General features: G+C 42.6%; 5 protein-coding genes, 1 long non-coding RNA gene, 2 other non-coding genes and 4 pseudogenes across 12 annotated transcripts; 5 read left to right on the top strand and 7 right to left on the bottom strand.

Annotated features, from left to right (window-relative positions):
* The first annotated feature begins 35,584 nt into the window (after window positions 1–35,584).
* LOC110557268 (cysteine and histidine-rich domain-containing protein 1-like) lies at window positions 35,585–43,150 on the top strand (annotated as a pseudogene).
* Window positions 43,151–79,019: 35,869 nt separating this feature from the next.
* On the bottom strand, window positions 79,020–79,128 carry LOC132652698 (U6 spliceosomal RNA). The gene has a single exon (XR_009590275.1). It is a non-coding gene; the product is annotated as a U6 spliceosomal RNA (small nuclear RNA).
* Window positions 79,129–94,170: 15,042 nt separating this feature from the next.
* Window positions 94,171–333,620, top strand: Greb1l (GREB1 like retinoic acid receptor coactivator). The gene is made up of 34 exons (XM_060377680.1): window positions 94,171–94,374; window positions 214,830–214,936; window positions 226,922–227,081; window positions 227,261–227,458; window positions 238,150–238,326; window positions 244,994–245,170; window positions 247,034–247,156; window positions 264,522–264,650; window positions 267,621–267,737; window positions 268,555–268,674; window positions 269,915–270,052; window positions 271,974–272,159; window positions 275,918–276,244; window positions 277,700–277,828; window positions 278,406–278,540; window positions 282,186–282,383; window positions 294,213–294,393; window positions 295,351–295,543; window positions 296,585–296,715; window positions 299,781–300,120; window positions 305,664–305,779; window positions 306,617–306,882; window positions 309,492–310,063; window positions 310,257–310,359; window positions 313,078–313,233; window positions 313,517–313,656; window positions 314,286–314,447; window positions 314,554–314,758; window positions 320,276–320,441; window positions 321,443–321,670; window positions 322,503–322,644; window positions 324,198–324,398; window positions 326,251–326,389; window positions 328,564–333,620. Exons 3-34 carry the CDS (start codon window positions 226,925–226,927, stop codon window positions 328,725–328,727), a joined length of 5,916 nt encoding a protein of 1,971 aa, XP_060233663.1. The 5' UTR covers window positions 94,171–94,374; window positions 214,830–214,936; window positions 226,922–226,924; the 3' UTR covers window positions 328,728–333,620.
* LOC132652385 (uncharacterized) lies at window positions 223,371–244,046 on the bottom strand. Of its 2 annotated transcripts, none has more exons than XR_009589895.1 (3): window positions 243,966–244,046; window positions 233,969–234,133; window positions 223,371–223,573 (listed from the first exon to the last, which is right to left on the bottom strand). It is a non-coding gene; the product is annotated as an uncharacterized LOC132652385 (long non-coding RNA). The 2 variants fall into 2 exon arrangements; XR_009589894.1 differs by lacking the exon at window positions 223,371–223,573 and adding an exon at window positions 232,614–232,949.
* On the bottom strand, window positions 317,893–318,019 carry LOC132652592 (small nucleolar RNA SNORA33). The gene has a single exon (XR_009590190.1). It is a non-coding gene; the product is annotated as a small nucleolar RNA SNORA33 (small nucleolar RNA).
* Window positions 333,621–333,799: 179 nt separating the features above from the next.
* Window positions 333,800–369,370, bottom strand: Esco1 (establishment of sister chromatid cohesion N-acetyltransferase 1). Of its 2 annotated transcripts, XM_021664836.2 has the most exons (9): window positions 367,455–369,370; window positions 362,467–362,578; window positions 360,353–360,416; window positions 358,318–358,432; window positions 356,574–356,705; window positions 344,736–344,825; window positions 342,305–342,448; window positions 339,404–339,591; window positions 333,800–334,823 (listed from the first exon to the last, which is right to left on the bottom strand). In XM_021664836.2, the coding sequence occupies exons 1-9, from the start codon at window positions 368,982–368,984 to the stop codon at window positions 334,676–334,678; spliced, it is 2,523 nt and encodes an 840-aa protein (XP_021520511.1). In that variant the 5' UTR covers window positions 368,985–369,370; the 3' UTR covers window positions 333,800–334,675. The 2 variants fall into 2 exon arrangements, 1 of the variants encoding a protein (XP_021520511.1); XR_009589893.1 differs by lacking the exons at window positions 333,800–334,823; window positions 339,404–339,591 and adding an exon at window positions 345,383–345,504 and having other exon boundaries at window positions 342,401–342,448; window positions 367,455–369,168.
* Window positions 369,371–385,128: 15,758 nt separating this feature from the next.
* Snrpd1 (small nuclear ribonucleoprotein D1 polypeptide) lies at window positions 385,129–402,126 on the top strand. 2 transcript variants are annotated; one of them, XM_060377679.1, is made up of 4 exons: window positions 385,129–385,259; window positions 391,853–391,929; window positions 394,142–394,308; window positions 398,812–402,126. In XM_060377679.1, the coding sequence occupies exons 1-4, from the start codon at window positions 385,246–385,248 to the stop codon at window positions 398,968–398,970; spliced, it is 417 nt and encodes a 138-aa protein (XP_060233662.1). In that variant the 5' UTR covers window positions 385,129–385,245; the 3' UTR covers window positions 398,971–402,126. The 2 variants fall into 2 exon arrangements, with proteins under 2 accessions (XP_060233662.1, XP_021497894.1); XM_021642219.2 differs by having other exon boundaries at window positions 394,142–394,333; window positions 398,812–398,988.
* Window positions 402,127–407,004: 4,878 nt separating this feature from the next.
* LOC110551555 (glutathione S-transferase P-like) lies at window positions 407,005–408,856 on the bottom strand (annotated as a pseudogene).
* Window positions 408,857–413,501: 4,645 nt separating this feature from the next.
* Abhd3 (abhydrolase domain containing 3, phospholipase) lies at window positions 413,502–456,532 on the bottom strand. The gene is made up of 9 exons (XM_021642218.2): window positions 456,311–456,532; window positions 455,792–455,955; window positions 454,408–454,590; window positions 436,586–436,631; window positions 426,504–426,616; window positions 421,931–422,104; window positions 418,047–418,095; window positions 417,803–417,968; window positions 413,502–414,317 (listed from the first exon to the last, which is right to left on the bottom strand). The coding sequence occupies exons 1-9, from the start codon at window positions 456,470–456,472 to the stop codon at window positions 414,139–414,141; spliced, it is 1,236 nt and encodes a 411-aa protein (XP_021497893.1). The 5' UTR covers window positions 456,473–456,532; the 3' UTR covers window positions 413,502–414,138.
* On the bottom strand, window positions 418,591–421,920 carry LOC110551553 (small ribosomal subunit protein uS19-like; annotated as a pseudogene).
* Window positions 456,533–471,427: 14,895 nt separating the features above from the next.
* Window positions 471,428–576,481, top strand: Mib1 (MIB E3 ubiquitin protein ligase 1). 2 transcript variants are annotated; one of them, XM_021642222.2, is made up of 21 exons: window positions 471,428–471,719; window positions 490,996–491,167; window positions 493,038–493,167; window positions 499,689–499,793; window positions 502,521–502,587; window positions 505,876–506,080; window positions 509,743–509,926; window positions 516,552–516,696; window positions 518,492–518,625; window positions 524,264–524,371; window positions 528,928–529,125; window positions 530,462–530,613; window positions 548,011–548,143; window positions 549,702–549,788; window positions 551,097–551,258; window positions 553,938–554,119; window positions 555,949–556,141; window positions 557,877–557,955; window positions 561,602–561,715; window positions 564,293–564,393; window positions 569,679–576,481. In XM_021642222.2, exons 1-21 carry the CDS (start codon window positions 471,491–471,493, stop codon window positions 569,817–569,819), a joined length of 3,021 nt encoding a protein of 1,006 aa, XP_021497897.1. In that variant the 5' UTR covers window positions 471,428–471,490; the 3' UTR covers window positions 569,820–576,481. The 2 variants fall into 2 exon arrangements, with proteins under 2 accessions (XP_021497897.1, XP_021497898.1); XM_021642223.2 differs by having other exon boundaries at window positions 471,469–471,719; window positions 493,049–493,167.
* LOC132652581 (small nucleolar RNA SNORA70) lies at window positions 512,831–512,926 on the top strand (annotated as a pseudogene).
* Window positions 576,482–576,716: the final 235 nt, after the last annotated feature.

The following is a 576,716-nucleotide window of genomic DNA, read 5'->3' as shown; positions in this document are numbered from 1 at the left end:
TTCAGAAGACCTAGGTTCAATTCCCAGCACCCACATGGTGGCTCACAACCATCTGTAACTCCAGTCCCAAGGATCCAACACCCTCTTCTGGCTTCCATAGGCATAGTGCACTAATATACGTGCATATAAAACATTCATACTTCTAAAACACATATAATGATCTTTCTACCTTTCCCCCTTTTCTCCTGTGGCCTTTCTTTAAGGGGAAAACTGAACTGCAGAATTTCTTAGCAGCAATCAGGCAGGGTGTTAAAACTCTTAGAAGAAACTATCTCTGCGCAGAACTGGGGAAAAGAAACCTCTATAAAAAAGAGTATGAAAGGAATCCTGAAAAAACAAAACAAAACAAAACATGAACTGGGGAAGGGAGAATGACCCCAGAAGTGTGTAAGAGGTCCCAAAGTCCCAAGTCACCCATGAGACACACGTACATGAGACAGGCTTGAGGCAAAGCAATCATAACTTTGAGAACTGAATAAAGGCCTTCAACCTCAACACCCCTGCTATTCTGAACCAGATAATTCGTTGTTCAGTCCTGTGCAATGTAAGATGTTTAGCAATGCTTCTGAAGTCTACCGCTGCATGCCAGTCACCAGTTAAGGTCAACCAGCTCCCAAGAGACCACACAGGTTGCAAGTGTATGTGGAGGTGATAAGTGTTGCACAGATGGAAACTGACAAAGATCTGGAAAGGTTAGAAATTTTTAAAACTTGCATTCTAAAGCTAATGTAACTGGTTGCTTGCAAAAATAACAATAATTATTTAAGATAACACTTTCTAAGGTTTTTACTAAATTCATGCCGAAACAATGAATACTCAAAAAAGTCCTAAACACAATAAAATACCTCTAAAAATGAAGAACCAGGAGCAAGTGACTAATTCTCAAGGGGAAAAAAATAGATCCTAACATCAAGATACATGTATGTTAAAGTGGTCAGACAACAGCTTTGAAGCAGGCATTGAACAATAAGCTACACAAGGTAAAAATAGACCCATGAAACAGAAGGAGAAGAAAAATAGTTTTTCTTGGCAAAGGAATGAAATGATATAAAGAGAACAAACAGACAATGGGGTCTCAATGGCTTATTCACAGAGCTTTAAAAAATAAAAAAGCAATCCTAAAATGTGTATGGAACCACAAAAGGCCAGCAACAGCCAAAGCATCTCGAGCACAAAGAACAAAACAGAAGGCTAACTTCAAAATACACTACAGTTGTGGTAATCAGGACAAAAGAGATACAAAAATAACAATATGTCACAAATAGATGCATGGATTGTGAAGGTTAATATGGTCAATTTGACGGCATCTGGAATTGCAGGGAGGGGGCCAGCGAGCCTCTGTGTACTCCTGTGAAGGATTACCTGGACTAGGCAGGCCTCTGACCATGCCTTTCCAGATAAATACAAGGGTTTTCCATCCTCTTCACTTTCTGACTGCCTTCCTGTGTAGCCACTAAGTGCTCGCCACTAAGAATGTGCACAGGTCCTGAAACACACTCCAGCTTAAAGGCTACACACAATAGAGAGCATCGTAATTTTCCAAAGGAAAGCCCGTGATGACATGTTTTCAGTTGCCGGCATTAATCAGATTGCTTTCGTGACATCGCTTCCTGCTTCTACAATATGCAATTCATCACCTGCTTCAGCCTTTAGCTGACCATTCTTACCAGGTAACTGATGCTCATTTTCAGTATTCATCTTTTAAAAAAAAATCATTTTTGCACTTTAGTTTTCAAACAAAGAGGTAGTTTTTAGAGCCCAGGTGGCCCATGTCCAGGCCCACTGAATCTTCTAGAGTGGTGACATGCACGTAGGAAGGAGAACAGGTAAATGAATATATAAATAACCATTGCTCCAGGAAACACCACACAGCATGGTGTCAGCCCAGATCTACTTAGTTGTGATTTGTAACCTCTGTATTCTGCCTGTTTCGTTGTGCTGAGCTGGCTCGGCAGTGCAGTGCTTAGAAGCGATGAGAATAGGCCTCTGACAGCCTCCCTTTGCTCTTGATGTCTGGAGGGAAGCATTTAGACTGGCCCAATTATATTAGCTACATCTATTAAAACAGGGGTGTTTCCTTCTATTTTTTGATTGGTTTTTTCAAAAGAAGGGGTTGTTTTGCTTGTTTTTGACACAAAGATCTCTTATACAGCTCTGGTTGGCCTAGAACTCACAGTGTAGACTGTGTTGGCCTCAAAACTGAAGCCATCCTATGCCTCTGCCTCCTAAGTACTAGGATTGGATTATGAATATAAACCACCATACCTAATATGGTTTGATAAATGTTTAAAAGGCTTAATTTTTACATATGTGTGTATATATGTGTGTATGTGTGTATATCTATCTGTAAGTGTATGCGTCACACATGTGCAAATGACTATGGACGCTAGAAGAGAGTATTGGGTCCCCTGCAGTTAGAATGAAAGACAGTTCTGAGCTGACCTCTGTAGGTGCCAGGAATCAAAAGCAAATCTCTAGAAGAGCAGCAAGCACTCTTAACCACCAAAGCATGTTGTCAGTTGCCTGATAAAACTTTTTAGAAATTCTGATATGAATTTTTTTTGTCTGTTTCTGTTTTGTTGAGATGGTAACTTTTCTTTTTTGTGTTGATATGATAAAAATAATATTCATTTAAAAAAGTTAATCGAGCCAGGCATGGTGGCACAGGCCTGTAATCCCAGCACTCAGGGAGGCAGAGACAGGTGGATCTCTGTGAGTTCAAGGCCAGCTTCGTCTACACAGTGAGTCCAGAACAGCCAAGGCTACACATAGAAACCCTGTCTCAGAAAACCAAAAAGAAGAAAAAAGTTAATCCAACATTCCAGTCCTTGACTAAGCCGTCAATATGTCATGAAGCATTATCATTTTTATAAATTGCTACAGTCAGTATACAGTATACTGATTTTTAAAGATTGTTTTTATCTGTTGCCTCCCCCACTCATTTTTCAGTAATGTTTGCCTCAATAGCTATTGTTATCTGGTGGATTTTGTGTAGAACAGTTTTAATATCTGGAAATATTTGTTATAATTCACTTATGGTATCTAGAATTATATTTCTTAGAAATTTTAGGTCATGGGCTGGAGAGATGGCTGTCCTGAGTTCAATTCCCAGCAACCACATGGTGGCCCACAACCTTCTATAATAAGATCTGGTGTCCTCTTCTGGTGTGCAGGTAAACATGCAGACATAACAGTGTATTCATAGTAAATCTAAAAAATGAAAGAAAATGTTCTTATAAAACTTTTAGGTCAAATCAAAATGACCCTAAGATTTCACCTCACACCCATCAGAATGGCTAAGATGAATAACTCAAGTGACAACACATGCTGGAGAGGGTGTGGGAGAAAGGGGAACCCTCCTCCATTGCTGGTGGGAATGTAAACTTGTACAATCACTTTGGAAATCAATCTGGCGCTTTCTCAGACAATTAGGAACAGCACTTCCTCAAGATCCAGCTATACCACTGCTAGGCATATATCCAAAAGATGTTCAAGGAACATCAAAGAACAAAAGAAGTATACAAGGACATCTGCCCAACCATGTTTGTAGCAGCTTTATTTGTAATAGCCAGAAGCTGGAAACAGCCCAGATGCCCCTCAGTTGAGGAATGGATACAGAAATTGTGGTATATCTACACAATGGAATACTACTCAGCAATAAAAAACAAGGAAATCATGAAATCTGCAGGTAAATGGTGGGAACTGGAAAAGATCATCCTGAGTGAGGTATTCCAGAAGCAGAAAGACACACAGGGTATATTCTCACTCATAAGTGGATATTAGACATATAATATAGGGAAAACATACTAAAATATGTGCACCTAAGGAAGCTAATCAGGAAGGAGGATTCTGGCTATGATGCTCAATCCCCATTCAGAAAGGCAAAGAGGATGGACATCGGAGGAGGGAGAAAACAGGGAACAGGACAGGAGCCTACCACAGAGGGCCTCTGAAAGGCTCTACCCTGCAGGTTATCAAGGCAGATGTTGAGACTCATAGCCAAACTTTGGGCAGAATACAGGGAATGGGAGATAGTAAGACCTGGAGAGGACAGGAGCTCCAGAAGGACAGCAAAAGATCCTAAAAGTCTGGGCACAGGGATCTTTTCTGAGACTGATACTCCAGCCAAGGACCATTCATGGAGATAACCTAGAACCCCAGCACAGATGTAGTCCATGGAAGTTCAGTGTCCAAGTGGGTTCCCTAGTAATGGGAAGAGGGACTGTCTCTATCATGAACTGACTGGCCTGCTCTCTGATCACCTTCCCCTGGGGGGGGGGGGAGAGCAGCCTTACCAGGCCACAGAAGAAGACAATGCAGAAACTCTTGATGAGACCTGATAGACTAGGTTCAGAGGGAAGGGGAGGAAGACCTCACTTTTCAGTGGAGGGAGAGGCATACAGGTGGGGAAGAGGGAGGGGAAGATTGGGAGGGGAGGGGGAAGGGAGGTACAGGGGGGATACAAAGTGTAATTAATAAAAACAATAAAATAAAATGAAAATTTGAGGCCACAAATCCATTTTCTTGGGTTATTTCTCCGAAAGGGTGGGGGGATTGTTAGTGCTCTTAATGCAGCAGCTCTCAACCTGTGGCTTTGGCAAACCTTTATCTCCAAAAATATTTATATTATGATTCATAACAGTAGCAAAATTGCAGTTAGGAAGTAACAACAAAGTAATTTTATGGTTGCAGGCCACCACACTGTGAGAAAGTGTATTAAACAGTCACAGCATAGAGGTTTTACAGGAACTGGTTGTTCTGTTTCATGAAGTTGCTGTATAGTTTTAGAAGTAAATTTTCATCCTATTATCCTACTGTTCTTGTAACCTTTGTGGTGTCTCTGGTGAAGGCTCCACTTTTATTCTTAATATTGAAAACTTGTTTCTCCTCCTTTTCCTTTGTTCGTTTGGCTAGCCACTTATAAAGCCCATGACATTTTCACTGAATCAGTGTACAAGCATCAACACTATTTTTTTTTTACCATTTTAAACAAAAACTCAGTGTCCATTAAAGAAAACAATATAGATTATCCACTCTCGTGACTTCTAATCTGCTTTCCCCCTCATGCCGTCTAATCTATTTTCTGTAGCTACTTTATGCCTTTTCTGGCATGTTATTAAATCTCTACACTCAATTTGTCTTTTGGTTCATGCTATTCTATTTTGGTATGTTCTGCTGATCCTAAATGGAACAATCTCCAAATGTTAGTATTGTCAAGTTGGTCAGAAGTCTTCACTTACTTTTTATTGTATATCTCTGGGTATATCTGCTTGTATGTGGGTGCAGTACACACGTGCCTGGGGAGCACAGAGATCAGAAGACAGCATCATATCCCTGGGTCTGCACTAGGGGTAGTTGTGAGCCACTGTGTAGTTGCTGGGAACCAAACCTAGATCCTCTGAAAGAGCAACAAGTCCTCTTAACTGCTGGACCTATCTCTCTAGCCCCCAACAATGTTATTCGTTTACACTCTACTCTTTTTGGGGAGGGGCACTGGGAACTAAATCTAGACCCTCCACGTGCTAGAAAAGCTAGGCAAGTTCCATTCCACTGAGCTCTATCGCAGCCCTTCTTTTGCTTTTGTTGAGATAGTGACTATCTCGCCAAGTTGCTAAGGGTGGCCTCCAGCTCACCCTGCAGCAGAGGGAGGATTTATTACCCTTCGGAATTGGTCTCCCGAGGAAATAAGACCCAGGCTTAGACCAGCAGCCCCAGCTACTCCACTAGTTTAACACTTAAATGTTCTACAGATTCTGGTAGGTGCCTGTGCCCCGTGTAGGCAGTGGGTGCCTCGTGTTTCCTCTATCTCCATTTGGTTTGGTTTCATATACTTTGAAACCCCATTGTTAGAAACATGCACATTCAGAATTATTACTTCTTTTGTAGGCTACCCATTTGTAATTGTGTTAGCTCTCTTTTCCTCAATAATAATGCCTCTTTTCCTAAATCTCCTTCAATGTAAGCTGTCCAAATTCATGACCTGGAAGTATTCCATCTCACATTCCCGAGTCAGATATCTTAATCTAATTTAGTCAGAAAATCCAGTAGTTTACATGTTTCTAAAAACAGAACTATTGAACTTAGAACAAACTGAGAATTGTGTGACTAAAGCACACAACCCCCACAAACAAGGCCATCTCACAATACCAAAAAAGAAAAGGTTGAGAAAGTATTCTGCAAACTAGCATACTAAATGTAAATTGAAAGGGTACATGGAACCCTACATTTTAGGACTTCTAGCCTGTTTTTTCTTTTCTTCTTCTTCTTGGTGTTGTTTTTTGTTGTTGTTGTTGTTGTGTTTTTGTTTTTTTTTTTTTTTTTTTTGAGAAAGAGAATTTCTCTTTGTATCCTTGCCTGTCCTGGATTCACTTTGTAGACCAGGCTGGCCTCAAACTCACAGAAATCTGCCTGCCTCTGCCTCCCCAAGTACTGGGATTACAGGAGTGTGCCACTGCAGCTGGTTTAGCCTATTTCTTATTTATACGTCTTCAAAACTAACCTTTTCCCAGCAAACTTCAGAAGAAACAAGCATCATAGTGACACCCCTCCCGTTTTCCATGGCAGAATTAGAGCACAAGCAAACTCTCTCTCTCTCTCTCTCTCTCTCTCTCTCTCTCTCTCTCTCTCTCTCTCCATGCCAACCCAAATTCCTGAGGGAGCCAAGATCTGCGCGATACCTATTTCTGGATCTGTGGGTAGTGGAGAATTTTGCCGGGTTGTTTTTAGTCCTACCAAGGCAGCATAGACCGACATAGTGGCTGTGTTCCTACTTACCTCATGGCTGTTTTCTTGAATAGCCCTTTCCAAAACAACAACAAATTGACAAACCAGAAAACAGCCTTTCCACAGAGAGAGAGCACTACCTCTGATGAGATTTGGCAAAGAGGTTAAATGATGCAAATGGGAGTGTCCTTGCTGAAGTTCAGATCTCTCTCCTGGGACATGAGGATTATAACACCCGCCTCAGGGTTGTTGTAAGAATGAGCTAAGATTAATGATATGGTTTAGTAGGTTAGGGTGTTTCCTGCCAAGCCTGGATGACCTGACTTCTAACCCCAGGATGCACAGGTAGAAAGGGAGAAATGGCTCCTTCAAGTTGCCCTCTGAGCTTCACATGCATCGTAATACATAAATGAATATACACTAAGAATAAAATAATTAATTAGAGTTTAGGGTGCTATGAAACATTTGATGCTCACTACTAACACTCATTTCTCTATATAGTGACAAGATTTATCACCTTATTACCTTAATCCTCTGGAATTTAGGTTGGCACTTAGGGGATTTAGGTTGTGTGTGTGTGTGTGTGTGTGTGTGTGTGTGTATGAGCGCGCAATTGAAAAGTTGATAGTTTTCATTTATGTTTCCTTCAGATTCTTTTACGTTGGAAAGAGAGGCAGTTGGCATTTCAGGATTCTCTCCCCCTCCCCCCGGGTGCTGGGGACAGGATCCAAGGCCTTGCAGTGCAGGCGAGACCACTGAACTAAATCCCAAACTCTCAGCAAATTATTTTAAAGTCCTTTTATTCTTTTTATTCTCTGCTCTGCTTTCCATCTTCAACAAGATGGTTAAACCCACCCACATTATTGTCAAAGAACTCATATTAATTTTAAGGTATTTCAAGCATACAGAGTGTTTTTATGAACTTCTACGTGGTATTGTATCTTCTAGACTAAAATTGAAAGCTAAAAATCTTTCTAAAACGCATTACCCCTAAATACCAGTTCTTAGATAAATTCCAAATCTCAAGTTCTCTGATTTCACATCCAGTCATCTTGAAGTTTGCAATAACGTCTGTATTTTAAGTATATGACAGTAATATAAATAACTAAAATATAGTTATGTTTTGAATTGGCCCAGATCACACTGAGTTTAACCGGTCCTAGTATGTGTTAGCAATGCACCTTTCAGCATCAAGCTCATGCCCCTATCTGAACATGACCACTGGTAGATGCTTTATGAAGCACTATTGAAACATGCCCGGGGCCAGCAGATAAAGGTGCCAACCGTGCAAGCCTGACAACCTCAGGCTGGCAATCCCTCCGCCTCAGTCGAAGGTGAGAACTGACTTTTAAATGTCACCCTGTAATATCCACATGTGTGGCATGGTACATACACACTGTGCAATTCACTTCTCCCACCCATCACAATAATAAACCAATAACATACTCTGGAAAGTTTTCTTTGGTTTTTCAAGGAAAAAACATTCAAATTATTTTAAGTTTTGTTTTATTTGCAACTTAGAAATTTTTCTCAATTCTTTGCACCTTAAATAAACAGAAGTTTTGTGAATTTCAGATTGGGAGAGAAAGATAAAAATACATTCATAGTGACTACACTTTCATTCCAGCGGTGGTGGTGCACACCTTTAATCCCAGCCCTTGGGAGGCAGAGGCAGGCACAGCTCTGTGAGTTCAAGGCCAGCCTGGTCTACAGAATGAGTTCTAGGACAGGCAGGACTACACAGAGAAATCCTGCCTCAAAAACATAACAAAACAAACAAACAAAAAAGAATTTTCATATGTAAAAGATAAGAACACTTTTATTTATTCATTATTCTTATTTGGAAATATGAATACTCATATTTTGGTTTCTGAATGAAATTAGTATTTTTTTTTCACTGTTAAATCTTCATGATAGGAAGCTAGAGAGATGGCTTGGTGGTTAGGAGCACTTGCTGTTCTTGCAAAGGTCCCCGATTCAGTCTGCAGCACCCTCGTGGTGGCTCACAATTTGTAACTCCAGTTCTGGGGGATTTAGTACCCTCCTTGTGGTCCCCACAGGCTCTTCATGTGGTGCCCCCCCCCCCCACTATATGAAGTAAAATAAGTAAGTCTCAAAAAACCCAAACCAAACATTTTATGGTAGGGTTGGGTGTGGAAATCAGTTGGTAGAGCACTTAACTAGCACACATGGAGTCGTCCAGCTCTGGATAAGTCAGATGTAGCACGCTTCCAATCCCAGACCTCGGGAGGTCGGAAGCAGAAGGATCAGAAGCTCAGGATCACCTACAGCCACATAGGGAGTTTGAGCCCAGCCTGGGCTAGAGACTGTGTCTCTAAATAATGACATTAAGTAAGGAAGTAAGCAGAGTCTCATGAAAACATTTTTAAATTGACTCAAAATGTAAGTTTTAAATAAAAGTACTTTTTTCATTTTTACATTTATTTTAAATTTATCCTTTAGAATAGACTCTAGTTTAAAGCTAGGGTGGTGCATTTTAGTGGTTCAGCACTTGGCTGGAAGATGTGAGGCCTTGAGAGTACAATCAATCAATCAAATTCTATTTTAAAAACAATTCTGTGACATTTTTGGAAGCATCAACTCACTGTCTTCCAGCACCTAGATTACTGCCGAGAAGTCCAGTGCAATTCTGATTACTTACCCTTTTGCTCGGCGTCCCTAGAAGTCTCCGGGATATGCTCTCTACTGTTCCAAAGTGTAATGGTACTGTCCTTACTGTACAATAGCTTTATCAGCCTTCCTGAATTTTGTTTTGTTTTGTTCTGTTGTTTTAGGAGACTTTCTTTTTAAGTCAGCGTCTGGTTCCCGGCAAAACTGAGCAGAGTTTTGCAGCATTTCCGTACATCCCTGCCTCCTCAGACATTCCAGCCTCCTCTGTCGGCATCCCACATTAGAGCAGTACTTTTGTTACAATTGATAAACACATACTGTTATCACCTATAGTTTTCGTGAAGACTCACTTTTGATGAAGTACATTTTATGAGACGTGGCAAAATATATAATAGCATGTCACTACCATTATAGTGTCAAACAGAAGCCTTTTATTGTCCTAAAAATCCTCTATGCTTTGTCTATCGCTCTTGGCAACCACTGGTCATTTCTCTCTCTTTCACCCTCTCTCTTTCTCTCTCTGTGTGTGTGTGTGTGTGTGTGTGTGTATGTGTCTGTTTTTCATTTGGCCTTTTTATTAGAATGCCATGTAGTTCAAGTCACACAATCACCTTTTCAGATTGGCCTTCTTCGCTTAGCATGCATTCAAGGTTTCTTTGTGTGTCTTTCCTGTCTGATTTCTTTTTCTCACTAATATTCTATTGTTTGGATATGTCACAGTGTCCACTCCCCTACAGGAATGTCTCATTTCCAGTATTAACAAAGTGGCAATAATTATCTACATTCAAGTTTGTGTAGATGTTTTCAATTCATACGACTAAACACTAAAGAGTAATGTTACTGATTGTGACAGGGGTAGTTTAGTCTTACAAGAAACTTTCTTAACTTGTATCCCAACCTATAGTAAATGAGAGTTCCCACAGCCCTGCACCACACTAGCCTTTAATAGTACTGTTTTGGATTTTGGTTACTTTGATAGGCATGGAATGGTACTCATAGCTGCCAACATCCAATTCCTTATAACATGATACTGTGCATCATTTCATGCTTATTTTCCATTTACATAACTTCTTTTGTGGAATGTTTGATTGTCTGTGCAGGTCTTCTCAGCCTTTAATTAAGTAGTTTTTGTTTGTTTTTATGCTTAAGGACTATCTGTAGGGCAGGGCATAGTGGCACAATCCCAGCACAATAGTGGCACAATCCCTCTGGAGGCAGAGGCAGGCCAATCTCTGTGAGTTCATGGCCAGCCTGGTCTAAAAGTGAGTCCAGGACAGACAGAACTCTGTTACAAAGAGAAACTCCATACCAAAAATAAAAAAAATTATTTGTGTATGTTGAATACACAATTTACAGCCTTTTATCAGATATGTTTTGATATTGATGAGGTACAAGGGTTTTCTCCCAATTTATGGCTTTGCTTATCATTCTCTTAATAGGATCTTTAAAAAAAGATTCACTTTTATTCATGTGTATGTTCACATGTCTATACATAAGTATATATGTGGGTGTGCCAGTGGCCCTGGCAGTCAGAAGAGGAATCTCATCCCCTGGAGCTGGAATTTCAGACAGTTGTGAGTCATCTGAGGTGGGTTCTGGGAGCTGGAATGCTGATCCCCTATAAGCAGCAAGTGCTCTCACCTTCTAGCCATCTCACTAGCCCTTCAACAGTACGTTTGCAAAGCAGATGTTTAGGCTTGAACTCAAGCTCGTATATGGTTACTCTACCAGGAGCCATAGCCCCAGTCCTTGGTTTGTTTCTTGGTTTTGATTTTTGGGGGGTTTGTTTGTTTGTTTTAAAGACAGTCCTGCAGCCATGGAGACACATGCCTTTAATCCCAGCACTTGGGGAGGCAGAGGCAGGTGTACCTCTGTGAGTTCGAGGTCAGCCTGGTCTACAAAGTCAGTCCAGGACAGCCAAGGATACCCCGAGGAACCATGTCTCAAAAAAAAAAAAAAAAACCACAAAATAAATAAACAAAAATAAAAATAAAGACAGGCTTGTTACACAGCTCTGTCTGGCTTTGAACTTGCCTTGGCTTCTTTGTAAAACCGGAATTACTGACAGCGCCACTATGCCCCTCTTAGCACAAAACTTTTGTTTGTTTTAATAAAGTCCATTTTATCAGTTTTTCCTTTTGCTCACTGTATTTTCAGTGTTCCTTTTCTTCTATGTTTTCACAGTTACATTTTACACTTAGGTCTTTGATTCCTAAGTCTAGTCTAGATCTCTGCCTAGACTCTTCCACAGTTCTCCTCATGTGGGTATTCAGTTATTTCAGCACCGTTTGTTGGAAAAACTATTCCCTCTTTATTCATTTGCTTCTGCCTTTGTCATCGAGGATCAGCTGGTTGCACACGGGCCAGGGCCTTTTATTCTATTTTATTCTGATTACTATTGTTTTGAAGAGTTGATGGGCTGTTTGTTTTTCAGATGAGGCCTCACTGTGTTCCCAGACTGCCCTCTGTCTCAGCCTACCAAGTGCCTAGAATCACAGGCATGTGCCGTCACACTGGCTCCTCTAGAGCCTTGGTTGCTATTGTAGTTTATTTCTATGTAACATAAATTACTATTAGTTTAGCTCTTACATTTGCCATTTCAGTTTGGTGTTGTTTCTTCTGTTTGCTTTCCCTCTCTCTCTCCTCCCTCACCCCATCCACCCTTGACAGGATCTCAGAAGGTATCCCAGTGGCTCGCCTGGAATTAACTATGTAGAGCAGCCTGACCTCAAATTCACAGAGATCCTCTTGCCTCTGCTTCGTAAGTGCCGGGATTATTGTGTGCCATCTGTTATACCCAGATCAAGAAGACTCCAAAGACCACCAGGAGACCAACCATATATGCAAGAACAAAGAGCATACTTTCATACCTAAACTTGGACTCTTGACCATCTCCAATGCAGTGGATAAGGGAGGGGACCCCGAGCAGATGCAAAGCTGGGTTTTTATTATGGTTTGAGCAAGGAACTGGACTTTGAACTTGGCTGTTACATGGTTGGTTCACATTTAGCAGAAAGAAGCATAAACTGATTGGTTGGTGCTGATTTAGAGGATGGGGGGTACTTCGTGGAGTGTCCAAGGAACAAGGCATGCCCAGGTAACAAAGAGTGCTTAGGGACTTTTCAAGGAGGTCACTAAATTATTGTTTCTGATTTTCAGGGAGGTTATTGAGTTATTGTATCTCTTTTCCATGGACCACAGATTCATGGTCTGAGAAACAGGATCTAAGCAGCTGTGGGAACATTACCAGGAAATAGAAACTCAGGCCTACAGTATTTTATGAAGCCTGTCATGGCAGCACAACTGCTTGGGCCCTTCACACCAGGCCTGGAAGTTTCTCTTTCTTTATCCTGCTTTCCCGTGGGTTGCTTGAATATTTTTATCACAGTTCCCATTGTATTTCATTATAACTGGCTTTAGATAAGTAAGTGATCAGCTTTTTAGGGATTATACTAGGAATTTACTTTCATATTTACAACTTACAAAACTGCACTGTTGCAGGATATTTAATCCCATTGGTCACCCCAACATGGTGAACTATAAAACCCTTGTTTGGTGTGGTTAAGCCCTATCACAAACCTTAAATCCAAGGACCTTTTATTTTAAATAGGTGATTATAGTGTGGTTCAGCCAACCCTAGCACACACCTTTAGTCCAAGGGCTTTCTATACACAGAATTTAATAAAGTTAACCCTACATCAAGACACCAGCTGACATGGATTGAAGCGTAGGAGGGACTTTGAGTTGTGGGGTATTTCAGACAGCATGGAGAAGAAGAAAGCTTTCAGCTTAAGTTCTGGCTTTAGCTTCGGCCTCAGCTCCTCATCTCCCTGGCTTTTTGGGATTTGAGCTAGAAAGCCTTTGCACTTGGATTTTTTGGCCTTTTGCTCATGGGCTATCAGTTGAGCTAGTGAGACTTTTGGGTCTTTTCCATCCAGATCTGAGTTGAGAAGGAGGGTCAGCTGACTGCCTTCTCTGCTCCTCGAACTCACAGAGATCCACCTGCCCCTGCCTCCTAAGTGCTGGGTTTATAGGCGTGAACCACTGCCACCCTGTTTGTTGTAACCCCAGAATTTAGAAAGCAACTAACGTGGGTTCTGCCTGTCACTGCTAGGGTTAAAGGCGTGGGATCACACCACCCTGCTCAAATGTTTTTATCTTAGTTCCAAACTGCTACTCAAAACATTATACATCTCCTAACAGTGTTTTTAATACCAAACAACAGAAATATCCTTTTCAATCTTCATACATTAGTTTGAACTGAATTACCAAGCTGTCTGATGAACTGCCACCTCTCTTTATTCAGGAGATCTCTCTTGTTTGAATGTAATCTTTATCAATTTAGATGGTATTCATAGCCTCTCTTCTCCTGTGAAAAAAAAGGCAAAACCTCTTCTCCAATGTAACACATATCCCGTTTCCATTCTGAGGTCAGCAAATCTTTAAAATATACAGGCTAATTTAATTTAGCAGTTCTTTTTTTCTATTATCCAATGTCTCTCTGCAGCTGATGTTCCTTTTTCATTAGCATTTAAAAATTTTAAAGTTAATAAAGAACTGTGTAATTTATATCTGGGTTCACAACTCATTAGTGCAAATTAAATACTGGAATGATGTGTTCTACATTCCTGTAGCCTCCCCTGATTTAATATAACTGCCTTAAGTACAACTCTATAGACAGGTTTATAATCACATCAGGCAGTGAGATGTCATCCTGGGTGGGCCTGACAAAATCAGAGGAGGCTTTAAAGGAAGATGAAGCATCAGAAAAATGCATGAGTTTGTTGCCTTGGGGCCTCTAGGAACCGAAAGGAATCGCTTATTAACAGTCAGCAAGAAAACAAGGATCTTCATCTGTAATTTCCAGAAAGCAAATAAATTCAATTGTCTCGATAGAGGATAGACTCAACCTCTGTGAGACACACAGCCGGTCCATACTCCAATTTTAACGTGGTGAGGCTTTAGCCTAAGAATCAACTAGCTGTGCTCGGACTCCTGACCCACAGGAACTCTGGAATAACTTTTGCGAGTTTTTGTTTAGCTTCCTCAGTGCTGGGAGTCCAACCCAAAGCCCCCTGACAGTTAAACATGTGATGGACTATACTCATAGGTTGCTAGTTTCTGACAGTGTGTTCTACAATGTGGCGATTAATATTATCAACGTGGTTGGATTGCGATGTTTAAGAAATTAGTAAAGCTCTCTGACAGAGGTGTCTGTGAGTGATTCCTTAGTTCCCGGAGAAGGCAACTAAGTTGTCAAAGACCTGCCCTGAACTTGAGTAACACTCTAAACAAGGCTGAGAGCCCAGACGGAGCAAAAGCATAAGGAGGAAGCCAGCAGGAAGAGGTGTGTCTCTCTCATTGGCTGCTTCCGGCTGCCATACCCTGCTCTGCTCTGCTCCATAGTGTACTACAGTATTCTGCGTCATCACAGACTCAGAAATGATGACGCCATCTTACTAAAGACTGACATCTGTGAAAATGGCTAGACTAGGGGAGTGGTAAGTCCACCCCTGAGGAAACTGTTTCTATCAAATCCTTTCTACACTGTAAAGCCTCTCACTGTGGCTATGAAAAAGAACTTACAGGCCTCTCCCTGTGGCTATGAAAAAGAACTGTTTCCACAAACTGAACACTTTGATGATGCCCTTTCACCTTTGGCTAGTCTCTCCCCAGCCACAGGTGTGTATACTTTTTAAATCGCACTTGTGTTGATGGCACTCAGTGGCAGGCTCTTCTCAGGTCTCAGAGGTCTTTCTCTTTGTGGCTTCGGGCTTCTCTTTGAATATTCTAGATACCCTGCTCCCACGCTAAGAATCCCAAATCACAGAGCTTCCTTGGAGAGATCGGTCAACTCAGACTCTGCCTGAGTTTTTCCCCTCCGTGCTACGGAACTTCAGGTGAGCTGAGAGAATTCTGAAGACCATCTTACCAGGGTTTTTGTGTAGCACTGGCTCTCCTCGAACTCTAGACCAGGCTGGCCTCAAACTCAGAGATCCACCTGCTTCTGCCTCCCAAGTGCTGGGATTAAAGGTGTGTGCCAACTACCACCCTTTACCTGGGAGGATAAATTTAGGTTTCTGTTACTTCATTTTGACTGAAAATAGAATTCTAGTGCTATACTGTAGTCTTAGTTTTTCACATTTTTGAATTTAGCATTATCTGTGTGTTGTATGGATACTCCCTAGAATATGCACATGTAGAGGACGCATGTCAACAGAAGTTGTTTTTCTCTATTGCTTGCCACCTTATTTAATTATTTACTTAAGAGAGAGACTCTCGCTGAACCTGCAGCTCGCCATTTTGTCATTTGCTAGGCTGACTGCCAGGCAGCTCCTGGGGTTTGCCAGACAACTTGAGGGTTCCGACGTGTGCTTCGACGCTTACCTTTGCCATGGGAGCTGGGATGCACGTTCAGGCCCTCGTGCAGGCACGGCAAGCACCTGGCCTGCCTAGCCAGCTGCCCACGCCCCTCCCTGCTGGGTCATCCATGGGGTGAGGGCTGTCTTCAACATAGCTTAATCCTAACCTCCAGAAGGAAGCAATTCTCTTCTTTATGTTCCCACGAGATTCATTGTATCATAATATTATTTTATTTTTATAGAAGACCAAATGGATTGTCCCCATAACTTGATTAGATGGTTAACTTCCCTGTTAGAATTTTTTTGTATGTAAAAGATTTTTTTTGATGCCATTAATATTAGATAAATTTCACCAAATCAAAGCCATGTGGGGATTGGGACTAGCATGATGAAAAAACTCTTTCCCTACCATGTCACAGTTCTCTAGAGAAGCACAGGCTCTACGAGTATAAATACGTATCTATCTGTACGTGTGTATGTGTGTTTAATACACAGTATCGGTTCACCTTAGTACAGACTGAAAGTCTCATGATCTACAGCCTACCAGCTGGAGAAGCAGGCAGTCAGGCAGAGAGAAATCAGTCCTCCCCTTGCCCTTTTATCCTACTGAAGTTCTCAATAAAATGGATGGTGCCCACCCACAGAGGGGAGGGTCAGCTGCTTTATTCAGCCATCTATTCAAATGCTAACCTCATCCAGAAAAAATCAATAACAAAAAACCTCTCTTGAAGTAAGCTTTTCAACAGTATTATGAACTACTCAACACAGGCTACTTATGAAGAATTAAAGGTGTATTTAGCAGACAGTTTTGGAAGTTTAAAGTTTATCATGCTTGGGTTCATGGTAAAGGCTACCGCTTGGCCTCATCACCTCACGACATGGATATCTACAGCAGATGTGTGGCAGAAGCAAGTGATTGTCTCTTTCTTACTTTGCAGCAATCCTCTCCTGAGGGGAGGGCAGAACTACTTCATCTGTGGTAAAGGTTCCACAGCAAGATCATTATCCTTGAAGGGGTCTCCAAAATGGCGGGGACCAGTGTGCACCGTATCCGAGGGGCAGAGATCCGAGAAGCAATCCAGTGGACCTGCTGAGAGTTGGGGAAGATAGGATACAGGCCCCATGGCCATCTCCGGGATCTGGGAATTTCAAACTGTGAATCCCTGGCATTTTCTGCACTCCTCAGCGAGTGTGGAACCCCAGGTCCAGGGACCCTCCGCTCTAGCAGCCACGGATCCCTGCCGCCTCCTGAGAGCTGCATCGGGATTTCTGGGGCAGCATTCCCAGCATCCAGGCCACAGTTCTGCTGGTCTCTTGTGGAAACCAGGTAAACAGTGGAAGCACACAGATCGTGGATCCAGGATAACGCAGCCCAGATGAGTCTGAGTGGCAGAGACCCAGAGTGTCTTGTGGGCCGTGGCCCATCCCTTCTGAGGCACCCTGAGATTGCCACCCATACTGAGCCCATCTGGCCACTTGCACATGTGCACCACACCCACACCCCACCTTGCACTGAACCCAAAACCCAACTTGCACCTGAAGCTTGCCCTACACACGCGCACCCCCTGATCTTTTGCATGTGCAGGGACCTGTGCCCTGCCCTTCAAGACACTGCCCTCAGCACCTGAGCCACGCCCCTCAAGACAACTGTACCAATGCCCTCCCTTCCTTTGGTGCATCTGAATCACTAGCACCCACTCTTGAGCCCCTGAACATCTCTCATCTTCCTGTAGACTACTCCAGATTCCAGAGACAGGTGGACCCCGTGTGCAGTACAAGGCTCCAGGAACAGCCAAGGCTACGGACAACCAGATGACTAGAGGCTGGTGTAAGAATACAATCAACAAAAACCAGAGCATCATGGCTTCGCCAGAATCCCCAAACATCAATGTATATTCTAATGCAGCTGAATCACAGAAAAAATGATCTTAAATCTATGATTATGCAGTTATTAGAGGCACATAAAGGGGAAATGAACGAACAAACAGAGGGCATCATGAACAGACAAGGAATCTACAATCAAACAGGTGAAGGAAATGAAGAAGATCATTCAAGACAGAAAAACAGATTTAGAATCAATAAAGAAAACACAAACCGAGAAAATCCTGGAGATGGAGAACTCAGAGAATAGGAATCACAGAGGGAAGCATCACCAACAGAATACAAGAGATAGAGGAGAGAATCTCAGGCGCTGAAGACACAATTGTAGAAAGTGATACATGTCCCATAGAAAATGGAAACGTTCCTTACAAAAACATCCAAGAAATCAAAGATGCCATGAAAAGATGAAACCTAAGAATAATAGGAATAGACAAAAAAGAAGATTCCAGACTCCAAGGTCCAGAAAATATTTTCAAGAAAATTTCCCCAACCTTAAGAAAGAGATGCCCATAAGCATACAAGAGGCCAACAGAACACTAAATAGACTAGACCAGAAAAGAAACTTCTCCCACCACATAATAATCAAAACACTAAATGTATAGAACAAAGAAAAAAATATTAAAAGCAGCAAGGGAAAGAGGTCAAGTTACATATAAAAGCAGACCATCAGAATCACACCAGACTTCTCAATAGACACTATGAAAGCCAGAGGGCCAAGGTAGATATCATGCAGATACTAAGAGACCACAGACGCCAAACCAGACTATTATACCCAGCAAAACTTTCAATCAAAATAGATTGAGAAAACAAAATATTCCATGACATAACTAAATTTAAACAATATATATGCAGCAATCCAGCCTTACAGAAGATATTAGAAGGAAAACAACATCCCAATGAGATCTACACATAAGAAAATGCAGGATAAAGATACCTTCACAACAAGAAAAAACAAAAGAAAACAAACACACAAACACAATCACCACCAACTCCATAACAAAAGAAACTAACAATCATTGGTCACTAAATATCTATCAACATCAATTGACTCAACTCTCCAATAAAAAGACACAGACTAACAGAATGGTTGTGGAAATAGGAGTCAGCATTCTGCTGCATTCAAGAAACACACCTCTGCCACAAAGATACACGCTACCTCAGAGTAAAGGGCTGGGAAAAGGTTTCCAAGCAAATGGGTCCAAGAAGCAAGCTGGAGAAGCCATCCTAATATCTAATAAAATAGACTTTTAACCAAAATTAATCAAAAGAGATGGTGAGGGATACTCATTCTTATCAAAGAAAAAATCCACAAGGATGACACCACAATCTTGAACATCTATGCCCCAAACACAAGGGGTTGTAAAAGAATCATTATTAAAGCTTAAATCACACATCGATTCCAACACCTTAATAGTAGGAGGCTTCAACACCCCACTCTTGCCAATGGATAGATCATTGAGACAGAAGCTAAACAGAGAAATAATGACATTTACAGAGACACTTACAGAGATCTTTAATTAAATGGACCTAATAGATGACTACAGAACTTTTCACCCAAACACAAAAGAGTATACCTTCTTCTCAGCACCTTGGGGAACCTTCTCCAAAATTGACCGTATCGTTGGGCACAAAAAGACTGAAGTAATCCCTTGTACCATATCAGACCACCATGGTCTAAAACTAGACCTCAATGATAGCAGAAATAGCAAAAAGCCTACCCACACACGGAAGCTGAACAACTCTCAAGGACAGCTGGGTCAGAGAAGAAATAAAAGAAAGAAATTAAAACTTCCTAGAATTCAATGAAAATGAAGGCATAACATACCCAAACTTACGGGACACAATGAAAGCAGTGCTGAGAGGGAAGTTCATAACATTGAGAGCCTGCATAAAGAAATCCGAGACATCTCACACAAGCAACTCACCTAAAAGCCCTAGGGAGAAAAGAAGCAGACACACCCAAGAGGAGTAGATGGCTGGAAACAATCCAACTTAGAGCTGAAATCAATAAGTTAGAAACAAAGAAAACAATTGAAAGAATCAACGAAACCAAGAGCTGATTCTTTGAGAAAATCAACAAGGTAGACAAACCCTTAGCCAAACTAAGTAAATGACAGAGAGACACTATCCAAATCAACAAAATCAGAAATGAAAAGGAGACATAACACTAGACACTGAGGAAATCCAAACAATCATTAGGTCCTACTTCAAAAGCCTATATACCATAAAATTTGAAAATCTAAATGAAATGAACAATTTTCTTGACAGATTCCATTTACCAAAGCTAAATCAAGATCGGGTAAATAATTAAATAGCCCTTTATCCCCTAAGGATATAGAAGCTGCCATCCAAAAACAAACAAACAAACAAACAAATAAACAAACCCAGGGCCAAATGGTTTTAATACAAGAAGAGCTAACTCAAATACTCTTCAAACTATTTCACAAAATTGAAAAAGAAGAAACATTACCAAACTCATTCTATGAGGACACAGTCACCTTTATACTTAAACCTCACAAAGACCCAACAAAGAAAGAATTTCAGACCAAACTCACTTATGAAAATTGATGCAAAAATACTCACAAACCAAATCCAAGGACACATTAATGATATCATTCACCATGAACAAGTAGGCTTTATCTCAGGCATACAAGGGGGTGGTTCAATATACAGAAGTCCATCTATGTAATCCACCATTTAAACAAACTGAAAGAAAAAAAAAAACAAAAAACACATGATCATTTCCTTAGATGCTGAAAAGCAGTTGACAAAATCCAACACCTGTTTATGGTTAAAGTCTTGGAGAGATCAGGGATACAAGGCTCATACCTAAACATAGTAAAGGCAATATACAGCAAGCCTATAGCCAACATCAAACTAAACGGAGAGAAACTTAAATCAATCTCACTGAAATCACAGGCAAGACAAGGCTGCCCACTCTCTTCATATCTCTTCAACATAGTACCTGAAGCCCTTGCTAGAGTAATAAGACAACTAAAGGAGATCAAGAGGAAACAAGCTGGAAATGAAGAAGTCAAAGTATCACTATTCACAGAAGATATGATAGTATACATGAGTGAGCCCAGAAATTCAACCAGAGAACTCCTTCAGCTGATAAATATCTTCAGCAAAGTGGCTAGATACAAAATTAACTCAAAAAAATCAGTAGCCCTCCTGTATACAAAAGACAAATAGGCTAAGAAAGTAATTAGGGAAACAACACCCTTCACAATAGCCACTAATAACATAAAGTACCTTGGTGTAACCCTAACCAAGCAAATGAAAGACTTGTATGAAGAAAACTTCACGTCTGTGAAGAAATTGAAGGGGGTATCAGAAGAATGAAAGATATCCCATGCTCATGGATCAGTAGGATTAACATAGTGAAAATGGCCATCCTGCCAAAAGCAATATACAGATTTAATTCAATTCCACCAAATTACCAACACAATTTTGTACAGACCTTGAAAGAAAATTTCTCAACTTCATATAAAAAAACAAAAAAATTCAGACTAGCTAAAATAATCTTGTACAATAAAAGATCTTCTAGAGGTATCTCTATCCCTAATCTCAAGCTGTACTATAGAACAACAGTAATAAAAACAGCATGGTACTGGCATAGAAACAGACTGATGGATCAATGGAATTGAATCAAAGACCCAGAAATAAACCCATACACCTACGGACACCTGATTTTTGACAAAGAAGAAAAAAAATGGGAAAAAAAGATAGCATCTTCAACAAATGGTGCTGGTCTAACTGGATGTCTACATGTAGAAAAATTCAAATATATCCATACTTATCACTAGCAGGGCATTGAAGCATATGCAGAGACTCACAGCCAAACTTTAGACAGAGCGTACGTAGGGAGTCTTATGGAAGAAGAGAGCTATAGAAATACAGAAGAACCGGAAGGGGATAGGAGCCCCACAGAAAACCAAGAAAGCCAAACAAACAAACAAACAAACAAACAAACAAACAAATAAAATTCTGGTCTCATAAGGGACTGCAGAGACTGATGCATCAACCAAAGACCATCCATAGAGAGGACCTAGAGTCCTGCTCAGATGTGTAGCCCATAGACAGTTCTCTCTCCATGTGGATTTTCTAGTAAGGGGAGAAGAGACAGTCTCTGACATAAACTCAGTTGCCTACTCCTTGATCACTTCTCCCTGGTGGGTGACCTAGCCAGCCCACAGAGAAAGAGGATCAGGCAGGCCTGATGAGACCTGATAGGTTAAGGTCAAATAGAAGGGGAGGAGGACTTCCCCTATCAATAGACTAGGGAAGAGGCATAGAGGAGGAAGAGGGATGGAGGGTAGGACTAGGAGGAGATGAAGGAGGGGACTACAACCGAGACAGAAAGTGAATAAATTGTAAATAATAATAATAATAATAATAATAATACCACTATTATCTTTGGGACCAGGCCTTGAATCATGAACATCTGAGAGAACACAGACCATATCTGAACCATACCACACAGATACACAAGTGAGTAATAATGTTTAGCCAGTATTTGGGCATCCCATGGCCCAGTCAAGTATAATCACCACATATAACCACCACACTTACTTTTAAGAAATTTGTACCTGTGGAGTAGGCATCTTTAGGCCAATAAGCAACCATAATACAATTTCAGAGAAGTCTGAGCAAGATGTGCAGTGTGGACAGAAAAAAAGTCAACAAAGCAGAAGAGTCTGCTGAAAGGTTATTACCATCCCAACCTCAATTAGAGGTCTAAATAGGCTTGTAATGCTGCTATCTGTAGGTAAGAGACAAGTCAAAAAATCTGACTCAAACCAGAGGGAAGGGAAGCTTATGAAAGAAGGGGAGATAGAAAGACCTGTAGGGGACAGGAGCTCCACAAGGAGACCAACAGAGTCAAAAAACCTGAGCCCAGGGGGTCTGCAGAGACCGATACTCCAACCAAGGACCATGCATGCAGATGACCTAGAACCCCTAAACAGATGTAGCCCATGGCAGCTCAGTCTCCAAGTGGGTTCCCAAGCAAGGGGAGCAGAGGCTTCTCTGACATGAACTCAGTGGCTGGCTCTTTGATCACCTTCCCCTAAGGGGGGAGCAGCCTTACCAGGCCACAGAGGAAGACAATGAAGCCAGTCCTGATGAGACCTGATAGGCTAGGGTCAGACTTGGTGTACTTGGGGAGGGGCATGGGAGAAGAAGAGGGAGGGTGGGGTTGGGAGGAGACAAGGGAGTGGGCTACCGCTGGGATACAAAGTGAATAAACTGTAATAAATAAATAAAATTAAATTTAAAAATCTGACTTGAGTAAAATATGATTGGGAATTAGGTAAATATGGAAAACATGATGTGCTTTTTTGGCAAGGTCAAATAGTTTTTGCATGATTACTTCAGTGGTTTTCTTTATTCGTTTGTTTATAAATGCTCAGACAAAAGGACACAAAGCCACTTTACCCCTCAATATTTGTTGAGTGTTTTTATTCTGTCCTGAGTTGGGCTAGATTCCTGCATCTAGCCCATAAGGCATCTAGTGCATCATAAATAAAAAGTAGTCCTTGCCCCTTCCCTTGCTAGCTAGTGGCCAACATAATTAATGAAGACTAATGTAGACTCTACACATAGAATAAATAGCATTTAATCATTTTATTAAGATAAGCCAAGTGAGAATTTATGATGCAGACAGATGAGGCAGAAATAAGAGGTGGATTTTTTTTTTCAGGGCAATTTTAGCTTTGTTCTTATCATGGATGGCCTAAGCACCTGCTCTGTGCCTGGGGGATGCAAAATAGTGTTAATATTAGCTTCATCAACACATAGGAAGGGCAGAAGGAAGGAAGGAAAAGAGGAAGGAAGGCAAACTGCTGCCCCCAAGGCAATGAAAACGCTGTTTACCTCCTGCTTTCGTATCTCGTATGCTGCTTTTTTTATTGTCCATTATATTTAGTTCAGTTCAATATCGAGGGATACTGAATAGGCTTTGTTTACATGACAGGGTTTCTTGTCCATCTGTAGAGAGCTGTGCTCACAGAAATGAAGCTTCTGAAGGAAGAACATGCAGCTGAAACAACCAGCTAAGCATGTTTGTGGCGGCTAAGTGTGGGGGGGAATCTGTTAGACCCTATTACTAAAAAGCATTGCGTGTGTTTCAGAGGAGAACTCAGGAAGTTTGCATAGATTGCTTCAAAGAAGAGTGGACGGTCTGATACTTTCTGTCCTCATCTCTATATGCTTTTTCCTCTCTTTCTTTGCTCCAATGTATTCTTCCTCAAAAGGGCAGAGTCCCAGTCTGCTGCAGTGTGAGAGAAGGGACTAGTGTGTTTTAGAAACTGTTAGATTTTAAAAAACAGCCATTTTATTTGACTAGCATAAAGCTCACAGCCGTAGACATGACATGCTTGCAAAACTGCTTCCTGTGCAGTTAAATGACAGCAGAGAAGCAGAAGTGAAATGGAAACAGTGAGATGAGAGCTCCAGGAAATCCTCAGCAGGACTTCATACTTTTTTTTTTATTAAACTTTGAAAAAAAAAAAACCATGCAGAGAAGCACTTGGGGGGCAGAGGCAGGTGGCTCTCTGTGCATTCAAGACTAGCCTGGCCTACATAGTTGGTTCTAGGACAGCCAGGCTAAATAGTGAAATCCTGTCTCGAAAAAAACCAAAAAATTTATGTCAAGAAATTTTCTGGGCTGGAGAGATGGCTCAGAGGTTAAGAGCACTAACTGCTCTTCCAGAGGTCCTGAGTTCAATTCCCAGCAACCACATGGTGGCTCATGACCATCCATAATGAGGTCTGCTGCTCTCTGCTGGTATGCAGGTGTATATGCAGGCAGAATACCGTATATGTAATAAATAAAAAATAAACCTTAAAAAAAAAAGAAATTTTCTTCAGAAAATTAAATGCTTTTCAATAACATACCACAAATCAAAATTCACAAATTTTACCCATAAAATAATGTCTATTTGGTATTAAATTATTTTCTAGAAATTAGACTTAAGAATTAACTATTGAAGGAAAACTTTTCTTTAAGGTGTGTGGTATATCATGACTGAGAGATTTGCAATCTGCCTAAATATGTTACTAAATAGAAGTTGATATAATTACAATGCTTGTTCTTTACACTTAACCCAAGGCATTGCTTAAAATACTAGATATCTAGGTATTTAGACTGTCAACAATATTCACATATTTAATTTTATTATACACACACACACACACACACACACACACACACATGTGTGTGAGTTTCATGTAGGCCAGGCTGGCTTCAAATATTCTATCTAACAGGTTGGCCTTGAACTCCTGATCCTTCTGCTCTGACTGCCTGAGTGTTGGGACTGCAGGTGTGCACCTCCCCTCCTGGTCTTCTCTTTGTGTGTGAGTATGAGACATGGTCTCACTATGTACAGTCTTGGTTGGCCTGGAACTTTCTGTATGGACCAGGCTGCACAGCCTCACAGAGAGATCCACCTGCCTGCGTCTGTGCCCTGAATGTTGGGATTAAAAGCATGTGCCTCTATGCCCAGTTTATATTCATTTTTAAAAATTAATTTTTAATAAAATCTTTCTTTTACTGTCTTCTTCATACTCTCCGCCCCTGTACCAAATGGCCTTATCTGTAGGCACTTTGCTAGTTTATATTTCTGCTCTACCGAAACATACACCGTTCATTCACTCAGCATCATTATCTTCTTGGTCAATCAGGCTTAAAAAGAATATTCTGGGACTAGAGAGATGACTCAGAGGTTAACAGCGCTGGCTGCTCTGAGTTCAATTCCCAGCCACCACAGGGTGGCTCACAACCATCTGTAATGAGATCTGGTGCCCTCTTCTGGTGTGTAAGTGTACATGCAGACAAAACATTATATACATAATAAATAAATCTTTTAAAAAAGACTATTTCTGTTTGTATGTTATTTTTACTAATCAAGAATAATCCATTCAAATATAATACAATTTTATTATTGTTTTAGGCACTAAATTCTTAGCTGAACAAGTTGATTATTATACTGAGATTTCCTTTAGTATAATATTTATCCTAAAAGCTTGAGTTGTAATAATGATAATAATAGTTAATCAATATGACCTTTGTTATAGACAATTGTATCCTGTATTATCAAAATATTTAGGCAAAATGATTTAAAATTACTTTTGTAACTTATTTTAATGCTTTTTGTTAGTTTTCAAATATTTTACTATCAAACAGCTAAAAATTATTTTTGTGTCAAAACAAAATCCTGAATCTCCCGTAGAAACTAAAGATCTGAAATTTATTATTAAAGCAACTGAGGAACTCTTTAATTATTTCTTTATAGAAATTCTTTTGAATATTTTGTATTATGTAACTTAGAAAGTTATGACATCAAGTCATTAATGGGTCAAATCACTGTAAAGACTAAAAGCTGGATTGAATGGGCTGGAGAGGTGGCAAGAGCTCTTGCTCCTCTTGCAGAGGACTCGGCTTTAGTTCCGGCATTAGGCAGCTCATAACTGCCTGTAACTCCTTTTAAGGGACCGTCGCCTTCTTCTGCTCTCTACAGGCACCACATGAATCTGGTCAAGCACACATATGTCAAGCACACATACGTACAATTTCTTTTTACAAAACTACAACTTCAACATTTTGACTTTAGTAGGTTTTGTTTGTTGTGTGTTTGTTTGGTTGGTTTTGGGTTTTGGTTTGGTTTTTGGTTTTTTGAGACAGGGTTTCTCCGTGTAGCCTTGGCTGTCCTGGACTCAATTTGTAGACCAGGTTGTCCTCAAATTCACAGAAATCCACCTGCCTCTGCCTTCTGAGTGCTGGGATTAAAGGCACGCACCACCGCACCTGTTAAGTTTAAAATTTCTTATTATTTAACCCTTAAGACTTAAATTTATAGTGTGTGGGGGGTACATATACAAATCAGAACAAGAGGAAAAACATTTATTTACAATATACCGTATTTATTACATGTTAAGTATAGATTGTCTTTTAGAATAAATTTTAACAAAAAGTTATTTTGATTTTCACCCTCCCTAAGTGGCGACACTAAAATCCCCAATTCACCAGCTTTCTGAGGACATAACTAATTTCACTGTAAACTTCCCACCTTTGGATGGAGATTCAGCATTTAGCATTGTAAGAACCTGTTATTTTATGCATCTCTAGAATTGTAGAGAGGATGATAACTGGCTATGTTTAGCATAATTACTAGTGTCTATTAAATAAATGTGGGAAAACAGAGAAAGGCAGACTTACACAGAGGAAGGGGCTTTTGAGAACAAATTGGGTATGGGCCCTGTCAAGCTGACATCTTTAGCAGGTTCCGTGCCATCATGAGCGTTTTCTTGCCTCTCCAACTGGGTTCCAGTAATCTGAGGCTCCCTGTGGGCCTCCTCAGATTTACAAACGTCTTAGTGCATATTAAGTGTGCAAAATAAGGTGTTTCATCATGACATCTCCAAATATGATTGATTTTGAAGACTTTTCAGATCAAAAGTCTCCCAGCGAGGACACAGCTGAGGGGTAAGAGCACTTGCTACCTTGTGCAATCTCTAGTACTGGCCGCTCCCCCACCTCTTCTCCATTATAAAAGGTAGGGATTACAGTGAAAAGCAACGAGCATGAAAGGAAAGCACGGCCTTCAAATCACCACCAGAATATGTCCGGCCCTCTTCCCCACAGTCTCTGTGGCTTGAAACCCAAGACAGAGATCTCGTGAAGTTTTGGAAAAGTACTGAGCGTCCAATCCCGGGAAGGCAGGCAGAGGCTGAGCCCCAGGTCATGATTCAGGCCCTGCCACTGAATTTTTATCCTTCCTTTAGGAGAGCCAACAAATACAGAAAGAGACCTATTTCTAGCAAATCTAGATAAGGAGTAGATGGAAATAAATTTAACTCTGGCATTGCTGTCTTTCGGCCCTCAAACCCCTACTGCTTGGCAGGATTATTTACTTTCTCCTCTATCTAGATTTACTCGTATGGGTGTACCTTTATTTTGGAGCGGAAAGGCTGCCACTCAAGTTCTGTGGATAAGCCCTTTACCTGTGTTTACAGAACTCCGCAGGGCAGCCCCAGCAAATGAATATGCTTGTTGCTAGGACACCAGGCCGTTTCCATAGCACCAGGCCTCTGCCGTTTGCCACTCCGTTGGCTAATAGCACATACACCTGTTCCTTAAGAATACGCTCTTTTTCATTATGATAAAGCAAACACTCAACAGGCAATAGCATACTTGCATGGCTATGGCTTCTGTAGCTTTTCCGAAAGAAAATTCCGAATACAACTCTGGTGACACTTGAGTCGTCCATATGTAAGAAAATATTTTCCATGATGACTTGGTGTTATGTTCTTAGCTCACCATGTAGCACAGAGAAATCGAATCAGTGCGGTTTATTTCTGAGGCTACATTTGTAGCACCTCCATGGCGCTCAAGAGGTGAGCATGTTCTTATGACTTTTTCAGGCATTACACTTGATGTCTTCTTCGGAAAGTCACATAGTTTTTTGTTTTGTTTAATCCTACTAGTATCTAGTTGTGAACAAAATTACCCCCAGTACTGCCTATGGCTATGACCCAAGGCTATTGTGTATATAGAAAAAAAAAAAAAAAAAAAGGAAGTCCTCAGTTTTAATGCAAGTATTTTACTTGTTTTATCCACACATATGTAGCAAACACCTGGCTCTAAGAACGCCTGGTCTCCTGATAGGCAAGGGTCGATGGAAGGGGAAGGACCTCCCCTGTCAGTGGACTGATGAGGGGGGCGGCGTGGGAGGAGAAGAGGGAGGGACGGTGGGATTGGAAGGGCATGAGGGAGGGGGCTACAGCTGGGACACAAAGTGAGTAAATTGTAATTAATAAATAATAAATTAATTAAACAAACAGTTACTCTGAATGTTACACAAAAACAATGATAGGTAAATAAATCGGTTTTCATAAAAAAAAAGAATGCCTGGTCTCAGGGGCTGGAGAGATGGCTCAACAGTCAAAAGCATTGACAGCTCTTCCACAGGACGTGGATTCAATTCCCAGTACCCACATGGCAGCTCACAACTGTCTGTAACTCCTGTTCCAGGGGATCCAACACGCTCACACAGACACACATGCAGACAAAAGACCAATGTAAATAAAATATTTTTTAAAAGAATGCCATGGTCTGTGCCCAGAGAAAGTCTCCTGTCGTTGGGAAAAGCATGAGTTTCTACCTCTTAACCTCTCAACTCAGTTTTAACTATTTAATCACCACCCCACCACCCTAAGACCCAAGCATAACTGTGCAAAGGGGGCTGCAGAATTTAGGGCCTGCCAATCCCCCCTAACACTGATTTTTGATATCACACACAACTATTCTTTTCATTTTCTCTTTTCCTTTCTTTGCTGAAACAGTTTCACTGGCCTCACCTCCATTTCCCAGCAACCCTCCTGCCTTTGCCTTCCAGGGGCTGAGGTTCATAACTGCTACCCCACCAAACTTCAGATATCTGTGGTTCAGACTTTTTCCTCCTTGAAACATACTCACATACTGACCTCAGGCTCTAAAGAAAACAAGGCACAGATTAGTGACAAGACCTCAATAGCACATGAATCCTACTTTCTGAAAAGACGTTTCACTGTCTAGTTAAGGAAGCACTAAAGGCTGCTGATTATTATTATTGGACAACTGAGAATTTGACTTAGACGGAAAGATTAAGTTGCCAAACAGACTGGAACACACATAAAAAAATGATGGCTCAAAGTAGCTACAAAACTGGCTCCAGAAGGAAATTATTTCTCTTTTCAGAGAGTCTCTGCAATTTGCTTGAAAGCAGCCCAAAGGGCCCATCACATGTCAAGGTGGCACTGAGGAACAGTGGTGATGTTCCAGCCATGTTTGCCTTGACCAGAGTCAATTTCAGGATAGCTGATTTCCTGAATATGATTGTCCAGGCATATGACATTCTAGTTTAGACACTATGTCTCACTACTGTGTGACAGGCTTTTCCTCAGGAGGCAGCACGCAACACAAACATGCACATGTCTGTTCACCCAAATGAAAATCCTCTAACACACCAAAGTAAAGGCTATCACAAGGAGCTGACTTGGTGAACCAGTGAGTTTGTCAGGGTTGCTTACAGGCACGGAAATGACTCAAAGAAGCCCACCCCTGCATGGGTGAAAGTTCACAAAAGCTGGAAACCTGAAGCACAATGCACAGCCTTTGAACAGCCCAAAAATTGAAGAGTTTTTTTTTTTTTTTTTTTTTTTTTCCAGGTGGCTTGGTTGTTCTCTCCACTTCTAAGGCAGGTTGGTTGGTCTTTTGTTTCTTCTTAGCAGTTCTGATTTTTCCACTTAGGAGCGACTTTCAGCAGTCTTTACTGTAGTAATTACCTAGTAATGGGAAGAGGGACTGCCTCCGACATAATCTGATTGGCCTGCTCTTTGATCACCTCCCCCTCAGGGGGGAGCAGCCTTACCAGGCCTCAAAAGATGACAGTGCAGCCACTTCTAATGAGAACTGATAGACTAAGATCAGAAAGAAGGAGAGGAGGACCTCCCCTATCAGTGGACTTGGGGAGTGGCATGCATGCAGAAAGGGGAGGGAGGGTGGGATCGGGAGGGGAGGAGGGAGGGGCTTATGGGGGGGATACAAAGTGAATAAAGTGTAATTAATAAAAGTTAAAAAATAAAAAATATATAAAAAGAAAGGAATGGTATAAATATTCTGTTAAAGATACACTGTCTAACTGAGTTTTCTTAGCACTTAGACAAAGGTGTATAGTATAGATGAGTGGGGTTTAGTTTAGTTTAGTTTAGTTTAGGTTTGGTTTGGTTTGATTTGGCTTTTTGATACAGAGATCCACCTGCCTCTGCCTCCCTGAGTGCTGGGATTACAGGCCTGCACCACCACTCCTGGCTTTTTTGTTGTTGTTGACTTTTTGTTTCGATGAAAAATTTAGTTAATTTATGTATTCACTTTACATCTCAATCATAGCACCTTCCCTCCTCTCCTCCTGGTTCCAGCCTCCCTCCTTCTTCCTCCTATACCCCTCCCTTACCCCTCAGGAAAGGTGTGCTCCCCCTAACCCACCCTAGCACTTCAAGTCTCATCAGGACTGAGCACACCCTCTTCCACAGCGGCCTGGCAAGGCAGCCCTGCCAGAGGGAAGTGATCAAAACGAACTCGATAGAATCCTTGTCAGAGACAGCCCAGCTCCCCTTACGAGGGTACCCACATGAAGACCAAGATGCCCATCCGGTATATATGTGTGGGGTCTAGGTCTAGTCCATGCATGGTCCTTGCTCTTCAATATCTGCAAGCCCACCAGGGCCCAGATTAGTTGGGGCTGCTGGTCTTGGGGAGCTCTTGTCCCCTCCAGATCCTTCTATCTTTCCCCCTACTCTTCCACAGAGCTCCCTGTGCTTTAACCAGTGTTTGGCTGCGAGTCTCGGCATCTGTTTCCATCAGCTCCTGAGTGGAGCCTCTCAGAGGACAGCTATGTTAGGCTCCTGTCTGCAAGCATAGCAGAATGTCCTTAAAAGTGTCAGGGGCTGGCTCTCTCTCATAGTGTGCCCAGGGATTGGCTGGACCTTCCCTTAATCTCTACGTTCTCTTTATCCCTGCACATTTTGTAGGCAGGGTAAATTTCGGGTCAACATTTTTGTGGGTGGGTTGGTGTTTCCCCTCCCTCCACTAAAAGCTGTCTCATTAGAGGGTGGCCTCTGCAGTCTCCATGTCACCCATTGCTAGGGGTCTCAGCTAGAGTCACCCCCATATCTTCCCAGGAGCCTACCCTGTCATAGGTCTCCAGCTTGTCTCAGTGACACCCCTCTTGGTTTTTCTTCTCTCTGTAAACTCTCTGCCCCAACTCCGACCTGGTCTCCACCCTCATCTTCCTCAGCATTCTCTCTCCTATCCTATTCCCTCTCTTCAAGTGCTTCCTGTTTATTCTATCTCCCTTTCTCAGTGAGATTCAAGCATCCTCCTTTGGGCACTCCTTGTTACTTCGATTCTTTGGGTCTATGGATCTTAGCATGGTCATCCTGTGCTATATGGCTAATATCCACTTTTTTTTCTGGTATAAAGGAGGTTTATTTGGGAAATAGGGTAGGGGGAGAAGAGGGCACCCATGACACAGACAGAAAGAGAGACAGAGAGACTGAGAGAAACTGAGAGAGTGTGTTAAGAGAAAGAAAGAGAAAGAGTCTAATATCCACTTATGAGTGAGAACATACCACGTGTCTTTCTGGGTCTGAGTTACCTCATTCAGGATGGTCTTTTCTAGTTCTACCCATTTGCCTGCAAATTGCATGTTTCCCTTGTTTTTAATATCTGAGTAGTATTCCATTGTGTAAATGTACCACATTTAAAAAAAATCCATTCTTTGGTTGAGGGACATCTGGGTTGTTTCCAGTTTCTGGCTATTATGAATAAAGCTGCTATGAACAGAGCTGAGCAAATGTCCTTGTTGTATGGCGGAGTATCTTTTGGGTGTATGCCCAGGGGTGTTATAGCTGGATCTTGAGGTAGAGCTATTCCCAGTTTTTTGAGAAAGTTACAGATTGATTTCCAGAGATTATTGATTTCCAAAGTACAAGTCTGCACTCCCACCAGCAATGGAGGAGTGTTCCCCCTTCTCCACATCTTCATCAACATGTCCTGTAACTTGAGTTTTTTTATCTTAGCTATTCTGATAGGTGAGGAAAAAAAAGCCCAGGGCCAGATGGTTTCATGGCAGAATTCTACCAGACTTCCAAAGAATAATACTAATACTAATACTAATACTCCTCAAACTATTCCACAAAATAGAAACATTGCCAAACTCACTCCTTGAGGACACAGTCACCATGATACCCAAACCACACAAAGACCTAGTGAAGAAAGAGAATTTCAGACCAATTTCCATTACAAACATTGATGCAAAAATACTCAATAAAATACTCACAAACCAAATTCAAGAACACATCAAAAACATCATCTACCATGATCAAGTACGCTTCATCCCAGGGATGCAGGGGTGGTTCAACATATGAAAATCCACCATATAGACAAACTGAAAGAAAAAAAAAAACCCACATAATCATCTCATTAGATGCTGAAAAGAACATTTGACCAAATTGTACCCTTTTTGATGTACATAAGGAAGGCAGTTTTAAACAAATCAGACAAGGAGATTAACCCATTTCTCTTGATAGTTTATAAGAGCCTCTTACCAGAGAAAAGAAAATTTGGGCTAGAAACAACTGTGCAGGGAGAGTGTGTCTAAGCAGCAAAGGACCAAACACATCCCTCGTAAGGAAATACTCGTGTTAGGGGCGGGTGAGGTGGGTGTTCAAGTGCATCTGATAGAGGCTGTGAGCATGAAAATGCTATAAACTGCCTGGATCTGCGAGGAAGCTAAAGCCAAAATGTATGGCCGCCACCCTGTTCCTTACTGATGCTATCTGCTTCCCCTAGTTCTACAGCTCTGACCTTCAATTATTGAGTTTCTGACTGCATGCCAGGAAGTGGCTTTCCACCATCCCTTGCCAAGCTACATGCCACCACATCCCTGAGTTTGATCCCACTTGACGCTCGAACCCTTGTGACTGTGCCCATCCCAGACCTTTTGAGTTTCTTCACTTAGAACAGCGGTTCTTAACCATGCTGTGACCCTTTATCACAGCTCCTCATATCGCCTCGGCCCCCAACCATACAATCACTTCATAATTGTAACTTTGCCTCTGTTATAAATCATAATTTAAATATCTGATATTTACACATTTACAGGATATCTGATATGTAACCCCAAGGGGGTCTCGACCCACACGTATTGCGTATGTCTGACTTAGAATGATGGTGCAGAAATAAGGTGCTTCAGCTCCTCTCGTCCGACCACCACCTTCTAAACAGTGGTGCTGGCGATATTGTTTTAAACACGATAAGGTCATTGTCTGTTGAGAAGCAGTGACTATCTTCTGGCTGGCTAGCTGCACTCTCTCAAGACGATGCCTCTCGCTTGTAAATTTCACCTGGGTGGATGGGGCCTTCTCCCAGAATTTCCCACGGTCTCAGTTTGAGGACCACCAGATGCAACCATGCTGCCACCTATTGGTGACGTAACCTACGTGGCGATAAGTACGCCTCAAAAGGGAAGTCTTGGTTCTCAGGTGTCAGGCTCTTGTAATCACCTGCCCCCAAGTTGGCTGTCTTTGATAGTGATCCTGATTGTTTTATCCTGATTGCTTAACGCACTTCCTTGGAAAAGTCTTCCTTGGAAAAATTCAAAACACAATTTTGTAAAAATAAGACGGTTGCAAAATTCAGGGAAGTAGGAGTCTCAAGTTAGCATTCCACATAGTAAACTGTGCTTATCTAGAGAGACTGATTCAGCTGAAGAGAGCGGAGACTGAGCCAGGCTAGCCTGAAGGGTTAGGAAACAGCTCTCTCAAGAACCTGATTGTTTGCTTGAAGTGGAATGTTTGGGGACCATGACTTGTGGGCCCAGGCACAATTCCACAGCTACATGATGCAGCTGAAAACGTGGACAAGCAACCGAACTCTCCGCACAGTTAGACGTGGATGATGAGCTCAGGACATTGGGGGCTGCGTGAGGGAAGGAAGAACATGAGGGCCAGAAGGAAGGTGAAGGACCTTTAGGGACAACATGAAATCGACGTCTAGTGGGCGGGACACAGTGCCGAGCTTCCTCTGAGCAGAGATGCCAAGTCAAGTGCGATGCTGCTCCTGAGGTAACGATGTAAGCAAGGACAGGGTGATGTGTGAGGGCTTCCTTCCCAAGACACGTAGGCCAGAAGATGGATTACTGACACTGCCTGTGACACCGACTCCCCATCGCAGTTTTCCCCAACCGTCCTGGCAATTCCTGAGATGGGACAAACGTCAGGGATCCTTCCAATTAGCAGGCCTTGAAAGCTCTCATCTTAACGAGACGGCCATCACAAGCACAATCACTGACATTAGCACCAAAGCCAGCCCATGGTGTATGCGGGAAATCCCTTCATGCTGTTGACAGCACCTGGGCTAGGGCCCGCCACCTCACCCGTGTTACATCATGACACCCCACGAGACACACCACCTCATCCTGGGTTACACGATGACACCTGTCTCGAACACACACATAATAAAATGTGCGAAAAGGTCAGGAGAGCAGAGGCCCACAGTATGGAGTCTGTTCGTTTGGGTGTTGGATGGACAGCAGACAGCAGGCAGGCCGTGATAGGGCAGAACGGATTGCTTGGCAGAAGGAGCGTCTACAAAGAGCAAGGGTGGACAGGAGCTACCCTGAACGAGGCACGTGTGGAGGCGGTGGGAAGGGGAATTAGAAGGCAGGTGAGTGGTCCATTCTTATAAAGTTTGGCTAGGCCAAAAGGGCCTCACTGGAGGAGCATCCAGCAGCCAAGGGCCTTTCACTACACTGAAGGATCAGCCTGGAGGAGTGTGCTGTTCGTACAGCACGGCCCCTATCAACCATCTTCCCTGCACTACGTCAGCCAAACAGTGCATTTTCATCCCCTTGTAGACAGTCCCTGCAAGTATCAGGGTCTGGGGGACCCGCCCCAGGCCAAACAGAGCTTTCTGACAGCTGGCAGCCTCCAGCTTCTAGGGCAGAGGAGCCACAGAGCAGGCTGCTGGAAGCTGTGAACACGACAGCAACAGGCCTAAACGCTGTGGCAAGTGGGAACCATCTTTCCCTACCTCTGCAGGAAAAAGACCTGCACACCTGTCTGTGAACTCTTCCCCTTCACCTCCCAGTTTTGACTGTAGACATCTGAGGGGTGTGGTTTGTCTGGTTGTGCCCTAATTTACATGCTCATATTCAGCAAACTTGGGCCCAGCTGGTCCCCTATAAATTCAGGCCTTAGAAGGAGGTAGCATTGCTATAGAACCTAGGGAGGAGGAAAGTGAAGAAGGACTTCCAAGTCTGGCTCCTGAATGGCTGGGAGACTGGCCCCAGACATTCCTGTTCTCTTCAGGGGAAGAAGCCTGAAGCCTTCATGGTCTGGCTCCCAGCCAGAAGAAGGAAGACTGCCTTCAAGACTTTCCGGGAATGGACGTTTTGGAGGCTTCCCAAACGCAGACTTTTGCCCCTAGAAGTAAGCTTGCCCAAGCCAGCCTCCAGGACTTAACCAGGGGCTGCAAGCAGGAAGGACTCATTCCAGCCTTGGCCTCAGGCGACCAGAGTTGATTCGCGTAGCTTCTCACAACCTCTACGACCTGATACTTGTATCAGTGATTTACATACGTGCTCGCTCGGCAAGGGTGGGTCTTGGTTGGCACACTGAAGCCCTTCAAGGGCGTCTGGACTGAACTACTTCTCAGAACCATGATGACCCTCGTCCAGCAGCCTGCTGCTGAGAGCCTGTCCTAAATCCCGTGGGGCCATCTTTGGGTGTTTCATTCTGTTCAAGGTTGTTAATTCTGAATTGACATCAAAGTGCCTCCCGCTTGTACTTCTGGTCTGCTCATTCTACTCTTGGAGGAGAGTGGGACAAGGACCCTGTTGGAGACAGGAGAAGGTCTGTCCCCCGGCTGATTTAGCACTTCTTCGGAATGGTGAGAACAACTGCTTTCCCCTGCATCCATTTTTTTTTTGGGGGGGGGGCTCTGTCATCAACAATCCTCTCACTTGAAAACACTGGGTTTTTCAGCCAATTAAAGCAACCGCTAGTGACTAGTGTGGCTGCCAGTCGGAAGTCTCAGAGGTCAGGCTTCCTACAATTGACTAGATCAACCCTTCACAAGTCCTTGGCATTAGGATGTTGATCCTATTTGTTTTTTGTTTTTTGTTTTTTTTCTTTCCACAGAAATCTACCCATTTGAGGGTCTGAGGGGAAGTCCTGAAGAAGTTTCCAGCTTGGTGACACCCCTACATTACCAAGCGGGTTCATGACTAAATCTGGTTCCCTGACTTCCTCTTAGGGTGTGGGTGGAGATTTGCACTCTGTACAGGAGTACAAAGGGAGATACTCTGATGTCAATTCAGAAAGAGTTACTTGCTGGATGTGACCTTCACAATGCAATAATCTGGCTAGGTTGCTTTGTTGGGGAATCAGCACTGTTGTGTTTAAACATGTTTTATTAGGCTGGTCAAAGCTCTCAAAGTTTCTGATCTTTCTTAAAGACAGGGCCCAGGGGGCTACTCTATGGTTAGGTGTATCAGAATCCAGTTGCATGTTTCCTTAGGCTCTGTTTTTGGTGTTGTATACCTCACTTTTGTTCATGCCATTTATCCTCCACCCATTTGGATAATGCAAAGACAACCTTTATACACTGTACAAAAAGATCACCCCAACATCTCCTGCTCTTTTTAAAATATCAATAAACTATATGCAATAACAATTTTGAAAACTATCAGGCAAGAATTATGTTCACATCATCCAGTCCATTTGGATTTGACAACCTTGGAGAAAGTACTATCTATCCTATTTTGATGATTCCAAAGTTCTGTACCTAAATCATTTTCTATCATAACTTGCATTACCAACCTAAAAATATCTTTTAGACCTTAAATTATTTTCTTAAATCCTAAATAACTTAAGCTTGTATGTGAGATTACAACTATCTAGTCTTCAACCCCATCAGAGACCTGAGGAGGATATTGCCAGAGTAAACAGGAAGTTCAGAACAACCAGCTTCCAAAACTACAGAAAAGACAGAGACTGCTGGCCACCTGGTCAGTCACCCAAGATTCCTCTGCACTTTGGTACATCCATCTTCAGCCTACAGGCCCAGAATACCTGACAGACTGCTTTTTGTAAAGCAGGAATTATGAAGGACTGGCCTACCTTGTATTGGCAAAGTCTGGCAGCTGACTTCCTTCATGTCCTGCTTGTCCACAGCTTGGAGAGAATACTGTCAGCAGTTGAGGCAAGGGCAGTTTTTTGCTCAGTGGCTAGCTTTGCTACATTTGAAGCAAAATCCATCTGAAGGTTCTTCAATGCCCATCATCTTCTTTGAAGTAGTATGGGGGTCATGCCAGGAACAGACATGTCTCACTGTAAAAAAAAAAAAACAACAACAAAAACCCTTTATTATTAAAACATCTTTAAATGCCATATTCTGTAGTGTCTGAAGATCATATATCTATTTATAGTATCTTTAATCAGGTAAACATTACTTGTTTCTAGCTATTTATTATTTGATTAACTTTGAAAATAAGAAAAAAGCTTATTTCTGTGATTAACTAAGCTAGTACCTAACAAGACCACAAGTTTGACTGCCAACTAACTTGCATTTCTTAATTATCCTACACAGTTTATAATAGTAGCTTTCAAAAGACTAGAACTTCACATTGCATTTTTAAATGGGTTACACAGTATAACACCTAAAACAGGAGTTGAGACATATATATAGTATGTTGTAACAAAATATAACCTTAAACTTGTATTAATATACAAAACACATACCAATGTAAAATATTTGAGACGAGTAGTTGCTTTTTAATTTAAGAGTAGATTCAATAATTTACCCTTTTATTCTATCATTCCTATATCCCTCTTTTTTTATTTCATCCCCTCTCCTCACTTTTCCCATAACATTAGATAGGAGAGAAAGAAGGATAAAGGAGAGAAAGAGATTCCTAACTAACCTCCTTTACTTTGTTTCCTCCCTGACCAAGACCGATAACAACTGTGACCCCTTAAATGGTGACAAACCTCATCACCCACCGGATGACCAAAAATTATCCATCCCAACTCTTGGGAATGAGGACACTGTTCCCTTAAAACTGCTTCCTGCTGTCTGGGAGGTAAAGTCACATTTTGGGGACCCTAAGAAAATCGGGATATTGGCCAAGTTTTGGGAGAGCTAGTTGTAACACTTGTTGTCCAGTGTCTGTGGAATGGGGACGTTCAGGGCTTAACGAAGTCCTGGTTTTGAAGAAATCTTGATGCAGATTCCTGAGGCAGTCTGTGGGGCTGGATCATCTGTCTTGTCATCATTGGTGTTCTGCCCTTTTGCTCTGAAGGCACGTGAACGTTTAGAGGTAAGATGCATTTCTGCATTAACACGTTATGAAATGTGAGGTGTGCACAAATCAGTTAAAGATAAATCTTTGCTCCATGTTTGAGCAGGTGAAAGGCATCAAATTTTATAAGACCATTTGACTGTCGAGGGACTAGGCAGTCAACAAAATTTATTTGCTTCTGCAGAGACATTAATGTCTCAGCTAGTCTTTTGATCCCCAAGTAAGGGGATCAGCATTTGGGTCACTTGTTTTGTTGTTCTGGGTCTCTTCTTCCATGTCTGGAGCTAAGATTTTCAGGCAGTCTTCCCTGGTCAAAACTACTCTTTATTAGTTTTGAAGGAATCCACAGCTTTTTGCTTCCTGTTGAAACAAGAGCAAATCCTCTCCCTTAATGCAACACATTTCCTGATTTCTATTCTGAAATTAACAAACCCTTCTAATATATGTGTTGTTATTTTTATTGGTTGGCCTGCCTTCTGGTAGTTGGATGAAAGGGTATCCAGGAAACCCATAGCCCTGAGGCCGTGAATCTGGGTCAAAACACCAAATGTTTATTTTTTGTTGGTTGGCTTGCCTTCCTGATTGGGCGTGAAGGTGTCCAGACCACTCACACCTTTGAGGGCCACAAATATATGAAGACTGGGAAGGTATCCCATCTCTGAGATGGGACAGAATCCCAAGGGTATACTGAGGCACGGAGCTCAGGAACCTCACAGCTCTGAGAGGCCTCCTCACCAGAGACATCGCAGCTCCCAGGGAGGGTTGCCTCAAACCCTGATGAGCTGAGCAGCAGAGAAGCCTGACCTCCTCTCCTTCTTTGCTTCTTCTTTCTTTTCTTCTTATTCTTCCTCCTGTGAGTGAGTCACAGCAGGCAGTAAATCTCTTAAAAGATATTTATTGAAGGGACGACTCCACGAGAAGAGGACAAGGAAAAACTCAGGAGCCGCTCCCTAAGGCAGCAGGAAACGAGGACAAACACAGCCTTTATATAGAAATCTTAGGGGGTGGAGCTTTCTGCGGCAGGGATTTCCAGAGTGTGGATTGGTGGGATTTCAAGTCCTGAGCTGTGGGAAGCTCAGGGATTGGTGGGTTCACCTCAAATTTGCATAATCTGGGATGAGTCCTACTGAGGGGCTGGGGATGACAGAGGTCTGGGAGAGGGTTGGGCTGCTGGAGCATCCTCAGGCAGATGTCTGGCTACTTTGCTGCCTTGAGGGATTGTAAAGTATACAAAGTGTCCAAAATTTACAGAGTTCAGTGTGAAGGCCGCAGACTGGAGCAGGAAAGGTTGTCGTTATCTGGGACAGCTCCTGTGGCAGCAATAGGCGTTCTGAGGCAGGAAGGGGAAGTGGCAGGGAGCCACTTGCTACTATGTATTTAATCAGCCTCTGGGCATAGCTGTTGGAGGGTCCAGTGGGACGTTCGGATTCCTGGCTGCGGCAAGAGAGAGGGGCGACCGTGGGTCACCGCTGCTTGTGGGGCATCAGACTGGCGAGGCTTGGAATTGCCTCAGCTGGGGCATCTGCTGCAATGGGCTTGGGGTGGCAAATTTTCTCAGCTCCAGCCTTAAAATATGGATTGATTTAATTCAGTAGTCCTTTTTATAATCCAGTATTTTTCAGAAGCTGTAATACCTGCCTTATTGACATTTAAATCTTTTAAATCCATAGAGCATTATTTAATTTATCTCCGGGAGATATCATAGCCCCCTCTGTTTTATGAGCATATTCTTTAAAGTGAGATTAGGTTGTTCCACAACTGCTTCATCTGTAGCATTGTAAAGTGTATTAGTGACATGTTTTATGTTACAACAGTTGAAGAATTGTTTCATTCTACTGGATACATATACGGGAGTATTATCAGCTTCAATCTGCTGGCCTGGAGCTCACAGAGATCTGCCTGCCTCTGCCTCTCAAGTGTTGGTTTAAAGGCGTGTGCCGCCACCACCTAGCCCACCTTATATTTTCAAGCTAAATATTTCTTTTTTCCTTCAGCACCTAAGCACATTTGAAAATGTTTCTGTTTGTTCAGACTTAATGTGTTACTAGTTCCAGGAAGGAGCTCTTTCTGCGTGGCTAAGCTGCTCTGCTTCTTTCCCAGGCTGGGCCTGGATTCTGCTTCCTGCAGCAGTTCTGTGCCCCGTGGGCCAGGCCTTGAAGGGGCCGTGTTGCCTACCGAAATGGACTGAAGGTGCTGGGCCTGCATGGGAGCAAGCATTCTGCAGGCTGGCTTGAGCTCCACAGGCCACAGGGAGAGTGTTCCTTTCTGGCCTGCCAGCAACACTTGTTCCAAACTTTCACCCACTCTGGGCTGCAGTGGCCTGCTGGCTCGCTGAGCGGTGCAGTCCAGAAGGGGTGATCACTCTCCCCCTCACCACCAGTGCTTGTAGCAGTCCTGGAGATCGCATCATGACTCCAGCACCCCCCCCACTGCATTGGCTGCTCACTCAAGTGCTCGGGACTTTTGGCCTAATGCCTAAGCTCAGACTGTGCGCCCTCGTGTTGGACGCCAAACATAACTGTACTTTCTTTGACCTCCAGCTCCCAAATAATGACACGGAGACTATTTATATGAAAGCTTGGTCTTAGCTTAGGCTTTTCCCCAACTAGCTCCTCTAACCTGAATTAACCTGTTAATACTAGTCTTCGTTCTGCTGTGTGACTCATCATCTCTCCTCAGTCCCAGCACCTAGTCCTCCCCGCCCCCACCCCGCCTCTGGCTGGCAAAGCCCCTGCCGGATAGTCTTTCCCAGAGTTCTCGACTCTTCAGAAGTCCAGCCTGTGCCCTCCTGCCTTTGCTATAGGTTGTTCAGCAATTTATCAAACCAAACAGAAGGGGTTGGAGGGAGCATTTACAAAATAGGATATATTTATAAGAGTAACAGTACCGAAGTCCAGCCTGTAGTCTGATCTGATCTCCACCAGCACAGCATCAACATTGGAATAACACAAAGACAACCCGTGAGCAGTGCACAAGAAGATCACCTCGACAAAGATCAAGCTACACAACCAGAACATAGGTGTGGAGGTTCTAAGTCAGCGCCATGCTGACTTGGAATTTTGGTGGGTATTGCATTGGCTCTATAGATTACAGTTGGTAAGGTGGCCACTTACCCTTGGTTAATCTTACCAATCCATGAGTATGCAAGATCTTTCCATTTCCTGATTTCTTCTTCAATTTCTTTCCTCAGAGACTTGAAGTTTTTTATTATACAGATCTTTCACTTGCTTGGTTAGAGTTACCTCAAGATATTTTATATTATTTGTGGCTATTGTGAAAAGTGTTGTTTCCCTGATTTCTTTCTCAGCCCATTTATTGTTTGTATATAGGAGGGCTATTGATTATTTTGAGTTAATTTTATATCCAGCCACTTTGCTGAAGGTGTTTACCAGCTGTAGGAGTTCTCTTGTAGAATTTTTGGGGTCACTTATGTATACTATCATATCATCTGCACATAGTGATGCTTCAACTTTCTTCTTTCCAATTTGTATCCCCTTGATCTTCTTTAGTTGTCTTATTGCTCTAGCTAGGACTTCCAGTACTATGTTGAAGAGGTACCGATAGAGTGGGAAGCCTTGCCTTCTCCCTGATTTCAGTGGGACTGATTTAAGTTTCTCTCCATTTGGCTGTGATTGGCATGGTGATTCAATTGTAGTCCCAGTGGTGTGGTTTCACCTGGAACACAGAACGGCACTGTGTTACAACCATGGCTGTGGCCAGCATTTCCACCCTGAGGCCAATGTGGAGGCTGGGTGCACATAGCACCCAGGTGTTCCTGTCTTTCATGAGGCCCTAAAGGGTTGGTCTTGCTTTAAGAGAAGAACCACTGATTTTTCTGACTTCTGAGGTGTTGCAGGCTGTACAAAAGGCAAGCATAATGATGAGAAGCCACCGGAACCAGTCAAGCCTGGAGTCAAGACTCCTGAGAAGAAGGAACTCTCTGAATTAGAACCTAAATTTCAGGAGCACCTCATTCACCCTAACCCAGTAGAAGCAAAACAAAGGCCAAGCCCAGAGGAGCCAATGACAAACTTGGAATTAAAAATACCTGCTTCCCCAAAACAAGCACTTGGTAAACTTAAACTGTCATCAGGGAATGAAGAGGATAAAAAAGAAGAAGACAGGGATGAACTTAAGATTGGGACTTCTTGTAAAAATGGAGGATGTTCAAAGGCATGGCAGGGTCTACAGAGTCTAGATGAAGTCTGTGTATCACTCTGGACTACCCATTTTCCCTGAGGGGATTGTTGAAGAAAAACCTCAGATTTTAATACAGTCTTCACCCAGAGGGCTGACATGTGTGGACTAAGAAAGATTCAGGGGGAAAAAGTTGATCCATGCAGACATAACTGCCGTCAGACTGGCGGTGAAGTTACCATCTCAGCATATGCTAAAAATTCACTGCCAGAACTCAGTCAAGTAGAAGCAAATACTGCATTGTTAAATGTTCACATTGTATTTGAAGGAGAGAAGAAATTCCACCAAAATGTGAAATTCTGGGGTGTGATTGAGGAGAGATAAAGTTATGTAACTGACTGCAACAAAGATTGAGATCACAATGAGAAAGGTGAACCCATGTAGTGGGCCAGTCCTGAACTGCCTACAACCAAAAAGCAGGAGAAACAAAAAGCAGATATTGCAGAGTGATTGGAAGAGAAACAGAAAGCTTTCTCTGTTTTAAAGTTCTTAATGTGTGTGGTGAAGTAGTTGCTTGCTGCTGTAATCTGGTGCTTTCTCAGAAAATTGGGAATAGTGCTACCTCGAGATCCAGCTATAACATTTCTGGGCATGTATCCAAAAGATGCTCCACCATACAACAAGGACACTTGTCCAACTATGTTCATAGATGCTTTATTCATAATAGCCAGAATCTGGAAACAATCCAGATGTCCCTCAACCGAAGAATGCATAAAGAAATTGTGGTACATTTGCACAATAGAATACTACTCAGCTATTAAAAACAAGGAAATCATGCAATTTGCAGGCAGATGGATGGAACTAGAAATGATCATCCTGAGTGAGGTAACCCAGAAGCAGAAAGACACACATGGTATATACTCACTTATAAGTGGAGTATATACAGGCTAGCCATACTACAATCCACAGACCTAAAGATACTAAATAGCAAGGAGGACCTTAGGGAGGATGTTTAATTCTCATTCAGAAGGGGAAATAGAATAGACATTGGAAGTGGTTGAAGAGAGGGAACAGGACAGGAGTCTACCAGAGACGTCCTCTGAAAGACTCTACCCTCCAGGGAATCAAAGCAGATACTAAGACTCGCAGCGTGCAAGGAGTCTTACGGAAGAAGGGGAGGATAGAAGGGACAGGAGCTCCACAAGGAGAGCAACAAAGCCAACAAATCTGGCCCATGGTAGGGAGGGGGGAGGTGGAGAGCACCTGCAAGGACTGATGAACCAACCAAGGACCATGAATGGGGAAGACCTAGAACCTCTGCTCAGATGTAGCCTATAGGCAGCTCAGTCTCCATGTGGGTTCCCTAATAAGGGGGCAGGGGCTGTCTCTGACATGTACTCTGTTGACCACTCTTTGATCACTTCCCCCTGGTGAGGCAGCCTTGCCAGGCCACACAGAGGAAGAGGATGCAGGCAGTCCTGATGAGACTTGATAGGCTGGGGTCAGATGGTTATAGAAGGAGGGCTCCCCCTTTCTGAGGACTGGGGGAGAAGGGAGGAAGGGAGGGTGAGAGATGGAGAGTAGGACCGGGAGGAGATGAGGGAGGGGGCTACAATTGGGATGTAAAGTGAATAAATTATGAAAAATAAATTTAAATAATAAAAATGTATTTATTCACTTTACATCCTGATCACAGCCCCCTCTCCTCTCTCCCCAGTCCCCTCCTCACATATCCCTCTCCGTATTCTCTCCTCTGCTCCTCAGAGAAGGGGGAGGTTCCCTATGAGTACCAACTCACCTTGGCACATTAAGTTGCTGCAGGACTAGGCGTATCCTCTCCCACTGAGGCCAGACGTGGCAGCCCAGTTAGGAGAACAGGATCCAAAGCGAGGCATCAGAGGCAGAGAGGGCCCTCACTCCAGTTGTTGTGGGATACACATGTGCTTTTGTTGTGCATCTGCTGTGTCTGTGCAGGGGGCCTTAGGACCAGCCATGCCTGCTCTTTGGTTGGTGGTTCAGTCTCTGTGAGCCCCCTGGGCCCAGGTTAGCTGACTCTGTCGGTCTTCTTGTGGTGTCCCTGACCCCTCTGGCTCCCTCAGTACATTCCCTAAACACTTCCAGAGGACTCCCCGAGCTCTGTCTAATGTTCAGTTGTGGGTTTCTGCAGCCGTGTCCACTGGCAGCTGGGGTGAAGCAGAGGCTTGTAGCTAGGATCTTATCTACAGGCACAGCAGATAACATTAATAGTGTCAGACTGGTTCTCTCCCATGGAATGGGTCTCAAGTAGGGCCAGTCTTTACTTCGCCATTCCCTCCATCTTTGCTCCGTCTGGTTGGGAGACTTTTAATGACTGCTTCTATTTTCTTAGAAGTTATAGATCTATTTATATTGTTTATCTGATCTGGGTTTAACTTTGGTAAGTGGTATCTATCGAGAAAATTGTCCATTTCTTTTAGATTGTCCAATTTTGTGGAATACAGTTTTTTGAAGTAAAACCTAATGATTCTTTGGATTTCCTCAGTGTCTGTTGTTATGTTCCCCTTTTCATTTCTGATTTTGTTAATCTGAATATTCTCTCTCTGCCTTTTATATAGGTTGGCTAAAAGCTTGTTGATCTTGTTGATTTTCTCAACTTTGTATTGTTCTCTTTGTTTCTATTTTATTGATTTCAGCCCTAAGTTTGATTATTTTCTGCTGTCTGCTCCTCTTGGGTGTGTTTGCTTATTTTTGTTCCAGAGCTTTCGTGTGTGCTTTTAAATTGCTAGTATGAAATCTCTAATTTCTTTATGAGGGCACATAGTGCTATGAGCTTTCCTTTTAGAACTGCTCTTGTTCTGTCCCATAAATTTGGGTATGTTGTGCCATTAGTCTCATTGAGTTCTATGAAGTCTTTAATTTCTTTCTCTATTTCTTCCTTGACCCAGTGATGGTCTGATAAGATACAAGAGGTTATTTCAGTTTTCTTATATCTGTTGAGATTTGCTTTGTGACCAGTACATGGCTGATTTTGGAGAAGGTTCTGAGAAGTTATATTCTTTTGTGTTTGGGTGAAATGTTCTGTAAAATTTGTTAGGTCCATTTGATTCATAATGTCTGTAAGCGCCATTATCTCTGTTTAATTTCTTCCTGGATTACCTGTCTATTGGTGAGAGCAGGGTATTGAAGTCAGTATTAATGTGTGGGTTTCAAAATGTGATTTAAGCTTTAGGAATGCTTCTTTAGCAAATGCGGATGCTCTTTGCATTTGGGGTATAGACCTTCAGAATTGAGATGTCATCTTGGTAGATTTTTCCTTTTATAAGTATGGAGTGTCCTTTTCTTCTCTTTTAATTAATTTTGGTTGAAAGTCTGTTTTGTTAGATATTAGTATGGCTGTGACAGATTGCTTCTTGGGTCCATTTGCTTGGAAAATCTCTTTCTAGTCCTTTACTCTGAGGGAATGTCTATCTTTGATGTTGAAGTATGTCTCTTGTATGAAGCAGAATGATGGATCCTGTTTTCACATTTATTCTGTTAGCCTGTGTCTTTTCATTGGGAACCAAGTCAATTAGTGTTGAGAGATACTAATGAGGAATGATAGTTAATTTCTGTTATTTTGATGTGCTGGTAGTGTGTGTGTGTGTGTGTGTGTGTGTGCTTCCCTTCTTTTTGTTTTGCTGGTGTGGAATTATTTATTTCCTGTGTTTCCTTGGGTGAGTTAACGTCCTTGGGTTGGAGTTTTCCTTCTGGTATCTTCTTTAGGGCTGTGTTTGTGGGTAGATATTGTTTAAATTTGGTTTTTGCTATGGAATATATAGTTTTCTCTATCTATAATGACTGAAAGTTTTAATGGGTAGAGTAGGCTGGGGTGGTTTCTGCAGTTTCTCAGAGTCTGCAAGATGTCTGCCCAGGCCCTTCTGGTTTTCAGAGTCTCTGTTGAGAAGTCGAGTATAAGTCTAATAGGTCTGATATATATACATATATATGTGTATATACATATATATATAAACATATATGTACATATATACATATATAAACATATGTGAATATATACATATATATAAATATATATATATAAACACATATATAACTTGGCCTTTTCCCTTTCAGCTTTCAATATTACTTCTTTGTTCTATACATTTAGTGTTTTTCTTAAAATTTTTTAGGCTTATTATTTGTAAAGTGTGCTAACTGCATATGTGCCTGCAGGCACGCCAGAAGAGGGCACCAGAGCTCATTATAGATGGTTGTGAGCCACCATGTGGCTGCTGGGAATTGAACTCAGGACGTTTGGAAGAACAGTCAGCACTCTTAACCTCTGAGCCATCTCTCCAGCCCCACATTTAGTGTTTTGATTATTATGTGGTGGGGAGACTTTCTTTTCTGGTCCAATATATTTGGTGTTCTGTAAGCTTCTTGTCTGTTTATAGACATCTCTTTCTTTAGATTAGGGAAATTTCCTTTTATGATTTTTGTTGAAAATAATTTCTGGGCCTTTGAGTTGAGAGTCTTCTCCTTTTCCTATTCCTAGTATTCTTTGGTTTGCTCTTTTTATAGTGTCCCAGATTTCCTAGATGGTTTGTGTCAGGAACTATTTAAATTTACCAATTTCTCTGACTACTGAGTCTGTGTCTTCCATGCCTGACATCCTCTCTTCTGTCTTTTGTATTCTGTTGGTGATGCTTGCATCTGTGGTTCCTCTTTGCTTACCTAGATTTTCCATTTCTGGAATTTCCTCAATTCTTGTTTTCTTTATTGCTTATATTTCAATTTTCAGGCCTTGAACACTTTCATTCACCTACTTGTTTGCATGGCCTTCTCCTTCTCCTTCTCTTTCTCCTTCTTCTTCTCCTTCTCTTTCTCCTTCTCCTTCTCCTTCTCCTTCCTCTTCCCCTTCCCCTTCCTCCTCCTCCTCCTCCTCCTCTTCTTCTTCTTCTTTTTGCCACAAAATACAAAGCTAAATTTAATAGAGGAAATTTCTTGGCATTCTTTCAGGGATTTATTGATTTATTCTAAGTTTTTGTTTGTCTTTTTGATTTCTTTAAGGGATTTTTTTTTCATTTCTTTTTTTAAGGACCTCTGGTCATCTTCATAAAGTTGGTTTTATGGTCATCCTCTTATGCTTCCGCTGGGCTGGACTATGCAGGTCTTGTTATCAGGATAGCTGTGCTCTGGTGGTGTCATATTACCCTGGCTGTTGTGGATTGTGCTCTTACACTGGCATTTAGCCGTTTGAGTTTGGGATGATTATAGGCTAGGTACTGATTTCTGAGTTTCTGTTTATTGGAAGTGTTTGTTTCTTCTTTGGTCTTCTGGGCTTTGTGGCCCGGACTTCTGGAGGCCTGTGACCTTTGAACCAGTAGGAAGTCTCTGGCTCGGTGCAGGGCTTGACTTCCCTCAACTTTACTTGACCTTTGTTGCAGTCCGGGGTCTCTGTTCTTCTGACTGGGGTAACCTGCACCTGAAGAGCTGCTCTTTTGACTCGTGTGGCCTGCACCCGAGCAGCTGCAGGATGCTGGAATCAGGAGAGGAGTGGTGAGGTGGAGAGGGGCAGGCGCTGGAGAGTGGATCTTGGGAGTGGGGTGTTCCGCTGGGATAGTTCCGTTTGCTGTTTCTTAGGAAGAATTATCCACCATTCATGTCACTGTGTAAGAGAGCCCCAAGCCGTAGCACAATGATGAAGATGCTGCTTGGCACATCAACAGCACCATCTGCCAAAACTAGAACAGAGGCTTAACCCACCAAAGTCCATAGTCCTGGGAAAGTTTCTAAATACTCTACCCTTGCTTTTTGGCTTCTGTAGTTCTGTTCTTGTTAACTGAAGTATGTTAACCCAGAACAATTTGTGTGTGTGTGTGTGTGTGTGTGTGTGTGTGTGTCTGTGCTTAAAAGCTCACCCCAAGAAAGGCTTAGTGCTACACTGGGGTCCAGAACATTTATTTGGTGCCGTCACGGGAAAGCTAATAGAGACTTTCAGTTGGCTTAGACCCATGTCTGAGCACTCTTCTCTGGTAATTACACAATTGTTTCTCTGTGTGGTTGATTTTCTCTGGCCACTTTCAGTATAATTTCTATTTTTGGTAATTGAATTACATGCCTAACTGTGACTCCTCTTCCTTTTTTCTTTTCTTATATGTGTATGTATGGACATGTGTGCAAGCGAAGATCAGCTTTTACTGTCATCTTCAGTTAATACTTTACTTTTTTTTTTCTCTGAGACAAATTATCCTGTAGACCAAGCTGGCCTTGAAATCATCACATAGCTAAGGATGCTACTGAATTCCTGCCTCCTCTATAAGGCAAACATTTTTGCTGACTGGGCTATCTTCCAAGCCCTGATTTTCTTGTATTTATCTTGGAACTTATTTGAATTATTTGGATATGGGAGTGGATTATTTCCACCAGACTTGGGGAAATGTCAACTATGTTTGTCTTCAGCTCTGTCTGCTTCCATTCTGCTTCTCTGTCCTAGGACTCAGATTGGAAGCTAAAGCCCTGAGCATTCTTTGCTTCTCTTTTAATATCGAAAGGTATATGTTTAAAAATTAGCCAGCTAGACTTAGCTTAGATTTTTCTTTTTTCTTCTCATTACCCCCTCCTCCCCACACCCTCCCCACACTGCTTGCTTTCTTCCAGACAGGGTGTCACTAGACAGCCCAGGCTAACCTTGGACTTGACGTCTTTCTACCTTAACCTGACAAGTGCTGAGATTGTTGGTTCATGTCCGCATCCAGCAAATGGTCCCAGTTGACTCTCTTCTAGTGAGTCACACGCATGCCTTTGTCTCTTCGTCAGGCTTGATCAGGATCTCGGCTGCTTTTGTGTTTCAGCTCCTCCATGGCCTTTGCATCAGGCACTTGATGACCTTCGCAGTCTCGTTTTACACAAGAATGTCTTCTATCTTCTTGCCAGGGTCAGTGGTCTGGGAACTTTATGATGGTGTCATGGTTAGGCACATTAGTTCTGGAGGACTTTTCTGAGGATTTCTGGGCTGCCTTGGGAGCTGCAGAGTCTGGACTGCTTAAGAAGGGTGACAGGCACAACTTTCTCTCTAGCTGCTTTGCCTTGGTTCTTGCTTTAGGAGAGGAAAGAAACTCTTTGCTTCCAGCACCATCCTGGGAAAGAAAGCTGTTCGTTATTCTTAGTCTTCATCCCCTTGGTCTTTCAGAATTTTAATTTCTAGAGGCTCCTTACCCAGTTTATGGAAAACAATGTCCTGCATTTGGCTAGCTACAAGGCTGTATAACTGAGTCTGAATTACCCCCTGAAATTTACTGTGCAAATGCCACACCTCACGGATTGCTCCCCAGTCCAGGGAACCTGAAGGAGGTTCTAAGAACTCCCCTCAAGCTGACATTTTACTAAAGGACTTCCCGGTGATTCTTCAAGATACTCCAGGAAACTTCCAGTCACTTTCCTTCACTCTAACATTTTAGACCAAATTAGGAGGATAACCCAGTTTCTTTTCTTTTCTTTTCTTTTCTTTTCTTTTCTTTTCTTTTCTTTTCTTTTCTTTTCTTTTCTTTCTTTCTTTCTTTCTTTTCTTCCCTTTCTTCCTTCCTTTCTCTCTCTCTCTTTCTTTCTTTCTTTCTTTCTTTCTTTTCTTCCCTTTCTTCCTTCCTTCCTTTCTCTCTCTCTCTCTCTCTCTCTCTCTCTCTTTCTTTCTTTCTTTCTTTCTTTCTTGGTATTTTGATTGAGACAAGGTTTCTCTGTATAGTCTTGGAAGTCCTGGAACTAACTATGTAAACCAGGCTGGCCTCGAACTTGGAGATCTGCCTGCCTCTGCCTGCCAAGTCCTGGGATTAAAGGTGTGTGCCACCTCTGTCCAGCATACTCGCCCAATTTCTATAATAACAGTTTTCCTGAATGATGTTATGCCTGACCCATTTCTAGCATCTGCTTTGAGGAGGCGCCTGAATAACTAACACAAGTGAAACAGGCAATAAGATAATATCTAGGACTTCCTTTGCCATGACCTCGAAGGCAGTCTGGATGTTATTCTGTTGACAGACGGATCAGAAAGTCTGTGGGAAGTGGCACTTCCTTTACTTAGTGTTTCATTTGTGTTGAAATGAGGAAATAACTCATTAGAGGGCAACATTTTGAAAGGTAAAGTAACAGAACTAGAAAACCTGGGGCCACGTGGTCCACAAAGACAGTGGAGAGGGCTGATGACTGCTAAATTGTTAATGTTCGGCGGAGGAACAATGAAAGATGGAAGGGGGCACGAGCCAGGCCCTTCGGCCGTGGCTTAAGGAGTCCTGCGGTGGAAAGGTAAGCATGTTCGTCAGAGCATCTCCAGACACGTGGCTGCACACCAGAGGAAGCTGAGCTCAGGTGAGGAAATGAAGGGTGTGGAAGTGAGGGATGGTCAACACGGGGGCTGTGAGTTCTCACTTCCCTGTCTGGAGCTCTCCCGTAGGAAGGAGGCCAGTGAAGAAGCTGCTGCCCACACCTGGGAGGAAGAGTGAGCTCTGGAGAAGAGGTGGACTACAGCCCCCAGGAGGAAACACCTGCCAGTCCTCCAGCTTCGGCCAAGCTCACTGGTCTACTGTCCTCCAAAGTCTGCTGCTGTGTTTGTGTTAGGGTTGTGCATGCCGTGAATGGGCAGTGTCCCCGACAGACCTTCCTGAGACGGCACGGGTCATCCATCCATGAAATGTACTTTCCTCTTCTCCTTCACTTGGCTCAGACTTTCATGACTATTTGATGTCTCACTCCCTCTGCATTTTCTCTCATTTCCACTAATAAGATCCTTTCCCATTTGATCCCTTCTTGGCATCTACTTCTCAGAAGACATCCTTTTTCCTGCTATCCCTAATTGCTGTTAACCCCTTCAGTGAATGTACTTGTCAGCCATTGAATGCAGATATGCCCGGCTCTCCCTTTTTTCTGTCCATTTTTCCGTCACTCTCTACCTGTTATCCAATCATTTTTCAAGTGTTTTTCATCAGTTCTTTAATAGAATGGCAAAGCCTAATTCCTTGTCTAGACAAGAGTGCTTTATCTAAAATAAAATTGCACAGGGGCAAATATGTCAAATGTCTTTCACTTTGAGAACTTCAAGACTTAATCCATTTAATTCTAAGAAAATAGTTTTTAAATAAATGCTTTATTAAAAAATAGGGTCTTCCCAAAGGCTTTTTTTTTCTTTTTTTTTTTTTTTTTTGTGGGCAGTTACTCAGTTTAGAAACAGTGAAAAAATACAATAAAAGAAATGAGATTCCGAAATTATGATTTGTAAAACGCAATACTGATGCTGAATTCCTTTTATCTCGTCACATTCCAGTAACTCACACTTGTTAAACAATGGCTGGCACCACAGAAAGATTCTTATCTGAATTCTTTCCTTCTATATGCCATTCTTCCTGGAAGATATGAAAGTGCAAATGGATTGGAATTGCAAAGTTCAACATCTGATTTCCTTTTTTAAAGCATGTCTACTGCATCTCAAACTGGAAAAAAATCTAAGCATTTTCTTATAGTGTTAATTTTTTTCACAGATTTGATTTTTACATTTTTTTCAAATAGTCAAAAATTTTGCTCTTTGTATTTACAAGCAAGATCAGAGCACTTTAAAAGACAAAGCATTCGACTATTACAGTGTGGTATTTGGGACTATGCCTTCATGTTGTGGCCTCTGCGTGGAGGAGGTCATTAGCAGCAATACCTGGGCACCCTGATTTTTGAGAGTGTAGCCAGGTCTTCACTGACAGAGGTTATGAGTCACATTCAAAGCCGTGGCCCAGTCACTTGAGTTCCATCTTCTGAGGCAACCTACTTCCTGCTTAGGTGCACAAGGTTCTGCCCATCCTGATGAGGAAGAGAGGGGAAGAAACTGTGGACCGCTTCTTAATTTAACATTGCTTAATAATCAGAGAACTGCCACAGCCAACAGCGGTCACTAATTAACGAATAAAAAAGACAACATAGGCGATAAAAATAATGGAATTCATGACATCAAGAGACTAGAACTATAACTAGGAACAGCAATTCTGTGTGAGTTTAGCCTTCTGTCATTACATTTTAAGCTCTATCATTTTCTTTTTCTTTACTTGGGTTGGTGAGTTAGTGCCTGGCATTTTTCAGTCATTGCCTGTGTTATTTCATGCAGGCACCCATATCCGATAGGTCAGTGGTCCTTGACCTGTGGGTCACAATCCCTTTGGCAAACCTCGATCTCCAAAAAGTATTTACATTACAATTCATAACAGTAGCAAAATTATAGTTAGGAAGTAGCAACAAAAACAATTTTATGGTTGGGAAGTCACCACAGTGTGAGAAACTGTATTAAAGGGCACAGCATTAAAAAGGTTGAGAACAGGTGTTTTCTCTTGACCCCAAAGAGATCCTTTCAGTGATATCATAGTCACGGGGATAAACACAAGCTGCCTGCCCACCATAACTACTTGTCAAGTGCAGTCAGTTGTCATTTTCCATATAAATCCATCTGTAAGGAACAAAATGGCGTTGCCAATGAACTTAGATGAGGCAAAGCTACAAAGCCCTTAAAAAGCAGATCAACTTCATAAGACCATATAAGGAAAAGATTGCCTCTAAATTAAATTATCACCCAATACAGGAAACATTAAAAATAACAATCACATTTCATTTAACTGACAAGGAAAATGATCATGCCCCAAGATTTTAGAAAGAATAACATTCCCTTTCTGGAATAAAAAGTTTCTAGGATAATAAATAATCTTCTATAGTGATTGTTAAATAAGAAGTCAAGGACCAGTAAGATGGCTCAGTAGGTAAAGTTGACTATTGCCTGAGAACCTGAGTCAGATCTTCAGGGACCAACGTGGTGGAAGGAGAGAAATGACTCCCAAAAGTTGTTCTCTAGAGCCTCTACCACATACACACACACACACACACACACACACACACACACACCACATACATGCACACATACATGCATACACACATCATAAATAAAATTTTTAAAAATTTGAAAACTTGGAAAACAGAGGAAGCTGGGCGAAGAATCTACAGGAAGTCTGTGAAGTACTTTTATGATGTTAATTCCTGTCTGTGCTGTGAAGAAGTTAGCTCAAGGCATTTAGCAATACCTTTAAGAAGAAAAAATCTGGATCAAAGATGGTGGGGCCTGGAGGAAACTGTGTCTGAGGAGCAGGACAGCAGTGACTGCACAGCAACCAAGCTACCGAACTCTGGGCCCTAAAACACCAGCGATTGTGTTTCCCAGGTGAGAGGAAACCCCACGGTGTGGGGTAAGTCGGGTTCACTTTACCCAGATAAAACCTGGAAGAGTTCTTAGGTCCCGGCAGGCACTCCATCGCCAGCCCAGAGCCACATGCCTGCGTGTCCTGATCACCTTCCCAGATTGAATTGTGGGCACCAAATCACCAGAGACTGGGATTTCCAACCGAGAGAAAAATCCACAATAAAGAAAGCAAACGGGACTGACCTCAGCTCACCCAATTGATCCCTGGAATAGGTCCTGGGATCCAGCGGGTGCCCAGCCTCCAGCCCAGAGCGGAGACCTTAGCCGCCAGCCCAGAGACCTGCTATGCACCCGACTCACCATCCTAGACAGAACTGTAGGCCCCAGGGCACTGGGTTTCTCTGTCAGGAGGAAACCCCACAGTAAGGAAAATAGCAGGTCCAAATTTAGAGCACTCAGCTGACCCCTCTTCTCCCCACACATGGAAAAGTTCTCAGGAAAAGCTCCTGGGTTCCTGATGGCGCCCAGTTGCCAGCTTGGAGCTACCACTCGCCTGTGCCTGTGTGCTTTGCTCGCCACCCCAGACAGAACTGTGGGCCCCAAAACACCACAGACTGCGCCTCCATGTTGGGAGGAAACCCCACAGTGGGGGGAAACATCAGGTCCAACCCCAGGACACCCAGCTCCAGAAAAGTTTCTGGGTCCTCCCAGGCTCCAGGCTCTAGCCTCCTGCAGTGAAGAGTTTAAGTTAGCCTGGGTGACTCCATTTTGAAATAAAGAGCCATCTTGACCAGGAGCTGAACTCAGGTACCAGGAAATATCACAGAATGTGCACCTGGCAGAAAACAAAGTTAGCTCTCCAAGCAACGGCCTCCAGGAAATATCACAGAATAAATGTTTAGTAAAAAATAGAGACAATCACTCTGGCAATTGTGATTGCCCAGTTCTGTAATGTCAAGGCATGAACCCCCTGCTTATAGTCTTTCCCTTTAAAAACCCGGCTCACTCAGGGCTCAGGGTCCCACTTCTCTACTGCTGTGTCAGTGAGACTTGGGTCCCGAGTTCGATCGCTCTTGTAATAAAGCCCTTTTGCTCTTGCATCAAGTCATCTCCTGGTGGTCTCTGAGGGTCCCGTGATCCTGGCATTACAGCAGCAGGCATGAGAGCTGTGCTCACCTGCCACTGATTACCGCTTGTGTACTGGGGCACAGAGCTCCAACCTCAGACCTAGAGAAGCCTGGGCTCTCTAGATCAGCCACCAGATACTGCTCCAAGGGGCAACCAGCTATCCCTAACTAAACTGACCAAAACCGCAGGGCTCCCAGGTTTTTCAAGAGGGCTGTGCCTAGAAAACAGTGTGAGAACAACAGCAGCAGATCACTAAATTAAGAGCAAGAAACCCAACAGCAGGGCAGCTGTCTCCAGGACATCTCTGGGTGAGGGGAGAGCCTCCTTGACTCACAAAGATCACAATTACCACTCAAGTCTATACACCTGAGGTGAGCTGTGGCAATTCCTGAGCAACACTGGCTATTCAGTGACCATACCCAAAAAGCAGAGGAGGCCTCCTTCAGAAACAACCATCTTCCTGCCAAGAGGATTCTCCCTACCCCAGGATTCCAGCAAGCACCAGAAACTAATAGCCAACACCTGAGACAGGCCAGATGAGTAGAGGCCAGGGTAAAAGCACAACCAACAAAAGCCAAAGCAATATGGCATCTCCAAAACCCAGTTATCCAGGGAAAAGTAGCCCTGGACACCCTATCATAAGTGAAATTCAAGATTTCCTTACATCTATGCTTATGAAGAGGATAATGGAGGAAACAAATAAAATGTATTAAAAAAGATAAAGTCAAACAGATTATGGCCATCCACAAAGAAACAGAGGAAGATGCAGCCAAACAGTTTGTGGCTTTCAGAGAGGAAATAATTAAATTACTGAAAGAAAAAAAAGAGAGAAATGTTCAAACAGGTGAAGGAATTGAAGGAAAATACAGTCAGGTGAAGGAAATCAACAAAATGGTTCAAGATCTGAAGATAGAATTGGAAAAAAATTAAAGAAAACACAAACAGAGGAAATCATGGAGAGGAAGAACTTAGGGAAGAAAACAGGAACTATAGAGGTAAGCATAACCAACAGACTACAAGAGATGGAAGAAAGAATCTCAGGTGTGGAAGATACAATGGAAGAAATCAATGTATCCATCAAAGAAAATGTTAAATCTAAAAAATTCCTGACGCAGACAGTCCAAGAAATCCAAGACAACATGAAAAGACAAAACCTAAGAATAATAGAAATAGAGGGAAAAAAGATTACTGTCTCCAAGGCCCAGAAAATATTTTCAGCAAAATCATAGAAAAAAAACTCCCCAATTTAAAGGAGAGGGTCATAAGTATACAAGAAGCCTACAGAACAGCTAATAAATTAGACCAGAAAAGAAAATATCTGCCACCACATAATAATCAAAACACTAACTATACAGAACAAAGAAAAAAATACTAGAAACTCCAAGGGAAAAGGCCAAGTAACATATAATGGCAAACCCATCAGAATCACACCTTACTTCTCAGCAGACACTATGAAAGCTAGAAGGGTCTGGACGGATATCATGCAGACCCTAAAAGAACACAGATGCCCATCTGTGTTACTATACCATCTGGGTTACTATACCCAGCAAAACTCTCAGTCATCATAAATGGAGAAAATAAGATATTCAATGACAGAAACAAATTTAAACAATACCTACCCACAAATCCAGCATTAAGAGAAGATACTAGAAGAAAAAATACAACCCAGGAAAGTTAACTACATTCAGGAAAACACAGGCAATAAATAACCTCACTACAGCAAAACTAAAAGTAGCCAAGCACACAAATACACTACCACAACCAATAGCAAAATCAAAGCATCTACCAGCAACTGGTCATTAATCTCCCTCAACATCAATGGACTCAACTCTCCAATAAAAAGACACAGACTAACAGAATGGATATGTAAACAAGACCCAACAATCTGGTGCATACAAGAAACACACCTAAGTCACAAAGATAGACATTACTTGAGTGAGAGTAAGGGGCTGGAAGATGATTTTCCAAGCAAATGGACCCAAGAAGCAAGCAGAAGTAGCCATTCTAATATCTTATAAATAGATTTTCAACCAAAATTAATCAAAAGAGATGGGGAAGGTTATTTCATACTCAAAAAAGGAAAATTCCACAAAGAAGACATCATAGTTCTGAACATCTATGTCCCAAATACAAAAGAACCCACATTTGTGAAAGAAACATTAATAAAACTGAAACCACACATAAACCCCCACACATTAATAATGGGAGACTTCAAAACCTTACTCTCAACAAAGGACAGGTCAACAAAACAGAAATTAAACAAAGAAACAATGACTCTGACAGAGGTCATGAATCAAATGGACCTAACAGACATCTACTGAACTTTTCACCCAAACACAAAAGAATTTACCTTCTTCTCAGCATCTCATGGAACCTTCTCCAAAATACACCATATGGTTGGTCACAAAGCAAGCCTCAACAGATACAAGAAGATTGAAATAATCCCTTGTATCCTATCTGACCTATCCTATCCTATCTATGGACTAAAGCTGGACCTCAACAACAACAGAAATAGCAAAAAGCCTACCCACATGTGGAAACTAAACAACTTGCTACTAAATGACAGCTGGGCCAGGGAAGAAATAAAGAAAGAAATCAAAGATTTCCTAGATAGAATTCAATGAAAATGAAGGCACAACATACCCAAACTTATGGGACACACTGAAAGCAGTGCTAAGAGGAAAGTTCATAGCACTAAGTGCCTTCAAGAAGAAATTTGAAATATCTCATATAAGCAACTTAAAGGCTCACCTGAAAGCCCTTGAAAAAAAAAAAAAAGAAGCAGACATACCCAAAAGGAGTAGACGGCTGGAAATAATCAAACTCAGGGCTGAAATCAATACATTAGAAACAAATAAAACAATCAATGAAACCAAGAGCTGGTTCTTTGAGAAAATCAACAAGATAGACAAACCCTTAGCCAAACTAACTAAAAGGCAGAGAGACACTATCTAAATCAACAAAATCAGAAATGAAAAGGGGGATATAACTACAGACACTGAGGAAATCCAAACAATCATTAGGTCTTACTTCAAAAGCCTATACACCACAAAATTGAAAATCTAAATGAAATGGACAAATTTTTGGATCGATTCCACTTACCAAAGCTGAATCAAGACCAGGGAAATAAATTAAATAGTCCTATATCCCCTAAGGAAATAGAAGCTGTCATCAAAAGTCTCCCATCCAAAAAAAGCCCATGGCCAGATGGTTTCAGAACAGGATTCTACTGGGGCTTCAAAGAAGGGCTAACACCAATACTCTTCAAACTATTCCACACAATAGAAACAGAATGAACACTACAAAACTCATTCTAAGAAGCCAGTCACCTTGTTAGTCTTCTTGTGAAGCTCCTCTCCTCTCTGGGTCCTTCTATCCTTCCCCCTACTCTTCTAGACTCCACCCACAGTTTGGCGAGGTGGAGCCTCTCAGAGGACAGCCATGCTAGGCTCCCCTCTGCAAGCATGGTAGAGCGTCATCAATAGTACCAGGGGTTGGCTTCTTCCATGAAATGGGCCTCAGGTTGGGCCAGGCATTGGCTGCACACTCCCTCAGTCTCTGTTCTGTCTTTACACCTGCACAGAATTTACCCAGGGTAAATTGGGGTAAATTCTGGGTGGAAGTTTTTGTGGGTGGGTTGGTGTTTCCCTCCCTCCATGGGGGGTCCTTTCTGGTTAGAAGTTGGCCTCCACAGTCTCCATGACACCTGCCACCAGGGGTCTCAGCTAGAGTCACCCCCATATTCTCCCACCCTGTTGCAGGCCTCCAGCTTGTCTGAGAGATGCCCTGCCCATGGCTTCTCCTCTCTCTGCACGCCCTCTGTCCTCCCTTCCCGCTCTCCCCATATTTGATCCCCACCCTCATTTTCCTCAGTGTTCCCTCTCTTCAACTACTTCCTCTGACTATTTTACTTCACTTTCTGGGTGAGATTCAAGCATCCTCCCTTGGGTCCTCCTTGTTACTTAGCTTCTTTGGGTCTGTGCATTGTAGCATGGTTATCCTGTACTATGTGGCTAATGTCCACTTATAAGTGAGTATATACCACGTGTGTCTTTCTGGGTCTGGGTTACCTCACTCAGGATGATCTTTTCTAGTTCCATCCATTTGCCTGTAAATTGCATGATTTCCTTGTTTTAAATAATTGAGTAGTATTCTATTGTGTAAATGTATCACGATTTCTGTATCTATTCTTCAGTTGAGGGTTTGATTCCAGTTTCTGGCTATTATGAATAAAGCTGCTATGAACATAGTTGAGCAAATGTCCTTGTTGAATGGTGGAGCATCTTTCGCATATATGCCCAGGAGTGGTATTGCTGGATCTTGAGGTAGAGCTATTCCCAATTTTCTGAGAAAGTGGTTGTACAAGTTTACATTCCCACCAGTAATGGAGGAGGGTTCCCCTCTCTCCACAACCTCTCCAGCATGTGCTGTCTGTCACTCATGGATTGGTAGGATTAACATTGTGAAAATGGCCATCTTACCAAAAGCAATCTACAGATTCAATGCAATTACCATCAAAATACCAACACAATTCTTTGCAGACCTCGAAAGAACAATTCTGAACTTCATATGGAAAAACAAACAAACAAATAAACAAAAACCTAGAATAGCTAAAACAATTCTATACAATTAAAGAACTTCTGGAGGTATCTTCACTGCTGACTTCAAGCTATGCTACAGAGCAATAGTAATAAAAACTGCATGGTACTGGCATAGAAACAGACTGATTGATCAATGGAATAGAATCAAAGACTCAAGAATAAACCCACACACCTACGGATGCTTAATTTTTGACAATGAAGCCAAAACCATACAATGGAAAAAAGATAGCATCTTCAAATGGTGCTGGTCTAACTGGATGTCTGCATGTAGAAAAATGCAAATAGATCCATATTTGTCACCCTACACAAAGCTAAAGTCCAAGTGGATCAAAGACCTCAACATAAAACCAAACACACTAAATCTGTTGGAAGAGCAAGTGGGGAAGAGCCTTGACCTCACTGGCACAGGAGACAACTTCCTGAATAAATAAATGTGTTTTTTTTTTAAAGGTGGAAAAGTGGTTGGAAGAAGGCATTCAACAAGGACCTCTGGCCTCCATACTCACATGTGCACACATGAAAACATACGTAAGAGTCTTATGTGAACTCTGAAAAAAAGATATCCAGCCAGCAAGAGTAACTATTGGTTTTTGGTTTGACTTACAATTTCCATCTGCTATTTCCTTTGTGCATCCCGAGGTTAGTTTCCAACATTTTCCCTCAAACCGTATTTTCTCAGCCTGCTTCCAGGGCTCTGTCTGCCTCTCGGAGCTCTCTCCTGAGCAGTGTCTCATTCTGTAGAAAGCACTAACTCTCCCTGAGGTTGGCCTGGCCCTCCTCACCAGCGTCTCTTCTGGACACACAGTATTCTCTGCTTCAGCCGCCAACAGCCAGACTGTCCCAAATGCCCCGCTATGCCTTGATGTCCAGCTTTGAGACGAGATGTGGTTTCCTTTGATAGCAGCGCCCCTAGCACTCTTGTCACCTGAGTTTTCCTTCCCTGTCAACTCAGAAGGTATACTTCAGGATGCCACACCTTAATTTCTGATATCAAAGGGCCCTTCTCTGAACTTTTGAAAGTTATAATCCTGCTTTCCCCGCCACCCCTCAGGCTACCATCATGGTTTCTTGCATTTGTCTTGTTTTTTTTTTTTTTCTTTTTTTTCTTTTTCTTTTTGGTTTTGTGCTACACTTAAAATCTGTAAAGCGTGGGTGAACAGCAGTCAGTCACATATACTCCAGATGACCACTAGGGGTCAGTGGCATCTTTCAGGTGAGCAAATGACCCGCTTGAGGCTCAGCTGTTGGTGTTTTGTTTGTGCTTCTTTGCTTTGTCTCTGTTTTGTTTGGTTTTGGTTTTTGTTTTGAGACGTAGTTCACTATGTAACCCAGGCTGGCCTAGAACTTATGAAGGCCAGGCTAGTGTTAAATTCACAGAAATCACCTTCCTATGCCTCCAAGTGCTGGGGCTTTAAGTATGTGCCACCATGTCCTGCCTTAAACTTAGCTTTTAAAATGTCTTTCCCGCTCTGCCTAAATCTTCGAGTTTTTAATGTTTCATGTATTCATGAACTAAAGTTTTGATTTTTAAAAGATACTGACTTTGTATACCTACCCAGGTTCAACAAGGAACGATTAAACACCCAATTAAGAGCCACTCTGTTAGCTGGCAAGTATCTGCAGGCTACAAAAGGTCAATGGAATTTGAATCTGTCTTTTAAATTATGCTTCAGTCTTCACAAAGGGTATGCTCTAGCCTTAACTACAAGAGTAAATGTCTTACAGTCCATCACAATTCACGACCAAACCATTAAGGCATTGAAAGAGTCCTCACAAACACACAAAAGAACATTCTTATACCAAGGACAAACATTTAGAAGATGTTTTGAAAACAAATTCTTTATAATACTTTCATTTTTCTTAGAGTTTTATTTTATATATGTGGGTGTTTTTGTGCATGCTTACCAATGCACTGGGCCCCCACAGTGCCTGCAGAGGTCAGAAGATTTGTGGGATCCCTTGGGCTGAAATTACAGATGGTTGTGATTGCCATGCTGGGAAGTGGACCTATGCCCCGCGGAAGAGCCGCCAGTCAGGGCTTTTTAACTGCTGAGCCATCATCTCTCCAGCCCCTTACAGCTCTTATACACAGAAAGACTCTCAAAATTTGTTTTACAGCCAGGCAGGGTGGTACACACCTCTAATCCTGGCACATGTGAGGCAAAGGTAGGCGAATCTCTGCGAATCTGAGGTCAGCTTGGTCTATGTATGGAGTTCCAGGGCTCTGTCTCAAAAACTTTTCATATGTATTTATTGTATGCGTGTGTGCGTGCATGTGTGCGTGGGCGTGTGTGCACTCATGCACATGTGTGTTCTATAGCAACTGTGTAGAGGTCAGAGGACAACTCCTTGGCGCTGCTTCTCTGTCTTCAATGTGTGAACCCAGGGACTGAACTCTGGCTATTAGACTTGGTGGCAAGCGTCTTTACCCACTCAGCCATTTCACTAGGCTCTAGAAAGACTCTTATTAACTATTATTTTTCTTCTCAAACCCAGTAAACCTCCTGACTTATCAGCATTGTAAGTGGTCCCATTCCCATAATTATTTAAAACTCAAGTATGATCATTTTTATTTTTCCTTTCCTTCCATAGTCAATATCCAGGTTATTGGCAAAATTCATTGATTTTATTTTTTTTGCCCCTAAAATATCTGCCTAATCTTCCACTCCCCATCTCTGTCAGCCCCCTAGTGGTAAGCACCTGCCACAAGAGCCCTCCATCTCCCTTTTCCCAAGCTGTTGTGAACCTCGATAACAGAGCAACTCTCTTTTAACTCTGTGCTGTAGCACACCCTCAAAGAACGCCCTTGTGTATAAGGTCACCTGAAATTGGAAATGATCCAAGGCAGTACACATTCTGAAAGGAGCTAGGAGACGTTTGAGGCCACCAACCCTGGGCGTGTCACAAAGCCATCGGTTCTGGTGCTCCGCGAAAAGAGAATTGCTGTCCCTTATTACAGCAGATGTGACTGGCAATGTTCTTTTCTTTGTTGGATGCTAAATGATCAGAACTTCCAAAATGGGGCTACTTACATTAGCGAAAGAACACTGAGTCTTGAAAGCTTTTCTTCTGTGGCAATCATGTTTTTTGTCATCCAGTGCTGCAGCTTTTGAAGATAATTGACAATGTCAGCTTCTTGTTCTAATCAGCTGAACATCTTTGCAATTCATCTCGGATATTATTTATTTGATAACCCCTTCTTCCAGAGAATTTACAGTAATTGAGTTAGAAACAAAGCAAATTTTTTCTTCCTCTTCAAAGAGGGTATGACTTCTCCTATATAATTTCCTGGCTATAATATGGAACGGTATATTAAATCTTTCAGGAAATATATTCCTAACTCATTCAGCAGATCACCTGTAACCTGAAGCTAGAATGTATTTGTACTTTGTTGCTTCATTTCACAGAGAAATAAATTGTGACATTTTTAAGGATGGGAATAAAATGTTCCTGTCATCTTCAATTTTCCTGGTCTCTGGGGTTTTCTAATTCTAGTTGTTTTTCACTGTGTTCTTTGATTCAATCTGTTCTTTCCTCTTCCATCTGGGATGGTGAGGGAACATTAGGCACATATAACTGTTGCAAATCACACCTAGCCTACCACTTTTAATGCAACGAAGGTTGTGATGCCGTGCTGGGGACAGAGCCCAGGGCTTCATGCATGCTCAAAGAGCACTCCCTCAACGAGCTACGCCCAGTCCCATTTTCCCACTCTATCTAATACGCATGTAAAAGTGTATTTACCTTCCCTTTTCTATTTGTGTGCTTCTGGGGGTGGATATGTATGTGTATATGTTTGCACGTGTGTTGAGCGGTACACAAACATTTGTCTATCTGCATGCATGGAGAGGCGGGACGTCAATATTCATCCTCCGTCACTCTTCTGCTTTACTCACTGAGGCCACGTCTCTCAAACCCAGAGCTCCCTAGCAGTGCTAGCCTTGCGACCCAGCTTGCTCTGGGGGTCTGAGTGACTGCACACTCCCACATGGCATTTACATCGGCTCTGGGAATCTGCACTCTGGTTCCCACACGTGAGTGGTCAGCATTTTAACCACAGAGCCATCCCTGGGTCAAATTAAAGTAGTTTAGAAGTTTCTATTCTAACAAGAAATACATTTTCTAAGATTGAAGATGGAGGGAGGGAGCAACCACAGATAAGAGCAGCAGCCTGCTGCACAAACAGGAACCATTTGTATCATTCCTCCTCAGTTTAGGGTGCAGTCAGTGTTGTTGGCCATTACTTTTGAACGCTTTCTGTGTCGGTATCGGAATCAGGCACTCTGAAAGTTTTCTCGTTTAAACTAGTTTTCACATCAGCTCTTCCAGGTTTGGTTTACCGCTAAAGGAACTGAAACTGTTAACGTTAAATAATTCCCCAAAGACACACGCAGCGTGGAACAGTGCAGGGATGCCAACACAGCTCTTTTGGGGCCCAGAAGTGTATTTGCTCATTTGCCTCCAGCCACTCACCTTTCTTTTCCACCTCTCATTCTCAGTAGATCCTCACAGGATTAATTTTAAAATGTTAAGTGCTTTTGGAGATTTGGAAGTCTTATGTTTCCAGTAAGCTAACCTAAGATGCATTTAAACGTGGACGGCTTGCTGAGGCTAGTGTAAAATTTTCTAAAATACTTGCTAGCTTGTCTTTGAAATTACATCATCAGACATAGGAAACAGAATCTTAAAATTAGTGTGAGAACTTAGATACCTTTAAAAATACTCATGTGCATGTGTGTGTTCACACGTGAGTGTGTGTGTGCTGTATTGTGCATGCACGTCAGAGGACAATTTTTGGGAATTGGTTCTGTACTGCTACAGGGATTGTGGGAGTGAAACTCAGGTCATCAGGCGTGGCAGCAAGGATCTTTACTGGCTAAGTCATGTCACAGGCCCTGGCACTCCTTTAAATAACTGGAAAATCTAAACAAATACTTGCATTCTACATATAGATTTTATCTAGTATTCTGTGCCTAGGATGGCTGATAATAAAGCTTGTGGGTCCTTCTTTGTGCATACAGGGAAAATTCTACAGCTAAAAATCCTAAAAATCCTCAAATGCTTTAAGTCCTTTGATCAGAGTATCAGAGAAGCACTGAAAGTTTAGATTGGCCAGGCATGGTGGCACACACCTTTAATCCCAGCACTTGGGAAGGCAGAGGCAGGTGGATCTCTGTGAGTTTGAGGCCAGCCTGGTCTACAAAGTAAGTCCAGGACAGCCAAGGCTACAGAGAGAAACCTTGTCTTGAAAAAAAAGAAAAAAAATGGGGGGGGGGAGTTTAGATTGCTGCACAGACTTTAGGAACATTGCTCAGCACTAACGGGACTACAAACCGAAGAACAGATGATAAGAGGCGACGCAAGGGAAGGTGCTTTAGGAATTTACAGTCAGGACAACTTAAGACTGTAGCTACTGTTTTAGAGGAGAAAAGGAGCAGAAATGGAACTTGAAATAGTTAGTTCATTACTCTTCTATTTACAGAACATTCCTCTTTTTGTTAGTATTTTTAACCTACGTTATCTTATGCAGATAAGCGTTTTGCTGGCATGTATGTTTGTGTGCTGGGTGTGTACCTGATGCCCAAGGAGGCCAGAAGAGGGTGCTGGATCCCCTGTCACTGGAGGTAAAGATGGTAGTGAGCCTCCAGCAGGTGCTGCAGCCCACACCTAGGTCCTCTACAGCACCAACTTCTCTCAGCCTCTGAGAGGTCTCTCCAACCTCCACTCTTCTGTTAGCTTTTCAGAGTTTTCCTTTTTTTTTTAATTTTAAATTTCTTCACAATTTATTCATTATATCTCCTGATTGAAGACCCCTCCCTCAACTCCCCCAGGTCATACCCTCCCTCACTCTTTCCCCCATCTTCTTCCCCTAGTCCACTGAAAGGGGGAGTTCTCCACTATTGCCATCTGCCCATAGCTTGTCAAGTCTCATCAGGACTGCCTGGATCCTCTTCCTCTGTGGCCTGGCAAGGCTGCATTGCCAGGGGCAAGTGATCAAAGAGCAGGCAACCGAGTTCATGGCAGAGGCAGCCCTGCTCCCCTCCCTCAGAGATCCACATGGAGACTGAGCTGCCTATCAGCCACATCTGATCAGCGGGTCTGAGGCCTCTCCATACATGGTCCTTGGTTGGTGCATCAATCTCTGCAGGGCCCCCTGGGCTCAGATTTTTTAGTTTTGTTGGTCTCCTTGAGGGGCTCCTGTCCCCTCCATGTCCTTCCATCCCCAAACCCTGTCTTCTTCCACAAGACTCCTTGCACTCTGCCCAAAGTTTGGCTGTCCAAAAGATGTCCCACCATTCAATAAGGACATTTGCTCAACTATGTTCATAGGAGCTTTATTCATAATAGCCAGAATCTGGGAACAACCCAGATGCTCCTCAACTGAAGAACAGATACAGAAATTATGGTACATTTACACAGCGGAATACCACTCAGCTATTAACAAGGAAATCATGAAATTTGCAGGCAAATGGATGGAACTAGAAAAGATCATCCTGCATGAGGTAACCCAGAAACAGAAAGACAGTCATGGTAAACACTCATTTATAAGCGGATATTAGCCGTATAATATAGGACAGTCATCTACAGACCTAAAGAAGCTAGACACTAAGGAGAACCTTAGGGAGGATGCTTAATTCTCATTCAGAATGGCAAACAGGATAGACACCAGAAGTGGTGGAAGAGAGAAAACAGGATGGGAGTCTACTATAGAGGGTCCTCTGAAAGGCTCCACCCAACAGGGGATCAAAGCAGATGCTGAGAATTTTCCTTTATTAAGGAATGTTGGGCATGTTCTGAAAATGGTAGCATACAAGCGCACACCTAATTTAATTGTAGCAGAAGCAGCAGATTTCTGAATTGAAGCTCGCTTAGTCTACACAGTGAGTTCCAGGCCAGCTAGAGCTACACAGAGAGACCCTGTCTGGGGAAAAAAAATTAGACATGAGATGAAAATTTCACTGAACACTAAAACTATTGTTCATTTAAACTATAGCCAGAGTTATAGAAACACATAAATTATTTCTCATCTTTATTTTGGTCCAGAGAAAAATGTTAAAAAACAACTTTGTTTTTTTGTTTATTTGTTTTTCTGAGACAGGGTTTCTTCGTGTAGCCTTGGATGTCTTGGACTTGCTTTGTAGACCAGGCTGGCCTCAAACTCATAGAGATCCTCCTGCCTCTGCCTCCTCAAGTGCTGGGATTACAGGTGTGCACCACTGCCCCGGCTCCAACTTGGTTTTAATCACCAAATATGTGTTTTCTTCCTCTTACTACATCTTGGTCATGAGATAAGCTGTGATATTTGCTCATAACAGGAAAAAGCTACTTACGAGTTAGGTGCTATGCAAATTAAAGGAAATTATTTTGTTCTGATATAAGAGGATTTATATTTAGAATTTTAAATTATTCATTCCCGGGTAAAAGCCTAAGAAATTCTAGTAAGTATTTAACACTTTCAATTTGAGCAAGTTAAAAATAATTTAAAGCCATCTACTTTAAAGCTTTTAAGGAAGCAGAGAGTTTTAGAGCGTAAATACATGAGTGAGGGTTTGGGTTTCCCTTCCTTCTTGATGGAGCACAGCAGTGTTACTGGGGGAAGTAACACCCATTTAAAGAGGTTAAGAAAGTAAGATTTTGTTTTGTTTCACACCCCGACCTAACATTGTAGCATGAGGTTGGCCCGATGACACCTTCTGTAATTACAGTGGCAGATGCTGGGCTGTGCAGAGTCCAAAGAGAATTCCAGGCTGTGGCCTTAAGATCCGGGTTTCTCTTTGATATGGAAGCTGATGATTCCTTCCCTGCATCCTAACACCCCATCATTATTCCTTTTTAAAAACTTCAGCTCTAGCAAAATACCACAAAAGTGGGTTTTTTTTGTTTGTTTGTTCGCTTTTCCTCAAACCCTTCTTTCATGAACCCTGGGCCTTCCAACGCCATCTTTCTTTTTTTATAATTTATTATCCTTTGCCCATTTTCTCTTTTCACTGTCTGTTTCCCAGTGACTCAGCTAATAGTTAATGGTTTGGTAGTTATATGCTACAATTGTTTAAAGGAAAAGTGGCCTTTCTCATGAATCTTTTAAAAATTGTGCAGGGTTTTCCTTGTGTGGCTGCAATTTTGTTTTCTTGGGGTCAACCAAGCATGAGTCAGAAACGCTGAAAAAGACTGAGAGTGCACTGAACATGTGCAAACTTTCCCCTTGCCTTTCTCTAAACATTCAGCGAAGCACCGTTTGCATGGCACTTACACTGCATTAGGTACCTAATGGAACCTTGAGCTGTCTTACGGTACATAGAAGGGCTTACGTGGATACAAGTGTTGTGCATGCGTGTTGCAGTGCTGGAAGAATCAAGCCCAGAGCCTTATGCCTGCCAAGCAGTGGGTTGCTTAGCTGCATCCCCGACCCACACGCTACTTTAATAAGGGTCTGAAAAGCTGCAGATGTCCGTATCCATGGTGATGCCTAGAGCCATTTCCTTGTTGATATTGAAGGATGCCTGGAACCGTTAGGCCATCACAATCATACCCTGTTGAATTTTGTATATAGCCCAGTCTCAATCAGCGAGTTCTTTTGAGCCTTACTTGGAAAGCATTAGATAGTTGTTAAAAGCTACTTTACTTTTTCTCCACCTTGTTTTTGACCACTGCTTGCTTTAAATGTTTTGAAAGATGTTTGTCAGCAAGTATGTCTGCACCCTGTGCACGCCCGGTACCCATGAAGGCCAGAAGAGACTGTCAGATCCTTGGGAACTGGAGTTACAGACAGCTGTGAGCCACCATGAAGATACTGTGAACTCTAGACTTCGTGAACTCTTCTTTGTGGACTTTGTGTTCTGGTTGGCTCACTGCAAGAGCAGCCAGTGTTCTAAACTGCTGAGCCTTCTCTCTACCTTCTTGATTTCTTAAAAATTATATTTTTATTTCTGTGCATGTTCTCTCTCCAACGAGTGGGTCTTGGGGATCAAACTTAGGTCTGGGAGCAAATGCCTTTATAAATTGAACCATCTCATTACTCCCTACAATGTTCTTTATAAATATGGAAGTTTATTGATTGTTGATTAAAGTCTTTTTTTGTTTACTGTTTTATTTGAAAATATGCATTTAGGTAATTTTCCAAAATAGCAGTCAGCCTCTAACCATATAAAGCAGGTTTACCAGACAGACACTTTAAGGGGGGGGGGGGGGGGGAAAGGAAAACAAGTCTAAACACAAAGATTACCCAAAAAGGACTGACTTGCCCGCACTTTAGAACACATGAAGCTGACTGGACTCTGAAATACGTCCTACTTCGAACCCGACCATGGCCTCTCAGTTTATGTACCCAGTCTCATGTCTGCCCAGGGCTAAGGGCTCTGGAAACAGCAGCAATATAAAAACCAATGTTAGGATCTTGATGTGTGACTTCTTGGGTTCCATACGTTGCTGGAGCATCTTATTTAGGCACAGTGATGGGTAGATACATATTGTTCGTATGCGATCTCGTTTTTCTCAAAATTACAGGTTATAAAATCATACATTTACAGATTTTTATCTACCATTTCTTGACTTCTAGTTGGACTTAAGTCACAATCATTCTTGCATTTATTTCACAAATAAATGCTGGAGTGTGGTGCACATGAAATACTCAGGTGTGAAGAAAACACTACAGCCAACCCTCTCCTGCTTTGCATCCATGGGGGACCCTCTTACACTCCTGTTAAATGGTTTCACTTTGGGGTAAGGATTAGGCTTGGTGGTGGAGCTTCTATACAACATACACAGGGCCAGGCTTTCAATCCTGATAGCAGCACTATCGAACCAAACCAAGCAATCCAGCCAGGCCCATCTTGATTTTCACCATGAGGCTTTTAACCCCTAGTCAGCCGATTTCTTTTCTCATCTTCCTTGAACATATAAAAGATATTTGGATAGTTCATTCTTTTCTTCAAAGAATTCACTTTGAGAAGCAAAGGTCATAATTGTTGTAATAATTACCAGTAATCTGTCACCATTGGGCTGGGGACATATTTTGGTGGAAGTGTATCTTTTCCCTTGCCTACCCCTCCAGCAACTTCCCTGCTTTAATTTAATTAAAATACATGCTTTTCCCCATCATGTAGATCACTGACAAAACCACTTATTTTGTGATTTAAAAGTATATTTCTGCGGTCCTAATGAGACTTGAGAGGCTGAGGTCAGATGGCAGGGGAGGAGGGCTCCCCCTTTCTGAGGACTAGGAGAGGAGGGAGGGATGGTGGGACCAGGAGGAGACAAGGGAGGGTGCTATAATCGGGATATAAAGTGAATAAATTATGAAAAGTAAATTTCAATTTAAAAAAGTTAAAAAAAATACTCTTAGCTGTGTACTATGCCAAATTGACACAAACGTGTGAACTGGTCCTAAGAACACCTTTGCTTGTTTATCCACTCAACAAATTGTGTGAGTTTCTGTGGTACAGCCTTTTGGTCACCACCCAGTAAATCAGCTTATTTTCTATCTTTTTATGAGATGTAATTTGAAGTTTCTTGTCTTGCGCTTTTCTCTTGACCTTGGAAGTCCATCCTGAGCTTTTGACTGTGGAACTTCCTAACAAGGCAGCTCTTGGGATTTGCTCGTTGGCACATGCCAGACAAGCAATGCTGAGCCACATCCTTGCCCCCCAGGGGCGTTCTCCACACATAGACATTTGTCTAATAGACACTGGTGTCTATTACCCGACAGTTAAGCTGCCGATCTCCCATACCATTGAGCTCTCCTTTTTCTCAGGTGACAGCCATCAAAACTACCGCACAGGTTGCATTTCTTCTTGTGGGAGGAGATGAGTACAGAGATGCTGACATCTAAGGACGGAGATAAAATCCTGCCTGTGGCCTTGGTGGTAGACACAAATAAAAGTTAAACTGTCGTTAGTTGTCTTATTTAAATCTATGGCCTTTCTGCCTTATCACCAAATTTATTTTCCAGTTTTGAATCCTTCTCAGTGTGAATGTCTTTTTTGAAGCCATTGTTATCTCGTGGCAGAGGAAGGGAGAACAAAATGCTTGATTTAATTAAGATGCTTCTTACCACTTAATTAGTCCTTTCCAGATCTGCCTTACTCAAAGGCTTAATTTAGCAATGCTTGTAAGTTACATAAAGAGAATAGTAACTCCACTTTCTTAGAGCCCATATTTGTCCCGTATAAGTTTTTACACAGTGCTTCAAAAATAAATATGCTGTGAGAGGTGAAGAAAGTGTTTTTTAGGCGTTTGAAAGAGCTCAGTGTCCTGACTGGGAGGGGGAGCGTGGGGAGTAGGCCCAGCTCTGTTTTCCCGCACAGAATAGTTTTTTTCATTTTTGGGTAACAACTGTCCCTGCGAAATGGTGAGGCAAACCTCGTGCCCCTAGGTCAAGGCTTGATCATGTGACTTGGAACTAGTTTTAAAGTATTCCGTTTTACTTATGTATACGTGTGGGGCTGGAGTTCCGGGCAGCTGTGACTTGTGCTGGGGACTGAACTTTGCAAGAACTGTATGCGCTCTGACAGCTGGGTTTTGTCCACTCCCGACCCAGGGCTACTAATTCGCAGTGCTGTGGTGAACGCAAGTGATCCCGTCAACACCAAGAAGGAGTCTGGTCCGAGCTTTTCTCTATAACTATAAAGCAGCACCTGCGCTTGTTCTGTTGATTTACCAAATGGATCCAAGTTCTGGACTGTTACACATTTTGCTAATATTTGGGAAGATTTCCTGATACTTTCAGAGGAAAGCAGAGAAGAGGAAAAGACCCTTTTGTGATGATGTTTAAGCATCTAGGTTCAAATATGCTCCTAAATCTTGCTCTACTATCACATTATTTGCTTATGTTAGGTAAACTCCTTCCTTTTCTTAACCTAATTTGAATTAGGGTTTTGTTACTTGCCACCAAAATAGTCCTGACAAACACAAAGAATAAAGGAAGGTCGAGGGGAGCGGGGAAGTACAGGGTAGAGTCAAGCTGTTTGGACTTAGTCTGCTTGGTGAAAGCCAGCACCTATAAGGACAAAGCAGTTGATGAAGTGCACTCACTCATAGACTGGAATAGGAAATCAGAGAGAAGGAAGAGTCAGAGACAAAACAATGAGCAAGAAAAAAAAGTTTAAATAAAGATGAATAAAGTCAAAGGGCGGGAATTTCAGGAAGGGAAACACTGATAGAAAAACCCTGAGGTGTGAGGGTGCAAGTGTGGGTAGAGGACATACAAGTGTGGGCTGAACTGGAGTGCGAGTGCCATGCTGCTGAAGATAGAGTTTCACAGGCGAATGGGAACAGATCTGGACTGCCGGGAAATTAAACAGAGATTTGTAGTTTGGGGCCAGCAAACTACAGCGGAGTATCTGGTGTTACACTGAGGTTTTTGATTCAGTTGGAATTTAGTTTTGTGCAGGGAGATAAATATGGATCTATTTGTATTTTTCTATGTGGAGACATCCAGTTAGACCAGCACTGTCTTTTTTTTTTTTCCCATTGTATGGTTTTGGCTCCTCTATCAAAAGTCAAGTGTCTGTAGGTATGTGAGTTTATTTCTGGGTCTTCTATTCAATTCCATTGATCAAGGAAGAGCCTTGAACTCATTGGCACAGGAGACGACTTCCTGAACAGAACAACAACAGCTCAAGCTCTATGATAACAATTAATAAGTAGGACCTCATAAAAATTGAAAAGCTTCTGTAAGGCAAAGGACACTGTCAATAGAATGAAACAACGGTTTACAGATTGGGAAAAGAGCTCTCCAGTCCTACATCCAACAAAGGGTTAATAGCCAAAATATATAACAAACTCAAGAAATCAAACACCAATACACAAAATAACCCAATTAAAAAATGGGGCAAAGAGGGCTGGAGAGATGGCTCAGCGGTTAGGAGTACTGTCTGCTCTTCCAGAGTCCTGAGTTCAATTCCCAGCAACCACATGGTGGCTCACAACCATCTATAATAGTATCTGATTCTCTCTTCTGTAATTCAGGCATACATGCAAATAAAGTGCTCATATGTATAAATAAATAAATCTTTTAAAAAATGGGGCACAGAACTAAACAGAAATTTTTTAACAGAGGAATCTCAAATGAAAGAAATGTTCAAATTCCTTGGTAATCAGGGAAATGCAAATCAAAAGGTCTCTGAGATTCCATGTCCTTATTCACACCAGTCAGACTGGCTAAGATCAACATCTCAAGTAACAGCACATGCTGGCAAGAGTGTGGAGAAAGGGGAACCCTCCTCCATTGCTGGTGGGAATGTAAACTTGTACAACCACTTTGGAAATCAATCTGGTGCTTTCTCAGAAAATTGGGAATAACTATACCTCAGGACCCAGCTATACCACTCTTAAAAGACACTCCACCATACAAAGACATTTGCTCAACTATGTTCATAGCAGCTTTATTCACAATAGCCAGAACCTGGAAACAACCCAGATGTCCCTCAACTGAAGAACGGATAAAGAAACTGTGGCACATTTACACAACAGAATACAATTCAGCTATTAAAAACAAAGAAATCATGACATTTTCAGGCAAATGGTGGGAACTAGAAAAGATCATCCTGGGTGAGGTAACCCAGACCCAGAAAGACACATGGTATACATTCATTTATAAGGGAATTTTAGCCATACAGTACAGGATAAGCACACTACAAGGCACAGACCCAAAGAAGCTAAATGACAAGGAGGATCCAAGGGAGGGTGCATAACCTTACTTGGAAGGGGAGGTAGAATAGACAGAGGTAGTAACTGAAGAGAGGGAACGAGGTAAGGGAGGGCACTGGGAGTGAAGAAGGTGGAGAGCAGACCAGGGGAGAGCAAGGTGAGAGGACAGAGGCCTGCAGAGAAAAGAGGAACGGAGGGCAGGGGCATCTCTGTGGCAAGCAGATGAGGGGAGTTCAAGCAGTGTCCTGGTAGCAGAAGCCATAGAGACTGAAGAGGACAGTTTCTAACTAGACCAGCCTCCCAGCAGAGAGAGGGGAACTCCAACCCACCCACAAAAACTTCAACCCCAAATTTATCCTGTCTACAAGATGTGCAGGATAAAGATGGAACAGAGATTGAGGGAATGCCCAACCAATGCTTGGCCCAACCAAAAACCTATCCCAGGGGAGAGTGCCAACCCCTGACACTATGAACAATACTCTGCTAAGCCTACAGACAGGAACCTGACAGAGTTGTTCTCTGAGAGACTCCAGAAGCACCTCAACACAGATGCTGAGACTCACAGTCAAACATTGGGTGACACTTAGAGAGTCTTGTGGAAAAGTGGGAGGAAAAAGAAAAGAACCTGGAGGTGACAGGAACTCCACAAGAAGACCAACAGGACCACCTAACCAGGGCCCAGAGGAGCTTGCTGAGATTGAAGCATTAACCAAGGACCATGCATGAACTGGACCTGGGCCCCTACAAAGATGTAGCAGATGGACAGCTTAGGCTTCAAGTGGGTCCTCTAGCAAGGGAAGTGGGGACTGTATTGTACAAGGACTCACCAGCTTTTTGATCACAGTCCCTGGTGGGACTGCCTTGCCAGACCACAGGGGAAGAGGACATGCTCAGTCCTGACCTAACTTGATGAGCTGGGTTGGAAGCTGAGGAAGAGGGGAGAGGGGAGAGGGGAGGGAGAAATGGAGGGATGAGAGGGGAGGAGGGATGGAGCTACAACCAGGACATAAAGTGAATAAATAAATTTATTTCTCAATGGTACTTGCCACCAAACCTGGCCTCCTGAGTTTGATACCAGAACCTTCATTGTAGAAGGAAAAGAACCTATGACTTCCATATACCCTTCCACGTGCTCATGCCATGCCCAATAAGGGTAAAAATTAAAATATGTTGATATTTCTACAAGCCGTAGCCTTGTAGAAATACCCTATCTTAAAAAAATGTTATCAAGTGTGATTACACTGAACTTTTACACCCGGATCAGAATGTTCTCAGGTTTGTTAATTAGGCAATGTTTAAAAATAAACTGTGACTCAACACAGTTTGTCTCCTGGCCTCCCCCCTTTTTTTTTAAACAGTCAGTTAGAGCCACAGGCTCCAGCAAGAATTTGCAACAGAATCTGAAAGGCAGAAGCAAATGCGGTTCTGAGATTCCTTGCACCTGACTATCTCACTGTCCTGCCTTCTAAAGGGGCAGGTAACTCACATCCTATTTTGTCATCTTAGAAGTAGCCAGTTTAGGAACTGGAGAGATGGATCAGTGGTTAAGAGCACTGGCTGCTCTTCCAGAGGACCTGGGTTCATATTCCCAGCACCCACATGACAGCTCACAACTCCAGTTCCAGAGGATCTGACACTCTCACACAGTGTCAATTCATGGAAGATAAAAACAAACAAGTCATTAAAAATATTTTTTAAAAAGATGTAGCCAGTTTAGCTTTGCAGAAAACTGTGTTTGTATCTTGTAGGCATCTACTATATGAACAACAACAGAATGAAACAGCAAACCATTTTTATTCTAAGTTTGTCTTCTCAAGTTGCTTTCCTCATAAGAAAAATTAATTCCCTTTTACCTCATAATGAAAGGATAAAATTTAAATATTTTTATTGCTAAGTATCATTGCCGTGTGTTTGAGAGAGGGTCTTATGTTGTTCAGGCTGGCCTCAAACCCTTGGGCCAGGGAATTTCCCGATGTCACTTTTTTGAACAAAGTTACGGGGACTATAAGGCACACCTCGCTGTGACTGGCTCAGCTCATTATGATTTGTAACATACTGGAAATGTAGATAAATAAGCATAACCCAGTTCAATATTAACATCTTTCCCCTCCAGAGACATTGGCTGCCTTTCTGCTCTTGGAACACTCTTTCTGGTTCCCCTTCCTCTATCTACAACTGCACCTGGCTGTGGCTTCCTCAAGAAATTTGTTACTGTCCCTCCACACAAAGTAGCCTTCCCTGTTACACGATTTTCCTAAAGCTGTCTGGTTTTTGTTGATGAAACACAGTAAGATAATAGTTATTTTTTTTTGTTATGTCTTCATTATCACATTTAAAGTCGAAAGGGAAAGGAAATTGATCATTTATCCCCAGCACCCAACACAGGACCCAACATACAATAAACATTTTGGATTTTTTTTTATTAATAAATCATATCAATGTCATTAACAACCCTAAAAAATTTAGAGAAATTATTACCCTTAATGCATATGTGATAATATATTTGATATATATGTATAGTAGATAATGAAAAAACTGACCAAATTTATAAACCACTAAGCTAGCTATATAATAAAGGTAATTAAAAAAAAAAAAAAACAGAAGCTGAGTGATTGGGAGTATGGTTTTTGTGTGTTGTTCTGAGATAGAGTCTCAGTATGTAGCTTAGGCTGACTTCAAACTCACAATCCTCTGGTCTCAGCTTTCTAAGTCGTAAGGTTACAGGAATGTTCGAGTAAACACGGCTGAGAATGTATTTGTTTAAATATATCCTGTCTTGTGGTGCTTAAGAACTGGAGGATTAAGAATTAACAGCATAAGCTGGAGGCAAGCAGACCAAGGGTTCAAGGTCACTCTCAGCAGTATAGCAAGTCCGAGTCCAAGGTGGACAAATCTTGCCCTGTCTTCAGTGTTCAATTCCTGTCACATTTTCTTCTTTAAATCTTGTCTCATTGCAGGGGCCGCTGCTGGCCTCTCCTCCCTTGCTGAGGTTCTGCTGCAGCTATCGAGTCCCTGGCTCCCACGTCAGCACTGGACCACACACATCACCTTGTGTGTTTGCAGTTGTTTTCAAGGTTACTCTTGTCTCATCGTAAGAGACTGTAGGTCTCTGGAGGGAGTGAACACTGACTTGCCTTGTTTTATCCGAGGGTGCCAAAGCAATGCTGAGAACACGGTGACTGAATAACTAACACTCACAGAATTGTTGCCAGAAGAATTAATTATCTGACTCTACTGGCTCCTGTCTATCACAGTTACACAGAGAACAACAATGGTGAGTCCTGGAAGCCATGGAAACCACTTCGTGGGTCCTGAGTTTGTTTAAACTTTTGAGTAGAGTTTGTCCCCTGACCAAAGTCAGCCTGAATCACCGGAAACAAAGAGGGATAAGGAGTTTCTTTTCTTCTTTTTAACTTCTCTATGGTCTTGTGTTTAAAGAAGCTTAAATGAGCCTTAACACTGGTGTTCTACCATACGATCACTTTCTCTGTGAGAGAGCGTGTGTGCTTTGGGGAAATGTACCTAAAGATTCAGGCCAAACATGCAGAAATAACACTACATTTCTGGTTTATTGTTAAGGCCCATTTGATCTCCAGACAGACTGGGGCCATCACAGCTACCAGCTCTGCTGATTTGTTCAGCAGGTCACTGATACACTGGAATGTTGACAGGGCCATGCAATGTCCCTCAAGCAAGAGCAGCAACCTAGCTTGCTGCAGGAAACTGCCAAGAGGGATTGCTAGCCTTCCTGGGGACCGGAGGGAGGGAGAGTTCTGCAGGGAGACGAAATGAAAGCCAGCCAGGCTCCTTTCCCAGTCCTTCCGCAGACCGCTTCTCCCTTTCCGTTCAATCCGTCATCTGTGAGCCATCCAAAAGTATTTCTTGAGATTCTAGTCATGCCTCAGGTGACTCTTACAAGCCCCACAGAAAGGCGAGATGTATACATAGGCAAAAATATAACAACAGAGGATAGAATTTGATTGCATATTGATTAGAGAACACCCAAAATCGTAGTGACTGGGAGCGGCAAAGGAGGCTTCACAGGGGAGTGGGCACTCTACCGAACATCAAAAGGGCTATTGTGGTGACACTTCCATGAGCCTCTCACTGAAAGGTCATACATAGGTTGAGCAGCACCCCCAAACAGTTTAGTTTGCATCAGAACTGAGTGACTTGCCTTCCACAATCCTAATTAAGGGCCAACCAAGACTATAGTGTATAGTATTTTTTCACACACACACAAATGAGCTACAAGGAACAAGGCAGCTCTAGATGGCTTTGCACGTACTCTCTTCCCCTTCGAAGCCAAGTTTCAGAAAGGAAGAAATAATTTTAGCTGATTTAAAACAAAAACACTGTGTAGCTCCCCTGCTTGTGAGTTTCTCCAAGTAGACACAGGACTGTTTTCTTAAGCAAATCAGTCTTATTTTTGGTCCACTCTTTCTGTTAAAAAACAACAACAACAACAACAACAACAACAACAAAATGAGGGCATTTTTCAAAGTCAGGTATTCTCAGGCAGGCTCTACAGATGTTAGCAGATGTTAGCCACAGCCATGGTGATTCAAAATCTTCGGATTAAACCAATTTACATTTAGTTCTAAGGTAGCTTTGTGGATATTTTAAGATGGTTACTTGAACTGTGAGTTTTCTGGATGGCAGCAAAACACATACAGTCTGCCAAACACATGGCTGTAAAGGCTTTTTTAAATATGGCACAGGATTGTTCTGGAAACTCATTTAGGGAAATAGAACAGCCTTCTCTATGTCTGTCTGTGATCTAGATTTTGCTGATAAGTTTTCTTTTAAACTAGTTTCACCCAGAACGTATAAGTAGGATTTTCACCCATTCCACATTTAGAAAAAGGTATTCATCTCCTCTCAAATTGTGGTTATTTCCTCAGAAACAATTTTCGACACTTGCCCGTTAAAGGGACTGTTCAGTATTTCAGCTAGAAAAGTGGCTCTTTCGTTAAAGAAGGCTTGGAGCATCATTTTTGATTCTACCACCCAATAACAGCTGAAGCAGGGGGCAAAGAACACTGTGTTCTCCCTCCTGAGAAAATGCAAAGTCACATTTGTTTATTTCCTTGAGAGACTGCAAAACCCTCGCTTTTACATTAGAAAGAAGTTACCTTTGTTCTGAACTGTTGGCTTCTGGGATTCTCTAGACCCCTGCTGTTGGCCCTAGCCTTGACCTATGGAGGCCTAATCCACTCTGGCAAGCTGGGGTGGAGAAGTTATTTATTTTAGCAGTAGGCAGACAGAGTTCCAGGAATATGCTTTTTTTTTTAAAAGCCTCAATATATTTCCCAGAACATCAATCCCGCATGACTGGATAGTTGCTGTGGAAGAATCCGAGGGCATAGGTTAGCCCTGAGCAGTAAGACCTGAGGGGTAAAACAGGAGTTCTACTGGAAATAGGCCTTTAGGGAGGAAGGAAGAGAGGGAGGGAAGGAGGAAAGGAGAGGTGAGGAGAGGAAGCTAGCTGTATAGTTCAGGCTGGCCTTGGACTTGAAATACTTTGTCTCAGGCTACCAAACACTAGGATCACAAGTTCATGCTATCATACCCTTTCAGGTAGGCATCCTGTCTTAGCTCCAATAGAGGAGGCAGATCTCTAAGTACCCCAGGTTATATTTACCAAAAGAGAGGGCAGTCTTGGCATCGATTCTCTATTTTCTCCATGTGCCGTGTTCCCTGGTTCCCAGTCTCTCTCGTGTATCCTGCTATTTTTCCATAAAATTGTAAAGTGAAATTTACCATGCAACTTTATTATTTATTTATTTATTATGTATACTGTGTTCTGCCTGCATGTACACCTGCACGCCAGACGAGGGTGTCAGATCTCATGAATTTGCATGTCACCCTTGCGCAGGGGCCATGCTAATCTTCTCTGTATCGTTCCAATTTTTTAGTATATGTGCTGCCGAAGCGAGCACGCGTCAGATCTCATTATAGATGGTTGTGAGCCACCATGTGGTTGCTGGGAATTGAACTTGGGACCTTTGGAAGAACAGCCAGTGTTCTTAAACTCTGAGCCATCTCTCCAGCCCCTTGAAGTTTTTTTTTTTTTCTGATTTATCAGCATTGTAAGTGGTTCCATTCCCATAATTATTTAAAACTCAAGTATGATCATTTTTATTTTTCCTTTCTTCCATAGTCAATATCCAGGTTATTGGCAAAATTCATTGATTTTTTTTTTTTGCCCCTAAAATATATGTCTAATCTTCCACTCCCCATCTCTGTCAGCCCCCTAGTGGTAAGCCACCTGCCACCAGAAGTAGATATCTCAAAATATCTACTCTCAGCACATTAGTAAATTTCCTGTAGCATTCCTTGGAGGGGCAGACAGAATAGTTTTTACACATTTATAATAATTAGTTATAAAATTGTTCATGTTTTTAGAATATTTCATTTTACTATGTGAAGTTTTCTGTAGTTTCATTCTAAAAATTTCTTTTTGGTGTTTATGTTTTTTGAGACAGGATTTCTCTGTAGCCCTTGCTGTCTTGAAACTCACTCTGTAGACCAGGCTGACCTCCAACTCAGAGATCCACCTGCCTCTGCCTCCTGAGTGCTGGGATTAAAAGTATGAACCACCACCATTGGGAAAAAAGGCTTAAAAAATAAAATTACATAGTAAATTTCTACTGCTCAGCTTCATAAAATTTTCTAAGCCTATAGAGGAGCTGAAAACATTTTACTGTAAACATCCATATTTTCATCACACACACAGGACTGCCAGCGTTCTATTCATAGGTACACATTTCCCTGTCTATCAATTATCTTAAGGTGTTTCAAAGTAGGCATATAGTTATTTTCGGGTGCTTTAAAATATTTCCTGAAGTGAACTATGATTCACTCTTTCTCCTCCTCTCTTGTTTTCTTTTCTCTTTATCTGTTGCTTGTTTTTTGTTGTTGTTGTTGTTTTTGTTTATTTGTTTTGTTTTTCTTTTCTGCTTCAAATTGAACCTGGGGCTTTGCATCCCCTGGGAAAGCACACTACCACTGAGATGAACCCAAACCCTTTAATTTTATTTTAGGATTTATCCTCCCCCGACTGCTCTCTCTAACACAGTGTGTGTGTGTGTGTGTGTGTGTGTGTGTGTGTGTGTGTGTCTGTACAAGTAGGTGCTCACAGAGGCTGGAGGAGGGCATTGACTACCCTGAAGCCAAAGTTACAGGCAGTTTTGAACCACCCACTGTAGGTGTTGGGAACCAAGCTTGGGCGATTCTGGAAGAGCAAGCAGCACACAGGCTCTTAACCACAAGCTATTGCTCACGGTTGACTGACTGGCTGCATTTCTTCAAAGGAAGACTCTATTAGGATTTAGAAGTAATTTTTGCCTATAATAGAGGTATAGTATTTAGAAGACATGTGGATAGAAATGGCCTGTCATCTCCATAGTGTGTAAGGTTTTTAATGCAGGGGAATTACAGTGATAGATACCATAAATAGCTGCATTATTGGATCCAAAGATTTGGATATTAAATATACAACTTTTGTGGGGAAAGTACTGAATTTCTCTGAGGTTCTAACTGATGTGGGAATATTACTACCTTAGAATACCTGTGCGTATTGAACAACATATAATCTACTCAACATTTAGTAAATAGAAAAATTTACCTTTCTGTCTTGCTAACACAGTAATTTCATGTGAAAAAAATCCCTTGAAAGATTTATAGTGGGGAGGAAATACAATATACCTTTGTTTATGCGACTTGATTGTGCAGAATTATGAATGATGTATAAAAGTAAAGTCCAAAAAATGATGGGAAGGTAGACTTAATTCTGTTTAACAAATAGCAATTGGTTCTGTATGCAATGTGATCAAGTTACACAGATTTGTAACTCAAAAGGTAAAACTAGGATGTAAAACCAAGATCTATAAAATGAAGCAGAGACTGGGGATGAATCTCAGTGTTAGAGTACTTGCCTGGCATGGGTAAGGTCCTAGAATCCATTCAACTACCCACCCATCTACCCATCCATCCATCCATCCATCCATCCATCCATCCATCATCTATCCATCAATCCACTGATCCATCCACCCATCTACCCACCCACTTATCCATCCATCCATCATCTATCCATCCACCCATCTACCCATCTACCTACCCACCTATCCATCCATTCATCCATCCATCCATCCATCCATCCATCCATTCATCATCTATCCATCAATCCATCAATCCACTCACCCATCCATCCATCTATCCAGCATTTCGTGAATATGTATTTTGTCCCTATCTTATTGCAGGTACAGTTAGGTGCTGAGTGTAACACAGACAAAAGAGTGAAAAATTCTTACCCCATGTGGCTTATATTCTAGTGGAGGAGACTGACAATATATAAATAAAACTCTAATAAGCAAATAGGTAGTAAGAATATCCTGAAGTAAAATAAAATAATACAAAGGAGTAAAGTACTGTGAGCTATTTTATATCACGTAATCAATCAGGGAATAAGAATGACCTACCTCTTCAGGAAAGTGCTGTGTAGGTTGGAAGGCTGAAGTGGGAAGTAAAATATGCCATATTTTGAGTGAACAGATTTCTAGGTAGAATCAATTGAAAGGACGAGTCTTTGAGGCAGGAGTGGGTTTGAAGGAAACTAGGGAGGGCCATATGGTAGAACAGAGGGAGTTTGCAGTCCTCAACTAAGAATCTAAGAGTCTAAAGAGGACGAGTGAGGAGGTGACACAGGTCTTACTCCCATCATGTAAGAAGTGGAGGGATTACAAGTTTGTGGCCAGCCTGGGCTACATAGTGAGTTCTAGGCCAGCATGGATCACATAGCGAGATCCTGTTTCAAAAAAAAAAAAAAAAAAATAGAATGAATTCAGTTGGCATAGGAACGTAAATGTGGGGGCTGGAGAGATGGCTCAGAAGTTAAGAGCACTGGCTGTTTTTCCAAAGGTCCTGAGTTCAATTCCCAGCAATCACATGGCAGCTCATAACCATCTATAATGTGCCCTCTTCTGGCCTGCAGGCACACATGCAGGCAGACTACTGTATAAATAGTAAATAAATCTTAAAAAAAAAAAAGAAAGAACTTAAATATGTTAGCCAGGCATGGTGGTTCATAACTTTAATCCTAGCACTAGGGAGGCAGAGGCAGGAGGATCTCTGAGTTTGAGGCCAGCCTGGTCTAAAGATTGAGTTCTAGGACAGCAAGGGCTACACAGAGAAACCTTTTTTAGAACGAGGAAGATGAGGAGGAGGAGGAAGGAAGGAAGAGAGGTAGGAAGGATGGAGGGAAGGAAGTTTGATGTGGAAACTTGTTTTGTTTTGAGACACGCCTTCTCCACTTAGTTCTGGCTGTGTGTCACTCTGCCTGGCTGCAATGAAAACTTTTTAAGCTTTCTTGAAAGCTGAGTGAAGAGCTTGGAGAGATTGCTCAGTGGTTAAGCACATCTCCTGCTCTACTAGATGTCCTTGGGTGGCTCATAGCTGTCTGTGATTCCAGCCCTACGGGATTTGACTTTGGAATAAAGAAAGGGTTAAAGAATAAACCCTGATAGGAAAAATCTTGAGAAATACAGGTTCAAATTAAGAACCTCTGCTTATCAAAGATACCGATAAACTAAGTGCAGACATGATATAGAATGGAAAAATGTCATTTTCCGTTGAAACGTTTATTTGTTTATGCTTTATGTGTACACCTGTGTGCCTGAGTGTATTGTGCGTACCCTGGACACACAGGTGCTCTCAGAAACCAAAAGAGGGCTCTGCATTCTCTGGAACTGGAGATATAGGAAGTGGTAAGTACCAGCTGTGGGTGCTGGGAGCAAAACCCAAGTCTTCTGCAGCTCTCAGAATGTACTTTACACACACACACACACACACACACACACACACACACACACACACTATGAGTGAGATGAGTGAAACATTTATTTTAAAGAACTGGCTATGTCCTTGTGAAGACTAGCATGTCAGAAACCTAAGGGATAGACCAGCAAGCTGGAAACTCAAGCCAGAGCTGGCGTTGTTGTCTTAGATAAGGCCTTTTAACTGAGGGGCTATGTGTGAATCATCACGTTTTTAAGGATAATTTCTTCTACTTAACATAAACTAATTGTAGATCATAATTACACTTAGAAAAAAAAACAACAACAACAACAAAAAAAAAAAAAAACACCACCCTGACAGAAATGCCCAGTACTTACGTAAATAATTGGGTAATCTAGCTTAGCCAAGTTGATACACAACTAGCCAGCATATTCACTATCTATAAATTATGAAACGTGCTCAAACGCTGTTAAAGCTGGAGGTCAGTGAAGGCAGATGTTGCGAAGTTTCTCCGCGTGGTTGGGAGTGTGGTAAAATGTTTGCCTGGCATGCACAGACCCCTGGTTTTGATCCCTAGCCCTTCATAAAGTCAAATGTGATGACTCACACTTGTAATTCTAGCATCTAGGAAGGAGAGGTAAAAGGATTAGTTCAAGGTCATCCTTCGTTTCATAGTGAATTTAAGGTCAGTCCACTTCAAACCAATAAAATAAAGTTCACTCAGAAGCCTGGCAGGGTGGTGCATGCGTTTAATCTTATCACTCAGGCTGCAGAGGAGGGTTGAATGTTCCAAACCAGCTTGGGCTACGGAGTGAGCTCCAGGCCGACCTGAGACGCATAACAAGGTCCTGTCCCCAAACCAAAGAAACAACCCAAGAGCTAAGGTATTCTTCAGTGGTAGAATCTCCACCTCACTGCCACCCACATACCCCTCAGCAAGGACCTCCTCACACCTTAGCTAACTGTGTCAGAGACTTGAAAATGTATTCAGGCTCATTTATAGCTTGCAGATATAAGTAAATGCAAGGAATGCTCCTACAGAGACTGCGTTGTGTATGAAAGAACATACAAGGGAAGTAGGCGGCAGATCCATAGTCTGCTAATATTTCCTCTCATTTCAGCTGTCTTTGTTAATGTTGCGGTGATACAAAATACTCAGATAAAAGCAACTTATAAAGGGTTTCTTTTGGCTCACAGTCTGAGGTTTTAGCACACCGCAGAGGGGAAGCCACAGCTTTGGGCAGTTGGTTGCACGGCATCCATAGCCTAGAAGCACAGAGCAGTGAGTGCCGTGCTCAGCCCACGCTTCTTTTATACAGCCCAGCGAGTAGCGCCACCTGCAGGGTCTTCTTTCTGTCCAATAAAGATAGTCTTCCACAGGCATGCCCAGAAGCCATCTCCTGGTGACTGTGGATCCTATCAAGTTGACAACTGATACCAACCATCATAGGCACCTTTCTTGTGCCCTTTAACACACTGAAGGCTTTAGCTTCAGCGCAGTTCATTTAATCTGTTTTCTGCTGTGTTTTTCTAGCTCAGAAATCATTGTCAAATCTAGTGTCCTGCACCTCAGATTTTTAATGGTTGTGTTTCCTCTTTATCATTTCTAGACAATTGGTAATTATAATTAGATGTAGTTTTAGTCAGAAAGAAATTTCAGTCATCAAGATAGTTTATCATTTTGAAATGAATTAGTAGCTTTTTGTTTCACTACGGCTTTGGGCTAGCTCAGTTAGCACAGTGCCTGCCTAGCATAAGGGAAACCTGAGTTTGATTACTAACACTGCAGGAAAACCAGGCCTGATGGTTTCCAGTAGAGGCAGAAGGATTAGGAGTTTAAGATAATCCTTGGCTAAGTACATAGTTCAAGCCTGCCTGGATAGATGAAGCCTCATCTTAACAAACAAACAAACAAACCAACCCCACAACCAACCGGAAGCTGGTAGCACTTGCCTTTGGTTCCAGTACTTGGGAGGCAAAAGCAGGCTGCTCTCTGTGAGTTTGAGGCCAGCCTGGCCAGAGCAAGTTCCAGGATAGCCAGGGCTACACAGAGAAACCCTGCCTCAAAAACCAAGCCAAACCAAACCAAACAAAATAACAGCTGTGTCTTAGGCCTCAGTTTTCTAAGCCAGCATTTAAAAAGATTTTTTTAACTGTAGAAAAGAATGCACAAGCCGCTCTTTTAGGAGTCCACACTTTCTATAAGGAGTATACATGTAGTTTTGTATAGAATGGCCCTGAAGACACGGGTTAAAAGTTTGATTTCTAGCTTGGCATTACTAGGAAACTTCAAGAAGTTTCTAATTCGTTTTTCAAACTAATTAGAAGTTGCGTCATTGAAGTAGAGGCAGGGACCCTAGCTCCTCTTGTCCCTTTGTTTCACAACCACCATGAGGTGACTGGCTTGTGCAGCCATGTCCTCCAGGTCAAGATGTGCAGCTTGGCCTCAGGCTGGAAGTCAAGGGTCTGACTGATGGAGGGATGCGAGCTCTGGAATGGTGGAGACCTTTCTTCTTTGTAAATTAGCTCAGGTACTTTGTCACAGTAATGGGAGACGAAGGCCGTCGTGTTACCCCAATTCTCTGGTCTACGCAATCTGTAAAACTCTGAAAGTCATGAATTAAAACTTTACAACTAAACTCTCCTTTAAATATTTTGGTGTTTTGCACTTGCTCTTTGGGAAAAACAGACCAGGGTCTAAGTTTTCTCCTATCGTTGCTGTGGCTCTGAGAACACTATCTAATCTCTATCTAAAGTCTAATCTTCACATCTGCAAAATGATAGTGTCAACCACAGTCATCCCAATAGTGTCATAATGACTACTTGAGGACATTAACGTCAGCACTGAGTGCCTGGAGTGCAGTGAGAACTCAAGGGTTACCCAGGATTCCTACTGTATCATCCATCCCAGTAAATTAGTCTGCTTCTACTTAATGCATACAGTGCTAGGGATTGAACTGGGGCTTTGGAAATGGTAGAGAAGCACTCTCCCACTGAGCCATACCTCCCCCACCCCAACCCTAATGCTTATCATTAAATTATGTTGATTTTAAAAGGAACTAAAAGATGGGTTCTCCCTGTATTACCCAGGAAGGTGTCTAGCTTCTGGGACAGTGTTTTCCTGCCTCAGCTTCCTGAGCCACTGACTGGGCCAACCAGCAAACACTGGGCTTGAAATCTTCTGACTTCTGGGCTTCTTCTTGTCTGTACTTCCTCTTAACTTTATTAGCTATGTATTTGTTTTCAATCTTTAAATTTTAACATTTATTTATTCACGTATTTATTTGTGTGTGTGCGCACACACGGTCGCACCGTGACACTCATGCCACGAAGCATGTGCAGGGATAAGTCCAAGGACAGTTTTCGTGGGCCAGTTCTGTCGTCTTCTCGCGTGAGCTCCGAGGAGTGAACTCAGTCAGGCTTGGAGGCAGGCAAACACTGAGCCAGCTCACAGGCCCTGTTTCCAGTCTGTGTCCTTTTATTTTCGTTTGGTTGGCTTTTTGAGACAGGGTTGTTCTGTGTGTGGCCTGGGATGTCCTGGAACTTGCTCTCTAGACCAGTCTGGCTTCTAATTCCGAAATCCACCTGCCTCTACCTGCCAAGTGCTGGGATTAAAGGCTCGTGCCACCGCTGCCCAGCCTCTGCCCTTTTATTTTTTAAAGGACAAAGTTAAATCTTTTGTTTGACTTACAGATCTTTTTAATATGTAGTGAAATTCAGCTTACACAGTTTGTTACTGATTTTAAGAATGTATCCATACATTTAAATACAAATACATCTTAAATTAATGTTACTTCTTTTCTTTTGAGAGAGTAGCTGAGGATAATCTTTTATTTTATTGCCTGTGTGTGTGTGTGTGTGTGTGTGTGTGTGTGTGTGTGTTGCTTGTATGTATGTAACACATGCTTACTTGGTACCCACTTAGGCTGGAAGAGGGCAGTGGATCCCCTGGAACTGGAGTTACAGACAGTTGTGAGCTGTCATGTGGGTGCTGGGCATTGAACCTGGATCTTCTGAAAGAGCAGCAGACACTCTTAACCACGAAGACACCTCTTCAGCTCCTGAAGATGATCTTGAACTTCTGACCCTCCTGCCTCCACCTGTTGAGATTCAGACCTACAGGTGTGAGCTACCACCTGTTTCATGTAGTGCTGGGGCTAAAGCACAGGCCTTCCCAGACACAAGGCCAGCACTCTAACAACTGCACGGAATCCTTCTCTTGGATTTTGTTTGTTTGTTTTTTGAGACAAGGTTTCTTTGTATACCCTGGCGTGCTCTGTAGACCAGGCTGGCCTCAAACTTACAGAGCTCTGCCTGCCTCTGCCTTCTGAGAGTGGGGAATTAAGGCAGGCACCACCATCACCCAGCAAGATTTTTTTTTCCAGTGCTAACTCCTATACCAGAGTCTTGGGCATGTCAGGTAAGCATTCTATCATCAACCAAATCCCCACTCAGTTATCTTCTGAGATGGGGGTCTCAGTATGTTATCTTTGCTGGCTTGGAATGCCATCTATCCCTGGCTAGCTTTGAACTTGTGGTCCTCCTTCCCAGTTTCTCAAGTGCTAGGATTATGGATATGTACCAGCAAGTCAAGCTAATATCACCTGTTTTGTTTGTTTGTTTTTTTTAATTTCAAGGGACATTCTGGTATTCACATTACTCCATGTTCATGACAACCTGCCCTTGTTACTCTTAAATTTCACCAAAATGCAGAAAGCTTTAAAAAAGGCTGTCTCCTTGTTACTACAGTAATTGCTTTTCTGTGGATATAGCTATTCCAACTTCTTTCTGATGGGTTTGCTTTTTAATTAGTGATTTTTTTGTCTGCTTATATTTGTGAGCTCTGTGCTTTATAATTCTTGAATTTTTCTCTCAAATCATTTTGAAGTTCTACAAACAATTGTAGCTACTATCTTTGAAACTTAAAAGGAACAAATAAATGCTTTAAATATAATGAAAACATGAATTGTATTCCTTATGTTTTGTCTCTATCCTAAATGCTGTTTTAGTTCCCCCTTCTGGGGACTGACACTAGCAGCATTTTTTCTTTCAAATACATTTTTTCTTTCAAAAAATGTAATTTTTACTGTAATATTTTTATATATTCCAACACTTTCAACACTTATGTTAAATGCTATCAGCCTGGCAGTGGTGGTGCACGTTTTCATTCCCAGTGCTTGGGCGGCTGGAGGAGAAGCAGGCAGATTTCTGAGTTTGGGGCCAGCCTGGTCTATGGAGCAAGTTCCAGGACAGTCAAGGTTACACAGAGAAACCCTGCCTCCCCTCCCCCCCCGCAAAAAAGCTATTAAAAACTGTAAATGGTAATGTAGAGTGCAGCGTGTTTCTGTGTATATGTCCTCCTTTATCAAGACCTTGGCTTTGTCCAAGGCAGGCTGGAATCAAACTCTTGATCTTTCTGCCTTGGTCTCCCCAGTGTTAGGATTACAGGGACGTGCCATGATGCCTGACTTGTTTTTGATCTTTTCTTTTTTTTCTTTCTTTTTTTTTAGTATGGTGTCTTGCTCTGTAAGCCAGGCTGATCAAAACTTGGGATCTTTCTGCTCCGGCCTCCTGTGAACAGACTTCTACTGGCGCGCTCCCCCTTTTAGTGGCATTAATCCCTGCCCATGAGCCTGGAACTCTCATAATCACAGACCTTGGAAGAGCTTCCTCCTCTCTACCCTGTGGCATTGGTGATTGTCTCCAATTAATTTTGGAGGTGACACTTTCAAGCCCTAGAAATCTGATCCCATCTCTAGGACAAAGGTAAGGAAATTACAGTGTTCCTCCTCGCTGGAAGAATGCTGCCTGCTGGGCACAGCATCTAGTGTGCTGCTTGGGAGGCAGCCATGTTTCAGGGTTAGAATTTGGGTTAACGCACCTTTTCCTTCCAACACAGTCCTAAAATATTCCTCCGCGTGATGTTACAGCTAACGTGCTGAGGACCTGACTATATGGTCTTTACACAGAAGTTTCTGCTGGGGATTGGGCAGAGTGAAAGCTCTCAGGATTTTTATTCTTTTTCTCCAAAATCAGAAAATTCACGAGGATTTGTTTAAGTGCAATTCACTTGTACGTCATCTTCATCATACAGAATATGTAAATTTATATTTATCTCAGAAAATATTTCTTCTATTATCTGTGACAATATTGTTTCTCCTTAATTCCACACAATACAATCCCCCCTTTAAAACATCCACTCCAGTGGTTTCTATTGTATTTACAGAAAGACACACTGTCACTAAGTCTATTTTAGAGCATTTTTCACTATCCCAAAAAGAAGCCTGTGCTCATCTGCAATTATTCCTCATTTATTCTGGAACCTTCTCGCCTCAGGCATCAACAATTTACTGTTTATCTCTAGGAGTTGTCTACTCCAGACATTTCATATAAGTAGAATCACAGGACCTTTTATTTAACTTAGATAACATTTTTTTTATATTTACTCCTATTGGTGCATGTATTTGTACTTTGCTTTTTTTTTTTGCCGAATATTATGTGGATATGTCTCATTGTATCCATTCATTCATCATGTTGGTGAGCTTTGCTGCTTGAACATTTGTGGTCATGCTTTTTGTGTCATATTAAGACTCTGTAGAAAGATTTTTATAGTTTCACCCTTGACATTTAAGCCTATTTTGTGTTAGTTTTTGTACCTACTATAAGGAAGAGGCCCAACTTCATTCTTTTGCACATGAGAGTCCAGTTGTTCTAACACTATCTGCTGAGAAGACTATTGTTTCTCTGTCACATTATTTTGACACCATTGTTGGGGTGACCATAAATGCATGGGTTTATTTCTAGACTATTAATTATACTCTATTGATCTATATCTCTCCTTATGCCACTACAATGGTCTTTATTTCCTGTTTCTTTGTAACAAGGTTTAAAACCACTGTAGTCCTCCTTGTTCTTTGTTCAAAGTTGTTTCGACTCTTCTGAGTCCCTTGTGTTCTTTATGAAGTGTAGGGCCAACTTGTCAGTTTCTACAAAGGCAGCTGAGGTTTTGATAGGGACAACATTGACTGTAGATTAATGGGGGAACTATTGTCATTGTAGCAGTGGTAACACAGGAACATAGTGTGTCTTTCCATTTATTTTTCTTTCTTTTAATGATTTTTTATAGTTTATAGTATATAATACTTCACTTTCCTTTTTCGTTTACATCTGACTGTAATGATTGGCCCCTCTCTCACTTTTTGTACAGCTAGGTGTTTATACCCATGGCCTTGTACATGCTGGGCAAGCACTCCAGCACTGGTCTACATTTCTCTCCATTTCTTTCTAAAGGCATATTTGTTTTATGTGTTTGTCTGCATGTATGTCTGTGCCACATGTGTATGTCTGGTGCCCATAAAGGTCAGGAGAGGGCAGACACTCTAGAACCGGAATTACAGGGGATTGTGAACCACCATGTGGACGCTGGCAGGGATTAAATCCGTGTCCTCTGAAAGAGCAACAAGTTTTCTTAACCACTCAGCCAGTTCTTCAGCTCCCCACTCCCACACTGCCCTATCTTCCCTTCTCTTGAGAAGGGTATCTTACTATGTTGGCCAGACTGTCCTGGAATGCTACATAGCTCTTTTTAGTCTCAAACTTGTGAGCCTCCTGCCTCAGCCCCTGAAATGTTAAGATTACAGGCATGCATCAGCATTCCGGGCTACTATTTATCTGTTTTTCAGTTTCCAAGGACAGCCTGGTATTCAGATTGCTCCATTTTCATGATAACCTGCCCTTCTTAGTTTTAAATTTCACTATGAACACAGAAATCTTTAAAAAAAAAAAAAGGTGTCTCTTGTTTCTTGCATTAACTAACTTTTCATTTGCTCTAACTTGTTCTTTCAAATGATAGATTTTCTCTCTCATTGGTGTTTTGTGGTTTTTTTTTTTTTTTTTTGTCTACTCCTATTTGTGACTAGGGATGGACCACCAGGCATTGTTAATTGGCAACACATCTGAATTAACAGACCACCATTAGGTCTCCACAGTAGTCTTAACTTCTCAAGTCATTGGTCTTAGCCTAGAAGTTGGATTTTTCCTTACCACTGGGTAGAGATTTGATAACCTTTTTCCTCAGAGGAGATAAACTATTATTATAGTCTACAGGGATGGGAGTTACTAAGCCTTGGTCTGGGTGAGAAAGGAGAAGGACAAAGCAAATAAATAAAGTATAGCAGTTGAAACTTTACCTAACTGGGTCTGACTGGCTAATAATAACACATGGCTCTCAATGGAAGAAAATAATACAGTTTGCTAAGTGTCTCAGAACTATACAATGATGTCAGCCACAAACCAGCTTTCAAAGAAGTCAGCAAAACCAAAAGAAACCTGAAGACTCCACACTCTAGCTCCATAAATGGGCTGTGAAAATTGTGAAGTCTCCTAAGTCAGCTTACTTTCTAGTGCCTATTTCTGATGTGACGACAGAGGGTAATGAGTGAGGAAGATTAGTCCAGAGTGTGGTGCCAAGGACCAAAAAAACAAAAACAAAAACAAAACCCAAAAAACAAAAAACAACAACAACACCAAAACAACAACAACAACAAAAACTTTGGAAAAGGGGGTTCTTTTTGACAGCAGGACCAGGCTGTAGCCACAGAACTTGCCATGGCCAAGCAAAGGGTTTTTAGAGTAATCATTTGTAGGATTCTGTCATTTCTGTGCACTCTCCTGAACTTAAGCAGTGTAAAAAGCATTTGGAAACCATCAGTAAGTAGGTGGGACAGCGGAAGAATTCACAGACAGTGATAGAGAAGGCATTTAATAGAGCTTCAGGGGCTAATGCCCTCAATCAGCCACTCTCCGAAGCATGGACAAACAGGGATACGGAGATGGACTCAGGTAAGTTGACCTGCTACTATCACTTTTATTACTAACTTTCAGCCTTATTAAACACTCATTTTGTTTAATAATGAAGCTTGATACTATCAGTGCATTAAGCTAGCTGGCTTTCAGTAGGGGTTTATAAATATTTGTTGGGCTACTGCAGAATGAATACCAGAATCCTGTATTAGACAAGGTCCTTGTGCCATACTTGTGACATCCGCATCGTCCAGTGTGCTTGGCTCTAGCAAACAGTCCTTGAACCAAACTGCCAGGAATCTGCACTATGGCTGCACTTCAAGATTGCTGATTGGCAGTGTTCTTCCCCAGGTCCACAGGCCTCGGAAAGGCTCAAAGGGACTGAGTTTCCCCAAAGTTTCTCATCCGCTTTAGCTATTTCTATTGTCTTGTTTCTTTTTGTTGTTGAGACAGGTGACTAGCTGTGTATACAGGCTAGTCTCAGCCTCACTACACAGCCCAGGCTGGCCTGAAACTCCCACTCTTGCCCCAGCCCCTGAGTGCTGGGTCATAGATAGGTGCCACTGAATGTGACTTTTCTGTTTAACTTGGTGTGAACTTAGTTTATATGAGGTGAGCTTGGACTCTTAGGTTCCTGCTTAATTGCCTTTTCCACACTTGTGGTCGGTTCTCATGTGGTTAAAAATTGAGGGCTTTTTTTTTTTTAAGGTGATAAATTAAACTGCTAACCATCTGCATCTTCTACGTTGTAATTATTTTTAGAACACCAATTTTATTCAAGTCTGTAACAAAGCCCAGAACTGCCAGAGGACACAGCGACTGACCAAGCTTGCCCTGCTGACAGTTAAAACTGTCCTAATATGTTCTTAACGTGCAGGTTGTGGGGATCATTCAACTGTAAAATAACTATGAAAACATTTTACCTCTTTACTCCAGAAGGAACAAATGATAAAAAAAAAAAAAAGTCAGCTAAGCCTGTCTCGCTAAGGCAGGAGGAAAAGAAGACAATCGGAGCAGAAATCCCATGCCGTTCATACTCACTCCTCATACACCTCACCCATAGGCTGAGCGGCCTCTGGTTCTCTGGAAATTCCTTTCAAATAAACTAAGAAGCAGAAATAGAAACACACACACACACACACACACACACACACAACTATTTTGTCTTGAGAGGGAAGTTTAAAGAGCAAGACAAATGTATTCAAAAATTATGCTGTTTTCGTCGAGTGTCGGCAGTAATTCCACCTCTGTGACCAGGTGGTCAGCTCTGGGGTCACATACACACAGGCAACACGAACAGACGGAGAAAGTTGCGCTCAAGTGTTTAGGAATACGTGTGTGTGTGTGTGTGTGTGTGTGTGTGTGTGTGTGTGACAACTGAAAAAGAAGAGGCCATGAATTTGACACAGACCAAAGGTGTGCACGGAAAGAAAAGGGAAGGGGTGGGAGATTTAATTTAAAAAAATATTAAAAAGCAAGAGGAAAGTAGTGACTTGGAGAGCATGTGCTGATGTGGTTTGATTGACACTGTCTTTCCACTGCGACCGAGAATGATGGCCATAATGCTTGACAATGCCGCCAGCCTCCCTGTCGATGGCTCCTCGAGGCTGAAGTGTCCCGAAGGCACTAAACAGGGCCCAACCTCTCTGTGCCCCATCCAGCACGCAGCTGCTTCTCCTGGAAGGTATGGTCATGGTGTCTCCGGCAAAGTTCAAGAAAACTGGGGCTGCAGTTTTGAATACCGGCGGCCACCAACTGTGAAAGCCGGAGCGACATCTGTCACTATCTGGCGGCAGCACCCTCCGGACCAGGGCGGGCTGGAAGCGACTGCCCCCGGGGAAGCTTCCCTGTGGTCTGCCAGAGGTTCTGCAGGCGCCATGGGGAGCCTGGGTGCCAGGAGCTACCACCCAAGAGTAGGGGCCACGTCTCGGGGCTCCAGGGTGGGGTTAGTTTTGTCTGCAGCCTGCTGCCCGACCTCAAGCAGAAGGCTAAGGGCTCTTGACCCACCACGGCCCAGGAAATGGGACTTTGTCACTGGATATATTGACAAAGAAGTCACACAGTGACCCGACAGCGCCCTGGACGAACTGGGACCCTGAGAGGAAATAATCGTGCTCCCCGGCCACCCTCTTCCAGCAGCGCCAGCGGGCGATCCTTCTTCCCACGAGGTGCGCCGGGGGACGCACCGCCGCCTCCCTGCCCAAGACGATGGCCTCGCGCATCCTCCGCGCCCCGGAGCGCGCAGACCCAGGCGTGAGGGCTGCAGGGAGCGCTCCGCTGCACGTGGGGGTGCGTCTGGCCCAGTGCGCTCCCTAGGGGCCGAAGGCGACAGAGCTGGGAGAGGCCACTCGGGCGCTCGGGCCGGGAGGGGGACGGGGCGGGGGGCGAGCAGGAGGGGCAGCACCTGAGGAATCCGCCCCCGGCCGCGGTGGCGCCTCGCTCCGCCCCCGGGGACCGAGCGCGCGGCCCGCGCCCTGCTGCAGAGACGCCAGCCGGCGGCGGCGCTAGCACCTCGGAGCCGAGCTCAGCGCTGCGGAGCCGCCCGGGGCGGCGGAGACCACCCCGACCCTCGCTCCCGCCGGGGCCAGGTGAGCCGCCGCGGGGACGCGCGGGTGCGGGGAGGCGAGGGGCCGGCAGGGCCTGCCCTCCGGTGGCCGGGCACCCTGCCCGCGCGGGGCAGCGCCGCCCGAACCCTGCTGGAGGCGCTGGCTGCGAGGCAGCAGCGGGGAGAGCGGAGGGAGTCGTGCGGCCGGACGGGCGCCGTCGCCAGCGGGAACCCCCATCCCGGCCCCGGTCCCGGCTGCCTCGCTTCGCCGCCCTTGCCGCAGGCCTGTCACCCCGGCCCTGCTGCTGCCTTTGTGGCGGGAGGGAGGTGGCCGGCCGGTGTGGGGCGGAGGAGGCTGCGGTGAGGGGGCGCGTCCCGGCCGCTCCCCGAGCACGAGGGGACGGCTAGCGGTCCCCGAGCACCAGATGGGTGGCGAGTAGCGAGTGTCCGCGCAGAGCGTGGCGAGGGCCGGGCTTGGGGGAGTTGAGAGCTGCCAGACGTGGTCAGGAGTTCGCCGGGGTCCATGCCAAATGTCACTCGGTCACACGCGCACCTTCCGGTCATTTCCATTTCTCCGAGAGCGGTTCTGAGCTGCCCTCATTCTGAATGAGACACAAAGGATTGCGTTGACAGCTGACCGTGAAAACAGACAGCAAGGCGAGGTGTGCCCTGGCCAGGCAGGGTGAAGGCGGGTGGGATGCTAAAGTCCACGGGTTCCTGCAGTCCTTCTGAGTTTCGTTAAAAGGAGCTTCTCCGTGTAGGTTCACGGCACAGAGTTTCTCACTGAAACCAAGCCTCAGAAACGTGCATGACAGGGCTCTGTGCCGGAAAGCTGCTGCTTCAAGTTAGATGGAGAACTGAGTCGAGGTGGGACTCCTCCATCATGGTCTGTTTTCTTCTGTAAACTCCACCCGGACCCGTGTCCCTGGCTGGAGAACAAACAAATTTTGATTTCTGCTTTTGAAACTGTGAGATTCTCCGCCCAAAAGGCCTCCTTAAGCCCCATTTAAAAATATTCTTTTAAATACAGGCAGTTCAGAAGGGTTTTAACCGAATGTTCCTCTTAAAAACATCTCGCTCCTCTGTCGTATCCTGGTGAAGTCTGAAATTCTGCTTGGTTACTTTTTTTTCTTTCTGAAAACTTTGGTAAAATTGCAATGTGGAAAACTCATTTAAAAAAGAAAACTTTAAAATGGTTGTTTTGTTGATATAGTAATAAAACTACAAGCATATGTTTTAAAAATGGAAATATAAACTTTAATACATACTGAGTAGTTGTAGGTATTAATAACAATTTCAAGGAACATTGAAGAGTATGTGATGCAGATTAAATCCCCTCTTCCACTCATAACTTCTCCTCCATGAGGCAGCCACAGCTGCAAAGCTGTATGTACAAATTCCTGGTAAAATGAAAATATGTTATGGCAGTAGAACAGGAAAGGAGTAGAATATAAGTAAAGATTGCTCATATCTAGATGGATCTGTATATTAATGATAGTAATTGCCAATCTGATGTCCTCTTGTGATGATGTAGACTTTTATTTGGTCTGTGGTGGATACCTACTACCTTGATGATCAGTTAGAAAGTTAAAAATGGTAGGACAAGTTTCCCGTGCAAAGCAGAACGCCTTTCCTTTACACTAGGTTTCGTAACCTTTATTTCCCTTCATCTTGGAACTCTTGGAGGAGAGCAAACGCTAGTTACTTTCTCTACTACAATGTTTTTCTGAAAACACCAAGAAGATATTTGTATTCCCACATTGACATAGCATATGTGTATATATATATATATATATATATATATATATAATAACATTTTAAAGGGGTGGTGACATAGCTCAGTGGTAGGGTGCTTGGCCTGAGACCCTGTGTTCAGTCTCCAGCAACACACACATACACACACACACATACACTCACACACACACACACACACACACACACTCACACACTATAGACAGCAAGAGGCATGGAGGCCAAGGTTAAGAAGATCTCTTTATCTCAGGCCTAGAGTTGCTATGAACTAACCTCACAAAGTACTTTCCTTGGGAATGTCCCTTCTGCTCCTCTCTCCTTAGTTAAACAAAGGGATTGCTATGTGTTTTTTCAAGGGTCCTTCTGACCCCCGAGTTCTATTGTTAACATTGAGGTGTTTGGACACAGAGGAGCTAAGAGTAGACAGTTGGACTTCGGATATTAGACAGTGAGATGACAGGAGGTGGATGCATGGAGGAGAGGCAGAGATGTTTGAAGTACATCTCTGTTCTTGGGATTTGATATCTTTGTAGAACAGCGACTTGACTTTCTCACACAACGTCTGTTTCTGCTGTTGGTGGAGGCCAACTCTGGGGCTGAGTGGACCTCTGCATGTCATCTTGGAGAGAAAATTCTCTCCACAGTTAATGGTACTATTTTAAGGAAAACCACTCTTCTCAAATTGTTACTTTTTTGTGGTAAAGTGGAAATGAAGTCCATTCACCTGCCTCAAAGAGTCTTGAGAAAGTAATTAGTAACTCTCAGGAGTGTTTAGATTATACATGTCCCTTACAGCTATGCTCTTTTGATTACTATGTAAGTATACATTCACACTCTTAGCAGGAAGCTTCTCTAACCTTCAGATCCCACACAGCGTCTGTCCTGCAGTTTCTGGGTGGGGAGTGACTACAAAGTTGTGCAAGTATAAAAAGTTAACTTGGGTCTCTATGAAGGATCTTAGTGGATAGATTAAAAAGCATGCTGTAGGAAGCGATTGCCAGAATCCTTGCTATTAAGATGGCAGTCTGCTCTACAAATGAGTTACAGCCCAAGTCTTAAAGTGTGTGGTGTCTGTACATCTGTAAAGACAAGTAAATAATTTAGATTTACTGACAAAACTCCCTGATAGATTAAGTAACAAGTAACTTTCTAGTTTGGGATTTTACAGTAATTAAAAATATGACCGTTCTTATGAACATAAACGTTCTTCTGCTCCTTCTCACTCAGCTTTTCCTGCCTTTCTTTCTTCTGCTTTAGGGTTGTTTTTCAGGGGGGCAATACAGTGTGGTTGTAAATGAGTGGCTTAGAAGTTAGAAGTTCTGGTTCAAACCTAGCTATGACATATAAACCTAGCTATGACATGTGAATATTGGTCAAGAAACTTATTTTCTAAGAATTTAGCTTTCTAATCTGTAAAGTGGGTTCTTTAAAAGGTTATGGCAGTTCTCTAAAAGGTTAAGATAAAAAAGAAATAACACATGAAAACACACATGAATGTTCTTTCTTTTATTGGAAACATTTTAGATTTCTGGTGATTTGAAACAATTAAATTATTAGTATTTGGTCAGGGTAAAATTGCATACATTTTTTGATTTGTATCTCTTTGTCCTTGTGCATGGGAGCAAAGAGGGTGGTAACATCACTGCTTCCATGACTTTGCGCTTGACTATATGATGGCCGTATGGATGAGGTCAGTTACAACCTTTGTGAAGACCACATTAAGTCACTCAATAGCCTTTCTAGGTCAATTGCAGATTTTTTTTTCTTTGTTTTTATCCTACACTTACTAGCTATTATAGGTTTAGACTTCTGAATGTTGTTGTTAAAATCAATGTCTAGTATCATATATAAATTTTATTAACGTGCAAACAGTACTCTTTTTTCCTTGAAGGGTTGTTTTATAAGTAGTAGAACTGTGATGACAATTTATGGTCTGTTTTTTTCCCTTTAAATTAGTAATACTTTTAAAAAATCAGGGAGAGGCAATTTATGAGATCCAATTTGGTTATCTTAGGCTACAAATGTATCATGAAGTTCTGTCCCCTGACTAGAGTTCTTATACAGTCAAGGTAGCTTAGTCTACACAAAAGCATGCCCTTGTAAGCTCTGGAGTGCCAGCAGCCCTGATATTTTTGGCAAACACACCCAGTGTGGATAAAGCTGCTCTTTGTGCCTCGAGCTGCAGGAGGGCTCTGCTGTGTACTCTTTCTTTCCTCCCATTCTTGACTGCTGGCCACTCCTCCAAGTCCAGATGTGAAGTTGCATAATGACCTCTCCTCAGCTCTGTGTTTAACCCTGCCACACACCGGTCAGTGTGGTTCTGTCCTGTCTATATGCAACACAGATAGAGAACTCACTGTCTTTTCCTATACTTTCTGACTCTCTTCGGTAGTCCCTAACAGTAGGGACTGCAGTGATTGGCCATCAACCCTTGAGAAAGGTTTGCTGCAGGGGACCATGTCTTGAGCTGCCTTCCCTATTCCTGGGCACGGTTCTGTTTCTAATGGTGCTAGTCTAGAAGCAGACTTCAGTCGTGGCCTGTGCTGCTGGGTTCACTTGTGTCTACAAGGACAGGACAGTTTCTTGTCTTGGCTCTTCTAACTTTTTGAATGCACTAAGGAAGTGTTTTTGGGTTTTGTTCTGGAAAGCGGGGTTAGCAATTACTGCTTTAGCTACCAGCTTTTTGCATAGGATTGCAGTGTGGATTTGTTTTTAGAAGAAACAAAAGGCCCACACATCTGTCCTGTGTTGTCAACATTACATACAGTTACAGTCCTTTCAGGGGTGTTTTAACACTTCTTGTAGGTTTTGAGCAAACTTCAACACAATGTGATGGAGCTTGAGTTGGGCGCAGACTCTAAGTGTGGACCCTGAGCTACCGAGTTAGAAACCCTGGGAAGCAAGGCTACGGATCTGCATGTTAACAATCTGTATAAAGCTGGGTGGCTTTTCTAGGGAGAAAGAAACTTAATAAAAAAACATTCCAGCAGTTAAATATCGGTTGTAAACTGATCTGGAGCATCATAAAATTACATGCTAAACAAAGGATGAAAGTTAGCTGTTATTACTGTTGGCTACTGTTTGTCATTTAATCTCTTAAAACTAAATTCAGGCAGGAGTTACAAACTCAGGCACTAACGTGTGTGGTGAAGCAGAACCCCTGTAAAATAGTGACTCTTGTTCTTGCTGAAGTGATAAAGTTAGTGGTTAAGAAAGTCTGAAGGTGGCAGAACCTCAAAGGCTCCTCTGACTGCTGCTTTTTAGGAATGTGGGCACCATTTGACAGCCTAGATAAAGCGCAAAGGTCACATTTTTATGTGAACTTAAATGTTGGCCGTGCATTTTAGTGACAAAAAAAATTGACTCAGTGAACAAATCTGGAAGATAGATCATTTCCATCTTCTAAATTAAGTAATTTGGGTAAAAATATTTGTAACTAACTATTCATGATGGCAGAAGAAATGGTGCTGTTCATCACATAATAATAAAAAAGCATATTGATTAATAGGCATTTTTCAGTGTTCAGATCATAAAACTTCAACAGATGAAAGACTGGTTTTGCCAATTAGGTAAAAAATTGGCTGTTATCTTCTAAAAGTGAAAGCAAAACATTCAGGTTTTTCTGGAAAGCAGTTTGGTATCATGTACGAAGACTTTATCAAACTGCCTACTGTAAGACAGTAACCCCAGGCTGGGGTAGTTAGTCATTTAAACGTGAATTAATTAACACTTTTAAGCAAAGACTCTGTTTCCCAACTCTTTTGTGAGCCACATTTCAAGCGTTCAAGAGCCACATGTGTTTGCTGAGTACCGTGCGGGGTTGTATGGATACGAACAGTCCCTGCACAGGACTGAGTTCAGTTGGAGGGCACCTAATTCCTTCGAAATCTCCCTCCCAGGAATTTGTTGGGAAGAAAGAACTAGGCCTGATGTGGGGGCCGTGCAGCTGGACTCTAAATGCTCAGGAGCCTGAGGCAGGAGGATCTGGGACTGGAGGCCTGAGCTACAGAGCAGAACTCTGTTCCAAAGAAAAGGAAGTTCTTAGCCAAACATAACAGAAGCGGATAGAAAAATTATGACATGAATATTATTTCTAAGAGTAAAAGCGTAGGTCTGGAGAAATGGACCTGTTTGTAAAGATGCTTGCCACCATTCCTGACGACCTGAGTTCTAGCACCAGGACCCGAGTGGAGGAGAAAGTGAACCATCTCTGACAAATTGCCTCCTGACCTCCACACATATACTGTGGCACCCACATGTGTGTGTGTGTGTGTGTGTGTACACACAAAATAAATAAGTAAATGTAAAAAAGGAGTATAGAGTTTAGAAAGAATCTAAATACCAGGTTAAGAGGAAAAAAAATCAGTTAACAGTAAAATTTGTAAAAATAGTATGAAATCTATTGAGTTAAAACATTCTATGATAGAATTATTTTGCTCATTTAGGTAGGCAGCTTAGATTTGGGAACCAATCCTCCTGAAAAAATACACAACCTTTCTCTGTAGGTTCTCGTTAGAAACCCCTCTCCTCCTGTCTGCAGCCTCTTGGCTGCGACTCTCTAGCAGGGAACAGGAATCTGTGAATTAACAGACTCTGCCTCCATCCACACGGTGGATCCCTCAAGTTGCATCTGTTTTACTACAACCGAGCTACAATTCGTGGATTCCGTCTAGGCCCTGTTCCAACGTGGGGCTGCCGCCGTGAAGATAAGTTTCTCTATCTAAACAAAGGAAAATGAGCAAAACACCTGCCTTCTAGACTGAATCCTTTAGATTGTGAAATGCTAGAAAGGAAATTAAAATAAAACGTGAGCCGGAGCCGTCCTGCAGAACCGAAGCCGCGGGGCCTCCATGACACAGGGCAACAGCAGAATCCCCAAGAGGAATCCCAGGGAGGATCCAGCGTGATGGTGCAGAGGCCAGAGGCCTCCAACCACACCAATGACTCACCGCAACGAGCATTTGCAAGTAGAGCTGTTTGGGCAAAAGGGTATATACCGAGTGACACACTGTGACATACCACAGCTTCCACAGTGAGATTGTTTGTTTTGTTTTGTTTTCTTTGAGGAGGAAAGTTGCAAAGGCAGAAGGCTGATATGGAGGGATGAGGAGTTAGTGGAATTGGGGTGCATTTTGTGAAATTCACAAAGAATCAATAAAAAAGGAAGAAAGAAAGAAAACCAAAGAAGAGAAAGTGAGCCTGAGGTTTCATCATTGAGACCCGACCCATGGGTAAAGACCTGAGTAGGTAAGGGGCCCAGCCCTCAGGAGTTTGCTGATAAGGTCAGAGGGGAGTCTTCAGTCCTTTGTCTTCTCCACTGTGCTGGACTCTGTGGTGAATTCTTTGTAATGAAATTAAACATCCTCCAATTCACGAAAGTGTTGGAACTGTCCCTCAGCGTATCACCCTCCAGACGTAGTGTTCTGACACAGATGGTGGGAAGCTGCCATGGCTGCAGGTTTCCAGTGTGGAGGGGAGAGATAACTGCTGCGTTCTTTCTTTTCTCTACCGTCATTAAACGAGATGTAAGATGCTCTTTTCGCTGAGCTTATTCATACATCTTCATGGTGTGTTTAGGAAAACTGTCACATAGTATCCACTTCAGGGAGCCAAGGAAATGTCTCTTTTGAGAGTTCTGCTTATTTGACATTTTTATTTGGCTCGTTATTCACGTGTGTGTGGGTGAAGGCGGGCCTGTGTGCCACAGCATGTGCTACTTTGGCAGGGTCCTTCTGCCTTCCATGAGTCTCAGGTGGCCCTCGGGCCATCAGGCTCATCCAGCACGCAGCTTCCTCATGAGCCATCGCAGCAATCCCGTCTCCTCTCCACCCACACCCACCTTTTAAGAATTAATTCAAATCTATTACGCTGTCCCCCTGCTTCTTTCTCTCCTTTGTCTTTAAATTTGGTCCAAAAGTATTAAATCTTAGAATCAACACTATCGTGTCTTTGTGGCTACTCTTTTTAGACCTCTCTGAATCTTTTTATACATGTATATATTTACCAACAGAGGTAATTTTCTATCAGTGGGATCATATCATCGTTTTTAAGCTAGTAGTCATTTCTTTTTATGAAAATGACTTTATTTTTCATTTTTTATTGTATGTCTCTCTGTATGTATATGGCATATGTGAGCTGTGGTATCCATGTGGAAGTCAGAAAACAGCTTTGGGAGTTGGTTCCCTCTGTCTTCCTTCATGTGGATTTTAGGATTCAAACTTAGTTGTCAGCCTTGCCTCACTGGGCAGCAAGAGCTCCTAACCACTGAGTTGCCTCACTGGCATAAAGGCAGATTTCTGAGCTCTCTCTTTCTGTCTCTCTCTGTTGCTCTGTCTGTTTCTGTCTCTTTCTCTCTCTCCTTTCATCCTTCCCTCTCTTCCTTCCAAGAGAGGCCACTGGATCCCTTGGGGTTCTAGCCACAGGCAGTTGTGAACTGCCCGATGTGAATGCTGGGAACTGAATTCAGGTCCTCTGCCAGAGCAGTATGTATTCTTAACCTCTGAGCCATCTCCCCAGCCTTTAAAATGTTTGTAATACTTTAAAATATTTTGCAGATAGTATGGTTAACTGCTTATAGAATCACCATTTGAAATAGTCAGTAAATATGAAAAATGCCCAGCCCTATTTGTTAGGAAATCCAGTGACAAATCATGATAAGCTATACCATTTGATAATATTAATACAGAACTTTAATATACATTAAAATATAAAGAATCAGTTTGTTTCCTCACTGAAAAACTCATGTAGATATTTTATTTTAAAATTTATGATAAAGTTTATTTTAAAATTTGTTAAAACAAAATTTACCTCAGAGTTTTCTATTTGCTAGGAGAACTTAAGAGAAAATAAAACTATCAGGTGAGAACAAAGCTTAGAAGATGATTATTTTTTATGTTACCTCTTTTAATCAGTGCTAAGCTTTGAGGAAATAGCCTCACTCAGGCTACCACTGAGTTATACTCTCAGGAAATCATATTTTTTACATTTTTATTAGTTTCTGAGAATTTCATACACTGTATTTTGATCTTATTTACCCTCCCCCCCCAAAGATTAAAGTGGGATGTAATTTGCACAGCACTCTGTGTTCAAGAAGGTTCCCTTCCATTTCTGAATGCAGTGTGATTGAGGTTACAGCAGAGAACAATTTACTCCAAGAAACAATACCACATTTTTTGTGTGTGACTTTCCCACGGTCACCTGACTTGTTCTGCTTGCTTTCTGCTTTATCATGTATGGTTCCCAGTGTCTGCTGAAAGCTAAAATTACAGCTAATGTCAAACAGTGTAAAACAGCCACACTATAATATTTTTTTTCCATTTTCAAAAAAAATTGAATACTTAACATTTGGAGAAATCCTACTTTCTTATGTTTAGATTTTAAATAGAATTCTTTTAAAAAAACATTTAAAAGTTGTTTATCTATGAGTGTGAGTGTTTTCCCTCAATGTGTGTATGTGTATCATATATGTGCCTAGTTCCTGAAAGGGCCAGCAGAGGGCGACAGATCTCCCGACTGGAGTTAAAGGTGATTGTAAGCCACCATGTGGGTTCTGGGAATCCAAGCCAGCTCCTCTGCAAGAGTAACACTGAGTCATCGCTCCAGCCCCTTAAATAGAATTCTTAAATAGAACAATAATGTAAGAACAATATGAAACTCAGAAAAAACTGTAGTATTGACAGTCTTAAAATAATGAATCATTACTATTTTGTGTGAAATATTTATCAAAATGTATAGATAATTTTAAACATCCGTACAATAGATTTATTACTAGCATTTCCAAAATCTTTCAGTGACTTAGGTATTTTAAGTTTGTCTAGCATTTCTTCTGTTGATCAATTTTTCCTCCATGCCATTTTGAAGCTTTGAATGTCGTTTTAAAATCAGTCTCCACCATCAGCCTTGGAACCTTTCCCAAAGGAAAACGCCTTAAACCTTAGTCTCCTATGAGGTGCATGTAGCAAAAGAAAAAGCAAGTGTAATTAGTAGCAATACATTTGCTTTATCACTAATGTATCCAAGGGGCTATAAGAGAGTAATCATTCAATACCAGACACAAAGGATCTCTCTGCATGTGATGATCTCTGTTCATGTATTTTGCTTTGTCTTTCTTGAGAGATGGTCTTCTTTATAGCACAGGCCCTGCCTCTGCTTCTGGAATGCTAGAATGACAGGTGGGGGCCACCCTACCTGGCAGCCAGGGTCTTTAAGTCACTCTTTAGCATCCTTAGCTTATTGGAATTTGTCTTGGTCCAGTCTTTAGCGTCTTTACTAATTTGCAGCATACTCAAGATTTAAATCTTCTCATAGCTCTCACTAGTCATAGAAAAAGAAAGATGATTTTATTTATTTATTTATTTAGATGTTACTATGCAGCCCTTGGTTGGCCTGAAACTTGTACACCAGCCTGCTTCTGCCTCCCAAGTACTGGGTTTATAAGCATATGCTACCATGTCCGCTTAAATGTTTGTTTTAAAGAAAGTTTACCCCAAACCCTAAAGAGATGCCCAAATCTCCTTGGTCAAAACTTTATCACATGCTCATTGGCAAGAAAAATGGACATATATAGAACCTTTGAGAGTTCCCTAAACCTGAAAGAAAGGTCTGTGCTCTAGGTAAACATACACAAACTTGGGGGTTGTTAATACTAAGGAAGGCGAGAAAGTGGCCGATTAAGCAGTCAGAAGTCTGTAGCATGAAGCTGAATTCCCTCAGTTCCTTCCAAGGCTTTTCATAGTCTGACACCACAATAATCTAATATGAAACCTCAGTTTTAAAAGATGTCTCTTCTTCTGTCTGTGTCTTATCTCAACATGCTGGCTTGTGTCTTGATTCCTGCTTCTCATTTATAAAAAGTTCTCCTTAAAGTCTAAAGCAGATATGGCGGTTTAAATTAAAATTAATTCAAAGTATGTTTGGTGTGTGTTTGCAGATGTGTATGCACAGGCCAGAGGACAAGCTGAGGTGTCATTCTTAGAAACGTTGCTCACCTCCTTTGAGACAGGGTTTCCCACAGGGGTCTGGGGCTCACCAATTAGGCTATCCCATCACAGGGATCAAATGCGAACTGTGATGGATTTTGGACAGCGTCCTTACTCAAAGCTGTATTGGGATTGTTTGATACTGAGAGATATTAAGTGGACCATCTGGATAACGTGGCAAAGCAGTTAAGTCTGAAGTGTGGGGTTCGGTGAGGGGATTTCAGATATCTACCGGGTTGATACTGTTGCAGAGACCCCTGAGCCTGCAGTGTGCCTTATCTGAACTCAGAGCAGAATTTGCTTAGAAATAGGATAATGCATAGTATAATTGTGTATCAGTGCTTTCAGATGTGCGATAGAAACAAAGGGAGGGAGAGGAGAAGAAAATATTTGCATGTGCATAAAACACATGTCTTTGAAAAATAACCGTAAAGGACTTTGTGGCCCCTATACTTTTCTCTGCTTAGTCTTCTCATAGAATGTAATAATTTGCAGCGAGCTTTAATAGTTTTGCTTGATTGTTTAATTAACGAAAGCCAATGGATATTGTCTCATATGCTATATATACATTGTTTCTAGCCTATGAATTTTTTCTTTTGTTTGTTTGTTTGTTTGTTTGTTTTTGAGGCAGGGTTTCTCTGCGTAGCCTTGGCTGTCCAGGACTCACTTTGTAGATCAGGTAGCCTGGAACTGTCAGATTGGCCTGCCTCTGCCTCCCTGGGTGCTGGTGCGTACAAGCATGTGCCACTGCCCCCCAGCTGAAACACAGCCCTGGGTAGGAGTCCACATGCAGACAGAGGCTGCTGGACTTCACAGCCACTTTTTCTTCCTTAAGTCATCCTCGAGACATTTTTGTGACTCCTAGATTATAAGATTGTCAGGAAATGGGTCTCAAAGTGTTCGGTAGTGTCCAGGGAGACAGGCTCGGGTGGGTGTGTGCCGAGGTGACGTTTTAGCTCCCCCAGACCTCAGGGGAAACAGGCTGTGCGTGCGAGTGCGAGGCTGCGGTGTGGTGGTGAAGGGGTCAGTAGAGGTCACCTACGTTCACTCAAAAGCTGCAGATGCCCTGTTCCTTGTCCTTACGTCTGTATCCGACGCTCTCAGGGCAAACGCATGGAACAGATGTTTACTAAAAAGTGAATAAATGCTCTCTGATGAGACCTGCCAGCTCTCGTCTAAGACTCTATATCCTCCTAACCTGCACCAGGCTTCATTCAGGTCTAAACTGTAACTCTGTAGGGAAGCGAGGGAGAGAGCTTGGGACAGAAGAATCTTCACTCCTTCGCTGGAATACCAGGCCAAGGCTCATGCCCTTTGAAATTTGAAATAAAGGTTGGTAACAAGGAAAATAAATTCAAAACAATTCTGTGGCTGAGGTAATTAATTTTATTACTTCTTTTTGAAGTTTAAACATTATTTCTGTAAATCTTTATACATATTTCATTCATCCTCAAACTTACTTATTTAGTAATTGGCTTATATGCTTTAAGTACTATAGGCTTGATAGCACTTTAATACTTTAAGTACTTGAGTTCTTTAATCCCAGAACTCAAGAGGCAGAGGCAGACGGATCTGAGTTTGAGGACAGCCTTGTCTACAGAGTGAGTTCTAGGACAGCCAAGGGCTACACAGAGAAACCCTGTCTTGAAAACAAAACCAAAACCAAAAAAAGAAACTATGCGTTTCTATGATATACCATATAATGGGGCAGAACCATGAAAGGGATAGTTCAGAAGCAGGTGTTCTGCAAAATGTGACCATTTTTTTTTAATAGTGAATAAATGCTATAATCCCTGTTGCTGAGCAGGTTTTTGTAAAAACTTCCTAAGGCAAAGCATTGTAAGCTTGTTTCCAATATTCTTTCCAGTAGATTATCCTAAATCTATATGTGGCAGGAAGCCAAAGTTCATATATGATAAACACCATAATTCCACCTTAGAGTAAAGGCTGTTTAGTCTGTAGTGATATTTTTAAGGCAATAATAATTATAATATCAAACTAACTGTCAGTTTTCATTTGGACAAGAAGTAATTATTTTCTCAAGTGAATTTCTTACTTCCTGAAAAAATAATTTTTTCTTTATAGTTTTCTGACTGAGCAAAACGTTGGTATTGAGTGGTGATAATAGAATTCCCCACTAGGCAGGAAATTAATACCAGAAATTAATAAGACTTTGTTAGGCACCTGTGGCTAGACTAGAAACTGTGAAAAAGAGACAGGCACACACAGGGTAGTTTCTTCCTGGGAAAAATGACAGCCAGTTACAAGCTGGTGCTGGGGCTGTGGTTTTGTAGATTCAGATTTGATTTTATGTGAAGGGTGCTCCTCAAGCCATCACTAACTCAGCAAAAATTACATAGCATAAGATGTAAGGGCATTTGTTCTGTTTCCCAACACCAAAATTAGAAAAGGATCTAATTAAAGCTAAGACATTAATGGAGTTAAAATGTGCATTTCCTCTTTTTTCTTGTTTTATTTGAGCCAAAGGATGCTTTAAACTTGTTTCTGGGGCATTGGATGTGAAATCTGACGCAACTGGGCTGATGCTAATGTTGAAGAGATAACATTCCGAGCTCTGTGAAGTCAGTGAGGCTTCATGGATGCTAAAACTGTGACACGCATCCTTTGGCGGGGGGTGGGGAGCTTGTGTCTGTATAGGTGCGTGTGTATGTGTGCAGTGGTGCAGGTGTAGAGGTTGGAAGACAGCTTTCAGGAGTGGGTTCCTTCCTTCCACCATGTTGGGCGCCCAAGAATCGAACTCAGATCTTAAGGGTCCATCTCACTGCCCATCCACCGTAATATTTTGTTTGTTTGTTTACTTATTTTGAGGCAGATTCTTTCATTGAACCTTGAACTTACCAGTCTTCTAGACTGGCTAGTGAGCCCTAGGGACCCACCTGCTTCTAGGATTAGGGACGACAGTGTCTGGCTCTTCTGTGAATGTTGGGGTCTCAGCTCCAACATTCTTTCACCTCCCCAACCCAGAAGAATGGAGGAGAAGTGGAATATCAATATCAGTTCATATCCTTTTGTATTATAGAGCAGAAACTAATTTTAGTACATCTGCTCCTGCTCAGATGCCTATTCTGTAGAAAGTTTAAGGCATATGGAGTTACCAATTAGAAAGGAAATGAATGAAGGCTCATTTTAACCTTTAGACTGTGTTTAAAGCACCATCTACAATTATATGAGGTGGCTTCATACATTACTATTCTACTAATACATTAGATTATAAAGAAAATAATAAACTATTAGAGTTCTTAAAGCATCTTAAAAATTATTTTTTAAAGGCAGAGGCAGGCAGATCTCTGAGTTCAAGTCCGACCTGTCTAGGGTGGGTTCCAGTATGCCCAGGGCTACACAGAAAAAAACTCTGTCTCGAAAACCCAAAATTATATATATATATATATATATATATATATATATATATATATACAGAGAGAGATATTAATATATATTGAAATTAGCTTACAAAGTAGTGGGTTTCTGTATGTCTTTTTCCTTCACACATCTTATTTTGAGTTAACTCACCCCTCAGCCCTCCTGTCTCTAGACCCGGTTAGTCCTTTCACCCTCAGTATTGCCCTCTTCTTTCATAGTTCATGCTCCTAAAGCTTTTTCTTTCTTATAATTAACTCCTTAGACATTGGTGCTTTTCATCAATGACAACTGTGTGTTAATTTAGCTCTTGGTATGTTTTTATTCTGTATAGTAATATAAGAGTAAGATGAGATTAATTCAACATTTATCACAGATATCTATTTACAAGTTTTTTATTGGTCTAATGAAATTAAATTTTCTACCAGATTTGTAGACCACTGTAAGGAGAAAGAAAGTACAGGTTACAGTACAAAGTAAAAACAAAAACAAGAAAAGGCTTAATTATCACAGTTAGAACACAGAACTTACATAACAGTGTTTTAAAACATCTTTAGTCTGTTATTTTAAAACACATCAAAGAAAAAGATCAGAAGTTAGTCTGCAAGATTTTAGCTTATGTATTATACAGTCATTTCTTGTTTTTTATATGGTTTGATTTATTAAAACTTGGTTTGTACATGGAAAGTCTGAGTTGGGTTTTGTGAGTAGAATTCTCTTTTGACTTCGGTGCTTAGGTTTAATTTTTCTTAATTTGTAAAGCATTGCCATATAAATCCCAAGGAAGTGGCATATGAATTTATCTGTTTAAAGATAGTTGTGTGACCACACATTTCCTTTTCCCCAAGGACGGGAGACAGCACTGTCTGTGACAGCACTGGGTATGTGGAGGTTGGAGCGGCCAGCGGCTTTTGTGTATTTTTCATTTAAATGTAAATTTTTCTGAGGGACTCTAAAGATGAGCTCAAAAAGTAAAGAGAACTTTAACATGAATAGTCATTTTTTTCATGAATACTGAAATCCCTGTTTTATGCCGAAGAGAGAAAGAAAAAATAATAAAAACCAACAGCATTAAACAGCCTTTTTTTCAAGATTCTTAATTGGTTACCAATTTTCTTTCATTAACAATATTGCCAAGAATTAAATGAAACAAAAATTAATTTTGCTAAGCAATTTATAAGATGATGCTAAATATTCTTTTGCAGTATTATGTAAAGAAAAAGAGTAGTGTTCAGATGGTAGCAATACATCTTCAAAATGAAGTCTGAGACCCCCTAAACAACTATTGCAGACAGCAAAAGCACATTAATATAATGTGTGACACACACCTCTACGAACTGTATGTATCTAGAATATATTTTATTCTATAAATAAAACTTGGTCTCATCTTGTAATTATAAAATACAAAAACAGTTTGGAAGCAGGTTTTTGAGAGCATTTCCACTTATCAGTTATCAGCACTGAGACAAACGGTCAAGCTTGGGAGCTCTATATTTGTGCTTTTATCCCCTCGTCCCCACTGGTATGGCCAACCGCCAAGATCAGTCTCTTCTGGAGGGGACCTTCTGGTGTCTTTAGAGGTCCTTTCTACTGTCCTACATTAAGACGGGCCATTCCTCAGGGTTGCCGCTGATCACATATCTTGAAGTCATTTTTGTCTTCAGTCATTGTCCTCCCACCATGTAATTATCTTGTGTTAAACAAACAAACACATAGCCCCAAACTTCTTTGATCCACCCTAACCTTTCTATATGTTAATTATGGAAGAGTGATACCACGGTGTACCAATAAAATGTACTCCTGCATCGACATTTTCAAAGTAATTATAAAAAAAGGATTATAAAGTTTGCTGAAGGGATTATTATTTGTTGGTTGATAAAATTTAGAACTTAAGTGCCTTAAAAATGTAAATATTTCCCAAGCCAACCTCTGTAGAGTCAAGGGTTCCTTTCAAAGAAAAGAATTAATTTATTCTAAATCTAACTTTAGCCTAAAAGAGTGGGGCTGAACATTTTTAGGAGCCTTTAATTTTTATTCGTACCACTCTTTAATAACTGAATTTCCATTGGGTGTTTGCAAATTTGAGGCACAATACCTCATGTTTTACTCTAACCATTGCTGTTTTGAGTTCAAAACTGTTTCCCAGTAATCAATAGTTTGAAATGACGTGCCTATAGCAGACTTTTAAGTCACAGATTCTTTTGAACAAAAGTCACAGGTGTCATTTTGTAAGCAAACTCCGTGACTGTCTCTCTCCCATTTTCCCTGAGTTGCAGTGGTGTGTGCTGAGGCGTTTTCCTTGCAAGCAGAAATATTAGCACCAGTCTTACATGTGGCTCACCCTTTAAACACAAATTTTGTTCTTGCTCTTTCTACAGCTTTTTCTTCTCTTTCTCCAAACTCCTGAGTCTCAGAGGGAGTCAATTCTAAAGTCAGTGTCTTCTCTATTTGAATGACAGCCTTTGTGGAAGATCTGTGTGGAGGAGGCTTTCCTGTCCCGTAAACATACAGCCCGTAAATATTTTTGAAAGCCCTGTGCTATGCTTAGACCTTTACTTTTCAAATAGTTGCTTCTTTTTTAGACAAATAAAAAACAAACCCACTGATTGACAAAGCCCGCTTAGTGGGACATGTGAATTTCCTAACACGATTTTTGTGTTTTTAATATGTCTTAAAATTTCGAATTAATATCTATTATGATGATTTTAATTGGTAGCTTGTCCTTGGAAATTGTATTAAGTATTTCTGGGTTACGAACCATAACACCTTTGCAATGTGATATCCCGGTGATGACTTCCTGCGACAAACATCTGTGATGAATCTGTTCCCTGGATTTTTATTTTTCCTTCCTATTTTATATCAAGGAGAACAGATTAGCATAGACATTTTTCATCATTACATGAATGGAATTTTGTGGCCTGTGTAGGAAACAGAGAGTGATTTGTTAGTGGCGATTTATTTTCAGTAAGCGTGGCCTGGCCACTTTCTCAACTTCTAAGGGAATTCCGTTTCAACCATTAGATACCATTGAGGTGGAGGGTGTCTGTAATTGGAAAACTCTTATACCTTACACACAGGATGGTTCCTGGTAAGTGAAATCCTACTTGAATTTATTTCTGGAGCGTCAAGGCAAGTGGGGGATGGGGAGAATGAAACTTGAATCAGTGACCATCTGGCCTAGATTTGGCTGATTTCCTGTGCATGGCTCTTTGTTCCAGGCACACAATGGATTGTTCCTTTTAAAGATAAGAATTCTGTTGTGACTTTGTGCTGAATCAGCAGGTTTGGTTTGGGATTGCAAGCAGGGATTCATATTGGGGGCCTTTCTATTGTTCTTCAGTCCCCATCCTGTTTCCATTGACAGCAACAATGTTTCAAGAGTTTTCTATAGATTAATAGAGACATATTTGAATAAAATAACTGTTAACGAAACTTTCTAGTTTGGCATTGTCTGTTTAAGAAATTGAAATTTTTCTTATCTCTAGTTTTCAAAATTGATATTTTCCTAGTTTTTTTTTTTTTTAAACAAGCCTTTCTAATCCAATCTTCTGTCTGAACTTGAACTTTCCATTTGGTGGTTTGAAGAGCTGTACTAAATCTGAGCAAAGCTTTCAGGCCATTTTGTGTGGCCTCCATTGTCACCTATCCGCAAATCAGATTTTGGGAAGTTGAAGCTCTCCTCCTTTTTTTTTTTTTTTTAAAGAGGTGGTTATTGACTAGAAGGGGGGAATTTTGTTTGCCCAGCATTCCAAGTAAGCCAGCCGCCAGTGTTTCTAGGTCTCCTCATATGTGGCGGAGATCAGAATCCAGTTAAATGCCACTTTCCATAAGACAAGAGCTAACCTCTTGCTGTGTGACCACGAAATAAAAAAAAATTAAAATGATAACTTTTTCCTCCTAAAGTGATAGGAAGGCTGCCAGACTTTATCATTTAGTGTTCCTCTCGTCTACTTGTGGCTGAATTGCCTCTTACCACTCCAGGACACAGCTATCTCCAACTTCTCCTGAAGCTACTTAGAACTTTAAAAACCAAGCATCCGATCGGAGTCAACTGCCTTGAAATCTAATCTCTAATTCTTCCATGTGCATGCAGGTACTTTTTAGGTATTACAAGATCTATGGGCCTGATCTTAAGAAGGGAGCTTACTGGCTGGTTCCTTGGGACCCTGTGCAACAGTTTAGTATCCTTCGGTGCCATTAATTTTAGATCCACACCTAGCAAAAATGAGTGAGAAGAAATAACATAACAAATTTGTTTTTGTCCACTTGAGGCATTGTCCATGCATATGCCCCCTTTTCTTTTGAAGTATCTTTAATTGATTGTTGGCTCTCTCTGGTCCTAAGAAGGCCCCAGAATTGCTTGCTGGTTAAATGCATTAGTGGTTTGGAAGCACAGATGTTATGGACTTCATGAATGTTAATAGAATATTGGAATAGAATATTCTGGATTAAAGAATCAGTTAAATAGAATAAGTCAGAGTTAGAAACCACAACAGCATGACAACATTTTCTCTATGTCTCCCCTGCTTTAATTTGGGAAGCTGGTTTGAGGAAGAAGGGAAGGTCTTATCCTTTCCACCCATCCCCCTTCTGGCTACCCTTCACCCCCAACCTCTAACTCTTCTTCAAGTCTCACTGAGGGATTATAGTCTCTCCAGAGGCTTGGCTGCAGATGCCTGGAAAGTTTACACTGCAGAGGGTTGTTTTGTTTGGCATAGCTAATCAGGAGCCAGGCTGGAATTGCTCATAGCTGTCATTCAGGTTTTGTTTCAAAGTCCAAGGACCTGCTGGGAAAAACAAAAAGCTAATGAAAGCTGACTGTATTTAGGCCTCAAATCTATGGAATCTGAAATGATGCCTTGACAGTGTATTCTTATCCTTCCACATTCTTGCTGTTGCTAAGGTAACAGATTTTTAGAGGCTTTTCATCTTCATTGTCAAGTATTTGCTACACTTATTGTTGTTTTTCAGATTAGAGCAATTCAGATTATCTCCTTTTGAGATGAAGTAAAAAGAGAAAATAGCAGGAATAAAATGTCTGAATCAATTACCTTGAATGCTAGTAAGATCAGGTTTTTTTTCCATTTGTTTGTTTTGTTTTGTTTTTATGTCTTAAAACCCTTAGCTTCACAACACATGTTAAAATTTAGGACAAGATTCTCAACCTTAGGAGTGTTACATATGTGAAGCCCCACTACTGTAAGGTGATTTAGTAAGTACTCCTACAGTCTGTAAAGAAGCAGCCTAAGAGAAAAGGCTTATAATGAGAAGTCTTTAGAAATCAGTCTTCTTAAATAGAAAACCAAATAATGTAAAAAAGTGATGAGCCACATCTGAAAATGGAAAATCCAAGAAGTATGTGGTGCTGAGCATAGTTTTCAGAACTACAAACCCTTGGTCTTTTAATATTTGCTTTCACAGATGTGTTGCCTTAATGGATGAACTTTCATCTCCTTGAGAATGCTGTTATTTTACAGTCCAAAAGCCACACACATTACTCATGGTTTGTTAAGTAATAAAGGAAAGATGAATTTTATGCAGACAAGGTGTTCTTTGGCCCGGCTTTAGATTTGAAAGCCCCAGGGATGTGCTTTGTGTGGTTGCTATTGTCAAGATATTGACTCACTGAGAGATAACAGGTTTTTTTTTTTTTCACAGATTTATCGAACATCTTCATCCCGTGAGCTTTTCCCTATGGCAAAGGCCAGAATATTGAAATGATGCAGTTTTAGTACTGATTGGATCACATCACTAATTTGGTCCTGACCAAAAACCCTATATTCATAGAGATAAGATCTGGGTTAAAATGAGAGAGGGAGCATCTGGCCAAGGGAAGAGAAGCCATAGGTCTGGGCGAGCTGTGGCCAAGTGTGTCAGAAGGTCCCCATCCTCTCCCCTCCTCTCCTCTCTGCCTATCTGACTGTGTGGTCCTCAAGACCCCACTCAGCTCCCTGTTATCATTAGCTCTTTTTAATTAGACCAGGTGTCCAGGTAGAGAGGCCGTATTCTCAGCCTGTCAAAACTGTGTTCAGATACAGTATTCTGGTTAAAACAAAACAAAACAAAACAAAACAAAAACTTTTTTTTGAAGAGAATGATTATGATCGGGAGATATGAACATAAACTGAATGTATCAGCTGAAGTGGAGAAATTTAACCAGGTAACATTTTTGAGGAAACAGCACAGCCATCTTTAAGGGCTTGCGTGCAGAATTAGGGTGCAGCTAGAATTAGGTTTATTCAAATTACCTTTAAGGAGTGCCTTTCAAACTGTCCTCTGCAGAGCTTCTCCGGTTTTGTGGTGCAGCCTTGCGCTATACTGGGGCAGGGAGGGGCCAGGCCAGACACGCTGAGTGTCCCCTGCAGTTGCCTTCAGAACAGTTCTACTTTCAACTTCTTTCTGTGCTGGGTTTGTACCTGATATTAAAAAACAATCAAAAACAAACAAGACATCACACTTCTTTAATAGTCTTGAAATCACTATCATATAGAATAACAGATAAGAGTTGTGGTTCAAGTTAGAATAAAATGTCTTAGCCACAGAGACAGAAAATTTAAATGGTGAGTTGTGATTTCCACATTTGATCACAAGCTTAGTGAAAACTTTAAGCTTAGAGAAAACGCCGGGCCAGATGGCATTTAACTTACTAATAGTTCTCAGATTGTGTAGGTTTGTTTTGTTTTGTTTTTTTCCTTTTATGGTTGGGGCCAGATAATTTGGCACCTAGCCAGTCTCTATAGGTTTGGGAGTAAAATTCATCTCCTCACTGAACTAGGGCTCCAGAGAAGAGGGACAATATCTTCACTGCTTTGGGATTCTTCAGATCCTAGCACAGATGTGGGACCAAGAAGGACCTGTTTGTGGAAGAAGTGCTTGCCTGATTGCTCCATCTAGTCATGAAGGTGATAAGGGAAGGTATTCGCAGGAATTTTCTTCAGCTTTCCCCTTTGCCCTTCAGGAACAGCCGCAACCTCAAAGGAGATGGAAGATAACCCACCCCTCTTTTTTTTTTTTTTTTTTTTTCTGCCAGGAGACCAGATTACAACTGTGTCTGGAAAAGTGGGCATGGCTCTTTGAGCCTAAGAGATAAAAACTTGAGTGTAGAAACCTTGACTCTTTATGTGAATTGAGAAACTGAGGCACAGCAGAGGACAGGAGTGAATTTTCCTAGTATACTTACTGCAGCTATGGAAATACATTAGGAGGTAGTAAAACAGCAGTCAGAACTTAAGGGGTTTTTTGTTGTTGTTGTTGTTGTTTGTTTGTTTTGTTTTGTTTTGTTTTTGTCCAGTTGTTTTTGACATATTGAAACTGTGACTGAAGGTCTGAGTTACAAGGTTTCCCAGATGCAAGACTGAAATCCAGTAACGATAACTCTGATGGGAACAGATGGGAGCTTGGTAGTTCCCCTGCACAGAGACCTTTCATAGTCTCTCTTTTTACTTGGTGGAAAGGAGAAAAGAATTTTCCAACTCCTGGCACAATACTCTGTATGGAGTAGACATTGGTAGAGAGCTCATGGAATTGAACTCAATGCCATTAACATGACTTTTAGAAGTAAATATAAACTCCACAGTGTTTATCGTTACTGGTGATCTTTGTCGTGGTTGCTTGAAATTACCTGTACTTAAAAAATTCAGATGAGTTTAGGGATAAACTTTATGATAGTAACATCTTAGAGCTCAAATGGGAGACTGGTCAAATCGAGTTTTGAGAATATTTCTCTGGTCAAGTCGTTCTGTGTTGATAATTGTCAGGAAGCCTAGAGCCAGTATTGATTTCATCATTAAGGAAACCTCGGGGGCTGGAGAGATAGCTTAGTAGGTAAGGGTGCTTGCCTGGAAAGATGAAAACCTGAGTTCAAATCTCCAGAAACCAAATAAAAAGCCACGCATGGCTTCACGTGTCTGTAGCCCTAACAATGGGAAGAGAGATGGGTAGCTTTTGAGAGCTAGCCAGCTAGACCAAAAGGCAAGCTGCTCATTCAGTGAAAGGCCTGTGTCAAGGCAATACTGTGATAGCACTAAACAGCTGGATGGTGTGGCCTCTGAATGTATGCACATGGCATATACCTACATACCTTCACACCCATGCACTCATGTGCATAACACACACCATACAGACACACACACACACAGAATGCATGGCACTGCTCCAGAAAAAAAGGGGTATTTTCTCTCCTCTTTCTCTCTTTCAACTGGGTCCACTTCAGAATGCTTTTCATTTGTTGAATCTTTACAAATTCTAACTGTGTAATTGTAATAACATGGTAAAGCCTGAGTATTTTCTGGAGCAAAAACGTCATGAGGAGACAAAATGCTAGGTTGTGAAGGACTCTTATAGATCTAATATCTGTGTATATTTTACTGATGGAAGAGAAATTAGAAGGCTGGAAATATGTAAAGGGCCAGAAGCACAGCCCAGGGACTGCCCATTCATAATGGGAGAAAGAATATCTCTATTCTGTAAACTTTTCATAATACTTAGAAATTCCCTTTCTTCCTTAAGGCTGCTTTGTGATTAGGAGGTTATATATAATTCTGAAAACTGTTAGTGTAAAATCACCTAAGCATGCATTAGGACTTTATATAATAAAAAGGTACTATGGACCTTAAAGCTTGACCTGTAGCACAGGTGATGTGTAAGCTTTAGGTAGCAAGCACAGGTGACAGTAGAAACAAAATACAAGTAAAGGGTACAGAGAAAACTAAGACACATAATTTGGAAACAATGTCCTGTTTCGTAAGAGATCATTAAAGCATGCTGAGGCATGGTAGGATACATTTTAAACTCATTTTTTTTTTTTTATTTCATTCTTTTTTTTTTTCTTTTTTTTTTTTTTTTTCAATGCAGTTTATTCAGGAACATTGAACAATCCTCGGACCCCGGGGAAAGCCAGCCCACAGCTTAAATAGCCTCTGGGTAGCCAACCCAGGCGTGCCAAGGGGGCAATGCTTTTAAAACAATGTATTGCTTTGTGTGTGTGCCTGTGTATATGAGTGCGTGTGCTGTGTGTGAATGTGTGTGTGTGTGTGTTCTCTGTGTATGTGTGTGTGTGTGAATGTGCGTGGGGTCATGGTTACGGTGGAGGTGGTCACTCCCGGGACCTTCCATATGCTCAGCTCTACCATGAGCAGCACGGCCACCCTGATCCATTATTTCAGAAAGCTTTGACAGCTTTCTGTGCCTGTGTGCTTGTTAACAGTGTTCATTGGCTGTTAATTGCTCAAGAAGCATGTTTGGATTGTGCTGGACATCTCTGGAGATGAAACAGAGGATCAGGATGAAAATTTCATGGGAGATTTAAACAGATGACAAGAAAGAACTTAAGGATGGTTAGCTTTGTTATCAAACACTCCAGCAAGCTTACTAGTGAAAATGATGTCTCTCTAGCCTCATCTCCGGTCACTCGAATCCCCCTTACTAAAGATAACTCATGCATATAAAGAAGCTAAGAACACACTGTTTTGTACTTTGTGCTTTCATTTAACTGTGTCCTGGAGTCTGGTGGAAACCTGTCTGCCGCCTAGTGCTCTTTAAGAATGGAACAGACTGTCTTCTGATGTGGCTGAGAAGCATCACTAGAGTACTCCACAGACTCTGGAGGACAGGTTTGTGCAGATGTGGAAAGGAAACTCATCCTGAGTGAAAATTGGAAGTTTCCCTCTCAAATATTGTGACATATTAAAGTGATTATTAGCTGATACGCACTTCAGGGACGAAGAAGGATACCGTCTTGCCGTGGGAGGCTAAGGCGTGTACTCACAGGTGCTCTCAGAGTAGGTGTGGGAAATTATCTGAGTATCATAATGTACAAAAGGCTGATGAATGAGCTTTGTAGAAGACAGTAAGTGCTTCAAGGGAAGCAAAGGATGGTTTAAGAGACTGAATCTAAGCTTTGAAAAACTGAACTTGGGTTATGAGGAAAGTCCTGAAAGTGATAGGGAGAAAGCTGTTGTGTTGAGACTATGTTTTGATATAGATTGCAGGCTCTGAGGTGTAGTCCACCTTTCGTGAGTACTAAGGAAGGACTCTTGGAATGCTCCCGAAGAACAGTCTGGCAGCTTTGTTTTAGACGGTGACTATAAGCTATTACATAACTCTGGATGCAGGGTAACTGGAACCCGAGTATTAGTGTTGGAAATTGAAGAGAAAGAAGTAAACTCAAGAATAAAAAGAAAAGAGGCAGGTGATTGCTAACCACAGTTTAGTGTCATGGGGGTAGGATAAAAGGATAATGACTGCACATTCCAAGCCCAGTGGCCAAAAGGATGATGCCCTCAGTAGGAAATGGAAAGACAAGTTAATGTTTTGGGGGAGACAAGTGTCATATTTGACTTCAGATTGAGGTGACAAGGAAACATTCAAAAAGGAGTGTGTGGGCTGGTCAGGGTGGCGCACACCTTTAGCCCCAGAAGCAGGCAGATCTTTGTGAACTGAAAGCCGGCCCGATCTCCATAGTGAGTTCCAGGCTTACATAACCAGACTCTGTCTTCAAAACTAAAAGAAATGAAGTGTGTAGCTACAAGAGTTGGCCTAAGATTTTTGAAAGAAATTAGCATTGCATGTGGACGAAGCCTCATTGCTGTTATGCCAGATGGCCTCTGAGTGTGTCATCTTCCATCCAGAGAGGGAAGTCAGGTGGTTGTATGTTTGATAACTCACACCAAACTTAGTTTAAGTGAAAGAGAATTAATTGTTCCTACTGACAATGTTAGGTCCAATATAAGCCTGGAGAGGCAAAGGTAATTTTGATATTTGACTCAAACATTAAATTTCATGCCTGTGTGTTATGTGTTTTGTTGTACTGTGATTGACTAAAAACCTTACTATTTTGGCTCTTCAATTCTGGAAAAAAAAAAAAAAGAGTGCCATGATTGTGTTTTAGGAAATTGCCTTCTCCAAAATAGTATTATTACTTTATTGTATTGGCAAATGTCATATACTTAGAAAGTTTGAAGTTTAATGGATCAAGTTGTATCTTATAGGCATATGTCTCTAAATTTGCAGTTTTTGTTTTGGTGGCAAAATAGCCAGCTAATTACTATGCTGTCCAGTATTGAAGGAGTTGGTGCTTTAGTAGATGACCAACCTACTAATTGCCAACGCCGCTTGGAACAGACAAGGGAAGACTCCATTTCTTGGACTCTTTAGATGGTCTCAGTGATCTCTTCTTTCTTGGCTTGTTTCCTCTGCATGATTCCATGTTCTCAGAGAGCTGAATCTGCTTCACCTGTAGGTTCTTGGGACCTTCTCCACCTTTGGGTGTGTTCTCTGGAAATCTGCTTGTTCTTTGAACATATTCCTCTTGGCTGTGATACAAGTGGCAGTCAGCTTTCCCAGACAGGTAACATCGAAAGGATCTCTCCAAAGTTGGAGGTACCCATTCACTTCCTTGTACTCACATGGCTGCCTGGCTGGTGGGACACAGTATCACCCTGACACGGAGTCTGAGGATGGACAAGCAAAGGCTTGCAAATGACCAGCTCATCTTCCCTCATCTTGAAAGGCTTGATTTGAGGTTCTACCAGGGGAGCACAGCCGTTTGTTGGCCCCCTCTACTTGGGGGGGGATCATCCTTTTCAACTGAGTGTGTAGCTTTGGGAGGGAAGTGCACAGAGCTGGGAGGTCACTCGTCCAGCCGGTTGGAGAGCTGAGTCAGCTCTGGTGGTCGTCATCTGTGGTCGTTACTTGGCTGTTGTTTCTTTGTCATCTTGCTTGGAGTGAGACCCCAGAGTCTTCAGGGCAAGAGCAGAAGAGTTCACATGAGCAGCAGAGGCCACATATCCTCCTCCTCAAGTGTCCTTTCTCAATCCTGTCTTACTTAGCGTTTCTATTGCTGTGATGAAACACCATGACCAAAAAGCAAATTGGAGAGGAAAAGGTTCATTTGGCTTACACTTGCATATTGCTGTTCATCACTGAAGGAGTCATGACAGGAACTCAGACAGGGCAGGAACCTGGAGACAGGAGCTGATGCAGAGGCCATGGAGGAGTGCTGCTCACTGGCTTGCTCTTCTTGGCTTGCTCAGCCTGCTTTCTTATAGAACCCAGGACCACCAGCCCAGGGATGGCCCCACCCACAACAGGCTGGGCCCTCCCCCATCAATCACTAATTAAGAAAATGCCTCACAGCTGGATCTTATGGAGGCCTTTTGTTTTTCAGTCGAGGTTCTTGCCTTTCAAATAACCCTAGTTCGTGTGTCAGGTTGACATAGACCAGCGAGCACGCTGCCCTTGACTCTTAGCTGTTGTGTAATCCTTTACTTAAGACAACTTAGCCGTGATGTTGTTTTAACCCTGCTTAAAACCCAAGTAGTCCAAAGGTTGTCAGCCAACCTAAATTATTTATCCTTCAGTCTGTTCACTAAAAGGCCTGAGGCATAAGGCTCTCTTAGACACTAAGGAAGCAAGGTTTCTCTCTCTCTCTCTCTCTCTCTCTCTCTCTCTCTCTCTCTCAATGAATTGTTTACCTACTTGAATCTATATACTAACATTTGGAAGTCTTTTTTTTAAGGCTTATGTTTATTAAACATTATGTACCAAGACTCTACTAAATGCCTTATATTATTTTTTGACATTTTGTCCGTGGGTTCAATTCCTAGGAAAACACTCACACACACAACCTTTAACTCAGTGCATTTCTGTAATATCCAGTACCAGGCGAAGGAAAGATGGACAGATCTCGGGTTTAAGAGCATAGGCTATACAATGGGACCATGTCTTAAAAAAAAACAAAAAAACAAAAAAACAAAAAAACAAACCAAAGAAATAAGGAAACTGAAAGATAAATTTGTTGTGTTTAGTAGATGCTGACAAGAGTTTATGGGTTAAATTAATAGGCCTTTATATTTCAGATTTTATACATGGAATGGGTCTGGGCCCATTGAGACTTTTGTTTTGTTGCTTCAGTACTTAAGTGAATAAAAAATAAGGCCATTAAGAAAAAAACCCTCAACATTTTGTTTTGTTTTGTTTAGTGTCTTTAGATGGGATGTGTTCTTTCCTAGCGTGCTCCATCTTAGCCCCAAAGTTTACAGCATTAAAAAATGTTACACACATTTAAGACACATTATAATTCAGAATGTAGAAGACCCTGTTGTGTGGGCTCCCAATTCAGGTCGGGCAGGTGAGGGAGGATGAAAGATGTCTGTCACATTGATTCTCCATCTTTCAGCAAAGGAGACCATTTCCCAGCAATCCCAGCCTCTCCTTAGTTTCCCTTTGCTGAACCGAGGCCACATGGACATCCCTCTCTATAGAAGAACCTAGAAGGATAAGGAGCAGAATTTTCATCAGCTTAGATGAATCAAAATCCTCTCTCTGGTGCTGTGTACATGACTTCCACCATCACCTGCAAAATAAATAAATAAATAAATAAATAAATAAATAAATAAAATAAAAAAAGAAGCCCCGTTAGCAAAAAGGAAGAGGGATGGGTATTTAAAAGCAGACCATGGAGGGCTGGAGAGAGGACTTGGCAGTGAAGAGTACATACTACTTTCTCAGAGGAACTGAGTTCGATTCTCATCGATGCCTGTAACTCCAGCTCCAGGGAATGTAACACCCTCCTCTGGCCTCTGAGTACTTAAGTGCACAAACCCACACACAGACAGGCTCATCGACATAAATAACTAAATAATATATTTTGAAGAGCCCACGAATATGGGCTGCCGTGTATTGCTCTTTAAAATTCAGATTGACCAATACCCCCACAGTGGAATGATTTTGAAAATATTTATTTAATATCACGTTATTATGTGTGTGAGTGTATGCATGTGCACCGTGGACATGCAGGAGCCTGTGGAAGTCAGAGGAGGTGTTGATCCTCTGGGCTGCAGATCCTGTGAGCTGCCCTGTAGGTGTTGGGAATTGAACTCAGGACATCAGCCAGGGCCCCTGACCCACCTCCCCAGGTTCCAAAGCCTTACTTTTTATGACAGTATTTAATAGCCCTTTAAAAAGTCCTTTAAAATCACATCTATCTACCAACCTATCACCTATCTATCTATCTATCCATCCATCGCCTATCAATGTCTGTGTTTATTTATTTGCACATGCTTGTGCATGTGTCTCTGTGTGTGTGTGTGTGTGTGTGTGTCCAAGAATGGCTTGTAGGAGTTGGTTATTTCCTTTTACCATGTGAGTTCTGGGGACTAAGCTCAGGTCATTGGGCTTGGTAGTAAGCGCCTTTACACACAGAGCCGCCTTGCCAGCTCAATAAACCTTTCTCACCCAATCTTTTAGCCATCGTAAAACATTTGGAGTAAAATACATAAATATCTCAGTCCATTTAGGATGCTAAGACAGAAACACCTAAATGGGATGATTGGTATACCCAACAGTTTATTTCTCCCAAGTGCATAGCAGAAAGTGTAATGTCAAGACTGCATTTTCACAGAGGTTGTCAGCCACCTGTGTCCTCATACGTGAGTGGACCTAAGCTTATCCTGAAAGCTGCAGCCCCTAAAGCCACAGGATTTCAGTGTAGGGGTCTGGGGTTGGTGCGAACAGTTAGCCCTGCTGCTAAGCCCAGCCATTTAACGTAGTGCTCCATTCTGCAGGGGATCACACACGTGACCGTGGCGCCCCGAGGGCAATGCAGCTGAAATATCCCTGTTGCCTCGTGATGTAGTGGCTGCTACATCCCAAACGATACATGGTTCGTGTGTCTGTGCTTGTGCCGGCACGTGTGTTAAAGCACAGATCACACGTGATACTTGTTAACAAATGGTTCCTTTTGTTTGTGTGTTTAATCTGCTGTATTTCCCGGCCTTTTAGATCATACTTTTGTTTTCAAACAGGTACTGCAGAGCAATGCTGTGTTGTACTGGCAGCAGCCTCATATATCATGTTCAACTCACTCTGTGATACCTCAAGGGCCCACATCAAGTGATTGATGGACCTATACCTTATATGTGTGTGAAAGTATGTACTCTCTGATGTTCACACAGGAGGACAAAAGTATTCAAAATCAGCGTCTTGGAATGTGTCGCCATGGCTAAGCGACTCATGACTGTCTTATAATTGCAATAAGCACAGTCTTATTTTCAAATAAAAGTATACTTGTAACATAAAAGGAAGGAGAGCAAGGTAGATTGAGCAAAGTAGGATGAGAGATAAGTGATAAGGTGGGAAAAGATCGGCCAAATAGGTCGACAAAGAGAGAGTTTGATGTCAATCTCACTATTAGAGTCAAATAATTTTTATGTAAAGAAACTAAAATAGTAATAGATAATATTTATTAATCATTTTTATGTCTCAAGCCCTGATATAAGTGCTTTTTTTTATTACATTCCACTTTTTTTCTTCATTTAGTCCTTACAGACTTATCTGTATAAGGATTCTTTTCCTCTTTTTTTATGGTTATGGGGGTTAAAAGAGAGAATGAAACACCAACCAAGGACCATGCGTGGACTGGACCTAGGTCCCCTACACAGATGTCACAGATGGGCAGCTCAGGCTTCATGTGGGTCCCCTAGTAAGGGAAGTGGGGCTGTTCTCTGACATGGGCTCTGTCTCCTGCTTTCTGATCACTCCCCTCTGGCAGGAGAAGAGGATGTGATTTAATGAACTGGGGTGGGTGGGAGGCACTCCCCTTATCTGAGGAATAGGGGAGGGGAAGGGGAAAAGAGGAAGGGAGGGTGTGACTAGGATGAGAGGAGGGAGGGCTACAATCGAGATATAAATGAATAAAAAAATTAATTATGCATTCCTCAAATAACACAAAGGAATTAACAATAACAAAAAAATCCTGGAAATATGACAAAGCATTACAATTCTCTTTATATAAAGAATTTTATAATACATCACAACGAGCAAATGCTCTAGGGCAGAGGTTGATGGATTCATCCTGGACCGTCTTACTTTGAAAATAAGTTTTTACTGAAGTGCAGTTAGCTTATTCATTTGCATATTGTTTATGGCCACATTTGAGCTGCAGTGGTCGAGTTGACTATGACGTCAAACCCCGTGTTTATTCGTCTGGCTTCTTACAGAAGCACTTGCTCAGTGCATGCCTAAGGACGTGAGTGCAACCCCCTCCCCAGAGGTGGTAGTACGTCTCTACAGTCCCAGTGCTTTGATAGCAAACGAGAAGCCGAAACAGGAGAATCTTTGGAAGCTCATGGGCCAGGGGCTTGGTTTACCCAGTGGCAAGCAAGAGACCCCAAACAAGGTGGACGGCAAGGCCTGACACACAAGGTTGCACTCTGACCCCCTCCCCCACATGCCTTGGCACACCCACATGACATGCCCACACACCCACATACAGAGATTTTGGTTTTTAAAGAGAAAAGAGAGAACACCTTTATTTTCTTTGGAAGAGCAGCAGGAGAATGGTCTAGACGGGTCAACCTGCTTCTGCAGCTTCATTCACAGTGGTAACAAGCATTAAATGTTAATGTCCACAGCGTTGAATGTTCTCCCACCTTCTTCCCAGCAAGCCAGCCATTGCATCCTCTCTCTGTGCCTGTGCACTTGGGTTAACTGCTAGAGAAATTTACAAAACTAGTGTGATGCGTAGCATAGTTACTTTAATGGTTTCCTATCTGGGCTGGGAAAGCCTGTTCTGAAATCTGTGTGCGTGCATGTGTGTATGGATGCCAGAGGTGGACATCAGATGTCTTCCTCATTTACTCTCCACCTTAGGTTTTGAGATGGGCTCTCTCTGTGTCCATGGAGCTCACTGGCTCCACACTGGGATTAGACACACGCTGTGTGCCTGGCTTTTATGTGGGTGCTGGGGATCAGACTCAGCCAAGCACTGAGTTGACTGAGTTATTTTCTCTGCCTCATGTTTCTATTCCCTAACTAGCATTTAGTCCTCGGTGCCCTTTTCTTTCCTCTACATACCCCTCCCTAGGCAGTCCCATCGTCTCTTTACACACAAATCTTATTCCCAGACGGAATTCTTTGCAGCCTCCCCTTCAACTTCTCACGAGAATTCTTCTGCGGATGAATGTCATAATGTGTCTCAGACCGGACAGAGCTGTAAGTCAAGTCACTGTCACCGCTTACCGTGCCGCCTGACACCCTACAGCCTGTCACACCACAGGAGCCCCTCAGTGCTCTGTCACTTCCCTGCCTTCCCTGCAACAGTCTGAAGTCAGGGCACGTGTTTTACATTTCTCACAAACTCTGTGGGAGCCGAGAGGATGAAACTTACTGTCACCAACAGCCAACAGAACTCACGAAGAGCTAGTAGACTGGCCTCTGGAATGAACCCTGTCTGGGAAATCAGTTGAGAGGTGAAGCACCAAAAATGTTCTCCTTCTTGTAGGGTCTGTTGATAAAACAGCGAAAAGCATCACAAGGCCTCTTGAAGCAGATTTAGTTACAGCAGGTGTGTTTTATAATTTAGCAGTAAAGCCATTTAAGCTCTAGAGGAGATGATGCCGAGGCTGTGACATCCTCCTCCTCAGAATCTGAAGTATAGTTCTAAACGTTGAGAATTTTACATTTAGCACTCAGCACACTTAAGAATCTACCTGAGTACTTTATGGGTTTTGGCACTCAATGGGGCTGAGAACTCTTAAGTATAAGATGTTCTGATATCAAGTGTTCTTAAAAATTTTTAAATCGGAGTATTAATCCTAGCATGATACATATTATCAAATATAAAAACAAGCAGCAATGAAAACACCAGTCACATTGTATCAAGTAGAAAAATTGATTTTCAGAACGCAGGTTTGAATTAAATATGTGGTAGCCAGAAATCATAAGGAAGGGGTACATCTATGCAAAGTGAAACCAATTACCTGTCTTTATAACCCCAAGTCTTTTTGTTTGTTTCTGCACAGGGTCTGTGTAATGACCTTGGCTGTCCTGGAACTCACTCCATACCCGGCTGGCCTTCAACTCAGATATCCGCCTGCCTCTGCCTCCTGAGTGCTGGGGTTAAAGGTGTGTGCCACTACTGCCCAGCTTAACTCCATACTCTCAATGCCAATAATACTGTTTTACTTTGAAGAGTCAAGTCAAGACTTTTGGAAGTTTAAAGATTATGAACATTCGACTAGTCCAACACAAACAACAATACTCCTATAGCTAAGAACATACGGAGTAGTAATTCTGTCTTCAGCCAACTTCATGATTCTCTAATTTTCCTGAAAAAAATTATTATAAAAGTAAATAGCTAAGATCTTGATCTTCCAACATTTTTATGAACTTAGAAATCCAAGTTCCATCCAGGCATGGTTGTGTATGCTTATAATTCCAGGACTTTGGAGGCTGAGGTAGGAGAATTGGGGGTCCAGGCCACCTGGGCTCTGGGGAGACCCTGATTCAAGACAAAAACACATGCAGCCTGCTTCTCCACTCAGGCTTCTTCCCTGTTTGAAGAAAATAGAACATTAGAATTTGGGGATATGGAGAAAAATGGTGCCTAAAATCCCACCAACTTCATACAGATTTTTGCAGGAATGTATTTTTCATGATTGTAATTTCACTTATCCCTTTGTACTCTTGAAACTATTCCCTTCAGCCAGATGGTGGTGCACACCTTTAATCCCAGCACTCAGTGGGCAGAGGCAGGCAGATCTCAGTGTGTTCATAGCCAGCCTGGTCTACAGTGTGAGTTCCGGACAGCCAGGGCTATACAGAGAAACCCTGTCTTGAAAAAACAAAACAAAAAAATAATTACCTTCAAGGACATTTTTCTGTGGTGATACTAAATTATTATGATTTTAATTTTGGGGGAAGCCTATTTCCACATACCAGTTTGCCCTGACTTCATACCGGTTTTACTTGGTACTTATGAGTCTTTTTATTTTTATTTTTTCAGGTAGATTTCGAAAAGTAAAATTGCTGAGCTGAAAGTTAGGCTTTTTGGTCCATAACCTCTTAAATGATTTTCCAAAAATCCCCTTCCATTTTTAGTTTCTCACTTACAGTTTTAGTTTAGCAGGCGTTATAAAGAGCCAGGTAGTAGTTTTTGTTTTGTTTTTTAGGGTCATTTTAGATTTACAGGGAAATGTGGCAGAAAGTACAGGGGCTGTTGTGATTCATGGCCCCTCTCTCCTCTCTCTTTATCGCTAACATCTTGTCTTAGTGAAGTTTGTTTGACAGAGTGAAACACTGACACATTATTATCAAATAAAGTTTATAGTTCATGTTAGTGTATTCTTTGTGTTGTGTTTAAAAAAAAATTATGAGAGCATCTATTATTGCCAATTGACTGCCCTAAAGTCCTCTGTGCCTCGTTCACTGCTTTCTTTTTTTCTCCTCTGGATCTTGGGTAGCCGTAGATCTTTTTACTGTCGTCCTCTGAATTCTTCCAGAATGCCATATGCGTTCATGTACCCTGTGGTGATGTTTAGCCAATGGACTGTACGTCCGGCAGTGACCCCCAAAGGTCATACTGCTCAGTAAGCTCCTTGGCTGTCTTGGTTTGTGTGCAGTCACTGGATGTTCACCCACAAAGGCACCGAATGGGGCATTTCACAGGGCGTAGCCCGTCCCCATTGTCATGTGACACGGGGGTGTATAGCTCCTCAGGTCTTTCATCTAGCAATGTGCAGTTACGCTTCTGTCGTGGTTTTTCCTATTGCTCTCTAGCTCATTTCTTTTCATCACTGAACCCCATTGCTCTGTGTGGGTGTACTGCAGCTCATCCAGGCACCTGATGATTGGCATCCCGTTGTCTGTAGTCCGGCAGGTGCTGTTAGCACTGTGTACAAGCGGGACATCGTTTCCAGCTCGTTTCAGGAATACGCTTTTCAATGTACATGTTATTTCATATACACATTCTGTCTCTGGATACACTACTGAAATGTTAGCTGCTTTGTTCTCCCCCACCCCGCGGAAGTCTGTTTCTCCAGGTTGCCTTTCGTTTGTTTATTTTGGGCTCCGTCTTTGAGGTATTTCCCAGAGGTTTGCTCCTCCTGACGGCGTGCTCTTATTTAAGGCCAGTGCCCCGTAAAGCTGTTAAGAAGCTGGTCACTGCGGGCTGGTTCCCGAGGAGTGTCCAGCCAGCAGAACGAGCCTCCCTCCTTAGCCGGATCACAGTCTCCGCTGCCTGCGTGGGTGCTGGAGGACTGGCTAGCCTCTTTCTGGGCTGTGCTGAAAAAGAGATCGGCTTGCAGTGAGTGGGGGCGTGCGTGGGACGTGCGCGGTGTGTGCAGTGAGTGGGGGCGTGCGTGGGGCGTACGCGGTGTGTGCGGTGAGTGGGGGCGTGCGTGGGGCGTGCGCGGTGTGTGCAGTGAGTGAGGGCGTGCGTGGGGCGTGCGTGGGGCGTGCGTGGGGCGTGCGTGGGGCGTGCGCGGTGTGTGCAGTGAGTGGGGCGTGATGTGTGCGATGTTTGCACTGTTCACGGAATCCTCTTGGTTACAGAGTGGTTCTCCCACCGCACTGCTGACCTGCGGAGCGAAGCAAGTGTGCTTGTCCGATTGTGGGGAAGGGATCTTGGGCTTTCACTGCTTTCTAACAGAGAATTTCCGTCAGTCCTCGGGCTTCTAACCTGCTTCTGCCTTTGGGGCGAAGGTGCACTTTCCTGGCTAAATCTGCTGGTTCCCCTGTGGCTGAGTTGGAATTCAACTTTCTCTGACCTGGAAGGTCTGTTATGGCTTGTTCTTTCGCCTTGAGTTTGTAAATTCTGTTGGTCCCTCTGTGTCTTTCTCCTTTGTTCCGGTGATTTGCCTTTAGAGAACCCTTTGTTATACTTTTAGTTGGGTTTGGCAAGAAGTAGAACAGAATGCGTACGAATACTATGTAATATTTACACGGCACTCCTATTCACATTTAAAGGGAGAATTGACAACAATTCAGTGACGGCTCAGTGGATAAAGGTGCTTGCCACTAACACGACCTCAGTTCAGGCCCCGGGTCGACACAGCGCAAAGAGAGAAGCATCGCAGAGAGCTGACTTTTCCCCTCCGCTCATGTGCTCGGATATGTGTGCGCACATTTAAATAAACAAATGCAGAAAAGAAACGAAAAATTAACTTTTATAGACAGTAGAAGCCAATTGGCTAAAAACCTCCAGAAATAGGTTTTTACAATTTTAATATTATCTATAAATGGACCTGCATAAGTTTTAGGTGCACACCTGTTTTTAGTTTACTATGTGAATACATAAATATGCAATTTCTTTGGTTCAAGATACGATGATGTCTAGAGACAGACCCAGGTTCAGGGGGTGTGGGTGGGAGCTGAGTGCATAGGACATGGGACACCACGGTGGGGCAGAGACGCCCTGGCATGTGCTGTAGTGACGACAGCCTACCTTTGCACGCTTTTAAAAGCCCCCGAAATGTTCGTTCACAACTGGTTTATCTTATAGCTTATAAAGTTATGATTAAACTTTCTGAGTAACCATCCAAAAGACCAGCTCTATCATATCATGGGTCACAGTCTTTGTGCCCTTAAAAGTTTACAAATTTAGACCGGTAGTGCAGAGCTCATGATTAATGTATGTTTGATTGGCCTATCTCCCCAAACTCTTTTTTCCCTCATCTAATAAAGTGTCACATGAAGTTACGCTTTTCCGTTAGGTGTTTTCGCTCGCCTGTTTCCAGGCTCTATGTGCTCGCCCATCAGTGCACAGTTATACAGGTGTACAAGCATTAGGACAGAAGCTCAGCACCCTGGCCTGGCTTGGTGGTACACATCTTTAACCCAGCACTCGGGAGGCAGAGCTCTGTGAGTCTGAGATCAGTCTGTTCTACAGAGTGAGCTCCGGGACAGCCAGAAAGGGGGAGAGAGGAGAGAAGGGAGCATCCTGGCCATTTTTCTATAATTGTTGTTTGCAGTTACATGCTGCTCCCTAAAGTACATGTGTCACATGTAAGTTACCTGTTTGTCATGTGATAATTACCTATTTTTCTAGTTTGGCCATTTAGGTAGTTTCAGACTTCCTGCTAATAGAAATGTAGATTTAGCTGCACAGTGGTAGAACATAACTTTAATCCCAGCACTTTGTGGGGGAGAGGGTTTGAGTCAAGCAGATCTACAGAGTGAGTTCCAAGACAGTGAGGGCTACACAGAGAAACCCTATCTTGAAAAACAAAACAAAACAACATCCCCCAAACTAAAAACCTCAAATTCAAAAACAAAAAGCTAACAACAAAAAATGTCTTAAACTGGGTGTGGTGACGCACCCCTTTAATCCCAGCACTCAGGAGGCAGAGGTAGGCAGATCTCTGTGAGTTAGAGGCCAGCCTGGTCTACAAAGTGAGTCCAGGACAGAGAAACCCTGTCTCAAAAAACAAAACAAAACAAAACAAACAAGTAAACTAAAGAACAACATGAAATGTAGATTGATTTATTCAGCTTCCATCTTTTTATTAGATAAATTCCCACAAATCCTCTGTTGCTCTTCAGTTACACAACTTCAGAGACTATCTACTTATTCATTTGCTTTTTTTTTTTTTCTAGACAGAAGTCTTACTTCATATGCAAGCTGGTCCTGGGTTGTCTCAAACTCCTAATTCCCCTGCCTCCATCTCCCATTCAGTGGGGGGAACACAGCTGTGCATCACCATGTGACCAAAACTGACATTTAGATAATTTCTTTTTAACGTACCTGGAGAATGCCACAATATTGAAGCAATATAATTTGCTAATATACCACCCTTCTGAGCCATTCTACATCATGGCTCCTGATAGTCTGTTCCACTTACTAATTGCCAGGTATACTAGTGGAAGAAGTGAAGGAAGGTATGAATTCCATGAAAAAATCCCTTACATATTATATTCTTTCAAAGACAGTAGCTCCTCAGGATTTTTACTGTGCTTAAAACCTCCAGATGGAAGGGCCTCCATTTTAGGTTAGTGTATAGCACACACTTGAGGCTGGCTCAGAATCCCAATGATTATCCCAGTAATTAGATATAATCGCATAATAAATAAGTCTAGGTGCATCTTGTCATTAATGCACAGCTCTCCTCTGCTATGTTCAAGCTGAGGAACCATTTCTTAAGACAAAAACCACAGAAACTTTAAATCACCTTTTGACTAAGTGACTGGGTATTCTGGACAAGCTTCCAGAAGCTCCTAGAATCTAGAAAGCATATGTAACCATTTAAGTGAGCAAACACTCAGGTCCCTAAGTCAGGGAACCTGAGGGTTTTGTCCTGAAGTGACCAGCAACTACAAGTCTGGATGACTGTCTGCAGGATATGAAGGTCATGCTCAGTGGCCAGGTTTGTTGCTAGAGGCTCAGGCCAGTCCCTAAGACACACTATGTGCCCTGCAACCTTTCTTGCTGTCTTCTGTGCTGTGACCAGGGCATGACAACTGGAGCCTCATAGCCAGCATTAGAAGACAATTTATAAAGATTGTGCAAACTTCAAAGTTATCTCTCTTCTTCATTGGTAATCATAGCCTTTCCTTTTCCCAGTCTCTGGGCAGCCAGGAAGCCCAATGTCAGAGGCAGGAAGTACTGCTTCCCTCCCTTGTCGGAGCAGTGCCTGGCAGCATTTCCCACACCCCGCCTTCACCCTCTCATTTCTTCGAAACCCTGCTGTGTTTAAGGCTCCTTTATTACGATACGGCGTGCACACCATCAGTTTATCTGCTTACTAAGTTGCTGAGCTCTGTAGGCATCAGCAGTCAGTTCACGGTGTGGTCCCCTCCCCGGAAATGAAACCCACTCCCATTAGCAGTAGCTTCATTTCTCTTCAAACCTCCCAGCTTTGTACATTTTCCACCGTAAGCTTTTTAGCTCTATAAATATGCTGGTTCTAGACATCTGCTGTGCATATGAGATCAATATGAAAGATTTTTGAGACTGACCTCTTTCCTTGGAATAATGTTTTCAGGGGTCTCCATGTTGTAGCTTGTAACTGACTTCTTTCTGGCTGGCTGTCTTTCTCCCTTTCTTTCTTTCTTTCTTTCTTTCTTTCTTTCTTTCTTTCTTCCTTTTCTCTTGTTCTTCCTTCCTTCTTTCCTTCCTTCCTTCCTTCCTTCCTTCCTTTCTTTTTTCTTCCTTTTTTTGTTCTTCCTTCCTTTTTAAATGACCAAATACTATCTCAGTGTATACACTACATCATGTTTCTCAGTCATTCATATTTAGTGGCTCCTTGAATTTTTATGCTTTTTGTGGGTATTAAATATAATTAAATAGCACAATGCTGCTCAAATATTCAAGTCCAAATTTTTGCATACAGGCATCTTCTCATTTCTCTAGGGTCCTACCAAATCTCTGTTAACGTGAAAGGAAGTACAAAACTGTTTTCTTTTTCTCCCCACCCCACAACCATTTTCTAAATGGCCATACTACTTTACAGTCTCACTGGCAGTTTATGAGGGTTGTGCTTCCCTGAGATCTCAACACGTACTGTCTTTTTCACTTTAGCCATATGAGTACGTCCGGAGTGCCAGCTCACCGCGGTCGTGGCTTCCATTTTCACGACGATTAATAATGCTAAACACTTTTGCATGTGCTTATTGGCCATTTGTCTGCCTTTTTTGCAGAAATGTCTGTTTGAATCGTTTGCCTGACTTTTGATTGAGTTATTCCTATTTTAGATATAAGGCCTTTAACAAATGTGTGATTTATAAATGTTTTTCCTCCTATTTCGTGTGTTGCTTATTAATTTTTTAATGGTGCCTTTTGAAGGAAAAAAAATTTCTGATTTTGGTAATGTTCAATTTACCTGTTTTTATTTTACCACTTAAGTTCCTGGGAGCCTACCTAAGGAACCATTGCCCAAACAAGGGGTGCATATTTACGCCTGCTTTTTTTTTTTTCCTCTCTTCTAAAGGTTTTGTAGGTTTGGCTCTTCTGTGCGGATCTTCATTCTGTGTTAATCCTCAGGGTAAAGTAGGTGTTTAACCTCACTCTTCATTTGGCTATCTAGCTAAGCATTGTTTGTTGGAAAGACTTTTCTTTCCCATGGAGTTACTGGTTAACCTTATCAAAACCAGCAGACAGGGCTGGGATTCTGCTCAGTCAGCAAAGCGCTTGTCTCGCATGGGAACCTGAGTTCCACTCAGCACCTGTGTGGAAAGCCAGGCGTGTTGGGGCACACTTGCAAGCCCAGCACTGGAGAGGCAGAGACGCCACTCCCCCAAGAATCTCTGGCCAGACAACCTGACCTAAGCAATGAGCCTCAGGTCCCAGGGAGAGGCCTTGGCCCCGAACATCAAGGTGGATAGTTTCTGAGATTGATCTCTGGCCACTATAAGCACACGCACACATGTGTTTTGCATCTTTACAAACACGAACATTCACACACATCAATTAACTAGGAAGATTTTTTTTTTCAACTCTCAGCTGCATTTCTTTGGTTTATACGTTTGCTTTCACATGAGGACATGTGTTGATGTCTTTGCTTTTCTGCTGGTGGCGTTCAGCTTGAAGCCTGTAGCCCTGGGCTAAGTATTTAAATTTGATGTGTTATTATTCTAACTTCGCTCTTTTTAAAGTTCGTTGCCATCATTGTTACTGCATGTGGTGTGCGTGAACGCAAGTGTACGTGGGCCATGGTGCACATGCAGAGGTCAGGACAACTCTTGGGAGTCAGTGCTCTCTCTACTGTGGGTTCTGGGAGTCACTTCTGTCATCAGGCTCCATGCCAAGAGCATGTCATCTCACTGGTCTATTCTTCTCAAAGATTATCTTGGTTGTTTTTAGTCTCTCGTATTTTTACACGAATGTTAGGGTAAGCGTGTCAGTCTTCGCTAAAACTTCATCTGGGTTTTTGATGGAGAGTATAGATCTACATCAAACAGCATGTTTGGACTTTGCCTCTCTTAGCCCAGTTATTATTATCATTAATAATAACAGTGTTATTAACCTTATTCTGAACAAAAAGGTTGAAACTACCTCATATTAGTGGTAGAAATTAAGTGAGGGTTTTTTTGTTTTTTGTTTTTTTTTTCCTGGCCTGTTTCACATCTATCAAGTGTGGTTAACAAATGTGGCTGAGTCTCAGGGTTATGAAGAGCACAGGAGAGCCTATATAGAATGCCCACAAGCACTCCCGGAATCCTTACATCTAGAATGAGGCTCCATGCCCCGTCTATGCTAACCTCACCTTTCATTGGTCCCTAGACAGGGTGCAAAAGTCCACAAACATCTGTATCATTCTGATTCTCACTGTTCGTCAAGCCACATGGACAGATGTTTCATATGCTAACATGTATAAATATAAAAGAGACAAAGAATAAAGAAGCAGCTGTTGGGAGACACATATTCTTTAGAACTTCAATTTTCTAGTCTTGGTGTTTTTTTCTCATTCTGGATGCTCAGGGCTGCTTATATCCAGTCAAGAGCAAGTCGTGACGAGGGGAAGAGCCCCTGGGGGTCTGTCAGATAGAGGGTGATCATGTGTGCGTTCATTGCACTGCGGCTTGCATGTCTATGGAGAGTCCCCACTCTTTAATATACATGTTGCATAACCTAGTGTAGGCACTGTGCCAAATACCTATCAACTCCAAATAATCCTTAAGTGTTATGTTCCAGCTTGTTTCTGCTTATTTTCGAGTGTAGCTCTGGCCCTCTGCACCTCTGGTCAACCTTAAGAAGTTGGAGTTATATTCAATGGCTAAAGAATCTCATGATTGTAAGTGTGAACTCAATTTTTTGTTCAGTCTACCAGTATTTTCCTTATGATGGAAAGTTGTCTTTAAATTTTTTTATTATAATGCTCTTAGTCTTGGAGAATTTCATCATATAGACAATAAAAGATGACCATTTCCACTCCTCTTGCTCCCTCCATGTCCCCTAAATATGTCCACATCACCTTCCAGCTTCATGTATGTGTTTTTCTGATAAACCACTGAATCCAGTTAGTGCCGCCTAGATGTGTGTGGGTGTAGGACAATTCCCTTAAACATGAGAAACCTGCCACTGACCACACCATCAGATTTTTCTCTCCCAGCATCTGTCAACTGCCAAGAGCTGCCAACCCCAGTAGGAGGTGGGGCCTGGAGAGCACTTAACCTGTCAATACCAGAATTTTGGTTGGCTGTGCGTTTGTGAGGGCAATTGACCTGTCATGTCTGGTAGCATTTCACAGCACTCCTGCCATCTTCTGTTCTTCCATCTTTTCTGAGATGTTTACTGAGCCGTGGCTGGGCTTAAGGAAAGGGGAACACCAACCCACCCATAGAAACTTCCACCCAAAATTTACCCTGCCTGCAAGATGTGCAGGGATAAAGAGAGCAGACAGAGCAGAGAGTGACGGAATGCCCAACTATTGCCTGGCCCAACCAAAGACCCGCCTATTGGAGAGTATCAATTCCTGACACTATGAATGATACTCTGCTAAGCTTGCAGACAGGTGCGTGTCTTTAGTCTTTAAAAACATTACTAGCTGTTGATGCTTTATTCTTTTTCCTTGCTTCCTTTAAATATCACCTGTTCTGTAAGAATTACTGAGACCCTCCCATCTAGATGTGAAATTACTTTCTGAAAAACTTTTATATAGTTAGAGCTCATATAGAAGTACCTGCTTGATGCATGTAAACTTACTTGTGTGCCCATGTTACTTCCCCTAGTGAGAGGTAGCTTCTCTGTCTAGACATCATGTCTGGTTGCTTGCACTCTTTCTTCACAGCCTACTGCATGTCTTTGTACATAGGGAGTGTTTAAGTATATTAGTTAGAGTTCTGGCTCAAGATGGAAGGAACTTGGCCAGCCACTCAGGTTTTCTTGCTTGTGTGACTTGAATCTTCATCAAAAGCAGCTTACTGTACCTGCTTCTGTGGCAGGGGGCTAGGAGATAATTTGTGAAGGAAAGGTTAGTCTCCCCGTACATACAGTTTGATATTGGTGTTTCAGTTAATTTCGCTTGTCAACTTGACAGACTCTGGACTCTCCTGGGAGAAAGGCTTCTGGGGGACTTTCCTTGTCGCCCTAACTGAAGTGGGAAGACCTGTCCGTTGTGGGCGGCATTGCTTCCTGGCTGGGATCCTGGACTATATTGACAAGGAAAGTGGAGCAGCAAGCAGCATGCATTCATCTCCCTCTGGCTGTAGATAAGCTGTCTCTAGCTGCTACAGGCTCCTGCTGCCTTGCCTTGCCCACTGTGATGGACTATATAGTCTTGAACTGTGAGCCATGGAAGTTGCTTTTTTGGGAGTAAGTATTTTTTGGGAGCTACAGGAAAAGAAACTAAGATTCCTGTAAATATACCCTATTAAGAAATCAACACACACATAGCCGGTGGCAGCATACTCCTTTACTCCCAGGAAGTAGAGGTAAGCTGATCTCTCCGAGTTTGAGGCCAGCCTGGTCTATAGAGAGAGTTACAGGACAACCAGGCCACAAAGAGAAATCCTAAGAAAAGGAAAGAAAGAAAAAAAAGAAATGAACCTATCAACTAGAACTTCTTAATAATATTGTTCTTGGGACTATTTTTTATTTATTTTATTTTATTAGACATATATAACTGTATGAATATATGATTCCATAAAGAGTGTATGTATGGCTTTTCTTTCATTGTTATGGTATGACATCCTAGACTGGTAAATAAAACTATATATGTATACATATATGAATAAACATATATATGAATAAACATATATGTATACATATTGAATAAACATCTCTATTTACTTATATGCGTAATTATTAGTTATGGCATGCTTCTCCATTCTGCATAAATAGATTTTTATGCAGGTAGGAACATCAGTCAGGACTGTTTTTAGGAGGAAACTATGGTTTCCAGTCTATGCCTAGTGCTGGTGACCTCACAAGCTAACAGCTCACAGTTCCTTAAATTATTTTTGATGTTTGTATCCCCTTGTCTGAGTTAAATCTATCATAGTGAAGGAGGCTGTGGAGGTAGTTCAGGAGTAGGGTGATTGCCCAGCAAAAGGCTGTGCATTTGATCTCCAACCCTGCGACAGGTTAATGAATTAGTGAGTGGTGAATAAAGTAAGTGAATGAAAATGAATGTTTGGAAGAACTTTTGAATGGACAAACCCTATGCTACATCCCATGCCATGGTAAGCTGTTACTTAGCAAAAATCCAGCAACCAGATTGCGAGTAACACATGTGTAACTCAATGACAGTGCTTTTTCCTGAGGTAAAGTCCGCAGTCTACGGCTTAATGTTGTTCCCTGAGACCTGGATTATAATAACAATTTTACAAAAATAATAAACAATTAAAAATGAAATTTATATACATAAAAAGTACACCCCCATGATTTTCACATTTACTTTCAACACACATAAGATGACTGTCAGATGGCTGTTTTATCCTTGTCTGACTAGACGCCGTCTCTAGTCTGCTTAGACTGTTGGCTGACTGTCTTGAGGAGGCTTCATCTTCTGTATGTGGAGTTGATTAGTAGAATGAGCACACAGAGGTAGCAGATGCTTGTGTCCTGGAATAAAGCAAGACGAACATTGTCGCTTAGTTGGTGGGGTGGATTTAAAGCGGAAGGAAGACAGTGTCCTCTGACACCTGTGGTGACGGAGGAAACTAAAGCACAGTCCTGAACACAGTTCAGGTAGAAAGTGCTGGATACCAGGTCTAATACGAGGTGGAGGGGCTCTGGGAGAGTTCACTGAGCTGTGTCAGGTGCAAAATATGGAACTGAGCATGTTCTGTATGCTGTCTTATCTACTCTTCGGGTCATACTATCTTATTTTATCTTTACGGTGGGTCTGGGAGGTAATATTAACTTCATTTTTTCTCATAAGGAGTCTAAGAAGTGGAGTAACTTATCCTGTGGTCACATGACATCCAGAGTGGTGAGAGGTGAAATCCTAGATGCATACTTATCAGGTTTTGAAAAGGGCGACTTAATACGGGAATTTTGGCAAATGTTACCTAGCGTTTTGAACCATGGAGATAGCTGAGCGTTATCATTATTCTTCAGTGATGCCCGGTGCTTACAAAACACCTTTCCCAGCTCTTCAAGCTTTTGGGGTTTTTGTTTGTTTGTTTTTGGCTAAACTTTGCATTTAAAATAATTACTTCTTTTGAAATGGAGACTATGCTGCCCAGACTGACCTTAAACCAAGCTTGTCATGACTATTCTTTTTAGAGATTTAGCCTTAGCTAGAAGGCGTTGAATGGCTTATCAAGAGACAGGTAATTCTGAAGGGTATTCTCATGCTGCAGCATCCGAACCCAGTGGGCTAAACCTGGATGGATGGTGACACAGGTCCGAGAGGTCAACCCAGCTGTTAATGCTTTGTCCTCTGATTCCGATCAGGCTGCCTCACAGTGTCTCCACAGCACATGTCAACACAGTTCATGTTGTCTGCTTATGGTCTCATTGGCACCACGCTTTTCAAAATGATCTGACATTTTCATAGACGAATTACACAAAGACTTTGGCGTCTGTTTTGTTTTCATTCTTGTTTTTCCGTACAGTGTTTCTCTGTGTATTCCTGGCTGTCTCAGAACTCTCTCTTTACACCAGGCTGGCCTCCAACTCAGAGATCTGCCTGGCACTGCCTCCTGAGTGCTGGGATTAAGGGTGTGTGCCACCACACGTGGTTTGATTTTTTTTTTTAACACTGAAAAGAAAATAAGTAGAATTGGAATGCAATTAGTCATGCATTTATTAATTTCCAAGCCAGAACTTAAGACTCAAAATTTATACACATTGTTCTAAAGAATTGTCTATTAGACCCACTGTTGCCACTTTGGAATGTTACCTCCTCCAGGAAGAAGAGAATCCTTTGGTAATTCAAGAATATTCTGTAGGCTGGGCACAGTGGCAGGGCCAGGCAGAAGCAGGGCTCTCTAGGGCAAGGCCTGGCTGTATAGCATAAGCTGCCTTTGGGCTTGAAAGTGGCTGCAGCTGTCCTGAAATTCACCAGTCCCCTGAGCGCTTGGATTAGAGTCATGTGTCACCGTGTCTGGCCTTGAAAGTGAATTTCAACTTAAAACACAACCCCAATACTTTGTTCTTTCGGCAACTGAACGTCTCAGGACTCCCTCCGACAATTAAGAACAGCACTGCCTCTGGATGGGTTCTGCAGCAAGCAGAGTTAAAAGTTACCAGCTCTCCCTGAGTAGCGGTTGCTGTAGTGAAAAAGCATCTGCAGCTTAGCGATAGAAGCAGAAGACTGTGTACAAATAAGTTAAAAACAATATAAACGTATTTAAATCAGTTTAATATTGCTGGGGCCCCTCCTTTATTTCGGGGCTAAGATATTTTGGGCTGTGCTGATTGATTAGAAATAGTCTTAAAGGCTTTTGGCCCACACGAGCATGAAGGCCATCTGGGAAAACAAATCAGAATGAGTGTTGTCTTTCCAACAAGACACCTGTCTGTGTGGGTGCCCTGCCGGTCCCTTCTCTCTCGAGTGAATGTGACTGTGTGGCTGCAGAGTGCTGCTTTTCTGTCAGAGACATCCTCTGAGCTGACTACAAGGCCCTGACTGGATATTACTAAACTTGGCTTTAGGAAATGCCACAGCGGTCACTCCTTCCTTCTTAACAGTCAACCCGAGCAGGAAGGCTGTGTTACGTGGCGACTGGACAGTTTCATAGTTACCCTGTTCATAAAGCCTGAGAACTTTTGTGCGGGTTCAGTTTCCAGATGAATTCCGAGGACGTATGGGAAATTACAATATTTAAGTAGAGAACTGAAACCAACATCCTAAAATGTGCAAGGCTTCTAGGGTTTTCCCTTTCCTGGTTGCCTTCACAATGGCTCAGGACAAGATGGAGACTCACCTCACACCCGGTGTTAGAGGCTGAGCGTTGGTCTGTGCATTCAGGCGGTCAACTGAAAGTAAACTACCAATTGCTGTCACCTTTTCTGTAGATTCTGCAGCAAGGATCTTCAGGAAAGTATGTTTTGTTTTTGTTTTTGTTTTTGTTTTTGTTTTGTTTTGTTTTGTCCTCTCCTTAAATTGTGTACCTATTTGAATAAGATATAATTTATCAACTTAATACTGCTGGCTCAGGTACTTACATGGATGGCTTCAGTTTATCTGCATCCAGCCTTGACATTCGCTGAGTTTAGAAAGGGGAGGAGCTCCTTGTGTAGTTGGATAACGAAAGAACAGTAATTGTGATAACCTGGATTGTTTTCTGTGTTATCGAGGCAACTAAATCTGATTTGTGTGTTTCTTCGTGGGTGACTATGATGCTCTTACCTCATCAGATTGCATGGTTGGTTTTTTTACTAAATACTTCCAGAACTGCGAGGACATGGAAGTTTCCTTGTTGAGAGTGTTCAGGGTTTGTTTTGTTTGTTTGTTTGTTTGTTTGTTTTTGTGACTTTGTCGGAGCTGCAGTATCCAGAACCAGCGTCTCACTGACTGTGTTGAAGCAGGCAGGGCTGTTAAGACTGCTGATGACTTGCAACTGCCCTCTCATTTTGGTGACTGAAAATGAAGTGCTGCTACCTGGCTCCTGACAATGGGGAAGTGGAGAATGTTTTGGCCTTGGAGTATTTCTGTGTAAAGTACGACGGTGTAAACACCTGCATTTCTGTTCTGTTCATTTAATCACCGAATGGGTCACATTAATTGCCTTCCAGAGAGAGCCAAGAGAAGAGAGTAAGGGTTTCAAGGCATGCTGTGTCATTCTGTACCTCCTGGGTGTGTGAACGCGTGTGCACTGTGCGTGTGCGTGTGTGTGCGTGTGTGTGTGCCCTGTGACATGAGATTGTTGGTGGTCTTCCTCTCACTCTTCCGCTCTCTACCTCAGTGTTCCTCAACCTTCCTAAAGCTGTGACCCTTTAACACACTTCCTCATGTTGTGGGTGACCCCAACCATAAAGTTATTTACATCGCTACTTCATGACTGTAATTTTGTTGCTTTGAATCGTAATGTAAATATCTGATATGCAGGATATCTGATCTGTGATCTCAAAGGGGTCATGACCCACAGCTGAGAACTGCTGTTCTACCTCATTCCCTTTAGGCTGGGTCTCGCACTGTCCGTGGAGCCTAAGCGTTTTTTTCCCAGCCAGGCTGGAGGCCAGCAAGGCCCAGCAATCCTCTGGTCTTTGCCCGCCAGTGCTGAGCACTGCCACACCTGACTTTTCACACGGGTGTGAGGAATCCACTGAGCCATCTTTTCAGCCCCAGATTATAAGCTCTTTATTTTTTTGTTTTCAAGCAGGCCAGTTTGCACTGTATATAAAATGGATGAGTCATATTTTTATTTAAATCATTGCTTTATTTGAACATCACAATGTTCCAATAAAAATGTTACTTAAAAAACACACACACAACTTAAGATTGGTGAGATGGTTTGGTAAGTTAAGGTGTTTGCCACCAAGCTTACCGACCTGAACACTCAGGTTTCCCCAGGGCCTGGTAGGAGGAAAAGCAATCCCCACAATTTATCTGCTTCCTCTCCATACATGTGCTGTGGCATAAGCTCACCCACCCACCCAGCACACTGGTGAAATAAGTGAGTGAGCGAGAAGGTTATATACATGGTTATCTACTCTTTAACTATTGAGCAAGTGGCTTCATCCTCTTGTCTAATTTAGACTTGGGATTCTTCTTTTCCAAAGAAGTTCATTTAAAACAGGTCATCTCAATGGTGGCTTTTCCTGAAGCCAAAACTTGTAACAGCAGGCCTGTACAAGCCACCACCATTAGCGGCTGCTTTGTCATGAGTTTTCTCTTTTACAAAATTGACTATATTAATTTTTTTGTCCAGCCAAAATTGTTCTTTTATTTATTATATTCATTTCAGCACCTAAAAAAATGTTGGGCCAATAGGCTACCTGTTGAGCCATACATCATGATTTGGCCCTGCTTTGTCTTTTTTATCACTGTTCCCTGAAGACTGACCCCTAACTGCCGAGGACTCCTTTTGTTTCTCCTGAAATTCAGTGGCTTCACATTCCCAGAGCTGATCTGGGGAGCTGTCCCCGCTGTGCTGTGCACAAACATCAGTCTGAGGAATACCTGGCTCAGTTCGCGCTCAGTGTTACCTTCCCCAACTCACTGTTCCCTTTGCCACCCGTGTCACAGATATCAGAGGTGTCTCCGAGTTGGACACAGGTCCCTGGGTCGCCAGCTAAGTGCTTAAGGTAGACTTTGAATGCTTTGCCCAGGCTGGTTTCAAACTCCTGGAACGCCTAGAAGCTAGAACCACAGGCATGTGTGAGTCGCTGTGCCTGGGTTTTCTTTCTTCATTTCTCCAGACGCTTAAAGGAGGGGATAACTGAAGTTGCTCGAAAATACTTTAAGTGTGATGGCTTCGTAAAGCAGCATGATGAAACTGGACATGTGCCAGTCTGGACAACATTATGAAATAGAGGTTTGCTGGGGCTTCCTTCATACGAGTGAATTTGTACAGCTCGTTAGGGACTAAAACCTGGGGAAATAGAAATGGATTGTGGGATTTCTGGGAACTTTAAGACTACCACTATAACTCGTGTGTATATATCTATATGTATTGACATCAGGAGCTGAAAATGAGTATTTGCCTATATACTCAATACTGAATGTTTATATAATGTAATTTCAAGAGATGCTGGATGCTTTTTCTAAGTTCAAAGTGAGAATTCTTTGCAGGTTGGCTATGAGAATTCCCTCATAGCCAACCTGCAAAGCCCTGTGTGGGGAGATGCCTCCCTTTGCTTGAGAGCCATAGTTTGAAATCCTAGAAATGCCACTGAATTTTACATAGTAGAGTCTTAGCTACTAACTTAGAGTCTTAGATACTATCTAGGTTTAGTCTGGTATTGGTTGTCCATGTTACTAGTTAAAACTACCGCCAATTTGTACTTCTTTCTCTTTAGTGGAATCCTGGCTCTTTTTATCTGTGAGTTGAGTAGCTTTAGGCACTGCTTCAAGTAGTGGCGGTGGGGAGAGAGGTGCCACTCTTATTTGTAATTGTAGTCAAGAAGGGTCCCTCATTGCACAAAACCTTAACGCATCCTGCTTGGCACCCTCACACACACTCAGATCTGGTAGATGCTGAGCATCCCTCTTTATTCTAGATATCCCCTGACGGTGTATAGAGTTTTGATATATAACAACAATTGAATTAGCCAAGTTTTTGTTTATGCATTGACTTTAACTACAGAATTATATTGGTGGGCTTTGGTAAAAAAAAAAAAAAAAAAAAAAGGCAGAAGCAAGAGAATGAAGAAGAAACATAGTTGGGACAAACAGGAATAAAAGGACCAGTGGAAGGATTCGCATGATGCCTTGCTTGATGCCACTGGTGTCAATAGCAGCTCCGTGTCATGGCTTCTAACAGCCACTGTGAGAGGCTTGCTCTTTGATGACACCTCAACACTTCTGAAGAGCTCTTCATCAAAGGCAGAAATGTAGGTCTTGTCTTTAAACTGAGGTATAATTTATATATTCTTATAGGGAAACTTTCAGTATAGCTTTCTGGTTTTTATTTTATTTTTAAAATTTATTTATTTTTATTCTGTGTACACTGGTTTTTTGGCTGCATCTTTGTCTGTGTGAGGGTGTTGGATCCCTTGGAACAGGAGTTCCAGACAGTTGTGAGCTGCCATGTGGGTTCTGGGAGTTGAACTGGGTCCTCTGGAAGAGCAGCCAGTGCTCTTAACCACTGAGCCATCTCTCTAGCCCCAGGTTTGTGGTTTTGAATGTGTTCACAAAAGGTTACAACAGTCACCAGTATCTAATTTCAGAATTTTTTTTTTTTTTGTCATCTTAGTGTATGATACTTCTGTAGTAGAAAATAGAATCCTTTGGATATATGCCCAGGAGTGGTACAGCTGGGTCATATGGTAAATCTATTTTTAGGTTTTTTTGGCGGGTGCCACCACAGTGATTTCCATAGTGACTATACCGGTTTGTGCCTCCACCAACAGTACATGAGGGGTCCTCCCATACCCCACAATCTTGCTAGCCTTTATTGTCTTTTTTTTTTTTTTTAATTTTACCCATTCTGGCTAGGGTAAAATGAAATCTTATCATAGTTTCAATTTGCATTTCTCTTATGGATTAGGATAGTGGACATTAAAAAAAAAACACATTTCTTAGCCATTTGTACTTTCTCTGCTGAGCACTGCTCAGTTGCATGACCTACATTTTAATTGGGTGGTTTGATTTCTTGGGGTTAGTTTTGTGAGGTCTTTGCATATCTGTATCACACACACCAGCAAGGCTCAGGGACTATTTTGGAGGATGATTGTAAGAGGTCAGGAGGACTGGAGTGAAATACCTTTCCGAGCATGGCATGTACTCATGAACTCACAGCAGCCATGGTGCCCTGCGCAAGGTCAAGCCAGTCAACGTTCCAGTCTGGAAGGTGAGGGACTCACGCGCCCCCACTCCACTGCTGAGGGCCTGTTGACAGTGGACAGTTAGTTTTCTTAGGGCATGGCTTCTGATAGTTCAACCATGCACCGTGACCCATACCTATGAGTATAGGGGCAATACAAATTGGACTCAGTGGGTTTCTTAGAAAATCATAAACACAAAGTTTTTGAGGGGAGTGGTTAGCAAGATGAAGTGGATATGGGAAAAAGTTAGGGGTGAATATAATCTAAATACATTGTATGAAATTCTCAAAGAATTAGAAATGTTTTTAAAGGTACCTCATGCTCACTAGCAATCACTTCTTATTCCTGCCTTACCTTTAGTCCTTGGCAACCTTGGTGTCTCCTTTCTATATATATTTCTCTGTTGTGGACATTCATATGAAAGGATTATGTTATACATCGTCTTTTGGGTTTGGCTTCTTTCACTTCATCTATGTTTTCAAGATTCATCTGTGTAGGCTACACTAAGAAAGTTCTGGGTCAAAAATCAGATGAGGAGAATGCCTCTTGGCACTTCATGCTTTGGGGAGTTTTATGGAGTGAAATGATTGCAATTATGGGACAGAGCCTAAAGTCTGATCACAGGGGAAGACCTGGGGAGTGCCCTAGTCCCTGTTAGGTTTGTCAAGTGAGACCCAAGGGAAAGGAAACCAAAGAGCTTCTGAGTGTGTCTGGAGTTTTGGCCCACAGTGAATGTTCTGTAGGTGGCACAGGGAGGAGAGTATCAACACTGGGTTGGATGACATCACAAAACAGGGGCAGAAGTAACTTAGTGCCTCAGCAGTCTGTTCATGGTGGAGGAGAAACACTGTGGGCCTGGGAAAGCCATCGGCAAGAAAGCCACGGTTACCGGAGGAGGGACCTTCTGGCAGAAGGCAGATTATCAGGAGACAAAGACGTCTCATTTCTAGCTCCCTCGTCCTGGGAACTGGAAGCAGGGCCTATCCATGGTTGGCCATCACTGGCCTACTGAACTACGCTGTCTTGTCCTCAGCTCGCTTATTTGTCTAACCGAGCTCTCATTCTCCATCGCCTGGTTTACGATTACCTCCAGAACATGGACCTTGCGTATGTTATGTATGTTTCCTCTTGTGAGTTTTGCGAGTCGGGAATAGTCACTCTCCTTTCATTTAGACAAGAGAATATGTGTAAACATTCCTATATTTGTCAATAGCCATTCACTGACAAACTCAACACAGTTCATGCTCGGCTAAAAGTGCTGCTCAGTAGATTAGAATGAGTGCTGTCCAACAGGACATCCTATGACGGTGCAGTGGTCTAGTCCTGATGCCCCAGCATGTTGCTCACGAGCATCTCAGCTGCAGTTTATGTACTTAAAGAATGGCACTCTTATTTCTGCTCCCTTTTCACTAATTTTCATGCATAGTGCCTGTCATGTCCAACATCCTGGTTCTGAATATTCTTAGTCAACGGGAAACAACAGGCTCACAGTTCAGGAGGTGCACCCTGATGCGAAATGCTGGGGAAGCTAAAGAGGTAGGCTCTGATAGTGGGGGTGCCAGGGAAGACTTCCAAGAGAGGAAGCGGCATCAAAGTGAAGTTTAAAGACAAAACAGGCATGTGTATGTGCATGTGTGGTGTGTATATGGATATGTGCGTGCTTGTTTGTGTGTGTGATATATGTGTATGTACATATTTGTTTATGTGTATGCATACATATGTGTATGTATGTGTGTGTGTAAATGTGTGTTTATGTGTCTTTGTGTACGTATGTGTATGTGTGTTTGTGTTTGTATATATATGCATGATTGTTCATGTGCGTGTTTATTTATATATATTCTGTATATGTATATGTTTATGTGTGTTTGTATGTATTTATGTGTTGTTTATATGGGTGTTTGTGGGTATGTATGTGTGTATATTTGTGTTTCTGTGCATGTGTGCCTATGGATATATGCATATATGTTTATGTGCTATCTGTGGTATGTATGTGTGTATATGTTTATCTGTGTGCATGTATATGTTTAACTTCAGTGATAAAGTTCATATTTAACATATGCAAGGCTCTGTGTTAGCTCCCTATCACCACACAGTAATAATAATAACAATAAAGATGGAGAGGGAACGGAGAATGCCCACACCAGGCAACAGATGCGGTGTATGAAACCACCGTGGCATTAAAAACTTTACCATGAAGGTTCGGGAAAAGGTACATGGCACATGGGGCTACTTGTGACTTACTGAAATAGAACCACTGTAGAAAATGACCTTGGGATAAAGATTTGTTGGGAAATATAAAAAACTAGCCATTGATTATACAGTGTATATTGTTAGAGGAACTGCAGTATTTAGCTACAGAAATTGCTATTATGGTCCCCATTTTGCAGAGAGAAAGCTGAGGTCAGAATTCAAATGCAGGACTTTAGAGCCCAGTCTCTTCCTCTCAACATCTCCCAGGGTAAAAAGTTGCTCAGCCCAGCTGGGGACAGCTGCCTGGGCCGTGTCCTTCCATCATTTGTTTCTGACGTTAGCAGTTTTCTGTTGGTTCTTGTCTCTGGATCCACACTGGAAACATTTTCTGCCTAATGAATACGACAGGCTGTTTCATTAACAGAGCAGTTCATGCACTCAGGTTTTGGAAATAACTGTTAATATTTGTTTATCTGTATATTTATAGCACTTGTAGCCTTTTATATCCTAAAACAGAGTAGTTAAGGAATTACTCAGTTGCCTCAGATGACCCAGGTCTATTCAGCCCCGGATTTGAATAGGCTCCTGTGACCACGATGTGGGAGAATTCTGCTTCTGCGTGGTGGGGAATGGTTTGTTATTTGAGCTTCTCCTCGTGCTAAGTTAAAGGTCACGACCCTGCTTCACTTCTTTCCTTCTTTTTATGCTCTCCTAAGAGCACAGCGCAGCAACTGATAAAGGCTCTGCTTTTTACTCTGGGGAACTAGATCTTTGCACCTGACTGGCTGGCACAGTCAAGTCCTGAAAGTACAGGTTGAGTATTCATTGTCTGAAATGCTTGGAACCAGAAGTGTCTGAGGTTTTTGGAGTTTGGTGGCTTTAAAAAGATTGCTTTTTATTTTGGATTATTTGCATTTAGTTCCGAGTGTCAGTGCTAAAAATGTTTCTGACATTAGACTTTTGAATTAAGGATGCCAATACCTGTGGTCCATCCTGGGTGCTAAATGTGTGTTCTGTGAGGACTCGTTCTGCTTGTTTGTTTGCTTTCATACATGAGAAAGCCTTGTTTGCTATCATCTGAAAGTTTCAGTGAGGGACATTTAGCCCTTATATTTGCCAGGCCTTGGGAGGATGAACAGCACCTGCTCTGGAGAGCATGCCCGCTGCTGAGGCAGAGGTGAAAGAAAGGGCTTCTCCGAGGCCTTTACGTGTGAGATCATGCTGTCTGCAAGCAAAGATAATCTGACTTCTTCATTTCCTATTTGTATTCCTTTCATTTCTTTATCTTGTCTTATTGTTCTAGCTAAGCCTTTGGGCACTATATTGAATAAGAGTGCAGAGTGATGGAGAGGGATTGTGGTGTGTGTTTGTGTGTGGGGGGGGGTACACTAGAGCGAGGATCATGAGAGAGGAAAAAGATCTTAAGGGAAGGAAAGAAAAAGGGAAAACGACAGCATTTGTGTGACATTAAAACAGAAGGTGCTTTGATCGCTCTATAGTGTGGCCTGGTATCAGGGTCTGCAGTTGCCCAGGTGGACTCTAATGCTCATCCACGTTTCAGGACTATTACTAGACCCTTCGTGCAGTGACTATGGTCCTCAGACTAACCGTCAGCCTCACTTCTCTGTAACCTCATCCCACGCTTAGGAAATTAGAGTTTGCATTTTCATAAGGTTTCATGTGATCCTCGCATACATGGATATTTGAGAAGCATTGCTTTGGAGAAGAGATAAGACTAGGATTCAAAGGGTCAGATAGCCTAGTTATACTTTCTCAGGATCTCTGCTAGCTGGGAAAGGGTTACAGATGTGGACTGATAACATTAGGATGCTTCTCCTTGTTGGAATCAAGAGGTTCCTCAGTACAAGTCTGGTGGCACAGACCTAAAATCTCAGCACATGGAAGCTGAGGCGAGCAAGTCATGAGTTCCAGACCAAGGGCTACGTAATAAAACCTTGTTTTATAAAAACAAACCAAACAAATCTTCTAAGGTTATCCTGATATGCTCTACAAATATTATCTGTTCTGTACGAATGGCTTGAGGGAGAAAGCTGGGAAGCACCACTCAGAAACTTGGGTTTGGGCCTGAAGATATGGGTCAGTGGTTAGGAACACTGGCCACTCTTCCAGGGGACCTGGGTTCAATTCCCAGCACCCACATGGCATCTCACAACTGTCTGTAACTCACACCCTCACATAGACATGCATGCAGGCAAACACCAATACATAAAAAAAAAAGATAAATAAATTAACAAAAAAGAGACAGGCTTGTAGTGAAGATCCCTTGAACAGTTAAAATCAAAAGGTATATGTGAGGGCTGTCACGATGGTTCAGCACATGCAAGCACTTGCCATCAATGCTGATAGCCCTACATAGTGCAAGGAGAGAACCAACTTCCATAACCTGTCCTTTGACTTTCACACACATGCTGTGACATGCGTGTCACACAGAAATAAATATATTTAAAATGTCTGGGAACCATACGGTGGTGGAGGGTGGAGTTAAAGTTTGGATAGAGGTGCTCTGTGCACGGAAGACACGGGGGAAAGTGCCAACAATGGACATGTGTGAGAGAGGGGCCCACACTGGGATGTCGGAATATGTTTAAGTTGCTGAGTAGTGGGACAAAGCGTGAGGTTCAGTAATAGAGCATGTACCTATTATCTACGAGGTGCTGGGTTCAATTCCCAGCACCCCCAAAATCTAAATGATACTGCAGCACATTTCCCCAAATCTTTAAGACAATGCCAAGAAGTGATATGGATTTCTTGTCTCTGGCCCTTTTTGTAGATACCATGTAACGTTTTGCGTTGTGTCGTTTTATCTTTAGGTGGCCTTTCTAAGAGTGGAGAGAGTTTCTGATGATTAAAACCCCCTTGGCATAAATAAAGCCATAAACTTTAAGCTCCCATTTGCATGGTTCCCCTAGTTCTTGGTGGGTGGGATCATCTGACATGAGGGCTATTGGTGATTTCAAAGAAGAAAGGAAAACAATGTGGGTCATCATTTGGTAATGGGCAGAGGAGGAATTTGAGGAGAGGGAGAGGTTAAAAGTCCAAGTATGAAAGGCTTGCTGTGTGGGGACACATTCTAGCAAGGAGAGCATTCTTAGGGGAACCTACACATTTCAGAATGTTTTGTGTGGGGAAAATGTTGAAATTATTATTATAATAAATGTTCTTCAATGCTGAGATCATGAAATTATACTTTTTCTTTAATAAATTACCTCCTTGTCACCCCAGTTCATAGCACACAAGAGATATTTCTCTCATTCTTTTGTTTTCATTTCCTAAAAAAATTTGGATAATTCAACAAGCATTTCAAAAAAATTATCCTTATGTTTAAACAGCAACGTGATATCTACTTATTTTTAGTAATTTGTGGTTTATTTTATTTTTTCTTATTTAGAGTTGTTCCTGTCTCCTTAAACAGGTGATAATACATAACCCATTTCTTCTTCTTTCTCTTTTCAAGGCTTTTAACTTTTGGTAAATATGTACAAATTATGTACAAATAATAGTGATAGTCTTTGGGGACTCGTCATTTTGTGAAATGGAGTTCTCAGTGAGCTCAGAGTTGAATATAATCAGTTTAAAGAATCTGCCAAATGCTTTTTAGGTTTTTCCAAGTTTGTTGATGTTTCTAATGAGAAATAATGGAGAGAACAACGAGGTTAAGAACTAAAGAATCTTAAAGCCTTAGTAAAAATGTACTTTGCATCTTAACCTACATAGTGCATTTAAATACATATCCAAATAGATATTTTATACCCAGTAAATATTGGTTTTGTGTGTGTGAGAGAGGGAGAGGGAGAGCGCGCGCTTCCAACCATTAACTTTAAAACCGGCCTCTAAGCTTTGCAAGGGAAGAGGATCTTTAAAAGCGCCTCCATTTTCAAAAGCGCCTCCATTTTCAAAAGCGCCTCCATTTTCAAAAGCGCCTCCATTTTCAAAAGCGCCTCCATTTTCAAAAGCGCCTCCATTTTCAAAAGCGCCTCCATTTTCAAAAGCGCCTCCATTTTCAAAAGCGCCTCCATTTTCAAAAGCGCCTCCATTTTCAAAAGCGCCTCCATTTTCAAAAGCGCCTCCATTTTCAAAAGCGCCTCCATTTTTAAAACGCCTCCATTTTCAAAAGCGCCTCCATTTTCTTGATTTTTGGTGTGCTACCCATTCGCTAGTTGCTTTTCACATTTTATCGTTTGCTTTTCAGTCTGTGTATTGAGCTGTTTCTTTTATGGCAGTAACAGTAGCTCCTATTAGCACCTGTAGTCAGGAGCGCCACCAGTCATCTGAACGTGACCCCTGAGCTGTTCAAACTGTTTTATGGACAGTGTATGAACTTAGATTCTGTAAGAATTTCGCCTAATTTCAATCATGACACCCTAATTTCATGCCTTTTATTGCAACTAAGAAACCTGCTATTACCTAAAACTTGAAGTATGGGTTTTGAAAGTTGAGACCCAGAATGATAAGTAACCTCCAAGATTTTTGGGAAGGGCAGAAAATGTTTAAGTTACATTCTGTTATGATAGCCCGGTGAAGAGCACTTAGCTCCCAGCCTGCTGGGATAACAGGCTAGAGCCTGCGAAGAGCGAGAGAGCTCTACCAAGAATGTCAACTCTTCTTTAAAAAAGGAATCTCTTAATGGACCAATCAGTAGTTTATACTGCTAAAGAATTCTTTATGGTATAATAATGAACATTTATAACAGAGCAAAACCAAGTCATTTCCTAACATTAGCCTCTCTGCCAACGGAGGTCATAAAAATTGTTAACGCAGATGAGGTTGCCTTCTGTTGTGCAATGCTAATAGGAAATGGATCATTGCGGTTTATGGGGTACTTAGCCATTTTGGCTCATGATAAATGGCTGACTTCAAGTGACATTCCTTCCCTGATTCCCACTATTCATCACCTGAAAGAATAGGAAACCCAAACATGAAGTTGATTTTGAAGTTGCCAAGAGTTTCACTGTGGTGTAAATCTATCATAAGCCAATGTTTTAATTGATACAGGAAGAAATGGTATGAATGAAAGCACTTGTAAATGTTTTATGCCCTTATTTTCTTTTGTTTAAAAGCCAGTTTTGTGGCTCTGGTGTTATCCTACTCTGGGCTGGCTTCTGTTGCCTCTTCCCTCCCCCTCCCCCTCTCCAAACATTCTCTGGTTTTGAAGACTCCCTAGATTGTATCTTAGCGACACTTTGATGTATTTGTGCTCTTCTCTATACGGTCAGCACAACAAGCACAAAGACTGGAAAGTATTTTCAACTCATATGTCAGTAAATATGGGAATACTTCTTTCTCTGCTAATATTCTTATTAGTCAACTGTCTCTCATTTTTCATCATCCTTCTGTGAAACTTTATGCTCTTTCAGCCTTCCAGCCCAACCACGACACACACACTTGCATAAGGAAGTCAAAGTCTAATTATTAGAATAAGGTCACACTATCACGGCTTTTGTTTTTAGACAATAACTCCCCAGATTATTCTCACGCTCTCCAGTGCTTTGAGAATTGCCTGAGATGGAGCCATGCCTAATGTACGTCCAGAGGAAGTTTGAGTCTTTGCCAGTCTGTCTTGGAATTGGGTGTGTTTACTTCTGAATTCAACAGCATGGCACTGTCTGTGTAACCAGTATCTGTCATCTGCTATTCATAAAAAGAAGATGTGCTGTTTCTGCAGATTGTCTTGGAACCATTTATTGTAATTGAGGTAATTTAACATGCATTTTGTTGGCTCTTAAAGGAATTCCCAGCTGCCTCATCTAGGTGCATCTTCAGATGATCTTGTCAACCAGTGGTTTTATTTGCTCTGTAGAACTTAGAAGGGGACCCAGTGCAGCATCCTGTAAGGGAAGTGAAGGAAACTCTTCTTCCTGTGTTTACCTCTGAGAATATTTTGTGAGAATCTTTGGCAAATGCTTTCTATGTATACATTCCTCATGTATAATTAATATTTAATTATAAATAACTATAATTATTTATAATTATAAATATAATATTTATTTAATTAAGGAAAATATATTAATTAGGTTTTTATTTGTTCATTTTTTCTATAAAATTCTAGAAATATCTCATAGGACATAGTTGGTTACATGGTCTCAGATAAATTTCATCAGTCTTGCACATATGGCTGGGATAGCTGAATAGAACAGTCTCATTTTTTTCTTCATATTTATTAACTGAGAATCATTAATCTTGAATTATTCCACTTAGTTCAAGCTGAGCAGTCCTAACGCACTGTCCTGTTTCACCCAGACTATCAAAACACATCTGTAGTTTCATTTTTGGCCCACGTTTGCGTAGTGATCCTGAGTCTGAGTTTATCAAGAGGCTGCCGAGGACACTCGGCAAAAGCAAAAGGCGCTGGGAGTGCAGAACCTCCAGGAGGAAAGTTACTGTTCTTTGGAGTCTCTAAATTCTAAAACTTATAGGCAATAAATTTTTGAAAGGACCAACCTGTTAACTGTTACAGTGTCCTGGGACTTTCCAGTCCTGTGATTCTCAACCTGTGGGTCATGGCTCCACATGGCAAACCTCTGCCTCCAAAAACATTTACTTTCTAATTTCTAACAGTAGCAAAATTACCGTTATGAAGTTATCAATGAGAACAATTTTGTGGTTGGGGCTCAGCACAACAGGAGGAGCTGTATTTAAAGGTTGCAGTACTGGGAAGGTTGCGAGCCCAGCTTCAGCAGTTCCCACTGAAGAACCAGAGCGCCCTTAGTGCTTCTTCCATCACTCACTGACTCAGAGGTGCGATGTTAGCTTTGAGCTGCAGGCTGCTATTTTGCTTCTTTGCACTTCAAAAAGATCTAAGGTCACTCTCTGATTATGACTTTGCCACTTCCCGTGCTATTGTCCTTACAAAGGGTTTCTGCGGGTTTAAACTTCTCTGCAAAGAGGTTAGCCCAAGTGAAAATTTCTTTAGAATAAGCAGTAAGTGTTTGCCTCATTGTATAATTTATACAGTAATACCCGAGTTCCGCTTACAGAATCAAAATGCCTTCCCTTCTGCTGTGACTTGTTCACCTGACTAAGTATGGCAGTCAGGCAGGAGCTGAGCCCTTGTCAGGGAGCCACCAGTCTAAGCTGCTCCTCTTTCTCTTGATTGACCCACAGCCGGAAGAGATCATGCCGGTGTGTCATTGGTCCTCTGTTGCATCTGTTGATGTGGCAGTGCTGAGAGGCCTACCTGCCTTGGCCCTCCTTCCTTTTAGGTGCCATCTGTGAGCGACTGTGGTGTGCAGGCTTGAAGGCCCATGGGTCTGACTGTGACTCTGTAGAGTACGGAATTCACTTCCTTTCCAGTCCTCGTTTGCTTAGCTCACATCATTTTTTCTTTTTCTGACTGTGGCCATTTTCTGATGCAAGTAATTATAAATCATACATTTTTTTTTTTGATGGACTAAGATGTAAGGTCATTGAGGGGAAAAAAAATCAAAGAATACATTTCCAGCTTTTATTTGAGCATCACCAATTCACGGTGCCCTGTGGGATTTTTTTTTTTCACCTCAGTGTGAGAAGCAGTAGTCCACAAAGTGAGCTGAAAGATACAGTCTTTGTCTCTCTTGTGCATCTGTTTCTAACAACTCCCTTTCCGTTTGGGCTATTCTTGAAAGCGTTTCTAAACTCTCCCTACAACTCCAGATTTATATGTTCAATCATTAGTCTACCTCTCCTTTAGGGTGTTAATGAGTGTCTCACATGTACTCAGTACCAAATACAAGTTTTGCTTGTCTTATATAACCATTCACCTACCTCATACCTGCTTTCCTTCTTTTCTCCCCTCTCCACGCATTAGATACTGACACCGCCTCCGTGGTCACGTCAAAACCCCGAAACTGTTTCAGTCTTCCCTTCCCCCACACGTAGCACCCTTTCAGTCCACCAGCAGGCCTATCTGCAGGCTGACTGAGCCCCGATCTTCTCATAAGTCTTCCGACCACCTTCCAGACACCTTCCTGTCTCTCTTGAAGCCTGCTAGAGCCTCTGCTTCCTCAGGCTCTTCTTTGAAAGCAGAGGTCAGGCTCTCGAGCTCCAAACCCTGAGGCAACTCCTCATCACTCTTGACACAAAACGCAAATTCTCTGGCTACCCAGCCCTGCGTGGGCTGATGTGTGGCTAGCTCTCCTGTCCTATCTCCTGTCAATTTCCTCTCGCCGACGGATTATTTTATTCCTTAAACATGCCCAGTTCGTGCCCAACTCAGGGCCTTTGTCTTAGCTGATCTTTGTCCTGAAATGACCTTTTCAATATTTTAAAAGGTTGCCTTTTTTTTGCTTGAAATGTCAACTCGTTAGTGAGGCTTCACCAATATCTTGTCTATGTGCTGTCCTTCCCTTCCCTGCTTAGCTTCATCCTAGTAGCCTTTATGATTTTGTTTCTAACAAAGATCATCATCTCAGGTTCTTAGTTCCCTCCTTCTTGTGGTTCACTGTCCTGGGAGGGCAGGAGCTTCTCTATCTTTTTCCACTGAGGTTTTCCTGTGTTTGTATGTATGTGTAGCAGGCACTGAACTATGTATTTATGACTGAATTGTGGAGCAAGGCTGTTTAGGCCCATGGGAAGTATGAACTGCCGAGTCAGTAAAGAATAGTCTAGATTATATATTGGTGAAGTTAGTCCTGCCACATCTTCATGACAATTAGGTAGTCCTCAGGCAAGGGGACAGACTTATCTCTTTTGATTAGCCTATTAATTCACAACAAAGAAAAAAATATCAGTCCTGGTCAATTGGTATTTTCTCTTGCCTCTGCACATTTAAAGTGATCCTCAGTTATTGATTGTGCATAGAATTAAATTGCAACTTGGTTTACAGGCCAGCGTGTGCTCCTTGCAGATAAGTATGAAAAGTAGCAAATAGTCATTATTATGAGGTGAGCCTGCCCTGAATAAGCAGTCACCATGCATACACCTCTCTCTCAAGAAAAGAAAACATTATAATACAGAATTACTGAGGCAAACAGGAGTTTGCTTCACTGTGAAGTTTCTGAATATATAATGATTTTCTAAGAATTAATGACTGTACACATAGTGAAAACATTTGTTTTGCAATCTAAATCTTTGTGAGTTGACTTATTAAATTGGGTATATACTGATGATTGAGCAATAAAAGAAAACAAACCCCCTTTTCTGTTTCTTGTAATAATTTGCTAATAAATGTCAGTAACGTAGAACCCAGAGACTTACCTAAACTTAAACAATAAAGACTTTCGTCTTTTTTACATCTAAGATCGCCCCAGAATTCCCACATTATCCTTTGTGGCATTCCTCCACAGTATTTCTGCCATTTAATAATGTTTTCCAGTATACTTTTGAAGAAATGCAGCAGCCCTCAAAGTTAGCTTTCCCCACTAACATTTTTCATGGATATACTCTTCACCTGTCCTTTGTGTGCTCTGGATGAAAGTAATTTTGCCTTAAGAGTTTTGGGCACCTTTCCCTGTGTGCCAAGTTTACTGGTAAATTCCCAAATCTGAGTCATTTTGTAGACTCTTAAATTAAGAACTTTGGTTATGTGTGGCCGTCACCATTACTCATTTGATCCGGTCTCTTGATGGGAACTAGCCAGGAATCTAGAGTTGGTATTTTTGTAGTTGACTGATTCAGGTCTGACAGAATTAAAGTTTCCTCTTTGTTACCTGAATTTAACTTTCTTCTTAATTGGGATATTTTCATCCTCGATGAAATATTATTTTTAAATACTAGTGGTTTTAAAATTCTCATGCAGAGGAGGAAATAAAAGTGATTCTTTCTTTCTGGGTTACATATCAGTTGGTCATCAGTTGGCATTTTGAAGACTTCGAGACATCAATGGCAAAGGGAAAGTGATGGTCTCCTGGGAAGGGTAGTCCCCTTTCCTTTACCCCTAGGCTCTCTCCCTGGGAAGCTGCCATAAGGACTAAAGCCTGGGCTCCAAGCGTGACTCCTTCCCTCCTTCCGGCCTATGGCAGAGTCCCAGCAGGGGCCCCAAGCAGGGATGGGGATAAAGGTATGGCTAATTATTCTCCTGGCTCCCTCCTTGTGGGGATGCCTTGGGCTAATGGTGCCCCTCGACCTAAGGTCATGGTTCTTCTCCATTAGACTTTCTCCTTCTGGGTTCCTGTAATCAATCCTTCTTCTCATCTCTTTTGCCGTGAGTGGCAACAGTTATGCTGTCAGCGGTGCCAAATTAGGGCAGGATCTTTCATGGTCCCTACACTGCAAACTGGCCCTGTAAGAGAAATCACCACAGATTATCTTGCTTTGAGTGCAATGTTAGCTTTTTGTTGATTCAGCTAATACAGCTATTGTTTCTTGAATTTTTGATGCTGTCAATGATCTTTCCCCTAAGTACCTCATATAGATATCATCCTGATAGGATCTGTGTGGCACACACAAAACAAAAGAAAGCCTTGTTGCCTTTTGGGGTTCTATCTTGTGAGATGTACAGAATTGTTACCTTATCAGTATTCAAACGGCATTTATTTATTTAGTTAGTTATTGAGTAGCTTCGTAGCTAAGGCCTAGCAGAGCATCTACAGCAAAGCTTAGGCCAGTCTATATCTTTGTTTTAATTGTCTGTTTATAGGACACTCTGAGTCCTTGTGTAATTGTCAGTCACAATACTGGGCCCAACAGAGATGAAGCCATTTCACCTCAGCCTCACACATTTGTGAGATTAAACAAGAAAACAAAAGTATCCTTGCCACCATCATCATTGTCCCATGTTGAGCTGACTTTTGCCCATACTCAGGTCTGGTGCCCTGCCTTAATTCTCTTTAAATATTAACACACACTGCTGAACAGGCAAGGCCTCTCATCCATGTCTCAGTGTAGGTGGTTGAATTATGTATCATTAATTACAGATCTTCTGAATACCTAGTTTGCACACCTCAGCCACTACCCATAGTGGCTCTGAGCTGATGAAAGACATGCCAATCTTATTTCCATGTCTCTGCAACCCCCAGTGCTGTAGACCCCATCAGTCCTCAGTCATTGCCAATACGGACAGCTTGACGAGAAAGCAGAAAACAACCGGCTCATCATCCATTTGAGCCTGATGTCTGGTCCCAACCTGTTCAGCTCTCCCTTGGACCCCTACTTCTGTTGCCTCTGTGGTTTGCAAGCATGGCCATTTCCTGAGCTCACAACAGGATACGTTTTGTGCCTTGATCTCATTGGATGGAAATCTTGTAGTGTGTCAAGAAAACCCTCTAGGCAGATGGGAGATTTCAGTTGAGCACAATTCTTTTCTTTATTTTAGCATCAAGGTAAAAAAACAAACAAAAAATCCCAACCAAGTAACCAACCAACCAAAATCATATTCAGCAAGTATAATTTAGAATAAAGAGCCTAAATAATTTGGTCGATTGTCTCTTAAAGGTTTTTTTCACTTGGGGTCTTTGACCACATTTTTGAATAGGCTGCTTTGTGTAGTTGAATTGTAACTACTAAAAACTTAGGTTGTATGAGGTTTTGTTTGTTTGTTTGTTTGTTTTTGCATTGCTCTTGATGCCCAAGAGAATCTCAGTGGGTTAAGAGAGGTGTGGCACTCTTTGAATTGTGCTGAGGGAGGACTGTGCATGAAGGACCCTGTCCAGTTAAATTAGCAATCTTTAGCATCATTGAGTGATGCCAGTGGGCAGCTCTGCACTTTTTGCTTGCATGGGAGACATTTTCTGCATTGCAGTAAATTTCTGTTACATTTTCAGGAAGAAAGTGAGGACACTGCATGTCAAAATTATTTTAGGTTATTCAATGGGACATGGGGTCAAGCAAGAAGAAAATTCATTGTATCTTACCTCATGGCTCAGATGCTTACTTACTTGATCTCCTAATCCTTGCTGCAGATTGTGGCCATGTCAGGAGACATTTTTGGTTGTCACATTAAGGGGGATCCACTGGCACGTAGTGGGTAGAAGTCGGGAGTGAAGCTAAATAGTCTACAATACCCAGGATAATGTCTCACTATAAAGACTTTCTTAACCCTAAAACGCTAATAGTTCTAAGCTTGATCAACCTAAATCTATACCCCAATCTGATCAATAGAACTTTCTGTGTTCTAGCCTGGTCTAAAGAGTGAGTTCCAAGACAACCATGGCTAATGTAAAGAGACTCTGTCTCAAACCAAACCAAACCAAACCAAACCAAACCAAACACCCAAAAGAGAAAAGAACTTTCTGTGTTGATGGAAATGCCCTGTACTGACCTGATTATATGTGGCTTTAAGCACTGAAGTGAGGCTGGGTGGCTAAGGAACTGGATTTTTAATTTAAGCTCTAAATAAATAAATATAGTGGTTCTAGGAAGTCATTAGACAATGCAGGTGTAGACGATGGGGTCCTCTGCCTGAATACCGTGGTTTATAAATAACGGTTGGAAAAGATTGGCACTTGAGAGAAGGGAGGATTAGTGAGAGAATGTAGAGGAAGCTGGAAGGGGTGTGTGTTCAAACAGCCAGGAGAATGAAAGCACTGCCCTTTTTAAAACTGTGACTGGGTGATGGTGGGGCACAACTTTATTCCTAGCACTTGAGAGGCAGAGGCAGGGGGATCTCTGTGAGTCAGAGGCCAGCCAGGTCTACAGAGTGAATTTCAGGATAGCCAAAACTATGCAGAGAAACACACACATGAAATTAAAACTGTTCCTATTTTTTATAGAGTTTGTGGATTAGTAATTCAAATAATACAGATAACATTAATTCTGTCTTGTGATATCTGAGTCTCAGCCTGGAAGAAAAATGATGAGGGACAGTGCTGGTTAGAGTACTCTGGCAACAGTGAGCTGAAGGCTCTGTCAGTTGGAATTGCTGATGTGAGTCATCACTAATGACCTCTACATGAAGCTTGTACTTTGTCACAATATGGAGGCATAAAGATATTTTAAGTTCTTTTTTTTTTTTTCAATGCAGTTTATTCAGGAACCTTGAACAATCATCTGACCCTGGGGAAAGCCAGCCCACAGCTTAAATAGCCTCTGGGTAGCCAACCCCAGTGTGCCATGTGGGCAATGCAGATAGGTCCACATACATGGAAGCAAGCCAGATCCTCAGCCTTAGCCAAATGTAGAAATTGTTCGTGATAGAGAGCACTCACCATTGGGAAGGTGGAAGACGGAAACCAGCTCCATCTTTAAGGCACAGCATTCTGCAGCTCTCTACAGTTCCCCCTTTTTGTTTTAGACGCATCAGGCAAGAGTAGAGGTCTGATCTCTGATATTAGAAATGAATTGGGACTTTGTACTGATGTTCATTTAGGTGTCATCCACCCAAAGAGCATCAGACCCGACCGATACCTTTTTCTCAGAGGCGGGACCTGGGGCATCAACCCGCATGCAATCAGACATGCTCTTCTCTGGGTCCAAAGCGGCTGACCCTGACTGAGTGCAGTGCTTAGCCTCGCATCCTGAGCGTAACATTTTAGCTTTTTATGGTAGCCAACCATGCTTGGGGAGACTGTCCTGCTTCAATGGCTGTAAAGGCCTGAATGATCATGGCTGCATTATGCTGTTGTGAGACTCTAATCTTGCATATATACCACAGGCAAACCAAGGAGACCAACACCAGAAGGCCTGCTAACGCTCCCATGCCCGCCCATTCCTTCAGATGATTCATGGCTGCAGCAATCCATGATGATAATCCTGTGGCTAGTCCTGCGTCCACTCTGGTAGAATTTACTGTGACAATGGCCACTCTCAGCTGCTCCATCGTAGCATCATTAACTTTGGAAGAAATAACTGGCCGAATAGCAGTTTTGCTTCAGGAGTCAGGGAACACTGACAAGACAGTCTGTGGAAATGTTGTAAGAGGATGAAAGTATACATGTGGAGCCCAGGAGAGTGGCTCAGGATACGCAAACCAACAAATAAAGGAAGCATGTAAGGATGTGGAGTTGTAGACCTCCAAAGAAGAGGACATCAGAAGCTCCTTAGACTTACGAACATCAGTCTGATAACCTCTAACTTTAACAGGTTCCTTGTACCCACCCCAGAGACTTGCACTCTGTAGACCTCAGGTGCTGTGATTATTCCAGGAAGGTTAATGTTAATAATCACCCAGACAATTCTGATCTACTTTGAGAAGAAGCATATTTCAGCAGAGAAAAGTCTCAGAAACTAAAGGAAGGTGACTGGTACTCTGTCGGATTAGAGGAAATGGGAGGGTTTCCCATTGAAGACCAGGAAGAACTGAAATTGAAGAATAAGGAGCAGATGTGTAGAAAGGGGTTCTGCCATTCTGTGGCAGCCAGGTCAAGCTGAACAGGCAGTGTTAGGAGGGTAGAGATGGCGTGAACCCGTGAATGGAGCAACAAGAATGTAGCGACCAACAGTTAAACTGCACAGTAGATTTGGGGCTTTAGGAACTATTTACACGCCTTAAAATTATAGACCTGAAAGAATTTTTAAGTGAGTTATATTCAGTGGTGTTCTGTTAGATAATTATACAAAACAAAAGTTTCAATGCTAGAGAGATGGTTCAGCAGTTAAGTTGTTCTCCCGGTGGACCAGTGCTCAATTCCCAGCACCCACACGGTGGCTCACAACCATCTGTAACTCCAGAGGATCCAGAGGATCCAGAGCCCTCATCTGGCCTCCACAAACACTGCATACACATGTCCACAGACTTACATTCTGGCAAAACATGCATACACATAAAATAAAAATAAAGTTGTTTTTTTGTTTTTTTTTTTAAAGCTGGATGATGGTGGCAGTGATGAGTGCCTTTGAGCTCAGCACTTGGGAGGCAGAGGCAGGCCTCTCAAGTATATATATATATATTTTTTTTTTTAAATGGTGCTCCCTAATTTTCATGGTGTAAGCCCCCACCATAGACTATTGAACTATGAATAGCTTTCTTGCACAAGCCAACTCTGACACACTATTGAATAGCTGTCAGCATTTACCATATGATGTTGAAAATTAAAACAGAATATTTACTTAATTTTAAAATAGCAACAATTATTCATACATAGACAGAAATAAGTTTTATGAAAAACTATGAAATTTGATGACAGCGACATTGTTTTCTGTTTCTGCAAGTCCATCTAAATCTATGGTTCAGCAGAAAACAACTAGGTTCTCATAAGTTGTTTCTGCACTCAGTATGTTACCATATCCTGTGTCACTTAAGCCCTGAATAATGCCACTGTTTATATTCAAGAGAGGACAGCCATGGAAGATAAATTCCTTCTCGTTATTATTATGGTAACACTTGACACCTGCAAAAACCTCACACCCTTCACCTGGATGTATCTTACACCATACTGTGAATATCGCTGCTTTAAAGAACAATGGACCACATTCATCTTATCAACTTCACAGTCTATAAGTAAGAAATTGAGTAACCATCCCCCTTCTTGATTTGATATACATATTGCAAAAAGGTGAAAAAAAATCTCAAGGTTGAAATAAAAAAGGTGAATAGGAGATAACGTTATTCTTGTGTTCCAAATGTTGCTTTGCATGCCCCACACCTCCTCACAGCTCCTCAGACCTGACATGGATGGAGCTGAGCATAAAACCTTTGGGTTTTCGAGAAAGCAATACCCATAGAACTAAAAGAGAAGTCATGTAATTAAAAGTGAAGGGAGTGGTGGATCCAGAGCACATTCTTAGGACCCTCTGAAACACTGTATCCACTTCATGTTCTTTCCCAAACTCCAGCACGGTTCTCTCTCCTCTTCATGTGGGTTCCTGAATTTTCTTCCCTCATTAGGCTTTTTACTCCTGAATATTAATTTCCACCCCCTGGGATTGAACACAGGGCGTTGCACACAAAAAGCATTCACTCTGTCACTAAATTATACCTGCACATCTGATTGTATTTTTAAAATAGCCATTTACCAATCCCTTGCCTGTCCTGGTATTAAAAAGTAGGTGATTACTCACCTCAAAGCATGGCTGAAGCTCTCTCCATGTAACTCATTGTCAGACGCTCGTGGGTGATAGACTGTCTAAGAAAATCGGAAAGCTCTCCTTGGCTTTATGAAAGATTAGACACAGAAACTTTAAACAAATGAGTATATTCCCAATGCCTCTCCAACCCCCCACCCCCCAAAAAAACCCTGTTCTTTCATATACCCTTATATTGGAATCAGGTCTCCTGGTACATAGCAGACACTTGATAAGTATCTCTTAAACAGGAAGTAATGGTATTTTGATTACTATGTTAAGAGGAGTACCAGAACAACTGTATCACTCAGTGCTTTCTGTCTCTTTCACGTTTGTTTGTTGCTCGTTTGCTTGCCTGCGCCAGGGTTGTGCTTTGCTGCCTAGGCTGGGCTCCCAAGAGCCTTCAGCCATCTTCTCCTGAGCAGCTGGAGCCTGTGCCTAGTTTATGGTTTCTACATTGTGATAATTTTAGATCCGCATTTGGCCAATGTTTCCTCTAATGGGTCAAACAGAGAGCGTCTGGGAACTGTAGGTGAGCCATTTAAGGAATGTGTTACAGTCGCTCAGCTCTGCAGATGTAGGATGAAAGCAACTGTGGGCCACATGGAAACTACAGCACGGCGGCACTGTTCCTTGCAAAAGAAGGCCGTGGGCTGTATTTGTCAGGAGAGCTACCGCTTAACCCTCCCTGACTCTTCTTGTTTGTGTGTGTTCATGCTCGTGTGTACATTGTGTGGGTTTGCACACATGTGGAAGCCAGAGGTTGATGTTGGGTGATTTTCAATTTTATTTATTTTATGCAATACACATATCTTTCCTTATTAGTACTAAAGTGTGAGGGATCAAGCCCTTGCACATGCTAGCCCAGCACTCTGCCAGTGAGCTACATCCCAGCTCTTAGGCGTCTTTCTTAATCCTTTCTTCGCCTTGATTTTTGGGGTGGGGTTTCTCACTTAACCTGAACCTCAATGCTTTAGCTAAACTGGCTGTCCAGCAGGCCCCTGGGACCCTCTTGTCTCCACCTCCCTAGCTCTGGGGTTACAGGCAACACTGCTTTCTTCGTGGTGCTGGGGACCAAAACCCAGGTCCCATGGTTGTACAGCAAGCACTTAACTAACCAAACTTCCCCTACCCCTCCCCTCGGATGTTAACAGTTGAAATGAAATGAACTTCATGGCAAAAGATACTTTGAAAGTCAGCTTCCTGTCCTGAAACAAAATAACCACATATACAAGTCTCTTTATCTAAAAGCTTTGACCTTGTTACTGTCAATGTAGGTCAGTAGATTTGGTGTCTAGGAAGAGGGGAGAGAGGAGGGCTCAGGGAGAGTTCTTTGGGTTGCCTTTTAACCCAGCTATTGCCAATGAAGGCAATGTACAATTATGTTCAAATATTCAACGCGTATTTTAAAATATTAGCAACGAAGCTGGAGAGACCCCTCGGTGTTAAGAGCAGGCACTGTTCTTCCAGGCTGAGCTCCCAGCAGCCACATCGGCAGCTGAGGGCCTGCAACTGTAGCTCCAGGGGGTACCAGATCTCTGGACTCCATGGGCACCCGTATACACATGGCATACAAACGGATACACTCACCATCAGTAATAATTATCTTTAAAAGAAGCAAAGGAAGAGTGATGGAGGTGGAGAGGTAAGCCAAGGATACCTCCATATTAAAGCGTTCATTCATTACCAGCCTTCTCCTACCTTCAGTGTTTTTGGAGTCTAGAGCAAGAGGACAAAGACAATCCCTTGCAAATGTGTGTTCGGATATTTCAGACTTATGACGGGGGAGCAGACTGTTGCCCGCCTATCTTGCTAAGATCACCTTCTTCACCTCTTGCGTCCCCTGGAATGTGATGGCTTGGGGAGAGATAGCCCTGTGTTCCTCCCAGTTTTCTTTCAACTCAGCACCAAGAGAGGCCTCACATGTTTTGGTGGAGACACGCGACTCTCATCTCCAAGCCCATCAACGCCCTCTAATCCCCTTTGGCCTTTTGGACCTTGATGCTGTGTGTTTTGTCCTCAAGGAATAGTCTGGGGCCAGCATCTAAGCAAGGCATTTTGGTCATGGTCTCTTAGGATAACAAATATCCTGAGGATACTCTAGAAGAGCATAGCCTATGGGGCCATACCCTCTTTTCTCTGTGTTCCCTTAAGTTTGGAGAGTAGTGCAATCAAAGTGAAAGACAGGCTTCATGTAAAACACAGGAGCATAAATTGGCTAAGGGGTAATGATGCCCTTTACAAGAGCTAGTAAATGGTTTGGTAATATGAAATGCCTTTTTCTTTCTCATTTAATTTAAAAATTACTTATTCTCCTCCCCCCCTATCCCCGAATGTATGTGTCTGTATGTGTATATATGTAATATGTGAGTACAAGCACATACATGCCATATTATATATATGGAGGATAGAAGACAACTTGCAGGAATCTGTACTTTCCTTCCACCGTGGGACTGTGGGTGACACTCAGGTCTTTTGAGTCATCTGTCCTGCCTGAGAGTCTTTGCAAAGTGGTTTTATAAATCAGCTTTAGATGTAAGTATGAAGCTAGATATAATGGCAAATGCTTGTAATCATAGTACCTGGGAGGCTGCAGCTGAAGGATTTCAAGTTCAAGGCCAGCATGGAACTCATGGGGAGCCTGCCCCACCCTGAAAAAAAAGTAATTTTTAAGACTGACCACAGTCATGTGAAGGAAAATACATATAGAAAGACCTAGAAGAAGAAAAAATGGCAGAACCAGAAGGAAACAGGACAATGTGTTGCCGGCCACGGCCCTTCTCAGTGTTGAGATTAGGAGTCAGTTCTGTTTGTTTCTTCACATGTGGTCACTTACGTGTGTGTGAAGGGGACTTGTGTGCCACGGCGGCGTGTGGAAGTGAAAAGTCAGTTTCAGGGAGTTGCTTCTCTCCTTCCACTGTGGGTTACAGGGATCAAACTCGGGTTGCCAGGCTTGGTTAAGTGTTCATAGTTGCTACATCGAAAGCACCACAGCGGTTCAAGGCACTTGGGAAATGTTATTTTTCACTCTTCCCTTTATTCTCTTTAAAGTCGAGTTTATATTGTAAAATTCATGGTGAAGGATGTTTTGAAGATGTGTACAGAAAGGCATTGTGGGACAATGGGTAGAGGGGGCATATCACTATTTGGATCTTGTCCTAACTGCTCACTAGCTGTGTGTAACAGAAAAATCTCCTAGTCCCCCCTTCTTTGTGCGTGTGTGTCCTCTCTCTGTCTCTGTCTTTCTCTCTCTCCCTCGAGCTCTCTCTTTCTTTCTAAAGATGGGAATTGGCAATCCAGTGTTTACAAAAAGCCACTGTGCTTGCATGTAAAGATGACTCATCACACAGGCTGTTAGTGTTACTCTGGTCCCTTCCAGCTCCTCCTCTATCCTATGTCCTAACTAAGGACAGAAACAGGAGTTTCCTGTCTCTTAGGAGCTCTGCAGTTAATGAGAATGATAACACACAAAACATATCACAATGAACTAGAGAGCAGTGTTCAAAGAAAATCAAGTTCAAGGAGGATGACTAAGTACTAGGGACCATTGATAATTTGTTTCTTCCTGTCTCACGAAAAGTTCACCCACATGGCCAGTGTGATGTTTTAAATACCCCAGACCTATAGGTTCAGAGCCAGCGCTTCTCTGGGCCTATGACTGAAATATCTGTAGTCTCTGGTGCATTTTTTAACTGTATAGAAGGGTGCACACAGTGGACATAACCCTTTAGAATTCATTTAGAGGCTCAGTGGAAGGTGTAGTTATTAATTTTATATAGAGCAGTGGTTCTCAACCTCCCTAACCTTCCTCAGCCTGCCACTTCCTCATGTTGTGATGACCCCAACCATAAAAATAAAATTATTTTCATCGCTACCTCATAAGCGTAATTTCGCTGTGGTTAGGAATTGTAATGTAATCATTTGTGTTTTGCAGTGGTCTTAGGTGACCCCTGTGAAAGGGCTCTTCAACCCCCCAAAAGGGTTGTGACCCGCAGGTTGATAGCTGCTGCGATAGAGTGAGTCCCTGACTGTAGTGAACGCTGCTTAAACCAGTAAACCAGGGAAGCAAGAACCTGTAACAAGCAAAGAGAAAATCTACCACCTTTAGCTTTTGCGTTAGTTAAGGCATCAGTGAAACTAGGGCACAGGCAGTTTTCTTTTGTTCCAGTCTGCGTCTAAGAGCTGGTACGGAGAGATCTGGCTCAATTATGGAGACCAGAGAGCACAGTATCACGTTAGAGTGCTCTGAAGATGACAGCTGAAATTTCTCTCCCAGATCTTTTTGTCTCTGCCAAATGGCAGTGACTCATTTTGAAGGTGGCTGGAAACAGATGTAAGCCCGATGGGCACACGCCCTCCCTTATGAGCATGGCTTTGTGCTCTTGGCACTTTCTTAGCTTACATTCTCTTACGTAGAAAAGAAGACTTCCTTGCTCCTAGGCTATTGTATAGGCTGTAGACAACGTTTTTCAGGAGTCGTTTTTGTGGAACTGAAAGGAATCATCTCCATATTCAAAGCTGAACCATCACCGCTGTTACCACCACTCTCCCCTCCCCTGTGTCTGCATGATATGTACACATATGTGCATCGATTTGCTCACCAACATGAGCGTGTGTGGTTTCAGAGCCTCTTACAATGATATCGTTCCTCAATCGTGCTCCACCTTTATTTATTTATTTATTTATTTATTTTTGAGACGGGATCTGTCATGAAACCAGGAAAGAACAGCAGCAGAAATGAGTCCATGTAAATTGAGCATAAGTTCAGCACAAGTTGGTAAGCCAGCTCAGGATACTCCTAGGAGAGTGAGCGAAGACTGCTTTCATGGGCCCCGGAGTCTCAGGCACCTAACATTGAAAGGCCCGTACCTCCGAGGGTGACAAGCAGGAAGTTCCACCTTTGGGGGTGGCAGGCAGCTGTGTCATGGAGCAGCCTTCTCCTCAGAAGTTGTTTACTTTCAGGAAGGGTCCTCATAAGTATTATAAGGGCTGTTATTGATGCTGGTTGCTCATTAGTGCTTTGCTTTGTGAGGTTGGAGTGTCGTCTTCATTTCCCCAGGACAGAATGCTTTGATACACAGGAATATTTACCCGATAACCCCGTGCTTCCTCTGGATCTTGTGTCATTTCTATCCCCTCTTCCTTACTGTTCCCTGAGCCTTCTATAGATGTGTGATTATCCCTCCTGTCTACTGCCGAGCATTGGGACACTATGCCACAGCAACAGTGTCAGTGCCTTCTTTTCACAGTTCAGCTACTTAGTATTTATAGTAACTGCCATGCACTTCAGAAAGAGCTTCCTTGGGTGACCATGGATAACAGCAGGAGCAACCTGAAGTTAAATCCAAAAACATTTAAAAGATAATTTGACAGCTACATCCTACCTGTATAACTAAAAGGCAGCAATGGTCTCCTCTGGCACAGGCTTCTGTCCTGTACCAAATGGGAGTTCCCTCCTCTGGAGGGTGGTGGAGGGAGAGCGAGCAGTTGCTGTGCCCATAATAGTTGTGTCACTGTTGTACCTATACACATATCTTGCCTGAAGTGTTGGCGATGTGACATGAGCGATTCACACTACGCAGGACCTTCGATGACAAAACTTCCCCAGCAGGCTGCAGACCGCCTTCCAGCACCGCAAAGGCCAACCAGCAGGACGGCCGCCTCAGTTCTGTTCCAGCTTGATTTTTCCATGTTCTGCAACCAAAGCAATCAATATCCTTGGTAATGGGGCCTCCCCATCTAGTTCTCGTTTGTACCCAACAGCAATAGCAACAATTGCCTTTACTGTTTGGAACACTTCATGGGCCTTCCCGGCCAACCAGTAAGACGTTAACCCACCCTTGGCACGGAGATTTTCTTTCGATAACCTGTCTTCTAAGAGTGCCTTTTTCCAACCAAGTCCTTAATGCTCTCCCTAGCCCCCATTTTTCCATACGCATTGCCAAGAGTTTGGGAAACTCAAGGGTTAGCATTATATAATGAAACCTTCTTACAGAGGATAGACAGAATATCCGAGAGCCCATTGCCATCCATTATAAGCAAGTGCTTTTGGCTTTAAAAACTCAGAGGCTGAAGGGCTGCTAAAAGAAAAAATTAACCAGGTCCAATACAGCATGAAAAAAAAATCCCATTGTGCCTATCAATTAAGTATTGGGTACCATGATTGTGGCTAGGAGGCGCTGCCTTATTTAGCTTGTTTAATCATCTCCATGAACCACACGGCTTCATCTTAGGACACTGCCATGGCTGCCACACAGCTCCCTGCCCCCGAGGAGCTTGGAGAGCTTGGCTGGAAGAGCAACTTCTGTTCCCAGAACCCAGTATATTCTGGGAACAATTGTCTGCCCTCGGAGAAGCTTCATCTTTGTCACCTATACTTTTGTCTCCCACTCCTGTTTTGCCCAACTCTTTGGAGAACCGTGTTAGACTTCTTTAGAGGGTCATATACGCTGAATTTGGTTTCCTGTCAACTTTTTCCATAGGGTCTGTGGCTAAACATAATATATTTGCATTCAAGTGACCCAAACAGAGCACATTGTCTGGTCTTTCCTCCCAGTCTCTCTTTCTCCCCATCCCCTCCCTTCTCTATACTTTCTTGCATGTTTCTTACATACTTGGTTACATGGTGACTTCTTCTACCTCATAAAGATTGTGTTCTACCATCAGATTCAGCAAAGCTGCAAGTCCCCTGGTTGCTGCTAGATACTTTAAGTCTCACGTGAACACAGTCTTTTTAAATTTTTTATATTAATTATAGTTTATTCGCTTTGTATCCCAGCCTTAGCCCCCTCCTTCATTCCCTCCCAACTCACTCTCCCTCCCTCTTCTCCTCCCATGCCCCTCTCCAAGTCCACTGATAGGGGAGGTCCTCCTCCACTTCCATCTGACCCTCATTTATCAGGTCTCATCAGGATTGGCTGCATTGTCCTCCTCTGTGGCCTGGAAAGGCTGTTCTCCCCTCAGGGGGAGGTGGTCAAAGAGCCAGCCACAGAGTTCATGTCAGAGACAGTCCCTGTTCCCTAGGAAACCCACTTGTATGCATGGATACAGAAATTGTTGTGCATTTACACACTGGAGTATTACTCAGAAATTAAAAGCAAGGAAATCGTGAAATTTGCAGGCAAATGGTGGGATCTAGAAAAGATCATCCTGAGTGAGGTATCATGTAATATAGGATAAACATACTAAAATCTGTATATCTAAAGAAACCAAGCAAGAAGGAGGACCCTGGGTAGGACGATCACTCCTCACTCAAAAAGAAACAGGATGGACATTGAAGAAGGAGAAAACAGGAAACAGGACAGGAGCCTACCACAGAGGGCCTCTGAAAGACTCTACCCAGCAGTGTATCAAAGCAGATGCTGAGACACATAGCCAAACTTTGGGCAGAGTGCGGGGAATCTTATGAAAGAAGGGGAGTTAGTAAGACCTGGAAAGGACAGGCACTCCACAGGGAGAGCAACAGTACCAAACAGTCTGGGCACAGGGGTCTTTTCTGAGACGATACTCGAACCAAGGACCGTTCATGGAGATTACCTAGAGCCCTGCTCAGACGTGAGCAGTGCTATCCAGCCTGGCGAACTGGCCATCAAGCGCCGGCTCTCGCATGCCCAGTGCCCTCAGTACCGCCTGTCCTTCCTCTGTGGCCTTCCAGTCTCAGGTATTCATGGATGTCAGCTAGCGGTAACCAGACCTTTGAGCACTGAATTTCCTCCTTATGCCTCAGAATTTCAGCCTTATTAGGGCCCATCTTAATTCTAAATTATGGATTTTTCTTTCTTCTCTCTGAAAGATCAGATCTGAGGGATGTCTTTTATCAATTTTACTTCACTTCTCACTTCCCACGGGTTCCAAGGTCTTATCTTTTAGGAAGGGCTGGCTCATTTTTATTTATTCTTTGTGATCTCATACATGCAAACAATGTATTTTGATTATATTCACCTCACTCCTCTGCTTAACTCCACTCAGATCTAACCTTAACCCATCCCCTTCCAACTTCATGCCCTCACCTTTTTTATCCCACTGGGGTCCACCTTGATCATGGATGTGAGGCATCCACCGGAGTGTGGCCAACCTACCAGGGGCTAAAGAAAATGGACTCTCTTCTCTGAGATCCACTGTCAATAGCTCTTGGGGTGGGAAGGGGGGGGCTCGTGAGCTCCTCCCTCATCTCTACTGGAATGAATGCCACCTGTCTTAGTCCTGTGCAGGACAGTACAGCTCCTGTGACCTCGGAAGTACAGTACTCCGGAAGACACTGTCTTGCTGTGAGCCTCCCTGACCTCTGGCTCTTAGAATCTTCCCGGAGCTTCTGTAGTAATCCCTGAGCCTTGGGGGCTGGGTGTGATACAGATGTACCATCTGTGGCTGAGCATTCACAGATGCTTGCTTCCTACACTTTAACCAGTGGTGAGTTTCCGCATTAATCACCATCAGCGGCACAAAGAAACATCTCTGGTGAGCCGAGAGCATCATTAACCCTGAGTATAGAGACAGGAACCTAGAGGGCAGTTTGATGCACAGTATCCACTCAGTGGAATAATAGCAGTAGGTTCACTCCTGGGCCCAAGAGCTCTCCAACCATGAGTTCTTGGCTGGAATTAAAGTGCCAGTCATGTTTCCTCCCATGGGGTGGGCTTTCAAACCAGTCAGAAAGCAGCTGGGGGCATGGAGAGATGGCTCAGCAGTTAAAAGCACTTGCTGTTCTTTCAGAGGCCCCAGGTTTGATTCCCGTCACCCACGGGTCAGCTCACAACAGTTCATAATTCCAGTTCTAGGGGAACTGACTTTGACTTCTCTCAGCATTAGTCATGCACATAGTGTACAGAGCTACGTTTGTGGTACATCGCAAAACATTCCTACACAGAGAAGAAGACTTACTGAAGTCTAAAAAACTGAAGGAAAACAGTTGGCTATCTTCTTTTTTTTTAGTTGGCTGTCTTCATGATGCTTGTCCCACTGGTGTAACCACGGGGATATCTTACCACAGTAGTTGTTACTGTCGCTCACCTGGTTCACGGCTGGGTGAGACTGTTGGTGACTTTCTTCTCCGGCAGCCTGCATGGCTCCTGCTGCTACTGTGTAAGCTTGGAGCAGGCTTTCAGAAAGAGCTATTTAACACAAATCTAACGTGTGCTCTCTCTCCTCTCTGCTCCACAAACTATCAGAAACAGCAAGCCAACACTGCTAATTCATCCTCTCTCTTTTCCACTCTTCCCTCCCAGTCAGAGGCCAACACAGAAGACAGCATCTGTGTGTCTTTCTTTCTGCTGGAATCCTTCCTTTGGGCAGATAAGGTACTCTTGGGCAAGCGGCTCAGCCTTGGAAGACTGTCTTAGCACACCCACAGCAGTAGCCACACAAGTGCCTCCATAATCATCCTACTGTTGGGTCCTGGTCGTGCTTCCTTCAGGGACTCTAGTCTTTTGGGGATCATCACCATACCCACATGGCAGACTCCATTCATTAAGTAGGTATGCCACCCCGCATCACCCAGAGGAAGACAGCTGCCCTGAGGCTGCTCCTGAGAACATTCTACTGTGACAGCTCAGCCTTGATTATGTACCACCGTAGCAAAGCACTATTCCATCCCATGCCATTCCATACCGCATGGAAAAGATGCCATATTGGGATTATCTCTGAGGACGCTCCAGCTCAGATGGCTGAACCTCAGTTTCATCTCTCATTGCCCACAGCACAGGCCATGCAGTGGTCCTCCCAGACCCATCTTTGGGTCTGTTAATCTCTGTTTGGGCACCAGTTGTGATGTTCTATTTTTTTCTGGGGAGTCTATTCATATTCACCCACATAGAATAACAACCAACAAAATTACTCCATCCAAAAGCAGACTTGGTTATTCAGTGAATTTACTGGGATTCTGTTAGGAGAAAGGAAGACTCAGGCAGAAGCATCATCTTGACAACTCGAGAAAGCTGAGTCCTTAGATTTCTGTGGAAAGATCGTAACAGGCAGCTACACTACACGACACAGCTACACTGAAGGAAAAAAAAAAGACATTCCCTTCTTTTCCAGCAATTGTACATGTCTTATATTACCTCGGGGATGGACCTTATGAGTTTTGTCAATGTTGGGAGCCTCAAAACCTTCCTGATATTAGTCCTCAACTCCTATCTGTCCAGAAAGGAATGTTTCTGTTAGAGGAAACAGTTATACAACATAACTGGTGATCAAAATATATCATTTGAACCTATAAACAAAAGGAAAAAATGGAGGTATAATGCTGATCATGAAAATAAGAAACAGACTGTTATCAACTATAATTAGATGGATGGACAAAGAATGCAAAGATAGAAAACAACAACTATATACGGAACTTACTAGTACTCAATGTGGATAAGCAGATAGCATATAAAATGGAAGATTAAATATTAATCTACAATCATAAGTCACAAACAGCTGGGTGGTGGTAGGGCACGCCTTTAATCCCAGCACTTACGTGACAGAAACAGACAGATCTCTGTGAGTCTGAGGCCAGCTGGTCTGCATAGTAAGTTCAAGAACAGTCAAGGTAGAGAGATCCTGTCTCAAAAAAAAAAAAAAAAAGTTACAATTAAAGTACTTCAAAGTTATCACTAGAAATAGACCCAGAAATCAACCATAGCTCACCTGGTAAAAGTTAAAAGCACCACCACCAACAGCAAAGAAGTAACAAACTAAAGCCTAGTAACAATTGAGTATTGGCTTCCTTAACAGTGAGAAGATGGAGCCAAAGCAAGGCAATGAGACTTCCTTCCTGATCCTACAGCTCATGAGTGAACTGAAGAGAATTTGATCTCAGCAGCAGAATGCCATTGGTTCCATTTACAGCCACCATACAACACAGTCTTACATATAGCTATAGCAGCATTCAGGCAAACTCTTACTATCCAAAGTATATCTTTTTGTAAACAAAATAGAATGAAAATAAATGAGTTGAGTAACATGTGAAGAAGTTAGAGTTATGCTAATAATATAAATCTCAGGACAATGTAACAAAGTGATTAATAAAAGTAAAAACACATGTAGGAAGAGCGAGGAGGAATGATAAACCTCTAGATCATTTTCAAAAGGAAGAAAAAAGGAATAAATCCTAATGTAAGGAAACCGAAGTAAGAAATGCTAATGAGGAAATAGTGTACACTCAAAGGGGGCCACTTACCAGAAGACTGAGCAGGCTGGGCACAGTGGTGCATGCCTGCAGTCAGAGCACGCGGGCTGTGGAGGCAGAAGCCCAGGGCTAGCCTAGGCTACCTGTTGAAACTCTATCTCAAAAGAGAAAAGATTCCTATGAAACAGTCCTGATTAGCCATACACATACATTTTAGAATATGAAAAGAAATAGAACAGATAATGTTTTAGGGAAACACAGTTATCAGAACCGACTTCAGAAAGTAATATAGGTTTATCAATTTCAATAAATCAAACAGAGAAAAAAAATGAGCCATTTTCCCCAAAAACATCAATTTTAGATGTTTACACAGGGACAATTCTATTAAACTTCTAAGAAACAAGATTTTTAGTTCTATTTAAAACTGAAAGGAAGAAAGAAAAGAAAGAAACCTTTAAGTTTCCTTTTGTGAGGCTACAGTGACATCAGTAGCAAGCCCCGCAAAGACTGTATAAAACAGCTTCGGAGAATTGGGAAATGTTCTGAAAGAACAATATACCATTACCAAGTAGGGCTTATTCTAGGAATTCTAAAATTGCTCAATTTCCTACATTACTGGAAAAGGTGCATGATTGCCTCCACAGATGTTTAAAAGGCACTTTACAGATACAACTGCTTTCAGAAAAAGCTCAAGATTCTGTGTGTGAGTGTGTGTGTGAGTGTGTGTGTGTGTGATGTCTGTGTGGGAATGCATCCCTAAATAACATGATTGAATATCTATAAGAATCATTCGACATAAAGATGTTCAAAGTTGCTCTTTCCTTTTTCCTCATTATTTCTCATGGACATAATTTAGGAAAGAAAAGAGCAGATACACAACCCCAATGCTACACTGCACCTGGAACTCTTACCTTCACCCAGCACAGTGAAGGTAAAACTAGCGCCTGCTTGGGGTAATGCTTAGAGAGGATGGCCCCAACTCTGCTAATCTGAGCCAACATTGGCAGAGCAGTTATCAACGCAAGTGGAGAGCTTAGGAGCAACACCTTTAAGTTTGGAAATAAAATATCAATTACTTTCACGCATATCAATTACAAATGTATGGCAATATAATTTGAAGTAAAAAATAATAATAATAAACTGGAAAAAAAAACAGTGCTGACTCATCACAGACAACAGGCTGATTTCCTTGGCTGCTAGAGGGCTTCTTCATCAAACGACAACAGAAGGAAAGGAAGGCAGGCAGGCAAAGAACGGACAGTCATTTCACAGAAAGGAGGGAACAGTGGCTTGCTTTAACCTTTGTGGTGTGATGAACCAGGGCCTAGTGAGCACTCCAACGGATCCAGAGCTCTAGTCCAGAGAAGGCTCTTAAACCTGAAAAGATGCTTAACCTCACTCAAAATGAAAGAAATAGAAATCAAAATTGCACTGAGCTACGGTTTTCCTCTGAATAAATAATCTTGAGTTCTAAACGTTACAAGAACATTCCATGGTGACGGTGAGGTAAAGCAGCCACTAAGATGCATTCTTGGTAGGAAAATGAAATTATGTTTGTATGTATTGCTGATTGATTGGTTGGTTGGTTGGTTGGTTGGTTGGTTGGTTTTTTGAGACAGGGTTTCTCTGTGTAGCCTTGGTTGTCCTGGACTTGCTTTGTAGACCAGGCTGGCCTCCAACTCACAGAGATCAGCCTGCCTCTGCCTCCCCAAGTGCTGGGGGCGGGGGAAGATGAACTTTTTATGAAGAGTTCCTCAGGGTAGCTGCTGGACAGTTTCCTGGGATGCAGGCAGGAGGATCATCAGGCCTTGATGTCTGCCAGCCCAGCCAAAGCAATGTGAGCCTCAGGTTCAAGGAGGGACCTGCTTCAGAGAAATAAGGCCAGGATGGTGGGGGAAAACAGCTAATGCCTCTGGGGCCTCTGCGGTGTGTATTCGGGTGATTGTGCGCACACACACACACACACACACAAGAGCTTGACTATCCGGTTAGTCAATACCCTGTTAAGTCAATGCAATACTATATAATAATGAAAGAATATGAACCTCTCCCCCATATTTTGATAAATAAGGTTTTTCCACATATATTATAAAGTCAAAATTATAAGGAATGTGTGTACACTACAGCATCTACCAATATATACCTATGTATTTGGTGTTGTAACTATATGCCATTTTCTTTCAGGTGAAGAAACAAAAACTAGGGATGGCTCTTGCCCCTCAGGAGAGGTGCTGAGTGAGAAAGCTTACTTTTATAGTGTATGTGTGTATGTGTGTGTGTGTGTGTGTGTGTGTGTGTGTATGTGTGTATATATATATATACATATATACGCCACCTGCCAAAATATTTTACATTATAGATGTATTAATATTTGAAATCATGTGCGTATATCCCACCTCATTAAGGAATGAAGAGCTCCTGATTTTTCTAAAGAATCACGAATAGAGTACTTGACTTAAAAAAAAAAAATCTCTAGACTTTATTAGTGTTCACTTTTTTTTTTCTACAAAAATCTTCTGGATTTACTTGTTTTGCGTGTATGAGTAGTTTGCCTGCACGTCTGCCTGTGCACCACACATGCCTGGGAACACCTAGAACCGCAGTGATGGATGGCTGTGAGCTGCCATGTGCGTGCTGAGAATCAAAGCCAGGTCCTCTGCGCTATGCTTTCTCCTAAGTGCTCAGCCACCTCTCCAGCACACGTGTTCAGCTTTTTAAAAGTAAATGTTTTAAGACGTTTGCTGAAAAGCTTACCTTCTCCTTGATGACCTTGGTTGTTTTCATCCTGTTTTGGGCCAGGCTATGGACTGTAGACAGGCTTTCTAGTCTGGTCTGGGCTGTTGTGATTTTAACTTCTTCCTTCTTTTTAAGGATTTTTTTTCTGCCTTTACTCTTGGTGTCAGATTAGAAGCATCTTCATTTTTCCTTGCCGTCACTGTCTCTACCCTATCATTCTACTTATCTGGTCTGCCAAAGATAGGGGTCATATAAGCAAACATCTTCAGACTGTATCTAAAACGAGAGGAGACGCGTGTGGACCAGCACTGGATGGAGAACAGGTTCCTGTCAAACATGAACTTTGCGCTGTAGGTTGGCTCTGTTTAACCTACTTATTTACTTGCTTTCAGGCATTGTTTTCAGTAGTCTAGAATTGTGGGTCAATGACCCCTAGTGAGTCAAGTTGCTACTGTACTTGAGTGTTTGAAAAAGTGGGGCATGCATCTGTGGTCTTTCACGAGAAATGTACGATGAAATGATCAGGGGCACAGCACCCAGTTATCAGCACCCAGCACCCAGCACCCAGCACCCAGCACCCAGCACCCAGCACCCAGCACCCAGCTCGCTTTTGCAGAGCCTTACTGAAGAACTACTCTGCCCTACTGACCTGGGGGAATTCTCTCGGAATACAAGCCTAACTGCAAGTTAGTCTGTGGGATGGTAATCCAGCTACATTGTTTTTCTATGGGGAAACTTGACTCATAAAGGTGGGTAAGATAGGTTCTTTATTGAATATAGAAGGAATTTATCATCTGATATTCAATCTAATAGCAGACCATTGAAATTCTAAGTCACTGGCAATTTGGGACTAAAAGAAAACCACCAGAGCTTTTGTTTTGTTCTACTTTGTGGTTGGAAGTGTTTCTGAGGGAAACGACTGTTTATGCTCCGAGGACACTGTGTTTTAGTGGAGGTTGGTTGGTGGGTCCAGCCCTCAACAGCAGTTATGCGACTGGCAGTGCGCAGAGGACAGACTCTGCACTGCTCTCAGCATACTCACTGGATTTTTGCAAAAGTCCTAAATAAGATAACTTTAAAAAGTATGCTTTGTGAGTGTCTTCCTTATTTTAGGTTAAGCCTAGACATAATTTATAGATTTTGAGCCTCTCAGTAGCCTCAAACTCTCTTTAGCACAGAAATCCTACCCAAGTCTTATCTGTTTGCACCTGTTTCGGCTAAGAGAGTTGCCATGCGGCTTAAAGATCATTTTTATACGATAGAAACTTCTAGGCTGAAACATTAGAAGAAAAAGCTGTTTGCAGCAGATGTAACAGACTACAACATTATTTGCCATTCTTCTCTACCTTTGATGGACCAATGACCACATACCTGCTAAATTTCTTCTCATGCCTTTCTTCTGTGATTGAATCCTGCAAACAGCTGAATGAAATGATTGTCTCATTACTTGGCACTATATGGCAGATGACATTTACATAATTATTACTAATATGTTGGCTTGCTGTGATGTTATAACTGTGTAATTTTTTTTAATCCTGGAAAATTGTAGTAAGTTGTAGAGTTCCATTGAGAATTAAAGCCACTTCCCAAATATACCCCAAAGGAGGAGTGTTTATTTAATGGTGGAAATTTTCCTTTTCAGTGTTTAGAGGTCCCAAGAGAGTAAAACCAGGCCTGACATGTGGTTCTTTCTCTCTTTCCTTCTACCATGTTCCCAAAGATATCTCAGTTTCCAGAAAGCTGCTTAAGCTCCAGCTATCTTCCCGCGATCCTCCCCCTGACTACCAGTACTCATTTTATATTCTTTTGTGCTTGTGAATGTGCTTGACAATCAGATAGTTGTTTTTCCTTAATATGCCACTTTCATTTTGTTTACTTTTGTATTGCTTTGGTTAATTATTGATACCAATCACCCTTTAATCTGGTCAAATATATGTTACACAGTAGCGTTGAGTCTAGGCTGCTGTGGCCTCCAGTTTCCTTCAGCTGGGACCTCTGACCACGGAACTCATCAATAAACTAGGTCTTCCCACCGAGAAACTCCCTCACAGCAAACCCCAAGTGTCTGGGCCTGTTGTTCCTTCCTCCCCTCTAACTCCTGCCTCCCACCATTTGGCACATGTGGCCTTTTGGCAGTTGTCTACTGTCTCCTACCAAAAAAGTAGTCTAGCCACAAAAAATTCCACCAAGCCATTTGGTTTATGAAATCAACTGTGGAGCTCTGAACTTCTGTGACAGTTGTTAATTAGCATGGGGGGTGTTTGCTGTTTTGATGTGCTCTAGTTCCCTCCCGGGGAGGCCAGGTACCAGTAATGCAAGTGAACCAAACAACTCTCCTCTCTCTAACCTTGTGATATTTATTGGAATGTTCAAACTAAAAAAATTCCCAGTTACCCAGCATCCCTTCTGAGCTCACACCCTATGCCCTCAGCCTGCTGCATGCACTCTGTAGGTCAGGAAACATTTAGTCACTATTCTCTTTGGCCCTTCCCTGCTGCTTCTCCCCCGCCTCCCCAGCTGAGGACCGAACCCAGGGCCTTGCCCTTAGCTAGGCAAGCACTCTACCACTGAGCTAAATCCCCAACTCCTCCCTGCTTCTTTCTTTTTTTTATTTTTATTTCTTTTCCTGCTTCTTTCTTAAGCCATCTTAATTATCTGCTCACCATGCTTTCAGCTTTTCAGCTATTTTCTCTTCCTCTTCTTGCTCCAGCGTGTTCCTTCGGTCCCTCAAATTTTCACCAGGAAAATAAATTTGATCACATCCTGAATTTATTCACTATCTTCAAATGCTCCCCTTTGTCTGTAAAGGGAAAAAAAAAGGTGGGAGCTGGGCATGGTGGCACACACCTTTAATCCCAGCACTTGGGAGGCAGAGGCAGGTGTATCTCTTGAGTTTGAAGACAGCCTGGCCTACATAGTGAATTCCAGGACAGCCAGGGCTACATAGAGAGACTATGTTCCAAACAAAAGGAAGCAAAAACAACACCAGATTTCACTTGCCTTTGTGACCTAGCTCTGCTCTCTACCCTGACTTTGCAAATGCACACACGAAGTGCCTTCTAGACACTTCTAGACACGACAAGTGTCCCCTTGTCGTTTGAGTGGGATGTCCTCATCCTTACTCCCTCTGAGTTCTGTGAACTGCTGCTCGTCTTTGCAGTCCCCACTTAGTACCACACCCACCCTCACAGCTAGGCTCCTTGATGCCCCATGAAAGCTCTAACGGTCTCTTACAGGGTGGTGATTCGGTCTGGACAGCAGGGCCTTGCAAATGAGCCCTCTACCTTTGTGCTGCTACTGGGCACCTGTAGTAACAAATGAAACTGAGTGGAGTAAAATCAAGATGGAAAATGCTTTTTGTAAACCTTGCTTTCCTGGATATGCAGACTCTGAAAGCAATGCCAAGACAGCCAGGAAATCCGATGGCTTAGGAGACCTGTGAGGCCGGAGACGTGTGCGGTCTGCCGGTGCACGTCAAATGCTGAGGAACCAACTGTTTCCATTCCTCACGCCATCCTGGCCTGCTCTGCTTTTTGTTTTGTTTTGTTTCTTGTTTGTTTGTTTGTTTGTTCTGGGCTTTTTTGATTCTTCCTGATTTCCCCATTCTTGCCTTTTGGTTGCTCAAGGAACACATGGTTGCGCTTGGAGCATCTGCTCCTTTCTCAACACTAAAGGCAATGGTATGTATTTTGTGTTTACTTCGGTTTACTCATAAATGTGTATCTCAGCCTCACCCCCTTGTACTAGAGTAAAAAGTGCGACTGATGGAAACATGGAAATGACAAGAGAGGGGCGCTTCCTATGCAGTGATGGGATTTAGATTTAATCCTTCCAGCCCTCGCTTTGAAGCACAGACAGCATTATTATCCCAGTTTTATAGGCATGTGGAGTCAGGCAAAGAGAAACCAAGTAAACCTTTAAAACTAGGAACCCGTGTGTCTTACTCCAAAGTTGGCACAGTAAATATAATTAATCTTAGAATACGCTAATAAACCACATCAAAACTAACCCTTGCCAGCCAGATCTTGTGGCCTAGACTTGCAGTCCAGTACTTAAGGCTGAGGTAGAAGGACTGATGTGAGTTCCAGGCCAGCGTGGGCTACACAGAAAGGACCCGTTCCCACATCAAAACAACAAAAACCAACTCCATGTTAAGAAGATATCTCTAAAGGGCCAGAGAAAGAAATGTTTCACCTTGATTTTTGTGAGTTCAAAGTTTTAACTCCAAGATTGTTGCAAGCAATGTGATCTTTTTCGACTTGGCCTTTAATTTCAAGGACATGGTTGTTTTTCCATACACGGTGACTAGGAAGATTTGCCACATGGCCTTGGACAGAGCTGATACCCTGTTGCTCAAGTTCCCACCTAGCTGGTTTCATCTAGTAAGTATTTCTTGTTCTCCTTGACTCAATGCTGCCCCATACAGAATGGACAAACCAAAATGATAAGGGTTGGTTCCTGCCCCCTCTCAAAGAAGAAAAACAATCCGCCACAATCCTGGTAGTAAGGCAAGCTGTTTATAAAAGAACTATTGACCAACAATAGAGCTGTTGGTGAGCTGAGCCCCTGGGAGCTTTCTCCCCTGCCTGGGAAGGAACACCCCTCCCCCACTCCTCACCCTTTCTCGTGGTGCATCTTTCAGCTCTTTTTCTGCTTTCATTGCCAGCTGACATGCTAGTAGCTCCTGCTCCTCAAGTCTTATTTCTGAGGTGTAGCCTCAGTTTCAGCAGCATGTCATCCCTCTTTGGTGACAGGGTTTTTCTGCATCTTGAGGATCGTAAGCCTGTTCTCCTAGCTCTTCACATCTTTATGATTTAAGAAAAACTGAAACCAAGCCACCCATCGGGTGACACATGGGCTTAACTATCTATCAATTGGCTGTCTTACTGTGGAGACACTTCTGTTGGAGAAGAAGCCCTGCGTGAGACGGGAAATGGCAGTCCGTCCTTTCACTGGGTCAAGGCGAATGCCAGCGCGCTGGGTCCCTGACCTGTGAGAGTTGGCCTCAGTATTTGGGAACTGGAAGGATAAGCAAATGTTTTCACAGCGTCCAGAACTGAGTTGTCAAGGTTGCTGCGGTGCAAACAGGACGTATGGTGTCAGTGTGTCCTGCTGTCTGGGCTCAAGTGGCCTTTCTTGGCAGCGTGTAGAGAAAACACAGGGCATGCTGTAACCTCTTCTGCTGATATTGGGGTGCTCTTTCAGCGGTTTAGTGAAAGGTCTCATTCTGTTTCCATTTTGTGGTCACGGCTTTGAAGCTGAAGGGAGGCTTGCATTCTCTGGACCTTTGGCCAGAGAGCTTCATTCCGCCCTCGGAAACTGATCTGCACTGCCCAGATTCATTCTTCCCACCCAAGGAAGCAGCAGACACTTGGAGGGAATTCGGGGGGTTTCTGCACTTCTTTTACAGGTGGTGTTGACAGCACAATGACATACCTACATCTGTCTTTGGAAACAGTTGAAAATATGCTGAAAGCGACAAACACGGGAAGGCAGCCCTTTCCTCTGTGGCCTAGCACTTCGTTTCTCAGGGTAACACAGGCAGCCCTTTCCCGCAGAGCTGCAATATAGGCAGGAAGTGGTAAACGACATTTGGAAAATTTTAAAGGTCACAATATTATCCTAGTATTAAATTTTTCTTATTTTAGGTGGGATAGCCCGTGGATATACAGTATGGAATACTGTGCCTTCATTTATACAGACACTGCTCCATGGCTCTGAGGAGTTCTTTTTTTTTTGTAAGTGGACATTAGACTAATTTATCTGCAGAGTCTTTATCTGGCTTCAAAATCAGTGCCTTGTCATTAGCAAACTTCACGTAGGAGTTTAGTCAAGTCTGGGCGGCACAATGGTTGAATTGGTGACCATTATATTTGTTTAACTGCTGTAAAGTAAGTTTGCAACAATGCATTCTTGCACTTAAATAGGCCTGCAGAGCATTAGGGCCCTATCAGTCATGCAGAGATTTCTCCCCTACTGCCTCCTCTGATGGACAATTCTGCTGATGTGAATATTCAAAAAGAAGGATCAGGAAGAACAGATGATGGATAAAGACAACCTTCTGTCTTGAGAGGAAATCGGAGAAATCCTTTTAAGAAATTTCTTTGTCATGGTGTCAGAAGATTAATTATGCTCATGTGAGAACAACTTTCTCATTGGGTGAAAAGAGACATTATCCTTCTGACTTGTGACAGAAGATTTTCAATGAAAGAGAGTTAACGATCTCAGCTAGTCTGAAGTCTTGTTCTGTTGTCTTTGAGTACTCCTCTAAGACACTTGGATTACATTTGCGATGTTCAAGAAGTCATTAATGAATCGGGAAGTTTTGTTTCAAGCAGCCTCTCCTGCTATTCCTCCTGCAGGGCCCCTTCAAGGTCTTAATACCTGAATTAGTGCATCAGCTTTTAAAATGACACAGCCAGAGGCAAGAGCTTGTTCCCAGCCAGGAGCGGCACCTAGTAGAAAAGCCATGGCATGCGACTCAAAACTTACCGCAGAGCGGAAAACACAACCGTGAACAAAGCAAATGATTTTATAACTTAAGATATCGTTTTAAAAAGTCATTATTGAATTGTGGTCCAGCTGAAACAGGAACAACACTGAAGATACACGCACCTCTCACAGGTGTTCTGAGCACTGTCGCACACACTCAGAGGCACCCTGGACATTTATGGACAGGCCACGTGGATTGAAGTCTTGTTAAAAGAATTTCCTTTCAGCTGTTTGAGTCTCAAATTTCAAAAGCAAATTACTTATTTTAGGAAAAAAAAATCTTCCTAAATGCACTGGTTCATACTCTGTCTTTTAAATAATGCACAGTAGCTGACTCAGGGTCTGTTGAACAAAAGAAATGACATGATGTCTTCAGGGACTGTTGACATACTTAGTGGGAAGTTGTTTATCTCTACAACAAATCACCTCTGCAGCCATAGTTTTATTTTTATTGTCATATATATATATATATATATATATATACACACACATATATATGTCTTCAAGATTAGATTGTTGGTAACTATTACTGATTAAACACTTCTGCTCTGCCTTTTCTGGAGCCCCAGTAGTTTTAAATATTACACAGGAAACATTGTTAGGATAAACATTAATATTAGCCGATATTAGTAATAGTTTGGCAGTAATTACAGCACTTGTGCGGTCAGATTCAGGTTATGTGTGCATGTGCGTGTGTGTGCACTCGTGCTCACACACATGCATCATTATCACAGACCAAAGGTTGGTAAGGTCGGCTGTCTTTTGCAATGACTCTCCACCCTATTCTTTTGGGCTAGGGTCTTTCACAGAACCCGAGTTCACCAATTAGCTGTGAGATGGACCGTGAGCTCTGGGGGAGTCAGCTCTCTCAGTCCTGCTATTCTATGAGTACAGAGATGTGCGCCTAACTAAGCCTGGCTTTTTTATATGGGTGCTGAGAACCTGAACTTTGGTCTTCATTCTTGTGGCTGGCGCCGAAGTCATGGAGCCATCTCCCAGTCCAGAGAGTGTTTACATAGCCAAGATCAATTGAGAAGTTTTTGGTTTTCTTGTTTGTTTGCCTTTGAGATAAACTCATGTTGCTCTGGCTGACTGCGATCTCCTCTTGCTTCAGCCTCCCCAGAAACTGGGCGATGAGTGTCACCAGGATGCCTGGCCCAGAGCTTTACTTTGACTCACATATAATAACGATAGCTAACCTAATAAAACTTAAAGTTCAGCACTCTTGAGTTTTGAGCAGTGTCAAAACTTTAATATAGTTCTCATTCTGTTTCTAATTTTGGGTATTTGAGGATAATAAACCAAAGTGATGATTTTCATGAAATACTCTCCAATAAAAAAAAATTGCAGAAAAAATCAAAATCCAGGAGTAAATGGCTGTGTCCCCCTTTCTTTCTTGCTTTCTCAGGAGGGGAAGTGATGGTTCTGTCTTGTTAAAGGAAAACGCACTCTATCATATTCCTCTTGTACTCTATTTTAGCTGACCTTTGAGTGCTGCAGCGGAAACTGAAGCTAATTCATCTCAATGACATAGAACATGTGAAGGCGAGACAGTTTACTAATTAATAAAAATATAGCCAGTTAAAGAAAGTGTTTCTCTTTGTCTTCCTGACCCTGCTTTCAAAAGCGAGTGATCAATTTATCACCCACCCGCTGCCCAGATTCAATAGATGAGGACTTGGGTTTCTCCTCTCTAAACCCTTGCTGAGTTTTTGCCACAACATAAAAGTGGGTCATTTGTACCTAAAATACTTTGCCAATGCTCCATTAATCTTAGTGATGTTGTCTTCGCATCCCTGTGATAAGCAGGACCAGAAGTTATTATGAGGGAAGAAGAGGACATTGTATTTTAAAAATGGATATATAGCTATGTAACAGGGAAAGTACTTTGATACTTTGTAAACTGGACTGTTTAATAGGAAATACCTAATTGAAATACTGGTGATTGGTGTATCTTAAATTCAGGAAAGTTTTATGTTACTAGTAGCACATATTAACTTCAGCATTAAGAGGAATCTTTCCATAATTGGTTTAAAATTTTTAAAAAGATTATGTGGATGTCTGGATATCCAAGAAAGCCTTAATTCTACGAACAATGGTTTGTTAGACCAAAATAACATGAGGAAAGATGACCCAAGGACAAATGACTTTTTTCTTTAGTGACTAAAAAAAGTATGAAAGCCCTATCACTTGGAGGCTTCTTCACAGTGATTAAAAAGGAAAATAAACTAACCTAAGATGGGAGGGCGTCTCAGCTATTGGATGTGGAAATGAATCTTCTCAAGACCTTGACTGTTTGTAGTCCCTCTACTATGTTTCCTGTTTCATGAAATAATCTTCATCTGGATGGGGCGAGAACTCAGGAAGGGCCAGGCCGCCTTGACCTCTCCTGCTCACCCTGTGATTTGCAGGTTTCAAAGGTTAAACTAACTACAGGCAAACCTAATCACTACCGTGCCTTGCTACCTCCCTACCAGATCCCTCTGAGAAGGAAAGAGTCATTACTGAATACTAAGGGCTGGAAGGCAGCTGGGTCACTTTCTAGCAGAAACAAACGTAATTGGGGAAAGTGAAGTTTGATTCTTCAGGTCTGCTACAAAGCTTCCTTTGCTGGGAGCATGCATGCTGGCCTCGCTGTATGTGGTATAGAAATCAGGTAGCTCCTTCCTTCTGGAGGTGACGCCTGCAGTCCAATAGTGTCATTATAAAGGAACAAGCAAAATAAAGAAAGCCCTTAGCACATAGGAACATCATGTGACATTCAACCCAGCCTCCCTCCTATCTCTTAGCCATAAAGCAAGAGGGTCCCTGGCAATAATGCAGTCAGAAAAAGTGACTAAACAAATGAATCTGGCTGGGTCCCCTTACCTGAAGGAGGTAACGTTTATTAATACTCCTGTGTGCCCTTCAGTTTATTCAGTCAATGATATCCCTTAGAGTAACTTTGGCAACCAGGAACAGGTGTCACAGTCAGTAGGCTGTAATACCATGATTTCTGATGAACACTGTCATTTACTCACTGAAGACTATCTGTAGCTGTAGCCATGCAGTCAGTATTTATCTCTGCAGACTCCTCACATGTCTTTCTACTCTTGCCTCTGCCCTTCCATGCTGCTGGACCACTTTCTCCCCTCATTTCCACTGCCCCCCTTTCCAGAAAAACACTTCAGCAGCCAGTGTTTAGTAATGTTGTGCGTTTTCTCTCTTTTCATGGACAAGGATGCCAACTGTCTTGTAAAGCATCCCCTGCTGCAGAATTCCAGGTGTGATGCTTCTTATTACACTGCTGGACAGTCCACCAGCGCCCTCAGGAACACACGCCCTTCCTGAGAAAACAGATCGACTTAGGACTTCTGAGAGCTTCCTCCAGAGCCTGAACAGCGCAGTTTAGCCAGCAGTTAACAATGACGCTTTATCTCATAAAGCCATTAGAACTCTCCTGCTGTTTGCTTTTCACATGCCAATGGGCTGTTGTAAGTTTAATCGCTGAAAGCCCGGTTGATATGTAATATTTAATGGTGTTTAATACACAGGAGAAAGAGTACAGGCCGACTGCCACAACTTAATCATAGGATGTTTGTACCCGGAGTTAACTGTTGCTACCGCTCAGTGGCCTGAGGTGACTCTCCTGTGCTCCTTGAGACCTGTTCTTCAGAACTCTGAACAGAATCAAGGCGTGGCAAGGGGCTTAGCAAGCACTGTAATTGACATCCTCAGTTTCTAAAGTGCTGTGTTGAAGTACAACTTGGTCTAAGTTAAAAATTGAGGGTTTTATTTTTTTCACTTCTTTTTTTCCTCCTGTCTTATTGATGTGCTTAGATGATCCTTGCAAATGAGCATCCTATGGAGCAACCACCCCTAATTTTGGACTCTTCATTTTTCCATCCAAATATGTGGCTTTTGAACTTAGGATGCAGAGCATTTGGAGTTAATGGCGCCTACTTATCAAACATCCCGCTTTCTCTGGGGCTTTCAAAATGCACATTCCCAAGTCCTTCTTAGCCCTGCTGACTGGTAAGGAGTCTATAAAAACTTGTTCTTTGGGTATCTCTTATGTAGTGTTTGGATTAGACTTTTTGAGACACAGTGGTTTAACTGGCTCCAGATTTAAAGGGTGACTCACTGGCACTTGGCTCTCACAAGGAAAAAAAATCAATAGCAATTCTAACAAGATTTTCTGTTTTGTTATATTGAAATTAATATGTGCTGTGGTTGCTGCAAAGAAGGAGAACATGGTTTCTAGTTTTTGTTGCCGTAGCTGCTAATAGATCGTCTGCTCAAGCCTTCCCACCACCACCACCACCTTCAGACCGGCAGAGTATCTTTTAAAGTCCATCTCCAAACACCCAGCCTGCTGTGGCCCAACACCCCTACGGCTGAGTGGCTTCTGTAACTGTGGCCACTCGTTTCTCTTGTGCTCTGTCTTCCTGCCTATCTTCACTTTTGCTAGAAAGGGATGAACACTTCTTCTGCACCAGCCCAGGCAGTTCATTTCCCAGCAGTGACTTTCCAGAACAGGTACTAGAACAAAGGTTGCAAAAGGGCGTGTGGGTCATGTCTGTGGGTGGAAAGCTGTCATTCAAGGTTAGGTTGTTATTTATTTGCTTTGCATGCTAAGAATTGTATCTGGAGCTTCATGTATCCAAATTAGGCTTTAGATTCGTCTCCTTAGAAAATTGAGGAGCTGGTGGTGCAGCTCAGTGGTGGACTGTGTGCTTGCATGTGTGTGGTCTTGGGTTTCAGCCTGAGGAGGGATGGAGGGATGGAGGGAGAAACAGAGGGAGGGAGGGGGAAAATGAGGGAGGAAGGAAAGGAGGAAGGAAGGAAGGAAATTTTGAGGTTGAAATGACAAATAGTAAAGTTAGAATTTCTTTAGCTGTGTAGACATACATATTGGGAAGGTTAAGGATCCTGTATTCTTTAGTCTGGTATCTCTATTAGGCCAGGAATAAATTATTTTTGTCTGAAGTCTAATCTCAGGAATCTAAGCAGAGATTTAGCTCAGAGAACACAATACACCGAGTCTAAAGGAGGTGGGCTTGAACCTCATTACTTCTTTCTTGAACATGACACTCACCCTTGTATGGCTCTCATGTATTGAAAGCAGTGGTCTCCTCATGTGTTCCTGTGACAGTGGTGAAGCAGAGGGTATGGGTGAGCTTATGCTGTGCTGAGGTGCTCTTTAGAAAGCGTTGGTTGCTTCCAGTGACAGTCAGGAACTCTTTCTCAGCTTTAGACCAAAGTAGTTGGTAACTCTATTATTTTATGTTTCTCTTTGATCAACCTTAGATTATCGTGTTTTTATAAAGTGCAGGATATCGTTATATTTTCACTTTTACTCTTGCTGCCTTTTACAGTGGATACTTTGTTGACAAGACCCAAGTGCAGCTTATCTCTAAAGTGGTACGAGTTTGCTTATTTATTAATGTATATAGTTTTGCTTCCTTTGTTTCAGTTCAAGGCAAACTCTTCACTCACCCACAGCTGCAGAAAGGTGCTGGTCGCCCATCATCGTGGCCTCTCGCATCTCAGAGGACAGTAAAACAAACAAAACTGGTTCCGGAGGCAGAACACTTGAGTTTCAACTTTTCTGCTTAGGCACGCGGTGATCTGACAAAGAGATAATCTGCAGGGAGAACTCCAGAGGGAGGGGAGCCTAGCTTTTGAGGCGAGGGCTCTAAGCAGGAAGGGCTTCAGCTCTCACTGCAGGTGCTCCATACCTACCATGCTGCGGTCTGTCGGGTAGACTTTCTGTTTCCTAGGTCTCTCCTCACCACACTGCCTCACTGCACAGCACAGCTCAGGCTGCTTTGGGCCCGGCCACTTGGCTACCAAGGAGTGAGGGAAGAGCAGCTGAAAAAGCAAAAGGAGATAACGGCATCTGAGAAAATACAGTGGTTGCTGGCCTGTGAGGGTAGTTTCCTGTGATGGAACTGAAAAGATCCCAGGCCCCTCTCTGGCAAGGGCTCTCCTTAGAAAGCCCGGCTTGTCTCCGTAGAGTTCCTGATTGTCACTGGTCAGAGCTTGTGCCGTTCTTTCACAATGGACTTGATATATGGCTCAGCCTTTAGCCTCGTTATCTCTGTGCTCCTCTTGCTATCAAACACCAGGAAGATTGACCTCTTATCATTTTAAACCCGGAGTAATGTAGGAGAGGCCAGACGGCTTTTTTGAATTTAAACTCAGTTAATTTTTTAGACTAGGTTAATATTTTTCCTTGAATACAAATAAGTCAAAATGTTCACCTGGCTGAAAAGTCTAGACAACCCCAGCCAGTAAAATTTCTTTTCTGAAAATAGAAATTACGAGTGAATTAGCTTATTATTTTTATACTTTGATTTTGACTTTGGGGCTTCTTTAGATGGTGAGACACGAGGCTGGAGAGCCTGCTCAGTGTGTTAACATGTGTGACTCTCGCAGAGGACCTCGGTTCTGTGACCAGCACCTACATAGTAGCTTTTGACCACATGCAACTCCAGCATCAGAGGATCTCCTCTGGCCTCCACAGGCACCAAGCACACACATGGTACACATAGGCACATGCAGCCAAAACGCTCAGACACATAAAATAAGTCTTAAGGAAAATTAAATTATCAGACCATTTTTGTTTGGGCGCTTACAGGGAGATCTCACAATAAGGCTGGCAGATTTCACAACGAGCAGTCAGTTTCGTGTGTGCCTGACAACAGTGAACAAAAGGCCTCTTGGTCTGATAGTGCACATCTTCTGATTACCACTGATGAAATTTGGATTTTTCTGTGTTTAAAACAGCACTCTGAAGTAGAGTGAGCACACGCTGAAATATGAATATCAACAATTTTAAAGTCACTACAGACTTTTAAAGTGTTAGAAATACTAAAAGAGAAAAAGACCAGAGTGTGTAGTTTGTGAATTTCAGTCATGAACATTTACGTTCAACAACCATTTTCAGAGTTTCTTCTAGGTCTCATATCAAATACAACTTAGATAGAATTAAAAACAATAATGATCACATTCAAACACCAGGGGTTCTGATGTGTCAAATGGGGTTTTGTCCCTTCCTTGACTCTTCTGTTACTCTGAGCTGCTCTGTCTTCAGACCCTTAGATCCAGGCGTTTACAAAGCAGGATCTGCAAAGGCATCCCCTTGGAATGTTGCCTTTTGTCTACCAGGCCCCACTGCTGCTTCTGCTCATCTGGTGTCTTTACTGAAGTGGCTTGTCCTCCTTGGCTGCTCCTTGGCTCTGCAGGTAGCCTGCGCCTTTATGGGCTGGGTTTACAATGGGACTCAACACCCTGGCTGCTAATGAAGACAGCTACAGGGATTTTGTTTTGTTTTTTGTTTTTGTCTTTCAAAAGAGTGGGGGAAATGGTAGTCTAGGTGTGCTAATAATCTTTGTTTCCATTTACTTTAACTTTAACAGTTGGTTTACTAACTGTGGTGCAAAAACACAAATATTTTTGTTGAGTTAGAATGCCTCATCTGCCAGCCCTGCATGCTAATCACTGGAGTTGTTTATTATTGAACCCAGAAAGAACAAAGTGAAAGCACTGTTTAAACTCAACCAACTGGCAGTTAACCTTCTGGTTTTGCCTTTCAAGAGGTGTTTTTTGTTTTTTGGTTTTTTTTTTCCCCTGTCACCATTTTGGTTGTTTAAAAAAAAAAAAAAAAAAAAAAAAGTAAAGCTGGGAGCCTTGGATTCTGGTACCAGTCCTGATATTTAGTACTTTAATAATCTTGACTAAGTCATCGACACTCTTGGGTTTCTTGTTTGAAGAAAAAAATGTGAGTGGGGGTCAGGGTGTGTGTGTGTGAGGCACGACACAATGACAACACAGGGGCATGATGTTAACAAAGTCCATGCAGGACACACAGGGATGGTTTATGTTCTTCTTGGTTGCTTTTTACTACTTAAATGAACTACAGGCCCCATTCATGTGTGTGTGTGTGTGTGTGTGTGTGTGTGTGTACATATATATATATATATATATATATTGATCTGTGCAGTCCTGGCTGTCTGAGATTGCACTCTGTAGACCCTGAGCTCACAGAGATCCATGCCTCTGCCTTTGGAGTGCTGGAATCAAAAGTGCGTGCCACCATCACTCTGTCATGGATTAAAAAAGAAAAAAAAAACAAAAAAAAATTGCATCCAATAAAAGTATTTTAACTAGCAGACAAAACAATAACTAAATATTAAACAAGAGTGTCCTCATGCAAATGGTAGTGCTTTACGGATTATAATGCAATTTTACAGAGAGAAGAATGTTGATCACTCCCAATAGGAGAACAAAGAACTCGTGGAATCATTGGATTTTTCAACATACAGAGATATCAGACTTTACATTTTGTTAGCGAAAACCCAGGAGGCCCACAAGTACCGAGTAATTATCCATGCTCATTTCCTGTAGAGCCCCAACTCCACGACAATGGGCGTATGGTGGGTGGAGGGGTCTCCCCTGTCTCGTGAAGAAATACAGAATGAAATGCTGATAGTAGCGGACAGTCGGTGAGGCTCTCTGTGGTGGCCACCAGATTAGTAACCCGACCCCACAGACACAGCGAGGAGGACAGGCTGTGAGCCGCTGTAGTGGAGTGAGAGGGAGCCACAGCTCCCGTGTAAGGGAGTCCCCACTGTAACCTGGAGATACAGTGTAGACATAGTTGTTAGCACTGTGTGGGGTTGCTGGGGCTACAACAATAAAAAACACAAGCAAGATTTCCAACTGCAAAAAGAAGATGGCTTAAGTAGAACCCTGTAGCATCAGCTTTTCTTTAGCAAATCAAGGTTAAATCCAGGGTGCTGTGGGCACTCACAGACAATTAAGTCACATCAAGGGAAAAGAAATGAACTAGTGGGAGGAAGGGTGGGATTGGGAGGGAATAAAGTAGCAGGATACAGCTGGGATACAGAGTTAATAAAATGTAACTAATAATAATAATAATAAAATAAAATAAAAAGAAATGAACTAGCAAGAGAGACAGCAGTCACATTTGGGCAAGTGTTTCTATTCTTGAGTTGTGGTCACTGTTAGGGAAAAAGTCCCCGGTGTTGTAGGTTGATAGCATTGCGCATTGTCCCTAACCTTAAATTCTATTAACTCTTATCTTTGTGTTCGCCCAGGGCTCTCTTTTCTCCCTAATCAGTGACTCAGCCCACCTGCCCCTTTCTCAGCAGGCTGCTCCTCTCACTTCACCGGGCCCCTGAGGAGTCTCAGTAATTGCCTTGACTTTGACACCAAATTATTTATCTCTAAGCTTGCCTTCGCCTTAAACTTCAGATTAATCCAATGACTCCTGGGATCTCCATTTGGATGCCTCACAGCCAGCTCAAAACCAGTATGTCTAAGAACTGAATGCTTCTTCATCTTTCGTCCAAAACCCTAACTTCTTTAGAGAGCCCTTTAGCAGAGAAGGAACCGTAGTCAATCGCGTGTCCCAGACCTGCATGTCGGCTTCCTTTCCTACCACCCCTCTTCTCACACAAGGGAGTCTAGCAGTGCTGACTGGTTCTGATCTTACCTATAGGTCATACTATGCTGCTCCTCTTGCTCATGCTCTTACGTTTGCCTGCGAACACAGGAAATACTAAATGGCACCTCAGAAGTTTCTTTTCCCAATGCAGTTAGGAGGTTATAGACTGAGGTCGCCCTGCTATCGTCAGACCTCATGTCCGCTGGGTTTGTGTGCAGCTCTTATCTCAGACTGTTCTCCTCTGCAGCTCTTCTCCTCTCTCTTCTTTAAGGTAAGAGCCTCATCCTGTAAGTATCCCTCCTGTAATTATTACCTCTCCTACAGTTACCAACCTGTTCCTGCCCTCGCTTGCCATGGCTGTTCTCGAGAGCACGTGAGCATGTGCCATGTACACATTTGTTTCCACACGTTCATCTCCAAGTGTTCCCCCTTCGCCTTCACAAGGTCTGCTCGCTTTCCTGCTGCCCTTCCAGCATCTGCTTGGCTGGGTTTTCCTCTTCCTTTGCTTGACTTTCAAATTGCCCTGCTTCTCATGGTTTACTGCTTGACAATTCAACTATCTAGACCAGTACCAGCATCAGCTTAGCTGTGTGGCTGATGTCTGCAGGCCCCGTTTGTATGGTCTAGAGCACTGAGCTCAGGTCCTGAATTTCTATCTTCCTTGGAAGGAGTCCTCCTCACTTCCCTCCACCTCTGGTAACAAGAAATCTTAACCACCTCTTCATGTACTCTTGCAGAAATGCCTAGTGTTCAGTTGGTTGGGTTTTCCTCTACCCATGAACTCTATTTCCAGCTCTTGCAGACATTTTTGATCTCTAATTTATACATTACTGCTAAATTCTTCTTCTTCTTCTTCTTCTTCTTCTTCTTCTTCTTCTTCTTCTTCTTCTTCTTCTTCTTCTTCTTCTATCTGATTGTAAATTTCAGTTTTGAACCTTCTTTGCCTTTCTCCTGCTTCTAGGATGAAATTCAGACTCCTAATTTGACATAGATAATTTCTTAGAGACCAGCCCTACCATACTTTTCTTTTTTGGCTCTTTAACCCACCCATACTCTCACTGGGAGAATCAACCCAACAGGCAACAGTTACCTTTCACAGTGTCTTAAATATACCGTGCCAGCCGTAGTCTGTTCTGTTGACTTGTAAGACTCTACGAATTATGCTTGATGAATTCCTTCCCTATCTTCTAAGGCCACCCCATGTCCCTTTCTCTGATGTTATCTCTGGTTCTTCAGAGCTTCTGTACTCTGAGTAGAACCTGCCTTCCCCTTTAGCTTGGGATCTCTTAGCTTAAAGTATTTGGCATCACTCCTGCCTCAGGTCACAGTGATTTCTAGGTAAACAGATGCATAAAATACTGGAACAGGACCAGCTTCTACTCTAATAACAGATGTCTAGGGGCATATTAATTTGAGCACGCTGAGATAGAGGGGATTGCAGGACACACAAGGTTGTGTTTTGTAGACTTTTCTAACTTGGGAACAGCAACTTAGAACAGATTGTTTTGCTGATAGTGTGGATGTAGCAGTCAGAAGCCAAGGCAGCAAGCAGCACTGAACTGGATGAGCCTTGGTAGGTAAGGTAAGTAGGGAAGGGGCTGGCAGTTGGAATTGCAGGCTCCCGCCGGCTTCAAACTCATCTGGTTGCTTCTCCTCCTCTGCTAATAAGGTGTAGAATGTAGCTTCCTGCCCCTTTCTTTCCTTTTTTTCCTCCATTTATTTATGTATTTATGTATTTATGTATTTATTTATTTATTCACTTTACATCCTGATCACAGCCCCCTGCCTCTCCTCCCAGTCTGCTCCCACCTTTCCCCCATTCTCCCTTCCCCTTCTCCTCAGAGAAAAGGGAGGTCCCCTCTGGGTACCAACCCACACTGGCACATTAAGTCGCTGCAGAACTAAGTGCCTCCTCTCCTACTGAGGCCAGACAAGGCAGCCCAGTTAGGGGCACAGGACCCAAAGGCAGGCGTCAGAATCAGAGAAAGCCTCCGCTCCAGTTTTTGGGGGAGCCACATGAAGACCAAGCTGCACATCTGTTACATATGTGCAGGGGCCTAGGACTAGTCTATGCATGCTCTTTCCTTGGAGGTTTATTCTCTGTGAACCCGCATGGTCCCAGGGGCTCCCAGTTGACTCTGTAGGTCTTCTTGTGCAGTCCTTGACCCCGTGGGCTCCCTCAGTGTTTCCCCCAACTCTTCCATAGGATTCCCTGAGCTCTTTCTGATGTTTGAGTCTCTGCATCTGTTCCCACCAGCAGCTGGGTGAAGTCTCTCAGAGGAGTTATGCTAGACTCCTGTCTAAAGGCATAGCAAAATGACAATAGTGTCAGGGGTTGGCTCTTTCCCATGGGATGGGTCTCAAATAGGGCCAGTCTTTGGTTGGGTGTTCCCTCAATCTTTGCTCCATCTTTATCCCTGCACATCTTGTAGGTAGGACAAATTTTGGGTCGAAGGTTTTGGGGGTGCACTGATATCCTTATCCCTCCACTGGAAGTCCTGCCTGGCTGCAGGAGGTGGCCACTCCAGACTCTATATTCCCCACTGCTAGGAGTCTCAGCTAGGGGTGATCCCCAAGACTTCCTGGAGCCTACCTTATCCCAGAGATAACCCCCACATCCAATTTCTGTTCTATGAGCCTGCCCTCTCTCCCTTGCTCTCCCTATTCCTAATCCCCAGCCCTGCTTCCCTCCATGTTCCCTCTCCTACCCAGCTTCCTTCCCTTATCCACTGCCAATGTCTATTTTATGTATGCTTCTGAGTGAGATTCAAGCATCTCCGTTGGGTCTTCCTTGTTACTTAGCTTCTTTCTGTCTGTAGACTGTAGCATGGCTATTCTGTGGCTAATATCCACTTATAAGTGAGTGCATACCATGTCTTTCCTAGTCTGGATTACCTCTCTTGGGATCTTATTTTCTAGTTCTGTCCACTTTGCTGCAAACTTCATGATGTCCTTGTTTTAAAGAGCTGAATAGTATTCCACTGTGTAAATGTACGACAGTTTCTTTATCCAGTCTTTAGCTGAGGGACATCTAGGTTGTTTCCAGTTTCTGGCTATTATGAATAAAGCTGCTGTGAACATGGTTGAGCAAATGTCCTTATTGAATGGTGGAGCATCTTTTGGATATATGCCCAGAACAGTATAGCTGGATCTTGAGGTAGAACTATCACCAATTTTCTGAGAAAGCACCAGATTGATATCCAAAGTGGTTGAACAAGTTTGCATTCCCACCAGCAATGGAGGAGGGTTGCTCTTGCTCCACATCCTCGCTATCGCCAGCATGTGCTATCTTTTGAGAGTTTTTGATCATAGCCATCCTGATAAGTGTTGAGCATTTCTTTTGAGTGTTTATTGGCCATTAGCAATTCCTCTATTGAGAATTCTCTGTTTAGCTCTGTACCCCATTTTTAAATTGGGTTGCTTGGTTTGTTGGTATTTAATTTCTTGACTTCTTTATATATTCTGGATATTAGCCCTCTGTCAGATGTAGAGTTAGTGAAGATCTTTTCCCAGTCTGTAGGCCGTCATTTTGTTCTGATGACAGTGTCCTTTGCTTTACAGAAGCTTTTCAGTTTCAGGTCCCATTTACTGATTGTTGATCTTGGTTCCTGAGTTGCTGGTGTTTGGTTCAGGAAATTGTCTCCTGTACTGATGCATTCATGGCTGTTCCCCACATTCTCTTCCATTGATTTAGTATGTCTGGTTTTATGTTGAGATCTTTGATCCACTTGGACTTAAGTTTTGTGCAGGGAGATAAGTATGGATCTATTTGCATTCTTTTACATGCAGACATCCAGTTAGACCAGCATCATTTGTTGAAGATGCTTTCTTTTTTCCATTATATGGTTGTAGCTTCTTTGTCAAAAATCAAGTGTGTGGGTTTACTTCTGGGTCTTCGATTTGATTCCGTTGATCAACCTGTCTGTCTGTATGCCAGTACCATGCAGTTTTATTACTATTGTTCTGTAGAACAGCTTGAGATCAGGGATGGTGATGCCACCAGACGTTCTTTTATTGTACAGGATTGTTTTAGCTATTCTGTTGTTTTGTTTTTTTTTTTTTTCCATATGAAGTTGAGGTTTGTTCTTTCAAGGACTGTAAAGAATTGTGTTGGAATCATGGAATCTCTAGATCGCTTTTGGTAAGATGGTTATTTTTACAGCGTTATTCTTTCCTATCCATTAACATGGAAGATCTTTCAACCTGATCTCTTCTTCCATTTATTTCTTCAGAGACTTGAGTTCTTGTCATTAGGTCTTAGAGTTATCCCAAGACATTTTATATTATTTGTGACTATTGTGAAGGATATGACTTAATTTCTTTTTTCAGCCCATTTATCACTTGTATACAGAAGGGCTACTGATTTCTTTCTTTTTTTTTTTTTTTTTTTAGTTAATTTTGTATCCAGCCACTTTGCTGAAGGTGTTTATCAGCTGAAGGAGTTCTCGGGTAGAATTTTTGGGGTCACTCATGTATACTATCATATCATCTGCAAATAGTGATACTTTGACTTCTTCCTTTACAATTTGTATCCCCTTGATCTCCTTTAGTTGTTTCAAAGCTCTCACTAAGACTTCAAGTACTAAGTTAAAGAGGTACAGAGAGAATGGGCAGCCTTATCTTGTCCCTGATTTCAGTGGAGTTGCTTTAAGTTTCTCTCCATTTAATTTGATGTTGGCTATTGGCTTGCTGTATATTGCCTCTATTGTGTTTAGGTATGTACCTTGTATCCCTGATCCCTCAAAGACTTTTAACATAAAGGAGTGTTGGATTTTGTCAATATTTTTTTCAGCATCTAATGAGATGATAGTGTGTGGTTTTTTTTTCAGTTTGTTTATATGGTGGATTATGTTGACTGATTTTCATATATGGAACCGTATATCCCTGGGATGAAACCTACTTGATCATGGTGGATGATTTTTTTTTTTTGTTGTGTTCCTGGATTTGGTTTACGAGTATTTTTTGCATCAATGTTCATAAGAGAGGTTCGTCTGAAATTCTCTTTCTTTGTTGGATCTTTGTGTGGTTTAGGTATCAGGGTGACTCTGGCCTCATAGAATGAGTCTGGTAGTGTTCCTTCTGTTTCTGTTTTGTGGAATAGTTTGAGGACTATTGGTATTAGCTCTTCTCTGAAAGTCTGGTAGAATTACATGCTGAAACCAACTGGCCCTGGGCTTTTTTTTTGGATGGGAGACTTTCAATGACTGCTTCTAGTTCCTTAGGGGTTATAGGACTATTTAAATTGTTTACCTGATCCTGGCTGAACTTTGGTAAGTGTAATCTCTCAAGGAACTCACCTATTTCATTTAGATTTTCCAATTTTATTGAGTACATGCTTTTGAAGTAAGACCTGATGATTCTTTGGATATCCTCAGTGTTTGTTGTAATGCCCCCCTTTTCATTTCTGATTTTTTTTTTATATTGTCTCTGGTTTTTAATTAGTTTGGCTAAGGGTTGGCCTATCATGTTGATTTTTTTTTTTCAAAGAACCAGCTCTTTGTTTTGTTGGTTCTTTGTATTGTTTTCTTTGTTTCTAATTTATTGATTTCAGCCCTGAGTTTGATTATTTCCTGCCATCTACTCCTCTTAGGTGTGTTTGCTTCTTTTTGTTTTAGAGCTTTCAGGTGAGCTGTTAAGTTGCTAGTATGAGCTCTCTCCACTTTCTTTATGAAGGCACTTGGTGCTATGAACTTTCCTCTTAACACTCCTTTCATTGTGTCCCATAAATTTGGGTATGTTGTGCCTTCATTTTCATTGAATTCTAGAAAGTCTTAAATTTCTTTCTTTATTTCTTCCCTGACCCAGTGGTCATTGAGTAGAACACTGTTCAGTTTCCATGAGTTTGTAGGCTTTCTGTTGTTTTTGTTGTTGCTGACACCCAGCTTTAATCCATGGTGATCTGATCGGATGCAAGGGGTTATTTCTTTTCTTTTCTTTTCTTTTTGTATTGGTTGAGGCTTGCTTTGTGTCTATATGGTCAGTTTTGAAGAAGGTTCTGTGAGGTGCTGAGAAGGTATATATTTTTTTTATTTGGATGAAATGTTTTGTAGATATCTGTTAGGTCCATTTGATTCATGACATCTGTTAGTTTCTCCATTTAGTTTCTCTCTCAACGACATGTCCACTAGTGAGACTGTCGTGTTGAAGTCTCCCACTATTAATGTGTTGGGTTCAGTGTGTGATTTTAAGCTTTAGTAATGTTTCTTTTACAAATGTGGATGCCCTTGTATTTGGGGCACAGATGTTAAGAATTGAGGTATCATCTTGGCAGATTTTTCCTTTGATGAATATGAAGTGTCCTTATCTATCTCTTTTGATTAATTTTGGTTGAATATCTATTTTATTAGATATTTTGATGGCAACTCCAGCTTGCTTCTTGGGTCCATTTGCTTGGAAAACCTTTTTCCAGCCCTTTACTCTGAATAATGTCTATCTTTGCTGCTGAGGTGTGTTTTTCTGTATGCATCAAACTGATGGATCCTGTTTATGTGTCCATTCTGTTAGCCTGTGTCTTTTTATTAAGGAACTGAGTCCATTGATAATGAGATATTAATGACCAGTGACTATTAGTTTCTGTTATTTTGATGTTGGTGGTGGTCGTATACGTGGGGGGGGGCTTCTCTTCTTTTGGTTTTGCTGGAGTAGAGTGTTTTTTTGGGAGTAGTTAACCTCCTCAGGTTGGAGTTTTCCTTCTAGTATCTTCTGTAGGGGTGGATTTGTTCATAGATATTATTGAAATTTCATTTTGTCGTGGAATATCTTGTTTTCTGCAGCTATGGTGATTAAAAGTTTTGGTGAGTAGAGTAGTCTAGCCTGACATCTGTGGTTTCTTAAGGTCTGTAAAACATCTGCCCAGGTCCTTCTGGCTTTTAAGTTTCTCATGAGCAGTGCAATTCTGATAGGTCTGGTTTTTATGTTATTTGGCCCTTTTTCCTTACATCTTTTAACATTCTTTCTTTGTTCTGTACATTTAGTGTTTTGATTATTATGTGGTGGGAGGGTTTTATTTTCTGGTCCAGTTTATTTGGCTTTCTGTAAACTTCTTGTCTGTTTACAGGGATCTCTTTCTTTAGGTTAGGGAATTTTTCTTTCATGATTTTATTGAAAACATTTTCGGGCCCTTGGAGCCTAGAATCTTCTCTTTCTTCTATTCCTATTATTCTTAGCTTTTATCTTTTCATTGTGTCCCTGATTTCTTGGATGTTTTGTGTCAGGAACTTTTTGGATTTAACATTTTCTTTGAGTGACGTATCCATTTCTTCAATTGTATTTTCTATACCTGAGATTCTGTCCTCCATCTCTTGTATTCTGTTGGTGATGCTTAATGTCTGTAATTCCTGTTCTCTTCCCTAAATTTTTCATTTCAAGGATTCTCTCATTTTGTGTTTTTAAAAGTTGTTTCTATTTCCATTTTCAGTTTTTTAGCAGTTTTATATATTTTCTTGACATGTTTGACTATATTTTCCTGTATGTCTTGAAGGGATCTATTCATTTTCTTTTTAAAGACCTCTATCTGCTGGGCAGTGGTGGCACATGCCTTTAATCCCAGCCATCGGGAGGCAGAGGCAGAGGCAAGTGGATCTCTGTGAGTTTGAGGCCAGCATGGTCTACAGAGAGAGTTCCAGGCCATCCAAGGCTACACAGAGAAACCCTGTCTCAAAACAAGCAAAGAAAGAAACAAACAAAGAAATAAATGCCTCTATCATCTCCATAAGGATATATTTAAGGTCATTTTCTTTTGTTTCAGCTGTATTAGGATACCCAGGGCTTGCTGTAGTAGGATAGCTGGGTTCTGGTGGTGCCATATTGCTCTGGCTCTTGTTGATTGTGTTCTTACACTGGCTAAGCCATCTGAATGTCCCTGGTGTTAGCTAGTTCTTGAGGACCAGCAGCTTCCCTCAGGAAAGTGGGTATAGCCCTGGGCAGGAAGCTGGATGTTCCTGGGGCCCAGAAGCCCTCTTCAGGAAGGTGGGTAGGGCAGTGACTCAGAGGTTAGAGCTGGTGTCTTTGGCAGGCCTCTTTGGGAAGTTCGTTTTGGTTTTTCAAGACAGAGTTTTTCTATGCAGCCATGGCTGTTCTGGATTCACTCTGTAGACCAGGCTGACCTCAAACTCATAGATCCACCTGTCTCTGCCTCCCAAGTGCTGAGATTAAAGGTGTGTGCCACAACTGCCCAGCTATGCCCCCTTCTTAAATAGTGAAAGACAATGAGTAGGAGAAAAAAATATTTTTGTCTACCTCACAGAATTAGCAGTAAAAACAAACTTCTTTTTAGACAAATGTGGTAAAAATGCATATATAATTCCAGCATTAGGGAGGTTGAGGCAGGATAATCATGAGTTGGAGCCAGTCTGGTCTATATAGAAAGGTTCTGTCTCCAAAAGCAAATAGGAAACATGCAAAAGATAAGTTTTATTAATTTTTTTCTCAAGGCATATTTTATTTTTGTGTGTGGGTATTTTGTTTGCCTGTATGTGCACCACATGCGCCCCTGATGCCCACAGAGGCCAGAAGATGGTGTCAGATCCTCTGGAACCAGAGCAGAAGGCAGTTGTGAGCTAGCCACCTGTGCATGCTGGGAACCAAGCCTGTCCTCTGCAAAAGCGGCCAGTGTTCTTCTTAACCACCGAGTCATTTCTCTTTAGTCTGAGGGTTTTGTTGTTGTTTTGTTTTGTTTTATGGAAAAATAGCATTAGAGTAAGGATTCTATTTATTCCAAGGGACATTACTTTGTGTTTTGTTGTTTGTTTGTTTGTTTGTTTGTTTGTTTTTCCAATCTCATGCTCCTTTCTGTCCACCTCTTCGTTTGCCTGGTGCCTCTAGAAATAAATTATTGCAAACCAAACTTAAGGACTCATTAAGAAGATCTCACAACACAATCAAGTTGGTTTCATCCCTACGATGCCAGATTGACTCAGCACATGCAAACCAATAAATGTCATACGCCATATAAATGGAAAAGGCATTTGACAAGGTTCAACATGGCTTCATGATAAAAGTCTTGATGAAATTCAGAATAGATTCATAATATAATAAACACACTATATGTTACAAACAGCCAGCAAAAAAATGGGAAGACTCTCCCATAACTTTAAAAAAATAAAATAAAGGAAACCTAGGAATAAACCTAACCAAGAAGATGAAAGACTTACAATAAGCTGGCTGTAGTGGCACATGCCTGTAATCCCAGCACTCAGGGAGGCAAAGGTAGGCAGATCTCTGTGAGTTCAAGGCCAGCCTGGTCTACAAAGTGAGTCCACGACAACCAAGGGTACATGGAGAAACCCTGTCTCAAAAAACAAAACAAGACTTACAACGAAAACTTAAGATGCTAAAATAAAAAATTGAAAGGCACTGGAATTTGGATAGATCTTCCATGGTCCTGGATTGGCAGAATTAATATTGTGAAAATGTCTATATTTCACCAAAAGTAATATACAGATTCAATGTGAGCCCATCGAAATTTTAGTGACGGCCTTCATGGATTTAGAAAAAAGAATTCTGGAATTCATATATAAAAACAAAAGACCCTGGATAGCCAATGAAAACTTAAGCAGGAAGAGCACTTCAGGTATCACAATGCCTGACTTCAAATTATACTATATAGAGCCATGGCAAAAGACAGCCTAGAAATGGCACGAGACAGCCAAGCAGATCCATAGACCAGAACAGAAGACCCAGGAGTCAGCACATGCCACTCATTGCCGTGTATTATCAAATAGTGGGGAAAGGGCAGTGCATCAACAAAGGCTACTGGGAAAATGGAAGGAGCCCCCAGCAGGAGGATGGAATTAGCTCTCATCTCTCTCCCTCGCACAAAAATGTCATTTCAAGATGGATGGAAGATCCTAGTTTAAAACTTGAAATGCTGCAGCTAAACAGACAGTTCTCAGAAGAAGAGTCACACATAAACAACCAATATTGTAGAAAGCATTCAACAGGGGCACATGGGGCAGAGGTTGAGAGTCCTACTACCTCTCCCCTCTCCCACCCTGGGCAGGCCACAGCTGCCCGTGACTGCCATGCGCAGGGAGCAAGTTCCCCACAGGGAGTCTGAGATCTCCTTCTGGACTCTGCCACAAGCACTTACCACACACACAAACGTAGTTTTAAAAATAACATTAAAAAAAAAAAAACTGTCTGACACCCTTAGTCATCACGGAAATGCAAATTCTATCTGCCTTGAGATTCCATCTCATCCCCTTCAGAACAACTAACAAGGTCAAACCAAAACCACAGATAAACTTCACACACAGACAGACCGTAAGTGGTGACAAGTGCTGCCCGAGATGTGAGGAGAAAGGAACCATATTCACAGCTGGTGCATAAAGTTATGGTCTACACCGTGGAAATTAGTACGCAGCTTCCTCAATAAAATAATAGAACCATCCTCTCACCCGGCTATCCTGCCTCTGGGCATCTATTTACAGAGACGTTTTATTGACACTGTATCAATGGTGGGAAGCAGAGCTTATTAACAGTTATTATGCTTTTTGGCTTTTAAAATCAGTTCCTTGCTCTTCCAAAGAGTTGCATCCCAGCCCCTTAGATAATTTGTCTAAAATAGTTTCTTAATTTGAAATTAATTTCAGGATCGTGAAGGCAATGATTTTCTTTGGTATTTTTACAATATTTTAATTTTAATACAGCCTTTCTGGGCTGTGTCTAATAAATCTTTCATTGTTTAGCCAGTCACACATATAAATGATTAAAATGTTTTAAAATATTGTGACTGCCTACTGAGTTAGAAAGTGCCATAGTAGTCGCTGTGATTTTAATCATAGGCACAATCAGGAAAGTATAGCTTTTCAGGATGCTTAGACTCTAACAGGAAACACAAACCGCAGCGGGTGAACTGATGGGAAAGAGATGAAAAGATCCTACAGTGCTTTCAGCACAAGAGAGAGTGGAAGAGAAGAGAATTCATCCTTGAATTGAGATCTGAAGGATGAAAGAAACTGAAGTAATCGTAATCACGCGATGCAGTGTCTGGTAGCGTAGGTGGAAGGCTGTAGAGTTTGAAGCCTGCTTGTTGTTTCTGAGCTCCGTCTTAGAAAGGACACCCGCGAGGTAAGGTTGGCACTGAGGGTATTGACTTTCTCCTCAGAGCACCATAGAATCTGGGAGGTTTTTCAACAAAAGAGCGACACGATTTGATTGCACATGACGCAGGAAAGTGACTGGAGGGTACCAAAAGGAGGTGAGGCCAGTGACCAAGGACAGTACTGTTGGCTCCTGGGAAGAAGTCTCCGGTCCGACCGTAAGGGCTTCTCTACAGAACTGCCTGTGCCCTTACAGGAAGGGCCCTTCTTCAGGAGGAGTGAGCAGACCCGCAGCAGTGTCTTCAGTAGCCCCTCAAACTGCACATTGTCTCTCAGTCAGTATTTTGCCTGACTCAGTGGCAAAGAGTCTTGCAGCAGGAGGTAGAGATGCACAAGGCCTAAAGACAACTTCCGTAGACGGAAATCTGCAGAACTCCAAGTCCTCGATGCATGGCGAACGAAAGGGACATCGAGAACCAGTCTGCAAAGGGAGGAAAACTAGGCGTGTAGTCCCGTGAAACTCAGACGAGGGGGAGGAAGCGTCAGAAATCTCTCAAGGGCTGGGCGCCTAGCCAAGGACCTCCGTTTGATACGGGGACCACGTGGTGGAAAGACAGAACCAACTCCAGAGCTTGTCTGCTGAAATTCATGTCCCGCTGGGACATGCGTATAACCACGTATGTGTGTTAACATGCATGCATGTGCAAACACACACACTGACTTATCATGTGCAAACAGAAATGAAAAGGAAATAGGAAAGGAGAGTGAGAGAAACGCTTCTTGAGCTTTGCCAACACAGACTTTAATAACCGAAAGCTTTCTCCACAATACGGTTGAGTATGGCGCTGACTGTCTCCACCTAACCTGTTTTTTCTTAAGAGTTATTTTAGTTTTACCTGCATTTGTGTCAGTGCACCACGTGTGTATAATGCCCTGTGGGGCCCCTGGAACAGGAGCTACAGACAGTTGTGATCTGCCATGTGGGTGCCGGGAACTGAATCTGGGTCCTCTGTAAGGGCAGCCAGTGCGCCCAAGCTCTGAGCCATCTGTCTCTCCGGCTCCTGTAACGCGTTTTGAAGAGACCTTTCCGCCTTTTCTTTGGCAATCTTCATTCACTCACAGATGTTCTGGTACAGCTGCATAACTCTACTGATATTTTAATTAGATTTAAACATTATTTTATTTGGGAAATATACAATGTTAAAATGATTAGACTTCTCTTTCAGAAACACAGTATGCTCCTCCGTGCAAATTTATAAAAATTTCACTTAAATTACCTAATAAAGTTTGATGATTAAAAAAAGTTACAGCATATCTGCCATTACCATGACTCCTACATACTATCTTTGCGGGTCGGTGTGGCGAATGAGGTCTCTTCCCTACCTCTGTGGCTCCATATTTTGTTTTCATGAAAATTTTTTTGTTTATTTGGCTAACAAATAAAAACATTTATTTACTTATTTATGGTGTGTAAGTTGATATCCTGACATATGTGTAAGTTGTAGAATGACTTAAACTAGCTTATTTGCAGCTTGCTTAGACTTATGGTGCAGCCCTTTAAAATCTGCCACTGCCAAGGTATAGGTTGCATTATTATTAACTGAGGTAGATATCTTGCACTTATTTCCCCCTCACTGAAAATTTGCTTACTTTGGCTAACATCACCTTGTCCCCAGGCCTAGTCCTTTTTTTAAAAGATGTATTTTTACTATACTCGTTTGTTGGTTTGTCTATTTTGAGGCAGGGTTTCTGGGTAGCCCTGGCTGTCCTGGAAGTCACTGTCACTGTTTTTAAATTGCATAGACGTGTGCTGTACGTGGGTATGTGAATCTGTGCACAGGTGTCTGCTAGGCCAGAGGTGTCAGTTGGCCCTGGAGCTGGAGTTATAGGCAGATGCAAGCTGTCCGATGTGGGTGCTAGGAATTGAACTCTGGCCCGCTGGAAGAAGAGTATATGCATGTAACCACTGAGCTGTCCTCCCAGTCACCAACCTGGTCCTTGGTGAGCACTACTTTCTACTCTGCTCTGTCCCCTTGCCCTGTTTCTGTTTTAATATGAGCGATGTAACATTTGCCATGTGTCTGGCTGTTTAACTTAACATGCTCCAGATTCAACTCTCATGTACCAGGGACAGGAGTTCCTTTTTTTTTTTCTTTTCTGCATGTATTTGCATTATGTAGTATGCATCTTTCTAAATATGTATTAACATGTATGTGTACATATATGTGTGGATACATGTGTGCGCATGTATGCATTTGGAAGCCATAGGCTGATGCCAAAGATCTCCACCTTGATGTATTGATGTTACCTTGATTTCATGTGAACCTAGACTTTGCCTATTCAGCTAGCGTAGTTTGCCTGCTTGGCTGAGCCTGTCTGCCTCCGGAACACTGGGTTACAGGCTGGCTACCATGCTGTCCAGATTTCACATGGCTCCTGTGAAATCGGAATCAAGTCCTCATGCTCATGTGGCAAACACATTACTAGCTGAGCCACCACCGCAGCCGGAACAATGCTGTTACAAACATGGGCATGCAGACACTGACCTTCATTTTTGATGGCTATATAACGGTTTCCCCATTTATCTATGATGGACGCATTCGAAGACCCCAGTAACAAATGCTTGTAAGTGAGGTAGCATGGAACTCTATGAAGGCACTCCTTAATTTATCACGGGGTCCCATCTTAATAAAATACTGTAACTTGAAAATGCATCTAATACCCATAACCTACCAAGCACCCTGCTCAGCAGTGTAGTAGGCTGTACACTGAGTATCATTTACCCTCGTGATAAATTTCCTGGAAGCAATGCTTCTCTGCCTCTGCCCAGCACCACAGCCGAGTATTACATTGCACCTTGCTATCCTGAAAAAGATAAAAAATTTAAAAGTTTGAAATACACATCCTGGTACATAAATCTGTTGTTTAAAAAGTGAAAATCCCAACCATTCAATGTTACCAATAAAGATTCAGGAGCCAAATGCCAGGGTGAAAGCTTGCTAACTTGGAGAGGCGGAGGAGTCACCCAGCTGACCCTCCTACCCAACTCAACATCCCAGAAGGAAAAAGCCAAAAAGCCCAAGGGTTGCTAGCTCAGCTGACAGCCCAGGAGAAAAAGGCCAAAATCTAAAAGCCAAAGAGCCCCAAAGCTGCTGCTGCTGCTGCTGCAGCTTCTGCCTCTTCTTCCTCTTTCTTCTTCCTCTTCCTTCTCCTCTTCCTCCTCTTCTTCTTCATCTTCTTCTTCATAATATCGTAAATACCCTTCAACTCAATGCCCCTCCTTTCTACTTAAACCTTGTCAGCTTGCTCCACCTCTTGACCTAGGGTTAACTTTATCAAGCTTTCCTGTGTACAGAAAGCTCTAGGATTAAAGGTGTGTGTTAGGGCTAAGCCACACCAAACAAAAGACAGGTTTTTTAAGGTTCACAATCTCGGGGTTCACAATGGGGTGAACTATCCTGCATCATAAGTTGCTTTTGTATCTTTGTTAAGTAGACAAAAATTTTTAAGTTTGGCTGTCATAAATCGAGGTTCATACTGTCTACCTTGTACAGACCTACCTAAAGGGGAGGTTAAGTTACATATAAGGCATGGTGGGAACTCAGCAGCCGTGCTAAAAACCAGAGCAATTACAAAGCTGCATGTGATCACAGTTGCTTACACCCAAATAACAGTTAGTTATTTGAAAAGCTCTGGGTAACCGAGCAGAACTGTGGTGGGATCCTGGTCTGAACAGTTGTGGATAGCTGTGTGGGATGGAAGCTCTGGCTTTAACTCTGGGGAACTGCTCTGCTAATTTGCATTACCACCAACAGTGTGGAAGTGTTCCCTCTTCTCGTGTCCTTTCTAATGCTTGTCATTGTTTATTTTTATTCTTTGGAAGACAGACATTTTAACAGGTGTGAGGGAGGTCACCTGTCTCTCTGTGGTTTTGATTTGCATTTCCCTGGAGGTTAGTCATGCTGACAGTTCATGCACCTTTGACCATTTGTATTGAGAATCATCTTTGTCTAGTTTGTCAGTGTATGCATTTTCACTTTCTTGATTACATTTATTCCTATTGTTTTGTATTGCCTTTGTAGGAGTTGAAAATTGAATTTTGAGAACAGTTTATTTTGTTGTTTGCACTCATATATTTGGGGTTTATCTTCTTATTAAAGTATAATTTATAAAGATTTCTCCCATTCTATGAGTTCTCTTCACTTGCCTTCCATTTGCTGTACAGAAGCTTTTTACTATGATATAAACCTATTTGTCAAATTTTGCTTTTATTGCCTATACTTTTGGAGTCATATCCAAAAACTCATAACTTGGATCCATGTCATAAAGGTTTTCCCCAACGCTATCTCCTAGCTTACTAGGATTGTTTGTTCATTTGTGTGTTTTCTAAGATGAGCTCTCACTATGTAGCTCTCGCTGCTCTGAAACTTGCCATGGAGAGCAGCCTGGCATCCAGCTCACAGAGATGTGCCTGCCTCTCCCCGCTGGGTGCAGAGGTTAAAGGCATGGGACACCATACCTGGCTAGACAGCAATTTTATAAGTTTCAGGTCTTATATTCAGAGTTTATAAAAACCATTTCGAATGAGTAGCATGAGATTGGTGGTTTAATGGCTGAACATCTGGTTTAACCAAGTTTGTTTTCTGTTCTCAACATCTTTGTTGAGAACCAATTGATAGTGTGTGAATTTATTTCTGAGTCCTCTATTCTGTTCTATTAGTTTATTCTTATTTCAGTGTGGATGTTTTTATCCAGGACCATGCTGTTTCTGTCACCACAGTTTTGAAGTTCAGTTTTGAAACCTCATGGTCTGATGCCTTCAGAATGTCTTGTTTCGGTTCTTTCTTTCTTCTGTCTTCTTTGAGGGTGGTGGTAGAGGACTATTAATTGAGGATGATTAATTATCTATTGTGACTCTATACAAATTTTAGGATTTGTTTTCTATTTTTGTGAAAAATGTTGGAATTTTAATTGTGGCTGCATTAAATCTGTTGCTTTTTAATAGTAATAATACTGTTGTTCTAATGTTTGAAAATCAGCTATTTTCTAATTTATTAATGTCAATTTAATTCACCAATGTGTTGTATTTTTCAGTGGACTTCTTTTTACTTTGTTGGTTTTTTTCTTTGAGGTCCAAATAGCACCAAACAGTCTATTGCACTGAATAAATATTTAATGAAGATTGAATGTTTCCTGTCTGGTAGATCAATTACTTTTGTCAATTCTCTAAGGAAGGCATTTTTTTTTTCATGTCAAGCAGTAGGCTAAGAAATTTGCTTTCCTCAGTATTATTATTATTTATACAAGGTTCTTTTTTTCCAGTGATATAAAGTTTCATGGCTCATAGGCTTTCAGTTGCTCATTTATTCTCATTTAATATGTAAGGTTTGAATTTTTATGTCATCTCAATATATAAATCTCAGAATCATCAGTCTGGTAGCATACAATAAAATTATTTCCTAAAAGAAGTGAGTTTTCTAGAATTTTTGGTATTTAAAGCTATGAAAATGAAAAATATTTGTTCATGAGATTAAAAAAAACTGTTTGCAGTGGAGTTTTAATGGAAGAAATTAAAACTTCCAGGATATAAATTATTATTTACTGTTAACTGACAGATATTTGCATTTCCTGAATTAGACACATTCTTACTACTTATTGGTCAGAGTTTTGTTATAGTATTAGATTTAAATTAAACACATTTTCTCCTTGGAGTCTCTGTGAACCTAGTGTGAAAAATGTGCAGGTGCTCTGTACAGCGCTGTCTTCTGGATGAGGCACAATGGAAAAATCACCAATATGCAGCAAATCTAGCTGCACCAGGAAAAAAAAAAAGAAGAAAAGTTTAAAAAAGACTCAAACTGTGCACGGTGGCACACACCTGTAATCCCAGTACTTGGGGAGGCAGAAGCAGGTGGATCTCTGTGGGTTTGAGGCCAGCCTGGTCTACAAAGCCAAGGCTACACAGAGAAACCCTGTCTTGAAAAACAAAAACAAACAACAACAACAAAAGACACGAGCCAGGTACTGGTGACACACACCTTTAACCCCAGCAGAGGCAAGAACATCTCTCTTAGTTCAAGGGCAGCCTGGTCTACAGAGTTCGGGATAGCCAGGGCTACACACAAGAAACCCTATCTCCAAAAACCAAGAAAGAAAGGAAGAATAAATAACTAACTAGACACAGGAAGGTACTAGTTGGGAAAAAGAAATCAGTAATAATGGGAGGTGGGCGAGAGAGTGAGTATGATAGAATAGATGCCTGTGATTGTCAAAAAGAAATGAATTTAAAGAAGTAGAGCGTTTCCAATCTGTGAGATTATTATCACTATAGAAAATATCCTGGGTATGCTGTCAGTATAGGGTTCAGATGGAACCTATCCTATCATTTGGAAAACTGAAACAATGAACAGACAGAAAAGGTATGTGAGTGCCTTTTGTTCTCTTTTCTGAGAAGCATGTTGAACATAATTATGAAATAAGCAAGTCATACCTGGTGACAAAATGTCCTCTCTTTGGAAGGAGTAACCCCAGTATGGTGAGCACATGACAACCTGATTTATATAGCCATTGCTGTCGTCCAGAGTTCATTTGGCTTGAGGAAGACTGTGCATTGATGGCGGCGATCCGTGTTTGCTTAGAAGGTGGGAAAAGTCAACTGAGTCGTAATGAATCTCTTCCCTGTTTTTAGGTCTTTTTGACCCAGGAGCTTGTGACCTATCTTTACTTTTCTGGATTTGTTGAAATATTTTACAGGGTGCAGATTTTAATTAAACCGCTACCATGCTGATGGGAGCTGACTAACATTACCCTAAGGGAATAGCTATGTTGGGGTAAATTGCAAAGAGCTTAAGAAGTTCTGCTGGCAGTTGGTGCAGGGAGAGGAAAGGCTACGTTTGGGAGTTTCTTCACTTTCCCGGCCTAGAACAAAGAGAGCCTGCCCTTTACCTGCAGTCTTCTGATTACTCAGGGGCCTTCTACTCCAGGATGTCGTTACCGAGAAAATGTGCCCGAATCCTGAGTTGCACGCGTTCCTGCCGGTGGCTGAAGAAGCTGCCGGGTTGTTTGTCCTGCAGATCCAAGGCTGCAGAAGGGACAGCGGGACCCGCAGGAGTGGTCTCATCCGGGAACGCAGGCTGCCTAGATATTGCAGCTCTTGCCCAGAAGCCAAATGGAAGATAAATCACCGCTGGCCACCTCTTATTATTGAAATGGTTCAGCCCTGGCCTTTAGCTGGAGGACTCACAGGGTTTTGAAGTGCAAATAGGATGGTGAAGGGTAAACTCTTTTAGGATTTCATGTTGATGGATTTTTTTCCCCCTGTGTGGGTTTCTAGCCCCGACTGTGATCTGGAAGCGACCCTCAAAGGAAAAAAAAAAAAAGTCTTGTTTTGTTTTTGATCAGTCAGGCAATAAGAACTTCCCATAGGGAGTGCTTTCCACAACTGCTTATGGATCCCACTCTGAGTAGAAGATAATTTAACTGGATCTTTTGGGTGCCCTTTGCAGGGGTGCTATCATTTAAAGGTCAGATCTCTCCTGCCACCAATGCCCAAGTTTGAGAGTACCCCAGAATGTACTGTTTAGGAGGATTATGTTGATCCGGTTCGTGGTAGACCAAATCTTCAACAAGATGATAGTCATTCTGTAATTATTTAGTCCTTTTCCCATTGAGTTACCAATTTGTACACGTTCGTGTATATATTTGTCAGCCTTAAAAATAAAATATTTTGAGAATACAAAAAAAAGATGCTATGGTATTTATAAAGACGCCAAAGCAAGGAAATAAAGGAGACATAGAAAATGTTTAAATAAGAGGTGTTGGTTTATAGGACTAATTCTTTTATTTCTCCCAGTAATTGAAACATAATAGATAAAACATCTTTTAAGTTTCATGGTGATTTTTGCAATATAAAGATGAGAGGAGTCATTACAGACTAAAAACTCATCCCAATTTTAACATAACTTAAATAAAAGCTTTCTGTGTGGAAAATTTTTTTAAAAATTAAAGTATTTTACTAAACAAAGGGTATCATTTACTTTGCTCACAGTTCATAGACATACTGTCGACAAGCCTTTCCTTGGACATCCTGAGGTCTTTAGATGTACCATAGATACTTGTAGTACTTGTCTTTTTTGAGAATGACAATGTATTTCTCTATAACAGAGGCTTACCTCTGTGTCTCTCGGTATTTGTTATGAAAATGAATCGTTGGTCTCCATAATTGACAGTTGATCATAGTTTTTTTAGTTGAACCCACAGGTTAGTCTTCCCTGTTTTGTTCTTCAGAATTCCCTCTCGTGATATATGAATTTTACAAATGTACTTATTGCCCATTGTATTTGAAATAAGGCCAAACCCTAAACTCTAGATCAGCGGACTCTCCTGCATACAGCTTTCCTGGCATTGGTTTGTTGCCAGGAGGTGTTCACATGACCTCTGCTTTGTTAGGGGAGAGTCTGCAGCCCTTCCCAGGATGCTCTCCTGGTCACTGTCTTTTTCAACCCAAGTTGGAGGGTGTCTGATTAATGAATGGTGAGCTCTTCTGTTCTGAGCCAGGCATATTGTTGACACTGGGTCACATGTTGCTTTTTAATTTCTGATGTGCTTAATGTGTTTTTAATTTGCAAAGCCTGAGTGTTCCTTTCATAGCAGTAGAATAGAGCCAGAGTTTCTGAGCCTAGATACTGCTTTATGCAAACAAGAAGGGTCAGACTGAATTGAAGCCTTGGGTTTCCTGCAACACACGTCAATGAATTTCACTTTGAATATTGTTGAATAAAAGAAGACACTTGAGAAAGGCTTTTCTTCCCAAGAACGTCTCTTGCCTCTTGGAGAGTGAATTGCCCCAATATAAAAGCACCGGGGAATAGTGAGCTACAGAGTGAAAAGGCAATCCACAAATGATCACTCTTTTCTGCCTTTGATTGTGTCAGATTTTGTTGTGTGTGTGGTAATTGTTTTCTTTTTCACTTAGAAGAGGTTTATGGTCCGATGTCTGTCAAGTCAGACCCTGTCCTAAGGTTGCGGTTGTATTTCTCTCTGGAGTTCCTGGAGGTGATGTTATCTTTTGTTCACTCAGCAGTGTGGTTGCTCTGGAGAGCATCTGTCACTCTGGGCATTACAAGATGGATGGGTCTCCAGTGAACTGCTGGGTGAAGCAAATGGTGAAAACAAGAAAAGACAAGAGGTTTCAGGGTCTGCAGAGGACAGACAACAAGGAAACACTTAGAAATCAAGAGTACGCAGAGCAATAGAGGAAGAGAGCCAGGATGAATCGCTGTCATTTTAGAAACATCTTGGAGCTCAGAATCTTTTGGTGGCTTGTTGTGGTCTGAGGGAGTGATCTGCGTCATGGTAACAATTTTGTGCTTCTGATTTCCAAAATTGTGGTGGGGGGTGTGGTGAAGAGTTGTGAAATAACAATAATGGTAGAGATGGTTGGTGAAGATTTTGCTTTAAAATATTTTAAAGATTAAGCTAAAAATCAAACTTTTAGCCATTTCAGTTTACTTTCTCATCTTTTCCTTTTCCCTCCTTTCTTTCAAGCAAGTGATAAGTAAAAATGAAAACACCTGAAAACTTTGGCCATGTACTGAATGCCCTCACTGTTTTCTAAATGCTGTTTTGCCACTTCTGTGGGGGAGTGCTGAGAGTTCTGTGTCTTAGTGAAGGCTGTGGGTGGGTTTTAAGTTATTTTAAATTATCTCAAATTTCATTTAAGGGGTTCTGTGATGAAAGAAAATATATAATTTTTATTGATCTGTCAGCTGTTGGAGGTTTGATTTTGTTGGTAATGGCCACACTGTGTAAATCCTTACTCATGCAAAGTTCTTCCTGTGGGACAAGAGAGAAAAGGAGGTTGTCTAGGGGTAAAAGAGGGGAAAAGAGAGGGCAGTGTAACTAAAAAAAAAAAAAAAACAAAAAAAATGATTTTGTCAAACTTTCTGGCATTTGTCTAGGAAAAAGCCCATCGACTGAAAGGCAAAGTCATTGAGATGGTTGGAAGCTTTAAGCCATACAAACGGTGGAGTGTCTCCTTCTCTATGGGTGTAAATAATAGATGAAAGAGTGAGAATGGCAACAAAGGATCAGGTCCTTTAAGAAAATGTGTGCAGCCTGAATAGGGGTCTGTGGCCCAGGGCCAAAGGTCTTAGCTCTGAGTGTAATTAGAAGAAAATACAAAAATGTCATTACTAGCAGGTGAAGTGTGCAGCACGTGGCTAAAAATTAGCAATTTTAGACTCCAAAGCTATTGGAATTGGATTATTGACCTTTTTAAAAATCATTAAGGTATTTGCAGAGTCAGACAGTTCTCACTGGCAGTAATGCAGTTTGACCTCATTGACCATATGGGGCAGTCTCGGGTTTGGGTTAGGTAGGAAGGTTCCCGAACATGAAAGATGCTATTTGTGCATGTGTGAGTAGGAAGTGTGTGAGCTTGAAAATCCAGGGCCTGCATTTTTCATTATTTTTCTGTGAGAAGGCATTCTTCTGATAATAAGAGCTTAAGAGAAATAGTTTTTATCCCCAGATCCGAAATGTCTCTTTTCTCTTTTTCAAACTGGCATAAAAAGAAAGTACTAAAAGATTTTCTTTAACATGGCTTCATTTATTTTAGTTTATAAATATTTATCTTGCACTTAGTACATCTTACAAATCTAAGAATCTTTGGTTTTCTTTTTTAGATGCAGTAAAAATTACTTCAAAGTTATGAATAAAAATTAATGACAAGTTGCTTTAATTCCCTTAAGGCTTTACAGCTTTATCTTACATTTCACGCAATAATTTGTATCAACCATGATCTAGTTAGCAGAGAGAATAATAGGTATACTATTCAATCCACTGTAAGTAATTAAAGTTAACACCTCCCAGAAATATATTGCTCAGAAAGGTAGGAAATAGCTCTTTCTCTTCTTCCAATATTTCTTCCTGGAAATAATTAAGGAATTTTAAAAAGTAGAAAAATATTATTTCAGTATTAGCTATATTTGATGTTTTTCTACTTCTTTGAATAAATTAATCTTAGACAAATGTCAAGTATTTTAACATACCCAAATGCCCCCAAATAAGAAATTTATCTTATACTAATTCCATTTTCAAGACAGGAATATTCTGTGGACTTTTAGTGTTATAACGCCAGCCAAAAACCTTGCTCAGCTTGCACTGAGAGAAGGGGTGGGGTCTAAGAAAAATAGGTATCATTTTGAATATATATTTGAGCATGGTTGTTTGAGGAGTATAGGAAGAAGGAACATCTTTATATTTTCCCATTGTAACAAGTACAGAGTTAGGTAGAACTTGGGTAACTTTTGTGATTTTGTAGAATTTTTAGATATATAGATTGTTTGTTATATTGTAGAATAAAAGGCACTTGGAAATAATGTGTTTTTATGTTTTTATAGGTGCAAAGAAACCTTAAGAAAGTTCTGATCCAGAACAAGCTCCCTGAGATGGTGACTGCCTAACTTTACCATGAACATGATTCAAACATGTTAATATCTGAACCAAGGTACTGTATGACCGTATTCCTCTTCTCAAATTTTCCATGATTGGATTTTTTTGGGAAGTTAATTTACAGTTTAAATAAAGCAACCACGTTTGATCCTTAACCTAATTAAGCCATGTTTATATCTCCTGCTCCTCTATGCCCCTTCCCCCTCCACACATGCCTGCCCGTTCCTCTTCCCTGCTCCCCCAGGAAGACTTACTCAGGAATACGCTTTCCGCCCAACTAGGTCTGTATTTCCTGTCTACATAAATTGAAGAACAAAATGAATTCAAGGACTAAAGAGCAGGTTCAGTGGATAGAAGCACTTACTAATTGCTTTCCTGGAGGACTGACGTGTCCCTAACCCCACGTCGGGCACGCCACCCGAAACTCCAAGAGCTCCAAGGACCTCCCATGGCCTCGGCGCACCCACACACAGGGCACCCACACACGCAGATGTGCACACACATACACAGTCATGGAAACAAATCTCTTCATTTTTTTCACATCTTGGTTTGGGTTTTCCTTTCTTTATTATTATCCTTTAAAGATTTCGTCCACATATTCAGTCTGTCCTGAGCACTCTCACCCCTCACTCCTCTCCACAAAGGCACTTTTTGGTTTCTCTTTGGTGACTGTGATATTCTTTCAAATCTTCTCATAAGACAGACTTGTAGACTCTTAGTTGTGCAGGAAAACCCAAATCGTATTTAGCGACCACGTATATGCAAATTTTTCTTCATGTAAATTTTACTACATTGTTCTGAGATGGATGTTACAGAGATTTTCTTTTCCTTTTTCTTTTTTCTTTTTTTTTTTGTGGATGCTTTTGGCTTTAGTTTTAGAAGGTTTTTAATTCAGGGAGGAAAGGGTGATACTGGTTAACCCTCTTCCAATGTCAAGGAAGAAAAAAAAACTTGTTAAGAATTGAGAATTTAGGGTGACTGCTTTAGGTGACTTGGCTTTTAAAAGGCACATACCCCAAACTCTCTTTTCCCCTTTGGAAGTTGCAATGTGTTTAAATAGCCTGGTGTTTTCAAGGGAGGCCAAAGATCTTTTCCTCTTTTATGACCTGTTGTATCCTTTTGAGGCCAGAGAGAACAAGAGGGTCATTGCCACTTCAGCCTAGTCCCTGTTTAGTGATGGCCACAGAGACAGTGAAACCCGGTATTGGCTTAACATCTGGAAAATGGTCAGAGTGAGGAGGAGGCAGGAGAGAGAGAGAACTGTTGCATTTTGTTTCACCAGGTGCTAGGAGGAAGCAACTTTAGCCTTTTTGATATGGGAGGCAAATTCTGTGGGCCCTGGCGTTAGGCTTCAACAATTGAAGAGGTCAAAGGACAGCTGAGCAGGGTCAGCGAGACACCATGGGGTGTATTTTGTTACTTAGTAAAAGGGGCAGCCTCCTAAAACCTTAAAGGGTTCCCTCGAAAATCTGTGTTGTGAAAAGGTTTTATGAGTCTCATGGCAATAACTCCTGATTTATCTAAGGAACGCTAGCTTTTGTCTAATGGAAGGATAATCCTCACCAAATGTTGGCGAGGACTATTAGACTCAGCATAGGTCTGAAAGAAAAGTTAGGATTTGAAGTGTACTTTGCTTTCCAGAACATTTATCATTTTAATGTTTCTGTCGTAACAAAGAATTTTGTGCTGTTGAAATATTGCCTTTTTTTTCTTTTTTTCTTTTCTTTTTTTTTTCTTGGAACAGAAAGCAGTTAGGGGAACGCCAGGGTAGGGAGCTGTCACATTTAATTTCAAAATTATTCAACATGCTTCAGACCTTGCTTGTCCACAGAAAACTATTATCAAACCTTTTTTCAAACACCAAAACTTGCTAACTCTGGAAGATTATCTTTAAATCTATTTTTAATATATAAAGGACCCGTGACACAGGAAGAGTGGCCCACAGGTTTTAGTTATTTTTATTTTCCGTGGGTGCATGTGGCTCTGGGGACTGAACTTGGGCCCTCGCTTACACCAGACAAGCACTCAACCAACCACAGAGCTACAGCTCTGGCTTACAGACTTCTCATTTTCACTGATAATAGTTGACAGACAGAGACTGTAAGCTGATAACTAACCGTAAATCCTCCACTTCTTACTGAAAAAAAATCACATATACATATATATATACATATATATATATACATATATATACATATATGTATATATATATATATGTCATCAGGAACAAAACACAAATCAATGTCAGAGTCAAGAATAAAAATGTTGTATTGTGTAGCCCAGTGGTAGAGCTCTTGCCCGGCATATGTGAGGCCTTGGGTTCTATCCCCAACACTGACAAAGAACACCAGTAAAATAAGGGATGTTCTCTTTGGAAGGAGCTGGAGAAGCAGGGGTGGGGAACCTGCCCGATGAGAGAGATCTGTTTGCCTCAGTAGTGACCTCAGCCTTTAAAGAAGTTAGGCTCCTGGCGGGCAGATGACAGATTTGGTGGCATTTTGATATTCTATTTTATATACTGTGCATACATACAGACATGTAAAGGAAGCACACGTGTCAATATGTATAATAAAGAAACAGTGCATACGATAGACCTAGTTAAACACGTCTACTAATTTTAAATTAGTGTTGCAATTAATGTTATTTATTAACTACAGGCATGTGACTTTTTTCAATCCTTTTTCAGTAATGACTCTTTTTCAGGGAACACATACAGGATTGTCTATTTTCTCAAGGTTAAAGCGCCTTTCAACAACTAATTTAGAAACCCGAGTGTGGTGACTGATAATTGCCTAGAGAAAACGCACAGCTGTTTAAGTAGCATTGAAATGGCGGCATATCTGACAAGTGCAATCAGCAGACTTAATTAGATAAGGAAAGACTGCTGACGGGAGGGGGCGGCCCGGGGGTGCGGGAGGGGGGACCGGGATGGGCTGGACAGACGGATGGACGCATTGAGGGGCTCCATCCACGGACACGAGGTTCGCTTGCTCTGTCTGTGAAACCGTGTCCTCCTCTTTTAGCGTTCTCCAGATTACAACCCAGCGAGTTGCTTCTCAGTTGTACCATGCAGGTGTGTTGTAAAAAGCCCAAACTCACATCTGGTTGGAAAAAGCAGCAGCTGTTTGCCGACAGTATCAAAGAAAAACGGTCGCATTTTGCTGACTCTGAAGCACAGTTTGATTTGCTGCCCTTAGATGCCGCTGTGTTTTACTGTTCTTACTCTGAGCTTCGGATGCTTTAGCCCTCTTTGCACTGTTTTAATTTTTACCCAGTTGTAATTTTTACAAGCATGATATGTGTCTAGAGTAAGTTACCCACTATCACCTCAAACAAAACAAACCATTGAAGTCTTTAATATGTCGTTACCTATATATCTAATGGACTAATGCCTATAGCTCCCATCTAAACAATCTTTTTAAAAACAGATGGGGTGGTTAAACAACAGAAATCAAGCAAGAAACATCATCTTTGCCTTTGCAGCTTTACTTTACGGTGCCATTTAGAAAGTTGTTTTAGTAGCATCTTTTACATTACCTTTGCGTTTGGGAAATTAGTTTTTCCCTCTGGAGCTCTGTGCACGCAGACCTTAATCCCCACAGAAGTGTGCTCTCCGGAATCACGGGGGCTGTGAAATCTGCCCTTGACAGTCCTGATGGATGTGGTGAGCCACACTTTGGAAGCGCTTCTCATTATTTAATGTTTTCTGTTCTGGGTTATTGACGTTTCTTCCTATTGAAAAATTGGCCTCTGGTGACATGGTGGAGGTCACAAGCTGCTCTGTGCTCTGCTGCTCTGGGCTTATGCAGGAATTGTCCAATTTTGGAGTCCTGACGAGATGCGCTTCTTTTACAGAAGAATTTCTGGCATTTCAGGGAAGACAGTGAAGGTTCCCAGTAGGAACACTGTAACCCTTTGTTATAGAGTGGAGTCCTGCTTTTTCTCCTAGGACAGTCTTCCTGATGCTTTGGAGTCGATGGGCACATCACAGTCATTGTCTCCATAATGGCTGGGGACAACTGTGTGTCTGCTGAAAATGGCAGAACTAAGAATTTAAAATTAAGTTACTAAGGCCGCTTTAAAAAAAAAAAATCCAGTACTTTTGACTTTAGAACCTGTCAAAATAGACATTCCCTGATCTAAAGATACAAAGAGACTGAAGCAGTGCCTTTAATCTGATTGCCTTTTCAGATCTCCAGCAAGGAGGATGGATGAAAATACAATAACATATTTGTTTTGAATGCATGCTTAACTTTGTGCTTCATTGGAAAATGTTCTTAGAAAAAGATAGCATTGCCTCAAGTCTGCTTAATATATAATTGGATAAGACTCAAAAATTCAATCTCTCTCTGTTTCTCTGTCTCTCCCTGTCTCTGTCTCTCAATTCTGGTTTCATAAGATATCTACCTCTCCCAAAAACTCACAATCAAATAATGGAGTTAAAAAAATACAAATAATTTAAGGGTAACAAATGTCTATTTAAAAGAATAAACAGCAGGAACCTAACAAGACCAACAGAGACAACAAACCTGGTCCCATGGGGACTTTAAGAGACTGAGACATTAACTAAGGAGCATGCATGGTAAGGACCTAGGACCCCTGCACTTATGTGGCCAATGGGCGGCTTGCTCTTCATGTAGGTCGCCTGGCGAGTTGCGGGGGGGGGGGGGGACTATTTCTAACATGCACTCTATTGCCTGCTTTTGTATCACTTCTTCCTGGCAGGGATGCCTTGCCTGGCCTCAGGGGATGAGGATATGCTCAGTCCTCATGTGACTTGATGTACTGGGGAGGGTTGATACAGGGATGGTGGGGGAACCTCCCCTTTTCTGGGTGGAAAGGATAGGGGAAGGGAGAAGGAGGGGGGAGGGGAAACTGGAAGGGGAGGAGAGAGGAGGCACCCTTGGGATGTAAATAAACTGAAATTAAAGAAATTTAAATGTAAAACAAAGAAAGAGAGACATTATCTCAGAAATAAGAATTTACTTCAAAAAAAAAAAAAAAGAATGAACAGAGCTGAGATTTAGCTCAGTAGTAAAGCACATACTTAGCATAGGCAAGGACTGGATTCAACCCCACCCCCCACCCCCCACCCCCCACCCCTGCAGCAGTAAATCTGTAAATAATAAAGCTCTAAGAGAGCCAACAGAGAGAGAAGTGTGAGTGTGCATTTGTTTTTAGTTTAGGGTTAGAAGCTCCCCATGAACTGACAAGAACTGAACGTGGTTTACCTGTCTGAGACACCCATCATCCCTCTCAATGCTAGCAGCAGAATCCAAGGCCTCCGCACGCTAGGTACCTGTTCTGCCACTGGGCTGTAGCCCCAAGCCTGTGGTGGACATAGTAGGAAGAAAGAGCATATGATCTGTAACACAACAACACTTCCCTTTCTCCTGAAAAGTCAAGGAATTGTATTGCTGGAAGAGCTTGAGAAAGATGAAGTGATATGTTCAAGGTTGCTTTACTGGGGCTTAAAAAAGCTTTTGAATCTAGGAAATAGCTGTCGCCCAATCCAGTAAGATGGCTACTTAAACATGTAGCTGTTTAAGTTAAGTACAGTGAGATAGGATGCTCCATCACAGGAGCCACGTTTCAGATCTCAGCCACCACGCGTGGACACCAGGCATTGGAGGCTGATACACAGAACATTCCCCTCGCCTCTGATACGTCAGTACTTGGTGCCAAGGGTTATTCAGGATTTGTTTATCTGATATAAAATGTTCCAATGGGTTGTATCTAATGGTAAATGGCAGCTTTTGGAGCTTTTATATTGATAGTTACGTGTGACCGGAGGTGAGCCTAGAACCTGCCGAGGCACCCACCACAATTAAAGGAAAGGGTTTGTCTTAGTGATCGTAATGCAGTCAATGCTGACTCACCAAAACCGAAGGCAACTTTATGCACATGACTCTAAGGCACTGGTTTAAGACTTTATAGATTCAAAAAATCTTATTTATTCTCTCAAAAACCAGGAGATTGGCAGTCTTCATCCCAGATCACAAATGGCAGGTAAAGTAGCCAGTGTCACCCAGGAAACTACAGGACAGGAATTGATTTCAGAGCGTGTGTATTTGACTACAAGGTTCTCTGTAATGCTAGCTGGCTGCTATGTCAGCTGTGCAAAGTGAATGATAACGTCTATGAAGACAGAGGTAACAAAAGTCGAGTAAATTTCACAAAGCTGTCTCTTTTTCTGTACAATGCCCACTACAGAGTCCATAAATTCTGCCTTTAAAATAATCTCAAAATAGGAACAACAAAAACTCCACATGGTTCACCCCACCAATCTCTCTCTCTCTCTCTCTCTCTCTCTCTCTCTCTGTCTCAGACAGTCTTACCATATAGTTCAGGTATGCACTGCTACCCACACCTACTCTCACCATTTTTTCTGCTTCAAACAACAGGTTGAAACAGGTAAAACAAACAAAAAACAAACAAACAAACAAACAAAAAACATGGACTTTTTCTTTTTAGTTTAACTTTGAATCTTTATTTAAGACTGGACTGACCCTGGCCTATTGCAGAAACCGGGTTCTGATTCTGCTTGTTTCTTTGTGGTCTCATCCATCACGCAGTTTTCTCTGAGACTTGGCTGGACACTTCTGGGTGGCTTCATTTACATTGTCTCCTTAGAGAGGCCACAGTGCCTCACTACCTCACATCAGGATCTAACCCATGGGTTCAGAGGCCACAGATGATGTTTTTCCACTATAAAGTTCCCCTAACACTATTGCCAACGCAAACACCTCATTCGTAGTTGCAAAGTGATTATTTTATACGTCTACTATTCTTTGCACACTTATTAGCTGGGCATCTTCATTTAAGAGGATCACTCTCTGACAGCTGGGGTTACTTAGAAAGAGAACAGGAATACCACATACACAGCTTCCTTCCTTTTTCTCCTTTTTTGAAGATTCATTTATTTATATGGATGCTCTGTCTGCATCTACATCTGCAAGTTAGTAGAGGGCTTAAGACCCCATCACAGGTGGTTGTGAGCCACTATGTGGCTGCTGGGAATTGAACTCAGGACCTCTGAAACAGCAGACAGTGCTCTTAACCACTGAGCCATCTCTCCAGCTCCCCTTTTTCTTCTAGAATCGGTTAATTAGGTGTTTTATTTTGGGTTTTGCTTTTCTGTTTTTCTGAGACAGGGTTTCTCTGTGTAGCCTTGGCTGTCCTGGATACCCTTTGTAGACCAGGCTGTCCTCAAACTCACAGAGATCTGCCTGCCTCCTCCTCCCCAAGAGCTGGGTTTGTTCGTTTTTCTAAGAGGAACTCTGCTTTTCCCCTTGAGTAGCAAATTTATTTGTGGGCTTTTATATTGTAAATATTCTTTGATCAATATGTGTTTCATTTCTCCATTTCTGGCCCAGCGAGCGAGCAATTCTTGGGGACTCTTCTGTCTTTTGACACTCTTAGTTCTTGGCAGTTAGTATGCTGTTTTCATTTGCAGGAGAGACAAAATTGAGTCTTGAACGCAGTAGCTGGAGCCTGTTTCCCAAGCTTCCCCTTTCTTCACCCCCTCTCTAAGCCCACCAGACTTAGAAACTGCCGACTCCCACCGCACTCCCCTGCTTTGCTTTGTATGGGAAGGGAAAAGGCGAGAGCAGAAAGCGCCCAGCCTTGACAGCATGGCAGTTTGCGGTGGGTTCCACCTGCACTCTGGACAGTTAATTAGTGGTGCAAGAAGGACCACGTGTCTACCGCCCTTTCTCACAGTTCCTCAGTATCACAGAAGTAGCTGGTACCTGAGAGGTCTGTAATACGGAAATCAGCATCATGTCTGCTCTCTTGTCACATCTGATTTAATGACTAATTTTGAAAAGTGTTTCTCCATTTTGTAACTGAAGTCATTTATTTCCTACTAATGTTGTGGTCAGGTGTGTTCCCTCATCGTGGGCTTAGGGTCACAAGGTACAGTGATGAGTGCCAATAATTTCAGTGACCTTACCTGAGTAGTGGGTATGGTGTTGAGAATCTGTTATACTGAAAGGGCTTCCTTTGAGTAGCATCAGGCTTTCCAGGGTGGAATAATGTCATGGTCTGTGCTAAAGAAGTCCTGGCTCAGTTCTATTGCCCTGTATACTTTTTAAAAACGCTGCTTCCTTTTACACCAAGTCCGAGCACGGCATGTGTCCTTCCACCCATGTCCACTTAAGTACGTGATGGGAAAGCTCCAGTTCCCACTGTTCTGCTGATTTAATGTCTTCCTTCAGAGCATGATTTGTTTGCGCTGTGTATATGAATCTGGCATTTGTTTCTTAAATGATCAGGGGACAGAATTAAGATTTGGGCTGGAGAGATAGTTCGGTAGGTACAGACAGGTCCATCAGTCACGAGACAGCTCATTACCATCTGTAACCCCAATTCCAGGGTCTCCAGTGACCTCTCAGACCTCCGCCAGCACCAGGCATGCATGTGGTGCATGTACATTCATGAGGGCAAAACACGTACAATAAAAAAACTAAAGATGATATAATTTTGTATTTGGTTGAAAATACCTCCTGGAGAACGTAGTTTCCAATATGTGGTGATGGTGACTTGCCAGGCTGGCAGTTGATGAGAAGAGTAAGACTTCCAGGCGCTTTGTTCTGGAGAAAGGCTCACATGCCATCTTTGGGGTTGCTCTGCTGATCATGGTGAGACACCCCAGTTTGACTTGATGTTAATGCCTGGCAGTTTTCTCTTGCTAGCAAAGGGAGAAAGGGGAAATAGTTGTTGGCTTTTGACAAAAATAGACTAGTGAGATAGCACATGTCTCTCCCAACACCCATCCTGTTTTGACCAGGTGTTGCTATTTAAAAGAAAAATTGCTTTGGACTTTAGAAAATGTAATCTTTAAGGTACTTGTGTGAGGTCATAAAGGTCTGGCCAAAAAGTCAAGTGATTCATGAAAATTTCATTTGACAGACTGGAGGTTTTCTGCCACCTAGCATTGTTACCTGGTTAGCATATATGCACCCAACTTTTGGTCAAATGTTACCTGTTTTAGGTGTATCCTCTTTATAAAAAAACAAAACTGGTTAAAAAATTAATAAGATATTTCTTAAGATAGTGTAAGCACATCTTTTAAATCCATAGTAATTGTTTTGTATTAGCTACTATAAGAGAGGTAGCTGGGGTTGGAGAGACGGCTCAGCAATTCAGAGCGCTGGCTGCTCTTTCAAAGGACCCGGGTTTGATCCCCAGCACCCACATGGTGGGTCACAACCATCTGCAACTTCAGCTCCAGAGCTGACATCCTGGGGCACCAGAAACACACATGTAAACAGACATACATGCAGCTAAAATACACACACATATATATATTAAAAATAAAAAGTTTTTCAAAGGAAGTTTGACAAATAGTGCATGGCTTTTTCTCTAAAGCATAGGAGTGTCTAAGAAGCTTTGAGAAGCCCAGCTGTTCACAGGAGCTCACACTGCTTACTCCCACAGTTTTGGGGACCACATACTTTCATCGCTGTGCTTCAGCAACTTGGGGCACCACAATCTGCTGTGGCACTCAAAAATCCGAGAGAAGCTGGTTTGTGCTGCGCATCACTCCTAGATTCTTGGCACACTGGTTCATGGCTCGCTTTGCTAATGGCCTCTAATGTACTTCTCAGTCCATCCTTCAAGTACTCCCTACAAAGAGTCTGTCTAGGTTGCCATTGCAGGTGAGAATAAAATCTTTATTGTCAACAGAGGAAATGGAACTAAAATACTTTCAAAATTATCTGCTTGAAATGACAGAAGCCTGGCATGGTGGCACACACTTTTAATCCCAACACTTGGGAGGCAGAGGCAGGAGGTTCTCGGGGAGTCCAAAGTCAGTCTTGTCTACAGAGTGAGTTCCAGGAGCCAGAGCTACATAAGAGAGAGATGCTAGAGAGGGGATGGGGAGGTCAGGAAAGGGGAACATATTCCCTAGAGCTAGAATTACAGCCATTGTGAATCTCCCAACATGTATATTGGGACCCTAACTTAAGTGCTCTTAACTGAGCCATCTCTCCAGCTTGCCTTGGTTTGCTTTTTAGTTTGTGAAGTGAAGAGGCCCTGCCTCCTTCAGCATCCCGAAGAGCGAATGATTTTATGTAGTATTCCATCTACTGTCTAGCTCAATACTTTCCAACGTTTGATCTCAGCACCCTTTTGTATTCCTAACAGCTACTGAGGACCTCACTGAGGTTCTGTCTACCTAGGTTATATACATTAGAAATTAAAACCAACCAACTCTGTAAATATTTATTTTCAAGATTGATAATAAACAGTTCACTATATTAATATAAATCCATGTGTGAAAAACACCAGTTTTCTTCTTTTTATTATTTCTTAAGTTAGCACGCAAAGTACTGGTTTTCATTATGGCTTGGCTCTTCTGTGTGTGTGTGTGTGTGTGTGTGTGTGTGTGTAGGTGTGTTTACCCTCTATTCTTCTTTGTGCCCCTCCTCTCCCTCCTTCTTTCATCCCCAGCCCTGCCCGTCCTTTCCTGGCCCCCTTCTTCCCTTTTTTCCATAAACAGCCACCCTTTTGCTTTTGTGTCATATGTATTCTATCACCTTCTCTTTTCCAAAACAACTCCCCCCAAAATATAGAATAGTAGCTTATCTGCTTCTGCATTCATTCAGTTATAATATCACACATTATTCAAATTCTGCAGAGTTCTGATATGTACGGATAACATGAGGGGTTAAAGCCCTCCAGGGGTCAAAGCCCTGGAGCTAGAGTTACAGGTAGTTGTGAGCCGTCACGTGGGTGCTAGGAATTAAGCCTGGATCCTCTGCAACAACAGCCAGTGCTCTTGACTCCTTAGCCTCTCTCTAGCCCTGAAAGTGTTTCTTACTTCATGGGCCACTGAGAGGGCCATAGGCCCCCAGACCATTTGAAAATGATTGCTTAAACCACTAGTTAGTTAGTACCCAGTAAGTTGGGTCATGGCTTCAAACTTATTATTGTTCACTTTGTCAGCGGGTACCAACGAAGAGGTTCAGAGGAGACAAGAGCAACAGTGATTTTTACATAGATAAAAGTGTGTCACTCTAGGAATCACTTTGAGTAGATACTGCATAGATAAATGATAACACCACAGAAATAAGTAAATTTGAATAAGTGATGTGGATCTTGCATTCAGGCATTGGTTAATTAAGTACATGTCACAAAATCTTCATGTTGTTTCTCCAGGAGTCTTTTCTTCTCCTAGGGTAATAGACCGTAGAGGGAGTAGTAATTGCATATTTACTCTGCTAAAAGCTAGTCTGAGGTGTAAGAGAAGGGTGTGTTCACAGCGTGCAGCAGGCTCCGTAACTGACAGGGTGGATAGTCTTGCCTTACTGGTGTGAGAGGCTGACTCTCAAACACTTACCACTGTTGGATTAAAGCTCTTCGGAAGGGGTTGAGATGGGCCTTGACTGCAAAGACCAAAATCACGAGCAACGTAACAGAGAGCTTACCCTAGGTTTCTTTTTATTTAATATAAATGTTTTTTTGTGTGTGTGTGTGTGTGTGTGTGTATGTGTTTGTATTCGGTGCATGCAATCAATACACATCATGTGCCATCATGTGCCACCATGTGAATGCCACAGCACACACACAGAGGTCTAAAGACAACCAGCAGGACTTGCTTGGTTCCTTCCTTCCACCACGTGGGTTCCAGGGATTGAACTTAGGTCATCAGGCGTGGCAGACAGCAGCTTTACCCACTACTGAGCTATCTTGCCAGCTAGCTTTAAGAATAGATTTTATTCACATAGCTATATGAATGTACTTTATATTTGCCAGACATATACTTAATTTTTATTACGTTTATTTTATGTGTAATAGCATTTTACCAGCATGGATGTGCCCATGGAGGTCAGAGAGGGCATCGGGTCCCTCGGATCTGGAGTTACAGATGGCTGTGAGCCATCACATGGGTACTGTGAAACAAACCCAGGTCCTCTGCAAGAGCAGCAAGTAGCGTTTACCGCTAGACAGCCCTCCAGCCCCGTACATGTAGTTTATAAACGTCTAATACAAGTTTTCCCTCCCGCTTTTTCTTTGGGGTGTGCCGGGACAGACCATGGGGAACTCATATGCCGGCCAACTGAAATCCGCTAGATTTGAGGAAGCATTGCATAATTCCATAGAAGCCTCGCTCCGATGTAGCAGTGTGGTGCCGCGGCCAATCTTCTCCCAGCTCTACCTGGACCCGGACCAGCACCCTTTCTCCTCTGCAGGTAAGTTCCCCAGTGGCATGCATTTCCTGACTGCTTTCAAAGGGGATTCCAAGCCCTGGGAACTTGAGCATATTAAAAACGCTAGTCTCGCTGTCCTCAAAGGTGTCTTTCAGAATCTCTCCTGTAATCTAGCTTCCATAAGCATCTTTTTTTTCTTTTTTTAATTAAAATCTAAACAGATGTCAAACCCAAGGTGGAGGATCTGGATAAAGATCTAGCACACCGGTACACTCAAAATGGCAGCCTGGATTTTTCTAACAACGTAGCAATCAATGAAATGGAAGATGATGAAGATGAAGAAGATATGTCTGACTCAAACAGCCCACCAATTCCCTACTCACAAAAACCTGCCCCAGAAGGATCTTGCACTACAGATGGTAGGTTTGCACTTTTGAGTTCTTTTCAGCTTTGTAATGTAATATTATCGAATCTGTTTCCAATCTTTCCATGTGGTGTTCAAGGTTGACCACCACTCGCTGATGAAAGGAATGAGTGGCTGTGTCCTCACCCCCATGGTCACTTAAGTTGTCTACAGGAAACTCAAGCCCCACCTTCTCTTGTTGACAAAGAGACTGAGGTTCACATTTGAACCATCTCCTTGAGAGGATCAGTGCAAATGCAAGTTCACGCAAAGGTGGAGGCTTCTCCAGTACTCTAAGAATTTACTCTCATGAGCTTTTATCAATGTGTCCCTGTGACCCCAGCACTTGGGAGGCAGAGGCAGGCAGATGTCTGTGAGTCAAGACCAACCTGGTCTACAAAGTGAGTTCCAGGACAGCCAAGGCTATACAGAGGAACCCCGTCTCACAAACTGAAACAAAAGAGTGTTTTATCTTTCTCCTCCTTTTAGACCACCCCTGAGGTAGTGGTCAAAATTCTAGATGCCCTGACTCTACACCTACTTAGAACCTTTTTTAATATTACATTTATTTCTGCATTGTTTGTGTGTTGTGGGTTGTCTGTGGATGCCCATGACCCATGGCATACAACTGGCAAGAGCAGGTTTTGTCCTTCCACCCTGGGGGTACCAGGGGTCAAAGTCAGATGGTGATGCTTGCTGGCAGGTACCTTTGCCTCCTGAGCCATCTCGCAGGCCCTAAAGCTGCACTCACTGGGTGCAGAGGTAAACATAAATCTTTTATAAATATTATAAATGGAAGTACTGTTTACAGTATAAAATGTAAATAGTTTGAGTCGCTCCGTTCTTCACGACTGATCTCGTTATATAGTGTGAGCTGGTCTGGGTAGCCTGAGCTCTAGCTCCCAGAGATCTCCTTATTTACCTGCCTCTGCCTCCCCAGTGTTGTGGTCAAAGGTGAACACTACCATGCCATCTGATGATCTCATTCTATCTGCTCATGTCAGCTGTGTCTCCTGCCACAATGTGAACCATGTTTTAAATGAGGAAACGCTGGTGTCTAATGTTTTCAGTGTTTTGTGCTCCCCTGATACCCCAACTTAAAGTTTTCTTTCCTCTGAGTTGCTGTGTTCTGAAGGCTTACCTAGTTAGTGTGTGGGATGTGGTTTTTGTATTCAGAATAACTTTAACCTGCATGGTGTCAATGTATGAGGAGACGTGCGGGAGGGCAGAAGAAAGTTTCAGATCTCAAGACAGTTTTCTGCTAAAGCTTGGAGAACAAATAATTTGATGTCAATTAAAGGCTTATCTAGTTACAGCCAAAAAACGGTTGGCCTTGTTTGGAGGTTTGTTTTCTTTTGATTTCCTACTTCCCTGAGAATCTGACAACCCATAGAGGGATCCATATCCTCTTGCTAGAGAGGAAAAAGACATGAATAATCCTCTACAGCTCACATGCATCCCGAGAAGGTGTACCCATTGGTGTTCTTCATGCTAGCCTTGCCCACAGCACATCACTCTTTATGGATTTCCTTCCTTACGAATGGCTCTCTGCCCAGACTTGATGTGTCCTACTCATTATTGATGTGCCATAAGCCTTTAGAGCATGGAGATGTGGGCAGTGACAGCATTACGCCGCTGTTTTCTTCATTTGTATTCTCATTACGCCTTTGCTTCAACTGAGCAGTCAGTCACCTCCTCAAGTAACAAATGGCATTAAACAGCACTTTAGAGGATGATGTCTCACTGAGAATCAAATTACACATGATAATTAAATAGAACCAGAGAATTGTTCTTTCAAGGTCTGAAAAGAACTGCGTTGGCATTTTGATGGGAATTGCATTGAATCTGTAGATTGCTTTAGGTAAGATGGCCATTTTCACTATGTTAATCCTATTGATCCATAATCATGAGAGAGCTTTTTTTCCATCTTCTGATATCTTCTTCAATTTCTCATTTCAGAGACTTAAAGTTTTTTCATACAAGTCTTTCTCTTGCTTGGTTAGAGTTACACCAAGGTACTTTATGTTATTTGTGGCTATTGTGAAGGGTGCTGTTTCCCCAATTTCTTTCTCAACCCATTTGTCTTTTGTATACAGGAGGGCTACTGATTTTTTTTTTTTTTAGTTAATTTTGAATCCTAATTTTGAATCCAGCCACTTTGCTGAAGGTGTTTATCAGCTGTAGAAGTTCCTTGGTAGAATTTTTGGGGTCAATTATGTATACTAAATAACAAGGAGGACTCTAGGGAGGATGCTTAGTTTTCATTCAGAAGGGTAAATAGAACAGACACTGGAAGGGGATGAAGAGAGGGAACACGACAGGAGCCTTCCATAGATGTCCTCTGAAAGACTCCACCCAGCAGGGGATTGAAGCAGATTCTGAGACTCACAGCCAAACTTTGGGCAGAGGGCAGGGAGTCATATGTAAGAGTGGAGGGATAAAAGGATTCAGAGAGGACAGCAGCTCCACAAGGAGACCAACACAGCCAACAAACTGGGCCCAGGGAGGCCTGCAGAGATTGATGCACCAACCAAGGACCATGCATGAAGAGGACCTAGACCCCCTGCTCAGATGTAACCCATGGCAGCTCAGGCTCCATGAGTAACGGTTGCAGGGGCTGCCTCTGACATGGACTCTGTTGTCTGCTCTTTGATCACTTCTCCTGGCAGGGCAGCCTTTCCAGCCCACAGAGGAAGAGGATGCAGGCAGTCCTGATGAGACTTGATAGGCTGGGGCCAGTTGGTAGGGGAGGATGGCTTCCCCTTCCTGAGAACTAGGAAAGGGGGAGAAAGGGAAGATGAAGGGAGTGAGGGACTGGAGTGAGGGGTCTACAATGGGGATGTAAAGTGAATAAATTAAAATAATAATAATACTAATAAAATAAATAGAACCAGAGTGAGAACTTCTGAGATAATTTTGAAGTGAGCAAATTTTCTTCCAAAGTGTGGTAGAGAGAATTCCCTGCCCTTCAGTACTTGAGATCTGTTTTCAGTTTAGCTGTGGTGCTATTTATAACCAGGTATTTTGAAAAGGTACCACGATGTACTTGATGACTTAAAAATAACATGCCTTAAATCCCAGCACTTGGGAGCAGAGGGGATGGATCTCTGTGAGTTCAAGGCCAGCTTGATATACACAGTGAGTTCCAGGACAGCCAGGGCTACATGTGAGAACCTGTCTCAAAGAAAACAAAACCACAAAGTTAGGATATGCCCTGTGTATTTTTGTCTCACTCTAACCCAGGCTAACCTTTAACTTAAGCTCTAACTGTAGATCTTTCTATCTGAGCCCCAAAAGAGCAATGGTGATTTTAAGGTGAAAAGCAGGCAATTTTTTTTTCTTCTGAGAATAAAGAAACGTCCTCCACCAAAGCAGAAGATTCAAACCCAACACATTCTGAAAACACTCATTCTGTAGTCAGATTCCTAAATTAACTGTTTCCAGTTTTTCTAACTATTGGCCATCTCTCCCCTACTTAACTCTTCCCCCACCCCCGTAAGATGGCATTTAAAATAAAAGGCCATTTATAAATTGGTATTTATATTTCACACGGTGTTATCATTTTTTGCTCACTCCAAGATAGTTCTAAGAATCTTCCTGTGCAAAAAGGAAACAGCCCTGAAGTTGTGCTCACAAAACCAGCATTGAAGCGGGGTACTATAATGCCTGTGCCCTTGTTTGAAAATACCACCTTCCAGTTCCTGGGAAACCCCCTGTTTACCTAAGGCTTAAGGGACGGTAAAGCTATTTTTAGAGGCAATTTAGATAAGCAGATACTTGACATCTGATGGGCTACTGAGGCTTGCCATTCATAGGTAAATTTTGGTTGCTAATTTCTTATGTAAATTATTGGACTAGAGTAGGTTCCCAGCTGCCTGCTGGGAGGCAGCTGATAGTCTGTGCAGGTGACTAGCAACCAGATTCTCAGCCTCTGAAGGCAGCTTTGATTACTTTAGTTTGGGTTTACTGCTGTGTCAGTAAACTTTCCTTTCCCCCTTCCTATTTACTCCGTGGCCTTCACGTTGGAGGTAATTAAGAGGACGCAAATCTCTTTCTATGAAGTGAAAACCAAGGCTATTTTCTTAAGAAGATGCAGGTGTGGTTTATAAAGAAGGGCGCTCTGCTATCACAACCAAGCTAAAACAAATTACAATCACTTGCCACAAAAGAGAGTTGGCAGGAGGGCAACCTTCCGTTACCGCTCTCAAAAGTGAAGTGCGCAAGTTTGCAAAGCAAGTTGTCTGTCCTGTGCACAGGACGGGCTAGGCTCCCGGGTGCTCTGAGGGGCTGTCTGGTGGCTGCTGCTGACGATCCTGTTAGCCTTCCAGAGTTAGCTGCTCCCCACCACAAAGGGTGCTGGGGTGCTGTTGGTCTGGAAATCCAATCACATTTCGTGGATTCTGTAGCTAACAACTCTTCTTTATAGGCACAGCTTATTTTCAGTTTTTTATATATAGTAATTAATGTTTTTTCTTTCTTTCTTTCTTTCTTTCTTGGAGATCTCTGAGCTATCATGTGTCTGTTGTGCTAACCCCTGACAGTGAGACTTTAGGGGAAACAGCCAGGAAATGTTTGCAGCAAAACTCCAGGCCTTTGGCAGGTGAACTTGGAATTTTTTAGGATAACTACAAACTGAACTTCATAACATTCCTTTGATTCTGTGGCCATATTTGGCCATGGACTGATTTCTTTCTGACCCTACTCTAGCCTTAGTGTTGCTTTCTCTTTCTACCCCATTGGGGGGGGGTGTGTGTTTCTGTTTGTTTGTTTGTTTTGAGACAGGGTTTCTCTGTGTAGCCTGGGCTGTCCTGGACTCACTTTGTAAACCAGGCTGATCTCAAACTCACAGAGATCTGCCTGCCTCTGCCTCCCGAGTGCTGGGATTACAGGCATGTGCCACCATGTCTGACTCCATTTTTTCTTTTTAATTAAATTGCCTGAGTCTTCTGTTGGCCAGTAACCAGAAGGAAGGAAAAGTATTTTACAGGACTATTTTTAGGAGCAGCTTTACATTTATAGAAAACTTAAGCCAGTGGTTCCATTTCTATGCATACGCAGTTTCTCCTGCAGACGGCACAGTAAAGGAAGCACGTGTGTCACAGTTAATGAGCTCATGCTCACATTTTTTATTAATGTTAACAATAAAGTCTAAGGTTTACTTGGTTCCTTGCTTTTATCTAATGTATTTTTCTGAGCCATGGTCCTATCAGGAATTTAGTTGTGTTATCTCCTTAGGTTCCTCTTAGATGTGACTTTTTAAAGATTTTCTTCTGGGCTTTGATGGCCCTGGCAATTTTAAGAATAGTATAATAAGAGGATAGTGTAAGAAGCAACCTTATTGGAAGGGTTTTCTTCTTCTATGTCTCGGAGGCCATGGGTCTGATGAGGAGCACGGAGATGCCACGCCGAGTCCATCCCATTTCTCTAAAAGAGTGTAGAATCAGCACCTTCTCCTACTGACTCGTGCTGAACCTTGTCTGAAGGAGCATCTCTGGCCACGCCCCGTGCTGTGGAAGAAACGCACACAGGCAGGCGTTCTTCATCACACGCATGGGCAGAGTGGACATGCGTTTATTTCAAGTTTTACCTCATAGACACTCATTTCTTCTCCACCATTCATTCATTCGTTTAACCATTTATTTCCATCCTTGTGGGTATTTATTTTCTGTTCTGTGCTGAATGTGTTGTTATTTAAAGCATCTGTTTTCAGACACTGGAAGCTTCCCAATGATTGGTTCTTGCAACCCTTTTACAGACCTCCCTCTACATTTTCTCTTTCCATTGTCTCAGGTACCGAGGTTTTTGTTTTTAAGATTTGTTTGTTTGTTTGTTTATTCACTTAGTGTATACAGTGCAGGGCAGCAGAGGGCACCAGATCTCACTATAGATGGTTGTGAGCCACCATGTGGTTCCTGGGAATTGAACTCAGGACCTTTGGAACAGTCAGTGCTCTTAATCTCTGAGCCATCTCTCCAGCCTGGGTATTGAGGTTTTTAAGAAGTCTAGAAAGCATGCTTCTTATAGAGCCCATTCATTGTTTAATGATTATTGCTTTTGACCATAACCAGGAACCCTCAAGTCTATAATACTAAAAATTATTTGTGATTCTTCATTTAAGTGGGCTATGTAGTTTTCATTTTGCCACAGAAGTCACTCTGAAATAATAGCTCTTTCACAGAAAGACAGAAGAAAGAAAGAAAGAAAGAAAGAAAGAAAGAAAGAAAGAAAGAAAGAAAGAAAGAAAGAAAGAGGAAACTTACACTTCTTATACTTTCTTTGAGCCCTCTCCACCTGGTGCCTTCTCAACTCTGTTTAGCCAGAGGCCAGAATAGTAGCTCCCCCTTTCCTACTCTTTGTCACAGAAATCTCATCCGAAGTGTCACTCTTTGGACTGGAGAGATGGTTCCCTCAGTAGAGTGAGAGTTGCGAGCACGAAGACCCAAGTCCAGACTCTCAGGATCCACATAAAACAAAAACAAAGAAACAAACAAACAAAAAAAAAAAACAGGCTTAGTTAGGTACACACCTCTGTAAGCCTAGCAGAGTAGCAACAGAGACAAGTAGATCCTCTGGGACTCACTGACCAGGCAGTCTAGCCAACCGGTGAACTCCAGGTTCTGTGAGGGGCCCTGTGTCAGAATGATAGGGTGCAGATCAAAATTGAAGAAGACGACTGCCATGGACCTTTGGCCTATAGGAGGAGGGGGGAGGGAGAGAAAAAGAAGAAATGGTATAACCTAAACAGAGATCATTCTGTGTGTGTGTGTGTGTGTGTGTGTGTGTATGTGTGTGTGTGGTGCACCCCACCACATGAATACCTGGTACCCAAAGAGGCCAGAAAAAGGCATCCTCAGGAGCTGGAGTTGTGGGCAGTAATGAGCTGCTGGGTGGGTACCAGGATCTAAGCTGGGGTCCTCTGTGAGAGCAGCAAGTGCTCTTAACTGAACCATCTCTTTGGCCCACTTTTTCCTGGCGTTTGTTGCTGATGACATCACTGCTGTTTTGGGAGTTCATGGGACTTTCCTTAATTGTTTGTTTTGGGTTGTCAGATAGATTGACATTCTCTATCACGGGCTAGCCTTGAATCCAAGGTCCTTCCGTCTTAGTATCCAAAGTTCTAGAATTTTTGGTCAATGCCTTTCTGGCCAGATGTGGAAGTTAAAGGAGCATCTCACTTAGAGATCTGGGTTGTGGTGTCCTCTTTGTTAGTTTGTGGCTGTCTAGCCTTGGTACATTAGATTAACCTTCCTGGATCCTTCTCTCGTTTACATATTGAAGAGGTCAGAATAGATTAGTGTCCTCAATCTTTAAGTCACAAGTCTCCTTTGGTAATATAGACACTTCGAACTCCTCAAGCATTCATTCTACCATTGCAGAATGATAAAAAATTTTAAGTAAAAAGCACCTATTCTAGACTGACCAATATATTAACATATTCTTTTATATTTATGCTATACAACTGTCTACAGTTTGTAATTCAAAAGTTGCAGTTTAACTCTAAGTTGGATATATAAAAGGGGGGGCATGTCTGTTGAAAATTCAACTTTGTTTTGGGAGAAACAAACGGATTTAACTGTTTTCAGCATCTAAGAAACCCTCTAGCCCTCCCCCCAGTTCTGGATATAGAACCCTGAACCTAAACATCGTAGGCAAATGTTCTCCCACTGAACCTCGTTCCCCACCCCAGATCTCCATATAACACCTCCAATACGGAATCTGTATATTTGGGGGTTAAATATATAAAATTTTATATTTTTGCTCTATGTAATAAAATTTAGGCTGGATTGTAATTGCTAATTTTTTATTGTTATAATATTAATTCCCAGGGCTTGAGAGGCAGAGAAAGGTGGCTCTCTGTGTATTCAAGGCCAGCATGATTTACTCGGCAAGTTCTAGGCCAGCCAGAGCTTCACAGTGTTTCAAAATAAAACAAAACAAACATTAATTTCATTTTGGTATCTAAAATCATGTTGACACATTTAATATAATCTTACTGGTTGTGTGTGTGTGTCTGTGTGTTTATGGATATGTGTGTGCCTGTGTGTTACTGGGAACTAAATGAGGGCCTTGCACATGTTGGGTACACTGTTTTACCAAGGCACATTCCCATTTCTAATACTGTAATAAATCATAGCTTTCCTTATTCTTGAATTTCATACATGTATACGATGAGATATAATTATGTCCAACTTCCCATTTCTCCTTCAATCTCCCCAATGTGTCCCACTCCTCACTTCATGGCTTTTTTTCTGATAACATGAATCCAGCTAGTGCTTCCCGTATGTGTGGTGCGTGGAGCCACAAACCGAAGCCTGGAAAACCTCCCAATGAGAACCCACTCAAAAAGGAGTGAGTATGGGCTGCAGAGATGGCTCAGAGGTTAAGAGCACTGACTGCTCTTCCGAAGGTCCCGAGTTCAATTCCCAGCAACCACATGGTGGCTCACAACCATCTATAATGAGTTCTGGTGCATAATAAGATCTGGTATATACATAATAAATAAATAAGATCTTAAAAAAAAAGAAAAAGAGTTAATCTCTCTCTCCAGCAGCTCTCAGTTTCCAGTGGCTCCGTATTAAAGGGAGATGTCTGAATGAGTGAGGGTGATAAACTCAACTTCATATACCCAATGGTCACAGTTGGATGCCTCAGTAAAATTACCCTTTTGTGTTTATCTGAACTTCCCAACATTAAGCAGCAGCCCGTTACACGTATGCATTAAATAATGTAGCGGTACAGCTGAAAGCGATGTGAAAGTGTATAAAACAGTGCAGATGACACAGTGAGAATGAGTTTGTCTAAATGAGTTAAATGAGATCATTTAACTAGTTTCGCTCAGTTGACTAGTATTGAACAAAAGGGCATATATTGTTTTAAAGTGAGGTTTTAGGAAAGAAATGATAACGGTGCCTATTCACATTTCACTCATAAAAAATTAGTAAGACCAAGAGGCAGCCCAGCAGGTGAAAGCACTGCCGAGGAAGCCTTGAGGACTTGAGTTTGTTTCCAGAATCCACGTGAAAAGAGAAGAAACTGCACAAGGTTGTTCTCTAGTCTCCAGGTGCATGCTGTGGCACACGTAAGCCCCCATATCATAGACACACATACACTAGCAATAAAAAATTAAAGTAAATTTTACATGTAACCCCACATGTCTTAGAATGTCTTTTTGGACCCCTGAACTTACATGAGCCATCTGTTAAGCAACAATGTACTGGGTGGCCTTAAGGAGAGAGTTTTTTATTTTTTAAAGATTTATTTTATTTTGAAAATGTGTGTGTGTTGATATGTGCGCATGAAGCCACAGAGGCCGGAATAGGGCACTGGATCCCCTGAAGCTAGAGTCAAAAACAGTTGTGAGCTTCCCAGAACGGGTGCTGGGAACCAAACTGTGGGCATCTGTGGAAGAGCAGCCAGTTCTCTCTCTCTCTTTCTCTCTCTCTCTCTCTCTGTTCATTCACCGCATTTCTTTTTTTCATTAATTAATTAATTTATTTATTTACTTTGCATCCTCATAGGATCATCTCCTCCCAGTCCCTCCCTCCACCCCCCCCCATGTCCCTCCTTTTCTTCCCAGAGAAGGGGAGACTTTCTGCGGTATCAACCCACCCGAGGCAGCCAGTACTCTTAACCCCTGAGCCTTGCCTCCAGGCCTAACCTTAGGGTGTATAGAACTGTAATAATGCAGTACTGTTGTGATTGGTACAGGCTGGGGTTGTCATCTCTTTCCGTTTGTGGAGACTTGCTGCTCCAGTCTTAGAGACAGAGGCAGCCCCCAGAGATGCAGTTCAAGGAACAGCCAATCATAAACTTCTCATCAACGGTTAGTCCACTCTGCTTGGCAAGTAGTTTTGTCCCACTTCTTGAAGCAGCCCATACTTATAGTGAAGACATACTTCCTAGGCGGGTTGTGTTCTAGGTTTACTGCCAATTAGTAATCTCTTGCATGAGCAATCTTGATACTCCCCTCATTACTTTCAATGCTTCCTAGCTTAGTATTTTGTACGTTTTAAAAAATTTAAGTTTTATTCATTTTTTAAAAGATTTATTTATTTATTATGTATACAATGTTCTGACTGCACGTACACCTACACACCAGAAGAGGGCATATGATCTCATTATAGATGGTTGTGAGCTGCCATGTGGGTGCTAGGAATTGAACTCAGGTCCTCTGGAAGAGCAGCCAGTACTCTTAACCCCTGAGCCATCTCTCCAGCCCCCAAGTTTTATTTTAAATTGTACATGCTCTATCTCTGTGTGGGGTTATATGCGCTTGACGCTAATAGATAGTACAAATCCCTCGGACTTGACTTATTGGTGGTTGTGATCAGGTGCCCTGATCGGGTGCTGGGAGGTAATCTCAGGTTCTGTGCAAAAGCAGCAGGCACTCTTCACAGCCTGGCCTTCTCCCCAGCCCCTGGCATTTTGTAATTTGATGGAAAAGCCTGCACCTGCCCCCAAGTGGATCCTACTCACGTAGTGTCATACTTAGTTCTTAGCTTGTCTTTTGCCAGGTTGAAGAGTGTGTTCTCAGTTTTTCCTATATAACAAACCTCCCATGTCGTCTATCACTAAACTTCACTGGACACATTATATAACTTTGAATAAGTTTCCTCCCTTCTGGAGAAGATAACTCTAGTCTCCCAGTGTGGGGGAAGGAGGTATTACCGTGCCTAAGTGCTTTTGTTGTTCTCTTCTGTGTTCTAGGGTTTTGTCAAGCTGGAAAGGATTTGCGTTTGGTATCACTGTGTATGGAACAAATTGACATTCCGGCGGGGTTCCTCCTGGTGGGAGCCAAATCTCCCAATCTCCCTGAACACATCCTAGTTTGTGCTGTGGACAAGCGATTTCTACCAGATGACCATGGAAAAAATGCACTTTTAGGTGAGTGTGTAATGCCTATAAAAGTCCTTCCAGGAGGAGGGAGTTGAAATACATGTTTATTAAAAATTATCAGAGAATTTTATATGTGGATCTGTATGTCACTGAATTGAAGTTTAAATGATTTAGTTTCAAACAGAAATTTTTTTTCTCAATAACTTAAATATATTTTTTTATTGTCAAAAATAGACATGTAACAGGTTGCCGTCCTTATTTTAAAAATATATATATTTATCTTTGCCAACTCCATTTACCCATATTTTGGCACCTTGCTGATGGGCCTCCTAAGAATTATTGTACTCCGAGTCTTTAACCCTCAGGTGACTAAAAACAATGCAGGTCTGTATAATCTGTATGGTTGCCTACATCTCTGGATAATACATCCAGGTGGTGTGGGGTGATGGTCACATCTGAAGGACCCACCCTTTGCTCTTCCACAGTCCCACTGGGTGGGCTAGGTGTGGCTAGGTGTGGTAAAGGGGTAGCTTCACCCCAGCTGTTGTTCAGGGGACAAGAAACAATTCATGCCACCAAGCCTGACTTAAGAAAGGCTTCGTCACACACAGAGCCTAGCGCTGAAGTGACAGTCACACGCTTCACCAGAAAGCTAGTGTGCTAAGATGGCATATTCCGGACATGGGGCGCTCAGGAGCAACACCTGTGCTCTCATCTCCACAGTGCTGGGGTTTGGGTTTCTGGTTTAAATCGAGGCTAAGCAGTGAGCGACAGCTGTATGCCCATAGGGTTTGCTCTGTGATTGTTAAGCTCTCCTGAATCTGCATATTGGTTCCTTTTTATAGAATGTAAACCAAGTTTTATATTCTGTAATGCAAACAGGTTCCTATGTGTTTCTGAATAAAACCGTTCACATTCATCAAAAAATAGACATGTAAAACTTCTTGAGAAAATTGGGTAGAGCTGTCCTGAGGGGTCGTGGAACCTTTAGGAAGTAGGGCCTGGTTGGAGAGCTCTTACAATAGAACAGGTGCCTCACTCTGCTGTTGCTCAGCCAGGAGCTGCTCCAGCCTCTTCCTCCCCTCCTTGTCAGGATGAACACATCCCCTGAGCCTTAAGTCAGATAAAGCATCCCACCCTATGCTATTTCTGTCATCAGTCTATCACAGGGACCAAAAGGTGACTAATAGATACTTCTCATTTTACATTTATAAACAATTCACCTAAAATAACAAAAAAAATATGTAAATGCTATGAAACGTTTAACAATATGTCAGAATTATTTTACTTTCTGGTATGGTTTAGAATCTTAGCTTTTTCACAATACTATACCATGAGAAAAAAAAAAGAGTGGATTTGGTGTTTTGGGTAGGCTCTGTTATTGCATTGTTTTAAGATGTGTCCTGGCTAGTTTTATGTCGACTTGCCATAATCTAGACTCATCTGAAAGGAGAGACCCTCAACAGAAAAAAAAAAAAAAAATGTCTACATAAGATCCAAAGGTAGGACATTTTTTTATTCTCTTTTTTTTTTTTAGGACATTTTCTTAATTAGTGATTAATGGTGAGGGAAGGCCCAGCCCATTGTGGGTGGTATCAGCCCTAGGCTGATGGTTCTGATTTCTTAAAAAAAAAAAACAAAAACAAAAACAACAAGCTGAGTAAGCCCTGAGGAACAAGCCAGTAAGCATCCGTCATGGCCTCTGCATCAGCTCCTGCCTCCAGGCTCCTGCCCCATTCAGAGTTCCTGTCCTGACTTCCTTTGGTGATGGGCTATGTTGTAGAAACATAAGCCAAACAAACGCTTTCTTTCCCACCTTGCTTTGCATCTTGGTGTTTCACTGCAACAAGAGCAATGCCAACTACGACAGATAGGATCTCACTGTGTTGCTCTGGATCTAGATAGGGTGGCCTGGAAAGCCAAACAGACCAGTCTGGCCTCAAATTCGAGATCCACTTGCCTTTATCTCCGTAGTGCTGGGATTAAAGGTGCACACCACCACACCTAACTGGTTATTCATTTGTTTTGTAATAAAAAGACAAGTAGGTAGGTATATGAGCTTTGTTACTCTTTTGATGCTGGTTTTTGTAGACGTTTTACTTCTCAGAATTCCTTTTACTTAGATGGGCTCATACCTTTAAAGTGTAAATATCAGTTAAAAAAAGAAAAAAAAAGAAAAAGAAAAAAGTCAGGCTCGGTGGCACACATCTATAATCCCAGCACTTTGGTAGACAGAGGCAGGCAGATCCCTATGAGTTTGGGGCCAGCCTGGTCTACAAAGTGAGTCTAGGACAGCCAAGGCTACACAGAGAAACCCTGTCTTGAAACACTGAAAAAAAAAAAAGACACAGAATTAATTATGAGTTGATTTTGTTTTAGTTTGATGTAGTCATCCAAATTATTTAAGATCAGAAAGCCTTGAGAATCATTAGTCAATATCGGAAGTCAGAAAGTGACCCTAAAGTTGCTATATGGAGTCCCTTCCCTTCCTCAACACTCCCCTCTCTTCCTTTCTTTCTCTCTTGACAAGATCTTACTGTGTGGCCCTGAATTGGAACTCATTACATAGACCACAACCGATCCACCTGCCTCTGCCAGGATTATATGAAATCTTCTTAAATTATAGTTCAGAGCTGTCTATTGGTTAACACTTATTGGTCATTTTCATGTTTCCCACGAGTGTCAAAAATACATACGGGGCACAGGTGCACACATCTATGATCCCAGCACCAGAGAGAAAAGCAGAAGGGTCAAGAGTTCAAGGTCACCCTGGGCTGCACAGTTAGACCTGTTTTTAAAAAATGAAGTCTGAGATTCCCTGCACTCTGCCCAAAGGTTGCCCATAAGTCTCAGCATCTGAATTGATAGTCTGCAGGGCAGAGCCTTTCAGAGCTCCTCTGTGTCAGGCTCCTGACTTGTTCCCTCTTTCTCCTTCTTCTGATGTCCAGCCTCTTTGCCTTTCTGGATAGGAATTGAGCATTTTAGCAAGAGTTCTCCCTCTTGATTAGTTTCTTTAGGTGTACAGATTTTAGTAGGTTTATCCTATATTATATGTCTATATGAATGAGTATATACCATGTGCATCTTTCTGCTTCTGGGATAGCTCACTCAGGATGATCTTTTCCAGATCCCACCATTTACCTGCAAATTTCATGATTTCCTTAGGAAAGAAGTGGGAAACAGTAAGATCTGGAGAGGACAGGAACTCCACAAGGAGAGCAACAGAACCCAAAAATCTGAGCACAGGGGTCTTTCCTGAGACTGATACTCCAACCAAGGACTATGCATTGAGATAACCTAAGACCCCTGCACAGATGTAGCCCATGGCAGTTCAGTATCCAAGTGGGTTCCATTGTAATAGGAACAGGGACTGTCTCTGACATGAACTGATTGGCCTGTTCTTTAATTACCTCCCCCTGAGGGGGAAACAGCATTACCAGGCTACAGAAGAAGACAATGCAGCCACTCCTGATGAGACCTAATTCACTAGGATCAGAAGGAAGGAAAAGTTCTCCCCTATCAGTGGACTTGGGGAGGAGCATGAATGCAGAGGGTAGAGAAAGGGAGGGATTGGGACGGGAGGAGGGAGGAAACCACAGGGGGGATACAAAGTGAATGAAGTGCAATTGATAAAGAATAAAAAAAACTGAAGTCTGGAGGTGTAGCTCAGTGATAGAGGTCCTCAGTTTGAACGCCAGAACTGAGCACCAACAGCAATAGAGCGTTCACTTTTTAGTTCATGCATTTAAGCATATAGTTTAATTCAGAAATTTAATGGTAAAGCTTATTCACTGTAGTAAATTAACAAAGAAGGTCTAACCACTCATTTCTTCACTCAGCAGGAGTTATTCTGTGTACTAGAAATTAAGCTAAGCTATGACCTGGCCACACATAAATGATAAGGGACAGTCCTTTCACTCATTCACATAAGAAGCATTGGTGATACAGAACAATTTGGAAAACATATTTTGTATTTTAAAAGAATTACAGTCTCTTGCATCAGAACAGATAAGGTGTAGTTCTGACTAAAAACCCTGAAAATGACACAAAATCCATCAATGGTTCTTCATGACTAGAAGGATTCTCCTAAGACAAAAAGCACTGCCAGATTATGTTGGTTGGTTGGATGGACAGACGGATGGTTGGGCAGTTGGATAAACAATTGGATGGAAGGATGGATGGATAATTGGATGGATGGATATGCAGAGGGATGGATGTGTGATGGGTGGATGGATGGACGGACGGATGGATGGATGGCTGGCTACAGGAACTTGGTGAACTAACAGTCATTGACTTCTTTATTTCTTGTTATTGGCCTTGATTTCAACAATTGAGAAATGCAGATACTCTCTACTACAGGGCTCTGAATACAGTCATTTATATTAATGCCATTACTTAATGGAATGACAGAAGTAAACTAATAAGTAAATTACTAATTAAGCAGATGTTGTGGCTATCATTCTCTAGTCTATACCAGAAGGTGTTCAGTAAATAACTGTTAGAGTAATACCATGGGCAGCCCATTTATAAGTGCTTTGAATCACTGGTATTCTTCAATAGAGATATTGTAAAATGTTCTTTTTATCCTTGTGGCCTTTCTTTCTCTCTTTGTCCTTATTAATATAGAGCAGGTTGGTTTTGGGGCTGGAAAACTATCAGTTTGTCAGTGGTTTTACTTTCAGTTGCTGTAGACACATGGTCTTTACACAGGATGTAAAGTTCCTTGTCTCCACCCTTTGTCCTGTTCATCTGTATGATATACATATGTTCTGTTTCCTCAGGTGTGAGTGGCGGAACTCACTGTCTTACTGGTTTTCCCTTCTTCTGTGTATTAAAGGGGCTGACGGCTGGTTTTTCATAAAGCAGTGCATGGGTTCTCATCCTCCCAGCCTTCTCCATTTTCCCTTTCCACATCTGCTCCAGCCAGGCCACTGAGAGTCTCAGTCTGCTTAATTAGTCAAAGGGATTGTTCAGACATTCAATATAAAAAAAATAAGAAGCTCAGGTGAGTAAAGGGGTGAATAAAGAAGAAATGGGAAGTTCACAGAGCCCGTGCCTAGCTCCCATAGGAATAGAAGTGTCTGGCGGAACTCAGCATCACACAGATTTGTCCATGCTGCCTTCTCCCTTGTGCTCTCCAGCTTCCTGTTCACAGTCCTCAGCTTATTCTCTCCAAAACCGGTGTTCATGTGTAACTGAGATGAACCACATATGCGTTCCAATTTTACAAACCCTTACAAATCTAAGGTCCAGTACTATCTAGATAAAATTTTAGAAGAGAGATTCTAACTGTCCCATATTGGGTCAGCTACTTAGCATACATTCATAAACTATAGGTCTTTGGGAAAAGCTACTGTGGTGAGCCAGGCAAAAAACCAAGATTAGGACCCACAGGCTCTTTAATATATATTTAGAATAATCAATAGCAAGTGTTTAATGATAAAATACTTTTAAGTAATAAAAATAAAACAATGATATTCTAAGTTAAAGTTTTTATTATTTTTGTTAAAGTTATTTTTATAAAACTATGTTTGTTTCTCTCCTAACCCAGCTATCACACAAATAATTGAAACTCCTTTATATTTGCTTAATAATAAACTTTATAACACAATAACTGAGCAGTTATTACTCTATTCTTAATCCTCTAAGCTAATCTGGTTTCCTCCCAGCCTACATCCCAGAGATACCTGCAATTTGTAGGTTTTTCTGCTCCAGCTCCTCTCTGCTGATGTCTTCTGGCCCTTTCCCCAGCTGAATCCCCTATTTCCTCCTCCAACTCCTTTTCCCTGCTTGGCAGGAAGTCCAGCCCTACTCTCTCCCCTGCTCAATGATTGGCTGTAAGCTGCTTTATTGGCAGATCAGGGGACAATTGGGGAGCAGAGTTTATATAACAATGAGACAGGAGATTCTCAGAACAAGGCTTGCAACCAGATATGAGAGGTACAGAAATCAACCTTTGAATTACACTATAACCTTATGCCTACAGTTGTTTATTCATTATACAAAGTGACAGTCTTCAAAAAGATGACGTTTAGGTATATCATATTCTTTGACATTATCTCTCCTCAGTAGGTTCTTAAGAAAAGAACATGCAGGATGAAAACACAAAGAGCTTTAAGACAGAAATGTCTTTCATCTTTCTTTTCCTTCAAACCTTCCCCCACTTCCTCCCTTTCTCCCTCTCTCCTTTCTTTCCTTCCTCTCCCAGGAAAGGGCTGGGGCTCTATCTCAGGGTCTTACACAGCTAGGCAGGCATCCTGTCACTGAGCTACACGCTTCAGCCCCAAACCAATTCTCCTGTCTTTATACACTATTTAAATTCTGAACATGATACTTACTACTCATTTTCTTAGCCGTTCTCCTGGTATAGTGGCATTTAACTTATGCCCAGCCTTGTTCTGTTATAGAAATGATTCTTCTGTTGTAATACCTTGACTGTGAATTTCATGTTAGAAAACAGCATTGGAGCAATCTTAACTTTCCTTTTTGAACTGAGTACTAGCTTATATAAGCATTGGTTTCTTTGCAATTGTGTCTAAAGAATTTAAAAACAAAAGGTAAGGATGGGGATCGGGAAGACTCTGCCGAAAACAGTATTTCCTAAAAGTCGAGACTGTTGGCTCATAGACTGTAAATGTTTCTTATACTTTTTACATTTAGAAGTACAGTATCAACTTACAAGGCCACTAGTAACATCGGCTTTTCCCCTTTTCAGGGTTTTCCGGAAACTGTATCGGTTGTGGAGAAAGAGGATTTCGCTATTTCACAGAATTTTCCAACCACATTAACTTGAAGCTTACCACCCAGCCAAAGAAGCAGAAGCACTTAAAGTACTACCTAGTCAGAACCTCCCAGGGCGTGCTCTCAAAGGGGCCTCTCATCTGCTGGAAAGGTAATCAGACTCCGGCGGAGGGGGCTCTGCGGTGCTGGCGAGTGACCCGTGCGGCGCTCAGAGGACAGGTGTGGAACAGATAAATAGCTCAAGTTCAAAAGGCCGCTCAAAAATGTGAAGCCCCCGGTAGGTCGCTTGACTTGCCCCTTGTTATAATTAAGTGAAGCGTTTGAGTAGAGGAAAGTTAGTAAAGTGCAAGGCTCTTGTTTTTTCTCCAGAGAAGGCATGCGGCCCCGGGGCTGGGCAGTGCATCTCTGGATGTCTTCATAGAGAGAACCTGAGAGTAAAATGTTCCCGTTGCTTTATTTCAGTTTGTTAGTAATCATCAGCAATTACATTTTTCTATTTTTATTTTACCAAAACATACCCCAAGTAGCAATGCGGTCTTCTGGATGCCTGTGGAAGTGAGTGACTGGGTGGACAGTTTTGTTCCTTTGGAATTAGCAACAACTTAGCTCGACAATCTGTAGCAAGCCGCATCTTCATGTGCTTGGTAGTAATTGCCACAGCTTTATCCTAATGCAGTTTTTTTTTCTCCATAAAATAATTGTCTTTACTGTTCTTGCCTACACAGATTTTTTTTTTTTACTTGACTATGGGATAGCATAATAAATCCTAATTGCAGTAGCACATTTGTCTCTGCGTCCTCCACCCTAATTCCTCTTGGCTGCATCTGAGGTGACATTATATAAAGGCACAGGAAATGAAGCTACAGGTCCCAAGCCATTGTCATCAGAGCTTAAATCTTGCAAGGGCTGAATCTTAAGAATATCACTCCCAGCTCTTTATCCTGGCAAAGTCTAAACAATTTTCCCCTGGAAAATCTTTTCCAATGCCATAAACCCTAAATAAAGGGCAAACCAAGATAAGCAGCGACTCTCTAGCCTTTAACTGTTTTGTTTGGCTTTTGTTTTGCTTGCATAAATACCCTTGGTGCTCAAGAAGTTTCACTTTCTAGTGAACACTTTCACGTGAATTGGTTGATGTGTGTGTGCATGTTTGTGTGTGTGCACACGTGTGTGCGTGTTTGTGTGTAGGCATGCGCTTGTGTGTGTTTGTGTGTACCTGTGTATGTGTGTGTTTTTGTGTGCTTGTGTGTGTGTGTGTGTGTGTGCAGCCACAGCACATGTGGAAGCCAAGAAAAAAAACCTGTGGGAATCTGTTGCCTCCCTTCACTGTGTGGTCCCAGGGACTGAACTTCTATGCCAGGCTTGGTGGTAAGCAGCTTTACCCTCTGAACTACCCCACAGGCCATTTTTTTAAAGTAGCTTCAGAACCCTATTAATATCACATCCTTAAGGCAAAGCTTGCCATGGCATTATTAATAATTGCTTTGAATACCACTTACCTATGTCATTTAATAAAAAGTAATGATAATCATTTGCTTCTAATTTTTCTCTTCTATGTATACAGTTTTTATTTCTCCTCTTTGAATATTCATTAAGATTGAGTAGAAAAGTCTGAAAGCAGCATGGGTGGTTTCAAAGTTACTATTATGCATTTAAATAAATTATGAACAAGAAGTTACCTGGTATCAAAAAGGCCTAATATGTCTTTATAAATTATTGACATTTTAGCCTCTGTCTTACCCATAAAACCAGCAAGACTGTGCTGGTTACCAACACTTTTCGTGTGGGAACTTATCTGTGGGCCATAAAATTGTGATTGCTCTTTGCCTTAAGCATCACACCTGGTGTAGGAAGACTGTTCACTAGTCTGAACAGGCCGTTAGAGGCAGTAATTAGCAAAGATGCTACCATTCAAGAGGCAGAAACTTGTCTCTGAGATCTTACTGTTTGTGCCCCTATTGCCTGTTAAAATAAAAACCGTCTCCTTCATATCACATGTTTTCCTCCCTCCTAGAATGTAGAAGCCGACAATCTTCTGCTATTTGCCACTCCACTAAACCTATCTCTTCAGTGTCATCAGCTGTGGCTCCAGAAAACGGAACAGCTAACGGATACAAAGCAGGCTTCAGTCAGACAGGTATGAAGCAGTTTCATGATACTGCGAGGACAGACATGTATTTATGAAGTAGCTTTAAACTTGCTTAGCTGCTTCAGGCAAGATGTTTTCAAATGAATTAATATTTAAGTACTATTAAGATACCACTTGAAAGCCGGGTGTGGTGGTGCACACCTGTAATCCTAGCACTCATGAGGCAGAGGCAGGTGGATTGCTATGAGTTTGAGGTCAGCTTGGTCTACAAAGCGAGCCCAGGACAGCCAAGACTACACAGAGAAAACCTGTCCTGAAAAATAAGGAACAAAATAAAAATACCAACTTGAGTTACTATTAAAATCAGAACTCAGATAGACACAGTAATTCTCTGGGGAACCAGGGATAGGTCTCAACAGTCCTACCAGAGTGGAGCAAAGAACTGACAGTTGGCACAAGATTCAGGCAAAGCGTAGGATGGCGCCGGGGGACTTGGACATGCAGAGCATGCAGAGATGGGAAAGCACAGCCACAGGGCAGCATACACTGGGGCACACTCATGAAGACTAGACTCCTAGAACAGAACTCTATTTAAACCCTGAGATGACTCAGAGCCCTCCCCTGAGACATCAGCGAACCCCATGGAAGAGAAGGTGAAAAGGGCATAAGGGCCAGAGGGGATGGAGGCCACCAGGAAAACAAGGCCCTCTAAAAAGAAAAGAAAAAAGAAAAAACAAACAACCCCCAAAGCCCCTTGGATGACTGAAGAGAACAGCACGCTAGCTGCATGAACAAGGTTCCTGGGTAGACTGTGAGTCGCAGGGGATGAAGCCAGGATCTAGTTTTCAATGCTACATGAGCTCAGTTACAAATAACCAGATAAAAACCTTAGTGCTTAGGAATGGCTGGCCGATTTGATGGGAACAAACTGGGTAAGAGGCCAGCTTTTTAAAAGCTCTTCCCTTATACAACACTGGCCGGGACCCGAGGTCAGGGAGGGACTGCGGGGGAACAAAGTGGCCAATGCCGAAGGCTGATGAGCTATTGACTATTTGAGAAAATTCCTCAGGAGTAACATAGGTCTTTTTGCCTACGTCTTAGGCAATAAGAAAAGTACTTCAAAAGAGTGTATGAATTCTTTTCCAGCACCTTTGTTGGTACTGTTTTAGCCATCTGATATGTTAACTTCTTATGTCCTTGACATTGGGGGAGTCTTCATAGCCACGTACCACGCTGCTTTCGGGTTTTAGGTGTACTTCTCACGATCTGGTAAACTGTACTTTTAACAAGATGCAAGTGAGTATTAGAGTATGTACACAGAAATACAAGTATAACAAGGCAAATGTCAGCAGAACGTATCTTGCCCTTATTCGGCAAAATCTGCCTCATCCTAAATAACAAGGTCTAACTTTTAAGCTGTCTAGTATATTTTGACAGAGCCTATTACCTAAGATGACAGACCATTTCTTTCTAAAAGAAATGAAAGAACATCATGTCACTAGCTATTCAAGAAAGGAAAAAGTTGGTGTGTAGCTCCTGGCATTGAAAGACCAGTCTTCATTACATCAGCAGCGTGTCTGCATGGCTATCCTAGAATATTATTTTAGTGATTTGATGGTTTTTTATGGCATGCTATCTGCCCTGAGGCCTTGGAGATAATCAAATGGAAACTTTAACTACGGTGTTAAAAACTGACATTTACTTCATTCCAATAAATGCTATCAAGTGTTGATTATATTCTAAGAATCTTATCAGTTCCAGTTCTTCCCTAACAACCCCCATGATTTAAAGCCACTTGTAGAAGGGATTAAAAAACAGTAAGCAACGCTAGCTTTCCTACAAGGCAGGCTAGATGGATAACTAACAAGCTGTCCCCTGAGAATAAGGAAAAATATTAATATGTCATAAGCACTAAGATTAATCATACCAGGAAATATATTTTGAAAACAATTTTTTGTTGTCGTTCTGAAAAGAGAAAGGAGTCTTTTACCAAGCCTGGGGTCCCCCAGTGCCGTGAGGAGGCAGAAGTAGGAAGGGAGAGAAGGTCACCGACTGACTCAGTAAACACAAGTGGCCAAACATTATTTCAGTGTTTCTGTGTGGGGGTGGAAGGGGTAATCTGACCCTGAGGTTCACTGAGAGCAGATTTGGGTGCAATTCAGATGGTTTGCCAGAAGAAAATGGTTCTCTAGAAGGTGCCACAAGGAAGACTTCCATACAGATCCACTCATGTGTGTGCACATACCAACCATTACTTCTTCTGACACAGACTGAATGTAACAAGCTGTAAGAAGTCCATGGTGGCATTATGGTATCATGGCAAACTTGTTTGTTTGCTTTGTTTTTAGGGGCAGAGTTTCTCTTGTCATCCTGGCTGGTATGGACTCCCTTTGTAGGCCAGGGTGGCCTGAAACTCACAGAGATTTACCTGCCTCTGCCTCCCTGGGATTAAAAGCGTGTGCCACCATGTCTGGCTTATGGTGAACATTATTATATCTTGTTTTTCTGATAAACTAAGATTCGCCTCTCTATAGATACCTGGACTGCTGGCAGTCCAGGGTTCTTCGCCGTAAATGTGAGTATTCGTTGTGCAGTATTGGAAGAAGGGATTCATTTAAGGCCTGCATGGTTCCGTCTTGAGTACCACCCATCAAGCTTTGGCCCTTCTGACTTGCTGCACCCCCTACATATTTTCATGCAACATTTTTGCGTCACTGATCACTTAGATTCTGGTCGCCAATCCCAGTGGACTCTTTCACCATTGAAAGTGGCTGTATCTGTGGCCACCTACATTGTATACACTTGTCTCTCACACATACGCACTGTATTTAATCAGGACAAGAACTCAAGAACAGATAAAGAAACATGTGCTAACCCAAACTCTCGAAGTGTCCATGTTTCTTTTGTTTCTAAAAACTTCGTTGTTCTAACTCTTGAAGTGAAATCCAGGAGCCATTTTGTGTTGATTCCTATGTGTGGTATGAGGTGAGGTTCTGAGTGGATCTTCTGATATGCGGCTCCAGTTGTTCCAGATCATTTTATTTAATGGAGGAAAGGTTTATTTTGGTCTGGTTTTAAAGGGTTCTGTCTATGATTGCTCGGCCTCATATGGTTAGACAGACTATCGCAGCAGCAGGAATATATGGACAAGGAGAGCTATTTTTATTGCGTGGCCAACCAGGAAGCAGAGAGTATGACCTATTTCCCTCGCTCAAGGCTCACTCTCCAGAGTTCAAACGACTCACCAAACAGTGCCACCTACCTGTGGGAGGCCTTTCAGATTCAAGCCCTAGCATTCTGTCACTGACCTCCCCGAAAGGTTCATGGCCGGCTCTGAATATCGAATGACGTGCAGTTCAAGAGCTCCCATAAGCTGAACAGTTCTAATGTTCTTCCCAAGTTCCAAATTTCCAAGATAATCAGCCATGAGCCCTTCTAAAATCAAAATAAATCACATACTTTTAAAACTCGGTGGCACAGAGAGAACATTCCCGTCCCGAAAGGGAAGCACAGGACCATAGAAAGGCATTCGGCCAAAGAAAGCCTGCGACACAGTGAGGCAAACCCTGACACGTGCAGCTCCTTGCCCGGTGTGCAATGCCAGCATGTAAGCCCCAGGTTTGTGCAACACTGCCTTATGGCCCTGGTTTGCAAGCCACACGGCTTCGTCATGGATTGAGTCCGCGTCTGGTTGCTTTCAGCTTTCCTTGGCAGACACTCTGTGTTTGGTGCCTCTAACATTCTGGAGTCTCTATTGCCAGCAGGTGTTTTTACCCTCATAGCTTTCTATATCATCATCTCCGAGGCCTACTGCAGGGGGTCCAAACCCGCTACCCATTGCCGGGACCCACAGGCTTCTCTCTGGAGTCTCAGTAGAAATTACTAGGACGCCAGTAACCATTGCATTTTTTATGCCTGAAAACCCAGGACTATACGGATGACAAAGTGGCTACTAGCTTAAGTAGTAGCTACCTAGCCCCCCTTGAATCAGCGGCCTCTGGGTACTTGGGGAAGAGAACCCAGGAAAATACTTCCCTGGGAATCCTTCTGGGAGCAGGGCATCCTAGGAGCAATTTCTTCCCAAATGAGTTTATAATTCTATGCTTTGCAGCCTGTGATGGTAGGGTCTGGCTGATTCCCAAGATGCATTTAAGTGCATTTCCTGTTGCTCTAGTATTGGATGCGTGGCTTCTCTTTAATGGCACAAATTTCCTTTTAAAATATCACATACATACAAATACACACATACAGACATGAACTAATACATTCTCATACACACATTCACACACACATACATACACACATTCTCAAACATACACACACATATGCACACTCATGCACGTTTCTTGTCTATAACTTTCAGTTTGTTCCTTTTTTGTCCAGAAAAACTCTTCTCTGCATTTTGTTCTTAAATCTCATTAGTGTAACTAAAAGATGCCAGCAACAACCATGCCAGAAATTAGGAAGCAACGGGAATATGTAAAATTGATAGAGAGCTAGTTTCAAAGAAAAATAATGCCTATGAATTAATAGGAAAAAAACAAATCAATAAAAGGATATGATAAATTATATTAATAGGCACCTCGTAAAACAAGAAACCTAAATAGTTAACAATCACATGGAAAGATAATTACCCACTGTGGTGATCAGGAACACTACATTAAAAACAGGGTGGCGCACGCCTTTAGTCCCAGCATTCAGGGCATTTAGGGGCAAAGGCAGGCAGATCTCTGAGTTCAAGGCCAGCCTGGTCTACAAAGTGAGTTTCAGGACAGCCAGGGCTACACAGAGAAACCCTGTCTCAAAACCAAAACAAAACAAAAAAGGAAAAAAAAAAAAAAAGAACTGGAAAAAACAAAACAAAACAGGAGAAGCTATTATGTATCTAGCAAAGTCACAGTAATTTCAAGTATGGGAACGGAAACAATGTTGGCAAAATTTCAAAAACAAACAAACAAAAGACACTGTTGGTAAAGCGTTAATTATGAGATTGGAGATGGCTCAGAGGTTAAGAATACTTGCTCATCTTACAGAGGATCCAGATTCCGTTCCCAGCACCTAGAGGCACGTGGCTAACCACCACCCGTTACTCAGGTTCCAGGGGAGCTGGCACCCTTGCCTGGTTTCTGCAGGTGCCTGTGAGCACGTGGTGCACACACAGACAAGCTAGCACACACAAGCAAAACTTTTAAGTATTCAGAATAGAAACTGTTGGTCAATGGTAATTTGCAAGTCATTTTTTGAATAATGGAGTAGAAAGTGTGTGCATTGTATCATTAGCTATTCCCTAAAGAAATTCTTGCAGGATATGTCTTCATGACTCTTCTTCACAAATGCTGCTCACAAGTGACTAAGCTGGAAGCGACCCCAGTGTTCGTCAGCAACGTAATGGAAGGAAATGTATATGGTGAGGTATATGTGGAGCTGAGAATGAGCAAACAGCTCCGTCTGTCCAACACTAAACTGAGTCTCAGACAAGACGAACGAAAAAAAAGTCATTCGTAAAAGAGTCTATCGGTATTGTTTCATTGGAAAAAGGACAGATGTCAACCACTCAGGCTTGCATGCGAGGCACCATGAGTATGCCTAAGCAGAAGGAAGGAGATGGGCTAGGAAAGGGGAAAAGGAAGCTACTGGTTGCTGACAGTGTTTGGGTTTTGGTGTTTCTCCACTGGCCTGGACAGTGCTTGTGTTAATCAGCTTTCCATTGATAATTTCTGAGGGGGTTGGGGATTTAGCTCAGTGGTAGAGCACTTGTCTAGCAAATGCAAGGTCCTGGGTTTGGTCCTCAGCTCTGGAAAAAAGGAAAAAAAAAAAGATAATTTCTGTAACAAATGCCTGAGACAACCAACTTACAGAGAGCAAAGGTTCCTTTTGGCTTGTGGTTTCAGAACTTACAGTCTGGCCAGCTGATGGTTGTTTGTGGCCTATGATGAGACAGAACATCCTGGTGAGGACGACCTGCTGGAGCCACAGCTGCTCGCTGTACAGCGGCCAGGAAGCAACTGTACGGTTGCTGTCGCCTGCCATAACAGTGCTGTGGTCTGGAACCTTCGAGTGGGTGTTCCCTAAAGTGTAAGATTGGGGAAGGGACTGGGGAGGTAGCGCAAGAGGTAAAAATGGTTACGAGCATGCCTGAAGACCTGACTTTGGAGCCCCAGAGCCAGTGTAAAGGCCAGATGCATTAACACACACGTCTGTAGCTCACATGCCCCTATGGGAAGATGACAAGGAGAGACAGGAGCCAGCTGGGTTGGCATGCACAGCTGTGAATGGAGAGAGACCCTGTCTCAAAACCAAGCGGAAGACTGACATCCAAGGTCATCTTGTGACTTCCATATGTGCCGCTCTCTCATACACACATGCATTGGACACGCACATGCATGCAAACAACAAAAAATGTGAGGTTGCTACAGCAGCCCCGAGCAGACCTGGATATGCCTTGTTTCTACCCTATACTTTTTCTGGGGGCACTGGGTTTCTAGACAGGGGATCTCTGCGTAGCTCTGGCCGTCCTGGAACTTGCTTTGTAGACCAGATTGGCCTTGACCTCAGAGATCTGCCTGCCTCTGCCTCGAGTCCCAGACTGCTTAACCTCTTGCTGTGTCTCCTGTCTAAGGCTCTGCTGCTGTTTGAGTGTTCTGAATGGTTCATGACAGGCTGCGTCCAACTGAGGCCCCTTTCCTCACAGATTCGTCACTCGGCTTCCAGTCCCCTACCGTGTGAACCCCTCTGTCCTTTGACAGCTGTCTAGAAAGCATCAGTCAGCTGACTAACAGGTAGCATGCTCTTCCCAATATGCTTTAGACTTGTCCCCATCTGTGCCAAATGTCCGTCCCTGCCCAGGGACTTTCTTCAAATGTGGTTACGCTTTGGCTAGCATATCTGCCCACCCCTAAGCCTCTTTCCTTCTTTCTGCTGTAAACTCCTAGGGGGTAGAATTTGTATCTTTGTATTTTTTTTAACACTATGCATTTTGAAAACGTTCAACAGTTCAAATTGAAAGTCTTACTTAATTGTATTGTATAATTTCAAAAGAGAGTCTAGGTCAGCAGTTCTCAACCTGCGGGTTTATGGGTCGCAACCCTTTCACAGGCCAGAGTGTGCGTATCAGACTCTTACGTTAAGACTCAGAACAGTAGCAAATTAGCGTTATAAAGTAGCAGTGAAAATCATCTCATAGTTGGGGGGTCACCATAGCCTGGGGAACAGCATTGAGGGGTCACAACATTAAGAAGGTTGAGAACCGCTGGTCTAGAGGAACACAGAGAGGCGTGTACCGAAGAACAAGTCAGAGCCTTTTCATGAAAAAATAAGATTTTTTTTTAATTTTTATTAATTGCACTTTATTCACTTTGTATCCCCCCATAAGCCCCTCCCTCCTCCCCTCCCGGTCCCACCCTCCCTCTCCCTTCTTCATGCATGCCCCTCCCCAAGTCCACTGATAGGGGAGGTCCTCCTCTCCTTCCTTCTGATCTTAGTCTATCAGATCTCATCAGGAGTGGCTGCATTGTCATCTTCTGTGGCCTGGTAAGGCTGCTCCCCCTCAGGGGGAGGTGATCAAAGAGCAGGCCAATCAGATTATGTCAGAGGCAGTCCCTCTTCCCATTACTATGGAAACCACTTGGACACTAAACTGCCATGGGCTACATCTGTGCAGGGGTTCTAGGTTATCTCCATGCCTGGTACCTGGTTGGAGTATGAGTCTCTGGGAAGACCCCTGTGTTCAAATTTCTCGTTCTGTTGCTCTCCTTGGGTTTTTTTTTTTTTACCACATATTTTCACAGTTTAAATATTCAGAACTTTTCAGAATGAAACTAAATATATAAAAGATGTCTGCATTTTACTGGGTTCTTCTCAGCATTCGTCACATACATGGGAATAAAGGCGGAGGGAGGACCTTGAGTGTCAGCCACCTCATTTGCTGAGACGGTTCTCACTGGCCTGGTGCCCTCTAAGCAGGCTTCCGCTGACCAGCAGGCTCCTGCAGATCTGTCTGGCTTTGTGTTCCCATCACACTCAGCTTGTTTTTCTTTCTTTCTTTAAAACAAAAGACACGTGAGCTCTAGAGATGGAACCCATCCTTGCAAAGCAAGCATTTTAGCGACGGAGCTATCTCCCTGGCCCCTAACCAATGCTATTAAGAGAAAAGAAAGAGAAGCCAAAGCCTGGAAAAAAAATCTTTGTAAAGCATATTTAAAACTCCCATGTAGGGGCCAGGCAGTGGTGGTACATACCTTTAATTCCAGCACTCGGGCAGAGAAAGGCAGATCTCTGTGAATTTGAGGCCAGCCTGGTCTACAGAATGATTTCCAGGACAGGGCTATACAGAGAAATCTTGTCCAAAAAAAAGCCCTCTAAGATAAATAAGTCTCTTTCAAAATTCAACAATAAGAAAGTAAACAGTCAGTTTATGTTAAAGTTTACTTTCCAGTTTAAAGTAAACATAAGCTCATAATTCCAGCCACTCAGGAGGCAAAGACAGGAGGATCACAAGTTCAGTGCCAGCCTGTGCAACTCAGAAAGACAGCTCAATTCAAAGGCGTGGAGGAAGAGAGGGAAGGGAAGAAGAAGGGAGAAATGAAGGGAAGGACCCAGAGCAGTGTGCAGATAACATTTTAGCAGTATGAAAAGGTGTTCGACATCTTTTTCATCACTAGGGAAATGCAAATCAAACCAACATAAGTGTGTGTTTCGTCTGTGCATGTGTTGATGTAGAGCAGGACCATGAGAAAGATGAGCTCTAAAAGATTAGGGAGCGGAGTTCATGTGACATGAAAGCAAACGGAGTACAGTCTGTGGGAAGAAGGGGCCAGTGGTAGAGGGCTGAGAGGGTGTGGCGGCTAAATGGTAAAGGAGGATGAATGATAACAAAATGTAAGACAGACACAGCTATTTCATCCTGCACGTGTGGCATGTGCTCACACACACACACATACAAGTAAGAATGGAAATAATTTTCTTTAAAAAAAAAAAAATCAAAATGCAACCAGTCCTGATGAGACCTGACAGGCTAGGGTCAGAAAGAAGGGGAGGAGGACCTCCTCTATCAGTGGACTAGGGGAGGGGTATAAGGGAAGAAGAGGGAGGAAGGGTGGGATTGGGAGGAGATGAGGGAGGGGGCCACAGCCAGGATACAAATTGAATAAATTGTGATAATAATTATAAAATAAGATATAAAAAATTAAAATAAATAAACAATCAAATGTCCCATAAAGTCTCGCCAACATGACTGCCTGGCCATGAGCTGAACAAGGACATGGACAGACATGCCACAGTAGATGGGGGTGAGACCACGAGGCCGCTAACCCAACACAGAGAACTGCTGGCAACTCAGGAAGGCTGAGAGCTAGAGAAATCGTCTTCCCCAGGGAAGAGCACACCAGTTGACTGTCCAATACCAGATGGTCAGCCCTGAAGATGCACAGTGCACAAGCAACATTCCACACACCGAGCTAGCTGTATTTCAGGGCATATGTGAGCCTACATGTATGCATGCAATGAAAGACTAAACCCATAAATTTGAAAGAGAGCAAGGAGGAGTGTATGAGAGGGTTTAGATGGAGAAAAGGGGAGTGAGTTCCAGGACAGCCAGGGCTACACAGAGAAACCCTGTCTTGGAAAAAAAAATAATAACTTTAATACATTGCATAAGATGGGAAAACTTTTAGGGGAAAAAAAGCAAGTAGTTTTTAACTGCTTGTTAAGCATATGTATTGTTTATTCAAGAGAGAAGAACATAAAAACATTTGTGTGCAGGGTCCATGGCAACTTTGTTTGTGATATCCCCAAGCTGGAGACAACTCAGACGTCTAAACACAGTCAGCTAATTGTTCCTGTACACGTAATGTGATGGTACCCATCAAAGAGTTGTTGGTGTCTGCAAAAGAACTCTGGGGAGCTAAAGCATCTAGGCCCCCCAAAATATAATGTGTTATGATTCTATTAATATAAACTCTAGACAATTCAGGGTACCTTGGCAAAAGGCAGGTCACTAATGGTTTGTGGGTAGAGAGACAGAGGGAAAACAGGTGAGAGAAATTAGAAAGAGACACCAGGAACCTTGAAGATGATAAAGATACAAGTATGGCTCTTCCCAGCCCGTTTTTGATAAATATTCTTTTCTAATACGGCATATTCTGATCAGAGCTTCCACTCCCTCTGCGCCTCTCAGTTCCTCTCTACCTCCCCTCCCATCTGGACCCGCTTCCTTCATGTCTCGTATTAGAAAAGAGTAGACTTCTAATAGGTAACAAAACACAACAAAATAAAATATAATAAGCTGAAACAAAAACATCAAATCAAAGTTGGACAAGGCAAACCAACAAAAGGAAAAGAGCCCAACAGAAGACACAAGAATAAGAGAGCCATTTCTCCACACACTCAGGAGACCGATAAAAACACTAAGCTATAGTATATCTGCAGGGGACCTGGTGCAGACCTGTGCAGGCCCCGTGTGTGATGCTTCAGTCTGTATGAGTGCATATGACCTTTACTCAAGGTGGTTTAGAAGGCCTCGTCCTCCTGGTGTCCTCCATCCACTCTGACTCCAAACATTCTTTCTGCAGCAGGACGTGATGAAGACGTAGCATTTAGAGTTGTGTGTTCCAAGTCCCTCTCTCTCTGTGTGATGTCTGGCTGTGGGTCTCTGTATTTGTTCCCACCTGCTGCTGGAGTAAGCCTGTATGTTTACTGTTTACTATGTTCTATGTTTACTGTTTACCCATGGGCCCAAGCAAAGTTCTTGACCCATGAGGAGCGCTCAAAAAGTAATTGTTTAATAAGCATATAGAGGGCAGGTGGCGATGGCGCAAACCTTTAATCCCAGCACTTTCGGGGCAGAGGCAGGTGTATCTCTAAATTCAAGGCCAACATGGTCTACAAAAAGAGTTCCAGGACAGCCAGGGTTACACAGAGAAGCCCTGTCTCAAAAAACAAACAAACAAAGCAATAGAAGCATCAGTAGGGTTCAGGGTGAAAGGAGCAAGAACTCGTCTCTTGGATTTGGGAATTAGATCATTGATAACTTACAGAAACAACTATATTGGAATGGTATCTTGCCTTTTAAAACCACTATGTGAAGCTGGGCCGTAGTGGCATACACCTTTAATCGCAGCACTCAAGGCGGCAGAGGCAGCCAGATTACTGTGAGTTCGAGGCCAGCCTGGCATACTAAAAGAGTCCAGGACAGCCAAGGCTACCCAGAGAAACCATGTCTTGAAAAACCAATAATGAGGAGGAGGAGGAGGAGGAGGAGGATGATGATGATGATGATGATGATGATGATGATGATGATAAAATTGCTGTGTGAGCTGGCTCAGCCGGTAAAGGTGCTTACTGTCCAGCCTGACAACCTGACATTCTAGGTCAAGTCAGAGAGAACTGACTCCTATGAGCTGGCCTCTGACCTGTGGTATGTGCCACACAATAAATAATGTAAGTCAGAACATTAAAATCAGAGGCTAGAGAGTGGCTCAGCAATCAGAAAATATGCAACAGTCTTCCAGCAGTCCTGGGTTCAGTTCCATACACCCACATCAGGAACTCACAACCGCCTGTAACTCTAGTTCCAGGGAATCTGAATCCCTCTGCTGGCCTCCTCCAGCACCACCATAAGCGTGATATACAAACATACATGCACACACACACACACACATACACATAAAATAAAAATAAACAAATCACGGAAGTAAACTTTCACTTTACATGTTTAATAAACACTTCAGGTGCCATTCATCAACTTACATGTAAGCATTTTTATCTTTATTAACACAATTTATTATACTATTTTGAAATGTTTAACATTTTTGAGAATACCTGTTGTACTGGCTAGCTTTATGTCAACTTGACACAAGCTGGAATCATCAGAAAGGAGGTAGCCTCAATGGAGAAAATGGCTCTAGAAGATCGGGCTGTAGGCCAGCCTGTAAGACATTTTCTTAATTAGTGATCAGTGTGGGCGGTGCCGTCCCTGAGGTGATGGTGCAGGGTTCCATAAGAAAGCAGGCTGAGCAAGCCATGAGGAGCAAGCCATTCTGCAGCACCCCTCCGTGGCCTCTGCATCAGGTCCTGCCTCAAGGCTTCTGCCCTGTTTGAGTTCCTGTCCTGACCTCCTCTGACGCTGAACTGTGAGGTGGAAACATAAGCCTGCCTACAAGCAAATAGTCACTGTAAATTAGTTTCTTTGAACTTCACATGATGAACTGAAGCCATGAGCCAAAATAAACCTTTGCTCTCCTTAAGTTGCTTCTGCCAGATATTTGTTTACACTGACACAGAAAATGTCTTCCTAGATGTTCTTTGATCAAACAAAGATACAGCTGCTTCTTGCTCCCTCCAAAGGCAACAGGCCGTGCACTGCCTGCATCTCTCTGTGTCGTATCGCTGTGTCTGAGAGGTCTTTCTGGACAGAGAGCTTTCTTGCTGGTTTGGTGGTGGTGGTGGTTCCTCCCTGGTTTGTGGTGGTGAAGTATGTTCTCGTGCCCTCAGAGTATGATTCTTCAGCCTGACCCAGTACCAGAGGGTGTTCACATTGCTTCCAAACAATTCAGCAATGAGTAACATAAACTCATCTTTTTGTTTGTTTCTTTCTTCCTTTTTGGTTTTCTTGAGACAGAGTTTCTCTATGTAGCCCTGGCTGTCCTGAGACTGAACTCACTTTGTAGACCAGGCTGGCCTTAAACTCACAGAGATCCACCTGCCTCTGCCTCTAGTGCTGGTATTAAAGGTGTGTGCCACCACTGCCTGGCTAACATAATATTATTTATTTACATAACATTGTCCCAAAATTGCTGGGCTAAATATGTACTCATACATAATTTCCATAGATCCGGTCTTGAGGGAGGTGGGACCAGTGTATCATGGCAGTTTGTATTTGTGAAGATGCTAACAGAGTTTATTCTGGGAACCTTTGGATTCTTGTCATTCTGATAGGGAAAAATGATGTCCGAGCGTGGTTTTTACTTACTTCTCCCTCATCGACACTGAGGCTCTTCAGCTTTTCTGTAACGTCTGTTTTATGTCTTGCCTTTTTCTTTTTTAAATTGTAGCTATGAATCAGAGCCTAAGGTAAGAACTTGAGTATTAGATTTTATTTGGGAGGTGATTTCTAGAAGCAGGAGTAATCCAGTGTGAGCGAGTGCTTTCTCTGTGATTCTTAAAACCCAAGCTCTTTGTCTGTCAGATTCAGGAAGAAGCAAACCGAAGGCCCTCGTGGGTTCTATCGCTGAGGCATTAACTAACTGAGGGCTGCCTGCCCCGAGACAAATTACACTCCCCTGCATTTCTAGACTGCTTTACGGCATTCAGGGGTTGTGATGGCCTTGAAGAAGGCCCAGAGACGAAATGCTGGAAAAGCCAGAAGTGGACATGCAGGAGACTTTCTCCAAGACAGGGAGCCCACTGCGCTGTCCACTGCAGCCCCTGCTGCACATCGAGACACCGGGCAACGAGCAGTAGCTGTTTTCTTTCTAGTGTCTGTGCTGTCACTTACACATGGCTCCTCTGCCTTACGATTTTACTTACAGCATTTTTTTCTTTTTAAGGTTTATTTATATTGTAGAAGTGCTTGCAGCATTTTGAATCACGGTATTATTGATATTGAGGTGTAACATTTATTTATCTAGCTCGCTGTGTATTTATTTACAGTTTCTCGAGACAGGGTTTCTCTATGTAGCATTGGCTGTCCTGGACTCATTTTGTAGACCAGGCTGACCTGAAGCTCACAGAGATCTGCCTGCCTCTGCTTCTGCCTCCCTGAGTGCTGGGATTGCAGCCATGCACCACCACACCCAGCTTGTAACTCTTTTTTTTTCTTTAAGATTTATTTATCAATTATGTATACAATGTTCTGTGTGCATGTATGCCTGCATGTCAGAAGAGGGCACTGGATCTCACTCTAGATGGCTGTGAGCCACCATGTGGTTGCTGGGCATTGAACTCGGGACCTCTGGAAGAGCAGCCAGTGCTGTGAACCTGTGAGCCGTCTCTCCAGCCCTTGTAGCCCTTATATAATTCAGACACTACATCCTAGGTGTAGTGAGTTATTGGTACATGATCTCACATAAAGCGCAGGCTTCCCTGGAACTCCTTGTCCTCCTGCCCCAGTGCACCACCATGCACAACAGAGTATCTTCACCCTGAGAAGAAACCGCACACTCAGAGCTTAGACCCCTTCTCACCCAGGAACAGCTCCAAATCGGCCTCTGTTTCTGCTAACTCTGGACTCCGGACTCTTTATTGACACTTGCCAGCTGCCTTCTTTCATTTGACTCATTTGTAGCACGCGCTGTTGATCCATTTCCTTTCACTGATGGATGCTATCCCATTGTCTCAACAAGCTAAAATTTGTTTCTCTCTTATCAGTTAGTGGGTATCCATGTTAACATTGGGAGACGTATAGGGATACCTGGGGCTCACTGGAGGACTTTATGGGCAGCATGCTCAATTCTCAGCCAGCAACCAACCGAATGAAGATAATTCCGCTCTGAACATGTGTAGCGGTTCCTTTGCATTAACGTGTGTTTTCACACTCTCTCATTTCATGCCTGGGCGAACTGGAGGAACCATTTGCCAACAAGCCTGCTCCTTTCTGTTCTTGGACAAGCGATGACTGAGGGCTCCAGTATCTCCGGGTCCTTGCCAGTGCTGCTTCCTGTTTTATTCCACTGTTCTCTGAGGAAGCAGCATCTCACTGCAGCTCTGATTTGTATTCCCCTAGTCTCTAGTTATATTTAGCAGTTCTTCCTATGCTTATTGATCCGTGTGTGTATGTGTGTGTGTGTGTGTGTGTGTGTGTGTATGTGTGTGTGTGTTAAGAAATTAATTTGGCCACCTTAAGCTAGTTGTGTTTTATTACAGATTTCTGAGAACTTCAAAGATTTGGGGCATAGATCTTTTTTGTTTGGTTGGTTTTTGGTTTGGTTTGGTTTGGTTGGTTTGAGAGAGGGTTTATTCATGGAGCCCTGGCTGTCCTGGAAGTCTCTCTGTAGACCAGGCTGGCCCCAAACTCACCGAGATCCGCCTGCCTCTGCCTCCCATGCTGGGTTAAAAGCATGCGCTACCACACCCAGTTCACTCGCTCTCACGATTGTGTCCTTTGACGCACAAAGTTTGTTTCTGTTTTCATGAAATTCAAGTCATTTATCTTTTGTCTTCCAGTGAATCCATCAAATCCATCTCATTTGTCTTTTGATTTCTCTTGCTGCTAATGTTCTTGGCTCATTCCTAAGAAACGATTGTTTAACCCAAGATCATGGGCATCACTTCTGTTTTCTGAGAGGGTTATAGCTCTAGCTACTATGTGTAGCTCTTACTCAGTGTTAGAGACAGCATCTCACTAGGTCACCCCAGCTAGCCCGGAACTCTCAGTATAATCCAGCTGGCCTCAAACTCACAGAAATCCTAACTATTACATTTAAATTCATTTTAATTTAATTTTTATATGTGGTATGACAGTTGAGGACCATTGTATAGGGCTATAAAGTTATCCCCAAAGTAATGGCTGAAGAAAATGTTTTCTTATCCAGTGGATTTTCTTAACACTCCTTTCAACGTTCAACTGATCATGAGCTGAAAGGGTTTATATAAACTTTAAATGCTATTTGGCTTATCTGTGTGTATAGTGCTGATAGCTTTGTATGAGGTTCTGACATGGAAAAGTAAGCTCTCTAGCTTTGCTATTGGCATAGATTATACCAGTTGCCCTGAGTCCCTTGTGTTCCTCTGTGGATGTCAGGACTGGCTTGCCAGTTTCTGGAAGAAGCCTGTTGGAATACTGCTGCAGAGTGCAGCAGACCTTCAGCTGAGCCATCCTGGCATCACTAAGTCTTCCGACCCATGTGCACTTGCTATCTCCCGTTCACTTAGTTTTTTTAAACATTTCACAGTATAGGCTTTTACTTCTTCGGAGCAGTTTATTCGTAGTTACTTTTATAAACATAATTTAAATCTGAATGATCGTACTAACTATAATCAATAAATTTAGAGATTGCATGCTTTATAACAGTGCAGTAGTATTTTACTGTGTGCATGCCAGTGAGTTCAACTCTTTGGGTGAGTACTGGGGATCTTCGCGTTTGTTAGGTATCTACTTTGTCTACTGAGCCGTCTCTCCTGCTTCCACACCCTTTTAAAATACCATATTTTCACGAAGTCTTTGCTAATTCAGTATATGCACACAGTGTGTTTTGATCCCCAGCATCTCCCGCTCCTCCCCTCCCCTCCCCTTGAGGGTGCTCCTCACCCCCTGGCTCCTCCCACCCTCATATCCCTTTCTTCCCCTTAAGGACTTGCTGAGTCCTATTAGCCCCGCCCATTTGCTCACGGTTCCGAGGCTGTTCCCTGGAGTGTGCAGACCTAGCTGGGGCCACAGCTGGAAAGCCACTGACTCTGCCTAGCAGCCATCAGTTGTCCACAGTTCCTCAGTGGAGGTGGGAGCTCACCAGCCCCTCCCCATCATGCTGGAGCCATGACTGCCCCGATCCTTTGCAGATCCATGTGTCTGTAGCTGCTGTGGGTTCATGAGTCCTATTGTATCTACAAGACACTGCTTCACTCCAGCTCTCCCCAACCTCCCTCCCATGATACTCCCTGAGCCTGGAAGAGAGGCATGGAAACAGCTGTCCCGTTTGTGGCCGACTACTCCATAACCACTTATTCTCTGCCCTTTGGCCAGTTGTGAGTGTCTATGTTAACCACTGTCCGCTGCACAAAGGAGGGTCTCTGGTGAGGACTCAGAGCCTCGCTGATCTGTGGGCAGAGAGACACAAACATAGATCTCAGTCTGATTCTGTGTCCCTTTTCCAAAATGTCAGTAGGTTCGTGCTTAGGCCCTATGAGCTCCCTAGCAATTCCTGTGGGACAGGCCTTAAATCCACTCAGAGAGTAACTGAAGAAGATGCTTGACATGACCTCTGTCCTACACACACACACTCACACACATGCACACACTCACACACACGAGTGCCTACTTCTGAACATAGGTGTTCATACACATATGAATACATATAGGCACATGCACATACACACACAAGAAACTCCTCTGTACAGAGATAGGTATATCTCATTAAAATGTTTTTGAAGGAACTATGCACATAGTTTGGATATAAAGTGTAGATTTCCCAGTGATAGGCCATCTGAGTTGACCTAAAGTGCTAAAGTATTACAAGGATCAAGTGTACTAATTGCAGTGCTTACAATAGCATCAAAACATACACTAATTCCTAGTACATATTTTTAAATAAAAAAATAATCAAACCTGAATGCATAGAAACGGACCTTCCTAAAACATCTAAATAGTTCCAGGGAAGAACAAACCCTCCTTCTGCCGTTTCTCAGCTCACCCATGCCAACTTAACTTTTTTCCTGCATATATAGAAGCTCACTAATTTAAACAACCTCTCTCGTTTTAAAGATTCGCCGGCTCTCAGTCCAGCTAATTCTGCCATCAATCTGAGTGGAGCTCAGGCCCTGACCAGGAACAGGAATGTTGTGGAACCACTGCCTTTATCTTTGCAGGCTGTGGGGAAGACTTTTGCTGCAGGTGATGTTTTCCTTCCTTGCTGTTTTTCTTTCTTTCTTTCTTTTTGGTAAATATCAAAAGACTTATGTGAAATGTAATTGACAAATATTTGAAAACAGACGTCCCTTCTACCTGCCAGTCGAAGATGGCCATGGAACTGCCTAAAATAATGCAGTGTTGGACAAAGCTTTGCTCTCTCTGTGTTCCGACCAGAAGAGTCAAAATGGCATTCGGTGCACCGAGGAGATAAAACGAGAGCTTGATTCTGCTCGACAGACATTTCTTACACACCTGCGGTGACTAGCAACTGGCGTTATGAAAACCGATAATGCCTGACCACAAAATGTCTCATAATCCAGTGAAGGTGATAGACTTACAAGAAGATCTTTCCAGTGTGTTCTAGCTAGCATTTCAGGGAGAACTGAGGGTGGACACACAGGAGATTGGTCTTTAAACAAGGAGGGAGGTGCTGTCCAATGCAATGGGGGAAGGACAGTTCATATTCCAGGAACAGCAGAAATACCTGACAAGAAGAACCGGGGGCCTGGTGTGGTAATGCACAGCCCTAATCCTGGCACCTGGGAGGCTGAGAGGAGAATTAACAAAGAGCCATAGGAAGGCAGGCTGCAGAGTATGGACTTTACACTGAACTTATGGCGCAGAGAAATGAGTGGTGCTGGAATTTGAACCAGATCATTTTTGGCAGTAACATGTAAGAGATAATTAGTTTAAGAGGGAGGTGCTCAGATCCTTAGCCAGATTGGAGAACAGAGGGCAAAATGGAGAGCACTCAGGAAATAAAATCAGATGGACCTGCAGACCAATGTGGGCCTGAAGGAAGCGATGTCTCAGCTGACACCATCTTTCTGATGCCATCACCTGAGACAGGGGCTATGGAAAGAGGACATGCTGTTAACCGCTCACTCACTGATGGATGACGTAGAGGAGAGGTACCAATATGTAGGTAAAACCCATCACGATTAATATCAGTCATGAAAGATAGAGGATGAGGCAAGCTGAGAATGAAGGAGGGAATCTTAGAAAAATCTAGTGCTTACGGAGAAGAGATGGCAAGGCAAAGAAGCTGTCATTTGGGGATATATTCCAAAAGTTAGCCATCACAATTTACAAAACTCACCTTGCTTTTTGCTCCAGCCCAGCAACTCTTGCAGTTTTTTATTTCCTAGTTAGATTTTAAATATGAACAAACTAAAGTCACGTTTTCATGATAGAGAGAAAAAAATTAAATTAATGAAGTAATAGCTCAGCAGTCATCTTAGTCACTAAAATCGTCCAGTTGACTTCATAATGCAAGAATTAGGCAGAGCGGTTAAGAATGTTTGCTGCTTCTGTCAAAGGGTGGAGGCTTGGTTCCCAGCGCCTGCTTCAAGCAGCTTACAACTGCCTATAACTCCGGGCCAGGGGCTCTGATGACAGCTTCTAGCCTCTTTGGTTACCACACGCTTGAATACAAACCCAAACAGAGACACACATACATATACATAATTTAAAAGGAAGGTTTGTTTATTTATTTGTTTGTTTGTTTGTTTTCAAGATAGGGTTTCTTTGTGTTAACAACCCTGGCTGTCCTGGAACTCACTTTGTAAACCAGGATGACTTCAAACTCAGAGAACCACTTGCCTCTGCCTCCCAAATGCTGGGATTAAAGGCACATGCCACCACACCTGGACTCTAAAAATGACATTTTAAGAAGAGAAAAGAATTAGGCTGACAATTTCTGAATTCCACGAGTCATTCTTAATATCCCCAGAAGAGAGAGAACTGTCCACTCTTTGCCTCCTGGTGAAAGCTTACAGCTGTCTTTGAGATTCTTTTGATAAAAAAATTGAATATGAATTTTCCTGGGCCTCCAACAATTAGTTTATTAGAAATAGAGTGGACACAGGGATACTAGGGATGTTGAATCAGCAAAATCCACAAAATGGGAAATTCTTCCAGACTTTTCGAAAGAAAAAATTAATGACAAGAAATATTTTGGGGGGAGGGGGAAGGGAATTGCTATGGATTAAAAGAAACCTAAAGTGGCTGGAGAGAATAGGTACTTCCCTTTGCAGAGGACCTGAGTTCAGTTCCCAGCGCCCACGTCAGGAGGCTCAGAACTGCCTGAAACTTCAGTTCCAGTACCAGACCTCTCTGTGAACACATGCGCTCACATGCAGGGACACAAACACACACACACGCACACACACACACACACACACACACTTAAAAATAAAAAAGTAAATCTTATTTTCAACAAAAGCTTTAGGAATATGCCACCTAACTCAAACATATAGTTCTTTTTTTTTAATCCCAGTTTGAACAAGCCATTTCTTTAAACTATTTCTGAACTGATGGCATTCAATTATTAATCACTGTTGATTTTAAGCATAATAATTTTATTACTGATAGATTTTAAAAGCGTTTTTTTTTAGCAATATCTGTGGAAGTGCTTGTCAATGACATTACATGATGGCTAGGTCACCTTTGACTAGCCAGAGTACCTATGAGACTGAGCAGAGGAATCAGGTTCAGAGTATAATGAAACAAGATGGGCTGCATGAGAAAAATGCTGGACCTGAGCAGTGGGTGTATAAACATGCTTTATACTCTTCTCTTTCCTTTTGTATGTTTGAAATTTTCCATGAAGTCAAGTTAAAATTAATTAAGCTTTTTTTTTTTAACCTACTATCTCCAAAGACTTCTTCAACAAGAATTCTAAAAGATTTCTCAAGGCCTCAGAAAATTATTCCTAGGTACATCTGATCTTTAAATTTACTATAGTTATTGACATGCCTGACATTTAAGTTTAATGAAGGCAATTGGTCTGATATTTGTAGTTGGTTTTATGCAACTACAAATTGCATAATTGAGGAGTCCTATCTGTGAACTTTCCTTAGACCCTCAAATGTGAGGTTTACCAGATGTCTGCTGCTTCTCAAACAGTGTCCTCCAAACACCTGTTCTGATCTGCTGCTTTTCTGTTCACAGAAGCAGCAAATGGGACCAGTAGCCATGGAGGGAAGAGCGGCACATCCAGTTCCACTCCATCCCGCCCCGGGAGCTACTCTTTGTCACCAAGACCTAGTTACACATCCATAGACCAAGGTACAAGTGTGTATGGAGGAGGGGGAGGCATCTGTGCATGTGTGTGGAGGCCAGCAGTCTGCATTAGTTGTTTTCCTCTATAGATCTCCACATTATCCTTTGAGGCAGGGTCTCTCACTGAGCCCAGAGTCCACAGACTCAGCTAAATTGGTTGGTCAGTGAGCCCCAGGGTTCCTCTTGTCTGCACAGTATTGATTTTAAAGGCATGTGCCTCTGTGCCTGGCTTTCCTTACGTGGATCCATGTTTATGTGGCACTCTGCCAACTGAACCATCTCTTTAGCCCAGATTTTGGACAATTGATTACCTGAACACACACTGTAAAGTCTTCCCTTTGCTTACAATACAGCACTTTGACATTTCATGATTGATGTGAACAGCAACTGTCAAATAAGTTGGTAATTCTTCACGAAAGAACCTAACTGGGAAGTCAGTGTTTAATCACAATTACAGTGAAATATTTTGAAAACTCACATCTGTCTTTTACTTGCCAAAGTACAGAATTCGGTTCTAGAAGATCTGCATAACACTAGATACATTTTCTCCACTTACCAAGTAGATTTTCTCCACAACTTAACAGGGATCGATTAAATAGTGGAATGAAATTAAATAATCCATTCAAAATTGTAAACTGCAAAACTGCATGTGGTTACGATGTGGTACTGGTTTGTTGGTATGACTTTGTCTAGCTCATTGCCCATGGGAGAGTGACTTAGCTCCTCTGAGGAGGTCAATAGAAAGGCCCTTACAATCCCTTGATATTCTTCCTTTCTTCCCCACTGCTAAAAAAAGATGTTTTTTTTTTCTTTTTCTTCTCAGCTAACATGTTCATTTCCGGCCCACCGAAGAAGCGGCACCGGGGATGGTACCCTGGCTCGCCCATCTCCCAGCCTGCTCTAGTTGTTCCCATTCCGACGGTTCGTCCTCTTTCAAGAACTGGTAAGATGTTCGCGAAGATGTATTTAAATGTTTCCTTTTTAATTAGCAGAGATAAGTTCTACTCTTGCTCTTATCCTTTGAAGGTAAATGCCCTGAATCGATCACTGCGATTACTATGTAAGGGAATTGATAGTAACTAATATTTTGTGTGCATAACAAAGTCCTTCCCTATAAGTTCATGATTATATTATGTATAATATATGTAATATATATGATATAAAGCTCATGAGTATATTATATATTCCACCGTCTAGACTGCTCTGTCTCTAGCCCTTGAGCTGTGGGCTTATTCACACTCTTATGAGTGAACTTATTCTAAACTGTAATCAGTTTTAACCATGTAATTGATAAGCCATTTCTTACATAGGGCCTGATGCTGCCACCACAGAGCACGTGCGGACTTACTTTGTCCGAGTTGACCGTCGGTGATTTGTCCTTTGTATGGCACTGTTTTGCTTTTGTTTTGAGACAGGGTTTCTCTGTGTAGCCTTGGTTTTCCTGGACTCAATTTGAAGACCAGGCTAGCCTCGAACTCACAGAGATCAGCCTGCCTCTGCCTCCTGAGTGCTGGAGTGTGCCCCCGTGCCCAGCCATGTCCACCACTTCTTGATTACTTTGGTCTTATGGTTTAGTCTGTAGCCACACTGTGCAGCGCTGCCTTCAGCTCCTTCCTGCTGTCTAGACTGTACCCAAAGATGCCCTCAGCTAAGTGTGCAAATATTTGCCCGCCCGTTCTACTGACTAGACAGTGGCAAGAGCTCCAACCCTAAGCACTGGGTAGCGGTCTTTACATTTTTTGACCTGCTTAAGTAGTTTAAAAGATTCTATAGGAATCTCACAAATGCAATATGGTGCCACAGTTGCTTACAGGCAGAAATGATTGAGGATGAGTCTTTGTCACGTGTTTCTGTTTTCAGCTTTATATAGTGGGAAATGACACTCGTGGTCACCTAGGGGTGGTAGATAGGAAAAACAAGGCTAAATCTAAAAGACTGCTTAGAAAGAGCCGCTGCGGCGCTCAGGGGTCATTCTCTACCGGGCATGGTTATGTTTGATGTGTTTCCTTACCTCTGCTTTTTTATTCTAATTTTCTGTGATGCATATGGTAATGGAAAAAAACAGTAAACTATTAGACTTCTAAAACATCTATCCTTAATGTATCAGAACTGCATTGGTTTCTGAAGCTTTTCAGTTAGCCCCTGCCTAATCTTTCTTGTCAAATGACTTTTTTTCTTTCCAGAGCCCCTTTTATCTACGCCAATTCCACAGACCCCGTTAACTGGAATTCTCCAGCCTCGGCCTGTCCCTGCGGGGGAAACTGTGATTGTTCCTGAAAACCTGCTGAGTAACTCGGGAGTGAGACCAGTGATCCTGATAGGTAAGGTGGAGGAATTCCACCATCTAGACTGCTCTGTCTGCTGCCCTCGCTCTGTGGGCTTAGTCACACTCTTATGAGTAAATTTATTTGTCCCTATTGACTGAAGCAGCTTTCCTGGGCCAGCCCCTTCATTAAGCAAGTGATTTGAACCTGAGACTAAGGCACTCCTGCCCCCAAGAATCTCTCCAGTTGGGGGTGGGTGGGTGGAGGTAGGGCTGGGGGGTGACCCTTTATTGGAGTCAGTATTTGCTACACACTCAGACAACGTTGTGATGCATTGGGATATGAGAGCTGGCAAAGGTTCACAGCCAAGAGCTTCACCAAGTTTTGGGAGAGAGGGATTACTACCATCTAGAAGGGTCTTAGAAAACCTTCAGGCTGAACTTAAAGCTGTGTGCAGAAGCCTACTGAAAGTGGACAGGTGGAGGAAGGGAAACAGTCCAGTCAAAGAAAGCCAAACCTCAAAGAAAAGAAACAAGCTGAGCCAACTGACAGACCTCACTTCAGAAAACCAGGAACCCCCTGGGGCATAGGTCTGAACCAGGGAGCCAGCTCTGTGAGTCAGCGTCTTGGTGTCTGCGGAGTCTGGCCCAACCGGCTGCTGCCTGCAGTGAAAGTGTGGTTGTTTAGGAGCCTAAATTCTAGGTTCCAATTTTTGCATTCTACAACTAGTTGAGTACCTTCCATACCCATATCTGAAGGCCTTAGTCAGGCCGTCTAGACCAGAAGGAGACTGCCTTGTTTTTTTCCCATGATAAAGCAGATGGGGTGTGTTCATGAGTCATTATCTGCTCTTGTGCTTGGCCTGGCTCTGTTGACTTGGGTGTTTTTACTTCAGGCCCTGTTCTTTATCAGGTCACCCTATTCTCTGATCCTGGATCTGAGGGTACTGGGGGGAGGGATTCCAGTGGTTTAAATTCCATGTGACTCAGGAGGTCCTTAGCATCAGTGTCAGCCTTAAAAAGATGAAGATTGTGGAGCTCTTTGTTCCTTTTGCACTTGGCTTTTAGAAAGTCTCACAGAGGCCAGCTGTGGTGACGCACGCCTTTCTTTAATCCCAACGTGGGAGGTAGAGGCATGGAGCTCTCAGTGAATTCAAGGCTAACCTGGTCTACATACTGAGTTCGGCACAGAGCTACTTATTGGGGCATTCTCTCAAAAGAAAGAGAAGGAATAGAAAGTCTCAAAGAGAGAGATGGTCCTCTTTACTGCACCACCAAAGCAGGGTGAAATACCTTTCAACGTATGTCTGTCCTGTCTAAGGTATTTTGATGCATCCCCTGGCATCCAGAAAAACGAAAAGAAAATGGCGATATGAGGGCTAACGTTATGGAGTACTTGTTAAGAGCACTTGTTGCACATGCAAAGGAGGCAGGGTCCGTTCCCAGCACCCATGTAATGGCTCACAACTATTCTTAACTCCATTTTCAGGGGATTCAACACCCTCTTCTGAACTCCATGGACCCTAGACACGTGCTGCGCAGGCATATATGCAGGAAAAATAACTCATACACATAAACACTGGGAAAAAAAAAAAACACTAATACTGTAAAACAAGTAGGAAATCGCTAAGGCCCTGCAACTACTTAGAATATTGGTCTATCCGTGAGTTTAGCTTAACTTTCCCACCCAACCCCCAGAACACTGGGGCACTGAAATGTTACCGCAGTTTGCTTTCTCATGTGGAAAAGAAGGCTGGTCAGGAACTATTTATCATCACATTGGTCTTCAGGGACAGACTATGGTGTTAGCAGTATCCCACCTGTGGGGAACAGATGATATGAGTGGCTCATCTTGCTTTCTATATAGTGTGTAGCAGGCAGGCTAATTCCGTAAGGCACCGGCAGAGGGGCCCTGAGCTGGTGCGCCTGACGGGAACTCGGAAGTGCGGAGTCGCGCTAACTTGTTTCTTTGGGGGCAGGCTACGGCACTTTACCCTATTTCTATGGGAATGTTGGTGACATTGTTGTGAGTCCCCTCCTGGTGAATTGCTACAAGATCCCACAGTTGGAAAACAAAGATCTGGAACAATTGGGGTTGAACGGCACCCATCTCCTGAGCGTGGAGAACATGATCCTCCTGACGATCCAGTACCTTGTGCGGTTGGGTAAGCAGCCCTCCAGCGTCGTGGAGGTGTCCTTTCCCGTTCGTCTGCCTGCCTGGCTCGTATTTTCTTTCTTTGGTTTCTAAGTTGCTTTCCTTCTACCCAGTCTTCTGACCTTTTTCCTTTCCCTTTTCTCCAGGCTCTTCATAAAAGGGACAAATTGCTCCCCCTAGTGCCCAGTGTCATGGTGCTCCCTAACCTCCCTAGCGAGTAGAAAGAACCTTAGAGGGCTTTGCTAGGGTTCCTTTTGGGAAGGAAGGCCCTAGGGTCAGAGGGATGCAAAGGTCATGAACCCTTCACTTCCTCTGAACCTGCCGAGAGTATATGCAGGTTTCTTGACAGCACCACGGGTGCTCATCAACATTTACATTAAAATGTTCTTTATTTTGCAAACTGCTGAGTCATCAATATGCAGCCTAATCCCACGCTCACTCTGGGATTTCACGCCATTAATTTGCTTAGGAAAATGTTTGAGGTGCAGATTTTCATATAATAATTTTGTATGTACTCATGAGTTATTTTTTTTATGTTACAAAGTACTATGGTGTTAAGAAACCATAAAAATACTGAGATAATACTTAATAAGCAAAAGTTTCAGCAAAGCAGACACAGCCTTTCCAGTGCCATGTAGCAATACCAGCAAGGGCTCTTAATTCCCCGGGAGGCTCCTTGATGTGGGCTCCACCCTGATGGGTTTTTAAGCCACATTTTCCATGAAACCCACTATCATAATAAACCTGTAACTTGAAAATCTTACTTGTTCGTAAATAATAAAGTTATTTTTTTAAACCACCTCATTCTAGCTTATTTGATGTCGTAAGTTTATTTGCTACATACTCTGGACTGTGGGCTGCCTTGTAAGACACGAAGTCACATCTGCATGCTCCCCAAATCAGTGAGAACAATGCTTTATAGGGCAGTGTTTGTTTTTTTTTCAACCTTCAAAGAAAACCAGGGTCCCAGTTAATTAAATAAACCATCTGACAAAAATAAAATATCTTCTTTCCAGTTACTAAAGCCTCTTAACTTGGAGATTTCTGATTTAATTAAATAAGGTTCTTTTTTTCTATTCAGGATCAGTTCTCTCCAGAATTTTGCCAGTGAACTGGAAAGTCATTAGGTCTGTTGACATACAGCATAACAGCGTACCCTTCCTTTCTCCCTTCCTTCTTCCTCCCTCTCTTCTTCCCTTCCTTCTTCCTCCCTCTCTTCCTCCCTTCCCTCTTCCTTCCTCTCTTCCTCCCTTCTTTCCCTTTCTTTCTTTCACCCAGGTTTGTGTGTTGGGACTTCTCTGTCCCCCACCAAGTTGTTCTGGTATGCCTAAAAAAAAATTATTCTGTCTCTATAAGTTTAAGAGGCAGCAAGAATATTTTCACGTATGCATAGATTATGGACATTTTGAAAAATTATCTAAACCTCTAAAATGACAGTTTTTATGCTTTGTTTCCCTGAGCACTGACAGGGAAAAAGAAAAGCAAGATTCTTTGGAAAGGAAAAGCTTTTGTATGATAGTCACTTAAATGTTTTTTTTTTCCCATTTCACAAGGTAAAAAAAAAATTTTTTTTTGAAGTAGATAATGGAATCAGCAAATCCAGTGGAAGTGAAGGAGAAGTGAGAACATGTCCTAAAAGATTTTCTCTCATCTGAACTTGAGTGTGTGTTCCCCATTTTTTTGTTTCTTAACAGTAATTCAATCAAAGTTTTATTCAATCAAAGTCTTAAGATAGCAAGGAATTCTGGAAACTTTAGTTTCCCCAAATATCTCTGCATGCATTCATTGTATGCCCCAGAGAAAATGTTGCTGGCCCCTGCCCTGCCCTGGGTCTCATGCACCTATAAACTGGGCCTCTGAGACTTTCAGGTTTTCACTGGAAGACGCTAAGACATGGAGACAGGCTACCTGCTTTTCACTTGTCATGTGCTCTGGTAGAAGAGTGCTATAAAAATGAGCACCTTCCCTTCGTTTTTTTTTGTTGTTTGTTTGTTTGTTTGTTTACAAATTCAGCCACTTTGAGCCCACTGCACACTTTGGGTGTGGTGACTGCAAATCATGACTCTGATTTGCTAAAGCTGGGTGAAGTCCAGAGTGGCAGGACTCCCGACTGACCTAAAAAGAAAGCCAGAAACCCCCCATTCATTTCCACGCAGCAAGTGGCAGGGTCAGGAAGGACATGAGAAACCGTGTTTTATGCGGGATGGGTGGGGTTCTGGAGCTGGAACCCAGAGCCTCACTCACTAGGCAACTAGGCAAGTGCCAGGCTATGGGCTCGCGGAACAGGAAACAAGCACCTACCAATAGGTTCCCATTCTCCGACTCCTCCTGGCCCTCTGCCGCTCCTAGAAAAGTGGAATTTTATCCCATATAAATTACTTAGTTTTAGAATGTGCGATGTCTTCTATAATCCCACTTGTCTTTAAAAAATGATAATTAAACCCCTCATTTTCTTACTCTCCAAAAAAGATGAGCGGGGCCACGAGACCACTTAACTTGCCATCAGAGAAAGGAATGGTTTCTTCTAGACAGGCCCCATCCTTACCTCTGTGGGATAGCCTGGGCTTCTAAAGCCAGTGCTTAGCTTGTGGTCACAGATACTGAGGAGTCTGCCCCTGTTGACAGGAGCCCTTGAATTTCAAGTCTACACAGGGTGAGAGGGGACAAGGGATGGTACACGACACAACACAGACACAAAACCAGTCACTGTAGCCCCTAGCTCTTCATTTAAACTAAAGGTCGAAGTCTTAATCTGTGCCACTCGGATGCTTGCTGAAATTGTTCTGAAGACTGGTTAAGTCTCTAAAGAGAATAAGAAACAAAATCCCTCTAATTTCTAAGTCCGAGTGCTATAGACCATCAGTATAAGTTTACTCAACTCTGGCTGGGGAGAGAGGCCAAATGTCCTATTTAACAATCCAAAGGACAAGGGGAGAGTGAGATTATAGGACACCCTCTGTCTGGGGAAAGTTGGGGGCTGTGTAGCAAGTAAATTGGGAATGAAAAGTAATTTTCCTGTGAATAATGTCAAAATTCAGTGGAGACAATACATTACAATATTTTTATAGTCTGGGTGTAGTGGCACAGGCCTTTAATCCCAGCACTCAGGGAGGCAGAGGCAGACGGATCTGGTCTAAAAAGCAAGTCCAGGACAGCCAAGGCTACACAGAGAAACTCCGTCTCGAAAAACCAATATATATAAATTTGTAAAAGAATCTATGCATAAAATGAGAAATGGATGAACCTAAAGTTAATTATGCACCAGTGTGTTGGTTTCTTTTATTAGTCGTTAGCAGAATCCATAGCGCCAACGTTTGAAGATGATTGTCTCCAGGGCATGAAGGGGGATCAGTCTTGTACCTTTGTATTTCCTCCTTGAAACAGAGCCCGAGTGAAAAAATTGAGGCCAGAGCCAGGCAATGGTGGCACACGCCTTTGATTCCAGTACTTGGGAGGCAGAGGCAAGTGGATCTCTGAGTTTGAGGCCAGTCTGGTCTACAGAGCCAATTCCAGGATAGCCAGGGCTACACAGAGAAACCCTGTCTCAAAAAGAAAAGAAAGAAAGAAAAACTGAGGCCAGAGAAAAGTGAAAAGGGAATTTTGCAATGGTGGGTGGTTAGTATAAGGTGTGGCTTGGGAACACTGCAAGATAAAAGCGCTCCCTTGCTGGTTGGAGTGTGGTGGGTTTTAAACTGTCAGATGCTAGATGCTGTGTATTTTCTCTCTTCTCTGATGTCTAAATTCTAGTTGTAATTCTCTTTGATACAGGTCCTGACCAGATACCTCTCAGGGAAGAGTTTGAGCAAATCATGTTGAAAGCTATGCAGGAATTTACAGTGAGAGAAAGAGCGGTGCAGATGGGCGCTCCGTGCACACCCATGTCACCCGGACAGCTCCCCTGGCTTGCTCGGTTAGCTGCCAGCGTGTCTCAAGACCTGGTTCATGTGATTGTGACCCCAAACTCTCTGGCGGAGGGCATTTCAGAGACACTGAGGCTTCTCAGCGAGATGAAACACTATCAGAGGTTACCTGATTATGTTGTGGCGATTTGTGCGTCAAAAATCCGAGGAAATGAATTCTGTGTGGTGGTATTGGGTAAGTAGGGTTTGGGGCTTGCTGTGTTTGCCTTATCACGTGTTTAACGCGTCCATGCTGGCATCTGTATTTGAAAAGTAGCAAATGAGCGTTTTTAGCAGGTACATAATTATTCTCTGGTTAATGGCTTTTGACTTCTCTCAATTTTAACTTTCATTTCTTCCTCAGATCAGGTATTAAAACCCTCAGTGTGGCTGAGGTTCTGGAGTCATTTGTTTTCTGGGGTTTTTTGTTTTTTGGTTGTTTTTTTTTTTTTGTTTTGTTTTTGTTTTTGTTTTTGTTTTGTTTGAGACAGGGTTTTCCTGTGTAGCCCCGGTTGTCCTGGAACTCACTCTGTAGACCAGGCTGGCTTCAAACTCACAGAGCTCTGCCTGCCTCTGCCTCCTGGCACTGGGATTAAAAGTGTGAGTTTTAATGGTTTGCAGTCACCACCTGCCTGGAGACATTCTTTTAAAACTTACTCTTGAAACAGATACCCTCATCTAATGTAACTTCTGTCCTTAAAAGGTTTTGCAAGTGTTGGGGCTAGAAAGATGGCTCAGCAGTCAAAAGCACTGGCTGCTCTTGAACGGGACCTGGGTTCAATTCCCAGCACCCACATTGCAGCTCACAACTGCCTGTAACTCCAGTCCTGGTGGACCCAACACCCTATTCGGATTTCCAGGATCCTGAATGCATGTTTGGTACATAAACACACACAGAGAGAAACAAACAAGTAAATTGTAAAGGTTTTGCAAGTGTTCCCACTCTGTCATGCGGAAAAGCTTTTGCCACGGGCGCCTGTCAGAAACTCTCCACAGGGAGGAGCCTGCTCTATACCAGCGAGGAAATCTTAGAACGTGGGGAGATGACAAACATGCTCGTGCTGGTTCTCCACCAGCACCATCCTTCCTAGCCACCAGCACTCAGGCTTTCATTTCTCTTCAACGAATGGCTCTCACTGCTTCCTACCAAAATATCAAATCCTACCACAACTCACCAACATACACTGGCCAAACTGTCTGCCCACTCTATGTCAGGGTTTCAGAAAGCTTTTCCTGACTGTATCATTAATATCTGAAAATCTAAGAATAGTTCCACGTAAATTTACATTTTAAAGGTAAGTACTTGATAACGGCCATGTAAATACACTGTGACATTTTCCATGGACTTCTCTAGCCTTTAAATATATGCATGTATATATTTTTACAGTTACAAACACGAAATACACCATTTTTCTGTTAATCGCCTCATATTACAAATGGCATCATATTACAAACGTTTTGTTGCTGCTGCTGCCTCTATAAATAATCTTCACATTGATGTTTCAGGTGCCATGTAATGGTCCACACCTTTCCATATGCCATGACCTTCTTAATCAGGTCCCTGTAATTTTTGACTGTGTCTATCATAATTAATGTTGCAGCAAACATTAGTGTCAATGATGACTCATCACCTCGTTCTTCTGTCCTTCAGGTCAACATCAGTCCCGGGCTCTGGCTGAGAGCATGCTTACCACAAGTGAGTTTTTGAAAGAAATTAGTTATGAGCTCATCACGGGAAAGGTCAGTTTCCTGGCATCACATTTCAAAACCACGTCATTAGGTGAGTGGTTGCAAGATTGGGGCCACCCTGCCAGCCCTAGCTACGTGATTGTCTGAATCTAAATCTTAGCCTGTCGGGAAGGTGGGGCTTAAGGTTGTTGGCTGATCCTCCATTTGGTGTGATTTATCTAACACCTCACAGGAAGCCATGTGAGGTCCAGGGGAAAGCACAGAGATACCAGGATTAAAGCCTCAGCTTAGCTGTGTCTGTTGCGTGACCTTGGGCTGTTTTTTTTCTCTCTCTCTCTCTCTCCAGATTTATGCTTTTTCACACGTCAGATAGAAACACAACAGGCCCATTCTCCCTGCTTTTGTATAGGATGTAAACCAAAAGAGAGCCAGTGCTGAGAATGTGTTGGTTTGAAGCATGCGTCCGCCAGGGTAGATGCCGTGGAGAACAGCCCCTACTGTAGATATGCCATGGCAGAGATGGTCATGTAGGAATTCTGACATAATTACAGGCCAGCTTACACACCGTGATGAGAACCCAGCCCCACTGCCTAACTTGGATTCTGATAAGGACCACTCAGGCATGCCGCTCATTATAACCTTCTTAAATCCACTTTATTTTGACATAGGTGATGACCTGGACAGGCTGCTAGAAAAAATGCAACAAAGAAGAGGAGACAGCGTGGTCACCCCTTTCAATGGTGACCTGAACGAGTGTGTGTCGCCTCAGGAAGCTGCTGCTATGATTCCCACACAAAACCTGGGTAATATGGCCTGAGGCTGAAAGAAGGAAGCAGCCCTTAGGACAGATACACTTTAAAAAAAAAAAACCAAAACAAGCCAACAGCCTCAGGGTTTTGAGGAGCCTTCTGGCATAGACTGCGGCTGGCTTTTGGCTGCTCTCTGCATGATAAATTGAGTTCCGATTGACAGTGCTTTGCTCTGTCAACTTCCCCTTAGTAAGGCTTTTCCCCGGGAGATTCTTGCTCAGTTGCACGGGCTGCCCTTAAGTGTGGTATCCTTTTGCCTCAGGAAGTTCTTATTTTTGCCAAGAATGAGCATAGGAATCTTCAGTTTATTTGTGTGTGTGTGTGTGTGTGTGTGTGCGTATTGAGACAGGATTTTATCAGCCCAAACTGGCCTCAAACTAATGATGCAGCTGAGTCTTGAACTTCTGATCCTTTACCTTCCACCTCCAAAATTCTGGGGTTTCAGGAACATGCCCCCCCGCCCACACACACTGGCTGGATCCTCAGCATGATTCCTTAGTTGTTCCCAGAGAATTGTCGTGCTTGCTGAGGGCTTCAAAGAACACCTAGACACGGTTCCTCTCTCACTTGGGAAACTGCAGTCTGGGAGCATAAGGCCTTCCAAGGAGCAGAACAGTGTTACCAACACATCATCTGCCCTAAGCAGATTAGCAGATTGTGTTCCTTGGTGGTAAAACTTCCTTTCCCAGTTCCTTGGTTACTGGGATATAAGACAGACTAGGAAAACAGGGGGAAAAAACCACCGCCGCCGCCTTAGCGGCTAATGGCGGCCATTTGGCCTCCTCCTGCAAAGGAATACATCCTCTCTACAGAGGACCGCGTAGGCAGTTAAGATTGCAGCAGGCCTGCACACCACCTTCTTATGAGAACAAATGTGACTGTGTGCCACGACGTCTTGACTTTTGGTCAATATTTGGTAATATAGCAGTCATTTGGACAATCTGACTCGGGCTCCTATTAACTGTTTTGAACTGTTAATAAGTTTAGCATTTTCTCAGCAGGTAAAGGCTGCTTGCAGCCCAAGCCAGGGACCTGAGTTAAATCCTAGAACCCACATAAAGGTAGAAAAACAGAGCCAACTCCTTTGATCTGCTCATGTGCACTCACACACATTATACATACACATGTAATAATTAATTAATTAATCAAATAAATACTTCTTAATTTCCAGGATACATAGATATCTCTACATACAACCCTGGTTCTCTGCTTAAGAGATGTTGCTTGAAGGGACTGGAGAAACAGCTCATCAGTTAAGAGCACTCGCTGTTTTTGAAAGGATTGGGGATTCATTTTCAACCCACAAGGCAGCTCACAGCCGTCTGTAACTCCAGTGTAGGGGACCTGGTGCCGCCTCTGGCCTCTGAGGAAACCACACACACACACATGCAACCAAAATACTATACACATTTTAAAAATGAATTGTTTTAATTTAAAAATAAATGTCAGCCAGGCACATGGTGCACACCTTTAATCCCAGCACTCAGGAGGCAGAGGCAGGTGGATCTCTGTGAGTTCAAAGCCAGCCTGGTTTAAGCAGTGAGTTCCAGGATAGCCAGGGCTACATAATGAGACCCTGACTCAAAAAAAAAAAAAAAAATAATAATAATAATAAATAATTAAATGAAATGAAATGTTGCTTGAAACCAGCAAGATGACTTCATGGGTAAAAGCAACTACCACCAATCCTGATGACCTAAGTTCAAGCCCCCAGGGCTTACATGGTAGAAGGAAAAAGCCATCTCCTGCAAGCTGTCCTGGGATCTCCACATTCATGCTGTGGCACACGGACCCAGGCATGCCCACACACCTATACACAAACACTGAAAATTATAACAAAACATTTACAAAGAAACACCGCTAGGACAGATGTTTTATATTTCATCGAACTTCAGCATTTGCTGAGTTAAACGATGAATACAAATCTGCATACACATTTATTTCTCAGCCTGACAGCCTGTGATCTGAGGAACTAATAACCTATCTATGGAAGATGGGTTTGTTTCCTTGGTGGTATTTTTTAAACTTATGTGTGTTTATGTGTGTTTGTGTGATTGTGCGTTCAGGTGCCCAGAGAGATCAGAAGAGGGTACTGGATTCCCCCAAAATTGTAAGACGCGGGGGCTGGGCACTAACCTCTGTTCTTCAAGAGCAATGTTTGCTCCTAACTGCTGAGCCATCTCTTCAGCCTCTTCATCATAGTCTTTGTGGGTAAAAATGAGGGGAAAATATATGTAGCTACTGGAGAGATGGTTCCGTGGTTAAGAGTGTTGGCTGCTCTTCCAGAGAACCTCAGTTCAGCTCCCAGCATCCACACCGATACTTGCAAATGTCTGGAACACCGGTTCCAGGGAATCCAGTGTGCTCCTCTGGCCTCCTTGAACACCAGGCATGCACATGGTACATATACATACGTACATACACACACAGGCAAAACACTCGTATCCATAATTTTTAAAACTTAATAATTATTTGCACTTTTTCTTTTTCTTTTCTGATGCTGGGAATCGAACTCAGGACCTTCCACATCTAGAGGTGTAACTCTGAGCTGTTCTCCCAGCTCTGCTGTGCGGACTCACAGCATTAAGCTCTGTCAGTCAGTTCTTTCTGCCGGCCAGGAGGCCTCTGGGTTAAGCTCCACTTAGTTGCTGTGCGGTGTAGCTAGGGTGTTGTGAGCACTGGCTGCCTCAACTACACCTCGGTTGAGTTTATTAGCAACTTTTATTAGCACTGGTTAACTGGGCCCTTGCGATTGCGTTTTAGTCAAACTGCCAACATGTATCCCTGATAAGAAGCGACCCTTCAAAGAGGCATAGCAGCTGCCTGCCCAGGCATTTTGCTTATTGCACTTGGATCTTTTGTGTCTGGGGGAGGGGAGTCACAGGGACTGTTGGCTTGGTGAGAACTTGTGATAGTTACTGACATGCAGAGAGTATCTGGACAGTGTTTTGCAGTACATCACCTCTTGAGAGGCCAGATGGCTGTGTCACAAGGTCTCTTTGGATAGTCCTGGCATCAGCTCTGGTAATGACTATACCTTCTAGGCCTGCCAGGTCACAAGTGCTGGCACAGCCAAGCCAAGGAAAAGGAAAAGTGAAGGTTGTGTCTCTGGTCTCAGTTGTGTGGTCACAGAGAGGGGATTTCAGGCCATGTTGCAAGGGACTTGCTAGAGAAGAAGAAATGTCTACTGCGGTATTAGAAAAAATAAACTTGAAGGGATCTTGCAGTATTACAAATACAGCATTGCCTTCCTCCCTAGACTGAGCCTGGGCCCAAGCCCTGGGCAGTGCTGAGTCCTAAAGACTTGAATGCCCCCTTTTTGCAGCCGAGTCCTGGTCCAGCCATGCTGGTGTGGTCTGTCTCTGCTATCAGGGAAAGGGTTTAAGACAATCCATCGGTTCTTAAGTTTTTCACTTGTAAAAATATCCAGCATATCCAATTCTTGAACATGTCTTCTCAGTCAGGTTTTAGGAGGAAAATAGGCAAATCCATAAAGCTCAGTAGTGAATGAGACTAGCAAGTGGGAATTCTTGGTCATGAAACATTGCTTTTCTCTTGTGTTTTATGTCTCCGTATGGATTCATAGTGCCTGTTAAAGAACTAAATTAATATTGTTCTTATAACTTTTTTCAATTTTAGATGTAGATAACGAAACCTTCCAAATTTATCAACCACAGCTCACAGTTGCCAGAAGACTCTTATCCCAGGTGTGTGCAATCGCAGACAGCGGCAGCCAGAGCCTGGACCTCGGCCACTTTAGCAAGGTGGACTTCATCATCATCGTCCCGAAATCAGAGGTCCTGGTCCAGCAAACTCTACAGCGGGTTCGACAATCAGGTGAGAGCGGACTTTTCCACAAGTTTCTATTTGGTTCCAGCCCTAGAACCCCTTTATTCCTTCCTCTCACTTAGTCCAAATGTTCAGAAGACATTTGAAACATTCCTCGGTAATAAAAATCGTGAAAGCCCGTGAATGAATATATAATTTATCTGTGAGCCTTCTCCCAGACCTTTCGCCTTGGAGGCTAAACTGATGTGCATGTTTGCCAGATGCTGTAAGCCTGTGATGTCGTGCGTGGGACTGCAATCTGGTCATTCAGGGTTTAGGGAAGCCTAGCCTGCCCCGGACGCTGGGGTCGAAACCACTTGAATCTTTCCTGCGTTGAGGCAGGTCATTTCTCAGAGCGAGTTCTCAGACATATAGCACTTTGCCAGCACATTTTCAGTACAGATGCCACCTTCCGTCAGCAACAAGAAACCAAGTTAAAATTATTTCCAAGAACATAGAGACCAAATACAAATATAATTTCCCTCTAGATGATAGAAACTGGTAAAAAGCAAAGATTTTCCGAGTCTTTGGTAAGTGTATCTTTTCATGAAAATAAAATTTGCCTAGAACTATAAAAATCTATAAACAATTTAGAAAATTGGGACAGGTAAGGAAATGTGCTGACTTTTATGTAAACGAGGGTTTTATTATTTGGTTGGTTGGTTGCTTGGTTGGCTGTTTTGTTCTCTGACACAGGTTTCTCTGTGTAGCCCTGGCTGTCTTGGCACTTACTCTGTAGACCTGGCTGGCCTCAAACTCAGAGATCTGCCTGCCTCTGCTTCCTGAGTGCTGGGATTAAAGGTGCGGGCCACCACTGCCTGGCATAAACCAGGTTTAACAAGAAAAATGTAAGTGTCAAACCCCTTCTGGAGGGTGGATCTTTTTGCCGTATTAAAGAATATATTTGAAGACAGAAAATTTATTGAATTCAAAGTTCTAAAAAAAAAATGTAGGTCATGGATTGCACATTTATAGACAGTGTCTGTCAGACTTTGGACAGACCTGCAGGGAATCTTTTAAAACGCAGGTTTCTCCCCCACAGGCCGGGGAGTCCCCAGGCTGTATTTCATCCAATCTCCTGGGTGCTACTGGCTAGAGGGCCACCCTTTGAGAAGCACGGCTCCTTACGGAAGTGTCCCTCACAGTTCCAGGGAGCACGGGAGCCGGCAGGACGTTTTCACCTGTCTGACTGGCTGTGGCTGACACAGGGGAAGTACTGTTCTCGGCGTCAGGAGGCCTCAGGGTAATCTGCCTGTTAGCCTTTAAATCTCTGAATGCCACACTAGGCAATGACCTTTTGGACATTAGCAGGAGGGCAGAAACCTTCCCTGACAGCTCTCATAGAGGCCAGCATGAATGCAATGCTTCCTCGGCTCTGCTCACAATGCCTCCTCTCCTCTCCACTGTGGGCGACGGGTGGGTTTCCGTAGCATCAGGTAATCTGACCTGTGACTTCTTGTGGATTTCTCTTCCACACACAGAGGGAGTGCCTTCTCCTGTGGGTGGCTCACTTGCACGGTCTGGCAGTGGCGGCCTCCCGCACTCTGCGATCTGATATCCCAAGTCACGCTTCAGCAAACGGTCACAGCACCTGTTCTGAGGGAGCAAAGGCGGGACCTTTTCCTGGAGTAACCTCTCCATGACTTGCACTTTTCCTCTTCTCTTTGCAGGGCCTTCCCTTCTCTCCTCTTGGACCTCAGGGAATTTGGGTTTTTTTTGCTTTTCTCACTTATTTTAAGATTGCCATTCTTCAGAAAGATATTAGAGTCTGACTGATTACATAAGTTTATAATCTGGAGGGGGGAAATCAGTGTTAGAAGCATATTTGGAAAATGCAAGGCAAATTACTTTTTGTTTGTTTTGTTTTTTGAGACGGTTTATCTTTGTTTCCTTGGCTGTCCTGGAACTCATTCTGTAGACCAGGTTGGCCTGGAACTCAGAGACCGCCTGCCTCTTTTTCCCGGGTGCTGGGATTAAAGGCATGCACCAACATGCCCAGATAATATTCCTTTTTTAATTATAGAAAAAAAAAAAAAAAAAACCACATGATTGTGAGGGGTGTGTGGGTGTGTGTTGGAGTGTGACACAGAGCAGATGTGGGGGTCAGTTTTCTCTTTGTACTGTGGGATCCAGGAACCAGACTTGGGACAGCAGGCATTCCCCCCACCCCCACCAGCCATCTTTTGTTACTTTCATGAAAGTAACAAAGTAGAAAACTGTAAACATTTGTGACCTGAGGTTATAGTTTAATGGTAGGGTGTGTAGTCAGCGTGTCTGAGGCCCTGGGTTCAATCCCCACAACTTTAAACATTGGCGATCTTACAGCTGAGGGCTGCCACTGTAGAAACGCTGCTCTGCGCTCGCTTGCTGTTGATGCGCAGGCCAGAAAAGCGGTGGTCTCAACGAGTGCACAGCGCTTCTTATTATAAGTAGACCAGAATGTGTCTCCGTATTTAAGTGCCCTCACATGTTTTAGACCCATACTAGTTAGTAGGAAAGTGCGTATAAATGTTAATACATAAAGAGACGTTGTCCAGGACAGAATAAGAAATTACTCATTAAAACACCAGTCAGCTATCATAGCCATTGAAACAGAAGGTTCCCCGGAAACCGTCTGACTCAATTTCTTCCTATTTCATCATGAAAATGGAGAGCTGAACTCGCCCGGGGCCACAGAAGGCAAACGGTGTTTTCATTGTTGAATGGCCAGAGCCTCATCGGGGCTTCCCGAAGGTCTGGCAAGCAAACAGGTGCGAGACTCGGGTCTGGATGGAGGGTGAAGGAACAGGGGTAGGGTGGAGGGAGGCAGAACTGCCGCCCTCTGTCTTCTTCCTGACCCCAAATGCCTAAGGAGGGCATTTCAGCAGCCAACCGGCTGGGGAGAGCACTGGACAGGGAGAGTGGTCAGGACACTCAGAAAGGGCGTGTCCTGGGTGGCTCACGTGTGGCTGAAAGTAGAAAGACACAGACCCAGCACCTTTCTCCCAGGAAGAAGCATGTGGTCTCTTGACTCACATTAAGGAAAGAGGGTGTGGAGGATGAAGGACAGAGACAGGGAAGAGAGAAGGAAAACAATACAAAAAAAAAAAAAAAAGGTGAAAAAAAAAAGAAAGAAATGGGTTAAACCTTTTCAAGTTCGTCCAGTAATCTAAAATTATAACAGTTCAGGAAACTCCACATTGTGTCAGTCAGATACTCAGATATGAAGACACTAAGATATGACCACCGTGAGAGTGCAAGCCGCTGTCAAGTCAAGAGCGACAGGTGAATATCAGTGCCGGGTCTCGGTCAGGGGCTCCCTGCTTTGGGCGGGTGACGTGTCCAGCAAATGGGAGCTGGTGTGGTGCAGCTAGTGAGGACGTTGCATACTGATAGGCTCAAAGAACCTAACCCGATGATTGCCCATTCTCACAACTACGAAGAAGCTAGAGCTGTTTGTTGGTGACAAGTAGATTGCCTGGTCCAAAGGGCCATAAGGAAGCTTTGGGAGACAGGCAGACATTTGGAGGCCAACCCAAGTCGTAAAAGAAAGATTTTCATTTCCCAAACGTATATTCTTGAGCTCATCAACTTCACTCTCCCCTACTGATCACTTAAAACTTCACCTACTAGGTGAAAAAAAGCAGTATCCCAGAGGCCAAAAGCCTTGGGAAGCCGCTCTAACCCCGAAAGAAAGACAAACGCTGGCGACTGCAGACACTGTGCAGACAGAGCTGAGCCTGTCCACGCCTCTCGAGCTGTGGGGCCTAGGCAGCATCCGACTTTGGGACCCTTCAGTTCCGTGCGGCCCCTTCTCCAAACAGCATGACCATGCCTCTGGCAGACGCTGGGACCGTCCACTCAGTGGTGCCCAAATGCAGACTGCAAGTTCTGTCACGTAACTGACGTGCTGGCTGCTAAGTGGAGGGTTCATCTTCCCAGTCCTCTCCAAAGTTAACTCTTTCGTTTTATGGCGAGATCTCTCTCTCTCAGCTTTCCTCACTGGCTGTTGCAAAGTCCGTCTCGCTGGCTCAGGTCTCTGGCTTCCCCTTTCTTTCTGAGCCAAAGCTGCAGACTGCCCTTTCCTCCCCTACCCTGAAGGGAGAAAAAAAAAAACCTCAAACACTTCAGATTAAAACCATGTCGCCTCCAAATCTAGGCACACGTTAATTTGCCCATCTCCTCGCCTTTCCTCCTGATTGACAGAGGGTTGCCCTTCTACTTCAGTCCAGCCGCCCCACCTCACCGCTGCCCCTCCCTCACCCCAACTTGCTCTCCTTGTCTTCCGTTCTCGGTCCATCAGTTGAGGCCACCTACCACCAAAGACAAGATGGTCCTGCCCAGCTCCCTGCCGAATCAGGAGTGCTGTGCGGGGTTCCCTCCATCTGCCCACTGCCCACCCCGCAGCTCTCCTGTGCTGTGAGCACTCATCAGTGGCTACTATTGTGTCTATTATTGAGGTATATTATTTTGCTATTATTGTTGCATCTGGATTTCGGGCAGTGTCCCTTTAAACATTATAGTTCTTTTGGCTTCCAGTACCGTCCCAGCTTTCCTTCCACACTTCCTTCTCAGATGTACCCAGAAAGTTCCATAGCCATGAGGCTGCCTCTAGAACGTTCTCCTCAGCCACAAAGTGAAACATTCAAGGAACACGTCTGCCTATCTGGCCATTAGCAGACACTTCATAAATATTGGTTAAAACCAAAATTTTATAACATTTTAAAGATTGGTTTGTTAAGTTAAAATGTTCTGTGAAAGGAAAAGATGACAGTAATAGCTAAGATTTAGGATTCTCTTTGCAAACTCAAATTAGGTCATTGGAAACTCATTCAAGAAATTGGTCAAGAGTAGAGGCCTTCGGTATACAAGCCTCATCCGTACGCCTATCAGGCAGAGTATGAAGGCAAATACCATTTGTGAACCTAGAATGTGTTCTTGTTCTGGCCATGGGCTCTTTCCCCTGCAATCCAAGTAACCCTGTAGTGCATGCTTTCACAGTCTCTTAAACTCAGACTGAAGAATCCCCCTCCCCCCACCACCTGTGAGAGGACAGAAGGGCCCAGGGTGGGTCCGCCTAGACAGAGGGACTACAAATTCAGTGGACTTGAGAACAACTAGGAGGATTTTAGCCAACTTTTTCAGCTTGGGTTTTATTTGTTTTTTGTGTTTTGTGTTCCCTAAAAAGAGACCACAGGGTAAAAGAATGAAATGCTGGCTAGTTTTCTGCCAGCATGACACCAGCCGGTCATCTGGGCAGAGGAAGCCTTGAGTTCAATAATGTCCCACTAGATTGGCCTGCTGTGCATTTTCTTGATCAGTAATTGACGTAGGAGGCCCCAGCTCATCTGTGGGCAGGGCCACCCTGCGCTGCTGGTCCTGGATGGTACAAGGAAGAGGCTGAGCAAGCCATCAGGATCACGCCAGGTAGTAGCACTCCTTGATGAGTCTCGCCTCCAGGTTCCTCCCAAGACTTCCGTCACTGATAGACTGATGTGCAAGTGTAAACTGAAATAAACCCTTTCCTCCCCAAGGTGTTTTGGTCATGGTGTTTTATCCCAGCAAGAGAAACCTCAAGACAAAAGCCATTGCTGAAATAAATCTTAAAAACTGAGAATGTTTTAAAGATTTAATGTTTCCTTGATTTTCATGTGTCATGTGATGGTGGGCTGGGGATGGGGGAAGCATGGAACTCACAGCCTCATGAATGCTAGTCAAGGGCTCTATCCTGAGCTATAGCCTGATTTTCATCTCTTAAAGAATTAGTTTCTTGTTGTTCATTTGTTTGCATACCGAAATGTTGCGGAAATCTGTCTGATCCACAGAGAAGGTGGATGCCTAAGATGGAAAGGTTTTGTTTTGCTTTGTTGTTGTTTGTTTGGTATTTCTTTGATGGGAAAGGCAAGAAATAAAAATTAGATACTAAAAAAATAGAAATTTTTTGCTTAAAAAATTCAAGAGTAAGGACTGTATCAGAATATACTATTTTCTCCAAATAGCATGATAGGGCATTCGGCCAGCCCTAGCTCATCTTCAGTGATACTGGACATCTGAAAGGTCCATGGTTATTAACATCTCCAACTGCTACTAGCCACTTATTCTGACCATTATTTGTGGTCTGTGGTGCCTGTAGACACTGGAATGTATTTTGGGCTTTATTTCCTTTCTAGCCCCATCACAGTAGAGAATTTGCCTGAGGATGATTTTCCCCCTCTTCTTCCACAAAGAGAACCGTAAGCTAATGTTCAGGTTTTTATTCGGCACATCGAGATTCTGCATTCTCTAAATAGGGGAAAGAGCAGATGCGAATCCCTCTAATATAACCTCCTGCTACATTTGGATATCCAAGCAGATTCCTCACTCAAGATGTTTAGAGTTGGTCTTTAGGGATGGCCGTGACGAAGGCATCGCCTCATGTCAGCTCCATAGAGATGAATATCATGTAGACAAGACAGAGGTTCCTAGCCACCACCCTGCTAGAGCTAAGGGAGGGGCAACTGCTTTCAAAAGAAGAATACTGATGCTTCCTAAGTTCCCGCTCTTGCCAAGAACCAAGATGTATTATTCAAACAGCTCTAACTCAGAGTCTCGGCACCTCTGTAGGTCTGCTGGGTGAATCCTGGCACCTCTACGGGTCTGCTGGGTGGGTCGTGCTGGGTGGGTCATGCTCTCTACTTTTATTGTGGATTTAGTAGACTGTGACAGTCTTGGTCATGATTTTTTTGGAAAATCATTTTTATAATTTATTAACCTAGTAGAACTATTGTAGATGACTTAAATGTTAAGAAGACATGCCGATAAAGGTGGCTTTTCTCGGGGCAGCCGTTTGGGAACACTTGTGACCATTTTCAGATTCTAAGTGTCTGTTTATTTTTGGAAAACAAAACATAAAGGCTAAACTAGAAACTAATGAAATGTTTCTCTTTGCGGGAAGAGGTAGGTCCAGAAGAGTTATACTTTTGACTTTTAATGTTTAAAACAATTTATATATTTATTTGCTGCACAAACTGACAGGCTTCATCAGATTTTCAGATACATGTGTGTAACATGTATCTAACCGTGTCTACTCTTTACCACTTGCTCATTCCCCTGCCGCAGCTAGTCCTTTTCCTTATCCCAAATATTCTCCTATTTTCACATCTCATTTTTGGTTTGTTTGTTTTGTTTTTGTTTTGTTTTGTTTTGGGGGAGTTGTTTAGTTTTTGTTGGTTTTGTTTTGTTTTTCAAGACAGGGTCTCTCTGTGTTGCCTTGGCTGTCCTGGACTTGCTTTGTAGACCAGGCTGGTCTCGAACTCACAGATATATACCTGCCTCTGCCTCTCTGAGTACTGGAATTACAGGCATGCACCAACATGCCCAGCTCATATCTCATTTATTTTTTATGATTTTCAGATTTTAAAAGTAATTAAAATGATGATGAAAGAGAACCAAATTGAATAGAAACATATAAACACATGAAACTACATATAATATTGATAATATAATGACACAGCAAAAAGAATTAGTCCAATTTTTTTTGAGACAGGGACTCCCTTTGAATCCTTGGTTGTCCTGGAAATTGCTTTGTAGACCAGGCTGGCTTCAAACATATGGAGATCTGCCTTCTTCTGCTTCCCAAGTATGGAAATCAAAGGCATATGACCACCTAAATTAGTTCAAACTTTTTTTTTTTTTTTTAGTTCATACTTTTTAAACGCAGTTTTCTTACTATACTTTTACAATGTGATATATTTTTATTAGTGAAAACAATGGCAAACAGCAGACAAAAGTTCGTACAAACAAATAAATCCATCAAATTATATGTTATGTTGATAATATAGCAGCACAGCAACAGAATTAGTTCAGATAATTTTTTTTTAATTTATTTATGGGCGGGGGAGATGGCTCAGTGGTTAAGAGCCCTGTATGCTCTTCCAGAGGTCCTGAGTTCTATTCCTGGCAAACACATGGTGGCTCACAACCATCTATACTGAGATCTGGTGCCCTCTTCTGGCATGCAGAGGGGCACTCATATACATAAATTAAAAAAAAATCTTTTAAAAAAGATTAATTTGTTTATGGATATGGGTGTTTTGTCTGCATGTACATCTGCACACCAGAAGAGGCATTAAATTCCATAGGACTACAGCTGTAGGTGGTTGTGAGCCCCTGTGTGGTTGCCAAGAATGAGCTTAGGCCCTGGAAAAACAGCCAGTGCCCTGGGCCATCTCTCCAACCCTAGTTCAGATAAAATTTGATTCTCAATAAATAAATATCTTAAGAACAAAATGGTTACAAATGAATGTTGAATTTTACTCAGTGTATTTGTGGTTGGGAATTCGTAACCATTGAAGAAGTATGTTACACACATCATAGAAGCAGCCGATTGATAAGTATTTTAATCTTGACAACCAGGATCCTCACATGAAAGAAGAGAGCGTACCGTATGGAATGCGGAGCAGTAAGGAATGAATATGCCTTGTAGAAATAAGTGTGGACGTAAAATTTGAAGAAAAATGCATTTCTATCTCTGTTCACAGAAAGCTCTTGTAAACTGAGATTTGCTTAGACCAATGAATACATTTATCATCTAGATCTTGGCTTATAAATACCATTTCCCACTGTTTATGAATGGGAGCAGCCGGATGCAGTGACACACGCCTTTGCTTCCAGCACTCAGGGAGCTAGAGGCAGGAGGATCTCTGTGAGTTTGAGGCCAGCCTGGTCTACAATGTGAGTCCAGGACAGCCAAGGCTACACAGAGAAAACCTGTCCTGAAAAACCGAAACTAAAAAAAAAAAAAAAAAAAAGCAACCTGAAATATTTTGTTGTAACACAGAGAAGAGATATCCAAAGACTGATAAGAACATATTAAGAATTAAGAAGACATAGAAGCCTAAAAATTTTTTTATGCTGGATAGTAATAGTAACCTGTTGAATTGTTTTTCTTTTTTTTTTTTTTTTAAGATTTATTATTTATACAACATTCTGCCTGCACACCAGATCTTACTATAGATGGCTGTGAGCCACCATGTGGTTGCTGGGGCTTGAACTCAGGACCTTCGGAAGAACAGCGAGTGTTCTTAACCTCTGCGCCATCTCTTCAGCCCTGTTGAATTGTTTTTAAGTAAAAGATGTAAAATAATGTTTAAAAATAAAAGTCAGTGCTGGGAAGATGGCTCAGTAATTAAGAGCACAGTTTGGTTCTCAGCAGCCATGCCAGGCAGCTCACAGCCGCCTGTAACTACAGTGCCAGAGAATCCAATGCTCTCTTCTGGCCTCTGTGGGCACCTGCCCTCAGAAACACACTCATATGTAGACATACAAACACATGGGTGTGCACACATGCGCACGTGCGCACGCACATACACACAGAGTTAAAAATAAAAAACAAATTACTAAAGCCAGGCAGAGATGTGCAGGCCTTTAATCCCAGATCTTGGGGGGCAGAGGCAGATAGAGGCCGGTGGATCTCTGAATTCGAGGCCAGTCTGGTCTACAGAGCAAGTTCCCGCATAGCCAAGGCTACACAGAGAAACCCTGTCTTCAAAACCAAAACCGAGAGAGAGAGAGAGAGAGAGAACCAAACTACCATACAAACAACAAATGAACAAAGAAAACCCAAATCATTAAAAAAAAAAAAAAAAAAAAAGCAAGCAGCGAGAGAGGTACATCTGCACAAAAGCCCCGAAGCCGCTGGAGTGATCTGAGGCCAGGAGACACGATCCTAACCTCTGGGGTCAGGTACGTTCCTCCAGGAACGTACCACGTTGGTGTTAGGTCCAAAGAGAAGTTCATGAGGTCGCCCCTGAGGTCCAGTGTTTAACCTGAGTGTGGTTAAAATAAAGCCTGCGGGCTGGGACAGCCAATAAAACAGTTGCCCTGAATTAAAACAAAATAGCAATATCACAAATACCATAGAAAACCAGAAGGAAAAAGAGAGAGAAAAGGCGGGAAGGCGGTGGAGCGAGTGCTGAACCCTTTTTGCTCTTCTTTCTTTAACAGAGAATAGTCTCGTTCTCTGGCGCACACTGTGTTTTAGTATAGGCGCACATCAGGGAATGGCTAGACCTAGTTACTCACCCTATCCATCATCTCACTAAATTGTTTTTGCGGTAAGAACATTTAGATGCTGCACTTACCAGTCGTCAAGAATGAAACGTGTTGTCACTAAACATAATCCCATATTGAACAATAACCTCTCCAACGCATTGCTTTTTTTTTTTAAGTATTTTAATGACATTTGTGCCAATCCAGGCGTGCGGGAGCCAGACGAAATCTTGAAGGAGTTTTTGTTTTGTCTTTTTGTTTTTGTTTTTTCCTGCCACACTGTGGGGCCTGGGAATCAAACTCAGCAAGTCAGGCTTGGTTGGCACCGTTACCCACCGAGCCACCCACCGGCTGCCTGATCTTTGTCTTTTTTGCTAAAAGAAAATTGCGTTCTGTTACCAACACCCAATCCCCTTAGCCCTTCTTAATTACGTTATTTATATGAAGTTTTTATTTATGCCGGTACAGTGAGTAAACTGAGAACAAACACATGAAATTAAATAATAATGAAAAGTGAAATACGAATATGGAGTGTGACTGAAACATTATGCTTGGCCTCAGTTCAATTCCTCATGTATAATAATGATGTTAGCTTTACACTGAAGAATGACGCATTTCCTTTAACTCCTTCTTGTAGGTAAAGCTACCATGGGCCACCAGGGGGAGAAACTATGCTTTGGTTTGCAGACATTGAATAAATTAATATAACACGTAAGCCTTATTAATATGACAGGTAAATCCAAATTTAGCATAAAGTAGGAAATGCAGAGCCTGGGCTGTACGCATGCCAAGCGCGCGCTCTTGCATCAGACTGCATCGCCAGCCTCTACTGAAAACAGTTTTATGTGGGGATACACGTAGACAGAGCGTGGGAAGCCCTCCATGAGTGTTAGGCTTCTTTTCCAATTAATAAGACATACGGAATTACCTAGGGTTACCATAGTCTCAAGACGCTAGAAGTGTGACCTTAGTGCGGTGTGTAACTAAGTCTGACGTACAAACACCTGCGGGAGTTCTCGGTACGTGAAGTGGCTGCTCACACGCCCCCTCCTTTGAAATGAAGACACGTTTATGAATTATCCTGATTCAATTTTATCCTTTTAGCAAAATGGCACCAACCCATTTGTAGCCTCCACAAACGACAATAGCCTTAAGTGAAATTAGAGGAAAAAGTGAAAAATGTTTTAGTATATGAAAAGTTCATCACACTCGAAAAGGACAACATAAAACTAGTTTTAACTCAAGAAAAAAAAATTGAGACAGTTTCCTTATGTAACCCTGGCTGACCTGGAACCCACGGAGGTCTCTCTCTGCCTCTGCCTCCCGAGTGCTAAGATTAAGGGCATGTGTCCTAAAGTATTTTTTAATTTGATTTTTGGTGTGTGTATGTGTATGTGTACCTGTGTGTGGCTATATGCACGTGAGTGCAGTGCCTATGGAGGCCAGAAGAGGGCACTGGCTCTCTTGGAACTGGACTTCTAGGCATTTTTGAGCCACCAGGAATCCTTGGGTCTGTTCTGTAAGCTGGTGTGGCTGTGCAAACCTCTGTTCCTTACTGTGGAATCCTGGGAGGCCAGTGCAGGCTCAGAACAGAGAAGCAGCAGACGTGTGTCTTGTTATTTACACCAGGAAGATGAGACATGGAATGGGATGTTCCACAAAAAGGGAACTAGGCAGAATATAAAAACAAAAAAGAGTTTCTCCCTAACCCCCTGTGTGGTTAATGCCCAATACTGGTCACCACCATGCTTAAGAGTGTGCATGTGTGTGCGCGCACATGTGTGTTGTGCATAAAGATGTGTAAAAAGAGAAACCTTTTCTTCTTGGCAGGTGTCCTTGTGGACCTGGGTCTGGAGGAGAGTGGGATGGCTCATCAGAGAGCAGAGAAATATGTTGTTCGCCTGGACAATGAGATCCAAAGCAAGTTTGAAGTTTTTCTGAGGAGGGTGAAGCAGAACCCGTACACACTGTTTGTGCTAGTTCATGACAACTCCCATGTGGAGCTAACCAGGTGATTGCCTCCGTGTGAGAGGGTCCAGTACGTCTCCCGTAGCAGGGACTGTTACCTGAGGAAATCCTTCACAGGCCTGCCGAAGGGCCGAGACCCTCGCACGGGTGTCTTCCCGTTGGCAACGTTCTCCTGATCATTCCTTGCCCCCTCAGCTCTTCTAACTTTCGCTGGTTTTCATTTTTGTCATTATTGATTTATTCTATTCATGTACATTCATGTAACACTTGGGCACACAGAGAAATCAGAGAACAACTTGTGGGAATCGGCTCTGTCTTCTGCCATCTGAGTTTCTGGGACTGAACATGTACACGCGCGCGCGCACACACGCACAGTTACACACGAAAATGAAAAGAAAGATAGGATAAAATATGTGTTTTTGAGTTTGCACGATAATCTGGCATGCCAACTAACTAAACAGAATTGAGAAAACTTGAGCAGTGAGACTCTCTGGGTTGTGAGGGCGGAGAGGCCTCCCAACCCTCCTCCCAGCCCTTCTCCCAGCCCTCCTCCTGACCCTCTTCCCTCCTCCCAGCCCTTCTCCTAGCCCTCCTCCCAAGCTAGAGGAGCTAGAAGCTTTCACAGTAAAACTCAGCACAGATGAGCTGCTGTGGCTACATGCCTGAGGCCACTCAGAATAGCTTAGGAACAACTGGAAAGCCAGGAAGCAACGAGCCCCCAAATCTATCCGGAAGGGGTAAGGAAGACTATAAATCTCTTTGTCAAATCATATTTGTTTTGTGAGACAAGATCTCGTTATAAAGTCCCAGGTGGCCTTGAACTCTCAATCTTGCCTGCCTCGGCTCCTCATGTGCTTCCTGATTTCAGGTGTGTACCATCACACCCGGCTCTCGGCTCACGTTCTGATTGTATCTGCTCCTCTCAAAGACGACAGCAGGGGCCACCTCCACCAGTCGGCGTGCTGTGGAAGCGCTAACCTGACCTTTGCTGTTCCCACAGTGTGACTTCGGGCTCTCTGTCACACGGCGAGCCCACCCACGGGCTAGCTGACCGAGTCATTAATTGCAGAGAGGTCCTAGAGGCGTTCAACCTCCTGGTGCTCCAGGTGAGCTCCTCCCCATACACGCTGCAGACCCAGCAGTCTCGGGTGAGCCCCAGCAATGAGGTCCACTGGATACAACTGGATGAGCTGGTGAGTCTTCCTGCCTAGCCGCTGGCAGTTCCCCATGACACAGAACCTGGGGCGGCATTGCGTGGCTTGGTAGAAGTCAGCGCAAATGTACCAAGACCACTAATTAATACAGGGCTCTGTTTTTCATAGGATCACAGTGGTTTTGAAATGGGGTCTTGCTTTTTCTCCCTGTCTGGCCCTAATACCCCGGCCGTTCTTCTGAGTGCTGGGACTGTGGGCGCCGTGCCTTCGTGTGCTAATTATTGTAACACTGACAATGGGTGACTGTGTCCTACGGAAAGCTCACTGGGTGGCAGAGTTCGAGGCCAGCCTGGTCTACAGGGTGCGTTTCAGAGACAGCCAGAGCGACACAGAGAAACGTTGTCTTAAAAAACCAAAAATAAAAATAAATCTGAAGAAAGAGGAAAGAAAAATATAAACAAAGAGATAAAACAAAGTCTGTGCAGTCACAAAACTTTCTTACTACTCTGGGCCTTCTTAGTTGAAAGACAGCGCTATGTCGCACGTACCAGGATTCTCTGAGGGCGTCCTTGTGTCGCATCCCAAAAGAGGTTCTCATTTGCGTAGTGACGATAAGTCAGCGAGGGAAGGGATGGTGCTTTGTGTCCAGTCGAAGGAGGTGGAGTGTTCATAGTGCATTGCATTCTTATACTCCATTTCAAACTAATGTTTATTTGTGAAAGGAGTTACCGTAATTGGATAGCACCAAAACACGTGAGTGTGTGCAGGAGCCTGTTTAGTGTCTTCCCAAGCTCTGTGGATACATCAGAAGAGAGAGCTGTTTCTAGACAGAAAAAAAAAAAATCTGGCCTGTGTATCTGAACAGAAGCATAAAGAGAACAACCAAGGCGTGGTTTCTGTGGGGCTACATGTCCACATGCCTCTCATCGTTCACAAAGTTCCGTGGAAGCGCCATGGAGGTGTCCACAGCCGATTTTCTTTCACCTCCCACCAACATCTCTTCACACACGCACACACGCACACATGCACGAGCACTCACGCCAGGGGTCTTCACCGGGGGTCTGCTCTGTTTTCACTCAGGAGGACGTGGGCTCCGAGAAGCTGTACTTCGGCTTGAACGAGTACAGCAAGTCTCTGCAGTGGGGGGTCGCCAGCCCCCTCCTGAGGTACGATGAAACCTTTGAGAAGATGGTGGGCACGCTCCTGGAGAGGTAAGGAAGGGCGCTGCCCTTTGCTTTCGCCGTATGTCAAAAACAGTCAGCTGCCTGTCGGCCCCTGTCACAGTGACTTTGATGGTGCTAACGACACGAAAAGGCCAAATAAGAACGGCTCTGTCAAGATGCCTTCTACTCCTATGGGTTTCGTATGCCCATCTAAGGAGAATAAATGCAAAGTGTCCCACAGCAGGACCCAGTACCATTTTCACACTCCTCACTGTCTCCTGGGCAGCTCCACTGCAGAGGGACTCTGTGTGGAAGGCCACTCCTGACCTCTGGCCAGTCTCCTGAGGTTATACTTTAGGCTTTGCTCCTCTTTGCCGGCTCGCTGTGGGCGAGCTTCGCAGATGGCACCTGAAAAGCTAAACTTTACTTTGAAAACGGTGGCTGCACGCTCAACATGAGTAAGGAGTGAGAGGCTTTGAGCATGTTCCTTCCTGGGCCATCCTCTGGTTCCTGACCATTAAGACCGAGAGTCTTAATCCTTCTGTTTAGGGGTAATGCCCCTTGACCTGCCTTCCCTTTATTTCTCAGTTCCAAGTCAAACTCTGAGAGACTGGATGGTTTTTTGTTTTTCTGTCTGTTTTCTCAAAGCCTGATTCATAGGCTCAAAAGGGGTGACACCCCCTCCTTCCGGCCCTCAGCCCCAGCACTCTGTGTGACCATCCCAGATGGGGCAGGGTGGTAAAACAGACTTCCTAACACTGAACCTGACTAGGTAGAGCCTGCTCTTTAACAGTCTGCCCTATGACCCTGAAAATGTTTTATAAAAAAAGTGAAATAAAAATAAAGACAAGTGGACACACTAGTTCAGCAAATGCAGCTGCGTCAGGGGGGGCGCGGGCTGAGAGCGGGGCCAGCATTCTCACCAACCCTGTGCCGTTAACCTCTGGTAACTGTAGATTCCCACAGCGCTCCATGGGACCCTTTTTACTTTCCTGTCCAGCTCCTTTCCCAGCTCTGACCATGTCTGCCAACCCCGTGCCCAGAGTGCATGGCTTGTATTTTAAAAGATGGTTCCATCAACTTCGGTTATACATTTTGTAATACAAAGCCGCAATTACAGTTTAATGCAAACAGATTGGGGGAAATTTCACCATTAAGTCATAATTTTGTCCAAGTGTGGAGTGTAAATGTCTGTATTTTGGAGTTACTATTTGTTCTAACTTTGGCTTTTTTTTTTTTTTTTTTTTTTTACGTGAGCCAGCAAAATAACCTGAGCTTTACTATAGCTCATTACGTGGTTTCTTCGCTCTAGCATTCTGCCAAAGCTAATGATATCCATGACTTACTGAATGCCTGAAAGCACCAGCCCAGGGCTGGCCCCACTGCAGCTTTCTGTACCTTCCCCCAGTCCGCAGAACCCTGCAGGACAAGAAGACGAGACAGAGAGCCAAATCCAGTCCAGACCCAGCTCTGTGACCTGTCAGAGGTCTGGAACAAGCGGCTGATGTCTCATTCGCACGCTCACTCTCCTATGAAGGGTGCAGTGGCTGGAGTGCTAGTCACCTTTGGTACATCCCCGTCTAGAGCTCCAAAGGCCTGGTAGTCATTTCACGACCCGACCTGCTGTGTGACCCTGGGCTTTTCTAGGCGAGCTTGTGAGCGATGGTCAGACTCTAAAGAGAACTCTAAAGTAGAGCAGAGTGCCTTCCCTGCCCCTGGGCAGCTCACGGGCTACCAACTAGCGGCCAGGAGGAGTGGGGCAAGGCTCCTCAGCACTTGGCCAGGCCGGGGCACCTCAGTCAAACCCCAAACAGCCCTGCCTTGCCACTGCCTGCTCTCTTATGCAACCACTAGGGTCTCTGTCCGTTTGTCATCAAGTCTGCCTTCCAGAGGAAGAGCACCAAAATTTAATTTTCTACACAGCCCAATGACCAATGTGACAACATGGCCAATGTGACTCTCAGGTTTCCTAGGCTCCCTCAACAGTCTCTGGTGATAAAAGGTTCACCACTAGGGGGCGGTCTTTCTCCAGTTTTCCTAGCTCCATCCAACTTTTCCCTGCACCAGCTTACTTTTTTGTTTTGTTTTTTTCAAGACGGGGTTTCTCTGTGTAGCCCGGGAATTCACGCTGTAGACCAGGCTGGCCTCCAACTCATATCCGCTCGCCTCTGCCTCCTGATTAAAGGCATGAGCCCCTGCCACCTGGCTCAGCAACTCACATTTTTTATTGATACTTATTTTTATTTTGTGTGCATTGATGTTTTGCCTGCAAGTATGTCTCTGTGAGGGTGCTGGATACTGGGAGTTATAGGCAGTTGGAAGCTGCATGGGTGCTTGGAATTGAACCCAGGTCCCCTGAAAGAACAGTTAGTGCTCTTAATGGCTAGGCCATCCCTCCAGCCCCCCCAACTCATATTTTTTGTGGGAAGATATATTTCTGCAATTTATGCGTTGGTGTATTTTTGCTTTTTATTATTATTATTATTATTATTATTATTATTATTATTATTGAAACAGCATCCCATTTTGTAGCTCAGGTTGGCATTTGCACATTAGGTAGCTGAGACTGGGCGTGAATTCTTCTATCCTCCTGCCTCTGGCTCACACGTGTTGGGTTGCAGGCATGCTGTAACCACGCCAGCCACAGTTAGCCGTTTTTAGCGTCTGATACGCCAAGAATAATGACAGCCATGTCGTTATATCCTTTACTGCAGCCAGACACCTGAGAGCTGAGCTGGCAGTGCCAACCCAGGGACTGTGACTCAGGTCACAGTTAACCTGCACGACCCGTGTGGCTCAGCCTTTAATGAGCATCTGAATTGCCAGTGGGGGGAGAGGGGCTGTTCAGCTCCAGGCTTGCTCTCCAGGCCTGTCCCGGAGGCGGTGCCCGCGGCCCTGTGAGCAGGCAGGGCCGCTAGGCCAGCCCCCAAACCCTAATTTACCTCCCCTGTCCCAACAGCTGATACACGCACTGGAGGTGCAGCTGCTTCTCTAAGGTTGGATCCGAGGTTGCTCCGCTCAGCAGCCTCCCCCTGCCGTGATCGGCGTTTTACCGCGCGTGCCTTGCTGCTCCTGCGCCCGGCGCTAGCCTAGCTCTCTGTGCTCCGTCCTAGGCACCCCCGGCTGCACAGCATGGTCGTGCGCTGCTATCTCCTCATCCAGCAGTACTCAGAGGCCCTGATGGCCCTCACCACGGTGGCGTCACTCCGGGACCACAGCACCCCAGAAACGCTCAGCATAATGGATGACCTTATCAGCTCCCCGGGGAAGAACAGAAGTGGCAGGGGGCACATGCTCATCATCAGGGTGCCCTCGGTGCAGCTGGCCATGCTGGCCAAGGAGCGGCTGCAGGAAGTGCGCGACAAGCTCGGGCTGCAGTACCGCTTTGAGATCGTCCTGGGGAACCCGGCCTCGGAGCTCAGCGTCGCGGCTCACTTTGTGGCTCGGCTGAAGGTTAGCGAGGGGCCGGGCGCCGTCTGTTTCTGTTTCCCAGGGTGTTCAGAGAAATGGCACCCAGCTGACTGGGTTGACCACGTTTTACACGTGTGCGAGTTTGACCTCCCTGGACAGGCCAAGCTGAAGGAGGCCCTGGCTTTTCTTGATTGAAACCAGTTCCTATAGATCCCATCGGACCCCTTTTCCTACGGTCCTGCAGTCGGGCGTCATGCTCTCCAAGCGCAGGTGCGAAAACGGAGGTGACCTGATGTGCCCCGCGCTTCTCCACCTTGCCCTCTAGCCCACGGCAACCTGTTTTCTCGGGGGGGGGGGGGGGGAGGAGGTAAGCCTCTCTCAACCTCTCGGCTCACTGATTCTCTCCTGCCCTCTAGCCTGGATGTCGGCTGGAGGCTGCTCCGGAAGTTATTCCTTTTTCTTGGCACTCTAGAGCAGCCTCATCCAGCTGCCTGGCATGCGGATGCCCAGCTCGCTGCTCGTGTCCAGTTTGACGCAGCCTCTCCGGCTTTGGCAGGGCTGGCTGTGGCGTCCTACTGAGGGGCTCCATGCACGAGCCAGCCCCTTGCTGTTCCCTCTTTGTAGCCTGGGACTGTCTGACCCCTTCACCTCCTGTCAGCAGATCTCCTAAGTCCTTGCCTGATACCTGGCCCAGGCTTTCCTGGAGGACTTTAACAGTCTTCCTTGTCCTAGCCACTAGGAAGCATTTCATGAAATGCCCACATTCTTACGGATGTGGGGCTGAGCTGGCTACTGTATGCAAGAGTCACACATGCCGTCCACACTGCACGCTGAATCCCAAGCTCCCCTATTCTGGGATAGGCTGGCTGAAATAAGAGCACGTGGTCTCCAGGGGGTCGATTTCCACCCGCTGCAGTTTCCTCTCTGCAAGACATGAGCCGGGTGATCTCCTCAAGATGTAACTTGGAGATTTTTCTTTACTATTCATAAAGAACTTTACAAAGGGTAGCTTGACTGTTGCCTAAACTGAAAACCCATAATGCTTGACAAGCAGGAAGAATAAAATCATACTCAAGCAGAAACTCATACTCGGTAGCATTATAACATTTCTGGGTCAGCTATAGATATATGCTGACAGCTTATGGACTAAGTGGGCTGTCTGGGGTCGGACCTGCAGCTTTCCGCAGAGGGGTTTCTTCAGATGTGCAGAGGACGAACTGAAGTGTTTGCCCTGCATGAGGCCGGCTCTTGGTCAGCCATCGGTGATCATCCTTTCTCGCTTGGGGAGGGGCGGGGCGGGGGGGGAGAGCGCAGCCTGTGTGGTGTTCTTCTTGCTGGAGCCAGTAGAGAAATGCAGACACTGGATTTTTACCCGCTCTGAGGCATTGTCGGTTGGCTGTGGGGAGTAGGCAGGAGCAGTCTTTCTTCCTGGACTTTCTTGTAAGCAGATGTCAGTCGTTACGATTGTAGTCATGGAGAAACATAAAATTATGGTCAAAGGCCACCTTATAGAAAATACCTATGGTGAATAACAAAGCCCTCCCCCAGCCCTCCCCACGGCGAGGGACGGAGGGAGAGAGGGAGGGAGAGAGAGGTCAGGATCTATCAGTGGCTTATAAAGACCTGCCCTCTGGGCCACTGTTTGAAAACACAGGGAAGCTGTTCAGCACGCACCCTGACTATCATCGCAGTGCTTAGGGGGCGGGCCCTGGTGAAGACCACCCAGTGTCTGTGTGTGAAGGCTGCCAGAGCTTACTTCCCCAGGCAGGGGAGCCTCCTTCCTTTCTGTGAGTAGCTGCTGGACACCCAGCCTCATGAGAGAGCCCTAGATTCTCAAACCTCTGCGTCCATCAGGTTCTCCTCATGTACTCTCTGCGTGAACTCCCACTGGAGTGCTCACCCCTGGGCCAGTCCACCTCTCACAGGGGACCCTGCCTTGCGTATCTATTTTAGCCTCCTTTGCCACTCTCAGCAGGCGTGGGAGTGCCTTATCTTCAGTCCGGGGTAAAACCCAACACTGCTCCCATTATATGAGCCCACTTTTACGTTTAGCCCTCTTTATCCTGTTACACGTAGGGCAACAGGTGACAAACATTAAAATTTTAACCTTAAATAAATCAGTCACTTTGCTCATCAAGCATGGGCGCTTCTGCAATTGCTTTGGTCAAGAGCCCAGTACTGAGCCCAAGTTCTTGCTCAGTCTTTGTGTTGGCTTACGTGCCTCCAGGAAGAAACCCTTCCGAGCTCCTTGGAAGGAGTCACTGTCATTCCTCGCAAGCAGAGTTTGCTGGGAAAGCGTGGCGCAGGGCTCGGTTGTTACTGGTCAAGAATAAGTGTGAGAGTGTTTAGCGCTCCTCCTTGAGTGCTGAGACACGTTATCTGTTCTCCTGTTGTCAGCCCTCTTTACCCTGACCTTATGCTGGCCTTGAACTCACAGAGATCCGCCTGCCTCTGCCTCTGCCTCTGCCTCCCTGAGTGCTGGGATTACAGGCGTGCACCTGTAACCGTGCCTGGATCGTGCTCTTTCTTACATCTGAATGTTAGCTTGTAAGATTTTTATAGGTGTGCTACCACAACTGCAGAGGTTAGGTACCAGAGGAGCCGGAGGAGTCCCAAAGAAGGGGGAGTGGAACCTCTTAATGTGGAGAGAGAAAGGGGAAGTAGAAGAGGATTAAGGAGGGAGTGGTATGGGAGAGAAGGGAGGAAGCGTGGGGAGGAACAACTGACTCTAAAGGCCATTTGAAATTCCACATGGGCTGGGCAGTGACGACACACACCTTTAATCCAGTGCTTGGAAAGCAGAGGCGGTATGGATCTCTGCTTTTGAGGCCAGCCAGAGTTCCTGGACACGGAGAGGGGCAGGAGAGATGGTTCAGCAGTTGAGAGCACTGACAGCTCTTCCAGAGAACCCACATGGCAGCTCACAACTGTCTATCATTACAAGATCTGACATCCTCATATAGACATACACGCAGGCAAAAAAAAAAAAAAAGTCCCCATAAAATAAATAAATAAATAAATAAAAGAAAAACCAAAAAGAAAAAACAAACAAACAAACATGGAAACCTACTACTGTAGAAGCTTCCTTATTATACCTTGATTTTCAAAGGCATACAAATACAAAGTCTCTGTGTGTGTGTGTGTGTGTGTGTGTGTGTGTGTGTTGTGTGCCCACACGAGATATAGAAAATAAAAAATTGAACAAAAAGTAAAGGTGTGAGAATAGTTCGGGTCCTTTGGGACTCTGGTTATCTTTGAATGTTGGTTACCCTTCATTTAATCCTCTTTCTCCCTTCTCCCTTCCCCTCCACTCTTTCAATAGGGTCCCACAGTGTAGCCCGGGTTGGCCTTGAATTCAGTTCTTCTGATTCAGGGTCTGGAATGCTGGGATTACCGCCAGTAGTAACAATTCTGGAGTTTTGGTTTCTTTATAAGACAGAGAAATATTATAAGAACATGCTTTTGGGGAGCAGGAGAGATGGCTCAGCGGTTAAGAGCACCGTCTGTTCTTCCAGAGGTCCTGAGTTCAATTCCCAGCACCCGTGTGGTGGCTCACAACCATCTACACTGGGATATTAGTTATCTCTTGCCTAGTAGATTTCAATGCATTTTGAGCTTAGCAAAGAAAATACTTTAATTCATAAATAAGTGTTTTTATAATAAATATAATTAACAATAACTTTTAAATTAAATATAATTAACATTTTTACGATAACTTACATAATTACTTAATTAAAATATTTATTAATTTTTGAGATGTGTTCTCACTATGTAGCCCTGACTGGCCTTGAACTCAGAGATCCACCTGTCTCTGCCTCTTGAGTGCTGGGATTACGGGGTTGTGTCACCATGCCCTAAACAACATCTTATTTCTTAGTCCTTGTTTGCTAAACCGTTATCAGAAGGGCCGGGTAAGCCCCGCTGGAACACTGACATAACGCCTATTTACATGCTGTACAGGCAAGAAATCATAATCTTTACAATCGATTTACTTAAGCTAGACTATTTTCTTTCATTCTAAACCAGGAAATCTGGGTGCTGAAGGTGTGCCTTGTCTGTTGGCATGCTCGCCTGGCACGCCTGGCACACCTGTCCCTTTGATTCCCCAGCACTACGGGAAAGCAGGCATGGTGACACAAAACTGGACTCAGCTCTTGGGAGGCCGAGGCAGGAGAATCAGAGGTCCTGAACTACACATCAAGTTTAAGGCTAGCCCGGGACAGGCAAGACCTCGTCTCAGACACAAACAGAACAAACCATTGCGGAGCCCTTTATTAGTAAAGGTCCCGCATGGATATGTGTTGTGGTAATACGTGAGAAATTGGTGCTTTGTGGATACTTTGTGAAATTAAGAGCACACTGAGAACTCTTCCGGTAAGGGCAGTTGCTTTTCCTTTTGATCCAGTCTGGTCAGTCTTGTGAGACTTTGGAGGCCTCATGCCATCATTAGGTTTGGTGGGGAGCTGAATCCACAGCATTCAGAGAGTCCTGGGCCGGCTCTCCCGCCTAGTTCTATTCCCTGGCCTCCTTTTACCTTTTATTTCATACATGTCTCACTGAATTGCCCAAGGGTAGCCTTGAACTTGGGAGCTTCTTCCTCAGCCTCTGTAGTAGCTGGGATTACAGTTATTTTGTTTGTTTGTTTGTTTGTTTGTTTGTTTTTTGAGACATGGTTTCTCTACACAGCCTTGGCTGTCCTGGACTTGATTTATAGACCAGGCTGGTCTCAAACTCACAGCGATCTGCCTGCCTCTGTCTCCCTGAGTGCTGGGATTACAGACATGTGCCATCATGCCTGGCTTTATTTTTTTTTTTTTTAAGATTTATTTATTTATTATTTATACACTGTCCTGTCTGCTTGTACACCTGCAGGCCAGAAGAGGGCACCAGATCCTACTATGGATGGTTGTGAGCCACCATGTGGGTGCTGGGAATTGAACTCAGGACCTTTGGAAGAGCAGCCAGTGCTCTTAATCTCTGAGCCAAACCAGAATTGGGCTAACTTCATTATTTGCTTGATTTAAATGTTTTGGATGAATTTTGAGAGTCTGTCTCAACTCCCTGACAACTGGAACTGTCCTTTCTCATCACTGAATCCCAAGAATTTGTCCACTCTATGAAAAACTATAGTTCAGTGACAGAGCCAGCAACTGTAGCCATGGCCTGCACGTTTACATCACAGGTAGGGTGCTCCAGTGTGCTTCTCTGGCCTTTGAAGCTGATGCAGGAGCTTTGCCATGCTTTGTGCTTTGAGGGCAGCAAATGGAGAGGTGGAGATGGTGCGTAGACCTGTGATCCCGGCACTTGAATAAAGACAGCAAGACAAGGGGTTCAAAGTCATCCTCGTAGGGGATTTGAGGCTAGCCTGGGCTACATAAAACCCCATCTCAAAGATCAAAATCCTGTCACAAAAATAAAAAACAAGCGTTCCAGTATGCAGAATGCTTGTTTTTATAATGTTTTTATAATGCTACACACTTCCTGGAGACCACAGGAAGCTTGGTGTGTCTGAAGTCTGGATCCTTGAAAATATATATAAATTTGAATAAGGAGTTTTAATGATTTCTTCTGTATCTCCTCTACAGACCTGGAGAGGAAATGAGCAGGAAGAGTGGGTCCCCCAGACATACCAAGACTTAGAAGGTCTGCCCTGCATAGTGATATTAACTGGCAAGGACCCTCTTGGAGAAACTTTCCCCAGGTAAGATGTGAGTGACAGTTCTGCAGCTCCAGTTTCCCGGCTGACCTGTTGCATGGTTGATGGACCAGTTTCAGGTGTCTGGTGGTAATTGTTTCGTGCAGGGTCAAAAGACATAGAGCCCAATTAATTCTCTCCTTCAGATTTCCAGAACCACCAGGTCTGGAATGGAACCAAGCCACAGCTGGAAAGCAGGTGTACCCCAAAGCAAGGTAGCCAGGGAGGCTGAGAGGAAAGACAGGAGACAGACAGACAGATGGACAGATGGACAGGCAGTAGAAAGGTATTCAAATATATATGATACACATATATCATGTGTAGATGGTAGATGGATGAGTGATAGATAGGCAGATGGATAGACTGACAGATAGTTAGATAATGTAGAGTTTAAATAAAGCACTTTGTCTTTGTTCGTCTGCTGTTCCGTACTCCTTTTAGGATCTAGGCAATAGCAATAAAGGCATCAACTGAACGTTTACTGTGTGCGTGTCCGGCCACGCCCTAAATGCCTCCTGTGTGTTTCGCCTCTTTCCTTGCATCAGCCTTCTAAGCCAGCCTTCTCTTCCTAGCTTTGGCACTTGCTTTTTAGTGACACTAGAGCTGAAGCCTAGGCCCTCACACATGCCACGCAAGTTTTCTGCCACTCAACTCCACCTCAAGCCTTGTCCTCTCTGTTTTATACTCTGGGGATGCAGGGGAAAGGGAGGAGGATGGCTGGCTGGGAGGTGACACCCTGGGCCAGGACTGAAGCCTGTGTCTTCACTGTCCTCAGAGCCCAGGACCAGGCCTCAGCACCGTGTGTTAGAGGGCTGTGCCGCCAATGTGGTTCCTTCTGTCCAGGTCCTTAAAGTACTGTGACCTTCGACTGATTGACTCAAGCTATTTAACCCGAACGGCCTTGGAGCAGGAGGTGGGCCTGGCATGCTGCTATGTCTCAAAAGAGGTTGTCCGGGGGCCTGCAGCTGCCCTGGACCTCAGCGGAAAGGAGGCCGAGAGGGCGCCCACCAGTGAGAACGACGCGGATGAGCTGCTCATTGACTTGGAGCGGCCACAGAGCAACAGCAGCGCCGTCACAGGAACCTCAGGGCAGAACTCTCCTTCAAAAGGTAGAGTCGGTTACTGAACCCCAGGGTCTCCAGGAATGGCGGGGAGCTCCTCTCCAGACCTCAGCGGCGGGAAGGGTGTGTGCAGCGCAGGAAGACCGAGTGGCTGTAGCTCCCTCTGGGTTTAACCGTGCGCTCAGTGACAGACAAAAAAAAAAAACAGTTTGCCTCACAGCCTGCACAGTGCTCCCTGATGCTTCCCATCCACCCCCAGTTACCCCAGAGCTAACATTTGCGTACATACCCTGTTTTCAGTCTACAGACAGAAGCTTTAATGTTCGTATTAGGTGGCTTAGTGCCTGGCACAAATGTTTGGATGGATGGATGGATGGATGGATGGATGGATGGATGGATGGTGGATGGATGGATGGATGGATGGATGGATGGATTGTGGATGGATGTGTTAGACCTGGGGTCTCACAGCTCAGGAGTTCAAGATGGTGCCCTTCCCAGAAACCCCCACAGACCACGACTCGTTGCAAAAGCAAGAGGTTTATTAACCATTGCGCAATGGGGTCACCCCTGCCTGTCAGCAAAGAGTGGCACTGGGAGACAAAGGCCTTTAGGTTTTTAAAAGAAAAATTGCAGGAAATTTGAAGTTGCAGTTTTGGCAATTTAGGATTGGATGAGGAAGCTATAAAGTAAGATAATTGGTTAGTCTTAGGTGCTCAAACTTGGCCAGTCCTGCCAAGTGTGGATGCAGCTGCAATTGAAGGTAGGGGTGGTTAGCTCATCCTTAAAGATTAGGGCTGTGGGCTCTTGGCTGGAGGTCAGGAGCTACTCAGAAGAAGTCTGGGTTGGTTGCTAAGAAACACTAACTCAAAGACAAGGGTCTGGTCCTTTTTTGCTGAGTGAAGGTCATTGCTTGCTTGATTTTTTTTTTTAAATATATATCTGTCCTCACAGACAGAGTCACATTTCTCCATTCTCTGGAAAGGTTCTAAGAGGCTTTAGCTTAACCTGAACCTAAAACTCAAAAGTATGGGCTTTAGAAGACATATAGGTTACAAAGTTAGCCTAACCCTTTCAGATGGATGGTGGATGGATGGGTGGGTGGCTGGTGGATGGGTGGATGGATGGATGGTGGATGGAGGTACAAGGATACTTTAAGTGGGGGATCGCCACACATGCCTCTCCCCAAGTCCACTGATAGGGGAGGTCTTCCTCTCCTTCCTTCTGATCCTAGTCTATCAGGTCTCATCAGGAATGGCTGCATTGTCTTCCTCTGTGGCCTGGTAAGGCTGCTCCTTTCTCCGGGGGAGGTGATCAAAGAGCCAGCCACTGAGCTCATGTCAGAGACAGTCCCTGTTCCTCTTACTAGGAAACCCACTTGGACACTGAACTGTCATGGGCAACATCTGTGCAGGGGTTCTAGGTTATCTCTATCAATGGTCCTTGGTCGAAAGATCAGGCTCAGAAAGGACCCCTGTGCCCAGATTTTTTGGTTCTATTGCTCTCCTTGTGGAGCTGCTGTCCTCTCCAGGTCTTATTATTTCCTACTTCTTTCATGAAATTCCCTGCATCCTGCCCAAAGGTTGGCCATAAGTCATCTGCTTTGATACCCTGCAGGGTAGAGCCTTCCAGAGGGTGAAGGGGGAGAGAGGGTGGGATTGGGAGGGAAGGAGGGGGGGAGCCACAGGGGGACACAAAGTGAATAAAGTGTAATTAATAAAAATTAAAATAAAAATGGAGAAAAAAAAAGAAAACCTTATGGAAGAAGAGGGAGATAGAAAGACCTGGAGGGGACAGGAACTGCTCGAGGAGACCAACAGAGCCAAAAAACGTGGGACCAGGGGGTCCTGCAGAGACTGATATCTCAACCAAGGACCGTGCATGGTTAGGACCTAGAGCCCCTACTCAGTTTTTAAGGGGGTTCCCTAGTAAGGGGGTGGTGGGTTGTCTCTTCCATGAACTCAGTGGCTGGCTCTTTGATCACCTGCCTCTGGTGGGTGCAGCCTTGCCAGCCCACAGAGGAAGATGATGTAGCGAGCCCTGATGGGATAGGCTAGGGTCAGATAGAAGGGGAGGAGGACCTCCCCTATCAGTGAGCTAGCGAAGGGACATAGGGGGAGAAGAGGAGGGGGCCACAGCTCTGATACAAAGTGAATATATGGTAATGAATAAACAAAAACAGAAAACAAAAGGGGGGGGATTGCTTCCGAAAATGGAGGAAGGCTCTAGAAAAGCAACAGCAGGCAAGAAAGTCCTAGGGTGCTGTGACCCGCTGAACCCTGCCTGGGTTCCCGGAGAAAGGTGCTGACGCAGGGGGACAGACGGACTTCTAGCTGGTGTCTCCCGCTGGCCAGGCACATCCACACCTAGGGCAAGGCAGCCCAAGGAAGCGGCTGGGGCAGAGGGAAAATTCCGTCACTGTCTGCGGTTCCTAGAGGCTTTGGTGGTGGTGGTGGTGGTGGTGGTGGTGGTGGTGGTGGTGGTGGTGGTGGTGGTGGTGGTGGTGGTGGTGGTGGGTGGGTGGGTGGGTGGGTGGGTGGGTGGGTGGGTGGGTGGTTTGGGTTTGGGTTTTCTGTTTGTGTTTTTCCGGTAACCTTTACCTCCTGACCGTGACGTCAGGGAGGGGCGGGAGTAGGATGTGTTCCACTGTCCTCTTCCAGGTTCCATCATGGAGAACGGGGTGAGTTCCTCTAGCATGGCTGGCAAACCCCAGCAGCAGCCTCCGACCTCCGGCTTCCAGAGCCCCAGCACCAGCGCGCGACTGGATGAAGGGGTGTCTGCCCGCGCAGCGGCGGCTGGGGAGGTCCTGCGGCAGGAGTGTGACTCCCTGGGCCCTCCGATGGCCAGCAGCACCACCTCCAAGCCTTCGTCGTCATGCTGGAGTGCCCAGGCCCTCGCCTGGTCAGGGCAGCCCCACAGAGGCTGCCAGGGCCCGCACACAGCCCTGCCCCCCGTGGTGATTCTATCCAAAGCCGCCTACAGACTGCTGGGATCCCAGAAGGGGGGCAGGCTGGCACCCTCCTCCTCCTTGCTGCCCCACGCTGACGTGGCCTGGGTGAGCTCCCTGCGGCCAGGCCTGCACAAGGACATGAGCAGCGAGGAGCAGTCCCTCTACTACCGCCAGTGGACCTCGGCCCGGCAGCACCACGCTGACTACAGCAACCAGCCAGACCCCGCCTCAGGCACCCGGACCTTGCACCCAAGGCGGCTGCTGCTTACCGGGCCCCCCCAGGTAGGGATGGACCAGGGTGGGCCCCGTGTGGTTGACCGTCAGGGACACCCCCAGGTGGGGGGTCGGTGGGGTTGACAGAACACGTCTCTGAGATCTCAGCTGAGAAGCCAGAGTGTGAAAGAAATCTCTCTTCTTTTTCCTTTTTTCTCTCCTCCCCTCCTCCCCGCTTCCTCCATTAAAACCATCTCATCAGGTGGGAAAGACTGGCTCCTATTTGCAGTTCCTCAGGATCCTCTTCCGAATGCTCATCCGGCTCTTGGAGGTAGATGTGTATGATGAAGAGGAGATAAATGCAGGTGAGGCTGGAAATTATGACCAAGGCATGAGGCCTAGGGGCCAGCGCTCTGCCCTGTCTGGGGGTACAGGGTACCTAAGCACAGAGTTGTCATGAAGCTGAAGACAAGGTGCCCGGCAAATAATTCCCAGTGAACTGTGGCTCTCAGCTCTGGGGGCCCCTCTGCAGTGCAGCAAGCTGCTGGGCACAGGTGTGCCGTACAGCTTTGGTAGGTAGGCCCATTACCAGCTCTGCACTGTGCCCCTTGGCATCACAGCCTTTGATTTCACCCAAGATGTGGCCACAGAGACCATGCGACCCCCCACCCCCCCCGTCCCCAGGCTGCCTACCCATCCAACAGGAGAGCCTCACTCTCTCCTTCACCCTCGCTCTGGTGTGGGTTGGATTAAAGACATACCTGGAGGCATAAAGGCCCCTTCCTGGGCAGAGCATGCTTGAGACTGCAAAGCAAATGCCAACTGTAACTCGAGGCATAACTCAGGGTAAAAATCAAATGTCATATTTAAAAGATAATTGTTATACTCTAATCTTGGGCCTTCCCCCAAAGTAGTTATACTACTTTAAAAAAAGATTACATTTTACTGTGTGCATGTGTGCATGGGAGGGGGTGCTTGTGCCAGAGTGTGTGTGGAGGTCAGAGGACAGCTCTTGGGAGTCAGTTTTCTCTTTCTACCATGTGGGTCCTCTAGGTCCTCTACTCAGGTCACTAAGCCTGCAGAGCCCTTGTGCCTACTGAGCTAGCCTGCAGCTACATCTTGAGCTTACACATCTTATTACTAATGGACATCACCTATCATACACATGCTGTGCGCCTGCACGTGTCTTAGCACCATAGTCCCATCCCTGATGGCTCTAAGACCTGCAAGAACCAGTGCTTTGAGGACTGAAGGTTGCCCAGAGGGGTAAAGTACCTTAGGGCAGGGCAAGGATCCAAGCTCTGGACTGGTGCAAAGGCTGCACCTGGGAACAGATTTTGACTTCACTGCTCTAGAGGGGGATGGGAGGGAGCGTGTGTAGAGAGCACTCAGATGATCCTAACATACACTGGGACTTTTGTACACTGCATCCTAAAGTTTCTGGCAGTTTCAGACCCAGTCACCAGGCTGTAACCCCAGGTAAAGCAGGAGGAGGAATGCCATCAAGGATGGCCTGGGCTCCAGCACAGACCTAAGCTGAACCTGGTCAACTTACTGAGAGATTGAGTTAGTCAGGGTTCTCCAGGGGAACAGAACAGATAGAGTAACTCTAGATGTATTGAAAGGGCATTTATTAAAGTGCCTTATAGGCTGTGGTCTGACCAGTCCAACAATGGCTGTCTCCCAACAGAAAAGCCAAGAATTTGCCAGTTGTTCAGTCCATCAGGCTGGATGTCTCAGCTGGTCTTTGGTCTGCATTAGAATCCCCAAAAAGTAGGAAGCAATGCCTGGGCATCAGGGTAGATGAACTTGCCAGCAAGAGTGAAGGCAGGCAGGCAAAAAGGAGAAGATTCCTTCTTCCATGCCCTTTGATGTTCACTGCCACCAGAAGGTGTGGCCCAGATTTAAAGTGGGTCTTCTGACCTCAGATGACCCAGTCCAGAAGAGCCTTCACAGGTGCACCCAGCTGCATGGGTTTCAGCTGATTTCAGATGTCGTCAAACTGACAACCGGGATTAGCAATCCTCGCCTCTGATTTTGATGGAAAGTGCTGGGGCCGTGGCTCAGTGGTCGAGTGCGTGCCTGGAATGTGTGATGCTGGGAGTCCAGCCCCCAGCACTGAGCAACAGTATTAACAGAGTCCCCAGGGCATCAACACCTTAAAACCCCAGCTAACGCTGAGAGGCTTGATCATCCAGACGAGTACAGTTTAAGGAGAACTGGGGTTCTCTGGACGTTATGGAACAGGAGTTTGTGAACTGGGCCTATACAAACTAATTCCGAGCCACTGAGGGAATCCTCTTCCCAGTGAAAGCCTGAAGGAATAATTTGGTTCCTTCTACTGTGGGATGAGAGAGCCCAGTTCTCAGAAATGCCTCTGTCACACTTCCCTGGGCTTTGTGTTTTAGAATGGTGGTCAAGGGAGGAGTTAAAGCTGAGACTTATGGGCAACCTTTGGGCTGAGTGCAGGGAATCTTAGGAAAGAAGTGGAAAACAGTAAGATCTGGAGAGGACAGGAACTCCACAAGGAGAGCAATAGAACCAAAAAATCTGAGCACAGGGGTCTTTCCTGAGACTGATACTCCATCCAAGGACTATGCATGGAGATAACCTAAGACCCCTGCACAGATGTAGCCCATGGCAGTTCAGTATCCAAGTGGGTTCCATTGTAATAGGAACAGGGACTGTCTCTGACATGAACTGATTGGCCTGCTCTTTAATTACCTCCCCCTGAGGGGGAAGCAGCATTACCAGGCTACAGAAGAAGACAATGCAGCCACTCCTGATGAGACCTAATTGACTAGGATCAGAAGGAAAAGAAGTCCTCCCCTATCAGTGGACTTGGGGAGGGGCATGCATGCAGAGGGTGGAGGATGGGAGGGATTGGGATAGGAGGGAGGGAACCACGGGGGGGATACAAAGTGAATAAAGTGTAATTAATAAAGAATTTAAAAAAAAAAAAAAGAAAGGAGCTAAATAAGCTGGTTGAGGATGGTGATGAGGAGGGGCGGAGGTGGCTATTCCTCTTCAGAATGGCGGTGATGAGAGAGGAGGTGCCTGTCCTGTGCCCTGCCCTGCCCTAGATCTCAATGAAAACAGTGACGTGAGCCAGTCCGAGGGCGAGCCCTGGCCTGACATTGAGACCTTCAGCAAAACACCTTTCGACGTCAGTGTGCACGACCCCAAGTACAGTCTCATGAGCCTGGTCTACACGGAGAAGCTGGCTGGGGTCAAACAAGGTCAGAGCATGCAAAGCCGGGGTTGGCGCTGTGATAGTGGAGGGGTCTAAATCAGGCCTTGGGGTGGGGATGGGAGAAGACAGTCCCCTCCTTTGAGAAGAGCACAATAATTCTGTTTTCACCCTTACACATGAACACACACACACACACACATCTTGATTTTTCAGCTTGCTTATCAGGGCTCAAATTATAAAGACCTTTGAGAAGTCCTTGTGAGAAATGAGCATTCCTCTCTAACCTCTGTGTGTGCCGTGGACATAGTTTCTCACCTCCTTCTCCGCAGAAGGAGTGAGGGAGCGCAGAGCCGAGGAGCCCCGGAAACGAGCAACCGTGTCTATGATGCTGACCCAGTACGCGGCCTACAACACCTTCCACCACTGCGAGCAGTGCCGGCTCTACATGGACTCCGCCCCCACCGCCCAGGTGCGGCCCGCCCCTGCCGGGGAACCCCGCGGCCGCTCGCTCGGGCCTGTGTGCACAGGAGGACGGGGGACCGAACCTCAGACTCCTCCCTTCAGGCTAGGGAAAGAGAGACAGCGCAAGGGGTCACTCCGCAGCTGTCTCTTCCTCAGGCTTCCTCTTGGCACAGGAACTCTCTGCTCAGGCTGGCCCTGCCATTCTCCTGCATGCCGGATGCAACTCCAGGCGGGCCCACCATGCCTCATTTTATTTTCTCATATTTTGGGTCTGCATCCCGGAACATGAGGTACACAGCCCAGGGCCTTGCAAACGGTAAATGCATTGTCCAGCACTCCCCAGCCCCTTTGGCATCTTTCTGCCTCGTGCATCTTTACCCACAAAAGGAGGAAGCCGCAGCGTTCACAGAGGCACCCCGCTTTTGGGGAGAAGGTCCATGCCATTTCCCCATCTCCCCATTTCTCTTCTTGAGTCTTACGTCTTGCCACTGAGCCCGGGGGGCCCTGTTGTTTCACGTTGCTCCTCGCAGCCAGAGCATCTGGTGGGACTAACTCGCGCCAAAAACGTAAGAGAATGGCGCAGCAGCGTGGGAAGCGCATACTGACCTCCTCTCCCTCTCCTCTTTGCAAATCTAGATGTCCGATTCCACCCTTCATGCATTCACCTTCTCCTCTTCTATGCTGGGAGAAGAAGTCCAGCTCTATTTCATCATTCCGAAGTCCAAGGAGAGCCACTTTGTCTTCAGCAAGCAGGGCAGACGCCTGGAGAGCATGCGGCTGCCGCTGGTTTCCGACAAGGTGGGCTGGAGCGCTGGCGCGTGCGGGCCGCGGTGGGGGCTCTCTAAGCTGCGGTCCCCGGGGCTTTTCCTTCCCCTTTTGGTCTCACTCGTTTTCCTTTCCACAGAATCTAAATGCAGTCAAGAGCCCTATTTTCACTCCTTCCAGTGGTCGCCACGAGCACGGACTCCTCAACCTTTTCCACGCCATGGAGGGCATCAGCCACCTTCACCTCCTGGTGGTCAAAGAATACGAGATGCCACTCTACCGGAAGTACTGGCCCAACCACATCATGCTGGTGCTCCCTGGCATGTTCAATAACGCAGGAGTGGGTAAGGGCGCCCAGGGGACGGGAGAGGGCTGAGAAGGCATGCGCTCCATTCCCCTGCTGCATGTCTTCAGAGGCAGCCTCTGGGAACCGCCCTGCCCTCATGGCCAGAGGCCTTTTGACCCCGAGTTCTTCCTGCTCTCCTGCTTTGTAATTTTACTGACCCTAACATTTTTGTTTAGTTCTATTGCATCTTTAACTTCTGAAGACTAGTAAGGACTAAATCATTGGAAGACTGAACGCCCAGAGAAGGGTTGGGGAGTCATCTTAGTGCAGACTCCAATATTTTGGGGCTGGACATTCTAGGACCAGGATGTATCCATGAGAAGAGAGCTGTCCCTCAGTAGGGAGGTGATGGTGTATCTGATTTAGAGGGTCCACACCCTCCGTGTGTCTCCTGCTAGGGGCACGAGGAAAGTTCTAGTCCTGTCAAGGAACTGGAAGCAGCTGCCTGTGACACAGTGAAAGTGTCAGGCAGGCTCACTCCCGCTTTTTCACGGGAAAAAGATCACCAAGCTGATTTCCCAGGGAGGACCATTAGCTGCTCGTGCGTCTGGATCACCTTCATTTCCCCTACGCAGGAAACCGCTAACTGAACCGTGTCCCTCTGGGCACTTCTTGGGCCATAGTTTTTAAGTTTTCCACCACTTATTTCTGCCAGTGTGTAAGGTGGTACTCAGCTCTGATTTGAATCTGCAGTTTACAATGATTTTTAGTGATGAGTGATTTTTAGCTTCCTCTCACCTCAGCAACCTGGGACGGAATTCCGGCCTTTCAGATGCGATGGCCTCAAGCATTTCACTTATTTTTCTTAAGAGACTGTCTAAGTTGTCCGTGCTGCTCTCGACCTTGCTTTGTTGCTCTAGTAAGGCACTGAGTGATTCTCCTGCCTCAGTAACCCAAATAGTTAACATTACTGGCATGTGCCACAAAGCGTGGGTGCTGGGCAGTCCCCATGTCCTCCAAATCCTTTACGCATTCAGCTGGATCACCTCATTACAGAGCTCTTTTACATTTTAATATTAACTCATCAGATATGTTATTTTACATCGTTTCCCATTCCACTGTTACTAATGTCCTTTGATGTCCTAAAGTTAATTTTTATGAAGTCCAGTTTGTTTTTTCTTTGGTTGTATTTTGGTATCACACATAGACCATTGCCAATTTCACTATCATTACTCATTACTCTGTTTTCTTCTAAATGTTCTATAATGCTAGCATTTACTTAGGTCACTGAAAATTACTTACTTTCTTATATGGTAAGGGCACAACTGCATTTTTCCATGTGGCTATCCAGATGCTCCAACCCTATTGTTGAAAAGACATCTTCTCCTCCAGTGAATGGCACTGGCACCCTTGTCATATATGAAAGGGTTGATTTCGGGCTCTCTATATCTCTGCCTTTATGTTACTAGCAAATAGTTTTACATTTGTTTTTTTACTAAATTTTTATTTTTTACATTAATTACATTTTATTTGCTTTGTATCCCAGCTGTAGCCCCCTCCCTCATTCCCTCCCAATTTCACTCTCCCTCCCTCATCTCCTCCCTGCCCCTCTCCAAGTCCACTGATAGGGGAGGTCCTCCTCCCCTCCCATCTGACCCTAGCTTATCAGGTCTCATCAGGACTGGCTGCATTGTCCTCCTCTGTGGCCTGGCAAGGCTGCTCCTCCCTCAGGGTGAGTGGTCAAAGAGCCAGCCACTGAGTTCATGTCAGAGACAGTCCCTCTTCCCCTTATTAGGGAACCCACTTGGATACTGAGCTGCCATGGGTTACATCTGAGCAGGGGTTCTAGGTTATATCCATGAATGTACCTTGATTGCAGTATCAGTCTCAGAAAATACCTCTGAGCCCAGATATTTTGGTTCTGTTGCTCTCCTTGTGGAGTTCCTGTCCTCTCCAGGTCTTTCTAACTCCCTCTTCTTTCGTATGATTCCCTGCACTCTGCCCAAAGTTTGGTTATGAGTCTCAGCATCTGCTTTGATACACTGATAGGTAGAGTCTTTCAGAGGCCCTCTGTGGTAGGCTCCTGTCCTGTTTCTTGTTTTCTCCTTACAATGTCCATTCCCTTTGTCTTTCTAAGTGAAGATTGATCCTCTTACCCTGAGTCCAACATACTAAAATCTGTATACCTAAAGAAGCTAAACAGCTTTGTGTTTTGAAAGGAGGAATTAAAGCTGCAACCTTAAAAAAAAAAATCAGACATCTTTGTATAGTTGTATGAGCTATATATGATGATGTATGTAATAATCAAATCAGTGCATACACACTTTTCTTTAAATGGTAATCACTTGTGTTGGGAGTTTTGTATCCTTCCAGTCATTTTAAATGGATTGCGTGTTGTTTTAATCAAGTTAATCATAGTTGCTATAGCACCACTGCTCTAGAAACTAGAATTAACTCTTCCGCTTCGGTGCGCTTTACTGGATTTCTTTCCATCCGCTTGCTGGGTGCCTTTGCCGGTCTTCACAGACCATTTTCCACTTAGCTCTTCTCTGATGGATGAGAACAGTATTCTGTGTGTTCTATTTCTAACCAGATTCACTTACCTGAAGACTTCTGGTTTCATCCATGTTGCTTCAAGTGTACAGTAACAAGAACCTTTTGTTGGTGTTGTTGGTGGTGGTTATTTTTTTTCAAGACAAAAACTTGCTCTGTAGAACAGGCTGACCTTGAACTCAGAAATCCACCTGCCCCTGCTTCCAAATCCTGGGACTAAAGGTGTGTACCATTAGCACCAGGCTTCCTTTTTATTTATTTTTATTTCATGTACATTGGTGTTTTGCACACATTTATGTTTGTGTGAGGGCGTTGAATCCCCTGGAACTGGAGTTATAAACAAATGTGAGTTACCATGTGCATGCTGGGAATTGAACCTGGGTCCTCAGGAAGAGCAGCCAGTGCTCTTAACCACTGAGCCAGCCCACTCTTTTTTTTTTTTAACATGCCTAGTTTTTGTTGTTGTTCATTTCTTGCATTTGAAGTATTGGATGACATCCTCGGGCTGAGATTCTTTGCCACTGTCCTATAAACAAATCTACATGCTGCTTACTAATGTTTTCAAGATTAAATTCTTCAAACTATCTACAGTAAAAAGTTAATTAAAAGAGTTTATAAAAATGCTTTTCAACATCGCAATATTGTAGCCATTTTCAGGGACCGGAAAGACTTCAGTTGTCTTTAAAGCTCACAATGTGGCATCACTATTTCCAGATTTTTCAGAAGTTCCGAAGAAACACGTTCAGGTAGGCACACTAGGTGGAGGACTTAGGATTCTCCTCTTTTATGGCCAAAAATACTCTGTGTTCAACTATTTTCCTTATCTGTGGGAATCTAGGCTGGTCCCATTACTGAAGATGTTGTGCAAGTGTCTTTTCAGTATAATGATTCTATCTCCTTTGGATATATGCCAACCAGTGGACTGCTGGATCAAAAACTACCCCCAGGTTCAGCTGCTCTAGAACTCTGCACATGTTCTTGATAGCTGCCCCAACACGTAAGAGATGCTTTCCCTCTGCCCTCCTGTCTACACTGACTAAGGCATTTTAATGACACACTTTAGAGACAGCCATTCTGAAGTGAGATGCTTTTGCTGAAGTTCTGACTTGCACCCTTGGTGGTTGGTGATAGTGAACATTTATGTACTTCTAAACTCTCTGGAGTTTCTGTTTTTAGACTATAAAGGTAGCCAGGACCAGTCTTGAACTTCTAGTTCTTCTGTCTAAACCTCTCAAGCGCTAAGAGTAGAGTTGAGCACGATCTTTCCAAGCCAGCCTACTTTCTAACTGCCATATTTGCTATTCAGCTTCTGAGTTCCTTATCTACTCCAGTATTAATCGCTTGCTGAATCAGTAGTTGCAAATTTTGTTCTATTATGTATGCTGTCTCTTATTTGTATAGGTTGTCTTGACTCTGCTGGTTATTTTCTTTGCTTCAAAAACTTCTTAGTTTGATATAAGCCAATTTATCTATTTTCAATCTTTGAGTTGCCATTTGAAAAACAAAATCAATGCCTTCATCAGTAAGATCTCCAATTTGGTTGGAATTTGAGATGCCGTCAGATTCTATTAAGGATACTTTTTTTTTTTCCTTTGCTGTTTCTATGAAAATATTTTAGTAAATGTTGCTCTTTAGGAAGTCTGGTTATCTACAAAACAGTTTTTTTTTTTTGTAATCTATGAACATCAGACATCTTTCCATTTGTTGGCATAGCCTTTAATTTCATCAATATTTTGTGTTTCTCATTGCACTGTCTTTTGCCTTCTTGGTTAAGTGTATTCCTAAGTATTCTACTCTTTTTCATGCTTCAATAAAACAAAATTCCTTAGACTGTTCCTTTTAAATTGCTGAGTTCTCTCAGCAGTTCTAACAGCTTTCTGAGCATTTCCCCCATATATGATACATGGCTGGGAATATCATTTTACTATTTCCTGATTTTGATCACTTTCCTTTTCTTGCCTGATTGTTCTGGCTAGGGCTTCTCTACTGTTAAATGAAGGGGGCATCGTTTTCTTGTTCCTCACCATAGTTGGAAAACCTTTGGTCTTTCACCACTGATGGCCATGGTAGCTGTCAATTTTTCCTGTGGCCCACACTATGTGCTGAATGCAAAGTATTACACAGACTCTTGAGAGATCAGGGTCCCTAAATTTTAGTATCACCTTGATCTAATCCTGCTGTTTGTGTTCTTCCATACATTAACTAGCCCTTTTTCATTATAATCTACATTTTGTTTCATTTTAGGGTGGCCCACTTAAAAAACGTAGCTGATTTCATCTTAATTATCGTAACATTCCTTCTGAGTGCTTGCCATATGCTAGGCACTACCCCGCCCACATATACTCTGCCTTCGCTTCAAGTTATCTCATTCAGGCACAAGCATGGAATGCGGAGGACTTATGCAGCTTGTCTGCGGCCTGTTCTTCTGTACCACATGTCTACTATGCTAGCCTGTCTTTGCAAAATGCAGACCTAGGATGGGTGCCTGCTTCCAGAATCTTCATAGGTGCTGCTGCCGCTCTCCACAGCCCGGGCTTACTGTGATGCCGGGCGTGAGTGGCTGCCTCTAAGAGCAAGCTCCTTGTCATGTTCTGAGGAACTAGTCTCCATTTCACCTGCTGTATGAGGTGCACTCTACTATCAGGGAAATGGAATTCTTGGAGTATATTCTTCAGAGCGCAGTTCATGCACCATCAATTTGTTTCTGGCCCTTCTCTGCTTAATCAAGTAAATCTCTAGCAATGAGTTCAGGAATCTGGAATGCATTTCTCAGGGACTTTTTTGCAGAGTTAATGTGTGTGTGTGCACAAGTGCAGGTGACCATGGAGGCTAGAAGCATCAGATACCCCTCGAGCTGCCTGACATGGATGCTAGGGGCCCTCTGCATCTTCTCTCCAGCATGCCCATCCCTGAGACTATCTCCTCCCACCTGCATGAGGGGTCCCCACATGTCAGGATGCCAGTGGAGGCAACGTGACTGGCCTGAGTGAGGGTGTAAAGCTGTGGTTGTACCGCCTTCCAGGTGCTGCTAGGTTCCTCATTAAGGAGCTGTCGTATCACAACCTAGAACTGGAAAGGAACCGCCTGGAGGAGCTGGGAGTCAAACGGCAGTGTGTCTGGCCTTTCATCGTTGTGATGGACGACTCCTGTGTCCTGTGGAACATTCACAGTGCTCAGGAGCAAAGCAGGTAGTGACACTTCCAAGAAGCTGTGTGCTGGCGACGTTGTGACATGGTGATCGACACAAGTATTCTTGGCAGCAGTTAGGCTTGCAAGTAAATGAGAGCTAGTTTACCCGGGCAAAGTGGATCATGACACCACTCTCAATAGCTCATTGGTTACTTGGAGATTTTTCTTTCAATGATAGCTGTCGTTAATTCCTGGGACACTTCCACACTCCTGTTCTTGGTTAGCTGCAAAAACCTGTTCTGGGTCAGGTATAATAACGGTATGCTCTTAGTCTCAGTGCTTAGGAGGCACCGGCAGGATGACCTTTTTGAGTCTGAGACCAGCCTAGTCTACAAAGCAAGTTCTAAGCCAGCCAGCAAACAGAGTGAGACTGTGCTCCCCCCCATAACAAAACTGCCCTGATGCTGTGATTCACTTATATAGACGCTGACATGTGGATGAGACCCAGCTCTGCTTAACTACTAGGGTGAACAGAGAAAGCTATGCCACCTCCAAGCCCACCACCAAAGTCAGTGCTTTTCCTGGCACAGTGCTGACTTCCTGAGACTCCTACACAGTGCTAGGGGGTGGTAGTCAAGGGGAATGCTAAATATTAAAGCTTCAGTTGCCCCCTAAAACTTAACAGTACCCCAATGAAACACTGATTTCCCAGTATTTCTTCTGTGGACTTGAAATCAGTAAAGTGCACGTACCGTTCTTTATTACATGCATTATCAGAACTGACCATTTCTGTACTTTTAACCCCTGCTCATGTCTTTGGAAACTCGTGTTCATTATTTACTCTGAAACATGAACTGGATTATGTTTTTTGCCTTAAAGGTGTTAAGATCCACCACCAAAGGCCAGCTTGCCAGTCAGTCATGCTAGACAGTGTGACTAGACCTAATATAAATTATCTTATTAAAGCCCTTGTAGGATGAAATATATATAATACTAAGACACAGCAGCATTGGTTCTTCAATAACACTTGTTTTATATAACCTAACTTTACATTTTACAGCCAGTCCCCAGAAGCAGGAATTTCCAGTAAGAATGTGTCCCTGAAGAGTGTCTTGCAGCATATTGAAGCCACACCAAAAATTGTCCACTATGCAATCCTGGGCATACAGAAATGGAACAGCAAGCTGACTTCGCAGAGCCTGAAGGCCCCGTTCTCAAGATGTCACGTGCATGATTTCATTCTTCTCAATATAGATCTGACTCAGAATGTACAGTATGACTTCAACAGGTAGGTCAGGCGTCCTGCAGGTCACCCTGGCAGCGACTGGAGGACGGTGCCCACGACAGCCTCGCCCTTGTTTTTATTCTGCCTCGGACCAGAAGCCCCTTCCAGTTAATGTGACGCTGACCCTCATCACGTGGCCCAGGTGGCTTCCCACTTGTGATCCTCCTGAATGCTGGCATTGCAGGCGTGTCACCATACCTTGCATGCCCTAGACCCTATTGTAATGCAAAATGATTAGAAAACAGGTTGGCCATCTGGTTATTTGAGAAGAATTCAAATAGGAACTAAAAGTCAAATCAATACTGGTCAATGTGTGGGCCTGCAAATGGCCAATATGAACTCCGTGTTCATCCTTAGAACTAGGACGGAAATCACTCTCTTCAGTGTTATCAGACCCACAGCTCTTTCTATAGGGAGAAGGCAGCAGTCAGGCCCCTTTAATCATACCCACATTCCTGAGAAACCTGAAATGGCCAAGAATAGTATTAGAGGCCACAGAGTTCCTCTTAATGTCCACCCCAACCTGTAGCTATTAGAATACCCACAGTGTCCATGCTTCATCCAGTATTTGACAAGAATTTTAAAGCCACAAGACCTCTGGCTCTCTTGCTGGAACACACAAGATGTACAGTCCTGTTTCTGATAGGAAAAATCTAAAACCCTGTGGCATAACAAAGCTCTTTTCCTCTTCCTTTAAAACTTACAATGCTCAAATCAGTAGCATGAAGCCCATGTGTTGGCCCCTCCCTCAGGTCTGTCACACGTTGCTGTGTAGCTGTCAGAGTTGAGATGTGACAGGCCCTCAAAGAAACCTATCATTGTGCTTATGATTTAGGTACTTCTGTGAAGATGTTGACTTTAACCTGAGAACAAACAGCAGTGGCCTGCTCATCTGCCGCTTTAATAACTTCAGTGTCATGAAGAAACATATTCAGGCCGGAGGACAGAGGGACTTCATCATTAAACCAAAGGTCATGGTAAGTTTCGTAAAGTTTGATTCTCTTGTTGAAAACAAACAAATGCTTTCTTACAAACAGCTTTGTCATTAACGTTCTGGCATGAGGCAAATACTTTTCTGCTTCATTAGGAAGAGAAGTAACCCCAGGAGCTCAGCCACCGCTGGGCGGCTTCACTTCCATCAGCGAGGGCCCAGCCACAACAAACACTTCACCTCTGACAAGGCAACAATTTTCCATAGTTAAGCCTTCAAGGTTCCACCAAAGCTTGCTTATTTATTTATTGGGGTTTTGATTGGTTGTTTGCTTGCTCTTATTTTTGTTTTGTTGGGACAGGTCTGTCTATATAGCTGTCCTGGAACTTACTCTGTGGACCAGGCTGGCCTCCAACTTGGAGATCTGCCTGCTTCTGCCTCCTGAGTGCTGGGATTAAAGGAATACATCCAGCTGCAAAGCTTTATTTTCCAGCAATCTTTATAGTGTGATCACCCTTATGTAACACAGGAGAAAAAAAATACAAGTAAAAATGCTTGCCTGGTCCTTAACTTGTGCTTTTTTCAATTTTATTTATTTATTATGTATACAATGTTCTCTCTGCATGTACACCTGCACATCAACAGAGAGCGCAAGATCTCATTATAAATGGTTGTGAGCCACCATGTGGTTGCTGGGAATTGAACTCAGGACCTCCGGAAGAGCAGCCAGTGCTCTTAACCTCTGAACCATCTCTCTAGCCCCTAGCTTGTGTTTTTTAAAGAAAATATTATAGCTCAAAGCTTATAAAGAATGTTCTCTATGCCCTTCCCAGGGAGTCTTGCTGCTAGCTGATCACTCTAGCTTGTCGACTTCCTGGCTGGAGCTCAGAGACTTTTGCCTTTTGCTGTTAAATAGAATGGGATTCAGCCATCTGTGCAGCATCACTGTAAAAGACTTCCCTTTGAACCTAACCATGTATTTATTAATACAGTAATATTCCAAAAAGTCTTGCTGTAACTTACATAACACTGTCCTATTCCTGAAGTGGGAGGAGGGGAATGCAGAACAAAGGCATTGACCCTATCAGGCAACTGCTATTAATACAGAAGTCCCTCTTTAGTTGCTAGTTTTTGTTAAGACACATGTTAAATTTTGTATGCATATATATGTCTGTGCACCATGTGTGTCTGGTTCCTGTGGAGGCCAAAAGAGGGTGCTGGTCCCCTGGATCTGGAATTATGTTTATGAGCCATCACATGGTTTCCGGACTAGAATGAACTTTGAACTGCAAAGGCAGCTAATGCTCTTAACCACTGAGCCTCCCCTCCCCCCAGCCCACGGCATTCCCCCTTTAATCTGGAATTTACCATCATCAACCATGGCCTGAAAGTACTATGTCTTGGCTCTCAAGAGACCTAATCTGGTGCCTAATTTAGAAATTCTAGTGTTTTCATAAACATCCATGCAGGGCTCGGTGCTGTGTGTAATTTCAGGCTTCCTTTGGGTGCTGTGTGCGGAGGTTTTTGAGCTGCAGTCCAGTGTAATAGCAGACGTTCCATCCACTGACAGGCACATTTCCCATGATCATCTGATTGCAGGCCTCAGAGAACCTTGCTCCCATCTTGCCCTTGCAGTACGTCTGTGCTCCTGACAGTGAACACACGCTCCTGGCAGCGCCTGCGCAGTTCCTCCTGGAGAAGTTCCTTCAACACGCCTCCTATAAACTCTTCCCCAAAGCCATCCACAACTTCAAGAGTCCTGTGCTGGCCATTGACTGCTACCTTAACATTGGACAGGAGGTAAAGGCATCCCGACTAATCCTGTGTGCCACGTGCATTTCTTCTCCATTTCCGGCCAGTGGCTGTGGCCACCTCAGGCAGCAGTGGCTCTGAAGAGCCTGCCTGGGTGACTCACACAGAAGCAACTGCTTGCTCCACTTGCCAACACTCACCAGACCGTGCTGTGATTATGTGAGTTTTCTCCTTGACGTTCCGTTCTTCAGAGGTCAAGAGCACTGGCTGTTCTCCAGAGGTCCTGAGTTCAAGTCCAGCAACCATGCGGTGGCTCACAGCCATCTATAATGAGATCTAGTGCCCTCTTCTGCCCTACAGGCACACATACAGGCAGAATACTATATAAATAATAAATCTTAAAAAAAAGATCCGGTTGACCGGCACACAGTATCTTAACATGCGGAAGAACTCAAGTATGCGCGATGAGAATTTTATAGCTGCCACCCCCCTTTCCCGTTCTTCAAGTTCACCAGTTTAGTTCTAACTGCCACTTGCGCCTCTAAGTTTCTGCCACTAAGTTTTTCCTTGGGATTACCTTGAGTCTATTTCATTATCTTCAACCATGTAAGAGATCCTTCTAATGACTTTTAAAAAATAAGTATGTATTAGAGCTAGCAAGATGAGAAGGCTCAGTGGGTAAAGACCTTTGCCGCCAATCCTGACAGCTAAGTTTGCTTCCTGGAACCCAAATGGTGGAGAGGACAGCCTCCTGCAAGTTGTCCTCTGTGTTTTCACATGTGCACCATGGCTTATGCATGACCAAAGTTAAGAAAAAAAACTAAAAAACACCACCCACAGCCTTGAACAAGACATTTTCCTCTCCTTGATTTTCTTTTGGTCTTTTTCTTGGGACCTACTGACAAACACATATTTATCCGCACATAAACTCTTTTGTCTTAGTGCAGTCAATTTTGGAAACTAAATTTAACTTGATGTTAATAATCCATGCTGTGGGTTATGCCATTACTTTTCTAAACAGAACATTAAAACCAAATGACGGCCAAGCATGGAAGTACATGTCTGTAATCCCAGCATTTCAAAAGCCAGCTTGGGCGGGAGTGAGATTCCGCCTCAAAACACAAGAACCAATTGTGTCAATACAATCTCAATACTAACAGCAGCTCACATTTGATGAATAGTGAGTATTAACAATTCAAAACTATACTAGCCAGTGTTTTAGCCTACGAGGCTGAGGAACAGTAACACCCCACTGAAGAACACTGTTTGAGATCAAGCATTTAGCAACTCCGTTGTCCTACCCTGCTGCTTTCCCATAATTTTTATGGCTATCTTCTAGACGTGGAAACCACATGGACCTAAAAATTAACTCGTGCTGCTTTAAGCTTCTTTCAAAGTGAAACATTTACTCTTTCCTAAGTGTGCCTTTTCTTATCTGCATGTGCACCACATACATGCCTAGTGCCCAGCCAGACCAGAAAAAGATGTTGGAGTCCGTGGGACTGAAGTCACAGATGATTGTGAGCTGCCATGTGGATTCTGGGAATCAAACCTGGGACCTCTGAAAAAGCAGCCAGTGCTCTAAACCACTGAGCCAACTCTTTAACCTCTCTAATGTATGGTTTTTAAATTTTTTACATGTGTGCACGCTTTTGTTTCTTAGTACTTGTTAAAACAGCATTCACTGTAATAAATTAATGCGTCATTTTAAATATTGAGACTGGACTACCAAGTAGTAAGTACAAGGCTTGCATAACGAGCTCACTCAGTGCTGAGAATGACTGGGCTCCTTCACCTCATACCCCACACTCACGAGGAAGGCACTGACAGCATTCCTGGGCACAAGCACAGTCCCTTTCCGCGCTTCTGAGACATCGATTTTTGTGCTTCCTCCTTTCAGGTAGCCGTCTGCTATGTCAGCTCCAGGCCCCACGCCAGCAACGTCAACTGTGAAGGCGTGTTTTTCAGTGGACTCCTCTTGTACCTCTGTGACTCTTTTGTAGGTGCTGATCTCCTTAAGAAATTCAAGTTTCTAAAAGGTAAGTCAAATTGAGTGCCTTGAATGTGAATGCTATTCCTAAAAAGATTCAAGAGCAGAATGGCAGGGCTGCAGAGATGGTTCAGTGGTTAAGAGCACTGTCTGTTCTTCCAAAGGACCCAGGTTCAACTCCCATCACCCACACTGCAGCTCACAACTGTCTGCAACTCCAGTTCCAGGTGGTCTAACCACCTCATACCAATGCACATAAAATAAATTATTTCTTTAAAAGAGTTCAACAGCACACAAGCTAACAAAGCTTTGGCCAGTAATATGGATACTTTGATTCTAAACCAGGGCTACTAATTTTATTAGGGAAGATCATACCGTTAAGACTAAGTTAAATACAGGTGATAAGATCTATGGCTGAAAGAGTGTGCGCGCATGCACAAGAGAGCCTGCAGAGGTCAGAGGATGTCAGATGCCCTGAACTTCAGGTCTGAACCATCTGGGTGCTGGGAACTGAACTTGGGTTCTCTGCAAGAAGCAGCTTAACCCTGACCCATCTCTCCAGCCCCTCTGACCTTTTTTTTTTTCCTAGACAGGGTTTCTCTGTGTAGCCTTGGCTATCTTGAACTCAATTTGTAGACCAGGCTGTCCTCAAACTCAATGATCCACCTGCCTCTGCCTCCTAAGCACTGGGATTAAAGGCGTGTCCCACCATGCCCAGCCTGTGACTTCTTAAAAACAAGCTTTTACCATTATTTCTTCTAGAAACATATGCTTCCGATACCTAGTTAAGACAGAAGCTAGGTTGATTCCATGTATATGTGTTTATAAGCAGTATATATACTCTAAAGTAATTTTATTGGATCAGAAATTAGCTGCAGAAAAAATGCATAATTGTACTTCCAGACACAGAAGCTGAAGTATAGGCATACTTTAGCTAATAGGTATACATCATAGAGGTTTAACTTAACTGAGAATAATCTACAAATCCATGACTGGAGAGGTGGCTCAGAGGTTAAGAACATAGCTGTTTTCCCAAAGGTCCTGAGCTCAACTCTCCGCAACCACACGGTGGCTCATAACCATCTATAGTGAGATCCTGTGCCCTCTTGCGGCATGCAGGAACACATGCAGGCAGAATGCGGTATAAATAATGAATGAATGAATCTTTTTTAAAGATTTTAATATTTTATTAATACTCTGTCTGCATATATCCTTGCACACCAGAAGAAATCAGATCACATTATAGATAGTTATGAGCCACCATGTGGTTGCTGAGAGTTGAACTCAGGACCTTTGGAAGAATAGACACTGCTCTTAACCTGAGCCATCTCCCCAGCCCATGAATAAATCTTTTTTAAAAAAAATCTACAAATCCAGTATCATAAAAATCCTGACAAGATGAACCAAGGCCAGTGATACAGGCAGAATGCGATATAAAAATATATTTTTTAAATATATTATATAAAATATATAATAAATAAATGAATGAATAAATCTTTAAAAAAAATCTACAACTCTAGTACCGTAAGTAATCTTGACAAGATGAACCGAGGCCAATGATAATAATGGCTCTCAGAACATTGTATGTAATATGAAAACAGGGGGAGCTGTGTGTTTGTGTGTGTATGTATGTAGCAGAATGATTATCAAGGAGACGGGGATGACCCTCAAGAGAGTTGAGGTTGTCACTGTATCTATATGGGAAGAAGGGGTGTATCTAGAAAACAGTGGGTAGAAAGCTAGGGATACTTGCTAAATATTCCACAAGGCACAGCACAGCACCCAACACATAACAGAGTGCTAAGGTTGAGACACCCTGCTCTAGAAAAACACACACACACAGAAAAAACAAACAAAAAAACACTGGTTTTATCAGTCATTACAGGAGGGAAGGATTGTGGTTGAAAGAAACCTCCCTCTATCATCATTTTTATGCTCCTCGAAACTTTTTATCCTGGGATAAAATGAATTATCTAGGGACTGGAGAGATGGTTCAGCAGTTAAGAGCACTCACTGGCTGCTCTTCTAGAGGTTCAACTCTCAGCAACCACACCGTGGCTCACAACCACCTATAGTGAGATCTGGTGCCCTCTTCTGGCACATGGCCATACATGCAGAGCACTCATACAAAAAATACATAAATAAAAACATGAATTACATACCTGTCTCTTGTTTTCAAAGCTGGTAACGTTCTTATCAATTTAATCACCTTTCTACCTGAAGGTGCTACCCTGTGCGTCGTCTGCCAAGATAGAAGCTCCTTGCGCCAAACAATTGTCCGTTTGGAATTAGAAGATGAGTGGCAGCTCCGCCTCCGGGATGAGTTTCAAACTGCCAACAGCAGTGAAGACAGGCCTCTCTACCTTCTTACTGGGCGTCACGTATGAGTTTCAAACTGCCAACAGCAGTGACGACAGGCCTCTCTACCTTCTTACTGGGTGTCATGTATGAATTTTTTTAACAGACCAAAAACAACAAACAAATCCCTACAGGGGAGGACGAACATTTACTGGGGATTTTTTTCCTTTAAAGTACAATCACTGTGGAGCAAAGTGCAACGTATTTATCTCTTCTCCAAAGAACTCCCCAAATGTGACCAAGGTCTTTGGGGGCACTGTCCTTCAGTTCCACTGACAGGACCCAGGTTCAGGCCAATACCACAGTGGGCAGTTATGCAATTGCTTAGGATGTGCTCTGCGTGTGGGAGCCTGAGGGTACATTCTGAACATGGAGTTTGCATTGTTTCTTTCTACTACACTATGTTGGGGGTCAGGGGACTGACTGTCTGCATTACCAGCTTGAATGTGTTACATGAGACCCACACCACTGGTGTGGAATTAATTGACACTTGAGGACTGAACCCTCAGTTTCTCTTCAGATCTGTACTTTGGTACAGTATTACTCAGGGGTCTGAAATGATAGAATGTAGAAGATATTTGTATTTAAAAAGAAGTAGCTTTGTCTTTCTCTGTGCATTGTTAGTCGAAGATTTATAATCTTATATGTATCAAACCCTTTGGCAAAATTTCCACAGGAGTTAAAAGTTTACTATTTAAACTGAACAAAAGAAATTCAGTAAATACTGAGCAGGCACTGTGTGCATTTGTGAGGTTCTCTAGGCTTAATTCCTTTGCTTTTCCATTCCCAGTCTTTAAGCACACCAAGCCAAGAGAGCACAGAACGCCGCTTTGGTTGGAAGTGAGCAGCTGGCACCTGTGTACCCACACAACAGGCTGGGATTCTACTGTGGAATCTAACTAGCTGGTTTCATTGGCTCAAGCTTAGCATCCTTTAAATGAAAGTTACAGCTGTCTTGCACTGACCGACACATAAAAATGGGTGAAATGGGAAATAGAACCATAGGCAATTTTTTCTTAATTTTATTATTGACATGTTTCCTGAGGGGTAAGGAAGACTCCACGAAGAGTCTTTTGGACTCACTAAAATTAGCAGCTAGTGTGTGATTAATTCAACAGTAGTAGGCCTAAGTGTCAATGTATTTCTCACCACTTATTTTATTCAGAAACATTTTGAGAAAATATTTTACAGTAATCTACTGGAAGTTTACACTTAAAATTGCTGTAGTTCGTGGTATCTTTTCACATTTTTCTCAGCCCATGTGTATGGTTGTACCTTCAGTTAAAAGGGTCATTTTTTACTTGAATCTGTCTTAGGACCTGAGACTACTGAAAGCCCTAATGAGCCTGCATTACTGCAAGTGTTACCTGATGGGCTTGGTTATCCAGGGATAACAATGAGTTTACAGCTTGTGACAAAATAGAATGTATTAGATGGAAATGGTTTGCAGACCTCTTGGTTTTAATATAGCTACTTGCAGTGTCTTAAATGTATTTTAAATGGATAATTCCTTTTAACCCCATTTTCAACTGTCCCTCAAAGGGGACCTTGCCTTATTATATGCTTACTCCTTGGCTTTAATACAGCAGAATTTCAGCAAAGAGGTACATTCCAGGGCAGTCTGACTTAGATATAAGTGTATCTAACTTGTTCCTGTTTTGCTGAAAGGGTCCAATGCAGGTAAAACCCAAAAAGCCAGTTTGTGCAATATTCAGTAACACTATGTAGGGTAAATAAAATACTTGAAATAATTCCACAGTAATTGTTCGAGGGGCAGAGGCCTCTTTTCTTTTGGACTAAGTTACTTTAATTGCAGGTACTCCGTGTTAGTTTGGGCTACACTCTGGAAATTCAAGTGATCATGAACTGTAAATACTATTCAACTGTGTTCAAAAGAAATGCCAGAATAAAACCAAACGACCATCACTCCAACAATTGAGAGGCTCAACTTACTTGCCTCTTTTTCTCCAAAGCCTAACTTAATTAAGGTTTGATCTTTTAAAATTACCTAAATCAGTATAAATCTTTAGTGAATGCTAGGTCCTCTTTAAGGATGAGATTGCACAGACCTAGGCCACCATGATTTGTTAGTTCATGTCTTGGTGTGTTTGATTTTAACCTCTTCCATCCCTGAGGACACTGAGGTAGGGAAAATAGACTCACTAAGTCACATGGTAACTTACCTGCAGACCTTGGCATGCACAACAGTTCACACAGGTTAATGCTGACTGTAAACTGTAAACTCTGAAAAGCTGTAGTCAAGTTTTGGCTGTAATTTATGCAACTGCTTCTTGTGATTTTTAGAAAGGGGACACCTGTGTTACTTTGTTACTGTAAAATTTTCTTAACCAAAATTTGGTGAATTCCACTAGTCAGTCTACCTCACATTTCGTTTATGACTCTAAGTTGTCTTAAGCTGTGTCTGCATTATGTTCTTGTCCTTTCATTTGGTGAATGTATTAAACTTCCCTCCCATTCCTCAGCCACTAAAAATGTTTGTTTTCTTTAAACCAATTTTCTGTATGTTAAAAGGTGAAATAAGCGCCATATCTCTGTCACCGTCTAAGAAAGTCTGGTATTGTACCTTGGATGGCTCAAGATTCTACTATTCTGGCCTAACAATCCAAGAAAATGCTAATAGTTGAATGAAAGCTATAGCTTAACTAAAGAAGCTCCGTACACCAAAGCCTCTACTGGGAAAGCTGCAGACCACTTCATACTGACAGATGACAGACTTACATAGAAGGCAACTGCATTCACTGTGGTATCCTCAAACAATTCTGAGTTTTATTATTAATCTTGGATTTATCTCTAAATTCTACCCACTTTTACTGACTATTAGAGGGAAAATGCCTTCTAGCTCTACTATATAAAGAACATTTATATAAAAGAACTTGAAGCAAAACCACTCATCTAGGGCAAAGGCAACCAGAACAGTCTGGTAACAGATAGGGAGCTGTTTCCACACAACTGGGAAGCCAGGCCAACGAGAGCCACTAAAATATCGCGACAGGTCTGAGGCTTTGTGTTCATGCTCACATACCAGCAAGTGTGATTATCAATACTACTGTCTTCTTTTATTGCTAAAGAAACCATCCACGCATGTAAGAGCATAACCCATCAAAACGCATGGTTTCTACAACATGCTAAATGCTTTCAAAAAGGATGGACAACTATCTGAGGGCCAATAACAAAAATTTATATGGGCAGCAATTTTATAAACTTCTGAAGTCTGAATGTGGCCACCACACATACTGTGACTGCTGCCTCCAACATTCCACAGATGCTGCTCGTTTTCTAGCATCACGGAGCTCCCTTCTTTCAACTGTGGCTTGACAGTGGTGAGCCCTCTTTGGATTCTGGGGCTGTTTCCTTGGTTTCCACTACCCTTCTCTGACTCTCTTACCTTACTTAAGCCATTTAAGTACTCTCAAATAATGGTGTTCCTCACAGATCTCTAGTTTTCTTTTACTACCCCCAATAATCCATCTAAACCTTAAAATAACAGCTTAAGTCCAAAACTCTCCCAAAAGCTAGATTCATGTAAACAACTGTGAAGGTGGTAATTCCACCTAGAAGTTCTGTAACCACCTTAAACCTTGACCAAAAGTGAACCTGCCCTTCCCCATCAAATCCTTCCAACCCATTTCCTGTTTTTTCCATTCTTAACTTTCAAGCTTGTCTACTGAAAGCGACACCAAAACTCCTGCTTACTCCGATTCTCCGCCACGACTCATCTCTGAGAGTTAAGAACAGCTGCTGGGGCTTCAGTTCTCTCTTCAGCACACATCCGTCTCTTCACCTCCACCTCTGCATCAGAGCTTAGTTTGGTGTTTCAACATCTGTCACAGGTTGCTTCTTTAGTTGCTTTTAAACTCTAAAACCTTTTCTTATAAATCCTTTTTGGGGTTGGATAAATGGCTCAGTGGTTAAGAGCACAGACTGTTCTTCCAGAGGACCTGGGTTCAATTCCTAACACCCATATGACAGCTCACAACTGTCTGTAGCTCCAGTTCCAGAGGATCTGGCACCTTCACACAGATGTACATCCAGGAAAAACATTAATATACATAAAAACATGAAAATCTTTAAAAAGAAAAAAAGAAATAAATCTTAATTTATAGGATTTTTCCAATGCAACACTAAACACAGAGTCTGACACACTAAAATGGTAGGCACTATTTTCATACTAATGTTCTTAGACAAATACCTAGATTATAAAATTTGAGGGGCTGAGGCTTTTATTAACATGAAAAGTACCTGTAAATGTCCCTCCTAGTAATGACAACATTTAAAGCAACCAATCAATACTTTTTCTGTTCTCCTTTTATCAAGGTCTTCATCAAGCATGACCTGCTAATCCGAGTAACATTCAGGAGGCAGAAGCAGGCAGACCTCTGAGTTCATGGCCAGCCAGTGCTACCTAGTGAAGCCCTGTCTCCAGTCTCAGTTGGGAGGAGATGATTTGGGCTGGCAAGAGCTCAGTAGTTAGGAGCACTGGCTGCTCTTGCACAAGACCAGAGCTCAGCTCCCTGCACCTACAGGCAGCTCACGAACATCTGTGACTCCACCTCCAGAAAAATCCAATGCCAGGGCACCAGGCATGCATGTGCTACACAGACATATATGCAGGCACACATTCACATAAAATAAAATGTAAAACTCTTTAGAAAAAGAAAAAAGCCGCATCATTGCTTTCAAGACAGAATGAATAATCACACTCCCTACCATTCTACTCATGTATAGTGTTATACCACTCTATAGATAATAAAGGAACAAACTTGTAGGGGGATAAAATGTACACACGACTGTTAATCATAAGGGAAGTCCCTGAATTTTTGTAAGTTTTCAGTGGAGATATGATCATTTCACCTCATAAAGATAATCTAACTGAAACCACAATGGCACTTCCTTCTTGAATTGTGGCTCTTTATTTCTTTGAAAGTTAATTAAAATACCATGTTACTGGAATATTCAGGAAGAACTCGCAAGCTGGTGAGAACTACCTTTAAGAAGCCTGTGTTTTAATCTTGTTTCAGTCTCAAACCTAAGAAACTCCCTGAAAGTGTACAGACATTCAACACAACATTGTCTCAGTACATTTATCACTTAGAAAAAGCTATCAAGTATTTTATTATTTTATTCTACATTATATACAGGTCATAAAAGGCCACAGCAGTTTTTCAACATATAAACCCTTTAAAAGTAGAGGGCACTATGAAGGACAGACAAGTATCAAGATGAAGTCCAGTAATGAAGGCATATACTCAGTGTAGTACTTCTGAGGAATAACAATGCAGATACCAATAGTTTATAACTATTCTGTAGTTCTTTGAGACTCTAGTAGTTTATGGTTCTACATGAGAAAGAGGTTCCCACTGCCATCATCAGTGACAGAAACGTACGCAATGGAGATACTCGCTATTAACCATTCTTTCACTTGGAGCTCCCTTGTCCTATGAGATTACCTATACTTTAGTAGCATCAAATTCTTTAAGTACGTAATACTGTTCTCTTCCTTGAATAGCTCTAAAACATTGTTTTCCACTCTGAAAATACAATCTTTAAACCTGTAACTGGTATCAGCAGAATATAAAAAAAATACAGTACCAAGCTACACTGGTATATTTCCATATTAAGAACTTCAAAATATACTTATCACTGAGACCATAGTCCTTGCATTAATTTTCAGTCCACTATGAACAATTATCTGCTGCATGTAAACATGTCTAAATAACTATAGATAAAATACAATCATAAATTTCTGTAAAAGATAATAAAATATCTTCTTTAAAAAAACAAAACAATAATAAGCTATTACTGCATTGTTTCCAATTTTATGAAAATGGAACAACCATATGGTTGTTGCCAGTCCTGAGTTCATTTGTAATAAAAATGGCCCTAGTTCCTGGTTAAAGTCAGCAACCAATGCTTTCTCTTCAAAAGATGTCTTCTGGTACAGTAGGCAAGATCTGAATTAGGTGGTATTCTGTCCGTTAATAAAATTATAGACCAGAAACTGACCAGTGCCACAGTACTGTGTTGCAAACAGCTTTCCATCAGGAGTGGGATCTGAGAAAGCAATTTCTTCTTTACTCAAATATGAGCCATAAATAAAATTACTCCTATTAAAAAAAGAGAGAGAGAAGTGGGAGAATTGAGAATAGGGAAATTTGAAAAATTAATATTTGTTAATTAAAACTGAATAACCTATCAAATTTATTTAGATAAGACTTAAGCAATGCTATGTTATAATAAAAATTAAAGTATCTGTTCATCTAAAATATCACAGTTCAAAGTAGGAAGACTTGTAGAAAAGCAACAATTATAAAAACATTTGCCCAAAAAAATAAAGTACTCAACAACCAAGAGTTAAAGAACTTGTCAGTTAATCAAGGCATCACAGTGAAAGACTGACCTGCTTCTGAGAGATAGTGAAAAGGTAAGTCTGTTCTCCCCCCTTCAATAGCATTACTCTATTTCTTTTCCTGTTTATGGTGGTTAGAACTCTGAGCACAATGGAAGAATGAAAAGTCATTCTTTGGCAGATGATGTGGCCTAGCATATAAGAAATTCTGTGGACTCTACCAAAAGACCTCTTCCAAGGGTTGCAATCCAGACTGATATTTAGGGATGAACTGTATTAGCTACATATCTGAAATGAGCAATCCAGAACTAGAGAACTACTAATCTTAATGCCAAGATGAGCACAATGCTTAGGAAAGCTGTAAGCTAAAAACTATAAAATACTGTTTAATAAGAGCCTAATAAAGAGAGACACCCTGTGTTTAAAAATCAGGACTCACTATTGTTAAAATGTTACTGCTGCACACATTGACCTGTAGCTGCCTTCCTTGGAGGAACCGGCAAGCTGATCTTTCTTTCTTTCAAGATTTATTTATTAGTTATACAGTAGCTTGCCTGCATGTGTGTCTGTATGCCAGAAATGAGCATCCGATCTCACTAGAGATAGTTGTGAGCCACCATGTGGTTGCTGGAAATTGAACTCAGGACCTTTGGAAGAGCCTGTGTTCCTAACCTCTGAGCCATTTCTCCAGCCCCCAAGCTGATCTTAAAATTCACAAAGAAATAAGGACACTGAAGAGTCAAAAAAAAAAAAAAAATTTTTTTAAAGAAAAGCTAACAAAGCTGAAGGACTCATGCATCCTTCCAAATATGCCACACAAAGCTACAGCATTCCAGATGTTTATTTCTGACATAAGAACAGACACAAAAAAACAATGAAACAAACCCGAAGTCCAGATAAAAACCTTTGCAAGTCTGCCAAGACCAGAAACTATGTAGAGGGAAGTATAGCCCTTTTAACGAATAGTGGGACAATATGATATCCGCCAAAAGTGTATCTATATGTGGTGTCATTTCTCATACAGTAATAAAACTCAACAGAGCCAAAGCCCAAGTGTAAGAACTAAACTATGAACTCTTAGAAGGACAGTCATAAATCTCTGGGGCCATGTATTAGACAATGGCTTTTAAAATATGACGAGAGACAAAAGAAAAGAACAAAATAAAAAGGGGAAAAAGTATATGTTATCAAAGGACATGCCCAGGCATGGTGTATAAACTGAGCATCTGCAAAGTGAGGCAAAGGCTCAAAAGTTTAAAGACCATAGCTGAGGCCTTAGTTAGGCCTTTAATCCCAGCACGTGGAAGGCAGACAAATCTCTGAATTCAAGGCTAGCCTGATCTACACAGCAAGTTCCAGGCAGGCAGGGCTACAAAGTAAGACACTGTCCCAACAAAAAGGAGGGAGAAAAAAAAAGCTTGCGGCCAGCCTGGTCTTTATTAAGGACCTTCATACATTATCAAGAAAATGAAAAGACAAACACAAGAGTGGAAAATATCTACAAATCATATATATGAAAAGACTTGTATCTGTAACACAAAAGTGACTGTAACTCAATAAAGAAAAGGTAAATAAGACAATTTAAAAGTGACACAGGTGTGAAAAGGTTCTTTTCCTTTATGTATGTCTGTCAAGAGAGAAAAAGAGGAAAAAAAATAAGACCGTGTCATGTCAGTGTGGCTTGGAAGGCTGGAGGTTGATGTAAGATGCCATTTTCCATTGTTTTTGTTTGTTCTTATTTGTTTTGTTTGTAACTGACTGTCCTGGAACCCACTATGTAGACCAGGCTGGCCTTGAACTCTCAAGAGATCCACCTGCCTCTGCCTCCAGAGTGCTGGGATTAAAGTCATGCACTACTAAACCCAGCTTTCCACATTTCAGTATATTTTTAGATTTACTTCTCTAAATGTGTATTCATGTTTTGTTTGCATGCGTGCATGTGCACCCATGAGTGACTGGTGCCTGCAGAGGTCAGAGGGGACATTAGATGCCCTAGAACTAGAGTTATAGACAGTTGTGAGCCTCTATGTTGGTGCTAGCAATTGAACTTGGGTCCTCTCCAAGAGCAGCAAATGCTCTAAACCTTGAAACCATCACTCCAGCCCCAACCCTGACTTTTGCTGCTGCTGCTGTTGTGACAGGGTCTTACAACGGACAGCCACAGTTGGCCTGAAACTCACTAAGTAGAGCAAGCAAGCCTTAGACTAACAGATTCAGCTGCATCTGCCTCTCAAATGCTGGGAATAAACGTATGTGCTTCCCTCCTCAGCTTCCATCCTAGTTTTGAGGTCTGGTCTCTTACTGAACCTGGAACCTGTTGTTTTCCCTAGAACAGCTTGCTAAGAGCTAGGACCAGTTTGTCTCTAGCCCCTAGTACTGGGACTATAGGTACATGACCCCACATCCTGCTCTTACACAGGTGCTGGGAATTTGAAGTTAGTTCCTCATGCTTACACAAAAAAGAACTTTACTGACTGAGACATCTTCCCAGCCTCTCAATAGGATTTTGTTCTAAAGATGATGAAGTGAAGCACTTGGAACCATCATATATTGCTAGTAGGGTTGTAGAAAAAGTTTGGTAGTTGATCAAAACATGCATATACACATACACACAAAAAAGCAGGAGGCTGATAAATGCTCCCACACTGATAATGATTGAAAGTATTATGCTACATGAAAGAAACCATTCACAAAGGTCAAATACTACAGAATTCCATTTATATGAAACATTCAGAATAGAAAAATACGTTGATACAGAGAGCAGCCTGGTGCTGCCAGCAGCTAGAAATGTGAAAAAATTAAGCACTGCATGGGCTGGTTTTAGGGTGGAGAGGGTGGGGAATAGAAGTGCTCTAAAATTAGACAGAGTGATTATTGTATATGTTCTGAGTATATTAAAACACACTAAATGGCAAATAGATGGATTTAAGGTTTGACTCTAAGTCTGCTGGCGGCATTTTCATATTGTAATCTTCAGAGTGCTGTACACTAATAATGAGAACTGTGTAAGAAGGAATAGTAAGTGAGAAAGCAGGATTCTTAACAAAGAGCTTATTCACTATCATAAGAATAATTACAATACTGGTGTTTCAACTTTTTATGAACAAGAGCCACCTATATGGTTTCCTTCAAGATTTAAAGGATGGATAATAAATATTCTCACCCCCTTAGGACTATTTTAATCAGCTTGTTTCCAGGCTTAGTACTAAAAGAACTAGAAACAGGTCCGTTGTCATGTCATAAAGAGTCAGCTGTGTGCTGTTATCCATAACACATATACAGCAAAGAGTTAAGGTCCTTGAATCCTTAGGCCTTCACCCGTACCATAAATGGATTATTTTGAACCCATTCCCGTAGGAAACACACAATGTTCTGGAAATTAACAAACAATAGAATAAACTAACCTAAAACGATTTTTAAGCACTATGTCGATTGAAACTGGGGCTTGACACTTGGTGGGCAACTGCTCGACCACCTAACTACTCACTCCACCCCAAAACCTCTTATGACTGATTTTAACCTTCTTCATTTTATCTTTATCTAAGGGACTTCATTGGAAGAAAAATGTCTGATTCATTTCTCTTCATTTTCTCTGTATTTTGATAAGCCACATAGCAGAAAGACAAATGATATTGAAAAGAACGTAACAAAACTTAAAACTTTTAAAAACTCATAAGTGCACGCATGTGTTTGTGTGTGAATGTTCATGCTACAGAGGTCTTGCAACTCTGTATAGTTGGTTTTCTCCTTCTGCCTTGATGTGGTTTCAGGGACTCAACTCAGGTCACCAGGCTTTTTCAGTCAGCACCTTTACCTACAGAGCATGTCATTGGCCCCAAAATCAACACTTTTTTTTTTCTGAGACAAGGTTTCTCTGTGTAACCTTGGCTGTCCTGGAATTCACTCTGTAGACCAGGCTGGCCTCAAAATCAGAGACCCACCTGCCTCTGCCTCCCAAACGCTGTGATTAAAGGCGTGCATCACCACTGCCCAGCCAAAAATATTCTTATGACAAATTTCTCTAAAGGCTGACTTCCCAAAGCACTATCCATATTTCTCTGGTTTTGTTTTAAAATCTCCAATAGTGAGGTTGAAATATGTCTGTTATATTGGCCTAATGTCACAGTTATAAATAACTAAAATTAAAGAGGATTAATAATGTTTCATCTATTATCAAACTTTTTTCCCTCTTCAAACAAACAAAAAAGCCTCAAAGACCTAGTGTAGTTATACAAAACTTAAAATTAATGCAAATAAAAGTTATACAGTTATAATTAAGTACTATTCTTTGTACTGAAACTCTATACTGCAAGCAACTTGAAGAACTGCACAAGGTACCTTAGGCATTCGATCATGCGAGAAGCTATTTTCTTCCGCCGCATCATGCTGAACACCCATATCCGACTGATCCCACATATTGCCGGCTCTGGCGACGTTGAGCAGCACCAGGCCTTTTGCCTTTCAAATCCGACTTTTTCTTCTTCTGACCTGATAACTGGAAGTTTCTCTTCTATAACTCGATAACCCTATAAATGTCAAAAACGGGAAGAGAAATAAAGGTGGTAGCTGTCTAGTATAAATCCTGAAGTGTCAACTCCATCAGTCCAGCTGTGGACAAACCACCAGACCACTCAACAATCTGGGTCTGCTTCTGACTTAACTAGTTCTGCGACATACGTGTGTGTGTGTGTATCATTAATAATTTTGAGAAATTAAACAAGGAAACAGCATTTTGCCATCAAAAGTAAATGGATCAGGAATGAAAGGTATTTTTCGCTTCACTGCTGCATTCCAAGCAGCAAAAGGACATGTTCAGAGCTCAGTAGTCATAGCGACTATCCTTATACTGCACAACTCATGCGCCCACCACTAGGCAAGAACGAAGAATAGGGAGAAGAAAAATTAAGAATGCCTTTTCCTTGATTCTCTGATCTCAATAAATAACTGTAAATGTAAGTACACATTCTTGTGCCAATACAATTGTCAAAAAGAACATGACTTGTCGCCCAAGAAGACAAAGCACTAAACTTAAATTAGAAAACAAAAATTAAGAGTGATACATGCTGGGCTAAAAAGATGGGTTAGCAGTTAAAAGCATTGGCTGCCCTTCCAGGGAACCCAGGTTCTATTATCAGCACCTACATGGCAGCTCACAAGCACCCATAACTGCAGTTTCAGGAGATTTATGCCCTCTTCTGGCTTACATGAGCACCAGGCATGCATATAATACACAGACATACATGAAGAAAAACACTCATATACATGACTTTAAAAATTATTATGGGGGCTGGAGAGTTGAATCAGAGGTTAAGAGCACTGGCTGCTCTTCCAGAGGTCCAGAGTTCAATTCCCAGCAACCACATGGTGACTCACAACCATCTATAGTGCCCTCTTCTGGCTCACAGGTGTTCATGCAGACAGAACATTGTACAGACAATAAATCTTAAAAATTATTATGATAAAGTATAAATTTACATAGACAGTTATTAATGTGGTAAAGACATCAACACAACAGTAGTTATGCACAAAGTGCAACTGAATGCATGACCAAGAACTGGGCTGAAATAACAGATTTCACGTATGGCTCAAGTGAAAAAACTAAGGCCCAGAAACTTCTGTTCTCTAAGGTTTGTCTTCAGTGTTATATAAAACTCATTATGTGAACACATCACTGACCACAGTTTATTTTGTTTTGTTTTGGTTTTTTTTTTAATTATTTATTTATTTAGAGCATGAGTGGCCTATATGCATGTACACCTGCATGCCAGAAGAGGACATCAATTTCCATTATAGACAGTTGTAAGCTACAATACGGTTGCTGGGGGCTCAACTCAGGACCTGTGAAAGAGCAGACAGTGCTTTTAACCACTGAGCCACCTCTCCAGCCCCCCCCCCCCCCAGTTTGTTTTTTATATAATTTTCCTTCTAAACACTAATCAACTGCTCACTTGGAACTTAACTGAAAAATGGATCTATTCAGGGGAGACAAACTTTCTGCAAAGGCACCTCAACAACCGTTTTGTCTGCCTTTGTAGTTTGAAAGCAACTGTATAAAAATATAAGAACAAATGGGTGTAGTAGAATTGTAATAAAGCTGTATTTACAAATAACAGACAGGCATGTAGCATATACTTTTAATCTCAGCACCAGAGAGGCAGAGGCAGGAGGATCTCTGTGAGTTCAAGGCCAGCCTAGTCTACACAAAGAATTCCAGGATAACCAGGGCTATTGAGTGAAAGCCTGTCTCAAAATAAATTATTATTATTATTATTATTATTATTATTATTATTATTAAAGCAGGCCATGATGATGATGATGATGATGATGATGATGATGATGATGATTAAAGTAGGCCATGAGTTGGGTGTGCTGGCATATAACTGTAATCTCAGCACTTGGGAGGTGGAGGCAGGAAAACCTCAACTACTGAGCACTTCCAGACCCACTTTTACAGGAAAACAGTAACAACAAAACACACTTTGCCCACTATACCTTTCCTAGCCTAGTGCTAGCAGGAACAATTGAGAGAAATCCTAGAATATAGCACAGAGCCCTCCTAACCAAGCTTTGACAGTACTATTAATTCTATACCTTTATCTTACTGATTTGAAAAACTATTTTTTGCCATGTATGGTAGTGCATACCTTTCATGCCAGTACTCAAGAGACAGAGAAAGAAGAATCTCTAAATTCTAGCCAACCAAAACTACATACTGAGACCTAGGGCGAGAGGGAGAGATAGACTAATTCACACCTGGGTACGCTGGTGTACACCAGCACTAAGAGGATGCCAAGTCTGGGAATAGTCTGAGCTACACAGTGAATTTCACGCCAACCTGTACTACATAGTGAGACGTCTCAAAGAAAAGAAAAATTAATTCCTACATAAGCCACAACTCTACTATAGTGACATATTATATATAATAATTCTTGAATTAATCCTCTTACCTGAACTATAGACAGGTTGACAGGGTACTACTTATCTAGCACACTATTTACTAGGACACTTAAGATCACATAGTAAGCCAGGCATGATGGCACACACTTTTGACCCCCGCACTCAGGAAGGCAGAGGCAGCCAGATTTCTGAGTTTGAGGCCAGCCTGGTCTACAGAGTTGAGTGCCAGGACTACTAAAGCTACACAGAGAAACCCTGTCTTGAAAAACCAAACAAACAAACAAAAACATATAGTAATAAGCTAACTTAGATATTCATGAGCACTCATAAGAAGTCACTTACCCATTGGATATGCTCTGCAATCAGGCATCCGACTACTTTTTTGTCATTAGAAATGAAGAGAAGTGTTTTAGCTCTAGAGTAGCACATTAATGGAGCCTGCTGGAAACCCAGATCATTGTCAACCATCTCTCTAATTTCATCAACCTGCCAAGTAAAGAACAATACTTTTTTTAAACAAAGAAAACACTGTACACAGGTAAAAACCATTCAGTAAGCTGAATAGATATATTCTCTAAAGAGCTTTCTGCTAGGGGTGTTATCTATTGATTCTAAGACAGCAGCTTGCTATTTTACTATGTACCTCTGACTGGCCTGATGCCAGGTTGGCCTTGAACTAGTGGCAATTCTTCTGCCTCAGCCTTCTGAGTGCTGAAATCACAAATGTGTGCCACCATACCTGGCCTCAAGAGCTCTTTTAGACATCTGTTTTGTTAACTTTTTAAGCACTAGAAGCAAGTTGGTAAAAGGGAGGAATGGTGGTGCTGCCAAAGCCAGCAGTCTAGGAATTAAGATGATGAGTGATAGTGCAGTACTAAGGACGAGTCAGGCAGTGGCGGCACACTTCTTCCCAGCACTCAGGAGGGCAGAGGCAGGCAGATTTCTGTCAGTCCCAGTCCAGAATGGCCAAGGCAACACAGAGAAACCCTGTCTCAAACCCCAACCGTAAAAAAAAAAAAAAAAGTAAGAATATTAAGACTCCCTTAGTAGGAGCACCAGCTATCTCAAATCGTTAGAACATACTGGAATCTTAGCCGGCAATCCACTTTCTTCCCAAGCTTTAGAACTCCCAACAGTAAAATTAATGAGACAGAGGATAAGAAATTCATGTTTACTGTCTAGCAAGCATTTAAAAGCAAGACAAATCAAGAACTACCCATTTCAATCCAATATCCCTTGGAGTATTATAGTTCTTCATTTTTGTATGTTTAAGAAACAAACTCAAATGTGACTGAAATTTCTCTTTCTGTTTTTTGTTTGACAGGGTTTCTCTGTGTAGCCTTGGCTGTCCTGGACTCGCTTTGTAGACCAGGCTGGCCTTGAATTCACAGAGATCTCCCTACCTCTGCCTCCCAAGTGCTGGAATTACAGCTGTGCGCCACTGGATACACAAGTTATAAATGTTCCATATAATGACCATCCATGTCACTAAACCTAAAATGTAAATAACCTCTAATGTGTTTCCTCCTCTTGCTTCTGTAGTATATACAGCAAACTGCATCCCTTAAGCGATGAAAATTCCCCCCTCAATATCTCTGATACCCTAAACAATTATCCCTGATTGGTTCCTAGACGAAGGCTGCTCACAATTCCTTCTGTTTTATTTTTAATCTTATTATAGCTTACTAACTAATAATATAATCAATTGTAGGCTTTCCCTGAGAACCTTAATTGAAAAAATCAGTAGTTATTGAGACAATTCTTGGCAAAGTCTGGCTGTCACATAAGGAACTGTAGTAAAGTTCCTACTATGCATCTCTAAATGACAGCTGGAAATTTTTCATACTTGAATTTTTCCATTACTCACTTAGTGACTCCACAAGCAACTGTCTTTATGCAAAAATCAACGTTTTAAATACAAGACAAGCTGAGCATACTTTATGGCATTTTAGGCATCATTAGTGCTAATCTGTTGTCTGCAACTGGCTTTCCAGATTAGTGATCTAAAGACATAAAGACCCACAGAGTAAATGACTTATTTCAAGTAAGATGTTAGCTGTATTTTCAAATAGGTGTTTTCTTAGCTTCCTTTTCAGGTGACATAGCCCTAAATTTAAAGATGTTCAATTGAAAATCTAAAGAAACTATAGCAAATAAATTATTTCCCTTGAGGCTGTAGACATTTTGGACACATAATAGAGAAAAAACAGGGTTTTAGATAAATAACTAACCTCATACCCACATTTCCTTGTAGCCTTGGCTGTCCTGGACTCGTTTTGTAGACCAGGCTGGCCTTGAACTCACAGAGATCTCCCTGCCTCTGCCTCCCAAGTACTGGAATTACAGTTGTGCGCCACTGGACACACAAGTTATAAATGTTCCATATAATGACCATCCTTTTTTTCTTTTTTCATAAAGTTTATGCCATGGTCCCTTTCAAAATGCTCTGTGTGACAAAACAGTGTCATCTTCAATATCTAACACATTTCTCAATAAAGTAAATGTTATGAAATCTAAAGGCATAATTATGCTTTCTATGTAAACACACTGTTGATATTACTGGATTGGCATTTAATCTACTTCATATATTTTGTATGTAGCAAGGCTATCACAATTTTTCAAATGAGTTGTATTAATTTTCTTTGGGTGGGTTCCATTCTTTAAATGCTTGCTTCTTGTTTTTACGATTAATGTTCAATCGCAAAGCCTGCAGTGTGTTATCCCCTTAGCCATAACACCAAGTTTTCTGCATGAAATTTCACTGAAAAGTTACCTTTTTCAGGGCATACTTTGGGTCTTCAGGAAGAACCATTATTATCCTACCATCAGGATATTCAGCCAGAATTCTTTCTTTTTTCCAGCCCTAGATATGAAAGAATGAATTTATATATCATACTTTCATCATTCATGCACAAGACAAAAAGTACATCCTTTTGTCTAAAAGTTGCAAACATAAAAAATACAGGTTCATTAATACTTAACTAACAAAGTGTGATAAATCATCTGTTTTGTTACGCTTACAGCAGATTGAACAAACTAATTTCTAATTCTCATTCACAGATATGTCATACCACAAAAATTCTAATCTATCATTTCCCATCTTAACAAATTTTGAAAAATCACACATGAAAAAAAAAAATTAAAAAAAAAAAAAAAAATCAAGCCCCTTAAAGTCAGTGATTCCCAGAAGAGAAAGAGTAACTCTCCCAGATCCTGGATAAAGAATTCAGCTCTTAGATTTCTTTGGAACATGGTCACCTCCACAAATAAACACTTATATTTATGTCTGCCAAAGACCTCCAGGAGGTTTTGGGTGAACTGATTTGCATGCAGTAGCCCAATATGAAAGAAATAGCTTTTACTCTTATTGTTCACAACTATCAAAGCCACAAGAAGGAGACTATAAAAAAATATAACTACCTTCTAAGAATCTAATAGGGAAGGAGGCTACGTTGTGTGTATCTGAAGTTAGACATACTCAAAAAAAGAGAGGTAATAAACTCTTCTTCAGATCCACACTCATGGTGATTAATGAGCAGAACCTGCATGAAAAAAAACAAAACAAAACAAAAGCCACTTAAATCTAGTAAGATGGGACTGAACCAGGTTAAAACTAGGAGCTTTGAAGTTCAAAATAATTACAGAAAGAATGAGCTTTAACTAGTTGTTTCATTTTCTTACCCAACCAATGTTATGTAAAAAGGCCTTTTTAAAAGCAATTTGTATTTCTATGTAGGAAAAAATTCTTTTCTAACATAACTTCTAAAATTATAAAAGCTCAATAAAGAAAACGGCTAATTTTTTATATACTATGATAAGTCTAAAAGGATGGAAACTGGTTTTCTAAGTTATCTTTTTGTTTTGTTTGTTTTTTTTGATGGAATGGGAGCAGGATCTTAGTTGGAGACAAAAAAAATGTAGTTTACAAGGGTCAGCATACATAAGATCATAAAATAAAATATTAAAAATTCAAAATCTGCTTAAAAATAAGTATTCAAGGACAACTAAAATTCAAGTGACTAAAATGAACTAGGGATGAGAATATTATCTCAAGATTAAGAAATCAGGCTAGAAAAATAGCAGTTACAAGCACTTGTTCTTGCAGAGGACCCAGGTTCGATTCCCAGCCCCCACATGGTGTTTCACAACCATCTGTAACCTGAGTTCCAGGACATCCAACAGGCAGGCACACGGTACATACATACATACAAGTAAAACATTCATACACATAAAATAAAATAAATAAGTCTAAATTGTTTAGAGATTAAGAAATCAGAATAAAACAGTCAGAATCACATACGTATTGAATATGCATAAACAATTTTTAAAGGCATGAAAGAAAACCTGCTTAAAAAAGAAATTACATTAACATTACTTCATGGAAAGCCTTTAATCCAAACTATTTTCTACAAAGTGAAGGAGAAGTTTGGGTTTTTTTTGTTTTTTGTTTTTTAAATCAAACCATAGAGTATGGGAGGAAGAACTCAAACTACGAACTCAATAAAGAACTACAGATTTCAGTAATTTCAAACTATATACACTCCCTGAACTGAATTATCAAAACATAGTTTAATAGAGTATTCTTATTAATTGCCTTTAAAAATAACAAAACTGGTACAATTATATCACATACCAGAGACATTATTTTGGTTTACTAACATTTTACTATAAAATTTTCTTATAAAATAACTTAAAATGTGCATGTCTATATATGAAAACCATCACAATCAGATAATTTTTAAAAGATTTATTTATTAAATTTATACAGTATTCTACCTTCATATGAGCCTGCAACCCAGAAGAGGGCACCGTATTTCATTATTGATGTTATGAGCCACCATGTGGTTGCTGGGAATTGAACTCAGAAGAGTAGCCAGTGCTCTTAACCTCTGAGCCATCTCTCCAACCCCAATAATTTTTATTTTAAATATTATTGTTTTGTCATGTACCAAAATAAGCCCTTGCATATAAGGGAACTGTGAAAGACAAAATTATTGTTATTTGGATTACACTGATCTTCATGGGGGCATAACTCAGTGGAAACTCTCTAAGCGTTAGGGTTTTTAATTTTTTTATTTATATTATGTGTTTAAGTGTTTTGCTCATGCCACTTGTGTGCCTGCTGCCCTCAGAGGTCAAAAGGTGTTAGATGTTTGTTTGTTTGTTTGTTTGTTTGTTTTAATGTGCATTACTGTGAAGGTATCAGATCCCTTGGAACTGTGAGATGCCATGTGGGTGCTGGGAATTGAACTTGGTCCTTTGGAAGAGCAGACAGTGTTCTTAACTACTGAGCCAGCTCTCTAGCCCCAAAAGATTTATTATTTATACAATATTCTTCCTGCATGTGCACCTGTATGCCAGAAGAGGGCACCAGATGTCACTGCAGATGGCTGTGAGCCACCATGTGGTTACTGGGAATTGAACTCAGGACCTCTGGAAGAGTGGCCAGTGCCACTCTCAGTATCTCCAGCCCTTTAGATGTCTTGAAATTGTAGTTGTGGATGGTTGTGAGCTACCATATAGGTTCTGGAACCAAGCCTGATTTCTCTGAAAGATAAAGTGCTCTTAACCATGGAGCCATCTCTCCAGCCCCAGGTTTGGGTTCTTGGGATCTAACAGATACAGTATTTTCTTAGCTTTGAGTAAATCACAAGTCTAGAACTCTTTCCTAAACAATCTAGAACATGGCTATCACTAGAGGGCTACATTAAAGACAAACGGTAACTCAGGGGCTTCCTTTCTCTTACTGATACATACAAATAAACCTGTTGTACTACTCAGCTAATCAACAAATATCCCCAAAGTACAACAATAAATAGTCATGGACAAATAAAACAACCATATTAACTAAGGCACTCAAAACACTTATGTGACTCACAGGCAGTTAACGCCTCACCTGTATCACTGATAACCTGACCCTTTTAGAGAATTTTTAAGAGTTGAAATTTGTTTACTGGTTGAAAATGAGATAAAGGTGAGGGATGTGCAATTTAGAGACATCTACCCAACGGCCACACCACTTTTGCAAATATATTAATTCTAGTTTGATGTATTTAATACTTCTCACTTTAAGCTACAAGCATATTACATGTAACCCTCTACCAAGTATTTTCCAAAACCCCAAAACCCAAATTTTCTTAATCTAGCCGTCTGGATGTTATAAAACATTTTATATTTCTTTTTGTTTTGAGATAGTGTCTTGCTATGTAGACCAAGCTAATCTCAAACTCAGAAATCTACCTGTCTCCAGCTTCCAAGTGTTAGCATTAAAAGGTTTACCCTAACACACCTGCCACATTTTCTTTTCCAAATTTATATTTCCCATGTTTTACATTTCTAATTTATATTTTTCATTTAAAATTCTTGTCTGTCTGTGCTGAGGATGAAAGCTAGAGTTGATAGCATGCTAAGTAAATGTTTCACTATGGAACCTCACCCCAGCACTCTAATTTGAATTTCTTTTTTGTTTTGTTTTGTTTCTGAGACAGGGTTTCCCTGGCTGTCCTGGAACTCACTCTGTAGACGAAGCTGGCCTCAAACCCACAGAGATCCACCTACCTCTGCCTCCTGAGTGCTGGGATTAAAGGTGTGCATCACTACACCCAGGAGGCTACACAGAGAAACCTTGTCTCAAAAACACAAAAAGAGAAACTTAAATGCATATCCATTAATGCAATTTATGAACCTTAAATAAAATAGGTTTCTGTGAAGCTTCTAAACCCTCCAAGAATGCTTGAAATTAAGGGATTTGCTTTTTAAAGGCACAATTGCATTCATTAAACCATTTCTGTTAAAAAATAATAATCTTTGAAATGGAGAAGTAGATGTGGGGAGCAGAGAGGAGATAGAGAGGAGACTGGGAGGACAGGAGGAAAAGGAAACTGTAGTAGGGATGGAAATAATATTAATAATTTTAAAAAGAAGAACCGTTAACACTTCAAGTATCTACTAAAGTATTAATCTGATGCCAAGGTCGAACACAAAAATAATTAGAACGATTAAATCAAAAAAGATTGTCCACATTAACAGTTGTTGAAAATGGGTGAGTGATAGATGGGGTACATTATTCTCTATGGAGAGAAAGAAATGAGGGACAGGAAATCAGGAAGAGAGAAAAAGACAGAAAATGAGATAGAAAAAGATAAACATGCGAAACAAAAACAGGGAAACTGATTAAATTTATTAAACTTCTCTTGGAAAATACAAATCAAACTTAGCCAAACATGGCAGCATCACGCATTTATAAATTCAGCACTTAGAAAACTGATTATGGAAGTTTAAAACACACTCAGGAAACAGGAAAACAGACTGCTAAAGTGCCACGCCAGCCAGGCTACACAGAGACTGCCTTCAGGACAATGTGCTGGGCGAAGTGCACCCATGCAAGCGTGAGGCTCAGTTCAGACCCAAAAAAGTCACCAAAAATCAACAAATGAAATAAGATAAAAAGGTCAGGCATAGTGATATGCATCTATAATCATAACAGCAGGATACAGAACCTGAGGTTAGGTTCTACCTGCTGGTTAGTCAGTCTAGCCAAATTACCTGCAGTTCCAGTACTGAGATGCACAGAAAGGATTTTTGAGGCTTGCTGCACAGCCAGTCTAACCAATGAGCAAGTTTCAGGTACAGTGAGAGAAAAAGGTGGAATGCTATGGAGAAAGAGGCCTGACATCAACATCAGTCTCCACAAGCATGCAGCACACATATGCATGCAGACATGTGCAACATGTACACACACACCTAAAAATACAGCATTATCTATACACACACACACACACACACATATAGATTTACTCAAATATCATGTATTTAGAAAAGAAAGTAGGGGCTGAAGAGATGGCTCAGCAGCTAAGAGCTCTTGCAGAGGACCCAGATTCAAGCCCCAGAACCCACATGCTGCAACATAGATGCTGCAGTTCCAGAAGATCCAATGCATACAGTTCACAGTCACACACAGGGAAACACTCATAAGCATAAAATGAAATTAAAAAAAATACATCCTTTTAAAATAAAGCAAACACAATATTGACCTAAGCAAGACAGTGGTTAAGAGACCTAACGTGGGACCCAGAGTAGCGGTGCATACCCAGCACTCAGGAGGCAGAGGCAGGCAGATCTCTGGGAGTTCAAGGCTAGCCTGGTCTACAGAGCGAGTCCTAGGACAGCCAGGAATACACAGAAAAACCCTGCCTCAAAAACAAAACAAAACAAAACAAAACAAAACAAAAAAAAAACACATTTTATTTTATATGTATGGGTGTTTTACCTGCATGCATGTATGTGCACGTAGGTGTCTGGTGACTGCTGAGGTCAGAAGAGGTAGTCAGATCTTCTAGAATTGGAGTTACAGACAAGAACAAGTGCTCTTAACTCCTGAGTCATCTCTCAACTTGATTTACATTTTTAAAGACCACTGATCATCATTTTTGAAAGGCCATGAGAATGGGCATAGAGAAACAACAACAAAAACGAAAGTAGTAGCGTAAGTCAGTAGAAAACTGCAAAAGAAAGAAACCATGGCAGCTTTCTGTGGAATGGCAGAATTAGAGTAAACACAAAGAGAAGCACCCAGGATGCAGCTGGAAGGTGTTCCTAACAGATGACCTAAAGGAATGCAATAGAACACAAAATAAAGTAAAACTTTAATGGGGCTGGCGAGAAGACTCACCAGTTAAGAATACCTGTTATTGAGAGGACCTGGATTTCGTTCCCAGCACCTACACAATGGCTCTCAACTATCTGTAACTGAAGCTCCAGCGGAGCACCTACATGGTGGCTCACAATTATCTGTTACTGAAGTTCCAGGGGAGCAAATGTTTTTCTCCTGACATTATGAGCATCAGGCATGGTTCACATACATTCATGCAGACAAAACACTCATACATATAATATAATTTTTTAAAAATCAAAACAATAGAATATAAAAATATATTTTTTTTAAAGGTAAAACTAAGGGGGACTGGAGAGATGGCTCAGAGGTTAAGAGCACTCACTAGCTGCTTTTCCAAAGATCCTGAGTTCAATTCCCAGCAACCACATGGTGGCTCACAACCATCTATAATGAGATCTAGTGCCCTCTTCTGGCATGCAGGCAGAACAATATATACATAATGAATGGATGGATGGATCTTTAAAAAAAGAACTAAGAAGGGGAGGTTGCAAAGGTAGAGAGCAGATACTAAGGTACAAGGAGATGAGTAGGACAGGTGCAAAATGTGAAATTCACAAAAATTAATTAAAAGTTAAAAAAAACAGAAATAAACATTTTACAATATAAAAAAAGAAATAATGATGTTTTTAGCTTGGGAAAATAAAGAGTGGTATCATTTTTAGTATATGGGAAATATGGCAAGAACATGTGAGAATTTTATTTGACACTAGATTAGCTATAATTTGCTATCATTCCCCCACTGCCAAGGAATTTGCACACTATTTAAAAAATAAAATCTGTCAGGTTCATACTTGCAAGTAACACCTGGGAGACAGAGGCAACAGAACTTCAGGTTCAAGGACAGGCATACACTATTCAGTGAGACCCTGTCTCAAAACAAGCAATAATATATAAATTTGCTGCACTAATATTTCTTTGCCATACTGCCCCTATTCTGAAACAAAATTTCTTTATAATATTTAGCAGTGTTAATCTCATCTTATATTCATATACGTAATGTTCTAGATCTACAAAGTACAATGAAATAAAACTAGAAGCTGGAGGCAGCAAAGGAGACACCTGGATGTCTAAGATCTACAAACCTTGGATCTTTGTTCAAAAGCCAAGTTATTATGCTGGGGAGTTTTATGTCAACTTGCCACAAGCTAAAGTTATCTGAAAGGAGGGAACCTCAATTGAGAAAATGCTTCCAGCCAGAAGGGCACACATCTTTAGTCCCAGTACTCAGAGGCAAAGGCAAAGGAGGATTCCTGTGAGTTCAAGGCCAGCTTGGCCCACAGAGTGAGCTCTACAGAGTGAGTTTTAGGACAGTCAGGGCTACACAGAGAAACTCTGTTTTAAACAGCCTACACCCCCCTAATCTGAAAAAAAGTATATATATATATATATATATATATATATATATATAAATCATAACATTCAGCGATCAGGCATTTTCTCCATTAGTGATTGCTGGGGGAGGGCCCACTGTGGGTGGCACCACTCCTAGGCTAGTTGACCTGGGTTCTATGAAAAAACAGACTGAACAAGACATGAGGAAGCCAGTGAACAGTTCCTCTCCATGGTCTCTGCATCAGCTCCTGCCTCCGGGCTCCTGCCCTGTGTGAGTTCCTGCCCTCAATGCTTCTGATGATGAACTGTTTGGTGTATCAAACTGCCGAGTGAAATGAACCCTTTCACCCAACCCCAGAGTTACTTTGGTCCTGGTGTTTCATCACAGCAGCAGTAACTCTAAGACAGTTACTCTGCTTCAGAATCCTTTTTCATTCCCAAAAGGTTTTAGATCTAAAACCTTCAGCCTTGCTTTGCTGAGCTGAAGATGCTCAATGAGCAATCTAATCTCTGCTATTGCAGAGGACCAGAGTTCAGTTCCCAGCTCACTACCACCCGTAACTCCAGTCCCTCTGATGTTACAGGGAGTGTACACACACGTATGCAAAACAACACATACACATAATTAAAAATAATGAAAATAAAATTTGAAAATAGCCTTTGTCTTCTGCTCAATTCAGTTCTTTTACCTTTCTTCTTTTTCCTAGTCATCTTTCAAAAGAGTAAACACAAAGTATAAAGAAGTATTCATACGTATTCAAGTTTCAAGTTAAAATTAAAGACTGACTAGATCGTGATTTCCTTGCATTATACATTTAGTCATATATAATTTCTCAACTTTCAGTGATAGCACTCTATAAAAGAATTTTTGTGATAGACACATTCTGCATGTCAAACATGGCAGCTTATAGCAGCATGTGCCTACTGAGCACTGGCAACTGTACAGCATTTTCAATTTTAAATGGCTTACTGACTTACCATGCTGGCAGTCATTTGAAAATCTGTCAACTCTTTGTACAAAGTCTCACTTGTGGTCAATTCCATCAATGCCGTATTAAGTCAGCACAATGTACACCTTCTAACTATTTATTTACTGCCTCCAACCCACAATGAAATACTTCTCTCCCTATATATCACCAAAATATCATAAGATTATTTAAAAATATCACTCATGGAATTCAGAATTCTTCAGCTTCTGAAAGAATAGAAAGAATTCCAAACAGCATTCAAAATCGAAATATCATAATCTCACCTGACTATATTTTTATCTCACTATCGACCAAAATCGTTTGCTTTAGTCAAAAGGATGTAGCCATGACTTTCCACAAAAATTACCATTTGCTGTCTCTCTAGTTGTATTATGCTAAAAACCAAAGCTGACCTCCTATGTTTGTTTTTAAATTCTTTCCCACCAATGAAAACCACTCTCTTCTGACCTTGTTCTTCTAACCAGGGCTCTGGCCACTTCTATGCTACAAAAGTTTCTGTTATTTACTTAAATACTTATATACTTAATGTTGATTTATTGCTTCAATAGTTACTTAAGTCTGTAATTGCTAATTTTTCATTTCTTTCAAACTTTGCTCCCAAGCATGGAGAGCATATCACACAGTCGTTAGAGTATTTTCTCTGGAAATGACAAATACGTTACTTTTCTTCTGACAGCGCAAAATGAAACTGACTTTCTGGTAGTGTCTGATGGTTTCGTGGTTCTTCCTACTTATTCCTCACACTTTACAGAACTCCTGTGCCTTACTTCACCAAAGAAACAGTAGTTGCTAAATCTAAATGACCAAATTAGACTCTCTCCCTGAGACATGAAGAGGCTCCTTCTATTTCTATATCTATTCCTATTAAATCAGATAAAATCCATTTCTTAAAATGGTTATCAATGAGGCAGACAGGGTAAAATTAGTGAATTGAGAAAGTATCTGTATACAAAAGAGGTGCCAGCACACAGCCCGGGGCGGCCTAGAGCGCACACTAGCCTCAGACTGCAGTGGTCCTCATGTCTCCTAGTAAGAGCACGGCACATCACGAGGATGCTATCCACACACTCAGTTACTACTTTACTTTTGTTTTGTTTTTTTTAATAATTCATTTAATTTTATGTGCATTAGTGTCAAGGTGTCAGATCCCTTGGAACTGAAATCACAGACAGTTGTGAGTTGCCATGTGGTTGCTGGGAATTGAACCGGGGTCCTTTGGAAGTGCAGACAGTGCTCTTAACCACTGAACCATCTCCCCAGCCCCCACTACTTTACTCTTAAACAGTTTCAGTTGGCATAAAATTCCATTTCTGCTTCCTGAACATGGTCTGTCTAGCATGAACTAAAACCAAGCACCAAATGACTTCTCTTCCATGTCCTTCTTTACATGAAACATAAAATTCACACTAATTAAATGATTGATAAATACTATACAAGGCACAATACAAGGTGGTTAACAAATTATTTTAATGTCACAACCCAAAATCTGGAGTTGTGATCAAAGTAGAATGTAAAGGCCTATATTTTTAAAGATTTATTTATTTATTTGTTATTTATACAGCGTTCTGCCTGCATGTATGCCTGTTCTCCAGAAGAGGGCACCCGATCTCACTATAGATGGGGCTATGAGCCACCATGTGGCCGCTGGGAATTGAACTCAGGACTCTGGAAGAGCAGCCAGCACTCCCAACCTCTGAGCCATCTCTCCAGCCTTGTAAAGGCCTTTTTTTATCCTCTCTCTATATGTCATAAAATAATACAATGTTTTAAAATAGTTTTGACCTAAACTAAGTAAATCTACATTTCAAATAAGAAAGAGCCAAGAACATCGACTCTGACATGACCAACTGCTAAATTCAATTCCTTCCCTAGAGGTTATGTAAAGTAAGTAACCACTAGCTCTGTTCCATCTAGGGAGGAGTGAAAAAGACTGACTGGAAGTAGGAAGCAAAGCTTTGCAAGAGACTAGGGAATTGACTAGGTGATGACTATACTTTGCTCCATAAATCATCTTCTCCAGGAACCCTGAGAGAGCAGAGAACTTATTTCTTTAATGACTTTTTTCAGTTCCCTCAGAAAGTAAAAATTTTCCTAAAGTGAACAACTAAGCCTTTTAAATATAGTTTTTATAATTTTAAGAAACTAAATGAGCAGGGCAATGATGATGTACAGCTTTAATCCTAACAATCGAGGGGAAGGGAAGGGAGGGGAGGGGAGGGGAGGGGAGCTGAAGGGAGGAGAGGGGAAGAGAGGACAGGAGAAAAGGGAACTAAATGAAAATGAGAAATAAACAATTTAAATTGAATACAAAGGACTTGTATGAGGTTCATGTATTCTGGCCCTAAACATTCTATGATTAGCTACTTAACAGCACCACTTTCTTTTCCAGATGTAAGACTATTAACAGCCAAGTTAGAAAGGTCTAAATTTCAAAGGAAAATTCATCAAGTTCTAGCCTATATTCACTCACATGATATTTTATTTAGTGAGGCTGTAAGAAGGAGTATGTGGGAAAATATATATAAAATAGGCAATACAAAGGATAAGCAGAGTAGGGAACCAAAAAAGGCCTCACTTAGCCTGGGTAGGAAGAACACTGAATAAAGGATACACGGTTCAACCATGAAGCAGTGAACATAAACCATTCAACTAAAGCCAAGTACATGAATCTGGATGATACTATCAAGACCTTTAAGTGATCAGGTATCTAATACCCAATGAAATGAATTGCTAAGTTCAGTTCATATATCCTGGATGTCTCCGTGTCCAGTACAGAAGGTAATATGCAGAATAAAAGATTCTCTTTCAGTTACAGGTAAACAGCAGTTATACTAAGTTATCCTTTTACAAATAGCCGAAATGGATCAAAACTGCTAACACATTCGCTATTTCTAGAAACAAATGTAAAACAAACCTATTGTGCTTAAGTGTATTTATAAAATTTATTTTATACTAAAATACATTTTACACTAAACCATATTTACATTATGGCATTGTTTTGTTTTGTTTGTATGAAAGGGTTTCTCTGGTGTCCTGGACTCACTTTGTAGACCAGGCTGCCCTCGAATTCACAGAGATTTGCCTGCCTCTGCCTCCCTGAGTGACTTTACGGCATCTTAAAAAATGCGCTAGAATTCTTTTTAACTTCATAAAAACTAACTCTAAAAACAGCAAAGGGTTCTCAAATCACCTATTTATATACTATATATATACACTATCAATCCCCAAAAATGAATTGCACGAAGCTACATGAATATTAAATATAGACTCATCCACAGTAATTATAAAAAAAATCAAAGAAAAATTTTAATAACTATACACAAGCTAAATAACAGAGACAGAAAGGTATAATAACTTTTTGAAAACCAATTACACTGAAAAACATAACCTAAATTAAAAATCCCACAGTATCAACCTGTTGGGATAAATTCTCTGGGTTTTATATTTAGTTTTGTTTTATAGAAAGCCAGCATCTATGCATGCTATGTATGCTTTGTATATATTACTATTCTCTAAAAACAAAAAAATTCACAATTACTTAAATTTGGCAACTCAGTTCATTCAGAGCTGACCTAATTACCTACCACACATGCTTTAATTCACAAAGTCTACTTACCACATACTTTACAGCACTTATAAACTGGTTGTGGAAAAGCAGGTGCTGGGTTTCATCTTCTGGATTTGAAGCCGTATAGAGCATTCCACATATATTACAGGACACTGCTCCAAATCTTTTGTGTCCTGCATCCTATTTATAGAAAAACAGAAAGTTTTCTTTCTTGCCAAAGAAACTCGACCTCAGCTTCCAAAACTATGTGACCATACATGAGCAACATTTAAATTGATGACAAAAATTAAGATACTGAAATCTAAAATCTGGGTGACCTCCACATGGACAGTGGTATGTGTGCGCAATTGTGTGCTCACACAAGTTTTCTCTCTCTTTCTCTCTCTCTCTCTCTCTGTAATAATAAATTAAAATTTATCTAAAAAATCTAGTGCACAAGCACAAGTCTCAAATTCTAGCCCTGGAGTCTGCTGGCCAGCCAGCTGAGCTGAACTGATGTTCCATGTTCAATGAAAGGTCCCGTCTCAAAAAATAAGATGGAGTGTGACTAAAGACAGTTTTGTTGACTATGTCCCTCACACATGTGCACTCAACAAAGCAACACATAAAACTTTTGCATTTATAAATTTATTTTCTCTGTTCTGCAACTGTGCAATCTAAACTGAAGCAGGTACAAAAAAGTTTCAGAACAGGATCTTAGCAACATCACTAGTGTGTCATACACACCTAGGGTCAAACAATAAACAGAAATCAACTGCAAATAAAAGACTACATAAAACTAAAAGGAAATTCATTCTAAAGGACTCAAACCATCAGCAAAATATTATCTGGAACTTACTTCAGGTAGTGTTTTTCTTTCTTCTTTTTGAAGCGGGTTCTCACTATATATCCTTCGATAGCCTAGAACTCACTACATAGCCATAGCTGGCCTGGAACTCACTAAGTAAACCAGGCTAGCCTTGATGTCCCAGAAATCTTCCTTCCTCTGCCTCCTGTGTACTGGGCTTCAGGTATGTGCCACCATGCCTGGCATTTTTAAATTATTTATTTATTTATTTATTTATTTATTTATTGTCTAACAAAACTCTAAGCCAAGTTTAAGGAAATATACATGAAATGTGCTTGAGCATATTTAAGTATGCAGCTTGGTAGTATCTGCTTTCACTCACGCTGTTTTACAGTCTCTTGAAGTTTTCCACATTGCATAACTTAACTCTATAGCCATCAACAGTAACTTCCCATTCTCCAATTCCACCAACTGTCTACCAGTCATCTTTCCCTACCAGTCTACTTTCTTGGCACATGGCATGAGTAAAATCCCATCGTCTCTGTTTTTTTGTGAGTGGTCAATTTCACTCACACTATTGTTCTCAAAGTTCATCCATGCTGCACTAAGTGCAAGGATTTTTCTTGCAAGGCTGGTAACATTGTGATTACACACTCATCTGTCAATGGACACTGTAACAGATATGCCAGACCAACAGTGCTATTCGGATTAACGTTCGTGTCCCTTTAATATCTAAATTAACTTCTGGAAAAAGGGAGTGATCGAGTGACTCCTCTAACAAAGAAATATGTTTTTAAAAAAAGTATAATAATTTGTTACAAATAAAACCAGAAACCAGGAAACTGAAATATTATTTATTTTAGGAAAAAGAGCCTATAATAGTACCAGGAATGTTTTCTATATTGAAGACTTAACAATGACCAAAAAGAATTAATATGTATTTTAAGAACCTTGCATAAATAATTCATTTACAACAATTTACTAACAGGTAAATTGTATACTTACTATAATCAGCTGTTTTTCATCCACTTTCTCTGATTCTTTCAGTTTCAAGGCCTTTGGGATTGTTATCTCCAAATGAGAATTACATTTCATTTGAAAATGAGTTGGTGGTATATCCCTTAAAAAGAGAAAAGGACGTCAAATCATTGAGGACAAGAACACATTTCCTATACAATAAATTTCAATTTCATAGAGGAAAAAGATAACCATGTTAAAATCAAGGTGAGATTTCTGGACATTTAATCAGTAACAGAGTACATGCACAAAGATCTAAGCTAGGGTCAATACCCAATATCAAATTTAAAAAGGAAATTATAGCCAGGTGGTGGCCTTTCATCCCAGGACTCAGAGGAAGCAGAGGCAGGCAGATCTCTGTGAGTTTGAGACCGGCCTGGTCTACAGTGCAAGTTCTAGGACAGCCAGAGCTTCACAGAGAACCCTTGTCTTGAAAACAAACAACGACAAAAGAAGGAAATTAAATCAAACAAATTAGACAAAGCATAGAATCAACTTAGAGGTCTTATCAATGGATTGTCACTAAAACGTGGTATGTACACATAACTAAGTGAGGGCCCAGGCACATGTGGCTCCTCGACGCAGGGGCAGGCCCCAGAGGTCTGCATCAACACCACGGAGGTAGCTCATTAATACCGACTTTGTGGCAGCATTGAGATCCAAAGCGAAGTGGGCGATGCTTGTGTGGGTAGCTGGCCCAGGTACCCAAAGCACCAATGGAGGGCTATGAGCATAATGAGATGTACCAAGAGTTGCTTGAGGTAGAGGTGCTGGAGGGCACAGTGCTGTCCCAGAGTCTAACTGTCTTTCCCTATCAGGCATGAGACCCCCAAAATGACTCTGGCACTCTGTTACTGTAGGTATCTATAGTGACACAATCTGTTCACTAGTATGCTTTGTGTGATCCAGACATTCTCCAATGGCACAGAGCTCAGTGCTTTTGAGCCCAGTAGTATTTTTTCTCTCATTAAAGGTTCTGAAACAAAAAAAAAAGAAGAAAGAGAGGAAGGAAGGAAGGAAGGAAGGAAGGAAGGAAGGAAGGAAGGAAGGAAGGAAGGAAGGAAGGAAGGAAAGGAAAGGAAAGAAAGAAATATTTTCATTTGCAGCAACACAGATGAGCCTGGAAGATATTATGAAACTTATCAGGGGTAGAAAAGCAAATACTTTATGGTATTTGGAAGCCAAAAAGTAGTAGATGCTGGGGGGCTGGAGAGATGGCTCAGTGGTTAAGAGCACTGACTATTCTTCCAGAGGACCCTGGTTCAACTCCCAGCACCTACATGACACCTCATAATTGTCAATAACTCCAAGATCTGACACCTGAAGGTTCACATACATACATGCAGGCAAAACATCAATGCACACAAACAAGAAATAAATTATTAAAAAAATAAAAATTAACCTAAAAAAAAAATCATGAGGATATCAAAATGTAGAATTTAAATGAGATAGGAAAGGAGAAAAATAAGCTCAAGCACATTAACTTTAGAGAAAAAAGAAAAAAAATGTTTAAAAAAGCTCTTCCATGAACAAGTATAGAAAAAGTTCAATGGCAGTGGTGGCAGGCACCTTTAATCCCAGCAATAGGAGGCAAAGGAAGGCAGGTGCCTGAGTTGAGGCCAGCCTGGTCTACAGAGCAAGTTCCAAGATAGCCAGGGCTACATGAAGAAACCCTGACTCAAAAACAAAGCAAACAAACAAAACATTCAGGGGCTGGAGAGATGGCTCAGCAGTTAACACTGGCTGTTCTTCCAAAGGTCCTGAGTACAATTCCCAGCACTGTCCACTCTTCCAAAGGTCCTGAGTTCAGTTCCCAGAAACCACATGGTAGCTCACAACCATCTGTAATGAGACTGGATGCCCTCTTCTGGTGTGCAGGTGTATATGACAGAATACTATATACGTATTAATTAATTAAAAAAACATTCAACAACAAAAAGTTTGAGTAAATGATGCTTACCAGCATTAATTTTTCAGTCTAAGAACTCTCACATATAATGTCCTAAATTAAAGTGATACCTACCTGTGCTTGCTGTTTATAGATGCTTTGTGACTGAGTACAGTGTGCTGCTGCTTAGGAGCTGGACCTGTGATTTAATAAAGCACATAAATTGGGTTTGGAAAGATTTATTTACTTTTACATGTGTGAGTGAGCATTTCATGCCTACATGTATATCTGTGCCTTCAAAGGCCACAACAGGGAGGGCATCAGATCCCACGGGACTGGAGTTACAGATAGTTGGGAGGCACTGTGTGAGTGCTGGGAACCTGGGTCCTCTAGGAAAAGCAGCCAGTACTCTGAGCTCAGCCATCTCTCCAGTACAATATCTTAAAACACTTCTACAGCCCTCATTCTTCTGGAAGAAACCATACACACTCTCTCTTCCACCGCTCCCTGACGGGGCCTGGAACTCATAGAGATCCCCCACCTCTGCCTTCCAAGTGCTGGAACTAAAGGCATGCATCATTTTTCAATTAAGCAGTTAGTACACTGAGATCACCTTAAGATTTCTTTTTATTGAGGAGAATGTATGAGTGCACGGACATATGTAAGTGCACCACATACATGAAATGGCCAAGGAGGACGGAAAAGGGCGCTGGACTCCTCGAGCTAGAGGTACATACAGGTGGCTGTAAGCCGCCATGCCTAGGCTTTCTGCAAGTGCTCTTAACCACTGAGCCAACTCTCCAGCCCCCAGAAGTTACTTTACTCTAATAAAAGATGTCATGAATATAAAAGAGAGCATGGAAGAGCATATAGGAGGGTTGGAAACAGGAAAGAGAAAGGGAAAATGATATAATTAAAATCTCAAAAACAATTTAATTTTAACAATAAACATCTAATAAAATTAGAGCCTCCCTTTTATATATTACCTTCTAAAAAAAGACAGAAAAGCTCTGTATTATACAAAATCAGAGTAAGAAGCTGCAAAGAGATCTAGTAGATTCAGTTCCTCTCTTTTTTGGTTTTTCAAGACAGGGTTTCTCTTGTGTAGCCTTGGCTGTCCTGGACTCACTCTGGCCAGGCTCAAATTCACGGTGATCCACCTGCCTCTGCCTCCCCCGAGTGCTGGGATTACAGGCATGCCCCACCACACCTGGCTCAATTTATCTCTTAATTTCAAAAGTCATTATTAAATAAAAGAAATTGGCTCAATGCCTGCATGACTAAGCTCTATATGGAGATATAAAACATTCTGTTTAAAATTTTGTTCTTAAGAATCTTAACTATATAAATAACTAATTCAAAAAGTATTTTATTTTTCAGTAAATGCATTTCTCATTATTGTATTATATTCATTCCTCTCCTACTTGAGTAAAATTAGGCACTCAGGAACAGCTGTGATTCCCTGACCTCAGCATTTTACTTCAAGTATATCTTTCCTTTGTAGAAAATAATACAATTAGAGAATTCTGGATCCACTGTTGCTTCATTAGACAAAGATGAACAAATATCTATACAATAGTTCAACTAATGTTAAAGATCATGAGGTTATAAAAATAAAGCTTTTGAACAGTATAAGTGGAAAACTTGAAGCATTAGTTAAACCCTTAATTCAAAGATGGACTCACTGAGTGTTAAAAAGAAAAAAAAAAAAACAAAAAACCTATAATGGTAAAGCACAAATAACAGATAGTCTGAGAAATAAGTTGCTAACCCCAATTCATTAAGGAGCACTTTTCTAGAGAATGTCAAAATAGGAGCTATAGAAACCAAAGAACTTGTGGTAGGCAGGCAAAAGACAGTATTTAGTACTGTCACAAACCAGTCAATGGAAGCAATCCTCCTAAAAGAATTAATGCTAACCACAAATTTAAAAAGCATAGCAAGGGCTAAAGATGACACAGTGGCTAAGTGCACCTGCTATCTTGCAGAGGACACAGTTCAGTTCCCAGCACTCACACTGCAAGGTCTAGCAACCATCCGTGTAACTCTAATTCAGGGGATCTGCTGCCCTCTTCTGGATTCCAAGGACATATACACACATGAACATATACATAAATAAAAGTAATATAAACCTATTTTTAAAAGAACATAGCAATAATCAACAGGCCTATTTCTCATGAAAATTTCTCTACTACTAACAAATATGACACTGAACACTGAAAAATTCAAATAAAAATTTAAAGTATTACCTGGAAATCTTCTGTCTCCTTCAATCTTTGCTTGATTGGGAAGAGTTGAGACAGCAGCAGTGTTTTCTAATGGATTATTCTCTACTTTAGATGCCGAACATAAGCTGAAATTCTGAACACATAGAATTCCAACATTCTTAAGTCAACCTCTGGGACTTATCCTAATATATTTTCAGCAAGTTATGCCTACTAAAACTGTTTTGAAGATAATACTTTGTAATTGGAGTAATCCTCATAAAAATGCCAAGTTCATCCATGATCTTGCCACAGGTAACTATCTTCAGTTACCATTAATCCCAGGCTAAATTTAAAACATCTCATTGGGTCTTTAATCCCAGCACTCAGGAGGCAGAGAGGCAGGCAGGTCACGATTAGTTCAGGGCCATCCTGATCTACATAGGGAATTCCAGGACAGCAAGGGCTACGTAGTGAGCTACCTCAGAGCACCAAAACAAAACAAACAAAAATTTAAATATCTTCTATACTCACCTAGTTCTATGCTTTTCCTCAAAGTTCATGTTTATACTGTACTGTCCAATACGGTATTCTACACCCACAACCCCAAAAATGTTAAAATGACAGTATTTTTATATAACAGACTAAGTAAAAGACATTAAAGTCAATTTTACCTGTTTTTTTTTCTGTTCCATAATATTGGATAATCTGTGTTTCACACTAAATTTCTATAGTCCTGAACAGACTAGTTATCTTTTCCCTTATAAAGTTTCAACTTATCACTTAAAAATTAACCTTTCGGGAGCTGGAGAGATGGCTCAGAGGTTAAGAGCACTGGCTGCTCTTCCCAAGGTCTTGAGTTCAATTCCCAGAAACCACATGGTAGCTCAAACCATCTACAATGAAATCCAGTGCCCTCTTCTGGCGTGCAGGTTTGTATGTAGACAACATTGTATACATAATAAATAAATAAATAAATCTTTAAAAAAAATTAACCTTTTACGAAGACATTCCCCAATTTTTCCCAATTACCATCTACTTTCTTTCTCATACACGTCTTTCTAATCAGCTTATTTGCCAATAATTCTATTTTTAAAGAACATTTATCTTTTTATTACCAAGAACCTTCAATTCAAAACTTTACAAAGCAGATAGTCCATCACTAACAGGAATACTTCAAATTCTATCAAAGTTGGTTATCTCATGGAATCAACTTTGTGTGTATCTCTACTGTGACTGTTACAATGAACAAGTAACACTACTTTCTGAGTGTGGGTGTCTTAGGAGGGTTCACATTTGAGTGCTGGAGCCAATGGAGTATAGAAAACGGTGTTTCAAGCTGCCTGTTGTAAGCATCCTGATGTGGGTGCTGGGAACCAAACTCAGTTCTTCTCCAAGAGCAGTGTGCATTCTTGGCCACTCATCTCTTCAGCCCATACCATGACTTTAAAACATGGGCTGGGTTTGGCTTTGTTTTCTAAATAACATTGAAACAGAAAGCCAAGTGTGGTGGCACATGGCTATAATCCTAGCACTCCCAGGAGGCTGAAGCGAGAACTTTAGTTCAAGGCTGGTGTGGGCTGTGTGGCACTACCCTGTCTCAAGTCACCCTCACACTTCTCCTTGCCAGAAGTCAATTATTCTGAAAATTTTTAATGAGAACAAATGACATCACCAGTGATTCTTCTCTCCACTAATAAAATGTTAATTAGTTGATTTAAAATAAGTGATAAGTGAGCTTTAAACTTCTTATCCGGAACTGAGAAAATGGCTCTGTGGCTACTGTCCTTGTTGAGGAAATGTGAGAACCAAGTTTAGATTACCAGAGCCTCTTGAAAGCCACAGGGTTATGGCAGACCCCCTCTAACTCTCACTAGGCAGGCACAGGAAGACAGGAGAGGCTCCCCAGAGCACTCTGCCACACACATACACAAATCTGTAAATAGACACATAAAATGGAAAAGAAGGGACTGGAAAGGTAACACAGCAGTTTTAGAGTACTTGCTGCTCTTCCAGAGAATCTGAGTCTAGTTCCTACAGCCCATGTACTGTGTGGCTCACAGCTGACTCCAGCTCATGAAGCTCACTCCCTCTTCAGGCCTCACAGGCACCTGCACACACACAGCATTCACTTATAAAAACACACAGACATACACACAAATAAAAATAAATGTTGTTAAAAACGGAAGAGGGGCTGGAGAAGGCTCAGTGGTTAAGAGCACTGGCTGCTCTTCCAGGGAACCTGAGTTCACTTCCCAGCAGCCAAAAAGGCACTTCATACAACAGTCTCTAACTCCTGTTCCAGGTTATCTGACACCCTCACACAGACATACATGCAGGCAAAACATCAATGCATATAAAATTTAAGTCATTCAAATTAAGTTACTTAAATATTAAAGCCTCACTTTTCGTATCTGTAATATATGAATAACAATTTACAGTGCAGACTGTGACTGAGACTTACGATTCCTTCTTACAATACAGGCAATATTCATTGAACAAAAAACTATTAGGAAGTTAAGCCATTCTACCTCCCTTTTTAATGTTTAGACAGGTATAAAAAAATCTCTAAGTGGTTGCTACAATATAAATTCTGTAAAGTAGGAAACATAACCTCTTCCACACAGCACCCTGGATGCAGCAGGTACTGAAGCATGCTCTGAAATGAAATGGTGACTACCACTTATCTTAATCACATTATAATAGTGAGCACAAAAAAATTAACACCTAAAAATCCCTATTAAAGAAAAAGACAAATTAAAAATAAATTCTTTTGAAACTATTAATAATACTTACGAATCAAATGCTCGCTGCACAAAGCCAAATTCAAAAAGTTTTACATAAATACAAAATACTATTTATATAAAACTTAAAATACACACAAAGCTAAGTATTCTTTGTACATGTGTACATAAAATCACAATAAATTAAAATAAAATAAAATTATTGGAGGCCAAGAAGCACATTTAACTAAAAAGAGACATGGAACAAATCCAGTCCTGTCTCACATTCCAAGAAGCTGGGATTTCAGGCCTGTGCCCCCAGATCCAGTCTGCTTTACTTTACAAAGTCTGAAGTAGTTTGTTTTTTTTTTAATTCTCATTTTCTCAAATAGTAGTAGATAAAAATGAGAGCAACATTCACTGCTATGAAATTCTGAATATTCAAGAATTTCAAAATATATAAATTTTAACAGAGCAACAAGTTTCTCAGATTGTTTCTTATAATGAAGAACTGCACAAACTCAAGTACGTGTCACTAAAAATGGTGTTAGAAAGGGCCAATGCGTAAACATCACTGTTCTGCCATATTAGTCCAAAAAAATGGATGTGGTTTCTCGCCTTTCTCATGAACCTACCTCCTGAGCTCCGAAAAGCTCTGCAGCACAGTTAGAAGATAGACAGACTCAGCCATTCCACTTGGAGTCACAGCCCTAAATAAAAGCCACACCTCTCAAAAAAAACACATTTTGCCCGACTGGATCTAGAACTAGACCTAGTGCATCACACATTAGGCAAGCAGCCCACCATTAAAGTATATTCCCAGACGTAGAACTTCCTCATGCTATTCACTGCTTACTTGTAATTGCTGCATTATTTATTAAACATTTTGAATGATGATCTTAAGATTTATTTATTTACTATGTATACCGCGCTCTCTCTGCATGTGTATCTGCAAGCCAGAAGAGGGAACCAGACCTCATTATAGATGGTTGTGAGCCACCATATGATTGCTGGGGATTAAACTCAGGACCTCTGGAAGAGCAGACAGTGCTCTTAACCTCTGAGCTATCTCTCCAGCCCTGAATGATCTTTTTTTTAAACTAATGCTTTTATTTGCATTCATATAGGTAATTTAATCTAAACCCCCAACTCCTTAAGTTCACTCTGGTTTTTTGTTTTGTTTTTTTCTGGTTTTTCAAGACACAATTTCTCTGTGTATAGCCCTGGAATCTCACTTTGGTTTTCAATCCAGGAACAATGGACACTTGATTTTCCACAGCTTTTGCATGAATCTGTCTCATTCAAGACAGCTCCTAACCCCAGAGTCTCTAAAATGCATTCTAACTATTCTGAAAACTTTGGAGGTACTTAGGTTTTTTGCTCATATGATTTTTCAAATATTCAGCACACCAGAATATGTTTTATGAAGAAATCTGTGCTCAGACCTAGAATACTTGTGTTCTAGCCCTAAAATAAATCACTAAACATGACTTCACATTTTGCTCTGTTTTCTCATAAAATTAAATAATCAATATACATTCGCCTGTATTATGGAGCGCACCCACGTTCTACACATAAGAAATTTTTAATCAGCATTCCACTGGTAATTTTCATTTGGAAAGAAAAAGCTTCATCTACTTTTATAAATACTGAAAATAATTTTTAAAAAAAGATACACAACTTTTACATTTCTTCAGATAAAACAGAATTATGTTTTATCAGAATTATAAAACAGAAATTTAATTATCACAATTAAATTTCAGGGGATAGGACTCACACATGCTAAGCAAGCCCTCTTCTACTAAGCTATATTCCCCACCCACAATCTTAACATCTCAGAAACAGGCACAAGTTCTAAGTCCTAGATTTTGTCTGTTTGTTTGTTTAGTTGGCTGGTTGGTCCATTGGTGGGTTTTTCTGTGGGTTTTCTGTGTAGCAGCCTGCCTCTTCCTCTTCCTCCTGAGCGCTGGGATTAAAGGCATGGGCTACCACTGCACTGGCTAAATTCTAGATTTTAAATCGCTGAGATGTGCTTTCTGTTGCTATAATTAATTTTGAAAACAAGGAACTACAACTGTGTGTTAAACTTAAAGGCTAGAATTCCAGTTATGCTTTCCATAAAATAAAACCAATAAAAACAAGGAAACATGAGGAATATACACATAAAGGTGAAACACTGAGTTGTTTAGTGTTTCACTGTAAGACTGGGTTAACAAATTTATCAATTACTGAGAAAAGGTGTGTTTCAAACACTTAATAAGTGTGTAGAAACTGCTCAGCCTTTTTACTGCACATAATAAAGATGGTTACCTGATCTGGCGCTGACTCACAAGAATGTTTCATCTGATTATCCAATGGTGAGTCAGGAGAGGGTTTAATGTGATTATCCAAATGACAATTTCCAGGAGCCCCTTTTGTGGCTTTATTAATTTCAATATTATTAATTTTAACATCTTCAGATTTAATTCCTTTCATTTTATCCTGTTGGCAAGTTACATTACCATGTGGTTTCATCTCTAAAAATGTACTCTGAGACACTGGATGAGGCATTTCTAAAACTGGTGGTGAAAAGCCAGTTCGTAATAAGCCCAACTTAGGAGATACTGGAGAGTCCAATTTCTGTTGTTGCACAGAGTTAAATTTTGAGAGTTTAATTTTAGTCCAGCTGGAGTTCTTCTTAGTTGAGCTACTTATTCCATTTAGTATGCATTTCACAGGCTTTGTTTTCCTACTGGGAAAGAAACGATTACACTGCACATCCTGGCTTGTTTCTTTGTGATGGAGTGCTTGTCTTTCAACATCAGTCCCTTCCAATTTTACTTCTGTAGGCTTCTCCTCCTTTACACTTTCCATGTGTGACGATTCCTTTTTCACTTCTACAGTATCTGATTCAATTTCACCGGCAATTTCTTCACAAAGTTGGAGAATGCTACCTCGTTTGCTCTTTCCAGCTTGCTCCAATTCATGATCAATACTTTGTTCAGGCACTAATGGCAGAGGAATTTGGGGGGATTTTGTGCTAGCATTCACTTGTGTATGAGCTAATTTCCTCAGTTCATTCTTTTTAGAAACCACTGAAGTAGCTGCTTTTAATTTTCTAATCTCAGAAGACACAGGCACAGGTTTTGTTTCTTCTTTTCTCACAGTGTCCTGGAGACATTTTTCAGATCCGTGGACGCACTGAGAACCACAAGTATAAGCTGTCTGATGCTGCACTTTGCGCTTCTTTCCTTTGGGAGAATTTGTTACTTCATTCATAACTGAACTTCTGTCCTCCTTACCATCAGACTTTATTTCAAGCACTTTTCTTTTCACATGCTTTGGGTTTACTTTAACTTGATTAGATTTACTTTGAGTACTGTTACACTGTTCTCTTCTTGTTGGCTGCAAATTCTGTTTAACTGCTTGAATTTGACCCTGAATCTCTCTACTACGCAAAGACCTGGTTGAACACTCCGTTAATTGTTGCAGTCTTTGAGATCTTCGGTTAAATTGTTCATTTCCTTTGAAGGTTCCCAGTGCTAATTTTTCCTGACATAATTTCTTCTTCTTTGTAGAGTCTTGTGACTGTCCCTTCAGAGTTACATTATTTTTATTAATGGATTTAGTAGCATTTTTATCAGCTGCTGATGCTGACCTTGTACTCATTCGTGTTCCCAATTCAGACTGATTTACTTTACTTTTATTGGAAGATCTAACCGGTGCCTTTACAGCTTCCTTGGGGCCTGATTTCTCTGCTAGACTGTTTTGAGAACCTTGAATTGCTAGTTCTAAATTCTCATCTTCACTTTCTTTAGTAACTTTGGAGGAATTTTCTTTTGATTTCTCCTGAATGGACATTATTCCTGAGTAATGTCCTCCTTTCTGAGGAGTTTTTGAGGACTGTGTCCAGGTAAGGTGCAGATGCTAAGTACTTAGTATTATTACTAAGGAGTAGATCTTAAAAATCAACTTTAACTTACACTGATGTACATTTCCAACAAAAACACCAGGTTGTTTCAAGTAAGGTTGCTCTCTGCAATTCCTAAGACATGAAAAAAGCTTGCATGAATGCCAAAAGATATATGCTTCCTGATGGATAGGGAAATGGAAATCTGAAGAAAATTCTAATTTAATATTTTCAGAAGTTTTTATTTTTTTAATGAAAATAAACTTCATTCAGATCCAATTTGTTTTAATTACTTTTAGTTTTGGGCCTAACCCTATTACTAGAGCAGTTATTTATCACTGACCTGTCTGCTTTGACAAAATTTCTGAAAACTTTTTTCTTCTGAAGTCTACAGCTACTGGACGTTGACGCATTTGTAACATGTCTTATGGCTAACAGGTTTCTTTCCTTGTTTGCCAAGTTTGTTGGTCTGTGGCTTCTATTTAATCTCCTTCGCTTAGTAAAGTACTCTATTAATACAGATATCCTTTTGTGCTGCCATTTCTGAAAAATTAAAAGACAGACATTAAGTTTTATGTCTAAAAAAACAGATCAACACTATACAGAAAAACACCTCAATTGAAATAAAATTTAACTCCTTCTTTTAGACTGTATTTGACAATAAAGTCTCCCAAATATATTTTTTCATTATTTTATACTTATTTTAAGTATATAAATATTTTGCCTGAACATATATGCACCACATACATGCTTGATGCCCACAGAGGTCAGAAAGAAATGTTGGATGCCCTAGAACTGGAGGTACTCATGATTTGGATGATTGTGAGTGGGTGCTGGGCATTGACCCCAGGTCCGCTGCAAGAGCAACAAGCATTCTAAACCACTGAGCCATCTCTCTAATCCCTTCCAAACACATTCCTCAAAAACTTATCTTATTAAAAATAGAGAATACTTAAAAATTAATTATCCCTTGAGTGTACTTACAGTTCTTTTCCCACAAGATAGAACTGATGTTTCAGCCACCATAACTCAAGAAAATATGATAAAACCATTCCTTATGACCTCTTCTTAACACATTTTACAGCACCTAAAAAAAATTAATTAAAATGTTTAAAAAGATAAAAAATGTAATCATCTTAACCTCTCATCAAATAATATCCTATAATTCTAACTCTACCCTGACCACTAGACTAATACTCACCAAAGCTCATTTTATACATAGCACTTAATTTCATTATTTTTACCCTGAAGTACAATCCAGTACATGCATCCACTGGAACAATATACATCCATTATATAGTATGGAAAAAAGTTTTAAAATAAATTTTTTTCTTTGAAATCTGGTACTTAAAATTTTTAATATCTCTCTGTGTAAGTGTGTGTGTGTGTACAGGATCTTGATCCTCAGCCCCTCATAAAATCAAGTATGGTAGTACAAATCTATAATCCCAGCACTTAGGAAATAAAGGCATGATGAACAGAAGTTCAAGGCCATCTGCAGGCTACAAGAAACCCTGTCTCAAATAATAAACAGAAATACAGTATTAAAACTAAAGGACTAAAGGCAATGGGGTAGATGGCCCAATAGTTAAGAGCACTTAACTGCTCTTACACAAAAAAACGCAGGTTTGGTCTCCAGCAACCACACCGGGCAGCTCACAACCATCTTTACCTCCAGTTTGTGAGAATCCAATGTTCTCTGGCCTCTATGTGCACCTGAAAGAATATGTGCATATATGCTCACACAGGCACATAGACATAAATTAAAAATGAGTAAATAAATTTTAAAAATAAAGTAAATAAAAAAGTAAACTAAAAAAATAAAGTAAATAGACCCACTAAAGAACCATCCATGGAAGCCAGATATGGTGGCACAACCTTTAATCCCAGCACTCAGGAAGGTAGAGGCAGGTGGATCTCTGTGATTTCGAGGCCAGTCTACTCTACAGAGTAAGTCCGGGACAGCCAAAGCTGTCTTGAATAAAAAATCAGAAATATAATAAACTGTCTTGATGTCAACATTACAAGCAAGAAAATGCAAAATCCTTCAAAATGCTCAAGGAAATTTTTTGCTTTAAGTACAATATTTTACCCAAGGAGTCTAAAACAAAGATATTTTCAGTTAAAAAATTTTGGTCATACGTGGTTGCACATGCAACTCACAGAGATCTGCCTCAGGAGGTCTGGGATTAAGGAAGTGTACCATCATGGCAGCTGAAAAAAAATGTTTTTTAAGTGAATCTTGGTGGTGCATGCAAGTAATCCCAGCAATTGAGAGGTAGAAACAGGAAGCTCAAATGTCCAAGGTCATGCTATGCTATATGACAAGCTTGAGACCAGCCATTTGACAGGCCTTGACCACATAAGACTCTGCCTCAAAAGAGAAAAAAAAAAAAAAAAAAAAATATATATATATATATATATACATACATACATGTAAATCATATACAAAATCCAAAGAATTACTTTAAAAAGACAAAATAGGCCAGGTGTGGTGAAACACAATTTTAATCCCAGCACTCAAAAGTCAGGGGCAGGTAGTTTGAGGTCAGCCTGCTCTACAGAGCAAGATTCAGGGCAGCCAAGGCTACAAAGAGATACCCTGTCAGCAGGCATAATGTTACTGTGCACTGCGTAAAGATTCAGTTGCTGATTTCTGTGCCCCCTATATCTGGCTGAAATCTTGTGGTGAGCCATCTACTCTCTCAAGGCTGTGTAAACACTGCTCCCCAACTGTCTCTAGATATGTCAATAAAGCAGCTTAACAGCCAATGACCAAGCAGGGGAGAGAATAGGGCTGGACTTCCGGCCAGCTAGGGGAGGAGGAGAGACAGAGAGAGGAAATGGGGATTCAGGCCCAGGCAGAGGTGCAGAACACAATATGAGAAAAGAGCTGGAGCAGATAAAGCCATAAAATTTTAAGTATCTCAGAGATTTTGGCAAAGAGGAAGCCAGACTAGCTTAGAGGATTAAAATAAGAGTAAAAACTGCTCAGTATTGTGCCTTAAAGCTTGTTAAATAAATAACATTGTCCAGTCTCACTTATTTGGGTGTTAGCTGGGCTAAGAAACAGCAACACACATTTTTGGAACAACTATTAACACTGAACTCCAAAAGAAAGGAGTGGGGAACCACAGAGAGCTGGAGAGCTGGTTCAGCAGTGAGAACTGAGAATTTGCTGCTCTTGGACTTAGATTCAGTTCCCAGCACCCACTAGGCAGCACAATAAAACCACCTGAAATTCATTCAGGGGACTCTATCTAGATCCTCTTCTGGTCTCCATCACACAAGACACACAGTGCACATGCACATGCACAAGGGAACACCCACACACAAAATAACCCTTTTCAGAAAATAAAAAAGCAAAGCTGTGCCTGCCTAGTGTATGTGAGGCCCTAACCTCAATCTCCAATAGTGCCCTCTCCCCACCCAAGAACCTCTCTTTAAAATAACAATAAGAAAGGCTAAGGGATGTCAACAGGAGTTAAGAGCAGTGGTTGCTCTTCCAGGACCCATTTTACATTCCACCCAGCTATATTTGAATATTCCAATTTCTTTACAATCTGCCAACTTGCCAACTTCTTTTTGTTTTTAGTTATCTTTTCGGGTCTAAAGTGCTCTAATACTTTTGATTTGTGATTGCCTAATGTACATCCTTTTTTTTTTTTTTTGGAAAAACATCTTTTCAGTTGTTAACCCCACGTGGAGCGGTGGGGTGCGCCTGCAATCAATCCCAGCACTCAGGGCAGCAGAGGCAGGCTGATCTTTGTAAGTTCAAGGCCAACCTGGTCTACAAAGCAAGTCCAGGAAAGCCAAGGCTACATAGAAAAACCCTGTCTCAAAAAACCAAAAACTAAAAACAAACAAAAGTTAATCCCATCAGGAAAGAATAAAATCACTACCACAGTTTTTGAGCCAAATCTGAAGTAAGCTTCTTAAAATACTGACCAGGACAATGGCTTAAAACATTTCAGACTCCATACTGTAACTAACCTTTAAAATACCCTTACTTACTGTTTTGTCGTACAATCACAATTATCTAAGTTATTAAATTTCTCAACATATTACTATGAAGCTGGATTTCCTTCATGTACTTCAGCCAGAAACAGCTGACTGGATACAGAAGCTCATAGGACAGTCCAGTTGCATTCTATTAAGCTAAACACTAAGGAGATTACAAAATGTAATATAACTCCCATTCTTAAGCAAAATAATTTGGACTACTGCTGTTATCATTAAAGCTGCTCCTTGTATTAACTGCTTTTAGATTTACTTATTGAATGTGTATGAGTGTTTGCCTGTGTATATATATGTCTAAAATGTGTATCTCTGGTGTCTATCAAGATCAGGAGAGAATCAGATCCCCTGCAACTAGTTAGAAATGCTGTGAGCAGCCATGTGGACCCTGGGAACTGAAGCAAGGCCCTCCGCAAAAACAAGCAGCAAGCTTAACTACTAAGCCCTCTCTTTAGCACTTTAGAAACTTTATGTCAACTCTTTTCTAAATTTTTTTATTTTATGTACATTGGTATTTTGTCTGCATGTGTCTATATGAGGGTGTTGGATCCCTGGAATAGGAGTTACAGACAGTTGTGAGCTGCCACGTGGGTGCTCAAAACTGAACTCAGGTCCTCTGGAAGAGCAGCCAGTGCTCTTAACTGCTGAGACATCTCTCTAGCCCCTTAACTTTTAATTCAGGCATTATCACACATTTTAATAAATCCACTTATTTATAACACAATAACTGTAACATATAGCAATTTCAACAAAAGCTATTTTAAAATCCTACATAAACGCCAGATGGAGTAGCACACGCTTTTAATCCCAGCCTCAAGAGGCAGAGGCAGGCAGATCTCAAAGTTCAAGGCCAGCCTAGTCTCCAGAGAAATCCTGTCTTGAGCAAAAAAACAAATAATTATGTTGTTGACTGAACAACAACAAAAACACACTGAAGCACATACCTCGGATCACAGGACTTGAGAAGCAGAGACAGGAAGATCACTGTGAGTTAAGACGCCAACCTGGTCTACAAACTGAGTCCGGGACAGCAAAAGCTACACAGAGAAACCGTGTCTCAAAACACACCAACACACACCAACACACACACACAGTGTTTTCCTCAGTAAGAACTTAAGTAAAAGCTGGTAGGGCAGGACAAATTTTGTTTAAAGACCTATACTTCCAACACTGTCTTTAAAAAGGAGGGACAGTGTATATACAATTCTTTGTTTCCTCAGATGATAATTATCTGAATTAGGAGCTCCCAAATTCAGCACTTTCCCTTTGTTTTGTTTATGACCGTCTCGCTGGGAATTTTAGTTTTTAAATTAAAAAAAAAAAATCATGCACACAAAATCAGAGAAGCAAAATATAGCTCAGTTCACTGAAACCTTGACCAACACAACTGAAATGGTGTTTCACCAAGTTTCTTATTTTCGGTCCTAGAACCTAGGGTTTTGTTCATGTTGAGCTCTATACACAGAACTACAACCCCTAGTCCGTTCCCGTATTTACTTGTTTATGTGTATACTGCAGACACCTGAGTCAGTTGTCTCCTCCTCATGACCAGAAACCAAGCTCAGCTTGGCAGGCTTAGCGGCCTTTTTTACCAGGTGGTTCATGTTGAACCCTCGCTCCTACTTTTTAAAAAATGTTTAGATTGGGGGAGGGGTAGAGGTCACATCTTATTAGCTCACCAACTAAGATACTGTTTTGCTCCGGGCCTAGAGGTACGCCTTTAACCCCAGCTTTGGCGAGGCAAAGGCAGGTGGGTCTGAGTGCCAGGCCAGCCTGGCCTACATGGTGAGTCTCCTCTAAAAAGGGGAAAAGAAAATGCCACTTAGGTAATTATGCTGCACTGCTTCCTGCTACAAGAAACTCATTTCGGCTGACTTCTCACATCTCCCTGTGATCCCTTACTGCTCCAGCGCCTAGCACTACCCACTACAAAATTCTGTCTCCGTCGAATTTTCGCAAGGCACCATTTAGAGGCGGGTGCGGGGACCCAATGTTTGGACTTTGGGCGACACAGACAGAGCCACTGTGCCTGTTCAAAATAAACCCAAATCCAAGAGGCGATTGACTTCCGTTCATATCTCCCTCCGCCCTGGCGACGCAAAACTTCCCCGGGCCCTGAAGGACCTGCTTCTACCTGTGCTCCGGCCCCATCTCCAGCCTCCACTAGTTCCTGAGACGGAGAGGCGCTGGCGCCGGGGTCCCCTACATCCCGCCCGGCCGGCGGCAGGGCCTTGGGGCTCAGCGGCCGCAGCCCCGCCGCCGCCGGAGGATGCGGAAGGAAGGAAGGACGGACGGAAGGAGGGAGGCTGGGGGCGGGGAGCCAGGCCCGGGCTACCTGCGGGTCAGGGCGCGGGCTGTCCGCACTCGCCACGGCCGCGCGCCGCCTCCAGCCGTCCGCGGACGCCGGCTGCCCGGCCGCTCTGACAGCCGGCGAGCGGCGGCAGGTGACGCGCGGCCGCCCGCCTCGGACGCCGGTCCCCGCGGGCGCGAGGAGCCGGGGCGCACGAGGACGAGGCGCGCGGCGGAACGCCAGCCGCCCTCCGGGGCCGGGCCGGGGTGGCGGGCCCGCGGGGCCGCCCACCTACCTTCCTGCTGCGCGGCCGGGGTCTTCCTGCAGCCCGCAGGTTGCTCACATCCGGGTACTCCCGAGACGCTCAGCTGCTCCTGTCGCGGCCGTCGCCGCCCCGCGGCACCAACACCAAACTTCCGGCGGCGGCGGCGTTCCCGTCAGCTGGGAGTTACCTGCGGCCGTCGTGGGTGCGCTTGCGCGGCGCCTGTCCTCGGGCCCCGAGCCGCCCGGCTGACGTGCCCGGATAGGCGAAAATGGCCGCCCGCTCTCGGCGTGTCACGCAGTTTTTCGCTCGGGCCGAGACGGCTGGGCGTCGGGGCAAGGCGAGCCGGCGTCCACGCTCAGCGCAGGCGCGGTGGGAGGCCTCGCGTGCGTGCCTCCGCGGGTGGGCGCCTAGCGGGGAAGTGGCAGCGCCCCCTGTTGGCGGCGTCGCGTCCTTGCGCTCGCCTCCGGCCGTGCGCAGGCTCCGCGGCCTGGTACAGGGCTCAGAGGGTGACAGCGCTGGCGGCCGGATTAGTACACCTGGGCCACAAGGTGGAAGAGGACCTACTCCCGCCTCATGCCAGCCATAGCATGTGCGCACACACGCGCACATCAATGTAAAATCTGATAGATTTGTAAAAAACCCTTTAAAATAAGCTCAGGCAGGTCCCAAAGGTCGATGGTTTCCAGCACTTTCTGTGGCCCTATCCCAAGAGCCTTGTGCTTTGGCCTTTAACAGGGGCCCATGTAAAGGGCTGGGATTAAATGGCCATGCTCCTTTCCTCCTCCAAGCTCCGCTGGAGCACATAAGGACTCGCCCGTTCTTTCCCGATGTTCTTATGCTGTCGTTTCCACTAAGCTTAAGCAACGTGATATTCAGACGGGCTGTGGCTTTTTGGAACATCCGAAGAAGCAGAAGTAGTTGTTTGGTTTTGGGGGGATTTTCTTTTTGTATGTGTGTGTATGTGTTGTTGTTGTTTTTGTTTTCTTTCAGTTGTTTTGGGGGTTTGGTTTTTTGAGACAGGGTTTCTCTGTGTAGCCTTGGCCGTTCTGTGATTGCTTTGTACCAGGCTGGCCTCTAACCCATAGCGATCCACCTGCCTTTGCCTTCCTGAGAGCTGGGGGTGTGTGTCACCCCACCTGGCTATACGTACTTATTTCTGGTAAAGAATTAATTTGAGGGCTGGAGAGATGGTTCAGAGGTTAGGAGCACTGTTGCGCTTCTTAGAAGGTCCTAAGTTCAATTCCCAGCAAGCACATGGCGGCTCACAAACATCAGTTCCCTCTTCTGGCATGCAGGTGTATATGCAGAACACTGCACATAATAAATCTTTTTTAAAAATAAGAATTAATTTGAAAACCAGGTGTGGTGGTACATGCTTGTTAATCCCAGCACGGTGGGAGGCAGAGACAGGTGTATCTCTAAGTTTGAGGCTAGCCTGGTCTACAAAGTGAGTCTAGGATAGCAAAAGCTACACGGAGAAACCCTGTCTCAAAAAAAACCACACACACACACACAGAATTACTTTGAAACCAGGGATTATATTGATGAACCAGCCTCCATTGTTGTAATAAATTTACATAATGGCTATTGGGCTATAAAAGTTTCTTATTAGCCCTAAGATTATCACAGTGGTGTTATTTAACCCGCTATCGCAAATAACAAAACACAGACACCTGTTAGATGTATAATGGCCTTATTCACCCTGGGACGGGCAGATATTTCACCTACACTGTCTCAAGATCCTCCCCACCCACCTCCCAGCCCCCACCCAATGCCATCCACTTAAACCGTCAACTGGACTACCCTTCATCCATAATCCCATTTTAATTGCTTTTATTCTTCGTCTGGGCCTTTTCACACCATTATTGCAGTCCTTCCTCTCAGCCCACGTGACTTTTTCTCCACAGTAACCCATCATGGCTTCCTCCTTCCTCCTCTCTTCCTGTCTGTCTGTCTTCCATGATTTTCTCATCCTCTCCAAGCTCAGGAATCTTAGACATGCCTACCCCATTCTGCCCTTTAAATTAGCCAAACAGATAGGTTTATGGAACAAAGTTAGGCATACCCAGATCTTGAGGACTAGTAACAGGCATCAGACCAGCCTCCAACACTCCATCTTAGGCTTGAAGGAGCCCTTATAGCAAAGAACTCGGCTCGTTTCTGTTTATGATTAAACCTGTTTCTCAAGGATTGGGCTATCCCGCCTGTAACTTTAGCGATAAGTGATTTTGTACTGCCTTTTCCATGTCTTTGTTTCAACAAGTTGTTTATAACCACCTTGCAATCCTATCTTTGTTTCAAAAGGTTGTTATGACTATTTGTTATGCCCACCTTGCAATCATGTCTTTGTTTCGGGAGGTCATTATGTCTAACTTGTTATGCCTATGTTCTTCTCCTGGTACCCTGCTTATTTTGCCTGCCAAACCCCCCCATTTGGAAACCCCCTATTCCTGAGCTATAAAAACTGTGTCTTCAGGGGCATAGGAGAAGAAGAAAGAGGGAGGGTAGGATTGGGAGGAGATAAGGGAGGGGGCTACAAAGATGAGATACAAAGTGAAAAAAACTGTAATTAATAAAAATAAAACAATTTTAAAAAACTGTGTCTTCCTCATATTCAGTGCTGACTTCTTAAACCCCACCATAGGGGGAGACACTTATGTATATGAATTTAAAAAGCTTGTTTTAATTAATTTGGCCATGATGATTTGCATTGGTTGTCTTTCTCCTCAAATCTTTGCGAGTAACAATATAAATAGCATGGGACTATAATCCTAGAACTCAGGCTAAAACAGGAAGTTTTAGGCATGAGTTCTAGGCAAGGCTGACCTGGGCTACAGAGGGTGACTTGACACCTCCCTCAAAAAGTAATTTAGAGCATTAGTAATAATCTGTTTAGTGGAGATGTTCATTTTTAAAATTATATATAGCCAGTTACTTAAATGTGCAATGAAAAACAAAAATGTTTTGGTCTACCTTCTCATCAGGTCCCAACAGCAAAACAGAGTATGATTCCACCAAACTTCCTCCTGGAAAACCACGAGTTTATTAGGATTAGATGCAGAGCACGAATGAGGGGTTACTTAGAGCAGCTGCACTGTAAAGACTTGGCCTAACGTGGTTGAACTAACGACGAGAAGAAGCTGCATTATATAAATGCAAATTTATTGGGAGCAGCTAAGGAGGGAGAGGGGAAGAGGGAAAGGGGAGCAGAGGAAAGAAGAGAGGGAGAGGAAGGCAGGAGATAGGGGAAGGGAGAGAGTAGAAAGGGACTGGGAGGAACCAAAATGTATGGCTTATATTGTGATGGGCCTCTAGGAGAAGGGAAGCCCCGCCCCTAGGTAGAGGGCAGGGTTTGTCAGACACGCCCTCCAGCAGGTAGGACCCAAACAACGTGGACGATAGCTTTCCCATTCCCTCACAGACGGTACCCCCTCCCCCCAGTTATCCTTTCTTGCCTATATACTTTAGCACTTCCAGAGACACGCTTTTCCCCATTCAACCACAGACAATTAAGGCTGAATTGCATACAGTGGATGAGAGGAGCTGATGAAATCTGATGAGTGGTGGCATACTTTAACTCTTTATCTTCCCCCCTTCTCCACCCCAATCCCTTCCAACACCTAAACACCAGGTAGAAGAGAGAAAGGGTTAATGGGAGAGGAGGGGCAGTCCTCTTAGCTGCTTCCTGCTGGTTAGGGTCATCAGATTCTTTGGGGCCAGTCCAATCCTCCTTTCAGGAGATCTCCAACTTCTTGTCTCACAACAGCAATCAGGGGCAGCAAGGGAAAAGCAGAAACTGCCACTGTCTGGACTCTGGCATTCTCTCTGCAGCGTCCTCAGATTTAAAGGCAACGATCTCCTCTCAGAGCCTGCATGAGTCTTGCCGCATGGACTGAGCCACATCCCACACCTGAAACCAAAACAAAACCATGTTTATATCCACCACAGAGGAGGGCTCCTACCCCCTTGTTTTATGAAGGAGATCAAAAGTCAACAAGCCCAGGGAGGATGAGACTCTTGCAGTTAGGACAGCTCATCTCTTGAGGATGTTGGTGATTTTGCTCAGAGGGCTGCATTGTACAGCATGTGGGGGAAAATAACTTTTTCTAGCATTATTGTTTATGTGTCGAAGAGCATTTCATACCTCTGATTCAATACCAGGGGTCTTTTGGGTTTAAATCTCAATTATCCTGTAATATCACATATGACGAATTTTATTTTGTATTTTACCAATGGTTTTTTTTTAGAGTCAACTGTCAAGGGGCTTTGGAATTTGGCGCAGTCAAACTGGTGATCTACTGAAAACTCAGGATGATCCTTGACTGGGTGTTTAGTCTCCTCCAAAACAAAATAAAGAACTCAGGTTTTGCAAATACTGGTCAATGACAAGACTGAATTAATACAAGATTATCAGCCATGAATGAAAGTAAAAGGTCTTTAGTCAGGGATCTGATATTAAGAAGGAAAATATTTTCTTAAATAACTGACGTATAGAGAGGCATTTACCTTAAGGAAGAAAAAGAAAGGAGAGCCAGGGTGAGTGATACAGCACTTGCCTGCTGAAGGGATCAGTGTCTGCTCAGGACCCCAAGACCAAGCATTCAGCACAGAGGAGATATATCTGCCCCAGAGAGACAGAGGGCAAGGAATAAGAGACAAATACAGGGGGAGGAGGGGGAGGGGGAAGTGGAAAGGCACAAGGGAGAGGAAGGCAGGACTAGAGAGGTGATAGACATGGTACATAGGAAAACGACGGTTTACAAAGGGAAAGGGGGAAACCCTGGGCTAGAAGGAGTTGGTTCCTTTTGATTAGACAGGTTAATTAGGGCACCTACATGAGGGCTTTTGATTGCTGATTGGATTTTGATTGGACTTTAGAAGTCAGCCAGCCTCAGGAGGCAGAGGAAGTGGCCAAATAAGGGAATAGACCTTGGAGGCTGGCTTCAGGAATGTAATTGAGTGGTTTTGAGCAAGGCAGAGGGATGGGGTGGGGTGGGGATGGGCAAGTCTGGCCAAAACCATGTTTGCCATGCTCAGTCTGGCTAGACCCTTCACCTAGTGTTGGAGGATGGTCTGATGCGTGTTACTGGTCCTTAAGATCTGGTTACTTCTATCTTTGTTTTGTTAACCTGCCTAAGACATAGCTGATTAAACAACCTATACCTGAGCAGGGCAGAATGGGGTAGGCATGGGTAAGGTTCCTGGGCTTTTGGATTCAAGAGAGAATCACAGGAAACAGACAGAGAGGAAGAAGGAGGATGCCATGATGGATTAGCCTGGAGAAAAAAAAAACCACATGGAGTCGGGAGGAAGAACTCCAATAATGGCGTGAAAAGGCCCAGATGAAGAATGAAAGCAAGTATTTATAAGATTGTGGATGGAACATAGGACTGATGGTGAAGTGATTCAGACAGTGTAGGTAGGAGAATCTGGCCTGCCCAATGTAAATAAGGCAATTATAAATCTAACAGGTATCTGTGTCTTACTGTTTGTGATAGCAGATTAGATAATACCCCTGTGATAATCATAGGGCAAATAATAATGAATATTATATAGCCCAGCACAGTCATCTTTTAATTTAATCCCAACACCTTTTTTACAGTTACTATAACAACCTAGCATCCTGGACAGCTTATATTTGTTTGGTCTCCCAGTCTCAGGGACAGGAGGGATGTCTCATCAGGTGTGATGACTCAGCTCATCATATCAGCCTTCACGGGGAAAGGAAGCGGCAAAGGCAAGAGGATCAAAGTAAGGTCCACCAGCTAGAGCTACATAGCAAGGCCTGCTCTCAAAACAAAGCAGGCGGGCAGGATTTCTCAACTGATAAAGACCACACTGCACACGCCTACCGGCCTGATTCTGATCCCCAGAACTCACAGTGAGGTGAGAATAGTGAACTGATTCCACAAAGTCGTTTTCTGATCTTTATATGTTCTTCATGGCGCATGTGCCCACACATATACATGTACACACAAAAGCAAGAAACACAAATTTTAATGGTTTGAAACAAAACAAAATGGGCCAAAAAGATGTGTTGGCAGATAAATGCAGGAGCTTGTTACCAAGCCTGACACATGAGTTTGGTCCTTACTATCCACAGGGTAGAAAGTGAGAACTACTCCAGCAATTTGTCCTGTTCTCCACACATGTGCCTTCGCAGTCCCTGTGGTGTGGCGGCTTCCTTTGAGATTAACACATTCCATCCTACAGGAAGCTCCATATGCAAGAAGGTAAACGACCCAAAATAGTTTCAGGAAGTCCCTGAAACTGACCAGATTCACTAGGCCCCTTTGCCAGGCCCCTCTCAGAAGAGCAGAGCCAAGCTGCAAGAAAGAGTCTCAGACAGGCTCAGCTGCAAAAGAAGACTCCTGAGGCCAAACTAGCTGCTTGAAAGAAGCGGGAACCAGATGAGCTTCCTGGAAGAGGTTTTATCTTAGGGTTTTATTGCTGTGAAGATACACCATGACTGTGGCAACTGTTATAAAAGAAAACACTTAATTGGGGCTGGCTTACAGTTTCAGAGTCCATTGTTGTCATGGCAGGAAACATGGTAGCACACAGGCAGTCATGGTGCTGGAGAAGGAGCTGAGAGTCCTACATCTTGATCCATAGGCAACAGAAGGAGGCTGTGAGCCACTCTGGACATAGCTTAAGCATATGAGACCTTAAAAGCCTGCTCCTATAGTGACACCCTTCCTCCTACAAGGCCACACCCACTCCAACAAGGACACACCTCCTAATAGTTCCGCTCCCTGGGGGCTTTTGGGAGTCATTTTCTTTCAAACCACCACAGGTTCAGTCCAGCTGAGGCGCCTGGAAAAGACGTTCTCCAACCTATTGAGGTACCTGTAGGCTGTGCAGTGTGCCCCAGGTTCCTAGATTTGTGAGCTGTCACCCAAACTGGGGCGGGCTTTGGTGATGCAGCTGTCTCTGCGTCATTTTTGCTCATGTAAGTGACCTCATCTGCATTCCTGTAAGTAACCCCAGTAAAACCAAGTTCACCAAGGTGGACCCGAGAGGTATCCCTACTTTGGTCTTTGTGGTCTCCCTCTCTGAGGTGAGTAGATGTATGTGTTGTGTCTTTCTGGGAAACGTGTTGGTATAATTTTTTTTTTTTTTTAATGTATACACCTTACCCTTGTTCATTCAGATACTGATTTCTCCCCCACCCCACCCCCAACTCTCTGGTTTCAATCTGGATATTGCATTGTGATACTCATTCTAAGCATCCTGTCTCAACTCTTGTGTAAACAAGACAAAATAAAGCAACTAGACACAATGTTGAGCAGGGAGGAGCCAGAAGGAGGAGTGGGAGGAGAAGGGAGGAGAGAAAAGCTAGGAGAGCAGAGCTGGAGGAGAGATCTTGGAGGAGGTGGAGCATGAACCAGACCTAAGATTTCACAAAAATCAAGTATAATGTGGGAAATCTAAATGTCAGGAAACTGAGGGCTTGGAGTAAATATTGCCCAGCATTGTGTTCTAGGTTAACTAAAAACCCAGTCTCTGTGTGGTGATTTGGTTATACAGCTGTTTAAGATTAACAGCAAGCTTTACTAGAAGATAAACCAATAGTAAATATTAATAACTTCACACAACAGAAATGCCTTGTAACTTTCCCCACCAAATACCCAAATAAAAGTGTAGTGATTTTTTTTTTTATTCTTAAAAGAAAGAAGTACTAGGTGCTTAATACTGGCACTGCTGGAGTGAATGATATCCACAAGACTTTTCTTTTTGGTTTTTCGAGACAAGGTTTCCCTTGGCTGCCCTGGACTTGCTTTGTAGACCAGGCTGGCCTCACAGCGCTCCACCTGTCTCTGCCTCCCGAGTGCTGGGATTAAACGCATACACTACTATGCCCGGCTTACAAGGTTTTCTTTCTTATAAGGCATACATTTTAATGGGGGAGGCATTTAATTATTCATGAATATTAATCAAGGACAGTACATTTATCTTGACATTAATGAAATATCTTGAGTGGCAACTCTCACAATTACCCCGTGAGTCACCCTGATCAGTCATAAAACAGACAAAATCATGACGTGTGTGAGGCTTTATGCTCAGGCCTTGGCCTAAGAATGTGCCTGGCTCTGACTAGTTTGAGATAAACCAGGTAGACTATAGCTTGGGTGAAATCTCCTTTTAGGAGAAGGAGATTTTAGATACTCCATGGTACCTGATGGTGCCAAACTTGCACCATCATGCCTCCCTCTGACATAATATTGTTTTATTTTATAACCCACATATCTTCTAACCCAAATCTTTAGGACCGATGTGGTTTTCTTGATGCCCTGGCCCATGCCTCTTTTTTTTTAGCCACCCATACACTGCACACTGCAATTCTGGGCTTGCCTGCCTCCCTTTGGACCAGTTCCCATACACTGGATCACTGCTGTTGTGTGAAAGATGTACATTATATCAAAGCAGTAGTCTAGATAGTGGAAACTGCAGTAAACATTTGTAGTTCCTTCTTTCAGACACTGCATTCTCCTGAGGGCAGTAAATAATAAATTCTAAGACTCAAATATGATAATAAACTAACATTATTCAAACTTCTCGTGATAGTGAAAATTATCTGCTCTGCAATCAGACACATACAGATGACGAGTAATTATACTTACCAGTGTTAGAGCTATATTTAAAAATTTTAAATTTAATTTAATGTGCATTGGTGTTTTGCCTGCATTCTTCTTTGTGAGGGTGTCAGATCCCCTGGAACTGGAGCTACAGACAGTTGTGACCTGTTGTGTGGGTGCTGGAAATTGAACTCTGGTCCTCTGGAAGAACACCCAGTGCTCTAATCCACTGAGCCATCTCTCCAGCCCCGCTAGATTAGTTTTATCCTTATTTATTATTCTTATTATCATATTTATTTATCTTATTTATTATCCTTATTGCAAACAAGGAGTTGAATTTTTAATTACCTTTAACTGAAATACTCAAATGCTTTTTTTTTTTTTTTTTTAAGGCGAAGGACTTAGTTTATATAATGAAGGATTTAGTTAAAACTCTGTCCTAGTCTGGTCTGGTGGTGCAGGCCTTTAATCCCAGCACACAGGAGGCAGAGGCAGGTGGATCTCTCTGAGTCCGGAACAGCCATGGCTGTCTCGAACACACACACACACACACACACACACACACACAAATAAATGAGTAAAGAAATAAATAAAACTATCCAGAGAATGGTTTTTCTGGTTTTAAGAAGGTGCCGTTTAGCTCTATGGTTATTACAATTCACATCCCCAAAGGAAAACCATTCTGCCCAAAGTTCTGATTAGCTCAGCTTCGTTGTCAAGTGCGGGACTGAGTTCTTCCAACGTGCGGATCCGAAGGATCAAACTCAGGTCTTGGAGGTCTTCTCTCAGAACCTCTCTACAGGCCTCGGTAAGTCGGCCTCCTCCCGCCCAGGTCTTCCACCAGCCCTCACGCCCTCCGCGGGCGCAGAGCACTCCTCCCGCCGCCGGGGGCCGCTGTCGCCGCGGCGGCGGCCGGAAGGCAGCGCGGCTTCCGCGCTCTCGTCCCGCGTCCGTCCGCAGGCCTCCGCGCGCTCTTCCGGCCATTCATACGCCTAGTCGGTGGGTCTTGGGAGCCTGAATTCCGCGTGCAGTCGGACCAGGAGGGAGGCTGCGCCGCTAGGATGAAGCTCGTGAGGTGAGGAGGCTCCCCGGCCGGGCGAGGGCGGCGGGGAGAGGGTTTGGGCCGGCTCGGGGGGCCCGGCCGCTGCGCCCGCAGGGAGGCGGGAAAGCCGCGTGCGCGCGGCCTGCTAACGGCCCCGGCCCCGCCGCGCCCCGCTCTCTGCCGCCGGAGCCCGGGCGGGGGACCGGCGCGCCCGGCCCCGCCGCTCCTCCAGGAACGGAGGGGCCGAGCAGTCTCGGCTCACCTCGTATCCCGCGGCTTGAACTGAGCAAGTGGCCCGTTTTCGTGGCGAGTCGGGCTACTCGGACTGACGACAGCTCAGAACTAGCATGGTTTCGTCTTTTTGCAAGACGCTTTAGATGAAGTTCTCCTTAGTTTTGTCCTGGTTGGTAACTCGTTAGTGTTGGTTTGGACTCACGAGAGACAGTGTCCCGGGATGGGGCAGAAGTTACCTTACTTTCGCCTGATTGCACAGATTACGTCGGCTGGTGGAGCCTGACTAGCGGCTTTTTTCGCGGGTATGGTTAGTTCCAAACGAATAGGCTTGAGGCCAGGGCTGAAACAGGATATAATGCCTAAGCCAATCGCTAGAAATATTTAGTTTCTTGTTGAGTCGAGAACTGTTGGAGTTGATCAGGATGCCATTGGACACCTGTTAAAGTAGTTGTCCACAATTCCAAGTTTTGAAGTTTTCTGTTTGACGGTGAAGACAGTAGATTACTTATGGTCTGTTTGAAACAACAAATGCTCTGTTCAGTTGGAGTTTGTAGAGAATGCATTTCAGGTAAATAAAAGAAAAAAAATCTTTTTTTTCCACCTATTCTGGGGTTAGCACCCAGAGAACTTTGAGCTACAGCCCCATTTCATTTGTATTTGGACTGTCACATAGGGAGAAAGCTGCAGAACACTCTTGCTGTGTCTTTACTGCCTACTGTGAACTATAATGTATTTGCAATGACTTGTATGCCTATCTCATTTAAAGGTTCTGTTATGATAGATTTGCTTTGGGGTGATGGTACAAGGGATACCTCCAGCCAGCATCCTAGGCAAGTGCTGACTCTGCTCGTGATGTGATTTTCTTTAAAGATTTGTTTGTTTGTTTATTATGTATGCAATGTTCTGTCTGCACGTGGACCTGCACACCAGAAGAGGGCACCATTATGGATGGTTGTGAGCCACCATGTGGGTGCTGGGAATTAAACTCAGGACCTCTGGAAGAGCAGCCAGTGCTCTTAACCTCTGAGCCATCTCTCCAGCCCATGATGTGATTTTTTTTTTAATGGCTTGTCCTGAGTCCCATTTTGTGTAGTGCACAACATAAAAATTACTTCTTATGGGAGAATGTATTTTACCTCATGAAAATGGCTGTTTGACTAGTTTGCATTTTCAGTGCACTTTCTTATTTGTACATCAGTTAATAGGACTGTATTTCTTCTTTATCCTATTGCCACCTTGCCCAAACGTAGGAAGTGAGCTTTTATGGCTCCTTTTCTCTTGATCTCTCTGTCATCTGATAAATTGCCATTTTTCCTAATATTTCCAGAAACGTCTCACTATCCAGTTCTCTTTGGCTTTCTATTCAAATAGGGAGAATTTGGATACTAAAAGGATCCCATGTACCAAACTGTCACATTTGCATTAAGACAAAAATTCACAGCCAGGAGGTGGTGGCACTTTCTCTTGAGTTCTAGGCCATCCTGGTCTACTGAGTGAGTTCTAGGACAGCCAGAGCTACACAGAACTACTGTCTTGAAAAAACAAACTAAAAAAAAAAAAATAAGTCAGGGTTCCTCTGTAGCCTTGCCTGTCCTGGTCACTCTGTAGACCAGGCTGGCCTCGAACTCATAGATCCGTCCTGCCTCTGCCTCCTGAGAGCTGGGATTAAAGGTGGCACCACTGCCCAGTTGTGCCTAGCTAAGGGAATTTCTTAGCAAAATATTATCTCCACAAAAGGACCCCACATCTTGTGCTGGGATTAATTAAAGGTCTTTGCCACCATGCTTGGCACAGTAATTTTCTTTTAGGTGGTATTTTAAGGTTGGCTTTCCTTTAGTTGCTGAAGCATTCAGCCTGTCCTCAGTGCGGTTACAATCCAGTTTTGGCTGTAGAAAGGTTCTGCTACTTTTTTGTCTCCATAGCAGAATTGTGGGAAGAGCGGGATGGGTAATATTACTTGTGCAGCCAGTTAGTGGGGCACATGCCTTTAATCCCAGTACTCGAGGAGGCAGATTGCTCTGAGTGTGAGGCCAGTCTGGTCTACAGAGTGAGATCCAGGACAGCCAAAGCTGCACAGAGAAACCCTATCTCAAAAAAGAAAAAAATATTACTTGTGCAGTTTAACTACAGTGGATGCTATAGGAGTGTACAAAGAATATTGTAGAAAAATAAGACAGAATAGAAAATTTGAATATGAAGTATCATTAAATGATATTGTAGGATTATCATGCCATGGCCGTTTGGCTAAAATAAAGCATGAGTGATATTGTAGAATTGTTTCACTTCATGTAGTTGTGGTATTGTGGATTATAGGCTAGAACATGTAAGTATGGAGTGTCTGCTAGGTGATACTGTCAGATACTGTGTGAAATTGTAATATTAGGGTGCTTTGGGAGGCTGTCCTCGCTAGAAGTACATGCTTAAGTATCAATGCTAGCACCTTACTTCCAGAAGACAAGGTTTTGAAAGTGTTAAACTACTGAAGAGAAAGAGAGGGATGGCAACATTTTGATAATTTGTGACTGCCAACTTTAATTCCTTGCAATAAGTATGTCATGGTAAAGAAATTAGAGCAAGAGTAAGTGAGGAGCAGGCAGCGTGTGATGAAATAACTGCCATCCAACTGGGACAGTAGCAAACGAGATTCATTCCTTCGCCCACACAAGAAAGAAAAGAATTCCTGATTCACCTTTCTAAGTATAAAAGGGAAAGAAGAGAATGGTTTTGTTTGTTTTGCAGTCTTGGTCGGGAAACATCAACTTAAATAAAGCCTGTGCTCCAAAGGGTCATAATAGAGTAAAATAGAAAGAAAAAAAGCCAGGGGCCTGGAGAGATGGGTCAGGTCAAGAGCCCTGGCTGCTTTTCCAGAGGATCTGGGTTCAATTTCTAGGACCCATATAGCATTTGTCTGTAACTTCAGTTCCATGGAGTCTGAAACCCCTTCTGGCATTGTAGGTGCCAGGGACACATGTTGTATACATATATGCAAACAGGCAAACAACAACAACAAAAAACCCACTCATTCACAGAAAATAAAAAAATATTTAAATTTTTTAAGAAAAAAAAGCCAGGTATATGGTGGTGTGCAGTTGGGAGTTTGTAGTCAAATGATGGACAGATAGAAAAGAAAAACTCAAACTGATGGAGGGAGTGTGACTAATGTATAAACAATTCAAGAAATACAAATTTTGTATGTTCAGGAAAGTTATCAAGTCTCAGGCAGATTGCCACTACTTCTGCCTTCCTCCTCCTTTCTCCTGTTGTGAGGTATTTACCAGAGAAGACTGCTCAGGCATGGGTTCAAGCCAACAAAGTCTGGTGTCTACACTGGGTGTTCAGCACTGAGCTTTTCGCAGATGAGCTTTTTAAGCACAAAACCCATGTCCTGAGTTGACACGCTAAAGTTAACAAGAACAGTTAGCCAGAAAGCGGAAAAGCAGAAAGAACTACAGAGAACAAGGTTAGAGCATTTAGAAACTTTCCCATAGCTATGGACTTCGATGGATTAAGCCAATGTTTCAGTTTTGGCAGATGGTGCTGTCTATGTGCCGAGGCTTACAGCCTGAATAGTACTTCTAGCATGGAGACTGTTATGCTGAGGTCTCAAGGCCTACTAAATTCTGGAACTCTGTATTTTTGTTGTTGTTGGTTTGGTTTGGTTTTTTGAGACAGGGTTTCTCTGTGAAGCCTTAGCTTTCTTGGAGATCCGCCTGCCTCTAGCTTCTGTTTATTTATATACTGTTCTGCCTGCATGTCAGAAGAGGGCACCAGATCTCATTATGGGTGGTTGTGAGCCACCATGTGGTTGCTGGGAATTGAACTCAGGACTCTGGGAGAGCAGCCAGAGCTCTTCATCTCTGAGCAATCTCTCCAGTCCCTTATTATTTTTTAATAAAGATTTATTTTATCTATATGAGGGTTTTGCCTGTACACCACATTTTTCTAATGTCTGTGGAGACCAGAAGGAAGTATTGGATCCCTTGGAACAGCTTTGAGCTGCGGTATGGGTGATGGGAAACCTAGCCTGGGTCCTCTGGAATAAGCAGTCTGTGCTCTTGACCAGCCGCAGAGCCATCTCTCTATTCTCTTTTTTCCTTTCCTTTCTTTTCTTTTTTCCTTTTCCTTTTCTTTCTGTTTTCTCTCCTTCTCCCCCTTCCTCTCTCTTTTTTGAAACAGTCTTATTTGGCCAGGATGGTTTCAAGCTCTTGTATAGCTAAGACCTCGAATTTCTGTTCCTCCTGCCCACAGCTATCCAAGTGCTAGGATTACAAGTATACATTTTTCTTAGCTTTGCTTATTAGAAAAAAAGTTATTATTACTTATGCAACAACAGGTGCACATGTATAAGACAATTTTTTCGGAGTTTGTTTTTGCCTTTTACCAGGGTCCCAGGGATTAAACCTCAACCTCAACCAGTATAGCAAGTACTTTTACCTGCTGAGCCATCTTGCTCAGTGTTGTAATTAATTTGTTGGAGGTGATGATGATTGCTTTTGAGGCAGGGTTTTGATAATATAGCCTTGGCTGGCTTGGAGTCTGGCCTTGAACTCACAGAGATCTGCCCGCCTTGCTTCAAGATTCTAATTTTTAGCAAGGTGGAAGGTGCCGAACCCCTTTAACCCCAGCACTCGGAAGGCAGAAGCAGGTGGATCTTTATAAATTCAAGGCCAGCCTAGTCTACAGAGTGAGTTCTAGGACAGTCAGGGCTATACAGAAAAACCCTGTCTTGGGGAGGAACAGAAAAAAAAACAACTGGGCTGGAGAGATCCCTCAGGTTAATAAGAACACTGACTGTTCTTCTAAAGGTCCCAAGTTCAATGCCCAGCAACCACATGGTGGGTCATAACCATCTATAATGAGATCTGGTGCCCTCTTCTGGCTTGCTGGCACATATGCATGCAGTATACTCTATAAATAAAAAAGATTACATTTATTTGTGGGGGAAGGGATGGCATCGCTGTATGTTTACAAAAGTCAAAGGATCCCAGAGGGAGTCAATTCTCTCATTATTTTGGTTCCTGAGATCAAAGTTGGATTCTCAGGCTTGGCAGCATCTTGCTATGCCTCTCACTAACACCCCCGCCGCCTTTTTTTTCTTTTTCTTTTTTTTTTGCATAGATAGGAAATTAGCAGGTAGTTAATTGGTATTGGTGAGTGCTTGCATAAATGTGTTTGTAACAGTAAAAAGTTGAAAATATCATTCACAGTGGGATAATTGACATTTCCATATAATGGGCTATTATCTAGCTCTTGAAATATTTCTTAGAGAATTATCTCCAGTGTGGACTCTTAAGTGTTACAGATACCATTGAAGAATGGCCTTCATTGTATGAAGTAGAAGCTTATGTATGCTTATGGGCTAGAATTGTTCACCTAAGAGAATTCTAAGAGAGAACAATTCTAAAAGAGTTTTTTTTTCTTTTTCCTTTTCTTTAGATTTCTCCTATGTAATCTTAGGCTATCAATTACAATTCTTCCTTTTTGTGGCTTAAAATTAGTCTAGGGTCTGTGAAATGGCCTCCAATTCACAGAGCTCATCTGCCTCTGTCTCCCTTCTGCTGGAATGAAAGGCATGTACCACCACGCCTGATCTCTCTAGGATCTTGAATGTCTTCATTTGAGGTTGTTTTGTAATCATTTCTAGTATTTTCTAGTCTGAAGCTCAGGACAGCTATGAATGTGACTCAACTCAAAATCACAGACTTTGTAGATAGCATTATCTTGCCAGGTAAACATCTGGATGCTCATACAGCCTGTGGGCTGCAGGTTGGACACCCCCTGGAATGGTGTGGCCTAAGGAGTGGGAAAAGGTGGACAACCATCAGATGTCAAGTGACAGTTACTAATTTGTCCCTTTATAAGTTTGAGTGTTTAGTTCAGGAAAAGTTAAGCACTGTGTATATTACTAATACAAGATGTGATTATTATTTTATGTGTTTGAGTGTTTTTTCTGTACGTAAGTATGTGTACCACATTGTTGGCCTGGTGACCATGAAGGTCAGAATAGGGCTCAAGATGCCCTGGGACTGGAGATCCAGATGGTTGTGAGCTTTCATGTGGGATCCGGGACTCAACTGGGTCCTCTGCAAGAGTAACAAGTGTTCTTGAGGAATTGTTGCAGTAGCATTTTATAGATTTTGATCTCTAGCAGTTTCACCCTACCAGCTTCATAAGAATATTTCTAAATGTTAAAGTAAAAAATTCTGGACTTTGTGAGGTGACACAAGTCTGTAATCTCAGCACTGGGCGGCTGAGGCAGGTGGATCTCTGTGAGTTCAAGGCCAGCCTGGTCTATAAAGTGAATACAGGACAACCAAGGCTACACAGAGAAACTCTGTCTCAAATAAAACAAAAAAAAATTTTTTTTCAGGACTTTATTTCTGTTTTTATAGATTTTTGATGAAATTGAGTCATGAAACTGTAACCATTGAATTGAAGAATGGAACACAAGTTCATGGGACAATCACAGGTATGGAGGTTGGACTGTTTATGTTTTTGTTTGTGTTATGCTTTTTTTACCTGATGGAGAGAGTTGGGGTTTTTTTGTTTTTGTTGTTTAATGAGCCTGCCTGTGCTGGGATTAGAGGTGTGCACTACCGCTGCCCAGTAAGGAAAGGATTCTTTTAGATAGATAGATAGATAGATAGATAGATGTGTGTTTGTGTGTTTGTTACATATAGTGTTTTGCCTGCACACCAGAAGAGGGCACCAAATTTCATCATAGATGGTTATGAGCCACCATGTGGTTGCAGGGAATTGAACTCAGGACCTCTGGAAGAGCAGTAGCACTCTTATCCTCTGAGCCATCTCTCCGGCCCAAGGAAAAGATTTGTAATAGTGACTAAAAATAATTCATGTTTTCCGACCATAACTTTTTGAGGAAAGATAATGGGTTTTGGCTGTACAGTTTGTTCTGATGTGTTGGTTAAAAAACTATGATGCCATATATTCATCCTGGGAACCTTGACTCTATACAGTAAAATAATGGCTTAGTGAGAAAACTAGGTTAGGATGGATCGCTAAACTTTGTAACTATCGTATTAACAAAAGCAGTAACATTAGCCTGGTGGTGCATGCTTGTAATGCCAACACTTAAAAAGCTAAGACAGGAGCCCTTACTTAATTTGAGGCAAGTCTGGGCTGCATAGTGACAGCCAGTCTAATGGGATAAAGAGAAACATACAAATAAGTTCAATTAAGGATTGGGCTGTGAGGTGACAGAGCATTTTCCTAGTATGCTTGGGATCCTGGATTCGGTCCAGATAGACAGATCGAATGTTTACATTTGAAAAGGCATACTAAGAGGAGCCAGAGAAATGACCTGGTTGGTAAACTGCTGCTGTACAAGCTTGAGAACCTAAGTTCAGATCCTCAGCTCCCCAAAAAGATGGATACTTTGTGCTTCTGTAATCCCAGTTCTGTGAGAGACCCTGCCTCCAAAAACAAAGTGGAGACTCAGCCCTGTGGTATCTGCTGCCAAGCCTGACAATTGAGTTCGTGCCTCGTCCCACATAGAGGAAGGGGAGGACTGAGTCTTGTGGATTATCCTGATCTCCAGACATGTGCCATAGCACATAGGCGCCTGCATACCCATATGCATGCAAATATTTTAAGTGTAAAACAGTTGAAGACACTCACAGTCATGTATGCATGCGTACTAACACACAGGCTCTTTAATTACGTGTGTACGAGAGTGCAGGTGCCTTTGGGTGCCGAGGCACTAGGCCTCTCTGAAGCTAGAGCTCCAGGCAGCTAGTCATGAGCCTCCGGATGCAGGCGCTGGGGCCAGACTTGGTTCTCTGTAAGAGCCCTGCACGCTTAACCATTGAGCCATCTCTCTGGCCCCTTAAAACTAATTTTTTAAAATAAATACATAGAAGAGCCGGGTGTGGTGGCAAACACCTTTACTACCAGCACTTGGGAAGACGGGTCTCTATGGGTTCAAGGCCAGCCTAGTCTACAAAGTGAGTCCAGGACAGCCAGCGCTACAGAGAAACCCAGTTTCGAAAAGCCAAATAAATAGATGAATGAATGAATGAATAGATGTATAGGCAGACAGACATGTTAAAATGGATGTGGTGTTGAGTTTTTATAGACCAAGCTTGGGAAACTTGGGTTGCAGAATCACAAGTCTGAGGTTAGCCAGGGGTGCATAGACTTTGTCTCAGGAAGTGGGGGAGGAGTTCCTAGTCATAGGAAACAATACCATAGGTCTTTAAAATGACCCCTGGCTTGATAGAATGTTGGGTAAGGAAGTTACGGGGACAGTAGAATTGTACAAACTCTAATCTGGGGAAGAACTCAGTTTTGAAAGTAGTAACATGAGGTGAGCCCAGCACTGGCGTTCCTGTACAGCCGGCTGCGTCTCTTTCCTTGTCTAGCAGAGTGGCTCTTTGCCGTGCAGGCGTTCCTTGAGCTCTGGCATTCCCGTGCCATTCCTGCTGAGTGCTGAGGTTACAAATGTCACTTAGCCACACAGCAGGTGTGTCAGTTCTGGCAGTGCACCTAGCTCTCTACAGTAGTAGTGTGGCTAGGAAAAGTCTTTATGAGGGAAAATGTGTAGATTACCACAGCAACTTGCCCTACCGCATAGCAAAAGGTACTCCTTACAGTAGGACTTCAACTGTGGAGACCGAGAGCCTTTATCATGCTGGTAACTGTTCTGCTTTCCTCCCCTTCAGGTGTAGATGTCAGCATGAATACGCATCTTAAAGCCGTGAAAATGACCCTGAAGAACAGAGAGCCTGTACAGTTGGAAACCCTGAGTATTCGAGGCAATAACATTCGGTACTTTATTCTACCAGACAGCTTACCTCTGGATACACTACTTGTGGATGTTGAACCTAAGGTGAAGTCTAAGAAAAGGGAAGCTGGTAGGTGTGAAGGTGTTTCATGTATAGTGTATTTAAATCTTAACTCACTGTTCAAAATACATTTGTGACCAAGAGGATGTTTTTGTTACCCTGAACATTATTTTTTAAGAGCCGTTGGTTTTTTTGTTTTGTTTTGTTTTGTTTTGTTTTTTATGTACATCGGTGTTTTGACTGCATGTATGTATGTATGTGAAAGGGTGTCATATCCTGTTGCGGTTAATTTAAAAGCATGGTCTAATAATGTTTGTTATTAGCCCTATAATTATTACAGCAGCACTATCCAACCTGTTATAATCAGTGAAAGAAACAAACACCTGATAGGTTTTAAAGTAGCCTTATTTCACCTTGGCAAGGCAGATATTACCAGCTAAGCTACCTTTACCTCCCAAGCCCACATCCCTAATAATAATGTCTATCTGGGCTATTTCCCATCCATAATCTCAAAATACTTGCTAATGTTCTTATCTGGGCTACTTTCCTCCATCTATGCCTGCTGTAAAAGACAGCAAGCAGACTTTGGGGAGCAACATAGTAAGCAAATATAAAGCGTTGGACCATGCTGTTACAGTGCCCCTTAGAACTGGAGTTAGAGACAATTGTGAGCTACCATGAGGTGGTGGGATTTGAACCCCAGGTTTCCTGGAAGAGCAGTCAGTGCTCTTCACCTCTGTGCCATCTCTCCAGCCCTGCTCAAAACATCTTACTACTCCTCCGAGCACATGTGCTACTTGGAGCTCCTGGTGCTGCTGTGGAGAAGAGCCCACTGTTCTGCTGTCCTTTCCGTCCTTGGGTTCTAGATTTGGAGGCTTGCTGTATAGCTTTCCCTTCCTCTTTCCCCACTACAACTTTCTTGCTTTAGATCCTTCTTTCATTGTGAATTTCCTTGCCCATATTCCTAAGAAAACTTGAAATTTGTTGATTACTTCTCTTGTTCTTTCTGGAATTCGTGCTCTTCCTTCCTTCCTTCCTTCCTTCCTTCCTTCCTTCCTTTCTTTTTCTCTTTCTCTCTCTCTCTCTTTTTTCTTCCCTCCCCTCCCTCCCTCCCTCCCTCCCTCCCTCCCTCCCTCCCTTCCTTCCTTCCTTCTTTGAGATAGGGCTTCTCTGTGTAGCCTTGGCTGTCCTGGGCTCACTTTGTAGACCTGGCTGGCCTTGATCTCACAGAGATCTGCCCGCTTCTGCCTCCCTAACTGCTGGGATTAGCAGGTGTGCCACAGTAATTGGGCATTTAATTGATTCTTTTTCTCTTTTCTGTCTCTATTTTTGTCGTTTTACTCTGTCTTCTGGGAAATACTCTTGACCTTGCCCTCTCTGTCAGCACATACTTTATTTTATTTTATTTTTTATTTTTCAATGCAGTTTATTCAGGAACCTTGAACAATCATCTGACCCTCACATACTTTATTTTTAAGCCTCCTTTGATTTTTTTTTTTAAATAAGATCCTGTTATTTTGTTGCTATCATAGTTTTTGTTGTTGATAGAATATTAATTGTAGTTTTCCCTTTTTTGGGTGGTGTATGTGTGCATATACACACACAGAGCTTCTCTGTATAGCCCTGGCTTTCCTGAAGCTCATGTAGACCAGGCTGGCCTCAACCAGAAATCTATTTGCCTCTGGCTCCAGAGTGCTGGAAGTAAAGGCATGCATCACCATGCCCTGTGTTACTTTTACATTTTAAAAGTTTATTCTTTGAGAATTTCACACAAAAATACAGACTTTTTATTAGGTCTTTCTTCCCATATACCAGAAATTCATGTCTGATTGTATGTGTATTGGTGTAGGACTGTCATACTGGGGCCAAATTCCTGAAGAAAACAAAACTCTCCCAGTTTTTCTTTGGGGAGTTTTTAGTAGTTTGACATTGTTAGTTTTCTCTGATTTATTTGTTCATTCATTTATTAGTTTATTTTGTCCTGAGTTGGGGTCTAATGTAGCCCAAGCTGGTCTCAAATTAGCTGTGTAGCTGAGACTTTGGACTTACTCTACTCCGTCTGCCTCCATTTCCAAGTGCTAGGATTGCTTTCAGCATCAGCATGCTAGTTTGTGTGGTGCTAGTATCAAACCCAAGGCCAGTGCACACTAGGCTATACACTCTACATACTGACCTGCAGCCCTAGCCCTAGCCCTATTTTCTCTTCTTTTTCTGTTTGATCTAGTCATATATTTATTTTTATAAAGACTCTTAAAAAGGACATTCTGGAAAAAGAGCCTCCACTTCTTATCTGTTGGGTCTTCTTTGCCTAAAAATGGCTCAGAGTTAGTAAAATCACTTGCCAAGCAAGCCTGATGACCCAAGTTTGATCTTAAAACCAGCAGTGGAAAGAGAAGCCCAAAAGTTGTGCTTTGGCTTCCACATGTACAGTGTGGCCTCCTTTCAAGTGACATGTTACATGTCATGTATACAAATGTGATAGTAAATAAAACAATTTTAATTTATTGTTACATTTAGTTCTATATGTATTTGTGTGTGTGTGCGCGCGCGCGTGCGCAGGTGCCTGTGCCTGCTTGTACACATATACCATGGTGTGTGTGTGTGGAAGTGAGACAACTTGCAGGAGTCAGCTCACTTTGCACCAGGTGGGTCCTGGGGATTGAATCCCGCTCAGCAGGCGCCTGTACCTGCCGAGCCACCTCACTGGGCCCCATTTTACTTCATTTTGAATTGGTCTTGGCATATTGCGATCTGGCCTTGGACTTCCCCTCCTGATCAGCCTCCTGACTAAGCAATTCAAAGCTTCAGGACCTAGAAGTCTATCCTAGAGCTCTTTTCTCGTGGAAAGATTTCAGTTTCCTGCTGTATTAGCTACTTTGCTTGTTCCTGTGACAAAATGCCTGACAAGCAGCAGCTTAAGGAAAGCTTTATTCTAGCTCAGCAGTTCTAATTCAGAACAGTAGCAAAATTAGTTATGAAGGAGCAATAGAATATTTTATGGTTAGAAGTTAGAACACAAACTGAATTAAAGGGCCAGCATCAGGAAGATTGAGAGCCACTGCTCTAGCTGATAGGTCAAGGAGTATATCCTACTATTTTGGAGAAAGCAGAACTCCATTGTCGGTGGTCTAGAGTCAGAGAGCAGGAAGTGTGCCCAGGCAATGAAGCCTCAAAGCACACAGCTCCACCGACTGGAGACAGGTGGTACAGCGTGTGAGTCTGTGGGGGACTTTTCACGTTGGAACCACACAGCATCTGCTTTGGGAGATATGGCTGTCGGCCAGCAATGTAAGAGTAGGGCGGGAGAAAGGGGCCACTATTTCATAGATGTTGCCTTTTTCCCTCAAGACGGAATTTCTCAGTGTAGCCTTAACTGTCCTGGACTCATTTTGTAGAACTCACAGAGATCCGCCTGCCTCTGCCTCCCCGAGTTGTAGGCCTGTGCTACCGAGCTCTGCAGTATGTTCACTTTGAGTCTTTGAGTCTTCCACCTGATAAGTATTTTGTCTTGTAGCCACTGGAATTAGTTAAAACAATACAAATGCTTTTGAATTTCCTTTTTTTTTTTTTTTTTCAGTTTAAAAAGAAAAGTGATTGTGACACATAGCTTACAAAACGCTAATTAACCCTTAAAGTCCCACCTCATGCTGCTGTTTTAAACCTCAAGCCTTTCTGTGTCGGGGTCTTTGATTCCTTCTACTTTTTCTCTTCTACCTATTTTGTCAAGGAAATGAGACAAGCTTTACAAGATGAGGAGGCAGACTTTCAGCCTGATATCCATAGATGATGTCAACCATTTTTTGTTTTTGTGCCTCCTGCCTTGGATCATGTCACTCTTTGTATCTAAGATCCTGGTTTCTTTAGAAAGGTATTCTTCCTTTACTAAATGCACTTTAACCCAGCATTTGAGAGCCAGAGGCAGGTGGTTCTCTGTAAGTTTGAGGCCAGCTTGGTCTACATAGTATGTACGGTCCAGGGTGGCCTGGGCTAGAAGAGACCATGCCTTAAAATAAATGAATGAATGACTTTACAGGAGTGTGGGGGTGTAGCTCAGTGGCAGAACACTTGCCTGACCAGCCTGCATAGGGCCCTGGATTTGATTCTGACCACGGAGTGGGTTGGGGGAGGGGTGTTATACACAAATCTCAGTCTGAGTACACCAGGCAAGTACACTGTGGTTTCTTACCTTTCTTTCCTTTTTTTCTGTCCTCATGATGAGCAAGTGTTAAAGATAGGGTTATAGGTTAAAATACTAAGTCATGATCGAGCCAAACAAGTTTTCAAGCTCCCATGTTACTAGATTGTTGTTTGATATAATGTATGTAAGGTTTCTTGACTTGAGAGTAACTTGCTCGGCTTTATTCGGTGAGCAGAAATTTGGCACAGGGTGTAAATTGCAGCGCTGCTGGCAGTTCTCCGTTTTACCTGACGGTGGCCGATTTGAGAAGCTGAGTTAAAGAGGTGGGAAAGGGCGTGGGGTAAGGCTGTGTGGTGCTTGGGTGCTATGACTTGAAGAGAATTTCACCTGCTTTGTTACTTTCCCCCAGTTGCAGGAAGAGGTCGAGGCCGAGGCAGAGGAAGAGGACGTGGTCGCGGCAGAGGAAGAGGGGGTCCTAGGCGATAATGTCACTCAAGATTACTGTTTCAAAGTGATAAGGAATTGGGGATGGTTTTTGTACAGGTTTTGTTTGTTTGTCAGTTTTTAATAAACATAAGTATGGGGACAGAGTTGTCTGCTGATTATCAAGCAAAAGTTTCAGTATTAACTGTGTAGTCACATAGTATGTTCAGTTCTGTGGGTTGGTCACATTGCACATGCATTCAACATGGGTTTGATTTCTTTTTTTCCTGTTTTGTTTTGTTTTTTGAGACAGGTTTCCTGGACTCGCTTTGTAAGACCAGGCTGGCATTGAACTCACAGAGATCTGCCTGCCTCCCAAGTGCTGGGATTACAGGTGTGTGCCATCACATCTGGCTGTGAAAAAAAAATTTTAATGGTGAATTTTATTCTATCATGCGTGTGCACGCACATACATACACACCGTCTCCGTCCCCACTCCTGTCCCGTGGATTCCACCCTGAGGAATTCAGCTGAAGGTCAAGAAAGTTGTGTTTCGGGTTTAGACATATTCTGAATAGTTAGCACTTTATACTCTTGCAAAGGACCCAGCACTCTCATAGGGTGACTTGAAACTGTGTAACTTAAGCTTGAAGGGATCTGATGCTCTCTTCTGCTTTCAGGCATACCACACACACACACAATTTTTAAAAGTGTGTCATGTATGTTTTGGCACATGTCTGTGTACCTAGCACTGAAGAGGCTAAGATGGCAGTTGAAGGCCATCTGCTATGAGGCAGGTTCACAGCCATATGCATTGCATTGTACATGATGGATAGACTGTAGCCCAGTGGTAAATCAAGTGCTTAGTACACAGAAGGATTCAGTACTCAGCACAGAATATGCATGAGAGGATGTGTACAGAGCCTGATGCCTGATGGGGTTAGATACTAGGCCAAAGGTCAACCAGCAGTATAAAAACCAATGCATATCCCCCAGCCCCAATTTTTCTGTGTTCTTTTTGACTCTGGGCATTACTGTGTAGCTCAGGCTGCCTCTGACCTAACCTACCTCACCTACATGCTGGGTTAGCAGAAATAATGCAAGTATGCCCAGCCTTCGTAACTTTTTAAATTAAGATACCTGGGGAGGGGGGCTATAGAGATGGCCCAGAGGTTAAGAGCACTGGTTGCTCTTCCAGAGGTCCTGAGTTCAATTCCCAGCAACCATATGTGAGATCTGGTGCCCTCTTCTGGAATGCAGGTGTACATGCAAGCAGAACTTTGTATACATAGTAAATCTTAAAAAGGGGTGGGGAAGCTGGAGATGTAACTAAGTGGTAAGGTACTTTCCTGCAGTGAGCAAATGTCAGTGTCTCACAGGGTAGCAGCCAGAGCCAGGTGTGATTTTAAGTAAAATGGTAAAAAGATATATTTTAAAGCATGTTTTGTTTTGAAAGTTTTAGTGTCAACCGTGTGGTGGTGGTGCACTCTTAATCCCAGCACTTGGGGAGGCAGAGGTAGGTGCATCTCTGAGTTTGATGCCAGCCAGGTCTCCACAGAGAAAAAAGCTTGTCTTGAATGTTTGCAATGTTCTAAAGACAGCTTAACAGGAAGAAGCTGCAGTGGGTACTTCTTGAGCTTATTCCACTAGAAGCTATCGTTTTATTATTTTTGTTTGGGTGATGGTAGGTTTATGTGGGTTTTTTTGTTTGATTTTTGCTGTTTTGAGACAGAATTTCTCTGTGTAACCCTACCTGTCCTGGAACTCACTTTGTAGACCAAGCTGGACTTGAGCTCAGGGATCCTCCTGCCTTTGCCTCACAAGTGCTGGACTCAAAGGTGTACACCACCACACTCAGCTGTGAAAAGGTTTAAGCTGGCTTAAACTCTACAGCACAATAGAAAATTAGTTGAAGCTCTTGAGTTTGAGGCCAGCCTGGTCTATAAAGCGAGTCTAGGACAGCCAAGGCTGAACAAAGAAACCCTGTCTCAAAAAACAAGTTGGATTTTTAACTCAAATCCTTTGTTTACCCACAAAAGCAGTGTGTAGGATCTTAGTTTTAATTACTTTTGCAAACACTATGTGGTGGAAGTTGTGGTTTCTTTGAAATGCTATGTAAATGTTTTGGTTTTAATCTCAGTGGGGTATGGAACTGCCTTAGTTTGTCTACAGTGACCGAGAGAGGGGCGTGGTCGTTGCCAGCTGAAGGTAGTGGAATTCTGAGGACTCTAGGAGAGATCGATACCAGGGCCCAGGGAGAGAAAGAGACTTCAAGGAGATGGACAGAGGAGGAAGAAGGCTGCCTGTTGGTCCTGCTGCACCTGCTGTTTGCGGCTGCGGCTGCTAGATGTCCTGACGACTGAGATTGGCATTTCCCCAAAGCACTCATCCACCCTAACCAGCCAGAACTACGTCTAAAGAGGTCTGCGGCTCTTCCTTCTAATCTTCATCGCTTGTACCTAGGGTTGGGGGAGTTGGAAGGGAGGTAGAGGCTTAAAGAACCCCAAATAAACAGGACAGAACTATCTATACCTAGTGGCCACTGGATTACAAACTGAAGTGCCAAAGAAAAGTGTCTCTAAATAGACCATGTAAGGACATTATACAAAACAGGCACTTTGTAAGCCTCGGCTAGGAAGGTGCAAGTCAGGTGATAGATTTCACTGCTCTGTACACACCCATGTGACTGAAAATACTTATTTTGGGTTTAGCAAGCAGATTACTTTTTTACAGAGACTGAATAATTAACACTCACCATACTTAACATTTCGATAGGATTATAGCTAAATAACTGGGTGTGCTGTCATCTGCCTATAATTCTAGCACCCTGAGCAAAGCACAGTAAGACCCTGTCTTCAAAGCAGAATGTAAATTGAATTTCTAAGTGATGGATGTGTAGCTCAGTGGTGGAGAATGTGCCAGACATACACAAGCCCTTGGTCCAAAGCAAGCAGTACCAACAAAAAGAACCCCAAAGCTTGTACTGGTTAGAGTTGTCTGAGAGGAAGGAGCCTCCATGAGGAAACGACTCCACAAGATCCAGCTCTAAGACATTTTCCAATTAGTCATCAGTGGGGCAGGGCCCAGCCCATTGTGGGTGGTGCCATCCCTGGGCTGGTGGTCCTGGATTCTATAAAAAAGTAAGCCAGTAAGCAGCACCGTCCATGGCCTGCTTGAGTTCCTGTCCCACCTTCCTACAATAATGAACAGCAATATGGAAGTATAAGCTAAATAAATCCTTTTCTCTCTAACTTGCTTTTTGATCATGTGTTTCATGCATTAAAAACCCAAACTAAGAAAACTGTATAGAAAGTTGTCATTTTATCTCAAAATTCAAGTGGCAACACACCTGTAATTCTAGCACTTCAGAGGCCGAGAGTAAGATGGTTGCAAGTGGGAAGCTAGGCTGGCTTGCATATTTGACCTGTTAGAAGTATCTGTTTGACATGAGTCATTTTAAGAGTGTGAGATAAAAAATAAAAATGTTTCTATCCTCTGAACATTTTTAAAGCTGTGCTTGAAAACTTCACTACAGAAAATCTTAAGTTCTCTTGCTCCACAACCTCATCGCTGGCGGTGACATTGGTTTTGCTAAAATTCCTTCCCAGAGGATGACATCTAACCCTTCCCCTCAGGTCCCAACGACAAACTGAAGCTCTATTCCACCAGAGTTCACTCCGCGTCTTGGACTTTGTTCTAGAGTACAGAAATGTTAGGTATGGGGTGCAGGCCCTCCTCCCCTAAAGGGCTGTCCCTGGAAAGCCTTCCTTCCCCACATCTGCAGATGGAGCTGGGGCTCCAGTGTTCCTTGGCCTGTATAAATAAACTCTAGCCCCTCCCCTAGGCTGCATGCAAAGTTGCAGATTGGTAGAGAGTGGTTGGGTGCTGGTGAATGGGGCAAGGAGTAAGAAGGAGTGTGTACTTGAACAATCCCCTTTCAAAGGGAGCATGGCTGAATATCCCAGGGTGGTAGTTGTTTGGCCCAGAAGAGTCATGACAGGTGCTGAGTGTGGAAGGAAGGAGGAATAATAATAGCAAACATGTTCTGATTCTGTTTGATTGGTAAGATACTGTGTATGTGAGTGACAGGTCTCACTGGATAGCTCTGCCCTGGCCTTGTACTCAGGAAGATCCTCTACTTCCCATTACCTACCAGCTGAAATCTAATTCTTGTGTCAGAGACCTAACTTGTCAACTGTGTTGTGCTGGCAAGTATTTAACACCACACTAAACAGTTCGCAGAATTCCTGAAATTAAATTATTTTTCTTTTTGTAGTTGGTTGTTTATTTTAGGGCTGGAGACAGGGCTCAGTGGTTAGCAGCACTTACTGCTCTCGAGGTCCCAGTTTAGATTGGTAGCACCCACATGATGCCTCAACTGTCTCATTCCAAAGGCACACACATGTAAACATACATATAGACAAAATGTTTACACACATAAAAATGTTTACTGTGTATATGTATGTATATGGGGACACACCAATTCCCTTCCCCCATTCTATTTTTTTTTTTTTTTTAAGTGCTGGTCTTTTTTTTTTTTAATTTTATTTTTTTTTTATCAGTTACATTTTATTAACTCTGTATCCCAGCCGTGTCCCGATCCCTCATTCCCTCCCAGTCCCTCCCTCCCTCCCTCATCTCCACCGTGCCCCTTTCCGAGTCCACTGATGGGGGGACCTCCTCCCCATTCACCCTTCCCCCATTCTTAAAATTGTGACAGTTTTTCTCTTGTACATTGTTATCATATACTGGGAATCTCTCACCTCTACCTGCAAAAAGAAATAAATGGTTTTGTGTTGTGGGGTTTTTTGTTTGTTTGTTTTTTGTTCGTTTTAATGCTTTTGACAGTAGCTGATTTGGTGACACAGGGCCTGACAGGGTTTGTTAAACCCTTTATTTTTGAGTTGCCCACAGACCTTCCATTTGTAGGTCTTTCTGGCCAGTACAATTCAGTTAATAACTTCCTCCACCCAAAAGTCCTGAAGATAGAGCCTATCTTAGTTAAGCTAAACAGTCACACCCTTAACTGCTTTTAAGGCCAGGTTCGGTCAGCTCTCTACCCCACCTTCCCGTCTCCGCCACAGGCAGCGCCCTGCCACCTCTCCTCCACTGGGCATTTATAGGAGGCTGTCTACCCATAAGCTGCTTGCACAGAAAGACAAAATATTCCTTGGTATATCATTAGAAGTTGCTCTTAAGTGTGGTTAGATTTGGTTAAGTATCAGGAGTCTAATTCCTGAAGAAATGTAGTCAAACTGGTCATTAAGAGAATTGGTTCTATTGCTTCATGGGCGAATGCCACTCTTATCACTCATAAAATGTACTTTCACTGTAGTTCTGGTGAATATTTCAAGATAAACTTGGGGAACTGGAAAGATGGCTCAAGAGTTAAAGAGTGCTTGCTGATCTTGTGAAGGACCCAAGTTTGGTTCCCACGCCCACATTAGGTGGCTCACAGTTGCCTCTGATGCCAACTCTGGTCTCCATAGGCAATAGCACTCATAACCACACACACACACATATAATTAAAAACTAATAAAAGTCAGGGCTGGAGAGATGGCTCAGAGGTTAAGGGAACTGGCTGTTCTTCCAAAGGTTCTAAGTTCAGTTCCCAGCACCCACATGGTGGCTCCCATCCATCTATAATAAGATCTGGTGCCCTCTTCTGGCCTGCAGGCAGAACACTATAATAAAAATCTTTTGAAAAGATAACCTTGTTGCAGTTGGTGACTACATTTGTTGTTCCAAACAGAAAAATTTTCAAGTCTAGAAACATGTCAGGTTTGAGGGTTACTATGTAGCTAAGGTTAGTATTGGACAACAGCTGATTTTGAGTATAAGTTAATCACTTACCCCCCCACGCCCTTGAATTCCATTTTCTGAAATTAAAAGTTTTGGAATGTTTTACTTTTTAGCGTTTAATAGTATTTAACAGATTATTGGAGTTTTGTTGTTTTTGTTTTGTTTTTTGAAACAGGGTTTCTCAGTGTAGCCTTGGCTGTCCTGGACTCACTTTGTAGACCAGGCTGGCCTTGAACTCACAGAGATCCGCCTGCCTCTGCCTCCCTGAGTGTGGGATTACAGGTGTGCACTGCTGCACCCGTCTTGATTTATTGTGTTTTAATGCATACAACACAATTTACCTTTGTGTATGTATGTGTGAGAGAAAGTGTGTGTGGGGGTGGCAAATAAAATCTATTTTTATCTTGCTATGTAGCCCTGACTGGCCTGCTACTTACTTTTGCAGCCCAGACTGATCGTGAGCATGCAGCTACCTTCCTCAGTCTCCTAACTGCTAGAGTTACAGACATGAGTCACACATACAATTTCAAAATATGGTTTTAACCCACTTCCTTTAATAAGAGAAGTCAGGCTGGCGAAATGACTCGGGGTAGAATCCTGTGCAGTCTTGGTGACCTGAGTTCAATCCTGAGGATACACGTTACTTCTCTGTTTCTGTGATAAGATACCATGACCAGACGCAACTTGAAGGAGAAAAGGCTTATCTTAGCTTATGGTTCCAAGGGAAAGAGTCCACCATGGTGGGGTAGCCATGGCAACTGGCAGGGAAACATAGGTATCGTAGCAGGGGCAGGAAGCTGGCTTGTCACATTTTCATCAAAACACAGAAAATGTGGGGGAGGTGAGGACAGTTTACAAACCCTTAAAGCTTGCCTAAACTGTGCCACCAAGTGGAGACCAAGCGTTCAACTACATGAGCCTTTGGGGATATGCTTCTCATTCAAACCGTAATGGGTGGATTGCAGAAACTGAGCAGTGAAGGTTCTCTGATAGCCACACACAGTATATCATCCCCCCATACACTCAAATACTGCTAATAAAATTAAAACCAAAGAAAACTGGCCGGCTGTGCCTTTTGGTGCACGCCTTTAACTCTAGCACTTAGCAGGCAGAGACAGACAGACTACTCTCTGTGAGTTCAAGGCCAGCCTACATAATAAGTTGCAGGAGAGAAGAAAGAAAGGAAGGAAGGAAGGAAGATAAGCTCAAGCCAGGTATGGTGGAACATACCTATAATTCAAGCATTTGGAACGAGAATCAAGGTCAGGAGTAACAGTCACTGCACTGTGATTCAAGGCCGGCCTAGAAGCCTGAGTCCTTGTCTCTACTAGTGCAACTCCTGCGGCTACTGCAACTCAGAAATGCGATGTGGCTAACTGACATTTTGAAAATTCCCCAAACATCACTATAAATAAATGGGACCCTAATAATAAATTTGCTCACAAATTCCTGATGTGTATTCATTATGTACACGCACGCACATATCTGTCCAGCTGTCCATCTCCACTTCCTTTAAAATGAAGTGTTTTTGAGACAGGGTCTCATATAGCCCAGCCTCATACTCCCTAGATAGCTTAAGACGACTCTGAACTCGATCCTTGTGTCTGTGCCCCGAGTGCTAGGATTACAGGCATGTGCTCCTCTGTTATGATAGTTCATTCTGTATGTTTTTCAGAGTGTCCCTTCAATAAGAAAATCTAGAGGCTTCAAAGACCAGGCTAGAAGGCTAGAACACTTCTTTATGGCATTAGGAACAATAAACGATATTCTATGATAGTTCATTCTGTATGTTTTTCAGAGTGTCCCTTCAATAAGAAAATCTAGAGGCTTCAAAGACCAGGCTAGAAGGCTAGAACACTTCTTTATGGCATTAGGAACAATAAACTATATTCTAAGGCAGCATTTGCACACAAACTAGGACTGAGAAAGAGCACAGATTTCTTCAACCTCTCTCTGAATCAGAGCATGTGTTGAGGCAATCTGCTTCCCCTGCAGGCTTCAGAGTCAAAGCGATAATTAAAAAAAAAAAAAAAGAAAAAGAAAAAGAAAATTCACAGTTACTCTGCGCCTAATATAGCACTTGTCACAAGGTAAGCACTCACCTTCCTAGAACTTAATTTGGAATAGATGAGGACAATACGCGAGGTCAGGTGATAAAGTCCTAGGAAATGTGCTGTTCTAGCTCCTTCTCACTAAAATGCAGCATGCGGCCTCCACTTAGAAAGACCAAGGCAAAATACAGAACAAACACTAATGCCTGTTTTCCTGAATATTAACGTGTGTGTGTATACATACATACACATATACATATATATGATCTAATTTTGTGTGTGTGTGGATGTGTACTTATGTGTGTGGGTGCCCTGTGAAGTCAGCGTTACCAGATCTCCTGGAGCTGGAGTTAGAGTTACACACAGTTGTCAGTCATCTGACTTGGGTCCTGGGAACTGGCTGTATCCTTGCAGTCTGGAGGCTGAGGCTGAACAGCCTCCAGGTTAGGACTAGCCTGTGTTACTTACTGTGTTCAAGTGAGCCTGGGCTGGGCTGGAGGGTGAGAAGGGAAGAAAAAAGAGAGGGAGAAAGTGAAGACGGAAGGAATCATTACAACTTCTTGTGATAATTTCCACAGGCAATAATTATGTCCTTTGTGTATAGTTTCTGGAACTCCAGTATTTAGAAGAAAAAAATCTATTGCATTTATTGTTTATCTTGCGCACACACAAGTGTTTATGTATGTAACATGTGTGCCAGGGCTTGCACGTGTGCATCGGAGACATGCAGGAGATGGTTCTCTCTTTCTGCCCTGTGAGTCTGGGAGCTTTAACTGTGGCTGTCAGGCTTGGTGGCAAGTGCCTTCATCTGTTGAACCATCTCAGTGTTTTTCATTTGTAAACATTTTACAATTTATGTGTATGAGTGTGTTTCCTGTACCACATGTGTGCCTTGCACAGAGGCCAGAAGAGAGAATCTGGTCCCCTGGAGCTGGAGTTACAGATGGTTGTGAGCTGCCTTGTGCGTGCTGGGAACAGGATCCAGGAAGTCTGCTATAGCAGCAAGTGCTCTTAACAGCTGAGCCGGCTCTCCTGTCTTGCACTCAGCTAATTCTTACTCAGTTACTGGGATGTTCAGGCGATGAGTTAGTTGTTTAGGATGTAGAAGCCACGAGAACACAGCTGTCTTTTTGCAGAGCTTGCTACTGAGTGAAGATACAGCTGGAGGAGAAAAATCTCTGCTCTGTGTCAAAGAATCAGCCCTTGAAAATTTCATTCCCATTTTAATTTGTGCACAGGCACAATGGATGTCTTTATACTCAGTATCTTTGCCTCACATGAATGGAATCCTACATACATGAACCAACAACTTGCTTTTATTAAGTAGCAAATCAGAAATATCTTTGGAAAGTATGGGGCTGCAAACTGTAAATGAATTTACCCACTCTCATACTAATAGGATATAGTACTGTATCCCAAAGATGCACACTCTCAGCCACTTTTGTGTGTGTTTTGTTACTGTTTGTTCTGATGGAAAAAAATTTCCATCTTACAAATTTTATCAGGCCTGGGAAAAGGGGGACAAACAGCTCCTGTCTCCTCCTTCCACTGCTGTTTGCACTGATGGGGCGATTCACGTGGTTGGAGGAGGACAGAAAGGCCTTGATCTTGGGCCGGTCACAGAGAGCAGGGGAAAGCTGTCCAGGCAGCCAGGGGCCAGGACCTGGTGGGTCAGCAGCAGGTCCAGCAAGCTGTAATCTGATCACTCACGGTGAAGGCTTTGCTTCCCTGGTTCTGGGTCAGCAGAGTCTCAAAAGGCTTCAGGTGCCCAGGCAGGGCCTTTACACAGTCATCCGTACCATGCTCGTATTTGCTGGAGATGAGGCTGGCATATTTGCAGCAAAGGTCCTCCACCCGATCATTCACCATATCTACCAGGGCAGCCTCCTGATCTTTCCCATAAAGCCTGAAGGATCGGCCCAGGTGCCTCAAGATGGCATTAGATTGGTACAGGGTGAAGGCTCCATCCTCAAACTTGGGGAGCTGCCCATACAGACAGGTGGGCTTGAGCAAGCCTCGCATCCGGGTATCTTTGGTAACCACCTCCTCCTTCCAGCTCTGGCCCTAGTCAGCCAGCAGCATGCGCCTCGAACCCGGAAGGCAAGGGTGTATGGTGAACAGCGGCGCAGGCGCAGACTCAGGGCTGCATACACCGTGAGGGATCTTGGACACGGACATCAGCTGGGTTTTAAAGTTTTAACTGTTTATTGATTCTTTGTGAATTTCACATCATGCACCCGATTCCCACTCATCTCCCTGTCCCTTTCTCTCTCCTCTCCACTCTTGAAACCTCCCCACCCCAAGAGAAAAAAAAAAATCTCCTGGTGGTGGTGGCCTACACCTTTAATTCCAATACTTAGGAGGCAGAGGCAGCCAGGTCTTTGTGAGTTTGAGGCAGGCCAGGTCTACAGAGTGAGTTCCAGGACAGCCAAGGCTACACAGAGAAATCTGACAGCTGACAGCCTGATAGCTCTCCTGAACCCACGCCACCAGGGCCAGCTCTCCGGCCCTGCCCTCACCCAATGCTGCAGCCAGCAGGCAAGGAGCAGGACCAGCTCTCTGCTTGCCCCATGTGGTCAGGGGCGGGGTCGGGAGGTCATGCACAGGTGAGGGTCATCTCGTGCATGGTCTTCGGTTTTAAATTTTTCACTTTTAAAGATTTAGCCTTAAAGCAGTTGGGCACAGTGGTGCACGCCTTTTGATCCCAGTACTCTAGGAGGCAGAGGCAGGCAGATCTCTGTGAGTTAGAGGTCAGCCTGGTCTACAAAGTGAGTCTAGGACAGCCAAGGCCACACAGGGAAACCCTGTCTAGAAAAAAAAAAAATCAATCAAACAAACAAAAAATAGGATTTCTGAGCTGTCTCTCCAGCCCCAGGAGCTTTTTGATTTTTGGAGGTGAAGTCTCACTATATAGCCGAGGTTGGCCTCAAATTCAAGTTCCTCCTTCTCAAACCTCGCAGGTGCTGTGCTTACCAGTGCATGCTACTATGCTCTGGCGAATTATTCTTCTTAAGGATAGGTAGATTATTTGCACAGAATTCCATCTAAGTGAGTTTATAATACTAGTGTCTGGTCCAGGAGAACAGGGTAGAATTATGAGGTCTTCTGGTTTTCTGCCTTAGTAAGTACTGCTAAAATCTGCCAGGCACCATGTTACTAGCTTTATATCTTTCGGGTAAAATTCAGGTTGTTAGATTTGGTGGCCTTAAGCTACTGAGCCATCCTGCTGGTTCTTCATCTCATTCAAGGCCCACCGTTCTCCTGTAAGTTCTGACGAGATGTTATAGGCAGATGGTTTAGCTCAAGCTGAAACAGAAGATCCTCCTTTTTTGGTTCAGAGATGTTTCGTGTTTGGGATCACAGGTGTGTACCCTGTCACACCCAGATGAAGGTACCGGTTTGTGCGTGTGTGTTTCTTTAGTTGTTTTTGTTTTGTTTTTCAGACAGAACTTTGTTGTATAGCCCAGGCTGGCCTGGAACTCATGGCTATCCTCCTGTCATAGACTCCCAAATGCTGAGATTATAGGCATAAATCATATCTGACAAGATAATGTAAATTAGTTTGATGAACAATCTGTCTACATACTAAGGAGTCTGCATTACATTGCTTGGCAATACTATAAAGCATTCACGTTCATTTGAATTTCTCACATTTTATTCATGGGTGATTAACTCGCATTTGAATATCATTATCTTGGATTTCTCACAGTCTTCCACCTCTGCTTGTCATGTTTCTTACAGTCCCTTGAATTTGTCTTTGTATTTTAACAACAGACAATGATTGTGTTTTAGCAAACTCTTATTACTCGTTTGTGTGCATGTGTGTGAGCACACGTGTGCCACGGAGCATGTGTGGAGGCCAGATGACAGCTTTTTCAGCAGTCCGTCCGTTCCTTCTGCTGGGCCGGTTCTAGGTTTTTAACTCAGCAGCAAGCCCCTTTACCTGCAAAGCCACCACACAGTAGAGAGTTGGATAGATTTTCCACCTGTCTCCTGCTGCGCAGGTTGTCTCCCAAGAACAAATTAGTGGACCGAATGTTTCTGTAACCTCTGTGGGATTTCACTGCGAACAGTTTTGTCCTTTGCACAGTTTTGTATCCTAGTTTTCTTTTCAGCCTAATATCCCTTAGATGTCTTTTTATATCATCATAAGGGCCAAACACCCCAAATCTCAACCTTTAGTTTGGACAAGTCTTCTGTGGCCCACACAGAAGAACTGACTCAGTTGTCTGTGACCTTACCACAAGCACCATGGCACTCACACACGCTCCCCAGATACAAAAACAAGACAAACCGCCTTCTCAGCCATGAGGAGGACTTCACGGCCCCTCCCTAATCCACAGTGGGATTTTGACTGCCCCGAGCGAGTGAGGTCCCGAGTGAATGTATGCCGTTGGCGTGGGCACTACTGTGCCAAGGATCCTAGCGTCACACCTGGAGGGAAATAGCAATGCTCCCTGCCCCACGCTTGCCCCCTGCCCCAGCTCAGGGTTAGGATCGGAGGAAGATGGCAAAGCCTTCCTCGGGGGTCTGAGTGTGGGCAATGTGTGCAGACAGCGTCCACCTTAGTTCTCCCTGCCCCGTGTTTATGCTTGAAGACTGCTCCTGTCTAGAGGAGCTGAGCCTATTTCTGTGATCCAGCTCTACACCACGAATCCGGCCTCTTTATTCCTCTCCACTAACCCTGGCTTGTTTTTTTCAGCTCTTTGATAAACATGCTGGGCTTTCCCATGAGAGGTTGTGGTCCACATGACTCCAGGCCTTCTGTCTCTGTGTTAACCTTGTTTTCATTTCTCCACTGGTCCCAGTCAGGGCAAGGGCCTTCCTTGGCTGTAAATAACTGCTGTTGTGCCCACTCCTCCACTCCCGTTAGTTCTCATAGTCTTTCTACCACATGACGGGCCCTGAGACATGGGAATACAGGCACTCTTGGCAGCCAGGGGCTACCGGGGAGGAGTTCATTTTCTTTGGATGCATCGCCTGACAGGCTACCCATGTTGCCACTGATGGTCTTACACTAAGTGGATTCACTTAATTTTAAAAGGAACACTTGAGGTTAGGAGGGGGAAAAAGGCAGGAATGGGTATGGAAAGAATTGGAGGGAAGAAGTGGGGATCTATTTGATCAAAATACATTATATTCATATGAAATTCGGCCTGAGCCAGGCACAATGGTGCATACCTGTAACTCCAGCACTCGGGGAGGCAGAGGCAGGCTGATCTCTGTGAACTCAAGGCCAGTCTGGTCTACAAAGTGAGTTCAGGACAGTCAAGGCTACACAGAGAAACCCTGTCTCAGCAGAAAACACACACACACAGAAATCAGGCATGGTTACAACTTTGTCTGCCAGCTATTAAGGAAACTGAAGCTGGGTCAGCATAGGTTACATAATGAGACATGTATCAGAAATAAAAACATCCAGTTTTGGAACCAGTCTTGGTGGCACACGCCATTAATCCAGCCTTGGGAGTAAGAGACAGGTGGATCTCCGTAAGTTGGAGGCCAGCCTGACTTACATAGTAAGTTCCAAGCCAGCCAGGGCAAAACAGACAAACTCAAAAAACAAAACAAAAACAGTTTTGGTAAGTGTTGTGGATACAAACACGTTTTTGTTTTAATCCCAGGTGTGGGATGTGGGACTGATTCGGATGGTCCACAGCAGCAGACTATTTGCCTTGTGTGGGCTCTGAGAGGAGCTCTTTGCCAACTACAGATAGCTTAAATCTGAGGACTCTGGAGAGAGAATAAATGCCAGAGCCCAGAGCATGTTGAGGAATTCTAAGAGAGAACAAGGCTGTTGCTTCCCCACTGCAGCTCCTGTTGCTGCTGATGCAGTGAGACAAGAAGTTGGAGATCTCCTGAAAGGAGGATTGGACTGGCTCCAAGGAACCCGATGACCTTAACCAGCAGCTAAGAGGACTGTGCCCCTCTCCCACTAACCCTTTCTGTCCCCTACCTGGTGTTGGGGTGTTAGATTGGGGTGGAGTAGGGACAAAGAGATATAAGAAATATAAATGAGTTTGAAAAGGGTACGCCAACAGGTAAGAATGGCGGCCACAGGCACCGCTGTTGGGCTCGCAGGAATGGTATGGTATGACTTCCACAAAAGGCAACTTGCCAAGGAATACAAAATGACTATTTTTCCCTGTTGTATTGAGGGATCAGATTCAGGGCCTAGGACATAGGCATGTACACTGTATTACAACAGCTTCTTGAAGCTCAAGCTGACGTGCTGGGACCACAGGCTGTGTGCTCGGCCACATGATACACTTTATGTCGTTTTGGTGATTAAATCAAGGCTCTCTGCAAGGTAGGCCAGCAACCTATATTCCTAAATTGACCTATATCCCTAAATCTTGAAAATATTCTTAAGCATTATATGTGTCAGCCTGTATTTTGCAAATAGTGGAGCAAGTTTCTTGATAATACATTCCTGACATTATTGTTAGTATATTTCTCACATATTATGCTCTGGGTCACACTGTTTAGCACTGGCTCACTGGAGCTCATTATCGTCTAGGCTGGCCTCAGACTCACTGCAATCCTCCTGCCTGTGGCTCCCGAGTGCTGAGATTAAAGCTGTATGCCACCATACCCAACAGATTAAAAACCCACAAAGAGGGTCTGAAGAGGTGGCTCAGAGGTTAAGAGCACTGGCTGCCCTTCCAGAGGTCCTGAGTTCAATTCCCAGCAACCACATGGTGGCTCACAGCCATCTATAATAAGATCTGATGTCTTCCTCTGGCATGAAGGTGTACATGCAGATAGAACAATGTATACATAATAAATAAAATGTTTTTTAGAAAATCACAAAGAAACAATGTAAAATGATAGAATTTAATTTAATATGATATACATATGCACATAAACTATTTTAAAAATAAGCATGTAAATGATAATAATTATAAAACATAAATCAGCCCTAATTTAATTTTGTCAGAGTAAAGAGCAAGTATCGAAGTCAGTTTAACATTGTTGCATTTGCCATTTAAAGTCAGAACACTTAGCACATTGTAATTGATTCCTTTTCAGTTTCTTGTTATCATGAAAGCCCCTCTTAGAACTTACATTCAAATCATCAAAATCTCTTATCAGTTATTAAAGTACTATTAAATCACCTGAACTGAGTAATCTAAAAATACTAGCCTAAATTAAAACCCTGAGGAATTAAATTTTTTTTACACAATAGTTTTGGTTAAGTGCAAATCTGTTCCATAGGACTACTTAATTGTAAGGTCATACTTGGTAAGGCATAGTAAAAATAAGATCTACAACAGTAATGATCTAAACTATCTTTAGTTTCTCGCTACAAAGTTGTTTTGCTTCCCTAAGAAGTTTTTGCGCGTCACTCTGGACCTCTTCACCGGCCTGCTGGCTTCCCAGCTTTACACACAGTGGCTAAAGTCTGTGCACGAAGCTGCCGTAACAGCGGTGGCTCAGACTCACACGCACCCAGGGAATTACATGCTGGAGAGTTCGTGGCCATGTTCAACCATGGCCTGCACAAATTGCTTGAAGACTCGGTCCATATAAGTGCATTGCCTAGGCCAGATTCCCTCCAGAAAACCAATGTGACCTCCGTAAGAAGTGAGGACCAAAGCCACGTTAGGGTTTTGCTTGGCAGTTTCTATTGGGATAGCTGGAAGCAGTGAAGTAGAGGGAGTGGGTAGAGAAGTGGGGTAGAGGGGTGGGAGAGAGAGAGAGAGAGAGAGAGATCATTAACTTTTTTGTTGTTGTTAGAAAAAGTATACTTCATTATTTGTAATCAGTAAAACCGTCATTAAACAAAGCCATGTAATAACAGTGGGTTCGGTGACACACACCTGTAATCCAGCATTCAGGGATGCAGAGGTGGAAAATCTCTGAGTTTGGGGCCAGCCTGGTCTACATAGTGAGTTCCAGGACAGACAGAGAAACCCTGTCTTGAAAAACCAAAAGAACAAACAGCGAAAACTTGTAACAAGCATGGCTAAATTGAATGTTTGACTAATTTATACCAACGACTATATTCTTATAATTCATATTTATAGTCTTTCACTAGATAATTTTCTTCTAGAAGAATCAATCCAAGATTTTATAAAACTTAAAGGTATTGGCTGTTTCTTGGGCTGTTAAGATGGCTCAGCTGCAAAGAGTGCTACTACTGAGAACATGAGGTTTTTTTGTTTTTCCTTTCTTTTCCAGACAGGGTTTCTCTGTGTACCCTTGGCTGTCCTGAACTCCCTCTGTAGACCAGGCTTGCCTCAAACTCACAGAGATCCACCTGCCACTGCCTCCTGAGTGCTGGGATTACAGGTGTGCGCCACCTTCTAGTGCTTACTGGGGACCATTTAAAAATTGTTTGACTTTATTCTTTTAGTTTACATTGGTGCTTTGCTTCCATGTAGGCTGTGTGAGGGAGTCAGATCCCCTGGAACTGGAGGCACAGGCAGTGAGTGGCCATGTGGGTGTTGGGATTTGAACCTGCGTTCTTTGGAAGAACAGCCAGTGTTCTTAACCACTGAGCTACCCCTCCAGCCGGATAACCTGAGTTTTATCTTTGGGACCCACGTGCCGTGGAGACGGAACTGACTTTGACTTCCACACGTGCAGTAGCACTGGTGTGCACGGGTGGCCTCGCATGCACAAACACACACACAGAAAGTCAAGACACAGTAAAATGAAAATATAGGCTCACTCATTGAGAAATGAAAACTAAGCCATCTTTGTGGGATTGTAAATCCATTCTGTATAATTTTGATTAAGTTTACATAAATTTAGATTTTCAAAGATGACTGACATCTTTACAAAGGGCTTAAAATTCCAAATGTAATATGTAGAGTAAAAGCAGACATATAATGACAGCAAAAATAAGAAATAAAATTCCATCCAGTAAGTAAAAAGTACTCATCTTCTGCTGCCGAGACATCTAAGGCAGGGTGATTATCTTTTCCTGAGAGACATTTTAGAGAGAAGTAACTCACTAGTAACAGCACTGTTTGCATGCCTTCTGTCACGCTTACTTCCTGCAGAAGCTTCGAAAGCATGAATTACAGTTGTTTTCCTTTTCTCCCAGGCTTTAGAGTGTGTGTGTGAGTGTGTGGGGGGTGTGAGCGTGAAGTGTGTGACTGTATGTGAGTGTGTGTGAGAGTGAGTGTGTGTGGGTGTGTGAGAGAGTATGTGGGTGTGAGTGTGGGTGTGAGAGTGTGTGAGTATGAATGAGAGTGTGTGAGTGTGAGAGTGTGTGAGTGTGGGAGTGTGAGAGTGTGTGGGTGTGAGAGTGTGTGAGTGTGAGAGTGTGTGGGTGTGAGAGTGTGTGGGTGTGAGAGTGTGTGGGTGTGAGAGTGTGTGTGTCTCACCCCGCAGGCTAACTGAGGGCCTGAGTTCCCAGTGGGCTTCACTCAGCACTGTCAGCAGTTTCTCCCTCTACTACGCCTCCTCAGAACAAAGGCTTTGCCACGCGGCGGTCATGTGAGTGAAGTAGGACGCCTGTTCCCTCAGGACGCAGACAAATGTCCACTATGTGTAAGAATAGCTTAAGGCCCTGGGAAAAAATAGGAAATAATGAGCTCAAACTTTACCCTAGTGAGTCAGGTTAAATGTTGGGAGACTTGTTTGTAGCAAATGCAGCAAAGTATAAAAAGGACAGAAATATCAGAACTTACCCAGTGAAATCATGTGAAGCAGCCACCATGCAATTTAATAGATACTAAAGTCAGTTTCATTTTCTCATCTATAACCAGAGGCCCAAAGTGCTAGCTACTGAAAATCACCTCTGGCGAAATGTGATCTCTCACAGAAATGGTGGGTGATTTAAAATGTCTCTGAACGTTGGGATTTTCTAAAACGTCTCCAATGCGTGTGTTAAGCCTGGGGTCTGGGTAGTTTTGCTCTTTAGTGGTGACCGAACTCGAGGCCTTTCACCTGTCCAGCAAGCACCCTACCACTGAGCCCCATCCCAGCCCTAAAGAAGTGTTTTCAGTTAAGTAGTTGGAGAAAATGTTTAAGACTTTGGTTTTTGAGGGACTGGAGAGGTGGTTCAGTGGTTAAAAGCACTGGTTGCTTTTCTTGAGGCCCCGAGTTTGAGTCCCAGCTCTCACAAGGCAACTCACACCCAGGGGAGTGGGAGGAGAGGAGAGATAGGGTTACAACAAGGATGTAAAGTGAATAGAAACAAAAAAAGAACAATACAGGCCCTTAATCACTGAGCCATCTCTCTTGCCTAATTGCTATTCTTGAATTAAGAAGAGCGGAAAAGTTAATTTTGGAATAATTTTCTTTCTTACAGTATCCAGGGGGAAAAACTAGACCCTTTTCCTTCAGAAATGAACTTTCAGACCAAATTTGCTTCTAGCATTGAAATACTCAAGGGCATTGTGTTTCTAAATTCTCAAGTTCTCTTCCAGGTTAAAAGGGAAGAAAACTTCAAATTCTCTTACTTTAGAACTCCAGAAGAAGAGGCAAATAACGACAATATTTTCCCCAAAGATGCCAGAGTATAATCTATTAAAGGACCTGTATTTTAGAGGAACAAAAGGTTCTATGGACACACGAACACACAAAATACCAGCGCTCTAACTGGGCTGAGTCTCTGCCTGAGACCCGGAGCATGTGATCTGAAATACTTGGACACTAACTTAGAAAGGCCTAACTTCTGTTTGCTTGCTTTCATGTATGGAGATAATGTCTTGCTAGCCCAGGCTGCTTTTCAGCCTATTGAGTTCAGGTTGGCCTCAAGCTCTTCTCATCGTCTCGCCTCAGTATCCCAAGTGCTGGGATTACAGGCATGTACCACCGTGACAGGCAGCTTAAAAAAAAAATCGTAACAGAAGAGCAGCCTTCACGTTTCTATTATCATACTTCCTTAAAAGGGAACAACAGCAGTATTTCAAAAGTTAAACCAGGAGCCAGGGAGCTGGCTCAGCAGTTAAGGGTGCTTGCTGCTGGCCCAGAGGGCCCTGGTTCAGTTCCCAGCACCTCTGTCTGGCAGCTAACAAGCTGCAGTTCCAGCTCCAGGGCATCTGTCGCCCACTTCTGGCCTCTAAGTACCAACACATGCGGCATATGTGCACGCAGACAGAGGTAAGACTAAGACTTTAAAAACAAAAGCTGTGTCCCTCCAGGGGAGCAGACGGCTGCTCTTACCATGGCTGGGTGAGAACACGTCATCCACGGCATTCAGGCACAGCACTGGGATCCCCACTGACTTCAGTCTGCGGTTGGGGCTGGCATCGGTGTAGTAGTCGTCGATTGTTCGGTATCCAAACATGACCGAGGTGAACCGCTTATCAAACTCTCTGATGGACTTAGCCTGAGGAGCAAAACCAGGCTGAATCTGTTCTCGGGGTCACACGAGGAAATACACCTATTAGGAAAAGCTTCCTCTTACCTTCATAACCTGGTCCATGTCAATTTCTTTGACAAACATATGCCGGTGCCTGGAACAAAACAGATTTCGTAACCAAAAATTAAGATCATCCCTGCCAAGCCAGGTGTGGCGGCGCATGCCTTTAATTCCAGCACTTGGGAGGCAGAGGCTGCCTGGCCTACAAAGCGAGTTCCAGGACAGCCCAGGGCTACACAGAGAAACCCTGTCTCCTATAAGCAGATAATAACTGGCCTAGCCCAGGGCGCAAAGCTGGTAGTAAAATACTATTCCCTGGGCCGGTGAGATGGGTCAGTGGCTGAAGGATACATGTTGTGAAGGCTGATGACCTGAGTTCCGGACTCCCACGGTGGGAAGAGAACACATGCACAGACTGCTCTCATCTCCACAGCACGCACAGAGCAAGTCAATAAAAATGTAATGAAAGGATCTCGAGCCTTCTCCTTCCTTCCTTCCTTCCTTCCTTCCTTCCTTCCTTCCTTCCTTCCTTCTTTCTTTCTTTTTCTTTCTTTCTTTTCTTTCTTTTCCAGGGACTAAACACGAGTCTTTACTGGCCACGGCTACTTGAGGGGGATGAGGGGGAGGAGTGGGTGGCGCCGATGCCGGCCGGCCCTCCTTCACCGGCTTGTAGGTGATGGAAAACTCGCCTAGGTAGTGGTGGCCAGTCATCTCCGGCTTGATCTCCACCTGGCTGAAAGTCTTGCTATTGTACCCGCCCAGCATGCTGCCCAAAAATCTCGGGCAGGATGATCATGTCCCTCAGGTGCTTCTCCACGGACGGAGCCTCCTCCTTGGCCTTCCTCAAGCGCTTGAGAAGAGAGTGCTGCTTCCGCGGGCCCCGGTTCGGGCGCCGCCTCTGGCGGGCGCTGTACAGCTGCGTCAGCTGTTCATAGGACATGTCAAGCAGCTGGTCCAGGTCCACGCCACGGTCAGTGAACTTGCGGAAGGTCTGCGGCTTCTGCTCCACTTCAGCCATCGCGGGGGCTGCTCGGAAAAGGAAGCGTCGGCTGCGTCTGCGCAGTTATCGCGGGCGCATCTTAAGTTTTCTTAATCGGACAGGATTAGTAAGTACATCAATATTCATTCTCAAGGTATTATTTTAAGTACTTTTTGTTCGTTTGTTTCTCGAATTAAGGTTTATCTGTGTAGCCTTGGCTGTCCTGGAACCTACTCTGTAGACCAGACTGGCCTTGAACTCACAGAGACCCACCTGAGACTCCTAAATGCTGGAATTAAAGGTGTGGACCACCACACACAGCTGCTTTTTTAAGTACTTTTTTTCTTTTCAGCTAAGAAAGAAAAACCTAGCTCCATGATGATAGAAAATAATGTATAGGTTGTCTTATAACAGAGAGCATCTGTACACTGCTGCTAAAAAGCCAATCTGGTCAAAAGGATTAGCAAGTTATCTAAAGAAAGTGCTCCGTGTGTGTGTGTGTTTGTGTGTGTGTGTGTGTGTGTGTGTGTGACATGCTATGGTGCACATGGTGAGCTTAGAGGAAAACTTTGGTGTAGGCTCCCATTTTTTTTCACCTTGTTTGAGACAAGACCTCTTACTGTGTGCCACTGTGTACACCAGACTGGTCCTGTGCTGTTCACCACGGCATACGCCAGGCTAGACTTCTGTCTCTCATCTTCCTGGAGAGCTGGGATACAGACTTGCACCGCCACATCTGGCTCCACGTGGGTTCTAGGCAGGCCGCCTCACTCTGTGGAACAGGCCAGCCTTGGAAGGCAGGCAGTCACCACACTGGCCCTGGTCACTTTTCTTTTGTGGCCAATATATGGCTGTCTCTTGGCAGAGATAGGGCTGGACCCAGGACACTGGACACGGCACACACACATCCTACCACTGAGCCACAACTAATACGGTAACCCAAACAGTCTTCATTTTTCTTGCCACTATTCCCATTTCACTATGACCATGTCAGTAACCACGGCTATGGTATTTTTAGCAATAATAATTATAATCAATATTTGTAACTAAACAGTAGGTAAATTTAATCCAGTGTTAGGTAACAATTTTCAGGATAGTAATTTTCATGAAATCACACACACATATACGTTAATTATAACTTTTTTAGAGTTTACATTTTTCCATTCACTGAAATATGCATGGTATGGCTGGGGGGGGGGGAACCTCAGTAACTGAGCATGTGCCCAGCATGGGTGAGATTCTGGATTCAGTCCCCAGCACTGAACAAACAAACAGTAGCAGCCATTAAAGAAACAAGAATAGAAACATCTTGATGTTCTGTGCTCCCATGCTGGTTTCACTGATGGAAGATATACAATTCCAGAAAAATGGATGCAAAGACATTTTTTTGGAAATAAAAGAACTATGAGGTAGCCAGGCAAAATGGTGCATGCCTGTAATCCCATCTCCCGAGGCAGAGGCAGGCGGATCTCTGTAAGTTCTAGGCCAGCCTGGTCTACAAAGCGAGTCCAGGACAGCTAAGGCTACACAGAGAAACCCTGTCTCTAGAAAGAGAAAAACAAACAAATAAAACATAAGTTATGACTATGAAAGTGAACTGCACTCTATTGTTTTGAATAAGTTTTCTTAAAATAAAAAAAAATGATTTATTTTGTGTTCATGTGTGTATGGCGGTATGTGTGTAGAGGTCAAAGGTCCTGGTAAGGGACTCTGTTCTCTCCCCTGTAGATCATGGGAACTAAACTCATGAGGCTTGATGGCAGGCACCTTTACCTGCTGAGCCATCTTTCCAGCTCATACCCTCCCTTTTCTAAAACACGCCATGCTCGTGAGAATTTGCTTAAGGAAATTCTGTTTTATTCAACTGTATCACTCAGCACGGGACACTCTTTCGTTAGTTTGGTGTTTTTGTGTTGTGGTGGTTGGAATAGGAATGGCCCCCACAGACTCATGTGTTTGATGCTTGGCCCACAGGGGGCGGCACTATTGGGAGGCGTGGCCTTCCTGGAGTGGGCGTGGCCTTGTTGGAGGAAGGTGTCACTGTGGGGTGGGCTTGGAGGTCTCAGCAGCTCAGCAGCTCAAGCCAGCTTTAGTTGGCTCACAGTCTCTTTTTCTGGTGCCTGTGGATCCAGATGCACAACTCTTAGCTCCTCCTCCAGCACCATGTCTGCCTGCACACTTCCCATCACGATGACAATGGACGAAACCTCTGAACTGTAAGCCAGTTCCAACTAAATGTTTTCCTTTAGAAGAGTTGTTGCAGGGGCTGGAGAGATGGCTCAGTAGTTAAGAACACTGTCTGCTCTTCCAGAGGACCTGGGTTCAATCCCCAGCACCCACACGGCAGCTCACAACTGTCTGTAACTCCAGTTCCAGAGATCTGACAGCGTCGCACCAATGCACACAAAATAAATTTAAATAAATTCACAGCAATAAAACCGTAAGACACAGGGCCTCTCTGTGTAGCCCAGGCTGTCCTGGAGCTCACTCCTTAGGCCAGGCTAGCTCTGACCTCAGAGATCTGCCTGCCTCTACCTCCTCAGTGCTGGGATGAAAGGGGTGTGCCACCACGCCCAGCCGCAGAGGAGACTCTTAACACATTACCTGAGAATTAGGTTTGGGAAAGATCAACAACCAACAAATGTAAGGGAACAGCCCACACGTACCACCAAACATACTCCATTCTAACGCTGGAGTTTTCAGAATAATTCAGAATAGCAACCTTCAAAGCGGGGTGGACGTGGGGAGCAGACGCACAGGATGCTTCATTAGTTTTAAACACATTTTCAGCTTATAACTTTTGCTGTTCATTCATAATGCAGAGATGTTTTGGTACAGTAATAAACCACATAAACAGATACACAGCCCGTAGTGCTACACTCTGAGGTTTCATACTGCTGCGTTACGCGAGCTGAAATGTTCGGTAACGGAAGGCTTAGAGCTGACTTACTTCTTCACGGAAGATTGGAGGCACGTTGTCAGGTAGTAATTAAAAAGCAGCCAGTTCAGGGGCTTCTCCAGCGACTCCGAGCAAGCGAAAGTGTTCCAGCCAACTGAGAATGTTGCCGCTGCCATCAAAGGCGTTTTGGAGCCGATTTTTCCCAGGTAATTTAGAAGCAGCATTCTAAAGCGGGAGAAGCAGAAGGCTGTGACTGCTCACGCCTTTGACAACACCTCCTCAGCTGTTCTGTTTTTTGAGGTAAGGTCTCAGGCAGCCCGACCGACCCTGAGCGCACACTCTAACCCTGAGCCCCCGACTCTTCTGTCTTAGCTTCCCGGGGAAGCTAAGTTCTTGGGACTTAGTTCATCATCACCGCGACCACGGTTTAAGTCCTGCACTGTGGAGAGGCCACCTTTGGTCCTTCCTCACACTCACGTTCTCTAGGAGTTTTTACACGTATTATTTACCTGTGCGTGTGCACATGCCGCAGTGTGAATGGATGTCAGAGGGCTATTTTCCAGTCAGTTCGCACCCTCCACCCTGCGGGTCCAGGGGGTCGAACTTGGGTCCCAGTGACCTGTGGCCTGCCCGTGTTGTATTTGCATTTCAAAGCACTTTTTCCCTTCCCTAAAACGGGGCCTCGTGTTCCCCCACCTCTGCCTCTGTCTGGGAGGACAGTGTGCACCCGTGTCTGACCCATGTGCTTGCTCACACCGCACTCGGCCGAACCGTGAGACAAACCAGAACTCAGGCCATCACGCATGGCAGCAAGCACCCTCAGCTCCTGAAGCATCCTGCAGCCCAGATAACGACTGTTTTCTTGAGACAGGATTTCACTCTTTTTAGCCCAGGCTGGCCTGGAACTTCCAACCCTCCTGCCTCAGTCGCCAGGAGGGCTAGAGTGACAGATGTGCTCCATCACGTGTGACCTGGAAATGACCCTTTAGGATAACTTTAGGACTGGCATGCAGTGCTGTGGTCACTAACGCCGCTTGGAAGATGTTTTCTGTCGTGCACGGGGTTCAGCCTGTGGTTCTCGTGTGACAACTTTACACTTCAGCTGGAGGTCAGGTAGCGGCCAGAGGCTGGCAAAGTACACAAACCGGAACAGCCGGGAAGGTTCCAAAGGAGAAAGTCCCTGAGATAGGCACAGCCAAATCCTCAGAGGCAGTTCCTGGTTATTACTCAGGAGTAAAATAGTGTCAAAGTACTGTACCCAAAGGTTATTAGCTTACCCTGAAAGAAGGGCCCCTCCTTTCACCGGTGGGGAGCACTGTGGGAATAAAAGAACTGGATGGCCTGGTGGGGGAGGTGCGCACCTCCCCCCTGCCCCCCAGAGTGAACCCAGGGCTTTGTGTTTGCTGGGCAAGCACTCTACCACTGAGCTGGATCCCCAACCCCAGTGGTGCACACCTTTAATCCCACAGTCAGGAGGCAGAGGCAGGGGTCGAGGCCAGCCTGGTCTACAGAGGCTGGGACAGCCAGGGCTACACAGAGAAACCTTGTCTTGAAAAACAAACAAACAAACAAACAAACAAACAAACAAAACAAAAAACCCAACAAACCAATCCTCCCCCCCCCCAAAAAAAAAAACAAAACCTAGATGGAGAAAGAACTCATGGATTAAGGGGTTTAAACACCAAAGAATGGATTTTATTTGACATCTGCACTATCAAACTATAAAATTAAATAACCGGGGAAATGTGAACACTCAGTACTTAGCGATGCTGAAGAAGCAGTGTTAATCTTGCTCTGCTGTGGAAGAGCATTATGGCTGTAGAAAAGAGGCAGCTCTTCCATTTAGAGCTGCCACCTCAAGTATTAAGTGCTGGCTTTCTTCTTAGCACTCTGAGAGGCGCCGCGATATGAAGCTGCTGCACATGTAGACTAAGCAAGAGCCCATCCCATCGCCCTGTTCCACAACCCACTTAACCGGCTGTCCCGGGACAGAGGCTTCACCAGGCACTGAGGTGAGGAGAACCGCTACCACCCTTCCTGCAGACGGATTTCTGGTTCTGAGGTGCTAGGAGCTGAACCCAGGTCCTCCCATGTTTTAGGCATGTGCTCTGCTCAGTACCATCAGAAATAATACGATGATTACTGAGATTTAGGCAGTAATAATCAGAATTGGGAATGAACTGGAGAAGGGGGTGATAGTGATGAAACAAACTCTTGGGCTGATAATTACTGATGCTGGGAGGCGACACTATGCAGGGACTACTCTTACTTTCTGTTTTATTTTTACTCTTATTTATTAATTTATTAATTAATAAAGTTATTAATTAATAATACTCTTATTTATTTATTTACTCTTGTTATTGTTTTACTCTTATTTCTGTGTTTGGAGTGTTCTCCTTATTTAAGAAGCATTTCCCTGCTCACTGGGAGGCTGGACTCTGGATGCAGAGCTGCAGAGCTTCTTGAGCTAACTCAGCTCTGGCTCGGAGCCCACACTTGGCCCAGGTCCTGGGATGACCCCAGTCCATGGCTCACTGGGCACAAAACTCCTGCTTTCGTTAGCTGCATCTCTAAAGAAAAGGAAGTGCACCCACTTGGGACGTATCACAGCGCCAGGCAACTAGAAGGGGTGATTGCTTCAAGTAATTTACAAGACATTAATATTCCACTGGCTGAAAGGGCTAATCTGACGGCCGGCCCCCGCCTTTGGGCCCTGGGGTTTCACTGCTGGATGAATAGGCCTTGCCAGGAGCAGCTGAATAGACAATCGGGGCCTCTTTATGTAAGGGCTAGCCTTGAAAAAAAAAAAAAAGTCACTAATTTCTACAATGAAGGGGAAAAGTTCAGCCCTCATCTGTCTTCTCAGGTTCACGTTGTAGGCTAACGGCAGAGATGCTAAATTCTGCCCGTTTGGCACAACTTGGAGATTCCGCTTGTTTCCACACTGACTCAGAATGCTTCCTCTACTAGGTCAGGTCAGACCTTCCATGCTAATGTAAGAGATGGATTCTTTATCAGAATCTGAAAAGCTCTGGGTAGAACCCTCTCTTCAGAGTCGGTAGTTCATGGAGGCCTTTTCCAGCACACACACTTGTAAGATGTTCTGAAAACAGAGATGGCTAGATCCGTCCATCCATGAATACTTCCAGAATACAAAGTTAAGAAGAATATTTTCTGCTTTAAATGTTAAAAACAAACACACAAACAAACAACTAAGACCAAACCAAACAGTGGTGGTTTACTTTTATTTTATGTATGCATTGGCCTGCACGTATGTCTGTGCATCACGCACCTGCAGTGCCTGTTGAGGCCACAAGAGGGCACCAGGATCTCCTGAAACTGGAGTTATAAACAGTTGTGAGTTGCTGTGTGCGTGCTGGGAACTGACCCTGGGTCCCCTATAAGAGTAGCAAATGTTCTTGATTGCTGAGACCTCTCTCCAGACCCTCAGAATTAGCTTTTAAAATAAAGGCAAATGGTCATTTAGTGTGCCTGGGTACCAACAGTGTAGAATAAAATACATGGATCATAAAATATTCTAATGAAAGAGGGGAAAATAGCATTGCTCTTACAGGGGTTGGCAGGAGGAATATCTATAATAGTTAATTTGTTTTGTTTTTGTTTTTTCCAATACAGGGTTTCTCTGTGTAGCCTTGGCTGTTCTGGACTCGAAATGTAGACCAGGCTGGCCTTGAACTTACAGAGATCCACCTGCTTCTGCCTCCCTGAGTGTTGGGATTACAGGTGTGTACCAACGCTCCTGGCTGCTATTTTTTGATAATTTATTCTGCAGATAGGATAAACAAATATTTGCAAGAGAGACCTTCTCATTATAAAAAAAAGAAATACAGTAGTTTGGGGTAAGTGTATGTGGCTCAGTGGTAGAGTGTTTGCCTAACAGGCATTGATTCCAGGTTCAATCCCCAGCACTATAAAAAAATTAAATTAAAAAGTAAGTCTGGGTTGGGCAGTGGTAGCACACACCTTTAATCCTAGTACTCAGGAGGCAGAGGCAGGTGATCTCTGTGAATTCAAGGCCAGCCAGATCTACAGAGTGAGTTAGTGAGTTCCAGGACAGCCAGGGCTACACAGAGGAACTCTGTCTCAAAAAAATTAAGTTTGGACAGTAGTGAGAGTGGTAGTAAAGAAAAAAACTAGATAATAACTGTAGATTTAAGCTCATTCTCTCTAAAACACACACAAGTGTGTACACACATGTACACAAATGTACACAATGCTAACAGTTACGATTGTCAGATATCAGTCAAATGTACGTGTGACAACTGCCAGTTCCCAAAAGGGGATGCAGACAGTCCCCATGATGCACTTGTGCTTTCCCAGAGGGCCTGAGCTCGGTTTCCAGCACTCACAGCAGGCAGCTCACTCCTGTCAATCACGCCCAAAGGGGTACAATGCCATCTTTTGGCTTTCTCAGTCACTGTACCCCCAGCACGGCATACACAGACACACACACATACATACACATAAATAAAAATAACTGCTCCCCTTGCTTGTAGTCGAGAGAGGGAGAGAGAGAGAGAGAGAGAGAGAGAGAGAGAGAGAGAGAGAGCACGCCATGAGGACTGTTAGCCCTCTCTGGAATTTAAGAAAGAACAGTCCTTACCCTCCCATTGACACTCCTGCTGCCAGAAAAGGGGCCAAAGGGTAGAGGCTGTGGACATGGTGGATAACGGCCTCCAAGTCTTCCGTGTTTGCACAGCAGTAAGTCCGTGGTGTCTGGACAAGAAGACACAATTGTTAAACTACAAGTGGAGTGATTTGTACAGAGTAGAAATGTTTAATTAAAAAAACAATCAAACAAGAAATCACAAATACAAAAAATAACCTTGGTTTGTACATACTATTAACAATAATATGTTCGTATCTTCTAGTACACACATCTGCTGCTTAAAATCAACATGATTTGGTAGCACTCAGAATGTGCAAGAAAAAAATTTTTTTTGGTGTTTTGAGACAGGGTTTCTCTGTGCAGCCTTGGCTGGCCTGGACTCACTTTGTAGAGCAGGCTGGCCTCGAACTCACAGCCATCTACCTACCTCTGTCTTCCCAAGTGCTGAGATTAAAGGTGTGCACCACCACTGCTCAGTTTTGCAAGAAAACTTGACAGGAATGGGACAAGCCCCTTAAAAATACCTCCAATTAAGACAGACACAAACATGCAAATATATGAGAGAAAAATGCAGAGAATTACATTTTATAGAAAAAATAATGGATGTTCCCTAAGAGGCAAAATAATTCTTTATTTAAAACAAAACAAAACAAAACAAAACAAAACAAAAACAAGCAAGCAAGCAAAAAAGACTTCCTAATAATGTTATTAAAAGGTTAAACTGCTGGGCACGCTGCGGCCATGATTTTATTGCGCATGTTCACAGAAAGTGTATGCCACAGAGGCCGAGGACGACCCATACTCCCACTGGGTGGGGGGAGCCGTGAGCCAAGCGGTGAGTTCAGCTCTCTAGGAGAATCAGCGGAAGTTAGCATCCTTCTGTTTTCTGCTTTCTGGCGAACAGCGACCGGCTCCTAAGCAAAGGCAAAGGTCCTCAGGGAGATCAGGGGCAAGGCCTTGGGACTCAGGGATTCTCAAAACTTTACTACCAGTCACAAAACAGACCTGTGCCACGCCATGGGAGTCTCTCAGGATCACGCCTATCTGGGAGGGAGTCAGGCCTTTCTTGGCCAGTTTGTAACTCCCTTCCTTCTGTTCCGACATTAACTCCAGCCGAGTGGGAACGTGATGGCGGTAAGGCAGCGCTGTCTGGGACAGGCCCTTCCCGGGGTCCTGCATGTGACCCATGATGCTGGAGAGAGGACAATGGGTCTCTGTGAGTTCCAGGCCAGCCTGGGCTACAGAGTGAGACCCTGTCTAGGGAAAAACAAGAAAAGCCTAACTGTGGCTGGTGTCTCCTCCACCATGAGTATGGCCTGCTGATGAAGCAGTGAGCTTTGCAGACGCTGCCTTTCTAGACAGGCCATATGAGATTGACTTAGTGCATCGTTTCTATAATGTTACTGTATTCATTCAGCCCCGGCTGTGCTGCCCTGCAATACATACTTAACATATTAAATTGTGTTAAGCTTATTATGCCTCAATACATAATACAACAGAACAGAGAGTTTCTATGGGAAATTCGTCAGTCGTGGCATTGTTTCTGGCCTGGCGGGAGGGAAGAGGCCTCTAAAAGCGTGTACTAGAGTAAGGGCTCTGTGAGCTCAGGCAAACTGACACTTAACTACGTGCTAAAGAGACTAGTGGTAATACGAAAACTGAAATGAGTTCCCGGGGCCACCGGGTTTAATGTTCTGAGAAGCCATAGCCACGCTGTGAGGCCCCCGCCACCTAGCCATCAAGTATTAGGGAGCAGCTGCAGGCAGTAACAGTATTTCACCCACCCAATAAAATCACTGCCTGTCGCCCACTGCCATCTTCTCCAGAGTGTGAAATGCTACAAAGACAAATTTCACCCTGACAATTATGCTGGCTACAGGTTCCTGAATAATTAAGTGTGTGCCCACTGAAGCCTGAGGGAGGCCGGCTACCTTATCTATTTTGTAAGTGAGGAAGTGGAATTGAAAGATTGATAACACTGATAACACTTTAAAAGCTAGTAGGTGACTAAGCTGAGATACTTTAAAAATCTTTGTGATTAAATTTGAGAAGTGAAAACCCAAGGAAAACTCAAAAACAAACAAAGCGAGCCCATCTACCATGCGTATCTGTAGAGACTGCAGAGAACTTAAGCAACAAATCCTTCCTACTTGGTATTTGTAGTCCACTCAAGCCCATTCATACCGCAAAGCTTTAATCTGTGCGCTGCTTAGGAAGGGTTCCCAACACGTACTCCTGTTTTGCTGGCTTTAAGTGAAGTATGCGTGCTCATGTGGGGACACGGGGACACAGGCATACATTCAGACACACCTAGTTATAAGAAAACAAGAAAACGCCACGTGGAAAATTCTAGGCTCGGAATCTTAGTGCCAGAATAAGCTGGGTGGCAGTGGCACACACCTTTAATCCCAGCACTTGGGAGCCAGAGGCAGGTGGGCTCTGTGAGTTCAAGGCCAGCCAGGGCTACAGAGAGAAACCCTGTCTAGAAAAGCAAACAAAAGCACCATAGATGTCACTTAGTTCCTCATTTACATACTAGGAAATACAGTGATTTTTAATTAATTAGATGGGCAAAGTTAAGCAATTTTTCCAAGAGGCACAGAGCTGCAGAAAGTGGATCGTATATTTACCCTGAGCAAACCAGTTCTTGTGAAGTGCTGAGGTTCCACCAGAAACAGAGCAGCTATTCTGGGAGGAGATTAATGTGCTAATCTCTAGGAAGGGCCAGGACTCAGAATCCTTTTCTCTCTGAGTGGAACTTTACCACACTCCCCATACTGAATCAGGACACCTAAGATTTTAACTTTCTGTTTGGAATTTAGAATATTCAAATTTGCACACCTCCATCAAGGTCTAGTAATCTGTATGCAATTATTTAATAATTCTATTAAAGCAACCCTGTGATTCTTATCTGCCCACCAACAGCGGTTATTTTTATGATGGGACTAACGTTGTGACTTGTTTTAAAATCATAGCCATCCTTTGTCCAGCTCCTAGTGACCTGCCCACACTGTTCTAAGAAAACTGGTCTTAGTGTTGGAATCAAGTAAGGAGTCTGGAAAGAAAAAGCATGTCTCACAGGTAAGACCAGCATTTCAAGGTACAGTTGTTCCTCTTGCTATTGATGGGTGTGTAAAAGTGACCGAGAGTCAAAATTTGCCCGAGAGTATATTACTTTTTAAAAAATAACGAGCCATGAAATGAAGAGCCCCAGGGAATAGCCCCATCAGCTCTGAGGCCAGTGCGACCTGTGCCTTCCCGTCACGGTTCCAGATGCAAACAGCCCACGCCCCCACAGTTGTGAGCACAAGGGGCACCAGGATACCAGCGGCCCTGGTCATGCTTCAGAGCAGCCTAGCTAGCCACATCTTCTCAGCAGAGGTCTCCACGAGGCACAGCTCATGCTGGGTCTCAGACTGCGTGACCGATCCTCAGCTGGGAAGACTGTCATGTGTGGAACGCGTGACCATCCATGGAGAATGCTTTTTAAATAAAAGACCAAAGACACTTTTAAACAAAAGATCCCAGAGAGAATCAGTCTCTTGGGAGTGGGGGGGTGGATGGAGTTCCTGGGTCAGGGTGTTCAAGCCTTCCCAGACGATCCTAGGTCTAAGGGGACAGAAACAGTGACAGCTGCACCAAGGGTGGAAGGAGACCATGGTGACGAGAGCGAGAGCCTACGAGGAGCCCTGGAGAAGGCACTCCTAGCTGGTGGTTGTACCCATGTCTAAGGGGTCACTCCTACGTCTGAGGTCACAGGCTCTTCGGTCACGCTAAGCATTTAGCAGGCAGGAGCTATGCTAACATCATCACTTAAGTCAGCTTCTCTCTCCTCTCTTTCTGAGGGAAGGGTTTATTTCAGCCTATACTTCCACATTACAGTCCCGCTGAGGGAAATCAGGGCAGGAATTCAAGCAAGGACTCAAGAAAAACCCATGCTTCTTCCTGGCTCAAATTCAGCTGCCTTTCTTTTCTTTTTTTTTTTTTTCTTTTTTATTTTTTATTTATTTATTTATTTTTTTTTCAGCTGCCTTTCTTACAAAGCCCAGGCTGACTTGCTTGGGGAGAGCACCAGCCAATAAGACGCTCTTAAAACAAAGAACAACCAGAGCCAGGTGTGGTGGCGCAGGCAGATCTCTGTGAGTTCAAGGCAGCTTGGTCTACAAAGCGAGTCCAGGACACCCAGGGCTACACAGAGAAACCATGTCTTGAAAAAAAAAAAACAAAAAAACACAATACAATACAATGATTCCTAATGATATTCTGCTATACTCATAGATCAGCGCCTGGTCCGGTCATCATCAGAGAGGCCTCCTCTGCAGCAGAGGAGAGCCAATACAGAGACCCACACGCAGACTTTCCATGGAGAAGTCTAAACTGGGGGCCTCATCTGTTCCCTCTCCTCACAGACTGCAGATCCTTGCATAGGGGATGGAGGACTCAGGAGAACGTGGCCACTGAATTACCTCAGCGGGGCTCACACAGACTGAAATGGCGAGCACAGAGCCTGCATGGGTCTGCACAAGGCCCTCTGAGTGGGTATCATGGCTCTTAGCTTGGTGTTTGGGTGGGACTCCTTGGTGTCTTCAGGCCCAGGACCAACAGCTCCAGGTTCTCCCAGCATTCCTCAGTCCCTGTCTGCTGCTGGGCATGGCTGGCAACTCCAGCTCTAACCTGTACTTTCCAGGGCAGGGGCTTCCCCTCCTCCTCACCATGTAATCTGGACATTTTGGAGCTCTTACTTTTTCGTCTCTCTCTCTTATCCTCTTGTGTGGTGACCAGGAGCTGCTTCCAATGAACCTACATTTGTACACTTTAACCTGCCTTACATGAGAAGCATCCAACGTCCTCCTTTTTAACCATGGAAAAAGGGAGGAATGTTAGCACATAGGCAGCCTGCTTCTGGGTTGCCTAGTAACCTATGATGTCATCATATGTCGCCCACCAGGTGTGTGGCAGGCATGGTTCAGCTGCGCATGCGCAAGCTATAGAAGGACCAACCTGCCACTTTGTCTCTCTTACTCTCTTCTCTGGCTCTCTCTGCCTCGCTTTCTTTCCTGGGGCCCCACCATCTCTCTCTCCTTTTCCTCTCTATCTCTCCACCTCCATCCAATAAATCTCTTTTGTGTAACATCTGTTGTGTGTGTGGCATCACTTTTAACTAATACCCGTAACAGTGGGAGCAGGCATCTCTCTGACTCTTTTGCATGCTCTTGGAACTCTTCTAGAGTTGGTTTGCCTTGTCCAGCCTTGATAGGAAGGCTTTTGCCTTGTCGTATTGTATCTTGTTTGGCTGTCTTCTCTTGGAGGCCTGTTCTTTTTTGATAAGAAAACAGGGTGGGGGTAGGTGGTGGATCTGGGGGAGGGTTAAGGTAGGGGTAACTAAGAGAAGTAGAGGGAGGGGAAACTGTATGAGATAAGAACCTATTTTCAATAATTTTTTTTTTTTTAAATCAAGAAGAAGCCCCATGGACTTGCCTTCAGGCCAACTTGATGAGGCATCTTGGACTGAGCAGAACAGTGTGGGAGGAAAAGTGCCTGAGGGAACACATCAGACAGCTCAGTCGTGCCTGGCTGCATGGACCTCTGTGCAGCTCTGCCTTCTCCCTCAGGCCATAAAGGTACTTCTAATCCTTTCTAGAAGCCTCTTTCTAGCTCTTGATTTTTTTTTTTTAATTAAAATATTTATGTTGGGGAATTATTGTTCCCAGGCTTAATTTAGAAAGTAATCAGTAATGATACATTTTATAGACAGCTTGAACTCTTGGATCTTATCTGCAAGGACAGAGGAAAAGGTCTTATCTTCTCCAAGGACTCCAGTTCCCCGAGGAATGTCTGCTGAGGCCCAGTTTGTCTGATCCCTGTGGCTAGCAGGCTCAGCAAGCTGCAGGTTCTCATTTCCTCAGACGGAGCCCTTGTCTTTTCCTCAAGACTAATAAGAAAGGAGGACACTGTGATGGGTAACCTCCAACTCCTGAGCCTTCCCAGGGGCCATCGCCACCCCTAAGCACTCAGTCTATCTCTGACTCTTTCAGCAAAGCCTTTACCTCTGCATCTTTTCCCTCTCCTAGAAAAAAAATGCTTACCCTAAATACCATTTCACCTTTGCTTTAATCTCAGAGACAGTTCTTTCCTGTTGGATCTTTGCTGACTCAACCTTTTTATTTTTATTTTTTAATATCTTCTCTAAGTCTTTCTTACTCTGGAGCTCAGCCATACTGAAGTCCTTTCTGAAACAACGAGAAGTATAAAAACACACAACTTTCTCCAGACAGAAACAGAAACCATTCACGGCTCTATGACAGAAAGAATACAAAGGGCTCTAAATGCCAAAGTTAGATCTAAGCATCAATATAGGCATCTTGTTTTGTGATCCTACTCAAAAACTACTCAAGATGTTGAATGACTAAACTGCAATCAGAATTATGTTCTTTTGGAACAAAAAGCTATTTCATTGAGTGTCCAAAAACAGTGATAATTATATCCTTTTATAACTACTTGAAAAGTATTAGAATTGCTTTATTAACACGTTGTGAGGCATTGCTGTGACAGAGCTGACCATGTTGTTTTGGGGAGAATTGTGAAAGGACTTTGGAACTTTGTGCAAACACAGCCATTGAATGCTCACTGCATGGTGAGCTGTTCTGTAGGAGCTTGTACGATAAGACTGTGGAGGGCAGTGCAGAAGATGGAGGCCTGGCTTGTGGCGTTTTTGAGGTAGGTTTACAGACTCTATTTGGGGAATTTGTTAGTTTGAATTAAGATTTTTGTCGTTCTGGTCAGCTGGGACTGAAGAATCAACTGTGATTAATAAGAGACCAGAATGAGGGAACTGGAACCTCTGTTTTGCTGGGGGACTCAGTGCTGGTCAGCTGGGGCTAGGAAATTAGTGGTGAGTGAGACGAGACCAGTATCACTGAGGTGAAGTCTTCTGGGAAGTGTTTCCTGAGGGCACAGAGAAGCTGTGTTTTAGAGGCGGCCATGGTTGTACCTCCTGTTGGCAGCCGTACTTGGTAATATGTCAGAGTTACCAGGTGGTGCTGGTTTTGAAGGTGTGAAGGAGTCATGGAGGGCAGCTGAGGCTTGGCTCTGTGAGAGGCCAGGAGAGGCCATTGGTGAAGGTGCAGCCTCAGTGGCAGCTGAAGGCCCAGGACTGAAGGGGTCATGCAGAGGAGTGAGGCTTGACGCCATGAAGGAGCCCAGGACAGGCTACTGGGGAGAATGCAGCCCAGCTGCAGCAGGGACCCCCATGTTTGGAGATGCCAGCGCCATGGCATGACCACCACGAACAACAGCAGCAGGGGAGTGGAGCTGTGTGAGCCTAGAAGACAGGACGCCTGTGCTGCAGAGGGTGGAGCTGGGGAACTGACCAAAGCCCTTTCTTTGAAGGAGTCTAGAAGATCATGAGTGGATGTTGAGTTATTTATACAGCTGGTGTTTGAATGTGCTTTGTTCCGATTGTGATTGTGTCCTGGTTCTTCCCTCTTGAAGTATGCAAGTATTTAACTTAATTTATACATCCATATATATATTTTTATGTATATACCTATATATGTATATGTATATACATATCTATCTATCTATCTATCTATCTATCTATCTATCTATCTATCTATCTATCTATTTTTTAACAGGGTCCCACAATAGAGAGATTTTGAATTCTTAAGAGATTTTTGGGATGGGCATGGTGGCACAGCACTTGGGAGGCAGAGGCAGGCAGATGTCTGTAAGTTCAAGGCCAGCCTTAAACTTGAGCAGAGGGCAGAGAAACCCTGTCTTGAAAAAGCTAACAAACAAACAAACAACAACAACAACAACAACAAAACAAAACAAAAAAGTCAAACTAATCTTGGAGACTTGTGGATGAAGATTATTACATTCTTTCAAAGTAAATATCCAATTTAGTTTTTAAATTTTTGCTTGTTTCTCTTTTTGAGATACGCAGCTCAGGGTGGCTTTGCGCTAGTGATCTCCCTGTGTCGATCTTCTAGTGCTATGGCTCCAAGTGTGTCTCATCACGCCCAGCTACAGTTACGCTTTGCCTGACACACTACAGAGAGACTATTCCCAAAAGCTGTCCTCTGATGTCTACTTGTACCTCCCTCTAATAATAAATAAACTAGTAAAACTTTTGCTCCATGAACCCCTCATTTCCATTCTTTCCTCTCTATTCACCCTGCATGCACTTCCAAACCAAAGTCTGTAAGTCTGCGCCAACTACTTTTCAGCCTGCCTCCAGGCTTCCAACACTCCCCGTTCCTGCCATTGCCATGGCTCTGAGTCATGAACATGGTCAAATCATGCTTTCTCTTCCAAATAAATAACAACCATGTGATACTAAGGCTCTTAGGATTACCACACAGTTCTTCAAAACTGAGCCCGTGCTTCCGAAGGACTTCCTGCTACTTTATGAAGAGGAAGCGGAAGGTTAGCCTGATGGCCTACAACAATACAGGCTCAGGGTCGAAAGCCCTGTCTGAGTTCTGTCGTTCCCCCACCCCACCCCTCATTCCATCACTTGGAAGATGGAAAAGATCATGGCTATACTTTCCTAGATTTTACTATGAAGTAAAGCATGTAATTATGTAACCATGTCAGTAACTGTGAAGTAAAAATACATAACTGACATAGCATACATAACATCCGAAGGACTCAAAAATATTATATAAAAACTACCACCATCATTATCTACCCACAAGTAACAGTTTTCTTGTTATACTTGTGACAACCTCTTGAAGGTTCAATGTCACAGCCTTAAATATGCAACTCAGAATGTGACCATCTTTATGAAATTTCCTACCTCTTCCAAGAAATTACTTACCCATTCCTTGTGTTCTGTAGCTTAGTAGACCTTGCTACAGTTACACTTGGCATTGAACAGCATCTATTTTTTGTGCACTTGAGGCCTGAGTTTCTAAGAAGTACGTTATGCCCTATTAATTGTACTTTATTGCCTTATACGTGACAGCTTGTTTTCAATAAACAGATCCTTGTCTCTCACACTGTGGGACCCAAGAGACTCTGCCTGTGGTCTGCTGTTCCCTTCAGAGCCTCAACACCATTATTTTCCTCATCTCCGGGTCCTGGGAGCACATAGGTAGCCAGTACGAACTGCCTAAGACAATGCAGTTGGGTGAGGACCACAGTGGCAACTGCAGACATTTCCTTTAGAATGTCTGTCTGCAGGATCCCCGCAGGGCTGGAATCAACGGGGAAATCTGAACTCTCATGGCACACTTTTCATCATGAGACACTTGAGGAAGAGCATAAACACTGTAACATATGCTTTTGAAATCCAAAAGCTCTTTTTGTGAAGTGCGTTTAGTGTCTGGGCTCCCATAATGGTTCTGGCATAGACAGACGCTTGGCCCTGTGTGTCTCTAAATCACGGAAGAGTTGTCCACAATGATACAATGTAAATAGTACCATTCTAAATTTTCTCTAGAACTGCCCTCACAGATAGTTAAAAGTGTGTTCTCACCAGTTTCATAGGCGCTTTCCTATCAGATCAGGCTGACAGTCAAGATGAACTTACAGAACATGTAATGTTTTACAACATGGTTCACAGGGTTTGTTTTATTTTTTATTATTGTTCTGAGGTTGAGGTCTCCACCTTAGCCTTAAGTTGGCCTTGGACTCCTGAGCCCAGTGATCCTTTTACTTTAGCCTCCCAAGGAGCTGTGAAGAAAGATGCAGTACACCACCACACCTGGTTCAGCTTACAGACTTAATCGTCAAATGCAGCAGTGACGTGGAAGTACTTCTGTCCTAGTGAAAACTGACTAGGAAAGTGGTAGCACACCCTGTGATCCCAGCACTAGGGAGGCAGAGCCAGGAGGCTCGCTGGGAGTTCGGGGCCAGCCTGGTCCACAGAGCAAGTTCCAGGACACCCAGGGCTACAGAGAAGCCCTGTCTTGAAAAACCAAAAAAATAAAAGAAGATGGACATTTTTACTGATGTTAAAATCTAACGAGTATAGCAAAGGTAGTTTCAATTAAATACTTTTCATTATAAACCAGGAAATTATTCTTTTTCAATTTTTAAAAAATTGAGATGTGTCATTTAAATTTACTTACCAAGAGATTCTCTCCTGCCACTCCTCTGTTATTAAAAACCACACACCTAAAAACGAGGAAAGCACTTTGTTTATTTCTCTACACAATTCTTCCTAACAAGATACTACCGAGATCATCTCACTGACACTATCCTACAGCATTAAAATAGTAAAAAAGTTGGCCCAGGGGCGTAGCTCAGTTGGTTGGGTGCTAGTCCAGCATGCATGAAGCCCTGGGTTCTATTTCCAGCACTGCAAAAACTGGTTATAGCAGTGCGTGCTAAATGCTAGCACAAGGAGAGGCAGAGGCAGGAGGATCAGCAGTGCAGGACATTTTTACCTGCAGAGCAGAAGCAGGTTTGAAACCAGCTAGGGCCAGATGGAGAACCAGCCTCAAACATCTACCAAAGGAGCAGACTGAGAAAAGTCTGTTCCAGAGACTTGGGGAGAGCTTGGCTGGTAAAGGCACTTGCTGCCGGGCGGAACCAGTTCCATCCCATGACCCACAAGATTTCAAAGCAGAACTTGTCCTCTAGACTGCCCCCACCCAGCACATGTGTGTGCACACACACAATTAAGAAATACTGCAAATGTCTGTGATAAGGTCAGATTTTAACACCAAGCAGTAGCATGATCCAGAAATGTTTAACAACTCTCTCTAAAGGACCGGAAACCCTTATTGTAGTACAGACTAAACCCAGGGTGTCATGTTTGCTAGCACTGAGCTCACCACTGAGCTGTCCTACCAGTTCTAAAGAGTTACAGAATTCTGCGTCTGGGTTCAGTGAGGTACACATTGGTCTCATGATACTTGTTCCTGCTAAACAGAATACTTTACAACATTTTCTACATAACCCATTTTTCTGATAAGCACTTCTAAAGCAGTTTTAAGTCACACATGTTTTTGCTTCAAATGTCACAAAAGTTGTATATAATAATACAATGGTATCAGTCACTATTCATAGCACTGGTAAGAGTCTATCCATACACTAAAGACCAACTCTTACTCCTTAAGGTTCAGCAAACCTGATAACCAGAATTTTTTTTTTCAAAAATTAATATTGACTTAAGCCAAGCATGGTGGTGCATGCCTTAAATCCTAGCACTTGGGAGGCAGATGCAGGTGCATCTCTGTGTGTTCAAGGCCAGTCTGGTCTACAGAGTGAGTTCCAGGACAGCCAGGGCTACATAGTGAGATCTTGTCTTCAACACATGTGCATCTTTAATTATGTGTTTGAGTATGTATCTATGAGGGAATGTGCACATGAGGGCGATTGTCTTTGGAGGCAAGAGAAGGGAATCAGATGCCCTGGAGGCAGGTGTCCCAGGCGGCTGTGAACTGCAGCATGGGTGCTGGGGACAGAACACTGATCCTCTTCAAGAGCAACAAGGACTTGTAACAACTGAGCTCTCTCTAGGCCTTAAACATTTTCAACATTCTTCTCTATGTGTGTGTATGGGTACATTTACCATAGCAAGTTTAGAGGACAAGTCTGTCCTTTCCTTCTGCCATGTGATGTGGGTCCTGGGGACAGAAATTGTGTCGCCAGGCTTGTGGCAGGCACCGTTACCCACTTCTACCGGTTCCCAGACCAGAATCTCACCATTAGTAGTGCTACAGATGCTGGACATTTTGGAATAGAGCACCAATATGCTACTACTTTGTGTTAAAACATTTAACTTTCAGTTGACAATTATATATACGTATATGTAATATAATCTATATTACAATTTTTGGGCAAACTCCTGACCCCTCCCTGTATTGGTTCTCGTGGATTTTAGTGAGTGAGTGTGTGTGCATGTGTACTTTTTCATGTCATTAAAATGAATTTTGTCTTTGTTTACCTATGCAATCAAGCCCATTTAGGACTCAAAGTCTCTTCCTGCAGGGTGTCGTGCACGTCCAGAGCAGGGTGACTTGACAGCCCTAAGACACCCCTAATCCCGACTGTCCTCTCAGGGGGCTGGGGTTCAAGGCACACCACCTCTGTCAGAGACGGTGGTTTAGACTGGTTATTTACTTATTTACTCTGCCATTCCTTTCTGCATCTGAAATGTCTGCATTTGCAACTTTTAGGTCTAGTTAAAAGGAAATAGATAAGTGGTTCATGATCTCAGAAATCAGGCTGAGGAGACGGCATAGTCCAGTGAAACCTACGTAAGCGAAACAGCCAGGTGCAGTGAAGCACGCCGGAACCCTGGCACCGAGGAGGCAGGACGGGGGCCTCAGGGCCTGCGGCCAGCCAGCCTAGCTGAACCCATGAGTCTTAAGTGAGTGGGAAACTCTTGTCTCAAAGAACAAACTGAGGAAGACACCTCATATTTACCTCAGGCATCGCACACATGTACCCCCCCACTAACACAGAAATCTAATTTGAGGGAAAAAAAGAAGTAAGACATTTTAGTTGGGTACAGTGGTGCATGCCTTTAATCCCAGTACTTGGGGGACAGAGGCAGGTGGATCTCTGTGAGTTCGAGGCCAGCCTGGTTTACAAAGTAAGTTCCAAGCTATCTAGGGCTGCACAGTGAGGTTTTCTCCATTGACTGTTGTCCTTTTAAGAGAAGGGGTCTTCTATGGTGCCCAGGCTGGTCCTAAACTCAGCTTCAAGTTGCCTCCTGCCCCAGCCCAGCTAGCCGGGCTGACAGGCACATTCCACTATACCTGGCTTTCTCTTATCTTTTCTTTCCCCTAAAAAGAATGGCAAAACAGACTAGATATAAATAAAGTGTAAGTTGGCCACGAAGACTCGATTGCGTAAGCACCGAAGCCACACGAGTGACCTTGAGCCTGACGCTCCTGTTCAGGCAAGAGCTACTTGAGAGAGCAAACATTAAGGACAGATTCAAACGGCTTCTGGAGCAAGATGTCACACGACTGCCACCGTGAGAAGGCCACAACGCTAGGGAGGGAAAAGGAAAAGATGACTTGCAAATGTGTGCAAAAGCCATTTATCCACCTGGGACCGTCCTTCAGACTGCAGGCTGGGCCTGGGGGCGCCCCAGCTGCCCTGCTACACAGCAGGTTAGAGGGGATGTGGGCAGAAGGGTAAGGGGGAACGAAGAAGCTGGTCAGCCAGACTGTCCCTCTCCCCCGAGAGCCGGTGACAAGCCCGGGTAGTGACTCTCTCCAAACATCTCTTTCCACTCACCCAAGTGACTTTAAATGGCGTGCGCACACAAGAGTGAGGCTGTTCAACAGTAGGAGTTGTGACCTCGTCAGAACAGGTGTGTCACTGTGGGTGAGACTGGGGTGTCGGACGACTCCCGTCGTTCCCAGTGTGTTCTCTGCCTCCTGCTTGTGGTTTCAGATGTGAGCTCTCGGCCCTTCCTACCACCATCCCTTTCCTCTGCCCCCACTGACTCAAACCCTCTGAAACTCTGCGCTCAGTTAAATGCCTTCTCGGAAGTGGCCTTGGTCAAGGTGTTTTATTACTGCAATGAAAACAAACATAGCTAACACAGAAGCCTCGGGGTTTAGGGAGCTCGTGTGCCTGGGTAGAGGACTGGAGTTCAGTTCCCAGCACCCAAGTCAGACAGATCACAGTCCCCACGGGGGAGATGCTCTCTGGCCTCCCTGGGGACCTGCAAACATATATACAGACACATAATTTAAAAAAACAGAATCTGAAAAAGAAATCTGGTATTAAGAACGTTCTACAGCAAGAGTGTATGTTAACCACAGCTTCACATGGCTTACATGTGCCCCTAAAGGGTTAGTATGTGGGAAGTTACGGTGTGAGGCATTAAGAGATTGGAAACGTAATCTACGATCTCCACAGGTGAGGCCCTTGGGAGGTGACTGGGGTTAGACAGGGTCATCCACGAATATTCCTATTACCGAAGAAAAGTGAAAGACAGGTCACACATGTGAGTACTCCATCTCTCTCAACAAGTAATCCCCTGAGCCATTTTGGGACTCAGCCAGAAGGAAGGTCATTACTATATGCAGTACTTTGATCTTGGACCTCTGGAAATGTGAGTCAAAGTAAACCTCTTTTCTCTATAAATATCCAGCCTCTGGTATCTCATTATAGTAGTGTACCAGGGAAGCAGATGAGTTTTCTCTAATGAAGGCTAAGTGAAGGGCAGGGAGATATGTGTAACACGGGGCTTTTCAATCTGCAACACTGTAGGTGTTTTGGATTAAATGACTCTTTATTGTAGGGATGTCTTGTGCGCTACAGAATGCTCAGGGTCATCTCTGCTTTCTACTAACTGGAAGCCAGTAAAAATGCCCCAGGCCTGACGATTAATAATGCTCCTAGGAGCAGGGAAGACCTGAAAAAATACAAAACAAAACAAAACACTCTAGATGTGGCCACATGTTCCTGGGTGTAAAACCGCCCCTTGCTTATAGAAAACTATTACTGTGAGATGGACCAGAGTCAGGATCTGCTCAAGGCACACATGGGGTTTCCTGCCACACACACAGACACAGAGAGGAGCGGACTGCCAATCAGGTGCCCAGGAAAGGCAATGAGAACAGAAAACTAAAGTCTGTAAGATAAGGGGATTTCCATCAGATAGTCTTAAATACTTTCTAGCTCTCCCCATCTCTGTTCTAACATTCCTCACGTCCTTGAACATGAATGTAGAAGCTCCACAGGTAGAGAGAAGCCTCAGTGGGTGAAGGTGCTTGCTGCCAAGCCTGAGATCCTACATTTGATCCCTTGGACCCTGTGGTGGAAGGAGAAAACTGATTCACACAGACTGCCCTCTCATCTCCACGCACACTTGATGGAACATTTGTTTCTTTCCCCACAAAAGAAATAAGTAAAATATAGTGATAAACCTATCAGTAGAAGCACCAATCAGTGAGGGTAGAGTGGGAGGAACCTTTAGGAAATAAGCTGCCCTGATACTCCACCATTTCAGATAACAGGAGAAAACTGTCCACCACCTCGACAGAGCATGTTTTACACACTTCTCAGGGCCACTAATATTAGAATGACCCATTCAAGCCAGGTGCAGTGGCACATGCCTGTAACCCTGGCACTCAGGGAGGCAGAGGCAGGTGAATCACTGTGAGCTCAAGGCCAACCTGGTCTTGTGGCCAACAAAGTGAGTCCAGGATAGCCAAGGCTACACAGACAAACCCGGTCTTGAAAAACAAACAAAAAAAGAATGACCCATTCATTCAAAGACCTCATTAAACAGAATCTACTGAACTGAAAACCATACCAGAGCCTGTAAGAGATAAGAGAGAGAGAAAACAGCAATACACAGTCCTTGAAGGAATGCTTTCTGTTAGACTGAAGAGCTATGAGCCATATTTCCAGCCGACAACACAGCACAAGAGGGTTCAACGTCCAGTGAAAGACACAGAAAGTATGGGCGGAGTTGATTAAGGAAGATTTCCTGGAAGAGGCAGATAAACCTTGTGTTGACACCACAGTTGTAACAAAGATACAAGGTAAGAGTATATAAAGCGTCCTAAGGGTTGGGGAAGTGAGACATTATATTAGCCGAAGCACAGCGACTATGGTGGTTTGAATGAGAATGGCCGCCGTAACCGTGTATGTTTGAATGCTTGGTTTGTAGTCGCTGGAACTGTTTGGGAAGGATTAAGAGGTGTGGCCTTGTTAGAGAGGGTGTGTCACTGGAGGTAGGCTCTGAAGTTTCAAAATTCCTTGCTGGGCCCAGTCTAGCTCTCTCTGCCTCCTCCTCGTGGATCAGACATGAGCTCTCGGCTACTGCTCCCAACACCATATCTGCCTGCCTGCTGCCGTGCTGTCCACTGTGATGATTAGGAACCAACCCTCTGAAACTGTAAGTAGGCCCCAATTAAATGCTCTTTTATAAGATGCCTTGGTCATCTGTGTCTCCTCCTAGCATCTGACTATTATCTAAAACAGCTACCTAAAGGATGATGAAAATTCATGTGTGTGTCTCTACATGTATGCAGGCATCTAAGGAGGCCAGAAGAGGGCATCAGATTCCTTGGAGCTGGAGTGGCGAGCCACTGTCAGCATCCAGGAGCAAGTATTCTCAACTGCTGAGCCAACCCTCCACCTCTCAGTACAGAGTTCTAATGCAAGGTTAGAGGAGGCGACAAGGAGTCTCTTGTTCCAGAAATGCCAGGGCAGAGCTTTCCAGGACAACCCTTTCACAGACTAGCAACTGTGAACTTTCACGGTGTGAGAAGTAGGTAGAGAACAGCAGCAAGTAGGCAGAAACTAAAAACCAGGTTGACAAAGAAAACAGCACAGAGAGGACTCCTGGTTAGTGGCGCTGAAGAAGGTCGTAGTTGGTATCTCTCATGACAGACAAAAACCCAGTAAAAATACCTGGTCTTACGAAGCTTGAAGGACATAATGTCTGGGGCAACTACTGCAGTGGGAAATAGGGAAAACACAGGAAGAACTCTAAATTCTAGATGAAAACTAGGTCCCAAACGCTCCACCACTTCCTTGTTCCCCACCCCTGTCCAGCAGATTCCAAGCAGCATCTTTTAAAAAAATATTTATTTATGTCTGAGTGCTCTATCTGCAGGTACTTCTGCATGCCAGAAGAGGGCATCAGATTCCAATATAGACGGTTGTGAGCCACCATGTGGTTGCTGGGAGTTGAACTCAGGACCCCTGGATGAGCAGCCAGTGCTCTTAACCAGTGAGCTATCCCTCCAGCCCTAAGCAGCATCTTTAAGGCTATAAACTAGACAAGAGATTTTAATGGTTGCATATCACAGTCAAGACAGAGTTTGAAGTTTGAGTTTTGCCAAACTATCTGCCTAATAAAATAAAATAAAGAAAAATCAGCATTATTAAGGAAAACATAAAAGAATCCAGAATTTTATTTTTCTGGTTTTGGTTTTCGGAGACATGGCTTCTTTGTGTAGCCCTGGCTGTCCTGGAACTTACTTTGTAAACTAAGCTGGCCTGAAACACGGAGATCCGCCTGCCTCTGCCTCTGCCTGAGTGCTGGGGTTAAAGGTGTGCATCACCGTTGCTTGGCTCAGAATCCAGAATTTTTAGTTGTGAGCCTAGTCTTTAATGGCTGAGTCATCTCTCCAGCCCAGGAATTCAAAATTTTTTAAATGGATTATCCATAACACAGCTCAAAATTAGTGAACCATGAAGAAATGGGAAAATATAACCCACACTCAAGAAATAAGACAATTGCCCCAGGTGTCCAGATGGGAGAGACAAAGCAGATTGAGAACACTTGAGGGGTGTACGTATGAAGAATTAAAGAACCAAACCCCAGCAGAGAAACAGCACCCATCAAAATGGGGATTCCTGAGGCTGAAGAGATGGCTCAGCGGTTAAAAGCACTAGTGGCTCTTCTAGAGGACCTGGGTTCGGCTCCTACCATCCACATGACGGCTCACATCTGTCTGTAACTATAGTTCTAGGATATCTGAGCCACCGTCTGGCCTCCTCAGACACCAGGCAACACACACGGTATACAGACATACATGCAGGCAAAGCACCTATATGTATAAGTATGAGGAAGATAAATATTTAAAAAGTGGAAATTCCAGGAGGCTGAGGCCACAGCTAAGTGATGGCAGTTAGCGTGCACAAGGTGGGGTTCATTTCCCTAGCATCGTAAGAAATGGAACGCCAGCTGTTTGCTTAACGACATATAAAGAGGCACGTTGGTACATGCCCTAGCGCGCAGGAGACAGAGGCTGCTAACGTATCTTTGGGAGTTCAAGACCAAGTCATCTTGGTCAACACAGCAATTTCCTGGCCATCCAGAACTACACAGTGAGATCTTGTCTACATACAAACAAGCAAGCAAAATACCCAAATATCAAAACACCTGCTATCTATGTAACCAAGATTCCAAAAAGAAAAGACAGGAAGAATGAAGAAAGAGAAATCAAAGAACTAAGACCCCAAAACTTTCCAAATTTCGTATAAAAAATATGTAAACTTATATCTTCAAAGATAAAGGGGGAAATAATAGAAATTTGAAAAACAGAAACTGAATTATAATCTTTCAAGACAGCCTACTACATTTGCTATTAAGTTTAAAAATAGAGACACCCTGGAAGTTAAACAATAAAAAAGAATGTACCATGCAAACAGCAAACAAAAGAAGCTCTGAGCAGCCATAATAATATCAGTTCGTTATATACTCTGTGACATGAAAGTAAAAGTGACCTATCATGTTTCTGACGTGGGCTCAGACAAGGGCCAACAGGTATTCTGCCAGACTTTGACGAAAGGAAAAACCCCTGAGATGGTTCAAGAAGCAGGCCAAGGAGATGGAGAGTGAAGACAAGGCTTTCAAACACAAACAAGCAAACAAACAAACAAAAAAGGAGCAAAAGAGGTTCAAGGAGCCAAAACAAAGGCCGAGGGAAAGAGTTCCCTGAATATAGGTGGAATGAAAATCCAGGCAGAGTGAGTGAGCTGCTCCTTATGCCTGAGACCAGGGCAACTCTTGACTCATTTCTACTTAAAGACCTGCGGTCCGCCATAACATCCTACAAAGTGAGCTGCCTCGTGTGCTTGCTCAGAATGGAACTGGGGCCCTCTGACAGGCCAGCAAGCACTCTGAACTCACTCCTGAGCCATCTCTCCAGGTATTGGCACACATATTTATGGCATTTTGAAGAGTTACTTGTTATGAGCTCAGCACCCAAACATCTAAGGGCATAAAAAGTTATCGAAGGAGTTTTGTGTGGTAGTGTATGCCTCTAACGCCAGAACAGGAAAAGTGAAAGCAAGGGGCATCGGGAGGCCAAGGTTCTAATAACATTCCAAACAGCCTAACAGAAATCATACAATTATCTGTAGCAAAGCTATGAAGTTCAATTTTAATCTCGTTACACACTAGCTGTATAATTTAGCTTAAGCTACTACCTATTATTAGTGTATCTTGGTGAATTCAAGGCCATCCTGGGCTATGTATGTTGAATGTGAAGACAGCATGGGCTACATAATGAGGCCCTGGTTAAAACAAAACAAGTCTTGGAGTTAGGTGCACAAGAAATAATATTATGAATAGGGGACTTATTACTGGCAAGCAATCAGAAAAGCTAGTTTGAAATTTTTATTTCTAATTGACATGATTGTACAAATCAGCAGATGATACTTCATGATAACTGAATACATGTATCCAAAGTGTAAGCATCAATTCTGCGTAATTACGTGTTTCTAGTTTGTGAATTTCATCATATCTTCCGTGTTGGAACCTTTCCATGGTTCTCATCTGGTTCCTCATAAGACATTGCTGTGAACTACATGAACCCACCCCATGCTTTAGGGACTTACTGTGCTCTAACTGTATTTTGGAACCCCTTATTCAGCTCACCACTTCTCTGTCCCCTCCCTCAAAGGCTACATTTAATTGCCCCAAGCCAAAGGAACAATTCTGGTTATCTTTGATGAGAGTTACGCCTTAGTGACCCTGTGGATTTAAAAACCAGAACAGCCAGTTACTATTTTATGAATACGGTTTAATTTTTAGACCTAATATTTTTAAGATGAGTGGCTGAGCAGATCAAAGCACCAGGCCCTTCCTGAAGGTGAGTAAAGAGAAAACCTCAAATACGGCTGGCATGGAGACTGCTCTGTCAAGAGTCATCTCTCTCACTGTGCTGTTGAATCCCCCTTTCCCTCCTATCGCCTCTCACTTGAAATTTACTTAGCAGCTTTCTAATGCTCCCATCTTTTATCTTACTTGCATTCCAGTTCAGATCTCTGATTTCTTTTTCACATATATTCTGTCAGCTAAATATGGAGCCAAACTATCTGAATGCTCATAGGTAACAACAGTGTCACAAGACATGGCAAGAGACATGGCTTGTAGACTGACAAAGATGGTATCACTGTCTCTCTCAGCAAGGCGTCCTGCCTTTTGGATCACCCACTAAGCTACCCAATGCACCTTGCTTCTGTCTGGCCCTTCCAGAATGCAAGGCTCTTCCTTAAAGCCAGATAATAGCCCTCTTTCACTCCTGTAGATTCCGAGAACAACACTTCCTAAACTCCTGTTCTTGGTGAGGAACCAGTTAATGATCTTCATACAGACTACATGGGGGCTGTGTAAATCTAGGAGGTGGAAGGCATTCCTGCAAAGGAGAAAATGGAGAGCAGGGAGATCAGAATAAAACGGTCCAGGAAGTACACGTAGTAACACTGGGATCTGAACTCCAAAGACCTGTCACAAAGATCCCTTGTCCACTTCACTGTTCTGTCCTTGTTATCTATGCTGTTAACATTCAAGCAACATTTCCGAGGAGGATGGGAGTTCTGAACACGAAGCATATCTCATGGGCATGTCAACTCAAAAACAGCTATGACCCTGACGGGTTAGAGATTCTTTTTTGCTAATTCTGCGTCTATATGTGTGTTGGGCATGAAAGCAAAGCCTTGGGCATGTTAGGTAGGTAAGTACTTGGCCGCTAAGGTACATTTTTTTTTTTAGATTTATTTATTATTTATACAACATTCTGCCTGCACACCAGATTTTACTATAGATGGTTATGAGCCACCATGTGGTTGCTGGGAATTGAACTCAGGACCTTTGGAAGAGCAGTGAGTGTTCTTAACCTCTGAGTCATCTCTCCAGCCCCAAGGTACATCTTGATCTCTGACCTCAGAGATCCACTTGACAGTGGACTATCTGACAATGGGATCACTTGTCAGAATCCAACGTAATTATTTTTCTAGACTATCATTGCATAATCGAAACTTTTCATCCGTGTTTTCTAGTCTCAAGAAGAATGAGTTATAATTACCTCATTTCTTAGAAATTTTTATTTTTATAAAAAGTGAGTTACCAAGATAAAAAGTCTGTGATGCTAACTTAAAATAATTTCTGATCTAAAATGGGGGAGGTAGTCAGAACTCACTCTTGTTTCAACAGCTCAATTGTCCTCAGTTCGGTTTTCCTCATCCTTCCTTTCCTGAGGGAGTCTTCAGGTCCTGCTAATGAAGCTGCATATGCTACGTATCACTGAAATCTGTGACATCATGGTCACCTCACCCCTACATAAAACCACAAGCAGAAAAGTACAGACACTCTTGAAAGCAGTTAAATTTTAACCTTAAACCATCTCCCAAATGAATCTCTCTCTCTTTCCTGCCAATAAGAAGGTTCTGCCGCAAATAAAAAGGGCATTGTTCCATCAGACCACAGGGAAAAAAAAAGTGTTTTCTCTAAGTAGGAAAAAATAGTGAGACATGTTTCAAAACACAAGTTTTAATGTTGAAAATGTCTCAACAAAATAAAAAAAAAATCTCCCCCCTCCCTTTCTTCTAAGTCAGCCTCCCCCTCCCTGTCTGTGGTCTGTCGGACTTATCAAGTGTACGCTCAGCCTCTGTGCCGCTCTCCCCAGGACATCTTACTGGAGGATAACAATCCATTCTGGGGACGTTCCCAGGATCAAACCCATGGTCTCACACATGCTGGGCAAGTATTCTAGCACTAAGCTGGGCCCTCGGCCCTTAGGTGTGTGCCCTTAAAGGGTGACAGTATATTTCCCACTCCCTTTTTATTCCCCCTTGGGTACTGGGATTCAAATATAATAGCTAGAGAGGAAGTGGTGGGCTGGGGAGACTCAGTGACTCAGGTTCGTACTGTGCAAATGTGAGGACCTGAGTTCAGATCCCAGCACTGGTATAAAGGCCTGGCTCAGCAGAGAACACCTGTAACCCCAGAGTATGTGTGTGGTGAAAGGGGAGGGGCGTGAGTGGGCAATGAAGAGACACGCAGGTAGGATCCAGAAGCTTCAGGTCCAGTCAGAGACACTGCCCCCACTGTCAGCTTTCACATGTGCACACATGGGTAAGCACATTTGTATCTACACATATGTACATCACATACACAGTGAAAGTGCTCAATGGCTCCTCACAAAGAAAAGAAAGCAACAACAAAAACAAAAGAGAACTCAAACAACGAAACCTCGACTGGGGACATGGCTCAGTCTATACCATAAGGACCTGAGTCTGATCCCCCAAACTAGTCTATAAAAACTGCTGGTGGGTTGGAGAGATGGTTAAGAGTACCAGGTGCTCTTCCAAAGGGTCTGGGTTCAATTCCCAACACCCACGTTGCAGCTCAGAACTGTCTCTAACTCTAATCCCCGGGGACCTGACTCTTTCCGGCCTCCACAGGCACCAGGTATGCATGTGGCACACAGATATAGGTAGGCAACACACACACACACAAACACATTTTTAAAAAGCAGGACGTGGGCCAGGTGGTGCACAGCTGCAATTCCAGCATTAAAGGGGTAGAGACAGGCAGCTTCTTAGGAACCGCTGGTCAGCCAGGCTCGCCAGTGACAGACCATGCCTCATAAAACTGAAAACCTCAAAATGGCGCACGAGGAATACCCCCCGGGGCTGCCCTCTGGCCTCCGCATTTGTACACACTGCGCTGATGTGCACCAGGCAACCTGTGTCCACCTCCTCAACTTTCACGGAAAGGAAAGACGTCTGTGCCTTATTTTTACCGCCCTTGGTCCTGGGGAAGACATCCAGGGCCTCATGCATGCCAAGCCAGGGCTCTAGCACTCAGCCTAACTTGGATCTTGTTGGGGCCATTGTTAGTTTGTGTTTCCTGTCTCCTGCAGCCAATTCTGGCCCTGCAGAACGCGTACCTCCCAGTTCCTGTGTACGCTGCCTTTTCAACTAGCCTAGAGGTTCCTGGGGAATGGAAGCTCTGATATGGCACAGCACCAAAACACTTAATGACTGGCCTAGATTTCAATGAGCTTGTTATTACATAATTATGGACAGGTTACTCTTTAATATTAGCTGGAGGTGGAGCATAATGATGAATGAATAAAATAAAAAGGCCAAGGTAAAAGCTGATCCAGATAGAGTCAGAATCAACTGTTTCCCCCTTGTTTTCGTTTTAGTCCAGGAAATCAATTCACAGGATAAAAAAAGGATGTGAGAAAACAGAATATTATTTTGGTATATATATTATTATTTGGTATATAATATTATTTGGTACATATATTGGTACTACCTATTATATTACATGAAGGTTTTTGTTTTTTGTTTTTTTTTTTTAATTTCATATTCTTGATGAGTGTTTCACTATGTTGCTCAGGCTGGGCCTCAAACTCCTCGGCTCAAGTAATCCCCCTGCCTCAGTCTCACTATAGGTGTATCACAAAGAGAGATTCTGTGTGTTTGTGTGTATGTGTGTACATGTGTGTATGTGTTACAGTGTGGCTGTAGAGGCTGAAAGACATCCCCTGGTGTCAGGCTTCAAATCATACTCTGTTTGAAGCAGGGTTTCTGTCATGTTCTTCTGCTACAGGTGCCAGGCTCTGGCCCGTGAGCTCCAGGGAGGAGTGACAGGGCTGTGGACACCTGGGCAGTGGTAGCTGGCTTTTGTTTGTTGCTTTGTTTTTAAACATGGGTCCTGAGGGTTTCAACACGCAGGTCCTCATGCCTGCATCACAACTAATTTAATCATCTGAGCCGTTTTTCCAGCCCCCGAGTTGAGATTTTTTTAAAGCCAGCATAGGCGCTCAAGAGGTGGGCCAGCAGTTAGGAACACCAACTGCCCTTCAGAGGCCACAGGGCAAGCGGCTCACAGCTGTCTGTAACTCCCGCTGCCGGAGATCTAGAGCCCTCAGACACGCACGCAGGTAAAGCACCTACGCTCGTGAGAGAGAAATCAATCAGTCTTCAAAAAAAAAAAAAAAAAAAATCCAGCAGGGTGATAGTGCCTCGCACCTGGGAGTAAAAAGGCCGACCATGTGTAGCTCTTGGGAAACTGAGGCAGGAGAACCATACCAGGAGTGCCATACCAGCCTGGACAACATACTGAGTTCAAGGCTAGCCTAGGCTACAAAGTGAGACCCTGTATCAAGGGAAAGAAGACCTTTTGCTATTAGAGGGAACTACCTTTTTCCTAGTCCTCTGGTTTCCATAGGGTGTTTTTCTTATGGCCTCAGCCTGTCTTATTTCACATGCCCTTAGGATGTTTCAACAGACTGATGAAATTGGCTTTTGGCGGTGGTGGTGTTTTTGTTGTGTGTGTGTGTGTGTGTGTGTGTGTTTTTCCCAAGACAGGGTTTATGTGTGTAGCCTTCACTGTCCTGGACTGACTTTGTAGACCAGGCTGGCCTTGAACTCATGGAGGTCTGTCTCTGCCTCCTTGAGTGCTGCAATTATAGGCCTGTGCCACCCTGTTTGGCTAGACTGACAAAACTGTAAAGAATTTATCTGTCTCAAAAACTGTCTCCTCCAGGAGGACATTCTAGAATCATCATGCTGTGAAAACGGTCACAGTAAGCAGGTTAAATATTCTTCCTCCAAGTCCATTTACCTTTGACCTAGTTAGAAATACCTTTGCCCAAAATTATCTTATATAAACTTTGGCCTAGTTTCCTTCCCATCAGTCATTGATTTTGAGTATGAGGAAAATGTGTTTACATCGACCATAAACCCCTCGGTTCCATCTATCCACAGGCTGGGGTTAGAGTCTCTCTAATGTCTCAGTATCTTACCAGACAGTGTTGGCAGTCCCCGGCTGACTTGGCAGAACTCGGGCCCCTCCCAAAGCACTGTAGTTTACACAAGATAATGAGAGGAGCCGGGTTCCCTGGCATCACATGGACATTTATCTCTGTCTACGGAACTCCCTGTGAGGCGGCACACGGATGCGCACACGCCCCTGAAAGGAGAGGAGGTGCGGCCTGTGCTTCCAACTCGTGAAGTGCGCTACTGTGGACAGAGGCGGAGGCTGACAGGAGAAGACATTCTCTAGAGACACGCCGACGAGCATGGTGTAACTCCCCGACTAAATCCTCTGCAGTAAGAGAGGGAGCAGGACGGTGCGATTCAGTCAACTGCCTGGATCTCTCTGTAAGAGGCAGGTTGCACTCTAAAGCCCGTCCCTGTCCCAGCACACCACAAAGCCTTCCTCAAGCCTTGTTACAGGACAGATCACCGATCACACGCACAGGAACGTAGCTCCTTATTGCTTCCCCAGGACTCCACACAGCCTTCTTTCAAGATTCCAGATTTCCCTTTTACTTCAGCGGGTTTTGAAACTACATGTCCTCTCATTGGTGAATTACAAACACATTCCGCAGCTCGCACTCCCCGCACCCTGACTCTGGAATAACTATGTCATTCGTCCTGGTGTGACCGGTGGAAGGTACAGAAGTCACACGGTGGGAGGCCTCAGAGGCTCTAACAGCTTCTGCTTTTGCAGTCAGTAAACCCTCTTCAAAACAAAACAAAAACCAGCTCAGGGTAAGTCTAAGGGTAGGTGAGGCACCGTGACAGCTGAGCTGAGTGGTCCCAGCCCCCAGCATGTAGCTGTCTGACAGCTGACAGAACACGCACAGATGATCCTGGCCATGACCGCAAGACACATCCAGCAACCTTAGCCCGAACTGCCGGCACCCAGGACAGAGAAGAGTGGTTGTCTTAAACCATTAAGCCCTGGGAGTTAAATGGCAAAGCTAACTCATACAAGCCTCCCCAACTTAGGGCAGAGGCTTGGAATTTTTTTCTCAAGGCTTTTTTTTTTTTTTTTTTTTTGGTAGAACCATTAATTCTTTGTGTGCATGTGTCTATGTGTTGCATGTACTTGTTACCCTGGGAGTGTGCATGTGGGTACTTGTGTGTGGAAGGAAGAGGTGAAGCAGGTGGTCCTTCCTCAGTCACTACGTGCCTTTGGTTGTTCAGGGGTCTCTGGGTGAACCCGAAGCTCCCCGGTCTGGGTAGACTGTGAGGCTCAGGGACTCACGTCCTCCATCTCCCCAGTGCTGGGGTCACAGGCACGCAACACTGCTCAGCTTTTTTTTTTTTTTAGACTTATTTTTCTTTTATGTATATGAACATTTGTTTACTTACATGTATGTGTATCATGTTGCATGCCGGCTGCCCATGGAGATCAGAAGAGTCTGGAACTAGATTTGCAGGCAGTGAGCTGTCGTGTGGGTGCTGGGAACTGAACCTGGTCCTCTTAACTGCTGACCTACTCTCCAGTCCCTATGCTCAGCTCTTCCTGTGGATTCTGAGGATCCCAACTCAGGCTCCCCCTTTACTGCACAGGCACTGTACTGACTGGGCCATTTCCTCAGTCAGATCACAGAGACTGTTTGCAGCTAAAAGTAAATGGCACTAGGCTCCAAGGTCACTGAAGAGTTTACTAACAAGAGCTCATTCTTTCCTCTTTTTTCTGGCAAAGGCCAATCTGAGCAGGCTGGAACTCCTCACATTCAGACTGGTGCTCATGTAGTGCGATGAAACCCTGGGTTAGGTCTGCATGAGCTCGTGAACCCAGAGTAGTGACAAATGTGTAACCACAGCACTGAGGCAGGACCAGAAGTTCAAGGTTATCCTTGACTAGTTCTTCAAGTGTGGTGCTGACAGTGAACCGGCCCACCCTTCTCTTTCTCACAAGGCCCCAGAGACAAGTACTAGCTTTCTGAGTCTTTGTGCTTCCCTCATATTTTGGCTACATCTGGGCTACATGAGACCCTGTGTCAAGACTGGGGTTGGGGAGGGTGACTTTGTAGACCCCACCTTTTTAGGTTTTAGATGTAAATTAGGAATAAGCTTCGACCTAACTGGGTGCTGTTGAGAAGTGGAACAAGCATGGATTCTTGCTACTTCCTCAAAAGCTTCCATAAACCCTATGTCTGGGATATGGTATCTGAGCTTCTGAGGAAATGTTCTCTTATAGACATAAGAGGCTTTGCCTGTATAAGATTTAACTTGTTAAAACAGAAACTTTCTATTATGACATTTCCCTCTTTATACCAAAATGAGTTTATTCACATAAATTTAACCTCCGTTTTTATACACAAGTGTTTCCAATTTAGCAAGAGTTGATTCTAAACACAAGTCACAGAGCGTGCCAGAACAAGATCACCATCAGCTACAGAAGAACACACAAATACAGTATCTTTCATAACAGCCCTGCTTTAAGGCTCCAGAGCTGAAACTGAAATGTAAAGCTGCCAAGTCACTTGGAAAAATTAAATTGTACCTGGTGGCCAAGTTGAATAATGGTCCCTCAAAAATGCTATGGTATCAGCTGGCCACCAGCCCTGTGCACCTGCAAATGCTGGTGGACAAAAAAAGGAGCTGATTGCCTGTGGGAAAATAAGGATGACCTACAAGCTGATGCTGGACAGTTTTCACACTTGGACCTAAGCCAGGCAGGTAAGGCCCAAATTCAAAGTGTGGCATGAGGGCCTCTGTATGCTCAGGAGCTTGGAGCTGCTGTCTAGCATAGCCCTCTCTGGTGGGGTCTACTGCTGTATGTGGGGGAGGTAACGCTAATTTCATCTGCCCCTTCACCCCAAGCCTGTGCAGTTAGCATGCTAAGAGTCATTTCCTGTGAGGTGGTCAGTTAGGAGGCGGAGACCAAAGAATCAGACATAAGGAATAACTTAGGAGATTGCTTAATTTATTCATGAAGGAGTGTGGTGAGGGAGAGAGGGAGAGAGAGAGGGAGGGAGAGAGAGAGAGAGAGAGAGAAAGAGAGAGAGAGAGAACTGGAAACATACATCTAAGGGGGAAAAACATTTTTGTTCTTTTGTTTTGTTTGTTTTTTAAGACAGGGTTTCTCTGTGTGGCTCTGGCTGTCCTGGAACTTGCTCTATAGCCCAGGCTGGCCTTGACCTCATAGAGATCCACCTGCCTCTGCCTCCCCGGTGCTGACATGTGCTGGCATGCACCACCAGCAGGGAGAATTTTTTTTTTTTTTTTGAGGTAGGGTGTATGTCCTAATAGCCTGGAACTTTCTATAAACACTAACCTTGAACTCAAAGAGATCTACCTGCCTCTGCATTCCTAGTGCTGGGATTAAAGGCATGCACCACCATGCTCACTCAGCTTGAAATATTTACTTTATCAGTGAGAATGAAGTAAAGAAGGGGAAACAGTCTTTCACAGGTACCTGTATCCCAGCTGCTCACTGAGGTGGATCATGTGAAGAATGTAGGACTCCTTGCTCGTTCCAGTGAGGCCAGGCAGGAGCAAGACAGTGGGTCTGGTGCTGGCGTCCACGTAACACGCACTGGTGTTGTTATCAAACCAGTCCAGTGAGATCTGTCCTCCATCCGCGGTTTTAATGAGTTCACTGAAAGGAACAGTTCCAAAGGCATTAAGGAAGTGGTCCTGCGAGCTGCACACCTTGGTGTTTTCGTTCTATAAATACGACATTATCTGGTCATCTCAAAATAACGATGTACATTCATGAATATACACATCTCTATGAAAGCTATTTCCTTTCATTACAAAATCATTATGAAGATTAATGTCATATTTCCAGCAGCCGCAATAAAAGCTAATAGGTTAAAAACTGAACTCCAAAGGGGGATAAATCAGGACTGTGTGTGTGTGTATGTGAATTTGGTCAAAATACATGATATACATGTGCAAAATTATCAAAGAACCAATAAAACATTTTAAAGCTTAATTGAAAAAGGAATAAACTTCAAAGCACTTTAAATACTTGGGAGTGGCATGCACTGGGCTTTGCATTTATCTCTGGTAGCACGCACACACAACACACAGCCCTTCATACATTGGTATTAACTATTTCCTTATTGCTCCCCAAGGCCTAGCATTTAACCCCTATCAGACTGAGGTCACACAGTCTGGGGCTGACTTGGCCTAAGCTGCAACTCGATGCAGCCTCTCGCTGAGAGGCCTTACAAAATTTGCTTCTTGAACGACTTCTCACATAGCATCTATGAGCCCAATAGTACAAGTTGGCAGGGAGAAAAGGAACTCTGGAAAGACCAGATGACTCAGGGAAATTAGTAACAGACACCATGTAAATCTCCCGCTCAGATATGTCCCCATCCACACCTGCAACACCTCAAACCCATGTGCTTGTCACTGTGATCGATTTTGTAGGGAGACACACAGAATCTGAAGCGATCGACAGTTCTCTGCCCACTACCCCGGGATTGTCAACACGTGAATACAGCAGCGCATCTCATCAAGGTGTCTGGGTCCTCAAGGGCAAACTGGAAAACAAACGGTAAACCGCTCCCCCACCCCCACCCAAGCGCTTCTCACAACTCAGAAACAAGCCAGGGCTTCCATTCTGCTCATTTACTTTAGGATGAAAGGAGAAAAGAGGAAAAAAGGGTAGGGGAGCAACACCTGAATATTTCCTGCAGGTGGAGGTGGGTGGGTGGACGGGGCAGCCCTCCCATTTTCTTGTCGCTTTAAATTCTGTTTGTTAACCACAGGTGTATTGACTAGGAACTGGAAGTGGGAATTAAAACCTGTGATTTGCAAGACGCGTCTCAAGATGGATATTCACTTACTTCCTGTACTGCACCGGGGGCTTGGCAGTGATGAAGGGTCTCAGCAGCGTCTGTCCCCGGCTCTCCCAGCACCACACCGTCGGGTAGTAGGTTTCTGTCACCACCGGACAGTGGTCCTGGAGGAAGCGGCTGAAACTCTCCCCTCCAGTCACTAACTGGGGTTTCTGCAGGGAGAAGCGGCATCCGTGAGGGGTCCAGAAAACAAAGTTGACGGCGACCGTAAAACCAGCAACCAGCGGACTTGGCGTCCCCACCCGAAGGCCGCGCGCGAGCCCTCCGATTCCATCTCCCGGGAGACTGACGCACAGAATCCATAATCACAACAGTCCCAAGCTGCGCTCAGTCGCATCCCCGGGGAAACGCGAGCAGAGCGCCGGGTGTCCTCCCCGAAGAGCAGCGGCCGTGCCGGCCGGCCCGGGGCAGCGGCCGCCGGGTGGAGCCGGACCCCGGACCTCGGCGGGCGGCTCGAGTCGCCCGCACGCCCCCGGGCCCGCTCCGCTGCCCCCGCCCCCGGCTCACCTTGGCAATGCTGCTCAGGTAATAGCAGGCATAGGCGACGCTGAAGCCCAGGATCAGCGACAAGCCCATGCCCGAGCCGAAGAAGCCGACGCGGACCTGGTGCTCCAGGTAGAGCGCCAGCTCCCGGGACAGCACCCGGAGGTCCATGGCCAGGCGCTGCATGGCGCGAGCGCGGCGCAGCTGCGGCGGAGGCCGGCCGGCGGGAGCGCGGGGACCGGCGACGCGGGGGAGAGGCGCCCGCGGGGCGGAGCGCGGCCTCGCTCCCAGCCAACGGCGGCCCGGGGGGCGCGGCACGCCCCGCCCCGCCCCGCCCCGCCCCGCCCCACTGGCGAACCTTCCAGACGCGCGCTGCACCGCCCCGCGGCCGTGGACCGGATCCCCCCCAGTCCCCGGTGTCCCTCCGGAGTCAGGAGCCCTGCAGAAGACGGGCCCAGCCGCCACCTGCCGTGACCTTGGACCAGTAGACTCTGCCGTTTGCAGAGAAGCGGCCCCTTGCTTCGGATTCCGAAGTAAAAGCGGAAGGAGAGCTTGCACTACGCAGAGAGAGAATTCTCCATCCAACCGGAGCTTGCGTCCTGGGGAGACGGTTCAAAGAAAAACCACCCATCCACTGCAGACGCCCACGCTCGACTTTCTTCCTCCCGGTGAACCTTCTAAATAGCTTAAGGATATTAAATGAGAACTGGGTCTTGAAAAGGTCAGGCACCTTTTCGAGTGCTCAATCGTGAGGGTGATTAACCTGAACTCACAGGTGTATGGTAATTCGGGCTGATTACCCAGGATGCGCACAGGAGAGCAATTATGAAGTGGGCTCTCTTAGGCTTGTTTGTGGTAAGGAGACAAAAGTCTGAGGATAAAGACCTCTGTAACAAAAGTGGCAATGTTAAACAGGGAAACAGCGGGGGTAAGGGCTGCTGAGACTATGAAAATGTTACAGAGTTTTAAATTGTTTGAATTATTGCCTTTTTATTTATTTATTTATTTTTCTTTTTAAAGTCAGAGTCGTGTGTAGCTCAGTCTGGTCTTGAACTCACTATGTAGCTAAGAACTCATCTCCCCGCCTTCTCCTTCCTTGTGCTGAGATTTTCAACCAAATTGGGATTTCCACCAACCCAAGTTTATACAGTTCGGGGGCTAGAAGCCAGGGTTTTGTGCTAGGCAAGCACTCTTAGCAACTGAGCCATATCCCTGGCTGTACTGCTAATTTTCATATCAGCACTTGGTAGTTGTATTTGTGGGCTACACTGGGAGATGGCAGCGCGTGTCTAATCTAGACGGATCGTACCAGGGCAACTTGCATGTCGGTTCTTGCAGGCATTCATTACTTCTTTGTGTTGGGAACGTAACAATTTTGATATAATAAACTGTTGTCAACCAGGTAGGATGGTAAGTTAATGATCTCTTGACAGGGAAATGAGATGGGTTGGATGTGGGCAATTTATTTGGCTTTGATTTGGTCACTGAAGCCTGTTGGGGTTGGTACCCAGAATAATTCAGCTTACTTTAACAGAACAAGGCTTTCTGGGTTTCTCACTGTTTTGTTTTGTTTTTGTTTCTCTAGATTAGCAGTTTTCAGCCTGTGGGTCTTTTGCGCCTTTGGGGTTTGAACGATTCTTTCAAAGGGGTCGAGTATCAGATTTCCTGCATATCAGATATTTACATATGATTCATGACAGTAGCAAAGTTACAAAGTTATGAGGTGGCAATGAAAATAATTTTAATGTTGGGAGTCATTACAACATGAGGAACTGTATTAAAGGGTTGCAGCAGCAGGAGATTGAGGACACTGCTGTAGACAGTGTTGTGTATTTTAGGCTGGCCTCCAAATCGCCATGGCCGAAAACGACCTGGAACTTCTGATTCTCCTGTCTCCGTCTCCCGAGGACTGAGATTACAGGGTGGCACTGCTGGCCGTGTCCAGTTTTCTGGGGTTCTGGGGATCAAACCTAGAGTTTTGTGCATGCTAGCAAGCGCCCCACCACCACGCCACATTCTCAGCCCTTCGTTTTCTTTCTTTCTTTCTTTCTTTCTTTCTTTCTTTCTTTCTTCCTTCCTTCCTTCCTTCCTTCCTTCCTTCCTTCTTTCTTTCCTTCTTCCTTCCTTCCTTCCTTCCTTCCTTCCTTCCTTCTTCCCTTTTTTGAGATAAGGTCCACCCTCGGAGCCAAGACTGCCCTGTGTAGCCTGGGTGACCTAGCGCCCACAGTTACCCTGCCTCAGCTTCCCAGGTGCTCGCTGCACATACAAGTGTGTGTCATCGCAACTGGGGAACTCTGTGGTTCAGGCTGGTCTGGAACTTGTGGTGATTCTCCATTCTGAACTCCATCGAGAGCTGGGACTACAGGCCTGTGCCACTGTGACAGGCAATATATGTCGTTCTGTTTATGTGTGTGGTGCTGGGGACTGAACCCAGGGTCTCATGCAAGCTAGGAACGTGCTCTACCACGGACCTACATGCCTAGCCTGCTTCTCCCCCACAGTACCTGGCTGTCCAAGCCTCTTTTCTGTTAGTTAAAGTCTTCCTTAACACAAAAGCCTGAACTCCCAAAGCAATTATGAGGTTCTGGGTTTTATCCATTTTCAACAAACTTCTTTGATGACCAAGAGACCAAAAACTTCAAGATTAGAGGTAACAGAGGCACTTAAATGGCAGGAAATCTGCTGGATGGAGGGTTTATTAGTTGTACCAAACAGGGTCCTTAGAATAAGAGGAAAAACCAATTTGGGTTTAGTGTACCTAGAAATGTATTGTATAATAGCATTTGACAGTGGATAAAATCTTTCTATATGCCAAAGAACTAGGTTTGGGAGTTAGAAGCAATGCTTTAAAATACGGAGGAGAGGGGTTGGGGATTTAGCTCAGTGGTAGAGAGCTTGCCTAGCAAGCGCAAGGCCCTGGGTTCGGTCCTCAGCTCTGGAAAAAAAAAATACGGAGGAGCAGGCAGTGGCGGGAGGGGGGGTTCTCAGTAGGTGGTGCTCAGCCAGCATACACAAGGAGCTGGCGTTGATTCCCCAGCATTGCATGCACACATTGGACACGGTGGTTACTGTAATCTCAGCACCTGGGAGGTAGAAGCAGATCAGAAGTTCAAGGTCATCCTACACTACATTAAAATCAGTTGGAGATGAGCATGGGCTACATCTCATGAGATTCTGGACCCCCACCCGAACCCCAAATGTTGCAGAGCTGGTGCCAGGATGGCAGCGCTGGCACCATTTCTAAGCTTTCCCCCACACTGGGGCATTTGCACCTACCACCCTGGGCTCCAGCTCTGCTCAGGATGTTGGCATTGCTACCTCCGGAAACAGGTGCTGTCATCTCTGCGCCTTGTTTGTAGGGATTCCCCGTAGTCACCGCTTCTTAATGTGTAAGTGGAGCAAAAAAAGTGCCGTCTGGGTTCCATCCCAGCTTTCCTGTGGAGGCTTTTGTTGTTGCTCTTGTGTGTGGTGCTGGGGTGGAGCCCACAGCCTCACATAAGGTGGGAAAGTGCCTCATCACGAGTCAGATGCCCAGCTCTCATTTTCAGCTACAATCTGGAGTCGAAAGGCAACTGGAGGAGAATCTCTGAAAAGAGGTGAGCAAAGTTGTGGTGGTGCAGCTTTTGGGTGGTCGCTGCTACAGAGTAGCCAGAGTGAGAGTGGCTTTCAAAGGAAAGTGGTAAACCTCAGCAGCAGGCCATACAGAAGACACAGCCAGATGTGGCTTTACCACATCTGCTCTTAGCCAAGCACTTACTGCTGTGAGAATTAACTTAGTCCTTCCAGAAGGGGAGGGAACCCTCTTGGCTACCCCATCACCTCTTCAAATCCCACTACCTCTCAGCATTGTTACTAGGGACGAAATTTAGACACGAGTTTCAAAAGTAGTACACCAGTATTCAATCAGTATTCAAAAACAAGGAGCCCAGTAGGAGAGTGTTTTTCCATTATACCTTTATTTTTAGATTTATTTTTAAATTGTGTGTAAGCATGTTCATGTCTCGGCCCTTCGTGCCTCTAGAGCTGGACCTGTGAGCAGTTGTGGAGCTACCTCATCTCTGGATACTGGCAAGGGAGTTCCAGTCCTCTGCATGAGCAGGAAGCGCTCTAAACCACTGACCCATTTTCTACATCCCTCTTTATGCCTTTCTTTGCTTAAACGCCACGGTGAACCTTTGTCAAAAGTAATTGGTTTTTTTTTTTCTTTTTTCTTTTTTCTTTTGTTCTTTGTTTTTTCAAGACAGGGTTTCTCTGTGTAGCCTTGGCTGTCCTGGACTCACTTTGTACACCAGGCTGGCCTCAAACTCATGGAGATCCACCGGCCTCTGCCTTCCAGAGTGCTGAGATTACAGGCATGTGCCACCAATTTAAAACTCATTTTAAAGGCATAAATCACACAAATGCAGATTACTAGCAAGAAGGCTGACACCCTTTTGTTTATTTATTTTGGCAGTTTCTGGTAAAGTAGCTGTGGATGGCCTGAAACTTACTATGTAGACTTGGCTGACCCAGATCTCCGTAACAATGCTCTTTCCTCTGCCTCCTGAATTCTGGCTCAAGGTCAAAACATTCTAAGATTTAATGGAAGACAAGTTTTAAATAGGAACACATCACATATTTTGTGCAATATACCATATTTAATTGACATCCACTCTATTAAAATACAGAAAATCTAAAATCTACCATATAAGTGGGTGTATGCCTATGCATGGTGTGGGGTATATATATAAAACAAAAAAGAATGGGTTATTCCAGAGAGTGAAACAGGTGGCTACATATGAAAAACATGACCGACTTGTCATTAAAACCCCTTTGTACCTTTCAAATTTTGTCCCGTTTTTTGTATAACATGTAAACAACACCGACGGGCAAACAGAACGTTAACATTGTTTCAAGGTTGAAAGCACCACAGAAGGTACCCTGCTGTTAATCTTACAAACTTTGGTGGCATGTCTCTGTTTGCTGTCTGGAAACTGCAGTTGGATCTGTGAAGGCGAGAGTGTGGGGGTGGAATGCTGTGAGCACTTTGTACAGAGTATATTGTAAAAAGAAGGATTGGGACAGATCTGCTGGGGCTCTTGTTCTGTGTTACTTTGCTAAGAGTCTATGAACATTATTCCTGGCTTTCTTAGGAAAGCCATTAAGTTTCACGTCTTGGGGAGGGGATTTGAAGAGTTTTCGCTTTGCTTTGCTTTGGGTGCTGAGGACTGACTGTGGGGCATGCTCCCAGCACGCACATGCTTCATCGGTGAGCTGTGCCCTCAACCCTGGAGAAATAACAACGTTGACGCTGACGACACAGGCTTGAATGCAGGTGCGGTCTCCATCACGGTAACAATGCTATCCGCACTTTTCCTCTTGCCCCAAAATTGAATGTCGTGTATATACATGCATGGAGGTATCAGGTGTCCAAGGCTAGGCATCTGTGCATCTCTCTGGGTTTGGCAAGTGATGGGCTACATCAATATTCTAGGTGCTTCCTCTTCTTCCTGTGCTGTATGGACAGCTTGGAGCGGAAGAGGAGATTGGGGCTTTGAGTTGTTGACCTGGGAATTTATTTTAAAGTCCTTTCTGATGGCAGGTTCATAAATGCTGTTTTGTGAGGTGAACGAATTCCTCGCTCAGAATGGGGAAGAGATGAGCAGGTACTATGTGGCTGGACAGTCTGCAGCCCACACTGCTGAATAGGTTCTGAGAGATTCACTCTTGCTCAACATCTTCCAATAGGCTTCCTTGGCTTGTCTCCATAGCTTTGTTCTTGTCAAGGAGTCTCTTTGTTTAGAGGCAACTGCATTTCTGTCACTCTTTACCAAGTGGCCTTTATAATGAATCTTTAGGGGGCTGGGGTTTAGGTCAGTGCCAAAGCACATACATGACAAGCAGGTTTCAGTGCCCAGAACTGCAAAACAGGCAGAAAGGCAGACACACTGTAGGCTGCATGTCAGGTAGGAATGCTTCCCTAGAGCGGAACTTCTTGTTTTCTTTTGTTTTTGGGACAGATTTCCCTCTGTAGTCAAGGCTGATTAGAACAAAGAATAGATGCTTTATATGAAAGTTTGAAGTTTTAGGAGATGAATTGCAAGGCTTAAAAGTTAAATCATGGGGGCTCAGTGGTTAAGAGCATTGTCTGCTCTTCCAAAGGACCTTGGGTTAAATTCCCAGCACCCACATGGCAGCTCACAACTGTCTGTAACTGCAGTTTCAAGGGATCTGACCCCTTCACACTAAATGCACATAAAATTAAAAAAAAAATAAATTATAAAAAAAATTGGTTAGTTCTGTGTATACACTTATGCACTTTTCACCTCGGCTTAGGCTTCACTTATTGTGATTAATTCTATGCCTACAAGGAACTTACGGAAGGGCTGCTGGGTACAATTAGGGGGCTGGGAAAATAAAACTTGTCTCAGTATTCACTGAGAACCTCCCAATCTCTGCCTCTTGTCTTTTCTCAATGCTCCCTCTCCCTCTCAGTCATGTTACCTGACTGAGCAGGTCTGGTAGAGATTATTCATCACACCACTAAGTCCAGCCTAACATTTTCCCATGAGAGGAGTTAAGATATGGAAAGCAAAGGGAACTTGGATTGGGAAGAGAGGCTGTCTGTGTGGTCCAGTGCTTAGGAAAGAAGGGTGGTCAAGGGTCAGATGAGTCTGTGGCGATGGGCCTCACTCCAGTCTGTATACTCATACTCACCTCTGGAGTCTTGAGTAGAAATGGGTGCTTGGATTCTCTCAACATTAATTTCTGTTTATTAGATTCAGAGCCAAGCTGTATCCATAATAGGGAGAAAAAATATCCCTCCTTCCTCCAAGGTGACTGGCATCATATGGGAATACCTTTGTGTGGAGAGGATTAATAACCCAACTAATAACCCAGAGGGGAAGTGGGAGGTAGCCAAACAGAGGCAGAGAATGATGTTCCTTCCCTAGGCAAAAGCCAAGGACACGCTTTTCATGCGACAGGAAAGGAAGAAGATAGGAAGTACAGGTTATAAATGCAGTGACCGAGACAAAGACCTCGCCAGAACTGGAGCTTCACTCCTCTAGGTCCACCTCATGAAAAGAAGCAATTTTCTTTTAAAAATTATATCATCTGTGTATATACATGACGTGGGGGTAGGGCTGGGCCTCACAGTGAGTGTGGAGGTCTGAGGACAACTTGGTGGAGTCAGTCCTCTCCACCCACCTTTAACGGGTTCTGGGGATGGAACTTGAGTTGCCAAGCAAGTGTCTGTCTTCACGTGCTGGCCATCTCCCAAAGAAACACATTTAGAGAAAAATTCAAACGTTTATAACTGTGTGTGGATGGATGCACTTTTGAATGTGTGCATGCCACGGCGGGTGCAGCAGTAAGACAACTTGTGGGAGTCATTTCTCCCACCATGAGCTGGTTTTCGGGCTTGAACGCAGGTCGTCATGCTTGGTAGTGCTTACTACTGAGCATCTAGCTTGCTCAAGAAGCAGTTTTCTGAACATGTGGAGTTGGGAAGAAAAATATTTTCGGTGATTTTGACATACGGGAAAACCACTCTGTCTTGTTAATTCCTAAATATCTACACGGAAGTATAACCGTGGACGAGCATAGAGTGGTCACGTGAAATGCTATAAGGACTGGCAAAGTTACCTGGCTACCCTCCTTCCTTCCTTGGTGTTTTCAGACAGGGTCTTGCCAGGAATCTGCTGGGTAGGTCAGGCTGGCCTTGAACTTGTAGCGATGCTTTTGTCTTTGCCCCCGACTTGTGGAATAGTATGTACGCACCGTCATACTGTTCTTAGGCAAGGCAGCTCATTCAAGTTGGATTTCTCCAGGTTTAGCTGTACACACTGTGTGACTGAGAGGAAACAGTCCTTGAGGGCGAGAGGAGACTAGGAACTACAACCCAGGGTGAGGCAGTGTCCTTTCCCGCTTCAAAAATCACTGTGGTGAGCAGAATCCTGAGGCCTACCCTCACAAGGTGTCTTAGTTACTTTTCAATCACTGTGGCAAAATAGCATCATCAGGACAACTTGTAAAAGACAGCATTTAACTCAGCTTATGGTTTAGGGCAGTGGTTCTCGCCCTTCCTCAGGTTAGGATGACCCTCAACTGTGAAATTATTTTGTTGTTCCTTCATAAATGTAATTTTGCTACTGTTAGGAATTGTAAATATCTGATATGTGACCCTTAAAGGGGTTGTGACCCACAGGTTGAGAACCATTGGTTTAGAGGGTTTGATGGGGGAACAAAAGCATAGTGGCAGGGACAGCTGAGCGCTTTCATCCTGATCTGTAAACAGTGGGAAGAAAGAGGCACATTGGGAATGTCGTGGGCTTTTGAAACCTCAATACCCCTCCCACCACCCCATGGAATATCTCCTCCCACAAGGTCACATCTCCTAATCCTTCCCAAGCAGTTCCACAAAGTGGGGACCAAGTATTCATAAGAACCTGTGGGGGCCGTTCTCATTTTAATCATCACAAGGTTTATTCCCTGATACATAAAGTTCTGTTTAATTCCCTCCTCTAGGTAAGGGCATCAGGATATGTGAATGTAAGAGTATCAGTCTGGTGACTATATGACAAAGATAAAGGGATGTTTCAGGTGCAATTAAGGTCTCAGTTGACTTTGAGTCATCAAATGGAAGTTTCTCTTGGGCAGACCTGATCTAACCAGTTGAGTCCTTTAAAAGAGAGACCTGAGATCTGGGGTAGAAGAGGTCAGAGGCTTGACTGCTGGCCTTGAAGAAGCAGCTGCCACGAGTTCTATAGCTGCAAGCCAATGCATTCTGTAAACAACTATGTGAGCTTGGAAGAGGACCTTAGACTTCAGACTTGACTGCAGCGGTGATCAATACGTCCGACTATCACCTTGTGAGACTGAGAAGAGGACCCAGATAACTGTATCAGCAGTCTTGATTCACAGAGGCGGAGAGACAATAAACAAGTGTGGAATCACTGTATGCGTGGTGGTTGGTAAAGCAGTAATGGGAAGTTAATATTGTCTTATCAGTCATCTCCATCCTCCGGTCCTTTCATCTATTTGTTTATCTTTCTCTCTTTCCCCTAGTTGTTTCTTATCAGTTAAATATGTTTAAGTCTTTCTAATCTTATAAATCTATTCCTGCTCATATGTCTCCATATGATTATTGGTCTATCTGCTTTCCAGATAATAGCTAGGCACCTTGAAATAGTGTGGCATACAGCTTATGTAAGGGATTGGACAAGATAGGGCTTTGTTTTTCTTTTACATGAAGGCAGGTGATAGAGGGTGTTGGCAGCAACTCAAAGGATGTCTTCAGTGTTCCAAGATGCTGTTTTTCATTGCTTAATGTGTCGTCTTGTGGTTGCTTTTATGACCTTCCCAGTTCTTTTAATTGTATTGCAGGCAGGTAATAGAAGGGACTTGTCACCTCTTTAAGACATGATCTTAGATGCTTCACTCATTGACCTGCTTATACCTCACTCTGTAGAACCAGGCCACATGGCCATTGCTCTTTTTGGGATTTTGGGAAAGTCTGTGTTTAGCCAGGCATATGGCTCAACAGGGCACATTAGCCTCAACAAAATTAGGGCCTTGTTTGTGAAGGAGATGGTGCCTTAGTCTACTTGTGTTTCCATGAAAAAATAAGTTAGGCAATTTGTAATCAATGGAGATTTATTACTAAGGGGAAAGGTATACCAACTTGCCATTTGGATGGGATAGTCTGACATGTCCCTGGACTCCTAGCAACTTCACCAAAATGACAAGACTGGAATTTTTTTCATAATGTCTCTTCCATCTTCTGTGTCCTGCTGAAGCATCTACAGTTCTTGACACACAGCCTCACCAGTGCCGATCCATTCAGTGCCACCCACGTGAAAAGGCAGAGAAAGTGATGGCCTCTGACTTGGAAGTGATGACATAAAGTAGCAGACTCCACCTACCTCTGGCAGAAGGTATTGCCTCTGCTAAAGGTATTGCCGCTAGGGGAATGCAGTGTGCTCAAGGTGAGATTGCTCAAGTGATCTGGAGAAAGAACATCTTCAGATCAATGGCTATGATAGCTGGAACTGCATAATAATTGGCTTCAGTGAAGGAGGCACATTTTAAAAAGCAGCTACAACTTATTCAATCCACAGCAATACACAAGCCATCCTCCTGTTCAGGATAATTGGACAACTTCAGTAGGAAGAAATGGGAACCATTATCTCTGATTCATGTTTTTGATGATGATACTCTCTTCAGGTCTTCCAAGCATGTAGCTTGTAGCTTGTTTGGGGGGAAGAAATGATATTTAAAAGACTATTGTTTGGGGCGGCTGGAGAGTTGGCTCAGCTTTTAAAAAAGAGCACTGTTTGCTCTTCCAGATGACCCAGAGTTCAATTCCTAGCAACCACATGGCAGCTCACAACTGTAAGCCCAAAATCTGATACACACACACACAGACATACAGGCAAACAAAACACCAATGCAATAAAGTAAAAATAAAATAGTTTTAAAAAAATTAAAAAAAAAAAAAAGACTTGTTTGGGCTTTATTACTAAAATGTCTCACTCCACAAATCAGAAATCCAGTATGCTAATTTTTCTGGTCACCAAGTATGTCTATTCCATGGTGCTCATTGTAGCTTGAACGAGATGTCTCCTATGAGCGCAGGCAGTTGATGGCACTGTTTGAGGAAGGTGAGGAGGTGTGTGCTTGCTGGAGGAGGTGTGTCGCCGTGGGCGGACTTTAGGAGTTTAGAGACTTGCGGCATCCCCAGCTCTCTACCTCCGCTCCCTGCTCACTGTTGAAGATGTGCCGCAACGGACTCTACCCGTCTGGAACTGTAAACACAAATAAACCCTTCCTTCTGTAAGTTGCCTTGGCCGTGGCATTTTATCACAGCAATAGGAAGGTAACTAATGTAGTGCTAGTTGCATAGGCCTATAGAACCAAGGTTCTAGCCAAGATCAGGCAGTATGTGTCAGGGTCTGATTCCCTGCAAAGAGGTTCTGAGCAGCCACCTGATAAAGCTAGAAAGGTGAACCCTAAGTGACAATGGAAACCCCAAGGATGTTGAAAATGCCATGGCCGTGGTATGTCTGCTCAGCTAAGCAGTAAGCATGGGGTGGAGCCAGTCCAAGATAGAGGTTCCGTGTGCAGTAGAACTTGACAGGTTCCGTAAACCCCAGATGCCAGAGAGACAGCCGTGGTGGTGGTTGTGTCGGCATTGCTTTGGCTCAGTCTTTCTCTGTGTGCCCCCATAGCTCCCTTTGCAATGGGAATGTTTTTTTCTGTGCCACTGTGCGTGGGAAGCATGCAGCTTTTACTCCATAGGGACTCACCTTCACTTTGTGTCTCACGAGAGGCACTGCTCTTAGGATTTTTTTTTTTTTACATTTTTTTTAAGATTTATTATTTATACAACATTCTGCCTGTATACCAGATCTTACTACAGATGGTTAATGAGCCACCATGTGGTTGCTGGGAATTGAACTCAGGACCTTTGGAAGAACAGCGAGTGTTCTTAACCTCTGAGCCATCTCTCCAGCCCTGCTCTTATGATTTTAAAGACTGTTGTAACTGTCTAGATTTGGGGGAATTTTTAGGTATGGACTACATGAATGATGCATTATGAAATAATGAGTCTTTAGGGGCCATGAGTGAGATGTTATAATTTTATAATGTTTGGATGTCAGGTTGACAAGGGAGAACTTACGACCATTAATCTTGACTGTCAACTTTACAAAATTAACCACCTGCAAGACAAGCCTCTGGGAGTGCCTGTAAGAATATTTCCAGAAAGGTGAGACTGAGGTAGAGAAAATATGAAACAAATATGGGCAGCACCACTCCATGGGTTGGGGTCCTACCCTGCATAAAAAGAGAGTAAGCTAAAAAACAAAAACAAAAAACAGCCCGTCCCATCTTTCTCCCCTCTCTCCTCTCCCCCCTCTGCTCTCCTGGTCCTCTCTCCGAGTCCTGACTGAGATGCCAGCTGCCTCACTTGCCTGCCACCATGCAAAGCTTTCCCACCATGAACTGTACTCTCAAACTGTGAGGTAGAATAGATATTTTCCCCTGAAGTTATCTTCTCAGGTATTTTGTCAAAGCAGTAAGAAAAGTAACGAATCCGTCCTGGCTGGCCTGGAACTTTCTGTGTGAACCAGGCTGGCCTCAAACTTGTCGCTCTTCCCTTGCTTCTGCCTCCCAAGTTGGAATTATAGAACTACACCATTCTGCCTGGCCACTGCTCATACATTGGTCTTGGACTTCACAGCCTCTAGTACTTGAGTAATTAATAAAGGAAGAGGTAAAAATTCTTGGGCTTGTTTATATTTTATAGCCAAAATAAATACTCCACATTGTTATCACTGTGTCTCTACCCACTCCAATCACAATGGTGTTGGGTTGAGACTGAAGCAAGAGCTGTCTCTGCAGCAGGCCCAGGTTGCAGAACAAGCTTTTCCTGGCGTGAGAGATGAGTGATTGTGCAGAGTCCATGTTGTTACAGTGCCTGGTGTCTGGCGGAGAGTGGCGAGTGCTGAAAGAACAGTGCTAGTCCAAACCTCTAGGACTTTGGGACAAAGTTAGTCCGCTTAGCAATAAACATTTTCCCTTTGAAAAGCAGTATGTTTGCTCCTGAGTTGTAGTTGAGACAGAATGCCTGACTGTAGCCCAAGCAAGGTCAATGCTTTGAGTGTGTTATCCCATACCCAGAATCAGTAGATTCAGGAACCAAGCTCTCTTTGTCTCTTTTCATCATTACACTATGAAATAATTACCTTATGAATTTTGAAGGTGAGTGCTGGAAGGGGATAGTTTAAAACAATAGGAATTTGTGTTTTACAGGTCCGGAAGCCAGAAGTTTAAAATCAAGCTTTTATCAGAGCCACTTAAAAAGCCATTCTGTTCCTTTTCCATCATTCCTGGTATGATGGTTATTCTCTCTCTCTCTGGCTTTCTTGTTTTCTTTTTTTTTTTTAAGACAGGATTTCTCTGTGTAGCCCAGGCTGGCCTTGAACTCACAGGGATCCACCTGCCTCTGCCTCCTTGAGTGCTGGGCTCTCAAGCATAGGTTAGCAATACCATTGTCAGCTTGACTGCATTTTGAATTAACTAACCCCCCCCCCACACACACACAGAGGGGCACCCCTGTGAGGGATTTTGCTTAATTAGAGTGGGAAGATCTACTTGTCAGCCCTGCGGCACCAGGTGGAGGAAAGCATCTGCTTCAGCCTCCAGAGCACTTAGATTAAACTGCATGACCACACCCAGCAAGGGCTTATTCATTTTATCTGTGGCTAGAAGAGAAGCAATCTTGTGAGTGTTGAGTGGTGCCAAATATTTCCTAAAAAAATGAAAGTAAGGTAAACTTACGTGTAAAACAACTGCATTATAAACATGACAGACCCATGCATGAAACAGCAGTTTTCATGATGATTCTATATTGATTTTGGAAAATACCAATGTGGACATCTAGGGATGCAGGAATGATCTAAGAGCGTGAACACTTTTCTAAAGAATTAAAAATGTATGTCCATTTCATAGGGTAACACAACACACACAATCTGGATATATGGCATGTTTTTAAGGGAGTTTGAGGCCAGCCTGGGCTACATGAGATCGTGTCTTAGAAAGCCACTCTCCTGTAGAGATAGCAGTCACTAGCTTAGATTACGTCTTAAATGCCTTTCTGTTTTAAGAATTGCAGCTATCCATCTTGGGTAAAGTAAAATTCTTGGGCTTCATCTCACTGTGTAGCCTAGGCTGGCCACAGATTTACCGTCTGCTTGTCACAGTTTCCCAAATGCTGCGTTACAGGTGTGCACAGTGATGAAAATTTTCTGGGATTCCCTGGGTGTGGTGGCACAATTTGAGAGCAGAGGCTGGGAGTCTCCAGGCCGAGGCCAGATTGGACTTCCTGGAGAAATTCAAACAGAATCCCAAAGACACGGCATTAAAAGTCCAGAGGCTGGGAGTGTAACCGTAACTCAGTGGTGGACCGTGTGTGTGCTTAGCAGGAGAAAGCCCCTCTGTTCGATCCCTACCGTCTCCTTCCAAAAACCAACCTAAATGTATTTCATACCAAAATAACCATGATCTGAAGAGTGGGGTCGGCCTACCGTCTTGACTGCAGTAAGGCAGGGCCCATCTTTCAAAAGCCACCCACTCTAGATTGGAACGTTGTAACTTGTACAGGGAACCCAAGGCACCTTTAACCTGTGCTGTCATTTGCCCTACTCCCGCTCCCGCTAGAACCGAAGCCTCAATTCACATCCCGTGCACACCCTGGGAACCCCAGCACCGACCTCAGCAGAGGTACAGCCGCTCGTTGGCCCCTCACCCTTCCTTCAGCCCCGCGTCCAGGCCTTCCTGTCACAGCCGCCGGGAAGCACCAGACTGCCCGGAGGCGCTGCTGGGACACACCCGCCATCGCTCCAGACGGAGGCGGGGTCTTCCGCCTCCCGGGTCCCGGAGCGCGCATGCGCACTGCCTCTGCGTCCCGGGGACGCCTAGGGATCCGTTTCCTTCCCATTCTTTCCTCGGCTGCCCGGCTCCCCCGAACCCTTCCCACCCTGTCCTCGCCGTGGAGCATCGCAATCCCGCGCGAGGCGCCGCTCGGGCCCGGGACGCGGCGGTACCCGGATGTGGAGCCGCTCTCGGCCGGCGGGGACTCGGTGGCGGGGCGGAGCGCGGCGGCGTGCGCGGGGGCTGAGGGAAGCGGGGCCCGGGGCCCGGGCGCCGGCCGCTCGCCGGCCGCTCGCGCAGCTGTCCGTCGCGGAGCCGGCTCCCGGGCGCCCAGGCCCGAGCGAGCGGCCGGGGGCCGCTGAGGGCCGGCGGCTCGCCTGGCCTCCCGCCGCGCCCGCCGCCGCGCCCGGGCGAGCCTCCCCCGGCCCTCCGCGCTCCCGGCCGGGGGAGAGCGAGGCTTGCTGGCGGCCGTCGCTGTAGCCCGGCCGCGGAGCCCGGGGCCAGCGGCAGAGCCCCCGCCCACGGCCGCGCGCCCTCGGCCCGCCGGCCGCCGCCTGGGAGCCCCCGCGGGCGGGCCTCCAGTCGGAGCGGGGCCCGCGGCGGCCGCGGCCCGGCCCGGGGGAAGGGCCCCTCGGGCCCCGCGCCGCCGCCCCGCTGAGTCGGCCCCCCGGCCCGCGGGCTTCGCTGCCGCCCCCGCCGGCGCCCAGAGTGCGGCCCGGGCTCCGCTCGCTCACGGCCCCCCCGCCGGCGGCGGCGGCGGCGGCGGCGGCGCCCAGCGCCCGGGCCCCGATGAGTAACTCCCGGAACAACCGGGTGATGGTGGAGGGGGTCGGCGCCCGCGTCGTGCGCGGCCCGGACTGGAAGTGGGGCAAGCAGGACGGCGGCGAGGGCCATGTGGGCACCGTGCGGAGCTTCGAGAGCCCGGAGGAGGTGGTGGTGGTGTGGGACAACGGCACGGCCGCCAACTACCGCTGCTCGGGGGCCTACGACCTGCGCATCCTGGACAGCGCGCCCACCGGTGAGCGGGGCCGGGGGGGTCTGCGTCTACGCGCGTGGGAGGAGGGGGCGAGGCCGGCCGGGGACCCCTGCCCGGTGCAGTGCGGCGCGGGGTCACGAGAAGTTGGAGGTTCCCCACCCGGTAAACAAAAACCGTGCACAACAGCCCCCCTCCCGCCCCCTCGCAAGGTCCATTACCAGGATGCTTTCAAGTTTCCTGGATGAAAAGCGTTGCCGACAACAGATTTCCTCCCCCTCTGGGGCCGGGCCTGGAGAGACTGTCTAATAAGCATTGACATGAATCAGCCACCAAATAATAACCGTCTGATGGGAGGCTTGCCTTGCCATATGGTGTGGAGTTGCTAGGGGTCCATCTCTTGGTTCCTTCGCTTTGTTGAGCTAGGTTTTATTTATTTATTTTTTTCTCCTTCCCGCCTGTGAAACAGAATAGCTTTATGAGTTTAGTTGGGCAGTACCATCTGGGACTTGAAAATTCATTTTCATACAAATTGTTTATATATATGTAATATAATAAATAATATACGACATGTTACTATGTATTATATATCTTTGTAGCAATAGAGGGGGAAATACTGTCAGCTATTGAGTTTGCGTGTATGGGCATGTGGGCGTGACTTTCTCCAAGTTCATTTTCTTTGGTTAGCACCCTCTCTCAGGGACATGATGGTAGAATTCTACCATTCATCCTGAGAGTTAGTGATCTTGTTTTGCTACATTATAGGTGTCTGAATTATTGACACGAAAGTTTTTACATGTCAGAGTTGCTTTCACAGGATAAGGATTTATTTTAAACTACTTTCACTTAGATCTAATTGTATTCATTTAGAAAGTTCAAATTTAAATTATATTACGTTTCAGAATTTCTAAATAAGCAGTGAGTTTGGCAGAGCCTAGTCTTGAAATGGATGAATAGTTACTGCTACCAGCAGAAAGAAGTTAAAGTGAGCCAACTCAGTTTTGAACAAGTAATGTATAAAATTTTGTTTGAGTTGATGAGGCTGACCCCGCTACTGGTCCTTCTGCGTCATCCTCCCTGAACGCTGGGGAACAGGCACGCATTACCATGCCCTGCTGAAAATTGTGTTTGTTTAGCCCTGAAAAGGATGGGTTTGCCCAACTCAAAAAGGCAGCTGTTGGTACTTGTATGTTTTTACAGTTGCAAGCACAGATGTGAATATACTGAAAATACAGATCTCTTTCTCCCTTTAAATACAAGTAGCGATAAACTGGGTTTAGTTTTCTGCACTCTGTATGTGTGTGTGCACGGGTGTGCCTGTGTGCACACAGGCCTGGGGATACATCTGGTGTTCAAGTGTGCGGGGGCCAGATGTCCACGTCGGGTGTCGTTCTCAGTTCTTTGCTTTTGAGACAGGCTCGCTCACTGATTGGCTAGAGCCCCAGGGGTCTTACTTCTGTATCTCCAGCACTGGGGTACAGGCACATATGTGAGTCTTGCCTGGCATTTTTTAGCACAGGTACTGAGCACCCCATCTGGACCCATGCCATAGATCCCCAGTCCTCCTAGGTCTTTTTTAGGTTTACTTTATTCATTCTTTCATGGGTGAATAGTATTCCAGTGCCTGGATGCAGAAATATACTTTATAGGTATTTATATTTTAGGTCTCTGTTGTTGTGTTTTAAGACAGAGTTTCTCTGTATGGTCTTGGCTGTCCTGGACTTGATTTTAGACCAGACTGGCCTGGAACTCACAGAGATCTGCCTGCCTCTGCCTCCCTGAGTGCTGGGATTATAGGCATATGCCACCAAGCCTGGCTATCTTAGGTCCTCTTGCAGCGATGGTGCGGATGAGTCCTACCCTGTCCTGTGCTATTTCTGCGCAAGCGGAATTGCTGCACCAAAGTATGCACATATTTAATATTCTCATAGATGTTGACTGATTGTCCCCAAAGATATTTGACCAGTTTACATTCCCAGCAACTGTATCTGATTATGCACACGTTAAAGTTTTGTTTTTATGCTGGCTCGGTCTGAAGTCTGACACAGCATAATAATTTGGAGGGATTCTTAGGATCGGTGATTGTAGGTTTATGGAGAAATTTAAGTGGCCTTCTAGGAGAGAACTATTTTTATCTCCTGGCACATTTTTCATTTTCTTTGTGTTGAGAAACTTTAAAGTCCTTTTCTTCTACAGCACACTGTTGTTACTGATGCTCGCCCTCCCATGCAGCATAGCACCAGAACTTATTTCTCCTGTTTCCTGTCATGATTTTTCAAGTGCAGTTAATACTGGCTCATGTTTTGTAGTGTGGAATTTATCTGTTGTATGAAAGCACTTACTTTTGAGAAGTAACTTCAGCGCCTTTGTTTACTTCGGGATAATCTAACATATTCTCTGATGGGAAGCAGTTCATTTGTGTGTCTGAGCCCTTTTGAAAACACTGTTGGTGCTGAGAATGGAGACCCAGGTCTGCGCTATATGACGGTGACATTCTCGCCTGTCACATTTGGAAACACTTCTCATGCAGCCTACTAGTCTTCATGTGGAATGCTTGTTGGAATGCATTGTTGTTGTGCTTGAATTTTCATTCATTAAAATTTTTTTAAAGTATTGAAAAAGCAGCTTTTACCACTAAACTTTATAATGGTACTTTTGTTTTTGCTTCAAGATACTGAATGAATGATGTCCTTTGATATTTTATTCTGTAAGACTTATTCTGTTATATTTAGTACTTGATATTTATTTACGTAATAGTGAGTGTTAGAGAATTTAGCTTTCACTTTGAAGTTATTTTAAGCTTAAAAAAATATTGTAAACTAATAAATTCAGTTTGTCCCTCAAACTGAGTTGTCTGATGTTTCCTCATGGTTACATGCAGGTGAAGTATGCTGGCAGTAGCATGATAGAAATGGTATTTTACCCTTTGCAGTGGACCCAAATGAGTCATAATAATAATAGTAATGAGTGAGAGGACTGTGCTTTGAGCAGTGATGCCTTAGTAGTGTAGGAGAGATGGTGAGCGAACAAGCTGTAAAAGAAGTCTGCAGGTACAAGGCCCTGGGTTTGATCACCAGGAAGGGGAAAAAACCCTCTCATGTTAAAATGCAAAATACTACTATGGATTATTTAGAGTAGTTTTAAAATTTGTGTGTGTGTGTATGTGTGTGCGCGTGCGTGCGCACACTACAGTAGGCATGGTAGTTTTCTCCTTCCACTGTGTGGGTTCTGGGAATTGAACCTGGGGATTAGATTGTCAGGCTTTGAGATAGGCATCTTTACCTGTCATCTTTCCAGCTCTGTTACAGTGTTTGAATTTATGTCCTCTGCTAGTCAAACTCTTTTTAAAGATTTATTTATATGTATATGAGTGTTCTGTCTAGCACCAGCATGCTAGAAGAGGACAACAGATATCTTTATAGATGGTTGTGAGTCACCATGTGGTTGCAGGGAATTGAACTCAGGATCTCTGGAAGAGCAGACAGTGCTCTTAACCACTGAGCCATCATTCCAGCCCCTTAAAGGCTAGTCAGACTTTAAGAAATTTGTATAATATAACTTCCTTCGGTCCTAGAGATATATTTGGCTGGTTTGTATTCACCAAATATCTTACGGAAATACAAGGGTTACTAGTTTATGCTCAGGTAGTTATAGTTGACTTTCTATCATTTAAATACTGGTTTTAGAGAATTTTGGGAGAAGTATATTTTTACTTAAGATTTGTCCTGTCATCATTTGAGTGCAATATTATGTTATTTATTTAGGTTGATTTAAGAATCATTTTTTAGGTTTACTTTATAAAGTATTGTATAAAGGTGGTGGCCAGGAAAGTCAGGTATATTCAGACTTCTCCAGTCACTGTTGGTCCAGAATGTTGGGCTGTGTACGTGGATCTTTGTGTCTTGTTCTTGTACTCCTTGTGAAGAATGTTTCTCAGGTTACACCTGGAAAACCCCTACAGTTGTTTGTAATCAAGAATAGGTTTTAAAGGTGCTAACCCAGGAGTTAAATCGTTGAATTTTTCTTTTCTGGGGTTCTCTTCTGGTCCATTTCTAGAACTACAGTAGACAAGCATATTGTCAAGCCGCCAGAGCCTTAGGAGGAAACAGGCCAGGGGAATAACAGAGAACAAGATGCCAGATGGGGAGGATGAGATGCTGTTGCTGTTTCGTAATAGTTAATAACATCTGCAAAGGAAGTTAATTTCTTACAGATTCTGACGATATTTCTGTCTGCTAAAACAATGTTTTTAAGTGGAAGTCCATCCAGATGTTTTGGGGGCTGTTGGGAGGCTAGGGATGGAGCTCAGAGTTCTGAGTAATCTAAACATGTTTTCATACTGTTCTGCCATTGTATTATATTATGGGTTGGCTGGATTAGGACCTCAGCAAGTCAGTTTAGTAGACGGTATATTAATATTTCTAAACTTCAGCAAGCATATAAATCATGCTGGGCTCTTTTAGAATGCAGATTCCTGTTCAGCAGTGCTGATTCTGTTCTCCCTCCCCTTTTCTTTCTCCCCTGACCCCTTGCTCTCTGTATGTCTTCACGGAAAATATAAAAAATGTTTCAAATTCCTGTGCAGAATCTTGACAACATCAGAAAGGTGTGGAAAAGGGTGAAAGGCATCCTTGTGGACATCGGACTTGACAGTTGCAGGAAGCTGCTGAGGGATCTTACAGGCTTTGATCCAGGAGAGAGCTCTTTTAGCACATCATGGAGAGAGATTTCTCTTTGGGAACCTTCTGGAAAGAAAGTGAGACACTGAACAAAGCCATATTGCTGTAGTCTCTGTAGGTAGTCAGCAAAGGTGCTTACTTCCCTAAAAACTCACCTGCATTGTTATCAGGAAGATGAGTCAGTCCAAGAGCTGATGATGCCCTGGCCCAACTGCCCATTTGTCTGAGCCTAGGGTAGGGGACAAGCATTTCCGGATGTTCAGGCACCTACTCTGAGAGTCCAGAGCTACACAGTGAACATTCTGGGTGTGTGTGCCTCTTAACATAACTGGTAGTAGACAGATAGTAGAGATGAACAGTCAGTGCACCGATTTCCCCTGTAGTTCTTTCCTCTGTAGTTCAGAAATGATCACCACCTGTGAAGAAATTTATTATAAGATTTAAAAAATTAGAAATGAAATTTGTAGTATAAATATTATAAATTGGTCAGTACTCTTTTAAAGTAATTTTTATTTGTATTTTCTTTTATACTGATATTAGCTAGTTATTTAAAAGGAATTTCTGTAAAAGCATTTGTGATGTATATCTTTTAAAGCTCATAATTCTCTGTTGCCCAAAGATAGGTACTTTGGTGTATTGCTGTAGTTTCTCTTAGCATTTTGTTTTTCATGCTTGGAGTTCTATTGGGTAGCTGTCCCTTGATATCTTTGGAGAATTGGTTTTAGGAACCCTTACTGGTTCCAGACCCCAAGACTGCTCAAGTCCCTTGATAAAATAGTATAACATTAGAATATAAATTATGCACATCCTTCTTTTTACTTGAAGTCATGTTTGGATGCTGAACCTAACAATGCAAAGCTGGGCATATAGTAGTTAATGCTCTGTTACTAAGGGAGGAGAATGACAAGGAGAAAATTTATACATGTTCGGTACACTTGCATTTTAGTTTTCCTGAAAATAATTTTTAATCAAGTAAGGGTTATTCTCACTAAGATTTGAAGGCACACAGTTCATTATGGTAGCAGGAGTGTGACATGACTGGTCACATGACATTTGCATTCAGGAATCAGAAGGTGAATGTACTTTCCTGATAATCCTTATCTATCTATATATATTGAAAACATTTTCCATACACTATATTTTGGTCACATTTCCCCCCTTTTTGAACTTCTCCCAGATCCTTCCCTCTTTTCTCCCCACCCAACTTTGTTCTTTCTTTCTCTTTTTCAAAACAAAAACAAAAAAAAACTTCACAAAACCAAATTGAAACAAACAACAAAATACCAGAAGACCAAAAGGGTCCAAACAAAAGAAAGTGAAGCAGACGTCTACAAAACAAAACTGTGGAGTTGTTTTGTGTTGGCCTGCTACTCCTGGGCACGAGCCCGTCCTACTGTGTGGTTGGCATACCCAGCGACTCTCCACTAGAAAACATGGGCTTTTCCTTTGCAAATAGTGGGTATTGTTGCAAATAGCTTCTTGTCATTGGCCAGAGATCCTGTGGACCCTCCCCAACACATGAACACCACAGGGTATTACCAAGATTATTGGTTGCTCTCCACAACTTGATGGTAAGGCCCTGTTGCTGAGGACATTTATGTCATTGAACATGGAGAGGTTGAGCTGATGCCAACTAGAAGCTTCACCCCTGCCAGTGTTCATGGTGTTGGCAAGGATTCTGAATTCTCCTGGAGAAAACACTTCACCCAGCTAAAAACCCTCTGACCTGTAACAGACCTGCCTGCAAGACACTGGTGCAACAGTGACACAGTGTTATGGGAGTAACCAACACTTTCTGATTGGATTTCAGGTCCACTGTATGAGATGGAACTCATACCTGAGACTGCTAAAGTGGTGAAGAACGTGGGACTAGATAGGCTGTAGGTCTAGGGGAAGACCCACTGCTGTTATTTTGTTGACAGAACATAGCAATAAGATCATTCCTAATTACATGCTGCTATACCCATGGATAATGCCTCACTCGGCCTACATCAGAGAAGCGTGCACTGGATGGGAATTAACACAGAGACCCACAATTGGAGAGTGTGCAGAGTAAGAAACTTTAGAGCACTCAGTAAGTCCCAAATAGGATGTCTTTGTCACACCCCTCCCCTCAGGGATCAGGGATCAATGTGGAAGAGGAGACGGAAAGATTAGAGGTGATAGATTACTCTGAGGAAACAGTGTCTTCCAGACACAACAGGACTGATGCACATATGAACTCAAGAGTGGTAGCGTGTTGAGTTCAGGCTCAGGCCAGATGAGGTCCTAGCAGTGATGGGGGACACACACATGGAGTCCCACCCATAATCTTTCCTGATGTTTTTAATTCATGGGTGATTGGATTTGTGAATCCAGGTTGACTCTGATGTTGTTAAATGATTTATGTTGTCATACGTGTTTTCTATTTGAGTTGCAAATAGTTTAATGTGTTTATTATAGTAAATAAAGCAATTATTTTAATGCATTAAACTTAAGCACTTGTAGAAAAACACATGCTGCTTAGCTCTCCCTTGTAAACAAAGCATATCATTGCATCTGTTCTTTAGTTATTCCCTGTACGTTGTCTTAGACATAGGTTACATGTAAACATTGGTCTTTTAAAGTAGATTTAAGGTATTTAATAGTTTAAAGTGTTTACCTAACTGTTCCCCAGGTATTACTTTTAGTCTGTCATTGTAAACAGTGGCCAGTACATATCTTAAAATATTAATTTTTAGACTGGCTGTGGTGGCACACGCCTGTAATCCCAGCACTCTGTGAGGCAGAGACAGGCGGATTTCTATGAGCTCGGGGCCAGCCTGTTCTACAGAGTGAGTCTAGAACAGCCAAGACTACACAGAAATTTCTTGTTAATGACTTGACTGATCACTACTGCTGTACTCCTTTTCATATATATTCATTTTTCTGGAGAGCTGGGAAATTTTATTATTGTTTTTGTTTTGCTGACAGCTATCATTTAATTGACTGAAAAATTAATCAGTTTATCCTCCCCTGTTTTCATTTATATGGTTTTATGGAAATTATTGGAAAAATTAGTCCTCAATTGTTACTCTTTTTTCCTCCCCATAAATATATATTTTTTAAGGTCTTACTGTGTAGCCTTGGCCTGAACTCACTATATAGACTAGACTGGCCTTTGAAATCCATCTGCCTCTGCTTCATGAATAAGATCCTTTTAATGCCTTAGAATTTACTCTTAACATTACATTAAACTTAAAGTATGAGTTATAGTTTAGTGGTAGAATGTCTGTTTAGCATGTGTGAAGTCCAGGTTTCAGCCCCTAGTACCAACATAACAAAGCAGACAACCCCAAGCCAAACAAGAAGAGCATTAACCTTCACAGTTACATTACTGAGAATTGGCTTGAGCAGGACCTAGTGACATGTACTAGTGACATCTCCCAGCTACTCAGGAGATCAGCCTGGGCAACAGAGCAATATACCTTCTCAACAAACAAGCAAAAATGAAGTTTTAGTACTTACACTGAGGTATAACACAGCGAAACATAGTGAAACTTGTATTTATTTAGCTCTCCCTTTTCCTTTGGAAAAATTATTTTAAAAAGAAAGAGTAAATAGTTTGAATAATTGCAGATCCAAAACTTGCTTTATATTATTGCCTTATTATTCCTACTCTTAAACCTGAATGGTAATTCTAGGTTCAAAATCTTTTTCTCTCAAAACTGTCTTCCAGTAACTTCTAGCATTTACTGTTGAAGACGAGACATGCTGATGTAAGTTAGTGTGTAGTGTGGTTATTGACTAACTTGATGAAACACTGCTGGACCTCAGTGACTTCCCTGTGTGTGTATGCGTACACATAAAGCAGGTAGTTCACTATATATAGTTATTTACATGAGGCATCAGATTCACCATTTTGAGCGGGTCAGCGTTTACTATCAGGATAGTGCTGGGATTCTTTTTCACATTGTGTATGTTTCAGACACATTAATTTAAAATCTCAGTTATATTAGATGATGGAAAGAGCTCACCAGTGCTCACGGACTGGCAGAGTTAAGCTCACCAGTGCTTGTAGACTGCAGAATTAATATGAAGAGTTTATTACCAAAACAATCTATAGTTTGGATACATGTCCATCAGAATCCCAAAAACATTCTTCACTGGAAAAAAAAAATCCTAGAGTTCGTATGAAAGCATGAAGAGCCGTCTATATCTAAAACAATCCTAAGCAGAAAATGCAGTGCTGGAAGCCATCACAGTACTTAATTTCAGACTTACAAGCACAGCAGCAAAACTAGCATTGTACTAGCACAGAAAGAGACATACAGACCAGTAGAGTAGAATAGAGAAATAAACCCACATAGCTATAGCCATATAATTTTTGATAAAGGTGTCAGAAACATAGGTTGGAGAACTAGAAATCCACACATAAAATAATGAGATAAGTCTCTGTCTCTTACCCTGTCCAGAGATAACTCGTAGTGGGTCAAGGATCTTAATGTAAGACCTAGAGGGACCACACTTTTAAATATAATCACAGCCCTCCTGTCAGAGGAGGCTATGCTGCAGTTCTGTTTGGTTGTCCTGAATGAATCCAGGTTCATCCGACACTGGTGGCCTCCACTGTGGCATCAATGACATTAAAGTTATGTACCTGCAGTGCTAGGGTGACCCTCATAGACTTCCTAGGGCCTTCCCTTTCCCAGGCTCTGGCAAATCCCAGAGATGACCCCCACCTCCAACTTTTGTTTTCGCACCCCCCCCATACCTACCTCTAACTCCTACCCTGCTCCCCTCCCTATACCCTCTCTTACTCAGTTCCCTTCTTCTATCTACTTCAGATGTCTCTCTTATTTCCCCTTCTGAGTGAGATTCAAGTACCCTCCCTTTGGCCCTCCTTGGCTTCTTTGGGGCTGTGGATTATAACATGGTTATCCTGTACTTCATGGCTAAAACCCACTTATAAGTGAGAACATACCATCCTTGTCTGAGTCTGGGTTACCTCACTCAGGATGATCTTTTCTAGTTCCATCCATTTGCCTGCAGATCGCATGATGTCTTCGTTTTTAATAGCTGAGTAGTATTCCATTGTGTAAATATACCACATTCTTTATCCGTTCTTTGGTTGAGGGATGTCTAGGTTATTTCTAGTATCCGGCTATTACGAATAAAGCTGAGCCAGTCACTGACACTATTAATGTTATTTTGCTATGCCTTTAGACAGGAGTCTAGCATAACTCCTCTGAGAGTACACCAGCTGCTGGTGGGAACAGATGCAGAGACCCAGTAGCCAAACATCAGAAAGAGCTCAGGGAACCCTGTGGAAGAGTTGGGGGAACTATTGAGGGAGCAGGAGGGCTCAAGTCTGCACAAGAAGACCTACAGAGTCAACTAACCTGGGACCCTGGGAGTTCACAGAGACTGAATTTCCAAGCAAAAAGCTCTCGCGGCCTGGTCCTAGGCCTCCTTATGTAGCAGATGTGCAGCTTGGTCTTCATGTGGATCCCAAACAAGTGGAGCGGAGGCCGTCTCTGACTCTCTTACTCTGGTATACCTCCCTTTGGATCCCATACCCCTAACTGGGCTGCCTTGTCTGGCCTTAGTGGGAAAAGATGCTCCTAGTTCTGCAGTGAGAAGAGGGGGAGGTCTGTGGGAGGGGTAACACAGATTGGGAGGAGAGAGGGGGCCGCAATCAGGATGTAAAGTGAATACAATTTTTAAAAAGGAGAAAAAAATGTGTGCTGCTGTGCCTGTCTTATTTTTTTTGTTAACATGTGTTTTGTGATCAAATTTAGGTTCTTTTTTTTTTTTTTTTTTTTTTTGTTGTTGTTGTTTGAGACAGGATTTTTCTATGTATCCCTGGCTATCCTGGAACTTACTCTGTAGACCAGCCTGTCCTTGAATGCAGAGATCACCTGCCTTTGCCTCCTGAGTGCTGGGATTGTATGTGCCCTCTACTGCCTGGATCAATTCAGGTTCTTGCTGACTGAGCTATGTTAGTCATTTCTTACAATTTATTTGAAGGATTCGTTTTTGAATTTTAAACAACTCAGCTAAAAAAAAATGGTGGTGGCACACACCTTTAAAAGGGAGGCAGACACAGGCGGATCTCTGTGAGTTGGAGGCCAGCTGGTCTACAGAGCAAGTTCCAGGACAGCCAGGGCTACACAGAGAAACCTTGTCTCAAACAAAACAAAACAAAACAAAACAAACCTGAAAAAAGGAACAATTGTTTCAGGATGCAGGTATGAAAGTTTGTTGGTACTTCATTTTAGCACTGCAAACCATGCATGGGGAGGTTGTAGAGTCCAGCGTCTTACAATGTGGGAGCTTGGGGCCAGGGTGGGCTACATAGTTCCAGGGTGGCCTGAGCTGTTTGTGAGCCGTTAGTTTCACAGTGTTTCATCTGGTTTCTTAAGATGGGACAGTATTTTGTACAGGTTTTTCTTAAAGATGTAGGTGAACCAAGTTATGACTACTTTTCATTGCAGAAAAGGTGTGCAGTTTTAGAATATTTGTTTTTTTATTTTTGAAGTTTTTTAATTTATTAATATACTTAAGGTATCTCAGTAGATTAATAATAATACTAGAATGCCTATTTAGATATTCTTACCTTACTGTGAGTATTATTCACACACCGAACTGCTGTAGGGAAACTTCAGTTCTGTTGTCTTTTCTCTTTATAGGTTTAATATTTTATCTTAATACTTTGTGAATTTGAGTTATTGGTTACTGGTTCTCCTAAGAGCTTATCTTTAATTTTTGATTCTTAATCTTAGCAACATGGTGTACTGTATCTAAATATTTCTAACAAAAACTGTTAGCTATATAAATTCTTTGTTGTTGAACTTAGGAGAGAGGCTATGAAAACTGAGAGCAGATGGTCATTTGAATTTTAGTAGAATGAGTCAAAGCTTCCGTCAGGTCGTTGGTGTAATGGTGGCAGGTGTCTCCATAAAGCATGGGGAAAAGAGCATTCACTCTCCAGGGCAGTGTGACATGCAGCAGCAAGGACAAAAAGCACTAATAGGCTTAGCCAGAGAATTAAGTTTTTGTTGTCTTTTGAGTTAAATTTTTTGAAATGAAAATTTTAAGGAATAATTCTGCCGGAGCTAACAGAATTAGATAAGAATAAGTTGGGGGAGCTTAGCATCCTAAAAGATCAGTGAAATGTTGGCCTTGTTTAATGCCCTTTCTCCTGTTTAAGGTCTTATTTAACCATGAGCTTTGTTTTAAAGTCAGTTGTAGTTATATTCTCATTAGAAGTCCCTCATAAGAAGTGGAGCCATTTGCTTTGTTTACTTTTTTTTCAGTGCTAGTCTGTTTCACAGCTGTTCAGTGGCTTTGTTGGCATTTGAACTGTGGGAACCAAGAAAGAATTTAGATGTGCTTTTGTGTGCATTGATGGTTTTCCTGAACTATTCTTTCAAACTGTTAATTGTAAATTGTAGAAGGTTTGGTTTGGTTTTTTTTTTAATTAGTGTCAGTTGTCATTGTGTGTTTAAATGATTACTTTTAAAGAAAACCTGTGTGCAGTTTAGGAGCTCATGAATGTTATCATTGTACTTTGTAGAAAATGAACTTAAGAGAGGAAAAATACATAGGGCAGTAGTTGCAAACTGATTTTTTGTTAAGTGGATACTGCAGAATAGAATTTTGCTCAGCTGCCTCATCTGCTGCACAATTAGTTCTGGTGAGTGTTGACTAGGTCAGTGCATTTGACTTTTGGGATAACTAGTTAGAGGTCTACTCTGGTCTGTTCAGAAATAACCATTTTGTGGATGTTCACTGTTACTGATATCGACATTTTTTGGCCAGCTTTCCTGCAGTTTAGATTGTGACATGTGGTGTGGATACTATACTTGGAATGGCAAATATCCTCATGAGCATAACTCAGTGTAAGGGTTAAAAAAACCCACAAAAAAAAAAAAAAAAACAACAACTCAGTAGCAGCTGTGTCCTCTTACTAATGTAGCTAGTTGGGAAGTTGGATTTTAAGTGAGATACCCAGTATCTCTGGTGCTTAAAATTTCTTTTTTAAGTGTTTTGTTTTTCCAAGGTGCTCTTAGAATTAACACATACTCAGGTGTAGATTCTCTGGAAAACTGCAAAGTGAAATTCTATAACATGTTTTGGTAATTTTCTTTTTCTACTTTGTCTATGCCAGGTATGTTATGTAATTTCAAAATGAAATGTTTCATTGTAGATGTTTGAGAACTAGTTGTTGATAAAATAATTGAGTATTTGTTCCTTAAAAACTGTTTTTGTTTTTAGAGACAAGGTTTCTCTGTGTAGTCTTGACTGGCCTGGAACTCACAGAGATCCACTTGCCTCTGCCTCCCCTAGTGCTGGGATCACAGGCATGCGCCACCATGCCTGACTCGTTAACATTTCAAAAGCCACGTGCAGGTGGATCTGTGTGAGTTCAAGGCCAGCCTGGTATACAGAGTGAGTCCAGGACAGTCAAGGCTACACACAGAGAAATCCTGTCTGATTTACTTTCTTGACAATACCTGATAAACCTGGAATAGTATTTTAATTTTTTTACTTTTACTTTTGATTTTTATTTATTTTGATCTTTTGAGACAGGGTCTCACTATGTAGCCTTGGCTGGTCCGTAACTTGTGATCTTCCTGCCTCTACCTGGTGAAGTACTAGGATTATGGTGTATGCATCAGACCCAACTTTGGAATACTACTTTTGAACTATACCAGTGTGAGAAATAAAGTTGGTCTTCATTGTTTTTCCTCTCAAATTATAAAATTAACAGTTTGCTTGTAACAGAAATTTAAGCAATTTAGAAACGTAAATAACAGCATGTGGGAGCTGGGGAGATGGCTGAGGGAGTCAAGTGTTTGCTGTGCAGACAGGAGCACCCGAGTTTGGGTTCTCAGCCTCAGTACAGAAAGCTGAGGAGGCCATTTCCATACACGTGGATAAATGTGTGTGTACACTCCACACGTGGCTTCTGCGACTTGTTTCATGCTTAGGAAGTCCTCTTTGAAAGTGGAACATTGTCAGTTAACGCTTGTTCATTTTTTCTTGCTCCTCGGCTGCTGGGAACCCAGTCCTCTGGAGCATCACAGGCATGGCTCACTACCACTGAGCTGTGCTGCTAAACCTCAGTACTGATTTTGTGAATTTTTTTCTTTCCCTTTTAAAATCATATTCAGCTCTTTATTTTTGGTGCATTATATTGTACGAGAACTGTAACAAATATAAAATATTTTTAGCTTTCTGTGTTAACAGCTACTGTAGTTAACTCTCAAATTACTCTAGAACCATATGCAAAGAGATTTCCATGCTGGCTCTTGTGGATCAGAAACTTGGAGCCAGCACAAGAAAAGTCTCGAGTTCAGCATTTGAAGCTTCAGCTGGAGTTTTGTTGCAGCCAGGGACTCTTAGGTATTTCTCTATAGTTTTGTTGTCCCTGTGCTGCAACCAGGCCTGGCTTGAGCTTCAGGAGGAAGTGAGAGCAACCAGACAGGGGCTGCCGGCTGCCATTTGCAAAGGTTTTCACGGCCTAACATCAGAAATTACACATTGTTGTTTCTGGGGAGGGAAGTGGACCTCACTTTTTCATAGTGCGGTGTCAGTGTCTGCTGCTAAGAGCACATGAGATGAGATCTAGATCAGTGGGGCTGTTTGTGAAAATGCAGGTTGTCACAGTCCCTTCTTTCAAAAAACACTCTTGCCTTTTAGGAATGTAAGTACTATACTGCATGTCTAAAACAGAGTACACTGATTTCAGTATTAAAATCTGTGAGTTTTGCTTTTTTTTTTAAACACTTTTTTGTATGTATGGAGGGCAAAGGACAAGTTATTGGGAGTTGGTTCTCTATTTCAGCTATGTGAGTTCCACTGACCTAACTTAGTGATGTCATCAGCCCTGTTGGCAAGCACCTTTACGCACCCAGCCATCTCACAGGCTCCTGTGTATTTTTAAAAAATTAATAAAATATGTTGTGATTCTTGGCATTTCTATAAGAATTTCTATTTTAGGAAAATGATCATTTTTATTGTCTTGTATCAGATAATTATGACCCTTCCTTCAAAAATATTTATCATTGATGAACTTCAGAATTTATCGATAAAACTTGAGAGAGAATGCGTTTTCACTTTGTGAACTTTTGGTAGTAATGATAATAGAACTACAGAATTATTGTTATAAAATGAACATTATATACCATTGATTATATGGAGATTTAAAATATAGTATAGTATAATGGATTCTTTTTTTTAATTGTTAATTTTTTAATGATTTTTAGATTTTATTTTACATGCATTGGTGTTTTGCCTTTCTGTGTATATGTGTGAAGGTGTCAGATCCCCTGGAACTAGAATTACAGATAGTTGTGAATTGCTGTGTGGGTGCTGGGAATTGAACCTGGGTCCTCTAGAAGAGCAGCCAGTGCTCTTAACTGCTGAGCCATTTCTCCAGCCCCTATGGATTCTTAATAATCTAAGGGATGATTAGAAATAATTTTGTCTGGTTTGAGGATTATTTGTGTGCTTCCCCCCCCCATCATTCTGTAATTAAAGAAAAAGAGCCTTTTGCTGTGTGTTCCTTTATGATAACAGATGGGAGAAGTAGGTGATGGGTGCAGTTCAGCCCTTTGATGTAAACCCAATGACTGAAGCATATAGTGAGGTGCATATTGATAGATTTAAGTTGAGTAGCAGTGCTTTTAAATTTCAGTTTATTTCCGCTTAGATGGGAGTATAATTTCTTAGTAACTTTCATGACTGATATAGTTATATTTTTCTTAAGGGTCGTGATTAACTGGTGGGGAGTGGTGGGTGGAGAACGCTGTATTCCGTGGCAGCTTTGTAGTGAAAACATTTGAAAGGAACTAGGAAGATAGAGGTATCTGGAATACCAGAGCTTTGAGGAAAAACTCGAGATTCAGTAGTAAGTGTTTTTTCAGGTGATGATAGCATAGTTTGGACCTAGCATAGTTTAAACTGGTATTTTGTGCAAGTAGTATATTATAGAATTAGGATCTTAAGTCACATACTCTTGTTTTTATCATTTAATGTAATCTATGTCTGAACTTGTCAGTTCCTAGTCTAACTCTGTACTTAATCTCCAAGCTCTGATTCTATGTTATAGCCCTGCTAAAGTATGAAGCCTTTTGCGCTTGTTCTTGTGTGAGTTCTCCCTTTCTTCCAGAGTTCTACCTACCATTTCTGTGGAGCTCTTCCCTTACTCACTGTGGTTTGTTTTGGTGCTGAGGGTTGGCTGCATGGATACTGCATGCCCTGCTGCCACGGCGGGTCCTCAGCTCTAACTAGAACATTATTACTAGGTTTTGGTTGACAGCTCCCTTCCTTTTCTTTTTTTCTTTCTTTTTTTTTTTTTTTTTTTTTTTTTTTGTTTGTTTTCGAGATAAGGTCTCTCAGTGAAGCCAGGACTGCCCTTGAATTCAATCCTTCTGCCTCTGTAATTGAAGTGCAGGGATTCTGCCATCTCCTGACATTTTAGAGTGATATTTGAATCCCTTCCTGCCTCTTCTAGGAGTAAAAATAAATAGATAGATAGATAGATAGATAGATAGATAGATAGATAAATAAATAGGGGGTGGTGGGAATTACCTCAGTCAGTGTTTGAGGGTTTCTATTGCTGTGAACAGACACCGTGACCATGGCAACTCTTATAAAGGAAAACATTTAATTGGAGTTGGCTTACAGGTTCCGAAGTGTAGTCCTTTATTGTCGTGGGGGAAGCATGGCAGCACATGGGCAGACATGATGCTGGAGAAGGAGCAGAGAGTTCTTTATCTAGATCAGCAGGTGGCAGGAAGAGAGAATGAGCCCTTTGGGGCCTGGCTTGAGCTTCTGAGACCTCAAACTCACCCCTAGTGACACACTTCCTTCAACAAGGCCACATGTCCAGATTCTTTCAAATAATGTCACTCCTTAAGAGCCTATGGGAACCATTTTCATTCAGAACTACCACAGTCAGTGAAGAACTTTCCTCTCAAGCATGAGTGCCTGAATTTAGTATGGAAGCCATATTAAAATGGCATGGCAGAGTGCTTGTAATCCCAGAGACAGGAGTATTCCTGGGGCTTACTGGCTAGTGAGTCTGGCCTAATTGGTGAGCTCCAGGCCCATGAGAGACCCTGTCTCAAAGGAAGTGGATAATATTCCTGAGGTTGACACCTCAACTTTCCTTCTGGCCTCCCTAAGCATGCATATACACATGCACACGGTTAAAACATTCTGAATGAGTTAGACATTGCTGTCCACTGCCTTTTATGTTATAGTCAAAGATTTACAAAGTAGGAGACTGAGGGGTTGTGCACAAAACATTTGATGTCCAGTAGCCACGCCAGTGAACTGTTAGTGTGTGTTTTCTCCTTCCATTTTCTCCCAACTTTGACTCAAACACAGGTATGTATTTGAGTTTAGCTCCTTGTTTGGAATCTGGTTCTCTGGATGTAGAAAATGAATTATACAGTTTTTTTTTTTTTTTTCTGATTAGGGAGTAGCAATAGTCACTAGTTCTTTCAGACCTTCGTAACAATATTACTATTTTTGCCCTAGTTCCTGCATACACAGCACATTCTTGGAGTTTTGGAACATGCTGCCTCTCCGCTAAAGAACACTGAGCTTTCTCCAAAGGAGGCCAAAGCTTTCAGAGTGAAAAGACCTCCTTTCTTTTCTTTAATTATGGAAAGTTCCCTAAGTTAGACCAAATACAGACTGAGAGATCTTCATGATATCCACCAGGCGTCTTTAGCATGGCTAGTCATAGTTCATCCAAAGCCCGCCTTCTCTACCTGCCTCTAATTATTTTGAAATGTGTGACATGACAACATCAAATGTTTTATGCACAACCCCTCAGTCGCCTACTTTCCAGATCTTTGACTATAACAAAAAAGACAGTGGGCATCAATGTCTACTAACTCATTCAGAACTTTTTTTAATGTGTACATTGCAGTCTTGTGTACTTCTGTGTGCATATGTGCAAATACATGAGTTACAACAATTTCCTAAATAGTGTGAGTTAGGGTGTAGCCCCACAGTGAGCTCAGCTGCTAGGATGTGCTTGTAAAGTGGTGACACTGGTGTCACAAGCCACACACCACGTAAAAAATTCTGCTTTTCAGTTTATTGAGCAGTGATAATAGTGTCACAGGACAATAAAGGAGAATTGCCCCCAGTCTGAAAGCTTCTTTCAATAGTTTGTCCTGCTTTCTTTCAGTGTCTGTTTCCTGCTTATGTGAGCAGTCTGAGGGAGGAGGAGGCACCGTAGTGTGTTGTTTTCCATTTAACATAGAAATTTGATTGGTAATCCTTTTTTTTTTTTTTTTAGATTTTTAATTGTGTGTTCATGTGTGTGGAGTGTGCTGTTATGTGCATGCCCTACAGAGTCCAGAAAAGGACTTCAATCCCCTGTAGTTGGAGGTGCAGGTGGCTGTGAGCTGCTGGTATATGTGATGCGACTCAAATTATGCCTCGTCCAAAGCATACCTTATATGCTTAACCTCTATATATATGCCCACTCTTAGCACCAGTGTTAATTTTTCCTTTTTTTTTTTTTTTTTTTTTTTTTTTAAAAAAAACATTTATTAGGTTGCATGTGCAGGTTCACCTGTGCCGTAGAGAGTATGTGGAGGTCAGGAAACAACTTGTGAGAGTTATTTTTCTCTTTCACTGTGTGGGTGTTGGAGACGGAACTGCGTTGTCAGGCTTGGCGGCAAGCATCTGAGTTGCTGAGGCGTCTCACTGTCTTGTGTGGCGTAGGGTGGCTTGGGAGTTGCTGAGTAACTAAGGGTGACATTGAATTCCTGATCCCTTTCCTCCAGCTCTGAAGTGCTAAGATTACAGTATGTGCCACCATACCTACCCTTAGCTAATTATTTTCCAAAACTTAGTGCTTATGGAGGGGAAGCCCTTACTGCTGAGTACTTAGGTTTATTGATGGTTTGTTTTCATTGATACTGTGATGATAAAAATCCATTTGGGGAGGGGGTTAATCATTTACCAGGATAATAGGTTACAGTTCCCGAAACAATCCTGAGGGGTTTTTATTTTCTTCATGTATATGTATGCATGTTTCTATCATGCATATTTTCAGTGTGTGGGCACACGTGGATGTGGAGGCACAGGGTTGGCACTGGGTGTGCTCTCCATTCATTGGGGTAGAGTCTCTGAACTGAATCCAGAGCTCAACTGATACAGGATAGTCTAGCCTACCCAGCCTGCTCTGCGTCTCCATCTGAGCATTGGGGATTACAGGCAGGCAGCCCACCTGGCGTTTACATGGATTCTGCACATCTGAACCCTGGTCTTCATGTCCTCACAGTAAGTGCTTTAACCACTGCTATCTCTGCAGCCTCTGATTATGAGCATTTATAGTCAGAAATGTTTAGATAGTGGGAAAAGATTCTGTGCATTAAGCCCAGATTTTCCTTTATGTACGAGAGGTAGGCAAATGCTATTGGTTTGTATTTTACTAATGAGACTACAAAACATGTTTAGTTTATGATTTATGTTGATCAAAGTACTTCAAGTTTGTCAGTTTGAAATGAGATGTGTTGTGTTTTTTCCAGTCCTTTGTTAAAATAACTGCAATATTTTAACAGCATAAAAGCTGTTATGCTTTTCCCAACACAGCAGTATACAAGTAAGTATTTGAGAGTAACCTAAGCTTGTGGCTGTCTCCATAGGCATCAAGCATGACGGAACTATGTGCGATACTTGCCGCCAACAACCAATCATTGGCATTCGATGGAAGTGTGCAGAGTGCACAAATTATGATTTGTGCACTGTTTGTTATCATGGAGATAAACATCACTTACGGCACCGATTTTACAGGATTACTACGCCAGGAAGTGAACGGTAAGTGAAAGTTTTTCTTCAGTCGGGGCTTTTTGTTTTATTCTAGTAACTGTGAATGTAGGATAGGAAGTAGCTTTTGACAGTTTATGTTTAGGATTGGGGCAATGAATAGCAGGCTGGACGTGGATTGGGCTTGTTGATTTGTGAGAAACTCTGTGAAGGCAGAATTTCATTATATGTGCCTGCCTGCTTGCCTGCCTATCCTCCCTCCATTGCTCCCTCCCTCCCTCTCTCCCTCATTCCTTTCTTCAAAGACATAGTCTCACTGTAGAGCTCTGGCTGGCCTTAAACTCAGTGTGTAGACCAGCAGACTTCCAACTATTATTTGTTTATTTTTTCTAAGATAATTTTGGCTATTTTTTCTCTGCAGCATGGAGGTTTGTTATTGTTGAACAGTTGGGAATGCACAGACATCTCAGAACTGAATCCTTTTCTTGTTACGCCCTATGTTTTGTCAATTTCCACTCCGTGAGCACCGTGGCCTGCTGGTTGAATCAACAGGCGCTTACGTATTCAGGATGGGAACTGGAGGCAGGGCTCAGAGTGAAGTGTTCGGTGCACAACTGTGGGACCTGCAGTGGAATACCCAGCACCGTGGAAGGCTTAGGCATGGTGGCACACTTCTGTAATCCCAGTGCCTGAGAAGACACAGAGAGTACAGAAGACATAGCCAGTACTTGGAGTACTGGCTAGCCTGTCTAGCCGAACATTGAACTCAAGACTCTAGTGAAAGATCTCTTCTCAAAAAATAATGTGGAAAAGTGGTTGAGAAGGACATCAACATTGGCCTCTGAGCTTTGCACGTGCATGCACACCTGCCCACACAGATGCATGCACACGAAAGTGATATACAGAAAGAGACCATATGGCAGCTACTGTATTTGTGATTTGAAGGTAGTTTTCTTAAGGAGTCTGTAATTTAAGAGGAACGATGAATCGTGAATGATTGTCATATGATGTTTTGGACTATGGTAGGATAATGTCTTAGTTCTTAGGAGTAGTTTGAGGAGTTCTAGGTAGTGCAGTCTTCTGTAGATAGGATGCTGCACTTGAGTGAGAAGATAGCTAGCTAGGGAGCCACAGTTAGGAGCAGTAGAGTACAGAGTTCTGAGTCACAGCATCTCACTGCAAATTATGGTCCTGTCACTCAAACTCTGGAAACAGTGTTTTTTGTTTTTTTTTTTTTAATGAACATAACAGTTAACACAACATTCAGAAAACAAAAGTTTGAAATCTGTGAGTGAAAACGATGTAGTAAGGAGCAGATGGCCTTGGAGAAAGCAGCTGGCTCAGATAATTAAGTGAAATCTTTCTCAAGGTTTGTAATGCTCAGAGGTGTGCAGTAGTCTGGAGACAGTATACTGTAGTCAAACCTGCACCTCAGATTCATATTTCTGGCTAGATGCAGTACTCCGAGTATTTGATTGGTTGTTCATCTTTCACAGATTATAAAGACGCCCCACTCCCACTCTGAACCCAGCTGACTGTTCTTGACAGCATTTGGCAGACGCAGAGGAGCTAGTGTTCTTTGTAGACAGACCATGCTCTTGGGTGACCAGAGTGCTGCCACTGAGTCAGAGCCAAGTGTGCTTTGCCGCTCATCCTTAGATCCTGTCTTCAGTAGGCCTCACAGAGGACACTTAGAGGCGTAGCCTGCAGTGCTAGATTGCTGTTCTCATTCCATTGCTTGTAAGTTTTTGTGAAGCTGAGAAAAACTTTCTTTCCCATGTCTTGAGTTCCATGTTTGTAGAAAGGACAGTTCAGCGTTGTCTTTCTTCTAAGAAGCGGACACACCCATGCAAATGCTTTTGCGTATGAATGACTATTACTTAGTTTTATAAGAATGTGAAAACAAAACTTTTACTTTTAGGGTTCTGTTAGAGTCTCGTAGGAAATCTAAGAAGATTACAGCCAGAGGAATCTCTGCAGGTGCCAGAGTGGTGCGAGGAGTTGACTGGCAGTGGGAAGACCAGGATGGGGGCAACGGGCGTAGAGGAAAGGTATGGGCTTTCAAATTCACCTTGTGTTTTACAGTGCTGCGTGTTGATGTTTCTTTCTGCTTTTGCTTTTTCAAGACCATTTCTCTGTGTAGCCCTGGTTGTCCTGGGATTCCTTCTGTAGACCAAGCTGTCCTCAAACTCAGAGCCGCCCGTCTCTGTCTCCAAGTGCCCAGTTTAAGGGTGTGCGCCACCGCTGTCCAGCTGTGTGTTAGGGTTTCTGTTGCTGCTGTAAGCACATGTCTTGGCCCATTTATTTCCATGCCAGAAATAAGTTTAAAAATCATCATTTCTTCCTTTTTTTTTTGAAGAAAACTGTGCTCCTGCTCATTTGTGAGTGTTGCTGTTTTGTTTTGTTTTGTTTTTTTTTTTGAGAAAGCTGTCAGGTGAGTTTCGCTTCAGGCTTCATACTGCTGTTGCCCAGAGGTGCCTTCCTGAAGACTCCATTTTTGTGCTAGTCCTTCCTAAGTCGTATCTCATGTTCTTGATTTTTCTGCTGCTAAAATTTTATCTGTGGGGCTGAAGGTGTAATTCAATGAGTGTCAGTGTGTTCTGGGATTTGATTCACAGAGCTGTTGGAAAGTGTACACATTAAATCCACATGTTTAGACTCTATTCTTTTAAAGGCCTGTTACTGAGTAAGCAGCTACCTCCTTCCCCTTCCCGCTCTGGGGACTAAACTAAAGGCTTTGCTCTATCAGGGAGCTCACTCCTAGCTGCTGGGCAGCTGTAAGCCTGTCCAGTCCAGTGGCCTCTGTTACCTGCTCAGATCAGGTGAACAGCTGCCATAGCAGCTCTTCTCAAGAGTTCCTTATGGCCAGTATTTGACTGAGTTCGTTATTTGGATCTGATATTCTTTTAGCTGATAACTCATTAATACATTTCGTCAACAAATACCATTGACTATGTTCTTCTGTGTCTAGTGTACTAAAATGAGCAGCGCCTCAAAATATACGTGGCAGCCACCATGAATCCTCTGCTGCTCTGGAAAGCTTGTTTTGGGGCACAGGGTATATGGTGGTAGATGAGTGCTTGCCTACCATGTACAGAGTCTCGGGTCAGTTCTGAGTACTGCGTCCCCTAACTTAAACCAGATGAAAGGAGACAGATAAGTCATGATACCCAACCACTGATTTCACTTTAAATAATAGAGCATTTAAAAAAATTTTTGAAAGCCAGACAAGGGTGTTTTTACCATACTTCTGAATACTTTATTAAGGAAATAAACTTTTTTCTTTTTTAATCCAACAAATTTATTTAACACATTATGTTCAGGGTTTTATTCTAAGCGTCAAGGGTACATCACTAAGAAAAAGAAAAAGAATTCTTACTGCCCAGAAGTATATCTTTTAGTGAACAGAGACAGGCAAATGAAAAAATTGAAATCTGATTTGTTGTGTGATGTAATGTATAGAAAAGCCACATTGGTGTTGCTTGATATCTCATTTGCAGTGAGCAGTAACAAATGTACTTCCTTACAGACTTTCTAAATCAGGATCCTCATTTTAAGAAGATCCCTCACTCATTTGCATACACACTAACATTTGAGACACATTTCCTTCCAAAGAAAAAGAGAGCAACATGGATCTGGATAAGGTACTCCTGAGTAGGTGGATCATCAGAGAGGCATGGCTGCCGAGCCAGGGCAGACATAAAGACACTCCTTGCCAGCTGCCACTGCAAGGCCCCTTGGCAGTGAACACCTTTGCGGAATTCATAGTCGTCCTGCATCAGCTATACCAGAAAATGTACAGAAAACATATATGAGCTGGGAGGCAGGGGCCAGGACAGCCAGGGAAACAACAGAGAAACCCTGTCTTGAAAAACCAAGTGTGTGTGTCTGTGTGTGTCCTATCATGGGGAGGGAGGAGGAGAGACGGGAGTGGGGTGGAGGAGGGCCAGCCTCCCCTTTTATTTCATCCGGATTTCCAGTCTGTTGGATTGGGTTGCCCACATTCAAGGACAGCCCTTCTCTCCTTAAATTTTTCTGGAAATTTCCTCCTCCTACACACACACACACACACACACACACACACACACACACACACACACATACACAGAGGCACGCACGCATGCACAGGTCAGTAAAAGCCTCTGTGCCAGTTCTACTTGCAACCCTCCTCCAAAGTATCTAACAGCCTGATTTTGTCTTTACATTTTTTTGTTTGTTTTCCTTTATTACTTTTTCTGTAGTATTGTCCCTACAGCAATTGGTATTTACATTTTGAAAAGAAAATAGCAGTCATAGATGTATCTTATTGTAACGGCGAGGCAGAATGTTTCTCTTAGATGAGGATCTCAGAAAAATAGGAACAGAACAGTCTATAGTAACTTGTCTTTTTTCAGCATCTCTAAAACTTAAGATTCCTCTGGCTTTCAGCAGGCACAGCCATTCATGAATTCTGGGAACAAGTAGGTCAACACAGGATATCAGGTGGCAGAAGTAGAGCTAGATACTGGGCAAGAATAATGCCAGAGGAGATGCATTGCTGTGTGTACTTCTAACTGTAGTTTTATAAATAGAATAAAGCATAATATACCCCCACCCATGTCCCATGTGTGTGTATGGAAGACAGAAAGAGATCGACACCTTAGCTAGTGCTGGTATCGGTATGAATGGCCGAGGGACAAATGGAAATGTCATCATTACATGGTCCAAACAATCAATACACTTGATACCCTTGAGATGTGGGTCATGCGTAATGGGCAGTGTGTTCTCAGGTCGGCAAAATACACCAGCAGTGGAGATCTTTTCTTCTGGTTTTTCGAAACAGGGTTTCTCTGTGTAGCCTTGGCTATCCTGGAATTTGCTGTTCAGACCAGGCTGGCTTCGAGCTTCACAGAGATCTGCCTGCCTCTGCCTCCCAAATGTTGGGATTAGAGGACTATACTGCCAGCACCCAGCAATGCAGGTGTTGATCCTAAGAGCTTTGAATTTGTTTAACACATCTGTCTATAGTCTGGTGAACTACCCCATGTACTTGGTGCCTAGCCATCATCTCGCAGGCTTCCTTGGATGGATTACTGTTTTTCCTGCATGCCTCTCTGACCTTTGTTCTCTGTCCCATTGTATTTTACATACTTAGTCTTTTGGTAGAGATCAGCTTTAAAAAGTTCATAAGAAAAAAAATATTTTAATCTGAAAAATGATTTTATGTTTTTTTCCCCACAGTTAGATAGGCAGAGGATTAGAAGTAATTTTTGCAAACAACTTTCTAAGACAGTTGCTGTGGGGCACTCCGAAGCCACAGAATTGGGATTTATTGCATTTTACTTTTGTTCTAGCTTGCTTTTTGTTACTGTGACAAGAACACTGAGGAAAGCCAGCTGGGTGTGTGTGTGTGTGTGTGTGACATTGTTACTGAATCCTACAGGTTATGGCCCACCATCTAGGGAACCAAGGACAGGAGCCAAGGCAGGAACTGAAGGAGAAGCCATGCAGGAATGTTGCTTCCTGTGACTTGCTCAGCTTGCTGTTTATACCTCCCAGGGCCACCTGCTTAGAGGTGGCCCTACCCATAGTGGACGAGGCCCTCCCACTTTTTGTTCCATAATTAACCAGGAAAAGGCCCTTCAGGCTTGCCTGCAGGTTGTTTGATAGAGGCAACCCCTCTGTTAATGTGCCTTCTTCGCAGCTGACTCTAGCTCGTAGCAAGCTGGCAAACAACAGAGCACTAACCAGTCAGCACTTTTGGGGGAAATATGGAAAAGGAATAAAAGTCAGCCTTCCTAAAGCTTAGAATTATCACTAGAAGGTTTGGTTTGTTATAGTTTATCACAAGTTATATTTTATGAACAAAGTGAGAACAAAATGAGTAAAATAATTTTGTACTCATGACACAGTCTTCAGAATGACAGTCAATTAAGCCCATGTTTAAGACCAAATGTGACTTTTTTGTTTATGAGCGTGAACACAGAATTAGCATCTTCTGTTCTGCACTGGCTACTCTGCTCCCTGTTGACTCATGTAGCCCATGTTGATGGAGTGCTGTGCATTCTTACAGGAGGCCTTAAGTACCATCACCCATGTTCATGCTTAAAGGCTATTTTTGTTTTACAAATATGCAGGTTAATTATTTTTATAGGTATGCCAAGTCATTTTCCTTCTTTTAAAAATCTCTATCATAGGGGGCTGAAGAGATGGCTCAGAGGTTCTTCCAAAGGTCCTGAGTTCAATTTCCTGCAACTATATGGTGGCTCACAACTGTCTGATAGATCTGGTGCCCTCTTCTGGTGTTCAGGCATACATGCAGGCAGAGTTGTATACATAATAAATAAATAAATCTTTAAAAAAAATCTCTATCATATGTTCAAGTAAAAAGAATAGCATACCAGATTCCTGGAAATTCATCAGTCAATTTCAAAAACTATGAGCCTTTTAAAAGTGCCATTTATTTGTTGAAGAAACCAAGATTTTTGGCTTTGGCTGAACCATCATCTATGTTCTTTTCTGTGGTAATAAGGATTGAACCTAGGACCTCGTTCATACTGATAAATAAATAAAATATCAATAAAATACATCTTTGGGGGCTGGAGACATGGCTTAATGGTTATAAACATTGGATATTCTTGTAGAAGATCTGGATTCAGTTTCCATCACCCACACAGTCACTTCACAATTGCGTGTCACTAGTTCCAAGGGATCTGCAGCTCTTCTCTGGACTTTGTGAGCGTTTACACACATGTGGAGCTCGTGAACCCGTATAGGTATACACACAACTAAAAATAAATAAATCTGAGTCATAACTACTTAAGATAGTCTTGAACTTACCACATGAAGTACTGATTATATTAGAATCTGAAGGAAGGTTATTTATTGCTACAGATGGCCTGCTGCATGTTCACTCCAGTGCTTTAAAGACTTACTGTTAAGATTGTACGGTGGTTAGTTAGTTGGGTAGAATTCTAAAGCTCAGTGGATCAGCGATGGACTAAATTTAGAAAGATGGTTGCCTCTTTTGAGAGACAGGAGAATGGATGTGATGAGGTGCACACGGGGACTTGAGAATTCTCGGCATTCATTTTTAAGGCAGTGGAATAATTATAAAGGTGTTCATTTTTTATTAAAAGTATACATATTTTGTATGTTTACAATACATATAAAAATTTAAAAGAATATCTGGCCTTATTAGTAATTTAAAGCATGTCATATGATTCACTAAACCTTGAAAAATGAAATCCTTTTATTTCTACAAAAGCACTGCCAGATACCTACCCCACAGAACTGTTTCTTGAGTACAGAGCAGAGAAGAAAGTTTAATGTGTGTATTATTTAAAGTAATATTAGTCTGTCTTTTTGTTTGTGAAGTGCTGGTGTTATAAGTTAGAAGGCAAGTCTCGTGGTGGCAGACGCCTTTAATCCCAGCACCTGGGAGGCAGAGGCAGGTGGACCTCTTGAGTTCGAGGCCATCCTGGTCTACAAAGTGAGGTCCAGGACAGCCAGAGCTACACAGAGAAACCCTGCCCTAAACAAACAAACAAACAAAAGTTAGAATGGCGGAAAATCATTTGAATTGTATGTGAGCAGTTCCCTGTTCTCAGTTGTAGATGGACTGAGAGTGCCAACCTCAGTGCTCACTTGACATTAGGCCTTTAAAGAGTACTAACTAACTAGTGCCTGTGTGCGGGTACATATGTTTACATGTGGCGGGTAGTAAGGAGAGGGAGAGAGAACAAGTTAGAGTTTAATCAGAGTCAGTTTTTTGTGGTGGGTGTTGCGTGTGTGTGCCCACCACAGCATGCTCTTGTAGCTGGGGTAGCATGCTTTCTTGACAGCGTCTCAGTGCCACTGACATTCTTTGCAACTTCGGATTTGTCAGTTTGTAGCTGACTAGTAAACAGGTTTATCATTGTTTGGGTTTTAAGTTATATATTGAATACTTGGCTAAAAAGAATATGCTGTGTTCTTAAAGGATTTAAAAGTTTGTATTATTCATCTTCTGATAATCTATTAATACAATTCCTTTGCTTCCCAATTAAATGTCTACAATGCTATTAGAATAGACTACATGACTCTCGGGTAACGTCAGGTATGGTGATAGAACTTGTAATGCAAAAACAAACTTTGAGGTCACCCTGGGCTGTGTTCTGACAGCTTGTCTCAGTCAGGCTGGGGCTGCGACCAGCATCAGAGTGCTTGCCCGGCATACAGGAAAGCACAGGGCTTCGTGCCACAGGGAAGCAACAGCGACACAAACACTTGTGTGAGTTGGTCCATACATTATGCAGTCCTGTGCCTTGGGAGGCTTGAGGCAGGAGAATTTTGAGTTTGAGGCCAGGATCTGCTTCTCGAGGATATTCTATCTTAGCAAAGCAAAACAGTTATAATTCTGGAAAAATAGGGCTTTACTGATAATTCAACAATGCTAAATATTTGGCAAATAAGTATTTTTCTTGATTTTGATATATAGGTTGATAGATGAAAAGATTTTTAAAATTTCAGTATACTTAAGGTATCTAACCTTCCTTTTTTTTTAATTGTTTTTTTTTTTTTTTTTTTTCCTTTTAACCCTAAACTTTACTAGGTAACGGAAATCCAAGACTGGAGTGCCTCGAGCCCACACAGTGCAGCGTATGTTCTCTGGGATAATGGTGCTAAGAACCTCTACAGAGTCGGCTTTGAGGGCATGGTGAGCAGTAAAGAGCCGGAGCTGTGACCACCACCACGGGGCAGCTCGGGGTGGGAGCTGGTAGCCCGCGCTGTGTGCGCTCTTCTTAAAGAGAAGCATCTGAGCCAAGAATGTGGAGTAGGAAAGGAGATCTGCAAAGTGAGGGTTCCAACCCCTCAGCCCTGACCTAAGCTCCGTGTGTCTTAAGGTGCTCAGGAGTGAATGTGCCCTGGCTATGGCAAGTGGAGGGCACCTTACTGTGTCGTGTTCTCCACAGATCCCTTAAAAATGAGGATGACCTGTAACTACTCCTTGCAGTAGACCTGGAGACTAGCAGTAAAATGAGATTGTTTTTGTATTCTAGCTGATAAAAAGTATAAACTATTTTTAAAGGAAGTTTTTTCTTGTAGTTTTTTTGTTGTTGTTGTTCAGAATTGATGATTAAATGTGATTATCTTGTGGCACATGTGATCCCATCACTCCAGAGTTGGAGGCAGGCTGAGCTCAAGTTCAAGGCCATATTGGGCATATAATGAGACTCTGTCTTAAAAAATGAAAAAAAAAAAAAAAAAAAACAAACAAAAACAAACCAAACAAAGAACAAAACCAAACTAGCCACGTTAAAGCAAGAAAGTAATAGAAACATTAGAACTAAGTGGAGAATAATATAAGTTTAGTCAACAGATTGTTTTGTATTTTTATATTTCATGAACCATTATTTAAATACTGACTACTTTACGGTTTATTTTGTGACAGTTCTCACTGTGTAGCTCTGGCTGGCCTGGAGCTTGCTGTGTATATAAGACTAGCCTTGAACTCACAGAGGTCTGCCAGTCTCTGCCTCTTAAACGCAGGCGTTATAGGTGTGGACACCATATCCGGCCCAACTTTACTTTTTTTAAATTCTGAAATACAAATTTTTATAATAGCCTTGCAGTTCTGAATCTATTCCTGTTTAAGCTGCTGTTGTTATTACTATTGTTATGATATTTTAGTTAGAGTATTGGAGCACTGTGCATGCTAGGCAAGTGCCCTAGTACTGAACTACACCCAGCCCGGAGGGCTCTTTGTTTCACTCTTTTCTAAGCTGTCTTTGCCTTCCACTAGGAAAGCAGAAAAACAGCCAATTGTCTCTTTAATATATTTTGTTTATGGATGAGAGCAAGATGAATGTAGGCAAGTGCTTTATTTTTTGTTTTTTTTTGAGACAGGGTTTCTGTGTCACCTGCTTGTTCTGTAGACTAGGCTGGTCTCGAACTCAGAGATCCATCTTCTTTTGCCTCCCAAGTGCTGGGATTAAAGGCATGCACTGCTGCTGTTGCCATTGCCACCATCACCACCACCACTACCACTACCACCTGGCTAGCAAATGCTTTATTAATGACAAATTTTATCATTTTATTATTTATTAATAATAAATAAATGCTTTATTAGTAACAAATTTTGTCATTTGTAGGGTCAGTTAATTTCCTTTTCTACTGCATATTCATGACTCAGATGCTTCTCCATGCTTTCGAATTGTGAGTTTTTTAGGATTGCAGCTGGCTATTTGTTTCATATGAAGATGTATATTCTGTGTGGGTTCAGGTAGTCAAATGAAGAACAAATACAGGTTGATGACTTTTGTGGTTATTGCCATTATTTAATGAGATGTCTTTTGAGGGTTACCTTTCCCTCTTCACTGCTGCAAGCAGGGTGGTGGCCAGTATGCTTGCAGATGTGTTTGTTTATTATGGCCTTATTTCCTTAGGATAGATTCCTCGAGGTAGACTCACTGATGAAGCTAGTATATTAAAGTAGTGAGAGCTGCTGTCTGGGTCTGGGGTTGAGTGGCATTTCATGTTTAGTGGCAAGATGGGCTGTTACCGAGTTGGGTTCTGTGTGTTCCGGTCATCTGTACACACCAGCTACTCTTAGTGTAGCTGTTGGTTTGTTTGTTTTTAAATTCACTTTCAAAATTTCATAAGTGGCGCCTAAGATTGCCTTAATGTCCATTTCTTGCAACATGTAACCATGGGTGTCTTCTCATTCAGGTACTTAAGTAAGAATATGTTTTCTTTTTAAACATTTTTATTTATTTATTATGTATACACTGTTCTGCTTGCACACCAAAAGAGGGCACCAGATCTCAGTATAGATGGTTGTGAGCCACCACGTGGTTGCTGGGAATTGAACTCAGGACCTCTGAAAGAGCTACCAGTGCTCTTAACCTCTGAGCCATTTTTCCAGCCCCAAAAATGTTTTCTTATAAAAATAAGTGGGAAGAAACTTAATAAACCAGATAAATAGGGAATTAACTACGAAGGATCAGAGGCTGGGCTTGGTTCCATTTTTTTCTGCTCCTGCAGGCTTCTTGGTTTTACATAATTTCTCTTCTTACTTGTATTTGCGTTGTATTTTTAGTAAGCTTATTTGAAAGGATCAAATGTAGTGAGATTTTTGGTTTATGTGGGTAAAGGTATTTCAATGTATTGTGCATACCTGTATCACTTATATTTCTTGCCCTGTGCTTTTGAAAATACTGTAATGTTGAAGGTTCAGTGCTATCTTTGAACTTTACAGTTAGCTAGCTGGAGGTAAGCAAGGTCTTTCTGAAAACAGTTTTCTGGTCTAGGATGTTTCTGAGCAGAGTTGGGTGTGGCTGTCCACCAGCACTACGTCTGCTGTGTGTGCTGAGCAGAGCTCACCTGCTGCAGGTACTGCACCATCGTTCAGGATTTAATGGGTACTTCTGGTTTCCTTCCTTAGTCTGATCTGAAGTGTGTCCAGGATGCCAAAGGAGGTTCTTTCTACAGAGATCATTGCCCTGTGCTGGGTGAGTTAGTGGATTAAAGAAAATTTCCAAATAATGAGACACATTTATAGAATCATTATCATGTCTAAGTTGAACAGGAAAAAAAATTTGATTATAATTAGTTATATAGAGAAATATTTAGTTTCATTTTAGTTTTGAAAAATTATGGTTTATTTAAGCTCAGAATGAGTTGTCATGTTTTGTGAATTGATGTACTATTTGTGTCATAATGTGTATTAATTTTTGTTGTTGTTGTTGGTGGTGGTGGTGGTTTTTTGAGACAGGATTTCTCTGTGTAGCCCTGGCTGTCCTGGGACTTGCTTTGTAGACCAGGCTGGCCTTGAACTCACAGAGATCTATCTGCCTCTTCTTCCCTAGTGCTGAGACTAAAGGCACCACCACTAAAGGTACCACCACTGCCCAGCATATTTAATACACTTTTAACTTACACTATTGGAAATTTTTGTATTAGATTATATCAGTGTTGTGTATCTCACACTGCTGAGGAAAGAATTTAACAACTTAGTACTTATAAATACCTTGCACTGCTAAACTAATTTCTTAGTAAAAGATCAGCTCTAAGATCAAGGTAATACAGTAAATATAATTCCAAGTAACATAAATTTGTTTTTAAATGGTAATAAAAACCTCAAACTGCTTTTGTTTACAAATTCATTATTGTTGCCATGTTGCTGTGATGAGCCCTCTGTCTTTCGCTATCCTCAGTGCATTTGCTCTTTCTGAATCGCTTGACTTACCTTTTTGTCAAAAAGTGCTATTTTCCTTAAGCATACTTTCATTTCTTTTTAAAGGAGTATGTAGGAAAATACACATGCTTTTGATGGGTTCTTATTTTCTTACTTTCTTTTTTTGCCTTTATAGGAAAAGTATAGACTCAACATTAATATTTCTGCCCCTCAGAAATCTTTGTTCCAGAATCTTTATTTTTAATTGGGCTTAGATAAAAATGCAGTTTTTTTTTTTTTTTTTTTTTTTTTTGTTCCTCCAAAGGCATATCCTAGCTTTATTTTTAGAGGGCCTGTGCCGCAGTCACTGTAAAAATACAAAAAGCCCCATCAGCTTAATAACAATAAAAAGCCCCAAAATGGAAAACTGAGGGCAAGGGAAGTGGCCCCTAGGCAAGGGCATAGGGATCCCTGCGCAGGGCACCAGGACTGGCTGCAGGGTCCCCCGGTATTGCTGTTGCCAAGAGGCTGGGGGTCAGCGATTGTCCTGTGAGAGCCATGGCCATCTGAGTCAGGACCGTTACTTCTGGAGTGTGCTCAGCTTCTGCATGCCCTGGATCTTGTCCAGCAGGCCAGAGATGAAGGCCTCAGTGGCTTTGTAACAGTCAATGAACAGCTCCTTGACTCCAGCAGCCCTGATATCCTTATTTTCCATGTCCAAGAGCTCATCCACATCCATCCCGAGCTCTGGGATCTCTTCCTGGCAGATGTGTGAGTGTTCTCAGATCCACTCCTCCAGGTTAAGGCTCTTCCACAGCTCCTTGCAGTCGTATTTGACCCTCCACCCCAGGCTTTCACCTGTGGCCCCACAGGGACCCTGGAAGTAGACTCCGGGGCCCTGTGCTGTCACTACCCCGCCCAGAGCAGCCAACACTGGGCCCTCTGCTGGCCTGCTGTCTGCCTTGGCTTAGCCCGGCCTCACGCCCTGGGGCTGCCCAGCCACTGGCTCTTCCCTAGCAGCAAGATTGGCCTGGCCACACCCCACCCTCTCCCTGTCTGTCCGCCTGCCTTTTGTGTCCCATGTCTGCACCCCTTATTCAAAAATGCAGCTTTTGTTTTTAAAAATAATAAGCACATTTGAGGAAGAAATCCTGGTTTCCCCTTTACACTCTGCATTTGTTTACTATGGTTACCACAGCTCTGGTACAGTGCTAGTCAATGAATCACCTAAGCAAAATCATGCAAGTTTTTATCCCCCAGAATACTGTGTTATGATTTAGGATTGATAGTCTTTCATAGATATTGCTTCCACTTAATTTTTATGAATGATTATATTGTTACAAATTTTTTTTTTTTTTTTACTTTTTTGTGGTTCTGAGGACTGAGCTCAGTTCCTCTTACCTGCCTGACAGAAGGTGCACTCTGGCCCACGTTATTACAGCTTTTGAGTGAATATTTGTTTACCTTTTCTGTATTTGCAAATGCAGTTCTAAGTTCTTGTACTGACATAGTTACAATCAGTTCTGGGGGCTTGTAGCACAGTATGGTGACTTTAGTGAACAGGAATGTCTGTTTTGCATCTCAAAATAGTTAAAAGAGAGAATTTGCAGTGTTTTATCATAAAGGGTACATATTTGAGGTAATGGATGTACTTATCCTTATTGCTCATTATTCATTGCATGTATCTATTAAAATATAGTCTACCCATGCATATGTACAGTTATCATGTATCATTTAAAAAACAAACTATTATAAAAAGGTTCTAAGGAAATACCATAAATAATTGTTAGTCAATAAATGGGGTAAGCTGAAAGTAAAGAATAGATTCTTATTCAAAAGCATCACAACTGATTAGAGAAGATAAAAAAAGAAATGGAAATTTAACATAGACCTTTGTCTTACTTAGGGCTTCTATTGCCATGATGAAACACCATGATCAAAAACAAGTTGAGGGTGGCTGGAGAGATGGCTCAGAGGTTAAGAGCACTGGTTGTTCCTTCAGAGGACCTGAGTTCAATTCCCAGCAACCACATGGTGGCTCACAACCATCTATAATGAGATCTGGTGCCCCCTTCTGGTGTGCAGGTGTACATGCAGACAGGACACTGTCTACATAATAAATAAATCAATCTTAAAAAAAAAATCAAGTTGGAGAGGAATGTACACTTCCAGATCATAGTCCATCTTTGGAGGAAGTCAGTACAAGAACTCAAAGAGGACGGAATCCTGGAGGCAGGGACCGATGCTTAAGCCATTGAAGGGTGCTGCTTACTGGCTTGCTCCTCTACATGACTTGCTTAGTCTGCATTCTTACAGAGCCCAGGACTGCCAGCCCAGGATCGGCACCACCCACCATGGGCTGGCCTCCCCACCCACCATTGATCACCAATTGAGAAAATGCCTTACCACTGGCTCTATGGAGGCATTTACTCAACTAAGGCTCCTTCCTCTCTGATGACTCTAACTTGTGTCAAGTTGACACACAAAACCAGCCAGTACAACCTCTACCTAGTCAAGATAGCAAGGTAGTGATCATATGAGTGCAATTGCGTAATGCAATAACTGTCTGTCTTTCTTTCTTTTTTTCTTTTTTTCCTTTCATTAATTGTGTTTGAAATTACAGGTGAGCAGAACGGCAACAGGAATCCTGGTGGATTGCAGATTGGTGACCTAGTAAATATAGACCTTGACCTAGAAATTGTACAGTCTCTGCAGCATGGTCACGGAGGATGGACTGATGGGATGTTTGAGACTTTAACTACAACTGGAACTGTTTGTGGCATTGATGAAGATCATGACATTGTAGTGCAATATCCAAGTGGCAATAGGTTGGTACTGTTTCCTGAGTTTTGATGACAAAGTTAACATACAGAGACAAGATCTTAAAGAAGGCTAATTGTTAGGCAGTAGATGTCATTCAGAGCGTGTGGGGCAGGCAGTGAGGGACAAGTGTGTGTGTGTGTGTGTGTGTGTGTGTGTGTGTGTGTGTGTGTATTTATATATTTCTGATAAATTTATACATTTAGCTGGGGCATGGTGGCTCACACTTGAACCACATCGCTGTGGATGTTGAATCAGGATGATTATATCTTCAAAGCCAGGGTGGTGGTTTGAATCCATTTGGTGGTGCTGTTTGAGGAAGTTTTAGAGGTGGAGGTGGAGCCTTGCTGATGGAAGCACTTCAGTGGTAGCAGGCTTTGGGAGTTCATAGTCCCCCTACTCAGTTGCTTTGCTTTCTTCGTGTGGTTGATGATAAGCTCTCTCAGCCTCCTGTTCCAGCTGCCTGCTCTCATGTTTCCTCCACCAGTATAGATTTTTTTTCTCTGAAGCTGGAAGCCAGAAATATACTCTTTGTTCTATAAGCTGGTTTTAGTCCTGTTACTTTATCACAGGAATAGAACTTGCCTGATCTATAGAGATCTTTTCTCAAAAAACTGAAAAGTAAAAGCAGTTCTGTGTGCTGTTGGCATTAAGTCCAAAATTAGCCATTCTTTGTCCATGGTAGACAGCAGCAATCTAGTGAATGAAGAACAGTAACACTAAGCTTTTTGGCTCATACCTCTAGGATTCTCTGTTAACCACGGGACCTCCCCTTAGACACATGCATAGCCCTTGTTTGCAGTGGAGTGCTGCGCGCATCGAGGACTCTGCCCGTGTAGGATTGCATGCATTTCCTCTTTTGGACCCTTTTCATACTGCTCCCTTTGTGTTGGGAATAGCTCCCCCCCCCACTTTTCTTTTTGGTCCTTTGTTAGTGGATTTCACTCCTTTACATCCTGTAAATACCAAGTTTATATGCACCCTCCTTTTTCCTCCACACTCTATGGTTCGAAGTTTCCTATTATCTCTTAAGATGATTATTGAGTCTATATCTTGATTTCAAGTTCCTTGGAGGCCGAGTATGTACCTTTTATTTTATTTTGGACCTAGTTATAGTATCTTAAAGTAAAAACTGTAATTAAAGGCAGTAGCTAAAGTGAGTGTCTTGACTGGTTTTTTTAGGGGAAAAGTTTAATTTACAATAAGGAAAACTGCATAAAGCTGTTTGCCAAAGTATGGAATCATCTGCGATAGTATCCAAGTTAGTTCTTTTTTGTTTTCTTCTCTTTTTTTGTTTTGTTTTTAGAGACAAGGTTTCTCTGTGTATCCTTGGCTGTCCTAGACTTGGTTTGTAGACCAGGCTGGTCTCGGAGTCACAGAGATCCACCAGCCTCTGCCTCCCTAAGTGCTGGTACAGTCTTACACCACCGTGCCCTGCTGTATCCAAGTATTTTTGTGTGTGCGTGTGTACATGTGTATGTTTAGTGGTTGTGCTTTTGGGACATGGTCTGGATATGTAGCTTAGGCTCACTTGGAATCACTTGACTCTGTAGCCTTGGCTGTTCACAAAGTAAACAATCCTCCTGTCTTGCACCCCTTGCTCCATGCTGGGATTACAGACATGCACCACAGCCACCAGCTCCATATGCAGATCTTCTGGGTGCAGATAATCATACCAGTAGGTATAGAACACATCAGTTAGGTCAGAAAAGACATGCATGTAAAGGGAGAGAATTAAGTCCACACTGCTGTGTTCACATGCTGCTTTAAGTCTGCTAAGTTTTACAGTGTGGTTCTGGAGGTAAAGGACACTGGTTGACAAGAAAGAAAACAGAATTTCGTATTTCATTTTGTAAAAATGTCTGTGGCTATGCATGTGTACGCTTGCATTAAAGTCAGAGGAGAGCTTGCAGGGGTTGGTTCTTTCCTTCCATCATAGGGCTCCTGGGCTTTAAACTCTGGTTGACAGGCCTGGTGGCAAATGCCTTTACTTGCTGAGCCATCTTACTGGTTCCTGAATATGATTCTTAACTATTCAGAGATCATTTCCATCCGGGGTTACTTTAGAAAAAAATTTCTTGCATGCTTATAATGTTTTATTTGTTATTCTTGTGCATGTGTGCCTGAAAGAATTTATGTGCACCATGTGTGTACAGGAGCTGGTGGAGGCCAGAGGAGGGCTTTGGAGCCCCTGGAATGGACTCACAGGTGGTTGTGAGCCCCCATGTAGATGCTGGGAACCAAACCCAGGTTCTTTGCAAGAGCAGTAAGTGTGCTTAACCCAGTGGCTCTCAGCCTTCCTAATGCTGCAACTCTTTAATACAGTTCCTCATGCTGTGGTGACACCAACCATAAAATTACTTTGTTGCTACTTCATGACTGTAATTTTGCTACTGTTATGAATTGTAATAAAATTTTTCTAATATGCAACCCCAAAGGGGCACAACCCATAGTTTGAGAAACGCTGGCTTAACCACTAAGCCATTTAACCAGCCCCAACTTGTATGATTCTAGGAACAGTGGGGTTTTTTTTTGTTGTTGTTGTTGTTTGTTTTGTTTTGTTTTCCTTAAGTGTAGTATGATCTTTCAGATTCTCTTATTCGAGATAAGCACTTGGATTCTAAAGAGTGTATAAGGTGCAAGTAGTTAGGAATTTATTTGACAAGGGATCTTCTTCTGCTCTGGAGTTCAGTGTGTGGGTAAGTGGAGTGTGCTGTACACGCTGTGGTACCTTTGTCTGATGAGACCTTGAGTAGTCAAATGGCAGGAAGCTGGTAGCAGCACAGAGAAATGGTTATGTAAAATGAAGAAGCCATGATTTTGGGTGGGGGTGTAGTGCAGTTGGTAGAGTGTTATATTCAATCCCCAGGGGTATATGGCACATGCTTATGATTTAAGCACTCTGGATGCAGAGGCAGGAGGACAGGAGAGTAAATTTTCAGTATGTTTGAGGCTAGCCTGGGTTATTTGAGATTTTGTCTTTAAAAAAAAAATAGGACTGATTTGTGTGTGGTTCTGGGAAATGGAGCCCAGGGTTTGGGCAAGCCAGTCAGTCACTTTCCCTGAGCTACAGTCCCAGATCAGGTTTATTTTAATACAGGGCTTACAATTACGGAAACATTGGTGCTTGACAAAGTAAAACTAGATAGTCTCTTATCTGTGAGATTGATATAGGGCAGCGGTTTCAACTTTCCTAATGCTGGAATCGTGGGGTCATCAATGCTGTGGTGACCCCAACCATAAAATTATTTTGTTGCTACTTCATAACTGATTTTGGTAATGTTACAAATCATAATGTAAATATCTGTTAGGCAGGATATCTGATATATGACTCCCAAATGGGTTGTGACCCACAGGTTGAGAACCCTGATGTACTGGATAGATGTGCTTGGTAGGCAGTTTGGCTAGGACAGAATGGTAAATAAATACTTGTGATCAGGAAGCTTTCTTAAGCAGCTCTGAGGACACCAACTCTGTGTGCAGTGATGTACCTTACAGGGAGGTTCCTTATGTACTGGTAGACTTTGAAAGTACCATTAAAAAAGAAATAAAAGTCATTCAGAATGTAACTGCAGAGGACTGCTAAAGTGGTACAAGGTTTTTCTCTCTGCAGTGTTTAAAGGTGTATTGAATGAATTCACTTGTTCTAAGCCTGGTTCTGCACTTGTAGATGGACCTTCAATCCTGCTGTCCTCACTAAAGCAAACATTGTTCGAAGTGGGGATTCTGCCCAGGGTGCCGAAGGAGGCACATCGCAGTTCCAAGTGGGTGATCTTGTGCAAGTTTGTTATGATCTGGAAAGAATTAAACTTCTCCAAAGAGGACATGGCGAATGGGCTGAAGCAATGCTCCCAGTAAGTATATGTAAAATAGTTGGAAAATATCATGCTGTGCTTACAGAATTAATTAACTAGCTAATCAAAGTGAATCAGCTTTAGAGACAATTAGAACTGAGAGTAACGAAAAAGAAAAACCACTCAATGTAACTGCAAAGGGTTGCTACATATGTACGCACGTGTGTGTGTCTACACATACCTTCCTAGACTTGTATTCTAGGTGTACTAGGCAGCGAGGTATGTGTACTCATACCTAGTTTATTCCAGTTGGATAAGCCTAGGAAGATCCAGAAGGGGCCAGTATTTCTGATAACACTGTTTATGATGGATGTGATGTAGCAGTAGGGGACAGAGGATTTCCTGTATTCAGTCCCCAAGTGAGAGGGCAGCATGCTCTTCAGTCTCAGTAGCATGAGGGCACCGCAGCTCTTCTGCTATTGGGGCCCAATGTGTGAGGGGTGTGGGATGGTTCAAGGGCTCGTCTTCTGAGGGTAGTTTTGCTCTCGGTGTGTACAACTGAATTTTTTAGTTTTTTCATTCATACATTTCATCAACCGTGTAATGGCGATAAACATGTTTATTTTGTCTTTCATTTGTCTGCTCTTTTCTTACACCAGCTTTTCTTCTGTGTTCTGTATTAGCTTGTTTTATTCTGTTCTTGGTCCTGTGTCCCATCCCCTTTCACCTTGTTGTGCCCTCCTGTTCAGTCCACTTGTCCCCTCTGTTCTGCTTCCAGCTCGCATCCTCTGTGCTTCCTCTCCTCCTCTTGGAATCCCTGCCCTCCTCTCTCTTGTTCAGCCCTCCTTTCTCAGACAGGACAGGACAGTGCTTCATTTCTTTCTCTTCATGTTCCTGCCTTAACTTGCCTTTTCCCATCCTGTCTGATCCCCCATCTTGTCTTTACTCTTGTTCTGTCCTTCTGTTAATATATCCGTCCTTCTAGCTTTATTTCCTCAATAGGTATTTTAGAACATAAAAATATACCTGTTAGATTTAAGGATACAGTTGTAAACAAAACAAGGAAAATGCAGTCTCTTGTACATTACTTTAAAATATGAATGGGTAGCTAAGTCACTGGTATACTCAGCCCACATCAGATTGTTTGGCAGTTGAGTGAATTGATTGAGCATCTGGTAGACCTGAGAGCAGGACCTATTTGCTCTATTAACTATCAGATTCTCGTTGGCTACTGTGGAGACTAGTGCTGTAAGTAACACTGAATCTTAGAGTACTCTTACAGGCTTCAGTTTGACTGACTATGATAGGCTCATGCTAAAGTCACCTGAGGCCATCAGAGCTCCCTTCTAGAGTAGTCTGTTAAAGAAAAAATGCTGAGACTAGAAATGAAATTGAGTGAAATAGAGACAGTATGGGCAAAGGAATGAACAGCTACAGATAAAAGGTGGTACTACGCGTGTAGTTACTCCCAAGGACAGGGTTAGATCGGAACAACACTACAGCTAAAGTGGAACAACTCAAAATAAGCTAAAATAAATCAAGAGCATTTCCTGAAACAGAAGCTTGAAATAACCGGAACAAAGTGTTATAACTTAAGAAAGAATTCAAAAGAAGAAAAAGGCCATTTAAAAAACCATGATGGCTCAGTTGGCCTACCAAGCAAGCACGAAGAAATGATTTTCTCTGTTCAGAACACGTAACAGAAGTCACGCAGCTGTAACCGTAGCGGAGAGAGGCACACAGTGGAGCTTTCTGGCCTGCCAGTCTAGCAGGTGGGTAAGCGCTAGGCTTGCGGGTGCAAGAAGGGGGAGGAGGAGAGATGGAGGAAGTCAGAGACAGACCCCCAACCCTGTCTCAGAAGATAAGAATGAGGCTAGGAACAGGTGGCTCAGCTGCTAAGGCCACCTGCCAGCAAGGCTGATGATCTGAGTTCAGTATTCAGGACCCACATGGTAGGAGGAGAAAACTTCGTGCAATTTGTCCTCTGACCACCACTCATACTAGGTCATGGATGCACACATACACACTTGTGTTCTTACACATACAATAACTAAATAAAAATGTAATTAAAAGTTAAATGGAGAGTGATAGTAGGTGACATCTGATCTCCACCTTCAAGAACTTATGTTCTACATGCAGATACATAGCATAAATGGGCACAAATAAGGTTTTAAAAAGTGATGATTAAGTTGAAAGGAACATGCAACAAATAATTACCATAGGTAATATCTTAGGAACAACAGAAGGGTCTAAGGCATGAAAATTTTAAATATGAAAAGAATAAAATGTCTTGCATTTAAAATGACACACATGGAATATCTGATAGATGCACATGTAAGCCCAGCAAATGCAAAGGGTTGAAACGGACAGTGCTTTTTTGGTATAGCTAAGATCTTGTAAATGTCAGCCAGCTGTCCACCACTAAACTAACACTTGTAAATTCAGCTAAATATTCTTGAGGTTGAAAACCTCGAAGTGTGGGCACATGCCTTCCCTGGGAAACCTGCTCTAACAGACTAACTGAGTCTTCAAGGAAAAATTCCTCAGACCTCCAAGAAAAAAGGTCGAACTATTGGTCATAACTGTGAATGTCTCAATGTTTGATTCCAGAAGGCATGATAATTAGTATAACTAAGGAAAGAAAATGTATATTTAATCAAACTGACTCGTAAGTGTAAAGATTGTAAATTGCTTTCAGTACATAAGAATTTAAGCGGCCTGTTCTGGGTAATTTACTAAAGAATGAGATTCAGACAGTCCAGTTGACTAGCTGCCAGCTGATCATGCAACATGTATTTCCTTGTTTGGTTGACTAAATTGAAAGGGGAGCACATACAGTGACTACATGTTCTTACTGCCTAACTTGTAACTGTCAGAAATGGGAACGAGGAAACATGAGGAGTTTGGTGAATTGTTTGCTTTTTAGCTGTGTTAACTATCATGAAATACTATTATTTAAATGTATTGCAAGCCTGGTGTGCAGGGGCTGCAAATACATCCTTTGTTGTTGCATTCAGCCTGTTGCTTGTATGAGCTGCCTGAAGGGACAAAGGGACGGTTTCTGCTTTTTTTTTTTTTTTTTTTTGGTTTTTGTTTTTTTCTTCTCAATGCTGTTCTCCATCTAAGCCCTAGATAGGGACCCAGAGTACATTTGAAAAGACCTAAAGGATTAGTGGCCAGCATTTACATTGGCCACTGGTTATCATGTTGGCCATTGGTTATCATGTTTATCTGCACCAAGAATAAGGAATGTGATTAGTGACCTGTATAGAGTCAAGTTCAAGTTCTCTGGCTACTAGAACATCCACACCTCAGAGAAATAGTATATCCCCAGGTTTAGTGAATGTGAAGATACGGTGAGAAGATAAGCTGAGAAGTGGCTTATTCCAGATGTCCATGAGATCAAATATATTCTCAGTTCTTGTCTTTTGGACAGCTAGTAAGGCCCTGTACTCCTTAGGGCTTCCACTGTGCTGGAGTTCTACACCCCACTAGTCATGCTCACTAATAAACATTATATCTAGCTTGCATTTATTTATTTACTTATTTATCTATTTATTTATTTATCTATTCATCTATCTATTTATTTATTTAGTGTTTTTTTGTTTTGTTTTGTTTTTGAGACAGGGTTTCCCTGTGTAGCTTTTGCTGTCCTGAACTCACTGTGTAGACCAGGCTGGCCTCGAACTTAGAGATCTGCCTGCCTCTGCCTCCCAAGTGCTGGGATTAAAGGTGTCCACTGCCACCACCACCACCAGGTTCCAGTCTGTTTTTAAAAAGTGTGTGTGTGAATATGGAGGGGGAGGGGTGTGTAAAAAGAATATGTGAATGACTAACTTCAAATATTGCTCACACTACAGAATAGACATATTCAAGTATATGAGTCTTATTTTAAAGAAAGGAGTAAGGAGATGTATGTTCACATTTGTATTTATATAAAGATTAGTTAAATGTAGCCATTAGGACAGTACAAACTTTATATATATATAAAAACAAACAGTGACTGGAGATTTAAACTCAACTGTGCTTAGTAGTTGTCTATAACCCCAGTTCTAGGAGACCTGATGCCCTCTTTTGGCCTCTGTGCATTTGAATGCATATACATACACACTGGCATGCATGCATTAATTTAAAATAAGGAAATAGGTTTAAAAAATAAACAAAAATAAAAACATGAGAAAATAAACCCCACTTTCTTTGTCCATGGAGAGACCTGGTCAGTTTTCTCCAAGTAGTGAGAAGGTAGTAGCAGTAACCAATGCAGTGTAGGTTATGACTTCAGGTAACTTTCCCTTATTAGAGAGAAGTTAGGTGAGGATGGGCCTTGTGCCAGACAGCAAAGGAGCTATCAGCAATTTGTGAGTTGTGCTAAAGAAAAACAGCCAATTTGAAGAGTTCTCACTGACTACATACAGAGGACAGGCAAGCTGTTCAGCTACACCAATTAACAAAATTCAAATTTTGAGTCAAATAACCCTGTTTCTTCATATTATTTAAATGAAAAAAGCATATAGACTTACTTTGTTTTTTTAAGATTATTTTATGTCTGTGTTTTCTTACATTTGTGTATGTCCCCAATACCCAGAGAGGTTGGAAGAAGGCATTAGATCCCCTCAAACTGTATGTAGTTAACAGTTGTGAGCCACTATGTGGGTGCTGGGAATTGAACCTGGTCCTCTGCAAGAGCAAGTGCTCTTAACTGCTGAGCCATCTCTCTAGCCCTCAAGGTTTAGTTTTTACATTTCTATTCTGTTTGTCTATGGATCTGTACATGTGAGTGCACTTGCTTCTGGAGTCCGGAAGAAGGAAGGTATCAGATCTCCTGGAGCTAGAGTTACAGGTGATAGTAAGTCAACCAAAGTGAGTGCTTGGAACCAAAACTAGTTACTCTGCAAGAGCAGTATGTGCTCCTAACTGCTAAGCCAGGTCTCTAGCTCATGACCTGTTATTTGACAGTTGGAAATTTGAATACTGGTATCTTATACTTTATGATCCAGGATTATTAATAGTGTTGAATGGGCGGGTATAAATCTGTTTAATAATGTATGTTTTGTATGTATATGCCAATGTAATCTTGGAATGAGAATGGGTGGGAGAATATATGAAGATTGGCCATGAGCTGATAGTTATTTTTAGCTATTGGAGAGTACATGAAAGTTCAGTATACTGTTAGCTACTTTTGTGTGAAGCTTCCCATAATAAAATGTCAAAGGGGGGGGAAAGAAAAAGAATTGAAAACACACTTATGTAGTATTTATTAAATATGTATATATCTCTACATGAGAAAGAAGGAATGGGCAAAAAGGTAATACTGTCATCCAGAAATGGTGGGACTCCTTTCGAGAAGTTGGAAAAGTCACAAGCCAACAGTGCACAAGGTTCATCTACCTCTGTCAGGAAGTAGCCAGCTATTCTAGCCTCACCAGTTTTCAGCTGCTGTGGTTTTGCTTAAGATACTGGCTTTGTATCTCGAGTGTCAGATGTGCCTAATAAAAGCACTTGTTTCTGGATCGTACACCTGCACCCAAGAAGGTAAAGGTCTTAAACTGTTTATCATCTGGTGAGAACTCGTGTGGCTACTGATATCTGTGCACGATGTACCTTCTTTTTCCATTTAATGTACATTTTATTTCTATACCTTTCTTTTGAAGCGGTTACTTTAAATTTTTATTTTAGAATAATTCATATTTTATATACATGAGTATTTTGCCTGCATGCATGTATATACACCACATACTACTGCCTGCAGAGGTCAGATGAGGCTTTTTGCTCCCTTGAAACTAGATGTAGGGTTGGTTGTGAGCCGCCATATAGGTGCTAGGAATAGAACCCAGATCCACTTCAAGAGCAGGTGCTCTTAATGGTTAAGCTATCTTTCCAGCCTCATTATTCAGATACAGTTAAGTTTACGACTAATAATGTATTTGAGTACGGTTATCTCTGATTTTTACTAATTTTTAAAATTAGTAACTAAAATCAACATTTTAGAATACAGAAGGTGGTGATGACATTTAATAATAATTTACTTTTTTTTTTACAAAAAATAATGAAAGTCAGTTTATAGATTTATACACATATAAATCCATATATATTTGTCAAGTTTTCAAATAAATGTTCCACAAATTTCAAGAAAGACAGTTAAGTTACTGCTGAAAATAATTTAAGTCATTCTATTTTCAATATGCAAATTCAAACACAAATATGACATGAATATATACCATAAACACTCATATATATCAACATGCAAACATAAACACATTCACTCAACACACATGTAAACAGAAAACAATGAAAACATGTAGTTAAAATTTCATATTATAAGATAGATTGCTGTGCTCTCCACCATGAATCCACAAGTATATTTAAAAAAGGAAAGATAAATCATAATAACCCAGACCAAAAAAAGAAAATACAAAGCACTGGAGAGGTGGTTCAGAGGTCAAGAGCACTGGCTGTTCTTCCAAAGGTTCTGAGTTCAATTCCCAGCAACCACATGGTGGCTTATAACCATCTACAGTAAGAGCTGGTGCCCTCTTCTGGTTCTCAAGCACACATGCAGGCAGAATACTGTAGAAATAATAAATAAATAAAATTTAAAGAAATAATTTACTTTTTTAAACAATACTGTAGGTAAAGTTGGCCTAGAATACAGAAAGTGGTGATGGCGTTTAATGTTTTTTTTTAGACTCTAGGTAAAGTTGGCCGAGTCCAGCAGATTTATTCGGACAGTGACTTAAAGGTGGAAGTCTGTGGAACGTCGTGGACGTATAACCCTGCAGCCGTCTCCAAGGTGGCATCTGCGGGGTCAGCCATTAGCAATGCATCTGGCGGTAGGTTTTGTCCTCTGTCCTTACCCGCTCTCAGGCCTGGCACGGTATCACAAACCCTGAATCCCAGCACTCAGGTAGATCTCCGAGTTCACAGCCAACTTGGTTTATAGACCTAATTCCAGGCTAGCCAGGCTACCCAGAAAGACCCTGACAACAAAATGCACAGATGGCCTTGTATGCACACTTGCCTGTCTTCCAGACAAAGGCTCACTTGGATATTGAATACTTTGTAATCTGTGTTTTTTGTTGTTGTTTGTTTGTCTGGGTAGGGTTTTTCTGTGTTCTGGCTGGCCCGGAACTCCCGCTATAGACCAGCCTGGCCTAGAACTCACAGAGATGCACCTGTTTCTGCCTCCCAAGTGCTGGGATTAAAGGCTTGTGTCACTACTACCCGGCTACTTTGCCAACTTTTACTAAGGTTTTTTTCCTTTTTTTTTACTCCTTCCTCCTTCCCTCCCCTTTCTGCTCTTTGTCCTACCACCCTTTTCTCCTCTTCTCTTTTTAGTGTGCTGAGTGACCTTTATTCTGGCTCAGGTTCTCCCTGAAAAAGTCCCATGAATTTGCACTTTTTTTTTTTTTTTGCCAAAACCCTTCTCTTTCTTAACTTACTTTTATTTCCAACTCGTTCTGTATATTTTTACATATCAGTCATATTAACATCAGAACGTGATAAAGTGTGAACTTGCTGAGTGCTTGGCTAAACAAGATCCTGTTGTCGTTCCTACCTAGGCCCCAGCTCTGTGTGCAGTCTGGTTTATCCTGCATCATTTTCTGAATACTGCGTGTGCATTCTTGCCATCTAGTAAAGGAGGCAGAACCATGATAGAAACTGGAGCATACCAAGTCCCTCCTCTCCCCAACAAAACCCACTAGGTTAATAGATACTGTGGTATCATAGTCACATTGATAAGTGAGGCAAGAGGATCTGGATTGGAGGCTAGCTTGGACAGTTGAAGACCCTGTATCCAAAAAGAAAGAAGGATTTAAGAATGATTTTTTTTAAAACTGCTTTCTACTTTCTCCCTTCCCTTCTGCTACTTGTTAGTGTACTGGTAAGTCAACCAGTGTTGGTTTATATTTTGAGGTTAGATGCATCAAGATAGCTTGGCTACATATGGACTAAAAAGTGAAGAGCAATTAATATCTACTCTTAAATAATTGGGCTTTGCATACTTTGTAAGCTTTAGTTTTCTCCTACCCCACTTTGTGATTTCTGTGTTTTTGAATAATGTCTCAAAAAATTAAAGTCTAGAACTTGATATCTTTTGTATTAAATAGACTATTTAGGACAAACAGTCAAGAGGCATGTAATAAGCTGTTATCATATATATGTTCATTTTCAGCTGAAAATTGATTTGCTCTTAAAATATATTCCCAGATACTATAGAGCGTCCATTATTTCTGAATTATAACTGTTGCTCTGTTGTGTTTTCTATAATCTGAAATCTTCTGTGGTCTGTAGTGTAGAGTCAAGACTTCAAAGGCATTTATTTCATTGTGGGTTCACATGCCGTTATGATTGTTTGTGGTGTCATTAGAATGACTTTAAATCTGAAATTATTTCAGTCTGTAACTCTTTTTCTGTATTTACGACTTGAACTACTTGATTCGAAGACACTGAGAGTGTTTATGGAGTTAAATTTAATGAATCCTTGTATTAATAATGCTTGTTAGTTGCCTGGGTAGCTGTCTGCACGCAGCAGAAATAGCATTAATGTTAGAAAAAACAGGAAAAGTGTTTAGGAACATGGAGAACATTTGTTCCTCTATTAACAGCTCATTTTGTGCTTTGCAGAAAGACTCTCACAGCTTCTGAAGAAATTATTTGAAACCCAAGAATCTGGTGACCTCAATGAAGAGCTGGTTAAAGCTGCTGCCAATGGGGACGTGGCTAAAGTGGAAGATTTGCTGAAAAGACCAGATGTGGATGTGAGCACTTAAAAAACAACTTTTGGGCATATGCAAAAATAGTTTTTAATGATTTCGTATAGGCTAAAGTCTTCAAGCCATTTAGAATTGGCTCTTGCGGTTGATAGACAGAATTTATAGCACTGGCCATACCGTCTTTTCTCCAGTATGTATCCTCAGCTTTCAGTGCCAAAACATCAGCTGGTTATTGATGCTGGAGTTGGTGGTTCTTTGTGCCAGTCTGCTTTTGTATCAGTGTCTGGATGTTTTAATTACTATAGTTCTGAGTGTATCCTGAAGTCAGAGTACGGAGTACTTTGTTCTTCCTGCTCATGGTGTGTGTCTGTGCGTGTGCGTGTGCGTGTGCGTGTGTGTGTGTGTGTGTGTGTATGCGTGTATCTAAGTGTCTTTATGTGTGAGTTTTCATGTAACTTCTAGGTTTTTTTCTTATGTTAAAAATTGTCTTAGGTTTTTGTTTCTGTCAAGAATTGAGCCTACCTTGGCCATTTTATTATCTTGGTATGCATGAAGTTGATGTTTTTCTGTGTTTATGTGCCCTCTTCAGTTTCTTTCCTCAGCAACTTAGAAATGCTTGATCTCTTTGCTCAGAGTTTTTCTTTATGACTTTCAATCCCAGGAGTACTGGGATTGAAGTTTCCTACTTCAGATGCTGCTGTTCAGGTTTGCCAGTGCCGCTATAGCTCGTTCTTGCTGTTGTTAATAATTCAAGCAGCTTTTTTGGTGGATTCTTTAGGGCTGTCCTTGTATCCTTGTCTTTCCCTTCCTTTTTCCCTCTGTACGTGAGTTCTTTCCCTTCTCCCTCCTTTGGGTTTTCAGCCAGGATCTTGCATTGTAGCCCTGGACGGTCCCCTGCCTCTGCCTCCAAGCTGCTGGAGTAACAGGCGCACACCACCTTGCCTAGCTTTCTAGTTTTCTGTATAGAAATCGTGTTAGCTGCAGACAATGACAGTTTAACTTACTCTTCCCAGGTTAGGTGCCATTTGTTTTTGTTCCTTTGAGTGCTCTGTGACCACCAGTACTGCAGGTTGAATAAATGAGTAGTCAAAGTGGCCATCTTTGCCTTGTTCCAAATCTGAAAGCTTTCCCTCATCTAGCTTGTTAGCTGCTATTCACTGTACAGGACCTTTATTCTGTTGAAGTATATTCGAGCATTTAGTTTGTTCAGTTTTCATCATGAAGAGATGTTGGATATTATCAAGTACCTTTTCAGCATTTATTGAGATGTTCATGAAATTTCTCAGTCCTTCATTTGTTGAGGTGGTATAATCATGTTTATTGATTGTGAATCAAATCAAAGTACTCTGGGATTTTTTTTTTTTTTTTTTGCCTGAACTACACATGATTGTGATGATTAATCTTTTTAAAAGGGTTTTTACATCTGTGTTCATAAAAAATATTTACCTATAGTTTTGTTGTGTGTGTGTCCTTGCCTTTTTTTCATGTAAAGGTAATGCTTGCTTGATAGAGTTTGGAATAGTAATTGAAGAAAATTGATGTCAGCTCTTTCTGGAGAGGCACAGCTGGATGAAGTAAGTCTTAGTGAGGTAGCTACGGATTCCCTCTTACGTGTTAACTTCTATCCAGGTTCTCTATTTTGTGAAGATTCAGTATCGATAGGATAATGAATTTGTTCATTGTGGACATGCAGCTGTTGATAATCACCTCAGTGATTGATCCTTTGATTTTTCCATGCTGTCAGTTGTACTTTTTGTTTTTCATCTCCAAACTTGAATATTTCCCCCTTTCTTTAGTCAAGCTAAGGATTTGTCAATTTTATTTTGTCAAAGAACAGCTCTTTGTTTACGTGATTTTATTTTCAGTTTTCTGTTTCATTTATTTCTGCTCTGATTCTGTGCTTTGTTTCTGGTATTCAAACCCATAGCCTTGCACCTGCTGGCCTACTCTTCAGCACACGTTCTGATCTTCATTATCTTGTGCTTTCTACAGATTTTAGATTTGGTTTGTTCCGTGGTTTTGTATTTCCTTGGAGCACAAAGATAGCTTGTGTGGTGGTTGATCTGCATTATTGACTGAATTGAACTGAGATAAATCTAGGAGATTGGTTAAGAGTGTGTGTGTTTGTGAGTGCACGTATGGGGGAGGACATTTCCAGAAAAACTTAAGGAGAGAAGGGCTGTCCGTGAATGTGGGCAACCCAACCCAGTAGCCTGGAGTCCAGATGAAACAAAAGGGGCGGCTGGCCCAGTATAGGCATATCCCCCCTTGCTTCTTGGGCTTTTGTGATAGGAGTTGTTCTGCCCACCTCACAACCTTCCCTCCGTGATGGCCTGAAACCATAAACCCTCCAGAAATGTCTATTAAAGGAATCATACTTTGTTAAGATGTTATTGTCGAGTATTTGTCACAGCAAGGAAGTCTTAACAAACATAGCTGTTGATCTGAACTCTTTTTGAGTGTTCATAGTTGTGAGGATTGGGTTAAAGGGCCTTACACATGCTAGGCAAGGGACAAAGCACTTTAATGTGTACTAGGCCTTTGGGGTCTTTTTTGATCATATTTTTATTTGCTTTTAGAAACTTTATACATTTATGAAGTATATTTTGATCACTGCCCTCCTTCAACTCTTCCTACTGCTCTCAATTTTATCTCTCAACTTCAATAAGTTTGAGGTCAAGTAGTTCTTCCCATATGTATGGGCATGGCATGGATGTGGGCCATTCTCTGGCATAGGCAACTACGAGTGGCCATATTCCTAAAGGACAGTGATCCTTTCTCCTTCATCAGCTGTCTATCAACTTTTCTAGGGATGGGGCCTCAGGGGCACCTTCACTACCTCATTCTGGAATCTTTGTTTCTTGTTTTTTTTTTTTCTTGAGACAGTGTTTCACTGGGTGGCCTTGGCTGTCCTGGAACTCCCTCTGTAGACCAGATTGACCTCAAATTCACAGAGATCCACCTGCCTCTGCCTCCTGAGTGCTGGGATTAAAGGCGTGCGCCATCATTGCCCAGCTCCATGCTGGAATATTGACTGCTTGATGTTGTGGTAACTGTAGCTGGTGTGGGCTGATGTGTGTAACAGCTGTGTTCTGTCCAGGAGTCAGAATTTCATGGTCTCCTCCCTATTCTCTGGCTGTAACAGTCTTTTCACCCCTTCTTCCTTGATGTTCCTTGAATCTTGGGTTTGGGGAGGTTGATATAGATGAGGATTTGCAATTATTTATACCCAGCACTTTGACCAGTTTTGGATCTTTACATTAGCCATCATCCAATGAAACAAAGTTGAGGGTGGGATTAATCTGTGGGTATAAGCATCAATATTTAGCAACAGTTTGACAGCATGGCCTTAGCAAAACCACAGTAGTAGGGTCCCCCCCCCCAGGCCTGTGATCTAGTCACAGCTCATTTGTTTACAGTATCGGGCATGAAATCCTTCCTGTTCAGCAGGCCTCATATTAAGTCAGAACACAGTTGATTGCTGTCATAAGTGTCATGTCAGTATTGCACCATACAGGGTAGAGTTGGGGCAATATTGTGCCTATACCACCTTTTAAATTTCCTTTATTTATTTTTTTCTTGATCCAGTATTTATGTGTAAATTGTTGATTTCCACAAACATTCTAGAATACCAAACCTATTTTTTACTGTACTGTGGTCAGAAAAAAAAAAGCCAAAATTATTTATTCTAAGATTTTGTTGAAATTTGTGTTGCAACTTATCATATATTGTATCTGAAGTGTTTTGCGTGCTGTTAAGAAAGATACGTATTTTGCACTTGTTGGATGAAATGTTGTATAGATTTCTTGTAGTCTGGGGTGTGATTTATCTGTTTTCCTTTGATTTTTGTCTTGACAATTTTTCTGTTGGCTACTGACATTGTGAGTCCTAAGTTATGGTTCCTACTGATGTGGTGAAACACCATGACCAAAGCAGTTGGGGAGGAAAAGGTCAGCTTATACTTCATATCACGGTTCATCATCGCAGGAAGTCATGACAGGAACTCAAGCGTGACAGGAACCTGGAGGCAGGAGCTGATGCAGAGGCCAAGGAAGGATGCTGCTTATTGGCTTGTTCCTCATGGCTTGCTCAGCCTACTTTTTTATTTTGAACCAGGACTACCAGTCCAGGGATGGTAACACTCACATTGGGCTGGGCCCTCCCACATCAATTAAAAAAAAAAGCCTTCCAGGTTTGCCTCTAGCCCTATATTCTTAATTGAGCTTCTCACCTGTCAGATGACTCCAGCTTGTGTCGGGTTGACATAAAACTATCTAGCATATTGTGCTGAAGTATTTTCTTTACCTTTAGAGCTATTGAATATTTGAATGAATTTCTAGCCCTTGATTTCTTGACTGTGGTCCTGCTACACACTTCATTCTTCTTCATCTTGTCATGTGGTCCAGACTTGCTTCAAACTCCTTGCCTCTTTTCACTACCTTTGATGTTAAGTCTGTTTTATTTGATATTAGTAAGATGATTGATTACTGTTTTCTTTGGTTTCCATTTGCATGGATTATCTGATTCCATCTCTATACTTTCAGTCTCTGTGTGTATCATTAGAGGTGAAATTATTTCCTTGTAAGCAATATACAGTTGGATTTTGTCTTTTTTTTTTTTTTAATTATAATCTGCTTGGCCAAGTCTGTCTTTCAATTAGAAATTTTAACTCATTTACCTGATTTTTAAGTTATTTTACAGTGCCATTTATACTAAAAATTTAAAGCAAGATTTTTTGTTTTACTTCTGTCTAAAGCTCTTTTAGGCATAATCATTTCATAGAGAAAATGCTTATCAGGAAACTTATACTGTACATTTATATTATTTGTGATATATCCATAATTATTGTTATTTTCTTTTCAAAGACTTAATTGTTTTATGTTGTCTGCATTTTGCATAGTTTCTGACTAACAGACAAGTTCTGTGTTGTGTTTATCCTGATCATTTCTATTCAGACTCTCTGTTGTAGCTTAAGTTTGATTTGAAGTTGATTTAGTCAAGCTAACACCTTTTAAAATAGAAAAAGGAAGGTGAGGGGCTAGAAGAAGATTGAGCCAGTAACAGTGCACGTGTTCAAGCGTGAGAACCTGAGTTTAACTTGAAGACAACTGTCATAGAGGCTTACCTACCGTCTCAGTGCTGGGAAGGCAGAGAAAGGGAGATCCTGGAGCTTTCTGTTGTGATATTTTAGGTGAATCGGTGTGCTTCAGGGTCAGTGTTTTAAAAAGTAAGGTGTGCAGCACTCAGGAGGCAGAGGCAGGTAGATCTTGTGAGTTCGAGGCCAGTCTGGTCTAGAGAGCAAGTCTTGGACAGCCAAGGTTACACAGAAAAGAAATTGTCCGAAGAAAAACAACCAACCAACCAACCAAACAAACAAAAAAGTAAGGTGTGGAGAGCAATTGAGGAAGACATCCTGTAGGTCCAGAGCTACAGCCTCCGTGTGTGTGTGTGTGTGTGTGTGTGTGTGTGTGTGTGTGTGTGTGCAGACTCTCCCTTCCTCCCTCCCTCCCTCTCTCTGTCTCTCCTTTATTTCTTTAAATAATTTTGATGGTCTATGTTGTGATATTTGTAATGTCAGATTGTTCTCAAAGAATCATACATTATACAAGATTTTTAAAAATCATGTTTATTGGCTATTTCTGATTTGTGACATTTGTTAATTTTTTCTTCCTTTCTATTTTAGGTAAATGGACAGTGTGCTGGCCACACAGCTATGCAAGCTGCTAGTCAAAATGGACATGTTGATATTTTGAAGTTACTTTTGAAGCAAAATGTAGATGTAGAAGCAGAGGTATGTAAACCAAGCTTGAAAACATTTTAAGTAAACTTTCTAGAAATAATTTTTTATAAGATGGAATTTCATTCTTGAAATTTAATATTCATCCCATGTTGTCCAAATTCAAATGAAAAATTGAGAAAAGATAGTTTAAAGCTTTCTATCTTTTTCTCCCTCCTGCTCTGTGTTTAATGTCTCCAAAGTCTTTTAGACATGGCTTCCTTCTACTAGGCTAGCAGTGCTGTTGGGCGTCCTACTGGGTCCATCCACGCTTCCTACCAGAAATGTTTTAAGGGGGTGTATATACCCTTGGGATCAAGGGTTTTCTTACCTAACACTCAGAGGGCTTTTTTTCTTACAACTTAGTTATTTGCTTAGCCTGTTTATTATTTCTGAAGCTTTACAGTGCATTTTTATCCCTGCACGTATATATGCTTAACTTTGTATTGTAAAAGGGTAATAACTGTCACTGGAGTTTCTGCTGGGACATCTGTTTTATGTGTGAGGGATGTTACCTTGGTAACTGGAACCTTATTAAAAGGAAGATATAGGACTGTATTTTTTCTAGGTTAGACTTGGCAGGGTATGTAGAAGTTTTGCCCTCCAAAGCCTCCTGTGAGAGGAGTTTAAATGTTTACGTTGCTAGAGTTTCTCTCTCTCTCTCTCTCTCTCTCTCTCTCTCTCTCTCTCTCTCTCTCTCTCTTTGGTACAGCTTTTTAAAAGGTCTTCCTGATCTTATGTTAAGTTTCTTTTTTTCTCTAATGTTTATTCTTTGTTTTATTCGACACCTAAAGAGCTTACGGTGTTTTACCACTAAATAGTTCATCTTTGATGTTGGAATTTTCTGTTGCCGATGGAGAGAGCTTGAATGAATTTTAATTTCTAATCTGTTTTTTTTTTTTTTGGCAGGAGGAGGAATATGTATGTTTGTTTTATATGTCTGTTGGTATGCATTTGCTGATGGAGGTGTGTGTGTGTCTCTGTCTCTGTCTGTGTGTGTCTGTGTTATTTGTGTTGTCTGTGTAGACCTGAAGTTGCTGCCAGATCTCTTTTTTGATTGCTGTCCACAGGAGTGCTTGAATTTTAAAAAAGGATTTTACTCAAAAATCCTTTTTTTAATTTAATAATTTAAAAAATTTTAAATAATTTAAACTATTTTAAAAGAATTTGTGTGTGTGTATGTATACATGTAAATATAGGTGTTAACCTTCAAATTCACATTGAAGAAGCTGCCAAGTACATACCAGTTATTCTTACTGTTTTTTTATGAATGAGATACGTAACTGGTTGTCATTTGCAGTAGTGTGAAGGTTGGGTTTTTCCTCGCTGAATTTAGGAACCCAAATGCTTGTTATCTTATAGCCAGTCAGTTGTGGTGCAACGCCTTTAATCCCAGCAGAAGCAGTGGTAAGTGGATCTCCATTTGGAGGCCAACCTGGTCTACAGATGAGTCCAGGACAGCCAAGGCTGCCCAGAGAACCGGCCTCAAAAAAAAAGTTATTTTGTCAGGAGTGGTGACACATATCTGTAATTTGAACACTGGGAGACTGAGATAGAAGAATTGCTGTGAGGCTAAGGACCTCCAGGACTACATAGCAAGACACACGTTTATATATACGACACACATATGTAACATACATACACATTTATATATGAAAGTTACTTTTATTCTGCAAAAAAGACTTGTTAATTTTAGCATTTTGTAAATGAAGGGTAATTAGTTTTATTTTGTTATTATTTTGGTTGGCTTTGGAAAATGGCATGAAATTGAGCTGAATATCTCAGTTAACAGCAGAATCCATGTTAGTTTAGCTACTGAAATACCAGAGTTCTTCTGAAATCAGCTAATGAAATAAGAATCTGAAACTATGTTTCCGTTTTGCTTAATTAAAACCATTAAAGGCAGTTTGGCAATTTGGGACGATCTGTATTTGTGTATATAGAGCTTCTTGTCCTCAGGAGATGGTCTCAGGAATAGGGTGTAGCTGAGGAGTTTGGCATGACATTGACGTTGTTTTCCTCAGCAACTTTTATTCCTGCTTAGTTGAACTCAAATATACAATAAGCAGCCAGTTAATACCGTAAGCGTGTAAGGCTGGGGCTGTGTGCTGTGGTTAGATGTCTGAGCTAGCCCAGGGGGACCCTGGGGACTTGTGCTGCACTGTGTGTTTAGATTTGCCTCCCTGTGCTTTCTGCTATTGCAGAGTTATATAGCTTGTAGACGCAGTGTGAAAGTGACGCCTCTGTGTCAGTTCACAACATTTTCTTGGGCTCTCTAAGAAGGAAGGGTAAGTTGTAAGCTTAATCAGGCTTACAACGTCAAAATAGAGAGAAATGATAGCACATCTTAAAGTGAACTGACTGGGAAACTATTCCTTGTCACAGTTTTTTACCATTTAAAGCCTTATTTGCGCTTTCTTTATTTGTACTTTGTCAGAACACTGAGTGGAGTCTTCCTGCTTCAATGGCTGTAAAGGCCTGAATGGTCATGGCTGCATTACGCTGTTGTGAGACTCTAATCTTGCATATATACCACAGGCAAACCAAGGAGACCAACACCAGAAGGCCTGCTAACGCTCCCATGCCCGCCCATTCCTTCAGATGATTCATGGCTGCAGCAATCCATGATGATAATCCTGTGGCTAGTCCTGCGTCCACTCTGGTAGAATTTACCGTGACAATGGCCACTCTCAGCTGCTCCATCGTAGTATCGAATTCTCCAGTGCAATTACCTAAAATATAGCTAGACAATTGTTTAGACAGATTTGCAGCACAGGAAAAATTCTCATGTTGTATGCTAGTGACTCAAAGTGGTAGTCTTAGAAATTACAGAGGGAGTGATGAGGGTGGCTCTGGGTAAGAGCCTGTACTACTCTTGTACAGGACCTGAGTTCAGTTTCCAGCACCCATGTTGAGTGTCTCACAAATCTATAACTCTACCTCAGGGATTGAAAAATGCCTTTGGCATCCAAGGACACCTGTACTCATGTGCACATATCCACAAGCTAATACTCAAACGCACTCTGTCTCTCTGTATTTCTGTTTCTCTGTCTCTCTCTCTTCTCTCTGTCTGTGTCTCTGTCCCCTCACACGTGCACACACACACACACACAGGTTTAAAAAATTACGTATCTCTGTCTGTGTGTTTGTCTGTCTCTCAGGATATGTATGTGTACATGTCCAAACGCTTGTTTTCTGGGGATATTTGGGTACAGTGCTGCTCAGAATGGAGCCTTCTCTGTGGTTGCTTGGTAGTCCTTCATTCTCAGTACTGCTAGGTAACAAAAGCTCCTAATTTGATTCAGCTGCAAGTATCTACAAGGTAGAAATTTTCTAGAAAAGTTTCAGGAAATGTTATTGAGCCAAATTCCTACATAAATATTACCCTTGATACTTGTTTGAACAATAACAGGCAAATGAATTCAGTGCCTGTTTTGTATCTATTCATTTGCTTTAGATTTATCTAATAACCGCATTTACTTATGTGATCCTTGAAAAGTAGATTAAGTGATTCTGGGCACGAAATTGGTTTTTAGACCCTTTATAAAAGGTGCCAACACATAGATTGGGAGTCACTGTTTTGGAGGAACACTTGAATAGGCTTACATTCAAGTGTAATGGTGCTGTCATTTGGAGTGTAGTATTCTTTTGAAGACAGTATCCTTACAGAACCCTTTTCTATGTATATCTACCTCTGTAATGAGACTAATTATATGTGTAATATATATTGCCTTTATGGTACAGTACAAACATTTTTCCTTAATGAAGTAGTTTCTTTTATGTAAAAAGTTAATCTCTTATCTCTTTAGAAATATGGCTATTACAGAATGTATTGATTGAATGAGTGATTGGTTTTTCAAGATAGGGTTTCTCTGTGTATCTTTGGCTGGCCTAGAACTTGCTCTGTAGAGCAGGTTGACCTGGAACTCAGAGAGAGCTGCTTGTTTCTGCTTCCCGAGTGCTAGGATTAAAGGTGTGTGCCTGGCTCATTTTTTAAATTTTAAAAAGCACATTTAGTAAGATTTTTTTTTGTCTTCAAATACACAGAAATGGGTGTGTTCAGCACTTAGATTTAACTCTGACTAATGTAATGTCAATTTCCTACATAAAGGTAATTAAGAACATACTGTTTTACATTGTTTTGTTTGTAGTTTTCATGTAACTTAAAAGTTTTGAGCCTGTTTAGTTGTTCATGCTGGAAATAGCGGGACTTGGGAGACTGAGGCAGGAAGGTTCAAGGCCAGCTGAAGCTACACATTGAGATTCTGTCTAAAAGATTGATGGTTCTAGAGCACATGCCTCGCTTGTCTGAGGCCCTCTGTTTGCTCCCTAGCCCTACAATTTTAGTAACATACTCCTAGTATTGGCTCAGTTTAATATGCTGTGATGGAACCAATCTAATTTTAACATTTGTCATTGTTCATGTCAATTTAGAGCTGGTTTATTGGTTTCATTGTTTTTAATATTTATTTTCTACAACTTTCCTGAACTTAGTTTAGTTCATAGTATTTTATAGCTTTGTATTTTCTTTCTTCACTCTTCCCTGATTGAACTTTCATGCTGATGTTCAGGATAAAGATGGAGATCGAGCTGTTCACCATGCAGCCTTTGGGGATGAGGGTGCTGTCATCGAAGTCCTGCACCGAGGCAGTGCTGACCTGAATGCTCGTAATAAGCGCAGGCAGACGCCTCTGCACATCGCCGTCAATAAAGGCCATCTTCAGGTTGTGAAGACTCTGCTGGACTTTGGTTGTCACCCCAGTCTCCAGGTAAGGCTTGAAAGGATATACTGGGCAGACATTAGTAGGACTCTGTTAAAAGTGATGACCCAAGTTCTGTGGCAAATTTGTTACTGCGAAGGATATCCAAGACAGGCTGATATAAAATAGCTCACAACTATTCAGTATTTTTATTGTAGCTTCATTTCTAGGTTCTTGGTTTAATTCTGTTTTAGAAAATATATTGTTTTGATTTAGAGTAAGAAGGAAAAGGCCCTGATTTTTGAAGCCAAAAATTCCCTCCCAAAGCGATTTTTGTTTTTCTAAGCTAGTTTAGCAACTAGCTGAACTTAAACCATACATAAGAGAAACATGGTCAGTGTCCATGATGTGCTTATTTTATATATTAAACACGGTTTTTGCATACATATAAAGTTAAAATTTGGAATGAATACTTAATTTCATAGCAAAATAAAATAGTACATAATCATATCAGTGTTTGGATTCTTTCTAACCTTTTTTCTATCTTGATCATCTTTACCAAAATAGACTTGAAATCCTGTATTGTTTTCAAATAAAAATGGTCCTTGAAACATGTGATTATGTAAAACTACTTTCTTTAAATTGAAAACTCAGTAATAATTAGAAGACAGTGGGAGTAATCATTATGAACTTAAATAGCTTGTGTATGGGTGAGTCTCAGCACAGATGGATTCCTCCGTCTTTGGAAGTGTGGACACCAGGCGCCCCAGTAGCAGCAACTTCAGAAGAGAGTAGCAGGAGCTGTTCAGCACATTGCTGTCAGGAAGGATTTGTTTTTGAACTAAGCTGTAGCTTTATAAGTACGTGCAGAATTGGAGAATGGAGGAAGAACTGAGGTGCTGATGTTTTGAAGGAGAAGGAACTTAGATCCACTAGCCTTTCTGTCTGAAGTGTGAGGCAGAGTTTCATGTAGGGAATGTTAATTGGGATTGTGGTAGATGAAGCATAATTGAGACTTGTGCTTTAGAACAGCTGTTATGGGGACCAGAAAGCAGGCCACATGAGGGACATGGGTGTTAGTACATGCCTGTAATCCCAGCAGTCAGAAGGTGGAGGTAGGAGGATGGGAGTTTAAAGCCAGCCTCAACTATATAGAATAAGTTAAAGGTTAGCTCAGGCTGCAGTGTGATAACTGTCTCTAAAGACAACCACCACCACCACCACCTTCACGTCCATCTCAAACACAAACCAACAAGAACCCTGAGCTTGAGTGCTGACTGGCCCAACCATTGTTTGCTCCTTAGAGAGCCTGCTTCTTTGTTTAGTAGTTCTGTGAAAGTCTTCCTGTTGATCAGTGGAAGGAGAACTAATGGTGTCTCTTTAAACTTGAAAAAAAAAAAAAAAGGATTCTGAAGGTGATACTCCTCTTCATGATGCCATAAGTAAGAAACGGGATGACATCCTGGCAGTTCTTCTGGAGGCGGGAGCAGATGTGACCATTACGAACAACAACGGCTTCAATGCCCTGCACCATGCTGCACTGAGAGGGAACCCCAGGTAAGAGTGTACTTGACTGTTTTAGTGCCGTGTGAGCATGTCCTCCTGGTAGTAGTGGGGGTCTTTTCCTGGTGGGACGAGGACAGATTCAGCTGTTTCCAGCATCTCAAATGATCCAGCTCTGCAGAAAATGTGCCCTTTATTCACAGGTACGTATTCCTCTAAGTACTATAAGATGGTTACATGTCTATTGAATGTTCGATATAGAACATCTAAGGATTTTAATTAAATGCACTATATGATTTTCTGCTTCTTCAACATCATTCTCAAGGTGTCTTCTAATCTCTCATTATCCCTTACACGATGTTAAGTGTTTGTGATCATTATTAATACTGGGTTACTTGGATGTAACATCGAGGAACCCTAATTATGTTTTAGTAGTGGGTGTTCTGTCAGAGAAAAAGGATTGGCTGATTAAAATCTGAAAGAGGCTGCCTTTGGAAACAGATGCAAATGATGAGGTTTCTATAAACTTCCCTTTGGAACAGTTTAACCTACATTTCTTTATGGTTAAGTAAAACCCTGTAATATTTTGACTAAGAAAAATGTTTGGTAATTTTATTAATCATGAATTTTTATTCCTTGAAATTTATTTTTTTTTTATTTTTTTTATTCTTTGAAATTTTTTTACCTGTTCATCCCTCAGTAATCTGTTTTTCAGCATATTTTTCTTTTCTTTTTGCCGTTTTTAAAGCTTCTCAGGGTGCCCACTTGAGGGTAGTCACAGAAAGCAGCGTGGTTTCGTTGGGGCTGCAGTTTGGGGTGAGTTGTCTGCTACACACAGAATTTTTTCAGACTACAAGTATTTGCGCCCTTTCTACACTTGCGTTGTGAAGGGGGCAGAGTAGTTCCCGTGCCCTAAAACAGGCGATGGCAGTGATGAGAACACTTACCCCATGCTGCGTCTGCCAAGTACATTACATGTACCCACGCAGTTCTTTCAAAAACCAAAATTTAAAGTCAATTTGATGTTTTACTTGCACTGCTAGTGATTGTGTTTAGGCCACGTAGCTTCGAGGGGACCACTGTGCCACCAAGCTGTGGTCTTGACCCTGTGAACAGCTTTTGGTTGGGTTTTACAGCCTCATTTTATAGATGAAGTTTGTGAGATGAGTATGCCTTGGGTTGCATCCAACCCGTTTCTTTTTCAAGACAGTTTTATTGTATAGCTCGAGTGGGCTTGGAACGGTCATCTTGCTGCCTCAGGCTCCTGAGTGCTGGGATTATAGGCCAGTGTACTCTACCATGGTGGTGATATTTTAGCCTCCTTCCCCCCCTCTTCCCACCTGCAGCTGTCTCCCCTCCCCTTGAGTTGTGTTCTGCAACTCTGCGTGCTGTGTGTGACTCATGTGCCTGGCCTGCATAGTGCTGTGTGCAGACTCTGCTGTGGCTATCCACATTCATGTGCATGTCCTCCATGCATCTGAACACAGCAGATGCTCAGATTAGTCTGCACAGTGGAGGCGCTGCCAGATTTCTAAAGACTGATTAACTACAGGGTGAAGTCTGTAGGAGAACTGCTGGTGTTCAGATGTAGCAACCACTTCAGATTTTTGAGGCTATAATATTAGATAATAACATTTAAGACAGACTAGAAATCTGAATGGTTTAGAAAACAGGTGTCTTAAGTCTTGACTTGTTTGTTTCCATGAGCGTGAGCGTAGTGCTGTCCGTCAGCCAAGCACACTGAGGAGCAGTGCTTTGCTTCTTTCTTCAGTTCCCGTGATTCTTAACAGTGATGCCGTCAGCCAGATAATTTGTATTAGGTGACATTATGAAAAGAAAAAAACAGGCTGGAGAGATGGCGCAGGGGTAAAGGTGCTTTTGCTGCCTGATGACATGAGTTCAGTTCCCCAGGACCCAGTCATGGAAGGAGAAAACTGACTTCCGCATGGTGTCCCCTGACCTCTACATGTTTGCAGAGCACATCCCCACCTTTTCACACAGATAAATACTCCAAAAAGAAAGGAAAATGCGTTATTTGTATAGCAGGATGGCTTTGGTTAAAGCTAGCTGGCTCCTTTATTCCTTTTTCTTTAAAATATTTTGGGCAGTCGTGACTGTTGGGTGTCATGTACAAATTTTATCTGAAGACTGTAAATGCTTATAAACATATGTATCAATTGTAAAAGCATGTTTTGAGATTTTTTTTCATAACAGGTATTTTACAGTTAACTTTAAAGTTAACTTTTTTCAGACTTTGAACCTTTATTCTTTCTTTAGAAAAGCAGATGTGGCACATTATTATTTCCAAATGCTAAGAATAATACTAACAAATATGCTGACACTTCCTTTGAGCGTTTTCTGGTCTTATTTGTTAATGTGTCTGCCATCCATACTTACTGTCTCAGCCTGGTCTTGTGGTCTTGTTTTGCGCCTGACTGCAGTCCCTTACTGTGATTGACTGTATGTCTGACTTCTGTTCCACTTTAATTGTAACTAGGGAATAGCTCTTTAGCTAGTATAATTCTTGGCTGTTTTGAGGTGTTTTTTTTTGCTTTTTTGTTTTTTTTTTTTTTTTTCTTTTTAGAACATTTGTACTTTCCTCCCCATTAATGTTTTTACCAGCTTTGTATAAGCCAGTCTCAGGACAAGTATTTGCTTGTCATCATTTTCACTTTTTATAATTGAAAATGTTTCTCGAATTTGCATATGCACTTATATGTATGTATGTGTAAATTGAGTACACTCCCTGGCTTTGCTTTTGGTTAATTTTAGTAATTTTTCCGCAGTGCAGCAGCAACACTGTAGGGCTGATAATTTGTCTGTGCTTTTCTGAAGGAACACTTTTATTATCTTGGACTTGAAAATAAGTATGGGTCTTTAATGTTCATGGAAGATATGCTTTGAGACCTGAACTTGAAGGTGCAGATCAATAGATTATACATTTCAGAACTGATCTGTAGATTGAAGAATTTTAACCCAGAATAACACTGGTCTTGCTTTCTGATACTTGGTGTATATTTGTTTTGTATTGGGGTAATGGAGGTTGTATATGGGAGGTACCCTTCAGCTACATCTCCAGCCGGGCATTTGGTGTTTCTCCTACAGTTGCGTCCTGTTACTTTATCTCCATTGGGTAAAATTTCAGCTGTAAATCAAGATAAAAATTTGTGCGGATACAGTGAGAGCCAGCTGTATTTGGATGAGCGTGCGCCTGTGATTACTCGGTGCTTGCCTGCAGGCCTGTCTCAGTTGCCAGTGTGTTTGCTTCTTGAGCAGCATCAAGCCAGCTACAGTTCTGTAGCTGTTACTGAGAAAATTGGGTGGATATTGGTCTCTGTTTCTGTCTCCTTCAGTTTTTTTGTCACTTAGAGACTTGTAAGGAAAGTTACTTTGAAGGACAAAGACAGGAGGCCAGTGGCATGTGTATTAGTGAGGATTGTCAGTTGGCAAGTGTGAAGAGTTGAAAATCGTCATTAGTAATAAATAGTGATGCTTTAGCATTTTCTTTCTGTTTTGAACATTAAAAATTTTTGCTTCAGGTTCAGGTCAGAAGAATTTGGTATTTATTGTTAAAGTCTGTTCCTGAGACAGCATTCTGCAGCATTATGCTTAAACTCAGTTAAATAGAGGAATTGAAGGCTAGTCCTGTTGAAGATAATGACTGCATTTCTGGAGTGCTAAATATTATTATAGTTTTCTGAATTTAAAACGCACATATCAAGTGCTGGAGAAATGGCGCAAAGCACATACTGCTTTTAGAAGAAGATGTGCGTTCAGTGTCTGTGAGTACATCTGTCTGTAGTTCCAGGGGATGCAGCGCCTCTGCCCTCCATGGGTGCTTGCCCACACAAGCACGTGTGGGCAAGTGCCCACACACAGACACACGCATTCAGTACTTTTTAAGAATGATAGAAATAACATTTTCATTAGGAAGTACAGTAGGCATTTTACTGTCGTTTTCAGAAGAATATGAAATTTAATAATGTGATTTTTAAAATCTGCAATGCTTTTATAATAGTTTTAAATTTTTATTAATTAAAATGAAAAGTTAATACCAAAGACCACAATAAATAACTTTATTTGAAATCCTTTTTATCACACATTTTTCATAAAAGTTTTTAATAAACATCTTTAACCACTTTAATGCTTCCGAATAAAAGTGACAGTTGCTAGTTATTTGCTTTTAATTACAGTCTGGATGAATTCAGCAAGTTGAGATTAGTTGACATGTAATTCATTTTCACAGCTGAAATGCTGGGTGTCCTGTGGTAATCAATGCATAGCTACAGCTGGTTGAAGGGGACCAAATCCATTCAAGAGGCGATTTGGTTCCATTTTACCAGCTTTAGCAAAGCATTGCCGCTGCTGGTTTAGGATGCAAACAGGTTAAATACTCATGTGTAAAAGTCTCACATGACAAGTATTAGAAGTTCCCATACTGTGTGCAGTTGCTAAATATGAAATTTGCATTTGTAGGTGTATGTCTGCTGCTTGCTACTCATGCAGCTCAGAAGTCTTCTCCCTTAACACACTAGTGTGCATCTTTACTCTGTTCTTAAATGCACACACAGCCTCTTTCAAAACCAACGCGTAAGAGAACAACAAAGCATAATGTTCTTCAGTATAATGTTCCAGTTTATCACTAGCTTTGTTCTTTCTTCTTTTCGTCCTCCTCCTCTTTTTTTTAAGACAAAAAGTCTCTCTACATAGCCCTGGCTGTTCTACATAGACCAGGACCTGCCTGCCTCTGCCTCTCGAGTGCTGGGATTAAAGCTTTGTGGCACCATGCCAGCCCAGAAGGCAGGTTTTTAAATAATTAACCTAGAGTTGAGAAGGAGTTATGTTAGCTACACATTTCTGCACTGCTTCTGCTGTAGTGTTATAGTTGAGGACTGAAAGTTGTTGGCAAGGAGTGGAGGGCTATGAATGGCCTCCAGAAGATACCTTTGCCCTTTAGTTTATAAATAGGTCACACGTTTTCAGTGTCATTCTTGGCCTTTTTTAAATGTTGGCTTACTAATCATGGGGTCATAATTCAGTCTTTTTAAAGATATATTTCCTTGACTAAATTTTGTGCTATTTTGCGTATAAATCTATAAGGACTATAATACCATGGATTTTGAGTATTAAAATCTACCACATGATACTTAAAGCCAGCATGAAGGTAGATGTTAATGTAGTTCTAGTGTAGATTTTCTGTCTGAAGAGGATGTCCTCTGAAATATGCTCATAAGATAAAAGTCTGAAAAATTATAGTTTGTCTGTAAAATAGTAACACTGAGTAAAGTGCCGTATTTTAGAATTTGGAACTGACCCGGGAGGACGGCACCACCTCAGACAATGTGCAAATAGTTTAGCATTGTATTCTGCACCTGGTGAGGTGAACTGGATTTAATTATTCCCATCATTTTTCCTAATAGTGAACCTGGTATTCAATTGCCTGAACTTAAGTGCTGAAGATAGCACTAGCCTGGTTCTATTTTTAGTAGTTACATGGCAGCCATTCAGCAAATCCAGTTGCTCAAGTGTGCTTTTGGATAGTTCAGTTTCATGTACTGGCCATATCAGGGCAAGGAGAGGCCATGGGAAAAAATAGTCCAACGTCTGCTAATGTCAGCATCTGTTCCCCTGTCAGGGAGACAGTTGGCGTGTCTGAGTTACAGCAGTGTCAGCAGATGCCCAGAGTTTACCATGTGCTCACTTCAGAAGGGACAGCTGATCTAAGTGCTGGAGGTGACATTTCAGAGGGCTTGAAAACACTCCTAGATACGTTGGGCTAAACTTGGAAGCAACAGAATCAGTTTTCAATTTTACCTTATAAATGAATAGACAGCATTTTTTAAGGATTGTAACAAAGTCTTAGTTGCTGAAATATCTTTTAAAGAATTACTAAAATCTTTCAAACCTGTGGAATAACTGATACAGTTGTTCATAATTCATTATGAGCAGAATAATATCATTTCATATAATCGAAGATAATACAGACCTTTAAATATTTGACAGTTTATTACCAATATATCCTGTTTATTTTTAGTTATGGCCCAGCATTTTATAATTTTTATCATTCTCTTTCATGCTTTAAGTATTAACTGCACTTAAAGTGAAGATAGGGTTAAGAACTGACAAACTGGAGGACAAGGGCCAGTGACTTCATTTATACAGCATAATTTTACTTAAAAGACAGTCTTTCAAAATTAGAGTTTCTGTAGCTGTCAGAAAAGAAGATATAAAGCTGAAAAATTGCCTGAGGAAGTCCTCTGATTCCAACTTTACCACATGTATAGAGTAGCTGTTAAATGTGAGTAAGATCAGCTTTATTTTTTATTACACCTGTTGGTCCTGATTTGATAGACGTGATGCACTTAAATAAAGATCAGATTATGAGGACAGAAAATGGTCTGTGTCTCACAGTTTGGGGCTAAGAATACAGTTTCCTCTGTGGTAGTCAAATTTTAATCATGCGAGTACTCAAGCAGTATAGAAGATAGTATGTTTTAAAGTGAAAATTGAAATCAACTTCCATGGAACTTTCTAAGTATAACATCAGGGATATTAGTTTGTGCTGCAAATGGCTGTTCCTTTTGAGACGTCAGTATTGTCCATGGCCGTTTACTTAACAGTAGGTTAATTAAAGGTATGCAAGTCATCCTGGAAAGTGTTTCCTTAAGCTGCAGTTTAGCTCCTTCTTGGTGCCCATTACCTACCCAAAATACATACTTCTTTACATTCCATAGCATTGTATGTTCATATGGGTACATAAAGAAGTATGTGCTCTGAGTAGGCACTGCTAAACTGTGAGCTGTGAAAACACGAAGCAGCCCATTTTTCCCATTTGTTGGTAAAACATTCTGATTACTGATCTGGAATGGTAATAGATTATGTGCAGAGATTAGCTTATCAGAGACTGAATTTTACAAGACATTTACCTGAGCCCGTTAATGCCACTCAGTGTTCTCTGTTCTTGGTAGACACGGGCATGCTTTGCCCTGCTTGTTTCTTTTCAAGAGGCGCCGAGGGCCAGCAGAGGCCTGAGTGTTCTCAGAAATGCTGCGTCTGTTTGCTCTTCTCTCAGCCACAGGTCCTTTTTCTTCTTTATAATTTGCTTCTAGATCCTATAAACAGATGAAAAAGGATTTGCTGTAATTTTTTTTTATAAACCAGATACTGTTACTTAAAATTTATTGGAAGGAGTAAATTACTATAACTAGAATTGACTTCATAGTTAACATAGGCTTCGGAAAATTGGATCACTTCGTTTCATGAGTGAATGAATGTTCTTAAGTGTCAATTTATTTTCAAGGTTACAGATAAAATCCAGTATCAGTTTGCAAGTTCTTTGTTGTTTTTTATTCCTAGTTCTTTACCCAAGTTCTGTGTTTCTGTTTGCAGTGAATGCATATTCAAATAGATATGTAAGTATTTGCTTTCTATAGGATTACTTTTTTAAAATAGTTTTTAATATAAAGGAAAAGTGCTAAAACAACTTTCCAGTGTTTCCAAAGAGCAGACGCGCTTCAGTCTGTGAGTCTCTGCATTTTACCTTGAATGTTTAGCATGAGAAAATAAAAGGTAATTTGTGAGTGGCCTGTAATCACTGTGACATTTAGAAGGTTAATTTAAACGGAGATCTTGAGAAACTTTGAGATTTATAAAAGTATAGAAGAGGGAGTGTTGGAGGGAAGTGTGGGGGTGTGGAATTTTTGCAGCCTGTGAGGAAAGCTCATGCAGCTGCTAGCACCGTCCCAGCCAGCAGTGCTGCTGAATGTTGCCCCTTCGTACAGCTTCCTGTGGCCTGAATAGTAAACAGGGGGAGACATTCCATAACCTGCTACATTTCCTGGTTAACTAAATCTTGAAGTACTTTTTAAAAACTATTGTATGCTGATGGTAGGGATGCAGGTTTGCTGGAGAAGTGAGAAACAATTGAAAACAATTGTTTGATCCAAAACAATAAACGCGAAATCTTTAGAAATGTCAGTGGTGGATTGCAGATTTTTTAAGTTATCTGGCATGCAATTTGAACAGTGGCATTTAAAAAATTAAATTATCAACTTGAGTTTTAAAAATAGCCTATGCCTGGATATAAGTTAACTTAACAGTGAGAGTATATAGCAGTACTAGACGAGCAGAAAGTCGGAGGCATCCTTACAAGTCAGCGCTGGCGCTTGGTTACCTGTGAGCTTGGTTTCTGCAGCAATACAGGGCAAAGAGCAGTGACCTAGACAGGCACATCGCAGCCAGGGCAGCAGCATTGCTCCTTCACGCTTTTGCTGATTCAGCACTTCTGCTTATGAGCCGGTGGAGTAAGGGGGTGTGTGAGTGAGCACAGACCCTTACCTTTTAAGATAAATTTGAAAGACAAGTAAATACACAAAACATATATAAGCTACTTCTCTCCCTTGTCGTTCCTCAATACACCTAAAATTGAATCAACATTTGGAATGTAACATCAATAAAATGTAGAGAAAGTTAATGGGGGGAGGGTGCTACAATGACCAAGAAAATGTACCTTGTTTTTGTTTTTTTTGTTGTTGTTGTTAGGTTAAATGATTCACAAGAGGAAAGAGGTTACAGAGGAAGTTAATTTTAATCTAAGATAGATTAAAAAAAAAAACCAGCAAATAAAACCCCAGACACCCTCCCCACGTAGCTACAGACATGCACCCTGTTTCCTGTGCCCACCAGCGTATATTGGGTTCTTCTGATGCCTCAGGAAATATTCTGCGTCTTTCTTGCTTTGAGATTCTTTTGGGGGAACGGAAGTTTGAATTTCCAGGGTTAGTGGTAAATCTGGAGTGAAACTACCTTGTCATATCCAGAGGTCAAGTCTGCAAGCGAGGTCAGGACTTCCACATAGTCACCACAGAGGCCAACTATATTCTCCCTCAGTGAGCACAGCCTGGGCTGTTAGGGCTTTATAGGCAGGGAAGCATTTGAAACATGCACTCGCAGGCAGCAGTCTCTCTTGTCCCGCTCTCTTCCCTGACCATATTTAGTCAACCATAGCAAAAAATAGTCTCTCAGCTGTCGATTGTCGATCTAAAGGCTGAGGAGGCTTCTATCTTGCTTTCTGCCTATTGATTGTTCTTCCTGTGGTCCCAACACTGCCTTGCCATTTGTCCTGCTGTTTTTTTTAAGTACTGCCAAATAAAGCGGTGTCTCATGTTTCCACTTACATTTCCCAGATTCTCCCCGAGCTTGTGCTGGGACTAGGAAGACCTCATGCGGCTGTCACTATACTTAGAAGCAGAGAAAGAGGGGAAGAGGGCCACAGAAGTTTGCCCTGGTTAGGAGCAAGACAGTTTTCAGGCAGACCCCTCTACTGCCAAAGTATTTCAGAATCTCACTTTTTCTGTTGGTTAAAAATGTTTTGTATAATAATATATTACACAGCTGTCTACATATAGGGATTTTGTACAGTTTCATTTAGGGGTAGTTATATCTAGATGATTTTAAAACATAGATAGTACTTGAGTGAAAATAGAAATGGTGAGTAGAATCTATACGGTGATCATGAGATAAGATCAGAGAGAGAAGAGCGGCATCTAAGCAATTCTTAATCTTCTTCGCTCCCTTGTAGTGCTTAGTAAAAATGAGGTAGGATGCCTGAGGGTAATTATGTGCTTTATACATGTACAGCCCAAGTCCAAAGATGACTTCTAGTGGGAGGTCAACTCTGTTTTAAACCTCAGTATGAGTTGTTTCTTTGTTTTCCTATAAGCTGTGACTCCAGTTTTCTAAATAGCATTTAGGTATAACCATCCACGGATTAAAATGGTCAGGAATTTGGCTTGACTTTGCTCTATAGTATGTGTGTTGAAAACAAGAAATACTTCAGAGTTCTCAATTTCAATAGTACATTTAGATTAAATTTAAATGTAGACATTTGTTTTTAACCAAAAAAAAAAAAAAAAAAAAAAAGAGCAGCATTAAAACATCAAGCCCAGCAAATCCATGGAAATAAAATTTAAATCTCAAAAGCCTAAAAAATGGGCAGGAGAAACCAAGTGCCCCTTTTCCCAGAAGTATTGTCTTATGTGCTCATTAAGAGTCAGGTAGAACTGCCATGGCTTCACACGGGCAGGGGGACTGTCCGTGGCAGTCTTTCTGTCTTCGGGGTTAACTCTCCTGGGGTGACAGTTTTAAAGGAATGCTTCTGTAGATACTTTTGAATTTTAGAAAACTTTACCCCTTCCAACTGTTCAAATTTTACATATTAAGAGATGATACATGTCAGATTTTTAAAAGAACTTAACTTTCATGTCCTGAATTTTGCTGTTTGGTAGCAGCGAGCACTGTGCCCATGCTGTGCTATGCTGTGGCGTGGGAATGAGTTGGGAGTTCCTATGTCTGGGCAGTCCACCAAAGATCTGCTATTACCAGTGCCCATCCGGATGCTCAGAGCCGATTCCCTGTTTCTTCATTTCCTCCAGTTGGCAAAATTTTGAGCTCTCCTTTTGAACACAGCTGTGCAGTAATGTTTGACATGTCTCCAAAAGCTCTGTTTGTGGTTGATTAACTTTTTTAAATTTCTTCATGGGTTCTGTACTAATCTGCTTTACCTATTATTTAAGGGACTCTTAAATTAACTAAGCGAACATTTATTGAACACCCAGATAATGCTGTTGTAACACCTTTTTAGATTTTTAGGTTTAATTTTAAAATTAAGTGATACTAATACGCAAGACTTCCATAGCTTACCTGCTGGGTTTATTTGACAAAATATTCCTCTTTTGCTGAAGAGAGACATCAAGAATAGCATGGCAGGCCCTAGAAATTGACCTAGTGCCATCTGAGCACCACATACCAGTGTAGACAGCTGCTGTCCTCTCTGCTTCTTGGAACTCATTTGTTCGTCATTCAGCAAATGTCTGAGCACTGCCCTGTGCCAAGGATTAGGCTAGGCACCACTATTAGTTGTACTGGAACTTAATGCTTCTTTGGCACTATTTACAAATGCCTGCCTAACTGGTAGTAAGATCTTATCTATAAAACATCCGTGTCCTCAACCTGTTGGAAAAGAACTAGTTGAGAAGTGAAAAATTGTGTTCCTGTTGGGAAAAACAACACCAAATCTTAAGAGACTGCAATTAACAGTTGGCTTAATAAGAGAAATTGACTTACTTATTGAGCTAGTAATACTGTCTTTCGTGTAACTTTGTGGTCCTTAATGCTTGCAGCATTGCAATGGGCCTAGTAACTAGCTGGAAGTGCTGCAGAGAGGAGCCTGCAGCTGCCTCCCAGGTTCAGGGTGTGCTTCTAAAACTGCTCATTCTGTGGAAGAGGGCAGACTGCGCTGATCCGATCTCAGTAGACAGAGATGAGGGACCAGGCTCTCTTTATTTTCCCCGAGCTTACCTTGCAGGCTGGGCCCAAAGATAGTTTCTTTTCTCAAGGTCATTTGTTGTTTTGTTTACTTTTCTGAAGGGTTGATCCATTTCTAGTTAAGATCTCTGAAGAGGGATTTGGAGATATGGTTCCACCGTGAAGAGCACTGGCTGTTCTTCTAGAGGGCCCGGGTTCAATTCCAATTCCCAGCACCAAGTGACAACTCAAAACTGCCTGTAACTCCAGTTGTAGGGGATCTGACACCCTCACATAATGCACATAAAAGAAATAAATCATTAAAAAATGCGCTCTTGTGTGTGTACGGGTATGTGTATCTGTCTGTCTGTCTGTCTGTCTGTATATCTGAAGAGTGAGAGAAAGATTGTAACAGAAGTAAAAGTGAATCTCCCACAGCATCATTGTAGAATGTGCCACTTACCCTGCGTAGATGCTTCTCTCAGACAGGTCACATGGCTTTGCACCACTTGAATATGGGCTGTGCAGTGACTTGTCAAGAGGGTAGTGTAAAAAAGCAGAGGCAGCGTGCAGCCGAGAGCTATGACACGCTCGTCCTTATCCAGGTGCCGGGGTTCAGCATCAATAGCGGGAAGTCATGTGGACAGTAGGTGAAAAGTGAGGAAAGATACTCCTATGCAGTCTTCTGCAGAGCGGTGAGGAGAAGACAGTGCAAGATCAGAGGAAGAGAATTCTACAGTGTCTAGTTAGTACTACTTGGGCTTCTCAGCTTTGTCAAAAACAAAGGAAAGTGAGACTGTCACAGTTCAGGAGACCCTTAGGGCACAGGACAGGTATAATGTAGTGTTCAGAGTAGACAAAAACAAGAAAACTATTTTAAAGTATAGAGCTAGGTGCTGGGAGTATAGCGTAATGGCGGAGCACACTCAAGGCTCATCCATCCCAGCTGCACACAAGTGAGTGCGCAGGCAGGACGTGTCCTCACCCACTGCCAGGTTGATAGTTACTTAGTTGGCACTTTAAAAAGATTGTGATTCGTTTCCCCCAGACAGGATCTTTATCTAGCCTGAGCTTACCTTGAATTCACGATCCTGTTGCTTCAGCCTCTTAAGCACTAGGGTTCCTTCTGTGTATACCCACCCACTGTTTCTTTCAAATTCATGGCTTCTCTTTTTTACCTGTGTGTGTGTTCCCAAATACATGAGTGTGCTGTGTTGAGTCTGTGTGTTACTTGTATAGATATCGAGGGCTGACAGCTCGGCACTGAGTAGCCGGTTGGCGTGCTCTTTCCTGGGGACACTAGTTCTCCCTCTCAACAGTCCTTGGTTGTCCTAGGTGAGCTCTCCTCTGTCCACAGTAGAATGTCTGTTGCTGTTGTTCTTCCGATCATGGTGAGGTGGCCAGGATGCTTAGACTTCATGAGTCTGACGTTTTTAGGAGACACAGTTTTGTAATAAACTCCCTGTTCTGAGCTTTACAATCTTTCTGTCTCTCTCCTCTTTTGAAGTACCCTGAGTGTAAATTTTACTTTACAAGTTAACACCAGTAAACCAAGTGCTGATTTGCAGTGATTGATTTCAGCAAAGCCTTAAATATTGGTTCTTGTTCTCTTAAAAGCATACTAAGGTAGACTGTATATGTATGTGTAGTTTCAGAGTCAGGATCTCATTGTAGCCCAGGCTGGCCTGGTACTCTCTGTGTAGTTGAGGCTGACCTTGAACTCCAGGTCCTTTGGCTCTACTTACCCCAGTGCTGGGATTACAAGCACCTCACACTCAGATTTTTATTTATTTTTAAAAGATTTAATTTTTAGGAAGTTCTACTTTAGACAAATGTTAATTTTCAATTTTAAATTTGTGAAAATTGTGAAATGGTGATGTTTGTATGTCATAAAGGGTTGTGGGGACCTTGTTGGGGAAGTATCCACAGGGAAGAGAAGGGTACCTCTTACTATCTAAAGTAGTGGCTGTCAGCCTTCCTAATGATGTTTATATGTATGACCCTTAATACAGTTCCTCATGTTGTACTGACTCCATAAAATTATTTTTGTTGCTATTTCATAACTGTGATTTTGGTACTATTATGAATCTCAATGTAAATATCTGTGTTTCTGATGGTCTTAGATGGTCCCTGTGAAAGGGTCATTTGACCCCCACAGGGGTAGTGGCCCACAGCTTGAGAGCTACTGATCTAAAGAATGTTGGGAAACTGGGCACAATAGTTGTAGATTTAAACAGGAAAACAGCAGAACAATTTCAATGTCTTCCATATGGAATAATTCCCAGGATTTGGACTAGGATGGCAGGTGAATAATGAAAATTAAGATACAGTAGGAATGTATCGTAGGGAGGAAGGGAAAGAGAGGTTTGTGTTGGTTGTGATGGTGTAGCCTGTAGTTTCAGCGCTAGGAGGACGAAGCAGGAAGGTCCATACACAGTGAGACGATAAAGGCTCCTCACTGACTTCATGAGAGGGAGGCCGTCTTGCTTCAGCCTCCCAAGTGCTGACATCAGAAGGATGACTCACTCATTACATGCCTGACTCACAAGCCTTTTATTCATCTTTTAAAAAGTAACATTTTTGCCTTTGAAGGGCAGAGCTCTTTTATAGATGCTGTCCCAGGAGCAACAGTCAATGTGTTCTGAGACTCCTCTTTATTTATTTTTTATAACTTTTTAATGATTTATTTTTGTTTTATGTGCATTTGTGTTTTGTTACCATGTGTGTCTGTTAGGGTATTAGATCTGGAGTTATAGACATTTGTGGGCATGTGGGTACTGGGAGTTGAACCCAGGTCCTCTGGAAGAGCAGACATCTCTCCAGCCCCACCCCTTTTTATTTATTGTTGCAGTTAATAAAAATAACTTTTCAGACAGACATAATTTCCATCCTTTTTTATTGTAATTTCATTCTGATAGCTTAATCTAGATGTCTGCGTAACTTCCAAAAGTCTGTCTGTATTGTTGTTACGAAATTTACTAAACTGTTGGTTGGTTTCTTGATTTCTTCATCTCATTTGCCAATATAACAGTTTCTATAGGAAGTCGGTCATAAACGACTATTTCCATTTAAAGTATTTCATTGGCAGTGCTAGAAAGATAACCCAGTGGTGAAAAACAATCGCTGCTTTTGCAGGGTTCCCTGGTTTGGTTCCCAGCACCAACATGGAAGCTCACAACCATCTCCGTTTCTAGGGGATCTGAGGCCCTTTTCTGACCTTTGTGGGCACCAGTACACAACATACATTCAGGCAAACACTCATACACATAAATAAATTTTAAAATAAAAATACTTTGCTAGTACTGTAATTGCTAGCTGTTTAAAATGAGACATTTGGTCTAAATAATGTTGTATTTCTGTTGAATTTTAAGTGCATGGATAGTTTCCTGCTCTGTCAGCATTATGAGGGAAACAAAGATGGTGGATTCCAAATACGGTTTTAGTGTTTGCTTTTTACAAGTTATTAATTGAACTGTGTACATAGTCAAATGATACTGCACAGATTATACTGCAGGGTCAGCCACAGCGTTCTTTTGCCTTAGTCCTTCTGCCAAGAACTTGGAACTTCCCTGAGGTTTTTAAATTTATCAATTAAAGTCATTATCTGATCATTTCAAGTTAGGGAGACAAAGATTAGAGCTAAACACTCTCCATTATAGCCATTCTTAGTATAACAGAGCTTTGGTTTAAGTTAGTAATGTCAACAGTGGATTTTAGCTTTTGTTTATTTTTGAGACTGTGTCTCATGTAGCTCCCAGTGGCTTTGAACTTGCTATGTAGGTGAGAATGCACTTGAACTTTTGGTCTTCCTGCCTCTCCTTCCTGAGTGCAAGCCGCTACTCTGGGCTTATGTGCTGTTAGGGAAGTACTCTGATAACTGAATTACATCCCTATTTACTATTTATTTATGTCTGTTTGTTTTTTGGTTTTGGTAGATTAGGTCTTAAATAGTCTTGACTATGTTGCTGATAGTAATCTTGAACTTTGATTCTGTTGCCTCAGGGCTGCTTTATATCCCCTGCCCCCTTTCCTCCTCCCTCTACAGGATTTCTCTATGTAACAGAGCCCTGGCTATTATGTAGACCAGGCTGGCCTCAAACTCACAGAGATCCACCTGCCTCTGCATCTTGAGTGCTGGGAATCAAAGGTATATGCCACCACCTTTTTCAAAAGGTACATTCATTGTTATTTGATGTAAATGGGTGTTTGCCTGCATGTATGTCTGTGAACCACATGCATGAAGTGCCTGAGGAGTCCCGAAGAGAACATGAAATTCCCTGGAAGTGTAGTTAAAGACAGATGTTAGATGCCTGATGGATGCAGGGAACTAAACCCAGGTCGTCCATAAGAGCAGAGCTTGTAACCACCGAAGGTCTTTGCGGCCTCTTATATTGTTTTGAAATAATAACATTTATTTCTTCTTGAAAGCTGTTTTAGATTTATTCATGTACGTGATGTATATGTGCCACATTTGTACCTGGTGCACGAGGAGGTCAGGAGAAGGCTGATGTATTAGAGTTCCTGACAGCTGTGAGCCACTGTGTGCTGTAAAAAGCATCCATTTCCTAAATCAGGGTCTCATGCAAGAGTAACAAGTGCTCTTAACTTCTGAGCTATCACTACACCCTCAGAACATTTCATTTTTAATAATTTTTTATGATTTATGTGTCTTCTAAACTTTATAGAAGAACTGTTAGCGTCTTTTAAGTTTTTCTCGTGGTCTGATGTGCAGAGTGACAGTGTTGGATATTACAGTCATGTCCATACGTTTTATAGTATAGTAAGTCAGCAGTAACTTCCCATAATCGTAGTCAAGTGATATGGTGGCTCTTGTTTGTAATCCCAGCACTCGGGAGATAAAAGTTCAAGACCAGCCTTACCTACATAAATAGTAAGACTCTGAAACAAAAAAATCTCATAAAACTTAAAAACTTGGCAGGTTTTAAGTTCAGGTTTAGAGGCTCTTGTTCCTCCAAAGCTATTGTTTTCCTCTCCCCGCTTTCCTCTCTCTCTCTCTCTCTGGTTTTTCAAGACAGGGTTTCTCTGTGTAGCCCTGGCTGTCCTGGACTTGCTTTGTGGACCAGGCTGGCCTAGAACTCAAAAAAATTTGCCTGCCTCTGCCTCTCTCTAGTGCTGGGAGTAAAGGTGTGTGCTACCATACCTGGCTCCAAAGCTTAATTTATAAAAACAGCCATTACTTATTTCAGTGTGTGTAAGCATGTGTTCACACGTGGATGGATATTTCCTGATGTACCTGTTGAGGTCAGAGCACAGCTTGTAGGAATGGGTTCTCTTCTCCACCATGTGAGTCTCTAGAATCAGACTCAGGTAATCAGACTTAGCCACAAAGCACTTTTATGAAAGTCTTGAGCCGCCTCACCTGCTCCTTCAAAGCCTCTTGTTAGCCTGTCTGAACGTCCTACCTAGGCTCGTAAAACTCTGCCATCAGAGTGCATTTGCATCCCAGTGCTTTGAGTTGTAAGGTCACTCTACAGGCTGACACCACCTTGAGTTTTCCATATAACATATTCTTGTGAGGAAAACTTGCTGCTGGTTTTACTCTTTCCTTTTGAAAGTGTGTTCAGCTGATTTTCTTTAAGAAGCATCCATTTCTTAGTAATTTGGTTCTCTGGGTCTTTGGGATTTTTAAATCTTTCATGTTCTTTAGGGTATCTTTGACTTTTTTGGCTTTAAAAATGTTAACAATTTTAAAACTGTAAATACTGAATTATGATGGCCACTTGATGCATTGTGACCCAAACTGAATTTTAGCATTGGTTAAACATCAGCTTTCAAATCTGCTGTTCCTAACAAGCTACGGAGCATGTCTTAGTCACTGTTTTCTACTTGCCCATATCACCCGCTGTTACTTATTATTTCTTTTGTTGGTAGAAACTGCTGCAGGTGAAACATGCAGGGTTCCTTTCTGCCCTTCCTTCTTGGACTTTTCCCTTTTGATCTGTGCTGGCGTCATTCTGCAAATGCTGATAGTTTAGTTCTCAGAATATCACAAAACTAAACATTGGAGGATTATAACAATAATTTCTGCCTGTCTGTAGGGATATGATTTTCATTAAAAAGTATTTTTCTAAAGAAAACAAAGAGCATATTATGCAAATATAAAGACAACGTGAATTTGCCTTTCAGTGCAATGCGTGTTTTACTCTCAAAATTACCAAGACCATGGATTGTGGATGAGAAGAAAGATGATGGTTATACTGCCTTGCACCTGGCTGCCCTGAATAATCATGTGGAAGTGGCTGAGTTGTTGGTACATCAGGTATGAGAGACAATTATGTTTTAACACACTTGGGACATTCTTATTTCAGAACATAACTTATTTCACTAAACAGATATTAATAGGCCACAGTAATTACTCCATGGTGATAAAAAAGAACTTAATGTATTCTGTGCTTTTTAACACTGATTATTTTTGTTTGTTTGCTTGAAACAGTCTTGCTATGTAGCCCCAGCTTAGCTAAAACTCAGTATCCTGCCTCAACCTCCTGAGTGCTAGGATTGAAGGTATGCACTGCTCTTCCTGGCTAGCACTGACTGTTCACCCCTACACCCTCTTTGTGTTTAGAGGTCTAAAAACAGTGCTCAAGAAATGATTTCAGCCTTCTATCATGGAGACTTTGACAGCCAACACAGGACTTGAATGTATCTTGCCAGCCTCTCTCTAACACTGGCTCATAATCTGTCCAGTATTCACATTTAAATAGGCGTAAGAGGATGAGCTGAGAATCAGGAACCCCATGACCAGTCAAAGAAACATAAATAAACTTAATAAAAGCAAAAAAGCAAACCAGAAGCTGGGTGCAGTGGTGTACTCCTGTACTCCCAGCACTTGAGGAGGCAGAGGCAGGCACATCTTTGTGAGTTTGAGGTCAACCTGATCTACAAAGCGAGTCCAGTACAGCCAAGGCTACACAGAGAAACCCTGTCTTGAAGGGGCCGGGGGATGCAAACCAGAAAGGTCTGTCTTCCAGAGTATAGCATAACTTTTTGGAGTTTCAGCTCTGGCCAGCAGTCCAAGCAAGAGCACAGGTGACTGCCAGCGTTGTGATTAGCCTGATTTAACCTAGCTTTGACTCTGTTCTTAATTTTGATTTGTTATGACAGGCATTGTGCTAAACAAATTTTTGTGCTACGTTTCTTAATCTTTACATAAGCCCCGTGAAATAGGTTAGACTGTGGCACCTTTTTGGAACTGATTAAAAGGGCTAAATGATGAAATACTTTGAAAGTTTACATGGTTTATGAGTGGCAGAGCTTAAGACAAAGTGCCTTGATTAATTTTGTCCTTAGCCTTTTCCCCTCTTGTGTGGTGTCAGCTGCTCTCAGAGTCATTAGCTAGCTCATTGTTCTCCTATGAGCTGCGTGCCACTTCAGCTCTGCCTTTACTGACTCCATGGCCACTTGGATCACCTTCTCACTTGTTTCCACTAAGTGAGAGAGTGTTCGGTTAGCAGCAAAAGGAAGTGAATGTGAAGTCACTCTGAATCTGTATGGAGACCCAGTTGATTTTCAGAGGCATTTACGGTGTATAGGACTTGCTCTCAGGGGCATTGAAAGGGTAGTGCCAGCTCCTTACTGCACTTCGTCCCTGAGCGGGTTTGGGGTAGTTACTGTAAGGGAAACACTTTTACATTAACTGTTGGGCCTGTAAGTTTACTGTTTGTCCAGTTTTCTGTATGTGTAGTGAGAGCTGTGTCAGAGGAGCTTCCAAGAAGGAAACAGTAGTCAACAGAGCTCTGTATTTCTTATAAATAACTAGCAGTGCGTGTTCTTCACTGTTGTCAAGAGGTGACCTTGTAACATGCCTGCATTGTTAGGGAAATGCGAACCTGGATATCCAGAACGTGAACCAGCAGACGGCCCTGCACCTTGCTGTTGAGCGGCAGCACACCCAGATTGTTAGGGTAGGTGTTTATTCTTGTTCCTGTTAGCTTCTGATAGCTCTGTGACTGTACTGCGCCTGAGATCCTTGTGAAAATTCAAATGATACGTGTTGCATGTCTCAAAATGACATAGTCCAACTGATAACTTCATTTTGTGGGGAAGGAGTTAATGTTTAGTTCAAAGGTTTCATCATATTGTTCTCAAATTTCTGAATTCTCATAAATATTAAGTGAGAAAAATTTAAATTAACAATTACACCCCTCTTAATGTGTGTAGTTGATAGTAAAATAAAAGCATTGACTGGAAACTGTTACAAATTATAAATTGAAGTGTATATTTTTAATTTACCAATCTAGTGATTTCAAACAAAATACCTGAAAAAGTATTGCTTTAAGTATTTTTATGGAGCAGTGATCTTAACAAGCTTGGAGACTGAAATAGCTGCATTGTGTCACCTGGAAATGTGACAGGAAGGTTCGTTTTTGCACCCTGCCTCAGAACAGCTGCCTGGGGCCTGAGAGGGTCTTTTGTTAGTGCCTTGTCTCTCTGCTCTGACAACATGCCTGAAAAGCAGCTTAAGGAAGGATTTGTTTTGGCTCACACTTTGAGATGATGCAGTCTCTTATGGTGGGGAAACCATGGCAGAAGGAATATGAGGCAGTGGGTCATAGTGTCCCTGGCAGGAAGAAGAAAGAGTTGAATGCTGATGTTCAGTTTACTTTCTCCTTTTTCCAGACCATTGCCACGGGCCACACACAATCAGTCCTTCTCAGTTAATCCTCTCTAGAAACTTACTCAAAGATACACCCACCCAGAGGTGTGTGTCCTGGGTAGCTTCAAATCGAGATCAGTTGACAGTGAAAATTAACCATCAAAAGTGGGTAAATTTGTGGTTTAGCAAGCCCTCCATGTAGTTCTGATACTTTCTAAGTTTGAAAAATATGTCCTAGAATTATATTTTATATAGGTTTTTAGAACAAAAAAAGAGACAAAACAAGAGAGAAGTATGATTTACCAAGACAAGACTATACAGTGAGATTAGTTTCTTTTGATGTTTTTGTTTAGAACTCTTTGATGGTATTTTTAGAAAGGATTCAAGAAGAATGCTAAAACACCATAAGGACAATGTAACAATTTACTGCACGAGTCACATAATGAGACAGTAAATAACTCATTTTGCCAAGTGACTGGGTTTTAGCAAACGCTGTTTGCATTTATTGTTGTTTGAAATTCCAGTTGTGTCCGGCATGTTCACAGTACTGTAGCCAGGCTGCAGTTTCTTATAGATGTGGACGCTGTCCAAGTGAGGCGTCTTTTCTTTCTCACAGCTCTTGGTCCGTGCGGGTGCTAAGCTGGACATTCAGGATAAGGATGGAGATACTCCTCTCCATGAAGCTTTGCGGCATCATACTTTGTCTCAGCTACGCCAGCTTCAAGACATGCAGGACGTGGGCAAGGTAGACGCTGCCTGGGAGCCGTCAAAAAACACAGTGAGTGAAGATTGTGTCCCCTCCCAGTGGAAGCATGTTTTATGTTTACTGCTTATCTGACTTGCTTTGGATAAAACATTTTATCAGCGATGTACTTAGGTTCATAGGATTTTAATACTACTACTGGCCACTATGAAGTGCATTTATTTGTTTTGCAGTGTATCAAAAGTTGTTTAGGTCTTTGTAGCTGCAGCAATAATGTGGTGGGGTGTTTGTTGTGGTTTTAGTTTGTCATCCCTAATGCTCTTTCATTTTGACCAGCTTTTCACTTGATCAACATGTATTTGATGAGCTATTTGCTGAAATCTTTTTCATTAAAATTTTTGAACTCTTTTTTTATTTTTTTTTCTTTTGGTTTTATTTTTTGAGGTGTTATGGATGATTCCAAGGCTTCACGCATACCAGGCAAGCACTCTCCCACTTCTCAGGTCTCTTGTTTTCTTCTGAGTATTTCAGTAATTGCTTATATATTATGAAAACAAGGTGACATCAAGGACGTGCTATATACATCTTTCGCCTGCAGTGTGGCTTGTGTCACCACTGCTGCTCACCTTTCTTCTTTTGGGGGTAACAGTGGAAGATAATAAATGATACTACAGTGCTTTTTTTTTATAGGAATGAACATAACTTATTGTGCAGTGTTTTTGTATGGAAATGATAGATTAGAATACCTAAGTGATTTTTTTTTTCAAGAATTAATGTATGTAAAGACAAGCATGCTAGTTCATGACTGTAATCCCCCACTTAGGAAGCTAAGGCAGAATGAGTTCCAGGCCAGCCTGGACTAGAGCGAGACCCTATCTCAAACACAGCAAAAGCTTCTCTGTATAATTACGTATCTGATAGTTTCCAGGTACTGGAGAAATGCTGCAGCCTCCAGGTAGAGATTAAAGTCAGAAGTGCAGCTATTCCAGTCGTGTGTGTAGTGGTTGCTGGGGTGCACCTGTGCCTTCTGTCTTCCCAAGTAGAGGAGGGAGGTCCAGAACAGATACTGGATCCTTTTTACCTTCTCCAGAAATTGGTTTTCATACTTAGAAAGCCGTAAGAGATTGGGGCTCCTTTGGATCTAGTGTTTCTCCCGAGGTGTTTCTCTAAATTCAGATGGGCCTGGAAGTATAAAATCAGTCTGGTGCTGTCCTTGTCAGTAGTGCTCTCGGATGGCGAGCAGGGAGTTGTGCTGCACATGCGTGTTTCTTTCCCTTCTTTTGACTGTGCTGTTTTGTAATAAAGCTTCAGTGTCTTGCCCAGTTGTCTTCAAGTCTATCCTCCTGCCTTGACCCTTGAGTGGCTGGGATTACAAGTGTGAGCCACCATGCCCAATTTTTGACAGTGTTCTTAAAAGACCAGAGTGTCTTAATGTTGAGGAAATACACTTTTTTTAAAATTATTATTATGGAGGCTTTATATGTCCTAAGAAATCTGGTAAAATGAAGGTCACTCAGACTTCTTGCTATAGAAGCTTATAAAGTTGAGCTATTTCATTTAAGGTCAAGAGAACTTTTATATAGAGAATGGCACAGACTGAAGTTCATTTGTCACTGATAAGTGGCCAGCTGTCCCTGGACCATTTGTTGAGTAGTGTCTTTTTCTACTTGAGTGCCTTTATCCAAGATCAGTTAGCTGTCTATTTGAAGGTTTCCTTTTACATGCTTCATCTTGTTCTTTTACTCCATGGTCTTAGCTATGGGATGCCTTCTCAAATGTCTTGTAGCTTATGATTCAACATTTGCTCATGTTGAAATCAGGCAATGGAAGTCCTCAAAAATTTTTAATTGTTTGGCTATTTTAAGCCTTTATACTTCTAAATGAATTTTATTATCATTTTAAATATAAACAAATCTAAGGCCAAAATGTTTGTGAATTGTTATGTTGTATGACTCTGGGTGTATATTCTTAACTCCTTTGTCTCTTCTTTTCTTTCTTTCTTTTTTTTTTTTTTCTTCTCCCTGAGAGGGTTTCTCTGCAAAATAGCCCAAGCTGTCCTGGACTCACTTTGTAGACCAGGCTGGCCTTGAACTTATAGAGCTCTGTCTGCCTCTTCTTCCCTGAGTGCTAGGTTTATAGGCATGTACCACCATGCCTGGCTGCTTTTTTTTTTTTTTTTTTTTTTTTTTTTAAATTTTAAAGTTGAGAGGTGCACAACTCCATAGGTTGCTGTGTAAGATCATAAACGTACTTAAAACAGTACATGGTGCATTGGGATGCTCAGTGAGTCTTGATAGTTATTTTAACAATTACTAATATATTTGGATCCATAGCTCAGGTGTCAGATCCTGATTCTTCTCATTCTTTAAGTTTTGCTTTGATTCAGAAGCATTGAGAGGTAGTTGGGAGCAGCAGCAGAGCTAAAGTGCGTATAAACAAAAATGCTTTTTCTTCTTAACTGGAAATTGCACTTGAGTTCTTCAGCCTTAATTGATCTGACTTTGGTTCTGTCTGGCTCTGTATCAGTCGTGTAGTAGGCAGGCATCCAGCTGGGTTTAACCACTTTCCGTCCACTTGTACACTGGAGAGTCAGTTCTCAAATGTGGGGAAATCAAGGGAAATTGGATTGGGGAGAGATGAGTCTGTAAGAGGACTGACACGCGTAAATATCCAACACACACATATTTATTGGTGGTGATGCTTGAGGGAAGATTTCTGTATGGGGAAATCACAACCCTTTTCATTTGATTTCAGTTAATAATGGGACTTGGTACCCAGGGGGCTGAGAAGAAGAGTGCAGCATCAATTGCCTGTTTCTTGGCAGCCAATGGCGCCGACCTCAGCATTCGAAATAAGAAGGGCCAGTCACCACTCGACCTCTGTCCGGATCCAAGTCTCTGCAAAGCACTGGCAAAATGTCATAAGGAAAAAGTCAGGTATGTGTTTGTGTCGTCGCATAATTTCATACGTGCTGTGTTGCTGCCTGAGGAAGGACCTTGATACTTGCAGGGATCTTAGTCTTTGCCGTTTGTAGGCCTGTGGGCTGCCGCTTCCTTCCTGGGAAACATTTCCTCGGTGGAGATCTTACTTCATGTTATGTCCCCTACATTATGTATACTGCTTTGTACAGGATAAGCTTAAGAAACTTTTCTAAACTAGTTTGATTTTCTAGGAAACCGTGCATGCTCTGGGGACTTAGAAGGAAAAGCCTTACTAGTGAAAATGCTCTGATTAATGTTAAAACATTTCCTGCGATGGGTAGTTTCCTCTGTATGAACAGAGTAGATCTCTGTAATAATTCTAGCACCTTCCACCAAGACCTTGTAATCAGTTTTAGCAATAAAGGGTTAAAAGAATGAACAAATGAGCCAAACAGCTGATTATGGCATTTTCCAAAGATGATCATTTTACATATTTCTATTTTTCTTACATAAAGTTAAGTCAGTAATTGTAATTTAAACTTCTGGTATAAATATTATTTTACTGATATAGACATATCAGAAATACACATTTTTTTTTTTATCCAGACAATGCTCTAAAAATATTGTTGACTTTTATACCTCTTACTACTGACTATATTGGTAGCTGTCTCTTTACTTTTGTATTTTCTCACTTCTCTTAAAATATATATGTAATAACCGGAAAATAACGCCATTAGTCACATCACTCAGGAGGCAGAGGTGGTCAGATCTCTGTGAGTTTGAGTCTAGCCTACAGAGCAAGTTGTCAGACATACAGGGGTACACACAGAGAAACTCTGTCGTGAAAAAACAAAAAACCAAGAACAACAACAACAACAAAATATATGTAGGGGCTGGAGAGATGGCTCAGAGGTTAAGAGCACTGGCTGCTCTCAGAGGTTCTGAGTTCAATTCCCAGCAACCACATGGTGGTTCACAACCATATATAATGAGATCTGGTGCCCTCTTCGGTCATGCAGGTATACATGCAGATGGAACATAATAAATAAATCTTAAAAAAAAAAAAGAAAACCAATAAATAAAGTATATGTAATGATGAAATAGCATTATTTTGGATTTATGAACAGAACTTGATAGGTGAAAGTAAGATAATAAAAAGAGAGGGGGGGAGTGTGTGTAAAGAGAAAGAATCTGTTGAGAACATGTTTTAAAGATTTAATTATCCTAAGCTGGAGTTATGGGAGATTGCAAACCATCCGCTAGGGCTGGGCACTGAGCTTGGCTCCTCTGATAGAACAATCCATCTCTGCACCGCTGAGACACTTCTTCAGCTCTTTTACGGTTTTTTTGTTGGTTTGTTTGTTTTTTCATGTTTTTTCGAGACAGGTTGTCCTGGACTCTTTCTGTAGACCAAGCTAGCTTTGAACTCACAGCAGTCCGTCTGCCTCTGCCCCCCAAGTGCTGGGATTAAAGGCTTGTGCCACATCACCTGGCTCATTAGGTTAGTTTTTGCTAGTGCTTTTAGTCTTTTTAATTGTGTATAAGTTTAATTTGTAGATTGACTGATACTAGAAGAACGTGAAGATGCAGAGGTTTGTAAATAGGAAACAGAGAACATTTAGCACCTTTTTGGTGTATGCTTTTGAGCAGTAGAAATGTGAAATGAACAATTATAAATTTAAAAAAATAGAATAAAATAAAAGGTTTTATATAAATTTGTTAACATTTGATTTTTAATATAATCTGTTTTTATGTGTACTAATGATACTCTGGATGCTAAAAAAGTTAGCAAATTCGTTTAGAATATTCAGATGGGCTTGATTTGAAATACTTTGTTTTATTAGTGGCCAAGTGGGTTCTCGGAGTCCTTCTATGATTAGCAATGATTCTGAAACCTTAGAGGAGTGTATGGTGTGCTCAGACATGAAGAGAGACACTCTTTTTGGTCCATGTGGACACATTGCAACTTGTTCTTTGTGTTCTCCGCGTGTCAAGAAATGCCTCATCTGTAAAGAACAGGTTCAGTCCAGGACAAAGGTAATGAACGTGCCTGCTGTGTGCTGTCATGAATGTGCTGCTCTGTTGTGTTGTGGAGCTCTGTGAGACCATAGCTAATGCTCGGCTGTGTGACACTTACCCACTGTGCTCTTACAGATAAGTTAAATACAGTATTACATAATGTACATGTGTAAGAGATCAGTTCAGCTTTCCTGAATTGACTTCTAGGCTAGTCTTACTGATACACCCTACCACATTCATTATTACCAGAATTTAAAAACCATACATTTTAACCCTGAATTTTCTTAGTTCATTTCTTTTTTGCTATCTAAAGTATAGCACTTTAAATTAATTAGTTTTTTTTTTCAACTCCTTTTAGAACTTAAAATACATTGAATTCAACTTTGTATTACATACTATGGAGTTTCAATTCTGTGGAGAATTTAAAAACCAGACATGTCTTACCAACTCAACAGGTCGGCCGTTAATAGCAGTTTTTCCACAAGGAAATAGTGACCTCTAGTGGTTAAAGGGGAATCAACAGTTTCATTAAAGAAAAAATTTAAAACTAGTATCTGGAGGAAAAGGGTGTTTTTAGATGAGTCTTCAGTAATTAGGGACATATGAATACATTACAAATGAATACAGATTTTTTTTGTTGGATTAGGAATTATTTGAAGTGCTAAAAATGAAAATGGGAAGTGTTTACTTTGTTAACACCATTGGAGGCTGGGAGGCCATCCTCTGCTCAGACTCACAAATGCTTTGATTCAGTTGTCCCTCTCATGAGAGTGTAACCTGAGGAAATAATTCAGAAGTGGAAATTTGTGCTTTTCTTTTAAATAGGAGGAAGGGTAGAGAAAGTGATTGTTAGATGAATTTTCTCTGTTATTTTAAAGTAGTATTTTAAGTAGTATTAAGTAACTTATTAGTATTGGTGGTAGTTTTTGAGCTCAAGAATATCAGAGATCAACCAGATTTTACTGCACTAAACTAGTACGCCAGGCATGCAAGCTCCATGTACGGTATTGCGGCACAGGCTGGGAGAGCACGCGTACACGAGAGCTAGCAAGAGCGCGGTGTTTTAGTGTCGGATGGTGTTACAGGTGAGGGTGGTCGTTCCTGGACAGTAGTCATGATGAAAGCTGGTTAAATGTGGCCGTGCTGGGGAGCGGTAGGCTGGGAGACACAGGCAGCAGTGTGGGCTAGAGGGAAGCGGGAGCCGCAAGTCAGGGCAGCGTTTATGCGTGGTAGCTGAGGCCACAAAGAGTTTAGGCTTAGAATGAAGAAGACTGAGGAGTCCGTGGTGGGGAGGGGGAGGGACAATCTAATAGCTCTGGGCGCCAGTCCTGAAAGGAGAGCTTTCATGAAGAATCCCCTAGGTGGAGGTAACACAGCCTCCCTTCCCCCTCTTGAACTTTTTAAGTTTGGCTGCTCTGGGTAGGATTTTGTTGTTGTTAGTCTTCTCACAGCCATTTGTTTTAGAACTTATTTATCAAAATTTCCTTAACGTTTCTGAAGAAAGGAAAAAATAGCATTTAGCTCCTTGTCCCTGACCTCAGATGAAATGGAATCTTTGTCTACAGCTCTTCCTGTCAAGTAGGGAGAGGAATGTAGAAGCAGTTCCTGCTAAGCTAGGTACCCAATCATGTGAAAATGAGCAGCCAGGAGAGCAGAGGGCAGGGCCTTGTGTACAGGTGAAGTACATTGCGGAGCAGGCTGCTGGGCTTACACGGTTTCTCTGCCATGCTCACTCTGCTCTTTCTTGCTGCAGATTGAAGAATGTGTGGTGTGCTCCGACAAGAAAGCGGCTGTTCTTTTTCAACCTTGTGGGCACATGTGTGCTTGTGAAAGTAAGTAGCTTATTGGTAACCTCCCCAGTGAGATAAAAATAGAAGAAGCAAAAGATGATATCTTTGATTTTTGTTTGTCTGTGGGATTACCCTATAGGTTATTGGATAACCTACAGAAAAGCCAAACAAATATTTAGTACCTTTTTGTGGGGGAGTCAGACGACACTTGAGGAACTGGTTCTCCCCTTCCACCCTATAGGTGCCAGGGCTCAAACAGCTATCTTTACCCACTGAGTCATCTTACAGCTCCCCTGAACATTGGTGTTTTTGTTTTAATCCCCCCTCCCCCAGTTCTGATAGACAGCTAGTAAAAGGTCAAGGATTTTTGCTGCTAACAGTCTACCTCAAGTAACTGTCTATTTACCCAGGCCTGGTATAAAAAGGCTATCATCAGCTCTCAAAAGGACACATAGAAAGAATTTTTTTCTGTCTTAAGTAAACTTTTGTAGACTAGAGGTTGGCAAACTTTTTTTTTTTTTCTGTACAAGAACAAATATTCAGTGTTTCTGGCTTCGTAGGCCACATGACTTCTGTAGTAACTGCTCACCTCTTTCCAGCTACCCAGTGCTGCCACTGTAGTTCAGGAATCAACCATGGCAAATGTGTAACTATGTTCCAGTAAAAGCTCATTTACATGAACAGGCTTGGGACAGTGATTTGTTGCCCTCCTACCTACTGTAGACTAAAGTAATGTCTGTGTGAGACTTGAAAGATAATTGTGGCCATTAGCATTGAGTACACAGTCTCTTGAGCCTTAATATGTTATCCCCAAAGATTGCCAAAAACTTTTACAAGATTTTTTGTTTTATAATATACTAACTAACTTATATTTATTTGTTTGGTTGGTTTGTTTGATTTTTTAAGACAGGGTTTCTCTGTGTGACAGTGCCCTGGCTGTGCTGGACTTGCTCTATAGATCACGATGGCCTCTACCTCCTGACTGCTGGGATTACAGGCCTGTGCCACCTTGCCTGGCATAGCTGACTTTTATTAAACTCTTAACTGTGTGCTAGACATTTAATCTCCTCTTAAATGTATCATAACTTAACCTTCAGCACAATCATAGTTAGATGGGTTTTCTACATTTTATTTATTTTTTATTTATGGTTCTTGGGGTCAGAGCTGTGGTCTTTTGCTTGTCTGCAAGCGCTGTGCCTCGGAGCCATATCTCCAGCCCTAAACTTTTTTGTTTGTTTGTTTGTTTTTTGGAGACAGGATCTTATATATAGCCAAGATAACCTTGAGCTTTTGATCCTCCTGCTTCTGCCTCGCAAGTACAGGAACTGCGCATGTTCACCACAGTGCCCAGCTTCTAAACGTGCTCTTAAGTACTTTCTGAGGAGCATGCGGCTGAGGTAAACAGACCTTTTCTAAAGTACTCTTCAGGAACTTTTTTTTCAAGTATTTAGTTTGGGCCGTGCACCACAGTGATGATAAGCAGAGCACTGGAGTCGTGAGGGTTATAAAGTACTTCAACCAGTCAAAGGAAGGGTTATATCCTTTTTGAAGAGGCTGATGATATTTTTTCTTTTTTTAGAAAAATATAACTATAAACAGTTATGGGGAGTTCATGTAATAGGAATTGTATGTTATTTGATTAATATGTCATACATTAATTCTTGAAGAAAAAAATCTGCCCCCAGACTGAAGACAGTTCTCAAACTAGTTTTGTTAGGACTTGCCCACTGCATGTTGCATAATCAAGCATGAGACCGTTTTATATTCATGTGTTGGTGTCAGGCTTGATAACGATGCTACACCAAGTGTGTTGCCGTTCCAAGTATATAACCCAGCCTGTCCACATCCGTGACTCCATGCTCTGATAGTTTCAAGTGAAGCATGCTTACATGGTAAATTTTAAAAAATAAAAACATGTTGACTTGCTATGTCTTATTTTGTAATTAATTAACAAATTCAAATATAAAGTGATATCAGCAATCAATAATGTATGTTGTGCTTAGATAGTTTTCTTTCTTTAAGCATTTTTTATTTGTATACTATGTATACTTTTATTTGTATACATGAATGTCTGTCTGTGGACTGTGTACATGCATGCCTGAGGAGAAGGGAGAGGGTACCAGATTGCCCCCGGACTGGAATTGCAGATGGTTGTTAGCTGCCGTGTTGGTGGATCCTCAGGAAGAGCAGCCAGTTCTTAAAAGCCACTAAGCCATCTTCAGCCCCAGTGTTTCTTTTCTATAATGAGAAAGTGTTGTATTAGGCGTTATAATATTTACTATTGATACATCTTTTAGTAAAGCTGCAGTTAATCCTAAACAGCTGTATAACCAAATCACCACACAGAGACTAGGATTTATTTAATTAACCTAGAGCACAATGCCGGGCAATAGTTACTCCATCCTAAACCTCCAAGCCCACATAGTTTCCTACCATTCAGAGTTTACCCATTATACTTGCTTTTTGTGCTATCTTAGGTCCGGTTCATTTCTCCATGTCGTTCCAAGACCTCTCCTCTAGCTTCTCCTCTCCCAGCTTCTGTTCCTTTCCTCTGGCTCCTCCCCCTCCCTTTTACTCCTTCCTCTCCATTGCTCAACATTGTGGCTGGTTGTTTAATTTTGGCACGTTTACACAAAGTTGAGACAGGTGATACTTAGAATGAGTATCATAGTGCAGTGCCTGGATTGACACCATAGAGTAGGAGAGAGAAATCAGCATTTGAATGAACAAGGGTAAGGTGTATACATTCCAAAAGAACATTATACCAACAAGAAAGGCTACTAAAATGTAGCTTACAGTTTTTGAAAATTAATCACGAGAAAGGTGGTCTCATGGAATCATTTCCTTTCTCGGAAGCAGTGCATTAAAGATAACCACTTGGTAACTCATGCACTACATCCGGTGACTGGGGAGGAGGCAGAGGAAACCCTGAGTGACTGCTGAGTCTTGTGTCCTGTTAACATGGCATGAAGAACCCCAGAGCATCAGACTGATGGGAGAATAGCGACACCTTCCTTGGACTGAGTGCAGTTTACAGTGTGCAGAGTCCACCACAGCTGCCTCTCCAGACGCTTACAGCGGGTGCGGCAGTCAAGTTCTAATGGTGAATGAAGTGTGTCGGTGGAATTTCTCGCCGTTCTCTAGACCTTAAGATCTTTTTGTTGTTGTTTGGTTATTGGTTTTGTTTTGGACTTTTGAAACAGGATTACAATTGTATACCACTATTCCTTGCTAAACCCTAAAATATGAAAAAAAAATTACTCTTCAGTTACATTAGAAAATGTTTTTTGGGCTAGAGAGATGGCTCAGAGGTTAAGAGCACTGGCTGCTCTTCCAGAGTCCTGAGTTCAATTCCCAGAAACCACGTGGTGGCTCACAACCATCTATAGTGAGATCTGGTGCCCTCTTCTGGTGTGCAGGTGTACATGCAGGCAGGACACTGAATAAATAATAAATAAATAAATCTTGGAAGTGTTTTCATAATGATTCTTTGTTTTAGCAGACAGTCCTCGTTCTCAGACTAATAACACGACAGGAAAGTAGGGTTTTTTTTTCTATTTATAACTTGTTATAGCTAGGATCTGGTGTGTTTCTTTAATGTTTTAAGTATATGGTTAAAGTATAGAAACATAGCAGAGAAAGGCAATGTTGTTTATGTTATAGCTAAAGAATTGTTCCTCATCTTCAGACTGCGCCAGCCTGATGAAGAAGTGTGTGCAGTGCCGGGCAGTGGTTGAACGAAGGGTGCCGTTCATTATGTGCTGTGGAGGGAAGAGCGCAGAAGAGCCCCCAGATGATATCTGTGAGTGTCTGCTCTGAGAGGTGTCTTACTTGGCTTTCTGGTTAGATATGTCTCCCATTATACTATCTGGTGCCTTGGTCAACCTAACATATGTGAGTGGGATTGACAGAGGGACAGGTTGCTTTGACAGGTTACTGGTGCTTTTGCTCGTTATAAGAAATATAAAATTAGATTTTTACTTAGTTCATGGTATGCTTATAGACTTTCACATGTGTTATGTATGTATGTATGTATGTATGTATGTGAGTATATGCATGCTTGCAGATGTATATGGTTATACTTCTTCATGGAAGGATGTGGAAATCACAGGACAACTCTGGATTGGTTCTGTCCTTCAACCTTTACATAGGTTGTGGGGATCTAGGCTTCTGGGGCAAACCACCACAGTCAGTGAGCCAGCTCAGCAGGTAAAGAGCTTCGTGTAAGCCTGATATCTTGATTCAGTGTCTGGAGCTTGTGTAAAGGTGATGGAAAATGGTTCCTTTGATTCTGGTTTTATAAACATGTTTTGTACCGATGAAGAAGAAATTGCCATATACACCTCTGCCCAAAGCTGTGGTCATTTTCATAAATAGAGAAGAATAAAATTAGCTGGGCGCAGTGGAGCATACCTGTAATCCCAGCACTCCGTGAGACAGAGGCAGGCGGATCACTGTGATTTCAAGGACAGCCTTGTCTACAAAGCGAGCATCGTGTCTTGAAAAACAAAGCAACAGCAACAACAAAAAACACAAAACAAAAAGATTAAAATTCTCAGGCATGGGTGTTAGCTGGAATAAAAGTCCCAAGATGTACTGAGCAGGGCATGTAAAATCAGAGAGCTCTTATCACAGCCTTCTGAACTTTTCAGATCATATCATTAACAATAAGGAAATCTTGACATAAAAAAGGAGGGTCAGGCTTGGGTGGCTCATACCTCCAATCCCATTGCTCGAGTACCCCTCTCCTCCTGATCCACTCCACTCCTCCTCCGTTTCCCTTCAGAAAAAAAGAAGCCTTCCTAGGTAAATCAACCAAACATGGCAGAACAAGTTACAAGACTAGGCACAGACTACCTCCAAGGCTGGACCAGGCAACCGAGTAGGGGAAAAAGGGTCCCAAGAATAGGTGCAAGAGTCAGAGACACATCCCACTCTGACTGTTAGGAGGCCCACAAGAACACCAAGCTACACAGAGAAACATATGCAGAGGACCTCGCTCACACCTCTTCAAGCTCTGATTGTCGCTTCAGATTCTGTGAGCCCCAATGAGCCCTGCTTAGTTGATTCTGTGAGTATTCCTGTGGTGTCCTCAGTCCCCCTGGATCCTAAAATCTTTTGTCTTCCTTTTGCATGGGGTTCTCTGAGCTCTAACGTTTGGCTGTGGGTCTTTTATGTGCTCTGGAATGTGCCTTTAATCCTAGCACATGGAAGACAAAGGCAGGCAGGTCTCTGAGTTTAAGGGCCAGCATACTCTATATAGAGAATTCCAGGCCAACCAGCACTACACAGTAAGACCCTATCAGAACAACTATCACCATAATAGCGGGTTCCAGGCCAGCTAGAGCTACATAGTACTGTCCTATCTGAACAGTCGTCATCATCATTGTTCATCCAAGCATGGTGGGTGCTCCTGTAATTAGAACGCTTGGAAGTGGGAGGATCAGGAGTTGATGGCCAGTTTTGGCTACATAGTGAGTTCAGGTTGAGTTTGGACAATGTGAACTCTGTCTAGAAAGAAAGAACAAAAGGAAGAGAGGGAGGGAACTTTAAGTCATCTAAGGAGACTTTTGTAGTAGCTACTTTGCTCCGGTTCTAGTGGTCCCTGAGCAGAGAAAAGGCATGTGCATGTTTCAAGCTTGCCAGAGGAAGCAGGTAGCCTTGCAAAATCCAGAAGTTCTTTTTTGCCACAAACCTCTTTCCCCATCTCCACCTTGTTTTTGTTTTTGTTTTGTTTTGTTTTGTTTTGTTTTGTTTTGTTTTGTTTTCCTTTTGGACAGGATCTTTCTCTGTAGCCTAGACTAACCCTGACCTAATGGCAGCACCCCTCCCCAGAGTCTTTTGAGTGCTATAGTTGCAATCATGCATCATCATCCCTCGCTTCCTCTGTTTAGTTTTTAAAAATTATTGTAAAATTATGTATGTATATATGTGTGTACTTGTGCAGGTGCCCACAGAGGCCCTGGAACTGGAGTTACAAGTGGTTGTGAGTCATCCAATATGGGTGCTGAGAACTAAACTCTGGTTCTCTGCAAGAGCATCATGTGCTTTCAGCCACTGAGCACTCTTTCTAGCCCCCCAAGTTGGTTTCCCCTTGAAGATTATAAATGAATGTTATCTGGATGTCACTACTATATCTTTCATCTCTCAGTGTGCAAAAACTGTTTTGAAGATGACCTAAGACTAGTGTTAGCCTCCTTCACCCCTTTCTTCTGTTGTAAAGCTTGTAGAACTAACCCCGCCTTGCATGTGGCATGCAGGCATTCTGCCACCAAGTATCGGCGGCTCCACAGTTCTATTTTGAAGAATTACAAGTATAGAAATATATCATTATGTCAAACAGTAATAACTAAACGGCTTTTCTTGAATTCTGTTCTAGCAAGTGGGAATATCACAGCGCTGCAGAAGGACAAAGACAACACCAATGTCAACGCAGACGTGCAGAAGCTACAGCAGCAGCTGCAGGACATCAAGGAGCAGGTAAAGACTGCACCCTGCCACCCAGCGCTGCTTACCGTGCCGCTTACTGAGCTCTGCCCATCTATGGCCTTCTCTAGTAGGCACAGTTTGTGGTAGCAGCTCACTTGCAGTGTTCAGGCGAAGCAATGCCTAGGATCTGACTACAGGCTTCACTCAGACAGTTTTCAAGACATGAAGCACAGACACCAATAAACATGGCTGAGGAGAAAACCTGAGGACCACCGTGAGGGGCCTCTCCAGCCTGCTGTTGGGGGAGCGTGGAGAGGAGTGGAAGGCAGCGTGTGCAGCCGCAGAGTCCTGCCCTGCTGCTGAGACGAGCTGCTGCAGTTAAAGCGACTTTAGTGTGGCAGACCTGGGAAGTCACGGTGTGCAGAGGCCGGGTGGCGCGTTTCTCTGCCAGGTTGACAGAAGGGATGCTTCTAGAGCCTGTTAGAGGAGTCTGGTCAGGTTGTGGACGTCTGTGGCCTGTGTGCATTTCTGTATGGATATACTTTGAAGAACATAAAAATATGTTTATATATGTGGGGCTTATGAGAACCACTGTAGTAGAGGGCGGCCACGGTGACTCACAACCAGGTGAAACTAATTTAAAACCGAGTGCATGTGTTTATCAGTCCTTGTACATATGTCTGAAGAGAGAAAACCCTTTTTATTGAACTGACATAGCATTTAGCAATAGTTGTTATATAGTGACTAAGTAAAGATAAATACAGATTTAAAGGTTCCCCTCATTTCTCTTCTCCCTTTCCTTTTCCATGTTTGTGTGTGGTGTCTGTACATGTGTGTGTAGGTGCACGTGTGCAAGTGTGTGAGCGTGTGTGTGCACATTTTTGTGGAGGCCCAGGGTTGATAGGTCTTTCCTTGGTAGCTCTCTGCTATCAAGAGGCAGCTACTCTCCTTTCCATAGTTTCTGGAGGTCTGAACTCTGGTCCTCACTTGCCCAGCAAGTGCCTTTACCTATTTTACCATCTTTTTGGCCCTGTTTGTCTTTAACTTCTAAGTTAGCATACAGATTAATGGGTTTCATGATGGCAGTTTTATAAATACATATTGTTCTTTGTTCTCATTCGTCACCCTCACGTTCCCACTGATGAACCTGTGTTCCTCTTGCTGGGTGTCCCCTACCCTTCAGCCCCCATTAGGCTTTCTTACTGCTTTTGTGTCTCATGTGTTCCATTTCATTCTTAGTCCCCTGTCTTAATATACCCCTCCCTTTTATAGTCCTTTTTCTGCTTCATGTATAATCAGTGTGGATATGCACATGCAGTTGTAGAAATTTAAGTCTAGATTCTGCATGTGAGAAATACAGTGTTTGGCTTTCCAAGGCTGACTTGTTTCATAGAACATGATTTCCAGCGTCTTCCACTTTCCTACCAATATCATGATTCCATTCTTCTTTATGGTCAAATTCCATTTTTATGTACCAGATTTTCTCTCTGTTGATGGACATTAGGCTGTTCCACTTCCTGTGAATGTAGAGGTAGTTACCTGTGATATACTGATACAGGTTCCCAGGCATGAGAGAGCTGGATCTTAGAGTCGTTCTGCTTTTGTTTCTTTGTTTATTTTTAAAGAATCTTTATACTAATATCTGTAGAGGTGTTATCAGTTTGTGCCCCCATCAGTGTATCAGGTTTTTCTTTCCCTACATTCTGGCCAGCATTTGGTTCTGTTTTGTTTTTTGACAGCTATTCTGACTTGAGTAAGATGGAAGCAGTTTTAATTTGTATTTCCCTGAAGTTAAATACTTTTTTTCAGGTAGTTTTTGGCCATATATCTTTTTTTTTTTTTTTTGAGAATTGTCTGTTTTATTCATTAAACCATTTGTTGGTTGGATAAATAGTTTTGTTTAATTTTTGGAGTTTTTAATTTTCTATATATTAATCTCCTGTGTACTGTGTAGTTGGTAGAAGTTGTTTCTTTTTAATTTTAGTTAGTTAATAAGTTATGGGGTATATGTGTTCATGAGTGTGCATGTGTGTGTGTATCCATATGTGGAGGCCAAAGGTCATCTTCAGGAGTCATTCTTCAGGTGCTTTATTTATTTGTGTCTTTTCCCCAAGCACAGGGATGTGATGTCATATGCTGCTTTTTATGACATGCTAGGGGTCTGATGCTCTCCTAGCAAGCCCTTTTCTGTTGGATCAGTCTCCGTAGCTACAATTTGTTCGTGATGTGACCGTCTTCCTTTGTAACCGTGGATGGCCTGGAATCTGATGTGTAGTGCAGGCTGCTTCCACAGTGCTGGGAGGATGTGTGCCACCAGGACAGACTGCAGGTGGTCTCTTGGTTGACAACTTTCTTTACAGTGGCAAGCTTTTTGATTTCATGCAGTCATATTTATTAATGTAGGTGGGAACATATTTATTTGACTCATTCTGACATAAAACAAAGCAGCTTGGGGCTTGGAGGGATGGCTCAGTGGTTAAGAGCTCTTGACTGAGAAATCCTAAGTTCAGTTCCCAGCAACCACATGGCAGCTTACTACCAAATGCCCTTTTCTGTCATACATGGACTTGTATACATAAATAAAAAAGCAAATAAAACATTTGAAGCTCCCTTCATCTCAGTTTCTTTCCCATGAGACATAGAAAGGTGAAGATGTTTTTGTTTGTGTGTTTTTGTTTTTGTTTTTCTCATGTGGAATCCAAAAACCAGAAGAGCTGGAGAGATGGCTCAACTGTTCAGAGTGCTGCTGATCGTACAGTGGACCCAAGTTTTCTTCCCAGCCAACAACCATGCCACGTGTTTTATAAAGCATTTATAGCTCCAGACCCAGGGGATCTGACACCTTTTTCTGGCCTCGATGGCACCTGCATGCATGTGGCACACACAAGCATAAATACTAAAATTTAAAAATAAAGATGAAGAAGGGAGGCTATTGGGGAATAAGATCTGTGTGTAATGGGAGGTAAACAGTCTCAAAGTACCTAAAAACACATGTGAAGATGACACTAAACACTAATGTTTAAAAAGTAGTAACATCAGAAAAACACAATTTTACAGTGTGTGTGGCCTGTGTGGTGCTATAGGTCACCCTGGAGCCTCACAGACACTCTCCTCCACACTTACCCATCAGTGATACATGACAACCCTGTGACGGACCATTCATTTCTAGAACTTTTCACCCCAAAGGGTTATTCTTCCTTAAAGTTTCAAACCACTACAGTTCATCACTAAACACTTTGACACTTGTAACAAAACTGACTTTTTTAATTTTTATTTTTATATGAATTACAGTTTATTAACTGTATCCCAGCTGTAGCCCCCTTCCCTATCCCCTCCCACTCTCACCCTCCCTCTTCTTCTCCTCCTATGCCCCTCCTCCAGTCCAATGATAGGGGAGGTCCTCCTCCCCTTCCATCTGACCCTAGCCTGTCATGTCTAACTTTCTATAGAATGGACGGGATTTGTTGATGGAGTCTTCCTTTACGATGATGACAGTCTGAGGAAACATGAATAATTCTCTTTCACTAAATGTCCCAGTCTTTCTATCATGCCCTTGTCAGGACCTGACCTCCCCACCCCTCATCTCACTGTGTAGCTCAAGGCTTTAGCTCCTGATCCTCCTGCCTCGGCAGTGTGCAGGGATTAGGGATTATAAACCTGCATCATGTAAGCACTGTACTTTAACCATCAAAGTTTAATTCACTTACTACTAATAACATATCACTTTTAAAGAAACAGTAACACAACTGTGTTCTTAGAAATACAAGTTACTAATTACATAGATTTATTTGGGGGGGTGTCGCTGAATGGAAGCTAAAGCCTCATGAATAAACGCTAGGCAAGTTCTCCACTTTGAACGATATCCCCAGCTTAAGTACTTAGAGTTCTCGAAAAACTTAGTGGAATGAAGCTATTTTAGCGACACTCAGTGGGTGGGCTGACTCTACAGAAATCCAAAAATGTGACCACCACCCCCCATTTTTCTCTTTTTGAAACTTCAAAACAGATAATTGTAACAGTGCACTTGGAAAGGAATATGTTTAGCAATTTACACCACAATTCTTATTACGTTGTCTGTGATATCACCATAGTTACCAGCTATATTGCCATAGACTTGAGGCCTCATTTCGTAATCTAAGTGTTCTTGCTCATTTTATTTCTCTGTTGGCAGAGAACAAATTCATAACGAAGTGTTAATTAGAGTGGAATAGGTTTTTATTAGTATAAAGTCCGTCTTAGGAATAGTGCTTTCAGCTAGGGTGGCTAAAAGCACATACTCTAAGTCTTGATAGCAGAGTGGTAGAGTGGTGCTGCACAGTGTGTGAGAGCAAGAACTCAAGCTAGATGTTCCAGGCTGGCATATCTTGAAGAGGGTTTGAACCATGCTAACAGGAGGGGTCTATTGTATCTAGCATAGGGTCTGGCAAGGCTCTCAGCTGCCTACCTGCTCACCCCTCCAGCGCCACACAAAGGCACCTGGGCACCTGGAGGTGGCAAGTCTGTTCCAGGGGCAGTAGGCTGCTTTCATGCTCTGAGTGTTCTCCTTTGGTGTTTGCATTCTTTCTCTTACATAATAGTTACTTTTAAGATTTACTGTCATTTAGGTTATATGTGTTTGTATGCAAGAGTTTACGTGCATCTCATAAATGTAGAAGCCATGGAGGTCAGATTTCTTGGAACTGTGAGCCAACATGTGCATGCTGGGAACCAAACTCAGGTCCTTTGTAAAAGCAGTAAGTATTCCTAACCTCTGAGGAGTTTCTCCAGCCCCGTAATATTTTTATGTATTACCTTTGTACTATTTTGAAAGAATAACTAGTATCTATTTTGTAGGAATGATGTTTTATTATAATAACTATTTTGAACAACTACATTTTAAACAATTTATTTTTAAGCTGACTGTGGTGGCATATACCTTTAATCCCAGCACTTGGGGGGCAGAGACAGGCAAATTGCTTCTGAGTCTGAACGCAGCCTGGCCTGCATAGGGAGTTCACCAGCCAAGACTACTACATAACAAGACCTACTCTCAAATTCCCCTCAAAAAAAAAAACAAAAAGCCAGCTGTGGTGGCACAGGTCTTTAATCCCAGCACTTGGGAGGCAGAGGCAGGCAGATCTCTGTGAGTTCCAGGCCAGCCTGGTCTACAAAGCAAGTCCAAGACAGCCAGGGCTACCCAGAGAAACCATGTCTCGAAAAAGCAAGCCAAAACTGAAAAAAAAGTATTTCTGAAAAGTAATAGATTGAGTAAAACCAGAAGAGAAAATTAATGAGTTGTCATGTTATACTTAAATACAGAATGGCTCACATGTACCCATTGTCTCATTGCATTTCAGACAATGTGCCCTGTGTGTTTGGATCGTCTGAAGAACATGATTTTCCTCTGTGGCCACGGGACATGCCAGCTCTGTGGAGACCGAATGAGTGAATGCCCAATTTGTCGCAAGGCAATTGAACGAAGGATTCTTTTGTACTGATTAAGAAACAGAGTGTTTTGTTATCTCTGAAGTATGTGATCATGGGATCTTAGTAGGTTCTAAAGCTAGTTGGAAGTTTAATCTAATGGGTTAATTTGTAATTTTATAATTTCTTTATTAGGATGTAATTAGACTGTATATGTATCACCATCACAACGAAAACATCATACAGTGTTTGAAATTGCCGGTTGTGTGTATGTGTATGTCTGTCTGTCTGTGTCTGTTTTCCTCTTAAATCTGGAATATCAAATCCATGGTAATTCATAGAAAATTTGCTTTTGGCTTTGAAGGGGAAAATCCTTTAAGGACCTTCTTTCACATTTGTTTTTATTGCATTTTCCTTTTTTAATTTATACATATGTTAAGTCTTAGAGCTTGACTTACAAGGTCAATATTCAGTCATGATTTCATGATTATCATGATTTCACTTGGTGAAATGACACAGCTGTTCCAAAAAGTCATACTTGTGGTGAGAGTGAGGCGAGTCAAACCGTGTCACATGTTTTAAATGATAAACATATAGTAGAGGTGCCACATGGCATGAGGCAGTACTGAAGGAAAGATTTATTTCAAGACAATTAAAAGTTATCCAAATGATTGTTTCTGAATTTTTAAGTAAGTGGAAGTGTGGGCTAAGAGAATAATGGCTTTACCTTATTTTCTATACTTAAAAGGAAAATTAAGTAAATGACTGATTTCAAAATCACCAGTAGACAGGAAAAGAAAGGGCAGAATCGTAGTGAGGACCACAGGGTAGCCCGGGACGATGTGGGCACACCTGCTGCCTGACTGTTGCCACTGCACTTCCTGTACTAACTTGTCACTGTTTGGATCACGGTGTATAGAAAAAGATCTATGAAAAGTAATTTCCGTTTTTTGCAGTGACAGCTGACCCAGGCTTCATCTAGTCAGTGTGTGCACACCACCCTATTGGTGTCTCTGAGGTCTGCTCAGCAGGGTGATGCATTATTAGAGGCAGCCGTCGCTGTGTGTCTGTTCATTCTGACAGTGTTACAGAGCCTCCCTTCATCAAAGCCTTACTTCCATTCTTCCTAAGACAGTCATTTTTACTCTAAAGAATGTAGTTTTTCTTTATACCTATAGACGAACACTCTTTAAGCTGCCAACATTAATTCAGATGTACTTACTAAATAGCTTAGTGTCAGATAGTTACTTAGGAAAGGGTGCGGGGACATTTGTGGAAAAGCGTGTAATTACATGTTGACTTGGTTAGGGGGCTATGCATTTTATCTCCTTTAAAAGAGTAATCTTTGTATCTAGCATAAATATCTGCAGAAGTGTTTTGAGATTCCTCACTGCTAGATTATAAGAAATATCAGCTGTTTACAATAGTCTCTACAATGTACTGTATATAAGCTTAAGTATAGTGTTCTTTGGGGAGAGTTTCCCCCACATTTGAATCTGGCCAGCTTGTTTCTGTTTTTCTCCCGTAGCAACTAAATGTGGGAGAGTAGTGTCTAGTCTGGTGGCCCTTTGTTGCTGGTGATTTACCTGCTGCCAACTTTGCCAGGCCTCTTTGTGAGCTGTGCTGGCTGCATTGCAGACTCAGCAGTTCTAAATACACCCTTAGCTGAGTAACTGATGTATTTTTCTTTTGTGTTTTTGAGATAGAGTCTTACTATGTATTCCAAGCTGGCCTGGAACTTAAGTGGCTCAGGCTGGCCTCAACCTCGTGATCTTCCTGCCTCTACCTTCCAATTGTGGGATTATAGGATGAGGACCCCACCACACCCAACAACTGTTAATCATTTTGAATAGTTCAGTCTTTATCAATTTCAAATTAGAAATGGTATGCTGTTGAGACTCGTTAGCTATGTAGTAAGGAACCAGTGAGGCTATTTTCTAAGTATAATTTGAAGTTAAAAATAAAAAGATACATCTGATGATAGGATGTTTACACAAAGAGACAGACTATCTTCTTACAGACTTGGAAATAGCCAAAGTGAGGATCTTTTCTTCCTTGCCACAGGCTGCCCAACTCTTTCTGCTCGCCAGCAGTTAAGGAGGGATGGCTGCTGCGCAGTCTGCCAGTCCGAGAACCTGTGGGCCACGCTGCATCTATCTTAAGTCCCTTTTCTCTGTCTCCCGAGCTCCAGTGCTAAATCTTAGGCCTGTAAAGCTCGTGTATGTAAAGGGAGAGACCTGAGCAGCTCCAGCACCTGTCTCCTCCATGGTAGAGCACAGCACACTAACTTCTGTGAAAGAAGCCGTAAAGCCTCTGTAGTGCTGGGGACATACGGTTTTCTCTTTTGTCACTTGGCCGTTATGAACAGGAGATGTTCTTTTCTTCGGATCTCCAGGAACCTAAAGTTATTGGAAATTTGTTTTGGGTTTAATGGAGACAGTAAGACCAAGAGCTGACTTATGCCAGTGACAACTCCTCCACTCTCTGAAACTGCTACCTCTTAGTCTCTTCGCAATGCTTGGCCCCTTGGGTATCTTTCCTTCTTGTTACCCAAACTGTGTTTTCTGTGCCTCAGAAGAAATATTACTTCCCTTAGAATTATTTGTACATGACGTGCATTTATTTTTTAAAGTATTGGGCTTCAGGGGCTCCATGGGGAAGGGGTCAGCACGTTGGTACACTCAGAGTTTATGTTGCAGTTGGACATATGCAGTTGTTTATGGACAAAAGAACAAGATCTTGAGACACCATTCGCACTCTTAGCTACTGTTTCAGGAGAGCTGTGGGGAGCAGTGTTTGAGTTCTCTTTCTGTACCCTCACCCCACCGCATCTTCTCCTGCATTCAACTAAGACTGTCAGCTCTCTCACTCTAAATATATACAACTTGCCAGATGGCGGTGCTAGCGCGGTTGCACTTGCTCACATAGTTTAACGCTCTTACTGTGCTGTTTACACACATGATTTTACCGGGAGCAAGGTTTTCAAGAGAAGGCAATTTTATATTAATTAGTTGAAGAATATTGTACCAGGCAAGTATTTAGTTGCTTGAATTATGCTTAAGGTATTTGTAATTTAATAATGGCAGATTAACCAGAAGTCTACTGAAATGTAAAATTAACTGGAAATAACTTTTTAAATTTATATTTTTGATGATTTTAGTCTGAAAAAAACATTTTATTTTAGAATATCGAAATGCATGCTACTTAAGATTTGTCTAGTTCAAAATTTAAACCTTGCTGGGTCACTTTTACACATAGGAACATCCTGGGTAATCATGTATTGCCTGATTAATGTTCTTGTTTATTTTGAATTCTGGACACTTTTTGGACTAGGAATAGTTAAACTTGTGAACTAGGATAATGCTGGGTGGAGCAGAGTGGGTTTGGGACATTGGGGCTGCAACAAATAGGAAACAGAAACAATTAGCACAGATGAAAGGAGCATTGTGTAGGATTTGCCACGGTGTTGGTGGAAAGGACATATTTCATTACAGAATAAAAAGGGTGATTAGGTCAGCTTTTCATATGGCTTGCCAGTTGTTTTGTAAATTACAGATTTTAGCACAGCTTGCTTTTTAAGGTCCAAAAGGAAAAGCACTTATTCTTTCAGAGTGTCTGAAGTGTTTATAGTAATAATTTGTATAAAAACTGATGGCTTACCTGTTTGTTTGTTTGTTTATTGCAATGAAAACCACATACCATAAAGTTTGTCATTCTGACTGCTTCTAAATGTTCCACTTGCTTTGTTGGGAAACAAGCATGGACTTCATTCTGCACAGTTGAAATGCTGCGTCCGTCGAATACTCCCTTCTTTCCTCCCTCCGTGCAGCAGGGCTCTGACTCCATAGAAAGCAAGCACTCAAATTACTAAGTAGAGTCATTTGTGTTTGCAAGATCCAAACCTAGATAGACGTTAGGTTCCTGAAATTTGAGGGAAGGGCGTCTCTCCCCTGACATAATTGTTATTTTTATGTGTATATTAATTGAAAGTGTTTATTTTTTGTTTTGAGCCAAAGGGGGAAACACATTTTAAATATGAGAAATAAGTTGGCTTTGGTTTTCTGCTATACTGGGAAGGTAATAGATTTTCACAAGTAATTTGTGCCTTGTTATAAACGTCAGTTGTCATTGAGTCTAACTGTCAAAGTCTCAGAATACCTTTTTCTTTTAAAATGGCAACCTAATTCAGCTTGCTATACAATAGGAATGCTTACTGATCCTACTTGATAATCATGTATATCCTTTTGACTTATACATGCACACACACAAACATGTGCACAGTAGCAGTATTGATGATTACAGTTGTATGTCCTTAAACATTAAATGTGAGGAAGCTCTTAGTGTTGTCTCGTGTATTGTTGCTTTACTGCAGTGAGGGAGAAATCCTTTGCACTGGGCTTCAGTGGCTGATAAGTTGGTAGCAGTGAGTAAAATTACAGTGTAAAAAAAGGAGTGGATAGTTAAAAGAGTTAAGTTGCTACTTTGGCATTTTCTACCTCCTTTTCTACCAGAATATTGCTTTTCTTTCCCCTTTATAGCATCGTGTCTTATTTGTGAGTGAAAAAGAAACAACCTGAGGTTAAAGTTAAGATTTTCTTTCTCTCTTTCTTTCTTTTTCTTTTTTTTTTTTTCTTTTTCTTTTTTTCTTTTTTCTTTTTTGAGAATTTAAGCAATAGAGGTACAGGAAAAGTGACCTGTCACATTAATTTGGTGCCTAAATCTAAAAGATTGAATTGATATGTACAAACTGTCTAAGAAGGATAGTAGTGCCGAGTATTTGGATTGTCCTGTATTGATTTTATTTCATAAACATGACTTCTTTTCTCAAAAGCAAAGTGGTTTTCTAATTTTGTATGAAATAAGCAAATATGCCATTTTGTCTGAGTACAGTTTCAGGAAGCTATCGAAAGTTCTGACTCAGGGCTTTTTAACAGTTTAAGCAATTGTTAATATATTTTGGAAACTCCATCTGCATAATTCTTCAGTGCCTTGAAAGAATTATTAACTTGGCAACACTTAAAATCGTAGAGGCAACCTTCAACACACCGGGTTGTGCTATGCGCCTTCCGAATCACACTGCTGAGCATTGCAAGAGCAGCTCTGTGGGTGCTGGGTTTGCACAGTCTTTAAGGAAAGTGTTGTACAGTTGCACTTGACACTTGGCTTTTGATTCTGTTTTTGTAAAACTGATTATACAAGGCCATGGCACTGTTACCAGAAATGTGGTGTTTGCTGTCATTTATGCAAATCACCTTAAATAGCTGCTGTTGGGAGGACAGAGCTCACACACTTGTGTCTAAAAGAGGGTCAGTTCGGGAAACAGATCATCTTCCTCTCAAGTGGAAACCAAACCAAGCCAAACCCTTAGTTTAAGTGGTTCAGTTAATTAATTAGTTAAAAGGAAATCATGAATTGCATGTCATTCTTAATGCTGATCTATAGACTAAATGCACGTTTTTCTGTCTCCTTCAGTATATGTCTGCTATTCTAAGTACAGTATATCCAAGTGGTAGAAAAAAGGTTGACTCAAGTGTTTTACTTTGTAATTTTTCCAGTTCTTTTAGCTTTCAATGTTGGAATATGTTTAAGTCTTGTTTATGGATAAGTTTCTGTATGGAAAATAATTTTTGCTTATTAGCTTTTGTTAAAAAAAAAGCTTGGTAAAGACTAAGCTTTTTAAAATAAATGCAAACATTTACCATTAATAAAACCTGTGACGTATTCTTTTCTCTGATTTTTTTGGAAGTGATACTTTATAGTAATATAAATGGAATTTTTATTTTTAAAGCATTTGGAAGCAAATCTCAGTTCATAAAAAATAATCTTGTTTTGGAAAGAAAATTACCCTATTGTTGAGAGACATGAACATCTCTCTCCAACTCAACAGAAGAACTAAGCATCCCATGTAGAAGGCTCTTGCTGTGTGTGCTCACATGTCAGGGGCCTCTGTCCAAGGCCCAAAGACACTCTCCTGTCTTAGCACCTGCTCTTTCAGGGTTAAGCTGGATCTGCAAAGTAGCCTGAGTAAAATAGGATTGATCAAAGACCAAGGACTCAGCCTTTTTCTCTATCTGTATCTCTCTCTCTCTCTCTCTCTCTCTCTATCTATCTATCTATCTATTTAAATACCTATTCCCAGGGCTGGAGAGATGGCTCAGTTTTTAAGAGTGCTGTATGCTCTTCCAAATGGACCTGGGTTCAATTCCCAGCAGCTCACAACTCTTTGTAACCCCAATCCAAGGGGGATCTGACACCTTCACACTCGTGCACGTAAAATAAAAATTAAATTAAAAAAGGGGATCTTTCCACTTCAAATTAAAAAATGCCTATTCCTCTTCAGAAGACAGATGTGTGTGTGTGTGTGTGTGTGTGCGCTTGCATATTTAGAAAGTAGATATTATACAGCAGTGATGTATCTCTCCTTTTCAGTGTTGAATAGATAGTTTGGGGATATTTTATTTTTAAAGTTGCTAAACACACTTGTTTGTGAAGTTATTGAGAGGTTTTCTAATTCTAGCTTAAAAGATGCGTATCCCAAATATCTAAGAGAAAATATTCCGAAACAGAATCTTTCGTTTAATTGCTAAAAGCACGTGTGTTCCAACTTTAAACTGTGAGTTTGCTTTTGATAATGTCTAATTGTATTTTGTGTTTGTTTCTTTTACTGTAAGGAGATATCTCATATTTTTATTAAACTGAAACTACATAGGTTTAAAAATAAAGACATTTTAGAAAATGTGCTTTATACTTTATCATTGAGTTATTCAACCTTTACAGAGGCTAGATTTCACTAATATTTTATAGCACAGCATTTCTGGAACTTCTGATAATTCTTTTTAGAGCTTCATTAGATGTTCAGAAGATGCAGTGAAGCGTGAGATCAGTGGAAAGCCAAAGTAATTTTTGTAGAGTTAGCATTTGGCAAGTAGCTTCCTCATTTACCACCAAAAGAATAAATAATTGATGAGCTC

This window comes from Meriones unguiculatus, chromosome 2, assembly GCF_030254825.1.
Source record: "Meriones unguiculatus strain TT.TT164.6M chromosome 2, Bangor_MerUng_6.1, whole genome shotgun sequence".
Lineage (NCBI taxonomy): Eukaryota > Metazoa > Chordata > Mammalia > Rodentia > Muridae > Meriones > Meriones unguiculatus.
This window is presented reverse-complemented; position numbering and strand designations above follow the sequence as displayed.

Excerpts from the sequence above, each read along its gene's own strand:
- Greb1l (XM_060377680.1), top strand. The coding sequence starts at position 226,925 with ATGGGGAACTCATATGCCGGCCAACTGAAATCCGCTAGATTTGAGGAA. Across the intron at positions 238,327-244,993 it reads TGGAAAAAATGCACTTTTAG|GGTTTTCCGGAAACTGTATC; the intron begins GTGAGTGTGTAA and ends TCCCCTTTTCAG. Across the intron at positions 268,675-269,914 it reads TCGTCCTCTTTCAAGAACTG|AGCCCCTTTTATCTACGCCA; the intron begins GTAAGATGTTCG and ends TTTTCTTTCCAG.
- Esco1 (XM_021664836.2), bottom strand. The coding sequence starts at position 368,984 with ATGTCCATTCAGGAGAAATCAAAAGAAAATTCCTCCAAAGTTACTAAA. Across the intron at positions 362,579-367,454 it reads GTGAGTCAGCGCCAGATCAG|AATTTCAGCTTATGTTCGGC; the intron begins GTAACCATCTTT and ends CTATGTGTTCAG. Across the intron at positions 360,417-362,466 it reads AGGAGACAGAAGATTTCCAG|GTCCAGCTCCTAAGCAGCAG; the intron begins GTAATACTTTAA and ends ATTAAATCACAG.
- Snrpd1 (XM_060377679.1), top strand. Across the intron at positions 391,930-394,141 it reads AGTTCATGGGACAATCACAG|GTGTAGATGTCAGCATGAAT; the intron begins GTATGGAGGTTG and ends CCTCCCCTTCAG. Across the intron at positions 394,309-398,811 it reads TTGTGGATGTTGAACCTAAG|TTGCAGGAAGAGGTCGAGGC; the intron begins GTGAAGTCTAAG and ends ACTTTCCCCCAG.
- Abhd3 (XM_021642218.2), bottom strand. The coding sequence starts at position 456,472 with ATGCAGCGCCTGGCCATGGACCTCCGGGTGCTGTCCCGGGAGCTGGCG. Across the intron at positions 454,591-455,791 it reads CCCCCGGTGCAGTACAGGAA|TGAACTCATTAAAACCGCGG; the intron begins GTAAGTGAATAT and ends TGTTCCTTTCAG. Across the intron at positions 436,632-454,407 it reads AGTGAGCAGCTGGGATACAG|GTGTGTGGTTTTTAATAACA; the intron begins GTACCTGTGAAA and ends CCTCGTTTTTAG.
- Mib1 (XM_021642222.2), top strand. The coding sequence starts at position 471,491 with ATGAGTAACTCCCGGAACAACCGGGTGATGGTGGAGGGGGTCGGCGCC. Across the intron at positions 471,720-490,995 it reads CCTGGACAGCGCGCCCACCG|GCATCAAGCATGACGGAACT; the intron begins GTGAGCGGGGCC and ends CTGTCTCCATAG. Across the intron at positions 557,956-561,601 it reads GCACATGTGTGCTTGTGAAA|ACTGCGCCAGCCTGATGAAG; the intron begins GTAAGTAGCTTA and ends CCTCATCTTCAG.